We start from the raw sequence: 409,205 nt of genomic DNA on the forward strand, positions 1-409,205 counted from the left end.
TCTACGAAGCCGAAATTAGCCGATTGTCTCTTTCCAAAAATCGATGTGCAATATTTACCGCCGGGTACTGTAATGAAATTTGAATAAATAACAGCAGTAAAGAATTTAATAATATGGCGTATGGAACCATTATCCATAAATAAAACAAAAAGAAACAGAGTGGTTAAGAATAGAAAGGAGTACGAAAATTTATACGAAAATAAATTTATAATTAATTAAATTTAACGAAAAAAAATTTATAAAGAATATTTTATTTGGAACAATAATTTTAAATTTGAAAGCCAAATGATCATTATAGGCTTTTATAAAACGGCACAAAAGAGCACATTCTCCATTAGTTCTGTCTTGTTTGAGATCGAAATAGACATTATAAAATGATGAAATGGACTATAATATATTTATATATTTATTTACTTAACACCTTTTATACAATTTCTGTATAAAGGCGTATTTAATGCCGGAGGCATTCTCTACCCGTTAACCATTTTCGCAATGGAGAAATAAATAACTGGAGGTACGTGAAACAAAATAATATCATAATAACAAAAAAATAAAAAGTTAAATCAAATTGAGAAAGAAAATAACTATTAAGATAAAAAAATACCTTATATAAATATATTAATGGCTACTACTTACTATAATTATACATAAATATATAATAAAATATATAAAAGTCTACATATACTACATATGTAAATATAATAAATAATGAAATCCAACTATCATGATGTTTCCGTCAAAATACATAATTATTTAAAATTAGAAGACAGGTCGAATAGACTTTTCAAATCAAATATTCATAAAGGTTAGGTTTTATTTTTAATTATTAACAGTTCAAATAGAGAAATTTTTTCGTTGCATTAATATTCAAAAAAGTTAATAATTATTTATGAAATATGGTGAATTTACTACGTCATGTTATTTTTTTCTGTGAATATATTTTTATTATTTATATAAACATTTTTAATTAGCTGAAAGAAGGATACATATATTTTATCTGTCAAAATATTTTATTAATCTGTGGCATACTTAGTGTATTACAAATTTAATAGAACTAATGATAGCGAATCTTAATTTATAACTGCGTAGTTAGTTTTAGACAGGTTAGTTCACCTAATTATGTCAGTTAATAAAAACATACCATTTTGTATTGTGACAGATGAATGGCAACTAGATATCACATTATATCCTATCTAGTAAATCAGACAGATAAAATAGAAATAGTTACAATCAAAAGCAGTATTAATATCTACTTATTTATACACAAGGAATATGTTTTAGAATACATAACTTTACAGTACCTGACGATAAATACACCAATACCTCGCTTTGTGTCGTTTCGTTTTGCTTTTTTTTCGAAGTTTCGTCGCTGCTTAATTAGTACTAATTTTCACTGTGCGTCGTTAGATTTTCGAGGTTGCGTTGTTTTGGGTTCGAGTCTTTAATATTTTTTTAAATTTTCTTTTTTTCTAAAAGATGGCAGCACTTTTGTTTCTAATAGCGCCATGCTATCAAAACTCGGGGATTCCTTTTCTAACTAAAAATCTTTGTTTTGCTAATTTTAGAGTTCAGTTTCAATTACGTAGTGTGTTGTAATGTAGTGTGTTTTGATTTTTTAAAAGAGAATAATAAATTTATATAAATTTTTAACGTTTTGTTTCTGGTTACAAAAAAGGTAAATATTAATCCAATTTATTTATTGGCAGAGTTATATTATTTTTTAAATGTTTACTTTGTTTAATTTTCTTTTTAAAAAGTAGTATTTTTGTGACGCTGGAACCTATCTCCGATCTTTACATGGTTTGCTATAGAAAATCATCAAGGTTTCAATTTGCGTCGTGTTTTTTTGGAACGTAACCATAACGCAAAGTGCGGTATTGGTGTATTGCACATCGATCTTTGGATAGAGACAGTCGGCTAATTTCGCGACGCGGCGTGGTAGCTACCCACCAAGTGGACCGACGGCATAGTTGAAGTCTATGGAAGTCGCTGGATGCGTGGGACAGGCCATCGTAGCGATCTTCTGTTAATGCTATGCTTTTCAGGGAGCGTTCATCGCTTGAAAAGCAGACGAAGAAAAGTGTTTCTACCTGTTAGATTCGTATAATTAACTAAACTAAAATAATATAGATGGCGGGTATTTTAGAGAAACCTTTCAAGAACATCTCAATTATATTTAATAATTACACAACCCTGATATTTGAGGAACGAGACGAAGTAAGTGAGGCGATGAATGAACGGAAATATGTATGAAAAAGAATGATTGAATTATAGAATGAAAGAAGAGGAATGAAAGAAGAAGAGGAGTACAGAAATAAAAGAAGATAGTGTAACAGTCATTAAAGTATATCAAACCTTTTCATACAAGAAGTGCAGTATGAGAGGTCTCCAACAACATTGACCGTTAAAAAAAATATATATATCTAATGTTAAATTTTAACACGCATACATTAAATTCCGGTTTGAAGACACCGTGTGGGTCGATAAGAAATTATAGTGGCTACATTTTATTTGCTAAGAGCAAAGAAACTATTTTCGGATTCTACAGTGACAAACCGGTATAGTTACGTCTTGCCTTTCAAATCTCTATACTCTATATAAAAGTGCTTTCAAGCAAACGTATCTTTTAAGTCAGAGTTCCCCAAACTTTTTTGTGTCGTAGACCCCTTGCCATATTTTTCCGTGTTGGGTAGACCCCCTACTTACCTGATATTGATTTCCTGTAAATTTCTAACTGTAGTGAAGTTTAGTGTTAAAAACTTAAAGTAAAACCGCACGTTAATTTATACATTTATTAATTGAATTTAAATTAAAACTACTCAAAATAAAATTTTGTATCTGTTATGTAAAATATACATAACATTAAATAAACTATAAATAAAATAATATAAGCAATAAGTCAATATTTTTAATGAGAAGGATGAACCTGATGCTTTAATAATAAATTATCAACATTTGGCGTCAATTTTGTAAAAATCTTAAATCTCCTCGGCTAATGATGTCCAGACTGTGGACCCCCATTTACATTTCATGGACCCCCAAATTTTTTTTCGCTGACGTAGACCTATTGCAGTTTGTCATAGACCCCTATATAGGGGTCGATATAGACCACTTTGGGAGTCACTGCTCTAAGAAAACATGTATCAAAATCCAATCTCTGATTAGACATGATACTTCTTATTTAAACAAATTGTACGCAATCATTACTTCAGTCATTCCATTAGACGTTAGCCTCCCCCATTGAGACCGAGATTCTAGTCAGCAAACGCTCGCCGAAAGCCTTGGAGTCTGAGCGGAGGATCTTGGTCCAAGAAATCGGTAAAAAAACATTCTCTGCATTAGCAATAGCAGCTAGCGGAGAGATACGCATGGGCAATGCTGATCGCCTTCTGCGAGAGCTGGCTGTATTAGGGTAGAGAAAGTCGGTTCACTAAAACAGTGGTAAGGTATCTAATGGAATCAGGCGTTACCTTGCGGAAGTCCATCCTAAGTACGGACCAATATTTATCCACTTCCGCACATGCAGTGGTAGTCATGCAATAAAGTGTACCGCCCGCCAGCCCGCTGATAAATGCGTATGCGGCAAACAATGCGAATCACACAAGCGCCACTGCCAAATTACTCAACACGTGTTTCACCTCTCCACGGGGCATCTTCAGGAGTTATGTTACACCGATAGTGCCAAACACAGAGTCACAAGGTATCCCCTGTTTGTAAGAAGCGACTAAAAGGACGTTGGGTCCTTGGGCGTTAAGATGGAGGCCTTCGTCTTCCATTCAAACCCGAGAAGGTCAGCAACGCGGTGTGGTCTTGCGTTGATGAGGAACAGCGAAGATAACGAGATAGGCACGCAGGTTAGCTAGGAGCAGCTGCAAGTTGCGTATTATATCTGGCGGTACTTCCAAAGATATCGAAAACCACCAAGTAGATGTTAGTGGGCACGAAACCCACATAACCCTGTCCTTTCCCCACACGGCAGGGTATCTTGTGTCCATCCAGAAATCCCACCCCCACACCCCATATCTAAAAAGGTCTCTACTGACTTCCAACGGAACCCATGATCTTAACAAAGGCATTAGTCCACCTTTCGGTTGGACTTCCTATATGCGCCAACATAATTTCAGACGCAGGACATCCACTACTGAACACGAGCTTCTGCAGATTGCCAATAAGATCGTTTGGAAACTTTGGAAAAACATATGGAGTTTCCCTATAATATCGCCTTCTTTATATGTAATATCTTATGTATGAATATAGGATGATTTAAAGATAACCTGTTAAGATGAGAGCCCATAACGAAATCACTCTTGTTGTTACGGGTGCATTTATTTAGTGATCACCTTCACATATTTTCAATAATTCAACAAAGAATTCATCCACAAAGGTGACAAGCGCTAATAATAGTATATAAAAATATAAATGTGTAATAGTCTCTAGTAAGATATTTTCTGTAATGACGTTGTTATAAACTATTAAAAATACATCACTGAAACTTCAACTGTACACGTAGTACAGTAGACATATATATTTATATACATATATATATATATTTATGTGTGTCTACTGTACTATCTGTGTTTAAAATACGGTAAAATAACTAAATGCATTCTTATATGACCATTAATAACATCTATCATAATGATTTTTAAATAAATAAAATAAAATCACATGCCGCATATACACATCACATAGACGTGCCAAATCACATGCCGGATACTATAGACCATTACAAACTACATACTTTTTTTAAATATTAAAATATATCTTTTTAAATGTTATATATCTGTTTTATTTATGTATCAAAATGATAGATCATCTATTTTATTCCAACTATTTATTCCATTTAATGTAACATTAGTATAGTTAAATATCTTATTGAGAAATGGGACCCATTTGAATGAAAACTCTTTATTTTCTACGTTATTATAAAAGCTAACATATGGCCGGAGATGTGTATGCCTAATGTCAAATTTAATTTAAAATAAAAGTTGTACTATATTACACGAAACTAATATAATGTATTTTTATAATTTATAATGAATTAATATTCGAAATTCAAAATACATTGACGTGATTATATATTTAAATTAAAAGTAAAATAAATAAATTTACCATTCCATATTCGTAGTTTTGGTTGCGTCTCACCATCTTGTGTTTTGCTCTTACACTGCCGTAACAACTCAAGGACGGATAGCAACGTCAAGGTGCATAGAAACATGTACACTAGCGCCTCCAACATTTTTAAAAGTAAAACACTGCGTCTCCACCGACGACACGGCTTGAACTGGACGATAAAATGTATTTTTTATTCACGCACAGGTTTTAAAGTATTGCGACATATTTACACGTGAACTTGAAATCGTACGGAGTTAATTATGTTTTTATTTAGCCATTATAATTCTCATTTAGATAAAATCTTCCTGAATATAATATTATGTTGGTACTTATTTGATATATATAGATCTTTTATTACTAAATAGCTCCGGTTTAAAATTGTCACTTCGATATTTTTTTTTCTATTCATATCCGACTGGCCAGTAACATCTGACAAAAGTTTGTGTACATAGATAGTAAACAATAAATATTTTTACGTAGTAATTCGAATTTATGAAACGCTTTTTATTATCATTTGTTATTACGTTGTTTACTATTTTTGAAACCATGAAGTTTTTAATGCTCCAACCACCTGTATATATCGTATTAATAAATGTAAGAAAAATAAAATACTTAAGATAAGAAGATTAAGGTTATAATGGTTACAAAGACAACGATGCTGCAGATGAGCTGGTCCGGAGCCCCTTATCCTGCTACCAATGGGTAAGACCAGATCTCTAGAAGCGGACCTTACTCATCAACAAGCCATGAGGAGTGCCGACAAGCAAAAGAGGCAATGCCTACCATAAGCTACCGGCTCCCCAACACCCTATTCCAGCAGTCGCGATCCCGTCTGCGCTTGTTTAGAGCCACTCTGTGTTTGGCACTAATCGGTGTAACATAACTCCTGAAGATGCCCCGTGGAGGGGTGAAACATGTGTTGAGTGATTTGACGGTTACAGTTGTGTGATTCGCATTGTTTGCCGCATGCGCATTTGTCAGCGGGCTGGCGGGCGGTGCACTTTGTTGCACGACTATCACTGATGTGCAGAAGTGACTAAATATTGGTACTTTTCTTACTTAGGATTGACTTCCGCAAGGTAACGCCTGATTTCATTAAATGTTTCTTCTTTATTAAATTTTTAAAGACGAAAACTAGGAGTATACATCTTATTTTTATTCCTTATATTAACACAGTGTCTATCGCTGTTTTTTTTTAAATAATTTCAGATGTTTTTGCGGGCACACAAAACATTATTATAGATGAATACCACCTTTATTAAAAACATACTTAATTATTTCGGTCCAACTACTCGAAGGCTTAACTACATTGCGTTTACCGGCTCCTCTGTAGAACCTTTCGGCCCCAACTGCTGTCGGTTGAATTAACATGTTTTTTTTTTTTATTGAAGCCTCCGCTATTGGAACCTCTCCTTCCACCCCTATTTAGTTGGGAACATGGATTTTTAATTTCTTAACGATTTTTTCATATGAATTTTTTTATTTTCGTCCTCGTCTTCCATAGTTCACAATATTTTTTTTTTCTTCCTTCTATCATTCCATAATTCCATCTTCCGTTCTCAATCATTGAATTAACATGTTACATCGCAATTGTAATTTATGTATGTTAAAACATATGTACATTTATCTCTTCAAGGTTGTCGGAAAACTTAATGCAGTCAGCTTAAAACCGGTCCTATCGGAAATATACATAAGAGGCTTATGTCCAACTGTGGACTTCCAGCGGCTGAGATAATGATGATTATGATAATACTTACCAGAATACTAAGTTCTCCACTTTTTGCATTTATTATAACATGAAGGGTATACGTATTTTTAACATTACAATATCTAAAAAGGAGGCCCGGTTTGTCGGGATACCGGATCCAATCATAGAGCCATAATTAAATAAACCAGCGTGCTTTAATTATATTTAAATGCTATAATATAGTTATAGCAGTAAGCTACAAATATATTTTTTAATATATACAAGGAGTTTGACATAAATCTTAACATAGTAATCAGCTAACAGATTATAACAAAACTCTATGGTAGAGCATGGCATTTAATGTCTATCCTCTTTAAAAGGCCTATTAACTTATAGAAATAAAGACATATTTTTACGAGGTTGGACTTCTTAGTTCTATCATATATCATCTTTAACTTTTCTCGTTAAACGTCTTTTTAAATACAATATTAATGAAAAATCACTATATATATAATCTGTATAAATTTCATAATACGAAAAGCGCAGGTAATCGCAGATTTATAGCAGAACCAATTGTTATATGTATTATATGAAATAGCGTAAAATAAGCGTTTTAAAAAGTCCCGTGTTATAGTCTGTACCTACTTACTATTTACTTAAGAACAATTTATTGAGCATACGAGAAGTACATAGCCGGGATTAAAGATCGCCAAGATGACTTGTGAGAAAAGGACCAATATATAGCTACTTCCGCCAATGCAGTAGTAGTCGTGAAATAAAATGCACCGTCCGCCAGCCCGCTGATAAATGCGCATGCGGCAAACAATGCGAATTACACAACTGCCACCGTTAAATCACTCAACACGTGTTTCACCCCTCCACGGAGCATCCTCAGGAGTAATGTTACACCGATTAGTGCCAAACACAGAGTGAAAGATGACCTGTCTTGCGGTGCTCGCATCCTGGGACTTTAAATATGTGGTCAGTCCACCGAGTGGGAAGTTTACCCACGCCACGTCTACTAACGTGGTCGCCACTCAAAATACTTTCGATCCCAACGGCTATCAGTTACAAGAGATTTGCACCGCCCATTGCCACTTCACTGTTGATCATCATCCTTGATAAGTACATTTAAATCTCGTGCTATTTTTTTTTCTAATTCGAGTACACCTATCCCCCAATGTACACGGTAGATACGTTCAAAACGTACAAAACGACATTATTTTACAGTTCTCCCTATTATATTGATAAGTAAATCGAGTTATTAGTTGATCTAAATGTGTGGAACTTGGTTCGTTGACTCATTTATATGGTTGATATAATAAAGTACACCTATCCCCCGATTTACACAGTAGATATGTTTCTGAGAAAAACGTGTAAATCGAAAATTAAAAATTCAAGTCAAAACCGTGTAAATCGAAAAGCTTGTAGAAAATGCATAATTTTGCTATGTAACAGCTGTGATTTTTTTTTATTTTTAGGTGTGCACAGAAATAAAAATATAATGCATTGATAGTTAAAATATTTAATATATTACGAAAACACTGTTATTTTATTTAATTACAATATACATTAAACAGGAGAACAAAAATTAAAACAAAAGGTGTTTTATTATCCTTTATCAATGTCAGAAATTACTCTTTCTTTCATCACTCCAAGTTATTTGTGCCGATTCGATGTTTAAAGCAGAAATATTTACATTATAAGAGATGATATTAAAATCGGTTATTAAAACGAACAAAAAAAAACTTATTTGGAAAACCGTGTAAAAGCGAAAACGTGTAAAACAAGTACCGTGTAAATCGGGGCATAGGTGTACTAGTGTTTTATTATTTATTCATGGTTTGCTATTTGATACAGGCCTTCACATTCCAACTGTATTCACGCAATAGCTTTATAATTCATACAATTATATTTTTTCTTATCTCTATTACACTGTATTTACATTTAATCACAAGAAAAAATGGTAATTTGTTTTCATACGCTCGAAAGGAAAAATAATAGTCACGTCAAATTAGATGAACAATCAACCATCTTGATTACAATGATATTTAAATTTTAAATATCTTTATTCAAGTATGCATTTATACGTACTTTTACGTTTCTTTTTTAAATTATAAGTAGTAAGCAACCACTGGCTCGCAACGCTGATATGCAAGGAATCGGCCAGAAACAATTTTCGAATATAAAATTTTGTACAATAATTAGAAAAATGGTACAAAAATGAATTCAATAAATTTAATTTTAGACTTAAACATTTGGTTACATTATTATCTTTAAATAAATACTATACGAGCCAAAATCCGCTCATGCACGAGATGTCTCTGCGAGGTCGTATTAAGGAAAAATTATTGAATTAATTGAGGAGATGTGTAAATGAACAATTGTAACCGACTTAGCCTAGGTATCCGTACGGGGCAGAATGGGCAAGAGAGACCACAAAGGGGTGCTTGCAGGGATCCGTAGGCGGCCCAACCTTCTGGACCCTCCTCAAAACCCTCTCCCGGAGGAGGTGGCAAAGACCGGGACACACTGCCAGGCGTTCGCAGACGACATCGTGCTGGTCTTCTCGGGACAGAAGGCCCAGGATATCTCGAGTCGGGCCAATGCAGTTCTCGCCCATCTTCATGGGGAGTCAAAAACAAGCTGAGGTTCGCACCACACAAAACAAAGGTGGTGGTGCTAACTAATAAGCTGAATTATGACTACCTATTACTGAACATGGGAGGTGAGCTGCTTCGCCGGGCCTAGTATCCGGACCACCCTAGTCCGGATACTAGGCCTCACAGTTGATGATAGGCTCACGTTCAACACTCATGCGAAGAACGTGAGCAAGAAGGCACAGGGCCTCTATCGTCAGCTGTGTAGGGCTGCAAAGATATCTTGGTGCCTGAACTCAGAGGTGATCAGAACGATATATCTGGCGGTACTGGAGCTGATTATTCTGTATGCGGCGAGTGTATAGGCGCCGGCGAATAGGAAGCTGCTGGTACGCAGGCAGTTGGATGCGGTCCAGCGGGGCTTCGCGCAAATAATTGCGAGGACCCACAGGACCGCGTCCCTGCACTCGGCCCTCATCCTTACCGGGCTGCTTCCTCCGAACCTGCAGGTCCATGAAGTAGCACGTTTATTTGAAATAAAACGTGGTTTCTCTCGGCACGTGGACCGGGAACTGGCGTTCCCGACAAGCTTCTAGAAGCTACCAAACCCGTCTGAACAAGCCTTGCGGACTGATACGTTGAAATGATGATGGCCAGGCCCCGTCGCACGCTAAATAGATAAAAAGAAAAAAACATTCTATTGAAAAAATTAATGTTGCCTTCTTATAAAATGTATTTTTAAAATAAAATACAGTGACTTTGTTACAATATTTCGGCCAAAAATTATTCATAGTTACTTTTCAAAAATTAATACCGTGATCTCATTTTTGAGATACAGGACATTAATATTAAATTATCCTTAACCGTCTTCACAGTTTTAAAGAAAAGAAGTTTAATGAGTTAAACTTCATTGCATTTAAAATAGAATATTTTTGTAACTGTGTTTTATCTAAAAATCGACACGATAGAGCACTGAAGATGTTATTTAAATTGAAATTCTATTTATTTGTACACTAACGGTTGAAGGTATGCATTTTGCTAGCTTTTTACATTTCGTTCACTCCAGGGTGTATGGTTTCAAAAAGAAACTTGAATAAATATTAGCTGTTCATGATATCTATATAATATTTATATATAATACGTCTATAAGAAGATTACAAACCAAACTTGGAAATGAAATTATAGACTACCTTTTTAATTAAAAATAAAGATAAAAATCTTAATTTCGGAATCTATAGGCATAATACAAATCTTTTATTTTCATTAGATCAAAAAAAAAAGTAATTTGACAGCTTTGTATGTCAGACGACAAGTGCGATTAATGTCACAACAAAAAGGATTTATTTCAAAATATTAAGATTTTAAAGGCGTAAATTAATAAATATAGCGATGGAGAAAGATCTGGATAAAGTTGTGGAAGAAATAATGGCCACGCCTAACGTGGACGGATGTATCGTCGCCGATCACCAGGGCCTTTGTCTAGCAGCAAAAGGATCGGCGCACGTCGACTCTGCAGGAATAATTGTTGCGATATCAGAACAAGCTTGCAAAATACAACCGACTTTGAAACCGCCAACTGTCTGCTTGGAAACCGACAAGAAGCAGTGCTTAGTTCAGAGACACGGTACTATCACTGGAGCTATTTTTAAACAGAAAGCATAGAAGATAATACATACAAATCGTAATATTAATAATTTGAAACTATAATGTCGAGACAATAGAATACTTTATTCGCATAAAGAGCTAATCTCAAGACTAATAGTGGACTACGTTTTTATAATCATATTTTCAGTCAATGAAAATGTCGTCTCAATTTCTTTGTTGTCGTAAAAACAGACATGTTACAGATTAAAGAGGAGTCCATAGATGAACAAATGGGCATACAATATCAAGTAACATGAGAGTAAAATAATACACATATAATGGTAAAAATAATTGAGTAATTTCAACAATAAGTTGTTGATTTTCTAATTTTAATTTTATTTTGAATAAACACATTTTTGTGATGGTGTTGCATAGATATACATGTTTATTTTTCACTTTTAATAACTTTATTAATAAAAGTTAAATGTTTAATAAACAACTCTTTTACACTTGCATGGGATGTTACACTTTTATAAGTAATTACCATCATAATTTCCGGCATATGATGTTCGCTACTGGACATAGGCATATTTGAAATTATCAGTAAATACCAGTTGAAAGCATCTTGCATCCAGGAAGTTATGAATATTTAACAAGATCACCTGTCCACCTTGTGTGACATCCTATGCTTAACAATATTGATATATAAATGGTAGATGTATATATTCTTACTGTAAGAATATATTTAATATATAAAAATGCTATCAATGTTTAAAAACTGTATTATTTTTTTATATACAATTATACAGGTGTCCCATGTATCAACATTTAAACACATTCCATGCCATGTGGGGCATATATGACCCCCGTTGCACTTTACGTTCAGGCCATTTGCAGTTCTCATTAAAAAACAAAGGATACTTAAACAAATGAATTATAGGATCAAATATAGATAACTTCACATCACATTTGCATGTGTATGTAATGCATATTAAAATTTATAACTTTTTAGCTGCTAATTATAGCTTTGTAGTATTGAAAAAAGTAAAAACCATACATACATCTTAAAAGACCTGTTATAGTGTGGGTTATATACGCCCCATGCAGCCCAAATGGAAAGCCTTCAAAAATTGTACGGAATGTGTTAACAGTGAAATATTTTTTATGTATTCTTTTAAAGCCCATAATTCTAATAATTGATATTAATGAATTCACATTATTTTTAAAAAATATCTATTCATATCTTAGTTGTTAATAACCTAGTTTTTTAACATTGCATAAGTTCAATTATATATCTATAGCTTTTAACTTTTGGCATGTTATTAAAATAAATAAACTATACTACTGGTGTACTTTAGATGTCCTATATAAAGGGTGAAGAGTTATCTATCTGAAATTAAAAACATGATTTTTGGACAGTTACATAGAAATGCTCTGATGAAAATATAAAAAATATTTTTTTTTTATAATTGTTCTTGTACATTATTATGGTGCCACATTGTTTTCATTATAAGCCAATTAAATATATTATACAGTTATTTTTAGTTATTTTACTACCATACCTTTCTATAATTTTATTTAAACAAAATCATTTAATTTTTTCTTTTTAATACACTGTAGGAGATAGATCATTGGGTAAAATGTAGACAAATGTGTAAGAAACACTGTATTCAATATTGCTAGTTGATAGTTGCTAATTGATTTGGTTTTTTAATTCTCTTCAGGCATATTCACTTATTTGTTCTTTGCTTCTCTTGCTTCATTGGTCTTCTGTTCTGTACTGTTTCGAGATGTTTTTTCTGTCAGCCCTAAGGTTTTTACAGCTTCATCCAAAATGGTGAGGACCCATTCATTCTGTGAACTATACTATATAGTAAAGCGTTTGGTTTTCCAACCTACATTTTTTTTCTCATCACCCTCAATTTTGTCTGGAACAGTGATTTGCTTTATTAACATTTTCACTCCTTTTTTATTATTTTCATACTATTCTTCCATTCTTCACAATCTCTATCATCCTATTCTTTCATTCCATAATTCTATTTTTCTCTTCCGCTTTTCTAACCTACATTAGAGACTGATGGTGGATGAGGCAGTTAAAACGATGCTTTCCTGGTCAAGTCTATGTTACTGTTTGTGTAGTGAGTGTGGAGTATTCAGCTCCTTTATATTACCGCTTTATCTGTACATTTTGCATAGTACAACTTGTGGGTGTACCCGCACAGATCTGCATGTGGTAGATACTGTGCAAACGAGACAGCAGTAGGGATTATTGTTGACGTACTAAAACTAAAACTTACAGCAGACATTGTTGCCAGAAGTTATAGGTCTTAATGCATTCTAATAGACATAATAAATTGTTGTAATATATTTCACAATGATTTTCACAGACCCTTCCTCTCTATGAACTCAGTACGGTTGCATTAACATCAACAGAGAAAAAGCAAAGTAAAATGATCAAGTCATAGATTACATGTAAAATAAGTAGATTTAATTTTGTTATAATGTAACAATAAATACAGAGATATGATGCTGCTATATAACGACGATATATTTTTAACACACAGACATTCAAAAAGTAATCATTTTTGAAATATTTCAAGTATTGCAGCCGTTTTGTTTTTTATAATGAAGACAAATAAGTATTAAGTTATATAGCATATTACTCTAGGGCAACACTAGAGGCTTAAAGTGAATAATATATGATATAATATTTGTAACTTAAAAAAATAATGCGGACTATTTACTGCATGGGAGCTGGGAATTCTTGCGAGAAGTTCTTAATAAAGCTATAATAATGTTTTGTTTGTCTGTTGCAACTTTAAAAATTATTTAAAAAACTGTGATCGACATGGTTTTAACACAAGGAATAAAAATAAGCTATAAATCATTGTTGGCAAAGTATATGTATGTACAATAAAAATTCCACAATCAGTTTCAAATCTACCATTAGCCATATTTAAAACCAATATTAAAACTTAAAAAAGAATACTATACTGATGTAATATGCATGAAATTAAAAGTTGTCATTGTTCACTCGGGAAGCTAATTATTGTTGCAGACTCTTTATAATACTATATTTGTAAAGAACATCTCTTGAGTTTCTCGCCGGCTCTTCTCAGCAGAACTGCCTTCCAAGCCGATGGTAGTTAAAAAGTGCCTGTAACAGCCTATTTGAATAAACAATATTTTGATTTTATAGTAAGGTATAATAAAAATTTTCATTACATAACTGTAAATAAAAAAAACATACGGATATATAAAAGCTGTTTATTTGACACTAGAAATGGCGCAGTCTATATAATGCAATCAGTTGTTCCTTATATAATTTTGATTACTCAACATACAATAAATATACCTTTACTTCAGTCTGATTAAAAATACATATATATATTTTGTTCAAGTTATGTATGTCAGTAATTTCAGCTTTATTACCAATTTTAGTGGTTTTTTTTTTAAATTATTTTTACATTTAAGATAGAGATCAATCATCAGCAAACCTAAGGATAAAGTAATATTGCTGTTTAATATTCTCTTCTGCAAAATGTTTTACCATCATTATTTCAGCCATAGAATGCCCACAGCTGGACACAGGCTTTCCCCTAAAATGTTTGATGGTGGTAAAATAATAAATAATTAACTTGCCTTGTGATGCCATGAATTAATATTTATTAACACCTATCGAAAACTGACATTGAAAAGTGTTATTCATACAAGCAGAATTTTTAAACAAAATATATTTTTGTAAAAGACATTCACACACAGGAAAGTCTGAATAAAAAAGTTCTTAATTACAACTAAACATTTTTAAAAAACACCTTTCCATCATCTTTACTATTAAAATTTAATTCCAGTATGGAGAGTTTGCTGTCAACTGGTCTAAATATATTTTTAATGTTTGTAAAAGCAAGTCGCTATTATATATATATATATTACAGAAGCTCTTTGTACATATTTTTTTATACAGTATGTTTTAAATATTACACTAGATTAACAACTAAATTTAATAAGACTTGTAAACTTTAGTTGTGTATTATAACAATAATATCATTGACAAATAATCATTAATTTGTTCAGCAAAACTTTAAGATAAAAAACCTAACATGCTCCGTGCCATGGCAGTTTTTGAAGATTTTCCATTCAGGCTGTGTGGGGCGTATACGACTCATACTTTAAACATTAAAAAGGTTGTTTAAAACACATGCTTTGTTTTTTCAATACTGCAAAGCTGTAATTAGCGGGAACAAGTTATAAATTTGAATATGCATTACATGCATATATATGATGTGAAGTTATCTATATTCAAGCCTACATATCATTTGTTTAAGAATCCTTTGTTTTTCAATGAGAACCGCAAATGGTCTGAACGGAGAGTGCAGTGTGGGGTCATATACATCCCTCATGTCAAGGAATGTGTTAATGATTAAATTTACATTCTTTTTAGCATTGTAAACTTTTAACGCATCATTTTTCTTTCTTCAACAACCCTGATATATTTTAACTCCTACAATGTTGATAGTCTTTTCAAAATTTGACATAGAAACAAAGGTAAATTTTTTTAATATGTTGTCAGAGCGAGAAGACTTAAATGGTTAAATAAGACTGATTTACAGATAGAAATTTTAATTAACTCACCTTTCATTTATTATTTGTTAAAAACCAAAGTAAAGACATTACTGAAATATAGATAAAAGGAATTTTACGCATTTGACTAGTGTAAACACATCCTAACTTTTAAGCTTAAGCATTTTGATGGGTCGGCAAACTAGTTTTTGAGCCAGATTTGACCTTTTAATTAGGATATCTTACAAAGTTGTTCAAAATAAGCTATCAAGATAATGGAATTAGTAGGTTGTTACTAACATTATAGTAGAAAATTTACAAAAGGCACTTCTGAATTTTATACATGTGCCGAGGAATCCACCAATCAACATGGACTGTGATTCTAATCTTAACAGTTCAGGTCTTAAACATTTTGATGCCTTTGTCAGAAGACTTCACGAACAGGATATATCAAGACAGTGTTAGAAGAACTTCAAACAGAACAAGTCAAGGAGGATGGCACAGACAAAGAGAACAAGGGTATGTTACCATAAGTAAAGTTCAGAGCAGATAACTCACAGGTGAAACTGTCTCATTCTAGATTTACATGCAAGCTGTGTTTTTCAAAAGATTGGTGAAATCAATGTAACTCCATATCCCCTCTCTTCATTCTAAATCAAGTCAACAAAAACTCTGTTTTTAATACCAAACTGTAAGCCAATAATGATATACATGTCTGAAATAAGTTTTATTTAATATACTGTTGAGAAAAGTCAATTATTTAACAATTTATTTTCTTACAAATTTAATGTATTAAAATTGCTTCAGCTTCTTTCTTTAATATAACATTTGCTGACTCTCACAGAATAGCTTGAATGTCTCGAACCCGATTAAAATATGCCATCTTTACATATATACTTATATAGAAAGCATTTACATACTAAATATAAATTTACAGCCTATATTTACCAAATATGGTTGCAGTCTGTTACATTTATAGTCAATCTAATTACAATACATATAATTTTTAATTACTTCTATAACTTTAAAATAATCACTTTGATATTACTAATAATCAGCCTCTTCACTGAGGTTTTGTCAAAGCGTACATACATACATATGTTTAGATATATCATAGACTTTCATGGTGGTAAATTAATTATGGTTTCAATAAGGAAAACTGGAGAAGTATTTAAAGAAATATTTGATTTATACTTTTGTCAAAATTACAATTATTTTAAAGTTTTAACTAAGAACTATAGATAATAAAAGGCTATCAAGCTTTGGAGAATAGCCAGTAGCCAACCGCATTTCAGGATTTTTAGTGACAGAATAGTAAAATAATTTTGGCAACACAATTAAAAAGTTAAATAATAAGCCAATAATTAAGCATATAGCCATCCCCATTTAATAATCCAATGTTACTGTTGTGTTTTCTTTTAAATTTCGTCTATAAAAGTAAGCATAACCACAGAGAAGCTTTTTAGTTTAATTTTAATTTAAAATGTAATTATTATGACAAGATCCAATAATCTTCATTATTTCATATCAATATGTTTTTTACAGTAATAATTTTTTAATTTTGATATAGCAACATTGTTATATCAGTTTGACATTTGCTGTCATTCTGATGTATTTAACCATAAATTTATTTTTTTCTTGTCAACTGTCTATTTTCCAGATTCAATCAAGGTCAAAACTTTCTATATATTTGTTCATTGATTTGTAATATATGGGTCATAAAAATAACTACACCTTTAATATAATATCTATGGTCATTAATATATATTTAGCAATTTAAATCAAATATGTCTGTTGATTGATTGCATATGTCATATGACTATAGTTGGCAATATTGCACATTTGTATTTCAAAACTTTTTCAGCAATTTTTGTCGTGTGGATTTTGTTTGCATAGTATGTTCTTTATATAACCAAAAATATAGTATAGTCAATATAAAGATATATGTGAAACATATATTTTGCTTCCTCTGTAGTTTGATATTTATTCTTAAGGCTTTATTAAATGGGGATGACAATATATGATTTATTACCTTATCACCAGTTCAAAATGTATGTGGGTGTTGCAAAATGAATGCAGTGCTGCTTGGTTGCGGAAACCAGCCCGCAGAGACCAGACCATATCTGGGTATTAGTTAGTCAGGAATTTCACAATATTAGTCTTGTATTGATATTCACAGTCTTCTTCTAAACCATTCTTTGATGATTTTTAAGATAATGATATATCTAAACAACACATTCATCACACAGTTGTCTTGCCGTCACAATTGGTTTATACACATTACTTGCACTATATCACCGTTAAGATGTCCAATAGCTGATACAGACACAGTGCCGGCAGCGTGGTCAGACAGCGTTCTTCACCAGCGAATCTGTCGCCATTAACAGCATGCGGAACGGCCTCGTCAGCATATGTCCAGGGTTGGAGGCCAGGAAAGCAAGTATCTGCTTCTGCAGCTCTCGTACGACAACTGGCAAATGTTCTCTTGTCACCGGGTTGCTGGTGTCCAGATTCATTATTGCTTCTTCTAAAAACCTGAAGACAGAAATATAAAATAATTAGGGTCGGCTCACCAGTCAGTAGATTCAGCATGTGTATGTCTCTGACTAGTTGGGCAGAAGTCATAGTGAAAGTCGCAGGATGTACAAGATTAGTCATATGGGTATCTTTGACGGAGGCCTATGAATTGGGGTGGATGTGTATCGGCGGACATGGTAATGATAGGCTTTAAATTTTAGGAGTGTAGACACCACAGACCAGCAAATGCAGCTTACGACATTCTCCTACAACCAAGATAGATGACCATGTTAGGATCTTGCAACACAATAGATATTCACTATCAACTAGTCATATAGTATATGTGGGGAGAGGCCTATTGTGGGCCTCTATGTCCAGCAGTAGATATCATCGTAATGATTTCAGCAGTAAGATATCAATTAAATATATTTGAAATAACATTTGGTAGCGGTAATCTATACGGCTTTTAGTTTTCACAAAATCAAGTTGTTCATAGATTATCTTGCAGATCCTATATGACAAGCTATCTTCAAATATATAGAAATATATATAATTATTCAAAATAAAGATATTACAATGCCACACAACCACTGTTTCATTCATCCTATATATTCCATATTTTTACAAATTTTAGTAAGAATATTTTGTTTTATATATCTGTAAAAAAGCACATTTCTTTACTATAGTTTTTTGACAGAACTCTCATGTCATTGAATTTATTTATCATGAAATTTTCCTCTTAGGGGTTTATAAAACTATAAAATAATAATAAGAACTTTAACTTTACAATCAAATTTAAATATCGTTTCTTTGTTTCCAGGTTTCTATTGTATAGATTTGTTTGAATAAAATGTAAAATCTGATAATGCAGCCAACAAAAAGTACATACTGAAACAATCTTTGTTTTCAGAAGCAACACTTCATTACACATTAAAGGTTTATTGTATATAAATATATATACCTGTCTTTCAATGTTTATTTAAAAACTGCTATACTGACATACACTGTGAAACTGAGATTGTTACAAAGAGAGGTTGATATGTTGATACGAAGTTTTGATTTTATGATCCTATTAGTGTTTCGTTTGTATTTCGAACACGGTTCTTCTTTCTCTTTGTTACAGGTTTATTTATATTTAATTTTATTATAGATCTTAAAAAAGTCAATTCAATTATTATGGAAATCTGTTCCATGATAATTCTGCACATATTAATATTTTTAACATACTGCACATTAATGATTTAAGAAAAAATATCCTACCAGTGTTAATTTTAAAAATTCCCTATACTGACAGTACACTGTAAAATTGTTAAATAAGATTATTACGAAGAAAGGTTGATAAGCACTGGTTCAACTATATTAGACCCAGTCTTGTTTCATGTAATGTTATTTCTCAGCAAAAGTGCTGACCTGTGTTTAAGCTGCGTGTCGCGCTGCATGTCTGCTGCGAGCTGCTGCACCAGCGATAGCAGCACGTGCTGCTTGAGGTGGCAGGGCGGACCGAACACACGGGCCGGGTCCGCGGCCCTGCACGCAGCCACCACCAGCGCCAGGTCGGACGCCGACAGCGCCAGCTGGAACGCGCCGTTCACGTCCCCACTACTCATCAAGGACTGGATCTGTGCCACCTGCATCTGCAAAAATAACTTCATCATCATTATCTTCCATCAGCAAAGTTCCTTGTTCGTTACCAACTGCTTCTATAAGCTGCGTTCTTTTTATTTATTTGAACACTGGTAACCCCAGCTCCTGCGATATCTGGTCTAACAACCATAAGATTCTCATTAGGCAATTACTTTTAAGTATTTATTTAAAGGTATCGTCTTCATATTAACAGACGTCCACGTCTGGTCTTCCGCTGCCCACATCCAGCGACTTCCTGCGACCTTAGATATGTCTTCTGTTCACCTCGCACGTGCAACCAAATCAAGTTAATACACTTCAAACAACAAATTCTTATCTACATTCAATATTTTCTTTCTAATTCTATTCTAGAAGAAAAATTATATATTAGAGATATTAATACAAGTTACCAAATGTCATTATCTGTCGTATAAATAACTAAGAGAATTTTTATCTATATAAAGACATGAAATTGTATTGTCTGTTTGTAATATTTAAAGGAATCGCTTTTAACTACGTGCATATGAATGTATATGCGGTACGGTACGCATACAAAATTATTTTTGAATTTATATCTGTCTGTTTGTTCCGGCTAATGTCTGAAATGTCTGGACCTATTTTAAAGAGACTTATACTGGCAGGTAGCCAACGTAATATGAAATAACTTAGGCTACTTTTCATCTACAAAAAATCTAAAAAGAAAAAAAAAATTTTTGTTAAATTCCACTGGGATAAAGTCGCTAGCACAGCTAATAAGAAATAAAATTTTATCATTACTTATTTTCGAATTAGTCAAAAAACGTTATAAGAGCTCCGAACACTCGGACCGGTTCAAAGGAAACTGGCTGTTCCGTTGTTGAATCGTTCTTTATATACCCACAAATAAAACACAAATATCGATCTACCCTCAACAAATAATTTTCAACACTTCATCATATACGATATGTAATAATATATAATGATATATAACTATATCTATACTACATAAAGTAATTTAGAATTACGTATTTAGATAATTTAATTTATTATGTTACTCAAATATTATATATCATGTTAAACATCACAGTACTCGGAGCAGAAATGGCAATGACTCCTGGATACAATTCCTTGGCGTACTGCGATGTGGTCTCTGCAATGATGAACATATTTATTTATCTTGATACTCTACTGTATTAAACACTCATTCATCATTATTTAAGCCGTGGGATGTCCAATGTTGGACATAGGCCTCATCAATTTCAATCTCATACAGATCCATCTCTACTGTGATCAAAAAGTAAGGTGAATTTGTTTATAGAATGTAAATTTTTCAGTTATTCTTCCATATCAACTTCATTCCCTTCAAAGTTTTCCCACTTTTGGCAAAGGTTTCCAGTCCTCTAAACAGTAGGAATAGCCTTTTTCCAGTATTATCCTTCAAGACCTCCTCCGATCAGGTTTTTGTGTTAAACCTGCGTCCGCTTGTTGAATAGCTAGAAGTCGCACGGAGCCAAATCAGGCGAATACAGTACCCGGCGATAAATATTGCACATTGACCTTTGGAAAGAGTCAATCGGATAATTTCGGCTTCGTAGAGCACTATCTCTGTCTCACGCTACCTATGTGACGTTTTTTCAGTCGTTGGATTTCGTGCGACAGAGATAACGCTCTACGAAGTCGAAATTAGCTGATTGTCTCTCTCCAAATGGCCAGTACATTACGGTAGTTGCGGAACGATGCCAGTCAAGTTTTGGACAAAAAAAGTCGCGAAGAACAAATGCAGTAACAAATCGATCAATCGAGACTTGATGCATTTGAAACGCAAAACATCCTTCAAAATGGTTTAGGCTGAACTAAATGATATTACAATTTTTGACAAACAAACGCTTGGTAAATTTTTCTAATGCTCAGGAGTTTTAAATAACGATTTCAACTTACTTTTTGACCATAGTAGTACAACTTAGAAATCTTGAAGACAAGAGTAAATAGGTTATTTTATTCTAGACAAGCATTTAGCATTGTAAACCACGTTATGACTTAACATCAGGCGAGATAGACGTCACATGCTTTGCCTATAGTTGATAATAGACAAAATAGGACCAGTTAAGAAAGGGACTAACATATATCTACTTCCGCTATGCACCAGTAGTCGTGCAATGAAGTGCACCGCCCGCCAGCCCGCTGATAAATACGCGTGCGGCAAATTATGCGAAACACAACTACCACCGTTAATTCACTCAACACGTGTTTCACCCCTCCACGGGAAATGTTAGACCGACTAGTCTGGTCTAGTCGATCTTTCATCTCCTGAGAATGGCGGGCGGTACACTTCATTGCACGAGTATTGCTGCATAGCGGAAATAGCTATATATTAGTCCCTTTCTTACTTAGGATGAACTTCCGCAAAGTAACGCCTGAATCTATTAGATAAATAGGACCAGTTGACGAGACTACGTAACACGGACTGGCAAGCATAGGACGTTCATCCTAAAGATAGATGAACTGGTCAAGTTTGAAGACGCTGGATGCTGGGTTAAGCCGGCCCTATTGGTAATTAACGGAAGCCCATGTCCAATAGTGAACATCCTATGGTTAAAATGATAATGTCATGTTTTATTGTTCATTTATATATTTTTACAATGTCCTCCATTACAGATCATCCGATTCCAAGAGATAATGATTTAATCAAAGCCTTTAATTGAAAATAAGTTGAGTTAATTTTTTAATACTCCGACCGGTTTATGAGAAAGTGGACGCAATGTTTTTTTGTTGCAAACAAGTACTTGATGCATAAGATCCTTAATGTTTCTGTAGCCATAAGGTTCTATATCCCCAAGTTTCTACTTGCTGTCCAGCATGTGGTAACTAATGGTATCACAGAGAGCCTGGTGGGGAACTGTCAAGATCTTGCCCCCCTCCTCCCTCAATAAAAGGACAGTCTTGCCATGAGTAAAGTACTAAGACAAAGGTACCTGTCTGTCCATGGCATGCGAGGCAGGCGTGGCGGGCGAGTGCGCGCGCGACATCTGCAGCGCCACGCTACGTGCTTGCTCACGCCACCACACCATCTCCTTCTCCAGCACGCTAGACAAAGACAGATATTTGCACATTTTGACACATACATTATGTATATGTAAAGAAACTAGTTTCATTAATAATTCTAGTTTGTATTGCACCGCAGTTATTTAATGACGTAATGTTAAATACTGCAAGAGTATATCGGAGTTCCTGCTTCCGTATCCGGTGCTTAGTTTCTGTATTGTGGATGCGGTTAAGATGTATATGTAAATAAATTATTTTCATTAATAATACTATTTTTGTCTTGCGCTGCGCTTATTTAATGTCGGTAAAGCAGTGGCTGTTTAATTTTGACACTTCATAGATGGCGCTGTTAACAATGGTGTTATGATGGCGTCCATTGCAGTCGCCGGTCGGTAAAGCAGTTGATATTTGATACGTTAAAGTGATCATTTATAATATTAAAGAATAAACTTTTAAAAGGAATCGACGATTTAAATGTAGTTTCTCTGTTTTCAGAACAACGCATTAATATTTATTTGAAGCATATACCTACCTAGTTGAGAGAAATTGTCTCATAAAACGACATTTAACAGCATGGTTAAATGTATAAAATTTCTAGAAGTTAGTATATTAGGGGGAATGAAAGTAATGTCTTTTACGTCGACATGTTTTACAGAAAACTGATTGATTTGTTACCGCTCTGATACATTGATTTGTTTTGACCGATACTTTACATTGATTTTGTATACTAGACGGTAAAAGGTTCTCCTAACCATTGAGAGAAATATGGTTTACCCGTGTACGGCTTCCCGTAACGTAGCTGATAGGGCAGGTTGCGTGGAAGCAGCTGCGAGGGCTTCTGCGTGCCGGTCCAGTGCTGTCCGCAGAGCCTCCGCCCCGGCAGCCCCGCCCCTCTCGGCCGCTGCACGTGCCGCTGCCTCTGTTTTCGCTGCGACTGCGCAAATATCACAATTATTAAAACATTGCCAATATTATCAAAGCTCGTATTCGCGAGTGAACCGGTTGGATGCTACGGAAAACAGCGCTATATAGATTGATCAGGGTTTGTCTACTCCACGCATATGTATAAAAGGGGACAATTAACCCTCCCCTGTACCACAATTCCAACCGCAGGACATTCACAGCTGGACATAGGCCTTTCCATATATTTCCAACCGGACTGTATGGACCTGAATCCAGTATGTCCTGACGAACTTCAGTCTGTACACCTTGTGCATAGGCGTCATATGCTGTGTAGGTCTGTTTTCACCACTCCAGTCCTTAAAGAACCACTCCAGAACCTTAAAGTTCCAGCGATCATCTATTCTGCGCGCTATGTAGCTTGCCCACTACCACTACTTTTCTTCTTCAAGGATCTCATCTTACTCTTGTTAGAAGTTGTGTAGTGATGCTTACAATAAAAAAAATTACTCACATTCCTTGGTTCCGTTCTGGAAGGCCTGGTTGATCTGCCTGAATATCTGCGCGTGAGCCTTCTCCATCACGGGAACTACGCCCTCGAATAGGGCTTCGCGGAAGGACTCGCGCACCATGTCCGACAGCGACGTCGCTATGGCCGTGCTCAGCCTCTCCATTACCGTCTAGACGTACGCAAAGAGAGTATAGTAAATGTTTCGTCGAAATTATAATCATAAATTTAAATTATTGTGGACAATATACTTGCAGGCATATGTGCGAAACTATAGCATAAACATGTAAGAAAGAGAGAGTATGCTTAATCTAAGAGTACACATCATAAACACATGACAGAACCTGCGCAAGTGCATGTGTGAGAGAGAGAGAAGAAATGCACATGATTCCATGTAAGACATAGCGAGAGAGAGTTTGCGTACAAGTGCGAGATAGTATGAAAGCGCATGTATTCGTGTGCCACACAGCGAGAGGAAGCATGCGTACAAGAGTAAGAGACTGGATTAACCCTTTGAGACCTCAATTATTTTTTTGTATCCAATGAATCTAAAAAAAAAAACTCTGTAGCTAAATTGGTGTAAAAAAATGACTAAGAAAAACGTTATGAAAAATTCCTGTTAGTCAGGTTTTTCGGAAAAAATAGTTTTTCTTTTTGTGTACAAATGTGCACATCCGTCTTAGGTAATGTTAAGACTAGTGTATAAGGGGTTTCATTGAAATTGTAAAAAGTTTAATTTATAAATGTTTTTGTATGACCTTAAGAATATAACACATCAATTCATATTTTTGCAGTGCATAAATTTAGCTATTTACTCCTTTTTAGAAATAAAATGACGAGCATATCTACACAGTTCTAACTTCGGTCAGCCACTGGTCGCAACATGTCGCAAAAAATCACATAGAATGCTAAGAGATCGCTTTAGTAGTATCAATTTTTGTAGTTTATAATGTGGACATATGAACAGAAGCGTTCTCAATTGCACTTGTAGCGAAATAAATACCAAAACATTTTTTTGTATTTTATGTGTACATTTGTGTACGCCAGATCTGAAAGGGTTAATGCGCAAATGTCCGAGTGCCAGAAAGAGAGACAAGATGAATGCGCATGCGTCCTTGTACGACAGAGCGAAATAGCAAGTGCGTCCATTTATATGGGACGGTGTGCGTCTGTGAATACCTTGCTGGTAGCGAGCTTGTCAATGTTGTCACGCAGCAGGCGATCAGCGGAGGTTAGTTTGGCGGCGAGGTCGTGCTGCAGCGCGGTGGCGAGCGGCTCCAGCGCGCGCGCAGCACCCACGCCAGCAGCGGCAGCCGCGCGGCTGCTGGCCGCCTCGCCGACGCGCGCTATGCGCTCCCATCTGCAGTACACGTGCACGCAAAGGTTAGATCAGAGTTCCCCAAACTTTTTTGTGACCTTGCCATGTTTTTCCGTGTTGGGTAGACCTCCTACTTACCTGATATTGATTTCATGTAAATTTTCAACTGTAGTGAAGTTTAATATTAAAAACTTAAAGTAAAAACACATTTTGACACAGATAAATAAACGTATTTGTCCCAAATTCGTATTTATAGAGTGACGAATTGAACAAGTCAGTGCAAGGTAGCGAAGGTCTGAGACTGCGATTCTCAGGTTTTTACAAGTTCAAAATGTATTGCGACCACAAAGCGAATATCAACATCCTACAACTTGCACAATTTTATAAACATATATAATTATTTTTTTTACTTCATAGGTACTTTTATAAATAATGTAAATGTTTTGATATTATAAGATAGTATGATGTAAGTAAATAGGTACTATCAGTTTATGTGTAGAGATCCACTATTGTGGACCCCCATTTTCATTTCATGGACCCCCAATTTTTTTTTGCTGACGTAGACCCCTTGCAGGTTGTCATAGACCCCTAGGGGTCAATATAGACTACTTTGGGAATCACTGGGTTAGATCATCATATAGACACCTGCTGCAAAGCATACGTCTCTGCCATAGACCGCGAGGATGACTGTTCTTGTGCGGTCTACCTAGAGGGCCTACTTACGTTTCGTCTACCAACCGTGATACGATACTGTAATATATAGAGAAACGAGAGATCATGTTACAAATGGAAGAGGAAAATAAATGAATAAAAAAAATATTTCATAAGCCTAGTCAATGTCAGAGGGCCCCAAAAAGGAGGGGCCATAAAAAAATAGCTTCTGGTAATTCAAAATCAGCAGGGAGAGTACAGGATATTAAACGATAATTAATTTTAATATGTAGTAATAAGACTTTTAAGTAAGAAAAGGACCAATATTTAGCCACTTCCGCACATGCGGTAAACAATGCGAATTACATAACTGTCACCATTAATTCACTCAACACGTGTTTCACCCCTCCACGGGGCTTCTTTAGGAGTTATGTTACACCGATTAGTGCCAAACACAATATGTGCACTTTGTTGCACGACTACCACTGCATATGCGCAAGTGGCTAAATATTGGTCCTTTTCTTACTTAGGATGGACTTCCGCAAGGTAACGCTTGATTCCATTAAATTATAAGACTTTTATAAAATGCATTCTCTTACTATATTATCGTTACAATCATTTTATGTACTTGATGTACCATACATTTATTGACAGCAATTACACTATACATCCACCCATATAAAACTTTTACACCTAAAACAAATCACCATGTTTAACTCACCCGTCAGATAGAGCGGTCTCGATGGCAGCGCTGGTGCGCTGGGTGTGTTCGTGTAGGGCTTCATCCAGGAGTTCACGGGGTGCTTGAACCTCTGCCCGAAGACCCCGCATCTCTCGTCCTTGCTGCACCACCAACTCTACATTCCAACGATACAATTAATAAACAATTCTTTAATGGTAATTGCAACTGGTATTTGCAATTACCATTAACTGGATATTTACAAATGTATACTATATTACTATCTATATCAAGTGGCCAAACTGCAGGTATTTGAAAGATTGTTTTTAGCTGCAATTGTTTGTCGAATTAATTCAACATTTAAATTTATATAACCTATATCAGCTCCTGGGAAATCGAAACAAATTACTGGTGTTAATAATTATTATTATTATATAAAATTAGCGAAATCCAAACGCCGATCATAATTAACTAACCGGCATCTTAAGTATTATTATGAGTGCTGTCATATACGTGTGCCATTATATCTAACTTCAATACAAATATTTTGTGCTTTTGTCATATAATTTCAATAAATGTAATTTTTATAAAAAAAATATTCGTTTGCATCGCGATCGCAGCGATTTCCAGCGACCTAAGATAAGAAAGAAAAAAAAAAGGCTTTTTTTCGTTTTTATTATCGTTCTACCTACTTTGTTTAGGACAGGGAAGTCACAATGCGGGTGTAAATAATTATTTATTTCTTATCTCTTTCTCTTTCCTTCCCTCACAAACTCTCCCTCTCTCTTTTCCTCGCATCCTACACATTCTGATTGACTTTCATACGTCGCGCTTTTTCCTTATCTACATTATTCCGCAATATATATTTATATGCTCTTTATCATTAGTTTCACAAGTGATTTGCACCGTTATCTTCCAATTCAGACGAACAATTCTTAAATCTGGCAGCAAATCTCCTTAAATAGTTCTCTTATTATGCGCCCATATTATTTCAAATAAATGATTTACATTTAAATTCTGTTTATTACTAATTTAAAGCGTCTTTTTAAAATAAAGCGTTATACAAGAACACTCGTACAACACGGATTTAATCTACCGTGGTTTAAGATTATTTCTCACCGGTGAGTTTATCAATTTTTTGTTCCAGAGCATCGAGTCGGGAGCGAGGGACCTCATCGGGTGCTCCACGATCCGTGGCGGGGGGCGCGCTGTGCGGCTGATGGGACGGCGCGAGCTGGCCCAGGGCGGCGCCCATCGGCGCGCTCAGCGGCGCGCTCAGCGGCGCGTTCAGGCTCTGACTGCTGGACTTGTCGCCGGAGGCCTTGCGCTGATTGGCCTCTGTGATCTGCGCCAGCGATATCTGCGGCCACGACGTCTCGCTGTCTGTTCGTACAACCATACGTTTATATCAAATATAACATACATTGAAATAGCGTGGAGGCAAACATATCATTACTAAATATTTTTTAGTCTCCCAATCTTTCATAATTTTTTGAAATCTAGATATAGAAACCTTTTGCACATAAGTAACTGAGAAACAGTAGCCTAGCAGTAGAGTACTGTGAATTGCGATTGCAGGTTCGATTTCTGCGATTCAGTCTTATATAATTCACACTTTATGCCTTAATTATATAGGTCTGCCATTACTCACAAACAAGTTTTTTTAAAGATAAAATATAAAGGTAAAATTTGTTTATTCAACAATGGAGCTTTTAACTGAACTATTATTGATAATTTTTTTTAATCAACTTTAAGTGAAGAATTGTGATGAAGAAGCAGGAAGACACTCCACTTTCCTGAGAATAGGCAGCGACGTCCTCTATCGTACTGCGATCGCTGACCCGCCTGCCAATCGCGTCAATCATGGTACATCGCGTCATAGATATCTTTGTAGGAAGTCTATGCTTTGCAGTGGACACTTATGGGACATATAACAATCGACCAACCCCCCCCCCCCCCCAACTAGGTGGATAGACCCACCGGTGATAACCTTTGGCAGACACATATAAGCTTATGCTATAAATGGGTTTTTATATGTGAGCTATAGCTTACTGCTGTGAGTGAGTTTGGCGGGAGGCGGAGGCTTCTCGTGGGTGGTGTAGGCTTCGGGGGCGGGGTACAGCTGCTCCGGGGCGTCTGTCTCCTCCGCCTGCGCACACGCATCCGACGGTGCGCATTCACCCTCCTCCTAAAAAACACAATAAGGTTTCTTAAGCTTCTACCTAGCTAGTACCTGTACCCGCTTTTATACATTATTATTTTTCACAGAAAATGTATTAAACATTTATTGTATGAATATATGTTATATTCATATATATGAATGTACGTATATATGTATGTTTTGTGCATGTTAACTACCCCTTATTTGTTCTTCTACCTTTCCCATACTATGGTTGTGTGTAAGAGATTGTAATAACTCTTAGGTATTTTAGCAACATTATTAAAAGACTGGTTCTATGGAAAGTACAGTTAAATACCATATGAAAGATCATATACCAGCCGATCTAAGTCAATTTCTGGATTTTATTACTACTGCTTCTATAAAAGCAGATGATGTGCCAACCCAAGCCATGGTCCCTCCGTGGGGGCCTTTGAACTTAGTCACTCCATGGAACGTTCAACGAAGCGATTTAAGAGCTCGGCAGCCTTCCATTCATGTTAAATAGTAACATGGAGCTTTGCTAATTTAAAAGAATGTCTCAGGCTAGGCGTACTCTGAGCTTTGCCACTTCATCCCTCGCGAATCAGCAAATGCCATTTGGGCAGCAGAGAGAGACCAATCCAAAAGATATAAAACATAAGAGGATAGGACTCTGTGTTTGGCACTAATCGGTGTAACATAACTCCTGAAGACACCCCGTGGAGGGGTGAAACACGTGTTGAGTGATTTAACGGTGGCGGTTGTGTGATTCGCATTGTTTGCCGCATACGCATTTATCAGCGGGCTGGCGGGCGGTGCATTTTATTGCATGACTATCACTGCATGTGCGGAAGTGGATAAATATTGGTCCTTTTCTTGACAAGAAAGAGCTTGTTATTGATTCGGTCAAGGCGTTTCAAGACATCAGAAATGAAAAAACTACTTAATATTACCATATCATTCTTGTAGTAAGGTTGGTCGTTATGAGACATTATCTGTTGCACCTCGAGGCTGGGACTCGATCCACCCGAAGGTGACTTCGGCTCGCTCGAAGCATTTGCCACATCCTCTGAACCTGTACACGCAATATTTACAAATAAATACTATATGTAAGCAAACCAGCTGCTGCAGCCGAAAGTCCCTAAAGTCTTTCTGGTGTGGACAGACCTCCCATTATTTGGACCAATGACATAGTCAAAATCGCAAGAAGTCACTGGATGCGTGCAATGCAAGACCGGTTATATATATATGTACCATACATTAATTAGCCGTGAATGAGCTATATTTACAGATCTAAAAAGTTTTACATACATAATCAGAAATTTAAACTTTGCGCAGGCGCGTCTATTATAAAATTTATTAAACTACCACAATAATTAGTAATTAATTTTTAAATTTAATAGTATTTTTAAACCACGATCATATCAGTTACAAATATGAACAAATAAAAGAAAAGAAATAAAAGAACCAATATTTAGCCACTTCCGCACATGCAGTGGCAGGCACACAGGCATTGCCGCATACGCATTTATCAGCGAGCTGGCGGGCGGTGCACTTTATTGCACGACTACCACTGCATGTGCAGAAGTGGCTAAATATTGGTCCTTTTCTTACTTAGGATGGACTTCCACAAGGTAACGCCTGATTCCATTAAATACAATTCGTTTGTTTAAGAATCCTTTGTTCTTCAATGGGAACTGCAAATGGCCTGAACGGAAAGTGCAGCGGGGGTCGTACACCCCCCACACGCCTTGGAATGTGTTAGGCAACTATGACGTCATGAATAGCAACTCACCGTTGACAGACGGACGAGGCTTGTTGGCCACGTCAGGAGTTGCCGACAACGGAGGATCCTCCTCTTCGCGTTTGCCCGGCGAGCTGAAACCGAAAACTTTTGATATTAACCAAGACACATATTTTAATATCATTAGTGTTGCCAGAATTCATGTAAATACAGCAGCATTGTCTAACACCCAATACGTTAAAAATATATTGTACATACTTACAATTACATATCTATATAACTTAAATTGGATTACAGTACCCGGCCATAAATATTGCACATCGACCTTTGGAAAGAGACAATCGGCAAATTTCGGCTTCGTAGAGCATTATCTCTGTCCCACATTATTAGCTACTGTACGAAATCGCCGGATACTGTACCAAAGGTGTAAATGTATATATATAACGACCGCTTAAATATACAACACAAAGAACACCACCAAGAACAAAAAAAAATCAATCCTACGAACGAGCCCGTCGGGGCTGACGGCGCAACATCAAAAAGATAAGATGTACTGGTTACAATAGAAGCTCGTACTTCAGGTGGTTTTATTGTTTCTTTACCTCACATCACCACCCCGCATTGACCTTCTAGAATTGACCTGGCTATGGTTTTCAAAGAGTGTACTCGGGGAAAGCCAAGAGTTTTTTTTTTTTATTTGGAATAATAAATAAACACACTAGTGTATACAATATATAATACATTTTATAAACAAATTCACTTAAATTTTTATCACAGTAGAATATATATTGATCTCACTGTACAAGTAATAACATTTATATATGTTTTTAAGTTTTGTATTTTAAAATTATTTTTATAATCAACTATTGTAAGCGTTTTGGTGTACAGCCACTGTATGCCTATTTTAAAAGTTGTACATAAAAAATATAGTTTACCTGAAGGCATCGGGTGTCATCAGATTCAATTGGGGCGGTATGGAGGGTGGTGACTCTGCACGCTGACCGATTAAACTGCCTGGCTGTGTCTGCAATGAGGATTTACTCCGAATTAATTGGTTATTTTCATAGAGAAAATAATAAAGATTATCTCATTTTTTAAAAATGTTTTCATAATTTTAAAAATAGAACGAACTTTCAACTATCATTTAGTAACCAATTTAGGGTGTCTCACTTTAATTACGATAAATTTTTAAAAAAATATGCATATTGTCACCTGACTCCTCATGAGAAGGTTCTTCAGCTGCTGACTCTGTTGTTGCAAGATGCTGGACGGTAAAGCCGGAGGTGGAACCTCCTGCACCGCATCCTCCAGCGTCAACTCATCCAGACCTTCTGAAATTTGTTATCTTTTTAATCTTAAAGGTTTGACTTTGACAACATTGCGAATTGAGTTTGTTGTGATCAGTATGTGTTGCCCATTCCTTCCCCAGAGGGCAGGGCGTCTTATGTTCTTCCAGAAGATTTCTCCCCTAAAAAAAGGTTTAGTACCTCCTAACCTTTAGGCTCTAGAACAGTGATTCCCAAAGTGGTCTATCTCGACCCCTAGGGGGTCTATGACAACCTGCAAGGGGTCTACGTCAGCAAAAAAAAATTTGGGGGTCCATGAAATGAAAATGGGGGTCCACGATAGTGGATCTCAACACACAGACTGATAGTACCTATTTACTTACATCATACTATCTTATAATATCAAAACATTTACATTATTTATAAAAGTACCTATGAAGTAAAAAATGTATGAGATATGTTTATGAAATTGTGTAAGTTGTAGGATGTTGGGATTCGCTTTGTGGTCGCAATACATTTTGAACATACCACTAAATTTCACTACAGTTATAAATTTACAGGAAATCAATATCAGGTAAGTAGTAACACGAAAAAACATGGCAAGGGGTCTACGACATAAAAAAGTTTGGGGAATTCTGCTCTAGAATATCTTCTCTTCTCTAGAATAGGGCTAAGGTATTCCCTGCTCGTCGTAAGAGACGACTAAAAGAGCATCAGGTTCGTGGGCGGCGAGGGTGGGGGCCTTCATCATAGTCAGCAACTTGAAGTGATCTTCCTGCGGTACAACGAAGGGTTCTGGAGAAGGCACAGCTTCCTCACAGGATGTGTCTTGGGATTGTACGTTGCAGTTACGAGTTTCGTTGGAGAAGCCCTTCAAAAGGAACCGATCATCGAAGGGATTTTAAGTAGGAATCCTCCATAACTCGGTCTTTCCCCTATAAGGCACGATATCTTGTGTCCATCCAGATTCCCCCCCCCCCCATATTAAAAAAGATTAAGTAGATCCCCACTAGCACATACTTGAAGTAACACTTATTTTTGCGTGCACTCACCGATTGCGTGGATGAGGTCTGAAGGCGGCGAGTAGACCAGCTCCCCCTCCTGCAGACCCTTCGGCTGCACGATATACAAGCGCAGGCACACGCGCCGTCCACCGCCACCACACTCCGTTACACCTTCGTCTTGCTGTTCCCGTAGCATGGTAAATAATAAAAAAGTGATTATGAAAATATCCTCGCAATTTTACATTTATTCGCGAAAATTCACAGCTTATTTCAAAGCAAGATTATCACTGAAACATTTTATTGTATTAAAGTTTATATAGGAGACAAACATGCCTATAATTAAAAAAATAAATATCATTGTGATTAATAAACCTGATAATTATTCGGACAAATTTAGATCCAATAATACTATACTTAAATAGATTTAAATATACATATATGTCGAAGGTGCGTAACAAAGCCTATTCAAAATAATATATATGTTTCATTGTCTGTAATCTAAACTTGTGCTTATAATTCCGTGAATAGTTTAAAACATTTAAAGGTTGGTATTACCAGAAACAATCTTATATCTTTACGATGTTGCTATATCAAGAATGTCCCATAAATCAACGTCAAATATTACTTTTAGATGATTTTTTTTTACTTCCATACATCTCAATTATTTTGTAATCAATTTAAGTTTATAAAACGAAAATTCTATTTCCAATGAAAGTCATCATAAATAGAAAACCTGACTTTACTGTGGGCTTCAATCAGGACTTCCCATAGCCATGTACATAAAGTCCAAAGATGCCCTTATAGGAGAGTTCAATCTGATCCTAGTTTCTATAAAAATGAGCTCTCCTGGCATTCATCTCATAATGAATACGGCGATTACTATAATTGATCTGCAATATAATTGTATATGAATATTGCTGGCAACACCAAAGTAAATTTTAAATTATAGTCTATGGTTCGATTTTATTTTGTCACTTTGCCTTGTATTTTCATAGTCTGTTAATAAGTTTTTTTAGTGTCCAAAATTAAAATCAAATAGTTTCAGCCTGTAGATGTCCACTGTTAGGTTAGGCATCCCCCAAAGATATCTATGAGGGGATATACCATGATCACCACGCTTGGCAAGCGGGTTGGTGATCGCAGTGTGGTGTTATGGTACATAAATGCTACACATTGGACACGTGTTTGTGAGTGATCGAATCACTGTGCTACCACAGCTCAAATTTCATCAAATTAAAATATAGTGATGTACATCCCGATTGCTGTTTTATTATCTTCAAACCACCAGCCTTCAAAATACAGTCAGCAATTGACATATTCTACACAAAAGAAAATTCGTACCCCAGTAGCAGAACACAGCTTTTTTTTAATATGTAAGACTCTTTCCACCGTCTTGTTTTTGGGACTGGGATATATATTTCTCCCGTTTTCACACTTTTTTTTCTAATCTTTCACAATTTCTCCCTTTATTCTCTTTTTCTTTCTCCATTTACTAAAAAGGATAGACACTCACGTGATGTAGATCGAAGTCATCTGGTGAATCACCGATGTCACCACCAGAACCGTTCCTATGGAAGGGATCGTCGCAGCTCGATTCGCATTTAACCTGTTCCTCTTCTGTAACATTACCATCACGACATTCATTAATAAATTGAATAAATAAATAATAATAAACCATTACACATATCTTACAACCCGAGAACCACGGTACATATACAGGATGATTGCTTACAGGTGTAATTTAAAGTATAAATATTCACATATTTAATTGAAAAAGCGTTAAATGTTTTACACCTATAATCATTCACCTTGAATAAAGTGATCACTATGAAATACGTAACATAAATTTACTTTATATATAGGAATGCAACGAGTCAATAATTTCTGTCAGTACAAATTCCGCAGGGATAATAATTATTTTCAATTACTCTATTTTAATTACATTATACATAATTTTTTAGTGTAGGGAGCAAATGAGTTATAAAGCTTTTACATCTACAACCAAACACCTCGTATTTTTAAAATGAAATTTAATGAAAAGATCAATCTACTTTAATCATAAAATTAATATTGTGATGTGGAAAAACGTTTATTGAATAATTAACATGATTTGTGCCCGGAAAATGAATAATGCGCATACGAGCGGTTGCGCGTCGTGCGCGCACGTGCTGCGCAAGCAAGAGCGCGTATAGAGCACGCCGTGCGAGTGAGCGAGACAAGTGGGCGGGACGAGTGAACGGTTGAGCGTTGTGACGACGTCCGCGGGAACTTTCACATATGGCGGCTTTTTATGTATCAATATTATTACAATATTAAATATTTCATTATAAACAATTCTAGAAAGTAATAAACAAATCCAAAATCCAACAAAAACACAAAAAATAATACGTAAGAAAATCATGTGTAGCGCCTGGCAGCCCGCTAGCGTCGACAGTCGGTTTTCACTACGCACGTGCCTATATCGCGCCGATTAATCCCTGTATCAATCTCATTATAAAGTACCTATACTTAAACTCTGTACTCATAATTATATTGATTATACTACTCTAACATTGTGGCCTTGCCTGTTTCATTTGTAATCCCGCATTACATATACATTTGCGACTAACATAGAAGAAAATATTTTCAATTATATGCTATTATTTAAGAGTTACAATGTTATAACTTGTTATAATTAATTAACATGTCGCTGCATCAAATGTCAAATGACTATCCATACTCTTAGCTGTACTGAGAATCAATTAACTGTCCACAAGAGTTTGTTGCATCGAATTACATGTAAAAAAAGTTTTTCTAACTGGAACTAAAACTCGATTGAATTAATTTTCTTTATGCAATCTCAATAAAAATTGATAAGTATATATATAAGACAATATCTCTCGACTTTGTGGGTATATGCCTCAAATAAACAATAATGCGTTGTTTTGAAAACAGAGAAACGACATTTAAAGTTATTATTTAAATTGTCGATACCTTTTAAAAGTTTATTCTGCAATATTATAAATTATCACTTTAACATCTTAAATATCAACTGCTTTACCGATGACGACCGCTATGGACGCCGCCATTATTAACAGCGCCATCTATGAACCATCAAAGTTAAACAGCCACTGCTTTACCGACATTAAATAAGCGCGGCGCAATACAAAAATAGTACTATTAATGAAACTAATATATTTACATATATCATCTTACCCGCATCCACAATACAGAAACTAAGCACCGGATACGGAAGCAGGAACTCCGATATACTCTTGCAGTATGCCATGGAATCATCCGCATCTCTAGCCATATTGAGCACGTACAGACTTCGGGCCTTAAAGTCTGACAGCAGCAGATAGCTAGCGCTGGTGTCCAGCATGGCCTTGAGTCCCAGTGGCGCGGGCTCCGTGCCCAGCGCTGGGGAAAACGAGATACTCTGCAGACAATTCCAGGACTTGCACGACCAGATCTTGATCAATGTGTTATTGTCCGCACCAGTCACCGCAAACTTCCAGAACTGTACGCTGCAATGTAAGACATTAATTTACTTATCTTCATAGCATCATAACTTTACTTTGGTGAAATAGGATAAACCTTCATCTTTCATAATGACCACTTGAAACAATCATGGGTTTCTGCAAGCCATATAATAGTACCAGTAGAAGTAGCTTGCATCTAGTGTCTTTTCACGACCTTAACAAGGTTATTCATCCTTGTGAATGGACATTCTTCGCTATACAAGTCCGTGGTCTCCGGTCCAGACCCTTAAGGACCCACCGATCATCTATTCTGCTCTCCATAAGCATGCCTACTGCCACTTCAATTTGCGAACCCACTATACTGAAGTGAATCGTCATTTTAACCCATAAATGCCATATGATAGAGGGACATACCATAATTGCCGCACTTGGTAAAAGGTTGGCGATGGTTTTTTTGGTATTATGGTATGAAGGATGCTGCTGATCATCCTCTGGAATCTTGTTTGTGAATGTGGAAATTTTACATATAAGATTATATCTTGGGATTTGAACCTGCAACCTATATTCACAAGTCTCAGTCCTTTACAAAGCAAATGAATAACATAAATAAATTGCCCGATTTTATCTCATTCTATTTATTATATGCTATCTCTTTCCTTAGTCTTTAAAAAGCGGACTCAAGGGAAGATCTTAGAGGAACATAGTTGTAGTAATGATAAACACACCCAGAATCATTAAAAAATATTCTCTTTTTTCTCTATAAGTAGCTGTTATCTTCTAAACAAAGTCTCCGCTGTGGGTTGACTTGCATCTGGGTGAAGAACATCTCTGGGTGTCATCACCTATATATGTAAGAAAAGGACCAACAATCAGTGTAACATAACTCCTGAAGATGCCCCATGGAGGAGTTAAACACGTGTTGAGTAATTTGGCGGTGGCGATTGTGTGATTCGCATTGTTTGCCGCATGCGCATTTATCAGCGGGCTGGCGGGCGGTGCACTTTGTTGCACGACTACCACTGCATGTGCGGAAGTGGCTAAATATTGGTCCTTTTCTTACTTAGGATGGACTTCCGCAAGATAACGTCTGATTCCATTAAAAACCTATATATGTCTTGTAGGAAGATACAGCAGTGGCTCAATCAGTCATTCCATGGAAAAGTCTCGTATCAGCACCAGGAAAGTCATGTATTATGTGTGAAATTAAAATGGAGCTATACTTACTCTGTGTTATAATTCTTGTGGTTGTCGAGGAAAAAGAGGCAGCTGAGAGGCTTGCCACCATGCGGCTGCCATTTGTGAAGGCAGCGCGGGTTGCTGTCATTGTTCATGTACACCTGGAGTGGAGAATGCACTTTATTTACCGGACAGCCTGTATTTAACATAATACATTGTTATATTCACTATAAACTGCCATTTATGCTATCATCTCCATGCAAAACGTGTCTAGGAGATATCGCCTTGAATAAAGAAGTATATATGGGTGTACATATATACATTTGATGATAAGAAATAAAAACTTGTTAAAAATGTAGTCGAACAATTTTAACTTAAGAAAGCGACATTACTTTCCAGTCCCCCCTAATGTATATGTGTGGGTGTATATATACACACATTTAACATGGATATATACATGTATTAATATGTGCGTGTATGTGCGCGTGTGTGTATGTATGTGTATAGGTAGTATACAAATAACAGTCATATACCAGCTGTCTTCTAAGTCCGTCTGTCTCCCACATTCAAACATATAAAGCATGACATGACATTATAATAAAGCTTTATAAAGAATAATAAATCAAAACTGATATTATATCTTAACTTAATCCCACATACATGACATATATAAAATAAAAAAATGACTTTTTCTCTAACTTTTTATATGTATATATGTAAATAAATAATATTAAAACAAAGCGTAGAAGACAAAACGGAGAGCCAAGATTCTTTGGATTGATCATCATTCACTGAATGTCGCTGGCCTGGCTTCTGTTCCATAATTAGGGACGAGTAATGTTTAATTCCTCCTTTTCTTTGTAGTGGTCCCTATTTTCAAGGCCTTTTGTTTCCTGATTTGTGTGGGACATGAGTGTTACAGTTTCAAGTTAAAATATTTTTTTTATATTATCGTATATATTCCTTTTTATTAAAAAAAAATTATTACTCATTGGATTGCTTCTTTTTAATTGAGATTTAATTGTTTTGTTTCTCACTCCGTACTTCAGATAACCAAAGAGGCAAGCTTGCAAAACCTACCTTTTTATGATTAAATACTTTACATAATTTTATGATTTTCTTATAGATCTAACATTAACAAGGGCATGTACAGCCTCTAAATATATTTACTGCTAATAGCAGTAAAAAAAGACGCTTTGCTATGTTTTGCCTTTTACCTGAAAGAACATGACATATCCATCAGCTGCTGCAGTGGCGAGAGCGGTGCCATCTGGTGAGAACGCTGCAGCGAGGACCGGCGCGGAGTGCTCGCCGGCTGCGCGAGCGCCTCCTCCTGCGAGAGCAGCGCTGGCCAGGGCGCAGCCCCCGGCACCCGCGCCCGAAGACACCGCGCCAATGTTCCACATTCTCGCTGAAACAACACACAATATTATAAATTGACCATCACTGTTAGTTGTTGGCAACTGTGTACTATTTCACAGATATATAAAATCAAAGACAAACCCTCCATGTGTCTTTATGGAGATTTAACTTTAATATTTATAACTTAAGTGCTAGAGTTTCCCTGCGAGATCATTATAAAAAAATTAATATTGTAACAGTTGGTTTGCAATATATTTTTATAATATATTATTTAAAGACAAAATCGACAAAATGTGTCAAAAAAATTAAAATCAATTGAGAAGTAAAATAATCACTAACATAAAAAAATCTTATATAAATAAATTAATGGCTACTATTTACCATAATTATATATAAATATATACACAAATATCTACGCAGTTGATGGATAGGTAAAAATTGTCAAAGCAGTTCTTAATGTGAGTGAGATACCTGGTTGTTATATGTAGGAAAAGGACCAATATTTAGCCACTTCCGTACATGCAGTGGTAGTCGTGGAAATAAAAATTAGTGCCAAACACACCTCTGTGTTTAATGGGTGTAACATAACTGCTGAAGATGCCCCATGGAAAGGTAAAACAAGTGTTGAGTAATTTGACGGTAGCGGTTGTGTGATTCGCATTGTTTGCCGCATACGTATTTATCAGCGGGCTGGCGGGCGGTGCACTTTATTGTACGACTACCACTGCATGTGCGCAAGTGGCTAAATATTGGTCCTTTTCTTACTTAGAATGGACTTCCGCTAGGTAACGCCTGATTCCATTAAATGTTTGTTATATTGCTAAAGTTATGTTGTCGACACTCACTTAAATGTATACTTGTAGGTCTTCGATATACAGATGATAGTAACACTGAAGATTTTGGGTGATGTGGAGATATGCAGAGGAACCAAGGTAAGAAGATGTAGCTAGCAAAGAATTCCTCATCTGAAGTGGCAGTGGGCACATAGCTTACGCAACTTAACTAAAATAAACGCCTGCATCAGTGGCGTACCTAGAACTTTTGCCGCCCGGGGCGATCTCCAGTTTGCCGCCCTTTCTATTATATGTCAATAAAATAGTGGTTTTTGATTTAAAAATTATTGATATATCACTTCAAAGTAATCATATAAACTTTTCAAAGGAAATGACATTTATAAACTGACATCAAAAAATTTTAGTTAGGAAAAATTGCCGAACAAAGTCGTAAAGATCCTTTTACGAATTCAACGAATTTTAATCAATACAATAAAATAAAATTATTATCTTGTTTTTGAATTAGAATCCAAAATTTACACTAAAATTCATTTATATACACCGAGGAATAATATTAGAAATCATAAATATAATCATAATTTATATAAATCCAATATTAAACTTATAATAATCATTTATTATTCAAGAAAAAAAAATAAATTTGAAATGATAAAGTTGCTTTTTACAACTATAAGTAAATATAAAAAATGCCGCCCCAAGGGAAGTGCCGCCCGGTGCGGACCGCACCCACCGCCCCCCCCTAGGTACGCCACTGGCCTGCATAAATTATAACTTTCCACTTACCAACATTGCCATGGGTTGTGAGCAGAAGCCGGGCCACGTCGTCATCGGGTGTATCATCCTCGTCATCAGGGATGTAGGGGCACCACACGACGCGGTGGGTGGAGCCGCCGATTCCCGTGTCCTCGCGAACCTCCACCACCAGACTGAATCTACAACACCATATATTGTTTTTATAATCTGATAACATAGGATGTGACTGGTCATTTTGGTGATCATTGTGCCTTGTAGTGTGGGTGTATCGACCCCACATTGTAATAATGAATTATACTAAGTTAGCATTTGCATTAATCTAATATATAAAATTCTCGTGTCACGGTGTTCAAACTTGAACTCCTCTGAAACGGCTTGACCGATTATTACCAAATTTTATATGCGTATTCAGTAGGTCTGAGAATCGGCTACTATCTATTTTCCATACCCCTAAGCGATAAGGGTCCCTAAATTTTTATTTTTTTTGACAAATTTTTGGTTTTTATTTTATTATGATACAGCATACAAAAATACATACAACCCTAAATTTTCACCCCTCTACGATCAACCCTTATTTTTTATTTGTTAATTAATTTTTTTTTTACAAAACAACGTTTGCGGGATCAGCTAGTAGTATATAAATATAAAAATACGTTTATTCAACATTGGAACTTCTGATTCCATTCATCTTCAACTTTTTTTTATCTATTTCATTTTTGACTACTCTGTGTAAAAAGTTTTAGTTATGGAAAAGAAGCATGAAAAAACTTCACAACGATCGTCTTCTCAATTGCCTTATCATTTCTGAAAGAACAGCCTCACTGCAATGACAATGTGGTATTTAATTCCAGTCACTTCTGAATGTTATGTTCTTCTTGACAAGCTGCTTCCATACTATCTCCCATTCCATGTATCTCTATTGTTACTTGATCAGACTGATAGGTAAGTGATTACCCATGTGGTCTTTAACCGTCTACTTTTAGTAGTTTGTCAAAATTATCTGATTGTATAGTTGATTTGGATAAGACCTCTCGGTAACATATTCAAGCAAAGTCTAGTTCTGATTTTCGGTTAGTCTTAAATACCCCATTTCAAAAGCTTCACTAAGATTTATTGATTTTCAAAATTGGGTTCCGTATTACAGTAATCGGCGATAAATATTGCACAGCGACCTATGGAAAGAGACAATAGGCTAATTTCGGCTTTGTAGATCATTATCTGTGCCCACCTAATAGATACCGGACTGTTTGTATTTCGTGCAACAGTGTGTAAGCCTAAATTAGATGGTTGTCTCTTTTCAAAGGTCAATGTATGGTCAATGTATTTATCGCATGTATTAAGAGTGCCCCAAAAATCAATGTTAAACGAAAATTAATAAAACCCTCTATATACAAAATAACATTGACCACCACACATGTCATACACCAAAGACTCATTGGACCTTCTTTTAGAACAGTCTACACAATTTCCATCCTTTTCATTGTATTAATTCAAATTAAGAATACTAAAGTGAAAACAAACTCGCCTAAGACTATTTTCAGTTAATTCCACTTCGTGAACGTAAAAGTTGCCCAGCTCGTCAATACAGGCCAGCACCACCTGACTCTGGATATGTGCGAATGCCAAGTCTTGTACCTAAAAAAAAAAAAAAATTCTTTAACACATTTGCTGTCACAGCATGATACCCATTATCCAAATATCAATGATTTCATAAATAATAAACAATGTAATGATAATATAGTAAAAAAGCATTTTTATAATTCTGTTTACAGTACCCGGCGATAAATATTGCACATCGAGTTTTAGAAAGAGACAATCGGCTAATTTCGGCTTCTTAGAGCGTTATCTCCATCGCAGGACTGACAAAACGTCAGATAAGTAGTGTAGGACAGAGATAAAGCTTTACGAATCCGAAATTAGCCGATTGCTGATGTGCAATATTTATCGCCAGGTATTGTACATCTATTCCTTATTCACCGCATAAAAAAAACATATACAGGAGTAAATAAGTAAATTTAAGCACATTTATTTTTTCAAACTTAGTGTTTGTTGTGGTTTCCTATCATTCAAATTGCAATTTGTCCAGTATTTATTTTTTACTACTTTGTATATAAATTTCTTTGACAATGCTCAACAAATATAATACAAAATGTATATATTATTTACCTCTCCCTTCATGCCCTTGATGAGGGTACGCCGGTCCGTGCTGGGTTCGGGACTGTACACCACTCTCACCATACCGTTCCAAGTGCCAGGATTAGCTGGATTGGGTGCTGCAACACAATTTTTTGGTTACTCTTTAAATATAATTAATAGAACACACAAACTTTTCTTTTACATAAGTATTGGAAAAGCAAATTTTGATATTTGTTATTTTACATTTTAAATGAAAACAATGCTATAAATATTTATTGTCCAGTGTAGAGTAATTGGCATCCAAGTATATGACACTACTTTATAATCAACTATAAGCTCTCATTGAATCACCCCTAAATTAGTACATGGGAATCGCCTTGTCAAGAAACTATTGATGGTATATGGTATAAAACACAAAGCATTGTCGAAACCAGTACAACTATCAGTACTCAACTTGTACGAATATAGCAGAAAAAAACTTACCTTTAATAGAGTAAGCCAAATATTTCCCGCTGATATGCACAGCCAGGAGTTGTCCAGGATAGAACTTTGGCTCCCAATTATAGTCGACCAAGTTTTTGAGTTTAACCTTAGAGCTGCCATGGTTGTGGCTGCCTGCGTTTGTGGTGACAACCACATTCGAGGCATACACCTCGGCACTGCTAACTCCATCACCCTCCGAAAAGGATCTGTAAACATAAATTATGTGTACACTTTATGTAAAACTCATAGTCCTTCAACAAATATTATGTGCGGAAAACATGAAAACCATTTATGGACATTCATCGTTATTGGTTATACTTGTACAAGCATTAAAGGGAATAAAGGTGTCGCTCATTTGCCAGCAAAGATTTTAAGATTTTTAACACCAATCCAATCACCCTATATAATGTATATCTTATTTATTGTAATGTGACAGACAAATTATTTTTATCAGTATGGTCTGCAAAAACAAACAGTAAACTATAATTAGTTTTAATATGTAGTATTAGGAGGTCTGGAAAGTAATGTCATATCTATTGACATATTTTACAGAAAAACCGATTGATTTTTACCATACCGGCCTTGAAAATGTATTATTGTATGATACTGTATTGTATAGTAGATGACAAAAGGTTGTTAATAATGAAAGTGAATATATTGTTGATCAGAAATAAAAACTTTGTTAAAAATGTAGTCATGTGAATTTAACTTAAGAAAACGACATTACTTTCCGGTCCCTCTAATAATACAATTTTAGAAACACTTTTATTACTATATTACCATTACAAAATTAATTATTTGTAAAACTATTGATTATTGGATAAATTGTAAATTTATCCTTATGACCAATCACCCTGTTTATCTTTCATATTTCAACACCTCCAATGAATATCATAGTTCCAAAATCAGAGAATAACAGGAGGAGCTATTGAAATTAAAATATTGATAACTAGCATATACAACAAATATTACCATATGTTAAATATAAAAAATCAATTTAAACCTTCAAGTTTCATCGCAATTTTCTTATTCCTTTCAAAACAGTTAAAAAAGATATTGATATTTTAGAACCACTTTTGATCAATAGTAAAAAGAATGTAAGGTATACATGAGGCCTCAGCCCCATGGGCTGGTCTGAACGGGAGGAAACTACACCTGATACAACACTAGTCAAATAGACATTGCTGAAGACTAGCAGATAGTGTAGCATAATGCAAAACTTTCTAAAGATACTCATGATGCTTAGTGGTGAGAGTATGAATCAAGAATGCATTTAAAAATAGATTACCTGGATTAAATTTTATTTTTAACTAGCCTTTCCCAGCAAACTTCTTCCTTCTCCTTTAATATTTTATGAAAGAGTAGCTATTGATTTTTTAAATTTACACAAAAATTTTTAGTTATTTTTTTTTCATTGCGAATGTTTTTTTAAATTATTGAATATGATATTTTAACATTTATTATCCTATTTCAGAAGAAGACAAATATTGAAACAAAATAATAAATGTAAGTCAACCCATTCTTTGGTTATATAGGGTGTAACTAACAGGATTGTTGTATACATACAGATTTATCTATTAACCTACTGAGGACATGAAAGATGTATATTACCACCAAAGCATGTTATTTCAATCAAATTTAAGGATAACAAATTTGATGTTACCCACATTTTACTAATAATCAGGTTAGTGTTCCCTGATATTAGCTAGCAGGTAATATAGTAGTATAATATGAAAGTGTGTGTTTGGTTAAAATTAGTATCCAGTTGAAGAGTTCTGCACCAAATACATACATATGCACCACATACATACATATAAATTGTATAAGTTTTATCGGTATTGTCTTTCTAAAATCATGGACACATATATTTAATCATATTTAAGAAACTTCAATGCATAAAAATGTCTAACATGATATATTAACTTCAATAAAACATATTTTAAAACAATATTTATTTAGTAGACAAAAAATGTATTATCTTAAAAAGCTTGTTCATATCTACTGCTGTGCACCCATCAAAATGTATTAATGTTAAATGCAATGTTACATTATGATCTTACTAAAACTTAGATAAGCAGTTAACAGTGTAAAATAAAAAATTTATTTTATATAAATTAAAGTTTTACAAACTGTAAGTACTTTTTATTTACTAATAGTTGATTAGGAATTTATTATTGTATCAGCATGTTTCAAAACCTAATTCTAACAAAATGTACAATGAAACAAATGTGCATATTGTTGCAATTAATGATACATTATAACCTTTACATCGTAACATTACATCATGGGTCTTATAAAACTTATAATCTTTAGGAAACCTGGAAAAGTATCAGACAAAAACCATGTTTTACACCACTTACATAGTTTGCGTGGAGTCAGTTAACTTTGGAAGCATTGTCGTCGGTTGCATATCCAGTGGTACTAAACTATGCACATGTAGACTTTAATTTGCAATTAATTTTACTGAAAGTTAGTAATTGTTTCTAAAATTTAAGAAAAATTGGTAACGCAAGGATGACTGAAGCCGACCGACATTAATGGTGCGTTAAATTCTTGTAAAAAATGTGTAAATATAAATAATAAAAATTATATTAATATTAGTACTTTTTCAAATTAATGACGAACAAATAAATTATTTTTATTAACACTATTAAATAACCATTAAAAATTATTGAAAAAATAAGACGTATTACTAAAATGTTATTAGGAACTAAAGACCAAAATCAAAACGTTTCATGAATAGTTATTTTTGTATTTTATTTTTATTAATTCAATTTTGTACACTCCATAATTTATTATGTAAGAAAATCATATAAATACGTTAATAAGCATAAAACGTTTTACTTGACTACATTATTCAATTTAGTAATGAAATATATACACTGTGAAAATAACTTGTCTCGTCTGACAGGTGACAGTGCAAAGCAGTGAATTGATTTTTCCGAAAATGGTAAGATCTTTTTGTAATTATTTAAGAAATTAATGTTTACTTTATATTTAATGTTAGTAATAATGTGCGTTAAAATTATAGTCGTTTGCGGACAAGATCACGATGCTGATGGCGCGCCCGGGCGGCGAAAATGCCCAAAAAGACGATGTCCCTTGGTGGATGCGTTACGCTGGAAGAGGTCTGGGCACCGTTGGCAGTTTAAGTATGTATTTTTTTATTGTTCCTTTTAATCAAATGTTGTTATTTCAATTCTGACGATATTATTTGATGTACACGACTGAAATTATTATTGTTGGTTTATCTTATCAAAGTGGGTGGTATTCGAACATTAATATCAACAATATGTTTAATGAAAGGACGATTGGCATATATTTAAATCGTGCTAAAAATTATGTAATTTTTATGCCTTGTAATTATTTTATTTATGGTAGTATTAACAGTCACATATCACAATAAAGGAATTTTGTTTCTTTTTATGCATACTTACATACTACTTCTACATATCTACTTCATAACTTTTTATTTTAGAAAATTATACTTTTCAATTACATTATTTTTTAAAAATGTGTGAATTATTCATTTGCTTATCAACTCCATTAAGCTATGTCTACAAAGTTATCTACATTTCCTAAAGATTATTTTGCCTCTGATTTTAAGATGTAGTTATATAAACTTTTCAATGAAACTATATTGATAAATAAGTAAAGAAATGGAGATCCTACATTAAAATGAGGATAAAGAGGTAAAAATATTATTGTCATTTAAAAAATAGATAATGGATTATTTAATATATACATAATTTTTAATATTAATCTAATTCGCCTAATTAACCAAAATCTAATGGTTTAGTGGAAAAAAGTACATTTTAATTTAAGCCTATTAATAAAATTATTTATATATATTGCATAATCTAAAATGCACAGCCCCATTATTATCTTCAGAAACATTGCTTGTCATTAAACCATCAAATAAATATTATTTTTTCATAGATACTATTAAGAGTGTGAGTGTGAACTTAGATTTATATACTTTTATACACACAAACTCAAAAATTTTGTTTGGAAAATGTTGTGTACTTTTTGCCAGTTCTATGTGTTTTTGTTGAATGTTTCAATTTTTTGAATGTGTCATCTTGATTGGTGCCAAAATAGCTCAATTCTTTAGAAAAAAAAACATCAAAAACTTGTCATGTATTATTCTATAACTACCATATTCATTCAGTGCAACTTCTGGCTATTCAGCAAACTCAAAAAGCTATTGCAGGGATGCCATTTTGATATAATTAAGGAGACAAAGGAGACAAAGACAAACCAAATCGAAGAAGGTCTTGAAGGCAGTACAGGAAAAATACTTTTCCAACTGTTTCTAGGACTGGAAAAAGTGTTGGCAAAAGTGCTTTTTATTGGATGCAGATTGCTTAGAAGGGGACAATATAATATTTGAAGAATAAATAAAGAATTTACATTTTTCTAACACATTAACCTTTGTGGTTAATATGCTGAAGCATTAATGTCCAACAAGTTTAAATTGGTGAGTCTTAATAGAAAGCTCCATAGCATAAATGAGGAGGTATGCAGAAGAACCAAAGTCGATAATGTAGCTCGAAGAATTGCTCTTATAGTGGCAACGGGCAAGGCATATTGCTCATGCAACTAATGTTCATTGAGGTGAAAAGGTTCTCTAATGGAGACCACAAGCCTGTTGACGAGGTGTGGGCAACGCAACTCACTGGTTGGACCCATGATAAAGTTAAAGTCATGGTAATTCAATAGATGCAGGCATCACTAGACATGTCAGAGTAGTGATCTTTCAGGGAGGCATATGCCATGCAGCAGCAGAAATTTTATCAGACAGCCTAAATGAAATGAAATAATCAGGCGACATAACGGTAAAGGATTCTTATGGATTGAACATTCCTTTATTGAGTAATATGCTTGTAGACTAAGCTAGTACTCTGGTAAGCAGCAATTCCTCCTGAGCCTAACTTGAAACTGCCTTTGTCACCATCTGATGTCCCTCATGATATTCAGTTCTTGCAGATAGCTTACTCGTCAAAGAAAAGTCTAGGAAATAGATATTATCACTTATCTTACGCATTAATTTGCAATAAGTCATCTGCTATGTTATAACTAGTATCTTTCTACTTCTTCTCCACAACTATAAAACCTTGCAAAGTAAAGTCATAAATAAAATAGATTAAAAAATAAACAGATATAAGTTAATGATCAATAAGAGTTCTGTTAAAAGTTTCAATGTTGAATAAACAAGATTTATCTTAACCTTTAATTATTAAAAAATTACGATCTGTACAACTTAGTTTGTTTTAAATTAACGATTGTGAATGATTGTAATGGCTTCATTTAATAAAGCCTTTGACTATTACACATGGTACAGATAAAAATATGCCAGTGTTTACCATATATGTGTAATGTGCAAACAATAGACTAAACTGATTTGTTTTAATAGCTCGATAAGAATTTTGGTTTTGTTAAAACAGTACATAATCAAAATGTAATCATAGCATCCATATGTATATAGTATATCCTTAAATACCGATATAAGTGTGACTACAGATAATATTAACTTTATTTTTTTTTAATAGAATAGGTCAATGTAAGATAAATTTGAACCAAAATTTTTATCTGTGCTGATTTTTATTCATTTCACGCCATATATTTATATTTGTTTAGATTACTGCTTTTTGTCAAGGATTCCTTTTTCCATGTCACCCCCCTCGCCTTTTTGGTGAACTCTTGTTTGAAATTCGGGTAAATAAAATTTTCATATTTATTATTTTTCGATCTTCAAATAAATTTCCAGAGGATGGGCAGCAGCTTTCCCTGCGTACCATAATACCACACTGCGATCGCCAACTCGCCTGCCAAGCGTGGTGATTACGATAGATCTATCTATAGATATCTTTGAGGTGTCTACTGGCTGAAGAGAAAAGAGATGTAAAAAAAAAATTAAAATTCGAACGCATAAAAAGTAATTACAGTTTATTTTTAACACGTTGAACGCCATGGCGGACACCATGTGTCCGACAGCATACTGTCCCCTGGGGCCACACCATTAAATCGAAAATCGTCAAAAAATCGCCAAGGTGTTCTTTTTCCAAATATTGTCAGTAAAACCCTTAAAAATAATGAGCGACTTACGGAAACAACGATTTACCCATTATTTTTCTGCGGGGCCGCGCGGGTCACATGCCTTGGTAAACAGTCGAAACACTGTCCGTTGGCTCCCTAGAGGCTTCTGTCGTGATCGCGGGCATGCGGACACATGGTGTCCGACGCGGCCTCTTGGACCCAGCATGATGACAGTCACATGGTATCCGTCGCGGCCCATTGAACTAAACATGGTTTTAGTCTGGCGTTCAACGTGTTAAATTATATTTTTTGTTCTGTCTATATGTATCTAAAATTTACAATTTATTTATCGATAAAAAAACCTTATTTATATTTGATATAGTACTTTTGTAGTCGTCCTTTGAGCTCATAGACGTACTGCAAGGTGTAGGTTTCCTGCAAACATATCTTTGGGGGGGATATACCATAAATGCCGTGATTGGTGATCACAGTGTGGTATTGTGGCAAGCAGAGGACGCTGCTGCCCATCCTCTGGTAACTTGTTTGTGAGTGTGTGGCAATCCTATATAATTAATACAATAAATGTGAATTATATGAGGCTACCACTACTTTTTATTTAATAATTTGACCATATAATAGAAGACAAAGGTTGGTCGATATTTCTTCCAAATCTATTTCCTCTATTAATATCTAGCTTAAAACAAAGTACAGTAATACCCCGCTTTACGCGAGGGATACGTTCCAAAATAAATCGCGTTAACTGAAATTCGCGTATAACGAGGTTTATGATTAAACATAGTCAAAAATTATTACAAAAAAATACAAAGCATTTTAATCGATCACTTTAATTCTAGGAACACTTTATGCAACACATACTCTTATTTTTTACGGAAAAATACATCTATTGTCTTTTGGGTAACGTTTTGTTTACGTTCTTGTAAAATACGTTCATAACACCCAACACTGTTTTTAATTGTTTGACAGATGGTCAAGACACCATAGAGAAGTTGATGACTACATTATATTTATACGCACTCTTTCGCGTAATTCATTTGAGCGCGAAATTTGCAATTCGCGTTATAGTGAAACCGCGTATAACGGGGTCGCGTAAAGCGGGGTATTACTGTATAGTTAGTTAAAAATAAATTCTCCGTTAAAACGTCGCCTTCATAGATACGTAGCGATAAAGAGTACATATATTTTACATTTATATGTATCTGTGGTACAGATAACGTTAAAATTTTACTTTTAATTCGTTCAAGGTCAATGCGTAAATGCAATAACGGTTTTATATTTCTTATATATTATTTACCAGATGTAGGTGTGCGGTCTTGATATAGACGTCGAAAAATATTAAATTGACTTCGAAGTCGTGAATAGCATTTTATATTTAAAATGCGTCGTTATTTAGTAAGTTAAGGGAATGTCAGAAATAAATATAGGAAGCAGTGAGCTATGGCAGCGCTTAAAGATAAGAGTTCCTGATTTTAGGGGTCCTTTGGTTCACCTTTATTTTGGGAGGGACAGTCATTTACAGGCTTTACGAACATTTTTCATTTTCTATTAAAATGACCAGAATGTAATGTCGCTTTCTTAAGATGAATTCACACTACAACATTTTTAACAAGTTTTTATTTATAATCAACAATATGTTCACCTTTGTTATCGACAGCCTTTTGTAAACTAGTATACAAAATCAATACAGGAGCGGTAAAAATTAAACGGTTTTTCTATCAAAAATATGTCGATAGCGACGACATTACTTTCAGTTCCCACTGGTTTCCCCGAGGTCAGATTTCAAATGTATCCGACGTGATGTCCAGTATTTAGACGACATAATTTAGAAGAAATATCCGAACAATTATTAGTTTTTATTTTAAATTTAAATTTCGAACTCTGCCACCGAACACACGATCGAACACGGTGAATCGATCTGCTATATAATGACATCTTTCAATAATAAGTGCGAGTGTTTAATACGGACCCGAGTACAAGTGAATAAAAGTGCATAGATTTTTATTTTATTTAAGACCATTATATAACCAAGATGTAGCAAACAAAGTCTCGGGTTGACTCTTGGCACTAATCGGTGTAACATTACTCTTGAAGATGCCCCGTGGAGGGGTGAAACACGTGATGAGTGATTTGACGGTGGCAGTTGTCAGCAGACTGGCGGGCGGTGCACTTTGTTGCACGACTACCACTGCATGTGCGGAAGTGGCTAAATATTGGTCCTTTTTTACTTAGGATGGACTTCCGTAAGATAACACCTGATTCCATTTAATATAACCAAGATGTGTTCTTTATTATTGACGACTGTGAAAATACGAAATCTGGAGTTGTTTGGACATGTCAAGCGTGATGAGGACTCGATGGAACTTGAGGTGGTGCAAGGCAAAGTAGAAGGCAAGAGATCTCTTGGACGCTGTCCCGTGAGATAGCCGTATAATAGAGTCGCTTTTCACTTTGATGTTTAGCATAGAGTGTCACGTGGGGTTAGCTCTCAAAAGAAACAAGACGATATATTAGATGGACCGGAAAGTAATATCGTTTCCGTCGAAATATTTTACAGAGATATCGATTGATTTTTACCACTTCGGCATAGAAAATCATCTTCGAAACTAGTCTAGAACTAGTCTAGAATACCACAAAGTCTGAAAACGAAAAGATTTGAGACTTGGTCTTAAGGTCACCCGGAGAACAATGGAAAAGGCTATGTTTGGACTTTCGCTGTACGGATGTCGTGAATCCGTGCGTCTTTTTCTCCGATTGAAGAAGAAATATTTGGTGTAATTCCGACGCAATTTCCCCAAAATTCAGTTAAAACTGAATTAACACATACGCAAATAATAGTAATGCGTTAATATATGTGTGTTAGTATATAAAATGTAGTATAGTAAATGTTGAACAGAAATAAGATTAGTAAATAAATCAAGACATTTAACTGTAAATATTAAGGGGATCGGAAAGTAATGTCGTTTATATTGACATATTTCACAGAAAAACCGAATGATTTTTACCGCTCCGGCATTAATTTTGTATACTAGATGGCAAAAGGTTGTTGATAACGAAGGTGAAGATATTGTTGATTAGAAATAACTTGATAAAAATGTAGTCGTGTGAGTTTAACTTGAGAAAGCGACATTACTTTCCGGTACCACTTATAGTGAAGGAACATGTTTAAATACTTGAAATACATACTGCAACTAATTTATATAACAAGTAACCAATAAAACTGGTTCAAACGCAAACTAAAACTGATTAATACAAACTAACTACGCAATGTTCTTACTCAGACACTGCTCCCGATTCGCATCCAAAAGACATAACCACGTGACCTTATGTGAAAACCTTAATATATCTCCGTTCAGCCTACCGAACCTTCTCAAGAAAAAATCTACAGCAGAATCTTTTGATGAGTTGGCCCGGCACATTGTCCTAAATCTCAAGGCATTTAACGGTCTGTAGCGCTTGGGCAGCGACTTAAATAAAATAATGTAGCAACTAATATATAATTGTGTATTCCAAATTGTATTGTTAATATGTATAAAATTTAGCTGTATTTACCCATTATTAGTGTCCATCATGCGGTGGTAGCGATATCACGTCACACACGTGCGTGTATTGCACGGACGAGACTCGAGATGCGATCGCAAGATTCATCGATGTGGTGAATACGGCAACCGCCGCACAGATACTGGCGCCCAACCTGAGGATGGCAATGTGGAATAAGAATGAAGTGGTCGCAAAGACCTAAATGTTTAAAAATGGACATTGTTAGGGCGTCGTGAAAAACAAACTAAAATTTGATTTTAAAAAATACTATAAAACACACATTTAAAAAACTTTTAAATTAAACGGTTTTTTGATACCCATATTGTGGTGGATGTGGAAAATATGTACCAAGTCCGCCATATTGGAATGGCGTCCATCTTGAATTTTAAATTTTGACATAATCATCGTGTTTTACTAGTGTAGCCCTCTCATTTGATACCCATATTGAGGGGGTTAAGGAAAAATATGTAATCCGCCATTTTGTATCGGCGGCCATCTTAGATTTATAATGTTATTGATTTTATTATATTGTATTGTCATCTAAATTAAATGTGTGTACCAAATTTCAGATCAATCTGACAACGGGTAGGTGCTTAAATTTCAATTTCTAATTATGACCCACATAAATAAACAAATTTAGTACAGGTCGAACTAAATAAAACCGTTTAATAGGCAACGGAAGCTAATTTCTCTGGATTATAGAAAGGATAAAAAAACAATAGTATGATATTTTACTGCGTTACACAGAGGGAGGTAATTGGCCACGCGTTCCGTTAATAAACACGACGGGGTGGCCAATTATAAAACATTTGATATCATCCGGTGTTCATAGCTCAGTTGAACTCTCATGACTAATTTCGTTACAGGCATTATGTTGTCAGCGTTCCACTTTGTCAAGATTGATGACATGCAGTCTTTATTTAGGATGCTGCGGCATTGGATAGAGGTCTTATGGCCTTATTAATAACGATATGCGGATCCGAAACATGGCCACTTACGTGCCTCAAAATAAGGCTCAAAAAATTGTGACGTAATTCCTATATTCGAGGCCAAAAATGTTTTTAATCGCGGATCTTAAGTACATACATAATAATAAAAGGATTAGGGTATCCAATATCCTTTCTAATCAAATGTGCTAATAAAAAAGTTATGTTAAAATGTCACAGACCATTGAAAAGGCTTCAACGAGAACCGGAAACGTGAGATTTAATTTGAAAAATCTTTGTGAAGGTTTAATAATGGCAAATGTCGATTGTCCATTGTTTCGTATGAAGTTAGTGCTGTTAGCCTTGCGGCTTTTACAGCTTCATCGATAATGGGTTCACGGAACGGAGGGGTCCGTGAACTATATAAATTTACAAGATTCATGATTCCGAACTCGTATCAGTACTCGGCGGGGAGACGAGGTAGTCACAAAGGTAGTGGCCGCGAGATAGAGGCAGCGGAGTTAACCCAGCCAACTCTCGAGGACACAAACCCAGCGCGACCCAGCTGGCCGGCGGAACTTACGACTAGCGCGCATGTCTGGTCAGTGTTGCGTACTGAGTGAGGAGTTAAGTGTTGACGGCAGCGTGGACCACTCGGCAATCTAAGGAAGGATACTGATCCTACCTCGGATCGCCCACGCTGTTCGCGGCGGCGGCGCCGGAAGGCCGACGCCGTTTACGTATCGGACGATGAGAAAATGGCAAATGTGCGATATCTGTATGAACATTGATCGTCTATGGAACGAAGTCTTATTTTTAAGAGGCAAACTGCTAACGCGACAGCTGCTTATGTTTTGATTTAAGGAACTTTTAAAACAGCCAATCAAGAGAAAATTACAAAATTCTTCAAAACATTGTTTATTATGCCTTAAGATAATTAATTAAAATGTTCATAAACTTAATTAAATATCTTTTTATATATATGTTTTATTATCTCACGTAGGAACGTATCGCTCTATAATTCTGTATATATTACGATCCCGTATTTGCGGTTTATATTTATGAAACATATACCCCGCGAACAAAGAGATACTATATTAAAAATGTATCGTCTACCCGATTTATCGGTCGGCATATCCAGCAGATACTCTGCCCAACACTGGGATGATTGTCTAAATTCGTTTTCCAGTCGCAATCCTGCTCGGTGTCTTCAATTGCCTGAGCCTGTTGAGCCTGAACGTGCCATGCCTGATTGCGGGAATATGGCAGATGCTGGCTGGCTTCATAGTGATTGTCTGTGAAGCGCCGTGCTGCTGTTTCTTCATAGACTACGTGCAGACATTGTCCGACAAGATGGAGTCCCGACCGTACTGGAACAAGGCAGCCTTCTACGTAGGGTGAGCACAACTTTCATATTTAATGGAATCAGGCGTTACCTTGCGGAAGTCCACCCTGAGTAAGAAAAGTACCAATATTTAGCCACTTCCGCAAGTGCAGTGGTAGTCGTGCAACAAAGTGCACCGCCCGCCAGCCTGCTGACAAATGTGCATGCGGCAAACTATGCGAACTACACAACTGCCACCGTCAAATCACTCAACACGTGTTTCACCCCTTCACGGGGCATCTTCAAGAGTTATGTTACACTGATTAGTGCCAAAGACAGTCTCTGTGGCTAAATATTGGTCCTTTTCTCACAACTTTCGTCGCTTTCAAGCTGAACCAACCGAACTAGTCCTCAGGTTATAACTCCAAACTGCCATAATCCAAAACTTGAGTTAGATTTAATCACATCGCTAGCAAGCTAAGCCGAAACGTCGCCACCACAACCGGTCTTGCGCTTGTTCTTGCTCTCCACTTCCAGCGACTATCCTATGTCATTAGTCGAACTAATAGGTGGCTTCACGACTAGTGGTCGTGACTCAATAACCTCCCGGCCTCAACAGTCAACGATTGCAGGAGATATGCCCCGTCTATTTCCACTTTAGACATCACGCATTTCTGCTATGCAGCTGTAGTCGTGCAATGAAGTGCGAGTTTATGTTTATGTTTAAGTATGTATGTATGTTTGTGTATATTTATGTACATTTGTTTGTGAATATGTTTTTTATTTACACGTGAACTACCCTTTATAAGTACTATTATCTTTTCCTTACTATGGTTGTCTGTATGAGATTGCCTTGTGTGATAAGACCGCCCATTGTACTTTTCTGCATATTATTGTAAAACTTATTAAATGTATCTTATCGTGTACAATAAAGAATATTAAATAAATAAATAAAATAGAAGTGTGAAGTAGACTCGATGTTTGGCACTGGTCGGTGTAACAACTGAGGATGCCCCGTGGAGGTGTGAAACACGTGTTGAGTGAATTAACGGCGGTAGTTGTGTTTCGCAAACAATGCGCTCATTTATCAGCGGGCTGGCGGGCGGTGCATTTGATTGAACGACTACTGCTGCATAGCGGAAGTAGCTATATATTAGTTCCTTTCATAGTTAAGATGGACTTTCGGAAGGTAACGCCTCTATTAGATATCACGCATTTTACTAACAACGATTTAACATCCTAAGAACATTACTGTCGTGGGTAGATCGATACGTCGTGCTGACTTTATCGCTTCATATTACAAATCAATCTACCCTCGAAAAGAAAAAGTTAATCTACCCTCATTTATTGCGTGGGTAAATAAGGTTGATTCTTTTGCAGTTTGGCGCTGCCACCCTTCTTCCTGTGCTTCCTGAGCCTGAGCACGTGGTTCGGCAGCGGCATGATCTTCGGCACCGGGATCATCTACGGCATGATGGCGCTCGGAAGGAAGTCAGTTTTTCAAATAATTTGATATTTACACTTGTAGGTTAACATTATTCAAAAGTGGTGACATATGGTTCATGGAGGTCTATGCTTCACATTACCTGGTGATTGAAGCAAAATATATCTAAGTTAGATTAAAAAGGTTTAGCATATTGGTAGCCTATATATATTATAGATTTGCGAACATAGGTCACGGATTCGACTCCCGGGATGCAATCTTATATAATACAAATTCTGTGTATTAATTATATAGGATTTCCAGTGCGATCATGAAACACTTGCCATGTGTAGCGATAATGGTATATCTCCCTGTTGATATCTTCAGAGGAAGTCTATGTCTTCCAGTGGGCGTCCATGGAACGAAAAGGTTTAGACTTCTAAATCATTTTACTGTACCCTAATATCGATGCATTGTAATGTATAATAATAACTGTAATGTCCCCGCGTTTGATTTGCGAATTAAACTTTTATATGTGTTCACGGAATCACGTGTATATGTACTTAAGAACAGGGGTGAGCAACATTTTTGATCAATGGGTCAATTTAATTTTTAACCGTTTTTTGGCGAGGCCGAGAAATTTATTTTAATGAACTAACATTGAAAAAATATATACAATTTTTAATGAGAAATTTGGATCCGTTTTTTCGATAAGTGTATATATAATACGTACGCAGCTGTCTAACCAAGTTTCAATTGATAATTATTATTGATTAATTGTTTCGGTTTAGCAAGTACTGCCACTTTATTGTAATTATTTTATAGCAATATGTATGAGACAATAAAAAAACATACAGTTTTTAGCGAAAAATTTAGATCCGTTTTTTCGATAAGTGATATATAATACGTACGCAGGTTTCTTACCGTGCATTAATTTCAATTGATGGTTATTATTGATTAATTATTTCGGTTTAGCAAGTGCTGCCATTTTGTTGTAATTATAACAATATATATGAGAGATACTATGTAAAAAAAAAAAACAATTTTTGAAAAGCTAGATGGATTGCGTAACCATGTTTAATGGACCGCGTGTTGCTTACCCCTGCTTGATATACACATAACTGTGACGCAGTTGACTCGGAGTCAGACTGGAATTGGATTGCCTTTCATAACGCCCTCGATATCAACATCTGTCCTTCCTGGCTGAGACATTCTGCTTCAGTCTCCTTGCAGCCGGAACTACGGACCCAGTTGTTAGGTCTAGAGCAGAGTTCCCCAAACTTTTTTGTGTCGTAGACCCCTTGCCATGTTTTTCCGTGTTGGGTAGACCCCTACTTACCTGATATTGATTTCCTGTAAATTTCTAACTGTAGTGAAGTTTAGTGTTAAAAACTTAAAGTAAAATCACATGTTAATTTATACATTTATTAATTGATTTTAAATTAAAACTATTCAAAATAAAATTCTATATCTGTTATGTAAAATATACATAACATATTAATATTTTTTTCACTTCATAGGTACTTTTATAAATAATGTAAATGTTTTGATATTATGAGATAGTATGATGTAAGTAAATAGGTACTATCAGTGTATGTGTTCCACTATCTTGGACCCCCATTTTCATTTCATGGACCCCCAAATTTTTTTTCGCTGACGTAGACCCCTTGCAGGTTGTCATAGACCCCTGGGGGTCGATATAGACCACTTTGGGAATCACTGGTCTAGATTACTACTGAACCAGTCAGTCTACTGCATAAGCGGTACTGGTAGTTGGTGTCAGATTCGTAGTGGCTATATGATCGTACATTTTCGTGGACCTGGCCAGGTGTCATGTTAACGGTCTTGAGAACAGGTCGCATGGTGGGTGATTGCGCGGTTAGGAGAGACAGCGGTAGCTTGCTGACTGAAATATATGATAGATAAAAAATCCCACCACCGCCGGGTGTAGTTTAGGCTAGATCCCGTGATGGGAGTCGAGAAGTGAGTGTGCCAACAACTCTGGTAACATATCAGGGTAATATGGGAGCCAGCTTACCTGGCGCCTCGAGCGAGGATTGAATCGTTAATGCGTTCTTGGTGATGTAGGTAAGAGTAAGGATGAACCTTTCGACTCCATCACTTCCTTGAAGAATCAGGTAGTACGTACGCGCACGGGGCAGTCACCCTTAAAGAGTACTGCTGCCGGAGACGGTGGAGACCAGACCAACCGTAAAAAGGTCTTCGGGCGTACTATCCCCATTGTTACCAACCTAACGGCTGGGAACTTTGCGGAGAGTATGATTCAAAAATCAGGAATTGGTTATACAGGATGATGTTTAAACAATAGATTCACACATATGTTTGATATAAAAAATACCACGCGTAAAATCTTTTTATAAATATCGTTTCAAAAATTTTTGAGGCCTTGGAACATTATATTACTATGTTTGATTTGCACAGTTTGATTACGTAATAATTTCGAAAATTTATTAAAATTTGAATTAAATATTTTTACGCTGTTAATAAAATTTAACTCCTGGCACATTGGGTTAGTTACACTGAGAAATGGGTCTTTTAATCTGGTGAAAGAGTAACATGGCTTTCCATAGGTTTCCGTGCTGGTGCTTATTTGTCGTGAAGTAGAAGGGGGCCAGGTATGTGAAGGTTTAAAGAGTCTACCATCTAGTGTAGCAACCAGGCCCCACTCTCCAATTAAATACCAATTGCTGCTTTAAAAGTTCATTCCAGAAGTGACGCGATATTCGCTCTTGACAGAACTAAATCCAACAGATTATAGAGAGATATCACTTTTATATCTTTCGCTTCCTACCTTCATCAGGTACAAATTCACTATGAATATATTTATTGCCATTTCGTTGGCAATGCCGCCGTGAAATGTGACTACCTTAGTATAGTCCTGATGTTACTCTTCAGCTAAGTTTCCGGGAGTAGGTTCAGGAGCTCCTTTAGCGGTTTAGAACCCCAAGCTAAGAGAAATTAAATCAAAATCCGAAAAGAATTAAAAAAAACTCCGTGTATGCTACTCCATGTTTTATAACACAATTTATATATAATTATATATATATTCTACCACTTAAAAACAGGTGATGGTATAAAAATACAAAATACGTAGTAAAGTTAGAAGATACTGTGTTTATAATAGGTTATGTAATGGTGTGTCCTTCTCTTACATGTTGGTAGTGTTAAAAATAGCACACGCTATAAATTCTAACAGCTTAATGCTATTAACGGGTTGGTAATAACGAAACGCTTTATACAATATAACTGTTTGAAAATCAATACGTAAATATTGCTAATTGGAACAGCGGAGCTATATTTAATATTTGCATAGTGAAATCATAACATGGATATGCATATTTGACAATATTCACTGGAATTAACAATCCGGAATTTATTTAGCCTACAACCGTTTATACTTTTAAATTCTCTTTTGTAAAGTCGATGTACATTCAAATAAGAGCACGTCTTTTATGAACTAGTTCCATAAAATAAAGACAGGGCCAATACCATTATTATACCATATATTACAATCGTTAACATTGATATTAATAAAATTAAAAGAAAAAAATTGACGAGTTATAAAAAGAAAAGAAATAATTGTAAACATGTTTTATTTTCTTTTTATTGACTTTGTATATCCCCGCGGCATGACATGTCCATACGTTGACGACATTGTTTTAAAAATCGCCAGTTTAAAAATAAAAACAAATGAACTTTTTTCAAATTCGTAAATAAAACTGTTTATAATTCTACTTTGATAAATTCATTTTGTGTTTTAGGGTTATGTTTAATGGAGTTTTAATTTTATTATGGATATATATTTATTATGTTTATCTATTATAAATTTACAAAAAATCATGAATTTATATATATATATATATATATATATATATATATATATATATATATATATATATATATATATATATATATATATATTAAAGCATATTCATGTTATGACGTCACGATGTGAATAAAAGGTACCACCGATTTCAATTACTAAAAGCGTTTGACTTTATAAAGAAAAACGAAGATTTTAAAATGATTAGAGGTGTTTTTAATAAAGATAATTTATTACATTAAACAACTGGCACAGGTAATATATGTTTATATCTCTTGTCAAAGTAAAATTATTATATGTGTATATGTAATAATAATATTAACTATAGTGTATATGTATATTTGTAAGTGTGCTGTGTACTAACGAGTTGGGGGTTGCTTATGTGTGCGTGCACGGGCAGAGGGTCTCGCGACGACATGGCGGCGATGGCGGCGGGGGGCACGCCCCCGGGCGCTCCGCTGGCGGCGTCCAGCGACCACAACGTCACCCTCATGGAGGACCCAGACGTCTGGCGCCCTAACTAAAGGCAAACGCCCTTAACCACGCTTTTATTGCATGCTAGAAGAGCTTACGCCAATTTCTCAACGTACATCATATATCATGCTTTATTTGTACAATTATATATACACATAAGCCATCAGTACTCTATGTACACGTTATTTCATCATTTTATCTATAGCAGCACACCCACTGTTGGACATGGTTATCCCATATACATTTTCACTAGGACCGAATGTTGTCTGTCCACTTTGTGGTTGACCTTGACTGCGCTCGCCAGTCCTTGGTCTTCACTCCGAAACCTTCAGCGTACACCATCATGATGCAATCGTCCTTAGTAGACGTGGTTTATAATCATCACAAACCGCGGAGAGCGCTTAAGTCTCCTTACTCTCCAAGCGGAAAACGCATTGTGCCGAATTGATGGTAAATGGTGAATGCCAAGGTGACGAGTTTGGGCAGCAATCACCGGGGGCTCGACAGCAGCCTATAGAAGACGCTAGTGAGCGCCTTTTCTGGCTTAAAAAATATACATTTTCAATAGGACCGAATGTTGTCTGTCCACTTTGTGGTTGTCTTTGGCTGCGCACGCCAGTCCGTGGTCTTCACTCCAAAACCTTAAGGACATCATTTTTGTCTGCCCCATTGCCACTTTAAACTGCTGGGTCATGCTGCTTATTTTTGTCACGTCATTTATTTTCTATTATTTCTTTATAAATAACATTACCACACATTTGCTTCATTTTTAAATATATATATAGCACGAAATTAAAATTTTATATTTATTATTAAGCAATTTTATTTGGGCTCGTTCACAGATTTTTGATCTGTCCGCCATTGTGAGTAAAAATTTTGGGCGCCATTTTGTAATGAATTTACAAAATGGCGCTCAAAATTTAAAGCTTACAATTCACATAGATAGCGTTTTAAATAATCTGAACGTTATCGAAACAACTGATTTTAGAAAAAAAATGTTTGTGTTTGTTGCGGGCTCTTCTTAGATCATTCGTTTAAACCCTTTATAGCTTTTTTGATTTATCATATGCATTATATGATTTATAACATTATTCTGTGTTGTATAATGTATATATATGTATACATCTATAAATGAAATGAATATAAGTTCAAATTGATATTTAAAAGACATCGAAAAGTTTTTTTATGTTTTTGTGGTAATAAGAGTGATAAAAAAATAGGTGGTATCTTTACAGGGTTGAATGTACAGCTCAATTGCTGTCAGTATATAGTAGATCTTATACAAAAATCATTATAGTAAGAAGAAGCGTGTTCGAAATTCGAATCACATTATTTAAAATTAACTATAGTTTATTATCTCCTGAAATCTTTGTAATGCGAGAAATTATTGAATTAACATATTTTAGAGTGATCGCTTTATACAGGTGATAGGAAATAGGTTTTAAAGCCATTGTTGAAAAGAGACATTGTAATAAAAATACTTGTAACAGCTCCTAATAGATACCGGACTGTTTGTATTTCGTGCGAAAGAGATAACGCACTACTAAGCCTAAATTAGCCGATTGTCTCTTTCCAAAGGTCAATGTTCAATATTTATCGCCGGGTACTGTATATATCTCTTTATCCTCTTTTTATATATTTAGTACATTTCATTAGATTTTATTTTTTTAATGTCTATTTTTCTAATGACAAGTCTACTTGGGCCAGCCCTATGTTTATTTTTTTTGTGTGCCGTCATTTAATTTGTAGAACTAATCGTCTCTTATCGTTTGTTGAACGTTCTGAAGGTTAAAGAAGAAAGAATTAGTTACCGTCTTCAAAATCTAGCGGAAATCGACGCAGGACCATTTTGTATGTTATCGATTTTTATTATTTAAAATAATCGATCTTCATTTTTAGCGTGTTCATTATTCGTTTTTAATGTTCATGTTTCATTAATTCATTTTTGATCATTCGCAGTGACCACTTTTGAATGGTTCCCATGCGTCATCTGAGTTGAGTCCGCGACAAATTTAGAGCATTTATCTGTGTTGAATTTAACAAAATCTTTAATACAGTGAACAGCGCTATTCATTTCCAAGTTCTGTTGTAACTTAATCCTTTACACCAGGGGTGTGCAACCTTTTTAAAATAAAAGAGAAATATGTAATTAAAAAAGTAAAGATTTCATTTTAAAATTTAGATCAAAAGTAAGACCAAACAAGAAAAAACAGAATTTCATTCGTTTTAATTTTTAATAAAAAATATGGTAGGTTTTTTTTTCGATACAAGCTTTTCAAAATCGGCCGAAATTGATGTGGTCTATATAAATTGTTACATTATAAATATTTTTATAACAATATGTAGATGGGAGAAAGTCGATAAAATATTTTAATTTTAATACCGCATGGCACGCCGCATAAATATTTTTAGCGGACCGCGTGTTGTTCATCCCTGCATTACACTATAATAGGATATTTTTTTAAGTCATTGTATTATGGTAAAGTATACAGTTGACAGATATTTCCTCATTTTGCGAAAGAAGGTTATGACAAATATAAGAATATCTATGCGAATATGTAATTAAAACCAGCTGACGCTTTACGAAGAGTTTATTATCGTTGAAAAATCCTCACTTAATAAGTTATAAGACAACATATAATGGCCATTCAGTCGACTACTAACGCCATCTAGTGTACTTGGACGTAAATTAAATCTTAACACCTTGATATACAATGAGGACTCTGACTTGTGGCGCAATATATATACGTATATATATAAATATATAAACTTTATTAAATATTACATAGCAATGTAAGTTTTAACATAAAACGCACTGATTCTATTCTTGTCAATATGTGTACCTCTGGCGCCCCAGGCAAGCCCAATTCAATTCATCCTTCGAATGCACGATCTACATTTTGTTTGTATGTCAAATTGTTAAATCCAGTAAAATGAAATTACGTTAATACAGATATAGGTACATAAAATATGATTAGACAAAAATTATATTACACCAATTACCTCACTTTGCGTCGTGGTTACGTTCGAAAAAAACACGACGCAAATTGAAACGCCGCAAAGTGAATTAAGATTTTCTATAGCAAACCATGTAAAGATCGAAGATAGGTTCCAGAGTTACGAAAATACTACGTTAAAAAGAAAATTGAACAAAGTACATTTAAATTACAAAAATAATATAACTCTGCCAATAAATAAATTGGAATAATATTTACCTTTTTTGTGACCAGAAACAGAACAGAAAAATTTATATAAATTTATTATTCTCTTTTAAAAAAAAGCACAACACACGACGTAATTGAAACTGAACTCTTAAAATTAGCAAAACAAATTAAAAATAATACTGTATTTCAATTGCGTTGATTTTTAATAAGATAGGGAATCCCCGAGTTTTGATGGCATGGCGCAATTAGAAACAAAAGTGTTGCCATCTTTCAGAAAAAAAGAAAATTTCCAAAAGAAATTAAAGACTCGAACCCAAAACAATGCAACCTCGAAAATGTAACGACGCACAGTGAAAATTAGTACTAATTAAGCAGCGACGCAACTTCGAAAAAACGTAAAACGAAACGACGCAAAGCGAGGTATTAGTGTATATATAAATAAGGAGTAAATTTATGATGGTCATTAGAGAAAATATAACCTAAAAATTGTTAGTTCGTGTAAGGAATAGACAGGATTTATTTATCAATTAAATCCTATATCTTCCTTACACGCTACAAATAAATTTATTTTAAGATATAAATCATGAATAATTACATTTAACTGTATTAATAATAAAAAAAGAAATATGTGAAATGCGGCAAAGGATGGAAGGCGAAGGAAGAATGTATGTTTTTTTTAAAATTCGAATCTAAATTCCACAGACATTAGCGTCCGTGCCTTTTGTTTTTACAATTGCGTTTAATGTTCGAATTTCGAATTTTTGCTCATGTTTTGCATTTCAGTGTTTACTGTCTCTTAACCCTTTCCACTCCAAGGCTGTTATGTAGCATCGATAAAATTTAATTGAATTATAGTATCTTGCGATTCTAGAATATGTTTCATTCATTCGTGATTCAAACATTTTAGTAAGAAAAATCTTTCCTGTTTTAAAATTTTCCGCAAAAAGAAGTGTTACACCATGTCGAGTATCACTCGACAGTGGAGCTTGTGGAACAAAATCAGTGTCGAGTGACACTCGACATTGGAGTGGAAAGGGTCTATTTTAACTACGCCTTAACAATGTTATTACATAATATTAAGATGCCAAAATAAGAATACTTCGCTATATCGATGTTTTAAGCACGCTTCGACCACATTACACAACACAATATTCACTTCACATTTTTTTTGTGCAGCTTATCCGATTCGGGAAGTACCATTGATTAAATTCTAGATAAATAATTCATTATTATATGTCTTGTTACAGTTGTAAATATTTAAATGGGTGAATGTATAGTTCGTTCGGTTTCAACTAATGTATGGAACACCTTGTACAAAAATTGTTTTTTTTTTTTTAAATTATTCAATGAGGCAATGAAAATCAAAATTCGTGCTACTACATAATAAAATTATTTTTTGTTTACTGTAGTACTTTTCGTGTAGAATTTTTATGGTCCTTGCTATTGGGAACCTCTGGTACTTCTATCTTGTTTTGGAACAGGCTTTTCATTTCTTCTTAATATTTTTTTCACATCCTTTTTTAGTTATTTTTTTGCACGTCTTTCCTCTTCTTTCGTTCTACAATTTTATTTCATTCTTTTCCATGTTAATTTCCGTTCATTCATCGCCTCGTTCCATCACAGAATTACCGCATTCGTATATTTGTTTTTTTTTCTTAAAGTTTAATTCTAATTCTGCCTCCTGTTTACTTGGTGGCTTGCCCGACCTGTATTTGTTTTATTTATTTTTGTAACATCAGACTTTGTACTGTCAGAAGTTATTGACTTGTAACATTTCGATACAAAAATAAATTAATATACATATATATAAATTAATGTTTATCTGTATGTCTTTTTACTCGAAGAGTTTATGTTGAATATAATGACTCAAAATTAATTCAATTTTGTTGGTTGCGTTGCAATGCCTAGGATACATTTAGTGTTACATATTTCAAAGTGATCACTTTATAAAGAGTGATTGTAAATAGGAGTAAGAGCTTTAAATTTGTTTGATTATAAATGAGTTATTACGTTCACTATTTAAATATTTCAATGTAACCTTTGATATCTAATGAGGTGTTTCGTGTTAAAATATTTATATGGATGATTTAGAGCGTCAGCTGAGGAGATGAGGACATCGGCAGCGACGCTGGAGGCTGGTCTAGGGCAGCCAACGACCGCGCCGCGTGCCAACCTCGTTGCCAACGAGCAGCCAGTCGCCTTCACCGGCTTGCCGCTCCACAACTGACCATACGACAATCGGTAACACTTACCCCCCCTTCCTCCTACATCCCCTATTTCCATCCCTTAATATTTAACAATGTTGTAATTATAATGTTCGCAATCATGGACTGTAGACTAGATAATGCTAATTTAATAATAATTTATAAACACCGTATCACACCGAAAGCTATTCCGTGGCGATCATGTTCGTAATTGTCTCTTTACTTTATACCCGGGACCACTGCGCCACGGTTTCGATTTCTGTGTGACACGCGCCCTAAACATTCGATATTATCCATTTTAAATATTGAACCGTTAATGTTATTCCTATATAAAATATGACATTTTGAGATTTGTATGAAACCTCCTTCGTTTTAAAAAATAACATCTACAAGGTTTTTTTTTAAAATTAAGTCTACAGTCGCGTTTTGACAGATGTATAGTTCTTCCGATGTGTGTAACAGACATTTGAAAGAAAAATAATATTATTTTGTAAATGGAACATGTCATTTTGAAGTGTGAACATACATTTTACCGCCAAAAAAATTAAAAAATAATTAACAACATTTTGATTTTTAAACTAATGTTGCTATTTGATAATGTTGTCCTCCATAGTGTTGCGAGTGTAATTCTATCATAATTTTGCTCATAGATAGTGAAAATATTTTTTTCTCTCCCTCTAATGTAAATGAATTATATGCAATTATATAAAGTAATTATATATAGGTAAACTTGTATGATAGATGTCCGTATATATTGTAATTAGGTCGTTACCAGGAACTTGTATGTTAACGATGAGGCTTTTAGGGCGAATTGGACCTTGGTTCACTGACAATAGGGTCATAAATTGCATGATGTGTCCACAAGTCTCTGTTGGCATGTTTTTTGGTATATACGTTAGCATATAATTTGGAATGCGTTTTGCCGTTATTACATATCTATTTGTTATTTATGGTTGTAATCATGTAAGAATAGTTAGTATTTGAGTTTGAAATTCTTCAAGTACCCTATTTTCCTTGTATACTATATATTTATAAGTTAATTTAGATAAATACGTCGTGAACAGATAACGGTATAAATCATGAGCGCTAACAAATATGTGGGTAGAACTCAATAGATCCATTATAAAACAAAAATAATTTATTATCTGTGACACAACTGACATTTGGTTTTGACGAGCGACTTATCTGTCACTCAAAATCAGATCATTTATTTTAACCCTTTCGTTACCAGCGCCGAAGTCGGAAGACATCCAGTGTACACGCCGCGTATGTACCAGTGCCGCATTTTAGGTGGCATCCATTTGTCGTTTTTTACATTGCATTGTTATTGAATTGATTTCTCTAAGGGTACAATTATCTTAATGAATGCGCCTTTACTCAAAAACAATTCTTCGAAAGTATAGTATATGTTTGTAAACTAAAATTAAAAATATAAAAAAGTATCACCGCAATAATAATCTACTAAGGTTGACCGAAAGACAATTTACTTTCAATTTATAAATCAGTAGGAATAAATCGAAGTAGAAGGTGCGTTGTTTGCAGTGCAAATGGCAAAAGACGGGAAACTAAATATGAACGTGAAGAATGTAATATGGGCTTATGTGTAGATCTCTGTTTTAAGATTTATCACAGCCAAATGAATTACTAAGAATTATCATACTAATTAATACACTAGTAAAATCTTTAAATGTGTAACACTAATGAGAAAATTCGAATATCAGTCTACCGCCATGCAATGTGCACAATTCGCGGCGCGCCGGTTCAGTAGCGTCACTTCGGTGGAACAGACTGCAGCAAGGAAAGGGTTAATTAATTTTTTTTAATGCTTCAAGCGCTCAAGATCATTTTCTAGAAGTAAAAATCAAGTGCTTTCTATAGTAACCCGTCAGTGCTTTTACAAACACAATATATTAAACCATGTAAAATGTAATTGCTTTCTGCATATATGTAATGTGATATTGGTCTATGATTTTATTGTATATTGTTTTAAAGAATTTAAAATCAACTTACTTGTGGAACGTTGAATTGAATGTGTATAAATATGTTATTTCAATAAATATTTAGAAAAAAAAATCGAAGTCAGTTGAAGTGGTTTCTTTGGTATGTAATTTTAGGTTATGTTAGATAATAATGCATTCCAAATTGTACTGAATATGGGTCTATATTTAATTTCTTTTAAATACACCCTGTACCATAAATGTGTATTTGTTGAAAAAAAATTTTTTGTTAGAAATGTAAAATATATTGGAAATTTGATGAAAAATACAAAAGCTACCTCAAAATTTTTGCAATTAGATGATTGTATATGTAGAAAAAAATTATTAAAATATTAAATTGTGTACAGGGGGTATTGATATCAACCTTATCATATCGTTCTGCATTTTTAATTTTTAATTTAGCTTACGAACGGATATTGAATAATCGGAAGTATATTCGCCTAGATTTATAAGCTAAGTAATTATGGAGAAGGCTTCTCCAGTACAGCATTCGAGAACATTCGATAAAAATATCTTTAACATTAGTGGTGATATTTATATTTACAGTGCCTAGCAGGATATATATATCTAGAAATATTTTCATAAAAGCTAAATCCGTAAATAATTATTAATAAATTCGATTCTATAATAGAAGCATTAAATTTGTCAATTTTAAAATCCCGTGATTTATAAATACAAAAGTGTTCTCCTTAGTAAGCTAACCCTTATATCATAGGCAAATATACACCCGAATATACGGTTTCTGATTATGAATTAACTAACATTGTGCGTAAATGAATTAGACAATTGTTTCTTTTTTGTTATTGAAAATGTTACTAAAAAAAATTGTATCCAGATAAAACTATAACTGTTACAATTTTTAAAAACGGATATTTTTATAATCTGTAAGAATGGCCTGATGGTATAAGTATTATTGTGTAAAAGACCCTAGTCCCTAGGTAATGTTATTTCTAGTTTAACTTGCTCACACAGCCAATGTTAATTGTGATCGTCTCTATTTTGTGTTAATGTTGCCAGTTCATATACAGTTGATAATTATGAATGGCAACATGTTCGAATGACTAGTGCGTATGCTTTCGCGTGCTTGAAGAAATCTAGAATTAAATGATTTTATTAACCATTTACATGAATTTAAATAAATTGTCGCAACGTTATTTATTTATAATTGTATAGTTTTTTACATCTGGCAACTGTGTATTGGATATGAATATATGGGCCGATTTTCAGGCACTAAAATTTTAATTTTTAAATGAAAATCAATGTTTTATTATATTGTTTATATTATGTCCATTCAGCTATTTATTTGCATATTAATATATAAATAGTGTTTGTTATAAGATTCCTAAATAAAAACATTGACTTAAGCAAAATGTAGACATACCCTTTAGTGCAACATAACATAAAAGGTGATCTATTTAAAAAAATGGAAGATTTATTCTAGAATTTTCAATTTATGAGGTCACCTTTGAATAATGTTGGTATTATTAAAAATCCTTGCATGATAACAAGTATATACAGTTGTATAGTGTATACATTTTAAGCGTTATTTCAAATCAGTTACATTAAAGTTTAGAATGGCATATCTGTAATAAATGTGTGTACATTGACTTGTTTCATTTATTCCACTCTATGAATATCCTATTAGAAATTATTTAAGAATATATTTGATTAACAAACATCATTGAAGCAACATTTGACACATTTCAACAAATATGCAATGTAAGTGATAATAGAATTTTTGAAAATAATATGAGGAAATATATATTTTTAATAAAGGTATTTCCATATTTTGGTTGTCTGTAAGAAATTGCCTTGAGTGATAATTCCACCCACTTGTACATTTGGTCTTTACTATTATGCAAATATGTATTCTAGCATGTACAATTGCATATATATGTTCTTCCAGTTCAATCCTTTGGCATAAGGCAAATAATACAATAATAAAAATTAACAAGGTATTAGCGAAAGATAAAATGTCTAAATATATATATCTGTCAATATTTTCCTAATGAGTATCTAATGATGGGCAGTTTAGATACCATAGGAGCTTGCCAATTACTGCTGTAATAATACAAGCAATTTAAAACAACAATAAGGTTTTTAAAATGAAACGAAAATAAATTTAAAACATGTTGATTAAAAACCGACTAAAAGGCATATTATATAAACGAATATTTAAATGACAATAATTCTTGGTAAGGATGTGTTTTGACTATATTGTTTTCATTTAAGATATATCTAACAGAAAGTGTATGTAACTAAATCACTATAGTTAAACATGTTTCAAAATGTACTGAGGAGTTTTTCTCCTTCACTATACAGTGCGAAGAAGAGTAGACTCAAAAATCGTCACTAAAAGATTAAAGGGTCCACTATTTAATTAATTTGATTTTATCTTTTAGAAATTATTGGTTAACGGAGTCAGGAGCCAGATTCGTCAGTAATCAGAGAAACTACAAGTGTTTTTAGTAAGTTAAATTCTATTAACAAACACCAATATTATTATAATAAACTAATCAATTAGCAGAAATTGTTTTTTAATTAAATAAATACACAATTTATTTACAATTTAAAAAATTAATTAAATCAAAAAGTTTTTTTTTTTCAAAATTTTACGTGACTTTTTTCTGTTAATTGACATTGTGTATGTTCACAAATGTCAAAAATGGCGGACTTGTAAACATATGGATATGAAGTTGTTGCCAGGTACAAAAAACATTTATAATATCAATATATTATAATCATAAGTAATAATTCAATAATCTAAAAAATAAAATTCATTTTTACTAATTAATAATTTTAATCTATGTTATTGAAAATACTGCGTAGTATTTAAAAATTAATGACATACGTAATTACATTAAGAATTCTCACATCGTACAACAAAAACATTTATTTTTTAATTCGAAATAAAGGAACGAAGTTTATTATTGGCTTACATTTAATATTTACAATTATTACAGGAAAATTATGCTTTTAATTATTAAAGTGATTACAGACAAGATATTGTACATGTAAAAGTACCTACAATGGGATCCCTTACGCAGTGAGTGACCTAGTTATTTGATTTTTGAATTTATTTTTGCTCACAATCAGAACTTAAGACTAAAAAACATAGATATATACATAAAAAATAATAAATAAAATAAGACATACAAAATGAAATTTAATTTCAAATATACTACTTTCACCGCTAGATGCTAAGTAAAAGATAAAAATATAGATATTGTTATTTCTGTAGTTGTTTTTAATAAATTTATAAATTACCTACATAAATTGAAAAAACGAGGGTAGAATTTTTTTTATAATTTCTCTCGCTAATAATATCACTACGTTGCGCTGCGTCGCTTTATGTTTTGTACTACAAAATGTATCATCTTAAATTGCACAAAGAAAGTCAATTGATCCGTTCAAAGTCCTTATCTTCTTTAGAGCTTCTAGACAACGTGAGTAACGGTTTAACAGGTTATGTGGTGGATATAGAGAATTGTAAGAGAAGAAAAGAGAGTACTGATTCAGATTGCGATTTTAATCTTCTTTCTCCCGTTTTACATGAAGAACGAAAGTTAAACACAACACCTATAGAATCTTCTCAGAGTGTCGAATCTGTTTTTATATTGGAGAAGAAAATAGAAAAATTGAACGGTAAGTACAAATAAGTTTAAATGGAAAACATAAAGAGTTTTTATTATAAAAATGATAATGACGTATGAACTTTAGTTCATGTATTTCACGGGTATTTTTATTTCCGTGAATGCGTGATACTTAAAATCTTCCCGACTTGTAACTTGCGCAGAACATAAAGAACTCTTTGCTTACTTTAAATAAAGTTTTATATAATCTTCAATACAAACGAAACAAAGGTATGGCAACTGTTTTAAAGGTATCCATTTGTATTCACGATTAAAATCTTCATAACCCGTACAAAAAAGACGTTATTTTGTATGTATTTTTTAATTAAATGTAAAATACTTTATTAGTTAATTTTACATTAGAAAATACTACCCACGTACTCGATATCACTAGCTGGATACAGGAAACGCAAAACTGGTCACCGGCGATCTTTGGGACAGGCCTATACCTTATATGAATGATTGATTGAATGACTGAATGAAATACTGTATCCTTTATTAATTAAAACAACGTTATAATCCTTTTTTTACGTATCTGTCGACGTTCTTTTATTAAATTTAATATTTTTTCAACACCACCTAAATGTTGTCTAAAAGAAATTTAGGAACTCGTTAAACCGCTTATTATACTTCTTTTCTGTTCTGTTCTTATGATGTCGTTTGTACGATATACAATAAAGTTTATTATTATTATAATATATAGGTATATTGCATAAATATATCACTTTCTATCTCCTTTAATAGACAGATTATTAATATGAATATGGCAATTAAAATATAAAATGTTGTATTAGGTTCCAAATTTAAAATATTTTATTGAAACAGGCATTTACATGCACTTTTGTATGGACAATTATTTATACATTATAAATAAATGCTACCACTGGCTGGAAATGCAAATCTGCTGAACAGCCGGCCAGAAACTCAACAGTTGCTCTTTATATGTGAAATTCAACAAAGTTTGATGTTTATATAAAAATAGTTGATCCCGCAAACGTTGTTTTGCCATGTATGTTATTAACAAATAAAAAATAAGGGTTGATCGTAGAGGGGTGAAAATTTAGAGTTGTATGTATTTTTGTATGCTGTATCAAAAAACAAAAACAAAATTTTTTGCCAAAAATTAAAAAAAAATTAGGGGTGGACCACCCTTAACATTTAGGTGGATGAAAAATAGATGTCCGATTCTCCACCCTGGCCGATATGCGCGCTAAGATTCACGAAAATCGGTCGAGCCGTTTCAGAGGAGTTCAATCACGCACACCGTGATACGAGAATTTTAAATATTAGATATAAACATCAAACTAATACATTACCCATAATATCCATCATGCAAAAGAAACAAATCAAGTTTCGAACATTTTGATGAATTTACAAAAAATACGATTAAAATAATTTTGCTAATTAAAGCGCCATCTATAATTATTTGTAGTAACTCTTGTTTGGCGGCAAAAATGCACCACAGAGTATACGTGGTAAAATGAACAGTTGAAAATTAATATATCTTTGTTTCAGATTTGCTGCAGGATCAGCAAAATACATTGATTGAATTAAAAAAGGACCTCAAAGTCGTTTTGTATAACTACGCACTTGTTAAGGAAAATAATTTGATACACGAAAATGGTGGAGATAATTTTACGTAAGAAACTTTTTTTTCTTAAATTAATAGTTTTGTGTGTGATATTATAATGTATAAATCAAAAATTGTTAAATTTAATTTTAAAAGAATAACTGTTAAGTTTTCGGCCGGCACTTTTAAACAGATCAGCATTCGGTGGCGATTGTAGCTTCTATTTATAATAATAAAATAATTATCGATACAAAATTGTGTCCTTTTTAAATAAAGATATTTTAATTTAGGAAAAAAAATTAAAGTTGATTCTTTATCCAATATATAAAAATAAAAAATTAATGTTAAACGTTATTTCACTGAAAATATTTCTAGATAACTCTTAAGTGTTCATGTTTGATATTAAATATTATGTAGTGTTTGTAACTCATAGCTCTTGTATTGAAAGCACTCGTGTTTTAGTAGAAATATGGAAAAAGATAAACATTTCAAGAATTTTCGTTTCTTTTCGAATTGGAATAAAAATCAATATCTAATAAATTTTACAACATTATTATATTGGTGACAATAAAATCTTTAGGAACTGGCAACATTAAAATTTTTTTTTTTTTTTGGAAATTCTAAAATAGAATTCTTTACTAATCTTTTGCCGTACATTATATCATTTCATTTTTTATTACAAGAAATTGGCGGCAATTTAAAAATTACGTTTTAAAATGTGAAAATTTGGTTTGGATATTATAGTTGTCACACTTAAACGTACAGAACATATACATATATATGTATATATAATTGTCCAACTCCCGAATCCCAACAGAGGCCAAAATAATCATCTCGTTGATACACAACTGACTTTAAATTACGGCTAAACCGCGAAAAGATTATAATTCATACCCCGCCCAACTGTGGGAACCCTTGACTTTATTTATAATTTTTTAAAGGGAGTCCTTATGGAAACGTCATGGTTTTACTTTACACTACAATCTTTCTATAAGAATAGAAAACTCTTTGTCCTTTACTGTGCAGATTAAAAAACGACAAACATACTCCTGAAGAGGTTCCTCCCGTGGACAAAGGATACGATCGGGCCTTGAGCTTTATGAATGCTTTGGAAATCAAACCGATGCGGGGTTTCGAGGCAGACGTTAAGGATGTATTGATTGAGTTCCTCCGGAGCGATGTAAGTATATGACCCTGAGAGGAATAACAGTTATTATTAATATAGGATCAGGTAAATAGATTTACATGAAGAAAATGGTGTACAGTGATAAATGTAACATCTGTGATAGAGATAAAAATTAAATCGTTAGAATATTACATATTGTGATAAACTGTGGCAAAAACCCTGTCCTCTGATAATTGAGGAGAGGATTAGAGGCGATGTAAAGAAGGAAATTAAGAATGAATGAGAATGTAACACTTTGTGATGTATGATAGAAAATGAAGATCGATAGAAGAGAATGACAATAAAAAGAAATAAGAAAAAAATATTAAAAACAAAAAAGTCTTATTTCTTATTCTTATTAAAATAAGATACGGCAAGCGTGATAAAAAAAATATATGATCCTCCTTGCTTATACACCAATACCTCACTTTACGTCGTGGTTACGTTCCAAAAAAAAATGACGCAAATTGAAACGCCGCAAAGTGAATTAAGATTTTCTATAGCAAACCATGTAAAGATCGAAGATAGGTTCCAGGGTCGCAAAAATACTATTTTATAAAAGAAAATTGAACAAAGTAGACATTTAAAAAACAAAAATAATATAACTCTGCCGATAAATAAATTGGAATAATATTTACCTTTTTTGTAACCAGAAACAACACGTAAAAAATTATATAAATTTATTATTCTCTTTTAAAAAAAAGCACAACATACTACATTACAACACACTACGTGATAAAGTAGATAAAAATAGAAAGGGAATACCCGAGTTTTGATGACTTGGCGCAATTAGAAACAAAAGTGTTTCCATCTTTTAGAGAAAAAAAAGAAAATATAAAAAAATTAAAGACTCGAACCAAAAACGACGCAACCTTGAAAATCTATCGACGCACAGTGAAAGTTAGTACTAATTAAGCAGCGACGCAACTTCGAAAAAAACTCAAAACGAAACGACGCAAAGCGAGATATTGGTGTATCTCACTACTGACCCCCATATTTTCCAGGGAATTTTATGACAAAATTAATTTTTCATATAACATTTTTATTTAAAATCTCATATTTTATTCTTCTCAATGTCACACATTCTTCCTCTTCTATCCATGATACACTCTTCAGTTCATTTTCTTACTTTATCTCCTCCTATATATCGTCTCGCTTCCGTGTATTCTTACAAATGCTACATGACACTACAATTTTGATTTATTTTATTTTCAATTTCTATTCTGTTTAGCTTAATTTACATTTTGTTTGCTTATCTTAATTTTTTGCTCTATTTCTTAATCCTTTGTCACAAATTTAGAACAATTTATTGTTTTTCAATCACAATATACGTTACATTCTGTTCCATATTCGGTTTCTCATATGATCTTCCTTCTAAATTCTAGAAAGATCCGTAGATTTATTCACTTACAAGTTATGTCTCCTTCGATCGTTTGCTGGCAATCTGTTTGTTTCGCGCCAAATAGGGAACAGCCCTTGATTATGTGCACCACGGTCTGGTCTCCACCTGGGACATTGTAGCACGAGAGACTCTCCTTGACCTTGAAGCTGCGAAGCTACTAGGGAAATCCCCCGCAGCCCATGAACGTGCAACATATACGCGGTAGACCGAGATAGTGTCCGGTAAAATTAAAACTTTTTTTTTTTAAAATTAAAATGGCTCCATTTATTGGAGTTCTCTCTTTTCTCCGTCTTATTTTTATAAACCTTCCTGTTTTCATTCTTTCTCTCTCTTTCATCCTTCACAATTTTTCTCTTTCTTCCTTCATATTTTCTATCATTATCAAAGCAGTCATTTATATTATCGCACTATGTCACGCTATCTGTTTCGATCTTCAACGGTACACACCGGTTTGCTTCAGTTACTTTTATATCAAGAGTGGTCTGGACCAGCGCAAGGGTCTGCGGTTTTGTGGTCGTCTTCCAACCGCCTTTATTTAAATATATGATAGCAATGTTATATCTAAAGTAACTGCTATAGGCGATGGTTCAAAGGGAGATATGAGATTAATTATCTCAAGTCACCAGTTTAAGGATTTAAGAAGTAAGCAAATCTCAGTTGAACATTTTTGCATCTGAAAATGCTTCCTACGATAGGATAGGATCCGTATACTTAATTATAAATGATTTTTAACATGTAATTTCAAGTGTGTAAACTACAGTCACATTAACATAAGGTACGTGTTCATGATTAGGGTCTCAAAGACGAGATAGTGTCAGCTATGGAAAACTGCGTGAGGGACGTGATCAAGACTAGTTTCACCCAGAGCCTTGCGGTTAACTACCTCCCGGTACTGGAGCAGTCACATCATCATCTCATGGATCATGTCACTAAGGAGTTGAAGAAGGCATTTGAAGGGCGTAAGTGGTTTTACATATATTCTAAATCATTTTAAATACACTTTCATTATCATAATTTCAATCGTAAATAGTTCACAGGTCTTCTATATTTTCAATAAGACTAATTAAAAGCGACTGATCACCTTCTTCAGGGACTTCCCAGGCTTCGCAAAACAAGTTCATAACTCACGAATTATTTAGTAGCCTATATTCACTTCTTGAATATGGTATTTAAAGACTTCTTATAAAATATACCAAATTAAATCTGCCCAATCTGGTAAAATTAAAAATGTATGGTGATAAAGGCATTACTTAGGAGCTACATTACGTCATCGTCAGCGGCGCATCGAAAAGGGGAATCCTACAGAAATATAATTCTTTTTATAAATCGAGTGAAAGAGAGCGCTCTACAATACTTCTCGGCTTGTGATTGGCTGACGATTTTTATTGATCCAACGTAGTCTTCATAGTCTTAAATCTGTTTAAATATGGGCTAAGCTTGATGAATACACACGACCTCAAACTGTCTACGCTTCTTTCTGGCTTACTCAAAAACTTACTTTGAGCCAGCCTCTGCACATCACAATTCCCTAATAGCTACCGCCTCACGCTATTCCCCCCGCACTTCAGTAAAGACCAAGAGACGTCCTGAAGACGTTCTCCTCACGCCCATTAGAGGGTTCCCACAGAACACTCGCCACACCGCACCCCCTGCAGACACTCACAACTCTGCAAGTGCAAACCATTCAGCATCATCGGCTACCAATGCACCTGCAACACTTTACATAGGTCGTCGCGTTTTACATAACAAAACAAAACATAACCCACCCCGCCACAACACCCGTTTTGGCGGCCGCCCGCTCCCTAACCGCGAACAACGTGGGCGAGCCGTGGTTGGATCCGGATTCCTCTTCTACTCGCCTGAAGTCCACGCTACCGTACTAACCTGCAAGCACACTCCAGCAACACACCCCGTCAAAGCTCTACCGCGAAGAGCCTTAACAACGAGCGAGCGTCCCCGTGCAACTGGTTGACGCCCGACCAGCTTTTAGTTTCTAGTTTTATATCTAGTTCACGGACCCTTGCGCTCCGTGAACTCAGTACCGATGAAGCTGTAAAAGCCTTAGGGCTAACAGCATTAACTTCTTCAGAAACAATACATTTGAATATACACATTTCTACCTCTCACCGTCCGCCAGCCCGCTGATAAATGCGCATGCGGCAAACAATGCGAATTACACAACTGTCACCGTTAAATCACTCAACACGTGTTTCACCCCTACACGGGGCATCTTCAGGAGCTATGTTACACCGATTAGTGCCAAACACAGACTCAAGTGACTGCTACACAGCGGAAGTAGCTATATATTCGTCCTTTTCTTACTTAGCATGGACTTCCACAAAATAATGTCTGAATCCATTACATGTATAGAGGAAGACCTATATCCAGCAATGGATTTCCTAATCCTGGAATGACGATAGTAATTTTAGTAAATATATCATTCTGATCTGGAAAAAAGTCTTTTCTTTAAAACCGTTTCTCTACTTCATGGGTTAAACTAGGTGTTTCACATATGTGCGACTAATTTCATATAGGAGTCATTTATCGACGATGACGACGATGTTAACACTTAAATGCATAATGATGAAAAACTGCAACATACCACTTAAACGTAAATTGAGTACTAGAAAAGCATAAAATATTATATATGTATATTTTTCTTGCATTGTAGTGTACTTATCTGCAATACACACACAAGCACACGCACACACATATATATATACACTTAAAGTATATATATATGTAAAGCATTTAAGAGATGATGGTGATAATAAATACATTTAAAAAACTTTTAAGTTAAACGGTTTTTTGATACCCATATTGTGGTGGTTGTGGAAAAATATGTACCTAGTCCGCCATATTGGAACGGCGTCCATCTTGAATTTTAAATTTGGACATAATCATCGTGTTTTACTAGTGTAGCCCTTTCATTTGATACCCATATTGAGGGGGTTAAGGAAAAATATGTAATCCGCCATTTTGTATCGGCGGCCATCTTAAATTTATAATGTTATTGATTTTATTATATTGTATTGTCATCTAAATTAAATGTGTGTACCAAATTTTAGATCAATCTGACAACGGGAATGTGCTTAAATTTCTATTTCTAATTTAAACCCAAATTAATAAGCAAATAAATTCCGTACGGGTCGAACTAAATAAAACCGTTTAATAAAAATAATTTAAATGGTGTTAAAACTTTTATTCATATACTTTCACAGTGGAACATAATTCATGTGTTTTTTACGACGCGGTCTCCAAGAAGACCACGACCCTGCGCAAGAGTCTCGACCGGCACAAGAAGCTGCTGGAGGACGTGAAGCAAGAGAATATCCTGCGACATCTCCAGCAAAGTTTGCAAGAGTATGTCCAAAACTCTTACATTATAACTACCCGGTGTGATTTGCGATTTACTAATATGTGATTTACTTAACAAGAAATTGTATATCAATAATCATACATGATTATTATTTTTACGCGTAGAAGTTTCTTTAATAAAAGTTCATTTTCTTTCAATTAAGGTTTCATAAATAATAATTATATTTCAATCATTTCATACAGGTTGATTAGATGTATACTTAAACTATAAATGGAAGTATGTATATCACGTTTTGTTTCAATTGCAGTACGGTACACACGATATAAAAATCAATAGTTTCAGAAATATTAAATATATTTCAGAGTGATCACTATATACAGGTGATTGGAAATATGTGTGAGAGTTTCAAATCGTTTTAATCTCATTTTATGTTGATTAATGTATGCTATATCTTTTCTAACAAAGGTTTTATAAACAACAGTCACATTACAGGGTGATGTCTTTATACAGGGTGATCGGATAAAGGTTTATATGGTAGTGTAAATCTTATTTTCTGTCAATGAATTTGTGGTACTGGAAATAGCAATTATATTTCATAGTGATAACTTTATACAGGGTGTTAAGGAACTTTAAATGAAAGTATGTATAGCTCGTTTTTAGTTAATTAAAGTATCAATGGTCCAAAAAGGTTTGAAACTTTTGGATTTTTAATTTTGTCTCAACACAATAATTCTTCTATTAAATATTCAAATGTCTCTTCTAGAATACTTCAGAAGGAACTGAAGGAATGGAGGGAAGGTCTGTTTAAAATAATGCTTAGAGAAGAAGAAGATGAGTCGGTTATTGATGACGACTGGTTGAGTTTCGATAGCGCAGTGCCTCCGAGCCCTCCTCAACCCTCTGACCCGCAGACCTCCATGATAGAACAAATGGTGAGGAATACAGATCAAAAAAAATTTTTTTTAAGACAGAAAACATCAAACTGTAAGCTTATAGAAACCGAGTCAGGTTTTTTCCAGGTTTTTTCGTAAAACAGTTAAAACAAGACAGATCGACGACCTCATTTAAGTCATTTAATGAAGAAATTATTTAATCTGTGAAAAATGTGATAAACTAATATAAAATAACAAAATAAATAGTACAGTATTAATAAAGTGAAAAGCAATAAACTGTTATACATGTTAGAGAATTGTAGTATAAATAATTATTACGTACTGTTGGTTCTGTCTGTTAATAAAACACCACTGGTTCACAATGAGTCCTTTATTCACAAATCAGATGGTCACCCTACTTTAACATAGAGTATACCTTTGATTAGTCTTTGCTTCCATATCGCTCAAGAAATCACTGTTCAATTAATTTGTCAAATAGTCACTTTGTATTACTGATCGTAGATCTTAATCTTATAACTTTAAAAACAACACAGAACTGTAGACATGAGGAGTACACCTATTTATACTACGGATACGGTTCTAGTAAGTTCGAGACAGCACTCGGTTAGAATTTTCGAGAACCGTACACAAAAATGTATAAATAACTTCAAGGTCACGCGTGTCACGGCACTTTTTGAGACTAGGGTTTCGTGTTTATTGTTTAGAGGGTTCTGTAACTCGTGCTTTATAACATAATTATGGAATAATATAATAATTTTTAGATGTACGAAAGGTACCCAATAATAATAGTAACCATAAGAAAAAGAGTTACTCTTGTTTATAAGTTTTCATTTTGTGACCTCGTGTCTTTGGGGACCTTTCGTTCTCCTTGCCTTGTGTGGGACGTCCCTACGTTACAAATTCAGGTAAAATAAAATTCTCTTTCATCCTTCACATTACATTTACGTTTCACATGATTTGTCAGTATTCCTAGATCACATTTTTTTACATTTAATTATCACAGATTATTTATTTTTTATCACAGACTCTTTATATTTATTTATTTTTTTATTTTATTATTGGCATTACTTTTCTGCCAATTGCCTTACTTTAATTTATTTTATTGACTTTTGCATTCATTACACTACATTCAATTCCTAAGTCTTTCTTTCGCTTTTTTTCGTTTCTTCCTGCATCATGTTCCTGAATATTGGAGAAAGAGACCCTTATTACAAAGTTTGTTGAGCGCATGTTACGCCCTCTATGCCTTTTTTAACGATACACAAGGACAATAGGACAATCCATGTAATTTCCACTCCGTCATCAATCGATAACCAACCATACACCACTTGGTTTACCGATACCCCAAACATATTAGATGAAAGCGTGGCTGGAGTTTTTTCCGTCACTTCTTCTCCAAGAGCTAGATTAAAGCTATATTAGCCAGGCAGTAGAAATCGACCAAGTTAAGGTTTAATCGAACGTTAAGCGGGTATGTCGAGGAGTGAGAGCCTTCGCCGAGGTTCTCTTGTGGGGGCCTTCGAACCTTCTCACTCCGTAGAGCGTCCACCGAAGCGATGTCAAATTTTAGCTGCCTCGCAATTCAGTATAATACATAGTATGTAGCCATCTAAATTGAAGCTTTCTCGAAAGCACTTGAGTTTTGCTTTCTAAAAAGAGGTCTGAGCTAAGCGCCCTCTACGCTCTACCGCCTATGAGAATCTATCGGTCCAAAAAATAAATTCAATAGCGGGTATTCTTTCGACTACTGTGGTTACAAACGTGATTGAACAAGAGCATATTTCGCTGTTAATCAGTTAAAATCAGCGGAGATCAACAAGCGGATGCTCGATGGCGACGTGAATGGTGCATTCGAGATGGCGCTGTCGTCGTCAAATCTGGCGCTAGTGATGACGGCGTGTCGTGCTGCGGACCCTAGCACTGTATTCTCGCAGCCGTGCCGTCTGCATCAGCCTGTACTCCTCTCACTCATCCAGCAACTGGCCACCGACATGGTTCACGACACCCAGCTTAAGTGCAGGTAACAGACTTTATCACAGAAAAAATGTGTATGGTCGAATAATTTATTTTCACATCATAAATATAGAAGGAAATAGATTCTAAGTTAATGTTTCTTTCCTCATTGTTTCAGATACTTGGAGGAAGCTATAGTTAATTTGAATAGGTTCGATGTAATCACACGCAAGTTCTTGCCAATTGTCGTCACTGATGTCAAAAAACATCTGACCAAATTCTTGGTCTCTTATCCTAATCACATGGCCAGTCGCAAATTGTCTTTAATTATCATGGCAACCGATAATTTACTGAAATAAAAAAGAGACAATAACTCTTAAACACTTCTATAATATGTTTTCACATAATTTTATCGTAAAGATAAAAGGTTTATTAATTTGTGAAAATACTTCTTTTGTATTATCTGTGTCATGAAACATTTGATTTCTTTTTTTTTGTATGATTAAATTTTTGATTTCTATTTCTCGTTGTTTTCAATTTTAATAATGTTAATATATTGTAAAAACCTCAAAACTCATAGTTGGAACTAGACAAACATTTTAACGGAAGTTTATACACTTTTGAAAGTTATTATAAAAGTTACGTATCACAAATTCGTCAATTATTACTAAGAAAATCTTTACAATGTAACTGTGAAATTCTTCATTGTTTGAGCAAAGACATTATTTTATCAGAAAACAAATTAAATTAAGAGATTAATACTTTGTTGAACCACTACAATTACTTGCAAATGCCTGAAAATGTTTGAATTTTAAACATAATTCTATACATATCTTTTTTATCGAATCAGATAACATAACCTGTAACATGTAATTCAGCTTATTTTATTTATTAACCTTGGCTTAGTTACTATTCCTCGCAATAAATTATTTTAATATTATATTGGATATAAAAAAGCGATATGAACGAATATTTTTCACCATTGTAATCGCATCTTTTCATCATAATAACTAACTAACGAAGTAGTTTCTGACGGTAATATGTACAGAATATAAACTATTGAAATAATTTTAATGAATTAATTTTTCACTGTAAGATTCACAGAAAAAATCTGATTAATATTGTATAATTACGGCTATTGAAATTGATGAATAAAAAACAAATAAATAAGAATAGTATAATAATATTGTAACGAAAACGCGTTATTAAAAAAAGTAATGAATGAGTTGATGTGCTCTGAACGTTTACTCCTCCCATCTGTCAGTTGTCAATCGATGTTTTATTTATTCCGGTGACTGAATGTTATTTTTAAAGAAATAAAAGGGGCACATCGGGATTTGCATAACAAAACTATTTCTTGAATCGTAGCTCACGTCCGATATAGGCCAGACGGAGGAAGTGTTGCACGATGGCATACAAATGTTTCATATATTTTTTATTTATCGCCCCTTACATCTTACACTGTACTTCGGCGGCTGTTCACAGCCACAATATTGATACAGCTGAGAGAGAATCGGACGGGAGCTACCGCGCCCGCGACTTCGACCACTTCAGCGAGGCGGGTCATAACTTGGAGTTCGACCACGAAGCGATATTAGGTACACAGTTTTAGTTTTATGCATTTGCGTCCGCGCAGCTTGATTTTGTAATGCAGTTTATTTTGCGATAAGGAATGCGATAGTGTGGCGCGAGATGTCCGTTCAACGCGCTCTGCTGTTGCTTGGACCGTGTGTGCTAGTTGCGACCTATTATTTTACTATAGGCAGCGTCAAAGAGGCGGAGGAGTTCGACAAGCTCAGCCCGGAGGAGTCGCAGCGGCGTCTCGGCCTGCTGCTGCCCAAGATGGACCTCAACAGGGACAAGTACATTGACCGCAGTGAGCTTAAGAAATGGATCCTGAACTCCTTTGTGTGAGTTTTATAATTTTCTTTTGTTAATAATGTTTTTACTTGCATAATTTTATGAAGAATAGCTTGTATTTATCAAGTATATGGTTCTTAATATATTTAATTTCATTGTAATTAGACAATATGAAATTATTTCACAAATATATTACTAGCAATTCCATATTTAGTTACTAAATTTCTATAGTCATTAACAATTTCTTTTGTAATTATTTACATTTGCATATTTTTCCTCTTATTTTAATTGCTGTTTGAAATATTTCCTCAATGTGTATTGATGTAATATGTAATAGCTTCTATAAAAAAGTATGTGTATACTTTTTTATAGAAGCTATTAAGATTTTAGAATTAAATTACAAGACTTACATACAGATATTACAAGTGAGATAATTGTATAAATATAATTATCACATGATTTTGAAGTTCTTTATTCTTCTGAAGACAGCTAAAGCACTTTTAATTTTCATACATGAGATTGTGTGTTATTTCATTATTATCATTACAGCTGTAGATTGTCCACTTTTGGACATAGGTCTCGTTCATTGATTTCATATAGGACCAATTAAAAGTGGCTTACATTCAGTGTTTTCTGACGATGCACAGCATAAGATGTCTAATTACAAGTGAACATGTGTCCAATTCTACACTTACCAGTCACTTATTTCCACTCCAGAACCTTAAGGCACTAGCAACCATTTGCTGTGATTAGTTCTTGCATACATGCTATATTAACTGGTTAGGGTATGTGAGCGAACAGGGAGAAGGGTATGATTGATAACAGAAAGCTTAACATTTGCCTACAACTTCCAATCTGCCACTCACATATAAGCGACAAGCACTTATGCATAAACATGTTGTTTTATATAAGTATTTTGTAATATAAGATTTTGTATAACATATGGTCTGTTATGACCGGGCATACCAGATGAATACCCTGTTCACTTGTAACTTTTGTGTGTGAACAGCAAACTGTCGCGAGAGGAAGCTCAGGAGCGTCTGACAGAGGCTGATGAGGATCGAGATGGATCAGTGGCGTGGTCGGAATATTTGCGTGACACCTTTGGAGCTGATGATGAAGATGAGGTGGCGGCTGACGAGACCGGAGACACTGGCTTGGTCAGTGCCATTATTAGCTTTTCTTGAAAATGACAGAATGTGGCTTATATAAAATTCTATACAAAGTTATTGGAAACAGCTTTAAAATAATAAATATATATCTCATTTATCGGCAAAAAGCTATGAAGCTTTTACACCTTTTTCCAATCACCCTGTATAAAGTGAGCAATCTGAAATATGTTATATTAATTTATTTTGCTATTTTAAAATGCAACAGGCTAATTACTTCTGGTAGTACATAGTCTACAGGGACAGATAGGAAACCGATCTGAATTTTGAAAATGCTTTTTGTTACTTATTTCTGAAATAATTGATTTTTGTATAGGGTGTATCATGCATTAATTGACAGCAATTGGACTATACATTCACCGCTTTAAAGCTTTGACACCAATAACAATAATCGTCCTGTACATGATTATATCTGTTGCAATATCAGATTTATAGTGACAATGGATTTTTTACAACTTATAATTAAGCCAGTGATGTAATGTATGATTATTTATATATGTATATATATATATATAATGTGTTCATGCCATAATGTATTTGTGCAGTTAATAAGTGAAGAGAAAGCAATGTGGAATCTGTCAGACAAGGATGGCAACAACAAGCTGGATCTTGAAGAGTTTGAGGTAACATCATTTATTCTTTTTTTATACTTAATATATAATGACCAATTATACCAAATGTAATAAATGTTCTACTGCTACCGGAACTGCTGTATCTCGCCTTGGGTACGCACAGAGAGGGGGATTGGCGCCCCCACCTTGATTTGCTTCACTGAAAGTCGAAACAACTAATTTGTGAGACCTTCTTAAAAATAAATTTAAGTGAGATAAAAAATTCTTAAACTAACAATTCATATTGAAACATCTTTATCGTAAACATATTGTGAAATAGAATAAGGACTTTCGGCAGAGCCTTTGTTTGATGAATTTCCTAAATTTTCTAAGAGATAAATTTAACGCGTCGCTTGGTTTGTTGTTGTAGAAATGAAATTATTTTTATTCTTTAGATCAGATGTATAGCGGTTTATATATATATATATATAGAAATCTACAGTGAAATGAACTAAAACTTTCGTTTTTCTTAAAAAATATCCTTGTTGACTCCATGAACGTTTACTGGCCACTTTGGCCACAATACTTTTTTATTTTAAATCATTCTTGCATGTTCGAATTTAAATTCGAACGCCGATTCGAATTCGAGCGGTATCAGTGATGAGGGCGCTACTGTAGCGTTAGGGTTGTGTACATTTTGAAGACTTGACGTACATATGTGAATATACCTTCTTTAATCTTGGCTATCAGCTTCCTCACCATGAAATAACAAATACGAACTTGGGGATTTCCCTCACCTCCGCCCGTTTATCTCCTATAAGAGTAAAAGGATGTAATGAGAATAATGCACACATGTCGATGGTATTGTCGGATCTATCTTAGGGTATTTATCCCATTTATATTTAAAACTAACTGTTGTAAAAAATGTATCTCGGTGTTTTACAACGTTTTTTGTGTGTTTTACGCTCCCCGAAATTCTTACGGATCCCTATGTGTACATAATTTTTATATTAAAGCGAAAAGCTTAAACGCGTGTCGAGTCCTCTTTCGAATTCCCCCCTAGTGGACCGTGGGCCACACGTTGGGAAACACTCATGTAACCGATATAGAGATATTATATGGGTGTTTATTGCCCTCAAAGGAGTTATTGAGCTTAATTGGATTTTCTTGGGGTTCCTATATTAATGTCAGACACTTCCTTTTCTGCATTGGTGTCAAATGGATGCCTCCTTAAATCAATATATATGTTGATCATGTATATGTATTTGTGCTAAATGGAGGGTTTTGTATGTGTGGCATAGGTGTTCTCCAACCCGGAGGAGCATGAGGAAATGTGGCCGTTCCTCGTCAACCAGACGATGAGGGAGAAGGACACTGACAGTGACGGTGTCATCGACTTCACTGAATTCATCGGGGACAGAGGTAAGACTTTTTATTAAAAAAAAAATCTCTTTTGGTCTATTTAATTAATGATGATAATTTTATTTCATTTCGGTTCTAAGACGTCCACAGGATATAAGCCTCTCACATATATTTCCAACAAAACTTTTTGGTAGTATCCTGCATTTCCTGCCTTTCAAAGACATTAACAAGTTGGTCTTGTCACACCTTGTTAGTGGACGTCTTACGCCCTTGCTGGACCTCGGTTGCCACTCCAAGATAAAACAGCCTTATCTGTTCTATACTATGTGACTCCACTGTCAGCTCGACTTGCCAGTTTGCTGGAATATGTTCTACTTTACCGTCTAAGTCTATTCTTATTACTGATCCGATATCTAAAAATTCTATATTCTTCTAAATCATGGTTGCACAGACTTATTAAGACTAAGGGCCACTCGGGCAAATCATGAACTGATGGCGGGCCGGCCGCCAGAAGTATAGGTAATTAATTTTTTTTGGATTTATGCTGGAATAGAATTCAATATTTTTCAAATGTACGAGAGTATTATTTTTGCTGTCGGCGGGCCACCAGTATTCGACAGGCGGGCCGCTGTCTGTGCATCCGTGTTCTAAATGAGTAACATAGTAAATTTGATGACACAAAAAAGGAAAATGAAATATTCAAAATTAATGGAGAAATGTTTTTGACGAAATTTTTTAATGTCTATTTATATTTTTAATTGAATAATTCACTTGAATTAATAAAAGAAGTTCCAATATGATAGATACTGAAATCAAGTTGAGTTTACTTCAATTAAAAGCTAATAGAGTTCCAAAGGCAGCTGAGAGCTCATATTGAACATGTTTTATGATCACTTACAAAATATCTTTTGACTTTCGTTTTTATTTGTTACATAAATGTAAACTAGTACCAATAAAATTCTGTTGTTAATGATATAAAATAATAATTCAATATATTTATAGCTTATTTTAATAAATCATTAATAAATAATTAATCGTATTTTAGAAAATAATGTTATAAAAAATTTCATGCCAGTCATAACTTGGTTCGATATATAAAATAACTTCATTATTTTATTTACTCAATGTCTATTTAAAAAAAAAAACAATTCAAAAATGTTGTGCAAATACATTCCTTAATTTAATTTTTTTATTATTGGAATTCGAAATTAATTCCTTTTTTTAAATTCATTGATTTTTGTTTAAAAAAAAATACATTGTTTATTACATGTTGCACAACGATTAAGAAATAAAAAAAACATCGCTTACGTTAATACGTTGTCTTAATAGTTAAACATATTTAGAAATAAGACCAGTTAAATCGGAGCAGTCATTAAAATTATTAAAAATAAAGAAAATATAAAATCAAGATGGCGTCGAACAACGCAGTAATAGCTACAAAGGTGAGCGATTTGAATTTAAAACATGTCGGAATTTCGTGTAATTGAATCTGAATTAGTTATTTATTTGTCATTTAAAATTTGATTAAAGAATTATTTGCCACACGATTTTCATGTAATTTTTTTTGTAATTTAAAATAAAGTTATTTATTTTATGTATTTACTAATAAAATGTGGAATATTATTAATATAACATAAAGAATTATTTATTCCATATTAAAAAAAATCGAAATAATTTCGAATATAATTCGTAAATTTGGTCAAATTTATAAATTCTAAAATTTTTTCTGTATTTTTTGTAATTTATGTAATATATTTTCATGAACACGTAAATTTTAATTTATTAGCGGATGATATTATTAGAAATTGTCAAAATTAAATAATAAACCGTGGAGCGTGGTGAAGGCGTTGTTTATAAACGGACTGCCCTTTGCCTAGCGTCTGTTTTGAATTTGGAACAATGGAGAATGGTGTCCAACCGTCAAATATTAATACAACTTGCAAGTTATGTCATCGTCTAGGTTTATCTAAAGTCAGATGTTTGTAAGCGTTTATCGTAACACTGGAACACTCAAATCACAGTGAATACATAACATACGTATTGATTATAATTGTGTTGCCTATAGAGATGGACAAATTAAAAAATAATGTATCCCTAACAAGATAAGAGTGATTATATGTTTTCGATCTTGGGATATATATCACTGTTTTATATCTTTAACTCATTTAGCTGAGTATGACTCAGAGAGAGGGTAAGTAAGGTAAGACTAAATATATTTCCTATATATCTTCGGCTCTTTTAGCTCAGATTTTGAACTTGGTAAGGCGGAATATAACGTGTCAAATTGAAATAATGGAATCTTAAAAATTATGGCGAATTTTTGGAAACAAATCCTATTAAGCATTTTATATGTTTGTCATGAAGCACAAAAAAACTAAACGCCCACGCGTGATGTTGTTCAGAAAATACGTAGTTTACATTTTTAATACAAACATGGAATAACTATCCGCATCTCTCTTTTACATATAAATTACTATATAAGGCCATCTCTTTCTCTCTAACTTTGTACGAACCGTAACTCATTTTGCAAATTGAGTCTTAATTATAAAGACATAGAGACATAATTGAAACACGTGGGAGCTAGAGAGTGAATATATCTTTTGTAAAGATATATATCTCTGTTATCTTTAGCTCGTGAGCTACCCATCTCTAATTGTCTAGCGATAGAGTACAGAGACTTGCGATTGCAAATTCTCGGGATACAGTCATATATGTAGTTCACACTTTGTGCATTAATTATATAGGATTACCACTGCTCACAAACGAGTTAATAGATGCTGCCCATCCAGCAGGGTCCTGTGCGTACCATAATACCACACTGGGATCGCCAACCCGCCTGCCAAGCGTGGCGATTACAAGATATCCCTTCATAGATATCTTTGGGGGAGGCATATGCCTGGTAATGAGTTACTTTTATGCTCTCCTCGGTTCAGGGTGTGTTTGGAACTATCGCAATTTCGTCATATGTTGAAGGATATAGGAGATATAAAATTGATTTGTTTTTTTTTTATAAAATTAAGCTCTATTGCAAATATTGAGTTTCTTGAGGGGTTCATAGCGATAGAATATGGCATAAATAAAATATTAACAATGTAAAGTATAAACGACAAAGAATGGAAGAAGATAAAAGAGATTATTAATAAAAGGAACAAAGTAAAAAAAGATTGCCCCAACAAATCCCTGTTCCTAAATAAATGGGGGGTTGAACGAAAGGTACCCAATATAGGCCATAGAAAAAAACCTTTTCTATGTCCATGCCCAACTTTAACCTTGTACGTTACATTAGATAACGTTAAAAATTATGCACATAATTTTTATATTAAACTCGGTTTGCAGTGTGTTTTTAATTTCCGTTCATTATGGTAACCCAGGCTCCCAGCACGACAAGGAATGGCTGCTGTCAGAGCAGGAGAAATTCTCTCACGACCTTGACGTGAACCGAGACGGCATGCTGGACGAACGCGAAGTGAAGCGCTGGATCATTCCTGATAACGAGTGAGTTAATCTACTCTTCTTCTAGACTTGAAGACCTGGATTTTAATGGCATACTCCACTATTATTTACTACCTATACTATAACTTGTCAAAAATGGTTTGTGACTAAATGATTTATTTTTATACAGTGAATGAAGATGACATGAAAGCTGTCAATAATTTATTAAACAATGTTTTGTTGTAAAATTAATATTAGATGCCAATATGTAACAGGGGTTGTCAACCTTTGACAGGAAGAGTATTATTCATTGAATCCATACAATGAATTTAAGCCGTGGGGGCGCGGGCTTGTTTTTCGTGCTCGATCCCATCGGGTGAAATTCACTAAAAAGGATAATTACATATTTATATGTAAATAAATTTGTTAATTACAATAATCACCTTTTTATCAGATAGACAACGGCGTGTACCACCGGTTGCTCATCCCGTCCCAAAGGACAGACAAGAATGTACCACCGGTGGTGTACATGTTATAATTTCAGCTGTAGATCTACTGTTGAACTTAGGCCTCCCGCGTAGATTTATAATAATATTGATTGGAAGACACCTGCATCCAGTGTTTCTGGACCACAGTATGTATTGTTGGATCTATATTTGAAAGTGTTAACTTCGCAGCGAGATCGCGGAAGAGGAGGTGGACCACCTGTTCGCGTCGGCCGACGACGATCACGACGATCTCCTCTCCTTCGACGAGGTCCTCGCCCACCACCACGTGTTCGTCGGCAGCGAGGCCACCGACTACGGCAACGACCTCGTCGGCGACCGCTTCGACGACGAACTGTAAAGTGACTAAGTGTAAAGTCTAGTCGCTCGACGACTAAATGTAAAGTATACACTTTACTTGCCATATGACTAATTTTAAAGACTTTGAATTAATTATTGATAAATTTTGATCAATATATTCATTGTTAACTTTCTAAGTGTCACTAGAATGTTCTTCGACATTTCTATGTGGTTGTCTCTGCCAAACGTATGTAAGAATTCATTTTAAAGTTTCAGCACTAAATCCTTTCAGCTGACCTATTATCTGCAAGTCCAGATTTTCTGAAGAGTCCCAGAAATTAGCTGAAGTATATCCCGGATTTCCACGGTGATACCAAATATAATTTTACAGCAATATGTAATCTCGGATAGTACGTACTATAGAAAAGGTGATTAAGTCAGATCATATATATGGCAAAGTATAGTATTGTATATAATTATGTCATAAATTTCAAAATAAATATCTTTATAATTTATCTGTATCTAATATCATCATATCATTGTATTATCTATACTATCATATAGTAATTAAATTTTAATATGATATACAATTTTACACGGTGACAGGATATTTTTCCTTGAGGGTAGTTAGAGAATTCTACGGGAAGCATTTTCACTAGTCAATAATGTGTTCCTCTCTGGCAACATTTACGGCATCTGTCTTATATTACTATATTCAATTGTATCTCTTGTGCGGGTAATCCCCGAAGAACACGAATGTTTTGAAATGAAATTGAGTTCAGTTTTTGAGTACAAAAAGAATCGTAATAAAGAATTTTTTACTAAATTGATATCGATTTCTGTTTTAAAGCCTTCCAGTATAACGTAATTAAAATAAACTTTATATTCCACAATGTAATTTGTAATTAATTTCGTCATTAATTTTATTTTCATTATCTGTATTAAGCAATATGACAGATAGTAATCTCATATACATAAATTTGAAATAATTTTGAAGGTCGACTTATGAAGTAATACAGTGCTTTCTTTATCAAAATGTCTGCATTGAGACATTTAGCTAAATATAAAAAATCGATATAATTCTAGATTTGTAACATAATTATTTTAATTATTGATTTTTAAACGGTGCTTCCTTTATAGAATATGTAGCATTAAACTACTTTTCATAACCTAAAAGTTCAAACTTATTTTCTTCTGTCATTACCACAGATTAAATTAAAAATTATGCAAGCTATATACAGCACCCGGCGATGAATATTGCACATCGACCTTTGGAAAGAGACAATCGGCTAATTTCGGCGTTATCTATGTCGCAGGAAATACAACGTCTGACAAAACGTCACATAGATGTGGGAGAGAGATAGATACTCTACGAAGCCGAAATTAGCCGATTGTCTCTTTCTAAAGCTGGATGTGCAATATTTATCGCCGAGTACTGTAAATGTTTTTTTTTTAATAATTTTAAGTGAAAGATATTTGTGTTCTTCATAGGTTACCTGTACATATACTATGTCTACATATATACGCTATATGTCTATGTGGAGATAAGTAATTGTGAAACTTAATCGGCGATGTAATTAAGTTGTACTTAGAGGTGTGATTAGCACAAATAGGAAGATATATTTTATTTTTAAAATTAATTATAATTTTAACTCGTAAATACGTTATGAAGTTGATGAACCTGTCCATTGACTATATTTCTCATTAAATATTTGTAATACAAAATTCTTACTAATATTATTTTTGATACTAAAAATCATAAGGCATATCCATGTTATGATTTTTAAAGAAATACCAAAAATTTGCTCCACTTTCTCCTGTACTTGGTTATTTGCTTTGGATCTTTGTTTTTGGTGCTGTTTTATTGAAAATGGACTTGTTCACAATTTCATGTTCTATTTGTAATAACGGATGAACTGTCCTTATAATATCCAAGGAACATTTGTGGAACACGCCATGTACCGATGGAACATACATCGTCATATGTACAATAAAATATTTAATGTCGTTTCATTTTATCTCAATTTACATTTTGTAATTAATTTACAATTTATTGTTATTAAAAAAATAATAAAATTGGTCCAGTATAATGATACGAGGATAATAAATGAATATTGAGTAGTCTCGTGAAGTGTTTGTGTGATGGAATCTTTTACCTTTTCTGCAGTTATTTTGACAGAAACAGTGACAACATTATATAGCAATGGTGGACAATCTGCAGCTCTTTGAACGATTATTTTTGGCTCCGATTATTTGTCGAATTATTTCAATATTTAAATTTATATAACCCATGTCAGATCCTGGGTAATCGAAACAAATTACTGGTGTGAATAATTATTATTCCAACATAATTAACGAAATCCAAACGCCGATCACAATAAACTAACCGGCATCTTAAGTATTATTAGGAGTGCTGTCATATACGTGTGCCATTATATCTAACTTCAATACACATATTTTGTATATTGGTCACATAAAATATATGTTTGCGTGTTTCTATAGTGGCTTGAAATTTTAAATTTCGAAAAATGGCTCGAAGTATGAAGTAGTTTGGCCACCCCTGATATATACCGTCGAGTGCGGTACCTTAAGGTTTCTCTATACTGCTAGTTATTTAATTGCATGAAAATAAAATTTATTAATAATTTTTATTAACAAGATATCGATGACATCCTGCCAGCCTTCAGTTTTCCATATAAGTTCATCATAAGTATAAAATAGCTATGTATAATCACTCCCTTTATAGTAATGTGTATATATTTCTAATTTCGTGTCTAAAAGGTAAAACTAATTTGGTTGCACAATCATCAAGGAAAATGAAATTTTACTTGATGACTTTTTAAATATTATTTTTTCTTTAAAACCTAACGTTTTTCTAATAAATTGTCAAATTTTACGAAGCATTGTGACAGCAGTATTTTTCAGATATTTGTGTTTTCAATAATATTTCGTACAAAATAAATATATTTTTTATATTAAACTGTAATAGAGGGAGGGGGGAGTAAAATAAAACACACCGGGCGTGTCCGTTTAGAATATTTTTTTATTCAATATAATAATCTTAATAAATCCAAAATATTTACACAATACAAAAACGTACATTATGACCTCGATCAAAGTCCTTTCCGCCAGTGTATTGAACATCTCTCGTGTCTGTTGGAATTTATACTCTATTACATCTACAGAAGGTTCAGAGTTGCCGCATACCGTCCACGGTTACTTCGCTAATATTATTGTTTCCAGCGAATTGCGTATGTACATTTTAAGCTTTCTTTTTTTTTAAACCTTTTGGGCATTCCTCGATATACAATTTTTAACACTGTTATACATTATCAACGGACATATTGTTAACGGAATGCCATGCAGACGTATATTGCACTAGAACGCAGCTCTTTAAGAATTTATTTTCTTTTTAATTTTATATCTAATACTCGGGATATATATTTTCTACATCGAAAAACAATGGCTACAATTGCTGGTATACCGCCAGCCACTAACGCGGGTGGCGAAAAGCCAGTATCGGGCTACATTTTTTTTTCCCGCCAATAATTTTATATCAATACCTATATATAAAAAAATAATAATAATTCGTGAGACAAAATATAAAGACACTTCTATAGTGGACTGAGGAGATTGCAACTAGACTTAACAGCGTCAGGACATGAGTGCAATCGTCTCGATGTTACGGCCACCCATCCATCTCGGATACATAATAATTATTTTTTTTTCTTCACTAATTCTAATAAAAACCACGTGACGCCAGCGAATAGCGTAAAATTAAAATGTGAAAGTTTAACTCTACGTGGGAACACAAGGAAGTTTCTACACAGTCGCATGTAATGGGAACCGGCGATCGGATACACGAAGCTTATGTGCCATCAATATAGATACTGTTGAATTGGCCATACTTCATTTTTAATAATCATTTATGCTATTAATAAAAAAATATTTAGGATTCTTAGAGCTCGGAAAATAAATATAGAATTTTAATAAATAATTTAATAAAATTTCATTATTTCTTCATAGATTAAACAGAGCAAAAAAAGCTCCAGCTAATACCAAATAATTAAAAAAAAACACAATGACATAATTAGATAAGTGTTGCCAGTTAACACTAGATGATAAATCATGTGTTGCCATCAATAAATATTTAACAATCCTTTCGCAGCTCCCATTACAAAGTTCTACGGATGTAAGGCCTAATACTTCCTCTGGAATGCGATTTATTTTTTAAACATTTGTATACAACTCGAACCGAACTATAACTGCCAAAGCTACTTAAAATCCTTATTACACATCACTTACGGAGTAAATAATTACACGTATAGTATACATAAGCGTTAAAAACATATAGTCCGTATATATAATTAGTTTTTTAAAACTATAACCATCTAGATGAGCCGCGTATTGCTAATTCAAATTTGTATTTTATGTATTTTTGAACTAAAAATAAAAACTACTGCACGGTCCGACGCGGCGGGGTACGGGAGGGGAGCGTGGTCAAGGGATAGTGATAGTAAAGATACAATGGACAAGTACATAGTATTTTAACATACATATATATATATATATATATATTAAGAAGCGCTGTGGGAAAAAACATAGAAGTTATACATGTGCACGAGTCGGGGGGCGTGAACGTATACGCATATAACATATAAAAACTGTTGCGATAGAAACCATTTTTGCGTGAATTTTCAACTCTTGATCAAATCACTTGAAATCAAGTGTTTGCATACATAAGTAGTAAATGAGTATGTGTATTACTTACAATTGATTTTGTCAATTTATATGAAAATAATTCCTAAACAATAAATGATTTATGACGCAACAGCTATGATTTGAAATAGCTACGTGACGTGACGAGAGTGACGCGATCACGGGACAAAGTTCCCATGTAACATGTTAACGGAACAACGTGTCAATGTAAGGACGTGATCACGGGACAACGCGCCCATGTAACGACGTGACCACAGAACAACGTGCCCATGTAACGACGTGATCAGCGGACAATGTAACAGCGGGGAACGTGAACGTAAATGCACCTCCACCATTAATATTACCGTCGAGAAATACAATCTTCCACAATAAACAACATTTCAACTAGGAAAATAATTGTGATACAATCATAATTGTAAACAATAACGCCGCACAATAAATTAAGTTTATAAAAACCTTTCTTTAAATATATCGCGGCATAGAATATTTCTTTTTACATAATTTCATTATACAGCGGTCGCCCGCCTTGTTATGTGAACGCAATTAAATATATCTCATTGTTTATTACAAGTTAAAAGTTTACAGTAAACCTAGCTATCGCTTACATTTGCTGGGCGTAGGGGATAACTATATCGCGCTATACATCCTGACCGCATGGTCTTAAACAGCCACGCGCTGCGACGACGGTCCGACGCCATCGCCTAAGTAGAATTCATTCAGAAAGCTCTAAACTATGTTATTAATAATTCATATACTTCATTTTGTCTAAACAAAACGATACATCATTGAATAATTTGATTAACAAACAAAAAATATTTTTTATCTAATTTATACATATGTTTACATAGTGAAATAATTTAAGATTAAACGACATTGCTCGCGTGTAAAACAAACTAAAACAAATTATATTTTAATGAATTTTTATTTTATTTACCGATTGCGGTAAATGTTTTGATATAGTGGCAACACTCGAGCGGCTGTCAGAATTGATTTTGACAGCCGCACGTGCGGCAAAGGTGACGTGAACATGGAGCCACGAATGTAAGAAATTAAATATGTCTCATCTGCAAATGGGTAGTTTTGTGGTGCAGTTATCGCATGAGGGTGGGCGTGGGCGTGGGGTGGTGGTGTATAAATAAATATGTACATGGGTAAGCGCATGTCGGGAGCGCGCGGGCCGCCGGGACACGCATCGTGCGTCCTAGCACGTACCTCGACCCGCTCGCTCGCTCCCTTCGCCCAGCATTTTCATCTGCGAACGATAAATTCACTAATTATAATAAAAGGTGTCATAGATATGGAGAAGAAGGAGAAACTCTACAACGACACTGAAAAATTTAACAATACCCATTCACGTACACTTTGTCAAAAATGATTTAATGAAAACAAAATATTGAAGCAACATCATTGAGAAGGATTTTTTTAATTTAAATATTTATTTATACGATAATTTGTGTCTATCAATGTATTTTAAAACAAATTAATAGTAAATTAATAAAATCCGTAGGATTTTTATTAAAAAATCTAATTCTGTTGTGTTTATTAGAATGGAAATAGAAATTTTTTGCAGGCGAAATATTGGTACTGCCAGTTCTTCACGGTGCTTTGTGAATACACACTATAGATATTCCCTGTTTATTAGATTATTGGTGCACCTATTCTGTGTAGTAATAATTGCTGATAAAGGCTATTTATATTCGTGGAGGAGCAGCAGTCGTGACCATCCATTACAACCAGTCTCTTAAGACCCCTGGTTTTAAGAATCACCCGCCATTAATAAGGTGTTGTTATAGAATTAAATAAAGTGTTGCCAGATGTTGTTAGTGGCGGTGGTGGTTGTGTTGTATCAGTGGTGGTGTTGTTGGTGCCAGTGGTGGTAGTGTTATTAGTGTCAATGGTGGTGTTGTTGATGTCGTTGGTAGTGTGTTTTGTGTCAGTTATGGAGTTGTTGGTGTCGGTAGTGGTGGTCATAGTGTTGCGGCCGGTGGTGGTGATATTGTTGATGGTAGTGGTGACGGTGGTGGTGATGTCAACAGTGTGTCGGTGTCAGTGCTTGTTACCGTGTCGGCGCGGTATCACTTGCAGCAGGCGGAGGCGCGCGGCTGCTCGCCGTCCGCCAGCCGCCGCGCGCCGGCCGCGCTGCCGCCGCCCGCGCCCTCGCTCTTTGGTAACTTGTTCGCTGCGGACAGAAGCGCATATATAACAAGGTAGCAAGGTAACATATATATATATATATATACATATATATATATATACATATATATATCATGCTCTACATAATAATCGTGACGGCGCTGTAAAGTCACCTCATATATAATTATATAATTAATTTTGGCGGCACTATACTAAAATACCGTAAGACAAAGTGGTATGAAAATAATTAAAATAAACGAGTCGAGCTTTTTTAACGTCTTGCGTTACTTTTTAAATTGCAAAGCAGAGTTTGCCTGCGAGTGTTAAGAGATGGTTCTTCTGAAGCGTGTTCTGTTGAGTCGGTCAGTTTTTTTTTTTATGTGGTCCCCGCTGTTGGTGACCTCTCGTTCCCCTATCTCGTGTGGGACAGGGACTTTTTATTTCTATTAATTTATTCATATTTTTTATTATTATCATTCTTCTCTTTCTTCTGTATCATCTTATCTGTCGTACTGTTTCTTTCATTCTACTAGAATGAGTTCCAATATTTCCTTCTAACCGATTTCTGTTCCCTGCTCATCGCTATATAGCCGAGTCATGGATATACTTTCTACTTTTAGGCATTATTCTTTAGTAAAGAGGTTTATAGTCTACGCATCTAAAGCGGTTTACCACATAACATTCGACAAAATAGTAAGTGATTCTGATTTTCAACGGAAGCGTACACTCACCGATAGCTAGGAATATGTCGTTGACGTTCTGGGCGGTCTTGGCGCTGGTCTCCATGAACAGGAGCCCGTTCTCGTCGGCGTAGGCCTGCGCCTCGTCGAACTCCACCATGCGCTTGGCGGCCAGGTCGCTCTTGTTGCCGGCGAGCGCGATCACGATGGACGGGGACGCTTGTCGCTGGAGTTCCTTCACCCAGTTCTTCGCGCGTCCGAATGTGTCCTGCGATGAAGATAACAACATTATTATACAAGAACGCAGAGTGGCCGATACAGCCTTAAGGTTCTGGAATAGACACGAAAGACCGACGACCTTTTTAAACTCATCAGAATACGCTGAAATTAATTTTACTTATGAGAATATGTTTACTAGTCATATGTTCAGCAATGTTCGCCGTACCTAAAACTATCATTTCTACTATTTCCCTAACAATTTTTTTATTTTTCTCCCTGAAAACCTTCATCACGCCCAAAAAAAATTATTAAAAAAAATTCCGAACTATCTAAACTTGCAAGATACTTGATTCTTCTTCTTGAAGTGCCTCTCCAACTAGTGGAGGTTGGCTATCAGCTTCCTGCTTTCTTCCTTATTTTTGGTTCTGCGTAAGCTCAGCAGCGCTGGCGATTCCGGTCCACTCTCTAATGTTACGAAGCCACGACTTCTTTCTCCTACCAACCTTCCTTTTACCAGCGACCTTTCCCATCATGATAAGTTGAAGAAGATTGTATTGGAAGATACTTGATAGTCATTTAGATATAGATAAGAAAAATCTATTTACTATCAGAACATAAATATCGGATATATTATTGTCTTGGCGGTAGTGCACGGTGTTAAATAAAAATTAAACACATTGTCGTGTCGGGTCATGTCGTTACAAACATCGGAACGCTAATTGCGCTTGCTCTTTAGACATTTGCTAGGCATACATAGAGTATCGGTCATCTCTACGACAAGAGTACGCACTATTCCGTGTTCTAAATACCGACACCAAAAACATTTTACATTGTGTATAGAAATAGAAATATCTCTAATTTAAATCAGACTTAAAATAGCTTGTTCACTTATATATATTTACTAGCTGATCCCGCAAACGTTGTTTTGCAAAAAAAATTGATATTCTTATTTACAAATAAAAAATAGGGGTTAATCGTAGAAGGGTGAAAATTTATGGTTGTATGTATTCTTGTATGCTGTATCATAAAAAAATAAAAACAAAAAATTTCGTTAAAAAAATAATTTTTTTTTAAGTGTGAACAACCTTTATCACTTAGGGGTATAGAAAATAGATAGTAGCCGATTCTCAGACCTACTGAATACGCATATTAAATTTGGTAAAAATCAGTCAAGCCGTTTCAGAGGAGTTCAAGTTCGAACACCGTGACACGAGAATTTTATATATTAGATGTAATTCAACTAAGAAAAATGTATAACTAAACTTTATAGATAATTCAGGGAAATTAAGAGAAAATAATAAAGAAAAAGAAATGGATCCCCTATATAGAAATTTCTAGAAGATTCTCTATTTTATTCCATTTTTAAAATTAAAGTTTGACAATGAATTGCTTTTACAATTAGATATTTAAAGAAATGATCACAAAAAATCGTCTAAAATTAGAATAGTTTTCAGTTGAAGTTTGTAAAACTCAGATCTTCTTGGATTATTCTCATGACGCCCACAAGTGGTCAATATAAATGAATCTAAGTAGATAGTAATATTGCATTATATTAATTATTCAATCAAAAGAACGTAATGGCGTGCCCCAGGCGATTATTACATAGCAATGGCCATGAACTTAGTGAAGACATACGCGTGTTGGTAATTCAATTGTGGGCATTACCGCGGGCGCTCCGTGACGCGGGCAGAGGGGGACATCAGGGGGGCGGAGCCCCGAAACGAAACCACGAACGTGTGGGATACCATTACTATAATATACATATTTTGTTGGATAAATCACTGCATTTTCTAACCGTACTTTAATATTTATTTTGTATTTCGATAACGTGTTATCGCAAGAGAATAATTTCGTAGTTCCTATTAAAAGGATTCGATTTAATAGAAAAAAGAATTTAAAATTTTCAAACGCGTGAGATAAACGCATCTGAGAATAGCTTACAAAAAAGTCTTTCTCTTACGTCTCTCTTTTACGAATGTACTAGTGGGACTTTAGCAAATTTTTTAATATTTATTTTCTGTATCTTCGCTGGGTTTGTGGTTTCCATGCGTTAAGAGTTCCGGGCATAAAGTTTTTTACAGTAGTTAAGTTTGGGAACCAAGCCTAGATTGGTATAGTCATATTTGTTCCTGACAACAATTTGGTATTTTCTAGAATTAATCCACAAGACTAAAGCTTTTTTTTTCTCGTTCCACCTGTCTTATTGTTAGGACAGAGAAGTATTTTACAAATATTTTTTTTTGTCATTCTTTTTATTTGCATTCTCTTCACTTGTCCTTCACTATGGTAATTATTGTGACTTTAATCTCTTTTAAAATACAATTTCTTACATTCTCTTTCTTTGATTTTAGCAGACGAAAGTTAATAGTCCGGTATAGCGCAGGGGTGGCCAAACTGCAGTTCGCGAGCCACATGCGGCTTTTTGAACGATTATTTTTGGCTCCAATTGGTTGTCGAATTATTCCAACATTTAAATTTATATAACCTATATCAGCTCCTGGGAAATCAAAACAATATCTGGCGTGAATAATTTTTATTATTATTTAAAATTAGCGAGATCCAAACACCGACCATAATTAACTAACTGGCATCTTAAGTGTTATTAGGAGTGCTGTCATATACGTATGCCATTATGTCTAACTTCAATACACATATTTTGTAGTTTTGTTTAAATAATTTCATTAAACATGATTTTTGTAAAAAAAAAAACACATTCTTTTGCGTGTTTTAAATGCAAATTCAATTGTGGCTCGCAAAAAACTTTAATTTGCGCAAATGGCCCACATTATTATACAGTTTGGCCACCCCTGGTATAGCACGTATATATGTCGTTAACATTCTGAATTTACAAAGTGAAGTCCACCTGGTGAAGTTCATTGGAAGAATCTGTATGCAGATCGCTTTCACCTGATCCTATTGGAAATATGACAGAGGGCCAGGTCCAACACACAGTCCAAATATAAAAAAAAATATGCAAGCGGCTTTAATAAGTTACTGATATATATATGAACAATTTATATATTTTTTTGTTATTGTCTATATATGCTCAACGGAATAGTTGAGAAGGGAATTAGTATTTAAATATTCTGGACATATAATACGATCACATCAGAAGAAAAATCGAGAAAAATCTCATGCGAACATGTAAAACCTTTATCACAGTGAAGGACAACGCATCTATATGACTTCATTTATTTCTATACCCGTGTCCTCTTAGCGCGTTACATATAAATACTATTAAGCGAAGATTATAAAATCTCTCGTTACGCACTAACATGGTATTTATAATTTACCTTTGTCTACTCATTTCACATTTAAAAATAAAAAGACGTGATCAACTGTGTCAGCAATGGTAGCCAAGTGTTGAGAGCTGAAACTTGCAATATCAGGTCGCGGGTTCCATTCCCGTGACACGGTCACATCTAATTCACACTTTGTGCATTAATCTATAAATTGAGTTTCGTGAAGAGCGCAATTCGCGCTGAACACAACCGCATTTGGCAGACTTGATACGAGAGCTCGGCTCAGGGTCGACATACAATAGGACTCCTTTCGAAACTCACCGACATAAACAAACTGCGAAAACTCATCAAGACATCTTTCCATCTCAAACAACTACTAAGCGGGCACGGGTACTGCAAGCAGTATCTGCACCGTTTTAAAGTAATTGATGATGAGACTTGCCCATGTGACGACTCCGCAGTACAGACTTTTCATCATTTACCCAGACACTGCTCCCGATTCGCATCCTAAAGACGTAACCACGAGACCTTATGTGAAAACCTTAATATACCTCCCCGTTCAACTTACAGGACCTTCTCAAAAAAAATCTACAGCAGAATCTTTTGATGAGTTGGCCCGGCACATTGTCCTAAATCTCAAGGCATTTAATGGTCTGTAGCGCTTGGGCAGCGACTTGAAATAAAATAATGTACCAAGTAATATATAATTGAGTAAAACTTCCATATTATTGTATTTACCCATAAGAGAAAATTGTGTAAGAAAAATTGTTAAAAAATTATAAAATGCTGTCGTGCCTCGCAGCTGGGAGAAGAAAGATCCGTATCAAATATCGGCAACCCTCTCCCAACTGTCTGCGTTTAGTAAAAACGAAAAAAAAAAAATATTGCAAAAAAAAAAAACACTGGCGATACAGATTAGAATAAATAAAAAAAATCTATAAAATGGCCATTGCTCGCAAACATGTTTCAAGAAGACAGACAGCATCGTCCTCTGCGTACCATAATACAACTGCGATAGCCAACCCTGTGAAACATGGCGAATAAAGTATGTCCCTTGATAGATTTTTTAGTGAGGCCTAAGCAACTATGGAACTTTAAATAAATACATTTAAAAAACTTAAACGGTTTTTTGATACCCATATTGTGGTGGTTGTGGAAAAATATGTACCTAGTCCGCCATATTGGAACGGCGTCCATCTTGAATTTTAAATTTTGACATAATCATCGTGTTTTACTAGTGAAGCCCTTTCATTTGATACCCATATTTAGGGGGTTAAGGAAAAATACGTAATCCGCCATTTTGTATCGGCGGCCATCTTAGATATAATGTTATTGATTTTATTATATTGTATTGTCATCTAAATTAAATGTGTGTACCAAATTTCAGATCAATCTGACAACGGGAAGGTGTTTAAATTTCAATTTCTAATTTTGACCCAAATAAATAAACAAATAAATTCCGTACGGGTCGAACTAAATAAAACCGTTTAAAAATACAGGATGATCGATTAGAGATATAAAAGTTTTATAAGAGATATAAAGCTAATTTTCTGTCCATTAATGTATGGTACACACTATCCATAAAATTACTTCAGAAACAAAAGAAATAGCGTTCAAGCCGAAATTAGCCGATTGTCTCTTTCTAAATGTCGATGTATTTATCGCCGAATATTGTATATTGTTTGAGCTATTGAAACATAAGTCACTCAGGATAAAGGCATATGGTCTCATATTACTACATTTGACTCGGTCATATATTTGGATATTTCGACCCAGCATATTACAGATTATCTCTCGATGATTTAAAATTAGTTACCAATAATTAGTCAAAAAGTTTATATATAATATTACAAAAAAAAAACTTTCAAAAGTACACTACCACAATATGTTTATTTAATGACATTACAGTTTAAGTGTTTCGAAATCCGAAACAGAAGGTTAGTGAAAGCGATCGAAAAAACCTGATCGAGACATTTATGTCATTTTCACTTTATGCAAATATCATCGATAAATATAAATAAAAAAATCGATATTCAATTGATTTTTAAGTTTTTTCTGCAAAAGTGCTGACAACGTTAACAATAAACGAAAAACAATAATATTTATTTCACTTTTTATGCTATTATTTTGTCTTGTATGATATTTACTTGCTTCATCTACTTTTATTAATTTATCTTTGCACCGCCTAACTGGTAAAGAAAGCCTTCAGCATTAAGTTCGCAATTATACATAAGATGTATAAAAAGTTTTTTTTTAAATATTGAAAATAATAAAGAGTGATAAAATAGATAATAAAAATGTAAATTAAGTACGATATGGATAGTAATAAAATAAATACGTATAAATAAATGATAAAAATAATAAACGTAGACGTCCCCGGGCTCCATAAAATTAATAACACTTTTGTGGGCAACTGTACATTCTCACAATGTTACACGAATATATAAATTTGTATGTACAGTCTTGTACTAATGTTCAGACGTGATAATTCGTTTTATCAATTAACACCTACATTAATTTTGAATGTTTGTTTAATAATGACTAAATTCTAGTCAGCCAAAGGCGTTTTATTCTGACGTAATATTACATTAGTATATTTATATGATCACTTCAGAGCTTAACCCTTATTAGCCTAGAGTTTCAATTTTGATACCAATCTTTTAAACCGAATGTTCACATTACTATTAGTTGTTTTTTATAGGTTGGCTGTACGTATTTTACTGTTATATAATATTCTTTCCAACGAAATTAAAAAAAAAAAAAACTATTTTTCCCTTCATCTAGACCCTCAAGCAAACGCAGTAATATTTAAAAAAATCACTTTCGTAAATCAGGCTATTAAGAGTTAATTCTCTATTGACCCGTGTAACTACGGTCACAGTTTTTAAACGTTTTGAAAATAACTATATTTTTCCATGAGACAGCGCAGAAAACTAACTCTATGACGTCACCAACACAACCTGAATTTTAATTCATTGCCACTGTTAGGATTTAGCTGAAATAACCTAGGAGTTATAACTTATATATAACTTATTATATACAGAAGTGCAAACTTTATAGGCCGGTAAGAAAAGGACCAATATTTAGCCACTTCCGCACATGCAATGGTAGTCGTGCAACAAAGTGCACCGCCCGCCAGCCCGCTGATAAATGCGTATGCGGCAAACAATGCGAATTACACAACTGCCACAAATATTGGTACTTTTCTTACTTAGGATGGACTTCCGCAAGGGAAAGCCTGATTCCATTAAATATTTATAGGCCGGTGTTACTTGAAGGTTACACGGTGAATATATCGCAATAAAATATGAAACGCAAAAAAAATGTTTCTATTTGTGTTTGCTTGCAACATTTTTTTTTAATTTAACACATATACAACCCATAAAGGTTTAATCTAGCTGAATATATATGTATATATAATATAGAAGAAAATATTTATTTAAATATAGAAATACCAACATCATTTATTAAAGTTTCGGGATTCATTTTATTTACTGTTTTCGTATTATGAACAACTAAACCATCATCTAGTGATGGTAACAATAATGCCGGAAGAAGCCCAATTTTATAGAAAATTGAATCAAATTGACATTCCTTATGGCATACACGTTACGAGGTTACCAAGTGCGCTCTGATATGAGAAGTGTTCACAACAAAACCAGTTTTTTTGGTGATCACCTTCACATCATCACACCCTTTAACATATTCCATGGCATGTGGGGCGAATACGACCCCCCTGCACTTTCCGTTCAGGCCATTTGAAGTATCACGCATGCGCGTACGTAATGCATATTAGAATTTACAACTTTTTACCGCTAGTTATAACTTTGTAGTATTAAAAAAGGGTAAAGCATGTCTTAAAGGACTTTTTTTGTGTAACGTTCATTTGCTGCAGATTAATATATGAACATATATATATACACTATATAAAAATCAATGGTTTCAAAAATTAAAAATAACAATGATAATATAGTATGAAAAAGCGTTTTCACAGTACAGATTACATATTAAAATTAAACATTGTTTACTATCTGTACATGCTGACAAGTTATTTGCCTATCGCATTCCAACGGAAATAATGTATTAATGTAACGTATTTTACTTTATACAGGGTTATTGGAAATAGATCGGAAAGTAATGTCGCCAAAATTAAATTCACACGACAACATTTTTAACAAATTTTTATTTTTTATCAACAACCAACAACCTTCGTTATCAACAATCTTTCGCCATCTAGCATACAAATCAATGCTGGAGCGGTAACAAATCAATCGGTTTTCTGTAAAATGTCGACAGAAACGACATTACTTTCTCCTCCTTTCTCCGTTCAATCATTTACTAAAAAATCACCTGTATAATTATAAGCTTCGACGTGACTACGAAAATAGAATAGAAATTTTGTCAAATATGCAGTCGTACATGTTTTATACTTAGTAGTATATTCAACTAAAAGCTATGGGAATAAATTTGTCAGAACTTAATTTCGACTGCCGTCGACAGATGGCGCTAGATGTTCGTGAACGTTCAAAAGGAGCTTCGCGTGGTGGAATCGACATTCTAGTTCACGGACCCTTCCGCTCCGTGAACTCAGTACCGATGAAGCTGGTAAAAGCCTTAGGGCTAACAGCATTAACATCTTCAGAAACAATAGAAACAATAGGAATCGTCATTGATAAAGGAGACTCAACAACTACACGACATACATGAGCAGTTTATTTTGAAAGCGGCATGAGTCACTTTTTGAAGAAAAAAAAAATCGAGTTTATTGCAACAGTAAAAACAATTAAAAGGCATTTTTTCCTTTTTTAAAGAAAAATATTTCGACTTTAAAACAGAAAAATCGAGTTTATGGCAACACAATACGGTAATAATTTTTTTCCTTTTTTAAAAAAATATCTCGACTTTAAAACAAAGTGACTTATGACACTTTCTAAATAAACGACTCATATATAGGATTATATTTCGGTATCACCAAGGCATGTCCGTATTATCCTAACCATTTGACATAGTTCTCCCTTTATCTAACTAATACACTAGTTCAACACACCCACTGCAATGTAATTCAATATCTAATTGACCGATAGCTTGTCATAAATTTAGGGTTTAACCTTTTTTTGGTGGTAACTTTTAATTATCATTTTTAACACACGCCATGTGGGGCGTATACGACCCGCGTTGCACTTTCCGTTCAGGCCATTTGCAGTTCTCATTGAAAAACAAAGGATTCTTAAACAAATGAATTGTAGGCTCGAATATACATAACTTCACATCACGTATGCGCGTACATATTAAAATTTATAACATTTTCCTGCTAATTATAGCTTTCGTCTTAAACGAGTTAATTTTTAAAGTGTGGGTCGCATACGGCCCACGCGGCCTGAATGGAAAATCTTCAAAAATTGCCGTGGCACGGAACGTGTTAAATTGCAAAAAAAAATTGTTCCTAGATCTTTAACGCACGTATTATTTGTGCGCAAGGTAACGGATAGAAACAAGTAAATAAGACCAAAGATCCTACATGTATATTACATGTGTCAAAATAAATAAATTTCTTTCTATGAACTATTTTTTTTGCGGCCCAAATTAACTTTTGAGTTTGACACCCCTGATGTTCGAACACCACGGGGTGATCGTCCGACACCTCCCACTCTTCGGTACTCGCGATAAAGGCTTGGCTATTTTTACACATGATGACCGGACGATCTTCTATTACTTCACATTTGATTACGAAATCAAATTCAAAATATTTTCCTCCGAGTACATTTGCAAGCACTTTCAAATTATTTTAACATTATAAGCAGTAAGCTACCGCCGGCTCGGAAGGAAGTTCTGCTGAGAAGAGATAAAAAAGAGTATTTACAAATATAGTTTTATAAAGAGTGCTTGACAATAATCAGCTTCCCGAGTGAGCATCGACAACATTTAATTCCACGCATTAACATCAGTATAGTTGTCGAGTATACTCGTCTTTGGCAGGGTACCACGCATTGTCAAGACGAGTATACTCGTCCTACTTTAAATATTATATAACATGCAGGCTTTTGAATAAGCAATTTAAAAAAAAATACTAATAAGAGGTGTTACAGTTACTCAGCTCGAAGTGAGATAAAAATACGCGGTACTACATTTTCCCGTTATTTGCCGGAGACACTGCAATCGGCAATAGTAAATTTTTAAGTATTGCCAATTTACAGAATGCAGTGTCTCGATTCATTATTTGATATCGAGTCCTTTTGCCTTTCCATTGCCAAAGACGAGTATACTCGTCTTTGGTTTTCTGATTCTAAATGATTATATATGATAGTATATGTGCGCTCTCACCAAGAAATAACAGGGTTTTGGTAAACAATAACGCGTAAAATATAAATGGCAATGAGGATGACTTCATATAATTTGGGCTTGGCAGCGAATGGGTTAATATTGGTTTTACATCTCTGCAGCCTTTCATAGCGTTTCGAATTTTTGACCTCAACGGCTACAATACTTATGTGTTAAATTATTCTAGCGTAATAAAAAAAAGAAGAATCATCTTCGAAACATTTCGTCTAAAATACCACAATGTCTGAAGACGAAGATCTGAGACTTTAACTCAAGGTCACCCGGAGAACAATGGAGAAGGCTATGTTTGGACCTTCGCTGTACGGATGTCATGAATCCGTGCGACTTGTTCTCCAATTGAAGAAGAAATTATTTTGTGTAATTCCGACGCAATTTCCCCAAAATTAAGTTCAAAACTATATTAACACATACGCAAATAATAATAATGCGTTAATATGTGTGTGCTAGTATAAAATGTTAAACAGAAATAAGATTAGTAAATAAATCAAGACATTTAATTGTAAATATTAGGGGGATCGGAAAGTAATGTCGTTTATATCGACATATTTCACAGAAAAACCGATTAATTTTTACCGCTCCGGCATTGATTTTGTATACTAGATCGCAAAAGGTTGTTGATAACGAAGGTGAATATATTGTTGATTAGAAATAAAGACTTGTTAACAATGTAGTCGTGTGAATTTAACTTAAGAAAGCGACAGTACTTTCCGATCCCCCTTATAGAAGCGAATCTGGAAAAAAACCAGTGCGAGTTGCCAGATGAATTATTTATGCAACACACGGCAATAATAGAAGGTTAATATGATTTTCATTTTACTTAAAGGCGTGCCGGTAAACGATACGGATATATACAATTGTTTGGTTATCGGTATAAAAGCTATAAAGGTGCAAAATAGCGTTCTAAAAAACTTGGATATATTAAAGTTAATTATTGTTTATCTGACCTTGCAGATTTTGTTCTGCAAAGCGATCCTTTAATTTTTTTATATATATAATTGTAATTGAATAGGCGTTTGTCTTCCATCTCATCTGATAAATAGTGTAGATGTAGACGAAGATGGTACACGCCCATTCAAAAGAAACCTGTTCACTCTACTCTTAAAGGCTCCAGAGTTTAGCTCATCAGGAAAATTACTCAGGCAGGTCGTTCCAAATATTGGCGACACACTAAAAACGAGCTGTCGAACCGTTTATTTCGACTTTACATTTTAATACATTAATACAGGATGATTAGAAAGAGGGCTAAAAGTTTTAAAACTTTTTGCTTACAAATAAGCTATTAATTCACCTCTTGAAGCTTTTACACTTATTTCCAAACACGCTGTATATATATTTATTTATTTAAACTAGTTATTGTCATTCATACATTGATTTTATTATTTCTTTATGATCGGACAGTTAGAATCTAACTAAAGGTTTGAAAACGAATTATGTCAATATTTAAAATATACTATATAACTTTATTTTACGTGACGGTTTTTGGCATATATTTTAAATACATTTTTCACGTGAACGCGTCTGTTTTTTTTTAACCTCACTTGTGTGTGTGTGTGTTTTATTTGTCTACATATTTTTTTGTTACCGATTCAATTTCGAAGGGAAATTCTTTATATAGCCTTATATATAAGCAGGCCCAGAGTAAGACAGCGTGTTTCAACACAACAAGTACATAAAGAGAACGAAGGAGGTATCGCATTTGAAACGACGCAATTAGCGTAATTAGTGTTATTAATTACCAGCTGAGTAGAACGACCGCCTCGCACGGCTGCCTTGTATCGATCTTTATTAGATTGACCGACAAACTAAACATACGCAAAGTTATATATAACAAAGTATACCTTTGATTAACATATGTTATGTGATCTGTATTACCTCTGTACACTTTTTGGGATTAAAACATTTTTTGGTGCGATTTTTTTGTGCATACCTTCCGATACACCTACTAACAATTGGTTTTGCAAAAAATGAATAAACAACTTTTAATAATAAAGGAAATAAATACCGAACAATAACTTGTTACGTCATAAAAAAATTCCACACAAGTGCAGAAAATAGCTAACGCTGTTGTAAGATGCATTCTTTAGCTTAGTACAGTACAAGGCAATAAATATTGCACATCGACTTTTAGAGACTATCGGCTAATTTCGGCTTTGTAGAGCGTTATCTCCGTCGCACGAAATACAACTACTGACAAAACGTCAAATAGGTAGTGTGGGACAGAGATAGTGCTCTACGAAGCCGAAATTAGCCGATTGTCTCTTTCCAAAGGTCGATGTGCAATACGTATCGCCGAGTATTGTGTGTTTTTTTTTTAAATCCAATCAATCTAATATATTCTTTTTTTAGCCGATGGAAGGCATAGGCCTTCCGCCAAGATCGACACGATGATCAATCCTGCACTGCTCGCATCCAGGGTCTTTCTACGACCTATGTTCACAGTCCTCAGTGCAAATAGCTTAAAAATGGAGTAGTGGGGAGAAAACATGAAGGAGTTATTACCTGATTAGTGATGTCATACACGACGATCGCCGCCTGCGCACCGCGATAGTACATCGGCGCCAAGCTGTGGTACCTGCAGACAGATGCATACATTGTTTATCGATTCGTAACTTATATAAACCGAAAAGGCTAACATTAACCCTTTCCTTACCGCAGTACGTTCCGCCAAAGTTACACTACTGAACCGAACACCTCGCCGCAGTGTGCATGTTACATGGCGGTAAAATTAACGAATTTTCTCATTTGTGTTACATATTTAAAATATTTTACTGGTATATTAATTAAAAATAGAAGTAAGAATGATCCTTAGTAATTTATTTTGCTGTGATAAATCTTAAAACGGATTTACACATAAGTCCACATTACAATTTTCATGTTCATATTTAGATTCTTTTGTCATTTGCACTGCAAACAACGCATCTTTTACTTCGATATATTCCTACTGATTTATAAATTGAAAGTAAATTGTCTTTCGGTCAACCTTAGTAGATTATTATTACGGAAGATTATTAAATAGAAGTAAGGATGATTCTTAGTAATTTATTTGGCTGTGATAAGTCTTAAAACGGGGATTTACACATAAGTCCACATTACAAAGTCGATGCCGGTTATCTCAGGCGCTGGTACACACGTCGTCCAGTGGACGCTAGTTAATTCCAGCGCTGGTAACGAAAGGGTTAATAAAGCAGCACGTAGTAAAAAAAAAAAACTGCCGCCAAGCGACCCTTTAAGTGAGGGGAATTACCCATAATTATAATAGATAAGTGTTGCTAGTTTCTGCGTCTTCTTCCACTGACATTTTCCAAAGTATAGTAATGTTTTTTAATGGCCTTGTTATAGAAAACCTCTTGTTCAGCCTTATCTTGGGAGAGTCTTTTTATAATTGAATTATTTTTTAGAAATTTATTTTATTTACTTTACCTCTTCCATATATCACATCATCTTCTGCTTTTCTCGCCTATCTTCCATTAAAGTTTCTTTCGTACTTTTATCATTCTTTTCTTATATACAAAACCTCTTTTTCCTCATTAACAAATACACCAATACCTCTTGCTTTGCGTAGTTTCGTTTTGCGTTTTTTTTTAGAAGTTGCGTCGCTGCTAAATAAGTACTTTTTTTCACTGTGCGTCGTTAGATTTTCGAGGTTGCGTTGTTTTGGGTTCGAGTCGTGAAATTTTTTTATTATTATTTATTTCTAAAAGATGGTAACACTTGTTTCTAAATAGGCCACGCCATCAAAACTCGGGGATTCCCTTTCTGACTAAAAATCAACGCAATTTGAATACAGTTTTGTTTTCACTTTGTTTTGCTAATTCTAAGAGTTTAGTTTCAATTACGTAGTGTGTTGGTTGTGCTTTTTTAAAAGAGAATAATAAATTTATATAACTTTTTACGTGTTCTTTCTGGTTACAAAAAAGGGAAATATTATTCCAATTTATTTATTGGCAGAGTTAAATTATTTTTGTTTTTTAATTACATTGTTCCATTTTTTTAAAAAAAGTAGTATTTTCGTAACCCTGGAACCTATCTTCGATCTTTGCATGGTTTGCTATAGAAAATCCTAATTCACTTTGCGTCTTTTCAATTTGCGTCGTGTATTTTTGGAACGTAACCACGACGCAAAGTTAGGTATTGGTGTACAGCTTTCCCTTATTCTAATTTCTTTGGTATTATTATCATATATTCACGATTTTAATGTTAGTTAGGCCAGATAATATCAGACCATATTGACGCCCTTTTAAACGCCCTTGACTAAGAATGACTACCTGAATCTATCGCGCCACCCTGACCTATTAAGTGCCAGTTCAAACTGTGTTTGCGACACTTCATAGAGCGTCTGCAAAAGATACCAGAGGCCTTCTTCAGTAACAAAATAGACTCTGTGTTTGGCACTAATCGGTGCAACATAACTCCTGAAGATGCCCCGTGGAGAGGTGAAACACGTGTTGAGTGATTTAACGGTGGCAGTTGTGTAATTCGCATTGTTTGCCGCATGCGCATTAATCAGCGGGCTGGTCCTTTTGTTACTTAGGATGGACTTCCGGCAAATAACGTCTGATTACATTAAATAATAAAATAGCCTATGATGGCACCTGAAGGTACCTTCGAACTATTCTACCAAGGTCTAGGCCAAATATTCCTAAAGTTGTTCAGATATACTGCCCGAAGTCTGCTGAAGAATATCGGCGTCTACGTGGGGGTGATAATAAAATTGGGGTTTATTCTCAAATCACAAAACAATTAATTAATTATCCGATCAATTTTTTTAATTATAAATCAGGCCTGGAACAACCCCAACGTAAATTCTGTAGTAGAAAAGTGTCTACAGGGAGTTCACCGAAACTAGATAAACTTTTAAAAGGGGTCTGTGAAAAAAAGTCTGGAACCTCTGGTCTAGGTTAAGCATCTGCGGTCCACCTTCTGAAGGTCACAGAATCAGTAAATGTCAGTAACTTAACAGTAATCAAGCGAATGATAATCAGTAAATTACGTAAATCACTTTGAAATAAAAAAAAATTACAACTTAAATGTTTACATACAAGAGCTTATTATGTAAAACTTGAGGGCTACTTAAATACAAAACTTGGCTCGACGCAGCGATAATATCTCGCGAAAGAATTACTTTTGATACTTGTTTATATATTTAGTAACATCTACTTCTATTGGCCAGTTTTACATATCGAGGTGATAAGTGCGTTTAGTTACCTATCACCGCGGTAAGTAAAACTGGCTTTATTTTTTTTATGATTTGATGTGACTGATGTTACGCTACTGACCAATTTAGGCTTTAGTCTGCTTCATAAGTAAATTGAGTCCGCTGAAACAGGAGGTCCGTGGACTAAAAGTTTACTCAGGGGCAACCTAATGATAATATTGTTAGAAAGCCTTTTTCTAAATCGCAAAATGAATTATTGTTTACTATCTGTCCCTGCAGAAATCTGTACATTGCCAGAAATTATTGGCCTCTCGCATTCAAATACATGTAAGTAATGTATTTTAAAGTGACCAACTTTATACAGGGTGATTGGAAATGGGCGTTAATATATACACAACAAAAAGCGTCTTTAAAATGCAAATTACTACATTTTAAAATTATTTATCATTTACAATCTATATACAGGTTGATTGGAGAAAGATAAATTCTACACATACAAACAATCAACCTGTATATATAAGCATTAAAAAGTTCAATAAACCTGTATTACCAGTCATAAGCCCTGATATCTTCCTTTGTATAAACATCAACGCAATCATAAATGACTTTATAGGTTTCTTACACCAAGTATCTCAAGTGAATTGCGGTGGGCGTTTCTCTTGTGATGTACATTGACACTTTTCAACTATCTACACCAGGGGTGGCCAAGCTTTTTAACGGATTATTTTTTGATACCAATCCAAATTTCTTTACTGCTGTAGATATAGCATTGCAACCCCAAGCTATGTTCATTAAAATTCTTAACTTATATTTAATGACATTTAAAATCGATTTCATAAGATTTTTTCATTTAGAGAAAAGTAAGTCATATTAGTGAGATAATAAGGCACACTATCATATGTAATAAAGAGCTTAAACTAAGTCTTGTATTCAGGGTTTAAAAGACGAGAGATGTTTCTACATTAAATACTTTTCTTAATAGAAACATCTAATTTGACAGTTGCCAAGAAAAATTATTCATTTATAAATATATTTAGTTTAATTTAATTCTGTATCTTACCCGGCAATAAATATTGCACATCGACTTTTAGAAAGAGACAATCGGCTAATTTCGGCTTCGTAGAGCATTATCTTTGTCCTACACTAACAATGTGAAGTTTTGTCAGTCGTGCGACAGAGATAACGGGTATTGTTCATCTAGAAGCTCAGAAATGTCTAATGAACTGTTTTAATTATCACAAATAATTGAACATTGCCGTCACATAGTACTATGTAAACCCAGTTTATATGTAATTTTTGTAATATATTAAATCTACTGAGATTGTTTACATGCTGAATCAAATTTACTTCTTCCAGATATATATTAAATTTGTTTTTATTGACAACCATAAGTTACCGCTTTTAATATAATCTTCATAAATTATTAATACTCTGATAAACCAGTTTCAATAATTATCTTTGCAATTTACATTTAGTTATATATACCACTTAAGTAAATAAGCATTAAAACCTCTAATTATTGAAATATCACATCATTAACTTAAAATATAACTTTGATATATTACAAAGCACAATCTCCTGTGATAAAGTAAAGGAATGGTATTGTGGAAGGTAAAAAAGAGAAATGAATGGAATATGTTAAGAAGGACTTGAGTATGTCAATAATAATATTCGGTGATAAATTATTAATTGTATATAACAGTCCCCCGCTTTACCATAGGGAAAACAGGAGTTCCACAAACACGGAGGCCATATAAATAATATACAGACAGGCAGGCCACATAGCATACAAAACAGGTAACTACTGGTGCCTTAAAGTTCTGGAGGGGAAACTACAATCTCCAACAAACTCAGTGTAGGATATCCACCCATAAGGTGACAACCTTGTTATAGTCAGAAGACGCTATCTCCAGGTCCTATTAATAATCTACAGGGAAGATCTATATCCAGCGGTACCATGATGGTAATGATGATGATGTAATATATCAGCGGTTTTAATTTGGTTCCAGATTGTTTTTTTTTTATGGCCAAATCTTTTACCACACAGGCAATTTATGGAATGATTTACCCCAGAATACAAGACCTGCTAACTCACAACCATTTTTAAGAAAATGCTTAAGAACTATTTACTAGACCTATGACTATTCATCCGTTAATTCATTTCTTTTTCTTCCTTTCTTTCTTTATTCCTTCTGAGGTAAGTGCTATCCAAATCAGTTTGATGTTTATATTTATTATGCTATTATATTTATCATATGTATTATAAGTTATTTTATTAGAAAGTTATTTTATTAGAAAAATATGTAATACACGGGTATCTATGTACGTTTTGTACATGTTAACTACCAATTATTTATACTTTTACCTTTTCCAAACTATGGTTGCCTGTAAGAGATTGCCTCGTGTGATAAAACCGCCCATTGTACTTTTTTGTTTATTATTATGAAACTTTTTAAATGTGTCCTAGTGTTTCCAATAAATTATTAAAAAAATGGTGAAAAAGTGTAATTCGTGTAAAATTTAGAAGCTCACCTCTCCTGCCCCGCCGTATCCCAGATCTCAAATTTAATGGTGGTGTCATCGATGCATACGGTCTGGGTTAGAAAGGCTGCGCCGATCGTGCTCTCCTGGTACTCGTGGAACTGGCCCTTCACGAAGCGCAGCACCAGCGATGACTTGCCCACTGCCGACTCGCCCAGCAGTACCAGCTTGAACTGGCACACCTTGGTCTGCGGCGCTCCGTTTGGCCGCTGCGCCGCTCCGCTCCTGTTTGTCGCCATCGCCTAACACACACACACAAACAATTACATTAGCACACACCAAAGCTGCGTAGGAAAGTGGACCTTTCTAGGTGTTCTGACGATATCGCAAGGCGATCTTTGGGCAAAATCTATTCCTTGCAGTGGGCGTTTATCAGCTAACAATATTACAACAAAGCCACTTAAAAATAGAAATACATATTACAAAAACTCTAACATACAAAAGACATACCTAAGCAGTATTACAAAATAATTTATATAAATTCCAAAATACACCTGAAAATTACTAAAAATAAACTAATAAATACTTAAACAATGTGAATATTATAAAAACAACACAATTAATTCATAAAAATGTCTGAGAACTACAAACCAATTTAGGCAAAATCCAAAAAAAGACTACAAAAGATTCCAATACAAATAGAATAAACCCCAAGAACACTAGAGCCATGATACAGACAAGGCAAAAGACCAAATAAAACACAGATCTGCCAGATGGTAGGAATCAAAGCCATTAGTGTAAGGTATAAGCATTTGGAATGTACACCTCCATTTGAAGAATAATAGCTAAAATATTCACCACTAGATATGCCATCCAATAATATGCATTTACTATCAGAAAATTAAAATTATAAAAATATTGCTCAGTTTCATATAAAATAATTCTTTTAAATCTTTCATCAAAACATTGGAATCAGTGTTTTAAAATTTAAATAACTTAATAATGATTAATTTTGATATAATTGTACTTTTACATTAACTTTTTATTTCATCCTCCATGGTTTTTTAAGTCTTGCAATTGAATGAATTCACCAACATATATACATATATATATATATATATATATATATATATATATATATATATAATAAGAAATTAAGAATAATTTTAACCAAATACTATTGTTAAAACTTGCAATACAGAAACTTTGGAATTGAACAAGACAGTATAAGAATATCTAAGATACTATTATGTACATAGTAAAATTAAGAATTTTACACTAAAGGTACATCAGTAAACATATAATAAAAAATTATACAAACACAACCTTTAATTTAAAAAGGATGTGGAACTACTAAACTATCATGACATTTTGAGTTCAATTTTAACCATTTTTTTTACAAAAACAACTTACACATATGCATTATTATGTATGTAATACATAAGTCATAAGTTGTTTAAACAATGATATTTAGTTAAAAAAACATTTCTTACTTGGAAAAGAAATTCTGGAAACTGGTTTTAACTGTATCAGATAATTAAATCCAATTTTAAATTAATTACATAATAGAAACTTAGTTTGTATTGGACAGGCAATATAGGTTAGGTACATTATACATAGAGAGTTTATTTGCACCACTATAGTTACTATATCAGATAGTATATATATAATTAGCATTATTATTTATCTTAATAATTAAAATTGAATTGATTGGAAAAAAATATATTGACTGGCAACCCTGTTTTAATATATACAGTTTAAAACATTCTTTTTTTAAAATTGCTATAGATACATTAAACATGTTATTGTGCCCCAAAAATCATTATCATATCCAATGAAATGATTAACCTAATGAGATAACTGGCAAATTATAATACTTATTGGTCTTGATTATGTACTGTGCAAATATTTATTAAATTTCTTTTGTAAAAATTACTCTTATTTGCTTAATGTTATTTCTTATTAAAAAGTGTAATCCTTTCAATTAAATATATCTTACATTTAATTATGCTGATAATGAAACAGACTTCAAGGTAACCAAAGAGTTGATTACAAAATATGCAAGTAACATTCAAACTTTACATATAAGTATGTCAATGCTGGCAAACAGGAAAAAAAGGCAACTGGATAGGAATTAAGAACAAAAAACGATTATCATAATAAAATCATGATAGGAATTATCAATAGAAAAGAGAAAATGGAGACACATTTTTAGCAATTTTTTGGTAAACATAGCCATATTTATATATATATATATATATATATATATATATATATATGTATATAAATATGCGGCCATACACATATATAAAAATATATATCTATATATACATTGGCAGAAAAGTGCAGTAAAAAAAATTATACAAAAAATTTTTTCTTTATAGATTTTAGGGCAAGTTATGAACAATGTCATACATTCAGCCTTGTCCTCCTCAGTGAGGTCAGGAAAATTGACAACCGTTACAAATTTTAAGCAATCGGCATACATTTAAATGAAAGATCACAACATTATTTGAAATTATTTTTATCACCCAGGTATTTCACTAATAAGTAAACAGCTATAAAGGTCAAACATTCTTAACTTTTCTCTTCTTGTATTATAGTGAATTTTATTGATCTACCCTAAATAAAACATTATATTAGGATAAAGTCTTAACAATCATTTATTAAATATATTAATGTATGAACAAGTTAAAATGAACTCACCTGCGATCAGGGAAACAAAAACACAGTTAGATACCATTGACAAATTATTTTAGTTAAAAAAAAATCCGGCCAATTAACAAAGCGACTAAAACATCGGATGAAACGATTGCAACAAAGCGTAACACTGAAGAACGGTAAACAAGAAGGCGTTATCTTTCCTTGCTATCATCGTGAAATCACAAAGAAACTTTGAACAATGCGACTTTATCTGAAATCGTTAGGCGTAGTTGCGGGGCATACAATCAGTTTTTTGAACTGTCTATCGGAGGCAGACGAAAGCGCATCTGGAACGCTGATGACTAACCGTATCAACCCGTATCAATCCATTTCCTTCGCGGCTCGAACACTACGAATCGCCCTCTACCAAATCAGCTGGACACAATAAAACCATAGGACGAAGACGTTTCGGCATCAAATCGCATTGCCTATGCCACTCAAGCACTAATTCTAAAACTAATCCAACTACAATGAGTTCACTTTCGATAATATTCGATAAAATGACGCATTTACTTGATTATAAGGACATGAAAGACGTACCCTCCCTGTTAATCTACTGACGATATGCACTTATAGGTGGGCGACAAATCCTCGCAAAGTCGCCGTGATCTCGAATATATCATTAATCACACACTTGTACGAAAATTTATCATTAATTCGAAACGGACTTTACTGGAAAATCTAGCACAGAAATGCAAAATGACTACGAACAAACATGGAAGCGAGAGAGCGAGATGATTCTTAATATTATGTCTATGGAAATACCTTCCTTTGTCTATGTTAACTAATAATAAATTAAAGCAATATTTTTTATTATTCGTAAACGGGTTAATTATTCGGTTATAAATATGCCTAAAATTGTTTAATAAAATTTAATTTATAAGCAAATTATCTCCTATGTAATGTACATTTTGGATCCCAATTATGTTGAATGTCAATGTCATATATATGTCAAGACGGAAAACAACACGCCGTATTTAACAAAGTTTAACAATTTGCAATATTGATTATTCGTAAAAAAAACTCTAACCTAAGGTTTGTACTTTCTTTGTAAAAATGAAAATAACGAGGTATAAAAAAGTTCAGAAATTTCTTAAATTCTACTACAACAACTATGGCTTTCATCAACCGTACCAGGTGCTTCTGGATGGTACTTTTTGTTTTGCCGCATTCAAAGTGAGTTTAATCATTAAAATAAATATTTGAGATAAAGAAGACTTGGTTTTGTTTGTTGCTGACTTAATGGTAGAAAAATATATCTTTGAAAATCACTCGATAACATACTTATATAGTATATTCCATAGCTTAAACTTGATTGAATGTTTTACTTCCTCAATGCTACTTTTTTGTGGTTGAAAAGATTTTTTTAAACTCAGTTTTAGTTAATTCTATTGTAAAACTGTAAAAGATTGTAATATAACCTGTATGTGTCATTCACAAATAAAATATTTGTACAGAATGGACAGTAAATACCGTCGCAATGGTCGTCTAATAGACATTGTGGATGAAGAGTGGAGGACTGAAAAGCTCCCTCATGAGGACATCCAAGTACCTCTCGAGGAGCTGCCTGATCCAGAGGCGGACAGTGCTGATTCCCATCTCACATTGAGAGAACAAAGCATGCGTTGGCAAGAAAACTTTCCAGAACCAGCAAGCAATAAACAAAACTAGGTATTCTTCATTGTATGATATAAGTTATAATATCATTATTTGGTTATTAAATATAAACTTCTGTTTTGATTATGCCATAAATTTTTTGGATTTTTGAAAATAAATAAAAATTGCTTAATACTTTGTTATCATTTACATATATTTTTTAATTCATATTATTTTTCTATTTTGTGCTGCATAAATAACTTTAGATGTAACATAAGTTGAAGAAATATATTATAATAGACCTACATATTAATAACAACATTAATATTAAACAATACTAGAATATGATATTTCATATTTCCTATGCAAAATCCACTTTACCATGTACTACTTGATTATAGTTGGAGCCGACTGTTCTTTTACCCTTTTACTTCTTCATGACAATAATCTCCCAGCTTTTTTGTCTTATGAACTTTTCCCAGGGGTTACTTTTACTGTCCATTATCATTTAGTTCAGCTTCATAGACACATTTGCTGGATAAAGTTAAATAATTATTTTATTTATGTAGTGGCTGTGCCAGTAAAAAAATATATTTCTTTTTATTTAAGAAAATTTCTACAATTAAAGTAGCCTTAGTTACCCATTTATTACATCAAATACCTGCCAGTATAAGCCCCACCAAAATTAAGCAAACCATTTCAGAGATTAGCCAGAACAAAGAGACAGACAAAAATTAAAAAAATAAAACAAACACAATCTAACATTCTTATTTATTTGCTATTGCTTATGTGCAAATAAGCAGGTGCTTCTGAATTTTAAATTGTAATATTGCATTGTACCATTTTAATACACTTACTTCTGGTGTGCTATTCTAAATAAATATATTTTTTATTCAAATTATTTTGACATTTCAGGAGCACATTAATATAAAGGAGCAGTTACCAAAATATCTTAATGGACAAGCAAAATTATTGACAACACGATGTATAATCATAGAAACAGAAAAAATATCCAAAAAAACCCATGGTGCCCTCACTATTTTAAAGCAGTTTGGAATACATGAATGCGGCCACAAAGAACCTGTGACTGGATCCCAATGCATCAAGTCTATGATTGGCAGCAAAAATGAGAAGCATTACATCCTTGCTTCACAGGACAGGGATTTGCAGGAGAAAATGAGGGCTAAAGCCGGAGTTCCATTACTTTACTTACATAATAAGTCACCTACTCTGGAGAAGCCATCAAAATCAAGCTACAATAAAGCAGGCCAAGCTCTCGAGTCCAATTTCACCTTCATCACTGAAAACCAAAATGAAGCCTTGAAATCTATGAAGAAAGCTCTAGGAGTAGAAGAGAAATCTGAGGAGACGAAATTGGTGCTGAAGAGGAAAAAACCACACAACCCAAATCCCTTGTCCTGTAAAAAGAAGAAAAGGAAACCTGGGGTTAATAGCAATAATAAAAAGGAAGGAGTGAAAGAAGGAAAAGTTAGGAAACGAAAGAAAGTCAAAAAGAATAAAGAATCAAACAAAATTGTAGTGTAATAAATAATGTTATGTCGTAATTTGATTTTCATTTCTCTTAAATACTACACCATGTTAATACTAAAAAAAAATTTGGGAGATATTTTTTTTAAACTTTGATCAGTTTGGCCACATTGTTTAATTATAGGAATATTTCACTTTTAACAAATCTGTAATATACATATAGCAACTCTGAGACAACTAAGAGAGGATATTAAATGTTGCAAGGAGAATATTATTAATGACAAAACCTACTGAGTCATGTAGAGATGAAATCTCTTTTCTTATATGTGACTAATAATATTATTGACGTTAAAAAAAAATTGCGTGCATTTATGTCAGTTTTGTTGATCTTTATAAATTAAACACGTTAAAGTTGAATATATTGTTTTATTCAACGAATATATGTTATTTAGCTAATATGGCCAAGTAAACTTTAATTTGTACACCCCAAAACAAAGAATATGTATTAAAGCAATGTTGCTTAAATATAAAGCGTGGAAATGCGTCAGTATGTCGTAGCTCTCGTCTGGCTCAAACACTTCGCAACCGTCTGGAGAATCCTAAAAATAGAAAATCCATACTATTTAATAACAATTAACAAGTTACTGTAATTGAATTATTTAATAATTACCATTTAATACGCACCAGAAAGACGCGCGATTTCAAAATCACATTGTTCGTAAAAAGCACGCGAGAGCCGAGTGCGGAGTGGTGGGGATATTTGATTATATGTCAAACCATTTAATCATAATTATTATTACTACATCCAAATGAGAAATTTAAAAAATACGTAACAATTTTTTTTTATTTATTTCTAGAGTTAACTACAACATTTTTTTGGATAGATCCTGATTATTGGACACTCAATATTATATAAAAAAAATCATAGTATAATTCACATTTAGTTAGACAAAGCCTCCATTGCAAATATAAACATACCTCTATTGTATGTCGAATCAATGTCTCCTTAAAATATTCCCAAACAGCAACGGGCGACTTCCAGAAGTAATGTTTGAAGTACAAATGGGTTTTTAAATATATTGCTAATATGCAAGCGAGCTTTTGCGCTGTAAATGTTCTCTGTGCTGAATAATCTATTAACTGCAGTAGAAGCTTGAGGAGGAATTCCTTCTCAGATAAATGATGGTTCACAACAATTTTCTTCTCTACTAAATAGTCAGCTGTTGGGTGAATTTAGTTCTGTTTAACATTGTTACAAAAACAGATGACATTTAAAATTATTATTATTTTTTTAATTTATCGTGATTTGAAACCATAAAACATAACCTTGTCAACGTTTTAAAAAAACATTTCTAATATTAAATAAAAAATTACAACTCAAAAACATTTCTGGAATCAGATTTTGAAAATGTAGTTTTGTTAACTTATTTTTCGTAATAACTACAGAACATTCCTCTAAATCGATTACTATTTTACTCTGTGGTACACGAATTTTATCTTATGCTTACAATTTTATTATATATTTTGTTTCAAATTTCTTTTTTTTAATAAAACAAGATAGAAGTTATTAACATTCACGATAAAGCAGTTTCGATAGCAGTATAGAAATAATTTTGACCATTATTAGCCCAGGGAGCTGTGTAAAAGGCTGTGTCATATAATATATTTCATTATATATACAATAGATCATAGGCAATTATTACAAAAAAACAAGAAATAAATTTTCTCGCTTCCTTTTATACAATTATCTGTTTTTGTTATTGACAAGTTAGTTTAATCTGGTGATTAAACGTACCTAAATACTTCAAGAACGCTGCATCTGATTCCGTATCAGCGACAGCAATCATCCTAACCACGTCATCCTCTGTTACCACAAGATCTACTAGGATATGAGGTCTATCTTCTTTATCTGGACTTCTGAAAGGCGGAGCTTCATTCTCGCTTAAAGAGAAGAAGTAGAATGGCGCAGAAGTCTGCGGTTTCACATTATCCACTGCTTCGGTCTCGTCTCGGACAGCCACCGGTGCGGAAGCTGCACGGATGAAGGTCTTACTGGACACGTCAGTGACAGCGCTGGTTTTGGATTCAGTGGGTTCCATTTTTAAGTACAGCTCTAAAATACCACTTTTTTCCTATTACTACAAACCATCAAGAGAAACACGATTTTGACATATGTCAAAAGTTTGTTTTTAAATCGAATACTCTGTGACATTTTTCGGTAATCTATATTATTTTAAATAAAAGTGTAAGCGATAAAAGACAGGAAATGTACCACGAGGGAAGTGAAATATCAACGGACCAACAATATAGTGGAAAAAGCCAGGTAAAACTGGGTGACTTTGCTAAAGACAAAGCTCTAAAAGGAAAAACAAATTTTCACCCAAATGGAATCCAGATCTATGGAAGTTTAATTGTCCCCACTAAAATTAGATTTGTAACATGACTAACATGGTAGCCCATTGGTAGAAGACAGGGACTTGCAACCGTCAGGTTGTGGGTTCCATGACTGGGGTTACTTATTAAAATAATTCACACTTAATGCTTTAATGATATAGAATTGCTACTGCTCTTAAACAAGTTTCCAGAAGATGGGCAACAGCATCCACTGGGTACCATTATACCACAGTGCAATGGCTAACCCCTGTATCAAGTGTGGCGATTATGGTATATCCCTCCATAGATATCTGGAAGAGTAGTTACAGTGGGCGTCTATGGGCTGAAGTGGACTAGCAACTTTGTAGGCTTTATTGTACTGACTGTAGTCTCCTTTAAAAATGCATCAACTTAGTTACTATTTATATGTATAATAAAAAGCAAATTTCATTTTATTTTCAATATCATTATCATTTTAATAAAATGTTTCATTGAACATTATTTTACATTTTATCAATATGCATTCTATTTACAACTCAAATTTAGAACCATTATTCTATATCTATTTTTTTAGATTTCTTTTCTGATTTCTGCAAAATGCCATCAGTTTTTGAAATGTCAAAGTGGTCCCAATACCTTCCACCCAATTTACTTTTGTCTTCTGGTTCTTTTTCTTCCTTATCATGATTGTCACTGCTTGTGTCTTCATTTTTGCCCTTTTTCTTCTTTTTTATTGCATCAAGTTCTTTTTTGGTTTTTTTAGTTTTAGTTTTCTTTTTATGTTTAGCTTCCTTGGATTCCTCATCGCTACTACTACTGCTGCTGCTACTACTGCTGCTACTGCCACTACTGCTGCTACTGCCACTACTGCTGCTACTACCGCTACTGCTGCTACTACTGCTACTAACATCTTTTCTTTTCTTTTTTCTTTTTTGTTGCTCCTTTTTCTGTTGATTTTTCTTATCACTTTTGTCATCTTTACTATGTTTAATTCTTTTTTCAATTATATCTGCTTTATCATTATTCTCCGGTTTCCTAGATGTGTGTGTAATGTTATTAGTTATGTGATTATTCTGTTTAGCATCTGCTCTTAAAGGCTTCTCTTGGTTACTTCGTTTATCATTTTTGGCATCATTTTTCCTGTCAGTGTCTTCATGTCTGTATCTTCTTCTAGATCTATCATCATCAATTTTTTTATAGTCTTCATCACGCCGTTTTTCTTTATCACTGTCCTTTGTTCTTTGGGGATCTTCATTTTTGCTATTTTCTTCTTCATCCCTGTGTTTTCTTCTGTCTTTATCATCATCTTTACGTCGTCGATCGTCTCCATTATTATCTCGTCTTCTGCTATTGAGTTCTTCTTTGCTACTTGGGATGGTTTCCTTATTATCGTCTCGCCTTCTATCACTCCTGTTTTCTCGATCTCGATCACCTCTGTCACTTCTATATTCTTTGTCATTGTGTGGCCTTCGCCTATCACTATCAAAATTTCTATCCCTTCTGTGTTCATCTCGATCTGATCTTCTAGAATCGTGATTTTGATCACGATGTCTTCTATACTCTTCTTTTCCATTGTGTTCTCTCTCATTATCGCGACGTCTATCACGAGTGATTCGATCATCCCCATTTCTCGTATCTTCTCTATTATATTCTCTTCTAGGTCCTGTGTTTGGTCTAGCATTTGTATCTCTTTCTGATGGTCTAGCGTTTGTTTCTCTATCTGACCTTTCTGGTCGAGAATTTGTCCTACGGGCACCTTGTCCGTACGTATCGTAAAACCCATCATGGCCCCATCTCTCTGGGGTTTTCTCTTTGTTTGTCTCACTCGCTTTTTCATTGTTAGACTCTGGAGGTTTCTGATTCTTCTTTTCTTTTGATTTCTTGTTTTTATCAGCTTTCTTGACATTACCTTCTTCTCCAGATGATTCTGTAACATTTTATAACGATATTTCGTACTTAGGCACTGTTGAAAATATTAAGTGAAATATTTTTGAATCTAACAAGTATTTTGTAGTTTTGATGATGTCACTTGAAACATTCCAAGGCCTTCTAGTGATCTTTCTTTGGATAAGATCTCCTGACACTCCTCTAGCAACTATTGCATATACTTAATGTACATGACAAAGAAACTCGGTACACTGCCATACACAACATGACCAAGTCCTTCGATAATAAATATGGTTGTTACATAGAGAAATAAAAATATAATTACCACTAGAGCTTGAGTCACTGGATGATGAATCGTCTGAGCTGCTAGAACTTGAGCTGGAGCTATCAGAACTGGAGTCCAGTTTTATTTCTGTTATAGGGGCAGGTATATTCTGGAAGTGTAAAAAATAAAGCAATTAAAAGGGAGATTGTTACATTTGTAATACAATGTTTCATGCTATTTGAAAGTTACAAGAAAAAGTAACAGACATTGTCCAGTGGATTAACACATTGAAGTTTAAGATTAGCATGACTTAAGTTTCTAGAGTAGACATCACTAGAAACTGATATATTCACCCATAAAGTGGACAAGTGTGTAACTCACTAAGGTTTATTGAAAAACACTTTGGATATCTGTGATGAAGCCCTACATCCAATAGTGGTCTTATGGCTGAAATGGTGATGAAGATGTAAATAATTTCTACTCTTCCATACACCGTTAACAATTGTCCTAGTTAAATTTTATCTCTTAAAATATTATTACTAAACCAACCTTAGGCATTTGCTTTAAATGTTCACGCAGTTCATCTGTAAGTCCTCCAAGACCTATAGAGGTGAAGAAATTTATGGAGAAGCGAGTATTTTTGGGATTGTCCCGAGGGAAGAGGCCGCTGAAAGCTTCTTGCAGAGTCCTGAAAAAAAAAGGCTTAATTACAAACAGAAACTAAACTAAGAATTACTATCAAAGGAATAGTCCATAATTCTGATAACATAACTTTTGTGTCCATATAACACAAGAGCTGGTAATAGAGAGACCTCTAGAGACCGCTACACTAGATGTTTTCAAAATAGCTTAGACAAGTCTTTAAATTTTTAAAAAAGTTCAAATTATTTTTTTTTTGTTAATACATTCATCAAAAAAAAATTACAAATTAGACCGAGTATCTTGTGAGTTCTTTTCAGTAAGAGCCTCATAATAAACTTATGCAAACTTAATGTAAGTGGACAGTTATAAATGATTATAATTTTACGTTATAAAGCTATTTTGATTTTGACATTGAATTAATATGGCACACCCACATGACAAAATAAATAAAATATAGAACAGCTAATAACTAAGGCTCGTTATTATTTCCATCTCTATCACATTGTTAATATGGACTATTCCTAAACAGAACTTACGGATCTTTGAGGCGTTCATTCAATTTTTTCAATCCCATATATTCAGCAAGCTCTTGGAACAGGATTTTGATATAAATACGACTGGAACTTGTAGTATCCTCTTCATTCAGCCGAACACACTCCATAACCTCCCAACTGATGGAATCCGTAAATAACAGATGCGCGAAGAACTTGCTTACATTCCTTAAACGGTTTGTATCTAACCTATGTGCTGTGGAGTATGAATCTTTAAAGATTTCCTCGAAAGGCCCTATGTATATTCTGTTTATATTGCAAAACCTTTGAGCAAGTAATCCATAGAACTTTTCATAGGTCCTTTGCTCTGCACAGCAATCCAGGAACATGTGACAAAGTTCCACTTCCTGGCCAGGTTTGAGTTGCATCTTCATCAATTTGTGAGCACACTCCTCAAAGTCCAAACTGGAATTAATGGTCAGGTAGATTGTGCGTCTTAATGCAACAAGATTAGTTTCCGTGTTATCTATGATTGTCATCTCTTTCTTTTCTTCTTCCTCCTCAGCTGACTCTTCACTGCCTGATTCATCTGAACCATCCTCCTCTCCCGACTCTGCATCGGAGCCTAGGATATCTTTACTCAGTGTTTTGTACTTTTGTTCATTCTCTTCATACTTTTCATCAAACTTGAATACATCTGAAATTATAAAAAATGTATGATATGTTGTTAACTCTGCATTTCTTATTACACTCATCATCAATTTCTTATTACTAATTACTAAATATTTATGTAAATCATCAACATCAAAGTAAACAATTTGGCAATTGAAATAATTAAATTTGTAAATACAATGTATTTGTATACAACAAAAAGTTTAATGTTTTCTAAACATAATACAAAAAGAAATTGGGTGACCATATTCTAGTAATATTAGTAGTAATAATTTAATGATTCCCGATGTGGATCCCTTGTCCCACAGGAGGGCATTTTGATTGTTAAGGGATTGCAATACAAAAATAGACTTGACATGAGTTTGACTCCATCGCTTTAATAAAAAATTATGTATGTTACATAAGAAAGGCCTAGGTGGGGCATGGTATAAAATAGGTTGGGAAACACTGGTCTAGGAACAGTTGAACCTCATGTAAGATGAGCAAGCTTTCCAATACAATACACATGTACTGCACTTAAATGTTTATGAAACATTGTTACATTAGTTTTATAAACTTCTCTAACAAATTTTTAGGAATATAATAAATTGACTTTCAAATCTTTGTTAAAGGCTTACAGATTTGCCATTTGAAGGAAGCTATAAGAATACTATATTGAGATCTGCTCTGAGGCACAGATGTGTTGTGTGCATTTTGTGTTACTACAACACAAAGGAAAAATGGTTAATATGTCTTATAAAAACGTAATTAACTCAGTACCAACAATTTGTAATAATTATGAAATTATTGCCATCAGATTGAATTTTTTTATAGCTAGCATATGAACATGACTATAGCATAGACCTATAAATCAACTTATTCACTGTAATTTTCTCTAAGTGATTCTCTAGCTCCTATATTACAGATAGCATAAACAGTTTTTAGTAGTGTTCTTTATTATTTAAATCAGTGGACATTACTTACTCAGAATATCCTGTGGGTCAGTTGCATCATCCAACATCAATAGATGTGTGAACTGTTCTTCTTCAGGCACCAGTTCCAGCTCCTCAATCAAGGCCGGATGATCTTTGAAGCCATCTTTCCATACTTGGAACATTACCTCAATCATGTACTGCACTCTTTTATCCAGTTGTCCTTCATGTAAAATGTTTCTCAACATCTCAAAAATAGCATTGACTCCTTTAGAAGAGACTTCGGTAAGTTTTTGTCCGCATTCTTTGAGAAAAGCAATGGCTACTTCCACAGAATCATCTGTTGGAGTCTCTACAAGTAATGTTAGTAGCTCCAATGCTAGAATTTCATGAGCAACTCTCTGGTTTACAAGATGGGCAATGAATGAAGCTGAAGATATGCAAATAGCTTTATCATTCCTTTTGAAACCTCTTTTAAATTGGATGACTAACCTCTTTAATAATAGCTCTCCAATATTTGGAAATCTAGAGTTGACTGCTGCGACTAGGGCCGCGTAGACATTCGTGAATGTTGGCGATGCTGCTTGCGCCTGTATTACTGATCGGCACATCAAACCGCGCCCTCTCACAATGTTTTCTCTTAATAATTCTTTTATTATAATACCGATGTTACCAACGTTGATTTTGTTGATGTGTCCGTGGATCGACTTCTTAAGCGCCTCCCAAGCTAACCTTTGATATGCAACAGACGATTTGTCAGTTATCTGCGCTTGCATCATTCGAAGTCGCGCTGGAGGGATGTAAGCACCGCCGGTTCTCGTGTTAAGCATATCTGTATCTTTTGCTTTCCTCTCCGGAACGGTCTTCTTGGTTTCATCGTCCTTTGATGCTTCATTTCGACGCTTTTCGTCCCTAGCAGAAACATCGGGGCTCCGAGATTTAGAATGCCTTCGTTTACGCCTACTGTCTCTTTCACGATATCTTTCATTTTCTCGTTCCGCAGGCGAACGTGATCGGGATCGCGCCTTTTTAGACCTTCTTTCCTTGCGATATTCATCGCTATCGTCGTATTTATCTTTTTTGCGTTTATTTTCCTTATTCTCCATTTATCACTATGTATTATTACTCAAACAAATGTTTATATTTTGTTTGCGATATCCTAAAATATAACCTAAAACTACAATTTTTAACAAATGCAATAAAATTATAATGTGTATTACAAGGTGTCCGAATCAAAACACGATTCGTCGGCCATTTTACTTCTTATATGACAGTTTGACGCTACAGGTGTAGCATTGCCAGCTCTTCTTGCTGTTAACGATCATTCACATCCTTAACCAATTTATGATAATGTTAAAATAATCAATAAAAATAATATAAATTTGAGGTTTGTAAAGACTATACTAAATTGATAAGACTTGTGTGATAAGACCGCCTATTGTACTTTTTTGTTTATTATTGTAAAACTATTAATTATATCCTAACGTAAAGAATATTAAATAAATACATAAATTGAAGTACTAAAAAACAAAACATAGAGTTTTTACAATTCTGTAAAGCCGTTACTGTTTAATAAATCATTATTAAAGATTTTATTCATAATATGGCACATTATTATAAAATATTGCTACTAAAACTGCTTCCTCATTGCAATAGAATAATATTAGCAATAGCTGTTTCAAAATATTTGCACTACCTTTGTATAAAAATTCTGATAAAAACTTGAGTTAAAAATCCATTTTTTTGCTTCGTAAAACCCAACTCTAAAAATAATAATATAATTGTTAAATATAATATAATACATAAACAATGAAAAAAATATGTTTTCATAATCGTTCGCTGAGTATTTCAAAAATGATGACGATGCTAAGATGGTAATTAGAAAAGCTGTCTTACGTTTCAAGTGGCGTATATTATTAATGTTACTTACTTTTAAAATTTATTAATTTAATTAGTTTTTAAATTCTAAACAAGGTAATTATCTGCGAGGCGGTTTTTTATGTTATGACTCCAAGTAGTTTTATGTCTGCCAACGAACGAAACAACAAAACGTTTAAAACCAAAAGTGGCGGTTTAAAACCCCAAATAAATCTTTTTAAACGGTTTAAAACTCGCCTACTAAAATATAAGAACAGTGTTTTTACACATCATTATCGACAATACTTGGTCTTGTGTTAGTTACCTATGCAGTTTATACCTATGTAGGTAAGTATATTGCATATAAAGTACTATAATTATAAAAAAATAATATTACATACAATAGATTAAAATACCTAGTACGTAAATCATAAAGAAATTGTATGATCATCATGTTGTCGAGTGGACTGTGTAAGATTAGCCAGTTTTTTTTATTACTTTCAAGAAAAAGTCGGGTACCTAATAATCTAACTTTATAACAGCTCATTACATTTTAGTTATTTAGTAATGTTTGGCATATTTGGTACGAGTACCTTTATATTGAATCCATATTTGTAAATTTTTTTACAATACTGGCAACACTGACATGTCCGCATGCAACACGCTATGTATGTGTGTGTGTGGTGTGGAGTAGGCGAGCTGGCAACGTTGCATCTTGACGTCTCTCCGCGTGAGAAGTGCAAGTGTGTGAGTTTGGTTTTAAACCGAATGAAACTGATTGATAAATCTTTTCAAAATAACCAATATAGTTAACTAGGTAATAGTTTTTCAACTTAGCTAGGTAATGTCTACGCTTGGAATAGATAATGTGTATATTTAAGAAAAACATAGTCGTCAACACTAAACGTTTAAAATCGAAAAAAATGGTTTTTTTTTCGTTTTAAACCGACCTTACATCTATACTTGTGGCCCAATTAAACTTAATCAAGATGATCTTAAGGTGATGAACGTTATTATAGTACTAGGCAGGATTTTGTTTTGAAACGCTGTCTTTTTTATTACACAAGAAAGTGTGACTAAGTTACCCATCCAATCAAATTGTAACTTTAAAAAGTAATGGTTTTATATATCAATTCTTCTTACGACTTAGCATAATCATGCATCTTATTTTGGTACAATAACTTAGGAACAGTTTTGCTGATTACTTTTATCTTTTTTATAAGTTAACTAGTACTTTGTGGAAGAATTGTTATGAGAAAAAAACTATAAATACGGAAAAAGACTCTTGCAGTCAAATTTTTAGTTTAGCACATTTAACAGTTACCTATGAACTCAACGCCTTTGTCAATGTATGAGTAAATATTTTTAGTAGAATTTTTAAAACTTCTGGCTTTTCATAGCCTGTCGGCACAGCTAGTTGGAGCATATTCGTAGAACCTTTAAACATATTTCTGCTAGCAAAAAATTTAAGTAACGAAATATTTGTGATAGGTCACTAATAGTCTACTGTTAGGTTTCTATACATTTGTATTTTTTTATTTGACATACGTCATACATACGTCAGTTCAGACAGATTATATCTAAAAATGTCTTATAGGTTTATTAATTTTACTACTATTGTAAATTAAGAGAAATAGCAGAAATTGTTATAAAAAGAGCAAAATTGATTTAGTAAAATACAAAATTTAAATTGTTATTTTTTATAACGTAAACATGGCTTATGAAAAGAGATTATAAAGAATATATTATGTTTTAATACTCAAAAAAAAAACGAACGCAATTAAGATATGAATATTTGTTTTAAAATATCCGTAAGGTTTATATTAAAATTTAGATGTAACATAACATATGAAAGACGGCCTTTTTTCACAAATATATTATGACTTTGGTTTCGTAACTTATTACATTTCTCTGGAACATGATCTACATATTTTTTTTTTCGGCCAGTTGTGCACTGGACGTTTTACAGGCTGAAATAAACGTTTTTTTTTCATTTTCTATATTTTATTTTTTACTAATAATTTTCTTAGTGTTCATATATATAATAAAACTGTCTTCATATCCGGAAGCAGGTATTGACGGTGGCGATAAAATGACTGCAGTTAGCATCAAACATCATTAAAGCCATAGGATTTCCAATAGGACCGATTGGCGGCCTGCATCGTATCTTCAACCTTAAATAAGTCGTCCGTCCACCAAGGGAGGAGGAAGCCCTTTGCTGCTCATGCTGGTTCGTGGTCTCCACTTCAGAAACATACAGCCTCCGTTGCCATCAGTTCTACCTCCTATGTTATCTGTCTACTGTCCCTTCAAATTGTGAATTGGCTGGGATATACATGTAGGCGCTGAGCGATTAATTGTGTCTATTTTCATTTACATCTAATTATTATTTTATTTAAAGCACGTGTTAAGTATTTTTTTAGTCTGTATGTACGGCTAAATGTATTTGGCCTGAAGTATAAATTACTTTATACTTCGCAAATATTAAAAAAAAATAGGAAGAATAGGAATCAGCTGGTAGGAATTTTAAAAATAGAAACAACAACATATTAATATTTATGACTTTATTCAATACGACAATGAAACTACAAAAGTTGCCTGCACTTCAAACAGCATTTTCGATACCTCACAAACTGAAGCATATTATTTATATTAATGACATAAAATATAAAAATTAACGTACATCACGACGCCGTAAGAGATAGGGGTATTTACTAATGTTACATAAAGAATAAAGAACGTAAATAGTTCTCTGAAAGCTACACGTTGCTCCGCAAAACATGATTTGTCTCGATCTCGCGGACCTAACAGGCTACACAATATCCAAGGCAAATTGGTCAGATGCTTTCACGTCTTCACCGAAAAACAAGCAGGTAACTTACAACTAGTCGCCTCGAGCGGCATCAGTAACATAGAGAAAGCAAGCAGCACCCCGCCGCCTCGTGCCAAGCGAGTACAGACGCGTCTCCTAACATTATATACACTGTTCGCGATGAGTCGGATCGACGCCGGATCAATGGCTAAAATATATTATAAAATACAAACACCCTCTTCTATACCCCGCGTATTCGCCTCGTCGAGCCGATTCCATCCGATTACAATCGTCTTTGTCACCGATATCGATAACCGCCGAATCGTAATCCGAACATCACTATCGGTAAACGTCACAGATAAGTTACTCGAATATATTGTAACCTACGTATCGATTTTGTGCCTAATCGAATTATCGATACGATTATCACCTAGAGCAAAAACATCACAGAAGCGATTTGTGTCCAACACACCAATTACATCAACGGCCCATCGCCTCGTTAAAAAAATAGAAAACGCTATGAAAGGCAGTTCAGTTCACATGTCATACGTCGCTGATATACCCGAGGGCCGCTTGGCGATTATCGAGGCACTTCCTCTGTTAACTATACTCGACTATTACTGTGCTGGAATTGAGATCAAAAAATGGAAGTGATTCGGATGACTTAATTTTAAACGTGGACTAGACGTGGATGAGACTGGCAACACTGGGTGAACTGTATCTCGTGTATTAACTTCATTCAACTGCTTACACAGTAGCGACGTGGAAAGTTATTTTTATTTCAAAATCATTGGATCAATATAATTGATATAGCAATTAATAAAAATCACACCCGGGGTTGCCATGTTAGACTCGGTGCCACGGAGTAACCTAACAATGCCGACCCCACACGAACCGATGCAGTCACAACTCACTCCGTAAACAAATGTAAACAGAAACCGATAAAACCGTTAGAATAAATCGCAATAGGTTATTATAGCTTAGCGTAATGTCGATTAGTAATCGTTAAAAACGTGAGATAAACTTAAATTTAGATTATACCTTCCTAAAATACTGTTGCGTATGTTAGATATTAAAAATAATGATATAACGTCTATAACTAACAATTAGGAATAGTACTATAAGCCCTTGCTGACCTCCTCGTATCGCATACTGATGGTGACCATCCACTGTCCGTATGCGTCCACACCGAACGATACCCTACACTACCATACCTAAATTCGTCTCTGTTATTTTTATTTTATTGAAATTAAAAAAATACTTTTACTAACAAATTGAAATACACACATAAACCTGTTTTTGTGCGGTGCAAATGGACTGCATAAATTATTTTTTAGAACTTTTCAAGTATTTATGACAACTAGAAATTGCTTCTTAGTCTGAAGTACAAAGATTTCTTATAATAAACAGTTTTAAAATAGCTTTCATCTAATGAAGTTATCAAGTTGAGTTTTTTATCACTTACCATTGAATCGAGGACCAGTTTCCAACTAAGATTGTTTAACTAAACATGCAATATCCTAACCAGTGTTTATTTTATATGTAACTTCATCATGATGTTTAAACTTTATAGGAATTTTCATGTACCGCACAAAATCAGGTTTGAGTGTATCAAGAATTTAAATTAATCATATAGCGCCATCTAGTTAAACAAAATAGGCCATTTTGAAGTTACAGTTGCCATGTTAAAAAAATTATTTTTTTATATTGCAATAATAAAATTAACTCTCATAACAGTGAAAGTGTATTGTCAAAATTATTTACGAAATAAATTTCAACAAATACACGATATAAAATTACATCATATATATTTTACTTCTAGACCAGAACAGTTTTAACATAAAATATGAAACAGATTAAAAATCAAAACAGCGAATATTCTTACAACGTCCCACCAATCTATCTAAGGGCCTTAACACACTAGTAATTTTCACTAAACTATTAAAAAATAGCAAATCGCGGCTTAAATGTGAATTTTTAAAAATACATTTTTCTTTAAAGTGACAAGTTTAATAACTGCAGATTAGTAAACACTTACTAGTGCCTTACCGGCCTGATACAATAACATTCAAGTCATACCTTCATCAAACTGCCGTAAATAAAATGTCCCATTTGGGTGACATGAAAAATTGCCAAGGAAAAGTGCCGTATGAACAACAGAAATAATCAAATAAATAGGAACATTGAGAAATTAATAAAAATAATAATAAAATATATATAAACATAATTTCAGTCTCAAATACACAGCACCATTCCTTTTAAGAAGCAGTGCTTTGTGGTTACACGGAATCGGTTTCAGGGCTATGAGGGCCTTCCCGCCCTCTGAAACTCTGGTTGACAAACTTTTTTTTTAAACGTCGTCCACAGACAAAAAAAAATCGTCTATTTTTTGCTTCTTGAATTTATGTAGATTTATATTAGAGTTGCAAAAATAAAAAGAATATAAATAGATGATTAAAATGATTTGTTGTATTTTGCGGCTCAAGCAAATGCTTAATGAAAATTTATTTCAATTAATATTTATCCTCGCTTTCTTAGCGTTAATTAGCAATTCCGGCAGTGTATGGCGTCCTTACTAAGGACACGCGACCTTATTAATAACGTGGGACAATAATCAGGTTTTAGGAGTCCGGGAAGGCCGTACGGCAGGGGCCCTGTGTTCGAGATGTATGGCCCTTATACACTACTCCATCAAACTACGTCTGGATATCCCCGCAGGTTGATAAAGTATTCTGGGGAAATCCCCCCTTTTAGTTTATCTATTTTAGGTTTCGAATCCAGAATGTTAAGTTTGTGGTAAGGTGTTTCGGAGAAATCCCCCCATTTGATATACATATCAGTGTTTCACATATACCAGAAGTTAGGAAGGTATTTAATGAATATTCCCCTCTCCCTGAGGTTATCTATTGGGGGAGGAAAGATTGTTTTAGAATCTCATGTTAGTCAGATATTTTGGAAATCCTCTTTTGATTTGTCTTTTTTAGGATGGTCGTGAGGGGAATTTTCGTAGTATATTACGTTGGTAAGGTAATTCTGGAAATTCCTCCTTTGTAACCTATGAATGGGGTGGGGGTATTGAACGTGCGTATGGTGGTAGTGTGTGTGTATCAGCGCGGCCGGGGGTGTGTGTGTGGCGGCAGCGTAGGGCGAGGCGGCGCGCGCGCGGGCTGCGCCTAGCCGGAGGTGGGCGCGGGGTCGCTTTCGGCGCGCGCGCACTTGTTCTGCCGCACCAGCTCAGCACGCCGCTCCTGCGTTCCAAATTCAAATTATCATCTGATTTATAATCTCAGCTTCTTTGCGTCCAGGACGTAAAGAAAAAGAGTTTTTATTTTTAATGAACTCCACGGAATCTCTTTGACTTCTCTTTTCGTCTATTTTATATGTCGGAACGGTGTTAATAGATGGCGCTAGTAGTTATATTATTACCTTGCTATATCGTAGGGGTAGTGCAATTATTAAACTATATATGATTGAATTAAACTTTCAATATAAAAGTGTAATAGACGGTATCCTAATGCTATATGTACAGTACCCGGCAATAAGTAGTAATAGTATTTCGTGTGACAGAGATAGCGCTCTACGAAGCCGAAATTAGCCGATTGTCTCTTTCCAAAGATCGATGTGCAATATTTAACGCCGGGTACTGTATTGATTTTAGTAAACTTATATCTAAATAAAGGGTACAATAGTTGATATTTTTATTTTTCTACAAAATGCTTTTTGTTTACAATCTCTGTTAACATCCAACGGGGATACAGTCAGAACACTGTTCTTGGTGGTTATATACATTAGCCTATCTTCGTGTTTTGAACACGTAATACGTTCTTGACGAATATAATTCCACTGTATTGTATCACTTTGGCAATATCACCAAAACGCCGCCAAACACTTCTTGCATTACAAACCTCCTTTTTAACAAAGTCCAATTTCTTTTGAATCTCCTTTTCCCTATTCTGCTCGGCTGCCGTGAGCTTTGTCTCGATGTCTTTCGTGATCTCCTCCATTTTGGCAGTGATGACAGACCGGACCTCAGCTAGCTTATTGTTCTGCGTTGACGCGCCGTATGACAACCAAATAAATGAATGGAAAAACAATGAAAAAACAAAATAAAAATCGAACATGCTTTTCGAAATTAATGTTTTTGTTACAATGTATGGAATGAAAAATAATAGAGATTAAAGGAATAAATAAAGGAGGGGATAAAAGGTGTGAAAGAGAAAGTATCGGAAAGTGAGACAGCGGACCAGGAAAGGGATATATATATTGGACTTCGCCAGCTAGTAATTTAGGTGAAGGAGATAAAAAATATGGTATAGAGTGAAACAAAATATGGTAAGGGTCATTGTGAACAACTAAAATATTATAAATATGATATATAAACTGAGATCTAACTAAAATAAATTTCGGATGACTTAACACCATGCAGTGTATAATCTACACACAGCATTCTTAAAAGAACCATAAAACCTATCATCTCACTTGAAAAGTGTGAAATTTTTAAAGCAAGTTATTTCATAAGATGGTACTTACACATAATTTAAAACTAGTTCTCAAGATTTACAAAATTTAAAAAAAACTACATTTTTATGTGTTCCTCTAATTGCGCCGGTTAAGGTATATGGCACAAATAGACTGATACGTTTATCTATGGTTTAAAAAAAATTACATAAGGTTATAGAGCGTGGCACAGAATTAAAAATCCTATTTTTTTAAAATTAATTAACATGGAACCAGACATAAAAATCCCTTAGTCCGGTTTAATCTTCCGTTGGCCGGTAAAAGTTCAACATGGCGTCTTTCAGTATCAGGAACGATTTTTTTAATGTATGAAATATTATCGTTTATGGTTCTGTAGTCTGTAGTACATTCAGAGCAAGCGATTTTAAGCTGTATTTATAAGCAAATTCGATATAATGTAGCTTAATTGGCTTTGGACAGATATAACCCTGTAGTTATCTGGTTGTTGCGGGATGTCCAAAGGCAGTTGACAGGTTAAAATACAAACTTGTTTTTTTTTTAAATAAAAATATGACAGTATGAAATGACTAAGATTGTAATAGACGCTGTCTTATCACAATTTACTAGGTGATTATATCATTATTCACCTGGGAGTGTCTACATAGTGTCCACTTGTGATGTCAATAACTCAGGCTTTCTTTTTCCACACGCCATGATCAGGAAAAGAGCCCAACTCCTCATGTGACCTATCATGTCAATCCAAAATTCAATATCCTCCTGGATGTACTCACATGATTGCGAAGCTTCTCCTTCTGCTCGGCCTCGAGGATTAGACGGCGCTCAGCGGCCTGCTGCAGCTTCTCCTGGATGGCGCTCTCCAACTGCTGAAAACGCTCCTGGTTGCCGGCGCGTACCTTGCGTACTTGCTCCTCCTGGAGAACATAGACATTTTTAGTGTGCCTTAAGAACGAATAAAGAAGTAAGCATAGCGTAGATCATTCACGTACAAGCTATGTAGGAGTAGGAGGAGAACATCGCCTCATTGATGAATAAAAAATAACAAGAATAATAAAAATAATAATGAAGATTGATAAAATAGATAGTTACAGTAATGTAAATAAAGTGTGATATAGACGGTAAGAAAATAAATAAGAATTTAGAATTAATTAATAGTTATATAAATGATAAAAATAATTGTAGAACTCTAGAGGGAAGGCGATATAAGGAAGAAAACAAAATAAAAAAATGTGCATAAAGACACAGTTCACCTATGTTAGAGGTTGAACGAGAGGCCCTAAAATGGGCTCAAAAAATAAGGGTTGCTTCTAACCGGTCCTATTTGAAATATATCTGTGAGACCTGTCTTCAGCAATGGATGTCTTACAATTGAAATGGTGATGATGATGACTGAAGTAAAGTAATAAAGTATCAATACTCTTCTAATATCAAACTCCTGTCATTGGACAGATAGATAGCAACAATAATTGAAGCTATGTTTTTATTAAAAGAAATTTAATTCAACTCATCTTTACACCTCGCACTATGTGTGCGTTTGGTAGTACATATACAATGGATTTGTGTGCGTCATTGAAGGTAAAGTCCACAAAAGTTCAAGACGCCTGGTTACCCGGTTTATAACAATAGAACTGTTTAATTAGGTAAATATGTGTATACCAATATTATAAATATTCAAAATTAATTTTTAAATATTTTGGACTTTTGTTAGTGTATATGTATACAAACTAAACGGATTATTACTAATATTACTATTATATAGTAAGTTATAAAAGTAGAGAAAGTACATTAAATTATAAATATATATTTTTAAAAAATATAGGGAGTATTCATTTTTGATACTGACTGTACCTATATAATAAACATGGGTTTTTCAGGCGATGACTACCGCGTCATTGCAATACACATAAGCACACACATACATACACGTGTCGGATTTCAACTCGTCATAATGGATATCTATGAGGAAGGTCATGTTCAGCAGTTGACATGACATGGCATGACATATATATATATATATATATATATATATATATATATATATATATATACACAGACACACCTATACATAAACATTTTGTTTTTGCGTAATGGAGGTTGATGTGATGAAACTCACGTGCTCCCGGAGGCGCTCCAGCATCTTCTTGATGTTCTCATCGCGCTTATCAGCGGCCGTGTTCATCTTCTCCTCGATCGCCTTGTACACTTCGGCGGTCTGCTGCTCGAGGGACAACCTGGTGAACGAACATACAAGGTCAGGACCATAACTTCTAGAAACTCTTTAACCTCAACTTTGTATCACTAGGCGTAACTCTTAGATAAAACTGTTCTAATGATAAAAAATCACTTAACATGTTAATGTCTATCTCTACAGACATTATAACGAGAAGACATTAGCCCGTCGTCTTCCAATAAAAAAAATTAATTTAACGTATTTCATAGTCATCACATTATTTAATGATTAATTTAGTCTACATCCACGGCTGGGGCCATAACCACAATAACGTTCTAACTTGACAACTTATTTATCTCTTATAATTATATTTTATTATAAGTTTCTTAATAATTTGTAGATGGTTCTTATGAAACCAAAGAATTGGGCATGGGGAGGAATGGGGAAAATTGGGCAGTTTGTAAAATTTCTAGAAATATAATCTTTATTGAAAAATAGCACGTTTGACAGTTCGGTTTGAACTTCGCGCGTTTGACTGTTCGCCATGAACTTCGTACGTTTGACGTTTCGCTTTGAATTTCGCACGGTTCGCTTTTAACTTCTCGCATTTGACAGTTGGCCACGAACTTCGCGCGTTTTACAGTTCGCTTTGAACTTCGCGTGTACTGTACTATTTGCAGGTTTTAGTCGATTATAAAATTGATTAATTTATTTCATATTGAATTAAACGATTAGTGATCGGCCAATGGCTTGCGGCAGTTCGAATTCCGTCGGGTTATTTAGGTTAATATAATTATTTATACGAGGATACAGATATATAATAATACTATATATTAACAATTGTTAAATGATACAAAAGAATTTTAGTTTTGAATAATCTGAGATTATATTGTCTTCGTAAGCGAACCACAATTTATCAATAGACAGAAACTCTTAACAGTATATATATATGGCGTCTTGTGTAAAATTGTAACAACACTTTCTAGAAATTTCCTTAGACCAAATGGATTTTCAAAGTGCATTCTATCATGTGCACTCTACGAGATGACAATATACCTAATGGACGCCGGGGGACAGAAGCTACTATGAAGCCATAATATAGTAGTAAAAACTTTCAAATCGACTTATAGAATGTTATATGCATTCTCTAGTTCTCAACCCAGAGTGCTGAGTAAAAAAATACTAAATATGCAAGATATATAATACTATTATTTAAAATTGGGAAGTAACTTGAATGAACTTTCTAGAACGCTAGTATTCCTTCATTTATCTCGACGTTTGTCAAGCGAACATTTAAGCATCGAAATTATTCATCGCTCTCCACAGTCGACAGTGAAACAAATAAAGCAGTAGCGAGGCAGCGATGGCGAGGTGGCGTCGGAAGTCGGTCGAGTGCGGGGGTCGGGGCGCTTTCGCTTTGTTCTCGACCCAGCCTCGCCTTCACAAGACACATCTGCCCTACATAATGGATGGAACGGGAGCACAGAGCTCCATGCTATAAATATCACTCGCAAGAAGTCTGTCCATATTTAGAAAATAACACATGAACATCGCATTGAGACTTGTTTAATGGACATATATACACATCAGAAATATTCATTAGACCAAAAACAGAACATGAACTTAAGCAAAATTAAGTTTACTATAGCTTAATTCGAAAGTAATTAGTTTCGTAATTACTTATAATTTTGCATTATTCATGTTTGTGTCGCGGGAAGTCGATTATGGCGACTTTATTTGAGCTTACCAGTTGGTGAATAACTTGAAAGCCCATTTTTAAAGTAGATATGGTTACATCCTCCCTTCCGTAATAGCGCAATGTCTAAAAACTGATGTCTGTTGTAAATGCTGACATTTGAACTTGAGACATGATCGTTCATTATGAAGATTGGATATGCTCCGAGTTTCATTGCGTTGAATCAGAAATAAGTATATTGGAAGAAGAACTAATGTCACCGATGTAACTATAAGAAATGGTTTGAAGTGACGGTGGGCAAAGCATTCGTGTAACCACTAGCCGGTAGACGCCGCCAGTGCGTAGACCAGTGATTCCCAAAGTGACCTGTATCGACCCCTAGGGGTCTATGACAATCTGCAAGGGGTCTACGTCAGCGAAAAAAATTTGGGGGTCCATGAAATGAAAATGGGGGTCCACGATAGTGGATCATCTTATAATATCAAAACATTTACATTATTTATAAAAGTACCTATAAAGTAAAAAATTATTAATATGTTAAGTATATTTTATATAACAGATACAAAATTTTATTTTGATAAGTTTTAATTTAAATTCAATTAATAAATGTATAAATTAACATGTGTTTTTTGTTACTTTAAGTTTTTAACACTAAACTTCACTACAGTTAGAAATTAACAGGAAATCAATATCAGGTAAGTAGGGGATCTACCCAACACGGAAAAACATGGCAAGGGGTCTACGACACGAAAAAGTTTGGGGAACTCTGGTGTAGACACTAGTTGAATTGACAATATAGGTCGCGAGGAATTGCTTGACGTGGACAGCGTAAGGCTGGTCATCCTGGATTTGGATGAGGTATATGCCTTTTAGTGGCGGTCCTAGTGTACGCACCTTGTCTTTTCGACTCCCTCCAGATGATCCTTCAGGCGGGCGCGGAGCTCATTGATGTAAGCCTCGCGTTTCTCCTCGTGGGAGTCCATCTTGGCGTCCAGCGCCTCCTTCGTGCTGCAGATGAAATTGTTGGTCTGCTCGCTGCGGATGCGCGATGCCTCCTCGATCTTCTGCATCTTCTGCGCGATCGCCGCCATCTTGCTCGCTTCGAGGCTCTGCAATACCAAGCGATACATTGAACAAATGCTGATCAAAATATTCTATATACAAATACCGTATATATATATATATAGGTTTGACACCTGTGCCTTATGAGTTCCCTCGTCTCATATTCGGCGAATATGTAAATGTCTATGGTGAAATAGAATTTAGTCATGATCAGATTTTTTTTTTAATAAATATTTTATAACCATGACAAACATGTCAAACTGAGACTTAGACGCAGACTGCAAGGCATAAGTGGCTTCCCCCAAAATTATTATTATTCTCCATCATATTATTTATTTTTATTTTATTTATTTAACAGTTTATTGTACACAATACAAACACTAAAGTAACAATACAAATATAACTGACACAACAGGCACTACTTATTTCTAACCAGAAATTTCTTCCAGTAGGCCTACGGAAGGAGATTCATAAAAAGTAAGGCAGACACAACGTGCACAATAATTAAATTGAAATATTTACAATAGATACGACTTTTGACCATAATTACATACTTAACATGAACATAAATGTATACTTACATATTATATACTTACATAAATAAGCATAATAAATAATATATATACATAATATAAGCATAAATACATATATAACATATATAACTAAAAATATTATATATACTAGACAACTAGCGATAAATAGTGCTCTTTGACTCGCTTTTTAAATACAGGTAATGATGGACAATCACGTACTTCGTAGGGGAGAGCGTTCCATAATCTTGCAGCATGGACAGTGAAGGAATAGGAAAAGAAATCAGAGTGATGGGTGGGGATGGCCAGTGACGTCCTATATTAGCTGTATAAGCACAATAAATAATTAAATACATTATGGTAGCACCTTACCTAATGCAATTGTTCGATCTGTTAGCCAGTCCGGAATCGACTTCTGTTTTCTTTTGTATTATTGAACTTACAGGTTAAAAATCAAATCACCACGCTTGGCATGTGTGTTTACGATCGCAGTGTGACACTATGATATGCTCATCCTTTGGAAACATATCTATACCTATGACTCCTGTTTTAATTATGAATTTTTACGTTGTAAATTACGACAGTTATTAATTTTTAAGTAACTCCTTTGCTTTATCAGAAAACACCGTCTTTCGTACGTACAATAAAGTATAAGTGCTTTCTAATGTACTCTGTTTTGATATATACCGTCGTCGTTTCCGCCCATAGACGCCCACTGTATGGCATAGGATTTTTCTTAAGATATTTATGGGAGATACAAGATATTCGCCAGAAGAGTTGGCGGCCGCAATATGGTATTATGGTACGCAGAGGATGCTGCCACCCATCCTCTGGTAACTTGTTTTTGAGCACTGGCAATCTGATATAAATATTACGTTGTATTTAATGGAATCAGGCGTTACCTCGCGGAAGTCCATCCTGAGTAAGAAAAGGACCAACATTTAGCGACTTCCGCACATGCAGTGGTAGTCGTGCAATAAAATGCACCGCCCGCCAGCCCGCTGATAAATGCGTATGCGGCAAACGATGCGAATCACACAACCGCCACCGCTAAATTACTCAACCCTGTTTCACCCCTACACAGGGCATCTTCAGGAGCTATGTTACACCGATTAGTGCCAAACACAGAGTGATCGCTAAATATCGGTCCTTTTCTTACTTATTACGTTGTAATTAATGCACTAAAGTGTTAACACAAGACTGTATTCCTGGAATCGAACTCGCGACCTATGATCGCAAGTCATAGTTCTCTCCTGCTGAACTACCTCATAGCATATTTTTATATTGTTTACTAAAATAACTAAATTAATAGTTAGTTTGTAGCTGTGACCAAAAAGTAAAGTATTTGTTTATAAAATCTAAATTCTTCAAAGTAACCTTCATCGTAAAACTCATTTTTGCCAACGCTTTTTACAATCCTCGAAGCAGTCTGAATTTCTTCAGGTAAATTCTTCATGATCTTTGAGTTTGAGGAAAAGACAGAAGTCGTACAGATTGGAACGATATCAGTCGGGATTTGGCAAAAAAGTCGCGAAGAACCAAGAGTCAAAAAACATCTTTCAAAATGTTTTCGACTGAACCAAATGTTATAGACTTTCAAATTGCCCGAAAGTTTTAAATAACAATGCTTATACACCTACGCTTTTACATCTAAATAATCACCCTGTATTTAGCCAATTTGGCGCTCAGAAATTTGAGTACTTATGGTAACATTAGCAGCATTTATTAAAGTCTTTTCTCGTCACCGCAGAGCCGACTGCAAAGGATGCATTACAAGGGCCTTATGTAGAGATGGAATTCACTGACGGACTAAGTCGGAAACTATTTCACACGAGTGCCCGCATTGTCCCGAGTGCTCGTTTATTAAAACGCCAACAATTACACAAACGTTTCATACACAAATAGGGCTTAATTCATGTAAAACTGTTGCTAGGATATTAAAAAAGGATGACGATTTACGTATAAAAATCAAAAGAGTTTTTTTTATACTTGTTACTACATACACGTAATAAATATATTTAAAAACTTTTAAACGGTTTATTGATACCCATATTGTGGTTGTTGTGGAAAAATATGTACCTAGTCCGCCATATTGGAACGGCGTCCATCTTGAATTTTAAATTTCGACATAATCATCGTGTTTTACTAGTGTAGCCCTTTCATTTGATACCCATATTGAGGGGGGTTAAGGAAAAATATATAATCCGCCATTTTGTATCGGCGGCCATCTTAGATTTATAATGTTATTGATTTTATTATATTGTATTGTCATCTAAATTAAATGTGTGTACCAAATTTCAGATCAATCTGACAACGGGAAGGTGCTTAAATTTCAATTTCTAATTTTGACCCAAATAAATAAACAAATAAATTCCGTACGGGTCGAACTAAATAAAATCGTTTAATTATAAAATCATAGGTTTTTGGATAGGGTGTTCTATATTTTAATTGTGAGCACAGGTACAATGTATTTACCCAATTAAAACTTTTACACATATAACTTTACACCCTGTGGTAAATACATTGAACTGTTTTATCATATTTTCTCTAACAATCTACTAGATGGCGCTTGTCAATAAGCCTAATAGACGTACTGATTTACCGACATTTCGTTCTTTTTAAAATCGTGGTCGGAATTACTTAAATAAAACCGTTTAAAAACAGAATTGGTCGTCCGAAATGACAGTGGGCGGGGCATATCGCTCGTCTAACAAATGGTTGTTGGGGTAGAAAGGTTCTCCAGTGGCGTGGGTACTGCTAAGATGTCGCGGCAAGTGAATTGACGCAGGCAGCGCAGGATTGGTCATCGGGGCGATCTCTGGAGTCCTATACTCTTCAAGGGGCGTCTATAGGTCGATATGATGATGCCAGCTAATTATTGCCATGGATTCATTATAAAACTATATTTGTGAAGAGGAACTGTTGAGTTTCTCGCCGGTGATAGCTATAGGACTGTCCATACTGACATATATATACGAGTACATATGTTGATTGACGATTCCAAAATGATCGTAACAGACTATTTAAATATAGAATATTTTAATTCTAAATTTGATTTTATTAATTACATATATATATATATATATATATATATATATATATATATATATATATATATATATATATTTATATACACACTCATATATATAAATATTTCAGTCTTTCAATTCTATCTGTATCTACGTTTCTATGATAGTTAATTTAACTAAATCTAAAAACTTTCCGTCAAAGTTACCTTAAACCTAAGGTAATTCTTAATTTTGCACAAAATATACGCGTGTGAACGCATCTTTAATTTTATTTAACGTTATTTTTAGCATTATAACGTTTTAAAAATAGCGCTTACATTTTTCGCGCTATAGCTAAAGCTAAAACGCGATGAGTGGTCTCATTGTGAGATTAAGCGAACTACCCTCATCATTACGACACGAGTGGCTCTCAAGTCACACGATGCGAAATTGCGAACATTCTAGAAACATGCCTACGGTTTGTTAGCTAACGTCGGCTTAGACTCGGGTTCCCTTGTACCGCCTCAAGCTATTTGCCGCAAAGTGGAGGGTACATAGTAACATTGTTGTGCATAAAAAAGTATATTAAAGGCATTAATTAACATATTCTTTGGTGCGAAGTGCAAATGCAACCCATTATGAACTGCTCATTTAAGGCATTTGATTTGATTGTTTGAATTTAGTTATTGTGGGTAAAACATAAAATAATGATTTTAAAAAAAACAATTGACGAGGGTATATAAATATTTATAAACCATGAGGACATGTGTACGATTTTACAATTCACTCCCGGGTATCATCATTTCGGACATAGCATGTCCACAGCTGGACATGGAGGCTTTTCGATATATATTTATATTAAATATATGTGGTAGGCCTGTGTGCTAATAGAACCCGGTTTAAATAGGAGCAAAATAATATACAGTACTGTGATAAAATAATTATAGAATTTAAGTAATAAAAAAGTGATATAAAATAACAATGTAATTATGAAAATGTAAAAAGAAAAGAGGAATGAATGCAAGGTGATACAGAGCAAAAGGTAAAGACAGCAGAATTGTGGCATGAAAGAATAGACCGAAAGACAATGTGAAGTATGAAAGAAGAGAAAGTAAATAATAAAAAATTATGTGAATAATTAAATTTGCCAGTAAAGTCCCTGTCCCACAAAAGGGTACGAGAGGCCCCCAATAGCGGGAGCCATTAAAAAAAAAAGAACCCGGTTGGGATCAGCTTGCGTCCAGGGTAGTTTGACAATGCACTACTTTACGAGCTACGAGTAATTCTAGGAGTATCTTCATAGGTCAAGGAGAGTCGCTCGTACGTCTGTGACCCAGGTGTAGACCAGACCGTGAAGCACGTTATCACCGGCAGTATTTGGCGCGGAACGAACAGATTTCCAGCTTCGGTTACCGCAAAGGGTCGAGGGAGGAAATGAGGCCTCGCTGGTGAACAACGAGCAGTCGCCGGAGCTTTCTAGAATTTAGCAAGGAAGTCATAAGAGAAGACATTTGTCGAACTGCAGTAGAGTTTGGTGGGAGAAATATGACATCTATGCGGGTAGATGAAGATGAACATTAACTCACACGTCGCCTCTCCTCCGCCGCCTTCAGCTTCTCCTGGATCTCCTCGACGGAGGGAGTCTTCTCGGGGGAGTCGGCGCGACGCGGCGCCGGCACTCCCACAGGCTCCGCGAGGATCACCTCGTACGCCAGACCTCCCTTCGACATCTCCTGGCAGCGGATCTCAGTGGCTGAGGACAAATATACCTTTGTTATTTATAGCCATCATTTTCTTTTTATTTTGCAACCAAACTTATTATAAATCCACTAAATTGGAAACTGTAAAATATAAAATCAATATTTATAAATTATATATATATATTTTTGTTTAGTTTATATATGTCGGCGGTTGGGATCCGTCGCGGTTCCACCATCAAATTCATCCATCTTGTACGATTAATCTGGGCGTGGTGGAGATAAAACCTTAGACTTCAAAATTAGCTACACATTAAAATTTATTATGTGTCTCTGTAGATTTCGTACTACAAGACAGTGGCAGCATTCAAAAAATAAAAAAAAATTAAGGTCACATAACGTGTTCGTTTTAGATACGATAATAAATACAGAGAAATATAAAAAAAAAGTTTTTCATTTCGAACATATTTTTTGGGATATGATTTTTAAAAAAGAATGACGTAATAGCATTTACATAGGTAAAGGAAGCCGAAGTAAAGTTGAAGTGACTTTGGAGTGTGCACGGCGTGAAAAATCGGAATACAACCGATACTACAAGCGGAACATGGGGTGGATTCGTCTCGCCGGAAGGGGTTCAGAGGTACTTGAACACGGAAACGTATCCTTGTGATCGCGCCACGAATATTTGAACAAAGGGTGTAAATTACGCATTCACTTTGTTCAGAATTAAGAGGGTAGGTGGAAGTTTTAATTTGGAGTTGTTTATATGAAATGAATGTAATGAAAATTCTTTTAGATGCAGGAATGCAGTCAAACTTGTTTCTGTGCGGTCCTTTTTTGTGCGCTTTCATATTGTGCTATTTTTGGTGCTAGTAATCAACTCTCTCTCTCTCATTCTAGCTTTGTAACCATATCGTTTCAGCAATAAAGATATTTAAAAATAAAATAAATTTAAAAATTGCCTTAAGCCTCCCAGAATTCCCAAGGGGGTGAGGGCGTCCAAAAGCTACGTGGTGGTCTAATATCAGAAAGGAACTAGAAACCCTTCAACTTGATGCAGAGACAACCCAGGATGCCTGGCCTGGCGCAAATTGATAAGGAGACCCGACCCCAAATAAAGGGAAAAGGGAAGGAAGAAGAAGAATAAAGATATTTATGGGGGATATACCATAATCACCACGCTTGGCACGCGGGTCGGCGATCACAGATGGTATTATGGTACGCAGAGGACGCTGACACCCATCCTCTGAAAACTTGTTTGTGAGTGGTAATACTATATGATTAATGTTCAAGGTGTGAATTAAACAAGATTGTATCCCGACAATAGAACCGGCGACCTATGATCGCAAGTCACAGTCTTCCACCACTGCTCTGTAAGCATATAAACTGCTTGAACAACAAGTAAAGAGTAAGAAAGGGACTAATATATAGCTACTTTCCCTATGCAGCAGTCGCCCAGCAAACATCGGTGTTTGGCACTGGTCGGTGTAACATTACTCCTGAGGATGCCCCGTGGAGGTGTGAAACACGTGTAGAGCAAATTAACGGTGGTAGTTGTGTTTCGCATTGTTTGCCGCATGCGCATTTATCAGCGAGTGGGCGGTGCACTTCGTTGCACGACTACTGCTACATAGCGGAAGTAGCTATATATTAGTCCTTTCCTTACTTAGAATAGACTTCCGCAAAGTAATGCCCGGACGTAATGCTGTATGCACTCTCTACCAGGAAACATTTTGAGCGGTGCAGAGATAAATTGATAAAGGTAGGTAAAATAAACTATATTAAAGAGAAAAAAAAGCAAAATAAAAACACCTGGCATATATAAACTTTCTATTTTCAGCCGATGGACGCCCATTGCTAGGCATAAGCGTACACCAAAGATCGCCAATATGACCTTTCTTGCGCTACTTGCATTCAGCGACTTCCTGCAGCCTTAAATATGTCGTAGGTCTACCTAATGGGGGATCTACCCACTTCGGATCTACCAGCTCATGATTTAGAACCTTTCAGCACCAACGACCATGGCAGTGTATCCCGCCCGCTGCCACTACAGACGGGCAATTCTTCTACGTCGGTGATCTTGGTTCCTTTGCGGATTTCCCCATTTCTGATTAATTTCCCCATTTTGATCTCGCTTACAATTACGAAGCAGTATATATATGTAAACTTAAATAAAATATTTAAATGTAATTTAATACATATTAAACTTTACAAAATTTAAACTCATTGGGGAAATAAGTTACTTAAATGTTCATAATAGATTAAGTATTTACTTAGTTACATATTTCAAATCATAAATAATCCTGAGGGACGATTATGAGGGAAGGTTTAATTAAGGCTATATGACGTATTTATATATTAAAAATGCAAAAGGCTAAAGTGTACAGAGGTAACTTAGTTTGCGCAGGGAGGGTCGTGCCCTTTCTAAACCCTCCGTAATGAGTCACGAAGTTCTACTGGTAATGCACTACTATGTTTTCCTTTTACAGTGTTTGTTGTTTATTTTGAAATACACTTTGTATTAGTACGTACAGAAATCGAAACAAAGTTGTATTATAATCAAACTTTTATTTTTACTACGAACTTAAACTTCTTCTCAGTCCCACTTGTGGGTTGAATTTCGTAAAGTTCGTTCTTATCGGATCTCTAATCGACGAAAGTAATATTCATACCAAAATTTCAAGACTGAAGTTACCGATTGAAGTCTGTAAGACTTTAAAGTTGGAGACCACACACCGGTAGACAGATGACTTTGTTAAGATCGTCGAAAGATCTTAAGAGTCAGGCCGCTTTCAAGCGGTCTTATTGGAAATGAAATCTTTGGGGTGGACAATGTACAGTTGGGGACGTGATAAAGCCGCAATAATGATGAAGCCTTTGGCTCCACATATATGGTTATAAGACAGTTTATAGGTGGAAATCTTTCTTTATTACATGAAGATTGAATTTATACTTCCTCACATTTTGGGCTTTTTCCCCTTTTTTACTTCATTATCTTAGCATCGCCCAAATAGTTATCTAGTATAAGATGCATTTGGCATTAAGTACGCCGTTATACTTTGTATAAGATCTGTTTTAAGAAATTAAATAATTCTATGTCAAATACTAGGGCAGCACTTAAAATAGTCACAAACATATTGAGTAGTGAACCCAGCGTTAGAGGAATGAGACATGCTGTCGGAGTTCGAGGGTTTGATTCTTGGGACAAAATAGTATGTTATTTACACTTTATGCACTAATTATATAGGATTGCCACTGCCGTATTCTGCGTACTATAATACTAAACTGGATTATGGTATATAGGAGAGCCCTATTCCTTGCAGTGAGCGTTTATGGGCTGAAACGATGCCGATATATATTGTCACAGAGTAAATAAATAAATACATTTAAAAAACTTTTAAGTTAAACGGTTTTTTGATACCCATATTGTGGTGGTTGTGGAAAAATATATACCTTGTCCGCCATTTTGGAACGGCGTCTATCTTGAATTTTAAATTTTGACATACATAATCATCGTGTTTTACTAGTGTAGCCCTTTCATTTGATACCCATATTGAGGGGGTTAAGGAAAAATATGTAATACGCCATTTTGTATCGGCGGCCATCTTAGATTTATAATGTTATTGATTTTATCATATTGTATTGTCATCTAAATTAAATGTGTGCACCAAATTTCAGATGAATCTGACAGCGGGAAAGTGCTTAAATTTCAATTTCTAATTTTGACCCAAACAAATAAATTCCGTACGGGTCGAACTAAATAAAACCGTTTAATAAAAAGCATCTAGTTATACTTTATTCAATGCACGAAAGACTGTTATCTAATAAATCAAAAGAATAATCTCTTAAAATTACCAGCTGCCATATTTTATTCAGAAAAAAAAACTAAAACAGATGTCATAACAAAAAAGAAAGAACAAAAAAAAAAACAAAGCAACAAATTGAACAAGGAAATGATATGAAAATAAGACGTCTAAGTTTCGTAATCAAATGTTGCCCGTCCCATGGAAATGTAATGAGATGAGGGGAATTCCCCCGTCATAGCTGTTTTATATTTCCTTGTAAACATTGTGGATAATAATACATTTTTTTTTACGAAAGAGAATTTATGTTGATAAAATCAAATCCTGAATTCATTCAACGAGGCATATATGCATTGACAGTAGTACCTTCTTTTCAAAATTGATCCTACAAAACGAAATTTTATAAATTGTATCTGATCGAAATTCTATACACGTACTTTATTAAGGCATATAATGTTGATATATGCAAAACATATGTAGAATATGACATATATTTTCTACCACTATTTCTCTCGGAAACTTCAAAGTTAATTGCCATTAATTTCTACTTTTTTCATTTTTCTCATATTAGAATATTCCGGCATTTTTCGCCTTACGTATACAAGTCGCTGAAATGATCCTAAGTGACATCATACAGTAATGTTACAACTATCTCGTTCCTCAAGCAACTCTGGACTGTGCTCTTGTGTTTATATTGTCCTATCGTTTTAAAACATAAGATATGTGTTCTGCTTGGTTTCGACCTCCTTGGAGTTCAGTAATCATTTCAGTATAGAACCTCTTTTAGACTTAAGCCTCCTCCATAGATTTCCAATATGACCAGAAGGAAGCATTCTGCATCCAACATTTTCCGATGACTTTAACATCTGACCACATTGCAGAACTTTTAGCTCTTAGTAGCCATCAGATTTACACGCTATCTGGCCACTTCGACCTGCAAATTCACTGCAAATCTTCACATTGCCCATTCGACCTCGTAGATAAATCATGAACATAGCCCATGTACCATGTATTCAGAAGATAAATGATTTCATTTGATAAAAGACGTATTAGAATCTACGGATGCAGTTTCGTAAACATATAAGGAGGCTTTCAAGGAGCTCGTGAATAGAAAATTTCCTTAAATTCAACCACGCCTTGTTAAATGCATTTGATATTTCTCTTTATGCATTTAATACAAATTACTGAAGCTTTCATTTTAATCGTATTCATCTTTTCTCTTACAGACTCTCTTTATTACTCTGTCATACTCTATTCATTTATAACAGAGATGACCAACACGTGGCCCGTTAAACATACTTATGTATTTCTAAAATTTAATTTAATTTATCGATTGTCTCCCATAAATATATTGTTATAAAATTAATTATAATAAAACGGTAGTACATACTAAACTTACTGAAACAATTAATTAAAAATGTCCATCGATCAAAACTGCGTGATAGACGATTAGAAAACTGCGTACGTGTAGCTACCCCCTCAATTTCGACTTATAATCAGCTTGTATCGGAAAAACAGCGGCAGACGCTATATTAAGAATTTATTTTCTTCTTCGTTTTTACATTTTGCATTAAAATCTGTACGCGAAATCTAATTGTTTTTAATTCTAATGTTTATTTTAAATAAAATGTTCTAAATAATTAGTATGCTACACTGAGGCCTGCCAATTAAATTTATATTAGGCCTCTAATTGAAAAGGTTGCGCACCTCTGAATATTCTCAATTTTCTTCCGTACCCCACGACTCCGTCGTTCTCCCATGGTTTTAGAAATTTTCCATGACTCTGAATTATACAGAAGAAATGTAGTATATTGCGCCGTGTCACGTTTACGGAAAAAAAGGCGATATAAGCAAAAAATGCGACAAATTAAAAAAATAACGATTTCAAACCATAAAAAGCTGTGCTAAAAACCAAACGCTTGTATCCTAGTCAACTTACTGATGAATTTAACTTTCTTTGGTTGCTTGGTCCTTGGCTTTCCCACGGGCTTCTTGACGGGCGCAGACCTTCGGTGCGCTGAGGACAGACAGTTGGGTCAGACGTGATCCATGACGACGCCGTGTTCTCACCTGAAGACTATACACCCCTGGCTTTACCAACCTAGACGTTAACCACAAACCTCTACCAACCAACCTTATCACTGGCATTACCAACCAACCTTACTAACACTAACATATACATCCTATTACATACTCAAAAAAATTAAAGTACTTTAAAATTCTTATTAAACAATGAACTAGTTTCATTATTTCGTAACCAAACAATAAAATTAACATATTTATGTTTTAATTTTATAAAGGAAAATATTTTTTGTAGTAATTTTCACGAAGAAATTTGAGACTTTTATTAATTCTCTCATCTTAGACTGAAATATATCTAAGGTCGTTAGATGTGTAGGAGCTAGTTTACGTAATCATTAGCGGCGCATCGAAAAGGGAAATTTCACTGAAATATAATTTTTTACTTACAACGATATTCTAGAAGCAATATTACGACATCAACAGCGACATATAGAAAAGGGGAATTCCACAGAAATATAATTTTTTATTTACATCGATATTATAGGAGCCACATTACGTCATCGTCAGCGACATATCGAAAAGGGGAAATCCACAGAAATATATTTTTTTTATTTACATCGATATTATAGGAGCAACATTACGTCATCGTCATCAGCGGCGCATCGAAAAGGGGAAATCCACAGCAATATATTTTTTTTATTTACATCGATATTATAGGAGCAACATTACGTCATCGTCAGCGGCGCATCGAAAAGGGGAATTCCACAGAAGTATAATAGTTTATACATTTGTATAAATACGGACTTCGAGTTCTTACTACGTTAAAGCCTACCGGCCCTAGGAAGAATCTCTTGAAGTAATTCCACTTCAATAGCTGCTTTTAATTCTATACTTTAGTTCGTGTAAGATTAATACTTATTACTACTATAAAATTCAAGCATAATGGAGCCTAAAAGTACTTTCATTAATAAACATTATCATTATTTGCAATAAATATAATGTTTAATTACGACGCCTATTTATTAAGACATGACATTATTTTTAACAAAGAAACTCAACTCCATTACTTGGTATTCCTTTTGTCGATTGTAAATATTTCAGAGGGTTGATCAAGTATCGAATACAAAAACTCGCACCCTTTGTATGCAAATCCGATATCATACGTTCGTTTGAAGTGACATCAACACGGTGCAATGTCTGTATTTAAACACAAAAGCCTTATATCGCTTACCGTTAAGCAGAGATATAAAGGAATGATTAAAAACCTGAGTCTTGTATTCGTAGAGGCTTTGCTACGATTATTCGTAGCACTTTACAAAGAGTCATTTCGTTTTATTTCGTTTTGATGAGGGTAGTTCGATTTTATTTATTGCATCAAATATTTGTGAAATAACCGTTTTAGTATTTTTATTAAGTTTATTTTGCATTCAAACCTCATTTTTATGATATATATTTTTTAATTCACTCGATAAACCATGCTTTACAAATTTTGGTTCATTTTTTTTGTATCGGTTGTAAAAAATTTTAAATCGAATTGGAACATTAAACAACTGCCGATTAAACACCTGATCTCTAACCACAAGAGATCTAACAAAAGTTTACTCTTGAACGCGGGCGTGGTATATTTAAAAATAATATTTACTAATAATATTGACATATTCTATATTTATTATTTTTAAACATGGAAATATGATATTATAAGCAATAATTAATCATTGAAGTATTAATATTTTGTCGTGTATTTAATATTAAATACAAATTAACATGGGGCATTCATGAACACAGGTAGGCAGTTACATAACCGATTAGTATAAATTTTAAATGTCCAATGACGGCGTAAATAATGAAGTAAACCAATCGCGTAGTACCGACGCGGTATTGGAAAGCGATTATTAACGAATTTACACGAGCGATGTTTACGCCGGGGTAGGGTGTAGGGTGCGCGGTGGAGTGGTCGCGACACGATGCCGACACCCGTGTATCGATTTTGCCGAGCCGACGCGATACAGCGGGCGGTATTACGAATGTCGTAGACGTTATTACGTGGTAACGGCAGTTCGTAGACGCAACGCTACGAACTAGTCTACGCGCTACGTAATATGAAATTCTACAGTATGATTGGTAACAGATGTAAAAGCTTTGAATGTATGGCTCACTTTCTGTCGATTAATGTATATTACACTCCTTATAAAATGAATAGTTTCAAAGATAATAAATAACGTAATGATAATATACTAAGAAAAATCGTTTTCAAAATTCAGATTACTATATATTGAATAATATCTATCTTTGTAGATTTTGTACTGCCAGAAGTTATTGTTCCGTCGTATTATAATAAAAAATTAACTAATATAACATGTTTTATAATGATCACTTTACAAAGGTTGATTGGAAATAAGTTTACATTCATTCATCACTTAATCCTTTTATACTAAGTTATAACTTGTGTGCTTAAAATTACGAAATCTATTACTTTACCTAACTCTTTGGTTTGGACATTGGACAGAGAAAAGAGATTAAATCATAACAAGTTCTTAAATTATATATTAGGGGGACCGGAAAGTAATGTCGTTTCTGTCGACATAACATATTTCACAGAAAAACAGATAGATTTTTACCGCTCCGACATTAATTTGTATACTAGATTGCAAAAGGTTTTTGATAACAAAGGTTGAATATATTGTTGATTATAAATAAAAACTTGTTAAAAATGTAGTCGTGTGAATTTAACTTAAGAGAGCGACATTACTTTTCGTTCTCCCTAATACAAACGGCGGTTATCATGAACGTAGATTTCTTGAAGACAATCGCTGATTCAAATATCATACCAAAAAAAAAAATAGATCGAACGGTGATAGACTGGTATGCCAGTAAAGTCATTGTGATGACTTCTTATATGATCTCTAATAGTTCCTGTTTTACCTATATATCATATAAATGTTATATAAAAATGCATTGCAAAAACACTATCGACACTATATGTTATAAATCAAATATTTCTATTTAACAACACAGGTGCCGGTCTCGCGCCGGTGCGTGATGCCTTCTGACCAAAATTCATGAGCCAGTACGGCCCCGGCATTACGCGAAGTAACAAGCTAAGGTGTCTGCATTGCGCTTGAACGTTCTTACTTCGTTGGCGAAATATTGGCTTTTAGTTATCTTTTATAATTTTTTGAGCATAAGAAAAGGTACGCCACGTGCCAAAGAAGGCGCGACCCGGCACTGGCAGAGTATTCCCTTCGCAGTGCCGGTCTCGCGCCGGTGCGTTATGTTTTTGACTTTTTATTTTTTTTTCTTAATTATCCTATATATGCAACTGTTATTTATGTAAAAACTTTTATATCCTTCTTAACTGACTGACTCCCATGTTGAACCTACTGGCAGTGAAGATGAAACATAAATTGACTTAATATAAAAAAGTTTCCCAAGCAGAGGCCGGTAAGAATTGTTCTTCTACAGATAAATAACATTTAGGACGTTATTAGATGGTTGCTCACGTAAGCGAAGTCATAGGCAATAGTTGGGAGGTAATAAGACGCGGGCATGACAGCGCTAGACGGGAGGGTCGCACGTGACGTGAATCGCTACGTGGAGAACTGTTCCCTCCGAGGATAATCCCTCACGGCGCGGCTCAATTCGCCGAGCGGGAGGGACTTTTGAAAAGTGAGCCTCAATTTGATCGCAATCTAGATCGCTATAGTCCGTTTGAAACAACTCGAGTAATTTTTAAAAATGGAACGATTCAAATCCAAATAATTATTCCAACTTTCTTGTATCAGATTACAAGACGCATTGATTGACAAAATTCATTCTACCCGCACTAAGCGTTTCGCGAACAGCAAAGTAGTGTAACAACCTACTATCCTCTTTGTTTTCAACTATAACTTAGAAGTCATCAAGACAAGAGTGAATAGGCATCTTCTAGTCAAACATGTACTAATGAAGACAACATCAGGCGAGACAGAGGTCAAATGGTTTGCTTCTAAAGAATTAAAAAACCGCATTTTATGCATAAGTCATCACTAATGTTAATTAAAACAGATTAATAATATATTACAATAATCGTACAGATAAATTAAAAATTTTAAAATTCGTTACAAATGATCGGAAGATAAGATGTATACACAATTATATATAAGCATATGAAATTCCGAGATGTCAAAACATTTCGTCGGAATGTCAAACTTACTACAGTTAGGTAATAACTATTCTTGCTCAAGACTTCAAAATCGTTTTTCCAGAGGTGATCAACACGCGGCACTTTAAAAACGTTTACGTTCCCTGACAAAAATTTCTAAAATTGAATTAATATTTTCGACTTCCTCCTGTCAATATATCGTTATAATTTTTATGTAGAATAAATTATACGATGGCACGATTTAAAAAATATATTTCATTCGGTGAAGAATGAAAAGGTTTATTAATTTTTGTGAGCTCTGAGAAATTTCCGATTTTGACGAAAAATTCAAAGCAAATTAGAAAAATTTGAGGAATAGAAGTTGACTACAGATATGATCCATGACTGAGTGATGTATGATAAAAAAGAAGCGTACGCATTCCTTGTCAACCTTATAATATAATTATTATTATTATAACACATTACGGCTGATATTGATCTGCTAGTATCGGAATATTTCTTCTTTAATCATTAAGAAGTGTCACTTTATGTGCGGCCAGTTAATTTTTTTTTAATTTTTGATTAAATCCTTAACCTCCTTGGAAAAATTATAGATTTATTTTTAATTATCGATCATTGAAATTACGCGTTAAAGTTCTGAACGGGAAACTATGAAAACGAGTTTTATTTTGAAACGAGGGTATTCTTAAAATTGACTGTCTGGAATAGAGAATAATCTTGAAATGTTCTACGCGTTTCTTGCAAAAGTATTTTTCAAGCGAAATAGTGTATTGCTTTACATTTAATAATAAAAAATGATAATTAATTTATGTCATAATTAAGTTCTTATTAAAAATGAGGGTATTCTTAAAATTGACAGTCATGACACAGAGAATAATCTTGAAATGTTCTACGCGTTTCTTACAAAAGTATTCTTCAAGCAAAGTTGTATATTGACTTTCATTTAATAATTAAAAATGACAAATAACTTATTTCCTAATTAAGTTCTGTTTACCTGAATATACATTGATTAGTTTGCAAAATTCAGCTGTAAGGAATACAAGAATCCTGAAAGCCACAAACACTAGATAAACACTAAAAGAATTTAATATTTGGACTAGTATTCTTGAAATATATTTTTTTTATATTAATTTCATAATTAGTAGTAAATATCTATGTTTTATAATATCAATATCAGTATAGAAATAATTGTTACAGCCATGTTATGAATCTGCGACAGCTATGCGGCGATACTGCGGCTGTCGAACTTGGCTCCTCACTTACATAATTATAAAATTAAGTGTAGAACAAACAAATTTCAAATTAACGCCTTTTTAGTCCTTGTTCAAAATGCTTTATTAACGGTAAACGTTCCAAAATCGCTATTTATACGTACTATACGTGCAGGAATCTAAGAAATTTTATTAGAAAAAACTTAACCATAGAAATCTACGTGAAATATTTAAATTGGTTACATTCCGCGAATTGTTAATTAAAATATTTTCATTAAAACAAAATCTTATAATAGTTCTTAAACAGAGTCCAAATAAATATACACCAATATCTCGCTTTGCGTCGTTTCGTTTTGCGTTTTTTTCGAAGTTGCGTCGTTAGATTTTCGAGGTAATTTTTTTTTTAAATTTTCTCTTTTTTTCCAAAACATGGCAACACTTATTTCTAATTGCGCCATGCCATCAAAACTCGGGGATTCCCTTTCTAACTAAAAATCAATGCAATTTTAATACAGTTTTATTTTCACTTTCTTTTGCTAATTTTGAAGTTCAGTTTTAATTACGTAGTGTGTTGTGCTTTTTAAAAAAACGACTAATTAATTTATATAAATTTTAAAGTGTTGTTTCTGGTTACGAAAAGGGTATTATATTTTTTAAATTTATTTTTTGGCAGAGTTATATAATTTTTGTTTTTTAATTGTTTATTTTGTTCAATTTTATTTTTAAAAAGTAGTATTTTCGTAACCCTGGAACTTATTTTCGATCTTTACATGGTTTGCTCTAGAAAATCTTAATTCACTTTGCGGCGTTTCAATTTGCGTCGTGTTTTTTTGGAACGTAACCACGACGCAAGGTGAGGTATTGGCGTATGTATTATATACGTATTAAGTTAATTTTATAATTTCAATGCTACGAAAGTTACCTACGGCTAAGTTGATATAACATCCTTTATGGAGAATTGTCATTACTAAAGATATAAAATATATAGAAATAGAAAACTGGTTTTATTTTACGAAGTAATAAGAAATAAATTTATGTATTCGTATACGATAGATATAGAAGCGAGAGGTATAACAGCGATATCTCTATGAAAAGAATCCAGTATTAGAAAGTTTATTGAAATTTAAAAAAAAGAGAAAGCCTCTTAAAGCTGCTAGGCGGTACTTCTGCCTACAACGCGAATTCAATAAATGCTGCAGTTTTGTCTTCATAAATAACCTTACAAATGAATAAAAAGACCGATTTTTAAAGATAAAAGTTTCATTATCCATCGATTCTATAGTAAATTACGTAAACATAAAGTAAAACAGTTCAAATTACGAGAATGATTGAAACGATAACTCATAAAACATCAAAGCCCGCTGCACGAACGCGACTCGAAGAAAATCGATTGTAAATATTTAAAAAGGTTGAAGCATAGGGCGGAGCGACTTCACGTCGCCTCACGATACGAGGTAGACAGTGATAATATATTTAAAACTTGGACATTAAAAAGGGGGTCGGCAGAAAGAGTATTTACAACCTCTGGGAATTCAAGCGTCGACGCGTAAGAGCCTTAAACGGGTCGCAAATACACACAGACGTGTCGAACGTAATGGATTCCATTACATGGAAGTATAAGAGAGATAATATACCCGCTGTGCTCTGGGGATAAATATAACTTTTATACATCCACTAATTTACTCCGTGGTAATAGCCTTATGGTTGAATTTAATGAAAATTAGTAGGATATGGGTTCGATATCACATACTTGAACCGCGAATGGATAATTCGTAAAGAAAACCGAACAATACGACTAAAAAATCCGAAATATTTACTCATCAATTTTATATCTTCAAAAAGGTTCCATTGGAAGCATCTGGAGTTCTTATGCCAGCTGTGGACGTTTTATAGCAAAAAAATTAATTTGGAACATTTAAATTGAATAAAGTAAGAAGTAAACTCGAAGATGTCGTTGCAATTTCTTCTCGACAATTTTTAGATGGATTGTATATTTAGTAACAACTGGTTGAAAAGGCTTAACAATCTTTGCCAGTGTTTCCCAATGTAAGGCCCAAACCCTAAAGTGTGGTAATTTGAAATTGGACTCGATACGAGTTTAACTCTTTAGATTTAATATAAAAAATATATTTTTTACAAAGAGGGGCGTAAGAATTTTAAAAATGCTAAAGTGGGGCATGGCGCAAGGTTAAACAAAACAGATCCATAATCCACTTTAAAAGGATTGTATCCGAACTAAATGAACAAATAACATTTCATGATCAATATAATACTCGCCATTGTTACTAATTTAAAACTTTTCTAATAGTTAAATATAAAAATTAAAAATCTATATGTTTTCACATTCAAACTAAAACCGCCCCTAGACTACGGATCAAAAACAGCCCTCATTAGCGAAATGGGTAAAACCATTTTGAAATTTTAATTAAAGTGTATACATCGAGTCCTTTTTCTGCTATTATATCGCGAAATGGCACCGAGTTTCACGCCATTGTTTCATGAAACTATTAAAAAGTACTTTAAATAATAAAATTAATACAATAAACAATGTGAATAATGAAAGGATTGTTAATAAAGGAGAAGTCTACATTTATAGAATATATCTCGAAATCGTTTTAAGTACAACTCAACACGCGATGTTAGAATCCGCAATGCATCAACGCGACAACCTTGTGACCGCTGCCTTACAAAATCAATCAAAACCACATAGCTTCTAATTTAGATAATATATCTTAGTCTATAACAGATGGGGGAATTCCCGCATAGATATGCAAATAATTGGTGTAACGATCGTCAATGCGGATCGTGAAACAACTCAACGGGGGTTCCCGGTCCCTATCGAAAATAATCCAAACGGCACCCTAAACTTGTTGAGTCAATTAAATTGTGACTTTGTAATTCTACCCTAAGCAATTATGTCATCAATGCTCCCCCGTGTGTTTTAGCACCGCGCTATTGACAAATCTGCGAACAATAAATATTGTTATTCAATTTTTTAATAATCTATTAGTTTTTAAAACACCCGTCGTGAACAAACACTTCGTAATTTAAACGTTACTTCGACTATATGAGATCAAAAATCAACTAAGTATTTTTACATCCTTATTATATTTGAATTTGGAACTATAAATCTACAATTACTGCTATAGTTTGTTAAAAATCAAAAACTTTATTATTATAAATAAAATCGATATAAAAATGTAAACGATTCGATTGAATTATCGCCACAAGTCGATTAATATTGTAAACGTTAAAATCGTAATGTAATTTCATAAGAAAAAATCGTAGCGTAGTCGAGTGCTCAAAATGGTGGACGCATGTGGGTTGTACAAAATGGTCGACAACATGCCGTAATATTAGATCAATACGACCACAATTCTAGCTCGGATACCGCCTTTTAATTAGAAACAAAAAGAATTACAATCTAGAAAGCAAATGTACATACACTTGCTGATTTATGTATAAATTACTCATATATATATTTAACTTTATTTCATATTTTTTTTAAATATATATGTTTTAGATTTTATATGGATATTAAAATAGATGTGGTATTTTAAAAAAGGAATAAAACCCTCCATGATGTCACCCAACGGGCGAAGGATCACGTGCTCCGTGCGATCGAAAAGCCGGGTAATCCCCCCACTACCGCGCCCCGCCGGCCGGCATTTCTATTCCAAAGTGTTCGTTGTTACCGACGTAATTTTTACTCGGACCGATACAAAAATATACTCTCGTAATAAAGATATTTTACTTTGAAGATCTAATGCTGATCGTATTTTACTTGTAAAGGTATTTCGGAACGAAATAATTTATAGGTTACCTTGAAATTGTCACCGGCGCTGTAAGCAATGATGGTTAATAAGCTCTGCGGATACAATATAGTTAGTTTGGTTAGTAAGAGGTTTGATTTGGCCAGTAAAACCAGGACGTTCGTCTTCAATGAGTATCTTGGCGTCGCCGGGTTTCCCCGTGGAACGTTGTCGTATTTTCAGCGCCGAGAGTTGTCCAACCTGCAGGTAGTACGGGCGCGCGGCATGAGTGGCAGAAACACTGCATCACCGAATCCCGAACGAGCCCTATCAGCATGGTGACGACTTGGAGTTGACTGTCTGACGAGTGACGGAGTCGCGGCGCGACGCGGGCGTTCTGCGCGACTCTCGCCCGGAAACTGAAGCGGTTGGGGGGAGGCGCCGGTCGATAGCCGGCACCCTTGCCCCCTCCCTGCCCCGCGCACCGCCATGCGGCACCCCCTCCCCTATCTTGATAACCCCGCGCAAGAAAATAAGCTCGGAAAATGGACATATAATGTCGGCTGCGATGTCTGCGTCGAACCCGCATTTCGACCACACACTTCCCCACTGATCCATCGTCTAACAGCCAAAGTAATAGACGCAAAATTACATTTTCATAGTTTTAGATTATATTTATAAATAAATTAAAAAGATATCTTTATTCGAAAAGTTATTTACACGTACATTTAAATCGACGATTATTTTATAAGTAGCAATAAGCTACCACCGGCTCGGAATGCTGATCTGCTAAAAGTCGGCCAGAAACTCCAAGGTTACTCTTTTCAAATGAGATTTAACAATGTTTGATGTATACATTACAATATCAAGTAAATGAATCTACCAACTAAATACACATGTAAAGTCTCCCGATCACAAGAGTTGAAGGTTACGTATTCGCACATAGCAACAGTGAGGCCCAGGGTTGGGGAAGAAGTAATTCAGGGGGCACGTAGGCCGGCGCGGGTCCCAGGGGGGGCGACGGGGCCCTGCGGAGGCTTCGCCGCCGTCTCGGCGCCGACGCCCGCAGCCAATTAACAGCGAGGCTACGTCGAGTTTGTTCCGTCGTACGAATTGCTTCCGATTGATTTTACAGTCAGTAATTGCTTGATAACGTAACCCCACGGCATCTACAAGTGTTTATTTACGTGAACGTAGATTATCTAGTTACGAGTTTGCAGTGGATGACGTAAGCGGTTGGTGGTAACGCTTTGTGGTAGCAGGAGCACTGCAGCGCTGATGCCGTAACCTCGTGCGCCGATTCCACGGGGGAGGGGTGGCGAATCGATCTCGGCCAACAACCCCGGCGCCGCGTCCCCCGTACTAACTGGAAATTCCAGGAGCGTTCGGCCAATGCAGGCGAACCGGGATTACCTACCGCGGCGGCCGTCTGCCTGCCGCTACACCGGGGCGGAGCCCTAAATAAGCAACTTTCAAAGTCCTACTTACCGCCTGACACTCGAAAATATGTCTCATTATAGCATAGTGACTACAATAACTTCACGAAAAAAATATATCCTCATAAACTTGACGATATATAGAAAAAGTACGGAGAAGGCTTTTGTTAAAAAATTACAAACTGTGTAAATAGTATGTGGTATTCTAATATACATGCATATAAATAATAGTTATATGGTTAAAAGCTTGAAAATGGCGAATGTATAGCTCGATTGCTGTCAATTAATGTATAGTACACCCTTATCAAAATGCAATGGTTTCAAAAATTAATAAGATGACGAAATGATTATATTTTTCTTTTCTATTGGAAATTGACAGAAAATATACTCTCCAGGGACAGATAGTAAATAATAATTAATTTTAATATGTAATCCGATTTTGAAAACGCGTGTTCTTACTAAATTATAAAATAAAAGTTAAACAATAATAAATCTGAAGTTTAATTTTCTCTACGGGGCCAATAATTGAAAATAAAAACAAACCTGAACGGGGAAGTAGAAGCAACCAGATGCATTCCCTTCATAGATCATATCACAGTTGACAAATGACTTGTCAGGATACAAGTCGGGAAGCCGGCGAGGATAATAAATAAACTTGATTCAGATATGACGGTTCAACAGAATTTTCTAATGATAAACGACCATTCATTCAAGTGATTTTAAACAAAAGCGCAAATTCATTTATTATAACAAATCTGCTTCCACGAGTTTTATAAAACCGACGATTTCATTTGTAAAGTGGCGCCCAACATGGGACTCAAAGTTTAATAATTCCTACTTAGCCGCTTATTATACTTTGTAGTTGGTTTAACGTTCGTTCTCCACCTTAAGCTAGGATATAGATAAGTTTTTTTATATCTAAACTTGAAATTGAAATTATGTTTTTATGTTTCTTTCATTTAATATTACAAATAGTTTAGTTATGAAAAAGGAATGGTGTCAAAGAATAGAAAATACTATTCTTTTTAGTGAATCAATAAAACAAATAAATAAAGATGAAAATGTAATTTATATAATTATTAAATTACACAAAGATCACCTAAAATGAATTTGGTAGGCACTTAAACGAATATGGATTTTAGTAATAAGCTAGTGTGGGTAGCTAAGTGTGGGTATTTTCATATAGACATATTGTTTCTATAAGAACTAAAAAATATTAAATAAATAGTTTAATGTTATTTTATACCGGTTTTTATGTTCTTTCTATTTGTAAGAGAGTCCAGCTCAAGTATGGACTCCGTATGGACTGTTTACCATAGAAATCTCCCGAACTTCCTGATTCCAAGGTATTTTTACACTGTCCTGCACACGAAGAGTTCATTGGTTTAAGATCTAATTTACGACCTAATGTGTTAGAGCTACATGTTACAAAATAGTTCAGGTCGGGTAAGAAATTAAAGAAATAGGAGAAAAGATAAAATACTAATATGAAATAAATAAAGAGAAAATATAACAGAGTCATGTAAAAAAGAAAAAATTAATTGTGATAAAATGTGAAATGAAATATGTTTATTAATCAAAGATATTATATGTTATAAATAAGATTGTAGTAATGCTCGGTCCCATAAATACAATAGGGGAATGCGAGAGACGCCCTTAAAAAGCGGGGGCCACAAAAAGAAAAAAAAACAGGTTAGACCTATAACTATATTACTAATGTTTTGTATAAATAACTATATCCTCAAACTATTATCAGCGTAAGATACCCTCATTTTTGGGCAATAAGTCTCCTATGAAAAGATCTTGTCTGTCTTTCTATTGCTTAACTTGGCACTGACTGGAGAATATTCTCTTGATATTCTGAAGAAAACATATCAGAGCATTGATTCCTTGATACTCGCAATATTCAGGTACCAAAACTTTTTGATTCTTTTACATAAGTTTAGATGAAAAGTATTTTATAACTGAAACTATGTTTGTAAGTTAAATAATGGGGTGTTAACTGTAATACAGGGTTTCAAGGCATTGCGGGAATGCCTCGTCGACTCCATCTCGCTTCATCTCTCTCCCTTACGGCAACAAGTAGAGTCACGTGCCGGATTTGGTTCGGGCCGCGGCGCGCGTCCTGCGAGCCCGTATCGATCCAGCCGTGTTCCGCTCTTTGTTTTAACATCACTACTCGACATTAAGTCGACGCCGTGCGATATATCTGTATTGAATTCTACACATGAAATATCACTGAATGGTAAATATATGAAAATACATCAAACTTCAGGCTCTTCTTTATTTCTTTCAGTATTAATAATAATACACAAATTAATACTCACAATATTAAAAATATTATCATAGGTACGATTTGCAATTTCATACCACCAGGACCTATTTTGAAAGCTCCTACTAAATTTGCATGTATTACACCTAAATATTTTTCGAATATATTACGTCAGCTCATATTCACGTACCAGTTTGCCAAGGTAATTTCAAACTAAAATTATTTACCTATGACCTGAATTTATACACTATCTAAATGCCTGAAAATTTGTCTCCTTTCTAGGAAACAAAAAACAGAAAATGCAGCAAGCTTACTGGGAGATAATCTAAAAATAAGATAAAAAAATATTTCAGTATTTCTATAGGAGCCGGTAAGAGGTACTCCATAGGTACACTCATATATTTAATGGAATCAGGCGTTACGGTAGTGGTAGTACAGTGGTAGTCGAGCAACAAAGTGCACCGTCCGCCAGCCCGCTGATAAATGCGTATGCGGCAAACAATGCGAATCACACAACCGACACCGCCAAATTACTCTGAGTAAAGATAAATATTGGTCCTTTTCTTACGTACTCTTATATATATTTGAACCTACGAAAAATACTAATCTCATGTAATATAGTTAATAATTCAGAATCCCTACATAAAAATCAGTTTGTAGTTTATGTGACTGGCAGAACTAAATCTCCTTAATACACCCTTTTAAAGTTAAACCACGTTTCCAACTCAAGCTATTCCTGTATATTACCGTCTCGTATATAACTCGGACACTTAAAGTTCGTCTGAGCCTTTAAGCTAACGTACGATTAAGTTAAAAGCAGAAAACTAAATCAATACGATTCGACAATTCAATTGAAAGGATCTAAGATAGTTTATATAACTTAAACTAAACATGGATAGCAAGGAAGTGGCAAAGGTTACATTTCCACTAATAACTATGGTACAAAAGTAATGTCATAATGTGAACGCATCTTAATTTTTACAAGATGGCGCCAAATGTCACTGTGCTTTGACATTTACGATGTAGATATATGCAGAATTAGTTGTCAATAAGGGATGGTGCGGCAGACACTTAAAGAATGTGAAATGATTTTTACAGCTTATTTGACAAATTTTCAGTCTGTTGTATTAACGCAACGTGTATTTCATCGTCGTCTTCCTCGTCATCTGCAAATTGAGTCTACACCTTACAAGCATTCAATGCTAACATTGAAGCAGATATCGCATATATACGAGCATCAATTCAATTAGCGAGCGCAATTATATAACAACTTGTGAGGTGGCCACTAGCACAATATTTTTTTTAATTAATGTGTCAATGTGAATTGTCAAACCATCTCTCTTCCGTAATACACTTGGAACAAGAAGGCTGCTTTTGTTCAACTTCACCAATTCCAGAGAAAATCCAACTTCGTATACTTTCATAGTTCTTCAAAAACCCTGAGGAATCATTGCGGTAACGTATAATACATAGCAAAAACCACCGTAGGTCGTTGATGCGCTAGCGCAGGTTCTATCATTGTGACGATCTTTACCGGAGGCATATCCCTTTCAGTGTACTTAATAGATTTCATACCAAAGAGATTTCTCTTTCAAGAAACACAATACGTGGTACACCATAAAAAAGTTACCCTTTAATATCGCTTGCCAAGATCCGTCGCATAATTTACACGAAGTTTGTCATAATTAACTTTACGATCCCTTATAAAAATGGACACCGCGTCCCGGGACCTGATAAATAATAGCGCCTCCAAACTTCGCGCATCAAAGTTGACAGTCTACGTTGCTATTGGAAGTCGAACTTTTCCCTTTGACTCTACATCCGATAGAAGCGGATGTAATCAAATTAGTTTCAGCTGTTTATTTGTATACAGAATAATTGATTATAGGTATAAAAGCTTCAAAGAAGTGAATGTGTATATATATATTTATATATTGTTTACTATCTATCTCAGTAGACTGTACTGATAGAAGTTGTCGTCTCTCGTATTCTAATAGCAAAAAAAATGTAATGACTCTCTTTTTTAGGTCCTTTCATTCCCTATACCTTGGGTGGAGTAGGGATGTTACAAAATCAAGTAAAATTAGTTTTCTTTTTTTACATTATTTCTCGTTCATCATCTTCTTTTCTTTCCTTTTACGCTTCACATGATCTTTCATTCTTCGCTTGCAGATATTTATTGTATCTCCCTCTCCTTCCATCACTATTTTTAAAATTAAGCGTCATATTATTTTTTTTATCAAAGACACAGACATTTCTTTTGTTATTTTACTATTTAGCACTATATTACTAATTGTTTTCTAAAAACCGTACATTTTACTCTTTTTCCTTATGTCTAAAATAAAATATACATTATTTTAATTCATTATTTTTTTGAATTACAAGTTTTACACTATTTTTCAATCCTGAGTCTGGTTCACGTTTCTGCACTACTTTTCTACCGAATTCTAGGAATGATGGGTGCACGTTGTCGCTCATGAAGAAGGCGATACTTCCTCCCTCTTTCATTTTCTCTAACTTAACCACGAGATGAAGAATTATTGCTTTATTCATGTGTTTAGAAAATAAGTGTTAAGTGGTCTCTGGTGGTATGGGTACAGAGTTCTATGATGTAAACCCTGAACTTAAGATACTATGGTTATGTAAGAAAAGACATGGGCGGGTCTGAGAGTCGCGGATTCCAACAAATAAAGCTACACATTCATAACATTAAATATTTTCATTTATATACCTGTATTTTTATTATCTGTGGTATACACGAAAAAGTTTTTATTCATAAATCTCCTGGGGATAAATGAATCCGCCAATTAAGCTTTCGCAGCTGTGACGGTGCCGCAATATTGCGGAATTGGCATGGAATATTTATAGATATATATTTTAAACAGAGAATTTATTTAAATTCTACTTAATAAGAAATCACACCATTTTTCTGTAAAGGAAAAGAAGTGTACCGTAACATCAGAAATACAGTAAAGATATCTTTGTCAAGGTAGTCAAAAAGGACTAGATTTAAAGGACCGCTTTTAAAGGACCTATTAGAAATCTGTTCAGCAGTAAACATCTTCCTAAAGTACGAGTATATATTCGACTAAGTCACATCAGTTTATTTAGGTGGAAACTTAGATGTTATAATATACATTGTATTGCAAATTAATGTATAATCCCGGAATACCTACTAGTATAACAATCGCGTTTAAAATCACATAAAAACATTATAATTGGCGCCCAAAATATCAGGTTTAAAAAAAAAAAGTTTTATACGTTACTGTACTTATATACACCACGGTCGATAAATAATGCTATTTGTTACGTCTTTGGTATTAACCCGTTCTTCGTAGATATTCTTAATAAAAATTATGTAAATTGTACGAGGTCACGGGTTCAGTTCCCGGAATAGACTTTTAATTCACACATGCATTAATTATATGGGATTGCCATTGATCACAATGATCCAGAGGATGGGCAGCAGCTTCCTCTGCATAATACCACACTGCGTTCGACAACCAGTCTGCCAAGCGTAGCGATTTATGGTATATCCCCATTAATATGTCGAGGACGTCTATCTCTTGCACTGAGTCGCACTGAGACTTACATACAAGTACCTATTGTAAATTTTGTTAAAAAATATCATTAAATTCTTGGTTTATAAAATACAGACTTGACGTTGATTTATGGGAATATTCAAATATTTAGGTATAAATGTGGTGTAATACACATGTTCGACGTGATTTTCGTAAAAATACATTCGTCTAGAGCGTATCATTGCCCGAATGCCAAGTTTATAGGGGCAGTTATAATAAATAACTCGAAGACAGCCCCGCATGTCCCATGAAAACTTTTTCTCCGAACAGTACGTTCCTATTATCATAAATTACATCTTTATTTTTGTTAGTACATCGGGAATGTATATATTTGGAGGAGAATATAAAGGTTTTCTTTGTTATATCATAGTGATATGAGGAGCTGAAAGATGAAACACGGATCATCTTCATCACCATTATCTTTTCAGCCACAGGACATCCGACGATGAACTTTTCACCCTTCTAAGGCCTTCCATCAACTTCGACTTTGTTAAGTTTAAGGTTCTGTGCATATTGTAGACGAACGTCTGAAGTTCTTTTTGGTACTCCGATTTGTCTACTCCAGAATCATCATTATAGATATTATCGTTAAGCATACTTAGTAACAAAAGGACCAATATTTAGCCACCTCCGTACATGCAGTGGTAGTCGTGCAACAAAGTGCACCGCCCGCCAGCCCGCTGATAAATGCGCATGCGGCAAACGATGCGTATTACACAACTACCACCGTTAAATTACTCGTGTTTTACCCCTCTACGGGGCATCTCCAGGAGTTATGTTACACCGATTAGTGCCAAACATAGAGTGAGTCAAATATACTTAGGTATATATATATATATATATATATATATATATATATCCAAGTAATGGCATAGTCACGCCACATCTACTAGCTTGTGGCCGCCACTAAAGAATCTTTTGGTCCCACAAGCGATGTGCCCCGCCTTCTGTATGAACAATTCTTTGAGCTACATCAGTTACCGGATAGTACAGATACTAGATACTTTTTAATTTGAACAGTAACAACATAGTTAATAATTTAAAAAAATAGTAGATTGTGTATCTCACATATCTGGCTAAGTAATTATTATTGTCTTGTTTATAATCTAATATTTAAAATTCTCGTGTCACGGTGTTCGAACTTGAACTCCTCCGAAACGGCTTGACCGATTTTTACCAAATTTTACATACGTATTCAGTATGTCTAAGAATCGGCTACTATCTATTTTCCATAACCCTAAGTAATAAGGGTGGTCCACCCCTAAATTTTATTTTTAATTTTTTAGACAATATTTTTGGTTTTTATTTTATTATGATACAGCATACAAAAATACATACAAACCTAAATTTTCACCCCTCTACGATCAACCCTTATCCTACATTTGTTAATTAAAAACTTTAATTTTTTTTGCAAAACAACGTTTGCGGGATCAGCTAGTTTAAATTATTCAACCAAAATTTATGTTCAATGTAACCATTGCCTTTACAAATCTCTCCTTAAAATATGAACAAACGTATGGCCGCCCTCAAAGTCATCAAATCCGGATAACTTCTCATACACCCGGATGTCCAATATCTTGATATTGCGTTGGTCGCTACACAGAACGGAAACATCTGCCAATCCCAGCTTCCACGCTCGCCCGACATGAAATTTTACTCATGTATCAGCTCCGCCATTTATAATTTCATCTCGTTCTTTCGATACGATTTAAGACAAGATTCTTTTTTAAATAAAAATATAATTATATTATCTGTACTTTTAAATCATAGTCATAATTGTACTGGTACACTTTTATATGTATTTAAACAGAGCGAATACCAAAAAAATACTCTGTGATAAAAAAGGTAAGTGAAACTATCATTTAAAACTCCTGGGCATTAGGATGGATTAGGCAAGAATCATTTTTTTTCTAGGTTGGTAGATAGCGTCTATATATATAGAGTCTATATATCTATATATGTATATATGGTCTATATATAGGGTCTATAACATTAGCCAAGAGTCTTTGTCAAAGGATGGAACATAATTTACTTAGCCCAAACCATTTTGCAACATGTTTTATTATCTCAAACGCGTCACGTCCCTATTGGTGCTGAAATTGACCAATTTTTAGAGAAAAAAAAGCGTCAAAAACTAGACTCATCCTTTCGTAACTACTGTATTCATCTAATTTGGCTTCCATTCTACTTCTGGTTAGTTAGCAAATTAAAAAAGCCAATGCTGGGACGCCGTTTTGACATGATTGAGGAAATAGAAAAGAAGATCTTGAAAGCAGGACTGGAAAAAGAATATTACGACTGTTTCGAGGACATGGCGTTGGAAAGTGCCTTTTATCAGACGGGGATTACATTGAATGGGATGAAATGGATTTGGAAGAATAAATAGAGAATTTAGATTTTATAAACAAATTTACGTTACATTTTGACCACATTCAGATTACTTCAACGATGATTAAAATAAACGTACATTTTTAATTCCACTCCTATCCAATATAAATGATAAAAAATCGTACAGCGCTGTAATTTTTTTTCATTGCGTTGAGTTATATCACATAGTTGTGTCTATGGAATAGTGACTTTTCGCCATAGATACATACGTATTACGTTACTTTTTGACCACATTCAGATTACTACATCGATGTTTAAAATAAACGTACATTTTTAATTTCACTCCTATTCAATATAAATGATCAAAATCGTATAGCGCAGTAATTTTTTTCATTGCGTTGAGTTATATTACATAGTTGTTTCTATGGAATAGTGACTTTTCGCCATAGATATATACGTACGTCACGATAGACTCCCTTGCCGCTACCCTAGAGGTCATCAATCAGAAATAATTTACTATTTAAAAGGAGACTATATCGCCGGGGCGGGTCAGAATCACCCCTGCTAATTCCAGCCCCCCACTTGTCACAACACCGTCGAGATTTATGATATTGCCACAATAATAATAAAAACGTACAAATACATTTTCACCCTATTTGTTTGGAAAGTTATAGGGATAAATGAACCGTGTTTAATCTCATAAAATATTTCACGAATTGCTTTTAAGACGTCAACGTAATTGTTTTTTTTTTATTGCTCTAAACACAAGTACTTGAATAATTGAGAGGAGGGTTGTTATTCATCATATAATCCGATAGAAAACCACTTAAGGCCTTCGCGAATGCTGTTCGGTCTGTATTCAACCTTAACTATAACGTCGGTCAACCTGCGCGTGAAAGCCTACGTGTGGAAAAGCGCAGTTTTCCACTTTACAATTTTAACACCCCTGCGGCAATTTGTTCTATACGTAATGTAGTCTTCCCACTTGCATTGGCCAATCCAATTTTATCGTCGCCCCATCGAATAAAATGATAAGTCCGAAAATGCAACTTTTCAGAAGAAACTAAATAAAGGTTATATATCAAAAATACATTTAAAAAAAAATAATCTTTATATAGCTTCAAAGCTAATTATAAACCGAACAATCTTTAAAAGTTTATATTTGAAAGGATGCTTGTTTATTTAGATACAACTTTGCATACATCCGCCATTTTGAGCTAGAAAATTATGGAAAAAATTTTATTGTATGTATTGGAACTTTAATATTGTTTAATGCAAAACATCAGGATAGTTAAAATTTAAAAGAAAAGACCCAATGACACTAAAAATCTCATCAAAACACAAAAAAGTAACAGAGATTTGTCTTGTCTTTGACTGCGAGAGTAAAAAAAATTCGCGGGAATCACCCCGGTGGCGTATCGCCGAATAACTAGGGTGAGGGCAATGATGACTCGAATTTCTATGTAACGGCATCTTCATTATCATTTCACTCTCACCTCGCGATGGTCCACTGGAGCTAATGGCATCGGCTAGCTTGTTATTCGACTATCGATCTCGTGTCAGACCCCTCATCCCCCGAGATGGCAGCTCGGGGCTAAGAGATAGCTTATTACACTTTCAAAAATCGCGATATCGTTATTGACAGCTTTTAAAATACGTAAACAAAAAGCGCCGTAGATAAGTGACTAAGCTTTGTGAGTTGAATTTGATTCCCGACCGGCCACATTTAGTGTAAAATGTATACAAAATGATTTAAAAAAGATATTAAATGTAGTACTGAATGTATATATAATTTTAATATATCCGAATTTTTAAAACGATTTATTTTACTTTATTATCATTACATTATATATTATTTCCGAAACCCTTGATTTATGGATACGCTTTACGATACATAAATCGCCTAAAAATCAAATACACATTCATTATTTTAAAGTTTTTACACCTATAATCCATCATTACGTATATATAGAGTGCAAAATTTCTAATAACTTATACAAGATGGCGCTCGATACGCTGTAACTATGAAACACGCCAATAGATGTCGCTGGCATTCGATAACATCACACTATTATTTATTACGCTTGTACAAAGGCTAGTTCTATTGTCTTGGTAATTTATAAATGGAATATTAATTGGTGTGATTTGCAGATTTGTGATTATTATAAAATATTTTCAATTTACGCTCCCTTCGAATTGTTGCTTCTTTTAAAATTGCATAATGAATCAAAAACATTGTAACACATACATTAATCCTTATGTTCCATTTTGTAATAGTGTGTTTAAAAGTAGCAAAGTTATGGTCTTAATAGAGATACAAAATACGCAATGTAAAGAATCGTGGCTGCAAGAGTCGCGTCTGCAATGCGACAATAACATATGTCGACGTGGGGTGCGGAGTAAAGGAACGGGGATCGACCCGTCTTCACCGAACAGACGAAGTAAGTCTGACCTACAACCTAATTCTAACCTACAATCATGTAAGCAACATATATATATATGTACAATCTTTATATATGTCATTTCCTTTTTATCTTAGCGGCAGAAATAATAGACGCTGATGACGTGGCATATTTTAAAGGCATAAATACTGTGTGGAATTATTTCACTATCGTCATTAGAATCACATTTTACAATTGAGTTTATCATATTTATATATATATATATATATACATGAAATAGGGCCTAACTAACAGTCAAGCACATATAATTATTTTGTAACACGCATCTTCACATTACTTGTTTCGGCACAACGCATACAGGATGATTTTTTTTTAAAAGCAATTAAAGATTGATTATAAACAATCACACTGTATGTGTTGAGTTGGTCAAAACCAATTGATTTAAAGTCTTAAGATGTTTGGAACGCTTATTGTCCGCAAATTTTTCAAAAGCTTTTACACCTTTTATTATATTATATTATATATATATATATATATATATATATATGTATATGTACATATATATATGTGTATATATACATATACATATTCTGCTGGGGCGAATAATCAACAATAATTAACTTTAACATGTAATATCCGAATTTCAAAAACACAAATGCTTACTACATTACCAAAATTTATTCTATCAAACTGTTAACATTGAATAAGGTGTACCATACTTAAATTGACAGCGAATTCGTTTTATATTCGCTAATTTAAAGCCTTTACACCCGTATACCAAATTCAGTCTTAAACTGTCAAAAGATAAATCTATCCTATAACATACGCCTCTTTTAAATCACATTACTGCTCAACACAATATTTTGATTTTGTAACGTTATTTGCCCGTTGGAATTTACAGCCTGAAGTTTCAGATGAGCCGTGAAGGCTTTTTGTTCAGACCTTATTACAGTGTCTGACCTCGACGAGTCTCAAGGACTTCCATTTGAACCTACTGTTCTTTGTAAATATTTATAATTACTAACCTCACTGCAGATAAAAGTTATAAGCGTGTGTTTATATATAAGATTGAATGGTCATCGACCTTGTTATCTTTGTACTCTAACAATGTATCATGTTCCAGTGCGTCATAAAATGATATTTTTCAGTTTTGTTTCTTAATGTATTTGCTTTTGTTCATCGTCTTCCATTCTTCATAATATCTGTAACTCCTACAATACAATACTTCAAGTACAATCCTTGCATTTCGTTCGTCAACTCGATAAACTTTCAGCTCCAACAGCCATCGCCTGCATGAACGATGTGCCACATCTACTGCCACTTTAGACGAACAATTCTTCGAGCTATATCTGTGATCTTGGTTCTTCTGCGATTTTCCTCATTTCTCCTTTTCCTCTAAACTCCGAGCATAGCCCTCTCCATTGCTCTCCGGGTGACTTTCCGCCTTCATATGAGTCGTAAATGACCACATCTCGGATGCATATCATCACCAGCGATAAACATTGGATAGACCGTTTTGTCTTCAGACATTGCTATATTACATTACTCATAGTACATAGTAATATACTATGTTTTAAATGACCTAAAATTTATATCTAAAACTAATTACTATCTAACAGGGCAACGCAAATTTATTAAATTTCAACCCTTGCGTAAAATGATCGACGTGTTCGGATTACTGAAATTTCATTCCCACAGGTGACCTGCGCTATCTAAAATTCGCTTGAACCGGATTATATCCGTATACCCTAATATAAGTTTCATCACGGTATGGTTTTAATCTAGGCAAAATTAATGTAATATATGCTTAGGATTAGCTAGAATAATTATATAAAATTGCCAAATATTAAACGAGTTTATGTGAAAGTGTATACTAACATTTAAATAAATACGTAATTGAGTTTCTTCATAAATAAACAAAATTACTTATGAGTTATTGCAATAGGGAATAACTACACCGTATACACTAAACATATCATTTGTTTCAACCATAGGTTTATTCCAGAGTTCCCCAAACTTTTTTGTGTCGTAGACCCCTTGCCATGTATAGATTTTATTATTAAATGTATACTTACCTGATATTGATTTCCTGTAAATTTCTAACTGTAGTAAAGTTTAGTGTTAAAAACTTAAAGCTAAAACACATGCTAATTTATACATTTATTAATTGAATTTAAATTAAAACTACTATTAAAATAAAATTTTGTATCTACTATACCAACTAAACCAATCTATTATACCAACATCCTACAACTTACACAATTTTATAAACATACATTATAATTATTTTACATCATAGGTACTTCTAAAAATAATGTAAATGTTTTGATATCATAAAATAGTATGATGTAAGTAAATAGGTACTATCAGTGTATGTGTTGAGATCCACTATCGTGGACCCCCAAATTTTTTTTCGCTGACGTAGACCCCTTGCACGTTGTCATAGACCCCTAGGGGTCGATATAGACCACTTTGGGAATCACTGCACTAAACATATCATTTGTTTCAACCATAGGCCTACCAAATAGATTTTCAATAGAACCGACCGCATGTGACATGCATTTATAGTACCGTGGGATTGTTCCTGCAGGTGAGTCTTGAAGGAAATAAAAACATGAACTCTGAAGTAGAAGTGTGTATATTCATCGCATTTGCATTAGACGTGTTTGATGTTATGCTACTAGCCGATTTAGGTTTTGTATAGCTTTATCGAAATTGAGCCCGCGTAAACAGGAGATCCGCGGACTAAAAATTTACTTTGGGTGATCTGATCGTACCCCAGTTACAACGATCACGCACACACAAAGAGTCTATATCCGTGCAGGTGTATAGTGTAGTGAATGAGGTGTAGTGTAAGTTATGCAAAGCTAAGACCACTCGGCGGGCGCGATATGGGTCTCACCAGACCGCCCTCGCTTGAACACGGATTAGGCGGGCGCGGCTGTCAAGTCATGTGCATAAGTGTGATGATTCTTCTGTGCATCAAGTTCGACGGTGTCTCGATGTCCTGACGTCGAAACGGGGAGCGGAAGTTATTTAAATTCCGCTTTAAGACGACAAAAAGTGCTAATGTGTATCAAGCTTAGTCCATATTAATACCGATTTTAAACTATATTTAACCAATAAAAATCGTCAGCCAATCAAAAGCTCAAAAATATTGTAGTGCGCCATCTTTTGACCGATGTATATAAAGAATTACATTTCTGTGGGATTCCCCTTTTCGATGCGCCGCTGACGACGACGTAATAAAGTTTTTACAGTCAAATGTCTGTCTAACTCGTCGGCGACGTCCTACGTTTGGCAGTCCGTGATCTCTACAACAGAACCTTCTGTCTCTAGCGGTTATTTGTTCTGCGCGCTATGTAACCTATCCATTGCCACTTCAAGATGCCAATCTGTAGGTCTATGTCGGTAAATTACGTCTATGGATATCCTTAAATAGAATACTAGCTTATCTCCAAAACTTGTTTTGCCTTATATGTTATTTCTAGGAAACATTTTATTAGTTCAATAAAAATTTGTTTTGCGTTGTAAAAAATTAAAGTATGTTTTATTAAGGTTCTCTTCAAATATATTCGTTACTTTAATAAAGATGTATTTATTAAAGTAACGAATATATTTTAAATAAAAAATAAGGACTGATCGTTGAGGAGTGAAAATTTAGAATTGTATGTATTTTTGTATGCTGTATCATAAAAAAATAAAAACGAAAAGATCCACCCTTAACATTTAGGGGGATGAAAAATAGATGTTGTCCGATTCTCCGCCCTGGCCGATAAGCACGTTAAGATTCACGAAAATCGGTCGAGCCGTTTCGGAGTTCAATCACGCACACAGTGACACGAGAGTTTTATATATTAGATATATGCAGACATATTAAAACCTAGACGCAGATCAAATTATACGATAAGACGGCTCATGTTCATACTTAGTACTTGATCAAACCCTACATGTGCTAAATTTGACAGTGTAAACTAAAGGTTATTCGCAAGTCGCGTCCGAACTAAGCCTCTGTCAGGTTTATCGATAATCTGCCAACACCCGGCGGGATTACATAGCTTTCGGATCGTGTACTTGGAAGGACTTCTTCTAATGCTATAAAGAGGGCTCATGTAGGGTGACCATGCTATTTTTATTACACTTTTTAAACGGTTTTATTTATTTCGACCCGTACGGAATTTATTTGAATCAAAATTAGAAATTGAAATTTAAGCACCGTTGTCATATTGATCTGAAATTTGGTACACACATTTAATTTAGATGACAATACAATGTAATAAAATCAATAACATTATAAATCTAAGATGGCCGCCGATACAAAATGGCGGATTACGTATTTTTCCTTAACCCCCTCAATATGGGTATCAAATGAAAGGGCTACACTAGTAAAACACGATGATTATGTCAAAATTTAAAATTCAAGATGGACGCCGTTCCAATATGGCGGACTAGGTACATATTTTTCCACAACCACTACAATATGGGTATCAAAAAACCGTTTAACTTAAAAGTTTTATAAATGTATTTATTTTTTTTAGGAATTCCCGATTAATTTGTTTCATCTTCTTTTTAGAAGATCGCCACGTTGGTTCTTTGCTGCCCGCATTCAGCGACTTCCCGTGACCTTTACCATGTCGTTGGTCCACCTAGAGGGGGACCTACTCTCGCCGCGTTACCGGCTCGTGGTCGTGACTCTAGAACCTTCTGTCCCAACCAGCCATCGGTTGACACATGTACCCCGCCCCCTGTCACTTTAGACAAGCAATTCTTCGAACTATGTCGGTGATCTTTGTCTTCTGCGGATCTCCTAATTTCTGATTCATTATAACTAATTTGTTTAAATTTTCGTTGATACACACTACAATTACATGATTGTCTCATTTGTCTAAATAATTGCAAGGCCAAAAGAGCGCTATATTAAATTTGTCCCAAAAAGAAAACATAACTGTTTTTACGATTTATAAGTGCGATGAACATGCCATAGACATTTCTTTACACGACTTTTAGAATATAAATCATATAATTCTTATCTACAGCATTTTTGACTCAAAAGCCGATTATAAATCGCTAAACCTGAAATAGTAGATACCAATTTATTCGTTAATGCATAAGATACGTAATAAAAGGGAGAAAACTAAAAATATTGAGGGATGAATATAAAAAACAAAACGTATATTTTCATATAAACCATAGAGTAAATTTAAACACCTCTCCCATAGCTGTCAAATATTTGACGTCAATATGAAATCTTATTGATAAAGTTAATATTTCTTCTCGATTTGGACTTTTTTTTGTGTATTAAGATATACATTTAACATGTTTGTTTGAAAATAAGTACAAAAACTATTGTTCATTTTCCCAATGAATATAACCTGAAAATCCTTACATACATAAGGTTTACGTAAATATAAACTATATTCTCATAGGTGTTGCTAACTTCGACACATTTACTACTACAGTTAGAAATAATTGAACCGTACTTGCGTTCAAGTACATCCTTGTATATAAAGAAAATTTAAAAAAATTTGCATCATATGCACCCTACATCGAGACACGAACGGCTGTAAATGTGACACACGCGGCGGATCGATCAAGGCCACGTCGCCCGCCTTTATTCCCGCGTCACCAAGCCGTCTCCTACAACTCGAATAGGCAACTGTCTTTATGCCTTTTCACTGCAGCTATTCAAAGCCTAACACACACACACACACACACACACACACACACATACATATATGTATATATATATATATATATATTACTACTACTAGTACTACTACTTACTCTCTCTCCGTTTCTAGCAGCGCGATATCATTGTACTTGAAGGGAGATTTGTATTGAGGGTGCTTTATAATCTTGTAATGGCAACACTACCACGTATATTAACTTACTACTTCTATTACTTTTCATAATCACTTCTTAATGTCAATACTAGCTATACCCTGCGACTTCGAGTGGAATTTAGCAATTTTTTTTTTATTAATTAAACCTGGCAACCACAAATCGAAACATCATCATTCGTTCGATGTTTTTATTTAATTCAAATTAGCGCGAACTGTCACGACAATATACGAAATTCATTGTAATGACATTGGGCGCCATCTGTCAAAAATTGGTCATACCGAATTAGAAACCTTCGTATGCTCATGCGCAATAACATTGCTGAAGATCATCACATCATCAAATGCATAGTTTACGATACTATAAAAGACATACAGGCAAACAATCATTATTATATATATATATATAGGCAAAGTATTTGAGCAACGGTAGCCCTGGCACAAAGTGAAATATATAAGATTGTATCTAGGAAATCGAATCCGCGACTAACGTTCGCAATCCTCTACCGCTGGGGTACGACTCAAGATAGTACATAGAGTATATAAATCATCAATTAACATCGAATGATCAACTTGATATTTAATATTAAATATACCGTACATTGCAACAAAACAGCAACACAGTGTCCAAATAAGGATATTATTTGGTTTCCTTTCTCCCTTCCTCATTTGTCACCAAGTTAATTTACAAAGAAATCACGTGCTTGGATCCTTCCAAGAATACATCCACGCCATGCCAGTTATTAACCTCATTCTGTTTTTTTTTTTTATTATTGGCAGTCAAGCTAGCTATCTCGCAAATACCAACTTCAAACAAATAACTCATGTTTCATATTAACAAGGAATTATACTGCAATCAATTCGTCCATTTAAGGCTTTTACGGTAACAATCATCCTGTATATCCTTGCGTATGTAACAAATCAATTTATAAATTAAACATTATAAATGAGAGATTTTAAAGAGACGCGCAAGTTCAAGTTCTTACGTGATAGAAGACATTAGAAGATATCGAGGTAAGGATTCGTTTACATGAAATCAAAATATCAATAAACATCTGTCGTTTATACCGTTCGGACGCGTTATTGTGTTCTAGTGTTGATAGTTCGAATTGCAATATGGAAACAATTATTTAAAATTTTGTTATTAATGTAAGAAACTAAAAATTGTCAAGATAGATATACAGGTGATTGGTTATAGGCGGAAAAGCTGTAGTGAAGATGATTATCTCATTTGTAGACAAAGAAAACTTTAAAAAAAAATTCCGAATAACCCTGTATAAAGTAGTCATTTTGATATATGTATGTTAGACTTATATTAATTTGAATTTAGAAATGCTTATTATTACTATATTATCAACACATAATTTATTATTTCTGAAACCAATGACTTTTGAAAAGGATATTCTCAAAATTAATACGTAACAGCAAATGAGTTGTACAATCACTCTTTTATAGTTTTTACCATCCTGTGTAGTTACTTTGTTATATGAAGTTACTTGCGCCCTTTCAAAAATAATCACGTGTAAATGCATCTTTACATTTCTTTGCAAATGTCGACGAAGTTGTTGTTAAAAGAAGTCTAAATTAACATATTTAATAATATAATGGAAATATTATTTTGCGACATACAAATACATCTTAGTTTTATGCTATTATCGTCTTTATTGATTCAAAAAGACTAGAATGTAACGCAGAATTCTCCGTGAAGTGGGTTTTTGTCGATAAATATGATATGACTAAAGGAACAGCGCCACAGCGAACAAAGAAACGAGGGGCGAAATTGCATTTCCGTATTCAGTTTTAATTCAAGGTGAGACAGCGGTGAGTCAGCGAAACGGCGCCGGGGATACTGGGGTCTAATGTAATTATAAGTTACTTTACAACTTAAGCTTATTTTTAACTTAAATTAAAAATTTGATATAGCCACGCTGATTTCGTATCAGACAGTTTTTCTATCGTAGATATCCTATTCCACTTATCAGCGCCAGCGCTTTCCTAAGTGGCAGCAGTGTTGACGATAGAATCGGATATGGAAGAGTACCAGACCTCGATCCAGCCGAGGTCTGGTACTCTTCCACATCCTACATCTATGATGATGAATGCTAAACGCGCACGACCAGTAAAGGTATCCCAACGAAAACTTGGTAAGTTTATTATGACAGTCGTAAATTTTGTTTAAAAAAAGAATCAAACTTTTTTTCTCAAACAAGTAACACCAACCTAATTGCCAAGTTCCGCAATTGTTTTTTTAATTTGATTTTAAATTTGGAAGCATTTGACCTCTATCTCGCTTGATCGTAAGCAATGCAAGGTCTACCATAATACATTTAATAGATAGCATAGACAATAGCAATTATTACAGATATATGTATATACTCTTATATACAAACCCTTCTAATTTTACACGTAATCTTATTTTTATTTTTTATAGGCGAAGCATTTGACTATCTAGCCTATGTCAAAGTCTACAATGGTACATGATGGCCTAGAAGAAACCTATTATTTCTTGTCTCGAATACTCCTAAGTTATATTTGGCTAGAGATAACGACTGTAAACTTCCACTCTTCTGCTTTTTCCACTATAAAAGAAATTGTAAAACGTATAGTGCGTGTGGAAGGAATGAAAACCGTGTACGGATGTCGTCAATCCGTACATCTTGTTCGACGGATGAAAGATATGGAAATTATTTTCCTTAATTCCGACGATTGTGATATATGCCTAATAAATAGGTGGGGACCTCTTGTACAACCCCTGTCTTGGTTTCACAGGAATTTTTCTCATTCTATGTCCTTCGTAATATCTCCCACTCATTTCTCTTTTATCGATAACATTATTTTCTATTCCTATTTTTTTTCCTATCATTACTTAACCTTTCACACCTTGCGTCTTATACTTCACCATTTAATGGAGTCAGGCGTTACCTTGCGGAAGTCCCTCCGCGATTAGTGCCAAACACAGAGTCATCGGAGTAACATAACCCCTGAATATGCCCCGTGGAGGGGTGAAACACGTGTTGAGTGATTTAACGGTGGCAGTTGTGTAATTCACATTGTTTGCCGTATACGCATTTATCAGCGGGCTGGCGGGCTGTGCACTTTGTTGCACTACCACTGCATGTGCGGAAGTGGCTAAATATTGGTCCTTTTCTTACTTATACTTCACCGTTCCTCTTGGACTACTTACAATTTCGATTAATTCATTTATTTACTTTATTTTACATTTGGTAATATTCTAATTTCTTATTCTTATTATTTTAACTTATTTCTATATCACAGTATTATAAAAAAGTTTCTTTTTGACCTATGCCCCTTTATTTGACGTCTATGGGCTGAAACGACGGCTGATAAGAAGTTCAATCAATAAATAATATATATATATAAAAAAACATCTATGGCAGCAAATATTGCAATATAATTGCAGTAGACCCGTGTTTCAATCTCTGAACACATATCGATTTAGATCAGAGTTCCCCAAACTTTTTTGTGTCGTAGACCCCTTGCCATGTTTTTCCGTGTTGGGTAGACCCTCTACTTACCTGATATTGATTTCCTGTAAATTTTTAATTGTAGTGAAGTTTAGTGTTAGGTCTTAAAGTAAAAACAAATGTTAATTTATACATTCATAGGTACTATCAGTGTATGTGTTGAGATCCACTATCGTGGACCCCCATTTTCATTCCATCGACCCCCAATTTTTTTCGCTGACATAGACCCCTTGCAGATTGTCATAGACCCCTAGGGGTCGATATAGACCACTTTGAGAATCACTGATTTAGATCATGACCGGATATGAGAACTGTGACCGCAGCGCCGGTCGCACTGAAATACGAGAAGGAAAGCCTTACTAAGTATGCGGTCAGCTAATGTCGTATTGACTGTATACTATGTTGCACAAAGTTTTACTATAGACATACAATTGGTATATATTTTTAGCCGTACGATGCCAAATGCACTGCACTGTTTCGACGATGTTAATGCCGCTAGCTCCTAAGGCTTTTACATTTCATTTAACATGTTCACGGAGCGGAAGGGTCCGTGAACTATAACGATATAACTATAGCCTTTGCTTAAAGATGAAGGACTTTGTTCTGCCAAATAATACCAATGTCTTACTTATTTAACTTGGACAACAATGAGTACATAGATACAAAAATATATGACAATTACACCGCTGGTCTACCGCCGCTCTTCTCAAAGAGTTAACCCTTTCCCTACCGCAGTACGTTCCGCCAAAGTGACGCTACTTAACCCGGCAATGCGCCAAGTGTGAACATCGCATGGCGGTAGGCTGATATTCGAATTTTCTCATTCGTGTTACATATTTAAAGATTTCACTGGTATATTAATTAAATGGAAGCTAGGACAATTTTTAGTACTTTATTTTGCTGTGATAATTCTTAAAACAGAGATCTACACATAAGCTCTCATTACAATTTTTACGTTCATATTTAGATTCCCGTCTTTTGCCATTTGCACTGCTAACAACGCATTTTCTACTTCGATTTATTCCTACTGATTTATAAATTGAAAGTAAATTGTCTTTCGGTCAACCTTAGTTGATTATTATTGCGGTGATACTTTTTTAAATTTTAAATTTTAGTTTAAATACATACTAAACTTTCGAAGAATTGTTTTTGAGTAAAGGCGCATTCAGTAACATGATTGTACCTTTAGAGGAATCGATTTAATAACAATGCAATATGAGGAACGGCAGATAAATGCGTGTAAAGTTGATGCCGTCCAATTGGCGCTGGTAACAAAAGTGTTAAATAAACATAATTGTAGATCAAACATACTAAACGTATTTAAGCGATAATGTAATTATTATTAATTGCGACATGGACATTCAACAAAGGCGACATTATAAAGCTAATAACATTAACAGACTTGTTTGCGTATCTTCCACGTATGAATACAGTACGTTACTGGAGCGAGTTATCGTATGAGTCATTCTTTATTTAAATAAAACTGGACAAAGAAACGGTATAACGAAAGAAATTTCATATTTATTTATACAATTACTTTATATATACAGGGTAATTGGTTCCGTCATTTCTTTTCAACCGATGGACGCCTACATTACGACATAGTCCTTCCTCAAAGATTGTCAAGATGGCAGGTCTTACGTGGCCAGCGTCTGGATACGATCTTAACTATGTCAGTCCCCCTAGTGGGAGACCTACCCACGCCGCATCTACCAGCTGGTCCACCTGATGTGGATGTGGCCCACCTACTGCAACTTCAGATGAGAAATTCTTCGAGCTACGTCGGTGATCCTGGTTCTTTTGTAGTTCTCTGGGTGACCTTGGCCGTCGTAAGTGACCATAACTCGAATCCATATGTCATCACCGGCAACAAACATTGGTCAGACCGTCTTCAACCATTACGGCATTTTGGACGAAAAGAGATTATTGGTTATATGTGCAAAACCTACGAAGAGGTGAAAGGTGAACACAGCTAAACTATTGTCGATTAATAATAATATATATGGTGCATCCTATCCAAGAATCAATTTTTTTTAAATATTAAATGACGTAATAATACTATATGATAAGAAAAATCGTTTTGAAAATTAACTTTCTGCCCAGCAAAATATGTAGTGACAAAAGTCATTCGCCTATCACATTCAAATAAAAAAAAAAACATTTATATAACACAATTCATAGTGATCACTTTAAACAGTGTGATTGGAAATAGATACAAAAGCTTTAAGGCTTTTACATCTATCATAAAATCATCCTGTAAAATTTATTGATATGCAACAGTTTATGGGTAGCAATATATTGAAATATATGAGAAAAACTTCGTTCTATGATATATAATATACCGTACACGTTAATAAACAAATACAGTTGAATAATAACACGCATAGCAAATCGCAAGGATATCCGTTATTCCAACACGTCTAGATAGTTCTAAGTATTGAGGATGAACTTGAAATTACTGTTCGCAGACTCGCATCCGGCGACAAACAAGATGGCGGACACGCCCGCGCGATCAGACCGATTTCCGGTTTCAATATTACGGAACATCTTGCGATACGAGATATAAGCACACAGACACACACACGTGTCATAATACCTTCAATAACTTATATCATTTACAAAGTAATAATTGTAACTCTCTTTCTTCTTCTTTATTGTATACTTATTAATAATACAAATACAATCGTTGCTGGACATTGTATAGACCATAGTTTTTAAATAAGTCCCGTTGAAAGCGGGCTGTATTCAGCCTCTTTCGACTTTCTGAAATAATGTTGTCTGTACAATTAAAATGCTAAATACGTTTGGCGGTCATATCTTGGTAGTCCAGTGGTAGGGTTACACTTTGTACACTAATTACAGTACCCGGCGATAAATATAGCACATCGAGTTTTGGAAAGAGACAATCGGCTAATTTCGGCTTCGTAGAGCGTAATCTCTGTCCTACACTACCTATGCAACATTTTGTCAGTCGTGCGAAGGTCGATGTGCAATAGTTATCGCCGGGTACTGTATATAGGATTACCAGTGTTGACAAACAAGTTTCCAGAGAATCGGCAGCATCGTCCTATGCCTATTATAATATATTTCGATCGCCAACCCGCCATAATACCATAATACCACAATGTGAACGTCAACTCGCCTGCCAAGCGTGGCGATTATGGCTAAATTCCCCATAGATATCTATGGTGGAGGCGTGTGCATTGCAGTGGCCATCTATGGATTGAAAGGAACGAAATTAAAGGTACGAAACGTTCTTTTCGCAGGGCTTATATTATATGTATTGCAGTGGCCATCTATGGTTTGAAAGGAACGAAATTAAAGGTACGAAACGTTCTCTTCGCAGGGCTTATATTATATGTATTGCAGTGGCCATCTATGGATTGAAAAGAACGAAATTAAAGGTACGAAACGTTCTTTTCGCAGAGCTTATATGTATTGCAGTGGCCATCTATGGATTGAAAGAAACGAAATTAAAGGTACGAAACGTTCTTTTCGCAGGGCTTTTATTATATGTATTATGGTGAATATCTATTTTCTGAAATGATGAACCATGTAATGAGTTAGAAAAAGATATAAATTGCTGTCTATCATTTCGTATGACGTCCAAAACCGGACATGGGCTTACACCATAGATGTCCAATTATAATCGACCTGCATTTTGTGAATTCCAAAGATTTTAACGAGGTCATCTGTCCACTTTGGAACTTACCGGCAAGCGGTGCCGGTCTGTGATTTCCTCTTTAGAATCATAAGGACCTAATGAACATCTAATTCAACGCGTTATGTTGCCAGCCTACTGCAACTTCAACTAGCCATTTCGCTGAGTTATGTTACCTTGGTTTGTTTATAGATCTCCTTATTCCTGATTCGATCTCGTAGGACACTAATAAATTGAAAACAATTTTTCATTATACATATTTTTTATTTGTAACGAAGTGGCACATCACGTTCACTCGTCTCTCGAATTGTAGATCTCGGTGTGCCGCGAAATTGTATGATTTTAGTATGCCGTAGATTAGAAAAGGTTACGGAGCACTGTCGCAGATATCCCGACCTATTAATAACTCGCTAAGCGACTGCAGATTATAAATCATTAACGACTAAATATCTTCAAGCAGATAGGGTGGGTTTAATAAAAATACCACAACGGTGTAAAAACAATTTGGTCCGGCTGCGAGATAACTCATTAAATCGACTAAACAAACCCATTATGGGGGATCCCACATCCCCGGTGTCTGTCTTAACAAATCTCCATGCAATTTATCTTGGCAACAAATTGTTTTGTGCCTCCGCAATTACCGTCCGGCACCGCTAGACCGTACAACCAGTATTATAATTGCTACATGACTCTTTAACTCATTTGCGGAATAAACGCTTCTATTGCATTAGTAAATAGTGTTATATTGGTGTGTTTTAATAACTGGGTGTCGGTTGTCTTTTCGCCTAGTGTACGTCTGTGTATTCGTCATAGAATATTCACCCTTGCGGGCATTGTGGCTCTCAACGTACTGTCGAGTGGATTCTTCGAGATCGAGTTTCAAATATGTATGACATACAATGAATGTATAAACACTATGGATCATTTTATAATGAGCCTGTTGTATATACATTTTGTCAAATATATATCCGTTTTTTTTAGTTTAATATACTATTATTCTACGTGCAAACCGTAGCTGCCTAGAGATAGGATGATCGGAGGATTAAACCAGTGTGTATCTGATGGAATTCGTTATTTATTAGAGTGGCCAGAAAGTAATGTAGTCTTTTTATGTTAAATTCACACGACTGCATTTTCAACAAGTTTTTTTCTAATCAACAATATATTCACCTTCGCTATCAACAACCTTTTGCCATCTAGTATACAAATCAATGCCGGAGCGATGAGAAATCAATCGGTCTTTCTGTAAAATACGTCAACAGAAACGACATTACTTTCAGGTCCTGCTAATACATTTCGTCAAATAAATATCCGCTATTTTTTTTAATCAACAGTTTATTATATATTTTTATCTTAAACTCTAACGAAAGAGGAAGGCCTGAGTTTCTATCCACCAGCGAGTTGAGACAACATAATAAACAAAATCATTTACCCACACAAAAATAAATTTGTACAATTTTACTCCGATAATACGTCGTAGTTATAATACAAACTAAGACAGATTTATTTGTGAATTCTCTAAAAATTACAATCGAGTTTTTGCGATTATTTCTGTCGACATATTTTACAGAATAACCGAATGATTTGTTACCGCTCCGGCATTGATTTGTATACTAGATGGCAAAAGGTTATTGATAACGAAGGCGAATATATTGTTGATTAGAAATTAAAAACTTATTAAAAATTGAAAATGTAGTCGTGTGAATTAAACTTGAGTGTGTGTGTGTGTGTGTGTGTGTACAATATAAACGGTTACATCATAAGGTACAAAAATTCGCACATATTGCCATATCTCGTTACAATATTGGCATCGCTCAGTAATGTTTAGCATCCAAATTGCCGAAACTGAATAACTTCGCGACCTCTTTGGAATTTGGGTCGGCAGCAGGCGTGACTCCAAATTTGTTACAAACTCCATGTCCATAGCAAATTATGTCTTAGGGTATTTGTATGAGATAAGTGTTAAAAAAAAAAAAGAAACAGTGGATAATCTATACAGGATGTTTAGTTATAGATTTAAAAGAACGATTGAATCTACAGCTCATCTGTTGTCAATTAATGAACGGTACACTCTATCTCAGCGTTTCCCATCGTTGGGCCAAAAAAAGGTCTCTCGCCAAAGATTTTCTAAAGGACCGGTTTGAAGCGCTGTACGGTGCGCTTGCCGTTCCATGTTATCCACTACGGGACCTGAAGATCCCAGCGGCCATCTGCTGTATGACCTGCCACTTGAAACTGCCATTCCGCTGGGCTATATTCTGTTCATACACAAATGTCTCTATTCCTGATTCGACCTCGTAGTATAAAGTCACTAGCTGATCCCGCAAACGTTGTTTTGCAAACAAAAACTAAAGTTTTTAATTAACACATTAAAAATAAGGGTAGATCGTAGGGGGGTAAAAATTTAAGGTTGTGTGTATTTTTGTATGTTGTATCATAAAAAAATAAAAACAAAAAAATTTGCCTAAAAATTTAAAAAAAAATTTAGGAGTGGACCACCCTTATCACTAAGGGGTATGGAAAATAGATAGTAGCCGACTCTCAGACCTACTGAATACGCATATGAAATTTGGTAAAAATCGGTCAAGCCGTTTCGGAGGAGTTCAAGTTCGAACACCGTGACACGAGAATTTTATATATTAGATTAGCATGGTCCTCGTATATTAAGTAGTAAATAAATTTTTTTTTGATGAATGAATTGATGAAAATAAATTTAAATTATTGAAAGGCATATTCGAATCTGCGATCACAGTTTTGAAAACATTTAGACATAAGGCTTCTAAGGAGATAATGGAATCTCAAATAAACGATCGTTAACTGTACTTGACCATTCCAAATTAGGTATGGAGTTGTTTTAATCAATTCGAAATAGCATCGGGAAATTAAATTAGATACAAAAGTGAAACTCGCTGTAAAGGTGAGTTTAACGACGTTCATCCCTTGTGGGGGGGGGATAAAAAAGCACTAACCCGCTACTGGTAGACCGGCCCGCCGTCTTTACGACTGCGGCGGATCATAAACTATCGATTGACTGTGCTACCTTGCGGCCAAGTTCACAAATATTCACGAAACCTACCTTTCTAAATCGAATCTTTTGCTAAATGTTACTTAGCGCTAAATTAAAAACCTTTTTCATATTTTCGTTGAGACATAGGCAGCATAGACAAAAAATAATTAAATTAGACAAGAAGTAATTTGTGGTTTTGTATCTGTGGTTTACATAGAAAAAAAAAAATATAAAAATTGTGACGTAGTAGTATACATATTTTGTATACGTCTATTTTTTTTATTTGACACCCTTTTTTGGAAGCCTTTCGTTTATCCTGCTGTGTGTAGGCCAGGAACGTCACATCTAGTGTAAAGTATTAAAGTATTTCTCCATATTTCATATCAGTACTTGAACAACTTTTACAAAAATTAGCCGCATATAAGCAAATCTTTACATTACTTTCCAATAATCACTCACCACAATCATCGATTCGTTTTGTTTGCATGCATAAGTGCGTTTGAAAGAGCTCTGTTCACTCTGTCAAGCGAATAAAGTGTGGAAAGAAAAGATTTTGTATTTCAAAATATTGGACAGTACATTTTGCACTTAATATTATCCTACCATAATTTTTTTTTAAATGGTCCCCGCTGTTGGTAACATCTCGTTCCCCTATCTCGTGTGGGACAAGGACTTTTTATTTCTACTAATTTATTCATATTCTTTATTATTATCATTCTTCTCTTTCATGTATCATCTTATCTGTCGTACTGTTTCTTTCATTCTACAATTTTCCCAGTCTTTCTCTTTCATTCCATTAGCCATACATCCATCCTCAACCACTACATTCTAGGTTTCCTTACTATTTTATTTTGCAACATTACATTTATTGTTCAAATATTTAACACGTATTTTCTTTGTAATTATCATCTTATATTATACTATTTATTGCACTATTTTTGGTACTACTATACCATAATTTGATCTATCGTATTTTTATTTGTAATATAAAATAACATGATTTCTTTATACTTTATAAATTATTGGTCAGGCTTTTGAAAGAAAAATGAATTAACATTTTATCAATAAATGTATCCGACTTTTTCCTCGGAGTCGAGTTCCCCCGACCTCTGGATTCCGTGTTCTAATAAATTCAATCGGACCAAGTTAAAGTTCTCCCTTCGCTTTCGCTCTAACACGATTACGAAGCTTTCTATTCAAACTTGTTACTATAGTGGTAATGTATTTTTAAAAGAATAATGTTTTTTATGACTCACTTTCCTCTCTATGCTCTCGTACCTTCCCTTTCATATACGGATTACATAATATCTTACATACTATCTTGGATCCTACATTTACATTAACCCTTAATAACCTAGAGTTTCAATTGTGATACCAATCTTTTAAACCGAATGTTCACATTACTATTAGTTTTTTTTTATAGGTTGGCTGTACGTATTTTACTGTTGTATAATGTTCTTTCCACGAAATTAAAAAAAAATTCCTTCATCTAGACCCTCAAGCAAACAGTAATATTTAAAAAAAATCACTTTCGTAAATCAGGCTACTAAGGGTTAAATTTTCTAATATTTCCTTAATCTTTTTAAGTTTTTTCTTTTATCTTTTCCTTACAAACCATATCACAAATCCCCTGCCAAGACGACTGTTCTTTGGAGGCCTATGCAATGGTCATTTCACTTACCTCAAAGGTCAATGTGAACACTGCTTTCTAAATTTAATGGAACGTTGCTAAGGTAAGTTACAACAGTGAGTCTCAATTTTTTTTAACTCGACGACACTAAAATGTCTCAAGCATGTCACGCAAAATGAAGTGAGCTATATAAATAAAAATTGTCATTATAGTTCAGTTTAAATAATGGCAAAACTGACGAACCGACTTAGGGAGAAGGAAGAATAAAAATTGTATTTAGACTACACTGAACCCATATACAAAACCTGGCGATAAATATTACAAATCGACCTTTGGAAAGAGACAATCGGATAATTTCGGCTTCGTAGAGCGTTATCTCTGTCGCACGAAATACAAAACGCTTACATAGGTAGCGTGGGACAGAGATAATGCTCTACAAAGCCGAAATTAGCCGATTGTCTCTTTCTAAAGGTCGATTTGCGATATTTGTCGCCGGGTACTGTAACAAGGTTTATGCCAGTATCAAAAATCGCTATAACTATACTAGCCGCTGCCTGTGAGTCAAGACTTTTCTAGCTTTATCGCCCCTATGCATATATCGCCTGTGCTCTATGGGTTCTTCGAAATTTTTACTCTTATGACTCCAAAGCACGCAAATATTCATATACAGAGCTATAAATATCTACTGAGTACTAAACAGATTAAAAAAATCTTTTTAATTTCGGAATGGCGTTTTTTCATTCAATATTATAAAGTTACTAGCTGATCCCGCAAATGTTGTTTTGCAAAAAAATTAAAGTTTTTAATTAACAAATAAAAAATAAGGGTTAATCGTTGAGGGGTGAAAATTTAGGGTTGTATGTATTTTGGTACGCTGTATCATAATAAAATAAAAACCAAAAAATTTGTTTAAAAAAAAATTAGGGGTGGACCACCCTTATCACTTAGGAGTATGGAAAATAGATAGAAGCCGATTCTCATACCTACTGAATACGCATATAAAATTTGGTAAAAATCGGTCGAGCCGTTTCAAAGGAGTTCAAGTTCGAACACCGTGACACGAGAATTTTATGTATTAGATACTCTTTTCACATAAGATACTTCGTTTGATTAATGTCATTCCTCTGTTAAATAAGTCCGTCCAATGATTGTCTGTTCCGTAACCGTTTGCACTACATTTTTCATACTTAAATTACATAAGATTTATTCTGTTTTCCTGTATCATAGTTTACAATAAAATGAACGAGAGCACATAATCGAACCTAGGACTTCGTGAGTCAATAGGCCACGAATAACCGGCGCAAGGCCATTGTCCGTGAGATGCAATTATAGACAGTACTCCGCGCCGGGTCCCGCCGACAAGGGGTCGCCGACCCCGCAAAACCGCCATGTTGTATTGCACGATATTAAACAACCGCGTAAAGAGAACACGAGAGATGTTTTCACATAAGTTTTTAGTTATTTAGGTTTTTTTTTTTTGAGGCCTCCGCTATTGGGACCTCTCCTTCCACCCCTATTTTGTTGCGAACAGGGTTTTGTATTTCTTAACAATTATTTCACATGAATTTTTTATTTTCGTCCTCGTGTTCCATAGTTCACAATATCTTTTTTTCTTCCTTCTATCATTCCATAATTCCATCTTCCTTTCTCAATCATTCCATTCCTTTCGTCCATCCTCAAACACTTCAGTTGTATTTTCTATTGCAGTATCACAGCTTTATTTAGTTTATTTATTGTTCTCATGTACATCAATTTTACATTTTTTATTTTAATTTCAATAAATCTATCTTAATAAGATTAAATACTTATTTAGGTTACAAAAGGACTTTATAACAAACTTAATTAAAGATATACGAACAAGATCAAACTTACCAATATTTTCTCATCGACATCGTTTTGATACAAATGAGGAAATACAAACCTAATCGAAGATCTTAAAGGCTACACCGGAAAAGACTATATCGACTATTTAGTGCACTGTAAAAGGCGTTGGCAGAATTTCGTTTTATCGGACTAGGATTACTTTGAAGGGTATGAAATCGATTTGGAAGATTAAATAAAGAAATTACATTTTACAAACAAATTTACCTTACATTTTTATCACGGTATTACATTAAAATACATACTTAATAACGTCAATAGACGGATTTCGCAGTCCAATAGAAAAAAAAACAAAACTTATTTCAAATTAATCATACATATTCAATACACTATTTTTGTTTTGAAGATGCCAAATGTTTATTATGGTTTATTTATGAAAAACAAAGGCGTTGTTTTAGGTATTTTAATTGCCATTTTTTATTTTATATTTAAATAAATGTATACGTATTGATAAAGCCGCTCTCGAGTTTATCATTTAACACCACATTTTGCGAATTTTTATAATTATTCCGAGTATGTACCTACATAAATAAATAAAATTGGAGTGTGTGTTTGTATTATTAAAATAACCGCTTTTTGCAACACGCATATGAATATACATACAGTACATATACAAAAATTGCTTTGGTTATCTTTAAAATGCCTAAACCGATTTTGTTAGGACTTATACTGGCAGGTAGCAGACATAGTAAAGAACAACTTGGGCTACTTTTATTTTAGAAAATTTGTTTGAAAAAAAAAAAACTAAATAAAGCAAATCATTTTTTATTAATTTCCACGCGGACGAAGTCGCGGGCATAACTAGTTAATAATAAACAACAATAAACTGACTTTCATGCAAAATATATAAAATATTTTTTTTCACTTCAAAGAAATTAAATCAAAATCAACCCTCTTTTCTACAACTGTTACAAACACGTACAATCTAAGATCAGCCAACAAACTCCGTTTATTGTAACGTTATCGATACGTAACTTCATATAAAATAAAATCTCAATCGATTTTTAAAAAGTGACATCACTAGTCGCAGTCTAGAAATTACGAATGAGTTTTTAATTAAAAAAAATATATAGTAATAACTCAAGCGCGCGCCGACCGATGGCGCCGCCGGTTTTATTAATCTGGAGTGACGGCACTTTTTATTTCAATGGCGGACGAGGAGAAGGGAGCACCCAGGGGGCGCAGACTCCGCGTCGCCGGGGCTCCGCTGCATTAGTGCAGGCAGTTGGCACAGCATACGGCAGTAATTCAAACTAGTTCCTAACTGCAAACCAGTCTATAGTATATATACAAACGAAGACAGATAAATAAACATACATACATACATATTCAAGTGTATTTATATGTTGGTATGGTAAATTGTATTTTAGGTTTTATAACAATGGTAAGTACATGCAAGAGTAATAAATCAAACTATCGGAATTTTTCAACTAGCAACACTGTGTCGACCAAAAAAGTGCTGACTCGGCATAATCTTTAAGCACTTTGATTTATTTATTATATTCATATCTACGCAAAAATGTATAGTGATTTTTATTTTAAATATATTTTGAAATCAATAATCAAATAAACTGTTACATAATATTTCAAGACAGCTACATTCTTTTATTAATTAACATTAAGCTTATAGCATATAGCTATGCGAAATATAGCTTTCGCACAAGCAGCCAGTCAATCTTTCTGTTAATATTTATAAATACAGATAATATAAATAACTAAAATTGTCAAAAACAGTTTCTAAATAGAACTGAGAAAAACAGCTATGTTTCCATTAAACATTTACATATTACATACACATTTTAAACTTATTTCAGCTGGCGAAATGTTTTGGTTAGGCGCCAAATCGTTGGCGCGAAATATTATACACCCTGTACATAAATGCATGCGCTGTTAAGTACTTTTGTCTATAACTGTGTGTGGTAATGGCATTCGTTTTGAATTTTCATTTCGCAGCTATATAACAAACCCATATGTAAGATATTTGCACCTATTTACTGAATCATCCGATATCTCTGCAGCCACAAATTTTAGACTCTTAACATTTGGTACGAATATTCCTTTGAGGGTAATTTAGGAAATCCATAAAAAGCATATTAAAAAGCATTTTTTTGGATGAGAAAAACTTCACAAATATATTTCATGAAACCACGCAAACCAAGCAGAGGAAAGCTAGCTAATATAAAATAGACTCAATGAACATGCATCACGTCTGTTTTATACCGATAAACTAAAATAAATCTAATATTACAAATAAAGAAGGTAATTTAAAAAAAAATCATAGTACACTAACAGAGCACCATCACAATTACGATTGTTAAAGATATATATACGTATATATCTAATGGATTCAGGCATTACTTTGCGGGAGTCCATTCTAAGTAAGAAAAGGACTAATATATAGCTACTTCCGCTATGTAGCAGTAGTCGTGCAATAAAAGTGCACCGCCCGCCAGCCCGCTGATAAATGCGGATGCGGCAAACAATGCTAATTACACAACTACCACCGTTAAATCACTAAACACGTGTTTCACCCCTCAATGGAGCATCTTTAGGAGTAATGTTACACCGACCAGTGTCAACACAGAGTGACGACTTTCACTCGGCTACATAGCGGAAGTAGCTATATATTAGTCCTTTTCTTACTAAGAATTAAGGACTATATATTAGTCTTTTTCTTAAATATACGTATATATACAAAACCCTCTAATTTTAGCACATAATACCAGAGACAATTAAACAGTGAGAAGCCCTGTTCAAGGCTCCCGAGAGCAACCTCTTTCGACTTGCCGCCTAAAAGTTTTTATTTCATGGTGGAAAATTTCTGGATGGTTAAGATACCTTAGCTAAGTGTTTCCCAACGAGAGGCCCACGCCCCACAGTGGGGCAATTTGATTATTACGGGGGGTTATTCGAAAGTGGAGTCGATTCGAGTTTAATCCTTTTGCTTTAATATAAAAAATATATATGTTTTATACCCGTTCTTAAGAATTATGTAAAGGCTTAGGTGAGGCATGACACATGGTTGAAAAATACTGCTCTAATCTCTGAAAAAAACATCAAGTTTTTCGAGGTTCCTTTCATATTTTCCGACGAATTCTACCGTTGCTACAATTCTACCATATTCAAAAAAGTCGACACCAATATTATATTGAGTAATAGCTGACCCCGCAAACGTTGCATTGCAAAAAATAAAATAGAGTATTTAATTAACAAATAAAAAATAAGAGATTTTTGTATGCAGTATCATAATAAAATAAAAACCAAAAAAAAATTGTCTAAAAAATAAAAAAAATAGGGGTGGACCACCCTTATCACTTAGGGGTATGGAAAATAGGTAGCAGATTCTCAGACCTAATGATTACGCATATAAAATTTGTTCGTCGCTCAAGCCGTTTCGGTGAAGTACGGTAACTGACATTGTGACAGTGAAATTTTATATATTAGATTATACATGCAAGATATTGCAAGTCTTTGAGCTTAAAATGTTATCTATTCGAGAAGTCAACATTTTTTTTCGTCTTTAGCAGATAAATGTTCGTTGACTCTTGCTTACAAATTGTGAACTACTATTTTTTGTCATTCCAACATCAGGTCGAGTCTAACATGGACCTCTAGCGGTTAACTTGAACTACTGTATGAACTAACTACTACTACTACTACTACTACTACTACTCCGCTAGCTCAGTGACCCAAAGTGGGTCTTGGCCTCCGAAGCGAAAGACTTCCACTTTCCTCTATCTTGCGCCATCGTCTGCCATTGGTTGACATTCAATTCGCGCAAGTCTGCCTCAACGCGATCGATCCAGCGATACCTGGGTCTACCCACTGGTCTTCGACCCCTCGGTTTTTCTAGGTACGCCACCTTCACGCTCCAATCCGATCCCATTCGCTCCGAGTGACATATGAACTAAGGATGTCACAAAATCAACGATCTACTTTGACCCGAATATGTTTAATAGATCTGTATCTCGTATGAGTCAGCTGCCATAAATAGAAGCCAAACCGTCACAGCCGTCCGGAGCTTTTAACGACGCTCTCAAAACACATTAATCACTCAATTTGTAAATTGAATTTCAGAAGGCGAACAAATGCGAGCGCGACAATGTACAGCCTTTAATCATACATAAATGTTCATACACGAAAATAACCATTAACAGTTACTATTTTCAAATATATTTTTTTATTTATTTAATATTCTTTATTGTACACGTTAAGATACATTTAATAGGTTTTACAATAATATACAAAAAAGTACAATGGGCGATCTCATCACACAAGGCAATCTCTTGCAGACAACCATAGTATGGAAAAGGTAAAAGTACTAATATAGGGTAGTTTTCGTGTACAAAAAATACATATTCACAAACAAATGAACATAAACATACATAGACATACATACTTAAACATCCATACATATTATTATAACATTTATACTTATAATAATAAAGGTTTAATACATATTATAAATATAAAACAATAATAATTAAAAACATCTAACTGACTATATAATAAATAATAAATATATGACTATAATGTACTAAAAATCTTTTCAAAGTATCATTTTACAAATTTTAATTACTTTCTTTCCATTTTCAGTCCAAAGCGTTCTATTTTTATATACTCCTTGGTATGTTTATCAGTAATTATAGAGCATATAGTATTAAATTATTAAACATTTTTCTATAACATTTACACAACTACCTACATTTTATCTCTGTACCGTCTTAGATTGACAGATAGAAAATACCTATGACTAAACTTGATTTGACAGTTATGGTATGTTCAGTGTCAAAGATTGTACATCATTCCCACACTCTGTATAAGCAATACACGAGAAAGACGCGATAAAAACCAAAGGCTAGTAAATTGTAATTTAATGTACCAACTAATATATAATCGAGTAAAACTTACAAATTGTATTCTTAATATGTATAAATTTTAGCTGTATTTACCCATAAGAGAAAATTGTGTAAGAAAAATTGTAATAAATTATAAAACGCTGTCGTGCCTCGCAGCTGGGAGAAGAAAGATCCGTATCAAACAGCGGTAACCCTCTCCCAACTGTCTGCGCTTAGTAAAGGCGAAAAAAAATATATTGTAAAAAAAAAACTTTAGAGATGCAAATTAGGATTAATTAAAAAAAAAGTAAAATTGTAGGTCATTGTTCTGTGCACGTTCAATTGAACGGTGACCAACACTCGCGTCTTACTAGACAGCGTAGGAAGTTTGAGCTTCGCCCACGTCTCCCCTTATGGTATGAACCGGATCGACTTTCTCGACGACTTTTACAAACCTTTTTTTGTTAACATACACACTCTCCATGAATAATGTTTTAGAAAGAAGTCCGTATGAAAGTTTCTTTACTCGCTTGCCACCCACATCTCGCGTAGTCGAAAGATTTCTTTGAAATTTTGACGTTACATTTTAAATAATTTAACACGTTCTCTGCCAACGCGGTCAGTGTTGATCTCTTTAGGCCTATTAAAATACATAAATCTATTTAAAATTTACTAAATTATTTTTTTTGCTTAAATCCTTTTATCTTATACTCAAATGTTACTTGGTTACCGACACAACCTGAACAGGAAATTGCGTTTTTTTTTTCTCAGCATAGATAATGTTAAAAAGTTTATATAAATGACTATTTGAAACTGAATGAGGTGAATATATAGCTCATTTGCAGTAAAACACGTACGGTATACTATATAAAAAAATCAATAGTTTCAGAAATAATAGCAAGCCGCAAGAAGGTATAACGGAAGTTAATTAAAAACCTTTCAAACTACATAGGTTTACACTTTTACGAGAATATGTTTTGGACAAGTTAAAATTACAAATATTTGATTTTATGAATGCACGCACAAAAGATAGTGTGATCCATGAGAACCAACCGAAAGAAAGCGGGCGACAGCTAGTTATCAGCAAAACGCTTTTAAAGCTTTTTGTGGCCCCCGCTATTGAGGATCTCTTCTACAACCTGTCTTGGGTTTAGAGACAGTTTTTACTCAATCATTTATTCACATTCGTTTTTTATTATCTCAATTTTCTTACATAATTAGTACCTATCACTCATTCTTCTTTTATCCGTTACAATATCTTCCATTCTTATCCACTACTTTACATTTCATTACCTCTTATCGTTTTTTTTGTTCTTCTGTTCACCATTCCTCCTGGATTTGGTATTTTGTTACATTGTAATTTCTTATTTTTATTTATTTAACAAATGCTTTTAAAGCTTCTACTATACCTATTTCAAATCAACCTGTATATAGTGGTCACTATGAAATATCTTACATTATTTATTTTAATATGCAAGAATCCGAATAAAGATACACGTTTTCTTACTGTATTATCATCAAGTCATTTATTATTTCTAAATCTATTGATATTTGGACATACTTTACACCTTTAACCCTTTCCAGTCCAATGTCGAGTGTCACTCGACACTGATTTTGTTCCACAAGCTCCACTGTCGAGTGATACTCGACATGGTGTAATACTTCTTTTTGCGGAAAATTTTAAAACAGGAAAGATTTTTGTTACTAAAATGCTTGAATCACGAATGAATGAAACATATTCTAGAATCGCAAGATACTATAATTCAATTATATTTTATCGATGCTACATAACAGCCTTGGAATGGGGTTAAATGCTTTCACACCACTTCTGTATATATAAGATATAAAAGTAATGTGAGGGCTTATTACAAGACCTAAAATTACCAAAACATTCCTAATAGATTCAGGCGTTACTTTGCGGAAGTCCGTCCTAAGTAAGAAAGGGACCAATATATAGCTACTTCCGCTATGCAATGTATGCATATCGGAAGTAGCTATATATTAGTCCCTTTTTTACTTACTAAAACATAATCTCAAAAATGTTGTCAAGCGATGCCATTTTTATATCTCAAAGAAAATAAACGAAGACTAGCTTTTTTCTCGAGTACCTGACATCTCTCGCACCGAGATTAAATAACTAAAGTGCCCTTTCACACAGACGAAGACGTACTTGGCTTATTTTCAACAACATTGAGAGCCTATTCACCGAAAAACAAAATTTAGAATGCCTATACGAAATTTCAGAAAATTGTGAGATTAAAAACATGGTGCTTATTTTTATGGCCCCCGCTATTGGGGGCCTCTCGTACCCCTCTCTATCTTGTGGTGGGACAGGATCTTTTTTGGGTAATTTATTTTTTTCACTTAGTTTTTTTTATTTCCGTTCTCTGCTTCCATTCTTCACATGATCTTGCATTCCATTCTTTTATACCACATTTCTTCTTTCTTACCCTTTTGCTCTGTTCGTCTATCATTCTTCCCTTTTTCTTTTTACATTTTTTGATTTATATCTATTTACGTTTTTAATCTTTTTATACTCTGTTTGTTTAAATTCTTTCTATCGCCCTTTTGGCGATCTCTTTACAAAGGGATATGAACGCCTGTTTGTCACCGCCGCCTATCAGGGAGGCTATTGTCTCCTCCCTGATTTCAACGCCAGACCGGCACTCGAAGCCGTAATATGGTGCTTACGCCCCACAGTGGAGCAATTTGATTTTTAAGAGGTGACATTCGAAAATGGACTCGACGCTAGTTAAACTCTTTCGATATGGTCCATTTAACATGTTCCGTGCCACGGCAATTTTTGAATATTTTCCATTCAGGCCGCGTGGTCGTGGAGCGTATATGAGCCACACTTTAAAAATTAAAAGATTCATTCAAGGCGTATGCTTTACACTTTTTTAATACTGCAAAGCTATAACTAGCGGGAAAAAAGTTATAAATTTTAACATGCATTACGTACGCGAGTATGCGATGTGAAGCTATATCTATATTCGAACCTACAATTCATTTGTTTAAGAATCCTTTGATTTTCAACGAGAACTGCAAATGGCCTGAACGGATAGTGCAGCGGGTGTCGTATACGCCCCACATGGTATGGAATGTGTTAAATGCAATGCCAAAATTAACGTTAAAAGCGTATTCCTGAATAATGTATATTACATATACCCTACTGTATAAGAATTTCAGAAAAGCAAAGACTGGCATATTACAGAAAAGTTTGGGAAGCACTGATATATACGATTATTGATTACTTTATCATACACCTATCCCCCGATTTACACGGTACTCGTTTTACACGTTTTCGCTTTTACACGGTTTTCCAAAAAAAGTTTTATTTTTATTTTAATAACCGATCTTATTACCATCTCTCATAATGTAAATATTTCTGCTTCAAACATCGAATCGGCACAAACAATTTCGAGTGATGAAAGTGGATTCGAACCTTCGATTCCGAAAAAAGAATGAGACTGATTTCTTTTTTGTTCTTCTGTTTAATGTATATTGTAATTAAATATAAAAAAAAAAACATTTTTTTCCGTAACATACTAAATATTTTAACTTGTCAATGCATTTTATTTTTATTTCTGTGTACACCTAAAATTATTGAAAAAATAACATCTGTTAAATAGCAAAATCATGCATTTTCTGCATGTTTTTCGATTTACACGGTTTTGAAAATTTTCAATTTTCGATTTACACGTTTTACTCAGGAACGTATCTACCGTGTAAATCGGGGGATAGGTGTACTTTGAAAGTCACTCACTCTGTGCATATGGTAATGTTACAATCGCTAAACGGAGAAGAATATGCTCAAACGAGTCACATCTTGATATTTTTTTTTAAATCATCGTTGTCTTGTTTGTTTTTACAACGCCGTTACAATGTACTGTTAAAATTACAATTCTTGCAACCACTTCATCATTACTCCATATTGTTATCCTCAGGTCTTACACCTTTATATATGCGATGGTTTCCGTATTTGCCACATCCATTTTAATACTTCTACTTTATAGCTCTATGACCCATCGCCAAAATAAGCCTAGGCCATTCGCCTGAAAGCCACCCGTTTTTACTTTACCGTGATTGTACAGTTTTTTTTTTTCAAAGCATTCAAATTGCAAATCGATATTCGTGAGTGCGACGACCTCTATTGTTGGCGAAATTAATAGACGATATGACGCCAAATATACAATTCAATGCTCCAGTTGCATGCTTACAATTGTTTTTAATAAATTATTTTATTTACATACCTAAATGTAAATATCCGGCAAAAAATATTGCACATCCAACTTTGGAAAGAGACAATCAGCTAATTTCAGCTTCGTAGAGCGTTATCTCTGTCGCACGACTAACAATACGTCCGATAGGTAGTATGAAACAGAGTGTAACGTTGCAAGTTAACGTCCCTTAAATCTTAGATAAAATTTTAACCAAAAAATATAAACACTAGAAACATCTCATAAATCGCAATACACCAAAAATTGTTCAACTTTTAGAACGGTACATCTCAAGAGGCGTGGGGTCAACAAACATTCCAATGCGCCCGCGCACCAGCCACAGAGTTTTACAGCAGTGCTCGGGGAGTAGGATCCTGGCCTCGGTCGCGTTTATTAGCTAGGTGTCATCTCAGTCCTGGGAGATTGTGCTTCTGGCTACCACCACCATCAGGGGAGTACCGAGCTGCAATGTAAAATCAGACCAGGCCTTCTGGCTTCTACCCGTTTTAATTATATAATTTTTTTTTTCTATTGCCGAGTTGCTATTTTCTTTCACTTACCATCTACAGCTACAAGACGGTACAAGAGTTAATGCTCTACGAAGCCGAAATTAGCCGATTGTCTCTTTCCAAACGTCGACGTGCAATATTTATCGCAGAGTACTGTATTAACGTCGTATTCATAATAATAAATTTTAATATTGCTGTTAGTGTCTGTCTTCTGACCGACCTATTTTATTAAAAACTAGATGTACCCTACGTTGTTACGCCATTGATTGAAATTAAATTAATTTTGATATATTTTATTGATAATACCAACTCAGAAACCTACGTGGGCTCATGCACGACAACTGCTGAAAATCATCACATGATCAATTGCTTAGTTTACGATTCTATAAAGTACATACAGACAAAAATTAATTTTTATATGTATAGATATATGTGGGAGGCCCATGTCCAGCTCTGGACATCCCACGGCTTACTAAGATCACCTGTATACTTGGTTAGAAGCTGCTTGCATCTAATATCATTTGACCCATTTATAGCAAGATATCAGGTCGGGTAAGTGAAACGGTAAAACATTAAAAGATATAAAGTAAAATTGTTAACAAAACATTACAATAAATAAAATTAAATATCACACCAACTGTGATAATATCTGCAAATCTAATTACAAAAATCGTTTAAGCACTAAATAAATTGCGATTAATAAAGATAAGAAACCCAATAACTTTGACATTTGAGACGTGAGGTGAATGTTGGTAGATGATGAAAAAGAAGAAACTAAAAATGGACGACCATGTAAGAAATACGTTAGAATACTAAAAGAGAAGTTAAGAAATCAAAAGAAGGAAACGAGAAAGAAAAAAAAATTATAACTTACACCCATAACCGATCACCCTGTATATTCAAATCGCGTTGCGACGAGTATATTTTAGATTCCAGACACATTAATCACTTTTATATTCGCAGATAATCCATCAGACGGTGATCAAACAATGGTCAATATTTGCGTACAGGGTGGGCTTCATATAGTCTACATTCATATGGTAATACGCGTATTGTGGGTAGGGCTGTGCAAGAGTAAATACAAAGCAAATATTGCTGTACAATTATTACGCCATTATTATATGATCATCATATTTATTTCAAGTGGAAGTCCACAGTTGGACTATAGATCTTCCCTATAGATTTCTAATAGAACCAGTAGGAAAGCCCGCATCTATCGTCAACCTTGGTGAGGGTCATCTGTCAACTTTTTTGGACGTCCTATGTTGCACTTGCCGGTCTTTGGTTTCCAATCCAGAACATTGATTACTTCCAAATTTAAAATTCAAAATATCGTTAAAAAGTAAGATCAATTAGTTTTTTGTTTTATCTCCTCAATAGTGTCAAAACGGCGCCCCCGCATTGTCATTTTGAGTTTGCTGAATAGCCAGAAGTCACACGGAGACAAATCAGGCGAATACGGTGGTTGCGGAACGATATAAGTCGAAATTTTGGCAAAAAAAAAACGTTAGGAAGAATCAATGCAGTATGACATCGACAAACCTAGACTATATGCGTGTCACAAAAACACGTGTAAATCGTAAATAATGAAACCTTTTAATATACTCTTAGCAAATGTTATAAACAGTCCTACCAACCTAGGAAAACAAATTACCTGCGTTCCTAAACCATTTAACAGACTCTTGGCAAATGTCACAGTCCTACCAACCTAGGATGATAAATTACCTGCCTTGCATTAGCAAGTTAAATAACAATTCCGCCTTACTTTTTGATCACATGCGCTTTTGAATCATCTATTATTTTGACATTATAAGCAGTAAGCTACCAACAACTCGGAATAATCCCCTGAGAAGAGCCAACCACAAACTTAACAGTTGCACTTTTATTTACAATTAAATTTAACAATTTTTCATATGTTCGTTATAATATAAACCATGTAAATGAGTCAACAAAGTTCCACACGTTTAGACCAGTTAAAAACTAAGTAAGTAATAGACCTATATTTAGCCACTTCCGCACATGCAGTGGTAGTCGTGCAACAAAGTGCACCGCCCGCCAGCCCGCTGATAAATGCGTATGCGGCAAACAATGCGAATTACACAACTGCCACCGTTAAACCACCCAACAGTTTAAAACTATTGAATGCTATAAGCTTTATTTAATGATATACATTTAATTTTAGATATAAAACTTAGAAACGAAACGTCTGAGATATATAGTGAAACTATATTACATATATATACACATAGATCCATGAAGGATGTGTTAACTTTTGAATAATATAGTAGACATTGTTCACCGCTGACATAGATATATGATTTAATATATGTGTGACATTGTACATAGGTGCCCACAACTAACAGTGATAGTTAGTTTGTAATAATATACGTTATTGTCAGCGAGAATGTAGAACAGTGATTTCCAAAGTGGTCTAAATCGACCCCTAGGTGTCTATGACATGAAAATGGGGGTCCACGATAGTGGATCTCAACACATGCACTGATAGTACCTATTTACTTACATCATAATATCTTATAATATCAAAACATTTACATTATTTATAAAAGTACCTATGAAGTAAAAAATTATTAATATGTTACGTATATTTTACATAACAATTACAAATTTTTTTTTTTGAAAATTTTAATTTAAATTCAATTAATAAATGTATAAATTAACATGTGTTTTTACTCTAAGTTTTTAACACTAAACTTCACTACAGTTAGAAATTTACAGGGAATCAATATCAGGTAAGTAGAGGGTCTACCCAACACGGAAAAACATGGCAAGGGGTCTGCGACACAAAAAAGTTTGGGGAACTCTGATGTAGAACATCGGTGCGGTGTCTTCGGGCGCTGGAGACTCCGTTCTTATCAATGCTAGACCTCGTAGGAGGAAAAAGGAAATTTAAAAGTTTGTACTTCATAACTATTGTAATACGAGTATATCTCGTTATATAATTTATTACATTGAACAAATAGAAAACAATTTTAATGAACCTAAATCAAGTGTTGTATCATGATAAAAAAAGTTTACCAGATATATTTATAAATTGGCAACATTTCACAAGTGTGCCCGGGGTAATATTTTTAACCTCCGAGTTTAGGGCGCGTTCATTTTCCCCGCCAAATGAACAGAGCTTGCGGCTTTGAACGACGCTATTAAGCTGCGAGAGAAATCGCATTACAATATAGCAGAGTATTGAATCTACCAACGGCGCCCTCTCATCGATCTACCTTCGGATACTTCAGGGCTGACTACGTCCAGACATTACATAAAAATATAATCTATTTTTAGCCAAAATCATCAACAATTTCTGCTATATTAAATAACTTCTTTAACCGTGAAATATCATCATTCTATCATCACTACTGGACATAGACCTCATAGGTTTCCGATACACTTTAATATTGAAGTCCTACTCTACACATGGTCTCAACTCCAGATCTTTAAAACACCAGTGGTCATCTGTTCTTCACAATGTGACCTGGCAACTGCCAGTTCAACCAGCTGATCCGCTGGACAATGTCAGTTATTTTCGTTCTTCGGATCTATTTATTTACATTTTTAGCATAATCCTCTTTACGACCTGTTGAGAGAATCAGCCAATGATGCTCGGAGTTAAAACGACAAATACAGCTATTTGCATTTGAATTATAAATTAACATATAAACAGCTGTATCTCTAATCATTACAATAAAAATTACATCTTACAATCTAATCATTGATTGACTATTTATTCATATTAAGTATGATAAAAAATATCCAAATTAATTAAGATTATTTAGTTTATATTGTTGATTGTATGGTTGTTGAGCAGTGGAAGTACAGCGATAGAGGATTGCATTTGGAAGTCAGGAACAGTGCGACTTAAACTAGTGCAGGGTGTGCAAATGCACACGGGCGCCGCCGTCACAGGGGACATCGCGGCGCTCCCTGAGACAGCTAAGAGCATCATCTTGACGTCTTGTCGACCAGCCAGCGCGGTGGCGGCAGTAACATAAGAAGAATGGCCGTAACTAATACCGTACTTTAAGCTATACCTACTTATAAAATAGCTTGTCCGAATATGAAATAAATACATTCAAAAAACTAATACCCATATTGTGGTGTTTGTGGAAAAATATGTACCTAGTCCGCCATATTGGACGTCGTCGTTGGCGTCTATCTTGAATTTTAAATTTTGACATAATCATCCTTTCATTTGATACCCATATCGAGGGAGTTAAGAAGAAATATGTAATCCGCCCTTTTGTATCGGCGGCCATCTTAGATTTATAATGTTATTGATTTTAATATATTGTATTGTGTGTACCAAATTTCAGATCAATCTGACAACGGGAAGGTGCTTAAATTTCAATTTCTAATTTTGACCCAAATAAATAAAGAAATTCCGTACGGGTAGAACTAAATAAAACCGTTTAAAAACAAAGTCAATAGTTATAGCTACGGGGGGGAGGGGGGAGCAAGCCCCAGGGCGCCAGGGTTTCATTGCACACGAGCGCTACACGAGCAAGAGCCGCCCCTGGTCGCGGGTTCGATTAGACGGAGATTATCATATATAATTCACACTTAATTATTTAATGGAATCACTCTGTCTTTGTCAATCAACTCTGTGTTTGACACTAATCGGTGTAACATAACTCCTGAAGATGCCCCGTGGAGAGGTGAAACACGTGTTGAGTAATTTGGCGGTGGCGGTTGTGTGATTCGAATTGTTTGCCGCAAACGCATTTATCAGCGGGCTGGCGGGCGGTGCATTTCATTGCACGACTACCACTGCATATGCGGAAGTGGCTAAATATTGGTCCTTTTCTTATCAACACTTAATTATATAAAAACTGTTTAGACTGACTCAAAACTTATCGGTCTGTCGCAGTACAATAAATAAATAAAAACGTGCGGTAGTCCAGCGGTGGAAGACTGAAGCTTGTGATCGTAGTTCGCGAGTTCGATAAGAATGCGGGGATGCTGTTTTGACACGACTGGGGTGATAAAAACATAGTTGAAGAAGTCGTTGAAGACTATTAGTTTCTATGAGTATCTCTCGTTAATTAAAAGAAGAAGTTAGAAGTTGTTGCGCTGTTAGATGAATGTAAAGATAATTCTTCTACATTATTTCATAATAAGAGAACACGTTGATAAGCACAAAACCAACGTCTCAATCAAGTCAATCATTTTTTTTTTCATAACTTCCTTGAGGCACATGGATGGAGAAAAAAAAACGCGTTTTTTATTTATTTTCAACGTTTGATAATAATTCAGATTACATTGTATTGTTATGTTACAAGAAATAAAAGTGTTGGTATACAATAAATAAAAGAAATAAACTTTTATTTATTACTAGCTGATCCCGCAAACGTTGTTTTGCAAAAAAAAATTAAAGTTTTTAATTAACAAATGTAAGATAAGGGTTGATCGTAGAGGGGTGAAAATTTAGGTTTGTATGTATTTTTGTATCTGTATCATAATAAAATAAAAACCAAAAAAATTGTCTAAAAAATTAAAAATAAAATTTAGGGGTGGATTACCCTTATCACTTAGGGGTATGGAAAATAGATAGTAGCCGATTCTCAGACATACTGAATACGCATGTAAAATTTGGTAAAAATCGGTAAAGCGGTTTCGGAGGAGTTCAAGTTCGAACACTGTGACACGAGAATTTTATATATTAGATGTACCGACACTTTTAATTCTAATATAAGTACTGCTGTCATTTCCCGCCAAAAAGTGACAACCCTGACGCCATGTTGTTTTTAATCAACGCACCGCAAGCAATGGATTTTCTTAGCGTCAATCCAATGAACGGTAAAACCGCAGACCCTTCAGCTGAGGCAAACTCCTACCAGGCTGTCCATATACCGACGTAATTAACTGAACATCGATAATAAATTATACAGGATGTTTAGTTATTGGTTTAAAAGTTTTAAATGGGTAAATGTATAGCTCGCTTGCTGTCAAACAACGTATGTTACACCCTGTCCAAAGACGAATGGATTCTAAGTAAAATAATTTTCAAAATACAGATCATTGCATATTAAAATTAATTATTGTGTTTACTATCTTTCCCTACAGACTGTACTGCCAGAAGTTATTGTCCAGTCGCAATTGTCAAAAAAATTATACATGACCACTGTATAAAGAGTGATTTGAAATATGTCTTTAATACATTTAAAGCAGTGATTCCCAAAGTGTAAATATCAACCCCTAGGGGTCTATGACAACCTGCAAGGTTTCTACGTCAGCGAAAAAAAATTGGGGGTCCATGAAATGAAAATGGGGGTCCGCGATAGTGGATCTCAACACATACACTGATAGTACCTATTTACTTACATCATACTATCTTATAATATCAAAACATATACATTATTTTTAGAAGTACCTATGAAGTAAAAAAATTATTATATATGTTCATAAAATTGTGTAAGTTGTAGGATGTTGGTATAATAGATTGGTTTAGTTGGTATAGTAGATACAAAATTTTATTTTGAGTAGTTTTAATTTAAATTCAATTAATAAATGTATAAATTAACATGTGTTTTTACTTTAAATTTTTAACACTAAACTTCACTACAGTTAGAAATTTACAGCAAATCAATATCAGGTAAGTAGGGGGCCTACCCAACATTGAAAAACATGGCAAGGGGTCTACGACACTAAAAAGTTTGGGGAACTCTGATTTAAAGCTTCCCGGACGCCGCGTCGGACTATCGCTCTCCGCAAAGTGGAACTGAACGTATCTGGGCTAATTGTTCACGGGGCACAGGAAATTATCAGAGTAGCGATAGTTTTAAACTAAAACCTTTTTGCGGACAAATAAGCAATGTCCCCTTTAAATCTTTTACAACTATGACTAATCATCATTTATTTTCTTTCTCTTATTTCATACTTTATATTATCTGTCGTTCATTTCTTTCTTTCCACAATTCCACTATCTTTCTCTTTCTCTCTGTATCGCCTTTCATTCATTCCTCATTACTTTTACATTTTCTTATATTCTATATCACATTTTTTACTTATACATTTTAAGGCTCTTTTACTAGAATAAGGCTAAAGTATTCCCTGCCTGTCGTAAGAGGCGACTAAAAGAGCGTCGGATTCGCAGGCGGTGAGGGTAATGCGAACCCGAGGAGGACAGCAACAGCAAGTGGTCTGGAAGTACAGCTTACTCCTGGTATGTGTCTAGACACAGTACTCAGAGGCAGCTGCTAGTTTCGTAGGAGATCCGGGGATTTCTCCAGAAGTACCGAAGACGACCTTCCATGGGGTTTTAGTGGGTAGGAATCTCATATAACCTTGTTCTTCCACCAGACGGCATAGTATCTTGGGTCTATCCTGGAGATTATCTGATCGTGCAAGACTGATTATCGTGGAGACATTTGATGGAGGCCTAAACCTTAGTGAGCGTCTATTGATTGATGTGATGATAGTCTTTTGAATAAAGTGACACTACGACAGTCCAATAGCTTTTACAGTACGTCGATAAAAATCATTAGATGCAGCAGCGGCCCGTATATAAGGCTAGTGGGTCAAAGCGGCCACTTCACAGACCATTACACAAGAACAATGCTTAGCTAGTGATGGACCACGCATCCTATGCGTACCCCATTGTGAAAAATGAATCGGTATTTTAATTGTCGATTCGGAACCGCGCCTAAAAAGCTTTTTAACGGAATATTACACAGGTTGAAGGGTTATATACAAAAAAACTTTTAATGAATCAGCCCATTAGTCGACAAAAATCTTTAAAGATTTTACAGTAGCCGGCAATAAATATTGCACATCGACCTTTGGAAAGAGACAATTGGCTAATTTCGGTTTTGTAGAGCGTTATCTCTGTTGCATGAAATACAACGACTGATAAAACGTCACATAGGTAGTGTGGGAAAGAGATAGTAGTCTACGAAGCCGAAATTAGCCGATTGTCTCTTTCCAAAGGTCGATGTGTAATATTTATCCGGGTACTGTACACCTATTTCCTATTACAATATATAAAGTGTGTTTTATCTCCTCTTCTCTATCCACAAAGACCATTCGTTTGTGGAATGAGTTACCGCTAGCATAAGACGTGCAAATTCACTGCCTATTTTTAAGAAAATGGTTAAGAAATTTTTACCAAACCAATGATTATTAAATATTGAATTGATTTGTTTTGCGCACAATTTACAAAATTATTAAATATTTTATTACCACGCGCAAAGAAATTAACGAGTTGGCGTGTGCTTGTTAGGAGGCGCCGTTTAAGTTTCATTGTGTAGAAAACCGTTGAAAGCGAATGAGTCATCGAGCCGTTGTCCTCGAATGCAACGGTCGCGGATTCGAATCGAAGACGCCTCCGCAAAAACAAATCATCGCGAAACGTAACGAAACGCCCGTTTGGTGACTAACATATCTCTATATATACAAGATGAATGGTTATAGACCTAAAAGTATACCTAATTTTCCGTCAATTAATATACGACACACCCTATCCAGAAATATTTCAAAATTCGAATATTTTAAAATTAATTCTCATTTGCTATCTGTACCTACACACTTTGTACTGCCAGAAATTATTAAACTGAACTTATTGAACATTCACCTTTTTAAAAAGTTTATATTTATATCTAATCATCCTATACACACAGTGTCCCATAAATCAACGCCAAGGGAATCGTGTGGTAGAGCTGTTAGCTTCTGGCCACAGAACCAAAAAATTTGTATCCACTTTTTTACGGTCGATTAAAATGACGTAATAAAAATTTTTAGTACATTGACAAATACATTCAATTTTAAAATTAAACTATTCAACTATGATTTTTACATACAGACATGTTAAAAAAATAATTTAATGACAGAAGAAAGAATACATTAAAGCATTAAGATTTTTTAAATTAATTTTCGTAAGTTACCGGCTAGCACTTGATTGCGGTTTGACGTTACTTTATGGGAAATCATGTCTAATAAATAAATCATGTCTTTATGTTCACCGACATCTCAGTACCGTTGCAACTTAAAAGTACACGAGGTTTTAATTAGGCGACCCGGTCTCCTTCATCGTAATCTTTTCCCGACACTGGTCCGTTATTATGCAAATTCTTGACGACTTCATTTTTTAAATTTAATTTGACATTTTTTTTATTATTGTAACAAAATTTTAAAATATACGGTGAACTGTAGAAAAAAAACGCATATCACATATACTTGTATCGGAAATTTATAGATATTTTACAGAAAAAAGTTTTTATATGACTCAAACATATACCGGTTTTTTTAAATATCGAATTAATTCTAAATCCTCAACACATATTAGTTTCCTATATCTACATCCGTATCAGACAAAATTAAAAACACACCTACAATAGATATTACACAACAAAAAGTATATTATGGTTTACAACATATCAAACTTGCAACGTAATTTTTAATTTTTCAGGTAAGGTAGCTCAATCAATATCTCGTAAAATTTTACACTGGTCACAAAATGACCGCCATTTCACACTTCACTTCTAAAACTATTAAAGAAAAATTCACAATCGAAAAGCCTAAACAAATATTAGCTACGTGCGACACCAAAAATATCAAATAAAGATATATTTTTAAGATAATGAGAAATATTTATGGATAAATTATAATTTCATTATTACTCAAAAATTTTAGCCAAGATTCTTGCAAACCATTAACCCAACTCAATTCGAAATTTAAATAAAATATTTTAAACAGTCTCTGTACAACCAACCGTTGGTAAAGTTTTTATATTTTTAACACTTGAGCTTTTAAACCGAAAAAAAAAACTTTAAATCGGCCCTGTGGTGCACACGTCTTCACATATGCATACATCTTTTTTTAAAGACAGGCAGTATGCACAGGAGCAATTTAAAATTAAACGAATTTGACTTAACCATCATATTCGTCTGACCGCAGAAACGAAATTACTTTTCTTTTTATATCCTATAAGATTCTTATAGTAATAAGATAAATATGACATTACCATCTGGCGTACCCACACCGCATTATTTCACAAAAAAAATTATATACAGTAAGATATATTAATAGGTATAACAAAGTTATTTTATCCTTTGTGAAAATCAATATAAACATTACGATTTGGAAGACGTGAAATGAAACTAAATTTTACGTAACAAAGAAATCCTAAATAGACTTCAATCAAATCAAAAATATACTTTATAAATTAAATACAGATAGAGCGGTCATCACTGCAATGAAACGTTAAACATTCAAAAATATAAATAAGACACTGTAAATATTACTTTTTAATTAAATAATATAATAATGCTTATTTTTTTTAAATACGTAGTTGTCGTTTTATTTGTGAGGTCGATTTTTCTTTATAAAGTAAATTAAAATAAAGTCGGCGAAAATTATGTTTTAAATACCCGAAGATTTAAGAAGTAGTAGAAAGAAGTTCATTTAAATATGCACGCAATTAAAAAAGTCATATTTAAATTTTAAAAAATATGTAATAAAACTAAATAATACACAGTATATCACTTACATTTGTTTTCAACTTCCATGTTTCTTTCAACCGGGAACAAAGAACAGCGAATACTGAGCGTCCGATATGTTTAACAGTTCGCGAGTAATTGTAAATAATCGGATGGAGTTTTGAATTTAAACTTCTCAAAGATATGTACCGTTGAAACTGTTATGAATTTGAACTGAAGGACAACAGGACACCGCGGATGGCGTACACTTGGTTCAGGACAAAATGTTTTCACCGATGACACCGGTGTCTCTCAACTTAGTTGTCATAACGGTCGGATGCAACTCCGCGATTGGTCGAAGTTAAATCTCGCGCTGCTTTATTCAATAATATCGACCAGTGATCTAGGAAGCTGCGTTCGCAACTTGCATCAAACAAAAAAAATTAATAAATTACAAAACTTAAACTTTATTTATCAAAACACAATTATTTATTTATTTTAAATGAAGAATGAATATTTGATACATTTACATAAAATACATTCACGATTTTTACTTTGGAAAGCGCCATCTATTGTTCAATGTGTGAACTATGTAATACGAAGATCATCCGTAATCAATACAATTTATAAACTATTGATTGTACTAACTCTTTTTTATTTGTAGTTTTAAGTGGAGTAGATGACTGAAATGAAAAACAGGGATCTGTTTACACAGCTCATTTATAAATGGTATACTACAATATAATTGTTATATCTTGGTTGACGAAAAATGCCTTTGTTGCTGATTTTTTCTATGGTATATCTCGGACAAAGGAAAACCATTGTCCGAGATATACCAATTCACACATTAAAAAGGGGTCAAAATTATAAAGAATAAATAAAAATCAATACATAAACACGATACGTCTTAAAGTAAATTTATAATGTGCAAAGAACTTCGCCTCGCAATGTAAATAAAAGATGTATATCGTAATTACGTCCATGTGTGAACACATCTTTTCTAATAAGAATAGTTATTATTATTCTTGCATTGTGTTCAAAAATTATTTCTTTTATATTTCAAGCCTATTAATATGTACTTTATGTATTTTCTCCGACGGCATTGAGATTGTATTGACCCATGAAGATATAAGCTTGGACCAAAGAAAGAACATAAGGTCGTCATTAGCTTAAAAGTTGAATTATAAAATATTTTCTCGTCGTATTTCTTTGTTTTTAAAATTATAAGTATAAAAATACGTTACGGGGTTACTTTTAGTTGTTTTTACAACCATTAAAATAAATATACTTGTACAATGTTCATTTAATAAATTAACAAATAAATATTTCAATTATAAAAGGTTACAGGGTTATGTAACAATGTCTTCTAAAATTTCGAACTATAAATGGTTATTAGACACTATTTGACATATAAGTGCATTGCAAATGGCTGACTAAGATTAAATACAAGTATAATGCATTGAATAATAACAGGATGTTATTACGTTTAATTATTACTTTACTACTTCCTTTGTGGTCGAAATTTGCACTATTAATACTTTGTTGTATTTACAAACTTTTAATACATAGAAACTAATTGTTTCACAATAAGCATATTACTTGTGATGGATTATGAGGTATTTCTATGTTCAACATTGAAATATATAAATAATAACTACAAATAATTTATAATTAATGTCACAATGTACATCAAGTTGGAATTACAATAACCTATATATATTAGGGGGACTGAAAGTAATGTAGCTTTCTTGTTAAATTCCCACAACTAGTTTAAACAAGTTTTTATTTCTACTCAATATATATATACAAGGAAGGTGAATTCCTTGTCAACAATATTTTGCCATCTAGTATACAAATTTTCAATGCCGGAGCGGTAAAAATCAATCAGTTTTTCTGTAAAATATATCATCAGAAACGACATTACTTTCCAGTCCCATTAATACTAAGAACATAAAACAAGATAAACATATATCTATTAATTTGTCCAAATATTCGTTGTATAAACATAAAGTTAATGAGTGTGTTAATTGTAACATGTATAAATGTGTACACCCATGAAATTATCATATAATAGTCATGGTCAAAATTTTAAAACAATAAAAAATTCTAAAACATTAATATAGAAATAAATACTAAAGCTATTGAATGCATAGTAAGTTTCTAAAATAATTTATCTTTCGTAGTAAACATTTAATAATGTTAAGAGAAAAATGTGTGAGTATTTGTGTAAAAACAATTAAACATGAATTTTATTTTGTAAAGATTAAGTCACTGTGATCATTTATTAAGAAATGATAAACAAACTGGGCTTTCTTCTTATCAATTATTTGTTTGTTTATTCGAGACTGTGGCTCTTGAACCACATTAGGATTATCCCTGAGGAATATTGCTCCAAACAATGTTGATAATGTTTTAGCATCCAGTTCATTCTCTGCACTGTGTTGCAGAGCCTCTTGGAGGAACTCACACAAATATAGAAAGACATTCTTTCTGAACTCTGGCAGCTCCATTACAATTTGCTTGCATTGTAAATAGTTTGCGGAAGCTCTTAAACAGATTGGGTGAAGGTTGTATGGAATTATAGGGTCCGCTGTACTTTCTAATAGTAGAAGCAATGCCTCTGCCACTGAATGTATGCTTCCAGGTATTGGATCTATGGAGCCACTGTCCAGCCAGTCTCTAATCTGTAGAACTTCCGAGTGCAAGCCTGGTTGTTCAAATAGATTTGGTTCCTTTAGGCCGTGTAAATAAATGTGATCTACTAAAAACCAAACCTCTTTCGGTATGGAATATGTTGACTGGTTTGAAATGTATTGATCTCTTTTACTTTCTAATTCTATCAATTTACCAACTGGAACTTCTCTTATTGGTATATTAAGATTAACTAGAACTTCTATAGAGCAACCGAAGCAGCTTCTTTGGTATGTTCCATTAACAGTTATGAAAATGTCTTTTCCACCATACAAATGAAGCACAAGTATATCATATAACTTGTCAGTTCCTGCATTCATTTTGCATGCTGATGTCTTATTTATAAGTACTTTAAGTTGAATTTCGCACGACTCATCTGCACATATGCACTTTTTATAAGGTTCCACAATGAGCCACTCTTTGCAAAAGCTTGTTTCATCCAATTTCTTAATAAATTCAAATTCTACAGGTAATTTACCAGTGTTCTTTATTGTTATGGTCCTCACTTGTAACTCTAGGTATCTGACTGTACCAAAGTCTATTTCAGTAACATCTACTTTTACTTGAGGAATCAATTCATTCTCCAATTTATCAAGTTGTTTGATTACTTCCTCATAAACTTTTCTATATTTTTCTTCATCAATTATTTTTATTGATGATGCAAATAGAGCCGAAACTGGTTTATGATCACTAATATTAAGACTTGGGTGGCTTCGGTAAGCTAATTGTGTGATGTTCTCTCCCCTCCAGAATATACGGTCACACCAAGCTGGAGCTCGGTTCTTCTCACTGGAATCCCAATTATCTGTCCCTGGATCATACTTATATGTAGGTTTAAATGTAATTGTACCTTCTGTATAGCCCGCAAATACATTGTTAATCTTATGTTGTTGTAAAAGTTGATCCCATTCCAAAACTGGAGCAAAATTATTTTCATTAACCATTTTCTTTACACTTGTTGGGTCTAACTCAGTGATCCGATAATTAAGGTCTCCCAGCCAATAAATCTGATCATGATCTTTTATAGCTTTTGGCTGTTGATTTGGTTGAACAAATCTTATTCGGTTGGTGATATCTCTGAAGTCCTGATTGCGTCTCTCATATTCCTCAACATGGGCAGCTAAGTGTGAGTTTACAAAGCATATGGAAGTGTTATGAAGGTCAAATCTTATAGATACTCCTCCCTTGTTGCCCATTTTACCCATAATACCAGTTCCCACTGTATCACAGACAACATTACGCACATGCGACATGTGCTTCTCTTTGATTAATATTATAAGCATCATACCTACAAGCCTTACAATCTCAACTTTGACATATCTAGTTCTTGGATCAACATTAGCTTTTACAGCATTATACCATTCATCTTCTCTGAATGTCTGATCAAACAGGAATGTTTCTTTTGATAAATCAAGCTCCTGAAACCCTATTGCGTAAATGTCTGGAGGCTCATTGTCTACACACAACCACCCTTTCAAAGGTATAACTGGGGATTTGTCATTTACATTCCATGTCCCACAGAATATTGTAAATCGTTTCGTGTATGTGTAGTCATACTCTTTGTCACTCATTTTCCTTTTAATGAGACTCTCCCTTATAGCCACTGGGGCTGAAACTTGTGTATGAGGCACTCCACTCCTGGGAAGAACCATGGCTTGAGCTAATATATCATCTTCTTTCTGACCATTATATTTCTTTAGCCAAACAAATTCTGGCTGTGTGGGCAGCTTGTTAACTGCTTCTATGCCTCGGAACAAGTCATCAACAAAATTATCGACTCGCGTGGTCATTTGTATTTCGAACTTAAACTTATCATTACGTGACTGGAGATTCAGGTACAAAATTGCCTCGGGATCCGAAGGCTTGTTATCTATTTCACATTTGAAGGTATTGTCTAGGGGCAGTACTATTTCTATGGATAAGTCGGTGAACGATTTAGGTGGGTAACACGAGGTGAATAAACAAAAAACAGCTTTTTCGTCGCCATACTCTACGATTGCGAGAAGTCTATCTTTTTTCACGCAATCAGGGCGCAGTAGCTTGGCATCGCAAAGAAACGCCGTCACGCGCTCACTTGACAGAAACTTGTCCTGAACGACCGACAATATCTCTTCGTGATTCATTTTCTTTCCTTAATTTAATTAATGAGCGTAAACTATTTGACATCGTTCCATCATTGTCTACAAATAATACGAATTCCCTAATCTTCAATTGATTTGACATTTGACATTTGTACATTTGATTTTATATTACGTTCCGAAATTATATATTTCATAACTTATTCAATAATTTAAAAATGGTTGAAACTTTATAAATATTTAGCAATAACCATATAAGTTAAGCATTTAACTTTTCAGTACATCCATAGCTTTTTTAACGCAATTCACGAGATATTAAGTAATAGAATTTAATGTATTAGAACAAAACCAACATAAGTAAATCTGTACTAATAAAGTTATTAAATTGATTGCAATTAATAGTGTGCCATCTAATAGACAGGAACTTTCTAGTATTTAAGGCACTGGTTAGGATCAGTTAATAGTAAATCAATTTTAATGTTAATTTGTATATATCGGTCACCGTTTTATATTATTTTATACGATATAAGTTTTTTGCAGATCAATAGTTCCTTTAGATATTTATTCATTATTTTTTTCATTAATTATCCATCTCACCTTTTTACTTCATTCTAGGTGTTTGAAGAACTTAGTTTTGGTTAATAAATACACTCAAGAGTGACTTTACAGTCATGATGAAATTGCTTTGTAGATAAGATAAATCGATGAATGTCAATTTAACACAAGATCATCCCTCTTCCTGTCATTATGACTTTTGTCATGTTGGAACTCGGGAATATCTGTCACTTGTTTAGTTCCTCTTCGTGTTGTTTAGTGCCATATTATTTCGAATTTTGTTTATTTTGATCACATAAAATCACTAATGTCGCACAATTTAAGATCTAGCTTGAGAAACTCAAATTAAATCGAAGCGTAGACAGTACACAATAAATGTTATAAGTCAAAATGTCTCGTAACAGAGGCGATGGGTTGCTTGCAAAGGTCGATTTTCCTCTTTATACCCTCGAGACCCTAACCAATCGCCATGTTCTGGTCGCGGGAGGCGGTGGAGCCTCAAATACAGGCGTTGCCAATGGATTTGTAAGTGTATACATTAATATTAAACGAAAAACATTAGGAGTATTGACGCTTGCTGTAATACGTGTCAACGATTAAATAGTTCGTTCATATTAGCATTAACATGTCAGAGTTACACACCGTGAAGGTTTTTTTTTGTTTTGTAGGAAATTTTTGAATTATCGCACAATGGAAGTAAATTTGTGGCGGAAGAGGTGATGCGCCACGAGACCGGTCCAAATGTGGTGATGAACTGCTCTATAAGCAATGCCCAGGGTCGGACTTACCTGTGCGCTGGTCAGGAGAGCCATTGCCAACTGTATAAGGTTAATGTTCGCATGGTGGACGCTGCGGAAATGCGACGAGGTAGCTTCCGCGCAGAGAATGGCCTAGTCCGACGCCGTCGTCGCACCGTGTCGGAGAATGATAACATATCTAAAACAGAGACCAACACAACAGAGAAGAGGATATCTTTTGAGATACGTCCTTGTGATAGTATACAAACTGACTTTGGGTGAGCACTTTTATTAATATGTTTTTCTTGTATTTAATGTAGATTTTTGAGTAAACAAGATGTTGAAGTTGATGCTATATATTCATTGAATTGTCAGAATAAGTCCTTGAATACATTGATTTTGTTTTTATTTTTAAGTTCTAAAATCTTTACAATGCATGACAAAGCATTAATCTTTGGACTTTAGTTTGTACCTTTTTAATTGTAAATTATTCATTTGGAGTAATTTTGATTACAGAACCACAAATGCTTTGTGCAAACCTTTTAAAATACATTTGTATTAAGAATTCCCTTACCACATTGTTTTATATGTAATTTGATATTTTGTTACTCATTCCCCTATCTTTTTTTTGGGACAGGGATATATTTTCCAATAAATTTATTTATTTACTATTATTTTCTCTCTCTCTTCTTTCACAATTTCTTTTATTTTTATTTCTCTTTTGTTCTTCATATTATCTTTCACTCTCATGGCATATTTTCACATTACGTCTTTAATTTTCCCACACTGTCTACAATTTTCTATTGTTTAAAATCTTTTTTATACAATACAGGCTTATGTATGGTTAAAATCTTCACATGTCATTTCCTAAAACTACAATATAAAAGTGCATAGTAAACTGTTATCCTAATACAACCTATATAGCAGGTTTATGGAAGCAATAACCAAATTTTAAATGATCCCATGAATGCTGCTTTAAAACAGTTACAGAAATGAGTTGATGTTTACCATTGCCAGGATCAATTCTTTCAGTAGAGTTGTAGAGTGATTACAATGTTATATCTCTTGCTCCTACTTCTACCTCATATAAACTTGTTATAAATTTATTCTTAGTTATTTTATTAACAAGGCAAGTTGTACTTGTTCACCTTAGTAGTGTTGTGAACATTTGTTTTCCATGTAACAGTAAGTTCTATAAACCTAATAATAAAATATGAATATAAATTTTAGCTATTTAAATTGCAATTTTTGAGAAAAACAAAATATATGCTCAAATTTCGAGATTTTTTAAAAATAGTCCATACTCATTGTATGGAGATTTCCTTTATAATAACTTATACAAAACATTAATTATTATTTATGCTAACATGTTTAACTTATTTAGAGTTGATTTAAAACTCTGAGTCTTAGCTAGAACTCTAGTGAGAATCTATTCCTCCTGAGCCCAACTCAGCACTAACTATCACCATCTAGTGTCCCTTTCATTGTTTAGTTGTTTTTCTCTGAGATGTCAGATGTTGACACCATCTAGATAGCTTACTCATCATAAAGAAGCGTAAGAAATACATGTTCGCTTTTACTTAGCTTGCACAGTAATCTGCAATAAACCATCTGCTGTGTTTATAACTATATTTTGAGTTTATATCAGAGTCATAGAAACAAATAGAAAATATGAAAAGTTTGTAATGATGTCATGTATCAACATACGTACTGGTAGTTTACTATTTTGCATAATTAATTTATCTATGTGCAATGCAAAAAATGGATTTATAAACTAGAAAACAAACTTGTGAGCAAGGAAAAATTTGAATTATTACTTTTATATGAATGTGATATATGTTTATGTTAGCCAAACAATTAAATATTGGTAATAAAATTGTGATTTTTATATAATATACCCATCTTCTAATATCTTACCAGTGCAAATCACTGTTATTGACGAATATATTCGTCATACTTTGATTCTGGCGACATAAAACAGTGCGTATTTTTAAATTAGATCGCCCTAGTAATGTAGTAATTACAACAAATTTTTAGGTTCATGATATTAGCATTGAATATGGTCTAGTTGATGTTAGTGCCATAGCCTTGATGGTTCTATTTCTCATATGTGTCTAATAAGCAGTTCAAAATTATGATGCAACAAATATATTTCACAATATTTTTATTATTCGCTCTGTCTGTTCTATACACTGTTTCCTCTATTATGAATGTAAATATTGATAATTATCTTATGAACTTGATAAAATTGATATTATTTAAATGTTTAAAATAAAATTTAATGTAGACTATATGTTCTTGAATCTATTTTTAAAATGCAATTACCATATATTGTGTATTAGATAGTGAAAGTATTTGCAATATGCAGCCATGCTTGATCATGTGATAACAAATTGCCCATGTATTGGTTAATTAACATTGCATTAAAACACCGACTTAAGAGACATTCTAACCATAATTCTCTAAATTTAGAACGAAGGCCTTTATTATTATATATTATTATCAGTCCTTGCAGAGTTTGTACTGCCAGAAGCTATTACCCATTTAAAAGAAAAAAAAATTTCAGATATTGGGTTTATTCATTACAACTATTTTTAATATTTCTTTTACTTATGTGAAAAGAGAATTACAATAAATGTTATTGATATTAAATCTATACACTAGGTAATTTCTGTATCATAGAGTGAATTAATAGAAAACATATTAGGGGGACCGGAAAGTATTGTAGTTTCTGTTGACATATTTCACAGAAAAACCGATTGATTTTTACCGCTCCGGCATTGATTTGTATATGGCAAAAGGTTGTTGATAACAAAGGTGGATATATTGTTGATTCGAAATAAAAACTTGTTAAAAATGTAGTCGTGTGAGTTTAACTTAAGAAAGCGACATTACATTCCAGTCCCTCTGATATATTTGATTGGTATGCAGTGGTAAACACTGATATAGTTCGAAGTCTAGGTGTAAAGAAGTTATTGTAGATAATATAAAGGTGATAAAAATTACAAAGCCTGTGAGATTTTAGTTATTTCATAGTTTAAAAAAACATATTTTCGTTGTGTAAGTGGAACGAATTTATCAATTATTTTCTGCTTGTATTTTAGCTTCCCAATAGTGTAGATTGTAAATGTTATTTATTTTATTATATAAATAAAGCTTCATATAGAAGTAGAAGGAGGTTTACAGATAGTAGTTAATTAACAAATGTAATGGAAATAGCTAAGTTGATAGCCAAGATGAAGTGGCAGGCGCTGGTGCATTAAGAATAAGAAAGGGATTAATATATAACTACTTCCGCTATGTAGCAGTATTCGTGCAAGAAAGTGCACCGCCCGCCAGCCCGTTCATAAATGCGCGTGCGGCAAATAATGCGAATTACACAAATACAACCGTTAAATCATTCAACACGTGTTTCACCCCTCCATAGGGCATTCTCAGGAGTAATGTTACACTGATAAGTGCCAAACACTGAGTCACACGGCGGTGAAACATTTATCAGTGGGCTGGCGGGCGGTGCACTTCATTGCACGACTACTGCTGCATAGCGGAAGTAGCTATATATTAGTCCATTTCTTACTTAGGATGGACTTCCGCAAAGTAACGCCTGAATCTATTAGGTGCATTAAGATTCGATAATGGAGACCACGGTATGCGAAGGGTATTTAATCGTCCACCAGTCCTAGTTCATTGAAAGATCCTGGATGAAGGCTTTGTCGTACCGGTTCTATGGCAAAATTATGGAGAGGCCTATGTCAGCCTATGTGGACGTCCTGCTGAAACGATGATATTGGTAAAAGCAGTAGTGTAGTGCAAAGATTATTCTGAATAGTGCGTAGAATAGATGATCCCTGGTGGTTCTAGAGTAGACGTCCACCTTTAAGGTGGACAGATGTTATAAACTCCTTGGAAAAAGCTGGATGCAGACGGCTTCCAATTGGAGACTGAGTGAGAGACCAATTGGTCTGATTGAAAATCTATTGGGTAGACCTATCTCCAGAAGTAAATGCCGTACAGCTGGTAATTTTAATATAGTTACCAGTAAACATTCTTTGGAGAGCTTGAAAAAAAAAAAATAAAAAAAATAAAAATTTTATGATATAAGTGTTAATAACTTGCAGGGAGGATCCGCTACAGAGAGTTGTCAGGATCAGCCACAATGGGAAGCTCATGGCCACTGGTGGTGTGGACGGTAAGGTCCGCGTCTGGAGTTTCCCCAAGATGCAGCTGCTGTTCCAGTTGGAAGGACACACGAAGGAGGTTTATAGTTTTTTATTCATAACTAAATATCAAATATTCTGATTGCATATATATTTAATGTTTATATTTTGTATTATATTCTTTAGTGATATTATAGTTTTATAATTAATTGATGTAAATACTGTATTAATGACTTTCTGAGTATAGTGACGTATGGAAATATCATAGCTTTTAGTTGAGGAATACCGTAATAGAGTGTGTTTTATTTCATTCTACATAAAATTAGTTCTTCTGGTATTTTTCGAATTCTATTGAGAATGTTTCGAAGGCTATATATACAGACTGCCTTAAACTTTACTTTAAACAAACATGAAGTGGTCGAACCAGGGCCAAAACCTTTGGCATTTCAAAACGCAAAAACCAGGCTTTAATTCTTCGGCACTGGCCTCAGTGATTAGGCCATGTGTTAGTGGCTCAGAGAAATTCAATGATTTAAGAACCTAAGATTTAAGTTAAGAAATACTTTAAGAGACGCAGTGAACACCGGCAGACAGGAACGCGGGGAAAACACCGAAAATATAAAGATGTAGTTGTAAAAAGCACGGATCATAATGTCTGTCAAATAAAGCTGAAAAAAACACAGTTTCAAATCTTCCATCATTTTTATTTTCACGTGGACATATTATCAGTTATGATTAGTTACAAAGCTACCGTCCACCAGGGTAGGAAAATAGAAACTTAGCCTTCAGGTTCACAGCCATTATCGTGATATATAAAAGGATAGACTAGAAGGATTCAACTGAAGATTCTAGTCTTCAATAATGGAGATGCTAGTTGCTTAATATGGGTTTACACAAGCCTGGTACAACTATTGTTGCTGATGATGTTTTTGCTGTTAGTTTGGTGAGCTTTTACAGCTTTGTCGGTGATGAGTTCACGGAACTGAAGGATTCGTGAACTTTACAAAAACGTTATGGGGCCAATCACATTCCAGTTGCATGATGATGAAGTTGGTAAGGAACAGCTGTATTCGTGTAAGCATACAGTGTGATGTATGTGGGTGTGTGGCTTGGGGTGGCAAGCGAGGATACGGATCCTACCTCAGATGATAAATGTACATTATAAATTCAGAGATTGTATAAAATAAATACATTTAAAAAACTTTTAAGTTAAACGGTTTTTTGATACTCATATTGTGGTGGTTGTGGAAAAATATGTACCTAGTCCGCCATATTGGAACGGCGTCTATCTTGAATTTTAAATTTTGACATAATCATCGTGTTTTACTAGGAAAAAAAGTAATCCGCCATTTTGTATCGGCGGCCATCTTAGATTTATAATGTTATTGATTTTATTATATTGTATTGTCATCTAAATTAAATGTGTGTACCAAATTTCAGATCAATCTGACAACGGGAAGGTGCTTAAATTTCAATTTCTAATTTTGATCCAAATAAATTCCGTACGGGTCGAACTAAATAAAACTGTTTAAAAAGGATATACTTCGTGAGCAATTTTCACAAGTATTAGTGTAAAAAAGTATGTTATTGTCTCTGCAGCTGGACGACCTGGACTTCAGCCCATGCGACAGCCAGCTGGTGAGCATCGCCAAGGACGGGCTAGCGCTGGTGTGGAGCACTACCAGCTCGCGGGAGCCGCTTCTCAAGATCACATGCCAACCTCCCAATGGCACCAAGTATCTGTTCCGGAGGTGCAGGTGAGCTGGCAATAGAGATACTTGCCGAATATATCTTTTAATAAAACAAACTACGTTTTTTTAAACTACCTTTGATGGTCTTAAGTATATTTTTTACTACTGCAATTTAAATCAGTCTCGTAAATTTGTAAAAAAAATATTATTTTCTTGAAGTACACAAAGAAATATTTACGTCGTATTTTAAAAAAAATATACAAATGTCCTTTGATACAATCAGGCTTCTGTCGATACAAATGCACTCAAGATGCAGTAATACTATTTTGAAATATTACTTCACCATGAGGAATCTTTCTTTGAGGTTTCTGGACCCCTTTTATATTTCTATGCAAAATGTAGAAAAAAAAGTAAAATAATATTTTACTTTTTTTTTTATAAAATGATATTTTACTTTTTTTTTCTCGACATGATTGTTGAAACGGTACGGACGCTAATGTACGTGGAATAAAGATAAAAACAAAATCCTTTTGGTATTTTTGGGGGTAGTTTTAGAAAGGTCGTTAATAATCGTTTTTTTTATTTATTTATTTTATTTAATATTCTTTATTGTACACGATAAGATACATAATATACAGAAAAGTACAATGGGCGGTCTTATCACTCAAGGCAATCTCTTACAGACAACCATAGTAAGGAAAAGATAATAGTAGTTATAAAGGGTAGTTCACGTGTACAAAAAGAAATACATATTCACACACAAATGAACATAAATATACATAAACATACATAGACATACATACTTAAACATACATACATACGTATATAACATATATACTTATTTTAAAAAAGGTTTAATTCATATTATAAATATAATACAATAATAAATAAAAACATCAAATTGATTTGGTTTAATAAGACTGTAACATTAATAAGTTTGCAAGGTTTGGTGGGGCACGAGGAAACCTAAAGTAGATACAAGGTGATTGGTTATAAGTGTTAAAAGATTTTTATTGACAAATGAGCAATATTTTGCCCTTTTAAAATTTTTAAACCTATAATCAGAGGAGTGTTCGATGCTTTGCTTAACCCTTAATAACCTAGAGTTTCAATTTTGATACCAATCTTTTAAACCGATTGTTCACATTACTATTAGTTTTTTCTTATAGGTTGGCTGTACATATTTTACTGTTGTATAATATTCTTTCCAATGAAATAAAAAAAAATCTATTTTTCCCTTCATCTAGACCCTCAAGCAAACACAGTAATATTAAAAAAAATCACTTTCGTAAATCAGGCTACTTAGGGTTAAATATGTCGTCATCAAGTCGACATGTAAGAGTCAGAATGAAATGAAATATAAAAAATGAACACCTATAACCAATCGTCCTGTATAATTGCAAAATGTACTTTGTTATTCATGTTTGTCATTACTGTGTTTTCGCAGATTCGGCGCAGACGATGGTCAAATGTTCACGATCGCGAACCCGCTGTCTCGTGCGGGTAGTGGTCGTGCGCGCGGGCTGCTCCAGCAGTGGGCGGGGGAGGAGGCGAGCAAGTCCGTCCTGCTGCCAGAGGCGCTGTCTGCTCTGGCCGTGCGCGACGACGGCAGGTTCGTCGCCGTGGGCACCATGTTCAGCGGCTCCGTGCATGTCTACATAGCGTTCAGCTTGCAGGTAAGTTCCTTTTCCACACTTATTTAATGGAATCGGGCGTTACCTCGCGGAACTCCATACTAAGTAAGAAAAGGACCAATATTCAGCCACCTCCGCACATGCAGTGGCAGTCGTGCAATGAAATGCACCGCCCGCCAGCCCGCTGTGCCACTCTGTGTTTGGCACTAATCAGTGTAACATAACTCCTGAAGATGCCCCGTGGAGGGGTGAAACACGTGTTGCGTAATTTGGCGGTGGCGGTTGTGTGATTCGCATTGTTTGCCGCATACGCATTTATCAGCGGGCTGGTGGGCGATGCGTTTCATTGCACGACTGCCACTGCATGTGCGGAGGTGGCTGAATATTGGTCCTTTTCTTACTTTTCCACACTTGTCTCATGTATCATATTTACTGTTCTATTAAATAAATCAGGCGAAATCCAATTATTGCATTCATATGACATTATTTTCAAAAATAAATAAACATCGTTTAATTCACAAACATTTATTTGACATCTTACTTTATTTTCAATTTGCGACATGTTGTCTTTGGGAAACAGTTAATAATATTTTACACCGATACTACATATTTATGTTCATAATTAACATATGATTCGTGTTAATGATTCACTTTTAAAATAAGCTAGGAATCGATGTTCCATAATTACTACAAGCCTGATGTTAATAATTCATAAGCCTAAGTTTTAGCCTTAGCCTAAGTTAATGTTCCATAATTAACACAAGCTAGGCGTAAATGTTCCATAATCAATGAAGGCTAGACGTTGATGTTTAGTAATTAACACAAGCTAGATTTACATGTTCTATAATTAAGAATATTTAGATGCTAATATTTTGTTCCATTATCATTACAGATTAGGTGTTAAACGTTTCTTTATTAACATAACCTGGATGTCAATGTTTCATTAATCGCATAACTTGGATGTTGATGTTCCATAATTATTACAAGATAGATGTCATGCGTTATGTTAGTGATGATAAGGCGAATGTTTACGTGGTGGTTGTGTTGATACAGCGGGTGCTGCACGTGAAGAACGCGCACGGCATGTTCGTGACGGGGCTGTCGTTCCTGCCGGTGCGCGGCGCGGGCCCGCCCATAGCCAGCCGCAGCGAGGCCGCGCTGCTCTCAATCTCCGTCGATAACTGCCTATACGTGCACAGCCTGCCTTATCCGCGTTAGTATTCTCCTACTATCATTTCATAGATCTGATTTACACACCACACGAACACACACACACACACACACAGACAGACGCGTGCACTCACACACATAGAGAGACAAATAGAGAGAGAGAAAGAGACAAACGTATACAGATATTTAAAGGAATCATGCGTTACTTCACGAAAGTCCATCCTAAGTAAGAAAAGGACCAATATTTAGCCACTTCCGCACATGCAGTGGTAGTCGTGCAATGAAATGCACCGCCCGCCAGCCCGCTGATAAATGCGCATGCGGCAAACAATGCGAATCACACAACCGCCACGACCAAATCACTCAACACGTGTTTCACCCCTCCACGGGGCATCTTCAGGAGCTATGTTACACTCTGTGTTTGGCACTAATCGGTGTAACATAGCTCCGGAAGTGGCTTAATATTGGTCCTTTTCTTACGTATACAGATATACACAGACACAGCTAACGGGTACACCACACCAGCTAGTGTGAAATTATTAATTAGAATAAAGGTAGATACTTTTTCTATAACATATCTCTGATACTTATACATCAGAAAAGAAATCTTCTAAAGCTTCAACATCACAATTTCAGCAGCAGGATGTCCACAATAATTAAATGGTTATATGTATTAATCGGAATTTTTAAAATGATTTTTCTTTAACATTACATTATTCATTATTTCTGAATCCATTTATATTTGCGTTAGGATGTCGACAATGTTGTTTAACCTTTAAATGCATCTTGTTGCCAAATGTATACATATCACGTTTCACGTTATTTTATTGAATTCGTTGTGGTATGTGTTTCCGAACGCACTTTGACGACCATAGATAATAAATATATTGAGTGTCAAAAAAGAAATTGTGCAAGTTTCGGCGGTAAATCTATTTTTTTTGACATTTCTATTTTTTATGTTATATGTACCTAAATACCTACCAGGAAACATTTTTTCCAGGTCGCAATAAAAAACCACGCATTTAAGGGTTAAATCCATAGAGGTCCATTGCATGGTTTAGATATCTAAGCTTGACGATTGCAGTGTGGTATTATGGTACGCAGAGGACACTGCTGTTCATCATTTGGAAACTTACTTCTAAGCTGTGGTGATGAGATTGTATCACCGAAATCGTTCTCGCGACCTACCATCTCAAGTCTCAGTCCTCTACCACTGTGGCACCACTGCTGTATAGCATGTACCTTATATTAATTGACAGCAAAAGTCTTATATGTTCAGATATTTACGCTAAAATCCATTGTCCTGTATAATTTAGTTAATTTATAAGTATTAAAAATATTTTATTTTTGTTTTCAGGTACCGTACCTGCCTGGGTTGCCATCATTCTGATAGTTTTCGTATTGTTCTGTACCTTCACTCTATGTTCTTATTTAGGTATATAATGATAATGTATTTATGTTTAATTATAATATATATCGAATTATGTATATGCAGTTCAATGAAATTATTTCACCGTGTAATTATATTGATTTGGGGGTTTAGTAATATAGTTTAATTTTCAAAGTGCTTACGTACTTGTGGATGTATAAATTATATAAAATTAATAAAATATTATAATATGAGGTGTCGAGAGGTGAAAATTTGTCTTATTTACTGATTTAATTACCTTTCTCCATGGCTTCATTAATTAGTACCCCATCTGTGGGCATTATAAGATCTTTGGGAAAGAAGTTTGGAACTCTAGTTACTTTCAGTTGAACAATGCTGTTATAAGGGGTGTTCAAGTTTCTATTAAATTGACCTGTTCAGGTATTCCCATCGCGTACACAAATGGTTACAATAAATGATCTATGTGGATTAATATTAAGTATTACAAATCTTTGATAAATGTCAGTTAAGAAAATGCTTCAAAATATACCATTCCCATTTTTTTATGGACTACTATTTCCGGCTGGGGTTCCAACCAGGGTTGTCGTTTGATCCTTAGAACTTAGGTTACTGGTTTAAAGTGATGCTGTTTAAGAAATTAAAGGAGTTGAAATGTAACAAGAACATACAAATATATAGAAAGTTGTAAAATGTAGGATTGTGGAGGAAAAGCGTGTGTAAAAAGTAAGAAAGTTGGAAAGGTACACAAGAGATTATGACGGGAGGGGGGGGGGAGTGGGGAATGTATGAAAGACATTGAGTTTAATAAAAGAAGTATATGAAAATAATTGTAAAGTGAAAAAAAAATTTTAAAAATGTCTGACTACCCGCGATAGGGGAGACCCAATATTATAAATTATTCAGGTGATATATGAAAGGTAAAAAAGTTGGAAAGGTTTACAAGAAATTGTGACGGGAGGGGGGGAGTGGAGGAATGTATGAAAGACATTGATATTAATAAAAGAAGTATAAGAAAATAATTGTAAAGTGAAAAAAAAATATTAAAAATGTCCGACTACCCGCGATAGGGGAGACCCAATATAATAAAATATACAGGTAATATATAAAAGGTAAAGTTGGAAAGGTATACAAGAAATTGTGACGGGAGGGGGGAAGTGGAGGAATGTATGAAAGACATTGAGATTAAAAAATAGTAAAAAAAAATATTAAAAATGTCCCTCTACCCCCGATAAGACCCAATATAATAAATTAGGTGACGCTAAACCAAAGGACGAGTTTATTTATCTGTGCCGAGAAAAAAAAACTCAATTTTTTTTAATAACATTTAATTAATTACATCAAAACAAATAACATACACTTAGTCATCGGAACCGTCCGGCAAGTTGCATTGCATTTAGCAGACCGACCGCGATCAAACTGTGTCCATCTCTCCACTTAAAGCTTTACTACATTGTAATAAAATCCAAAATCGCTCGCAGAGTCAGTCACCCATCAGCTAAAAGCTCTACGGAGACTGCGGAATGCGCTCACATCGAGTTCCGCCAACTCCATTCATTTCGTTGTCAAATGCATTTTATTTTGTGCTCATACAAAAAAAAACATACAAAATATAAAAGTAACATGGAAGACTGGCGAACGAGTAGTCTTGGCCGAAACATTGTAAAACATATTAACATAGCATATTCGCTGTCATTTGTTGCTGTATATGTATATAAAGAATATATTTCCTAATAAAATACTATATATTGTATTCAACAGACGTACGGAACCGTTCCCCGGATCGATTCATCTTTGTCCAAAAATATGTAAAAATTTGGTACTAAATTTGATACTCTATTAAATCTTTGGGGGAGAATGTTAGTTTTATGACTTGTGGGGGAACGGTTGGGTACGCATATAAACTGGTTCATTAATATAATTATAAATTCATTTCATGAATATACTTCAAAGGTACCGTGTAGTATAAATATTTATGTATTTTTATAAATCTTTTGTAATATAATGATGTAGACGCTTAGACAGTGACGTGGATACTAACAGCTGTGCAAGCCGTTCGCGATTTAAATAACCTCGTGTTGAGAGCGACGATCGTGCTGTCTCTCTCGCACAGCTGCGCCATTGTAAATTATTCTTCTAATTTAATTCCTTACGTTACTGTATATGAATAACTTCTCTAAATACCTGTAGTTTCTAATAAAGATTTTTAAATTGTTTTAATTGTTAAAATGTGTAAAGAACACATATATGATAATTTTGAATGCACCATTTTATTTATGTAAAGAGATTATATTTCGATTCGGCGGTATACTCTAGCAGTAGACGTGGTCCCTGGACTCCTGGTCTGCTGCGGCGATCGACGGCGTCGGTCTACGGTTGCGCGTGACGTCAGCACCGCCTCTCCCCTAGGGTTGGCTCTTTACAAACTATATTTATTTGTTTTCGTAGGTATAATTACGTTACCAATCCGTGGACTGTATAAGCCCTGTGTTCAACTTTTGATATCGAACCGCGGGCGTCGTTCAACATGTTTCAACATATGGGATGCTCAACGACATGTCCGTCTCTCGTCACAGAATTATTTTCGAGTTGCCATCGAGTTTCAAGCGTTGCCCTAGTCACGTTAGGCAGCGCTGACGCCTTACAAAACCGCACGCGCGTCCTACCCTACGATTATATACAGTAAATGGCACATTAAATATGTAGCATCCAAATTCCATCTATAAAAAGTACTCGTATATGTTTAACATAGCTATATAATCATAGTTCATATAATCTTTGCTCTAAAATCACATCAGTACTGTTGTCCTTATATATAACAACTATATGTTACTGAATAAATCATTTTACTTAACTATCACAATGATATACAGCGTTTTCGCGTCGTGCGGTTGCTTGGTGCGTGTCGGGTAAAGTTGAGATTTTTCTATAGAGAACTCACTTTGATAAGGGAAATGTCCGACTATACAAAAGTGTATATCACCACCATGCGACCGCAACACGACACAAATTTAGTAAAAACATCGACATATCAGCGTGGCGACATCTATCGTCATGTGACGTCATCGTATTCGAACAAAAAAACACAGATGGTACAGGTTCCGTCAGACATGCACAAACATACGCTGATATGTATCATAAAGCAATATATCAAAATTTCATTCATACAACACAATTCAGCCGAACAAACCAATCTCCAACATCAGTTGTGCTATAAAATCTTAAAGAAAAAAAAACATTGGCAGACAGTCCTTGCCACGTTCCACTTCACAACAACAACATAAATATAAAGCTTACTTTATTTACATAGAATTCGATATTCAAAACAAAAAAAAATCATGTACTAAAATACATATTACGTACCTACATATTAAAAGTATATAACTACGGATTTAACACGAAAATACATACGTCCATATTCTGTAAAGCGTGTCGCAAAACGATGTTCTGTCTTAAAAATGAAACGAAATTTTTATTTCGAAAATATAAAGACATTTAAACACTTATAGCAGCTTTGTAAATTTCAGATATAGACATCAAAGCGTTTTGCCGCACGCTGTCAAATTTAGCCCTGTAATACTGACTCACAATAATTGACGTATATAAAAAAAAAACTCATGCCGTCTGATCTCAAAAATAGGACAATGAAAACGCCGGAGCCCATGGCTTGGGCCGCCGGCGCCCCGAGATTATATTTCTCTATACGTTTAACTAACACATATAGTGACATCCATTAATAATTCACATAAAAACTTTTTTGAGCCCTTAACACATCACTAGCAAATGCATTCGCGCCGGCGCGTCCGCCGATTGGCCCGAGATTAACGCATAATAAGTCTCGGTGCTCTACGCACAAAGACTCGGAGCTCTACGCGCGATGTCACGGCCTTATTACACTGTAAGAGATAAATAATATACATTAATACATTGTCATGACCAACATTCCACAGTTGTAACATATATATATAAATATATATATGTATAGATTAGTAAAATTTTGAAATTCGAACACCAATTTCCCGATTTATATGTGGACTACCTTGCATGCGGTGTATATGAATTGATATTAAACGATTATTTTGATTCTAAATACTATGCACTAAAAGCGATTCGGTGTTTAATGGGTAGTTATGTAAATGCGTTAAAACTAAAAAACTGAAGACGTGTTTCTACATTAGGGCAGTAGTTATAGGAATAATTAACAAATGAGACTAAGTGAAACAAAGCGACTAGTTAAGTACCGTCCGCACTGCGCCATCAACACAACGCTAAACAAAACATTAAATATACCCCGAAAGCCGTTAATACTATTGAGCACTGAGATTGTCTTCAAAGTCAAGCAGTAAGGCGTCGCCGCGCGCCGCGCCGCTGTCGGGACTAGAAATACACGTCCATGTACTCACCCTGGTCGAAGGTGCTGGGGTTGATGTAGGACAGGAGGTCCTGGTCGCTCATGTCCGTGAGCCCCTGCACGGGCGCCGTCATCTCCTGCGAGACCGCCTGCGACACCGCCTGCGATACGGCCTGCGACACCGCCTGCGTGACGGCCTGGGACACGGCCTGCGACATGGCCACGAGCGGCGTCTCGGCAGCCGGCTCGGCGGGCGGCTGCGCGTCGGCGGCCTGCATGCCGCCGCCACCGCTCTCCGTGCTCAGAATGTTCGCCGTGTTGATGGCCGATGTCACCAGCGCGTTCATCGTGCGATCCGACGTTAGGATCTCGGCCGCCGCATTTAGAATCATGGACTTGACGGCGGCGGGCGGCGTCTTCACCGATGTGGGGATGTCGGGCATCATCATCAGCTCATCCTGCGCCGTGCCAGACGGCAGCACGATGCGCTGGCTGTTATCGCACAGCAGGCTCGGCGACACTTGCGGGTTCAGGATCACGTCCGGCGAGATCGTTGACTGCGGCATGGGCGGCAGCAGCTCCGCGTTCGAGTTGCGCGACACGACAGCGGCGTTGGGGCTGAGCAGCACGTCGGAGGCGTGGGACGCCGTGGACGGGGAGGTGTTGGAGCCGGACAGGTGGTCGTCAGCCCTGGAGTTGACCAACTCGTCTAGCTTGGCGGCGTCGGAGGGCAGGATGGCGGCCGTCGCCTTCATGGCATCCTCCACGAGCGCCTCCATGTGCGCGCTTTGCTGCGCCAGCCGGTGCTCGATGTGCGACGACTCCAACTCCATCTTGAGCGCACCGAACGGATTGTAGCTATCGTCGGCGGCATCGCTCTGCATCTGATTGTAGACCATCATGCGTTGCTCGTTCGTGGACTGCAGCACCGACGACTGCATGCTCGCGTCCCTCATCATGAGGTCGGAGCCGAGGACCTTCATGTCGTTTTCCATCGTGTCCATGGGGCTCTTTGACGATATGAGTTGTCTCATGGGATTCATGGACGCCATTGGCATTATGGGGGGATCTACGTATATCTGTCCGCCGTTATCGGAGTTGAATATGGCGGCGGTGACGGACTCTACCATTTTGTCGGTCTGCACCTGGTTCTGGATGGCCTGCAGCTGCTGCGTGAAGGTGGCTAGCGGGGAGGAGGGCTGGCTCTGCGTGGGCGTGCTGGGCGACAGCTTGATGGAGTCGTACCCGCCGACGTAGGCGACCTGCTGGAAGGTCCACTTTTATTATTTAAATCAAAGGTATTGTACATGATTATCATTTCGGCGAGTGATCTGTTTTGATTGCGCAATTTCAAAATAAAAACTTCGGTTAGATGTTGGTTAATACCGGATTACTTGTCGTCTATCGTGTTGTTGTGGTTAGTGCGTGTGAGAGGTAGGGGGTGTTGTTCAAACCTGCGCGTTGTCCCGGGCGGCCTCCGTCTTGAGGCGCAGGTCGATGCCGGCGAGCTGCGCGGGGAGCAGCGGCTCGGGTCCCTCCGCGCCGCACGAGCCCTCCTCTGCCAACGAGTGCTGGCTCGACTCGTCCTGCACCTGCGCATGTACGACCTCGCGTGATACGGGTTCTCAGAATGTATTCATGTATTGTTTTCTCCTCTAACCGAGTGAGACAAATGTTGTATTTGGACTTTGGAAGGTGTTGGTAAATGCAGAGGCCTTATTGTTTAAGGAACAGACGTCTGTGTCGCTAGGGGCGTTAAAAAAGGCCGTCTCGTACCTGGCAACACTCGATTGCTTATCAGATTTAACTCGTACCGCGAAAATACCCTTATTTTAAAGGCCAAACATCACAGTACTCTGTGTTAGATGATTATTTACCATATGTATAATTTACTTCCATTGTCATATTGATTCTATATTTACTTAAACTCATCCGCGTGAGAGGCTACACTTATAAATTACTCACGTTGTCAAAATGTGTATTAAAATGGAATGGATGTTAAAATGGGGGGGGGGGGGGGCAGTGTATTTTACCTCGCTCTTTAGTCCCAGCGGAGAATGTGGGTCAGGAACTATGAGGGAGGGACGGCGCACAGGTAGTGCCGGCGGCGGCATGATGCCGGGCGCTCCGCCCCACACCAGCATCGGACGCGCCTCGTCTGCCCCGGTCTGCGCACCCGCACCCGAGCCTGCACACACATAAATCACTCATCACATGTTCTGTCTCTCTCTAATCCTGCCTAGTGCCGTACGCTGGACTGCCGCAAAACCTCCGTTACAGTAGTTTATAGCTGATGGAGGAATAAAGCTCTGCGAAACACTACATCTAATATCATCGCCGCTGAAACAACATAGGATGAACTAAAATTCTCTGATGAACTAAAAGTCTCTTTTCTTACGAGGAATGTCCATGTTGTGTGTTTACGTATGTTATGATACAATAGCTACTATAATATATACTACTTAATCGATTAATTTTATTCAAGAATCGATTTTATTGTATTGTTTAGTTAAATCGATTACCACAGAAAATATGTAACACTGTCATCGTTTATTTTAATATTTCGAATTTGATGACCAAATTTATTTTTAACTATTATTGGACAAAAATGTAAAAGGAAAATAATATTTGACAGTTCACAAAGAACATTAAACAAAAAGCAAGATTATGAGCCCATCGTAATGTTTATTTAAACTATTGTGAATAGAAAGATTTTTTAAACATCAATTTTAATAATTAATAATACGTTCATATTTCGATGATTACGTTTTCCCATTTGAAAGTAAATGTGTTTTAAATATTTTGACATAATTAATAAAGCTTATTACTACATCAGACAAAACATAATTCATTTCATCGGGTATTATTATATTGAAAAAAATCGATACTTCAAAAAAAAAACGTAGATAAAATATTTAAATGTCAACACCGAATTAATTCCGCGCCAAAATTTGAATTTGGAATTTGACGAAACGGTCTCCAATTGGTTGTTGTTTTGTTACAAGTCTTATGTTACTAAATTTAAAAAACCATTAAATTGAATATGCTTTTGAAAACCACCGCAAAGGATTTTGAGCAGTGCATTAGATATACATAGATACGGCACGTCTAGCTACATGGTGTCGGAAGAGTGAGTTTTCAAACTGTCGCCATTTGTGTCAATGAAAAGTAAAATAGGTTGTGTAATACAGAATTTTTGGGTTATGACTTTTTTTTGACGATATCATTTATTTGCTTCGAAGAAGATAGTTTTTTAATATATTGAAATTATTCCTTTGTTTATATAAAAAAACCAACCACATTTAATCAATATAAAAGTAATAAGTACTGAATAAAATATAGTAACATTACGTAATATAGTTTCTAGATCTACCGAAACAGATGTACCGCACTTAGAGCATTGATGGCGGACAGAACCCCTACCCCCCCGTCTCGCCTCACATACCCTTGGCACGGTACAGTGGTATCGGTAGCATTATAATTACTGAATTTTTACAAATGAGATTTACAAAAGATCTGTATAAATTTATATTTAGTTATAATTGTATAACAAACGGAAAATTATTGATTGGTTTATTGAAATGGGAAGGTTAAAATAAAAAAAAATCACTAGTAAAGTCCGATGTGATTCTGTGTGTGACCATAAAATTGTGTAGTAATTTTATTTGAAAGTATTATTTGTGTATGTAAATATGTATCTGTGTGTGGTGCATGATACCTGAGTGCGTGGATGCCATACAGTCAGTTTTAGGTATTATTTGACATATGACATAAGATTTTTATGGTAATTCCATTGTATTTTAGTGGCTCATGTGTTCAACTAGTTTCAAAAGATTTGTGAGGGAGACGAAGTGAGAGGAACAATGAAACAAAATATGTCTTCTTTCGAAAAAGCTTTGCTAAGCAATTTCGAAATGTCTACATTGATGTTTACTCATATATATTGTTATTGGTTCCAATGTTCTAGATATACAACTGCAACAATATTAATCCATTGCATGTTTGTCTCATATATGATCATTAAAACAATTTTATCACTGATTTTTCACCAAAAAATGTAAAACAGCTTCAGAGATTATATCAAGAAAAATAATATAAAAGAATGGCGGTAACTATGTACACATGCACCAGTGACGTGTGTTGGTTGGATTGGTGATGATGTTGAACACCAGCAGTGTATGCTGGAGGGTTTAGTGATTTGTGTGAGCACCAACGGCGCGTGTTCGTTGTGTTGGTGATGCTGTGTGATCACCAGCGACATGCACTGGTGGGTTTGGTGGTGGTGTGTGAGCACCAGCATCGTGTTCTGATGATTTTGGTGGTGGTGGTGGTGTGTATGTGTGGGGGTCAGTACCGTAGTGGGCGGCGCGCGGCGGGCTGCGACGGCCGACCTCGCAACCTAGACAGACCTAGCTTGAACAGAAGGGGAAAAAAGAAACAGTACGCCCATGGCGCATCAGTCATTTCTTCCAAAAAAAAAATATACATATATCTGACTTATTCTTTTTTTAAATATAACATTCACCGTAGACCAGACCACAATGACATAAAGCAACTAACGTTTTGTTAATGCATTAGACAGCAACATACTCTAAACAGAAATTTCTAGAAAATTATACTTTAGCTTCGCTCCAAAATTAATTTTTAGTCCAAATTAACATCAACTGTATCATTAAAAAATCGATTTATTATTATAATTAATAGAGCAAAGCGTAAAGTTGAATTTATATATTATCTGTTAACAGGCATTAAATGGCAGACTCTGTGCTAATACTTTGAGTTATTAAAAATATTTTCTAATATTATTTTCAAATATAAAAAGCACAATTTAGTTCATACTAAATATTCAGACAGTTATTGTATCCGTTAAATTATTTGGAAAAGGAATATAAAAACAATACTTTTACTATGCCAACGTATTAATTTTAGGCGCCAATTAAGAATAATGCCATACGAGGAGAATGACATTGTTTTTTTTTTTAAATGTTATAAATATTTCATGTATTCTGCCAGTTTTTTTTTTAAAACAAAGTCAATCACCTCGTTGTTGAACATAACAGTTGTTAGTGTGCTAGACATATCGTACAGCAATTTCGTACTTTATATTTAACAAAAGAAGCGTTCACATGCAGTTTTAGCAAACATGGCCGGAATGTATGATCAACAAATAGCTTTGCGTTCTTCTTGCTGTACAAGTATTATCAAATTACTCAATTATTTTTAATATGGTTACATACATATATTGTTGTCATTAAATATGTTTTTCAATAAAAACACATACTTTTTTGTGACTTGTCTATATATTTATCCAGAATTTTGATCCTATCAATATACATTTTATATATTGTCTGTATTGCTTAGATTTATAAGTATAGACAATGATAATTGTTTTAGACTTAAAACGACACTTACCTTTTATATTTATTTATATAGAAATATGAAAGGTTTAATTAATATTGTCTTGCTCTTCCCTGGCAATCACAAAATATATCGACTTAGGACCAATGACCCTATTTTTAAATACATAATTAGTTAGTAAAGGCTATTCGAAATATTAAATAATTCTTTATTCTTTCTTTATTTCAAATCGACTTAATTTTTGAATTTAAATATAAAAAACAATTTATTGTGTTCACATTGAGCATTTTACTTACATTGACTTTATAAATAAAGTCAATATTATATATTTTTGTCATGTGTTTTTTTGTTTAACTTTAATAAAAAAAAATAACTTGACGTTTGACAGCAAAAAGCGCGCGAAAGCCGTTGAAGCGCGGCGTAAGCGAGTGACGCTTGACAGCGAAAAGCGCGCGTGCGCATGTGTTTAGTCGGCGGTGGTGGTGTGAGAAGGAGTCGGTGTTACCTTGTGTGTGCGCATGGTGTACGGTGCAGTGCAGGGCGTCGCGGCCGGGGGGCGTGTAGCGGAAGGCGTGCGGCTCGGAGGCGCGCCCGCCGGACCTCACGAACAGCTGCACCGTCACCGGTTCCGCGATGTCAACGCGCGCGTACGCCGGCACGCAGCACACTAGATGCGTCTGCAATACACACACACACTCATAACATAAACATTTATTGCAACAATAACCCAATACATTCACATAGACGCAGTAGTGTGAAATCTGCCATGATTAAGTGACTAACATTACTACTCCGCTAGCTCAGTGACTCAAAGTGGGTCTTGGCCTCCGAAGCGAGAGACTTCCACTTTCCTCTATCTTGCGCCATCGTCTGCCATTTGTTGACATTCAATTCGCGCAAGTCTGCCTCAACGCGATCGATCCAGCGATACCTGGGTCTACCCACTGGTCTTCGACCCCTCGGTTTTTCCAGGTACGCTACCTTCACGCTCCGATCCGATCCCATTCGCTCCAAGTGACCAAGCCAGCGGATTCGTTGAGCTTTATATTCGCCAAATATTTGGCTGTGCTACTACAGTCTCAATTTCGTTATTCTTTCGGAGCCTCCAAGATCCGTCATGATTTCTCGCTGGTCCCAAGATCTTCCGCATGATTTTGCGTTCCGAAGTGACTAACATAAACACTTTTATTTTTAAATCTTTACGACTGCCCTTAAATATTAATAAAATCAACTCATTGTCTTCTTTTCATCATCATATCAACTACTACTCGCCCACTGCAAGTCACTGGATCTCAAGTTGCCCACAAATTTTCCTGCTGAATTTCCTTCACCCGTTCTTCTTAGGTGGGGCATTTAATACGAACAGATGATAAGACTCAATTTGACGTCAAGAAGAGATATAATCCGTCGTATACTGAATGTCAAGATATCCGGTCTCCGCTGCTCGCATCCAGCGACCTTTACTATTTGGTCGGTTAACCTAGTGGGAGGCGTACCCACGCCGCCTCTACAAGCTGGTCTTCTTTGATTGTCTAACTTTTGCCAGCTCTTTGTCGATGATATGAAACTTAACCCAAATTTGTCTCCCGAGTATCATTTGGAATATATTTTGGAAGGACGGTGAACAATTTAGATCATCTTCGCTGAATTGACTTACCCCGAACTAAGGCTCCTTTTAAACATATATATAAAGTTTTAGTCAACTACTTTAGACTTGAGTTACTTATTTATTTATATCGAAGCCTTATCATCATCATTCCCCATCCATCCATTTCAGCCGCTTCCCTCATAGCCTAATAAGATCAGTTGGAAGCAGCCGACATGACTTATACGAGATCATCTGTCCACGTTATAGATGAATGTCCTATGCTGCGCTTGCCAGTTCCTGGTCTCCACTCCAGAACCTCAAAGCCATCTCCGAGAGGACTGTTCTGCGTCCGCTGTCACTTCAAAATGCCAATTCCCTAAGCCGTGTCTTGGTTACTTTTGTCTGTCTATGGAACCCCTCATTTGGTCTCATAGAAAAAGAATGATAAGCCTGAAGTGAGTGACCATGTCTCTGTGTCGAAAGCCATCACTGGTAAAATAAGTTGAATCAAAATCTAAGACGCTTAAAATACTATTGTTAAAAGGTGGAGATAGAAGAATATAAGATAAATAGCAACCTGTTGGAGAAATTCCTTGTCAGGTGCGACCTCCTCCTCCCACGTGGTCCGGCCATCCTGCCGCTGGCAGAAGACCACGCGCGTCTCCTTGAGAAAGTTCTTGCCCAGAAGGTAGAGCTCCAGACCACCTGTGGCCGGGCACGATACCAAGGACTTCCGACACACCTCTGGCACCCCTGGTGGTTGTGCTGGGGAAATAAACCATATAACATTAAAGAAAGAAATTTTAATTTGATGTACACTATAAATATTACTTCACAAGGATTTGTTTTCTATTACATTTGTCTATTAATAAAATAAACAAAAAACTTAAAAGTTTCATTTGATGTGCTGACCAAAGAAGTCTTGCACGACTTCAACACAGTATATTTCAATTATCTTTAAAATAAATTACGCATTATATTTCAGTATAAACAATCCGACAAGAGTCCGACTTAATCCTTTCGCAGGAGAAGGTATTATTTCTTCATGAAAAAAAAAGAAGAATTGTTACTTTATGGTTGCTCGGGTTTAAGTGGACCGACATGGTCAAGATCAAGGGTATAATATATTTATATTAGTAAATAATGAAATCTTTATATGTATGTATTTTAATATTAATTTTTAATGAAGTTTCATATACATGTCTACTTAGTCATACAGTTTTATGATAAAGTGGCGAACGGCCGTGTGACAATGTAATCTTTTTGAGTTCACAGATAATATCGAGGGAAGTCGGTTGGTACGAGACAATGTAGGATCAGTCATCCTGATGATATTTGGAGGTTGACATGATGAAAATAAAAAAAAGGTACTTACTGCATATGATTTGTGTGGAGCAGACTTGCAAGGTCTCGGGGCGGCCGTTGGCGTCCAGGACGTCGGTCCGGAAGACCATGCGGCAGCGAGTGGACTTCTTCTTACCACGAGCTGAATGTCCACCGCCGGCGCCTCCTGCTCCACCCAGGGCATCCCCAAATCGATGCTCCACGTCCACATTGCGCTCCTGGAATATAACATTATATTTGGTCAATTGTCTCACATATCAGGTTGATTGGTTATAAGCTTTAAGGGGTGAACGTATAGTTCATTTTGATTACAGAAATAATTAACGGCGTAATTCTTAAATAGTACGAAAAATCAAAGTCACAATCAAAATAGCTTCATTATTAGAGATAATTACAGTCATTTATGATCGACAATTTAAAATTAAGTATACGTTAGTTCATAACACGACTAAAGAGAAGAACTGAGAAGAACTAATAAGAACTCGGTGCTGTGTGATTTTTTGATGATGAAACATTATCAAAATTAAGATAAGAGAATATATGAAAATTATAATTTTTTCATTATCTTGTTTTGTTTCAATTGAAGTTTACATTGCCGGGGGGCTATCACAGCCTCGTCAATTCTATATTCAAGGAGCGCAAGGGATGGTGAACTTATCAAAAAATTATTCCTGAGCAATCGTACTCCAGATGCACATAGAAACCCACTCTAAGTAGAGGTGAGTTGTGTCATTGTTATGTATACGTCTTGGAACTGCACTGAGGGCTTTGGCGAACCAAGGAGGGATCCAGATCCTCTCCTGGTTCGCCCACGTTGTTCGAATCTAGGGGACGGAAGGTCGCCCCCCTAAAACGGATATTGTGATATGGTGTGTAGCGTTTTTATTATCTGTCTCTACAGATTTTGTACAGAAGTTTTTGGTCTATCGCGTTTCAGTAGAAAAAATAAACCTATATATATATATTTCAGAGTTATCACTTTTTATAAGCATTAAAGGTTTTTATACATATAAACATGCAATATAACCTACCATCTATGTACTAATACATTACAATATCCCTGAAACCATAGTTCTTAGATACGTGAATTTTGATGAGAATTTTCCTTTCGCGTATATTTGAATTTTACAAAATTCCACTTGCAATATGAACAGATAGTACTTTATAAACTATTTTATTTACTTAACTTTTAACAATACGCATGACGAAGCAGCAATTTTATAATTATACGAAGTTTTAACATACAAATACATATATATTTTAAATACAACTATTCGTAAATATAGTAAATTTAGTAGAGATTTTAAATAAACAGATGTATAATAATTTTTAATTGTATTATTGTACCATCTTAATTCTACATCCATTTTAATTATTCGTGTGTTGTTTTTTAATTAAAAAAATGTTTATTTCTCTTACTTATGTAAGAGTGCGTACTATATTTCGCATTTTACTTAGGAATAATGCACCTAATAATGTATTTTATATATCTGCATAAGTACATTAGGAATTAAATACCAAAGTTCGTAGTTTTAACATTTCTATTCCGAATTACACACGCATAGACGACGTGTAAAACGACAAGCTTCTATTATCGTGCGACGGCTGTAACAAAAGCGCTGCGTCTGGCACCGGGTGGCGCGTTGACCTCAGATATAGTGACCCGCGATACCGGGGGACAAGGGTCAAACGCTACCGACAGTTTTCATTGTCCCCTTATTGAACGTACAATACAACTAACCGTGTACTAATATATATATATTTAGATATAGATCAGTTTTAATACGTTCAGAACACTATGAAACATGTCGTCTGTCTGTCAGTGTTATTTAAGACAGTTACTAAAAGTGTTTATTTCCATCGGGATATTTTACATGACTAGAACATATATATATATATATATCTAAACGAATCTATGTCTGTATATCCTTTATAGAATTGTAAACTATGAATCTGATCATGTTCATCTTTAGTAAAGTTGTATTGACCTCACAAAGTTATATGTAATGTCTAAGTTGGTATGGTCAATTTTTGAGAGAAGGCGCCGCAGTCATTCCAATGAATATGTGTGTGTGTGTGTATATATATATATATATATATATATTTAAATTGTAACGAAAACAGCGAACAAATAACGACGTATTTAATGGAATCAGGCGTTACTTCGCAGAAGTCCATCCTAAGTAAGAAAGGGACCAATATTTAGCCACTTTCGCACATGCAAATAATGACGTTTCAAGTTGTAGGTGATCAAAAAATTTATGTAAATCGTGAAATTCATGTCTGGTTCACATAATTGGAACAACAAAAACGTAAAAATAAATAAATAACCTAAATGATTTTCTTTGATAAATACCCCGCGAACGAAGTCGGGTACGTTACATAGCTTCCATTGTCTATTTGTAATATTATTTATTTTATCATCGTGTTCTACTTTTGTGTTGCTTGTAGTTTTAATTATATTTAATGAAGATATGCTCGGCAAGTTGTCAGTCAACCTAGCGAAGGGTCGACTCCCATTGCGTCTATCGCAATTGGAACTCTACCAGTAAGGTCCTTTATTTATTTATGTACTACACCAGCAGTACACATTAATTAAAATTACACTAAAATTTACCATATGTACGTTCTCTTATGTATTACTTTACAGGTGATACAAAATTATAAAGTTACTTTCTACAATATTGCAGAAAGATCAGATCAAATCTAATAAAAAAAAACTAAACAAGATTGAAAAGAAAAGTGATCGCACGTAAGAGAAAACATCTGACTTACGACTTTAGACACCAAAAGAGGCTTTTAAAATCTTCATCAAGGCTTTATGCTTAAAAATATTTAAGCCTTTAGATTATTAAGATCGAGACATCGATGTTATGCAATTGTTCAAATGTTGTCTTAGTTTATTATGTTACGCAATATTTCTGAAACCATTGATTTGGGGTGTACCATATAACGAAAGCAAATGATCTATACATTCATTATACTCCTTTAGTTTTTAGACCTATATATCAACCTACATATAACTGGAATCTACAAGTCAATTCTTAATACGTTCTATTTTTAAAAACAGTTTTTTTTTTTAATTAAAGTTAAAAACAAAAGGCTTCAACTTAAACACGTGTAGTTGTGTTTACAGAACAAAGTTGAAGTTTCGAAAATAACGTGATTTAAATGTTGCCTAAATTTAATTTTCGATATATACGATAATTGTTAAGGAAGCACGTGGCCGCGGCACGACGAGGTCACGTGGTAGGGCGCAAGCATTTTCGTTGTGAAACAATAATAGTGTTGCCCAAAATGTATATCGATATTTCAAAATTTGTTAGCAATTTCATATATAAAATAGGTTAAATGTGAGAAAGTTTTTATAGCTAAATCAGTTCTAAAAATTCTATACAACTTTTTTTTTTAAAAAACAAAACTCTCTACGCGCATATTATCCCTTTGCAATCTGAATGCCAACACTGCAGGCATGAAGTTTTATTCCGACAGTTCGGAATGTCAGCAGTGATGTCATGAAATTAGATTCCGACAACTGTAAATGCCAGCAGTGCTGGAATGAAGTTTCATTCCGGCAATTACAAATGCAGACATTGTTGGCATGAAAAAGATGAGAAACGTCGTAACATCATACGGAAATCACTTAAGAGGTGAAGCAACTATTTTTTAAGATTTTGAAACGGCTATTGTGAATGTATATGTATTATACTATTCGCAATAAAAAATAAAAATAAACCAAAACAACAATTGAAAAATGTTGGTGATGGAATTAATTGGAGCTTTTCGTGACCATTACGACCATGGCAGGTATCCAGTAGTGATAAAGAGAAAGGCCTGAGAAATATTCCACATTTCATTTTTTTTGTTACTTGGAATAAAAACTAACGACTGTATGTTGTGTTCCAAGCACGTTTCTAGCGAAAGAAAGCGGACAAGTTATTTTTGCGATACCCGCGAAAGGAAGCCCGGCTTACATCCAGGAAACTGTTTTGAGGGGTATCACACTATTATGTAAAAATGATACATTTTTTTTTTGATAAAATATATATGCCGTTATAGAGTTGTTAGAAGCAAATGTAGTCGCCAAATGCAAGGGATAAGGTTTCCTTGTCACGTACCTTGAGTATTCCAACGCAGTCGCAGGTGACCTGCCAGTTCTTCGCCGGATCCAGGTCCAGCTCGATGAGCACGGTGCCGTCCTCCTTGCGCTCGCGGCAAGGTGTTGAGTTCTTGCCGGCGACCCGGCACGCCTGGTAGAACATATGCGGCGCCACCCGTCCGGAATCCGTGCCTATAAACACCTGGAACAATAAAGAATAGTTGAAAAAGCTATACATAATTATACCAATCTTTTAACTTTATTTTGCGCAATGTAACGATTTTACAGTTTCATAGCAATTTAAAATGTTAATAGTAATCTGACAAAAGGACTCTCGTACTTCTCAGGGGAACCCCCGCCATATAAAAAGAAAACAGCCCCTTACTTTGCGACACTCTATTGCAAATACCACCCGGCGCTTCGCGAACTTGACCAGATTATTCCTGCCACACAGTATAGAACGTCTTCTTTTTTAATTCAATGCACATTAATGATAAATTATTTAACGTCATTAATGATAATTGTCATCCTGATGTTTAATTCATTAAATTTCACCGAAAATGATTACAACATTTCATATACTGTGAATTGTAAGTGCCTTTACAATGATAAAGTTTGAGGGTTGGTAAATGGTTCCTTACCTGCAGAACTGCTGGTTTATCGTATCCCACCAGCTTGACGATCGGAAACCCATTGCCGGAGTTGTCTTTTACAGCGCCGCGGCTGCCTTCAGTCTGATATCTGTAAACAGAATAACTTGAAGTGAACGATTCTTTTGTATTGAATTGTATTTTAAAATAGCAGAAGTAAAAACATATATGGCTGTCATTTTATTTCCAGTTATAAATCAAATTTAAACCAGTAATCACGTGACTATATAAAATATAATTAATCATTGACAACCTGCCTTGGATTTTGAATGACCCGTTTAATAATAATTAGTTGATCAGAGTTTAATCGATGAATAGACATTTCGGTTCCATTTTAAATCAACTAATTATTTTTAAGTCTCTTTAAGAAAATCACCCTTATTTCAGTGTCACCGTAAAAACTAATTAATGGATCAATATTTATGTTACAAAAACGAGCTCTTCTTGCAAACTGTATTATAGACATTTAATATATATTGCAACTTTTATATACAGTATTAGACGTGTGTACAAAAGCTTAAAACGTTTAACCCTTTTAAAGCAAACTGAACCACAGTGCAATATTTTACAAATTGTTGCCGTATATCCGTCAAACACTATGAAATGATCACTGAAATACTACATTATTTCTTTTTATAAGAACACCACAGTAAATAATAATTCATTTTAATATGTAGTAACACGGATTTTAAAAACGCTTTTGTACTATATTCATTAAGTTATTTATTTCTGAAACAATTGATTTATTGATAACCAATCAATGTTTATGGAATAAAAATAGCAATGTAATCAAGTGAAGTTGTCAAATTAAAAAAAAAAAATCAAGAGGTACCTTGCTCTGTGCTGTGTTTCCGGCTGGCAGAGGATCTGCAGCTCCACCCGGCCATCTCTAGAACGACTGGACAGCGGCGCTGCGAGCCCCGGAGCACCCGACTGCGACATCGCCGCCAGCGCTCTCCGTCTGGCCAAAGCCTGCGCCAGCTTACCGCCGTACTTTCCACCCAATTTACCCCCCAGTTTCCCACTCAGCTTGCCCCCCACTCCTGGCAACTTTCCCCCTCCAGCGTACTTTCCACTACCGAGCTTTCCTACGGACCGGTAAGACGGGTCCTGAAAGCGTTTCCCCGGATTTTCGGAGGCGTTTTGACTAGATAAACTGCACCCGGCCCTAATCCTGCAATAGAGATGTTATATTAAAACACTGCAAAAACAAAAAGTGACTTATACCACTGTAGATGGAACTGCTCACCGCTCACATTTAAAATTACCGTATTACATCGTTTACTTCGCATATAATGCGCTTAACATTACTGTCAAACTGTTGTGCAAAAATTTTAATTAAAATGTTTCGCCTATAAAAAAAATTATAATGTTAACAAGTGTTAGTAGTTTGTAACATTGACAATAAAACTAGTAACTATAAAGTTTTGTCAGGTATCGAAAAATGGGCACAGAGCACAGAATTTTTTTTTAAAAAGTGATGTATTCCATAGGGAGTTGAATTTGTTAGAACTTTTAGATTTTTAAATAATAGATAAACACTTCTCCGACCGTGAAAGGCACTGTTTGATAAGAGAAAGAGAGGGAAACATAGTTTTTTTTTTAAATTTTGATTTTTTATTAACTACTGCAAAAGATGGTCTTTATAAAGTTACGAATTTGTGTTCAAGTTTAAAAAAAACTTATTTGAGAGAGAACTCTTTGTACAATCGATGTAATACGGTAAATAATAAATATATATAAAAATAAATAAATTTACATCGTAACTTACCACACGACTGATAAAAAGTATACAGGAACGAACATACAAGTATCATTCATAAGCACTTCCGTTAAAAAATGCCGATGAGTACAAAACAGACAAAACAATTCTTAATGTACACTTAAATAGAAAAGTGAAAACGAATAAGCCCAATAAACATAAACGTTAAGCGATGCAACCAAGCGCATTAAGTTTTAGATTAATGATGCGAATGTATATTTTTTTATATAGTTGTAATGGAATAAGCGTTTATCTTCCATCTCAACTGATGGAAAGTGTAGATGATGACGAAGGCGGTACACGCCCATCCAAAAGAAACCTGTTCACTCTACTCTTAAAGGCTCCAGAGTTCAACTCATCAGGAAAAAAAGACCCGGGCAGGTCGTTCCAAATATTGGAGACATTTACTAAAAACGAACTGTCAAACCGTTTAGTTCGACTTTGGTGTATGTCAACAGCATATGGTTGAAACTTATGCATGCGCCTAGTCTCATTTTAAACATGAATGAAATTCCAGCCCATCCTTTGTTAGAAAAATCGGGTGAATAATATTAAGTTTTATTTGTTAAATAAAGGGAATAATGTGTAAAAACCTATATAGCTTTTATTTCTTTTCCCGGACAACCTTTATATTGTAGTTATTTTGTTATATTACATTATTTTTTGATTTAATTCGACAGGAACATTACAAGTTCTGTCTGTACAAAGTATATACGGACATGTAGTAAATAATAATTCATTTTTAATACGTAGTTAATCTAATTTAAAAAAAAAAAAGCTTTTTCTTACTATATTAGCAGTACGTTATTTTTTATTTCTGATTTTTTTTTTGGTTTGATTGCTCCTTATACAAATTTAATGCCATTACACCTATGATCAATCATCCTGTATAAAAGAGAGGTGTGATAAATTGTTACTTAGTAACATATACGGACCAAAATAACTGATCCAGTAAATCATTTTTGTTTACGGAATTGGAGTTATATAACAGATTACGTATCTCACGGTACGTGAAAGTGTAAACAACAAACATAATTAAATTTGCCCAACACCCCAAATACATGCGATGAAATCACGAATATTGACATGTGAATATTACAAAAATATAGCCGCCATTATTTTTAACCTTAATTCATAATGTATTTTTTTATAAACGAAATTAAGAATACAGGATGATTAACAAATACGTGTAAAAGCTTTTCAAAATGAGTCACATGTTGACCAGGATTCATTTGTTTATGCAACATGCTGTAAATACTTCAGACCAGTGTTTCCCAACATTAATCATGATAGATCGATAGTAAATAGTTCGTGTCATTTGGATCACTAACCGGTGGAGAATTATAATCATGATGATGAAGACAGAGGAATTGTGACCATAGATATAGACAGATGAATATTAACGTTATTTATGAGAAAGTTGGAGGCCCAGAAATATATTGTCAGAATTTTTTTAGAAGTTTTTTTTTTAATTTGGTCCCATTATCAGGGGCGTCTCTTTCACCCCTATCTTCGGAGGGGCTTTCTTTTTTTATATTTTTCTTTACAATATCTCACATTCCTCTGGCTTTCTAAACTTATATACATCACCTTTCTCACTTCTCCATCACTCCCAAAATATCACATCCTTTTATATCACAGTACAATTTAATTCTTGTCTTTGGTTATATACCTCCTATTTGTCTTTCGAATACATTCTTATACAATTTTATAATTTTAGTACTCTCTTTTCTTTCTTGTTCTTTAGGAGATTCGAAGAAGAAATAAAGTAGCCATCATAGAACAAGATTGACAAGTTGAAATGGCAGCGGACCGACCACATATATCGCTAAGGCTTTAAGGAAAAAAAATATGTTTGACCGGAAATTTTTAATTTTTCATATGAGCTACATATTGATGAAATAGTTGCAGTCTCATTTTTGTTTTGTCTGTTTTAACAAGAAGTTTAATTGAAGGAATCAATTTTTTTATTCGTCTTTGATTTGCGCGAATGACAATTGCGTATGATTTTAAGTTATTTTCTACTAAAGACTCTACACTTCATCCCATAAAAATAATTTATATTTCAATTACGAAAATATGTTTGTGTTCTTTTTATGCCCATCGCACAAAAACAGGTTTAGTGTTTATATACATTAAATTATACAATGATAATAGAATCAATTTTGATACCAGCTGTTGAAGCAAATGAAAATATATGGTACATATTATCCGGTATTTAATATTTTTTTAAAATAGAATTGACCAAAATATATACCGCACTATCATATTACTCGTTGCCAGTGTTAGTTCTGTCAAAAGATATATTGTAATTACGGTGGATTTTGTTATTTTACCGGATAATAAATACCAACGCCCACGAATAGTTCAAGAATACCCCGCCGTATGGGAGAATAAATAAGAAAATGTAACGTACAGGGGGGCGGGCGGCGGTGCGCGCGCGCAGGTGGGCGCGGGCAACGGGTAGGCGTCGTTAGCGTCGTCGCACTCTACCTTAACCGGCTCCTCCTCGCGCCGGCGTTTGCTCTCACTGTGCTCCCATTCCTCCGGCGGTTCGTTACATCTGCGCAAACGCGGCAACGTACACTAAACACTTCTATCGACCATTTTATCAAGTCGATGCATTCAGATGACGGAAGCTTGGAGTCATCTTCAGCTCCCTACCGATTTCATTCACTAATATCAGCCAGGTCATATAGGTCTCCCTATAGATCGTCAGAATGATTAGTCATGTGTTGTCCCGCAACTTTGACCGACCTGATTACTAAGCGTCATTCCTCCAACTGCTTTCGTCCGACACTGTCAAAAAATCTATACAACACCACAAGCTGATGTTTCGGAGCACTTGCCAAATAAAAAAGTAGCTCTATCCTATCTAGTATACATTTTGCTTCCAAATTAACATAATGCAAATAAACCCATGAATATTGGACCTTATCATCTTATCATCATCATCGTCGTGTCAGCTGGCGCCCACTACAAGGCACATGTCTTCCCTAAAGATCGCCACGATGTCTTACGCTACCCGCATCCAGCGATTTCCCGCGACCTCTTCATTATTGCCCTCTAGGTGACCTCAAGCCTTCTATAACACCCATCATAAACGACCTCATCTCAGATCCACAAGTCATCACCAACACACAAATCAAATACCTTCATCAAAAAGATGTTTGGTAACTCCTCTAACCCGAGTTGAATTCGGCGAGCGATCTTTCATCTTGCATATTTGCAAGTTTCGATTGTAGCTACATTCAGTTTACCATTTACAGTTTAAAAAATATTAAACATGAAGAGCCGAGGGCCTAGACTAAACTTAAAACTTGAATGAATTTAACTACATACGTATAATGTAATTATATCATTTAATTGAAAATATATCTGTATGTTTACCCATTTGATTTACGTCATCGCATGCTGAAGATTTAAAAGTGAATGAACTAGTGATGTAACCACCGCTGTATCGATAAACATCGATATCTCGAAACCATGTTTTGTATATACTCGTAAAACGAACGTAAGAGAGTGCAAAGTGCATATAAAAAAAATTATAAATCATTTCACACGAATAGCGACCTAAAGTGTGACGGTTAAGGTACATAATAGACTGCAGACGGGCGGAGATAAGAAAATTGCATTACGCTCATTGATTATTTGCGACGAGGCGGTTTGCGCCGAAAATACGTTGAAGCACGTGTGCGCTTACGCAGTGCACACGTCGCTAGCGTTGACGTGAGCGTTTACATATAGTAAATCAAACTATATATATATATATATACATATATATATATATATATATATATATATATATATGTATCATTTTTATCAATCACATTAAATCTAGGAACACTTTATGCAATACATACTCTTATTTTTTACGGAAGAATACATCTATTGCCTTTTGGGTAACGTCAAGACACCATAGAGAAGTTGATGACTACATTATATTTATACGCACTCTTTCACGTAATTCGAGGCATTTGAGCGCGAAATTTGCAATTCGCGTTATAGTGAAACTGCGTATAACGGGGTCGCGTAATATATATATAAAATAACACAAAAAGTTCAAAACGAAGTTTCAAGTCAATTATTCCGTGAAGTTGTTGCTTTTGATCTACCTGAGATGTATTATTTGATAACATAACATTGTTGTCAAAATGAAGCCTCTAATCGAAAAATATTACAAAAAAAACTACTAAACTGTCACCCTTAGTGTCTTGTATAGTACTGTACAATAGTCATTTTAGAAGTTAACCAATTCTTCAATCATAAGTATAATATATAATAAGAACTTAAGTATTGGGGAAACTAATAAAAAAGAAGGAGTTCGTCAAATTTATTCTCCAAGTATGGTGTGACCAAGGGTAACAACTTAAATATATATAATTTTTTTGAAATGTTTCGGTATTCTGGAGGCATTTATTAAAGTTTACATTTTTCACACCACTTATATCGCCCTGACGAGTAATATTAAGCATGACTTCACCAAATTCCATTCTAAAATTCCTGAATCATAAATATCTTTATACCATGATCACTGATAATCGTAAAGGAAAACCCTTTACCATCAAATAAACAGTTCGTAACAATTTTATTGTGTTTATTACATGTGATATACATTGCGGCGCTAGTCTCTCATTGTTAGCATTTAAACGACAAAAGCAATTCACGTGCCGCAATGTTGTATAAACAATTCAATTATCAACAGCATGCAGTAAAGACGTTCTCGCACGGAAGCGGCGCAAGCGCATTCATTCGAGTACAAACATGTATGATTTTGTTTTCCAAAATTGTCACTTATTAGTATGAAAATAGAAACGAAAGTGAAATGTTGATATACTTGTACAACTTTGTTTTAGTTTTGTCGGTAAGGTATGTTTTTAGTGTACAATTAACACTTACAAAGCGTTAGACAAAGTGTTTGATATTTACTTAGAGTCGATCTTATAAGGTAGTCTGATCGAATCCGGTTTTAACTGGTTATAAAGCATTACATAACCCGATGTAAACTCAAAAGTAAATTTAACATACGAAAATGTATATGTTAATCAAGTTAAGATTCAAAATTATTTTTAATTTTATAATACAATAACAGTAAATAAGTAGAAACCTCTCATATTACTCATATTCAGGTGTTATTGTAGCCTTTTTGAGCGCAGGTAACCCAGAGATAGAGTACTGAGACATGGGATCATAGATCGCGGGTTCAATTTCTTGAATACAATCCTATATAATTTACACTTTATGCATTAATTACATAGTATTGTTCGTAGAAGATGGGCTGCTTGAACCCGCCTTCCAAGCATGGTGATTATTGTACATCCTCCCATAGATATTTCTATGGGTTTCCTATGCCTTGCAGTGAAACGACGAAAGTATAATATACATGCATGGACAGAGGTCAACAAGAATCTATTTAACTGATTTTGGCATCACTAATAAAGCCACAGAAATATAAAAGACCTTACAATTTAAATATAAACAGTTTTGAAAATAACAAGGAAATGATATGTCCTCATCGCTCACGTTGGATATAATTTGAATTTTAAAAAAGGCGCCCTTTGGATTTTACGTAATATCTTACATTAATATGTTACAATACGCACCAGTGTATTTAAATTATCACAAAGATATAAACAAAAACTTGTCAAAAATTAAAAATAATTGATGAAGAATATTTAGTTTGATATTGAGCACTTAAAACATTCTTCTCACTACAATAAATGTGATCACAATCATTTAACGCGATCACTTATGTGTGTAAGAGATTGCGTTAAATTCTATTGTGGTGTGAATGAAACATGAATAATATTTTAACCATTCGTTTTTTTTAAATCAATATCTTATATTAAGACAGAGGCTAATATAAAGCTATTTCCGCTATGCAGCAGTAGTCGTACGCTATACGTGTTTCACCCCTCCACGGGGCATCCGCAGGAGATGTTAAACCGTAACTCTCTCGGTCGGTGTGTTTCGCATTGTTTGCCGCACGCGCATTTATCAGCGGGCGGTGCACTTCATTGCACGACTACTGCTGCATAGCGGAAGTAGCCTGAATATGCCTGAATCTATTAGATATTCAATATATTATACTTAACCAAATTGAATAAATGTCCCTCAAAAGTCATAATTAGGATTAGGGTAGATAATTAATTCTTAATACTCTTCTAGAGGCAGAAACAGAAGTCAGCCCCATATATATAGATATATGTACTTGCCAAGAGGTCGTTGTTCGACAATCGCTTATGCAATACATGTACAAGCTAAGCCATGCGTTTGCAAGCGGCCTTAATAATAACCATAAAAACAACAAGGAAACATTGGCAACTGTACAGCGACGCTCTTATTCCTTTGTAATAAAGTTATAAATTGAATGGATTTAGCAGAAGGTCATTCGAATAAAAACGACGAGATATGCGTACTAATTCAGTGGTTATTCAAGTTACAAATGAATATAGTTATTTGTCTAAATCTAAATAAATAACTATGAATTGTCGAATACGTAGCTAAAGTCAAACTAGAGGAAGACTCTAAAAACCAAAGGCTTAGAAATTTGCAATTATGATAAGAATATTCCTTTACGAAAATTTTACTAAATTCCACTAGCAAGAAGGTTGAGTTTACCCTTCAATAACCATGCGTAGGACAGCTAGTCACTTGTATGTTTTTTTTTTTCTATTAGACTTCGTAGGCCTGTAACTTCTGACATTACAAAGTTTGCAAGAGGCCGCAAGTTTTAAGATATAATAGTCATTATGAGAAGCCTTTAAAGATATTCTTCACTGATGTGATACAGATTAAAAAATAACATTACTAAAAAAATTAAAATATCCACAAAGATAATTTGGTGAAAAAAAAAAAACTAAAATATCAAAAATCATTATGAAATTATTCATTGATTTGATGAATAAAGAGATGTAATACTAATGACGTAGTCACTTCAAGTAGAGTAGTTAGGCGCCATGTTATCGCATGCTATCACACAATCTTGATGCAAACGATAAATACACCGAAGAATTCGTTGAACAGATAGTTTTACTTAGATAAGCAGCAATAGAACGTGCGCTTGCGCCGATCCAAAAGCAAAACGACTCGCGACTGTTTCGATAATAAAACTATGCAAAATGCCTTATATATAAATTTACAATTTCACTTAGTAATGTAAAGGGGTATGTTTGGAGCTTTCCTGCAAGGTGAAATCAGAATGATCAGTATCTTTTACTGGTCACTTCAAGGTCAAGGACATTGCTCTAATAATAGCTGGTCCAAAATGGCAGCCATTGGTGCCGAAAGGTTCCCGTTCTCGGAGGTCTGTGTCTTGTGGAGGTCTATCGTTTTACATGGTGATGATTTAGGAGTTCAAGTACAAATATTAATTTACTTCGAAAGGTGATCTAAAAATGCATGTCTATTAGTGAATTAGAAAAACGATTTTCCAATGAATATATCGACGTAAGAAAATGCATTTGTATGCCTTAAAGTACTGTACAAGTGAGTTTATTTTAGGATCTTTTTCTTGTTCAGGGTGCGTTTAGAACCTTCCAAACCATGGTATTAAAATAGGGATGCAATTAGGGGGAGCTCGACTTTACTTTCATTACTAGCAATTTAGGCATTTCTGGCATTTTACTTTCTTTTACATAAGTGAGAAGATATTCCTTAATGTCAATTATTATTTCTTCTTTAAACGACTCTTTCACAGGTATATAACATACTGTATCGGAAAAGAAAATAAGACAGCTAAATATATTCGTTATGCTTTGAATTTTGAAATGATTTTGATGTGTGATTTTCTAATGTAATTGTAAAAAAATGGTACGAAGAACTGGGCGTAAAATAAGGGATACCTTGCAATAAAATTTTGGTGAGGTCAATAGTAGCGTAAGCATGAAATGTAATCAAAACACTTTTCTTCGTTCAAAAAATGTACAGAAATTTTTCATGCATTACTGCAAATAAATGTTTCCTTTATACCATTTCCTTACGTCAATGTTATATCGTTTATGATCGGTATTTGTTAATTTGGTACACACATTGATTTTGAAGTATTTCGTTAGTCGCGTGTATTGAATACGACTCGCACGCGTTCAGTGCATGAGGTTACAAATCAAATGGGTAAACGAACAGATACCAGTAGCGGATGCAACATAACGGTGAGCGTGTTAAGCCCGAGACGAGCACAAAGACCGTAAGCTGGTCTCACCTGTTGACCGGGTCCGGACCGAGGCCGCTGTCGTTACTGTTCTCGCACGGCTCCGGCGGGCGCAGCGAGTGCGTGTGCGTGTAGTGCGTGAGTTTGCCGAGTTTGCCGAGGTGCGCGAACTTGCCGGCGTGGGCCATCTTACCGGGCAGCCCCGCCTTGCCCGGGTGCGCGCGCTTATGTACGACTTTCCGGTGCACCCGCGCGCTCATCGTCGCTGTAGTGGACATAGTCATTTTCATGCCTGTCGACAAGCAAAAGACATTATTATACAGTACAGTCACATTACTGCTATAATATGTTTCACTATTTACTATTTTAACATGCAACATTTTCATCAACATTTCAATAGATAGACTTCAAAAGATCGCCACCATGACTTGTCTGGCGCTGCCAGCATTGACCACCTGGTGCGGGACATGCTCGCGCGTCAACCAGCGCGTGATCATCACTCCTGCTACAGCTTCAGACGGTCCGTCCGTGACCTTGGTTCCTCCTGTGGATCTCCTCATATTTGATTAGACATCGCGGCATAACTCCGAGCATTGCTCTCAGGGTGACCTTGTGCCTTTGGACCTTCGTAAACAACCACTTTTATTTTTCGACACTAACAACACACACTGGTCACTTTCCTTTTCAGTCATTGTGTTATTTTTAACCAGAACTATTTTGGAGCTATGGAATATTACACTATTAAAATTCTGCATAAACTTTATCGTGACTTTGAAGTCAATATTTGCTATTTTGGAGAGTCGATTTAAATTAGTTCATTAGCCAACAAAATTCATTTAAAGCAATTTTAATTATATTTGGATAGTAAATATTATCATAAACAATATTACATCTAATAAATGTCTGACTAGCGAATTCAAAATAAATATCAAACGGTGTTTCATGTTAATTAACCACTTTATTTGCAGAATAAATTTAAAGTCAATTTGTGCGACGTAAATTCTGTTACCATAGAGAGGGTAGACAGAAAAACAATCTGAAATACGAACAAACTATTGAACTTTTACAGAAGCTTTCGGTATTTACAGGCTCTAAGTGCCTATACAGGTCTACAGCTAAACTTTCTTTATAGTAACTAAATACATTTTTAAAAGCATATGTTACCAATTCTAAGTCAATTATAATATACGCTAAGTCGGTTTTACAGGTGTAAAGCTTATTTTTATACGACCTATGTAAAATTTTACAGGAGTTAAGTTTATTGTTAAAGGTTTGAAGTAATGGTTGCCCAGCATATGTATATCTACATCATAAATGTCCAAGCATTTGGCGCTATTTTCTAAAAATTAAGGCGCTTACTTTTGCGCCACCTGTAACCTAAACATATCTCTGAGTACTATATATTTTAATTTTTATTCTTTACCACAATCCTATTTAACCTCTACTATTAATTCAGTATTTTCGCTCCCAACCCCGACATACGACGTTAGATTTCGTTTACCGGTGTCGTAATCCAATTGAATATAAAAGAGCGCGGCAAGCATTAATTCTCGGCGGCCATCTTGGTTGCGACTTTTACGATAGATCGAAATCACGTCTATACACGAATTGTTTGTCGTTAAACCGAACGACTGTAATACAAATTATCATATAGAGAACATAACGAATTTAGAAGTCGTATCGATTCGATTTTATGTCCATATAAAACTACATTTCTATACCTATCTTTTATAGATGTTACAATTAAATTTTCTTTTTTTTTACGATTATTTTAACCCCTGGCGTATATATAAAATATATGCTTAATTTTTTTTTGTAACGCTCACCGGAGCGTATATAATCGCGGTCACTAATAATAACATACTCCCTTACTGTATAAAATCACAGACAAGCACTGATACTGATAATTGTAGTGCTGCACTTCCTGAGTAAACATATATCGAAATAGAAAAACACCCTGTACCTAACTCACACCCAAGCTACAGCGGCAAGTTGAACGCTCTCCATCCACGAAACCCATAGAGCGAAGCGGTCATCATTGTTCGTTGCAAAATAGACACCATTAGCCTGTATAACAGTGTCCTTTGCGGCGATAGCAATATCAAGTCACACATGTGCGTGTATTGTACGGATGAGACTCAAGACGCGATAGACCATCGCACACCACCGCACAGATACTGGCGTACAACCTGAGGATTGCAATATAGAGTAGTAATTAGGAAGTAGTCGCACGAACTGTTATTTTAAAAACCGGACATTGTTAGGGCGTCGTTAAAAACAAATAACACATCAATGTAAAACGTAATTGTAAAAACAAAGACACGGACGCTAATGTCTGTGAAATATAGATTCTAGTGATAAAAAATGATACCGATAATTGTTACATTGTTGTTGTTAAAATGATGATTTGTTATATTTATTCTATCTATTGTTAATTGAATTTATTCGTAACCTTTAATATATAAATAGCTTAAATACAACAATTGAAACTAGAAATTTCATAAATATGAAATAACTGCAACTCTTACTAAGTGTTTTGATACTATTTTTAAAATGCGAACAGCTGAGATTTCGAACTACCCACCGACATCGTTCTTCCTAGCCAACTATAACTCGGGAATCTTCAATTCAGAATAAAAATATTTTTTATTTAAACAACCTGTTCCAAATACTTTTAAATCGTCAATTGACATATAAAATCAGCATTGTTGTCCCTACAGGAAGCTACCAACGGTTTGGAAGGCTGTTCTTCTGAAAGCCGGCGAGTCATTCAACAGTTGCTCTTTAAAAATAGCTTCCCTAGTGAGCATCGACAACATTCAATTCCACACATTAACATCAGTGTAGTATTCTTGGATAGAATAACAATACCTTTTTAATATATGTTTAAAATCTCTCCAGAGGCAGAGTGTCTTATTTAAATATGTGTGGGTAGTCAAGAATGAATAAATATCTTCTAGGCGAGCATCTAGCATCAAAGATCTCTTCATCACTTAACATCAGCCGAAACAGAAGTCAAATGCTTTACCCATAGGTGATATACAAATAGATTTTCCCCCGGGAAATTAAGTGCTTTCGAAATCGATGTATCGCCTTTTAGGTATGCACTTATTGAGACGGGGGGAAAACAATATCGGCTCCTCTTTTCCTAAGGCGCGGTACAGCGGTATCGGTAGTTATAATTATTGATTGATATATATATGAAACCATGGTGAACTGAAGAAGTAACAGTAGTTATAAGAATTAAAAGAGAAGTAAGAGACGAACTGACTTACTGATATAAAAAGTACGAAGATACTAAAAATTCTTTTCCCGTTCTCTTTTGCACTCTTACTTCTTTAATTAAAACTATTGTAGTCTTCATAAAGTAAGGTAATAATCAATATGCTAGCCTCAACTTGCAAATCAAACACTTTCATATGAATTAAGATCACCGCACTCTAAACCGAAGTGTTATTTCAACAACCAAGATGATGAAGGTTTGATAAATCTAAAAAAACACGATCACAAGTGTACCACCGCACAGCGAGTTTGCCAAAATCAAAATGCGGATCGAAGCCGCCCAGAACCATGTCCGCAGTTATCATCAACCGATCTGTGGACTTCACTAGCGGCATATCAATTCACTGATCAGAGGAAGCTATAAAATTAAACCGTAAAACTTGACCTCGACATAATCTTTCGTTCACGTGACGTATTCGTCTAAATTAATATCAAGAGTTGTGAATGAAAATACAGTAGTACCCGGCGATAAATATTACACATCGACGTTTGAAAAGAGACAATCGGCTAATTTCGACTTCGTAGAGCATTATCTCTGTCCACACTACCTATGTGAAAAAATAATAAAAAAATAAATTGATTAAAAATGTAAATAGAAACAAAACTGTGATAGAAAATAATTATAGAATAAGTAACAATGTAAAATAAAAATACAAATCGAAAAATGTAAAAAGAAGAAGGGAAGAATGATAGACGAACAGAGCAAAAGGGTAAGAAAGTAGAAATGTAGCATGAAAGATAGAAAACGGACCGAAAGAGAATGTGAAGAATGAAAGAAGAGAGAGAAAATAAAAGATAATGTGAATAAATTAAATGCTAATAAAGTCCCTATCCCACCACAAATAGGGGTACGAGAGGCCCCCAATAGCGGGGGTCATAAAAAAAAAACTACCTATGTGATGTTTTATCAGACGTGCCTGAAGGTCGATGTGCAATATTCATCGCCGGGTATTGTACTCAATGAATGTGGGTAGATCGAAATCTCATCTATGCAATAAACAATTCAAATATTGTATTTATTTACGCAAATATAAAATAGAACTCTAACCAAATTATACGAAGGATAATCTCTATGCAAAGGGCACCTACTTGTTTCGTTTTTAAATTTCTTTTCATGTAAATTCAATGCGCAATATGTATTATGGTTATTTATTCCTATATTTAAATTAGTTAGCATAAACAAATATATGCATCTATATGCAGGATGGCTAACAGATATGTGTGATGTTTTACATCATTTCCAATCATTCGGTACAGTGATCACTTTTAAATATCTTATATTAATCACGGAATGCGATAGGTCAGTTCTAGCTACAGTACAGTCTACAACGACAAATAGTAAACAATTATTAAATGTAATTAGTAATCGGAATTTTAAAAACGCAGTTTCTTACGGAATTATCATTACCATTGATTTTTGGATAGGATGTATACATACATTTACAGCAAATGAGCTATACATTACACTCCTTTAAGGCTTTTACTCTTTCTCACTCTCTGCTTTCACTCTCTATTATCTGATGAGTAGCTTCATCACAATATTGGTGGAACTATATAAGGCTTTGTGAATTGAAATTCGGTAGTAATATCACTTTTGGTATGTAGTGATTAGTTAAGAATTTTACGAAATTTCATCCGCGAGGATGTCAAGAGGTTTTTGATTAAATTCGTAAATCGTGCTGGTGCCAGCCAGCTAATAGCTTGTAACACCGTCGCGAATACGAAATACACCATATAGTTTATTTCTATTAGTCAATGTAAAAGATGTGTCCTTCAAATTGTTGTCGATTCTTGTGCAAGTTTACCAAATAAAATGGACACTTCCATACGTTATACGGAAAGATCAAAAATTAAAAATCGAACTAATACAAACAGATCTCATTCCAAACAATTAATATATCTTTTGAACCGATACGAAATCACAACGATATTTTTTCATATTTAATGGAATCAGGCGTTACCTCGCGGAAGTCCATCCTAAGTAAGAAAAGGACCAATATTTAGCCACTTCCGCGCATGCAGTGGTAGTCGTGCAATGAAATGCACCGCCCGCCAGCCCGCTGATAAATGCGTATGCGGCAAACAATGCGAATCACCTAACCGCCACCGCCAAATTACTCAATATTATATAAGATATTTTTTCATAAAATATTTCAAAGGATTTATAAACTATCCCTTGTATGTCGTCGAGAAATAAATTTTCAAATATCATTCCGAAATCCGGTGCTTTAAAGACACTTGAAATCGAATTCCTCGGAGATTTACATGATTTATATAACCGTAATTCTAAATCGAACAAAGTTATCCCAGCTGTAGAGGACTGAGACTTCGGATTCAATTCTAAAGGTACAGTCTTGTATATAATTCATGCTTTATTTGTGTTAATTATTGCCACTGCTTACAAACAGGTTTCCAGAGGATAGACAACAGCGTTCTCTACGTATCATAATAGCGACAGCGATTATGGTATATCAACTCATAGATATCTTTAGAGTTGTCGTTATGTGTATAGGTTGAAACGCAACAAAATGCAAAACTTGGATACGAAGATCCTCCTCTGATAACTGGATCAGCCTGTAACTTATTGCGTACAGTGACATCAAAGGTAACGAATTCCCTGAAAACATCAACTCGCATCATTTCATCCAACGAAGTACCTACATAAACGATACACATCTAGATATAAATAAATAAAAAAAGTAAAGTAATTACAACGATATATTTACATTTCGATTTGACACCGCATATGGCACCTATTTCTATAACACTAGATTCACAAAATATAACATCAATACAACGAATACGATATTCGTTGCAAGGAGATGTTACATATTCAAAGACACAAGAGCGACTGATCATTGTAAATAAATCAGTCGTATTTATAACCTCGCACGGTCCGCAAGACGGGACGGGTCCAGAGGGCCATCGGCAATATGCACATAAATAAGCTTCAACCGACGAACTATTTTCTCGTTTCGATCCAATATTTAACTATCATCCGAATAGACAATTATAAGTCTATTTCGTAATCATGTGTTGTTGATGGTCGCAATTTCTTTCTACCCTACCAACAGCCATAGGACATATTTACAGTCATACATATATTATAAGATGAGATAAATTACATCTCTTTCTAGTATTCTTCTCTCAAGGTCACCTTGGTCATTTTATATCGAGTTTCGATCATGAGCACCTCACTAGGTAGACCGAAGATATAGGCCAAGGTCACAGAAAGTCCCTGGGTGCGAGTAGCACAACACCGGTCTTTGTGGAGATCTTTGAGGGAGGTCTATGGTTTAATAACGATGATTTTAGAGAGGTATTTGAGAGCCACATTATGGTTTTACCAGTAACTTGAATAGCTGACATGTTATCTTTTGACTTTGTCCAGAATATCAAGCAAGAGTTGGTCACCGAGTAGACAAGAGCCACGTGTGTGGCAAGGATTTTAACACGTCATGGTCTAACAAACATTTATTTGCAACAGTCCTTTGAGCATTGCATGCTCGGAAGAGGACGTCACTGCTGCCCACGTACTACTACGATTTACGGGGATTCCCGAGGAGTTGGGTTGACTTGATTATAGGTAACTCTGACGCAAAATGGGTGCAGTGCCGCTTGGTTGCAGAAACCAGCCCGTAGAGACAAGACAAGACAGCAACGTGGTAAGCTAATCCAAGAATAATTTCTCATAAATAATACTATAAAAACAGAACGTTTCGATGCTATATATGTACTATATATTGTATTCGCCGATCAAAGTTAATACTAGAAAAAGTAAAAATAATTGTCATTAAGTAAATATACGTCTACATTCCAAGATGGCAGTCTACATCTGACAAGGTACAGATTACATATAGTTATGTTTTTACGTCTAAAAAAGAAAAAAAGGAACATTAGTGATTACAATACAGCACACATTTTAATGAAAAGTAATTAGACGAATATAGTTCAACAATTATTTTTGAAACACTAAACTAAACCGTGAAAAAATATCACAAGGATTCCAATTTTTGGTGTATGTTGAGCTACTCTGCATTAAATTCCTTCCTTTTGATTCAAGTCGTTTGGAAAAAATTTAGTAAACATATTAGAGGTTGTAAAACTAAATATATATTCCATGAAGGAATCTCTGAACAAGAAAATTAAAACAGTAGATAATACAAAAACAAATTTAGATTTATTTACGTCTAAAGAGATCCTGTATCATCCATCATCTGTCTCTTTCACTTGCTTATGATAGTGCGGTTGAAAGAGAACTATACTGACTACACAACAACAGTGGCGTAGCTATGGTATTTGGGGCCTGGGGCAGATTGGGGCTTGGTGAAAAAAATGATGTAATTGAAAAAAATCAAAATATTAACCTTTTCACATTTTGGTACAATTTTTTGTCCATAAAATAGTAAAAAATCCGAAGCTCAATTTTGTTGTTTTCTTTAAAATATTAAAGAAATAAAAATATTTTTTTTTCTTAAAGGGACATGATCCTCATCCTTTTTATATAAAACAAAAATGTGTTTCCAGAATTTTTTGAACCCTTTATGAACCTATCTTTGTGGATTATACATTAAGGGATGTTCTTAAATGTTGAACACATATATATCTTCCTGTACATTTCATGAACACAGATATGTGTTTTGCGAAAGGCTTAAACACTGTGTAAATTATAATTTGTAACCATTTACTTTTTTTTAATGTTCATATTATTCAACAACCTTTTTAGCAGGAAAATAGTAAAATTCGATATTCTTTTTATATTATTTACTTTAAATTATGGTTTTCGTTTTTCTTTTAACATTTTATTATTCATCATTCAAAAAAAAAAAAAAACAAAAAAATATTTTCAACTTTGGTGCCCCCCCTGCTTGTGGTGCCTGGTGCGGTCGCCCCGCTCGCCACCCCCTAGCTACGCCACTGCACAACAATTATTTATATTTTACGCTCCATATCGTGTCACTGATTCGAGAAATATAAAAGACACTTACATTTCAAATTTATATGAAGAGTGAAACTATTCACTTAAAAACACAGGATATATATAATCTAAAGTTGTACTTTGTACCTAGGTACTTAAGGATAGTGACGTCACGTGAGTCACAAACGTAAAACCCCACCCCGTGTCAGGTCGATCTTCGTTCAATGAATCATCATATGCGATTACATGCAAACGTCATTTCGCGAACATGGCCGACGTCATACGAGGAAAAGAAAAAGAATAACTAAATACTTAATCGAAGTTCACACTACGCAATTACTCTACAGAGATATGTAAACAAATATCAGTTTGATTGTAAAAAAAATATTCATAATTAAATAAACCAGGAGATGACGGTAACATTTGTAGATATATCACCAAACTTTAAATAATTACTGTTCAAATAGAAGGTATAAGGCGCGATCTATTTTTTAGATAAGGAAAGTCGAAGGCATAAGGCGCGATTTATTTCTTAGATAAGGAAAGTTGAAGGCATAAGGCGCGATCTAATTCTTAGATAAGGAATGTTGAAGGCATAAGGTGCAATCTATTTCTTAAATAAGGTAAGTAGAAGGCATAAGGTGCGATTTATTTCTTAGATAAGGAAAGTTGAAGGCATAAGGCGCGATCTATTTCTTAGATGAGGAAAGTTGAAGACATAAGGTGCGATCTATTTTTTAGATAAGGAAAGTTGAAGACGTAAGGTGCGATCTATTTCTTAGATAAGGAAAGTAGAAGGCATAAGGCACGATCTATTTCTTAGATAAGGAAAGTTGAAGGCATAAGGTGCAATCTATTTCTTAGATAAGGAAAGTTGAAGACATAAGGTGCAATCTATTTCTTAGATAAGGAAAGTTGAAGACATAAGGTGCGATCTATTTTTTAGATAAGGAAAGTATAAGTCATAAGGTGCGATCTATTTCTTAGATAAGTAAAGTTGAAGACGTAAGGTGCAATCTATTTCATAGATAAGGAATGTTGAAGACATAAGGCGCGCTCTATTTCTTAGATAAAGAAAGTTGAAGACATAAGGTGCAATCTATTTCTTAGATAAGGAAAGTTGAAGACATAAGGTGCGATCTATTTCTTAGATAAGGAAAGTATAAGTCATAAGGTGCGATCTATTTCTTAGATAAGTAAAGTTGAAGACGTAAGGTGCAATCTATTTCATAGATAAGGAATGTTGAAGACATAAGGCGCGCTCTATTTCTTAGATAAAGAAAGTTGAAGACATAAGGTGCGACGTATTTCTTAGATATGAAAAGTTGAAGGCTTAAGCTGCGATCTTGTCAAGGGATCGAGATTTTCGATTTGCATCACAAGAAGGAAAAACGTACGAGTTTTTTATCTTTCTCTTTTAGATGCGCTTATCATTTCCTTTTCATTATCATTCACTTCATATTGCGATGATGTATAATTCATAGTTGTAACGATTTATTTTTAATATACATGTCAAGTTTTACAAAATACAGCATTGATAAATTAATATTACGTTAAAAAAATGATTATTGTATTGTGAGTAAATTTTGTAAACACCTATTTGTTAACAAGCAATTGTTAGGGGTACAGGAATATATTGTGAAACTAATTGAATATGAATAACGACGCATGCAAAATGAGAGTTGTCGATGGAACCGCCGGAGCTTTCGGATGTTTACGCTGTTATTCAAATTTACGAGTGAGATTCTTCGAAATTGCTCTTCTCTACGAAGTTTTATACATTCACTAAGACTATACTAATGATTACCAATAAAAAATTTTTTGTTACCAAATAATATCAGGGCGCTCTTTAAAATTCACTATTGAGGCTTTTTCTTTGATTTAAAGATGGAACTATATCTTGTTTACGTGAAATAGTACATTGTTCGTTTAAACCCGATTACGTGTTGTCAAATATTTACAAACGCTATGTGTTTATTTGGACAAGGAATATGAGAAAAATATTTGAATCCGTCACAGCCTTCTCGAGTTCAACGACATTCGTATTGTACTCAACTTTATCGTAGGGCAACTTATGTTATAGATTTATAGAACATAGATATACAGGGTGATTGGTTATAGATGTAAAAGCTTTTTCGAGGTGAATGTATGGCTCATTTGATGTCTATTTATGTATGGTACACCCTATGCAAAAATATAAAGCAATGCGATAAAATTCTTTTATCAAAATTAGCTGAAAGTGAAATGACTTAGAAAAATAAATACATTTAAAAAACTTTTAAGTTAAACGGTTTTTTGATACCCATATTGTGGACGTTGTGGAAAAATATGTACCTAGTCCGCCATATTGGAACGGCGTCCATCTTGAATTTTAAATTTTGACATAATCATCTTGTTTTACTAGTGTAGCCCTTTCATTTGATACCCATATTGAGGGGGTTAAGGAAAAATATGTAATCCGCCATTTTGTATTGGCGGCCATTTTAGATTTATAATGTTATTGATTTTATTATATTGTATTGTCATCTAAATTAAATGTGTGTACCAAATTTCGGATCAATCTGACAGCGGGAAGGTGCTTAAATTTCAATTTCTAATTTTGACCCCAAATAAATTCCGTACGGGTCGAACTAAATAAAACCGTTTAATTATGGTGGTACTTTACTGTCAGAAGTTAATAGCTGCTGAATTCCACTAATATTCCAAAAACTACTATTACTATTATTAATAAAAGATATTTCTGACTGACATATTATACAGGGTGCTTTTAAATGCTGCCAAAAATAACAACTACCCACGGGCATGCGAAAAGAAATTCCGATGTTGACCTGTCCAGGGATCGAAATGTGTGCCGATATTTTTGTTGCGTTGGCAATTTTTAACCACCTTCGTTTTGCTAACATTTGCATCCAAATCGCGTAAATTTAAATCGGGCATATTCTTTCGGAACTTTATCTTATAGGAAAAGGTCTAAGTTATTCTCTAGTTCATAGTATGAATTAGATATCTTAAATCGCCACGCCTCAACATCACCTCGAAACTGTGGTGAGGAACTCCGGTGGCGGTGACAACTTCATTTGATACTTCGAGTTGGACGATAAGGCATTCATTTTATCGATTGTTGATAATCTAGTATTGGAGAACATGAAGGTGTCTGTCATTGAGGCTTCGTTTGTCGCTTTTAGTACTTTTCTAAAATCTGACACAAATTTCGTTTTGTACAAATGCCTCGAAACTAACTTCGAACGTATTCACTATCAAACTTTTGAACGATTTAAGTAAAACAAAATATCATATAACAGAAGGAAGCGTTTATTTTACATTATAATGGCACATAGGTTTTATGATGTTTAATTTTAAACTGACATAAATAATTATGATCTCATATAATAAAACTATTTTGAATTATTGCAAAAAACTAGAAAAAGAGGCTTTGAAACAAAATGGTATTAAAGCAGGGGTGAGCAACCTTTTAAATCAACGTTTTTAATTTTTTTTAATCAACCAATTTCAATTTTTTTTTTTGCGGAACGCACATAAATGAAAATATATCAATAGTTTACAATATTTCATTTATAATTAAAAAAAAATGTTGAAAAGTATAGATATCACGTTAAAATTTAAATGTAAAACAAAAAGGAACAGAAAAAAAAATTACTTGAAATTTATAATGAGGAATTTGGCGCTGTTTTTTTTTCAATACAAGCTAATTATAATGCCACCAGCCTGATGAACGTACTCGGCTTTCTAATCGTGCATCACGCTGTCTTGATCGATGGACATTTTTGATTAATTGTTTCGGTTTAGTATATACTACAATTGTATTATTATTAATTTTTTAACAATATATTCATGAGAGATTATCCGCACAAGGAAATTTAACGGGCCGCGTGTTGCTTACCCCTGTATAGAGGATATATCTTTTTTTCATAGGGATAAATGAAAACGTATTTATTTCTAACAATTATTTATTTTTAATTTTCTCCAACTAGTCGACAGAGGCGCCGCTTTATTGTTCCAGAAATTTAATTTCTTATGCAGTTTATTGTTAGTGACATCTTGTTTAAAGGTTTACGTCGATGCGTCCCGCGATCGTCCTGCGATTTTGACTTAATAACCACGTTCCTTTTTTATTTGCTCAATCTTCTTATATCCATTTTAATATCTTTCGGGAATAGAACCCGCGACGATCGCAAGTTAGTCCTCTACCACTGGACTACCGCTGCTACACTGTAGACCCAACAGCCACGAGGCACGCCAGCTTGGAGACTCATCAACAAGTACACGGTGCATGAGGTTTCTTATATTGCGTTCGTGATACACAAATCGATACTCAAATATCGTGTACTTTATTTACCCAGCTTGTTTAAAATGGAACGCATTTGATGTCAATTGGTACGCCCTATCCAAAATCTATGGATTTATAAATAATAAATAATATAATGATAATACAGTAATAAAAAAATGTTTTCAAAATTCGAATTATTACTAATTCAAATTACTGTTTTTTATCTCTGCCGGCAGACTTTGTCGCATTCCTAAAGAAAAAATAAATAAATGTAACTTATTTAATAATTATCACTGTATAAAAATGATACGGAATAAGTGTAAAAGATTTCACTCTTTAAAGTTTTTATATTTATAACCTATCACCCTGTATAAATCAATCGCCAACTTTATTTCTGAACGCAAATCCAGAGGACGATCTTGATTTGCTAAAGTTTTTTATTTTCGTTAAAGCTCTTACTTCAAATTTTGGACACAGATGTAGCATTTAAAAATAATAAACAAGTATATAGATCATTATTTTTATATTAAATTGAACAAATTGGATAACATGAACGTTTTTGAACTGATTATTTCATATACAATTGCTCAATAGGACCACTGAATGTTATCGCTATCAGGCGACGTGGAGTGTTGAACATGTAACTGTTAACACATTCTTCAAATCATATGTACACAGTGGCAAATGAAATATAGCGATCAACGTTAAGAAACTAATTCATCATATTACTATCTTTAACAATAATTACTTCCTCAAAATGTGTAGAATACAATTGATTACAAATGTGTAAAATTGCATTTGTTAAAAATTGTTTATTGTAGGGTAGACACATATTTTGTAAACATCTGTTGAAAATAATTATTGAGGGTAGACAGAAATTTATAATTTTACATATTACTCTGTGTTTGGTACTAAACGGTGTAACATAACTCCTGAAGATGCCCCGTGGAGGGGTGAAACACGTGTTGAGTGATTTGGCGGTGGCAGTTGTGATTCGCATTGTTTACCGCATACGCATTTATCAGCGGGCTGGCGGGCGGTGCACTTTGTTGCACGACTACCACTGCATGTGCGGAAGTGGCTAAATATTGGTCCTTTTCTTACTTTACATATGTCTGCCTAGAGACATAAAGATCTAAGCGGCCTCCTAATTCTGATGATAGAGTAGAATGTAGTGAACCGAGTCTGGTCTGCCTCGATCTTTGCTACCTATAAGAGAACTCTATCTCGCGGAACGTTGAAAAACCACTTCAGCAGTTATTACGTTACTACACTTTAGTAAATGGTCACATCTGTGATTTCATTAATTTATTTGATCATTCTTTCTTCTTATTCAGCCAGTTGATGTCCGCTACACGGCATAAGCCTTCCGCCAAGATCGCCATGATGATCAATCCTGCGCTGCTAGCATCGAGCGATTTTCTACGACCTATGTCTACCTAGTGGGGGCTTACCCACGCCACGTCTACCGGCTAGTGCTTTCGACTGGAGTAACTTAAGGCTTCAATAGCCATCGGTTGCACGAGAGATAGTCTACTTACTTGTATTTAAAATTAAAAATGTACCTGCCATTGATCATAATAAAGAATTTAATAAAGATTATTTAATTAAGTGTGAAAAGACACGACATGAGTAGTTTTCTCGAGTTCGTTGACCGACGACATATTTAAGCGATACAACGGAAGCGGGCAGTGTAAGATCGGTCATTGTGGCGAAGCTCTACGATAAGCCTATGCCTTGTAATGAGCGTTTATAGTGTTTACCAACGTGGGGCCTACACGGGGGCAATTTTATTGTTAAGAAGGATATTCAAAAGTGGACTCACGAGTATAACGAGGGGCGTAAGAATTTAAAAAGGCATGTCGGGAAAAGGCACAAAAAAAACTTGGAAAACACTGGTCTATGGGCGCTGATATGACATGACTTAGAAAAATAAACGTATTTTCTTTTGTTGTTTAAATAAAACAAGGGACTACTGTGAAACAGACCCCGTACACTAGACATCGTCGCAATTAGTTCATAACGCGATCCCATGGTCATAACAAATAGAAGCCCTGATGGAGCATTTTCCTACATTTCTCCCAACGCCAACGCTTTTCAAAGTGACATTAAATTTATTAGTTGACCCTGTGTTTGGCACTAATCGGTGTAACATAACTCCTGAAGATACCCCGTGGAGGGGTGAAACACGTGTTGAGTAATTTGGCGGTGGCAGTTGTGTGATTCGCATTGTTTGCCGCATACGCATTTATCGGCGGGCTGGCGGGCGGTGCATTTTATTGCATGACTACCACTGCATTTGCGGAAGTGGCTAAATATTGGTCCTTTTCTTACTTAGGATAAACTTCCGCGAGGTAACGCCTGATTCCATTAAATATTTATTAGTCTGATAATTGCAACCGACAGCGTCAAGTTCCGTTCCTCTTGTTCGGCTACTTATTGTTGAAATGCTCAACAGGTGTTATCGGCGAGCGACAGTCCACGCTACGGTCAATAGAGAGATTTTTTGAAGGTAGCCACTCTATGTTGCGTCCACAGAAGCAAGTTAACCCTTAAATGTATTACTTTTATTTATACTTCAAAAATATATTTATCTTGCAGATAAGTACACTACAATGTAAGGGAAAACTTTATGCAGCAGATATACAATGCTATGCATTTACTGTACACTATTGTAATGATAGTAGTATGTTGCAGTTTTTCATCATTATGCATTTTAGGGTTAAGAAATGTCACAATCAACACAAAAGAAAAGTCAACACGCTGCCCTGTGAACCTGTGCAGTGAAAATTTGTTCCTAATACATAAGAAAGATATACTAGTTACCAAACCACTCATACAAGGTTTCACATTTAAGATTTCTCGCGTGAACATATACAAGCATACTTTTAACTAATATATATGAGTATTCATGTTAATAACTTTGAAATCGATTAGCTACGGATCGATAATCGCCCGTCATACGAGATATCGAGTTACGGAAAAATTATAGCGAGCGAGTTCGTTACCCCGCGAGGCTCGACCCGGCTATCTTTGTTTATCGTTCAATATCACTACATCAGCAACACTCCGATGTGACAATTCAACAGGCGCGCGATATATATGACTGTCGGAGAAATACAGTCCATAGTTTTTTTTTAATACCTCACTCAGAGATATAATCTCCGAGATAGATCTAAGTGTAAGTTATTTCGTAGAATCGATCAATTGAACCACCGTCGTAACGAAGCCTTCAAAGTAAAAAGATCAAAGACAACTCTTGCTTGTACTTTCGGATCGTCTTTTTTATATAATACTAGCTGATCCCGTAAACGTTGTTTTGCAAAAAAATATAGTTTTTTTTTATTAAGAAATAAAAAATTAGGGTTGATCGTAGAGGGATGAAAATTTAGAGTTGTATGTATTACTGTATGCTGTATCATTAAAAAAAAATCAAAAATATTTGTCTAAAAAATAAAAAAAAATTGTCTAAATCACCCTTAACATTTAGGGGGATGAAAAATAGATGTCCGATTCTCCACCCTGGCCGTATATGCGAGCTAAGATTCACGTGACATCTTATCACACTTTATTTAATTCAATTCTATATTAAATTCTTTATTATGATACATAGCAGATACAAATTTAAATACAAGTACTGAAACAATGGCATAATGATAACAGCTGAAGCGGTCGCACAAGAGAACCTTTCGATCCCAACCACTGTCGGTTGCGTGCTCAAAAAAAGAACAAACGCAAAGACGACGGTTGCATTACTATCGGCTTCTGAATTCAAATCCTAGTTCGAAATCCATCGCGCAAGAGTTATTTAAAAAAAAAAGTATTTTAGTGGACAGCAATACCAAGCGTTGTTAAATCAATATAACATATACATCCTTTTAAAAATTTAACACCGTGTCCATTGAACAACATATACCATCGAACTGTATAACAGTGTTCATCTTGCGGTGGTAGCGATATCACGTCACACGTGCGTGTATTGCACGGACGAGACTCAAGATGCGATCCCAAGATTCATCGATGTGGCGAATACGGAAACTGCTGCACAGATACTGGCGCACAACCTGAGGATGGCAATATAGAGTAGGTGTGAGGAAGTTCCTTTTTTACTTAAACACTGTAAGAAGGAAAAACGTGAGCAAAAAAAAAAAACGAAAATATTGACGTAAATGTAAAACAATGACGCTAATGTCTGTGTAACATTGGGCCTAATAAAAATACATATTTAACATCCATACCGAACCACCCTATATAGTGTGGTTTAATTTATGATTAATCATAGATACGTCATTCAATCAAAGTAAAATATTAATAAATATATAAATGAATTGGTCTCCAAAGATGGCTCACGTCGAAGGACATGAAAAACGATTATGAAATCGTTTTCAAAGTATCTGACGTCATAAATAAACATATTATAAAGGTATTCGTATAAAACATTCTGTTATTGTGCTCGGCTGCCGCGTGCAACAGATGCCGCGAGGAATAGAATAACTTTCCATAACTTTTACTCCCATTAGCGGCCGCGGCGCCGATGACATAACTCTTGTAGATCGTTTAGTATTTACAAAACTAGTTCTAGACTTCAAGTTAGCTAGCTGTACTAATAGACTTTGTACTGCCACAAGTTATTGGCCGGTCGCATTCCAATAGAAAATGCATCTACAGTAACATATTTTGAAGTAATTTATTGGTTAACCCTTTCGCTACAATAGCGCCTTTTGACGCTCGACTATAGACACTTTCTCAGCGAACAGCGCCTTTTGGCGCTCAACTATAGATACCTTTTCTCGGCGAACAGCGCCTTTTGGCGCTCGATTATAGATGCTTTTTCTCAGCGAACAGCGAATTTTGGCGCTCGGCTATAGACAATTTCTCTCAGCAAACTGCGCCTTTTGGCGCTCGGTTAGACACTTTTCCTCAGCGAACAGCGCCTTTTGGCGCTCGGCTATAGACACTTTTTCTTAGCGAACAACGCCTTTTACCTCTCGAGTACAGAAACTTTTTCTCAGCGATCAGCGCTTTTTACCTCTCGAATACAGACACTTTTTCTCGGCGAACAGCGCCTTTTGGAGCTCGGCTAGACACTTTCTTTTAGCGATCAGCGCTTTTTGGCGCCCGACTATAGATGCTTTTTCTCAGCCAACAGCGCTTTTTGGCGCTCGACTATAGACGCTTTCTCTCAGCGAAAAGCGTACATTTGTTTCACATTATCGTGTCAATAATTGCATGATCATGGTAATTAATTTGTTGGTTACCAACGCGAAAGCTGCACACGCTTCCTGTGCGGATATTTTATCACATAACCAAATACAAACTAAAAAACATCAATTTTCCAGTGTCTTGGATAAATAGCTGAGAGAGTAATTCATTTTTAGGCGCTCCGCAGCGAAAGGGTTAAAAGAGATTAAAAGTCGCGACGTGTGTAAGCCCTATCCAACTAGATCATGGATGCACAGACCGCGGCCCGCCGACAGCAAAAAAAATACTCTCGTGCATTCGAAAAATATTGAATTCTATTCCAGAATAAAACCAAAAAAATTAATTACCTATACTTCTGGCGGCCGGCCCGCCATCAGTTCATGATTTGCCCGAGTGGCCCCTAGTCCTAATAAATCTGTGCAACCATGAACTAAATGGACTGACATAATCAAGATCGGAAAATCGCTGGACGCCGGCAGTGCGCGGTCTATATCGACCCCTAGGGGTCTATGACAACCTGCAAGGGGTCTACGTCAGCGAAAAAAAATTTGGGGGTCCATGAAATGAAAATGGGGGTCCACGATAGTGGATCTCAACACATACACTGATAATACCTATTTACTTACATCATACTATCTTATAATATCAAAGCATTTACATTATTTATAAATGTACCTATGAAGTAAAAAATTGGGTAAGTTGTAGGATGTTGATATTCGCGAAATTTACAGGAAATCAATATCAGGTAAGTAGGGGGTCTACCCAACACGAAAAAACATGGCAAGGGGTCGACGACACAAAAAAGTTTGGGGAACTCTGGTATATACCCTCATAGATATCTTTGGAGTATGCTTACGCTTTGAAGTGAACGTCTATGAGAAACAACAGTTGTTAAATACAAAAACAATTTTAACGACGCATAAGTAATTAAAAAAGATGTCTTATCGGTTCCTTTTAAACCAATAAAGTTAAAATCGAATGCAAAGTGTCGATCTAAACATTATCGTGAGGTTATCGCGGGTGTTCAACGATTTGATATTACGCAATACAACGAATCGAGAATAGGTCAAAAACTGAATAAGCCCGAGTAAGCGGGGCAGCGAGCGCGTCGGCCTTAAATTACAATTTCAAATCGATCTACGTTCATTGCGGCGTCAATTCATATAACACGAACACAGGCGTTTGAATAATCTGCGATGTATAAACAAATGTATAATATTTACGTAATCCTTTAAATCAGAGTTCCCCAAACTTTTTTGTGTCGTAGACCCCTTGCCATGTTTTTCCGTGTTGGGTAGACCCCCTACTTACCTGATATTGATTTACTGTAAATTTCTAACTGTAGTGAAGTTTAGTGTATGTTCAAAATGTGTTGCGACCACAAAGCGAATACCAACATCCTACAACTTACACAATTTTATAAACATATATAATAATTTTTTACTTCATAGGTACTTTTATAAATAATGTAAATGTTTTGATATTATAAGATAGTATGATGAAAGTAAGTAGGTACTATCAGTGTATGTGTTGAGATCCACGATCGTGAACCCCCATATACATTTCATGGACCCTCAAAATTTTTTTTCGCTGACGTAGACCCCTTGCAGGTTGTCATAGACCCCTAGGGGTCAATATAGACCACTTTGGGAATCACTGATTAAAATTGTTATGTACTGTGAAATTGGTTAAAATGGTGAATGTATATTATATTCGTCAGTAAATACAAGTTTTACAAAAATTTTCAATTACCCTCCATACTGTATAAAGTGTTCACTTTGAAATACACTATAAGCACTTTATGAGCGGGGTAAATCTTCCATAAATATGCCGTGAAGACAGTAATCGTATATGAAATGGTCATTTATATGGGATTATAAATGATATATTCCTAGATGACTAAATAAAAAAATCAATTTTGTTCAATATATTAGAACTGGAAAGTAATGTCGCTTTCTTAAGTTAAATTCACGTGACTACATTTTTAACAAGTCTTTATTTCTAATCAATAATATATTCACATTCGTTATCAACAACCTTTTGCCATCTAGTATACAAATCAATGCCGGAGCGGTAACAAATCAATCGGTTCTTCTGTGAAACATGTCGACAGAAACGACATTTCTTTCCGATCACCCTAATATATGTAAAACAATAATATGTAAATTTCAAATTACTATCCAGAGACGAAAATTGTTTTTTATGTTTATAAGTTTTTTTTCTACCAAAATCTCATTAATTGAAATTGCGAGCAGTAAACAAAGATCATATAAAAATAAATAATCAAATAACTGTAGTATGTAGCGGTTCCAATCATTGGTATTTTTAATGTGTTTAATAATATCGTAATTATAGGAGATTTTTAATTAAACGGTTTTATTTAGTTCGACCCGTACGGAATTTATTTATTTGGGTCAAAATTAGAAATTTAAATTTAAGCACCTTCCCGTTGTCAGATTGATCTGAAATTTAGTACACACATTTAATTTAGATGACAATACAATATAATAAAATCAATAACATTATAAATCTAAGATGGTCGCCGATACAAAATGGCGGATTACATATTTTTCCTTAACCCCCTCAATATGGGTATCAAATGAAAGGGCTACATTAGTAAAACGCGATGATTATGTCAAAATTTAAAATTCAAGATGGACGCCGTTCTAATATGGCGGACTAGGTACATATTTTTTCACAACCACCACAATATGGGTAACAAAAAACCGTTTAACTTAAAAGTTTTTTAAATGTATTTATTAATATCATCTAAGACAGGACGTCTTTACTGCTAGAAATCATTACCCTGTCGCATTCCGATAGAAAAAAAATGCGGTACATATTTCAGAATGACTATTTTATATAGGCGTAAATACATTAAATCTTCTTGATGACATATGAGCTATACATTCACCTCTTTTTTTTTTTTTTAATGGTCCCCGCTGTTGGTGACCTCTTGTTCCCCTATCTCGTGTGGGACAGGGACTTTTTAATTCTAGTAATTTATTCATTTTTTTTATTATTATCATTCTTCTCTTTCATATCATCTTATCTGTCGTACTATTTCTTTCATTCTACAATTTTCCCATTTCATTTCATTCCATTAACCATACATTCATCCTCAACCACTACATTCTAGATTTCCCTACCATTCTATTTTGCAACATTATTTATTTTTACCTACTGCATTCATTACCACCCTCCTGCAGTAGCTGAGGAAGCATACTCTCTCCCCTTCGTCTTGCATGATGGCCGAGATATTCCTCTCTTCTATCTTTTTGCCCATCCGGCATTCGGAATCTGCGCGCAGTCTTCCGAACGCCGGACAGTGGGCCACAAGGTGGACCACGGTCTGGCCCACGCCCGGTTCACAGAAGCACGAGGGGTCCTCCTTGAGCTTGAACCTGTGAAGGTACTCAGAGAACCCCACATTCACCTCTTTAAACTGTTACACCTATAACCAATCAACATATATATAATATAATTATTACAAGGCGAAGCAAGTTGCATAACATATAGCGGGGGTGGAGTTCCGACGGCGACGGACCGACACCCACGCAACTTACGTCTTATTTATCAGCTTTGCATAAAATCCTGGGTCAATGTCCGAGAGATTTAAAAATAAAGACGCGGATGTTTCACCAATAGCGACGTCAACAAGTTTTTTTGCGATCTCCTCTCTATACGACGTACATTCAAACAAAATTGCATTACGTACCATCTTTTGTACCTTGCTTATTTCATCCTTATAGAGTTCATTTTTAACTCGAGAACTCATTTACACTCAAATACATTCGCAAATACTAATGATTTGTTTAATGATATACCCGTTGAACATAAGTAAATGATATGACGCAGAAGTTTGGCAAGTGGAAGTGTGAGGGAGCAGGCCATATAGCGCGGGCTGTGCACTTGTTCCGCGAGTCCATCAAGGTTCAGAAAGAGATCGGCAGAGGACAGGTCCCGCTCGGAAACGACGCTGTCAGCGCAGGAACGCTACGACCTTCCGGAGAATATTCTTACCCTTCTAGAAACGAGGCCTTCGGAGTGAGTTTGGGGCTCTTCAGCGACTCTAAGACAGGTGATGGTTCGAGACTACGTCGATGGGTCGACGTGGTCTCTAGCCACCGTGGTAGCACCACTATTAACCTGACAGTGACAATAGAGAAAGACGAGAGAGATAGAGAATTATTGTCCGTTCGGCGGTCCCACGGTGAAAACAGAAAATAGCATACTAACGAAAATGTTGCAGTTTTCAGTAGTCCAAATAAAGTCTCATTACCCTCTCCGTTCTTCACTAATACGTCAGTGATATCCTCGCAATATAAAGTGCGTTAATAATCACACGAAACGCAGTAAGTCAAACACATAACAATCAACGGTAATGACAGCGACAATTTCAAATGCGAAGCTATGCAGATGTATAAATACTGCAGCGTATCGCAAACGTATTATGCATACGACGTCACTACAATGCAGGACAGTCCTGAAACGTCAAACATTGTGTGAAGATACTAGTTCCATCTTGATGAGTAGTTTCTTCTTTGTATTTCTTTAACGTTCAAGAATATAAAGTCACCTAAAATTTTAAAATAACATGACTACACAATGTTACGTAACTTTTTAGTAATACAATTTGTAGCAATACATCTCGGAGTTGAATTCCTCTAACAACTGTAAATCAAGGATATTTATTTAATGATTATAAAACTGTGATGAAATTTTTTTAGATCACTGCGCGTTTGTAACCCTTGTAATTTTTAGGCGAAAAAAAAATCATAGACGAAATCCATTTAATTCAATTTTTTAAATTATTAGGATCTATATTTCACAGACATTAGCGTCCGTGCCTTTGTTTTTACAATTACGTTAAATATTTCCGAATGGTTTTTGTTTAACAACAATATTAAGCGGAAAAAAGTGAGTACGCGATCATTTATTTCGGGAGAATTTCCTACTACGATATCTAATGGAACGTTTTCATAAATATATCGTGGTCACCCTACACGCGACCTAAATAGATGAAGCGCAAATAAAAATGATAAACAATTCACTGTTATCTGTCGACCCGCCGCGTCGTGTCGATGTACGTTGCAACAATGATGCGCGTATAATTACCACTCTTACATGCAATATATTAAACTGTACCACTTTCTATTAGTCTAGTAATGGGTTGGTATTTTGTAGTTGGGTTTTTGGGAGTAGTCTGCATATTAGAAAGCGACTAAAAGTGATGAATCTACTAGAGGAATGATCCACATGAGGTAGCCGAGGTTTAGTCGAGTTTTACTTTGATATTGCAACGAAGATATGTACAGATGCGTTTAATTTTCACAAACGAATTTCGAATCCTTCTATTCGGTGACATGAAGACGGGAGAAGTTTAACGAATGACCACTGTTTTCCTTAAGACATTTGAGAGAGGTAGCGCAAAAGGCGCTTGCGCTTCATATTGTTTTGAATTTTGAAACTAATAATATTTAAGTATTAGTTATACGTGATCTCGGTTTTAAAAGTCTGTAACATATAGCGAATGTTAAAACGAGTTAAAATAGCTCCGGGGTTCCACAATCGCTTCACGGCACTAATAACGTATGAGAGATAAAAAGTATAATTTGACTTTGGGAAACCCCACCGCATTGCGAATCGAAAACAATAACGAAACAGAGACAAAAAAAAAGTGCTGGTTACAAAATACAAGCAAAAACTGCCCAAGGACAGATCAAAGTTGGAAGATTCTAGAAAGTTGGTATGATATATCTATTAGCATAAAACACTCAATGCATGCGGTTCGTTGTCTGCCAGTCCAACCGTATTAAAGATGGTAATGATCATACTAATTCTATTTTAAAGGACTGTTTTTATATTTTAGATCGATAAATTTAATTTAATATTCTTTATTGTACACATAGAAAAAAAAACAAAGATTTATAATATATACTGTGATCAATAAGTAAAGTGAAAATGTCATTTAAAATTCGCGGGCATTAGGAAGGCAGGTATTTTTTTTTCTTATATTGGCAGGACTATCTAGATTTTGTCAAATGCGTCAAGTCTTGATTGGTGCAAAAATCACTTAAATTTTTTCGTTAAAAAAACCGTCAAAAACTTGATTCAATTCTATGTGACTTCTGGCTATTCAGCAAACTCAAAATGACAATGCGGGGACGCCGTTTTGACACGAATGTGATAGTCATAAAGGATATCCCTGAAAAAGATTTTTCAGACTATTTCGAGAACCGTAAAAAGCGTTGGCAAAAGTATGTTTTTGCAGACGAGGATTACTTTGAAGGGAATGAAATTGATTTATATATATATATATATATATATATACATACATACATAAATGTACATATAAATGTATATATAGTTAAGATTAATGCGTATGCCGCAAACACAGAGTGGTACTAATCGGTGTAACATAACTCCTGAAGATGCCCCGTGGAGGGGTGAAACACGTGTTGAGTGATTTGGCGGTGGCAGTTGTGTGATTCGCATTGTTTGCGAAGTAGCTAAACATTGGTCCTTTTCTTACTTAGTATGGACTTCCCCGCAAGGTAACGCCGGATTCCATTAAATAGTTAAGATTATGTTTTAGTTGAACATTTTTAAAGTTGACAACATAGTGTAAAAGAGTCTAAAAACGGTGTAACATGTGTTTCTGTCTAAGCATGATAATTCAATAAATATTTAAATGAAATTTGCTTCTAATTTTATTTTCCAATCACATCAGAAATACATATACATACATAATTTACAAGAATTCTATGGATCAAAAAAGTTTGAGAACCGTTGGATTATAATAAGTAATGCCAAATGTTCTACTTACACATATTTATTTCGTCTCGTTATTATTTACAAATCTTTATGACGCATCTACTCTGAGTAGCCAATGATTTGTTTTGTTTTCGGATGATAATGTGTCTAACGACCACGCGGCCTTTCCGTGGCACGGGTGCTTAAAATGCCGCTCACTTCTATTAAATAATATCTAGTGATACATTTTTAATTACTAATATTATTACTATTCGGTTTATTCTGCCGTTTGCACCTTATACTACCTAAGGAATTTAATTTTTATTTGTGTTAATAAACAATCTAAAGTAATATAAATATTAATAAAATGACACATGTATATATATACATACATACACACATATATATATATATATATATATATATATATGTATGTATGTATACATATATATACGAGTATATATACGTCACATGACATTAACTATTTTTAAAAGCGCAAATAGATATTAGTAAAATCTTTAAAGTGGTGAAATAAGTATCTCATTTACCACTTTGAAATATATTACATTAATTTTAAAATATAGTTCTCCAAATTTTTAAAACGCTTTTCCTTTTTATATTATCATTACGTAAATTATTATTTCTGAACAATCGATTTTTGTACTATTTAATAAATGACAGCAAATGTTATACATTCCCCCCTTTAAAACCTTCAAACCTATTTACAATCACCTTGCAGGCTCGATATCATCTCACCATCACCTTACCGTCACTTTACCGTCAGACTGGTTAACTAATTACCGTGCGCGTGCGCAACAATACACCATGACCAATTTCTGACAATACCATTCATAATTTATTAGCTATCTTTGTGTTCACAGTTGCTCACGATCTTTTGATTTGTTATAATTATGTATGCCTAGTACTTACAATACTATTTCAGTTGAAAGAACAGCTTATTATCAAAAAGAAAGCGTTATAACCTTGTCCGTTGATGATTTCTTTGATAAAACTATTGCATGAACTTTACAGAGTAATAAATACATTAAAAAACTTTTAAGTTAAACGGTTTTTTGATACCCATATTGCGGTTGTGAAAAAATATGTACCTACTCCGCCATATTGGAACGGGGTCCATCTTGTATTTTAAATTTTGACATAATCATCGTGTTTTACTAGTGTAGTCCTTTCATTTGATACCCATATTGAGGGGGTTAGGGAAAAATATGTAATCCGCCATTTTGTATCGTAATTGTATATATAATATAATATAATATAATATAATATAATATAATATGTAATAAATTCCGTACGGGTCGAACTAAATAAAACCGTTTTTAAAAAACAGAGCAATAGATGAAGTGATACATATGATTGCAAATCTAATGTACATATACATTAAAGTAAAAAGTAATTATAGAGTACAGTACAACTGATGTGTGGTCGTCACTGCCATCCCAAGTCGTACATTCACATACATAAGTGTAGTGTCACACGTCTAGATTTACTGCCTTCGTGCAAACATCATCGTGCAACTGGAATACGTTTATCCAGTAACATTTTGTAAGTTCACCGACCCTTTCATTTCGTGAAATCTATTTCGAAGTAGCTGCTAAAGTCCTCCGGGCCAACAGCGAAAATATCATCATAAACACCTGTTTTATTACATTAGAGGGACTGGAATATAATGTCGCTTTCTTAAGTTAAATTCACACGACTACATTTTCAACAAGTTTTTATTTCTAATCAACAATATATTCACATTCGTTATCAACAACTTTTTGCCGTCTAGTTTACAAATTTACAATTCCGGAGCGGTGAAAATCAATCGATTTTTCTATAAAATATGTCGACAGAAACGAAAATACTTTCAGGTCCCTCTAATATTTACTAAACTTATTTTTGAGCTAAGCAATTATAATAATGGCTTAAAGGATTTTTACTTCAACTACTTCAGCAGATGAACATTGTAAGACATAGGCCTCTTTCAAAAATCGCCACGATGACCGGTTCTGCGCTGCTTGCATCCAGGGCCATCCATCCTGCACCTTAGCTATGTTCGTCTACATCATTGTTGCACAGACTTATTAAGACTAGGGGCCACTCGGGCAAATCATAGACTGATGGCGGGCTGGCCGCCAGAAGTATAGGTAATTAATTTTTTTTGTTTTTATTCTGGAATAGAATTCAATATTTTTCGAATGTACGAGAGTATTATTTTTGCTGTCGGCGGGCCGCGGTCTGTGCATCCATGGTCTACCTAGTGAGGGGGTCTACCCACGCCTCGTCTACCGGCTCGTGGTCACCATTCGAGAACTTTTCGACCTCAACGGCCATCGATTGGATGTGCCGCGTCCACTGCTAGAGATGTAATATTAACATATTACGATGCAGCATTTTAGGCACCCACTAAAGCGAGCAGGTGTCAAAACATTAGGGCCAACGATTACCAAACCATTAATCTGTCGTTAGCAGAGCATTAGCCGATAGTATCCTTTATTAAACGGTCGATTAATTTCGGACGCGATGACGATATTCGGGCGACGGCAAAGGTTTTCTATACTACCGTCAACGCTTTATTAAAGAAACAAGAGGCTTTACTTCGCCAGAACCTCCTGGAATAATGTAGACAGCTAATAGTTTAGGTGATAAAAGATAACAAAACACAATCTTTGGAAGGGTAAAGTAATTCTAATATATAAAATTCTCGTGTCACGGTGTTCGAACTTGAACTCCTCTGAAACGGCTTGACTGATTTTTACCAAATTTAATATGCGTATTCAGTAGGTCTGAGAATCGGCTACTATCTATTTTCTATACCCCTAAGTGATAAAGGTTGTTCACACTTAAAAAAAAAAAATATATTTTTTTAACGAAATTTTTTGTTTTTATTTTTTTATGATACAGCATACAAGAATACATACAACCATAAATTTTCACTCCTCTACGATCAACCCTTATTTTTTATTTGTAAATTAAAATATCAATTTTTTTTTGCAAAACAACGTTTGCGGGATCAGCTAGTATAGCTATAAAGATATAAAGAGAATTGTTTAAAAATACAATTAAAAATGGTAAAAATCCAATCTAAGAGAAAATGGTGAAAAGCGGCGATGCATGAAATGTAAGGAATGAAAGATTACGTGAAGAGAAAAAGTGGAACGAGTGAGAGATATTGTGACGGACAAAAGAAAATTTAGTAATTGTTTAGTAAAAACTTTCCATGTGAACCTATACCGGAGGTTGTACAAAAGGTCCCTAATAGCAGGGGCCTTTCAAAAATTCCCTCAGAAATCATATACCTATACTTATAATTATTATTTACGACATGAAAAGGCCTATATCTAATGTGGTTTTGTCAGACTTTTGTCATAAAGACGTAAGTTTTTTATTCCAAAGATCGCGTTGCTAGGGGAGATAGTTGCGGTCCCGCGTAGCAGATTTAGTAAAGCCTCTTTGCAAAGAATTGGTCTACACGGATCGCAACGTTTTTTATTAATTCTAATTTGTATCGCCAGTGTTTTTTAAACAATTTTTTTTTATTTAATTAAGCGCAGACAGTTGAGAGAGGGTTGCCGCTATTTGATACGAATCTTCCTTCTCCCAGCTGCGAGTCACGACAGCGTTTTATCATTATTTACAACTTTTCCTACATGTAAATACAGCCAAAATGTATACATATAAACAATACGATTTAAAAGTTTTAGTCAATTATGTATTAGTTGGTACATTATTTCATTTCAAGACGCTGCCCAAGCGCTACAAACCGTTAAATGCCTTGAGGTTTAGGACAACGTGTCGGGCCAAATCCAAAGATTCAGCCGTAGATTTTTTTCTGAGGTCCGGTAAGTTGAACGGAGGTATATTGAGGTCACGCGGTTACGTCTTTTGGATTCGAATCGGGAGCAGTATCTGAGTAAGTGGTGAAAATACTTGCTTATATAACGGCTCCACGGTACACCGTTATATGGGGAAGTATCGTTGTCGATTATTAAAACGGTGCAAGCTCAGAGGCAGCTTAACCTAGTGCTGGGTGCGCAATGCCGCCGTCTCAAGGGGGGGGGGACTCCCTTTCGCAACAGAGATGTGCTACAGGCATAAAAACAATGAGTGTTATTCTGCTGTCATAAGAAGAAAGGCCGTAACTATACTGTAAGCTATACCTACTTATAAAATAGCTTGTTGAAATATGAAAAGACTTTCTTGTTACGGCGGCAAAGTTAATAGTTAGAGCCGCGGGGGGGGGGGAGGCCTAGGGGGCGCCAGGGAAGCCCCGCCCCTGAAGCAGCTATTGCTTGAAGTACCCGTGCCAGCTTAGTTATGTGAGATAGAAAGATATCTTGATGAGTTTTCGCAGTGTGTAAAAAGCAATCACGTGTACACATATAAGATATTCATTTATATATTTAATATGTGTTGTTAAAAATCTTATTTGACCAAACAATTCTCCCGTATTGGAGGAAATTTATATTGTTTACAGATCATAACATATGTAACTATAAAACAAATTTAGTGTCGCCATTGCTCGAACCGTGAAACAGAGATCGCTGGTATGTTTAATGGACGTCGTCTAACGAGCAGAAGCTGTAAAACGCTCGTAAATCCGCCCCTGATGTTTGTTTATGGTTTATTGCCTCATTAGCATGGCTGCAGGCGCCTCGGTAGCGGCGGCAACTTGTGCCTTATCACGCGCCTTTTATGGCTTTCGGAACGAGCTGTCGATACATCAAAACTGCTGTCAGTACAAGTGACTACATTAAAGTAATTCATATCATAAGCACACACATATATATATATATATAAATATATATATATATATATACTAGCTGTTCCCGCAAACGTTGTTTTGCAAAAAAAAAGGGTTTTAATTAACAAAAAATAAGGGTTAATCGTAGAGGGGTGAAAATTTAAGGTTGTATTTTTGTATGCTGTATTATAATAAAATAAAAACCAAAAAAATGGTATAAAAAATAAAAAAATAAATAAAGGGTGGACCACCCTTATCACTTAGGGGTATGAAAAATAGATAGTAGCCGATTCTCGGATCTACTGAATACGCATATAAAATTTGGTAAAAGTCGGTCAAGCCGTTTAGGAGGAGTTCAAGTTCGAACACCGTGACACGAGAATTTTATATATTAGATATATATATATTTCAAAATATAAATAATAAAAATAATTAACAATTAAAAGACTATTTCAGTGTTTTTTCAAGTTCTATTATTGTTTATTTTCATTAATTAAAGAAATCTCAAGTTAATGGAAAGTCCATAGGTACTGAGGGGAGGGTAGGGAGGGAATTTTCTCCGATCCAATTTAATCTTTGTTAATTAGTGACTAATTACCTTGCTACTTACTTTGTAAACAAACAAAAAAACCAACAGTCTAGTGATGGTTCAGCAGTTGAAAAAATTTCTATGACTTACGAAAAATATAGAAACATGAGAATATTTATATGATTCAAAAATTAATTTATATATATCTATATGCTGTACAAATAGATAAAATACGTAACCTTTCGTGTCAGTCGTAAAAATTAACTTTCTTCATGGGCACCATACATAAAACAATTACGTCTATTGTAGACAATATTTTCATCATATTCATTTCAGCCGTAAGACGTCCACTGCTATATATGAGCTTCCCACATACATTTCCAACAGCAGTTCTATGTTTTCAACTATTGATTTACAGTACCAGCCGATAAATATTGCACATCGACCTTTGGAAAGAGACAATCGGTAAATTCAGCTTCGTAGAGCACTCTGTCCCACACTACCTATGTTATGTTTTGTCAGTCGTTGTATTTCGTGCGACAGAGATAACGCTCTACGAAGCCGAAATTATCCGATTGTCTCTTTCCAAAGGTCGATGTGCAATATTTATCGCCGGGTAGTATAAGTATTCTGTATGACAATGGTAAAAATGTAAACATATCTTGTTTATTTACATCTTAAGACGCCATTTTTTGTTTTTGATCGATTTCGTATATTTTGACATTTGACAGATAGCGACTATTTCTCTATAAAACCCTCCTGATAATTAACCGAAGTTTTTAAGTCATTACCGAGTGGTTCACGTACTGTATGATTTTTCGTGAAAGTGATTATAAAAATATAACCAGTCTCGTGTCTATATATATATATATATATGTATATACTAGCTGAACCCGCAAACGTTGTTTTGCAAAAAAAATGATATTTTAATTTACAAATAAAAAATAAGGGTTGATCGTAGAGGGGTGAAAATGTATGGTTGTATGTATTCTTGTATGCTGTATCATAAAAAAATAAAAACAAAAACTTTCGTTAAAAAAATAATTTTTTTTTTTTAAGTGTGAACAACTTTATCACTCAGGGGTATAGAAAATAGATAGTAGCCGATTCTCAGACCTACTAAATACGCATATTAAATTTGGTAAAAATCAGTCAAGCCGTTTCAGAGGAATTCAAGTTCGAACACCGTGACACGAGAATTTTATATTTTAGATATATGTATATATCTAATAAGCTCGTGTCAGTTCACGTGACCCACTAGTAAGTTGAGTGACGTCATAGAGGGAACGCATTTAAACAAGATTCTAGAACACATTTAATTAGACGCGAAAATAAAATACAAATGAATAGATCACACACATAGACCCATCTTAATTATGATCTTGTTTACTACTATGTCACTGTTCCGGGAGAAGCGAGCTGGTCAGAAACCGGTCCGTTAAGATTAAGGCGCTGTCTGTCTATTGCTTCTTAACTTTAGAGAACAAGCCTAAGAAAATTCATTGGATTTTCAATTCATTCAAGACGGCAATAGAGTATATATTTATCTACACATTGATAGCGGATTACTTTCTATATTGAAGAAAATAGAACAACGTATTGCACCGATGTTTCAAAGATTTAACATTTTTATTCGACGTTTTACTTTGTTTAATTAAGCGTGGGAAAATGGCGAGTTGACATTTTAAAACGCAATATATAATGCCGCAATATATATATATATATATATATATATATATATATATATATATATATATATATATATATATAATTTATTTTAATTTTTCTGTGTGTCTATCTATTCTGGCTAATCACTGAAATGGCTAGATCGATTTTGACGATACCTATATTGGCAGGAAGCTGATAAAATATAATACGTAGAACTTAGACTACTTTTATACTAGAAAAAATAACTTAAACACATTTTTATACTGTACTGATATGAATTTAGAAAAAAAAATTGTTAACTTTCGACGTGATTTTTTAAAACGTGCTTCCGGAATTTGTAAAATAATGTGTAAGCTCAACTAAGAAGGTTTCACTTGACGAGAAACAGGCTTGTAATATAACAATGATAAAAAATTTAATAATAATACAGCCACTTGAAAAGCAAAATTTTCCCGGCACATTTCTAGCCGCCCTACGCAGGTTATTTATAGGGCGGGCGGGCGGCGGCGTGGAACCATCCTTCAGGGATTATTTTCCAAGTTTTCCTCGGCAACCAATTGCCGACAGCAAATATTTGTAATCAATATATTACTCTCGTGTATTTCTTATTTGTACAGCGAATTATTACTTCATTTTATCAGAAAAACTATTTATACAGGTTTTTATTACAGTTCCAAAGTAATAAGGTAGCGACATTCACCAAGGAAATATTCTATATACAGGGGTGTGGCGTCAACTTAATACAGGCTGATTAGTTATAGATGTAAAAGGTTAAAATGGGTGAATGTATAGCTCATTTGCCATCAACATATATTATATGTTATATCCCGGCTTTATTAAAAACATATGACGTAATAATTATTGTTTGCTAATTGGTCTTTCAAAAGCCTTTCTCTGTACCGCCCGAAGTTATTGGCCAGTAGCATTTCTATAGAAAAAAATATATACAGTATGTATAATGTATACGTATATAATATATTTCATAATAACTACTTTCTCGACCGATATTATATATATTTATCTTTTTAAAGCAATTTTTCCCAACGTGGCCCTCCCGTGGGCCCCTACGCACTACAGACATGCATTCAAAAATGTACTTAACAACGGACATGTTATTTTTTTTTAATAAAGATGGCCCCCGCTTTTGGGAGCCTCTCGTACCCCCTATCTGGTGTGGGGCAGGGACTTTTGTTTACATTTATTTAATTTTTCACAGTCTTTTTTATTTTCTTACTCTTCATTTATGCATCTTATGATCTTTTATTCGGTGTTCATTCCACATTTCTTCTTCCATTCTCTTTCGCTCTGTGACCTCCCATCCCTCTCGTTACACATTAGCATTTTATCATTTTATTTCTGTTTATTTACATTCTTTTTTTTTTGTTTTACATTTATTGCACACTAGCTTTATAATTTTTTTTTACAATTTACTAAGAGTTATTATCATTATTACTTATTTTTTATTTACATTTTGCTTTTTTAATTATTTCTCTACAGTATGACAGGAAGTCATCTTTCGTCGATTTTTCTTTTATCAGAGAGGCTATTGTTTCCTCCCTGATTTTTACGCCAGACCGGCATTCGAAGCTGAACCGGAGTCCCCCGAATGCGACGGACATGTTATTTATATTCGCCAACAAATTATAATACCTTTTTATTCGTCTACCCATATTATTTTTTTCCTTTAAAATATTAAGCTTTTTATATTTACACTTTCATGTCTAATGGAAAACGATATGGTTGAAGATAAAGCACGTACACTCAGTAGATAGCTATACAAGCTGTCACTAAAGACCTGGCTAATTATTATTATTTATTTAGAGTATGTAAGGACAATAGGAAGGATAGGAAGGATTGGAAGGATGATAAGAAGGATAGGAAGGTAAGGATAAAGACATCGTGTAGGAAAGAAAACGCATATGAATAAAAATTAAAAATCCTGATAAACTCATTTACCCGAAATGTAACATCCCTGCCCCACACGTGACAGGAGAAATGAGAGGTCCCTAAAAACGAGATAATTAAAAAAAAACGTAAACCTCCACAACCTTAACTATGTCGTTACTATGTAGGATTTCCCCTCTCTGTCTAGAAATTGTAAACAGAAATATATAGGCACTGACTATATTAGAGGCAATTTTGTAAAACTAATTAAAAAAAAAAAAAATTATGTCGTTGGTTCACTTAGGCACCTATCCAGTTTCGCATGTATCTAATTAATTTTTAATCTATTTCAGGGCTTCTTAAACTTTTGTCTTTCACGACCCCATTTATGATTGCGAGTTTCTTGACGACCCCATACAAATATAAAAGAAAGAATATTTTTTGATGATTTATTTATTAGGTAACAATATACATATACATATGAAAATATATAGTTTTAAAACTCAAGAAACATACAAAAATCTAAAATTAAAAATTGCACAGAAAAATTATAAAATTGTATTTATATTAGTTTGAAACCTTCAACAAATGCGCGTGTCTAGACGCTGCAAGTCCACTGTATTCCGCCAACTCTAGTGATGTTATAAAATGGTATATATAAATATTTGACATTAAAATCTCTCGACCCCAGAATTTTGCTACGCCACCCTATTTGGGGTCGCGACCCATAGCTTAAGAAGCTCTGATCTATTTCATTACGTACATATTTAGGTACGAATAAAAATAATCAAATCAATATAAAGTTAATTGAATGCACACCAGTAAAAGGAGGCGACTATACGAGTGACGCCTTTTTAAGTTGCATAAAACAAGGAAATATAGATTCTAATTCAATACGATTAGCGGCGAGTTTAGATCGCAGGGGGCGATAGTGACGGGATGTCGAGGTATCAACGTGCCGAGTGCAACGACCGTGTAATACGTATGACGCGTGCAATACGCGCGCCTCGCTGCATATACCAGCAATTACTCCGAATCAAAAGCCGCTGAAGCCTCTAATGTGGTACAACTCCTATCTTTTCATTTATTCATATCATGATTCTAATCATTTGTAGTTAGAATAACCCATCTTGATACTTGAATCAAAACGAGTTTCATTTTTAAATAACTTTGAAATTAATTACTTAAACTACTGTATCTTGATATGTCTTAAAGTGATCTCTCTCTCTCTGTGTTTGGCACTAATCGGTGTAACATAACTCCTGAAGATGCCCCGTGGAGGGATGAAACACGTGTTGAGTGATTTGACGGTGGCAGTTGTGTAGTTCGCATTGTTTGCCGCATGCGCATTTGTCAGCGGGCTGTGCACTTTGTTGCACGACTACCACTGCATGTGCGGAAGTGGCTAAATATTGGTCCTTTTTTTACTTAGTTTGGACTTCCGCAAGGTAACGCCTGATTCCATTAAATAAAGTGATCACCAAAAATACTAAATTAATTTATGTTATTATCCACATGGGAACATTTAGTGCATCACTTACATACGTTATAAGAATACAAGAAGAGTTCATTTTGATTGAAACTACAATCAGATTAATCTCCTTTATAATGGTAACCTTTAGCATAATGGTACTGGATTCCAAAAACCACTGTGATGTGAGAAGAACCCGTGTAAAACTTAAACAATTTTTTTTTTACGAATACCCTCAAAAACATCCTTCGTATAATAGAGATAGAGAAATTCATTAAGACATAAAAATCCTCAACTTTTACTAAATCTTTTACTTAAATTTTTTTTCAAATTTTTTTAATTCTTCGTTTTAGCTCATATATTCCCACTGCATGGCATAGGCCTTTCCCGAAGATATCTATAGTGGATATACTATATTCGCCACGCTAGGCAAGCAGACTGACGATCGCAGTGTGATAGATCGCTGTTGATGCTGCTGCCCATCTTCTTGAAACTTGTTTGTGAGCAGTGACAATCTTATATAATTAATGCACAATTTTGAATTATATGTGACTGTACCTCCGAAATGTAACTCGCGACTTACGACCATTACATGATTATTCAAAATCACACTTATATGCAGCAGTGGAAGTCTTAAGGCTGATACGATGGTGATAAGACAATGTACAGTTGCCTACAAAAGTGTTACTAAACTTATGGAACTTAGACTTATTACGTATTCTCTGTTGATGTTGTTGCTGTTAACCCGAAGGCTTTTACAGCTTAATCGGAGCTGAAGAGTAGAAGGTATAACTAGCTTATCATTATTCTTATTTTATAAATTGTGATGGACCTTGATATGGAAGTGCAATTAAAATATTTATATAAATGAACGAACTATTTTCAAACAGACATTCTGTTTACTTTATTTTTGGACCGGACTGTCACTGCTGTCCATATGACATTAGCAGATTCTGCTGGTTTGAAGTGGCACTTAGGAAGAATAGAAGCTCAAGGAGGCCACGGAGATCTTAGATCGTTGAATGCTCTATGGAGTGACTGAACTCAAGACTGTCACTCGTCGAATATACTCCCCTAGCATTCTGACACAAGGGAGACTGAGAGCCGAACCTTGGCTTTCGCCGGTTGCTACCACCTGGCTTAATATCACCGCTACCATTTCGTCAAGTGTTAGCGCTGGGAGAAGTGGGGGAAGAATCTCCAGCAACACTTCTATCTAGTACCATAAGGGGTTGGCGTCCCCTGTGATATACGTTCCGACCTCGTTTTCAAAACCGGTTGGTTATCGAACAGTACCGATGACGGTGTACAACAGAGATTCCCAAAGTGACCTAGGGGTCTATGACAACCTGCAAGGGGTTTACGTCAGCGAAATAAAAATTTGGGGGTCCACGATAGTCGATCTCAACACATACACTGATAGTACCTATTTACTTACATCATACTATCTCATAATATTAAAACATTTACATTATTATAGAAGTACCTAGAAAGTAAAAAAAATATTATATATGTTTATAAAATTGTGTAAGTTGTAGGATGTTGATATTCGCTTTGTGATCGCAATACATTTTGAACATACACTAAACTTCATTACGGTTAGAAACTTACAGGAAATCAATATCAGGTAAGTAGGGGGTCTACCCAACACGGAAAAACATGGCAAGGGGTCTACGACACAAAAAAGTTTGGGGAACTCTGGTGTACAATATACGTGGCTTATATTGTAGTCGCCGCTACCGTTTACCACTAGTTAAACATTTCAGGGTTCTCCTATAGCAGATCCAAAATATATAAAATAAGAAGACAATGCAATAATTGATTTTATACAATTACTAAAAAATATGGTGTTAATTGTTTTTATAATAAACCGGAATCCATGTAAGGCACTTTAAATAAAAAGAATATTATGAATGAGTAATTAAAATAATAACATTACATTGATTAAATAATAAGTTTTTATGTATAGACTTGTATATGACATGTTGTAACTAGAAAAGAAAAGATTGTCAAAACATATTTTTTTCACGAAGAACCTTTTCTGTAAGAGAATTTTCATCGTTTTAGACATTTTGATTCTGTACATCGCTTTCAACAACATTCCAAATTGTCTATATGTGCCATAAATTACCAACATATCCCTCTGCCGCGCATTAGTTTTATTTGTTTTTGTACCGCCTGCTTTTTGTGTTTGATTATTTAATATGACTTGCTTATGTTATTCTAGATTAGTAAGATTAAATTTTTATTTTCGAGTCTATATTCCACAGAAATACGCGTCGGTGCCTTTGTTCTTACAACTAAATTTAATTTATCCGAAGTTTTTTGCTGACGTTTTTGCATCTATTTACTACTAACTTAAATAGTGAATTATAATATAAAACCAAGTTGAACTGAACTAATAATAATTATTATATTTTTTTAATTAGTAGTGTCTTGTTTATTTTTAACCCTTTAAGTGCCTAGTCGCCTCCATTATAATGGAAAAGGATGCAAGAGAGCCCGTCCTCAAATTCATCAGGAAAGTTGCACAATATGTAATTAATAGCAATAAAACATAATTAAACATAAAATATTGTAAGTCCTATTAGACATTTAATCTTATTAAGATAGATTTATTGAAATTAAAATAAAAAATGTAAAATTGATGTACATGAGAAAAACAAAACTAAATAAAGCTGTGATACTGCAATAGAAAATACAACTGAAGTGTTTGAGGATGGATGAAAGGAATGGAATGATTGAGAAAGGAAGATGGAATTATGGAATGATAGAAGGAAGAAAAAAAGATATTGTGAACTATGGAAGACGAGGACGAAAATAAAAAATCATGTGAAATAATTGTTAAGAAATAAAAAACCCTGTTCCCAACAAAATAGGGGTGGAAGGAAAAAAAAACCTTTTAGTGCCGGGAGCCGATATACCGGCTCGCAATTCGCAGCGCCTTGCTGTTCGCATTGCGGTAGAACTTTATTTCAAAATAAATTGGTAATACGTTATGAATGATCTAATTTCATTATGAGAGAATTAAAAATATAGGTCAGGGTATAGGGAAATCTAACATAAACACCGATGGTTGCCGCACCAGCGACATCCACGACTCTTTTGCAGTGGCTCTTATCGAACCTTGTCGAGATATACTTCATAATAATTGGTCCATAGAAAATTATGATGAAAAGATGCATTTTTGTATATGCAAATACGTTGTGTAAGAGACAACTTAACTTTTACTATTTTTATAAAAAATTATTTCTTTTTTATTTATAATTTTTAATGAGCAGGGAAAAACTAGTCATGTTTTGTTTTCTACTTCATCCAAAGTATATATATAGCTTTTTAAATCCGTGTAAATATCGTTTCTGTTTAGGTTTTTATGCTCATTTTCCGAAACCCTAGTGAAACTGTGAAATTCAAAGGGTTATTCTGGCGTAGACACATCTTTTTCGCCCGGCACTGAAAGGGTTAAGGACGCTCTAAAAATGTCCAGTTTTAAACATTACGGTTTTCGCAACCACTTCCTCATTCCTAATCCATTTTACCATCCTCAGATTGTACGCCAGTTTATTTGGCGTATTCGTCACACCGATGAATCTTGCGATCGCATCTTGGGTCGTGTCCGTGTTATACATGCACGTGTGTGACGTGATATCGCTACCACCGCATGATGGACACTGTTATACAGCCCGAGGGTTTCTGTTGTCCGATGAACAACGGTGACCGCCTCGCTCTTTAGCCCCTGAGCCTCGTGGATATTCTTCTCAGTCGTGCACTCGTCTGTCCCAGTCGGTTCTGGTGCCTCTGCTGTTCCCGCTATACGTCGCCATGTAGCACTATGTTTGGCGTAGTGAGATCATTCATATATTGACTTATTAGTGACAGTTTTGATTATGTCTGTCCATCTCGTTGGAGAGCGTTCACGAGATCGCTTGCCTTCCACTTTGCCTTGCATCACTACATGTTCCGTTGAGTCCTCACTACGGGTGACATACGGAACGGAAAACGGTAGTACGATGCGTCGTCCTCGTGATCCTGAGCATCTGAGCATATATATATATATATATATATATATATATATATATATATATATATATATATATATGAAATGTGGCATGTATCTTAAAATGTCCGGGTGTTGTCGCGCGAGTTCCAATTAATGCGCTATTATTAAAAAAATGTTACTTTATTCATACAAAGGTTGCAGTCAAGCCGTATGCTATATATAAATAATAACACTTTTTATACACAAAGTGTGGTCATAAACTCAGTGTGTTTAATGCGAAAAACTTAAAAAAAAAACTGCATTTAGAGCGGCGGCAATTACACGTACAGCGACACGAGGCGACTTGCGTCACGAGTGCCTTTCCGCATTGTGCGTTAAAAACAAACCGAATTAAATTTATATAGGGTTCCGTATGAAATTTTATTATATCTAAATATACAATGCGATTAAAATAAGAATAGGACGGGCTCTCGGCTAACTTCACTCATATAAGTACGGTCAGCATTAAATATATAAAATAAAAAAATAATAATAATTGTTTTTGTTGATTGCTTAATTTGTTCTACAATGAGCAAAAGAGGTAGTGTTTTACATCGGCGAGCTCGAGAGATTATCAGCAATGTTGATAAGTACTTCGAGGAAGAGAAAAAACGTGCCGTTATGTTGTTGGACCAGTTAAAACAAGCAAGAATTGTACCAGGGCCAGATGGCAATATTCATATATCGCGTGATGTATTTGGAAGTTTCATTAAGCATTTGGTAACTGCTTCGAAGGTAACCGAGCGAGTGACTTTAGCCACTGGTATTATTTTTTAACATTGCTTTTTTTGCACACTATACCAAGTTCCCGTTGTGACGTCACAACATGGCGCTAGGCCGGTCCTATTCTTATTTTAATCGCATTGTACACGCCAATAATAAAACATAAGTTTACATTCGTTTTCTTTCGCCCACTGCAAGGTATAGGCTTACTTCCAAAGGTCTCCACGATGGCACGTCTTATGCTGCTCGAATCCAGGAACTTATCACGACCTTTCAGCCTCAACGGTCTATCGGTTTCACGAGCGAAGCACACCCAATCCTATACCACTTCAGATGAGCAATTCTTGGAGCTATTTCTTGGTGGTGTGGAGAGTAATTTCGCTGCACACTCACCAAATGCAATGTATAGAATACTGATAAACTAAATCTGAAATGATCAACATTCAATCATCTAAAAGGTTTCTATCAAGGTAACAATCTTATATATATTTCCTATAATTTACGGGTAGATAAAAAAAAAAACAAATTATTAGAACGATGGCTGGTTTATAAAAGAATAAAAATATTAATAAACGCACGAGGCGCAACACGTGAGCGACCCAGCTATATTGCCTAAGAGCATATACGTTACATTGATATAATCTGTGTTGAATTTTTATATTCTATTCACGGAGCAATGTACATCGTTTTTTAGGTTTAGAACGTCGCGAAATCAAATTAAAATTATAGTTCCACAAATCTGTGCCGTATGCGAATGCTGAAAATTTTTATTTTACTTTTATTATAATACTGAGTTTTATAAAATAGATTGCTATCGTGTATGAAGACGCCTTGGTAGGTAAGTAGACTTGAGATAAGAAATTCTAGGCCTAAGTAAACAAACACAGCGACCTCGCAACATCGCAGCTAGCTCTAGTCAGATATTTTCTAAATCAAACTGTAAATTGGCAGCGTTTTGTAGATAAATTTGTAATACAAATACATAACTGTAAAGACTTTAGCATTTACACCTATTTTCATTCATCCTGTATAAAACGATCGCTCTGATATATATAAAACAATTTTTTTCTTTTGCGAATTCTATCAGTACAAAGTCTAAAAGGACATATAAGTAATAATTAATTTTAATATATAGTAATTTGAATTTAGAAATCGCTTTTTAATTATATATTATCATTATATTATTATATATGAAACCTTTAATTCTTGCAAAGGGTGTAATATATATCAATGTCGAAAAAAGATGACCTATGTACACATATACAAGATCATAAATTAAAAAATATTGCGTGTTAAAATTAGTGCATAGACTATTTGAATTAAGAACGTTTATTTATAAAAGGAAAGGGATTTAAATACGAAATATTGGAATTAACAGTGTGGCAATGAAATTAACCAAATAAGCGACGAACCGGTTCCGTGCCTGCCTCATAACTATGTATATTAAGCCGCGTTCGAACCGCTTCGATACGCTCTATCACGAAACTAAAAAAAAAATATTGCCCTGTTTACAGCGTTTAATTTCATTATAACTTAAGACGGTTTCATTTTAATTATCAACAATAATGAACTCAAATGCAAATACCATAGAGTTGTTTTTTCTATACCGATAATTTATTTATGAATTCAAAGAACCGGTGAAAACTGGTTGATGAGAATGAATATATTTTTTAATATATTCGGCACAAGTGTTTTTTTTTACGTATCGTATTTGAATGAAGAACAAACGTCCGTGAAGATCTGTATTTTAAAATGACACTTGTGTTGTTAGTTTTACGATTGATATTTGTATGAGTGTAGATATTTGGTACGCGAGTTGCGTATCGACGTAACACGTACCATGGCTGCCGTACCACAAATAGGTCTGTCGGCGGGGTCAATATAAATAAGTGTACGCTAGGTTAAGAATGCTGATATCGCTCTTGAAATCAGAGATCGCCTCGATGTTTCTGCAAGGTCCCCCTATCACATTTATTCCAGGATGTATATACGCATCGGATTACCTTTGTACTGTTTTATTAAAACAAAAAGACTTTCGTATCATCTCTAACATTGTTTAGCTGTAAAACAGCACAGTTTCTCTGGTCTATCACATTCACTCTATCCTGGCTGGATATCAAATCTGCTGGAAGTATCTTAAAATTTGTCTAGAGATGTCATTCGATCGTAAGTTCCTGAATAATGAAGACAAAAGTGCCTAGTTGAAACATATATACTACAGTGATCAAAAAGTAATATCATTTAAAACACCCGGGCATTAGGAAGGCAGGTATTTTTTTTCCTAAGTTAGTAGGACTGTTTACAACATTTGCCAAGCGTCTGTGTGTCGAAAGCTAGTATATCATTAGAGTCAGTCCAAACCATTTTGAAAGATATTATATATCTCAAACGCGTTACAACGATTGGACGATTTCACACTGCATTGGTTCTTCATGACTTTATTTTGCCAAAAACTCGACTGACATTATTCCGCAACCACCGTATTCGTCCGATTTGATTCCGACTTCTGGCTTTTCTGTAAACTCAAAAGGCAAATGTAGCGACGCCTTTTTGACACGATTGAGGAGATGAATCTAAGAATTTCTTAAAGGCTGTACAGGAAAAAGACTATTTCAACTGTTTAGAGCAGTCATTGACAACCTGCAAGGGGTCTACGACAACAAAAAAAAAATTGGGGGTCCAAGAAACGAAAATGGAGGTCCACGATAGTGGATCTCAACACATACACTAATAGTACCTATTTACTTAACAGATACAAAATTTTATTTTGAATAGTTTTAATTTAAATTCAATTAATAAGTGTATAAATTAACATGTGTTTTTACTTTAAGTTTTTAACACTAAACTTCACTACAGTTAGAAATTTACAGGAAATCAATATCAGGCAAGTAGGGGGTCTACCCAACACGGACATGTCAAGGAAAACATGGCAAGGGGTCTACGACACAAAAAAGTTTGGGGAACTCTGGTTTAGAGCAAATCAAAAGGGGATGAAATTAATATGCACGAATAAACAAAGAATGTACATTTCATAGACAAATTGCTTTTTGATCGCAGTGTTATATATATATGTCTATCATAAATAATTGTAAGCTATATACATATTTCTGTATGTATATGTGTACATATCTACTACCTGTTATTTATCTTTGTAATCTCTCCTATATAAAATACTACTACCTAATATATACTCTCTCTTTCTCTCTCTCTCTCTCTCTCTATATATATATATATATATATATATATATATATATATATATATATATATATATAAATACATATATATATATATATAGAGAGAGTTTTAAATTAAGTATAAAATAGAAAGTTGAAGTGACTTTGGTTTTATAAACACCAAAAAGAACACCAGTAACAAAATATGCACATAACACTAGTATAAAATCAAAGATAATAGCATACGAACGTAATGCTTGTAATTTACCATCTAAACGATTATTATGAAATTATTCTACTTACATTTAAACATCGACATTAGGGTATAAACTAACTACATATATTTTTTTTTTTATATTATTATCATATATCATTTCAGCTTCTAGACTTCTCCCACATATTTTCACTACGAGTGATTATTCTTTATCTTATTTATTCTTTCGAATAGGCTTTGTATTGCAATTTTGAAAAGTCAACACATTGATAGGACATATATTTAAACATGTATTTATATATAGACTACCATCAGGTTCGGAATGCTGATATATCGATTTGAACCTGCCACGAAACTATATATTTAATCTTTTAACGACAATTATACAATTTTTTGCTGTTATAAATTGTCTATTTGTCATGAATACTGCATTATACTAATTTCAGGATTTTATTTATTTAGTTCCTTCTAACGTATGTGAGACAGGGACCTTATTTAGTTCTCCTCTCTCATTTTTTAAAACCTCTTTTGTACTCGTCTCATTGAAAATCATTACACTTATCGCTTCTTTACTTTCGCCATATTATTTTATATCATTTAGTTTAACATTTCATATTTTTATTTTTTTTTTCTCTTAATATCCCCGACTTTATACTTTTTAATCTAATCTTTATTTTTGCCAACTTTCCGGCAACAATCTAGGAATTTGCGGAGGTATTCTTTATCTGCTATTAGGGAGGCGATGGTACCATATTCCACCTGTATCTCCAGTTCCACATCACATTAATCTCTCTCTTTTGCGAATACCAGACAACTAGTCTCAGGTATGTCTACCTCCTGTATAACCTTAATACAATTATATACTTTATTCATCAATATAGCCTTCACATAAGCTTAAATTTTTTTGGTTGTATAAATTTAAAATATCTTCGATCTTAAAATATATGCATGTCCCTCTGAATGGTTCATTGATAGGTTGCTACCTCGCCAATAAACATGCTAAAAATATCTGCGACAAACAACTAAATATTTACATCGGCAGCGAAAACCCAACGCCTTAATTGGCTCGACTATAATTACCTTGGTATTTATCACGGTAGTCTATAAACACCCTAACAGGCACATACATATTTAATTGACCCTTCCAATTGCAACGCCCATTGTGTTGCAAATTATACCTTGGCTTTAAATAATTTAGGTCGAAAACGTCTCGCGCGGCCATCGAGCTGGGGTTTTCCGAGAGCGTGCGAAGGTGAGCCGGGGTGGGCACCTGCGTCAGCGGCACCCTAACCCACCACGTGACCTAAACGCACGTCGAAGGCCGAGCTGCATGGACGAAATAAAGCAAAAAAAAAAAAAAAAGAAACTACATCGCGTCAGACATTTTTCTTTCTTTGTTCATAAATTCCTTTTTACATTTTAGCTAAAGCGTACCGAGTTATAATTTGAAATACTTCGTCTATTTTAAATTGTTTTCCTTTACACCGCAAAGCAAAAACATCGATACAGTCATATAAATAGTTTATATACAAATGTTTGCCATGTGCCAGAGAGATCAGAGGTCATATGCAGTAAGTAGATGATTTACGAAAGCCACTACATTAAAGAATTTAAAACATTATTCACTTTAAGAGTTTTAATATCCGCTTTAAGATCTAGAAAGTTCCATTTTAACCACTTTTCATAGACGAATATAGTTAACTATACTCGGGTTTTTGGAGTCTTGACTTTTTATCTATTTACAGCATGTCCAGTACATTTATGTACATCATTATTGGATATAGGCCATCTCCATTCCAGATTTCCAACAAGTCCAATTTTTTTATGGCTCCGTTCTTGGGGCCTCTCGTTCATATCTCATAATGGGTGGACAGGATCTTTATATTTTTTTTCTTTTTCGTTTATTTCCTTATGCTCACCATTCGTCCTTTTCAATATCTTTTTTTCTTGTAATTTCGTTTATTAAATATAATAAGCAGCCTGCAACTACTTTTACTCCACGATCTTAAGGAGGTACTTTGTCCACCTCGTGGATGGACCTTCTATGCCACTGTCAATATTGTCATGCGTATGGCTAGAAGTCCACTGCAAGGCTCACCAAACATTGACTGCCCGTATCCAACAACCTTGACTGGCCTGCACACTCCGCGCCACGCATTATCAAAACCGAAGTCAGACAACTTGTATTCTAAACCATTACAACCCGGAAATTGGTTAAATTTAAATCAATTTTACAAATACGTCACGTGTCACTGTTGAAATGTCATAAAAATAAAAAAAAACAATGTATTTGCGTCATCAATGCATATATTTGCACAATAATTATTCATCATTGTATATCTGTGTACAAAATTATATATATATCTATAATATTTTGATTAAACTTAAAAATATTATGAAATCACGTACGTTACCATTAACAGATGTATGCGACCATAGATTCTGTATTTTCTTTATTTAATTTACCTGAAAAAAAAAACACCATAAAAATTTATATTTTTTAAACACATATTCAATAGTTCAACATTATAAATTCAAACGCAGTTTTTGTTTACGGTGTAATGTCAAAATCATTCTACGTAACATGTTTAAATGAATGTTGGCAAGGATTAAAATTACGTAGTTGTCTGGAATAATAAGAAAGAGAGTTCCTGTCTTGCCGAGGTGGAGTTCCAGTAGGTAGACCGTCACAGTTCACGGCATGTAGCTGTATACGGGCAGAGCAAGATCGGTCTTGGTGATCTTATTTGGAGGCATTAGGCGTCTATCGACTGATATGATAATAATGATTCCTTGCAAGTGTTTGTTAGAAATGGTGAGGTAATCTTGGAAAATAAACTATAGGGAACTTCACTAACAGACGCTAACACTGCAATAGTGTGACATGTTAAAGGTTTTACATATATATAGGTTATATTGCACACAATATATTGAATTATACACTGTGACAAAACGTAATGTGAATTTATTTATAAAATAAAAATTCTTTATTTATTCATACAAATCAATTTCATCCCCTTCAAAGTGAAACCTGTACCATAAAACGCAGTTTTGACAACGCTTTCAACAGTTCCGGAAACAGTTATTTAATGGAATCATTTAATGGTATCAGGCGTTACCTCGCGGAAGTCCATCCTAAGTAAGAAAAGGATCAATATTTAGCCTTATATATTTGCCATGATGACATGACTCTGTGTTTAGCACAAATCGGTGTAACATAACTCCTGAAGATGCCCCGTGGAGGGGTGAAACACGTGTTGAGTGAATTGGCAGTGGCGGTTGTGTGATTCGCATTGTTTGCCGCATACGCATTTATCAGCGGGCTGGCCAGCGGGCGGTGCATTTCATTGCACGACTACCACTGCATGTGCGGAAGTGGCTAAATATTGGCCCTTTTCTTGCTCCGGAAACAGTTGCAATAGTCTTTTTCCGGTATACCCTACAAAATCGTCTTCGATTCGGTTTTTATATCCTCTATCGTGTCAAAACTGCGTCCCCGCATTTGTCTTTTGAGTTCGTTTATTAGCCAGAAGTTGCACGGAGTTAAATCAGGCGAATACCGCATCTTCTGAATGATATCAGTCGAGTTTTTAGCAAAAAAAATTGCGAAGAATTAATGCATTGACATCGAACAATAGAGACATGACGCGTTTGAGACAACACATCTTTCAAAATGGTTTAAGGCAAGTCAAATGATATTTTAATTTTTGACGAACAGACGCTTGGAAAATGTTATAAGCAGTCCTACCAACCCAGAAAAATAAATAACCTGTCTTCCTTGCCCAGGTGTTTTAAATGACAATTCGATCCTATTTTTGATCACAATATCGAAGTCAAAGTATGTTAAAAGACAACAAAACTAAGATCAACTAGTACTACGAACCAGTCAAAGAAGTATGTAGGAATATATTCATAGAGTATTTGTATGTGGTGGAGGTATATGCGTGAAGTACAACAACGTTTCAAAAGGTTTAGATTTGTCACGAGCTAACATTATCTCACTTCTGCATTTTTAAGGCGGCTTTTGTAGAATCATTTCATAATTGATTCAAAATCAAATTATATTCAAGTAGGTATTTACAGATGCAGTTTTGAATCTTTTTTCTAACATTACAAATAGATAAGTGTATCTAATAGGTTCAGGCGTTACCTCGCGGAAGTCCATCATAACTAAGAAAGGGACTAATATATAGCTACTGATAAATGCGCGGGTGGTAAACAATGCGAAATACAACTATCACCGTTAATCTACTCTACTCCTGTTTCACCCCTCCACGAGGCATCCTCAGGAGATATTAGACCGACCAGTGCCACTGTGACTCGGTGTTTGGGCTGGCGGGCAAGGCAATTCATTATACGACTACCGCTGCATAGCGGAAGTTGCTATATATTAGTTCCTTTCTTAGTTAGGTAACAGTAGTTAGTCCATGTGTAAACTATCATCAGTTCGGAACCCTGATCTGCTGATAAGAGCCAGATAGAAATCCAAGAGAAGTTTTACACATTTTGATCGAATAAGTAAAGAAGGTTACGTACGGATAGGATTCTCATTCGCACGGATTCCTTTCTAAACCTGCTACACGTAAAGTCCATGCAAAACTAACTTAACATCTCTTGAAACTGGTCAAGTTTATACAACAAACTTATCACGTCCGCCATTTTGAGCGTTTATATTTCATTTTATCGCAATAAAATTGCCGGTTTACATAACGGCCAGTAATAAATTATGCATTAACATAATCGGTTTGACTGCGGCCGCACCAGTTCATGGAAGTCTCAAGGCACCGGCGGCCGCGGGTATAACTAGAATAAACAGATTGTAACCAGTTAATTACGGCTCCGGTGCGACGGTGGCGCGCCGAATAACTTAAGCCGCAAGGATAAGACATCCTCGGACTGTATTTATTAAAACCAATTCGCTTGGGATCGGTACGAATGTATATATATATATATATATATCTAATATATAAAATTCTCGTATCACGGTGTTCGAACTTGAACTCCTCCGAAACGGCTTGACCGATTTTTACCAAATTTTACATGTGTATTCAGTATGTCTGAGAATCGGCTACTATCTATTTTCCATACCCCTAAGTGATAAGTGTGGTCCACCCCTAAATTTTATTTTTAATTTTTTTAGACAATTTTTTTGGTTTTTATTTTATTATGATACAGCATACAAAAATACATACAAACCTAAATTTTCACCCCTCTACGATCAACCCTTATCTTACATTTGTTAATTAAAAACTTTAATTTTTGTTGCAAAACAACGTTTGCGGGATCAGCTAGTATATATATATATGTATATATATATATATACACACATATATATAAATAAATGTAATGTAACCAGCTCGCTTCTCCCGGAACAGTGACATCGTAGTAAACAAGATCATAATTAAGATGGGTCCATGTGTGTGATCTATTCATCTGTATTTTATTTTCGCGTCTAATCATTAAATGTGTTCTAGAATCTTATTTAAATGCGTTCTTTCTATGACGTCACTCAACTTACTAGCGGGTCACATCGGACTGGTTATATTTTTGTAATCAATTTCATTAAAAAATCATACTTATGATACATATGAACCACTCGGTAATGGCTTAAAAACTTCGATTAATTTTCAGAAGGGTTTTATAGACAAATAGACGCCGTCTGTCAAACATACGACATCGATCAAAACAAAAAATGGCGTCTAAGGATGTAAACAAACAAAAAATGTTAACATTTTTACCATAGTCATACAGGATACTTATAGTATCCGGCGATAAATATTGCACATCGATTTTTGGAAAGAGACAATCGGCTAATTTCGGCTTCGTAGAGCTTTATCTCTGTCGCACGAAATACGACGACTGACAAAACGTCACTTAGGTAGTGTGGAATAGTGTAGGTCCGAGCCGTAGAGGAATGACATTTGAGATTGTAGTTCTCGAGTTCGATTCCTGAAGTACAATGTTATATATATATATATATATTTTTTTTTTGATTGCAAATTCACCCTATTTCTGAACACACATATATATATATATATATTACACATAATTCACACCGTGTATCAATCATATAGGATTTCCACTGCCCAAACAAGTTTTCAGATGATGAGCAGGAGCGTCCTCTGAGTACCATATCACACTGCGATCGCCAACTCGAATGCCAAGCGTGGCGATTATGGTATATCTCCCATATGCGATGGACATCTATGGGCTGAAATGACCCATGTCCAACTATGAATGTCTTTCAGCTGAAATTATGATAATGATATCTTGTGAATTTTATCGTTTCAGTTGGCTACTTATTTTTTTATTACGGTCGTGAATTAATCCTTAATAGCCTGATTTACAAAGGTGATTTTTTTTTAATATTAATGTGTTTGCTTGAGGGTGTAGATGAAGGGAAAAAAATTTTTTTTTTTTAATTACGTTGGAAAGAATACTATACAACAGTTAAATTCGTACAGCCAACCTATAAAAAAAACTAATAGTAATGTGAACATTCGGTTTAAAAGATTGGTATCAATATTGAAACTCTAGGCTATTAAGGGTTAAAAAAATAATTGATTTTTTTCTTGAATAGAAAATGTTACAGAACAAAAAGAATCTCAATTTTTTATAACGCTGCTAGTTATTAAATATCTTTATATCGATTGAATAATGTTTACTATAATAGTATTTTAAAACGTATGCAATTCATTTTGCATAAACGTTCAATAAAATTTTATTATACGAATCTCTAACGAAGGCTGTATTCAAAACAACACTTGAATATTAATATGTGTATGACGGAGGAAGGCTTTACGAGCTTTTTCGTTTTAATAGTTTTAACTTTCACTTAATCTACCAGTAACAAATTGATTATTCGTCGATTGGTGTTTTCTTTTACACATATAAATGGCTATTTTACGGTGTGATTCTTCCTATAACACGGAAATTTTATGAAATTATTTTCGTGTCACTCTTATAACGCGTTAGTCTGTCGTAAAAACTCGCTAAAGTCCGATACAGAGATTTTAATCTCAAAACCTCCCTACAGCGGAATAGAGATTCTAAACCGTTAATTTTTTATGTAAAATCTTTTTGATTTAATAAACCTTTTGTTAGCATTGGCCTTGATGAAGTTTCATCATTCACAAGTCTATATCAAAAAACATTTATATAATTTTTCAACATATTTTTATAATTTTGATTTAAAATATATTAAATGTATTTAATACAATCCGGTTTATTCAACTGCTACTGACGGTAGTAACGACACGATATATTTTTAGTAACAATTTTATGCGTAGTTATATTAATATATAAACATTATTAATTAATATTAAACTGTTGCAGTATTTTACTAATATAATACTGTGAGAAATATGTAGGGTGAATTTGTTTATAATGTAATTTTTTTATTTATTTTTAAAAATCAAATTCATCACCTTCAAAGTTCATCCGCGTCCGATGAAACGCAATTTTGCTAACGCTTTTTTAGTCCTCGAAACAGTCTGAATAGTCTTTTTGCGATATAGCCTTCAAGATTTTCGATTCGGTTTTTATCTTCTCAATCATGTAAAAACGGTGTCCCTGCTTTGGCCTTTTGTATTTGCTGAATAATCAAACAACAACTACCACCGTTAATCTACTTTACACGTGTTTCACCCCTCCACGGGGCAGCCTCAGGAGATGTTAGACCATCTCCTGAGGTAAGGGGTTTCATTGCACGACTACCGCTGCATAGCGGAAGTAGCTATATATTAAGTCCCTTTCTTAGTTATATGACTACATGTTAACATCAACATTAACTTATTATCGTATAATTATTTACATTCCGAGATTAGTTCTAGGAAGTCGACAAGGTGCGTTTACACGTCCTAGAAAATGGTAATGTGGACGACAATATATGTTTACAATACAGGGTGTCTGATCGCATATTGATGTTTTCAAACATGAATAAAAATATAATTTTAGACATATACTTTAATTAAATGCATTGAACGATAGAACAGAAATGCGGATTTACTTTTTAAAGAGCACAAAGACATTTGGATGATATCATCCAAATGTCTTTGTGTTCTGCACTACACACTTCAGTAAACTTGGTTCAATTGTGCCGATTTATGGCGAATATTTTATTAATGATTCACACGCTTTCGGAGATTGTTATTGTAAACAATCTCTTTGAGATGGTCCCATAAAAATTCCAATATGTTGGGTGACCTCGATGGCTACGGGATATCCTGAAATCGACTCATCAAAGCTCTGGCCGTATGTGCAGTCGCTCCATCCAGTTGGAACCACGTGTGTGATGAGTGCAATGAGTTCGACAAAAGAAAATCCGTCGTCTGGCCTTGAGTATTTCATTATAAAAAATTGGTCCAATTATCACATTTATCCACGATCGACAAACCGAACAGTCACCCTAGTGAATTCCTGGAGACCAGTAACAACGGCAATTTTGGTTTTTAATGTAACCATTTAAATGAAAATGAGATTTACGTGCGAAAACGCTTCAACATCGTTTAACGACAATTTTTACGTGATACAAAGTTGCTTTCTTTCAATTCTTTGACAATTTTAATTGAACATATGAAACATCAGATATTTTTTGAAAATTTCATAATTGCTTTAAGAAGTCCGAGTTAGGCAACTCTTTTCCATATTGAAATTGCGTGAATTTTCACGTAAAGTGCTTTCAACCAGATCAATGTTTTTGTGATTCCTTAAAGATCCATTGGTATATCCGAAGTGGTTACACTCGATTTATCATTTATCCGTCAAGTGTGAACAAAATTGTCGATTGTGGAGTTTAAATGCGTCAAAAACGAACGAGCGATGTTCACTCGACCACGGCTAAATCACGACTGAGAAATCCGCACGGTCTGTGATTCTAATTCAATACAATATCTACTGGCGGATTTGTTACCACAGACTGCATAAGCTTGTTTAATATTTTATGTCAACGAACACATAATACCCGCATTTACAGCCAACGCGTTTGTTTCAATTCAGTGTTTCACAATTTGAAGCGATAACGGTTATAGAAACCATACTGTACTTATTTTTACGCGGTAGAACTTTTTCGTAAAATTATATTTTAACGGGATTGCAATTTAATACCTCCAAAGTTATCTACAAAACTCAGCGGCTTGGCAAGTTGAAATGGCAGTAGTCAGGTCGAATAGCGCTCAGATCTTAAAGATTCAGGGTTGGAGACCACGGGTCTCCAATCATTAAAAGGGACAGGAGACCTTTTCAAAATCTTACAGCCAGTATTATCGGAAATTTATAGAGGATGCGCTTACGTTCAGCAGTGCAAATGTAATGACGAAAATGATGACATTATCACCAAGGATATATAACTGCCGATCTATTGATGTATGGCTGTGAAGCTTGGACGCTAACTTTGAAAGAAAAACAAAAACTGCTAGTGACGGAACGCAAAATCATGCTGAAGATCTTGGGACCAGCGAGAAATCAAGACGGATCTTGGAGGCTCCGAAAGAATGCCGAAATTGAGACTTTAGTACCACAGCCAAATATCATTGGCGAATATAAAGCTCAACGAATCCGTTGGCTTGGTCACTTGGAGCGAATGGGTTCGGATCGAAGCGTGAAGGCAGCGTACTTGGAAAAACCGAGGGGTCGAAGACCAGTGGGTAGACCCAGGTATCGCTGGATCGATCGCGTTGAGGCAGATTTGCACAAATTGACTGTCAACCAATGGCAGACGATGGCGCAAGATAGAGGAAAGTGGAAGTCTCTCGCTTCGGAAGCCAAGACCCACTCTGGGTCACTGAGCCAGCGGAGTAGTAAGTAGTAAATATACCTGCCACTCTTCAAGCTGCACACCTATCGCACAACTATTAAACCATGGATCCGACGGACGGCATTCTTTGAGCAAAAAACAAATTTCTTCATACAACTGTCTCGTTTTATATAAGACTTCGAGTAATGGCGCAGCAATAGGACACCGCGTTTCAAACGTTGAACGGTGTGACTTCCGATACGTCGCACTACGGAACCCTTCATGTATGTATACATTTATACATGTATATATAAATATGTGTGTGTAATTAACTGACTTAGTCAAAGTTAGACTATTTCGGCTGCGTTAAATCGGAATGGTAAGGAGATATTATCGATGAGGAAATCCCAAGTCAAAGTTGTTCCATTCGCATTAGCTTCCATGGAGCGTCAAACTAAGCAATTTATGGGCTCTCTAAGCAAAGGCTCCATTGCAAGCCTTCCAGTTTCACTATCTTAAAAGAAGTCTCAAGCTATATAGCCCTCTCGCTCTGACACTTCGAATACGCGAGACAAAACAGTACAAGTCCGGTCCAAAAAAAAGTTTTTAGTTTCATTTTATTTAGAACACAGAACATCTCTACCTTGGGTATTTGCACATATGCTTTAGGTAAGTTTGTATATGACAAATAGTTTTTATTGTATGTGAGCACGTAAGAAATCCTATATTCCTGTGTACAGATACCATACTTAGTGAAATCTAATGTCTTTTGATATGAAGATCTTGTACAATAATCTTAGACGAGACCATCTTTACCACCATTATCTGCTGATCATATATCGTAAGATCGAGAAGCGAATTTCAGTTTCATTTTGGACCATTCGTTGTTTTAATGAACGACGCATGTGACGTCACCGCGTGACGGTACATTCGCGCGCACATTTATAATTGGATCGCATAGCTAGCAGTGATAATGTAAGTACACTTACGCCATAAAGCGGTTTCCGATATCCGTCCGAGTTGCGCGCATACTGTGAGCGTTTTTTTTTTAAATTTATTCACAATTTTTTTCAAACAAATTAATTTATGTCGACCCAAGTTATACATAAACACGACTTGTGGTCAAAATTATGTTAAATTTAATTGAGAATTATAAAAGTTGCGTCATAATTTTAATTCGTATACAGTTAATTGAAATAGTCGAAACAAGAGGAATAATAAAACATTGAATAAAAAGTAAAAAATCAGTTTCATTTACCACTGGCAACATTTACTTCATCTTCATAGTGTAACTCTACCTTCTGTCACCAGGCTTTCGGACAATTGGCCTAAAGCTTGTATAAGTAATAAAGCATATGGCCTCTTTAAGGAATTTTAACTTGAGTTGTCGTATTACTTAATGCGATCAGCTAGCGGATGGGACAGGCTACGCAATAGTAGCAAAGAAATTTTAACTGCGGTCACGTGTGATTTGTACGACAATGGTTTTTATCACCACTGAATAAACGTACAGAAGAGTTTAAATAGCAAAATAAACACTACTATTAAAAAAAAGTTAAGTAAATTTTTATATTAGGCGACAATAATATAGCCTTCAAGTAAATTTTGTTTACATTTATTCTAAGGACTCACTAGAAACTGAAATAAAATTCGTTATTATTATTAGTCTTCCAGAGTGGGCCCCAATAAAGATTAAGAAAGATTCTAGTAATTTCTACTGTCATATTTTTTTAATTATTACAACTTGAAAGCTATGGTACAATACGTAAATAGGATTATTTCTGGTTGATAAAGCCTATGTCTATAGTCAAGATCGATCGCTAACCAAAACAGAATGACAGCTCGTGTACCCACTATATTACAAATTGTTGTTGATAATTATCTAATGCATAAAAATAATTATGACAGTGTTTCATAGTATTCCTAATTATGATGTGCATCTAAAATTACAGTGTAAACATGTAATTACCCTTAGACGTTATTACAAACTATTTAGCAATTTCTGCATTAATTCACATACAACTATTCAATATTTAACCACTCAATACATAAAGTGAAAACGTTAAATACATTCATAGCCAATTTTTTGACAAAATTCTCGAAATTCCAAATAGTCTAAAAAATTAAATCAAGAATCATTCTATTAATAAGATTTTGGCCATATAGGATCTTGAAAATGAACACAGATAGTAAAGTTTATTTCTATATGTTTTAAGTCTTGATATATATCTGTTGCAACAAGACTGTAGAGCTCCTTAATAAGAAATTAAATCTTAACAACTACAACTCAGTTTATAAATTTCTGTTTATTATAAAAAAACGCCAGTTTTTATCTATTTAGACCACTTCGTGTAACTCAATTAACGTTACAATGTAACCTGATGAGTAATGGATTGAATTGTTAAAGCAATTTTTATTGCGCAGTGAAAATATGAAAACAAATCATTACGATGAAATTACACAAAAAAATGTTATACCCGCATGAGCAACCACGCTAACAGTGCGACTCCACACCAACTGACTAATGTCGTGATTCACGGCACACGATTTGTTTCTGGTTTCATATATAATTTGCGGTTAATTAAGTTCATTTTTGCAAACCGGACCGACGAAGGTCAGACCATAGCATCATAGATTCTTCTGAAATTTATTGTACGGTTTGGAGGTCCCGACTAGTGCGTGACGTCACTGATAAACGCTCTAATTTAATTCGAAAATATCAAACAATATATATACATGCCATAACAACCTTTGTTACAGGAGATTAAAGTACAATTTTGCTTATATAACAAGCGAGTTGTGGCATTATATTAGGAACAACAATTTACTTTGTCTTGAATGATTTTACGAATCTATTGTATTTATTAGATGTGAATATACTTGTATATGTGACGAAGTAACTAAATTTTTTTACAAAATAACGCAATCTCTAAAGGTCCAAAGTATGTTGACAGTGATTTATATATATATCCAAAACCTGGTCGTTTACGATGGTCCTCATAAGACTCAAGGTCATCCACAGAGCATGGAGTGCTACGCTTTTTTACAGACCTCGTTTTAGGGGGCCTCTGGCCCTATTGCGTGATGACAGGGACTTTGTTTAAGTAAATAATTTTTCCAGTTTTTAGATCTTTATTAACACTCCCTTCCATCCTTCTCAAATTCTTTTATTCTTTTCTTTTGTCCTTCACAATATCTTCCATTATTTCTATCATTCCTTCTTTATTTCATCATCTTCTATTTTATTATTTATTTTTATCATAACAGCGTTTATTTTTGGCTTTTTCCTATTTTGTTATATTATACAATAATATACTTACATATCTATTACTTTCAATGTTACTTGACTAGTTGTTATTTTTACATGACTAGTTTTAGTTTTCATGTTTTTTCCTGAGAGCCCTATGTCTGGACCTCAACAGGAATGAGGAGAAAAAACGTATGACTAAGACAAATCTGATTAATCTGATTTCTAGAATTTGATATATTAAATATTAAAACAATAACTTTCAATGTTTACAATAGCTTATACGTTATAGGTATAAATTAAGATTTATATTACGAATTTTTAAATTATTCTCACTCGAAAAATTTAATTAACTTTATGCTAACAATTTTGTTTTATTTTATTTATATTTTACCACAAGTAACCTTTATGTAAACTAGACATTAAATTTCATACTGCAGTAGCTTGAATTTGAAATAAATCAGTATTCGTCAAACTTTAACAAACAATGTTGAAAAAAAATGTACTACACAATTTTATTTTAATTTACGAGTTCAACCTTTATGTAAACCATAACTCGATTTTATTTTGACGTAAATCAAATATCAATAAATCAAAATATTCTTGATTCGAATCGAACATATGTCGGCATTGTTGTCCATACAGGAAGCTACCACCGGCACGGAAGGCAGTTCTGCTAAGGGCCGGCGAGAAACTCAACAGTTGCTCTTTACAGATATAGCTTTATAAAACGTCGACAAAAACTAACTTCAACAAAAAGCATCAAAACCATTTACTTCCACGCATTAACATCAGTAAAGTATTCATGGGATTTATGGGACACGTGTAATTCCTTAAGTGTCAGTTTTACTTACATTATACAACGTGATCTTTTAAAAACACACGTGACGGTGACGGTAAGTGAAAAACGCCTTTACAATGAAACGATTATAAAAATACAAAGTCAATGAACAAAGTGTTAGTAAATTTAAAACACTTTACATAGAGATATTTAAGACATAGCTGCAATTGACTCTATCTTTAAAATTATCAAAATAAATTGGTCACGTGGAGGTACTTTCGTTAGAGATTTTTTTAATATCTTCCGTTTTTGAGGTCACTAATTCCCCATCTTAATTTATGACAGAAACTATGTCTACAAAATATTTATTTATTTATTTGTACAATTTATTTATTTTCTCATCTTCAAGGTAGGCAATTCGAAAGTAAACTAAACACTAGTGTAACCTTTTTTTCTTTAATAAAAAAAGTATGTTTCATAGGGAGGCGTAAGAATTTAGAAAGGCTTTGGTGGGGCGTGGAACATAAAAGATTGAAAAGTACTGATCTATCACGATATCTTTTCAGGACGCGTTTAGAAATTTCTTAGCTTTGTTTTAGATACAGGGATCAAATTATAGATGATCTTAATTTAATGCTGATTACTATCGTATTAAGCTATTATAGTACTCTACGTACACTATAATTAATTGAAAATGGAAAACAAAGAATCAACTGATTGTCCATGTCCATCATGTCAACCGATGGACGCTCATTGCTACGTATAAGCGTTACCTAAAGATTGCTTATGTCTTATACTGTCTGAATCCAGAGATACGCGACCTAACTTATTGCATTCGATCTACCTAGTAGCTCGAAATTACCTTTCGAGAACTTTTTCGGCCTCCAAAAGTGTGAGTATCTATTTATATTTGTGTTTAAAGATTAGATCCTAGATGTAAGGACGATAAACTCGACAAACTAATGCTGTATGCATTCAAAATTTACTATAAAAGTGTATGAAGGTAGATTAGTCTGAAAAAATACATATTTATTTGAGGGTAATCTTAAAAATGGTATTACAGCATGATAAACATAGCTGTCACAGTAGCGCGTGTATGATAAGATAAAATGCATTCTTACGAAACTAGAGCAGTTTGCAATCCAATAATCCCGTCACATGTGGCACAACGTTAACAAGACACACTGAGGCACTCGCGAACTGCACACCTTGCCGTGACCGGCCGCGCTGACGGCTGCGCTGACACTGAACAAAACAGCCGAGTAAACACCACTACGTGAAATTAATTGCAAAGTAATTACGAGTGAACCGCGGAGAGGAGCGAAGCCGGCGGCCGGTGTCAAGGCCACACTAGCCGGCGAACGCGCGGCTCGACCTGCGGCACTCGCGAGGAAGTACAAGCGGTCATACAGAAGCCCGTCTGTTAGTAGTCATTGGGTCATGAACGTGGGTCATGACTTAAACGATCGGAATATATAGATTTTATGAAAAACGATACATGTATTAACACAGACCAGGGCTTCTTAGACTATGGGTCGCGACCCCAAATGGGGTAGCGTAGCAAAGTTCTGGTGTCGAGAGATTTTAATGTCAAATATATATATATATATAATTTTATAACATCACTAGAGTTGGCGGAATATAGTGGACTTGCAGCGTCTAGACACGCGCATTTGTTGAAGGTTTTGAACTAATATAAATACAACTTTATAATTTATTTTTTGAGCAATTTTTAACTTTAGATTTTTGTATGTTTCAAAATGAATTCTGCAACTATAATTTCATATGTATATTGTTACCTGATAAATAAATTATTAAAAAATATTAATTTATTTCATAAGTGGGGTCGTGAATGACAAAAGTTTAAGAAGCCCTGACATAGACACATTCACAAAGTAACATCTACATAAGCTATTTTTTAATGCACGGACTCCTGATACAGACACTATGAGTTTTTAAAGCTATAAAAGCCCTAAAAGTTAACAATGACATTATGTTATTAAAGTGAGGTGTGATCGCTGTTCTTTTAAATGTATCAATTGATTTAAAATCGATAAAAATAGATTCATTTTCATTTCATATTTTTAGTTACGTCTATTCTACTTTTATGTTACTCCAAACATACTGTACATAAATGTAAAGCGATATGATCTGTCAAAATATGTTTTTTTTGTCTGCTGTAAAAGTGGCCGCTGCTATAAAAATCGAATACAACTAAATTTTAAAGATATTCCTTTTGACATGTGCCTATAAAACCAATTAATTCCAAATATTTTAAAAATTGCATCTACAGTAACGTTAATGATTCTTCTTTTAGGGTGAAAGCCTTCTCCTGCGTGTTTGAGTATCCCTATCTTTTACCTAGTCTCTTCCTGTGATTTCCGAAATATCTTTCCATCTTTTTTATGGCCGATCAACTTTTCTTTTTACAACGCACCAAGCTCCCAGCTCAGCGCTGATTTAATTTAAAAAGTCCGGGTGAGAGTCTTGGACGTTAAGCATCTAAATTTTTTGGACTATTCATATCTCGAGTATGCTTCTCATCATCGACCTTTTTTTCATCTGTTGGACGTTCCACTGTAAGGCATAGGCCTTCCCTGAAGTTACAGGTACTGCTCTGCCCGAATCCAGGGACTCTTCGCAACTTTACCTACCTTCCACCTCTGCACGATCTTCATTCTGCATTTAACTTTATCAGTAAAGGTCCAAGCATTGGCTACGATAGTGTAGTGACTTAAATGAACCAATTAAAATTGTTTTAACTATTTTGCAAAACTGTGCGATTCAATACTGAATATATAAACTAAAACATACACAAAACACTTTAAAATCATTCACTTTGTGACTAGTATTCAAAATTAAATTTTTAGTTTACAGTTAAAATGTTACTAATTATAATTTCCAGAAAACGACATTAATAATACATACCTACACATTCCGGAATTTCCATTTGCGTCATATTAAAAAAAATATATATAACGTAGAAATTTTTTACTATTAAAATTTTACTCATGCATAAACATTTACGAGATATTTATCACATATTAAAAAAAAAACAGCAAATAAATCGTACCACACTGTGAGTCAACAGGAAAATTTAAAAATTAAAGCCGCAATCAAGCTGGTGTGGCGCCACACTGAAACAGGTTTGGAATACTTTGGTAGACATCCCGGGCCATTCATTTCAATTACGACCTATTGAGTTCAGACGCGGCCCGTCGGGGATCAGCGCCAAGGACCGCTCACACTGACTCTTTGACTAGCACTTCTAAGAAGCCTTCATAGTATATGCATTAAAACTGCACAGTGCTAATAGAACAAATCCCGCTTTGTTCTATCGCATATGTCATAGATATTTCCTTCTATACTGTTTACTATTATATACCAATAAGCGTCTCTTTCTTTACATACAAGAAAATTGGTAATACGTTGAAATCCATACACTAAGTTTTAACATGACTTTTATAGTTCGAACAGCTCAGATATTCAATTAGCATATGATCGTCTGTCCACCAGTATAGATGGACGTCATATGCTGTGCTTGCCCACGCATGGTCTTCACTCCAGAAACTAAAGCCCCAGAGAGCGTAGTGAACTGATGACTTGATGCCTGTTCGGTTTACCAACCAGGACTATATTGGCGACTTTACTTCTACGGATCTCCTCGTGACAGATGAAGCTCTAACTTCACTCTGATACCGGAGAGGTGGTGAGGTGATAGATAGAGAAAGTAAGCATCGCCTACCTGATGAGCGGCAATAATCTGCACCTTACGTGCAGATCACTATAAATAGGAATAAGACTAAACCCTGGATACTAAGGATCGGTTATACTCGCAGGAAATAAATTGATAAAAATAATATAAAAATCAATACAGGCAAAATAATGAAAATTAAAAAAAGAATGGTTTATGATAATTATTTTAAAACTACATATAAATTGTATTAGTAATTAGTATTTTACAGGTAATATACGAGTAGATGAGAGAAGATAGTAGATGTGTGGAAGATTTGTAAATGAGGAAATATAGAATATGTGAAGGTATGTAAACAAAAATTAAAAAACGTCAATACTTAATTACACGAAATGTAACTTCCCCGTCCCACACGCGGCAGTGATATATATATATATATATATATATATATATATATATATATATATATAAGGCCACCATTATAAAAATATCAATTAGCTACATATAATATATATATAGGGTAACACCAAGGACTACCATACGACTATATATGTCTTCGTTTATGATTATCTGTTATATGTAGCTAATTGTTATTTTAATAATGGTGCCCTTGACCTTTCAGTATCGGAAATTATCAAATCAATTTCGAAGATCCAGGAGGCAAGTAATTTTTCCACCATCCACATATCGAGATCGCTGATCGTGACCCTTATACGGCTTGTGTACAACGGAGAAAGCCAGCAAGCTCCGGCTTAGCCAATTCAGTCCGCCCAGAAATAGTACCGCGAAGCGTGTTAACGTCCTGTTTATTATTAGCACGCGGCCTTGTTACTCCACGCCAACGATTGTTATGCATCGTCACGTGGTGAAACGACTCCAGCATTATCACACTCTTCTGTGCTCTTACAAGCTACTCTACAAGCAGAACCTACCTACCTACCTTCAAGTGAAAAATTATTAAGAAATACAAAACCCTGTTCTCAATAAAATGGGTGGAAGGAGAAAAAAGCTGAACCTACCTTTATATTTTTCTATATTACGGCCTCGTACAAAACAATTCATGTTTTATTATTCGTGTAACAAGTTGCAATGGGTTGAGAGTGTAAAACCTCTTTTTTAGGTACTCCCTGGACAATATTGCGTTAATAGGTTGTTACTAGCTTAGGAGAAGGCTCCATGGAGATGTCACAAAGCCCTCTACAGATGACCTCGATTTGGTCTGTCATCTAGTATGCATTAAGCTCTCATTCAATTGTGCCTAAAAGAGCCGAATCTATACTTGATCACTACAACCACTTCGAAAGCGCTGAGAGGAGTGGCTGACCAGTACCAGCGGCCTGGTCACCCACGATGAAGTTCGAAGTCACCTACAACTACCCGATATTGTCGTTCTGAGTGGGTCAAATCAACCTGTTTCTAAAGCGAACATTTAGATTGTTTAGTATAGTTAGGAACGACGATCTTCGCTTCCGTTTTGTACTTAAATACCGCATTCTTTTTATGGAATTTGTGAGCGACTTTTGTCACGCCACATTGTTATAATGGAAGTACAGCGAGAGTATTTTATTTAGTGCAAGTTCCTCATAACCAGTCCTCGCACAAACGTAAACGACCAATGCATGTAAACGCATCATAACCTCTTTACCAATGTGGTAAGACATGAGATATCATATTAAAACTCCAATGAATACTGCATACAAAAATTAATCGTAAATATCGTAGAGGCTTGGAAACGATAATCTACAATCTAATACAATTAACGACACCATTGCGTGGTTTGTAATAAGTTTCGAAAGCGTTTGATTGGTAAAAAAAACAGTGGATTGCACAGTACCAATTAAATCTCTTTCAAAGCGCGCTTGCATACACGTTATTTAAAAAAAAAAGAAACAACAACATAACGCGTAATTTACGTCTATTCCGCAACGTACCGCGTTACGGCTAGCTGCTGCGGTCATTGACCCGGGCCCTTACCCAAGCGGACGGTGAAGGGAATTGAGGCCAGTCCCACAACATCTCGCATCACAAGCTGTTGAAGGCGAACAAGATCTTGACGGACAAGTGGCAACTATGTTGATGAAGTAGATATGTAATTACGTGTATACCTTTCTCTCTGCTCTATTAGCAATCTCATTTACAGACATCTGCGTCCACTTTTACAGTAAAACTCTTTTGTAATACCTCTCAATTACACCCAATTCTTCTTTACCTGGTATATACGTTATATAAATGTCTAAAGCGATTTATAATTATTACTTTAATAAAAAATGATTGCAGTCAACATATAAATTGAAATTAGTAATAAAAATCAATTTTGTAACTATCTAATTAATTAACAACGAAAAACTCTCAAAGAGCAGACTACACAGCATCCTTGAGCATCGTCGTGAAGATGCCAGCTTATCGGTTTTTTATAGAATATACTTTGGAGAGTACTCGAAGACATTTTTCGAACTGATTGAGCCATCTCCATTTCTTTATCGGACTACTAGGCGCAGGCAAAAGTTTCATCCATACGTTGTTGACATACCCAAAAGTCGAACTAAACGATATGACAGCTCGTTTTTGGTAAGAGTCGCCAAGATTTGGAACTTCCTCCCTGGGTCAATTTTTCCTGATGAGTTAAACTCTGGAGCCTTTAAGAGTAGAGTGAACAGGTTTCTTTTGGATGGCCGTGTACCACCTTCGTCTTCATCTACTCTTTCCATCAGATGAGATGGAAGATAAACGCCTATTCCATTACAACTATATATATAAAAAATTCGCTACTTGATAAAAAAACTTGCAAGTTTATTACTGACTGTACCAAATATAGTATCATCAGCAGATACGTCAGATATACCTAGCACAACTATTAGATATGTAGAACCTTCTAACAGCCTGTTTTAGTTTTTGTTGTTATAAAGTCTGTTGTAAGCTGTTGTTTTGGGTTCTTATGTTGTTGCAAAACTTAAGAATACATTGAATATCTATTTTAGTTTTTATTTCTTGCGACTCTTACTTCTGTGCAAATAGCTTTCATAGACACCGCGGCTAGGAGGTGACAGAGCGCAGAGAGCGCCTAGCTTAAAACATCTTAAAGGTAGCGAAGTTCGAAGGCTCCCAGGGGGGCTGCTATATACTATTTTACCGAATTGGAAGGCAGCTGAGCTTTAAGATCTCTTCGGTGAACGCTCCACGAAGTGACTAAACTTAAAGGCCCCCACGAAAGGACCTTGGGCGGTCACCTAAACCGAAACTCGTTGATTTTAATTCCTCTCAAATCTCTTATAACATTCTTCTCTAAGTACACCATCTCTTTTAAGTTAAAAAAATATATCGTATGATAATTGAAATTTAAACCTTCAATTGTAATTATACAACCATTAAGGTATCATTTCATTGAAATATCCATGCAAAGCATTAGGATACTAGGAAAAAACTAAGGTTTTAGCAATGACATAAACATACATACAGCCTTTGTTGTTTCAGTGGCATACGCTTTCCTCAAATAAATCGATCAGTATGGTATTATGGTAAGTAAAATACGCTGCTGTTTCGTTCGGAAATTTAATAATTAGAAGTAGCAATTAAATAAGATTGAAACCGGGAAATCTAATAGTGACTTACGATCGCAAGTTTCCTTATCGCAAAGATACCATTGCCTGCTCTACCTACCTGCTACCACTATCCACAGAGTAATAAAAGACAGAGTAACAAATAAAATAAAATCTCCTTTGTTATTCAGTGTCTACTGAATAAATTACTCTGTACAGTGTTTGTATTAGCCTGTAAAATGACACATACCGAGCTCCGGGCATATCGTTTTCAAAAAAATACGACATCAGACGCGATGACGCGCGCCGCGCGGGCGGCGATCAAAGTGCAATTATCGTTTATTAATCAATCTTTATGCTCGAGACACAATAGCGGCTGATTCGATCCGCTAGCCGACTAGTGTGTCGCGTTTATATTTAGCGTTTAAGCTAGGTACAAATCAACGATACCTTGCTTACTGATAGAAAGATTTTTAGCCCATTATTTCGAAGACGCTTCTTCGGTAGTTTTTGCAGATCGTGGAGAAAGATTTACTTTTGGATTTCCCTATGAGATTGAATCAGGAACAAGGAAATCAAAAGATGGACAAAACTAACCGACATAGCCAACTGCACTGACAAGTTGAATTGAAAGAGGACATAACATATAGCGATGAGAATAGATTGCTGCTAGGGCCTCACAGTTCTGGAGTGAAAACCGCGCGGATGGACAAGCGCAACGTAAGACAGCTGACCTTGTCGAAAGGCCGTTTCCGAACGGTAATATTGAAAATCTGTAAGAAAAGGACCAATATTTAGCCACCTCCGCACATGCAGTGGTAGTCGTGCAACAAAGTTCATCGCCCGCCAGCCCGAATAGAAGGAGAGGTCCCCAATAGCGGGGGCCACAAAAAAAACATAGTTAAGCTCGAAAGTCGATGGATGAGACCAGAACAGGACCAGTCATCGTGGCGATATTTGATCTTGCTCGTGCCTTCCAGTGATCAAAATTATGAACTAAACATCGCCCAACATTACGATAGACGGATCAAGAGGATGCCCTTACGAAGTCAAAAGCGAGAGAGAAATAGTTGGGAGAGTAGCTGTAACAAGGACCATTTTATTACACCCAAGATCTGCTCTACCAAAAGCACACGATAAGTAGTCAATAATAATTATAGACTACACTACTAGCGGGGAAGATTATAAGTCAACTATAAACAGACCTTTTTTTAAACTCGTGGGGAAATTCTGCATGGGATACCCCTCCGCTGCGGGGACAACAAAAGGGTTATGCCGGACTCCTACCACCTAAAACCTCACGGTCTTCGTGAATGCTTTTTATTAAAACTACGGGAACGCTTTCACATACTACCGCCTACTATTGCCTCAACTCCTTACTTGCGGCGGATCACCCTGAATCCGTCACCAAGGCCACATTAAGAAGGTTAGAGAAAGTCGCGATATAACACCCTCCGACATCCATGTTACCGTATGCAGATGAGGGGCTCAGATGTTCAACTATAAGCAAAGCTAGTTTAATGAAATAAAAATATAAAAAATACAAAACGACTGTCAATTTTCAATGTTTGCAAATTCGTCATAAAATATAGTCCATGTCACAGTGTAGTAATTCAATACAGATGCACCATCTAATGATAAACATTTGTGTATATAATGCGTAGCACATGTGGAACTACACTGGTATAGCACCTGACCTGTGTAATTGAAAACATACACAATGGAATATCTTGCCGGAATCAGGAGGCTAAAAGTACAACTGTGAAACCTATACAGGGTGATCATAGTGAACTTTAATGGGGTTAAAAGTACAGCTCATTTGTTAGAAAGGCTTTAAACCTGTTACACGTATTTCCAATCATTTTGTATAAAGTAAACATCCTGTAATGTTTTGTATTAATTTATTTCTTCGGCTTGAATGGGTTAGGCCAATCACGACTGTTAATAGTTTTAAAATGTAATAATACTTTCCCTTGCGTTATTTTCATAACTATAGATTTTCGAAAAGGACACCATGCATTCACCTCTTTAAAACTTTGACATCTATAAGCGATCACCCTGTAAATAAAAATGTATCTCCAAATGCGTTGCAAACTCTAGAGAATAGCTTGACTAACACTGCTTATTAAGGCATTTAACGGTCTGTAGCGCTTGGGTAGCGATATAAAATAAAATAATGTACCAACTAATATATAATTGAGTAAAACTTACAAATTTTATTATTAATATGTATAAATTTTAGCTGTATTTACCCATAAGATAAAATTGTGTAAGAAAAATGTAAAAATTATAAAATGCTGTCGTGCATTGGCCAGCTGGGAGAATAAATATCCGTATTAAATATCGGCAACCATCCCCCAACTGTCTGCGCTTAGTAAAAGCGAAAAAAAAATATTGTAAGAAAAAAAAAACCCTAACGATACAAATTATAATTAATAAAAATAATACTCCTTTATTCTATTATATTTTCGTTGGAGAATGCAGTAAATTCTCGGAACGAAAAAAAAAACAATATTAATAAATTTTTTAAAGTATCTGTCTCATGTGCCAAACTTTAGGCATTAATCAAATACATCAATAAAATTGTTATAAGGGTGGGTGCTCTTGACTCACACTATTCCCGGACGACCCTGAGATGATAGCACCACGAAGGTTTCAGGGATAGCCTGAAGAAGCCTCATACCCCAAGACATGCTATCCTGAGCAATTCAGCATAACAGGCTGTAAGGAACATTAAAAGCTTTTTATGGATACACCTAATTTTGTAAGGAACTTCCTTGGATCACGTGATCCACAACCCCAAGGAGGTTTTATTGGGTATCCCAAAAAAATTTATTGCCCTCTCGGAAATACACCTATCCATCGATTTACACGGTACGTGTTTATTTTATTTTTTTTCGCTTTAACACGGTTTTCCAAATAAGCTTTTTTTTGTTTTAATAACAGATTTTATTACCATCTCTCATAATGTAAATATTTCTGCTTCAAACATCGAATCGGCACAAATAACTTCGAGTGATAAAAGTGAATTCGAATCTTCGATTCCGAAAAAAAAATAAGACAGTGATATATGATAATAAAACACCTTTTGGTTTTATTTTTTGTTCTTCTATTTAATGTTTTGTAATTAAATAAAAAAAAACAGTGTTTCCGTAATACATTACATATTTTAACTTGTCAATGCATTTTATTTTTATTTCTGTGTACACCTAAAAATATTGAAAAAAATCACGACTGTTGAATAGCAAAATTATGCATTTTCTCCAAGTTTTTCAATTTACACGGTTTTGACTTGAAAATTTTTAATTTTCGATTTACACCTTTTTTTTTAAGAACGTATCTACCGTGTAAATCGGGGGATAGGTGTATCTTGAACATTCGGAAGATTTCTCACTAGAGACAAAATAAGGTATGCACGATTTTATCTGATAGTTTTTTTTCTGTTACCTACAAAATATATCAATCAGACAAACTATATAATATGCCATTGCTTCTGCCTGTATATATACTCATGTCTATGAAACAAGCCTGATAATCTTTCAGCTCATAAATAACGATAGTTGAACGCTCAGAAGCTTTTAAACAACTGTCTAAATCATCCTTTATATCAGTTTAATGTTGCTATTTACTTGAATTCACACTTCGTTATGTTCTATCACGTATTTATTGCATGTTCATTAAATTTAAAAGGTTTATTGACCTTTTTGTATAATGCAATTTATTTTAATAAATTATATTTCGCTTTAATTTACATGTACTTAATATTCTTACCAAGCATTGAAATTAAACAAGAATGGATCTTTCAGTAAGACCCGGCGGAAACTGGTAACGCTCTAAACCAGGGGTGAGCAACCTTTTTTGGTCGGAGGGCTGTAGTTTCAAAAACAGTGGGCCAAGAAAAAAAAGTACATATTCGCGGTTCAAACTATGTTCTAAAAGTAATTTATGTTCGTAATCAACCGATTTACAACTAATTAGACACTTTTATTATATTTAAAGCCATGATTCTAGCATTTTTTTTAAATACAAAAATAAATAAAAATTTACTTGCCTCGAGGGCCGCGGGTTGCTCATCCCTGCTCTAAACGATGTGATAATTTGCAATCTATGGATCCATAATATTGACATTGAAGAATTTTCCTAAAATAGCGGGTGCTGCTATTGATAACTAACCTAAATGTAAGGACTGTATTGCAACCAATGTAGACCACTTAGAATAAGCTTTATATTTTAATGGTTTATATTAATATATTAAACACACTGTAATAGTACGTAATATTATAAATATTACGTACAATATGTTTTTTCTTTGTACCAATATTTTGGGGTATTAGCATAGACTATCCCGAGTTTCATGAAAATCATTGTCACCCAATAAGGTACAGTCGCGCACGTTAGGTATTTGCCGTGCGCAGGAGTGACTCTAATCCTTGTAAATACTCAATCGCTAGATAAACGCAGTTGCATGTTTTATCGGACGACGGTGAGAGGCCGGGTCATTAACCCCGATGACATTAACGATTTAGCTTCTAAATGTTAATTGATTTCGGCCTTAGTAAAATGGGTAGATTAATTTGAATTTGGAACGCAAGCCTCTTTTAAAATGGGTATTTACCGGGATGTGGTGCTACCGAAACCTCTACACAGCACCTTTAGCATTTTTTGTCATTACGAAATACTTTCACACTCTTAACGAGTGGAATATTATCGTTTCGAACTACGCAGAATTAACTCATCCATATCCTGAGGTGTACATAATATACAGACACAGGGTAATATACAGGGTATGACGTGTTCGCGTGGTGTCCGGACCTTGGGAGGGGGGGAGACTAAACCGGACCGTATAATAGTCAACGCTGCTCATGAGACGGCGGTCATATAACAGGCCACCTAATCGCTGTTTATGGTACGAAGTGACTACAGAAGCCCAGAGCCAAATGGCACTTTAAAGAGGAAGGACCAGGAAAACCACTGCTAAACAACTTCCAAAGAAAAACACGGATGAAAAAAGGAGAAGGAGGAGGAGGATGTATCCCTTTAATTATGATAATACTTAATAGAAAAAATCTGATAGTGTATGAAATAATAGTACAAATAGTTATTCTTTTATTCACCTTCGAAAACTCAATATTAAGATATAATATAAATTTTAATATGTATTTATAAATAGGCAACTGCCATTTTGATCTATTTTAGCATATCACTTCATTTTCCTCATTTATATTTCTTGTTTAATTTAGTTCTTATTACAACATCCTTTTAATTTTAATTATTGTTACCAATTCTTATTTTTATTTGTAACTACTTTTATTTATTTATTGTATCACATCGATAGTCGACTTGAGACGTGAAGGTTGAAAAATCAAGGTATTGAGAATCTCTGGAAAAGATCGTTGTCCACTAGTGGACGTCTTTCAATTCACGTATTTAATTAATGAAGTAATAATCATGAATATTAAAATTAATATCTACAACAACACAAAGAGCTAGAGTTATGTAATTTTATATAGAAAATAAAAACTGTAAATGTTATAGTACAAGGTTTCTGCAGTTTTGGGGTAAAAGTGTATAGCGATTTTAAATAAAAAAAAAAAAATTCACGATAATTTCCGAGTAAGGGATACACTACAAAAAATACAGTTTAAATAAAGTAACATTAATGCATACAGATAATTAATCCTATTTTAATCCACGTAGAATCACATTTATAATCTGTACAGTAATTCCTGAGCAAGCTGCGGTAGGCGCATCTCGTTGCATGCGTTAGATACGGCGAATATTAAACAGTTATTACAATAAGTTTACGTAACGATCGCATGAGAGTGTACACGGACCAAGGTCTAACGATAACACGTCAGATAACAACAGCCAAAGAACCTGGGAACCGCCGCGAGACGGTAGCTAGGCGTGCATGCGCTTTGCAGATAACAACATGGCGTACAAGATGGCGCGCGACACGCCTTCTACCATTAAACTTAATTAATTTAGTAATTATCGATGTAACTTTAAAAAAAACTTCTTTTATATACATGCGATTACCAAACTAAAGTCTTTAAGATTACAATAATAAATTACTGTTAAATTACAATTAAATGTTAGCTCTGTTTATTCCCACGTGCATAAATAATGCGCGGATAGCAGACGAGAAATAATTGCGCGCTACCGTTAATATTAAATTAAGATTCAACATATTACAATTCCCCCACATTTACACTACACTAACTAAAATTAGAACACTAACTGTATTTATTATTCACATTTATTTCAAATATAAGCTTCATAAAGTTTTCCAAAGCTAGTAAGAAAAGTACTGCCCTACTATACCTCCGAATTGCCTTAACAACAGCTTATCATTGGCAGCCATCTTGAATTTCTAAAAGTGTTGCCACATAATTACTCCAAGTACCTACACATTAGTAAACCGTGGTAATATTTTTTAAAAGTAAATGTGCGATATCAACTCTACATAATTTTCACGAATGTATTTATATTTTATTTATTAAATCCAATGTAAGTATAATAGCAAACTTAATGCCAAAGGCATTTTCTACCAATTAACCATTTGGGCAGTGCAGAGATAAATTAATTAACGTAGGTGAAGTAACTAAATATCATAAAAGAGAAAGAAAATAATAAATTTGACATTAAAACATAATTTTTGTAAATCGATTAAAAAATCGCGTACCCTTTGTGAAAATGTCTTTAAACAATTATAGAAATAAATAATCTTAATAATAATAAATATCGTCTTTTAAAATGATTTCTATAAAAATTGAAGGGTTTCATTTCGTTCCCATTTTAGGGCGGAACGTCCTCATTGGAAACCTATTTACAAATTTAAAATCAGCTTAACATCATGTCTGCCGATAGACCACTGCAAGGTATAGGCTTGCCACAATGATCGACACGTCTTATTCTCGATCAACACTAACCCATAATAATATGTAATAATACAACACAACATAATAATATCACCTTCTGCTATGATTCTGAGGTCGACATGGGGATATAGAGGGAGTAAGTATCGCCTCTCTGATGGGCGACTACAATCTGCACCTAATATTCCTTGAGTATTATAAAAAGCTTGGTGCAGGTCATAATAAATAGGAATAAAACTGGACCCCAGATTCCTAAGGTTCGTAATTTAAAAAAAAATGGTTTTAACTTTAATTATAAAACTACAAATAAAATGTATTTTATGGTAAATGATAAAACATGTGAAGTACAAAAGGAAGGATTATGTAAATAAAAATTTAAAAACTTGACAAAATCATTTACCAGGCAAACCAGACAGGGGGAACGATATTTACAATCGTCTATAAATGAAAGTACCCAAAGACACTTTCAGTTACATTTCTTTACCAAATGACATCAAACACAAACATACGAATAACGTACAAGCGAATCTAAAAATATTCGCGATAGCCCCGATCACCTTGCCATTACAAAACGAAAACCAAACATCATGCAATACGAAATTAAGAGCGCTGATAAACCATTATCAGACAGTCACGAGACGTTCGCATTAGATAACAACCGAATACGATACCGGCAAGCGAATTGCGTCACTGGTTTCAGAACGAAATTTTAATGGCATAAATTAAATATTTATTGCGACGTAGAAACAACCCAGTAAGTTACATTACAATAAAGTTCACCGAACTCTCTTTAAACGATTTCGAAATAATATTCTAATTTTGAAAGTGTCTTACATAAATTTATACAGCAACAGAATCCAATTGGGGGAATACCGTAAAAGGTATAAGACAATAGATGTGTTTATGCCTTGCACTATTTTATAAAAAAAAAAAACCTAGCCTTCAATGACAAACGAAATTCTTAATTTGAATAAAACAGAACAGTTGTGCTAGACATATCTACTGATGATACCATTTCTGGTACAGTCCGTAATAAATATGCAAGTATCAAGTAGCGATGAACATTTGCAAAATTTATTTTTATATTTAAATTCAACTTGTATTTATGAACTAAATTTTCATAGTATACTAATTTAAATTTTATATATAATAAAATTACTTTTTTATTTTAGAAATACACATGTAATATGGACTCCATTATTATAATTTTCGTATGATTTTTTTTAATATTTAGTTCTTTCAACTGACACGATTTATTAAAATTGCGGAGCATATCCGAAAATTTACCACAAGCCGAATATATTTTTTTCATTATTTTACACGCTTGTCTATGGAACGTATATACAATGTAAAACAGTTTAAGAGACCACTGCACATGGCGTGAAGGGCCGATGGCTTTTGCGGCCTTTATATTACCCAGTGGAAATCACAAACAGGTAAGCGCAGCTAAGGAATCACGTGGTGAAAATATGAAAATTGTTGCGGCCTGACAGACATTAGCCTCCTTCATAGATTTCCAATAAGATCTGTTGGATCTTTTAGATGGAGAAGATCAGTGTGTTAACGTATTGGGAATACACTTGATGCAGTCATCGTTTCAAGCCTTGAACAAAGATATCTATGGAGGGATATACGGAGAGAACGCTTCTGCTCATACTCTAGAACAGTGATTCCCAAAGTGGTCTATATCAACCCCTAGGGGTCTATGACAACCTGCAAGGGGTCTACGTCAGCGAAAAAAAATTTGGGGATCCATGAAATGAAAATGTGGGATAGTGGATCTCAACACATACACTGATAGTACCTATTTACTTACATCATACTATCTTATAATATCAAAACATTTACACTATAAAAGTACCTATGAAGTAAAAAAATTATTAAATATGTTTATAAAATTGTGTAAGTTGTAGGATGTTGGTATTCGCTTTGTGGTCGCAATACATTTTGAACATACACTAAACTTCACTACAGTTAGAAATTTACAGGAAATCAATATCAGGTAAATAGTGGGTCTACCCAACACGGAAAAACATGGCGAGGGGTCTACGACACAAAAAGTTTAGAGAACTTTGCTCTAGAAATTTGTTTACAAGCAGATGCAATCTTATATAATGCACGAAGTGTGAATTGTATAAGATTATATCTTGGAAATCTAACTCTAGCACCACTATGTGATAGTTCCGCATATACATGACATTCAAAAGTCGATTATGAAAAAGACAACTTGACGGGTAATTGGTTTCCACCTGTATCTGTTATCGGGTTTGATTATTCTTCTGTTATATCAACATTTGTATACCGGCCTGTTATCGCCGGCTGTCAATTTTAAATCTACTTATGCTACCTTATCAGTTGCGTGAGAGATAATTTAGATTGCGCGAGTTATTTTCAGGTGATGCGTAGATTTGTAGCATGTACACAATATACCTTTATTTAAAACTAGATGTTCCGTGACATTTCGTACTGTTAAAAGCCTGTCCGTTGGCACAAAAAGTACATCGTATTTTATAGTGATCTTCATATTTGTTCTGAAGAATTTCTACAAGGAAATTAACACACACACACGTGCGTGCGTGCGTGTGCGGGCGAGTGTGTATGTGTGGTTTAGATTATGTTTTAGTTAAGCACATTTTTGATGATAGCAACTTTTTGTCGAGTGTTTGTGCCTAAGGATGATTATTTAATAGAAATTTAAATGAGATTTGCTTCGAATTTTGTTTTCAAACTACATGCCACGTTATATATATATGAATATTGCTTTTATATTTTATATTTTCTTTAACAATAAATACATGATAGCCGAAGCCGAAGTTTTATGAAGTGCGATTTCTTGTCTTCACACAATTAACTACACGAATACTAAACTAAAAAAAAAAAACAGAAAACTGGTTAGTGAGTAGTGCAATCCTATATAATCAATGCACAAAATGTTAATTTATATAAGATTGTATTCTGAGAATCGAACCCGCGATCTACGGTCGCATGGCACTGTCCTCTACCGCTGAGCTATCACTCTTGTATTATCTAGGTGTTATATCTATTAACTATGAATAATAGATATATAAAATTATTAAAAATAAGTTTAAAACGACAAAACAAAACCAGACAATACACAATCTACAAGATCCAACTCTACTATATTAATCTTTTATAACTCATATTTGAGTGAATTAAGAGGCACTCTACCGCATTCAAACCCTCAGGAGTCTTTATAAGGATTTAGGTGCTATTGGAGTGTACAACCTTTAAGGACTACACACACAAACACAGTGACATAAAGCGACATTCGCTCTGACTCCGAGGTAAAGTTGGAGAGATACATAGAGGGAGCAAGTATCGCCTGCCTAACGACGACTACAATCTGCGCACTCATTTCTTAACTATTGTAAAAAAGTGGCGCAGATCACAATAAATAGTAATAAGACCCCGTCCCAGATACTAAGGGGCGACAAGACTCGCAGGAAATAAACGAAACTGTGATGAAAATCATATAAAAAGCAACATCGTAAAATTACGAAATATTTTTATGAAAAAAAAATATAATTTTTAGTCTAGTATTTTTTAGGAAAAGTACATGAGGGAATAAATGAAATGTAAGATTTGCAAATGAAGAAATAACACGTGAAAGACATAAGGAAGACATTGAAGATATGGTAAAAGAAGGAAGATGTACGTAAATAAAAATGAACTAAATCTACTTATTTAACCAAAATGTTAGGTCACTGGCTAAAACACAGCAGGGGGAACGTGAAACAAAAAAACACATAAGTAAGAAAAGGACCAATATTTAGCCACTTGTGCATTGTTGCATGCATGTGCGGAAGTGGCTAAATATTGGTCCTTTTCTTACTTGGTATGGACTTCCGCAAGGTAACGCCTGATTCCATTAAAAAACACTTAAACTTACGTTAAAATGTTAGTCTTTATGTATGACAACAATTGGAGATTATTTGGTATTTACGCTTTATTCTATAGTGTTGTGATTATAAATTGAATTGATAATATCGGTAATTTTTTAATATGGTGATGTGCATTTAATACAATTCATATATTTATTCATTTTGTTTGACATACTACAATAATAAATACGTTTGCCTGTGTTAAGCCCACAAATCCCTGACCTATAACTATAATCTAGTATAGTTACAATATTAACAATGAAATATGGTGCTAGAGACGGATGATCAGAATCCCGATGATGGCGCACCGAACCAACGCTTCGATCCTCAAAGAACTCAACATAAATGAGATGTTATTTTCGACTGTGCAAAAACGTTCCCCAAGTTGTTTAGACATGTCATCCGTAATGAGGACTCTATGAAACGTTTGGTGGCGCATGACAAAGTGAAAGGCAAGCAATCTCGTGGATACTCTCCCAACAAGATGAGCAGATATCATCAAAACTGTCACTAATGAATCAATAAATGAATGATTTAACTCCACAAAACACCGAGCTACATGGCGACGTATAGCTGGAGCAGCAGGGGCGCCAGAACCTAACGAAATATAACTCGATTATTAAATTATTGAGTTCTATAAGGACATAACTAAATGCTAGAAAATTTCAGTAGCAAAAGTCAAAAATATCTCAGTTATTTTCGAATCGAGTTAAAACTTAAATATATCGATAAATAAAATATCATGTACATCTACATCCCTATGACAATAACTATCAGAGGCACAGGCTTCACGCCCGGAAATGGTGCAAAAACAGTCAAGGTTTCACTTGATTGACGCAATTAGGGTTGTTCAATTTTTTATATATACAAAACCGTAAATAGTTAAATATATTATTGGGGATCAATTTATTCGTCTTCGAACATCGTAATTCGAAGGCTCCTTCTTTTCAGCCTTCTAACCTTTTTTTTTTCAGCCGATGGATGCCCACTGATCACTGACCCACACGCCTTAACTTATACTTAATTATAACTTAACTATTTGAAGACTATGTAACTCTAATCTTTCTTCTCATTCGTGTACTCTTGTCTGGGTGATCGTGGTCATGTACTGGTCGGTTCTGGTGACCCTACTGTTCCCGCTATACGTCGCCATGTAGCACTATGTTTGGCGTAGTGAGATCATTCATATATTGACTTATTAGTGACAGTTTTGATGATGTCTCTATACATTTCGTTGGAAAGCGTCCACGAGATGTCTTGCCTTCCATTTTTACTTGCTCCACCAAATGTTCTGCTCGACGTTTGACGGAGTGAAAGCCTTCTATTGAGTTTTTAGTCGCCAGTTTGGAAGAAGAGAATGACAAACCACTACATAATTATCCCACGAGACTCATGCAAAGATCCAAGAGATGTAAACATGTACTTAGAACGAAACCACGAATCATAACGATAGCTGCATTTTATTATTTATTATATTTATACATATAAACATGTAATATGTAGTAGGCATTAGTATATTTATATAGTGTTTTAAGTGATCCTCTTCGTTCTCAATTTGATTTTACTTTTTAATTTCATTTTTCGTGTTTTGATATTAACTATTTTCACCTAACTTTATTTATTTATTTCGGCTTTTGGCGTTAGGTTTGCTGTTATACAAAAACGTATAAAGTATACAAATATGTTATATAAATAAATAACATACGAATTACGACCTGTTCTTTCTTTATTTTTAAAAAGAAGTTTATTTTGCAGCAGTTTAGACACATTTATCTTCATCCTGATCATCATTTCTGTCGTAAAACGTTCACTGCTACATATAGGTCTTACTAATAACCAATTGGACCCTTTGGAATCTACCTGCGTCCTCTCTGGGTGGACGACCTTCGTTTGCCGGTTCCTGGTCTCCACTTCAGAACTTTAACACCTCATTGGCTATATGTTCTGTTCGCTATGTAGCCTATCCATTGCCTCTTTAACTTGCCAATCCGCTGGTCTGTAATCCGCGTAACGACCGGCGCCCTGAGTTGTACAAGAACCAACATGCGGAATTGTTTCTCGGCAACGAGAAAGCAGGCGACCGGGGGGTACAATGAAAATAAATGAAATTTGTAACTTCGTATACATCAGGACTTCCTCCATAGACATCTTTGGAGGAAGCCTATGCATTGAAGTGGGCGTCTATGAGCAAAAACGACCATGATATTGTAAATTTGATACCAATTTACATCATTGTCCATAATGTAAAAATGTGGGTAGACCGAAATTTTACTAAACATTTCAAATCACCTACGTCTATGGCAAGCGTTTTAAAGATAAATTTTCAAATATTAGATTAAAAAGTTTTGCGTTCGGTAACTATTAAAGACGTATACCAACTTTAATAGCAAATTGTCGTATTTAACTGTCAAATTATTAACTTTATGACTTCAAAAGCCATGAATGTTACTAACTCTCTACCTTATCCAAGTTTTCTATCGAATATTTCAATGTTGCAATGTTTCAATTATTCAACCTCTTATTTAGCAAAAATTGTTTCCACGCTTCTAAATTCTCAGTTTTTTACTCAGAAATATCACATTTTTTGTTATTCAAGCTGTAATGGCCTGGTATAAATATACAAAAACCAATTGAGCAAGTACCTTATTGAAAATCATCGCTGTGGTACTGCAGCAGTAGGGTTATTGTTGGTACTCTTACATCAAGCCTGTACTGCTTATAAACTAAGCTGATATTTTTTGTTTCTTTCTAGCATGCTTCACTCACGTAGCGATAACATCTTAATTGTTTCACATAACTTAGTTGCATTATTGTATCTTACGCACCGCATCTTGAATAACAAACATCACAACATACATGTATGACAAAATAAACTTTATCACCAAAGTAATAAGACAATATTTCGTGCATCTGTACCGGTGCACAAGTTCATTAAACTGGAAGCGACTCAAGCGGCTTCCCGGACGGCGGCGTTACAAATTTAATATTCATTAAGAAAATGTTTTTAAATTGCGCTAATTGACCGCATTTCTGGGATTTTTCCGAAGAGGCAACGTGACTTTGAAACTTGTCTCGACTACTTCGCACGAGACCCTTTTTTGTTACGTACGGTGCTTTTCACATGTTACTTTTACAATTTCACCGGATATGAAATGACAGCGTTAAAAACTCTTGGTTTAAACGGCCTGGTCAAAATCGAGTTTCGCTCGTGTGTTACAGGAGTCGACAACTCCCGTTCTTATATATATATATATATATATATATATATATATATATATATATATATATATATATAAACTCCAATTCACAGCACAATAAATAATTTAATACTCTTATAAGCCAACTATCATAGTTTCCACTAGACAACTTATCACTTCGATGGTTATCGAACGAGTGACCGAGCTCCCGACTCAATAATCAAAACGCTGTTTCAACCCCACCACTCTCAATCCTTTTACCGGAAGTTGTAACAAAAGAGTGACGGGGTCGAATAGTGCTGCCATTTAAACAAAATAAAACTACCTTTTATAAAATATTACAATATATAGACGAATGTTCTATGATGTTACAAGGCTTAATAAAAGCCTCCTTAAAAGGACCTCGGCGTCACTCGTCGGTAAAACCTGTGTAGCATTCCGACTCAAGAGCACTCGAGAGACTAGGTCGAGTTAACCTGGTAGGAAAGCGCTAGTCTTGGGGGAAGGAGTGATAGCCTAAAACCTACTTGTTACAAGTCGATATCGCGAGTATGCAGTACGCTTTTTTTTATATGCAAGAGCTGACTGTGACAACAACAAAGTGGACTCTGTGTTTGGCACTAATCGGTGTAACATAACTCCTGAATATGCCCCGTGGAGGGGTGAAACACGTGTTGAGTGATTTGACGGTGACAGTTGTGTAGTTCGCATTGTTTGCCGCATGCGCATTTATCAGCGGGCTGACGGGCGGTGCACTTTGTTGTACGACTACCACTGCATATGCGGAAGTGGCTAAATATTCCTTTTATTACTTAGGATAGACTTCCGCAAGGTAACGCCTGATTCCATTAAATATTGAAGATAGACTTAAAAATAAATAATATATTTTTTTCCGAACCGTTGTGCATATTGAGGTTAAACATTTTAATTATTATTAATAGTATACTATAGTGTTACCGACACCGCTATACCACGGTTTAGTGAAGCGCGGTGTGGTGGATTCAAGGAAAAAACAACATGAGCGTCGCCGCCGAGAGCCGACTGAAGGAACGGAACGAAAATATTAGAGGAACTGGAAAGTAATGTCATTTCTGTCGACATATTTTTTTCAGAAAAATCGATTGACTTTTACCGCTCTGGCATTGATTTGTATACTAGATGGCAAAAGGTTGTTGAAAACGAAGGTGAATATGTTGTTGATTAGAAAAAAAAACTTGTTAAATATGTAGTCGTGTGAATTTAACTTAAGAAAGCGACATCACTTACCGATTCTATTAATACATTTCTCGTCTCGCTGTGCACATATTTTATCTAAGGCTTGGCACGGCAGTTTCTGTAGCACTATTGAAAAATTTGTTTTAAAAAAGTTCCAATGCACCGAGAAGAGAATAAACGACCTCCTAACAAAAATAGTTCTTTATTGGAAAAATTATCATAAAAATATTTTGGCAAAACATATTGCTAACCTGTATCTAACAGATACGAAAAAAAAAAAAAACAGTTTTTCTAAATAACCTTCGTTTTGGTTACAGGAATGGGGAGAACAGGGAAAGTAGGAAGGAAATTGTTTTCGACTTATAACGGTCAATTTGTTTACGTACAAAACAACAAACCGGAACATTGCGAAACTGTTTTTTTGTTCCAGATTTTTAATTGACCAATCTCTCTCGTAGGATTTAATTACATTTTAACTCTATTACGTGTTGTTTTCGCGATTGCGATGCGTTAAATGTTTTAAAACAACAACAGATTACGTAAATATTCACATACTTACTGAATATAAACATTCACATACTAAATATTAAATCGTTATTTACATTGCGGTGAAGAGAGCGGGTCGTTGTCTTGTTATTGAGGTGACATAACATGTAAAAATTTATCATTTCGTTGTTTCAACTGGCTGCCCAAAAATATCTGTGAAGGAATATACTATAATCACCGCGCTTGGCATGCAAGTTGACGATAGTTATGTGGTATTATGTTACGCAGATGGCGCAGCTGCACATCCTCTGGAAACTAATGTAAGTAGTGACAACCCTATGTAATTTATACACAAAGTGTGAACTTTATAAGATAGTAATCCCGGGTATCGAATCCACGATCTATGTTCGCAAGTCTCATTCTTTACCTCTGGGCTACCACAACAAGTCCCGACTTGACTATTATTATTATATATACGACGTTTTGATTCACGGTCAGATCTTGTTTTGCTTACTAATGTATATGACTAAGTCTTTAGTATATATAATCGAGTAATGGTTGCCCAGTGGTGGAGAACAGAGACTTGCGATCGTGGGTCACAGGTACAACTCTCGGGATACAATCTTATATAAAATCAAAATATTCTTTATTCGAATAGGCTATTACAGGTATTGTTGTCCATACAAGAAGCTACCAGAGGCTCGGAAGGTAGTTCTTCTGATTAGATCCTGGAAACTTTACAGTTGCTCTCTACAGATATAGTTTTAAATGTGAGTGCTCGACAACATTTATTTCCACGCATTGACATCAGTATAGTAATTTTGGATTGAATAATATATATTTCTAATGCATTAATGAAACAATATCGCTAGGGCTCACAAAGAAGTTTCTAAAGGTCGGACAGCGGTGTCCTCTGCGTACCAGAATACCACACTACGATCTTCAAACTGCCGGCGGCCTTTCAATCCCTAGTAATATCTATATAAATACATTTAAAAAACTTTTAAGTTAAACCGTTTTTTGACACCCATGTTGTGGTGGTTGTGGAAAAATATGTACCTAGTACGCCATATTGGAACGGCGTCCATCTTGAAATTTAAATTTTGTCATAATCATTGTGTTTTACTAGTGTAGCCCTTTCATTTGATACCCATATTGAGGGAGTTAAGGAAAAATATGTAATCCGCCATTTTGTATCGGCGGCCATCTTAGATTTATAATGTTATTGATTTTATTATATTGTATTGTCATCTAAATTAAATGTGTGTACCAAATTTTAGATCAATCTGACAACGGGAAGGTGCTTAAATTTCAATTTCTAATTTTGACCCAAATAAATAAACAAATAAATTCCGTACGGGTCGAACTAAATGAAACTGTTTAAAAAGAGGTATTAGGATAAGCGTCCTCTGTGCTTTGCCCTCTCGAACTGTCAGAATTGACAAATGCTACTTAGACAGCAGTGTAAGACAGGTCCAAAACGTTTATACTCTGTGTAGTTGATATTGAACTTAGAACCAAACACTTCAAGAGTAATAAAATGTAATATACTAATAAAAACAAATAATTTGCTCATTTTCCTTGATATCGCTAAAGTATTGTTCTTTCATGTGTCAGATTACTAATAACACTGTCACTAGTAACGAGACTATGTTGTTCCAACAATTACCGAAGTACCCTCAATGCAAATACTGCAAATTACTCATGAATCGTGTGATAGCTAACTACAAGGTCAAGGCTAATCACATTGCATTCGCTACGGTAGCTGATACAACACCTGCCGTCTCCGTCACACCTGCGACGCTCGCGCTAATTAGAGCGTGACAGAGAATGCTGCGCGCGCGCAAACTATCTAACGTCCATCGCGAGACTTCAGTGGCGTCCGCATTCTTGGCTGAAAATAAATCATCGGAGAAAATGTCTGTCAAGATTATGTCACTTGATACTCGCTTGGAGTACATCAAGTAACATTACCCGCTATTTTAAATTAGCTTTACTTTAAAAGTATATATAACTTCATTACATTTCTGTCCACTATATAATTGTTAAAATTTCTTTTACAATTGTCGTATATACATAAATGTTTAAACAGAGATGCAAGTCCTCATTTAAAAGCTAAGTATGAAATAGTTATGTAAATATGGTTACAATTTGCAACCTAATACGTGGCTTACACAAGTAATAATACATATATGAACATTTATAATACGATCCAATGCGCATGTGGGTCGAAATCTCAATTCAAAATTTTCTCCAACTGTTGACGTACGGCTTTTAGGGTTCCCACGTGCATGCTATATATATAAATAAATATTTTAATCAACGAAACTATTGTAAAATATCTTGTTCATTACCTATGCCTATGGGTATATCTGCCTGCAAGGCTCGGATACCTACAGGTTAGATATGCCCAGAACTTATTAGGCTATAATATATCGTATTACCTTAATATACAGTTTAAAATCGCTTACATTGGATATACTTCTAACCACAGGACCATTAACAATCATATTGTATTCGACATTTAAAAAAAAATCGTTCTCGATTACGATAGGTGCTATTTTGCACCCTTCCTGGCCAACGAACACAAGTTTATTTTGATCATTCATCTCTTTTCTTCAAAATTTTATGTATACAATATATTATATCTCTTTTATCTCTTCTTGTACTTAAATTTCGCCTGAAATGTTATTATTTATGTCGACACTTGTGATATGATGTACGTTGTGAGGACAAAATTCAAAACGGTGATCATGTGATGTCCACTTAATGTTGTGATGTATCAAGTAAAGAAACTCCATTGATGTAAACTGTTTGATGAGTAGGATAGAACCAATTTTCAACAGTTGGAGAAATTTCCAGAGATGGGCAAAGAGAGATGTAAGTTGTAAAAGTAAAAGAAAGGGAAATGAGGAAAAATAATGTAGAGGGTGCAGGGAGAATGGTGAGAGAGTAAGGGAAACGAAGGTAGGAATATAGAGAATGTGAGAGAGAGAAGAAAAGAAAGAGGTAGGGAGTGAAAGATAGGAAGGAGAAATTTAGTTGAATTAACCCTTAATAACCTTGAGTTTTAATTTTGATACCAATCTTTTAAACCGAATGTTTACATTACTATTAGTTTTTTTTATAGGTTGGCTGTACGTATTGTACTGTTGTATAATATTCTTTCCAACGAAATTAAAAATAAAATCAATTTTTCCCTTCATCTAGACCCTCTAGCAGACATAGTAATATTAAAAAAGATCACTTTCGTAAATCAGGCTATTAAGGGTTAAATCAGAGCTTACAATTTGTATCGAGTAAGAATAAGTTTTTTTTTTTAAAGATAATATCGACGCAGTGCCAACCCTACAGTTTCTCAATCAACTAGAGTCCATTGGACAATTACGTTGCATCGTGCGTCTGTAATTGTGGCCATTGTGCGGCGCTCACATGTCATCGACACCGTTTTCTTTCCACTCACACATTATTTCGGCTTCTGTGCTCTTATCGGCGCATAGTAGATCATAGGTTAGAATTTCAATTCCTTTTTTCAACCTAAAATAGGTTTTGATATATACTAGCTTTGCCCCGCGACTTCGTACATGAATTTGAACATCAATTTCACAATTTACATAACCAGTCACCCACAATTCGAAAAATCATCATTCGTTCGATTTTTTGATTCGAATCAGCAAGAACTGTCATGGTAATATATAAAAATCATTGAAATGACAGTGGCGCCATCTGTTATTGAAAATTGATCATACCAATTTTCTTACCAACTTTGCCATATACTATCACATGATTAAACGCATAGTTTACGAATTAATAAAGGACATACAGATTAATTTCATATATACTGTTCGGTGATCTTTTGAAGATAGTTAAATTTTGAACTATTGGTATATTTAAAAGGGTGAATGTAGAACTCATTTGTTAATAAAAATATACTATATATATATATATATATATATATATATATATATATATATATATATATATATATATATATATATATACATATATATAGCTTTTACGCCTATTTACAATCAACCTATATAAATGGATCACTCTGACATAGGTTCTTATTTTTTTTCTGTGAGATTCGACAGGCCAGTTACTTCTGTTCGTACAGGGACAGATAGAAAATAGAATTTTAAAAACGCTTTTTCTTACTACATTACCATAACGTTGTTCATTGTTTCTGAAACGATTGATTTTTAGACACGTAACATTCACTGACAGCAAATTAGCTAAACATTCACTCCTTTAAAGCTATTATAACTCAACCAATCACCCTGTATATCGAGGTAATGAACCGTCCTTTCGGGTACTCGCAAAAAAAGCAATGCCGAGAAGTTTAGACAGATGCATCCTTGTGGATATTTATTGGTCTCACGGTGCATCATCATAAATGAAGACAGAGTCAAGGTTCCTCCATGTGCCGACCTCATCATCACCAACATGTAGTCTGATAGACGGCTAGTGCAATAGACCTCCCTCAAACATCATCACGATGATCTAAATTATCACAAATACAGTTTTTACTTAGTTGTCAGAAAGTTGTGCGAAGTTGACAGTGAAATTCTGAACCTGTCTGCGAACTGGATCATCGATATAAAGATAAAAGTTTTATCGAACTATAATATTCCTTATCGCTATATACAAAAGGTGTACAATCAAATGAACGCCTTCATCTAGTAACTTTCTATTTAAAGTATGATAAAAAATAATTAGTGTGACTCAGTATACACTGTAATTATATTATTTAAACATCATCCTGTATATATGAATTCAATAACACTTTGTTTGACGGTACAGTGATAACGACAAATTTACGGGGGTATATACATTCTTTATATATTAACTCAGCACTTATGGACTTTTGCGCAGACTAACCAGAGACATTTCGGAACACCTGATGAATTTGCTGCTTCTGTAAAATAACTACACAATTAACACACATACATAATTTCTTAGCAAATACTGTTTGTAGTTTTGCTTTGTATGTGACATATTTTTGAAACAATTGCCGATATGTATACCCGACTTTTTCAGTACAAGTATCACAAATATATATAAGTATGTAAAGTATTAATGAATCTATTTCGCATATTTCCAAGCCACATAGTCAGTTAGACACGTCTCACGAGTACAAAGTGTTGAAAGCTTTCGTTTTTCAACAAGTTTTTATTTCTAATCAACAATATATTCACCTTCGTTATCAACAACCTTTTGCCATCTAGTAAACCATATGTAACATATATATATATTATATATTAAAGCGAAAGGGTTACATTTGCGTTGTCCACTTTCTAATCGCCCTACTTGACAATCAATACCTGTGGGGCGTGGGCTCAACGTTGGGAAACGTTTATTTAAAATGACCACATATCGTACCCCATTATAAAAATGACTGAAGAGCCCTATTTGACAGAAACTAGAATCAGATTAAATCTTCCTGTAATGCATTCTTCAATTAAAAACTACGAGCGTTGTACAAAAACCCACAACAAACACAGACGCATGTTTTTTGTAGTCACTTTCATAATATATATATATATATATATATATATACTTTTATAATAACTTCCTTCGAAATTATTGAATACACACAATAAATTTAAACTTTATTGGAACGTGACAGCTTGCTGTGACTCGTAATTATTGCGGTGTGATATACAGAATGCGCTGGATCTTTGATCCCTGTTTAGTAATCTTTTTATTTGTTTTGTCATTGTTTCGACTAGAAATCATTAAATGTTCTCAGTGAGATAATTATAAGGTAACAATTGTAACTAACTTTATATTCCTAAGTTTCTAAGCTTGTACTTTTTTACTACCTTTTGTTACTGTTTATCTCTAATAAAGTAAATATATAAATATCCCCCGTACAGTAATTGGCGCAATTCATTCCCAAGCGCAAAAAAAAGTTTCTTTTCAGCCAATGGACACTCACTGGAATGCATAGAGCTTACCCAAAAATCGTCACGATGACCAATCCTGTACCCCTTGCATCCAGGGACTTTCCCCAACTCTATGTACCGACTAAAACAATTAATTAGACATTTTGTGTGATACGACCGCAAGAGGGCGCTCTCCCACACAATCCACACAGATAAGAAATTTGTGAATGTACCAGCGTCACAATCATTCATGCTAAAAATTGATTTATTATCATTTCCGCCCTTTCATGCATCCAATTAGATAAGAACTGTACTATAAGATAATGCACTACAAAGTTTCATACCAATTACATGTTCGACAATATGTAAACTAGTGTTTCTCAACGTGGGATCCCAGGTCCACAGGGGGGGCAATTTGATTGGGAAAGTGGGTTCGAAAATAGTCTTTTTTACAGCCGATGGACGCCCACTGAAATAGTACCCGCGACCTACGATCACAAGTTTCAATCCTTTCCTCTAGGCTACCACTGATCAATATAGATATAATTAGAAAAGCATATATCAAAAAATTAGAGAGTAGTAAAATGTTTCTGTTACCAAATTGTTAAAATACAGAAATATAAAATAAAAATTGTAAAATAGCAGAGTCCAGAAGGAATGGCGAAGGATGAGATGCGATGTTTGAAAAGTGACAAGGTATAGATAATAATGAAAAAGAATGTGATAGAAAAAGATGAACTAGAGACGAATAATCCTTTATCTGAGAGAAAATAAAAATCATTACGAAATAAAATTATTAAGAAAATTTTTTTCCCTCAACCCATGACATCATCATCAACATATCCGACTCCAAAAAACAAGTCCAAAAAAATAATCCAGGACACAACAGTCTAGATATATTACTAGCTATATCTGATATTTATTTATTTATTTAATTCATTTAGTACTCTTTACACGCTAGGACATATATATAGTTTCATAATAATAACGAAAGACTACAGTGGTTTATATAAATATTTTAGCTCTTTTATATGACAATTCTTTCACTGTTATAATAAATGGGTAATATATAAATTGTAAAAATAATATGTGTCAATGTATAGATCATTTCTCAGCTAAAGCACACCTAATAAAAATCACACTGTACAGTGATCACTCTAAAATATATAACAAAATTATTTATCATACCTAAATTTAATACTTATTTTTGTCTTGTCATTAACTTCTGGCAGTACAAAATTTGCAGCTAGTAAAATATAATTAAATTATTTACTATTATGACACTATTTATTTTTGAGTAGTGAAAAAATCTCTTTAAAAGTTTTACACCTTTCAATAAGTAATACTTAGTATCTAGCCTAGAATTCGTAATGCGAAAATTTAAAAATTTTTTATAAATATATAATGTAATTGGAATGCGTGAATGCAATGTATACGTATGCTGAGAGAATGATATAAAATATGAAGGAAGAGAGAGAGAGAGAGAGGGGAGTTAAATTAGCAATATTTATATCTCTGTCCCAAAATATAAGATTGAGGGAACGAGATAAAAAATACAATTGGAAATGTGTGTTAAAAGTTTTTTTTTATTATTATTAATTCTAATTTGTATCGCTGGTGTTTTTTTTTTACAGTATGTATTTATCTTTCGCTTTAACTAAAAGAGGGTTGCCGCTATTTGATATGGATCTTTCTTCTCCCAGCTGCGAGGCACGACAGCGTTTTATATATTTTTTTTACACAATTTTCACTTACAGGTAAATACAGCTAAAATTTATACATATTAACAATACAATTTGGAATACACAATTATATATTAGTTGCTACATTATTTTATTTAAAGTTTCCAAGTTGTGTCTGTGTTAAAAGTAAGTTAGTTCCTTTTTTAAAAATTCACTCCTCTGTAACATCTATAACGAATGACCATATATTTTATAGTGAAATAAAATACATAATATAAGTGCTAATAAGCGTTGTTGAATAAGATAATTGTAGGCTTAGATAAGCGGTTTATCTTGCGGCCTTGAGATAATTGTTAATTATTTTTAAAGGCACCGGCGGCGACGGTGGGGAGCAGGTGGCGATCCGTTCGGGGCCGGCGAGCCATATGCCGCCGGCGTGCCTCCTATCGATCCGTAAACACGGCCCGGTGACCCCGCCCGTCTGATAACGTCCGATAAGTCGTTCACTCCGCCCGAGAGCTGCCACTTAACAACCGAACATCTATTGAACACTTATGACACCCCAGTACTTCCATGTTTACAACTAATCGATTGAGGAAACATATTTTTCAATCTTTATCTATTTTCAAAATTTTAAAAAAGGAACATTGATGGAATATTGCTGGCCACTAGAGCAACAATACTTTTTAGTAGTAAATGACACTTATTTTGATCCAAAGGGATCACTATTATATATGGACCACTATTTTTAGAGCACTAATTTTATTTAAAACAAAAGCCAGAGCTTAAAATGCGACATTTACTTCTTGGTAGGCGTTTCCGTACAAAGACGATTTCGGAGTTTCCTAAAGAAGATTTTATTGTCTTCATCAAAATCGCATCTATCGATAACATTAAAAGAGAATGAACGCCGCCGCAAACGTTGAAGTTCTAACGGCACGGAGCGGTTGACACTCCCCCCGTCTCGTCGCGCGCATACCTAAGGCGCGGTACAGCGGTTACGGTAGCACTATAGTACATTTCTAGAAATACAATGTCGTCCCTGATACTCTGTATATCTACTTCAGTATACGAGCTCATCCTAACATCCTACAATTGCAACTGATCGATCCGAGATTAGACTATTTTTATGACCCCTACTATTGGGGGCCACACGTACTCCTAACTAGTTTGGGATAGAGAATTTTATTTTTCTTTTAATAATTTTTTTCGCATTTTTGCGCTCTTTCATGTGTCTTAGGATCTTTCAATCCTGGAACTGGACCAAAACTGCGTCTACCTCGATACTGCGGTGCAAGCGATAGGCTGAAACGGCGTCCGGGAAGAATTTTCACGTTGTCGATGCCGTAGTACCTTCCATATACCTCCTATTCCATTCGACAAGCGTCCCCAGTCTAAACGGTCACTTGACGAGAGATTGGACTCTCGGGCACTCTTGAAATTGAAAGTTAAACGCTTAATGTTTAATGCAGAGTTTCCCAACGTGGGGCCCATGCTCCATAAGGGGGGAAATTTAACTGTAAAGAGTGGGCGGACAGTTCGGAAATGGACTGGACATTAGTTAAACCTTTTTGCTTTAATTTTTGATTTGGACTCTCTCTGGATTTGGATTCTCTCTGAAGCCTTCCGCCCTTACCGTCGGGTCAAGCGATCTTAGACCTCAGCGATGGTCGAAAGAAAATTCTACAATACAACTGCAATATACCGTGACATGGGAACGTGTTACTACACTCCGCGACAATAGTATAACCCACCCCTCGAATTTTTTTTATATTTACTGTAAAACTAAATACAAGTAAATAAATTCCTAACGCGCCAGCATTGTTTTCTTGATTCTAGTACTATGGTATATATATAGTTACGTTTCGATGCTGCTTTGTTACGCAGCGGCGAAGTTATTGGTTTGATAGCGCGACAAAAGTATAACCCATTCGTCTCATTGGCTCAAGCAGCTCGGTGCACTGGACATGTCAATTCATGTTTATATTTGTTTCGTGTAACTCGTAAGTTCTTACGTATAAATAAATTGTTTAAGTCAATATTTGTCTATTTTTTATTTAAAATGCTACGGGGAAAACACTTAAACAAAACTGAAATTAATATAATTAAAAAATTGCATTCTGAAAATTATTCTAACGCCAAAATCGCAAAAATCATCAACAGAAGTCATCGTGTTGTGCGAAATTTTTTAAAAGATCCCGACAACTATGGTAAGAAAAAACGGACAGGTCGACCGAGAGCAACTACACCACGAGAAAGAAGGTCAATTCTAAGAGTTGCGTGAAATTCTACGCTTACCGCAAGACAAATCGCAGCGGAGGCTGGTGTTAGTACTAATTTAAGAAACGTTCAACGCATTATACGTGAGTGTGAGCATTTATAACGTAAGAAATTACCAAAAAAACCACCGTTGTCTGCGAAACATAAACTAGTTAGATTACAATTTGCAAAAGATCACGTTCAATGGAAAAAAAGTGGCGAAAAGTTATTTTTTCTGATGAAAAGAAGTTTAATTTGGATGGACCTGATGGTTTTAATTACTATTTTCACGATTTAAGAAAATATAATTTTATATTGAGCCGTCGGCAAGCCGGAGGTGGTAGTGTAATGGTATGGTCTGGCATTGGATACTCAGGAAAAATGGATATTAAGTTCTGTTCTGGAAAAATAACTAGTAAACAATATATAGAAGTAATAAACGAGCAAATTAACTCTCATGCAGTGCGAATTGCTGGTCCTAATTTTATTTTTCAACAAGATAATGCCAGTATCCATCGAGCAAAGGTAGTTAGAGACTACTTTAGTGAAAAAAATATTCAAGTTCTTGAATGGCTAGCATATTCTCCTGACTTGAACATAATTGAAAATTGTTGGGGAAATTTATCACGAGCTGTCTATCGTGGATCAAGACAATTTACTTCTGTTGAAGAGTTAAAAAAGGTCATAGTTGATGAGTGGCAAAATATAAATCAAGACGTAATTAAAAAGCTATATGACAGTTTACCGGACCGAATGATTGAGGTGATAAGTAAAAGTGGTGGATCTACTAAATATTAGATTACATGAATGATTATTGTTTGTTATATTTTTCTCGAATTTTTATTTAAATTTCATTACCTGGGTTATACTTTTGTCGCACTGCAAAACCCAATAGCATTTGTATTTGGTTAATTATGCATTTAATAAATAATGTATTGATAGTATAATAAACTTACTAACACCCAAATTTTGTGTATTAGTAATATATTAATATAACTATAATTCTTTATCAGATATAAAAAAATTAGGGGGGGTGGGTTATACTTTTGTCGCGGAGTGTAGTATAGAAGCAAGTTTCCTTACGAGCCGTGTCACAAGAACTAACAAAATAGTCTCATTCACAAGTACTTCGTTACAAAGTTAAATGTCAGTTAACTATAAAACAAGGCAATCGTCACAATGACGTAACGAACAGCCGCCTAACTGGGTTATCAGTTATCAGGCGCCGGATTTGGTTGTTTATTGTGAACGAACGAGCGCGCCGTAACAAATATTGGACAGTAAAATATTATGAAAGTTATCTGCTGCCTGAACTCAAATATTGAATTTGGAATGTGCTCGCGCGTCCGCTGTACGTACCTCAGCACAACTTCAACTTATTCCAATAACAATTCAAAGTGAATCGAAAACTACACAAACTCTTTGGAATTTGGCCTATTTTTATCTCTAAAGCCCTCAGAGATTCACTGCCTCCTCGAATCAGAGATAATTGGAGACCAGTGGCAGAACCATGACCTGCACCAGAGTAGCTTAAACAATTGTTCGAAAAAAATGTTGTAATTTATAGAGCACATCAAAATTAAACACGATGGCCGTTGGTGCCGAAATAATCCCGGCCAGTAAACGCGACGTGGTTTGATGTTCGTGGTGATGATGATACAATAAACACGCGTTTACTTTAAGGAAATTATATATTGTGATAAATTAAGGACTTCGACTGTACCGGATGGAAAGACAGTCGGTTGCAGTCGATTCCCAGCTGGAAATATAGATCCGGTAGTTTGGACTAGAGTACTCCTACCAATGACCAATATCCTGTCTACTGATCCTTGGTGTCGGTATTTGTAGCAGCTATTTGGGTAACTAAAGACATCGGACGGTATCGTTTGCCTGGTTTGGTGTGTAAACAGGCGTTCAGCGTCGCACGGTGTGATTGGTCGTGTCACCGGTCTGGCGAACGCGGCCGTATGTTGGATAATAGCACAATTAGGATCGTCAACGACAAATCGCTGACTTGCAACCATGAGGTTCATGCATAGATAATACCCACCGCATCCGGATGTAATTTAGATTTGACCCAGTGATAGGAATCAAAAAGTGAATGTGCCGACAACTCGGGTACCAGATCCGGATAATATGAGATCCAGCTTACCTGGCGTCCCGAGAGAAGATCGAATCGTTATTGATTTCTTGGTGACGTACGGGAAGTGAGTGATCCTTACAACTCCATCACCTGCTTGGAGAGTTAAGCAGTGGGGCACTCGCCTTAAAGAGTACTGCTGTCAGATACGGTGGAGGCAAGACCTGCCGTAAATAGATCTCTGTCCTTCGGTACTGTACTAACCTAACCTTTGCTAACCTGTGAGAGGATATGTAACTTCTGTAATAACACAGAGGCAAGCCTATAACAAACTTAATGCTTACATTACGCCTCGGGCGATGATGAGCTAATGTATTTTTTTTACCAGAACACCGCTCTAAGCCTTCACTGTTTGAATACGTCCGTCCGTATCGCCTCCATCTATGGGTAGTAATTAAAAAATAAAACTACATCAATACCTCGCTTTGCGTCGTTCCGTTTTGCGTTTTTTTCGAAGTTGCGTCGCTGCTAATTAGTACTAATTTTCACTGTGCGTCGTTAGGTTTTCGAGGTTGCGTTGTTTTGGGTTCGAGTCTTTAATCTTTTTTGAAATTTTCTTCTTTTTCTAAAAGATGGCAACACTTTTGTTTCTAATTGCACCATGCCATCAAATCTCGGGGATTCGCTTTCTAACTAAAAATCAACGCAATTTGAATACAGTTTTATTTTCACTTTGTTTTGCTAATTTTGGAGTTCAGTTTCAATTACGTAGTGTGGTGTGCTTTTTGTAAAAGAGAATTATATATTTATAAATTTTTACGTGTTTTTTCTGGTTACAAAAAAAGTAAATATTATTCCAATTTATTTATTGGCAGAGTTACATTATTTTTATTTTTTAAATATTTACTTTGTTAAATTTTCTTTTTAAAAAGTAGTATTTTCGACGCATAGTGAGGTATTGGTGTACAGTCCAAATGACATTTGCAGAATGCCTTCGCGAAGGTAGAGCTTAGAGGGCGTTTAATCTGAAAACCTTTTTTACGGAAGAGAACTTCGCGGGTTCTCTGGGCGACTTCGGCTCTGGTAAACCCACAGTATCAAAAGTTCAGTAAGAAAAGTACCAATATTTAGCCAGTTCCGGACATGCAGTGGTAGTCGTGCAATAAAATGCACCGCCCGCCAGCCCGCTGATAAATGCGTATGCGGCAAACAATGCGAATCACACAACCGCCACCGCCAAATCACTCAACACGTGTTTCACCCCTCCACGGGGCATCTTCAGGAGTTATGTTACACCGATTAGTGCCAAACACAGAGTATACGTACAGGTATAAGTATAAGCACAGGTAACGTCTGATTCCATTAAAAAAGTTCAGTAGTTAATTCTAGTATAAGAAAAACGATTTATTTCACCAAAAACAAAATGTTGCAATATAAAAAATAGTGCTATTCGGTAGGCTATTTGTTTTGCGTTACGAAACGAAACTATTTCACTAAAAACAATATAATAAAGAGGCTATTTTGTCTGCACACATGTCGGCGGGGACACCACTGAAGCGACAGAGACGCCACTTTGATCTCAAGCAATAACACTGGAGCGGTATAAACTTGGCAGATAAACACAGCGACTAAATATATCAAAGTGATAACTTACGTCTGGATATTATAATTAAACTGTTTGTTGGTTCGGCGACGTGCAGTGGGCGTTGGTTAAATTTAACTGCCCTCTTTAACTTTAGAACTTCAGTAGCAATAGCCTGGAAAGATCATGTGATGAAATGTACTCTACATATATATACGCGGTGATTATCTATACGTATGAAAACTTTCAAACTGTAAATGTTTACATCTAGAAATATAGAGTTGTAGTGTTAAAGAACGGAAAGATATATAACGTGATCCATGAAAGAAAAGTATGGTAAAAAAAAATGAAATGTAAAAAAATTAATAAAAGATAAATAAAATCCTTGTTCCCTCACAAATACAGGTGAAAGGAGAGTTGAAATATGTTTAGATCATTTGTCTTCTAGGAGCTTTAAAGTTTTCACACTAATTTCTATTAAATGTCTAACATTAATTGTTTTTTTATATTAAAATGCAACAGGACAATAATTTCTGGCAACACTGACTAGGTACAGATATTAAACAATATTTCTGTAACTATTGATTATAGTATTAGGTTTACCATACATTTATTGACAGCAAATTAGCTATACATTCACCTCTTTGAAGGTTTTACATTTATAAACAATAATAAACATAAAAATAGTAAACAAAAAATTCGTTCTCGGACTGAAACTACATAAAAAAGATGTTGCTCTGCTCTATACATTTGTGTCCCCGTGGACTCGTTTGTTATTATTTCCTTATGCGTTACCGGAAATATTGTCCGGAAAAACATTAAACCTATTAAAACAGGTTTAGAAAATTCTTGACAACTATGAATGTTACATTTTTAATGACAACTTTATGGTATTTTATTTACACTAGTTTATGAGTATACCTGTATTAAAAACAGTTTTAAATCCGCCATTCACGTTATGCATGTACGAGTAAGGATGTCTGCATGTGTGTGTATAAGAATGTACACAGGTAACGTACAATTCTAGACATTGGTCCCCCCCAAAAAAGACACCAATAATACAGGTTAGAAGCTGCTCGAATCCAGTAGTCTTCCAGCGACCTAAAAGCCGTATCTCCATCTTGTTGGTGGACGTTTTAAACTTGATGATCCGCTACATTTTTTCCACTCTTATAACCTCATTTCAAGAAAAATACACGTCTATGTTTGCTTAGCATTCTTCTTTAAACATAGCGCGTCTGGAATCATCCTAGCTTTGTAGGATTTAATTGTAGGATTCTTCCTAGGGTAGGTAAGAATAAAAACACGAAGTCCAAAGTATAAATGTATATATTCATCAAGCTTAGTCCATATTTATATAGTTTTAAAACTATGAAAACAATGTTCAACCAAAAAAATCGTCAGAAAATCACAAGTCTACTTGTTAAGAAATCTAAGCATTGTAGAGCGCCCTCTTTCGTTCTTTTTGTGGGATTCCCCTTTTCGATGCGCCGCTGACGATGACGTCATATAACTCCTACACCATTACAGGGAGGCCCTATTTGATTCTTGTTTGCATAAAATTATACTCTACAATGGTTCTTCTCGTGACGTACACGGTTTATTACTATAAATAATCATAAATGGATATAAATATAAATAAATACGGATATCAGAACACTAGGAGACAACTAGACCTTCACAGATGTGTTACAAAAAATTTAAAAGTATATATAAAATATGTATAACAAAATTCTGCATACACATTTCAGATTTACGTCTGAAGAGATTTAAAACTGACATTAAAAATATTATTGGTAAAAGTATATTATCCTATCTAAAAATACTGAACTAAATTTGTTGTGTGGAATTAAATGTGGTCGATGCTCACTGGGGAAACTTATTATTGTCGCGCACTCTTTATAAAACTAGATTTGTAAAGAGGAAATGTGGAGTATCTCGCTGGCATTTAGCAGAACTGCCTTCCGAGCTGATTGTAGCTTTCTGTAGGGACAAAAATGCCTACATTTTATATTGATTGACGATTCGAAAGTGCTTGTTACAGCCTATTTGAATAAAGAATATTTTAATTTTTATCTTGTCGATTACCACCGTGTTATAGTATAAAGGTGTGTCAACAAAAAGTTTTTACAATTATTTTCAATCACCCCATATAAAATGACCATTCTGAGATATGTTAAAATAATTAACACCTTGTGTAACCTTGTTGAGGTATTCACTGGATGAATGCCGCTACGAACCGGGTTCTGTTGTAATCTGTGGGAGGCCTACGTCCAGCTGTGGACATCTTATGACTGTACAATACACTAATACCTCACTTTGCGTCGTGGTTACGTTCCAAAAAAACACGACGCAAATTGAAACGCCGCAAAGTGAATTAAGATTTTCTATAGCAAACCGTGTAAAGATCGAAGATAGGTTCCTGGGTTAAGAAAATACATCATAGCGAAAGGGTTAAACTCGTGTCGGTTACCTTTTAATTGCCCACTTTTGAAATCGAATTGCCCTCATGTGGTACGTGGGTTAGTTTTGAGAAACACTGCTCCATAATGTTATCTGCATCAGTTCAGCCACAAGATCAAAATCATAATCATCTCCGATATCTGCTGCTCTGTTATCACTCCGCCGTCCACGCTCGCGGCGGAGTTCATTGGTGCTCTTACTTCCTCTGCCCCCACCTCTCCGCCCTTTCCTAAGGCGCGGTACATCGGTTTCGGTCGCACTATAGTAAATTATTAAAGTCACTTTTTTACTTTCTTAGCTCCTAAATAACTACACTACACTTTAAGTACTTTGTATTTTTTTAAATGTACATATTTGTAAATACTTCTATCATTTGATGAAAGCCTTCTCTATTTTTCCAATGGTTGTATAATCAACGTACATTACAACGGCGCGGTACAGCGGTTCCGGTAATACATACTGTAGGCGTGCGTCAATCGTTTGCCTGGATATTTAAAAATCAGCTTTGTAAAACCCTTTGTATATATTGCAATAGAGCGGGATTTATTTGATGCAACAACAGAATAATAGATTATTCTGATGCGGAAGCGGTTACGAGGTCGACCCGTCACTTCCCTGATTGCGCTTTGCCAATACGCACGGTTCATGACGTGGCAAGGCTGTTCTGTGGTCCCGGGTTCGATGCGGCTGGAAGCAGGTTACTAAAAACTCTTTGGAATGTTACATATGTCGAAACACTTTTACTTCAAAAGATGCCGATAGATGGCGTTAGTAGTCAATTGCCTCGCGCAATCATATGATTTAGGGAAGACGCAAGGTCACAGCTTTTCACACTTTCCGAAGTAGGTAGTAGTGTAACCAGGTAACCGACCAATTCAAGGTTCGTTCTTTTTGGGCGTCTTCGTTATGCTAACTGGGCATCATCAGCGAATAACAGCCCACGTAGAGGTCACCCTACGTGCGTTCACCGAAGTGATAAAAGCTCGGTGGTATCGATATCCAGTGAAAAGTAGAATGTAGTGACCAGAGCTTCAACGGGAGCTCTAGAGCTTTGCTGCCTCAAAAGCTGTCTTATGCTAGGCGCCCTCCACGCCTTAAGTAGTAGAGTCCAGGCCAAAAAAAAATGTTCGGATATATATATATATATATATCCGAACGATGGATTAAAACTGTGGTTTAAAGTGACGACTCTCTACCGCCTATTACTTGTTATTTATATCCACCATTAACACTAAATAATATTCGTTCTACCTCCAACTAACATTTGCGTACAGACGCTGTGTTATATTATTTACAAAGTACTTCTTGCCAGGAATCGAATCCGCTACTTACAAATTAAGGTCAGTATGATAAAGATTGATATTGCGAAGGAAGAAAGGAGAATGTGATGTGCCTGCCTCATATAAGGTAAGATGAAAAAACACAACCGAAAATAACAATTCTCAACCACTAATATTATAACAAGAATTAAAAAACAAACTAGCCTTATTACATTATTACGACTAAATCAATCACAGAAAACAAACAAAATATGTTATTTATATATTCATTATACATTAAATGAGAAATGCTTCCAACACAATACGTGACCATTAATGTAAACGAGAAAATGATCGCAGCTCGAAACTAGAAAGCAAACTATAACTGATAATATAATTACACGCCCTACATACATGGTATTTGTCTTAATTATAGATAATATATTAAAAACTTTATAAAGTATCCAGATATAATAAAATAGACTTTTATTACAACATTAAAATAAAATTAATACAAAAAAATCTCTCAACTTCATAAACATCTTGTTTACACAACCGATTAATAACCTGTCAAACAGTATCTAAAAAATGTGTACACAGAGAGATCAATTGTTCCTTATTTCCTCGTCGAACGCTACAATCTCTTATCGCGACATTATAAAACAAGAATAGTGGATAACTATTAAGTGTAATGATAATCGCAGCAACAATAATAAACGGGGATGTAGATTTAAATACGTACCTCTTGCTACATTCCCTTGTCCGACCGGTGCTCCATTCACTTTGATACGCCTTCCGTCCGCTGTGCATTTCAAAAGCATATTTCCAACTCACGTTTCGCGATCCATTCAACACTTGATTACAACAACAAGCCGTCCTGATCATAACACGCAGTTCCTATAAAGTCAGGCGCCCACCGATCGGTCGTGTGTGACGTCAAAAGTCAATTTGTAACCACTGGATACGACACAAAAACTAGTTATCTCACTGTCTTTCAGTGATTACATCGCTAAAATGCATGTAAACGTTCACTTTGCACTGCCACTAAACTTGTTATACACTAGATTTTTAGCTACGATTCACGAAATCACTTGCCGTCTCGAATCACGGATACAACATGTACACAAATTCTTATGTCCATTCCACTTGTTCGTTTACATCGGCGCGATGAAACTGAAGCAGAGCCGTGTCGTCGCAGTGCGCACGAGAGTCTGACGTCTTGCGTCAATGTAAGTCGAGAGTTCGAGAACTAATGAAAACACAATGAAGCTAGCAACGATTCGAATACAAAAACAAACATGTTACATTAAAAATATATTTTAAATTATTACATCAAATTTAATAAAATACTTAAAGGTTTATTTAATAAATTTTCCTTAAACAATGAACATAATTATACAACCCAACAGTCTTAACAGATTACGCATATTTTTATTGTTTAAATGTAAAAAAATATTCTATTCTAATTAAAAATTAAATGACCTATTTTTAATTTTTTAATAGTAACTTTTTATTGTCAGAACATTTGAATCATGATTTATTCGCTTTCTTTTTGCTTGTCAATTTAGCATTGACACTGGCTTGGCACATAAAATCGAAACACATTTGTTGGACAGACTCATCGGCGATTTAATGTTTTTTATTTAGATTAATAGGGTAGACTAAAAATATTCTTTTGTCTAAAAAATCTATAAGCTAGGTTTGTCTTCCATAAGAGCATATTCTATTTTATCAAGTCAAATTTTATTAAATTATATTGTATTTCATTTTGATTTAATTAAATTATCTTAAAACTGAATATATAAAATCTTATTATCTTTTTTAAAGAAATATCGTCAAAATGGCAGTGTCGGATAAAAGAGCAGGCAAACTGGAATTTGTAAGGTGCTGAAATAAATTTAAAAGTTTTACAAGCTATGTGTCGTTTTAATTGGAAGTAAATAACTATTCTATTAGTTTTTACCGAAAAAAAATTACTACGGTTCTTTATTATTTTGAGTGTTTGCTTTTTTACTATTTTTTTAATATGTAGTGAATTTGTATATTTTTGTATGAAAGAGCCTCTAATTTTGTTTCACTTAAGGCACTCAAAATCCTAGAAATAGCTGTAAATGTCATTTGGCCCTATATCCGTCTACCAAATGTATTTCAATATTATATTTGTCTATCAACTGTCTGTCGATCAAATTGCTCATTGGTATAATCTTAGGGTATTCTTTGACAGCGCGCCATTTTGATATATTTAGAAACGCCGCCGCTTAGTGTAGTAGCTTTTACGTTAATTCCATAGACGTTTTAACTTTACAGAAATTTTTGGTCCTACTAAAAATGGGAAAAAAGGATAAGAAGGGAGAAACTTCTGATCCATCTAGCGAGGAAGAGTACGTAGTAGAAAAAGTTCTTGACAAAAGGACTGTTAAAGGAAAGGTTGGTTTTTTACGAAAATGAAATTTTGTAATAATGCTTTAGATAGTTGATGAATTTATTTAAATTAATATATCTGTGCTATTTTAAATATTAATTTGTTGTTACACTCATTACAATTAATCATGTTTTGATATTGCTTTTTTTATTTACTTGTTCGTTTTAATTACTGAATACATTGAGTTTTAGAACATAATATACGTATATATGTCCAGTTTTTATGCCTTCGTTATTACTTGGTTTTCACTTCTGGTCACTTTTATTTTTCTGTATCTAGTACACAATCTTGAGACACTGCAAACACTCATCTTTTTGTATGCTATTCTTCGCATTTTAGACCAATCTCTATATCATGATTCGAATAATTAGGTTTCAAGGGACTATTATCCATAATATAATTAAAAAAACATGAACTAGATGAATCTTGTCTTGAAAATATGTTATACATTACAATCAGTTATTGGAATAGGTCTCCCAGTGTTAACATTTTCTAAAGTTGTTATATTAGCCAGGTAATAGTGACTGTCTCAGTTGAGGTTCGGCCTTGTCAGTTGCTTTAGATGAGAATGCTAAACAGGTAACTACAATGAGAGGTAGAACAATATATAACGAGGTCCCTTTAAGGGGTGCTTTTGAGCCTATTCACTCTATGGGGGGTCTGCTGTAGAGATCTAAAGAGCTCAGTGGCTTCCTATTTCAGTGAAATTGTAGTATGTAACCGTCCTATCTGGGGCTCCCCTGGTTGCCCATGTGCTTTTCAAAAACATTTCAAAGTTACGCACTCTCTGCTATGCCCCCCCTTATACCTTTGGAATCGGCAAAAGCCTCTTGGGCAGCTAAAGCTAAGCCAAGCTGAGCTATTCTTTGTACTTCGGTAATATAAATAAACATCTTTTGATTGTATCAAGAACTATAATCAAAATGCAGAAATACAAATAGATGAAACAATATAATTAAAAAAAAATTATTGTGGAATAAAATTATAAGTGGTGATTTTATTTTCCCACAGTTTAATTCAGATATCAAATTTCAAGGTTAAATTATAATAGTGTTTGGGTATTCTTGATATATGTCTGTCTTAACATATATTGGGTTGTTCGGAAAGTAATTTCGTTTTTTTTTTCTAATAGAAGATTTAATTGCATACACTTAAGTTGCATTGTCATTATATGTTTTGACAGCTGATATAGCAAGGCTTGTGTGTGAATAAGTTCAATCAATTTTATGCAGTAGTTTTTGACTGGTGCTCTTTCAAATATAGAGTGGACTACAATAGAAAAGGTAAAAATGCTGTTTAATGTGAAATTAACCAATGTATATGAAGAAGATGTGTTGATAATGCCAGTGCCAGAACTGGTTTGCAAAACCTTAATCTGTCAATTTTGTTATTGAAGATGCACCACGTTCTGGAAGGCCGGTTGAAGCTGATTTAGACGCGATAAAGGCATTAGTTGATGCAAACCAGCGAATAACAAATTGTGAGATCTGTGACAGATTGAATTTATTGAATTAAGCTATTTATGACCACCTGAAAGGCCAGGGTTTAACCATGGAGAGAAATTTGTGTTGTCGCATTGACATCTGTGCTTCAATCCTTAAACTTCATGAAAATGATCCATGAAGTGCATCATTAATTTAGATGTCTACTGTCATCAGCTGGACACACTGAACGATGCAATCCTACAGAAAAGGCCAGAATTAATCAACAGAAAAGGTGTAGTGTTCCATCAAGTTAATGCGACACCTCATACAAGTTTGTTCACTTGCAAAAATATTTTACAGCTTAGATGAGATGTACTACCCACTATATTCTCCAGACCTGGCTCCTTCGGATTGTTATTAGTTCCAGTCACTACATAATTTTTTTGACAATAAAACCCTTACCTCAAATGAACACTTCAAAAATCATATGGAAATCATATGGATCGGTTTTTTGCCAGCAAGGACCAAAAATTTTTTGAGCGTGGAATCGATACTACTAGAAAGATGGCAAAAGGTGTTGGATCAGAATGGCCAATATATAATTTAATTAAATATTTATTCATCATATGAAGATTGTCTTTCATTTTCACTACAAAAAAACGAAGTTACTTTCTGAACAACCCAATATTTTTGAAATTATTTTGCTTAGGTTTATTCATTTATCCCATTAACCTATAGTTTTAGCCACAATGGTTTAATTGTCATAACAATATCATGAATAATTCGTAATTCAGATCCAGTATTTGCTCAAGTGGAAAGGTTATAAGGAAGAAGAGAGCACTTGGGAGCCAGTGGAGAATTTAGATTGTGAGGAGCTGATAAAAACATTTGAGGATAGCAGGAAAGAGAAAGAAAAAGAGGTATATATTTATAATTAATTCTCTGTGACCAACTAATATATGCTATGCATACCTTTAGTATCCAATATATATTTATATATATAGGTTGGTTTTTTATAGATGTGAAAGCTTTTTAAAAGGGGTGTTTTGTTTTTAAATGTGTAGCTCATTTTTTATATCTAATAAAATGTGACAGTCCAATACCTATATTATCAATGTTATGTATTATTTCTGAATATTTAACACTGAATGAGCTATATATTCACCCCTTTAAAGCTTTCACACCTATAACCAATCAGCTTGTTTATTATTCTTTTGTAAGTCTATGATCAAAATATTTATGTATTGGAATTGCAATTTGTCAGGTTATATGGAAGCCGTAAAATAAAATATGCCAAGAGAATTATAATTGTTTTTTTAATGTCAATGTCTTTATAACTACTCTACAGAGGTATGTTACATTCCTATAGAAAAATAAGAGAATATCCTTGGATCTATTGCTTATAATGTCTTAATTGTGAACAATTCTCACAAATAGAATTTATTCCTTTTATTCTTATTTTCTTGTATATACTGTGCAGTGTTTACACTAAGAATTCTGGCCCAAACAGCCAAAATTCATTTATGTTTAATTTTTATTTGTGTCATCTGTGATTTGTATTTAAATATGAGTCGGACTTGTGTATTGTTTGTCTGCATTATTTTCGGCTATGATCTTCTTCGCCGTGATAAAGGAATGAATGCATGCTCCAGATGTACCTTACCTCCATTCCATAATGAGTTTATACCCTTTCACATTCCATAAACCTGGCCACTAATGGTCACAATAGACCTTTAAATATATAATTAAGATGCTATAATAATAGTGTGATACATGATACATATTTATTTTACCACCTATTTAAAAGCACAAGAGACTGCATATTGCAGATCAATGTGCAAGCTAAGCAATAGATAACATGTATTTCTTAGACTTCTCTTTGTTCAGTAAGCTGTCTGAAGTATAGTGTAAACATCTCACGTCCTGTCTGAGATAAAAACAATACCAGCAACATGGATGATGATAGTCAGTTGTAATTTAGGCTCATAAATTCCTAAAATTAAATCACTGATAATTACTCTCTCCATTACAAATAAAGTTCCAAATTCGGGTTCTTTTTTTAAAAAAGAAGGCTTTGAATGATAATCCTTTACAACCTTTTTATGTTTTTCACTTTAACGAATGTCAAATGTTAATTATAAACTTGTTTATATTTGTAGATGATTGAGGAAAAAAAGTGTTTTGACTATTTTACTTTTAATTTTTCAGCAACACATTTGGCAATTTGGTTATTTATATACTAGCTGACCAGACACTGTCTTAGGAAAAATAACTTGTTAGTTAAACTCATAAATAATGTTGATGATTTTCCAACGTGGCACCATTGATGCAGTATAGGCCCTAACATAACCTTAAATATTCAAGGTTGATGCAGTGATGCATAAACAGTTAAATACTCTTATGTGTTATCACATTGCAAATGCAAGGCACTTTGGTAATTGAAATTTTTTTAAAAAAAAATTTTTCTTGATTGTTGCTCGCGCTATTGTTGAGTAGTCATAAATAAACACACCATTAAATTTCCTTGCAATTGTTTATGCAAAAGGTCTCACTATTCTATACTATAGCAATGCTATTGAAACATTAATATAGTATATTTAAAAGTACTCTTAGTATTTTAAACATTAGATGCAATTATTTTTTTCTTTGTTCATAGAAACCAAAAAAATCAGAAGATCGCGGTAAGAAGCGTATACGGGAACCCAGTGAAGATACAAGTGTGATGAACCGGAAGGGTCGCGCCACCAGTGTTTCTTCCATGGAGGACACGAAGGAAGTCAAAAAGGATCGAAAAGACGAAAAGGTCAAGTCAGGCTTTGATAAAGGACTCAAAGCTGAAAAGATTATTGGTAAGTCATTGATATTTTTAAACTAATTTATCTCATGGAAAAGCAGGGAAACTTCATACCTTTTGTATTCTATTTTAAGACGTAACTTCATAGCATTTCAAGGTTACGTCATGTGTGTGGTCTCCCCATCATGTGATAGGTGTAGCCACATAAGATGTTCTCAGCAGATGATCCCCCAACCAATGCAGTTGAAAATAATTGCTCAAAATAGGAATAAATCCAGTTTGGTAGACATAACTGTTAAGTCTTCAGGGTTTCTGTTGTTTCTGATTTGAGTCCATAATAAGTGGTCGAAAAGGTATTGTTTCCAGGATAGAATATGGCTTCTTCCACAGAATTGATGGGAAAACTATTGTGGCTACACAGGTAACAACCTCTGTCCAGGATCCAGTAACTGTTTAGTCATGCCTACAGCTTCTGCAAGGTTTCACCTTATTGCAGCTCTGTATGTAGTGATACATCCAGATTAGAATCTTTTTGTTGTCAAGTTTCTCTTATACAATTATGAAAAGAATGTTGTTCTACAGCCATAGCAGTGTTGTATATTTTGAATTTACTTCTACTTTCAGAAGTACAAGTCATATTATTCACATAGTAATAGAACTTCACAAGCGATCCTCAAAATGGAATGCAGTCATTATAATGCTCTCATGTGTGTTCACAGAAATATGCAACCTACAGTAAAATATCTACCGTTCCAACAATTGTTGTTGTTGTTAGTGTATATACGCTAACTGTAAGGCATTGCTGTCCCTCAAAGATATTTATGAGGAGACATGCCATAATACATATGCCAGCAGGTTGGCAATCTCAGTGTGGGACTATGGTACACTGAGGACATTGCTGCCCATCATCTGGAAACATTTTTGTGAGCGGTGGTAACCCTATGTCCAAAGTGTGAATTATATAAGATTGTACTTATTCTATCTCTACTGATGGGTTCCCATTGTGAGAAATACCTCAGCTTGTATTTATTAAAGCTGAATAAGAGTATATAATGTATATAGACCTTAGGTTACAGTGTTAGTTTGAGTTATATAATAATAAACATCATGCTCTCCTATGCACTTTCTATATTAGTCATAATTTTTGGGTCAAACAAAAGGGAAAATAATTGAACTTTGCATGTATACATCAAAGTTTATTCATTTAGCTTCAAGCATAAATGGTTTTTGTTTTTAGAAACCAAAATTACAATGAATCATAATCAGTTGTTGTTTTTATTTGCCATATGCTTTAACATTAAAGTACCTTATCATATTTCTATGATTTATTTAGAATATTTTATGTATATTTTTAAGGTGCATCTGATGCGACTGGAGATCTTATGTTCCTAATAAAGTGGGCGGATTCGGATGAAGCAGAATTGGTGCCTGCCAGAGTTGCCAACGTTAAGTGCCCTCAACAAGTAAGTGTGTTCAGTATTTTATTTTCAAATGATTATTTTTAATTTTTCACCTAGTTATGTAGATACTATTATCTTAAATACTATAACATATAAAAATTTAATAAAAACCATTAATTATTGTACCAATACCTTGCTTTGCGTTTTGTCGAAGTTGCGTCGCTGCTTAATTAGTACTTATTGTCACTGTCCGTTGTTAGCTTTTCGAGGTTGCTTTGTTTTGGGTTTGAGTTTTTAATTTTTTAATTTACTTTTTTTTTAAAGACTTCACTTGTTTCTTATTGCGCCGTGCTATCAAAACTCGGGGATTCCCTTTCTAACTTAAATGGCCGCAATTGTAATACACTTTTATTTTGATAACTTTAGAGTTGTTTCAATTATGTAGGGTATTGTAATGTGTTATGCTTTTTTTTAAGACAATAATAAATTTATATAATTTTTTTGTGTTGTGTCTGGTTACAGAATCGGTAGATATTTTTTCAATTATTATATTCTTTTTACATACACATAACTTTTTAGCCAGATCTAAGACACAAAATTGTTTTTTGCATATCAGCTATAAAATTTTAAATTATTTTGGTTTTTCAAATTATTTTGTTCAACTCTTCAAACTTTGCATAGTTTGCTATTGAAAATTTTAATTCACTTTGCGTTGTGTTTTTGAGAACGCTAAGTGAGGTATTGGTGTATTATGTAAATGTGACTTTCTTTTTAATTTTACTACTGGTAATACCAACAGTGAAGTATGTATTTCACTTGTGGTTATAGTTGCGGGCTCAAAACATGCCCTCATTTAATTTTGTATCATTAAATATAATATACAAAAAATAGAATATAAGCATAGATATAAGAGAATATAAAAGACATCACTGTCTTTTAGAGCCATTTTTTATTGTATCAAAATCTCATATATACCATTTATGAGAGCTTCTCCATTAGGTCATGTTCCATAGTCTACCTGTATTCTGTATTATATTTGCCAGATCATTTTAGATTTAATTTAAGGCAGTGTAATGAAACAATCATTATTACAACCGTTTTTATTTGCAGGTGATTGCTTTCTACGAGGAGCGACTGACATGGCACACGCCAGCTGAATCCGAGTGACTGAACAAATCATCACTTTCAGTTTGTACAGACTTTAAAATGTTGATTAATTTGAAGAAAATTCAGTGCGGCGGTTGTTGCGGCTTGCATCTATGCCGTCACGCATAGTGCAAACCATGGCAGCGTTTTCTTACAAAGAAAGATAATATTCCTCAGAATTATTTCTATTAAGGTGCCTTTATTTTTAGTTGTACGCTTTGTCATAGAAATTCTAGTTTAGCTTTTTTTTCATTTTCTTGATTTAAATGCTAATAAATAGTTTTGGTATAATTTGAACTGGCATAAGTGCATATTGCTGTCCAAATCTTAAAATTGGGATCATTCAGGATAAGTCTGAATGCTCTAAGTTTGTATAAGTCTAGATTTGGTACTGTGATGCCAAGTTTTGCAGTGTACCTTTTGCCATTTGCAGCGGTCACTGACCATAGATTGAAAATATACAATAACTCTAACTCGTGATTGGACCACAGTTGGGTTTGTATGTTACTATGTTCACTAATCTGGTTGTATAAACACTTCACATAGAATTTTTATTTTATTTGTTAACTCTGCTGTCTATTTTATATAAAATTTTTGGTTTAAGTTTGTGTAAGACAGTATTCTTGACCAACATATATGTACCATTACTAATTTATATTAACATTTTTGTTTCCATATGTACATTGCAAGAAGATTTGAGTTTATTTTGTTGAAAATTCATCTACATATATTACATTTCGAACTTGTTTTTTCGTAACTCTGATATAGTACATATTTCTTATAGCTACTCATTAATGTGATGTTTATTTAATTACATTTATTGTGCTGGACAAAAATAAATGCGGTCGAGAACAGAATTGTATATGCCATGCCAGTTATGATAACAAGGAGCCATGGTATTATCTAAAATTAATTTGTAGGATCTGTATGTTATTTGTATATCTACTAGATATTTTGTAATTCTATGGTAAAATAGATGTGACATATGAAATAAATGTAATATTTCTAAATAATTTCTTTTATTTTCATATACCGAGTGTACATTGCTAGGATAGTACAAAACTAATCTTTATTGGCTTATATACCGATTTATATATAAAATAAATATATAGAGTTTAGACATTAAGAACATGTGTGCCAATGGTTGTGCTGTATAAGAAATACATTAGTGTATTAACACATTCCACGCCATGTGGGGCGTATACGACCCCACTTGCACTTTCCGTTCAGGCCATTTGCAGTTCTCATTGAAAAACAAAGGATCCTTAAACAAATGAATTGTTCTATGAAGATAACTTCACATGTGTGCGTGTATGTAATGCATGTTAAAATTTATAACTTTTTCCCGCTAATGCTCCGCAGTATCGAAAAAGTGTATAACACATGTCTTAAACGACTTATTATTTTTCAAAGTTTGGGTCGTATACGTCATGGCACGGAATGTGTTAATATCAATAATTAAAATTTACAGTAGAAAAATGCTACCTTAAATATACGACCTTTCTTCCTATCGTGTAAAATTTTAAATTTAATATTGTAGTGCTTAATATAAATTAATCTTAAAATTTTAAATACATTGTGCTCTTTATTTTTGAGATGTTACGAAATATACAACAATATATTGACGATAGCAAAATAATAATCACCTTACATTATATCTTTATATGCAGAAATTGGATAATCAAATATATTAGGAGGAAATTTCACATGACTTCATTTCTCAACAAGTTTTTATTTCTAATCAGCAATATGTTCACCTTCGTTATCAACAACCTTTTGCCATCTAGTATACAAATTTTTAATGCCGGAGCGGAAATCAATCGGTTTTTCTGTAAAAAATATGCCAACAAAACAACATTACCCCGGTACCCCTAATATATTCTTCCAAAATTACTTTTAGATACAAAATATGGAGGCGGCTTTATAAATAAATCATGAAAATTTTATCAAAAATTTGTTAAACGACTTTTAAGAAAAGTAAATATAATTACATATAAATAACTTAAAATATATCTAAGGCGATCTTTTTTTTTTTCAAATCTGCTTTCCATATTAAGGCAACTATTCAAATTATATCTGTTTATAAATAAAATACTTATTTTGTTTTTTAAACTATTGCACAATGCTTCTAGAACTTTCGCGCATAAATTTTAAAATATATTACATTATATAATTTTATTTGCTTGAATTGAAAAAAATTAAAAGCAATGTGTTTCGGCGCCAGAAATATTGCAAGAAAAATATACTTTTAGCTTTGACTTTTTTGCAAAGTTAACACAACTATTTTGAGAGAGTTAAAAATATAACAGTTTATATCTAAATAAATCTAATTAAACTAATGCTTTTGGTTATAAAATCTCAGATAAATGCATTAACAGTACATGTAGCAGTTGGGTACACCATTCCCTTTCATATATTATTACCGTCAGTTTTAATTTAAGTGTTAAATCAAATAAAGTTTAATCACTGTCCGCTGACTTGAAGGTTTTGTTTGTAATCATTTTTCAAAATAGGTGATGCTGATATTTATTTGAAATTTGAAATAAATCATTTCACATATTACTATCACTAGTTATTAGTAGTGAATTTTGTTTGAATCTTTACAGTGGTCTCCCTTTAAACAGTGTCTATGGTGTATTTTCTTCGTAACATAGCTTAATATTGCAATGATAATGTTCCATTTTTTTACAATTTTCTTAGAAGGCTGATTCATTGAAGGTGTGATGAAGCCATCACAATTTATTGCAACCATTTCAGTAAAATCTTGTATTAGAGATAGATTTCTAGGTGCAGTGTGCATATTATTCACCGTGACCCCTACTACTAAAACTCGATCTAAGCCTTTGACAACTAGAGTCGAATTGACTTACAAATTCAGTGCAAGTTCAATTAAGTTATTACTTCGCACAGTCTGCAAAGTAATCCGGATGCTGTTCTTCAAGTTACGCTTGATGCTTGTAGTCGTGCTTGCTCAGTCCATTGCTGTAACCAGAGTACGTCAATTATTATAAGAAAACTCACTTTTTTACTAATTTATTGGCTCATACTAATTTTTCCAGAAGCAGTTTTCTAAACTTATAGTTCAGATAGGCGGTATGTAATAACCATGGTCTACAATATTCCACTGGAAGGTAGGCTGGGGTGTCACCATTAATTAGGTGTTGGACATTGGTCTCCATTGTAAATTTCTAATAGGACTGTCGAAAAGCCTTCTGCATCTAGTGTTTTTAGAGATAGCCTCTATAAGGTTGTCTATCCATGTTTTGGGTTTGGGCTCCGGTGGCCATTTGTACTGAGCCATGTGGACTGCAAATTCGTTTACTTTTGTTCCTATATAGATCTCCCTAGCAGATCTTGAGCATAGGTGCCATGACCACTGGCACTTTAATTTTGTATCATCATCATGTAAGCCGATAGGAGCCTTCAGCATGATTGCCAAAGTAATGACATGCCGTCGATACGTCGATTTAGTGGTGGGTATACCGGCTGCCGGTCGTCAATACAGAACCATTTGGCCCCAACCGCCGCCGTCTTTACGAGCAATATGCCTACCACCATTCCAGATGAGTAATTCTTCGAGCTATGTCGGAGAGTTAGTTCTATGGATCATTTCTGATTCGATCTAAAATTTATCAATGTGTTTTGTTTCAAAAATTTCTATCTAATTAATCTATATCCATACAGGTTGGTATTTGTTAGTATACCACAAATTATTATAGATGGCGTTGTTACTTCATGAAGGAGCAGGTAGGTGGGGTTAAGTGGTTGCGGTGCACCTGAGCTGCGCGACATGTCCAGGCGCATGCTGCACGAGCGGCGCCAGGCGCTCCGTGAACCTCTGGAAGTTCCGCTCCAGCTCGCGCTGGTACTCCCGCTGGTCACTGCCGATCAGGTTCTTGTTCTTCCGCAGGGCGTCGTGGCATCTGACGTCACAGGTTATATGTATTAAGTCTTGCTTGGAGAATATTATAATATCTAAGCATTACAAAGTGGTCTCATGGTGCTCTGACTAAAAAAGGGTGCAGGAGCAGTTCCAGCTTTCTACAGAACGTGTATCGTGAAGCATTTTTTGACCCCGATTTTTTTAAAGAGAGTAGAGTTTTTTTCACCAACTTACAGTGCTGCCCAAATGGCTTTGACGGATTACACAATTGCGGAGGGAGGAGGAAGGGGGTTAGAGGGCTCCCCGAGAAGCCTCGGCACGGGCCGTTATATATTATACTATTTCACCGAATTGGAAGAGTATAGTATCTCGCGTACAGAAGTAAATTGGGTTAAAAACACACCATCCCCAAGACCGGATAGCTAATTTAGATAAATATCGGATAAAACAGCATGCGCGGTAGAATGGGTGTTCCTCAACTTGGAAGTACCGAAGCTTCACATCTCAAAGGGATACCATTGAGCGTGTTTTAGTAGGTAGGAATCTCATCTCTCGCTAAAAGTAGAGTATCTTGAACATTCTCAAAAATTCTTCCCCCTTACATCGGAACTTACTTCTTAGAGAAGTCCTTGAAGGCGAGACGCAGTTTGTTGGTGAGGCGCGTGGGAGGCTGCCGGCCCTCCGCCACCGGTGCCAGGAACACCTTGAAACGGAAAACATTCCTTATACTAATTTATGATATACAGAATGATAGATTATTGATATAAGCTTTAAAGCATTTATACATATTTCCAAACACCCTGTATGAAGTGATCACTTTAAAAGTTGTTATTTTTGCTGAAATTCGACAAGCAAATACGAAAAAAAAAATTCTGGTACAAAGCCTGAAGGGACAGATAATAAACAATTATTATTATCATTATGTCCATAGATATTAAAATTTAAATTTACTGTATATTTGTATAATCCGGTTTATATTATTACTAACCCTATGTTTGTTTGTGAATAAAAGTACCAGAGTAAACTCTACAAGAATGTATCATCCTGTAGGTGTTGAAAAGGCACTGTAAGTGATCACCTGTGCGAGTTCCAAGGGTCCCTGGTTCACGGTGGTGCCGATGCAGCCCTGCACCACCATCTGGAGGATCTTGGGGTCCGCAGGTTCCTGAGAGGTGGCCGCTGCCAGTTCTGCAATCTGAAGAATATCACAATTTTAAATTAAGTTTCTGACATAGCGGTGTTTATACAGACTGATTTGTTATAGGTGTGAATGTTTTAAAGGAGTAAATATATGGCTAATTATTCAGTAAAAAGCTATTAAGTTTCTGCACCTATTTTTAAACATTTTGTATAAAGAAATTACTTTGTAATAAGTTACAATATTTTTTTTTCTCTTTAAAAGCGTGACGTCTATAACTTCTGTCTTGACTTTGGTTGTTTTAACAAAACAGACACGGACATTGTTTGATCGTACTTTTTTCATTCTGAATTTTTTTTGGAAATTTATTCTCAAAGGTCTTCAAAGAGTTTTATTTAGTCGTTAACATTTATATTCCGATGGACGTTCTCTAACCCTTAAATGCATAATGATGCAAATCTGCAACATAAGGATTTGGAAAAATATTAAATAAGTATAAGAATATTATACATATATAAAAATATTTTCGTCTACATTGTAGTGTACCTATCTACAAGATATATATTTTTTAAAAGTATAAATAAAAGTCGTGCATTTAAAGGCTAAACCATAACTGTATCGCCAGACATTTTGAATTTTTTTTAAATAAAATTTGACTCTGTTTCTGATAAAAAAACTCTCTCACCTTCTTCTGTATGTCTTCAATGGCTACTTCAATCGGAGACAGGATTATTTGCGTTCGCTGTACAACCTGTACACAGTAATATAACATATACAAAAGCTACACACTACACTACAGCTACAACACTTTTTATAATTGAATTAGTCTTTTGAACAATCAAAATTGTAAATATTATATTGTAAATAAACATCTAGGTAAACGTTTATGACACGCAACTAGCTGTTGTTTTGTTTGCTCGTGTAGTTTAACAAAAGAACATTTATTGATTTAATTTTATTTTTCGTTTAAGAATTTTTTGAAATAAATGTAGCCTTAGTTATTCCTTATTACATCAACTACTTGCTATTATATATATATATATATATATATATATATATATATATATATACATATTAGTTCCACGAGATATCTTAGACCTTCCTTGTATTATTAAATTATTAAATAAACAACATTATTGCATTCAAGTGTTTTTACTCGATCAAAATGTGTGGGATTTGGTTTGTACTCATTTTTATGAATAATATTATAATGTACACATCAAAAATTGTTAAATTTCATTTAAAAGAGAATCTGTTGAGTTTCTGGCTGGTGGTAGTTCACTGCTTATAATGTTAAAATAAGCCACGACCCAAAATCATATGTAAATGTCTAGTTGAAAAAGACATTTTGAATTTAAAAAACCTCTGTATATTTGTATGTTACATTGATCACACCTGGTTTTTATTTCCTTCACCGTCAAGAAGTTACAAATACATACACGGGTGGTCTCATATAAATGTTGGATACCTTAATAGCTAAATAAATTAATAGTTAAATTTGACCTGTATGCGCGTCTTGACGTAGGGAAAATGATGGGCGGTGGTCAGTATGGTCTTGCGTTTGCACTGCTCCGCCAGTGATCCGTGAGCGCGACCGCCCACCGTAAACGGAGTCGCGTACATGAAGCGCTCTGTGATATGAACACAAACATCCTAGCGTTCATAAAATATCATAACATCGATCAGCCTATAGACACCAATGTAAGGCTTTCTCCCTTTTGGGGGGGTATACCAAAATCATCACGTATGGTAGGGGGGTTAACAATAGCAGTATAATATTATGGTAAGCAGATGACGCTGCTGTACATCCTCAACTTATTTCTGATCAGTGGCAATGGGTCAACCCCCGTGACGGGAGGTAAAAACACAAAACAAAAAAATACTAGAAACTTTGACGGATTTTTTGAAGAAGGTAGACTTGGTGACGACATAGTTAACCCTTTCCACTCCAAGGCTGTTATGTAGCATCGATAAAATTGAATACAATTATAGTATCTTGCGATTCTAGAACATGTTTCATTCATTCGTGATTCAAACATTTTAGTAACAAAAATCTTTCCTGTTTTAAAATTTTCCGCAAAAAGAAGTATTACACCATGTCGAGTATCACTCGACAGTGGAGCTTGTGGAACAAAATCAGTGTCGAGTGACACTCGACACTGGAGTGGAAAGGGTTAAAGTCACGTTAAGATACCTCATTGAGGCTGTATATAGGTGGAAATCTCTTATCACATTACATGCAATTACTCGTTTAAAGTGGCAAGTGTGATGGGCATATCGCTATTACAACCGATGGAAGTTGAACAGGAAGATTCTTGAGTGGTCACGAACATGTAGACATAACATGAGTAGGTCTGGCATTAGCTAAACCGTATTTATATGTAATGTAGTTGGATGGGGCAGCCCAGGACCGATCACGTGACAACTTTTGGAGGAGTTCTGTTCCTTGTAGTGGACGTCCATCTGCTGAGAAGAGGATAGTACTTCTACTATTTGATACGTGATAATTCAGAGTAATAACATTAGTGTACACCAGGGCTTCTTAAACTTTGTCATACACGTCCCCATTTATGATTGCGAGGTTCTCGACGACCCCATACAAATATAAAAAAAAATATATTTTTGATGATTTAATTTTAGTCTCAGAATTCGTCTCAAAATCTCACGACCCCAGAATTTTGCTTCGCGACCCCATTTAGGTTCGCGACCCATAGTTTAAGAAGCCCTGGTGTACACAGTTGTCACACAAAATAGTCACATTATAAATCTTAGAATAAGATATAACAAGCTTATCTTTATTTCTAGTGCAAATCAACTAGTAATTTATGATAAAACGAATATCGTGTAAACGTAGACATATCTATATAATAGATTCAGGCGATACCTTGCGGAAGTTCATCCTAAGTAAGAAAGGGACTAATATATAGCTACTTCAGCTATGCAGCAGTAGTCGTGCAATGAAGTGCACCGCCCGCCAGCCCGCTGATAAATGCGTATGCGGCAAACAATGCGAAACACAACTACCACCGTTAATTCACTCTACAAGTGTTTCACCTCTCCACGTTGTCACACCGTTGTTACACTCAGATGTTACACCGATCAGTGTCAAACACTGATGTTTGCTGGGCTGGGGGGCGGTGCACTTCATTGCACGACTACTGCTGCATAGCGGAAGTAGCTATATATGTTATTAGTCTCTTTCTTAGTTAGACATATCTTTCGCAACATTAAGCCATCTCACGTCACAGCGTAACTTCAAAATATCCGGACACGTGAAATCACGTGACTGACGTATTCCAGGGCCCGTGATTAATTTGTAAGAATATTAACTCACTGATGTTGTAGTTCCGCTCGTAGTGGGTAAGGCGTTTGCGCAGTTCGTGAGGTTCGAAGTAAGGCTCCACGTACGTGATCTGTATATAAGCCTTCTCGGGGTCCAGCGTGCTGGGGTCCACAATGTTGGAGTCTTTAATGATAACCACATTATCCGCACCGAAACGCGAACCGTAGAAGTTCTGTAACAAAAGTAATTACTTTCAGATGATTCAAAAGCACTACATTTGTTTCAAATTGAGATATACAGAGTGATTGTGTGGTTTAAAAATTGTAAAGGCTTTTTTGGGATTCTTCCTAAGTTATACCTTTAAGGTGAAGCCTAAAAAATTTGTGCGTAATTAAAGTAATTTTAAAATAAGAAAACAATATTCAACCAATGAAAACAATCAGCCGCTCTCTTTCGCTCAAGCAAATATAATAAAAAAAAAATAACAGATAACAATTAAACTACCGAAAAAATAGATTCTAAGAGATTTTTACTATAAGATGAATTTTACTACATGGAATCGTATTCCGGTGAGAAATATAGGCTTTATTATCTTATTAAAAAAACAAAGAGAAAAATCAAAGACAAATCACTTGGGTGTGAATTCACGCCCGCGAGTTGCAACGGCCTTTATTCTCGGGCATGAATCAACAGACGAAGGAGGGTTAATACAAAGAGAAGTTTAAAAAAATAAGTTGCAGTAGTATTTGCGCATACGCACCTCCAGGCGGCTAAATATCTCCGGCAGTTTTGTGAGCGCGTGCTCCTTGTAGATGAACTCCTCGGCGTGAAGGTCGCCGAAGCGAGCGCCGTAGAAAGACACCCGGAAGTAGGTGCCGAAAACTCGCTTGCCATGAAGTTGCTCTATACGAGAGAACGCCTCGTTCAGTTTTCTGTCAAACATAAATTGATAATATTATTATATAATAATAATATTGTAATATTTAAAATATTGGATGCATGTAGACACATCCCAACTTTTACACTTGTATATATTTTCTCTCCTTCTATTTTAGTTCACAAATAAATTTAGTTACCAAGAAAAAGAAGACATAAAAGATAGTCGAAAACCATGAAAGTGATCTCTGGAGTCATGACCTTGGACAGTGAGGAGCACCAGGTTCATCTCACCCGTGTATGTTGGCCAGCTTCTTGTAGTCGCGGTGCTCTTCGGCGATCGGTATAAGCACCTTGTAGACCTCGTTGACTGTCTCATACATGCCGGCCGTCATCAGCTCGCTGGCAGCATGCTCCAACAATGCCTGCGGAGTGATTGGAAATATTTCATCACCTACTTCTACTTTAGAATATTAACACCTGGATATAAGCCTCCTCTATAGAGCAGTCTTTATCAAAATATATATGTATATATATTGTAATGTATATATATTGTATAAGACTAGAGTTTTTTTAATTTAATCAATTTAAATATTTGTTACTAACACTAAATTTAAATGTGATTAATAATTCTTGTGAATCTATAGTACGCGAAATATTTACATTTGTAACAATAATAAATACTATAATGGTAATACGAGTATAAAGGGAGATGCTTCTCAGAGTGAAAAGGAACACAAAATAAATGAATAAATGAATTGGTAATAAAAGAATAGATTAGAAAAATATACAAGTTTATCACGCCCCGCTTTTGGAGGCATCTCCTTACTTCCGCTCTGTAGGTAGATTTGATATCCACGTCTCAAAATTCGCGTTCATTGAATTTGCACATTCAAAGCGCCCATAAGTTACACGTGCTCATGAATAGAGACTACAAGAGTGGGAACCTGCAACTCCTGGTGTGTGAGGTGGTGGTGTAGGGCATCTGCGCAGCTCTCGTCCAGGGCGTTGTGAGTGACGCGCTGCAGCAGCGCCGCCCCCCGTCCGCCTGTCACCAGCTGCTCTGCAGCCAGCGCTGCGCCGTGCACCAGACACATTCCGGCTTCCAGGTGATTTGATCTCTATACATAGTACAATATTTGTCACAGCTGCAAAGTGAGGGCATCGCAATGGAGAGAGTGAAAGAAGGTACAATGATCATGTTCAGTAAGACGTCTACCAGCTGGATACAAGCCTTCCCCACAGATTTTAAATGAATTTTTGGTTGGAAGTGGCCAGCATCCATCATTTACCTGTACCTTCCCCCCCCATTAAAGCCTTTTACCAATTAGGCTGTATACATACATTTCGAATGTAAGCATGTATAATATACCTCCATGTGTTTCTGCGCCATATTGTTGAGCCAGGTGAGACGCAGGTCGGGGCTGTGCTGATAACCACGCGCGATCCGGTGCATCAGGTCCAGCAGCATTTCCGGGTCCTGCTGGAACTCCTTCATCTTCACGGTATCGCTCAGGATCATGTGCAGATTGAACACGAGGTCTTTCACCTTGGGGATGTTACAAAATAAATATAGATATTGTATTAGATATGTTTAAAGGAAAACACGATAAGCGTTCAGGAGATGTTAATTGATTTAATTTTTTTAATTTAATTTTGAATTACCTAGAAGCCGTGAGAAGAATTTAAGAGGATGTGCGCAGTTTAAAACAATATCTCAGAAGAGCTGATAACCACCAATTCAGAATTTTTTTTCAGAGCCTATCAAATTGTATTGTTTATTTTACTTAAAGTATGTCATTACATAGATATATGTATCTCTTTCATGGTCATACAACTAGCGCCTGCGATCAATATCTTTTTTTCGCACAGTTGCTTTTTTCTATCGTACGTGAGCGTTGATTGGCTGTCATTCGAGATCTCTCTTTCGCACAGTTGCCTGTTTCTATCGCACGCGAGCGCTGATTGGCTGTTACGAAGTTGCATTGCTCTTTTGTGCATACGCCTGTAGGACCATGAAGAAAATTCTGGTCTACCGCCGCATGGTCAAAAAATTACTTTAATAAATTTTGAATTTAAAATCTAATTAAAATCATATCTATGTCACTCACGTACTTAAGTTCAAAAACTTCTTTAAGTACTATTTCTTAGGAACATTTATTTATCCATTCGAAAAGGCTTTTCTAAGAAACTTAAAAAAATGGATACACTGATATAATATATATAATGACACTAGTAAAAGATGGTCACCTGTTCAGGGAACGAGGTGTCCTGAAGCTCAACATCGCGTTCAGCATACACCAGGACAGTCTTCAGCGCGCGTCGAAGTGCTTCTTCGCTGAAGGTGGTGGAAGTGCCCACCAGGGACGACAGCGACATGGTAACTTGCATTTTCACTCGGCTGAAATTCTACCATATACGTCCAACTGTTTTAATTTCGATTTGAAATTTATTTTTCGTTTGTCTGACAATAGATGGCGCTGTTAAATATTTAATAACAACTATTTTATTTATTGGTATAAATAAAAAACAATACATTTTCTAATTACATGTTCCCCCATATAGCAGTAAAGAGCTATGTTTCAAAGTATTATCTTTATCGAGAGCCTCAATTAAATACGTGCTTAAAAAGGTATTAAATTTACTTTTACAGAAAATATATTAAGTTAAAACACAAATAAAAGATTAAAATCAGTCATAATTCCACATTTAAATGTTAAAATTCGACATATTAACAATTCTTTAAAATTTTGCAAAAATGTCGGTAATTTAAAAAGCATTTTTGAAACACATATGGAACAACATAATCTTTTTCAATATATTACAGAAACGAGAAGTGAACTCTGGTATATTTATTGAGAGACTCAAATAAGCCTTTATGAAATAGCCTTAAGGTACAATACAACTCATATTTTAAATATTTATGAAAAAAAATAGAATATTTAACATTTATATAAAATTATTATTATATATTAATGATATAAATTTATATACAGTTACAATTAATGACATCATTAATAAATCATTGTGTCAAAAGTCAGCTGACTATCCATACTCTTTGATTAACCAAGAGTCAATTGACTGTCCATACCAGTGTTTCCTGACTTTTTCTGAGCCATACCCCCACCTAAACCTTTCTAAAACTCTTGCGCCCCCCTATGTTACATAATTAAGCGTAAGAATTAAACTAGTGTTCAGTCCATTTCTCAATTGCTCCCCTGTGGGGCGTAGGCCCCGGATACAAGTCTGTAGTAATGTTTAATTACCTTCTAGTTTACTACATACAAATGGACCGATATGTGTAACGGTGCTTACATGTATAAGCTTTAATCTGACCCCATATATATTTTAACACAAAAGCCTCTTTACTTGAGTAGTTCCAGGTGTGACGAGACGACCCTTCTGTGGGAATCTGTGGGACCTAGGTTTATTTTTTAAATTGGACTCTCTCCGCTGCCCAAATGGCATTTGCAGTTTCCGCGGGTATAAGTTGGCAGGTGACGCCTGGTGAAATGACGCCTAGCCAAAGACCTCTTAAAGTAGTAAAGCTCGAAGGCTCTCAAGGTAGCCCCGTCCCGAGCCGCAACGTTACTATTTAAGCGGATTGGGGGGATCGCCGAGCTCTTTGATAGCTTCAGTCAATGTTCCAAGGAGTGACTAAGTTCAAGGGCTCCCACAAGGGGATCTAGGCTTGGGATGTCACTCGTGTAGCATTCCGTCATAAGGACGCCTGAGGGTGCTGAACCTCGGCTTGTCCGGATGGTATTGCCTGGCTATTACCACTGCTACCACTTTGGAAAGTGTTAGCGATGGGATAAGAAGCGGCTGAAGAAACTCAAGCAATGTTTCTATCTAGTAAGATCAGGGATTGAGGTACTGCGATTTACGGGACCTAGGTGATGTCATCAGGCTGTATTTTACTTTCATATGATGAACAGTTTGAAGATATTTACATTGCCGAGCTGATAGTGTTGGCGCATGAGTGCGTAGAGCGTTGCTGAGGCATGCGCACGGGTGCTGGCAGTGAGAGCTGCGCAGTGGCGGAGAAGCACCCTGCAGATGCCAGACTCCTCTCCGCAGCACGACCAGCCCAGCTGCAAACATATACAGGATGATTGATTACTAGCGCAAAAGTGTAACTAAGGATAATATAGTAAGAAAAAGCAATTCCATAATTCAAATAACTACATGTATTAAAATTAATTATAGTTTACTATATGTCCCTGCAGATTTTGTATTGCCAGAAGTTGTGTGATCACTATATATAGGATGATGGGAAATATGTGTAAATGCTTTAAAGATTTTTGCTGATATGTTATGATTCTATTTATTTATTAACACTTTTTGTGTCATAGATAATAAATAAAGGAAAACAAAATTATGCATAACTTTAAATTTTTACACCCATAACCAATCACTCTGTATATCAACATTATTCTTAAACCACAACAAATTACTTCGCACAAGCTGTAAGTACACATACATTAATAAGCTATATGTAAGTAGGTATATTGTATATAATAATTAGAAGAATTTGAAATTTACAAAAGTCCCTTTTAAGATGTAAATAAATATCCCCTTCTCATCCCATAGACGGCCACTGTATGACATAGACCTCTGTCAACGATATCTATGAGGGGATATACCATAATCGCCACGCTTGGCAGGTTTGGCCATCAGTGTGGCATTATGGTACATAGAGGGCGCTGCTGTCCATTCTCTGGAAACTTGTTTGTGAGCAGTGGCAATCCTATATAATTAATATAAAAGTGTATAATTCACACTTGTATCCCGAGAAACGAACCCGCGACGTACGATCGCAAGTTTCAGTACTCTATCACTGCTCTTTTTTATATTTATTTTTATCTAATAGGTTCAGGCGTTACTTTGCGGAAGTCCATCCTAAGTGAGAAAGGGCCCAATATATAGCTACTTCCGCTATGCAGCAGTAGTCGTGCAATGTAGAGCAGCATTAATCAGCGGGCTGGCGGACGGTGCACTTTATTGCACAACTACTGCTGCATAGCGAAAGTATCTATATGTTATATAGTATATAGTCCCTTTCATATTTATTTTTATTATTTTTTACATATCTAGATATAAAAACTGTTGACAAGTCAAACTTTATGCGTAAATTTATTTTTATTATTTATTAAGTATCCCAAGCTTTGTTTAAAAAACTTTGGAATAAAGCAATGAAGATTTTCATCAGTTTTTTAAAGGTTACCGGTTCCGAATCGGTTTTTAACCGATTACCGGTTATCATACCTTGACGATGAGCGCGCGAACGGAAGCAAACATGTGCTGCAGCACAGGCGCGCTCTGGTTTCGCTGCAGCGCGCGCAGGAGAACTCCCAAGGCGGCGCTGCACGCGGACTGTCCCCATTCTAACCCACTCACCGACTAAAACACAACAGTTAACTTAATATTACACATACAAATTCTTCCTTTAGACCAATATACGCCCACTGCAATAGTAGTAGTAAATTCTTTTACTCATTCATGCACTCTTCATCAGAGTGGTCGTGGTCATCCTCTGGTCAGTTCTGGTAACCCTGCAGCTTTCACTAAGTGTTACCATGTAGCTCATGGATGCACAGACCGCGGCCGGTCGAATATTGCTGGCCCGCCGACAGCAAAAATAATACTCTCGTACATTCGAAAAATATTGAATTCTATTCCAGAATAAAACCAAAAAAAATGTAATTACCTATACTTCTGGCGGCCGGCCCGCCATCAGTTCATGATTAGACCGAGTGGCCCCTAGTCTTAAAAAGTCTGTGCAACCATGATGTAGATCGATGTTTGGCGGAGTGGGATCGTTTATTTACTGACTTATTGGTGACAGTTTTGATGATGGCTTCCACCGAAGTGTCGGAAGTCGACGTTAACTTCTCTTTTATGTGGAGTTTTTTGAGTATCTAAACCTTGGTTCTGTTCATAGATAGACCCCCCCCCCCAAAGATCACCACGATGACTGTACTACGCTCCCCCCCCAAAGATCGTAACGATGATTGATCTTACGCTATAAGCATCCAGCGACCTTGAATATTTCGTGGGTCCACCTACAGGGGGTCCTACCCACGCCGCGTCTCCAGAACCATTCAGTTAACAGTTGCACGAGCGATGTGCCCCGGCCACATCCACTTCTAATGAGCAATTCTTCGAACTACGTCGCTTATATTGATTCGTTTGAGAATCTTTTCATTTCCGATTCGATTTCTATTACTCTTCCCAATCAAAAGTATGAGTATATAAATAATGAGACTTTGCTTATGAGGAGTCAAACCTTTTCCACTTAATTTGAGAACCTTTCGGAATATATAGTTGTCTGAAAAGCCTAGAGAGCTATATCGAATCACCTGTACGATAGTTTCTAGTGCGTGAAGTAACGCCAGTGCGATCTCAGCGGCCAGGGCAGCAGCGAGCGCGGGTTGCGGTCGCGCAGGGGATGCGGGCCTCGAGCGTGACGCCCCACGCACCCACTCCTTGCGCCACCTCTCACGCCCCCCGCGACTGCAAGCGCGTCCCGAAGAGCCCCCTGTCACAACACCATTCATATACCACCAGGCTATTGCTACTAGTATAGATAATATTATAGTAAATACCAGAAAACTTACAACTCTGAATGGTCAGCAATAGCGGTAAGGATGCGTTTACATAGACTCAAAAATCAGACATTATGTTTGCTACATGTATATGCTTTCTATAGTTTTTATTTATTTATTTAAAATTAAAAAAAAGTAATTTTAAATTTGGATACATTACATATTAAAATGAATTATAGTTTACTATCTTTCCTCGCAGATATTTTACTGCAAGAAGTTATACATTTGTCACATTCCAATAGAAAATAATATGTATGCAACAAATTTCAGTATGATCAATTTATACAGGGTGATTGGAGATAGTTATAAAAATTTTAAAGCTTTTATACCTATAACCAATCATCCTGTATCGGCATCAAGATTATACCTAGACGATCTAAGCAAAAGCCAAGGTATACCTTTCCGTCGCATAATGAAATCGTTTCGAGCCGATCCCTGACCAAGAATAACATCTTCAAGCTTCGCCTTAATGTCCGTCGTCTTGCGCACGTTCTGTTGCGCGCATTTCATGATCTCCTTGCGTCCCTGTATATAGTAAAACATCAATGTATAACGTGTTAATATAAATTTTATATCATTATATTGTATGGATGCTAGGTCAAAGGATGTGACGCCATTTATGAACTAAATATAGAAAGTGGGTTTCCCGAAGGAGAATTATAAACAGCGTTGAATACAACCTTTGCCTTTATATCTAAAGATACAATAAAGTTTAATTAGTGAAGTCAGTGTAAAGTGTTCGAAATGACGTTTGCCCATCGATGGGACAACAGTCTTTTTCTAAGACGCAAATAACATTTGGCTTTATGAAATATACCACTGACACCATATTTCTTGAATGGCAGTTGGAGTCCAAACAGTAAATTTTGGATTTTTCCTTTTCGGTATCGGGCGTGATTCAGCCTCGTGGTCATTGTCCACTCACTTTTCTGATGATCAAAAGTTTTTTTTAAAGTTATCACCTTTTATAGTGGAATATCATTTATACCTTATACTCCTGGCACTTGAAGCAGAGGTCAAGCAGAGCTAGCAGCTGGTGTAGACGCGCTGCAGGTAGGTCAGCTGCGCAGGCGCTTAAAACTCCTCTCTCTGTCCACTTCAGCACCCAGACCAAGCACATCAGAAGGTTGCGGCTAGTCTCGCTGTTAAATGGTGGACGACCATTCTGTGAATAATAATTTATATACATATATATTTGGTGTCTAAAAAAATGTTTCATTACACGTACAATCAATTTTCTCTTAAATTTGTTTTTTATTTTATGTGATCTAATATTTCTTTCTCTAATGTTGTATATAGTATATTTTTAATTTTGGGTCACCTATAAAGGAACACATAACAGAACCATTACTTATACGGTAATTTTTAAGTAATTTTAACTTATATACTGCTGGTAGATATAAATAAATAAATAAAAATGGCGAATAATCAACAAAATTATTATCCTTTAAAAAAAAAATCCGGGTTTAATATTATTAAGGTTCAACAAAATCATATTAGTGACGTGAGCAAATAAATCAACACTTGAAAAATACTGTCTCGGCAATTTTCAACTTGAACATTGCTTATAATTAACTTAATCCGAGTATACACCATTACCTCGCTTTGCGTATTTTCGTTTTTTCGATGTTGCGTCGCTGCTTAATTAGTACTAATTTTCACTGTGCGTCGTTAGATTTTCGAGGTTGCGTTGTTTTGGGTTCGTGTCTTTAATTTTTTTTTAAATTTCTCTTTTTCTTTAAAGGATGGCAACATTTTTGTTTCTAGTAGTGTCATGCCATCAAAACTCGGGGATTCCCTTTCTAACTAAAAATGAACGCAATTTGAATACAGTTTTTTTTTTACCTTGTTTTGCTAATTTTAGAGTTCAGTTTCAATTACGTATTGTGTTGTAATGTAGTGTGTTGTGCTTTTCTTAAAAGAGAATAATAAATTTATATAAATTTTTACGTGTTGTTTCTAGTTACAGAAAAGGTAAATATTTTTCCAATTTATTTATTGGCAGAGTTATATTATTTTTGTTTTTTATATGTTTACTTTGTTCTACTTTCTTTTAAAAAGTATTATTTTCGTGACCCTGGAACCAATCTTCGATCTATACATGGTTTGCTATGGAAAATCTTAATTCAATTTGCGGCGTTTCAATTTGCGTCGTGTTTTTTTGGAACGTAACCACGACGCAAAGTGAGGTATTGGTGTATTATTGAATTTCCCAAGAATTAAAGTTCATATGATGTATCCCAGCAGTGGGAATATTACAGTGATACCTGTTTAAAATCGTCGGGTGATGACATCGAGTAGAAGTTTCCAAACTGGCTCAACTCTCCATCCAGCTGAAGTGCTTCTGCAATAAAAATAAAACGTTTTGGAAATTTCTAGAAAAGGTTTTTTGATGATGAAGGCATTAATAACACCCCACTGACATTGCCAACCAGCCTGCCAAGCGTGATGATTATGGTATATCCCTCCGTAGATATCTCTGGGGGAGGCTTATACCTTGCAGTGGGGCGGAAAATAACACAGACCTTTTCCACTATGGAATCCACGGTGTAGTTGAGGCTGGGCGTCCATGACCACGCCCAGCAGTGGGAGGTACAGCGATGCAACACGAGCCTTCAGAGCCGGCGCCTGTAGTCGAGGGTCCGCGTCGTGTGCAGTCAGTAAGGATAACACACCATTCACGGCCGCACATTGCAGCACTGGACTTCTGCAATGAATACACCATCAAGATCATCTAAAAATAACTGTTTTAAAAGTTGCCATGTGTAATCGCATCTTTATTCTGCAATTCATTATCATAATTTCAACTTCCATATGCTATAGTTATTGCAAATTTCTGTCTCCTACTGTCAAACATACGTCATCGACCATAAAAAGACATTAAAATTAAATATATATTCAATTAAATCAATCAACAAAGTGATTACCCAAAATATTTTTTTTGACGGTATGAAGTCTCTCAGTGTAGATAGTCAACAATATAAACTTTTAATAGAGGTACTTACTGCAATTCAAGAGCAGAAGTGAGATCGGCAAGTAAGAGACCGGCCAGGTAGTGCCTGGAGCGGAAGTCTGTGCTGAGCGCCAGAGGGGGCGGTTGTGATGTCGACCCGGAGCGCGGGGACGCACCTCCTCCCCCACCAGACGCAGCGTCAACAAACTCACTCTCCGCGCTTCCCGGCAGGCAGAGAGAGACGTAATGCTCATGAGAGCAGATGATCCGAAGGAATGCGAGCTGAATGCGACAAATAACAAGTTTCTTAATATTATGATAAAGCTTAGACCACCCACGATGATGCTACATAATATAACTTGACTCAAACTCGATATGAAAAAGAAATCGATTTTTACATTAATCGATTATTTTTTAATTGCAATCGATTTTTATAAATATTGGAGTTTTATTGCGATAACACAATTTTAAATTAATTATTATATTTTCCAGAGTCTATATTTAGTAATCGTTTATATTGTAATAAGATATTCTTATTATTAAATTAATATTTGAATATAATAACACAAACATGACATTATAGGTTTGTAAAAAAATCGGTAATTTCTTGATATTTAATTAAGCTAATTTCGGCTTCGTAGAGTACTATCTCTGTCCCACACTACCGATGTGACGTTTCGTCAGTAGTTGTACTTGGTGCGACAGAGATAACTAAATTAGCCGATTGTCTCTTTCCAAAGGTCGATGTGCAATATTAATCGCCGGGTACTGTATCAATTTTAGATCCTAGGGTATACACTATCTGTACCTATAGACCTAGGTCTTGTAAAGGAAAATTATGACTAACAAATTATGTTATAAATGTGTTATAGATATTAATAATAAAAGTAAAATAAGAAATTACACAGTTGTAAAATGTTAAACAAATTCATGAAAACAAAATAAATATTATAAAGTAGCAGGCCGGAAGCAAAAAAGCTAGAGGTATGAATAAATACCTTATAATGTACGAGGGGTACTGCATCAGGCAGAGATGCTATCTTGGCGGACATCTGCTTGTGGTACCCGCGCACCAGGTTGAGAACGTAACCCCGGTCCATGATGCTGAGGAGGTCGAACAGGAAGAATGCCAGGCTGTTGTTAAGGCTCTGCGTCAGGCGGCTGTTCTTCCCGTAACTGTTTCATTAAAATATCTTCTTTAAATCAGCTCTTGGAATTCTATTTACAAATCGTGAGAATGCATGTCTAAAATACTTAATATACAGGTTCAGATTACAGATAGATTTTTATTTTAAATTTCACACTAATGAATCAAATTACCTATTTAATTGAATCAGGCGTTACCTTGCGGAAGTCTATCCTAAGTAAGAAAAGGACCAATATTTAGCCACTTCCACACATGCAGTGGTAGTCGTGCAACAAAGTGCATCGCCCGCCAGCCCGCTGATAAATGCGTATGCGGCAAACAATGCGAATCACACAACCGCCACCGCCAAATTACTCAACACGTGTTTCACCCCTCCACGGGGTATCTTCAGGAGTTATGTTACACCGATTAGTGCCAAACACAGAGTCCAACAACTCTGTTTGGCACTAATCTGTGCACGACTACCACTGCATGTGCGGAAGTGGCTAAATATTGATCCTTTTCTTAACCAGATTACCGTCAATATATTAAATAATCCTAAGGAGAACATCACTTTGTCAGCCTTCGCTATATGCTGAGATTTTAGAAGAAATTTACCTATTTCCTGGAGCTATTTTATAAACTTAAAAACTCGTTAATATTTTGTTGATAGGTAAATAACTTTTTTATTAATATATCAACCAAATATAAACTTTATTATAACAGGTTGTCAAATATCTCCCTTCCGCTTTTTTGCTCTTTATTCAATGCTTTATAAAAAGTGTTACAGTGATCGAATTTAGTTCAAATATGCGCCGTTTTGTTCGATAATCTGTTTCCATCTAGACGGCAACTTCATAATACCTCCCTCGTAGAAGCCCCCCTCCTTATTTGCGAAGAACTCGGACAGCCACTTTTCACAAACCTCTTTTGAGTTCAACTTTACACCACCAAGGGCGTTCGCCATGGACAGGAACAGGTGGTAATCACTTGGCGCTATGTCCGGGCTGTATGGTGGATGTGATAAAACCTCCCATCCGAGCTCCCGTAGCTTCTGACGAGTCATCAACGAAGTGTGTGGTCTGGCGTTGTCCTGGTGGAACACTACACCCTTCCTGTTGACCAATTCTGGACGCTTCTGGTCGATCGCCTGCTTCAAGCGGTCCAGTTATTCGCAGTAGATGGTAGAATTAAGCGTCTGACCATATGGGAGCAGCTCATAGTGGATGATTCCCTTCCAATCCCACCAAACACACAGCAAAACCTTCCTGGCCGTCAATACCGGCTTGGCCACTGTTTGGGACGATTCACCGGCCTTCGACCACGACCGTTTTCGCTTGATATTGTCGTATGTGATCCATTTTTCGTCGCCAGTCACCATCCGCTTCAAGAATGGGTCGAAGCTTTTTTTGCGTCAAATCATGCGGCACCCAAACATCAAGCTTTTTTTTTGTATCCAGCCTTCTGCAGATGGTTTAAAATGGTTTGGTGACTAACTCCCATCTCCTGGGCGATGTCACGAGATGCCACATGCCGGTCTAACTCGATGTAGTCCATGATTTGATCGGTATTTGTCGTCACAGGTCTTCCGCCGGCTGGCTTATCCATGGTGTCGTTTTCGCCGGCTATGAATCGTCGAAACCATTCCTCCGCGGTTCGAAGTGATAGAGTACCATCCCCCAAAACACCATTAATCTCACGGAACGTTTCTCTAGCGGATTTGCCTTTAACGAAGGAAAACTTTAAAATAGCGCGAATTTCGGCGTTAGTGAACTCCATGTTTACACGTCTATAACTGTTGAACGCAATATCCAAACTAATCATGCATAGCGTCGTTTTGTAGGTTATGTCAAGACCTTTCAAATTATGTATAGTATTGCCAGATACGAGCTCTGTAGCGCTTTGTACATAGCCGCGAAATTCAAAAAACAAAAAGGCGGAAGGGAGATATTTGACAACCTTTTAATATACCTACAGGTGGTACTATTAACCTGTGTTCTACACAAGCACATAGTACTCGTGTATACAGGGTGATTGGATATAGGTGTAAAAGCTTTCAAGGTGTATACGTATAGTTCATTTGTCATTGTCCTAAAGCTTTTGCATCTAATTTCAATCACCCTGTATAAAGTTGATCACTGTAAAATGTTATATTAATTTACACATATATACATATTTATTATTTTAAGCATGTATGTATACTTGCTATTTGAGCCAAGTGATTTGTTGTGGTTCAAAAGTAATATTGATATACAGGATGATTTGTAATAGGTGTAAAAATTTCAGTTATGTATGTAACTAGTTTATTATCAAAAGTATATTAAGCTTTTTCACTTATATCCAACTACCCTGTATAAAGTTGATAACTATAAAATACGTTACATTAATTTATTTTTTCTATTTTACCTTCTGGTAGTATAAATTTACAGGTATTTAATGGACTCTGTGTTTGGCACTAATCGGTGTAACATAACTCCTGAAGATGCCCCGTGGAGGGGTGAAACACGTATTGAGTGATTTGACGGTGGCAGTTGTGTAGTTCGCATTGTTTGCCGCATACGCATTTATCAGCCAGCTGGCGGGCGGTGCACTTCATTGCACGACTACCACTGAATGTTGCGGAAGTGGCTAAATATTGGTCCTTTTCTTACTTAAATTTACAGGGACAGATAGTAAACAATAAATAATTTTAATGTGTAGTAATTTTGAAAAGGCTTTTAAATTAGATTCTTTATTATTTCTAAAACCTTTGATTTTTGGATAGGGTGTACCATATATTACAGATTTTACACCCATAACCAATCATCCTGTATTTGCCCTTTATGTAAGTTAGTGTACCTGGAGATGATCTCCGAGGTGACGTTGTTGACGAGCGTGGTGAGGTCGTCGGTGAACTGGTCCGGGAAGCGAGCCTTGCGAGGTGCCTCATGAGCGCCGCTCCAGTACAAGTACTCCACCATCGACTTTATCATCAGCTCGAACAATGCCCTGCAAATGTTACATATTGTTCCAAATAATAATAAAAAAATGGTAAAAAAGCACCTCCTTCGCCTCTAAAATAGAATATTTTGTAGCATCTGTTTCTTATTCGTGTTTATGTAATACCTATGTATATATATACAGCACATATACCAAATATTTTTTTAACATTTTTGTCTGTTTGTTCCAGCTAATCTAGCACTTATACTGGTAAGTAGCTGATGTAATATGCTTGGTTATTTTAATTTTACAAAAATTCTTGATATTACTATAAAAGTTAAATATGTTTTTTTGTTAAATTCCACGCGGATGAACTTACGGGCACAGCTAGTTAAAAATAAACTAAAAGATTTGATTAAAATTTTTGGAAAATCGTTTTTTTATCTGTAAATCAGTAATGAGATCTTTATATACTATAAATGATGTACTATTATTTTTAAAACTAAAAGGTGACAGGACATTTCAATGTCAAAACTCAAAATTTTGCAGATTTTTGTTTCATGGTCGATCGCTAACTTTATGATATTTTTTTCAACGTTAAATGACTTGTGGTGACTTTAAATGCTCCAAATCAGTGTCCCTTGAGAATTAAATCAATGTGACTTTCTTATCGAAGGTCCTGAACCACTATTTATTGAGTGGTAGAGGTACTCACCAAGAGTTGTGCATCGCCAGGTCCCTGGTGGCGCCACTAGCCACTACCCACTGCAACGCCAGTTCCTCGTGAAGTATCTTGCACGAGCCGTCACTCATTACTGTCATACAAAAACAAAATATAACACAAACAAAATACCACGTACAATATTTAATAAATAAACTTGCAATTATTATTATAAACAGTAACGAAATATTAAAAAAAATCTTCATTGGGCGTTTTCTTCAGAAGAATTGTAAAATATAAGAGATTAAGGGAGTGTAGAGAAAGAGATATCGCCTCGTTTTCACACGGATGAGTCATGTCAAACGGAAAACCCAATATTTTAACTATGGTAGTTATAGAATTATTCGTTCTTGTATTTGTGAATTACATCATACAATCATACATCATATAAAAAATATAAGTTTCGTGAAAAAATATTTTAAAATTCTAATGGAATTTCCTTAAGAAAACGCCATTAAAAGGATACTTATATAAGGTATAATTGTATCATCGTTTCTCATAGTGGTTTCAAAATACAGGCTTCCAGAGTTCCAGACCCTCGAGAGTCCATGACAGACTCAACAGGGTTCAACAGGAGCGTGACAAAAAAGTGAGTGTTCACAATGAGTAAGCAAGAAACAATATGTTGGCTTAACTTTACTTATTAATATAGGCTGATAATACATTTAGGAACTCAGATACAGTTTCTTGTAAAGATTTGCATATTCAATATTTGCAACTGAAATTTCCATAGATATTTTCAGTTTTGCGAACCTAAAAAATGTCTCTTTCTGGAAACCTCTTATTTCGTATGCTGTTATGGTGTGTTAGTGGTGAAGACTTACCGGATGGTGGTAGTGGCAATCCGATGTCCCTGTCGGCCAGCGAGGGTCTAGGGATGGTGCACTGGTACTGCACGTAGCAGGTGATCAGGCTGCTACGGCCGTGAGCGTCGCACGAAGCGCCGTCATTCATATTCTGTTAATAACAAATTGAGTTTAATTCAATACTAAATGATACATAGTGATCATCGAGAGTGTGGCCACAACACGTGGCCCTAAAACCAAGTGATACGTCAACAAATGGTGGGGTTAATTTCAACTTTTACAACCAATTTAAAAGGAAGGAAGGGACGAAAGCGAAAGAATACTTCATGACAGGTCCGAGAATTCTGTGCAGTCATAACCTCACCGAACAAGAACCCGGTAGAGCAGTGATTCCCAAAAAATTTGGAGGTCCATGAAATGAAAATTGGGGTCCACGATAGTGGATCTCAACACACACTTTTTTACATTTTTAATTTTCTTTCCATCGTCATACCTAGTGGAAAGGGGGTTCATCGCCGTTACCAATCTCCTAACGAAAAAAAGAAACAGACTGGACATCATTAGCCGAGGAGATTTAAGATTAATCCTTACAAAATTGACGCCAAATGTTGATAATTTATTATTAAAGCATGTTGGGGGTCTACCCAACACAGAAAAAACATGGCAAGGGGTTTACGACATAAAAAGTTTGGGGAACTCTGCGGTAGAGCATAAATCTCTATGTGCTTAAAACCAAGCAAGACCTACTGGATTGTTCACTCTTGTAGTTTCAGATACTTTGGATTTGATATCAAGGGTATGGTTCAAGATCTAGAACATGTTCAAATTTAAATTCACGTTGGCCGATGGAAAAGAAATAACATGTAACTGTAAAAATAACCGTTCCATGGTGCATGTTTATATAACCTGGTGAATTTAAAACAACACCCTCTTTACCGTGATATCTGTGAAGATATGAGCGAGACAGGTGAAGACATCCTGAGCGATGTTCAGCGGCTGGCCAGCCAGGATCGGAGCAGCTGCTAACAGCTGCAGCAGCTTGTCGCACACCACCGGCAGGTAGCGCGCCAGCACCTCCACGTTGGCCGTCGGCAGCTCCGATATACTGGACACAAATGTTCTCCGTTACCACCTATAAAACATTAGACGCCTACCGCAAGGTATAGGCCTCCCATGAACACCCACAATGGCTGGTCTTCCACTGCCTGCATCCATCGACTTGCCTGCATTTCACGATCTTGACTATTTATACTGTCGGTCCAACTGTGGGAGTACTACCCACACCACCAGTAAGTTTTCTGGTCATAGCGATGCCGTACATGATTTATATATATATATATATATATATATATATATATATATATATATATTGTCTTTTACGCCAACGTTACCATATATTTTCATAGGATTTCTATAATATTGCAAAGAAAATGATAAATGAAATAGTAATATGAATAAAGAAGATAGAAAGTAAATAAGTGAGATAAGGTAGAGATGAAAGGAAAGTCTTTTCTATCTTTTGTCTCACTTTTGATTATTGATTGCTTATGAACATGATTTTTAGACTCTTCATAAAAGCCTGCAAAGACTATAATATACCAGATCTTTACCTAGCCCGAAGCTCTGCCTCCATATTAGCAAGACCGATCCTCGGAGGAATGTTTCCCTCCTGCACCGCCTCACACGCCATTGCAAACCTCTCGATATATCCGTCCTATAAGAAAATATATTTATTTTTATTTTCGTTATACTGGATAGTTAAAGGTAAGCGAAGTGATGACTGAAATATGTTACATTAATTAATTTTTTTCTATAGAAATTTGACAGGTCTTTAACTTCTGGCTGTACAGTTTGCAGAAACGAATTATAATGCGAATTTTGAAAACGATCTTTTTTGCTATAATATCATTCTTCTTTTTCTTTTCCCGATGGACGCCCACTGCAAGGCAGAGGCCTCCCGGAAAGATCGCCACAAAAACCGGTCCTGCGCCGCCTGTGTCTGCCCGCCTGTGGTCGCTACATTATATCATTACGTCATTATTTCTGAAGCCATTAATTTTTGTACATGTACAAACTTTCACATACACTCTATATTAGTCCGACTCATAATATAGCTCAAATAGCTTTATTGTCTTGATAAAACCACCCGCACCTTTTTAATATCGCGCCGTCAGCCCCGATAGGCTCGTTCATAGAATATGTCTTATGTTCCGAGTGGTCGACATTTTGCCAGGTTTATGAGTGATTACAATAGGTTATTGTAGATATTTATTAGCAAACGCGCCAAGTCAATTTTCTTAATTTTATTTTTTATATTAATGGCTTTGGTGGTAAATAAAAAGATATCTTACCAGCGGATGTACGGTGGTGTGCGCGTCGAGACATATGCTGAAGATGGGCTTGTGGTTGTCGATCCAGCGGGTACCAGGAAGCAGGACATCCGGGAAGATATAGGAGTAGTTGGGCGGAGGTTCCTCTTGCATCACTGGCAGGTTGAACTCGCCACACGTCAGCTTACCATTCCGGCACAGCGGCAGCCACTGTCAAAACACAAAATTACATTTACTTGCAAAATATATGTTGCTTTGTTGTTCCCACTGTTGGAATATACATATACAGAGCAATTGGTTACTTTTGCAATAACTTTAAGAGGATAGTATAGCTTATTTGTCAGAAAAAAAAACTTTAAGACTTTTACACCTATGACTAATCACCCTGTATAGTAGTACATGACTTTAAATAAATGCTTTAGATTCTTGTTCTATCGAAACGGTTGTATCGACACATTCTGTGGTCAACGCTCGTCGTAGCAGCACTCATGCTCTATTTTCCTATTCCCCCACCACGTTGCGCTCCCCCAAGGCGAGGTACAGCGGTTTCGGTAGCACGGATTAGTAGAAATAACATTTGTGTCATCTGTTGGCGAGTTACAACAGTAAAGATAGTATATTAACCTTCAAGGCGATTGGCAAAATGGTTTCTATAATAAACAATTACATAGGTACAAATCATATGTATTTGTAATCATTATAAGTGAGCTTATGTGAATAATAATACATATAATACTTACGGAATAACCAACAGGAGTTTCAACACTCTTCTCCTGGTCTGGCGGCACAGGTTTCCTCTGGCAGGAGACGTGCAGGAATGTGAAGAGTAGATGATGATGATCTCCCAAGTCCGCAGGTAGTTTTAGCTTTATTTCATCATATAGCGAAGGATTTCTGTAATATATTTATAAGAGTATATGTTAAAATTTAAGAAAATTGTATCATAACATTTTCAAGTAACGCATTTTTGTTTAAAATGTCTGAAATGGCAGTGGACAGGTAGCGCAGATCTGAAAGTTGTTGAGGCTTTTAGGTTCTGGAGTGGAGACCACAGACCAGGAAACGAACTTGTTGAGGATTTCAGAAATCTATGGTAACGGTTTATGTCCAGCAGTGGACAAGTTACGGTTGAAATAATGACGATGATGCTTCAGATTTTGTATTACAAAATCCGTCGGAACGCCTCATTGTGCGTGTATACTATAAATATGTACGAGTTTTATTTTAGAATTTTGATTTTTTGCAGTTGGTAGATACCATAGATAGTATACCTTTTTTACACATACATATAGCTTTTGGATACAATTGTATCTTAAACACTCTTATTTACGTGTTATTTTATAGATATAGACTGAGTAAGCTTAATTTTAAAAAGTATCTGTAAGTAGATACATTTGTATCTTCTTCTTCTATCCTTTCTCAAAGATCGCCACGATGACCGATCTTGTGCTGTAAAGTAAATGTATGCGGCGTACTTATTGTGGTAGAGCACGGTGGTGTAGGCCTCCGTGTCGAACTCAGGGCAGGAGCTCCGACCGAAGATTGCCGGCAATGCAGACGCCTGGTCCTCGCCGGACATCAGCTGTATTCGCACCTGAAGACCATTACACATAAAATTATCAACCAAATTGTTTTATGTTCATAAAATATAAAGTAGACTAGCGTAGGCGGGGGAGAGCTAGCATAAAAGGCATAGATAATTTACATTTTTTTAATGAACGGCCCTTATAAACTCTACTTTTAGGTATAATATCGTAAAATCCGTTCTTAGCTGACCTCTACTTATTGGAAGCTATACTCTCACCAAATCTCAAGTATCTAAGCCTTATGGTATTAGAGATATCATGATGAGATGCTCATAATGCTCGTCTGAATTGGAAATGAGAGTCACACATTGCTTATGGAACCAACGAGTTTTTTAATCCAAAGGTTTTCTAGTGGCGACCACGACCCAGTGGTGACATCGTGGGTAGACCTCTCATCAGGTGAACCAATAACAAAGATAAGGTTGTGAGAAGTAGCTGAATGCAACGCAAGCGCAAGCTGCAACGCAAGAACCTGGCATAGTCGTCTTTCGGCTGACGTCACTGCTGAACAAGATTGTAGTGACAACCTAAGGCGAAGGTTTTTCAGCTGTCACTCAGTTTAGAGTTTTCCGGAGCAACCTGGAAGCTCGGGGACCTGCCAATTGGACAAACTAAATAATGTTACGTAAGCTCTTGAGTTTGGTAAATCAAAAGAAATCTTGGATAAATGTTACAGCTTTGCTAAAACTAGAGTGCTGTTAAGACAATATCATACATAATCTTTTCTCTCTTGTCTCCCTCCATAGATTTCCAATATAACTGGTTGAAAGTGGCTTACATCTAGCGTTTTTGGACGACTTTATCAAGAACATCTGCCCTCCTTGTAAACCTGCTACTGCACCTGGTACATGGCTTTTACTTCAGAACCTTGAGGCTCTAAGCAGCCTTTTAACGGTGTTGGGTTAAAGACCTAAAATACACCAAGTTACTACATGGATCTAAGACCACGTCAGATCATTTGGGTTACTTAACGGTACTTACTGTGATGTTCCTCGCGGAGCCCGTGCGCGAGGTATAGGCGGCCAGGTTGAGATCACGCACCCACACGTACAGCAGGTTTCGGTACTGCTGGTGCGGCACCAGCGGCGGTTGCAGCGGGAACGACAGGATCTCCTTGCACGGACGCACCGCGTCATCTAGCATACATGCAAACAATAATAGTATAAATAGACTTAAAAATATATACCTCCTCCCTCTTCCTCTCTCTAAAAATCGCAGCACAGTCTTGACGTGAATATACTACGTACTAAATGGACAGCTAAAAGTATACCCTTGTTTCAGCAGCGAGGGTACGATCCCGGAAGGAAACAAGAGACAGCATTACCATGCATTAAATTCTATTTTAAATGAAGACTTTGTCGAAGAAGATTCTTAGTGAACTGCTTGACGAGTGAGACTTACTTAATATAATACATGTACTACTAAGTCTCGACAATTGTAAAGCCTCTCTTTCTTTCAGTATAAATCAATTTTAAACCTAATTATTCGGTAATATTAAAGTGAAAATTTAAATGACCACTTCTCTTAATTATGACGATGTATTTTAGCTAAATGAAGGCTACCCGGTCTTATGGGAAATTTCAGAATGAGGTCTATGTCCACTAGTGGAGTTGTTACAGCTGAAATGACGATACTAAACAATAAAATTAGAAAAATAATCTTTCCACCATAACCAGATATGATGTCTGGAATTTTCTGAAATACCTCCAGATGCTGGGTCTGTTCATGACATTTACATGTAAGTTGAGATGCCGTTGCCAAAGTAACTTCTTTATCATCTTCTTTTCAGTTGATCGACGCTAATTGAAGGCATAGGTCTGCTCCAAAGATCGCCACGATGATCGGTCTTGCTGCACCGGTCTTCTAGCTTTAACTAAGTCGTAGGTCTACCTAATGGGGGGCGCTACTTACATTATGTCTACCGCTTCGTGACCACTTAATAACCTTGCGATCCAACGGCCATCAGTTGCGCTAGCAATGTGCTTATCACACTGCCATTTGAGACAAGCAGTTCTACATGTAATGTGACAAGAGATTTCCACCTATATACTGCCCTAACGCGAAATTTCTAGAACCATAAGATTGAGAGTTGAGATTTGACTACCTATGCTGTTCGAGAACCTTTCGGCTTCAACGACCATCGATTGGACTAGCAATGTGCCCCAGCCACTGCCAATTCATACCGGCAGTTTTTCGAGCTGCATCGGTGTCCTTGGATCTAACTATTCTCTTATAATTACCATTAGGTAAATAGTCGAGTATAAATAATAAACTATAAAAACCTCTCACCTCCATAAGGATTAAGCTTAGCCAATTCCGGAGTCAATCCATTCTTCACCTCATCCGGACAGGGTGAAACTTCGATCTTGAGTGTTCCTGGAATGCATTTCAGCTTCTTCGGTGCCGAGCTAGGTCTTTTGATTTCAGCGAGGAACTTGTACAAGTCTTCATCACGCAGTTTGTCCGTCTCCTATATTAATTATATATATATATATATATTTAAATAATTAATTTAACAAGACAAGTTTTATAACCAATGGCATTGTGAATTTGGAAGTTTTTCTAGAAATTTCTTTCAGATTACATTATCTCACCTTCTCACCGGACTTCAATATACTATATCATAACTTTTGTAGACAACTATGTTCACTCTTAAATCTACCATGTAACGCCTTTAAATTATCATTATATATTATTTATAAATTATTAACACAATTTGACCGCACCGTTATGGTTTTTGCTTAATTTTTTAAGAATCCTTTCATTTGAGAATGGTATAAATTGGTCAGTGTACATATTAAATCAAAAACACCTCTATTTAAAAATAAAGTCATCACCCTACTGATAGAGCATCACCAAGTTCAATAGTGTACCAAGAATATTTAAATAATTCTGTAAGTTTGGAGTAATATGTTCGTTTCACTCTTCTTAAAAATTGTCATTTTTTATTTTTGTACCCAATATTAAAGTCGCTTTCTTCTGATGCAGTATCATTTTCACAGTTACCACAATTTGATTCATAATCACTCGGTCAATCAGATAAAGCATCTGCATATAATTCATTAAAAGATTCTTCATTATGTTCCACCATCATCTTATTATACATTATTTAATATTTTTTGCAATTAAAGGTTTCGCAGCTCTTATAAGCGATAGAAACATATTGTAGTATACTGACCAACAATTGCATTGCATGGTGATGACAACAGTGATGCAATAAAAGCCATCACAAGTTTCGTTCAGCCTTAAAACACGAGTTAACTAGTGACCGGTCAACAATATGTTAATAAATAATATTATACATACAATGCGATTAAAATAAGAATAGGACCGGCCTAGCGCCATGTTGTGACGTCACAACGGGAACTTGGTGTAGTGTGCAAAAAAAGCAATGTTAAAAAATAATACCAGTGGCTAAAGTCACTCGCTCGGTTACCTTCGAAGCAGTTTCCAAATGCTTAATGAAATTCCAAATACATCACGCGATAAATGAATATTGCCATCTGGCCTTGGTACAATTCTTGCTTGTTTTAACTGGTCCAACAACATAATGGCACGTTTTTTCTCTTCCTCGAAGTACTTATCAACATTGCTGATAATCTCTCGAGCTCGCCGACGTAAAACACTACCTCTTTTGCTCATTGTAGAACAAATTAAGCAATCAACAAAAACAATTATTATTATTTTTTTATTTTATATATTTAATGCTGACCGTACTTATATGAGTGAAGTTGGCCGAGAGCCCGTCCTATTCTTATTTTAATCGCATTGTACATACATACACATATAACAGTGCAGAAGTGTTATATGCTAGAAATGAATTGCCTTTACTACTGGATTAAGAAAGTGAAGATAAAAAAAAACTCGACAGAATTTTTTCGAGTTCTTCTTGGATGTTAGCGTGTTTCGAACCCACTATAATGGAGCTAAATTTATTTTCATTATGTTACATTTTTTCAATGGAGGTAGTTAGAAAAATAACTAAAAAAAATGTTTTTTTAAGTATCAGAAACGAAGACAAACCTGTTTGAAGAAGCTGGTGACTGTAATAACGATAGGCTTGAAGCAATCAAGGTGCGCGACCAGTTCATCGGCTTGCTGGACGGGCATTGCACGTCTCTCTATAGAACCTTTGCGCGTGAGCGAGCCTCCTACTTCGCCGGCTCTTCGCCGTAGCTGTTCCAAACTGCTCGACGAAGCCTTTCGATCTAATGAATGAACATATATATTTACTTATTATATATATATATATATATACACAAATAATTTTTTTTACATATATGAAACACCTTTTAGTCATAAGAAAAGGAACACAGAGTCTCTGTGTTTGGCACTAATCGTTGTAACATAACTCCTGAAGATGCCCCGTGGAGGGGTGAAACACGTGTTGAGTGATTTGGTGGTGGCGGTTGTGTGATTCGCATTGCTTGCCGCATACGCATTTATCAGCGGGCTACCGGGCGGTGCACTTTGTTGCACGACTACCACTGCATGTGCGGAAGTGGCTAAATATTGGTCCTTTTCTTACTTAGGATGGATTCCGCAAGGTAACGCCTGATTCCATCAAACATTTTAGTCATAGTTAACCGAGGGGAATTTACCCTATTGTGTTACTCACCTAAGCTGTTAGTGTTTGAGTTGGTGTTGGTGTTTGTTGCAGAGAGGCTGTCCTTGTCAGCGTTGTCCCGCTCCAAGCTGTTGGAGCCGCTGAGGATGTTGAGCAGCGACACGGCGCTCCAGCACAGCGGCATACGGTACTTGCCCAGCCGACTGCAAGCGGCTTGGGCACCAGCACGAACCTTCTCACGGTTCTGTCCAAATAAAAAAATTATGATAATACAGAGTCGATATATATATTTAGACTGCCTATTGAAATTCAAAGTAAAACTCGAATGTAAGGAACCTGTATTTATACCAAACAATAAAACTGCGTTAAGTTATACTTCAACTAACTTAATTTAAAAAACAAATCACAATTACTTCTTCATAACCAATGACGAGTGGCGTATGTGCGAGGAAGACGGAAGATGTCTGCGACAGTAAAGGTATATATTACGTTATATGTTTACGAACGCTCCTAGTCTTGTAGGGCGCATTAATCTATGTATATATATATATATATATATATATATATATATATATATATATATGTGTGCATGGGTGGGTGGGTGTGTGTGTGTATATATACTCATTAGTTTAGCACTACAAAATAGATACATAGGCTTTTAGGCTCCATAAAATTAGTATTTCGTTAAAGACAATTAAACAAAAAAAATTTAACGACAAATTACAGTGTAAGGATGTTTATAATGATAATAAAGCTTGGGAATGATGATGGCCATTACAAAAAAAATCTCAGATGAGAGACATATTAGGAATCTTCAATATCCACAATAATAAAGGAGTTCAATTTGATACTAATTTCTATGAAATTGAGTTATTCTGGTATATTTTTTATCATGTATATATGTCATCACTATAAAGTGGATGATACGGGAACGGCCAGCGATGGTGGGAATGTAACAATTGTAGATCAAGGCACTATAAAAGATCACTACAATGATCAGCGACTGCCTATGTAGTCTTTTCTCCTAGCGGGGGCCTAACTGCGCCCCGTCTGCTAGCTCGTGGTCACCACCTTTTTGACCTAAAAACCCATCGCTTGCATGACGATGTGCGTCGCCCACTGTCACTTCAGACAGATAATTCTTCAAGCTAAATCGTGTATCTTGATTTTACTGCAGATCTCATACTTCTAATTAAATTTCGTTACCTTTATTAGGCTATCAGTGTTCATTAACAATGTACCATGAAATATTTTACTAGGTATTATTAGCAAAAACAATTATATACCTTATCCTCTTTGATATAAGGTTCAACACATTCATTGACGTCTCCTTGCAAAACTTTTTCCACTCTGACCACGAGGAAGATATCTGGTGAAGGGTTGAGAATATCAAACACAGCGCTTCGACTTAACGTGGACACGTCAGCGTGAGGCACATGCGCCGTCAACATCTGACGTGTGTTTTCAGAATTGAGATTGAAGTAGAAGTTCTCTGACAGCTTCTTCTTCTCTTTCGCGTCGAATAGCGCCATCGATGCAAAAAGAGGTTCCACATCTAATTCCAACCTGAAAAATAAACATTGAATCAATAATTTGAAAAATACTTTTTATAATCTATTAGCTGCATAGGCAAAAAATATGGGCCACTAATAGTCCAATTTTAAAATAAATTAAATATGGTATATTTCAGAGTGATCAATGTACTTATGTATTTAATATCGTAATAATAAGTAATGATTACTTATTGCAATATATGCAATAGCAGACAATTATTTTTTTTGTTGTGGTCTAACATTTAATTTACTCTGCGGTTAATATGGGAACAGAAAGAATTTTTTATAGCATCGCAATTTTTTCATATCTTTGCTTTGCTTTGGTATTTTCTTCGTGCGATAATTAAAACAAAAAAACATGACATGTAAGAGTCGTTTTTGAATGGTAAGCAATAAGCTTGTAGATACATTATTTATTTATAGAAGATATAAATGGTAAAATTAGTCTCTTTCTACAACTTCAATCTATGGTGCCCATAACGCAAGACAGTTCTTACCATGGGCATAGGGGAACCATGGGGGCACGCAAAAAGTAATACATGATATATGTTTGCCCTTTATACGTGTACACAGCAATATATATATATATATATATATATATATATATATATATATATATATATTTATATATATTCTGTCCACAGCTATGTTGATAAGATCTGTACCAATTCCAACGTAGGGCCCACGCTCCACGGAGGGACAATTTGATTGTTAAGGGGGTAATTCAAAGTCGATTTATATACATATATGTTTCGCTTTAACATAAAAATACATGTTACATAGAGGGGCGTAAGAATTTTAGGAAGGATGAGGTGGGCTTGGCACATAAAAGGTTGGTAAATACTGGTCTGTACTATACATAACCCATAAATGAATTGGTTATTCTTCTCGTTCTTCTTGTGCCTGTTGTTTGGGAATTAATAAATAAAAATTAAGTAATAATTGGACTTTAAAACATATCAAAAAAGTGATGACAGCTAGAGTCATTTTTTCGCTTGCAGTTTTTTTTCGCTTTTCCTTACCTAAGTACATAGAGGATATAGACATTCCCAAGTAACTTCAATATAACCACTTGGACAAGTGTATGTACCCATACAAAGTTTGGGAAACCCAAAACAAATAATAAATAATATATTAGATTTTCAAAGTGTTGTTACAACAGACATGTACTTACTTTAGCTGATGACAGACCACCAATATCCTATGGCCCATCACCTCGCAGGGCATCTCGGCAGCGAGCCGTCTTTCAACTGCCTCTTCTTCATCAAGGTATGGTGTATACAAACCCAGGAGATCTGCTTGACGGTTCTCCAACCTAATAACAAAAAACATAAATACTTCAATGTTACGGAAGCATATAAATTGAAATTCGATCCTCAAAATGCTAAACGTATTTAGAGACAGCCTCAATCACCCTCTCAAGGACCTCCCTAGGGATCCTTGCAGTCACTTCAAGCGTTCACATGAGCAACATGAAAGCTTGTCTGTATATCGAATATTACGACTGTTGGATCGGTCTTGAACCCTTTCAGAAAGAGATCACACTCTTTCTGAAAAATATGACATGTCGAAATGATTCTAACAATGTGAATTGAACTTTTACAGATTTTTGCGCCAATATATTAAAAGTAATTGTAATGTGATACCTTTAATAATTTATAGGTGAAGAATTTGACCTCTCTCTCATCTGATGTTAAGCGATAAAGAGATCTACTATGGTACATGCTTGCCTAGAAACCTATTTAGTCATGACTTGAAAACTCCTAAGTTATTGTTAGTTGGAAATAATAAAGCTGGTAGATTGTTCCATACTTTGGCTGTTCGAACTATAAAAGAAGTAATTGCGACAACGCGTAATGCGTAAAAGCGTCTTCTTGTCTGATGGAAGAAAGATGGAGAAATTATTAGGTGTAAAACCAACACAAACTAAAAACAACTAAATAGGATAATATATAATAACGGTTATATATATATATATATATATATATATATATATATATATATATATATATATATATATATATATATACATATATATATATATATATGTATATATATTAAGATAATGGTTTCTATGTTTACTCATTTGCAGTCCAAACGAGTTATATCTTTGTCTCAAATTAATTTGCACTATGATTTATAGATAAAACGTTTTTTTTTTTAAATTTCTGCGGTAACCAATAGATGGCGCTAGAACTCGATTGCTACTAGAAAAGATAGACTTTTGTTACGCATTTGAATAAATAATATAGCTTTAATAAATACTATTTACCTTCTAGCCTCATTGACAGCATCCATTTGTTCCGGAGGTTTCTTTTCGAATAAATCCGGTATGAGAGGATCTGAGGAGGAGCTCTGCAGGTCCAGGCTGGCCCAGGAGCCGCGAGGAGTTAGCGTTTCGTTACAGGACAGTGATGAGGTTATTGAAGCCACAGACTGCCGTCCGCTGGATGGTTGAGATTCACTGAACTGTGTAGAAAAATATTATAATTCTACAGGGTGATTGGTTACAGAGGTAAAAGCTTTAAAGAGTTGTATGTATAGCTCATTTGCAGTCAATTAATGTATACCAAAATATACCATTATTTTATCCAAACCCCAGTTTTAGAAATATTAAATGGTGTATTCAAAAGATCGCAGGCAAAATTGTTTACTATCTAAGCCTTTGTACTGACAGAGTGATCACTTTGAACTGAGTGTGAAAGCTTAAAAATTTTTAAACCACCTGTAAATACTTTTAAATATGTTTTGTAACGTATAAAACTTTTTTAGTATACACCTATCCCCCTATTTACACGGTACTTGTTTTACACGTTTTCGCTTTTACACGGTTATCCAAATAAGTTTTTTTTGTTTTAATAACCGATTTTATTACCATCTCTCATAATGTATATATTTCTGCTTCAAAGTGAAGAGTGATGAAAGTAAATTCGAACGAAAGTGATGAAAGGAAATTTCGATAAAGGATAATAAAACAATTTTTTTTTGTTCTTCTGTTTAATGTATTGCAATTATATTAAAAAAAAAACAGTTTCCGTAATATATTAAATATTTTAACTTGTCAATGTATTTTATTCTTATTACTGTGTACACCTAAAAATATTGTAAAAAATCATAACTCTTAAATAGCAAAATTATGCATTTTCTGCAAGTTTTTCGATTTACACGGTTTTGACTTGAAAATTTTAAATTTTCGCTTTACACGTTTTTCTCAAGAACGTGTCTACCGTTTTAATCGGGGGATAGGTGTATTTACATTTTTATTGGATAACTATAATGGCGGCCTGGTGGAGGCCGATGACATTTGACGGAGGGGATCGGTGGAGCCCTCTCCCCCTTTCGCCGCGCACATACAAAAATTGCGGTAGCATTATAGTCCAAGAATCTAAAAATAATCTAAAACATGGAGAGATAACATTATGTTACACTGCACCAAAGACTCGACTTGTGACTCTTGATGTTGCCAGTGCTGCATTTCAGCGTAAAAACATATACGTATATATATATATATATATAACACCTGATCTTCAAAAGCCTGACTGCCATTCTTTGAAAGTACATTACTGATTCTATGTCTTTGACATATATATATATTTACTAAAAAAAATCTAAACTATTAATCTCGGGTTAGTGTAATATTTTAGGGTAGCTACCTGTGGCAGCGCCAAGTCGTCGAGTGGAGCGCAGGGTTCCGCATCCACTTCATAATTGTGCGGCGGTGCGGTGAGCAGGCGCTCCAGGCGCTCGGCGAGGCGCTCCCTGCCGCCAGCGGAGCCCGAGTACACCCGATACTTGTACTCCACCACCGTGTAGTCCGCGGTGTAGCAACGAATGCAATCACGCACGAACATGGGCGCCTTAGTTCTGAAGCGTCACAGATAAATCTTAAAATTAATCACAGAGTATATCAACGCGTTTTCAGCTGTTCTGGATTCTCTTCATCACACCAGCGCTTATTATTACCATATCAGCTCTAGAATGTCCACTCTTAGACATAAACCTCTCTTTATATTTCCAATAAGACCGGTTTGAAGCAGCCTCTGGCATTTTCCGATGATTTTAATATGGTTGTCTGTTTGTCTGGTCCCCACTTGTTGCCCACTGCCAATCTAACTTGCCTTGGATTCCATGGTCAGGCAGGTGCAGCGCAAGACTTCCACCAATAAGGTGGACAGACGAACTTGTTAAGGTCGTTGGAAAATGCTGGATGCGGGATGTTTCAAGCCCAGCAGTGGACGTCGTATGATGATGAATTATCCCACTGCAACTGCAACCTTGTTCTCAAGATGACCTACATGTCGATGTCTATCTTTGTATAACCACACTACAACTTCTCACATAAGAACAGTTAAAACTTACAAGTCTTCATCAGGCAGGACATGTTTTAAAGTCCGGATCCTTCGCGGTACGGTGAGCAGCTCGATGTCATTGGGTGGGTACGAGAGGGGATCCCTTTCTCCCATCAGCCTCTCGCACACCTCCTCGTAATCTGGTGGCTCGATCATATCGCACAAAGATATCTGTGAAGAATCAAAAATTGACATATAAAAAAAAACATCATTAATATATATATATATATATATATATATATATATATATCTATATACATATGTGCTTATGATGTTTATATATATAAAAGAATTTCAAATCTCCTTGGCCGCAACATAACTATTCCAGACTACTGATTTGATTCAACTTTTTAAGTTTTCTAATGTTTTGAAGGAGTTTCTTTATAAATAAATCAAAAAGCAGTGGAGTGTTTATGATTTTTATTTAATATGGTTCCATTAGATAAGGGCTAACCCTGTTTGTAACCTTTTTAATCTTATTCTATTTAAGTAATACTATACCTGTAGAGAGAGAGAAAGCTTGAGAAGTGGTTAAGGTTAGAGGGAGAAGAAAGGATTTATATCACAGTTTCCCAAACTTTTTTGTGTCGTAGATCCCTTGCCATGTTTTTCCGTGTTGGGTAGACCCCCTACTTACCTGATATTGATTTCCTGTAAATTTATTTGTTCGTCCCACATTCGTATTTATAGAGTGACGAATTGAACAAGTCAGTGCAAGGTAGTGAAGCTCTGAGACTGCGACTATCAGGTTTTTACAAGTTCAACATTTATTGCGACCATAAAGCGAATACCAACATCCTACAACTTACACAATTTTATAAACATATATAATGATTTTTTTACTTCATAGATACTTTTATAAATAATGAAAATGTTTTGATATTATAAGATAGTATGATGTAATTAATAGGTACTATCAGTGTATGTGTTGAGATCCACTATCGTGGACCCCTATTTTCATTTCATGGACCCCCAAATTTTTTTCGCTGACGTAGACCCCTTGCAAGTTGTCATAGACCCCTAGGGGTCGATATAGACCGCTTTGGGAATCACTGATTTATATTCTTGACAGGCATAAATCCTTCTGCAAGTTACAGAAAGATGTCACTGATGTAACTCTCACTGTATATACATTCACTATGAATTTATTCCTAATTATTTTTTTGACTAGATTATATAACTTGCTCACAGTTGTGTGGTAATTAGGTATATTTGTTTCCCAACATATAGCAATTTCTTTTAATATTAAAATTCATTTTGGCATAATGATTATTAAAATGGAATAAATGCAATTTCAGGTTGACCTTAGTTTTAATCTTATTACGATTTGCATTCAATTATTGTTAATGATTAAGAAGACCTATATATCCAGCTTAAATGAGAAACTGATCTCATTTATTATAGAAGATTATGGTAATTGTATAACATAACAATGGTAACAATTATGTGTTTATACTTGCATTGCGCAATTTCTCCTGAATTAAAACTTGACTGGGGCATGAACACTTTTAAACCAGTGATAAACAACATGCAGTCTTTCAAACATGTTTGTATGGCCTGCTAAGGATTTCTAAAATTAAAATTATTTTATCGACTATCTCTGATCAATATATTGTTATACAATTAACTATAATAAAATGGTAGTCAATTAATTAATAATAACCACTGATCAAAACTGAGTGACACACTATTAGAAAGCTGTGTATATATTATGTAAACATTTGTAATGAAAAACAGTGCCAAATTTCTAAAAATTTCTTAAAATTTTCCAGTACGTCGGTTTTTCCGTTCTTATCTTCTTTGTTTTTATCTTGCATTAAATTTTTTATATTTTCTTCTTGTAATGTTTATAAAAAATAAAATTTGTAATTTATACAATTTAAATTGACCCATTGATTAAAAAGGCCCCCTGTTTTAGACTAATGGTAGCAATGGTTTGCAGAAATATAACTCTATAAAAGTCAATCATACAGATTCATTTACTCTAACACGCAATCAATCAATTTTTTTTGTTTTCATTTGGTCTTTCTGCAATAATAGAAACACATAACAGTACTGTTGTTTATGTGGTAACTTTAAATGTATTTTTAACTAATGTGTACTATTATTGCACTTAAATAAATAAATAAATCTAAGTTTATTATTTCTGGCTGTAATGACATGCATAAAAGACTCACAAGGAGTTGTAGAAACATATGCTTAGGTTTTTCTATGACAATGAATCAAAAACGAGAAGTTCTGTAGTGAAGTTGAAGTGGCAGTAGATTGGTGGCCACTGAGGCTTTAAGGTTCTTGAGTGAAGACCAGAAACCAGCAAGGGCAGAGTGGGACGTTTATTCACAAAGTGGACCTATGACTTTGATAAGGTAGTCGGAAAATTATATGGAGTGAATTATAAAATCCCTATGGAAGTCTAAGTCCACAAGTGGACATTCTACTGCTAAAACAATGACGATGAAAAATCTGAAATTTCCATTTTGTTTAATATTAGAATCAGAAGTAAATAATGTATAGGCATAATTAACTAAAACAATGGAGTTCATTTCCTTGCATTCTTCCCAAAGTTGTTGGGTAACCTCCTAGAGAGAGAGAGGGAGAGGGGGAGGAAAAGAGGTAGAGAGAGGGGTGAGAGAGAGGGGGGAGAGAGGGAAGGGAGAGGTAAAACCTACCTGTATTAATTGTAAGCCTACCTATTTCAAGTCCTAAAATATGCACGTATTTGCACAAGTGTGTATTTTATATCTGGCAGCAAAAATGTTATAAAATACTTGTTTATGATATGCCAGGAATTGAACCGATTCTATTTGTATGTTACAGTGACCAATAAACCAAAGGAGGTGAGCCGGTTGCTTGTAACGGGATCATGTGTGGCTAATGATAAATGTACCAGAGTTTCCTTACTAAGTTATTATATTTTACAATTATACTACCATAAAATTTATACACCAATCAGTATTAACTAACTAGTATCTTAAAAAATTACTGGGAAGTGCCTTCACCAAATATTCACTAGATTTTTGAGAATTATCAAGAGAAGTAAAATAAATGTGTTCTGTTCTGTTTTTAATATTTAAATTTAATATACATGTTTTTTAATTCTTAATTTTGACAAGTTTTTTTATCTTTAAAAGATATGCCAACCCTATAAAAACAAACTTCTTTCCTCAGAAATTATAGGACTTGCTGCTGGGAGACTATGACCATATTGTAGACTAGCCTAGTGGTTTTAGTGTAGGGTTTCGGACATATGATTTGAAACAAACCGATATTGAGTCCAGACATTCCAAGGCCTCCAACAGAGCCTCAATTTGGATACAATTTCATACACACTATCAGTAAAAGTCACATCTTCAATTGCTTAAAGAACCTTGTGATTAGCAGACTGCTTTACTCATATGATATGTAAATTTTGCTGACACATATTTAGGACTTTTACTTATGTCGACAATAAATACAATTTGTATTTGTGCTCACATTTTTAAATTTGCATTTGCACAGCTCTTAGGTTAGTTAGGTTTAGTAATTTAATCATGATTTATGGTTTAAAAAACAGATAATAAAAATATAAGACATTTATTTATACCATAAAGATATAAATAAACAAAGTGATCAATTGTTAGTGACTTACTTCTCGGCTTACACCCATAGATACAGTTCTAAAAAGGAGTAACATACAATTTACTCCTAGATAAAAGTCATAGTTTGTAACAAGAAACATTCCTGGATAGTCTTTGACAAGAAATACCTCTCCAATTTTTAGTTTTGTTAAAAAAAAATAGAAAATTAGGGAAATAAAAGTAAGATTCCTACTTACTAAAACCTCCTCAAAGGACATACTTAGTACTGGACAAGGACTCCAGAATATTAAGGCATGCATTAATTTGTTTTTATCAGGGGAGGCTAGACTGCTATATCTATGTGCAACCAGTGAATTACTTTTCTGCCCTAGTACACAGTATTCATAGTTTTAACAAAGATGTCAATGGGGTTTTAGCCCGTAGGAGTCCAACATAACCCTTTGTTGCCCCTGAAGCGGAGGGGTAACCCATACAGGAATCCCCACAAAAAAGGCCTTCACTACATGCATGTGTGAATGAACCCAATGCATCCTGTTAGTCATTTATTTTTATTTCATTCTACTGACAAGTGACATCTGACGCCTATTTTTAAAAATTTATACTTAACAGTCATCTAATGCGAGTTGACAATATCTCTATGTCATGAAGTGGAAAGAAAAGCAACAATTGTCTTATACTAATTTTACACAAAATAATGATGTACCATGAATTTGAAATATAAAACTTTGTGCTGTATCGATATAGCAATATCCATATTAACATATTTCTAAACAAGTTATTGTTAAAAACCTGCATTTTTATGAGCCGCAACTCGTTAAAGTTAAATGCATTTTCACTATTGATTAATAGTCATATACTGCACTGTCACACTGTGAATAAATGGCAAATAGCAATGTGTGTCGCTATTGATTATTCATAACATTTTACCCTGTAATATCTTTTTTTCAAAATTTAAGCATTATTGCAGGGTTAATAACATATCCTGATGGTAAATATAAGAAAAGAAAAGTTTACGTTAAGAATTTTTGTTAGTTATATATAAAAAAAATGTGAGAAATTTAATTATATTAGTATGTTTTGTGTAAGCCATGCAAATATTAAAAAATTTAATGTATGATAGACAGATACATATCTAATCTTGCACTTCGAATCACATCTAGTAACGTGATTCATAATCATTGGGACAGAATATGGGAAATAGAAACTTACAGAAGACGAACAGCCCGAAAGAGTACCCGACTTCGACTGGCTAGCATAGACCTTACGAGCATCCCCTGCATTCCTATAAATAGGGAAAAATCAATCCAGGTATATTTATAATGCTCCTGACCCGAACTTCATGCATCAGTAACTAGCTACACCCCTATATAAGGATAATGAAATCATTTACCCGGAACAATTCTGATATTTGCGTCCAAGAGTCATCTAAAATATAAAACCTTATGTTATCCAATAAACAATATGTGCGCTTTTCTTTAATTCAAATTAATAAAAACCAACAGATGTATTGTTTACAGGAATTTCACAAACATCGATTTCTATTTGACAACAATGTCAGTTATTTTTGGCAGCTTTCCTATTGGTTTCTTTCTAGGCGTAGATGCAAGCAAATTCGCCCTAAAGAAGACAACAAATATGATAATTAAAATTATCTGCACAAAATTATTAAATATCAATGATTTAATTAAATATCAGTTCTTTAGCAGATTTATTAAAAATATTTCAATAAGAGCAATTTTTTTAGCTTTGGTTATAATAGAATTATGCTCAGCTTTTGCAATCGGCTTATTAAGATATTCGTGGTTATAAAAAAAACTTTATCATGTAACATAAAAATGCGATTGAGGTATTGTTAATTTATTTTAGGAATAGATTGCTACGGCAAGTTTTGTTCATGTTACACCCTCTATTTAAAGAACATTATACAAAAGTACTAACAAGCCTTCTATTCATAAATCTTACAGTATTAAAAATACCACACGTCACTAAAAATAAAATATTTTACAAATGTTTTAATCTGCATAGTAACTTATTAAAACAAGTTACTAAATTATTAATAAGGTCATTTATTCACCCGTGCTGTACTTGACCTTGCCTCTAGCACGCCGCTTCTAGTTCACGATGCACTATTGTGTCAAGTATTAAAGGTTTTTTGAAATAAGTCTTTTAGACATTTTAAAACCTTGACCTTGTATTATCTTAAATTAATATTATATTCTTTAATAAGTGATTAATAAATTTATACGCAATTGATTGATATGTTGACAGTTTATATGATCACAAATCATGGTTTTAAAATCTTGAATCTGTTTATTTTGATTATGAAATATCTGCTTTTTGATAGCACGTCAGACAAGTTTCGTCTTGTGCGTCAATAAAAGCAAAAGTTTTATTGAAAGAAAATATTAATTTATTTATATTATTATTATATTATGTACTTAAATCGTTTATTTTATTACTGTATGTTAAGGTTATGACAGTTCTAAGCGTGCTCTGATCAGACTACAACTTGCAACTAATTCAGTCATTTTTTTAGTCATTTTCACAATTTTCCATAGGCCAGCAGATAGAGCAACATATTTCATACATCTTTGTTAACAACGATAAATTGTCGGCATTTTATTAAAAATATTTAAAGAAAGTGGCAGAAATGGTTGTCTCTAATCGTTTTCT

General features: G+C 34.8%; 16 protein-coding genes across 21 annotated transcripts; 8 read left to right on the forward strand and 8 right to left on the reverse strand.

Annotated features, from left to right (window-relative positions):
- The first annotated feature begins 10,707 nt into the window (after positions 1-10,707).
- Positions 10,708-11,102, forward strand: Lamtor5 (Late endosomal/lysosomal adaptor, MAPK and MTOR activator 5). The gene has a single exon (XM_068765398.1). The coding sequence runs from the start codon at positions 10,792-10,794 to the stop codon at positions 11,062-11,064; it is 273 nt and encodes a 90-aa protein (XP_068621499.1). The 5' UTR covers positions 10,708-10,791; the 3' UTR covers positions 11,065-11,102.
- Positions 11,103-17,427: 6,325 nt separating this feature from the next.
- On the reverse strand, positions 17,428-45,627 carry Ge-1 (Enhancer of mRNA-decapping protein 4 homolog Ge-1). Its single transcript, XM_068764986.1, has 23 exons — positions 45,463-45,627; positions 43,103-43,308; positions 42,650-42,756; positions 42,009-42,118; positions 40,514-40,662; positions 38,792-38,985; positions 37,623-37,735; positions 36,133-36,443; positions 34,451-34,554; positions 32,986-33,118; positions 31,860-31,978; positions 31,583-31,671; positions 30,699-30,781; positions 29,857-29,978; positions 28,816-28,951; positions 27,883-28,146; positions 26,806-26,941; positions 25,295-25,475; positions 24,122-24,287; positions 23,482-23,641; positions 22,638-22,749; positions 19,474-19,697; positions 17,428-18,081 (listed from the first exon to the last, which is right to left on the reverse strand). The coding sequence occupies exons 1-23, from the start codon at positions 45,510-45,512 to the stop codon at positions 17,892-17,894; spliced, it is 3,459 nt and encodes a 1,152-aa protein (XP_068621087.1). The 5' UTR covers positions 45,513-45,627; the 3' UTR covers positions 17,428-17,891.
- A 355-nt stretch (positions 45,628-45,982) lies between these two features.
- On the forward strand, positions 45,983-69,346 carry fwe (Calcium channel fwe). The gene is made up of 5 exons (XM_068764857.1): positions 45,983-46,052; positions 46,134-46,254; positions 54,812-55,019; positions 56,327-56,437; positions 65,943-69,346. The coding sequence occupies exons 1-5, from the start codon at positions 46,050-46,052 to the stop codon at positions 66,076-66,078; spliced, it is 579 nt and encodes a 192-aa protein (XP_068620958.1). The 5' UTR covers positions 45,983-46,049; the 3' UTR covers positions 66,079-69,346.
- Positions 69,347-71,411: 2,065 nt separating this feature from the next.
- Positions 71,412-82,362, forward strand: LOC137922416 (enhancer of mRNA-decapping protein 4-like). The gene is made up of 8 exons (XM_068765397.1): positions 71,412-71,697; positions 73,200-73,323; positions 74,281-74,434; positions 76,615-76,780; positions 79,043-79,184; positions 79,904-80,072; positions 81,830-82,053; positions 82,165-82,362. The coding sequence occupies exons 1-8, from the start codon at positions 71,421-71,423 to the stop codon at positions 82,343-82,345; spliced, it is 1,437 nt and encodes a 478-aa protein (XP_068621498.1). The 5' UTR covers positions 71,412-71,420; the 3' UTR covers positions 82,346-82,362.
- Positions 82,363-83,251: 889 nt separating this feature from the next.
- Positions 83,252-91,344, forward strand: LOC137922176 (reticulocalbin-2). The gene is made up of 7 exons (XM_068765084.1): positions 83,252-83,584; positions 83,749-83,896; positions 84,856-85,006; positions 85,561-85,638; positions 86,868-86,988; positions 90,300-90,423; positions 91,038-91,344. The coding sequence occupies exons 1-7, from the start codon at positions 83,395-83,397 to the stop codon at positions 91,204-91,206; spliced, it is 981 nt and encodes a 326-aa protein (XP_068621185.1). The 5' UTR covers positions 83,252-83,394; the 3' UTR covers positions 91,207-91,344.
- Positions 91,345-94,170: 2,826 nt separating this feature from the next.
- Rab5 (RAS oncogene family member Rab5) lies at positions 94,171-119,536 on the reverse strand. Of its 3 annotated transcripts, none has more exons than XM_068764892.1 (6): positions 119,357-119,536; positions 116,165-116,415; positions 110,977-111,049; positions 98,729-98,945; positions 97,925-98,043; positions 94,171-97,116 (listed from the first exon to the last, which is right to left on the reverse strand). In XM_068764892.1, the coding sequence occupies exons 2-5, from the start codon at positions 116,410-116,412 to the stop codon at positions 97,940-97,942; spliced, it is 642 nt and encodes a 213-aa protein (XP_068620993.1). In that variant the 5' UTR covers positions 116,413-116,415; positions 119,357-119,536; the 3' UTR covers positions 94,171-97,116; positions 97,925-97,939. The 3 variants fall into 3 exon arrangements, with proteins under 3 accessions (XP_068620993.1, XP_068620995.1, XP_068620994.1); XM_068764894.1 differs by lacking the exon at positions 119,357-119,536 and adding an exon at positions 119,124-119,282; XM_068764893.1 differs by lacking the exon at positions 119,357-119,536 and adding an exon at positions 118,820-119,064.
- Positions 119,537-119,771: 235 nt separating this feature from the next.
- Positions 119,772-121,415, forward strand: LOC137922297 (anaphase-promoting complex subunit 13). Its single transcript, XM_068765270.1, has 3 exons — positions 119,772-119,851; positions 120,274-120,487; positions 121,328-121,415. The coding sequence occupies exon 2, from the start codon at positions 120,275-120,277 to the stop codon at positions 120,485-120,487; it is 213 nt and encodes a 70-aa protein (XP_068621371.1). The 5' UTR covers positions 119,772-119,851; position 120,274; the 3' UTR covers positions 121,328-121,415.
- On the forward strand, positions 119,780-122,001 carry LOC137922296 (rRNA-processing protein UTP23 homolog). The gene is made up of 2 exons (XM_068765269.1): positions 119,780-119,992; positions 121,328-122,001. The coding sequence occupies exons 1-2, from the start codon at positions 119,873-119,875 to the stop codon at positions 121,955-121,957; spliced, it is 750 nt and encodes a 249-aa protein (XP_068621370.1). The 5' UTR covers positions 119,780-119,872; the 3' UTR covers positions 121,958-122,001.
- Positions 122,002-122,352: 351 nt separating this feature from the next.
- LOC137922474 (uncharacterized) lies at positions 122,353-123,999 on the reverse strand. Of its 2 annotated transcripts, XM_068765477.1 has the most exons (3): positions 123,696-123,999; positions 122,879-123,120; positions 122,353-122,499 (listed from the first exon to the last, which is right to left on the reverse strand). In XM_068765477.1, exons 1-3 carry the CDS (start codon positions 123,997-123,999, stop codon positions 122,353-122,355), a joined length of 693 nt encoding a protein of 230 aa, XP_068621578.1. The 2 variants fall into 2 exon arrangements, 1 of the variants encoding a protein (XP_068621578.1); XR_011107523.1 differs by lacking the exons at positions 122,879-123,120; positions 123,696-123,999 and adding an exon at positions 122,585-122,628 and having other exon boundaries at positions 122,422-122,499.
- Positions 124,000-124,824: 825 nt separating this feature from the next.
- ncm (nucampholin) lies at positions 124,825-130,386 on the reverse strand. Its single transcript, XM_068765048.1, has 5 exons — positions 129,194-130,386; positions 127,604-128,255; positions 126,975-127,113; positions 126,486-126,594; positions 124,825-126,200 (listed from the first exon to the last, which is right to left on the reverse strand). The coding sequence occupies exons 1-5, from the start codon at positions 130,245-130,247 to the stop codon at positions 124,825-124,827; spliced, it is 3,330 nt and encodes a 1,109-aa protein (XP_068621149.1). The 5' UTR covers positions 130,248-130,386.
- Positions 130,387-133,566: 3,180 nt separating this feature from the next.
- Positions 133,567-215,217, reverse strand: stai (stathmin). 3 transcript variants are annotated; one of them, XM_068765195.1, is made up of 8 exons: positions 163,640-163,722; positions 154,192-154,269; positions 148,339-148,505; positions 143,047-143,261; positions 140,400-140,517; positions 139,060-139,200; positions 137,716-137,856; positions 133,567-137,058 (listed from the first exon to the last, which is right to left on the reverse strand). In XM_068765195.1, the coding sequence occupies exons 1-8, from the start codon at positions 163,713-163,715 to the stop codon at positions 136,984-136,986; spliced, it is 1,011 nt and encodes a 336-aa protein (XP_068621296.1). In that variant the 5' UTR covers positions 163,716-163,722; the 3' UTR covers positions 133,567-136,983. The 3 variants fall into 3 exon arrangements, with proteins under 3 accessions (XP_068621296.1, XP_068621297.1, XP_068621299.1); XM_068765196.1 differs by lacking the exons at positions 154,192-154,269; positions 163,640-163,722 and adding an exon at positions 214,964-215,217; XM_068765198.1 differs by lacking the exon at positions 137,716-137,856.
- A 1,590-nt stretch (positions 215,218-216,807) lies between these two features.
- On the reverse strand, positions 216,808-219,762 carry Ocrl (Oculocerebrorenal syndrome of Lowe). The gene has a single exon (XM_068765046.1). The coding sequence runs from the start codon at positions 219,704-219,706 to the stop codon at positions 217,142-217,144; it is 2,565 nt and encodes an 854-aa protein (XP_068621147.1). The 5' UTR covers positions 219,707-219,762; the 3' UTR covers positions 216,808-217,141.
- A 666-nt stretch (positions 219,763-220,428) lies between these two features.
- LOC137922245 (guanine nucleotide-exchange factor SEC12) lies at positions 220,429-231,234 on the forward strand. Its single transcript, XM_068765193.1, has 7 exons — positions 220,429-220,741; positions 220,885-221,231; positions 225,072-225,210; positions 226,710-226,867; positions 228,249-228,477; positions 229,489-229,648; positions 230,963-231,234. The coding sequence occupies exons 1-7, from the start codon at positions 220,607-220,609 to the stop codon at positions 231,046-231,048; spliced, it is 1,254 nt and encodes a 417-aa protein (XP_068621294.1). The 5' UTR covers positions 220,429-220,606; the 3' UTR covers positions 231,049-231,234.
- A 3,783-nt stretch (positions 231,235-235,017) lies between these two features.
- Positions 235,018-356,304, reverse strand: NFAT (NFAT nuclear factor). Its single transcript, XM_068764691.1, has 12 exons — positions 355,813-356,304; positions 258,345-258,585; positions 252,561-252,707; positions 249,215-249,556; positions 248,374-248,473; positions 247,752-247,934; positions 243,665-243,851; positions 242,867-243,054; positions 241,207-241,378; positions 237,377-237,531; positions 236,798-236,935; positions 235,018-236,608 (listed from the first exon to the last, which is right to left on the reverse strand). The coding sequence occupies exons 1-12, from the start codon at positions 355,889-355,891 to the stop codon at positions 235,370-235,372; spliced, it is 3,171 nt and encodes a 1,056-aa protein (XP_068620792.1). The 5' UTR covers positions 355,892-356,304; the 3' UTR covers positions 235,018-235,369.
- Positions 356,305-357,302: 998 nt separating this feature from the next.
- LOC137922478 (chromobox protein homolog 5-like) lies at positions 357,303-365,269 on the forward strand. Its single transcript, XM_068765484.1, has 5 exons — positions 357,303-357,497; positions 359,711-359,836; positions 361,573-361,765; positions 363,067-363,173; positions 364,221-365,269. The coding sequence occupies exons 1-5, from the start codon at positions 357,399-357,401 to the stop codon at positions 364,275-364,277; spliced, it is 582 nt and encodes a 193-aa protein (XP_068621585.1). The 5' UTR covers positions 357,303-357,398; the 3' UTR covers positions 364,278-365,269.
- Positions 365,270-366,475: 1,206 nt separating this feature from the next.
- On the reverse strand, positions 366,476-408,044 carry Zir (Zizimin-related). The gene is made up of 40 exons (XM_068765485.1): positions 407,923-408,044; positions 407,742-407,814; positions 402,965-403,125; positions 402,259-402,469; positions 400,878-401,074; positions 399,780-399,920; positions 398,339-398,618; positions 397,104-397,296; positions 396,509-396,693; positions 394,775-394,955; positions 393,467-393,621; positions 392,375-392,493; positions 391,640-391,793; positions 390,921-391,109; positions 390,180-390,283; positions 389,506-389,674; positions 388,588-388,720; positions 387,758-387,857; positions 386,962-387,111; positions 383,996-384,173; positions 383,050-383,279; positions 382,570-382,751; positions 382,312-382,388; positions 381,033-381,209; positions 380,443-380,569; positions 379,799-379,977; positions 378,705-378,839; positions 377,390-377,530; positions 375,687-375,845; positions 374,809-374,985; positions 374,384-374,557; positions 373,731-373,861; positions 373,321-373,492; positions 372,612-372,792; positions 370,781-370,908; positions 369,963-370,028; positions 369,218-369,334; positions 368,754-368,842; positions 368,033-368,179; positions 366,476-367,238 (listed from the first exon to the last, which is right to left on the reverse strand). Exons 1-40 carry the CDS (start codon positions 407,955-407,957, stop codon positions 367,199-367,201), a joined length of 5,937 nt encoding a protein of 1,978 aa, XP_068621586.1. The 5' UTR covers positions 407,958-408,044; the 3' UTR covers positions 366,476-367,198.
- Between the last annotated feature and the right edge of the window lie 1,161 nt (positions 408,045-409,205).

This window comes from Battus philenor, unplaced genomic scaffold, assembly GCF_028537555.1.
Source record: "Battus philenor isolate CCGP_79_NKW_IND1 unplaced genomic scaffold, ilBatPhil1.0.hap1 SCAF_2, whole genome shotgun sequence".
Classification (NCBI taxonomy): Eukaryota; Metazoa; Arthropoda; class Insecta; order Lepidoptera; family Papilionidae; genus Battus; species Battus philenor.

Excerpts from the sequence above, each read along its gene's own strand:
- NFAT (XM_068764691.1), bottom strand. The coding sequence starts at position 355,891 with ATGCTTTTGAAATGCACAGCGGACGGAAGGCGTATCAAAGTGAATGGA. Across the intron at positions 237,532-241,206 it reads ACACCATGCGCACACACAAG|GCTCGGGTGCGGGTGCGCAG; the intron begins GTAACACCGACT and ends ATGTGTGTGCAG. Across the intron at positions 236,609-236,797 it reads CCGCCCGGGACAACGCGCAG|CAGGTCGCCTACGTCGGCGG; the intron begins GTTTGAACAACA and ends TGGACCTTCCAG.
- LOC137922416 (XM_068765397.1), top strand. The coding sequence starts at position 71,421 with ATGTATCATCTTAAATTGCACAAAGAAAGTCAATTGATCCGTTCAAAG. Across the intron at positions 74,435-76,614 it reads TTGAGTTCCTCCGGAGCGAT|GGTCTCAAAGACGAGATAGT; the intron begins GTAAGTATATGA and ends GTTCATGATTAG. Across the intron at positions 82,054-82,164 it reads GACACCCAGCTTAAGTGCAG|ATACTTGGAGGAAGCTATAG; the intron begins GTAACAGACTTT and ends TCATTGTTTCAG.
- LOC137922296 (XM_068765269.1), top strand. The coding sequence starts at position 119,873 with ATGAAAATAACGAGGTATAAAAAAGTTCAGAAATTTCTTAAATTCTAC. Across the intron at positions 119,993-121,327 it reads TTTGTTTTGCCGCATTCAAA|GAGCACATTAATATAAAGGA; the intron begins GTGAGTTTAATC and ends TTGACATTTCAG.
- stai (XM_068765195.1), bottom strand. The coding sequence starts at position 163,715 with ATGCTGATAGGGCTCGTTCGGGATTCGGTGATGCAGTGTTTCTGCCAC. Across the intron at positions 154,270-163,639 it reads CGCGCCCGTACTACCTGCAG|CGCACCGAAGGTCTGCGCCC; the intron begins GTTGGACAACTC and ends GTCTGTCCTCAG. Across the intron at positions 137,059-137,715 it reads TGGACTTTGTTAAAAAGGAG|GAGCGGCGTGCTGAGCTGGT; the intron begins GTTTGTAATGCA and ends TTTGGAACGCAG.
- fwe (XM_068764857.1), top strand. Across the intron at positions 55,020-56,326 it reads AAGGCAGCCTTCTACGTAGG|TTTGGCGCTGCCACCCTTCT; the intron begins GTGAGCACAACT and ends ATTCTTTTGCAG. Across the intron at positions 56,438-65,942 it reads ATGATGGCGCTCGGAAGGAA|AGCGTCAGCTGAGGAGATGA; the intron begins GTCAGTTTTTCA and ends TGGATGATTTAG.
- Ocrl (XM_068765046.1), bottom strand. The coding sequence starts at position 219,706 with ATGAATCACGAAGAGATATTGTCGGTCGTTCAGGACAAGTTTCTGTCA.
- Ge-1 (XM_068764986.1), bottom strand. The coding sequence starts at position 45,512 with ATGCAACCGACGACAATGCTTCCAAAGTTAACTGACTCCACGCAAACT. Across the intron at positions 37,736-38,791 it reads GATATGTCATGTTCTTTCAG|GTGTACATGAACAATGACAG; the intron begins GTAAAAGGCAAA and ends TCTCCACTCCAG. Across the intron at positions 30,782-31,582 it reads ATGACACCCGATGCCTTCAG|CTCGCCGGGCAAACGCGAAG; the intron begins GTAAACTATATT and ends TTTCGGTTTCAG.
- LOC137922478 (XM_068765484.1), top strand. The coding sequence starts at position 357,399 with ATGGGAAAAAAGGATAAGAAGGGAGAAACTTCTGATCCATCTAGCGAG. Across the intron at positions 359,837-361,572 it reads GGAAAGAGAAAGAAAAAGAG|AAACCAAAAAAATCAGAAGA; the intron begins GTATATATTTAT and ends CTTTGTTCATAG. Across the intron at positions 363,174-364,220 it reads ACGTTAAGTGCCCTCAACAA|GTGATTGCTTTCTACGAGGA; the intron begins GTAAGTGTGTTC and ends TTTTATTTGCAG.
- LOC137922297 (XM_068765270.1), top strand. The coding sequence starts at position 120,275 with ATGGACAGTAAATACCGTCGCAATGGTCGTCTAATAGACATTGTGGAT.
- LOC137922474 (XM_068765477.1), bottom strand. The coding sequence starts at position 123,999 with ATGGAACCCACTGAATCCAAAACCAGCGCTGTCACTGACGTGTCCAGT. Across the intron at positions 123,121-123,695 it reads AGCGTTCTTGAAGTATTTAG|CTGACTATTTAGTAGAGAAG; the intron begins GTACGTTTAATC and ends TTCACCCAACAG. Across the intron at positions 122,500-122,878 it reads TGATTCGACATACAATAGAG|GATTCTCCAGACGGTTGCGA; the intron begins GTATGTTTATAT and ends TTCTATTTTTAG.
- LOC137922245 (XM_068765193.1), top strand. The coding sequence starts at position 220,607 with ATGTCTCGTAACAGAGGCGATGGGTTGCTTGCAAAGGTCGATTTTCCT. Across the intron at positions 226,868-228,248 it reads TATCTGTTCCGGAGGTGCAG|ATTCGGCGCAGACGATGGTC; the intron begins GTGAGCTGGCAA and ends GTGTTTTCGCAG. Across the intron at positions 229,649-230,962 it reads GCACAGCCTGCCTTATCCGC|GTACCGTACCTGCCTGGGTT; the intron begins GTTAGTATTCTC and ends TTTTGTTTTCAG.
- LOC137922176 (XM_068765084.1), top strand. The coding sequence starts at position 83,395 with ATGGCATACAAATGTTTCATATATTTTTTATTTATCGCCCCTTACATC. Across the intron at positions 83,585-83,748 it reads CGACCACGAAGCGATATTAG|GCAGCGTCAAAGAGGCGGAG; the intron begins GTACACAGTTTT and ends ATTTTACTATAG. Across the intron at positions 85,639-86,867 it reads TGGATCTTGAAGAGTTTGAG|GTGTTCTCCAACCCGGAGGA; the intron begins GTAACATCATTT and ends TGTGTGGCATAG.
- Zir (XM_068765485.1), bottom strand. The coding sequence starts at position 407,957 with ATGACTCTTGGACGCAAATATCAGAATTGTTCCGG. Across the intron at positions 379,978-380,442 it reads TTTCATTATGCGACGGAAAG|GGGGCTCTTCGGGACGCGCT; the intron begins GTATACCTTGGC and ends GTGTTGTGACAG. Across the intron at positions 375,846-377,389 it reads AACACTATCAGCTCGGCAAT|AATTTCAGCCGAGTGAAAAT; the intron begins GTAAATATCTTC and ends CGTATATGGTAG.
- ncm (XM_068765048.1), bottom strand. The coding sequence starts at position 130,247 with ATGGAGAATAAGGAAAATAAACGCAAAAAAGATAAATACGACGATAGC. Across the intron at positions 127,114-127,603 it reads AATGAACGCCTCAAAGATCC|GACTCTGCAAGAAGCTTTCA; the intron begins GTAAGTTCTGTT and ends TTTTTTTTTCAG. Across the intron at positions 126,201-126,485 it reads CAGTGACTCAAGCTCTAGTG|AATCATCTGGAGAAGAAGGT; the intron begins GTAATTATATTT and ends AAAATGTTACAG.
- Rab5 (XM_068764892.1), bottom strand. The coding sequence starts at position 116,412 with ATGGCGACAAACAGGAGCGGAGCGGCGCAGCGGCCAAACGGAGCGCCG. Across the intron at positions 111,050-116,164 it reads GATACGGCGGGGCAGGAGAG|GTACCACAGCTTGGCGCCGA; the intron begins GTGAGCTTCTAA and ends ATCTGTCTGCAG. Across the intron at positions 98,946-110,976 it reads TGTATGACATCACTAATCAG|GACACATTCGGACGCGCGAA; the intron begins GTAATAACTCCT and ends TCTTCATCGCAG.
- Lamtor5 (XM_068765398.1), top strand. The coding sequence starts at position 10,792 with ATGGAGAAAGATCTGGATAAAGTTGTGGAAGAAATAATGGCCACGCCT.